The 574912-nt window shown below is 44.2% G+C and overlaps 17 protein-coding genes, 1 long non-coding RNA gene, 4 other non-coding genes and 3 pseudogenes across 44 annotated transcripts; 13 read left to right on the top strand and 12 right to left on the bottom strand.

Moving 5' to 3' along the window:
- Positions 1-17796: 17796 nt before the first annotated feature.
- On the bottom strand, positions 17797-27153 carry CCDC32 (coiled-coil domain containing 32). 3 transcript variants are annotated; one of them, XM_032624703.1, is made up of 4 exons: positions 27025-27153; positions 24908-25163; positions 22072-22228; positions 17797-18771 (listed from the first exon to the last, which is right to left on the bottom strand). In XM_032624703.1, the coding sequence occupies exons 2-4, from the start codon at positions 25149-25151 to the stop codon at positions 18633-18635; spliced, it is 540 nt and encodes a 179-aa protein (XP_032480594.1). In that variant the 5' UTR covers positions 25152-25163; positions 27025-27153; the 3' UTR covers positions 17797-18632. The 3 variants fall into 3 exon arrangements, with proteins under 3 accessions (XP_032480594.1, XP_032480596.1, XP_032480597.1); XM_032624705.1 differs by having other exon boundaries at positions 26826-27032; XM_032624706.1 differs by having other exon boundaries at positions 24908-25158; positions 26826-27032.
- Positions 27154-30646: 3493 nt separating this feature from the next.
- RPUSD2 (RNA pseudouridine synthase domain containing 2) lies at positions 30647-34468 on the top strand. Its single transcript, XM_032624827.1, has 3 exons — positions 30647-31273; positions 32537-32833; positions 33525-34468. Exons 1-3 carry the CDS (start codon positions 30647-30649, stop codon positions 34257-34259), a joined length of 1659 nt encoding a protein of 552 aa, XP_032480718.1. The 3' UTR covers positions 34260-34468.
- Positions 34469-44273: 9805 nt separating this feature from the next.
- LOC116750258 lies at positions 44274-44393 on the bottom strand. The gene has a single exon (XR_004348955.1). It is a non-coding gene; the product is annotated as a small nucleolar RNA SNORA26 (small nucleolar RNA).
- Positions 44394-46626: 2233 nt separating this feature from the next.
- TRNAS-GCU lies at positions 46627-46708 on the bottom strand. The gene has a single exon. It is a non-coding gene; the product is annotated as a tRNA-Ser (tRNA).
- A 334-nt stretch (positions 46709-47042) lies between these two features.
- On the top strand, positions 47043-111586 carry KNL1 (kinetochore scaffold 1). Its single transcript, XM_032624410.1, has 26 exons — positions 47043-47178; positions 52206-52259; positions 53330-53369; positions 55338-55403; positions 59537-59598; positions 67413-67465; positions 68364-68397; positions 70811-70848; positions 76920-76972; positions 77782-82875; positions 86150-86288; positions 86685-86752; positions 87152-87250; positions 94295-94410; positions 96331-96421; positions 97002-97118; positions 98192-98279; positions 101912-101989; positions 102156-102195; positions 103550-103651; positions 104105-104205; positions 106950-107018; positions 107692-107801; positions 108237-108355; positions 109059-109181; positions 109889-111586. The coding sequence occupies exons 2-26, from the start codon at positions 52225-52227 to the stop codon at positions 109986-109988; spliced, it is 7035 nt and encodes a 2344-aa protein (XP_032480301.1). The 5' UTR covers positions 47043-47178; positions 52206-52224; the 3' UTR covers positions 109989-111586.
- On the bottom strand, positions 71186-71258 carry TRNAG-ACC. Its single transcript has one exon. It is a non-coding gene; the product is annotated as a tRNA-Gly (tRNA).
- A 2188-nt stretch (positions 111587-113774) lies between the features above and the next one.
- Positions 113775-114136, top strand: LOC116749922 (annotated as a pseudogene).
- Positions 114137-140065: 25929 nt separating this feature from the next.
- Positions 140066-174408, top strand: RAD51 (RAD51 recombinase). 3 transcript variants are annotated; one of them, XM_032623385.1, is made up of 10 exons: positions 140066-140230; positions 144205-144307; positions 148572-148709; positions 156433-156550; positions 158475-158566; positions 165532-165626; positions 172000-172113; positions 172454-172583; positions 172795-172916; positions 173932-174408. In XM_032623385.1, the coding sequence occupies exons 2-10, from the start codon at positions 144221-144223 to the stop codon at positions 174053-174055; spliced, it is 1020 nt and encodes a 339-aa protein (XP_032479276.1). In that variant the 5' UTR covers positions 140066-140230; positions 144205-144220; the 3' UTR covers positions 174056-174408. The 3 variants fall into 3 exon arrangements, with proteins under 3 accessions (XP_032479276.1, XP_032479275.1, XP_032479277.1); XM_032623384.1 differs by having other exon boundaries at positions 140066-140331; XM_032623386.1 differs by lacking the exon at positions 140066-140230 and adding an exon at positions 140451-140676.
- A 1283-nt stretch (positions 174409-175691) lies between these two features.
- Positions 175692-201278, bottom strand: RMDN3 (regulator of microtubule dynamics 3). 4 transcript variants are annotated; one of them, XM_032623381.1, is made up of 13 exons: positions 201134-201278; positions 200572-200753; positions 198568-198760; positions 198007-198150; positions 183945-184227; positions 183071-183173; positions 179526-179586; positions 177853-177928; positions 177613-177690; positions 177273-177371; positions 176960-177013; positions 176740-176820; positions 175692-176441 (listed from the first exon to the last, which is right to left on the bottom strand). In XM_032623381.1, exons 2-13 carry the CDS (start codon positions 200744-200746, stop codon positions 176388-176390), a joined length of 1401 nt encoding a protein of 466 aa, XP_032479272.1. In that variant the 5' UTR covers positions 200747-200753; positions 201134-201278; the 3' UTR covers positions 175692-176387. The 4 variants fall into 4 exon arrangements, with proteins under 4 accessions (XP_032479272.1, XP_032479273.1, XP_032479274.1 ...); XM_032623382.1 differs by lacking the exon at positions 201134-201278 and adding an exon at positions 200984-201086; XM_032623383.1 differs by lacking the exon at positions 201134-201278 and adding an exon at positions 200924-200937.
- An 11034-nt stretch (positions 201279-212312) lies between these two features.
- GCHFR (GTP cyclohydrolase I feedback regulator) lies at positions 212313-217059 on the top strand. Its single transcript, XM_032621209.1, has 3 exons — positions 212313-213445; positions 215209-215303; positions 216537-217059. The coding sequence occupies exons 1-3, from the start codon at positions 213410-213412 to the stop codon at positions 216658-216660; spliced, it is 255 nt and encodes an 84-aa protein (XP_032477100.1). The 5' UTR covers positions 212313-213409; the 3' UTR covers positions 216661-217059.
- Positions 217060-217218: 159 nt separating this feature from the next.
- DNAJC17 (DnaJ heat shock protein family (Hsp40) member C17) lies at positions 217219-257551 on the bottom strand. 8 transcript variants are annotated; one of them, XM_032621199.1, is made up of 11 exons: positions 257381-257512; positions 227604-227673; positions 227247-227305; positions 226934-227021; positions 225116-225207; positions 224780-224876; positions 224064-224179; positions 223647-223712; positions 223032-223112; positions 222426-222536; positions 217219-217415 (listed from the first exon to the last, which is right to left on the bottom strand). In XM_032621199.1, exons 1-11 carry the CDS (start codon positions 257456-257458, stop codon positions 217293-217295), a joined length of 981 nt encoding a protein of 326 aa, XP_032477090.1. In that variant the 5' UTR covers positions 257459-257512; the 3' UTR covers positions 217219-217292. The 8 variants fall into 8 exon arrangements, 7 of the variants coding, with proteins under 7 accessions (XP_032477090.1, XP_032477092.1, XP_032477094.1 ...); XM_032621201.1 differs by having other exon boundaries at positions 224136-224179; XR_004348272.1 differs by having other exon boundaries at positions 217379-217415; positions 222426-222597.
- C2H15orf62 (chromosome 2 C15orf62 homolog) lies at positions 219236-220272 on the top strand. The gene has a single exon (XM_032621205.1). It carries the CDS (start codon positions 219712-219714, stop codon positions 220237-220239), a length of 528 nt encoding a protein of 175 aa, XP_032477096.1. The 5' UTR covers positions 219236-219711; the 3' UTR covers positions 220240-220272.
- On the top strand, positions 228070-229541 carry LOC116748397 (syntaxin-12-like). The gene is made up of 2 exons (XM_032621210.1): positions 228070-228207; positions 228343-229541. Exons 1-2 carry the CDS (start codon positions 228099-228101, stop codon positions 229047-229049), a joined length of 816 nt encoding a protein of 271 aa, XP_032477101.1. The 5' UTR covers positions 228070-228098; the 3' UTR covers positions 229050-229541.
- A 184-nt stretch (positions 257552-257735) lies between the features above and the next one.
- ZFYVE19 (zinc finger FYVE-type containing 19) lies at positions 257736-264695 on the top strand. Of its 3 annotated transcripts, none has more exons than XM_032621195.1 (11): positions 257744-257895; positions 259139-259260; positions 259429-259482; positions 259867-259985; positions 260082-260227; positions 260576-260684; positions 262791-263000; positions 263433-263512; positions 263876-263922; positions 264064-264185; positions 264268-264695. In XM_032621195.1, the coding sequence occupies exons 1-11, from the start codon at positions 257842-257844 to the stop codon at positions 264450-264452; spliced, it is 1248 nt and encodes a 415-aa protein (XP_032477086.1). In that variant the 5' UTR covers positions 257744-257841; the 3' UTR covers positions 264453-264695. The 3 variants fall into 3 exon arrangements, with proteins under 3 accessions (XP_032477088.1, XP_032477086.1, XP_032477087.1); XM_032621196.1 differs by having other exon boundaries at positions 263824-263922; XM_032621197.1 differs by lacking the exon at positions 259429-259482 and having other exon boundaries at positions 257736-257895; positions 263824-263922.
- An 885-nt stretch (positions 264696-265580) lies between these two features.
- On the bottom strand, positions 265581-286615 carry PPP1R14D (protein phosphatase 1 regulatory inhibitor subunit 14D). 2 transcript variants are annotated; one of them, XM_032621207.1, is made up of 6 exons: positions 286528-286615; positions 276145-276231; positions 273818-274231; positions 266328-266411; positions 266092-266124; positions 265581-265897 (listed from the first exon to the last, which is right to left on the bottom strand). In XM_032621207.1, exons 3-6 carry the CDS (start codon positions 274064-274066, stop codon positions 265832-265834), a joined length of 432 nt encoding a protein of 143 aa, XP_032477098.1. In that variant the 5' UTR covers positions 274067-274231; positions 276145-276231; positions 286528-286615; the 3' UTR covers positions 265581-265831. The 2 variants fall into 2 exon arrangements, with proteins under 2 accessions (XP_032477098.1, XP_032477097.1); XM_032621206.1 differs by lacking the exon at positions 286528-286615 and adding an exon at positions 278829-278892 and having other exon boundaries at positions 273818-274052.
- Positions 279259-286616, bottom strand: LOC116748398 (annotated as a pseudogene).
- Positions 286617-287010: 394 nt separating this feature from the next.
- On the top strand, positions 287011-298905 carry SPINT1 (serine peptidase inhibitor, Kunitz type 1). Of its 3 annotated transcripts, none has more exons than XM_032621192.1 (11): positions 287011-287394; positions 287696-288235; positions 294296-294423; positions 294655-294793; positions 294903-295073; positions 295249-295275; positions 295614-295739; positions 295854-295904; positions 297150-297320; positions 297545-297592; positions 298022-298905. In XM_032621192.1, the coding sequence occupies exons 2-11, from the start codon at positions 287776-287778 to the stop codon at positions 298231-298233; spliced, it is 1533 nt and encodes a 510-aa protein (XP_032477083.1). In that variant the 5' UTR covers positions 287011-287394; positions 287696-287775; the 3' UTR covers positions 298234-298905. The 3 variants fall into 3 exon arrangements, with proteins under 3 accessions (XP_032477083.1, XP_032477082.1, XP_032477084.1); XM_032621191.1 differs by having other exon boundaries at positions 287012-287409; positions 298022-298743; XM_032621193.1 differs by having other exon boundaries at positions 287296-287482.
- A 1688-nt stretch (positions 298906-300593) lies between these two features.
- On the bottom strand, positions 300594-303351 carry LOC116748399. Its single transcript, XR_004348273.1, has 3 exons — positions 303236-303351; positions 301127-301274; positions 300594-300915 (listed from the first exon to the last, which is right to left on the bottom strand). It is a non-coding gene; the product is annotated as an uncharacterized LOC116748399 (long non-coding RNA).
- A 7284-nt stretch (positions 303352-310635) lies between these two features.
- Positions 310636-387216, bottom strand: RHOV (ras homolog family member V). Of its 3 annotated transcripts, XM_032622886.1 has the most exons (7): positions 386586-387216; positions 346023-346444; positions 333664-334221; positions 332778-332890; positions 328583-328654; positions 312260-312318; positions 310636-312061 (listed from the first exon to the last, which is right to left on the bottom strand). In XM_032622886.1, exons 4-7 carry the CDS (start codon positions 332809-332811, stop codon positions 311618-311620), a joined length of 609 nt encoding a protein of 202 aa, XP_032478777.1. In that variant the 5' UTR covers positions 332812-332890; positions 333664-334221; positions 346023-346444; positions 386586-387216; the 3' UTR covers positions 310636-311617. The 3 variants fall into 3 exon arrangements, with proteins under 3 accessions (XP_032478777.1, XP_032478778.1, XP_032478776.1); XM_032622887.1 differs by lacking the exons at positions 328583-328654; positions 332778-332890; positions 333664-334221; positions 346023-346444; positions 386586-387216 and adding exons at positions 312511-312753; positions 331044-331142; XM_032622885.1 differs by lacking the exons at positions 332778-332890; positions 333664-334221; positions 346023-346444; positions 386586-387216 and adding an exon at positions 312511-313055 and having other exon boundaries at positions 310699-312061; positions 328583-328621.
- TRNAA-UGC lies at positions 324050-324122 on the bottom strand. Its single transcript has one exon. It is a non-coding gene; the product is annotated as a tRNA-Ala (tRNA).
- On the top strand, positions 333769-341926 carry VPS18 (VPS18 core subunit of CORVET and HOPS complexes). Its single transcript, XM_032622883.1, has 5 exons — positions 333769-334175; positions 335159-335300; positions 337471-337562; positions 337697-339567; positions 340596-341926. The coding sequence occupies exons 1-5, from the start codon at positions 334085-334087 to the stop codon at positions 341319-341321; spliced, it is 2922 nt and encodes a 973-aa protein (XP_032478774.1). The 5' UTR covers positions 333769-334084; the 3' UTR covers positions 341322-341926.
- DLL4 (delta like canonical Notch ligand 4) lies at positions 364180-373476 on the top strand. Its single transcript, XM_032622884.1, has 11 exons — positions 364180-364596; positions 364708-364977; positions 365474-365531; positions 366316-366579; positions 366993-367053; positions 367141-367271; positions 368778-368947; positions 369131-369350; positions 370535-371237; positions 371734-371842; positions 372378-373476. The coding sequence occupies exons 1-11, from the start codon at positions 364531-364533 to the stop codon at positions 372381-372383; spliced, it is 2058 nt and encodes a 685-aa protein (XP_032478775.1). The 5' UTR covers positions 364180-364530; the 3' UTR covers positions 372384-373476.
- Positions 387217-387427: 211 nt separating the features above from the next.
- Positions 387428-389768, top strand: CHAC1 (ChaC glutathione specific gamma-glutamylcyclotransferase 1). Its single transcript, XM_032621628.1, has 3 exons — positions 387428-387765; positions 388175-388210; positions 388645-389768. The coding sequence occupies exons 1-3, from the start codon at positions 387556-387558 to the stop codon at positions 389044-389046; spliced, it is 648 nt and encodes a 215-aa protein (XP_032477519.1). The 5' UTR covers positions 387428-387555; the 3' UTR covers positions 389047-389768.
- Positions 389769-408816: 19048 nt separating this feature from the next.
- On the bottom strand, positions 408817-541908 carry INO80 (INO80 complex ATPase subunit). Of its 2 annotated transcripts, none has more exons than XM_032621626.1 (36): positions 541335-541908; positions 511244-511429; positions 510817-510986; positions 510658-510725; positions 508663-508836; positions 506389-506509; positions 505086-505300; positions 496282-496335; positions 494460-494663; positions 491589-491784; positions 490630-490697; positions 489330-489539; positions 488767-488847; positions 487798-487893; positions 481213-481272; positions 480629-480771; positions 479378-479462; positions 478296-478413; positions 477287-477372; positions 474448-474615; positions 474085-474218; positions 472999-473066; positions 472172-472265; positions 471230-471401; positions 457387-457527; positions 449718-449943; positions 445454-445581; positions 435462-435556; positions 429286-429358; positions 418525-418683; positions 417786-417888; positions 416885-416973; positions 414606-414761; positions 414142-414301; positions 412840-413055; positions 408817-410412 (listed from the first exon to the last, which is right to left on the bottom strand). In XM_032621626.1, exons 2-36 carry the CDS (start codon positions 511384-511386, stop codon positions 410195-410197), a joined length of 4692 nt encoding a protein of 1563 aa, XP_032477517.1. In that variant the 5' UTR covers positions 511387-511429; positions 541335-541908; the 3' UTR covers positions 408817-410194. The 2 variants fall into 2 exon arrangements, with proteins under 2 accessions (XP_032477517.1, XP_032477518.1); XM_032621627.1 differs by having other exon boundaries at positions 414606-414758.
- LOC116749850 lies at positions 452513-455010 on the top strand (annotated as a pseudogene).
- Positions 541909-574912: the final 33004 nt, after the last annotated feature.

The raw sequence follows: 574912 nt of genomic DNA, 5'->3' as shown, positions 1-574912 counted from the left end.
TATAGACCTCATTCCTCCAAATAAAAGCAGCCCCTTAAGCGATCCTTGTAGAGCGGGGGCTCTAAGCCTGGGATTTTCAAGGACAGACTCTTATTTAACCAATTTGTTCCAGCACTTGTAGATCAGTCCTCAGAGCTCAGTGCTCTGAAGAAACATTTTCAAGCAGATTCTGGGTGGGGCGCTAGCAGAGAGCCGAGTGCCTTTCCCTTGAGAGTCCATTCATTCCCCAGGGAAGCTCAGCTCCAGTGGACAAGCTTCCAGGATCGCAGAAACTTCTGTGGCCCTGCACATGCAGAGTTTCAGTCCTCAAAATAGGAGGCTCCCCAGGGGTGGTGCCATCGCAGCCTCTGCCCACCACAACCTAGGGGAAGGCACAATATACCTCTCCCTCTGCCAGGTGTGTTAAGGGGGCCCCTGCCCACTGGCAGCGTGGACTGACCTGGTAGTTTGCTGGTGCTTTCAGATCTGAGAGGCCTGAAGGACCGCAGAGAGGAGCCTTGCATCCTGAGCCTCGCGAGACTGTGGTCCAGGATCTCAGGAAGGTATAGTCTCTCAACTTTCTTATTTGTAAAAATAGTAGGAAATCATCCATCCTGTGCTGATGTAAGGGAATATTCTTTATTCTTAGGAAATTCTATATATGCGTGGGGAGGGGGTGGCACGGAGATAGCAAAGATGCCAAATAATTGGTGAATCTGAGTAAAACATATTTGGAAATTCCTTGTATTGCACAACTCTTCTGTAAGTTTGAAATGGTATCGAAATTAAGTGGTGACACGGGCTTCCCTGGTGGTGAAGTGGTTAGGAATCCACCTGCCAATGCAGGGGACAACAGGTTCGAGCCCTGGTCCAGGAGGATCCCACATGCCACGGAGCAACTAAGCCCGTGCGCCACAACTACTGAGCCTGCGCTCTAGAGCCCGCAAGCCACAACCACTGAGCCCACGTGCCACAACTACTGAAGCCCACGCGCCTAGAGCCCGTGCTCTGCAACAAAGAAGCCACCGCAATGAGAAGCCTGTGCACCGCAATAAAGAGTAGCCCTCATTCTGCAACTAGACAAAGCCCGCATGCAGCAACGAAGACCCACACAGCCATAAATAATAAACAAAAATTAGTGACAAAGAAGTAGTAGAATTACAAAAATCAAAGGAGTATATTTAGGTAAATTAATTCTCATTCCCACCTGACTAGCCCAAGAATAGACTTAATTTTTGTGTAAATTTTGAATTATTTTACCCAGTTGTAATCATGGGCAAATTTTATAGTCTTTTCTTACTGAACGTCGGTCATAAACTGTTTTACATGGTACACATTCCTCGTAACTACCACTTATGATATTCCATTATATGTCATAATTTCTACTCTTCTGTTGATGGACACTCACGAGGAAGAGTGGATTGATATTAGTTCATCGTGAACTTGGTACCAGGTGCTATCCACCACAGGCTATGCATTACCTTTTTTTAAAAAATTTTATTGAAGTATAGTTGATTTACAATGTTGTGTTAATTTGCTGTACAGCAAAGTGACATGTATATGTTATACATATATATATTCTTTTTCATATTTTTTCCCATTATGGTTTATCACAGGATATTGAATATAGTTCCCTGTGCTATACAGTAGGACCTTGTTGTTTATCCATCCTGTGTATATGCATTATCTTATTTGACCCTCACGATCCTACTAAGATAAATAGTTTTTACCCGCAGTGTGTGGATGAGGAGCTTATAACAAGCCAACCTCATTCCACTACGGCAGATTCAGGATTCTGTTGCAGTCTCCTCTGACTCCTCAACCCATCCTGTGCCTCTGCTCACGCCGTCCTTCTGTTTTTTCATGACTGAAAGCTTTCTTTCCTCCTCCTCTAACTTCACAGATCTTTTTCTGTTCTGCAGTTTATACCTTGTATTGTTATTAATTCCATGTCTCAACTCTAAGGCTAGACTATGGGCTCTTTGAGGGTAGACTCACAGCAGAGTCATCTTTGAGCAGACTCACCTCAACAGGCTTAGCCCATCACCTTACACACAGCAGGAGCTCACATCACTTATTCTCTCAACAAATCCTGTATTTCTGGAGGGCCTACTATGCCCCAGGCAGTGTTCTAGATTCTTGGGACACATCAGCAATTCAATACACAATGGAGCTTACATTCTGGCAGAGGCAGATGTACAATAAAGAATATACATAACAAATGAGAAAAGTATATATTATGTTAGAAGGTGCCAAGTAATATAGAAAAATAGAACAGGGTAAGGAGAATAAAGAAGGAAGGGATGTTCAATTTTAAATAGAATAATCGGGACTTCCCTGGTGGTCCAGTGGTAGAGAATCCACTGTCCAATGCAGGGGACGCAGGTTCGATCCCTGGTCGGGAACTAAGATCCCACATGCTGCGGGGGCAACGAGGTCCACCTGCCACTACTGAGCTTGATCGCCTCAACTAGAGAGGCTGCGTGTGGCAAACTACAGAGCCCACGCATTCTAGAGCCCACGGGCCATAACTAGAGAAGAGAAAACCCACACACCACAACTAGAGAGAAGCCCAAGTGCCTCATCGAAGAGCCCACGTGCCACAACAAAAAGATCCCGCATGCCTCAATGAAGATCCTGTGCGCCTGCAACTAAGACCTGACGCAACCAAAATAAGCTAATTAATTTTAAAATATTTTAAATAAATAAATAGAATAATCAGGGTAGGCCACATTGAGGAGGTAACATCCGAGCAAAGACTTGAGGAGATAAGAGTGACTCATGTATACCACGTGAATGAACAAATGAACAAAATAAAATGGCTTTTATGATACATTCTAACTATGCTATTAGAAAGCAGACATTAGAAGGGCTAAGACCCTGAGTTGGGAAAGATAAATTCCAAGGATAGATAAGATCAAAGTTTAAAGATCATACCCAACACAGTAGGGTGACAATGACTCATTCCCACAAATAGTGCCAATTGGCTGCTTCAAAATAATTTTGGAGCACAGAAAGCTGCTTTCTGTAGCAGGCAGTAAACACGTGAAACTTACCCCCTAAAGATGGTACAGGCTGAAAGCACAGGACAGTTTTTCAGTAAATCCATATTGCCCTGGGGTCAGTGATTGAAAGAAGCTGGGGATATTTGCAGGGTATGTCCTAACCCTTTGCTGGGATCCCAGGTAAGAGTCTAGTCTTGTGCCATGTTAGAACATAGGATCTTGGTAGATTGAGCCCTGAAATGCATATCCTACGTCAACGAACATTGAAAGTCCTTTCTTTTACACTTTACACCGTTGATGTTTGTTAAATTGCAAACTAGACAGACAGAATTATTACATTTGTGGCTTTTTTAAAAAATACAGGAATTACATTGGATCAACTTTTTCAAACATAAGATCACACTTTCTGACCAGATCAGGATATGTCATTTTGACCGAAGTATAATTCTTAACAATTGATTTGCTTAATAAATAATTTCCAAATTAAATGGCCTTTGCTCTTTTTTTTTTTTTTTTTTTTTTGTGTGGTACGCGGGCCTCTCACTGTTGTGGCCTCTCCCGTTGCGGAGCACAGGCTCCGGACGCGCAGGTCCAGCGGCCATGGCTCACAGGCCCAGCCATTCCGCGGCATGTGGGATCTTCCCGGACCGGAGCACGAACCCGTGTCCCCTGCATCGGCAGGTGGACTCTCAACCACTGCGCCACCAGGGAAGCCCGGCCTTTGCTCTTCACAGAAATGTTTCCATATAAATATAATTTTGATGAAATGAATCATAACTGAAAGGTATGAAGTTGGCTTAATATTTAGAAAATTTCTATACAAATAGAGGCTCAGCTTGTGAAGTACTTCCTGTAAATTTGCTTTATGTATGTAGATTTTTGTTTATTGAGTTTTCTTAGAGTAGAGCACACGCATTTGACATTACAGTTTTTTAAAAGTATTTAAACTTTTTATACACTGATATGGAATGTTCCCAAAACTGTAAAGTACAGACTGGCACATATTTTATGCTATCATTTCTATTAAAAATATACACATATAGGCTCATGTATGTATAGAATATCCCTGGAAGGATACACAAGGAATTGGGAATAGCACCTGTCTCCAGGGAGGGAAACGGGGTGACTAGAAGACAGGGGAAAGTGGCAGAGGTATTTTTTACTTTATATCCTTTTATATCTTTTGACCTTAGTACCATGTGTATGCATTATTTAGTCAAAAAAATAAAATAGATTTAAACACAACATAAAGAAATAAATCATTGCTATTTTAGGATAATTATATAGTCACCAAAATGACTCAGAAATTAAATAACGAATGTTAGCATTAATGACACATTGACAGGGTCAGGGAAAGTACTGTCTGAGTCCAGGAAATACCTTCCCCTATCTCTCCCTTTAAAGGTAGACTAGTATTGATACTTTAAGTTAATGGAACTCAATTTTGTTTTAAAGATTTACTCAAAATACAGCTTATTTACATGCCTTCCTCAGATAGGGACCTCTGCTCTGATTTCAGAGTCCACCATATCTGCTCTTCAAGATTGCCTTTTCTTTTTTTTTAACTGCAGCTTCTGAAACATGAAGATTTTAGTAATTATATGAGCAACAGATATGAACACATATTTTACACAAAATAAAATACAAATAGTAAACCTAAGCATGGAAAATATTCCATCTCAACAGTCAATGAAATTCAAACTAAAACAAAGAAATATTGTATTCAATAAGCAATTGATTCAAAGGTTACCCCCAGTGGAAAGGTGGGTCTGGTGAAATCTGTATACATTGATATCACTGGCTAAAATATAAATCAGCTGAGCCCTTTTACAAAACGTATTTCAATTCCTGCAGCCATAAAAATATTAATGTCTTTTGACCTGGTAATCCCGCTCCTCGGAATTTGTCCTGAGGAAGTTTTTCCAAGGAAGAGAAAAATCTCAGTGTAGAAAGATCTTCATTGCAGCTCTATTCATCAAAGTGAAAAAGTGATGGGCTAGAAGGAGCATTGGCTTGGGCATCAGGTGTCTAGGGTTTGAGGGCTTGATTTGGGGATGGGCCACTTGGTATCTGTGTGGTCTTGGATAAATGACCTGAGTCTGCATCTACCAGGGTGGAAGGAGGGAAATCAGGCTGGGAAAGTTGGGTGGAACCAGATTATGGAGGATCTTGACTGCTAAGCTAAGGTCTCCAGGCTCTATGCAGTCAGCAAGAGGAAACATTGCAAGTATTTGATCAGAGCTCTGCATCAGAAAAATTACCCCAGCAGTGGCATATAAGATGAATGGAAAGAGCAAAAAGGTGGAGGTGGGGAGGCCACTTAGAAGTCTTCTGCAGTAGTCTCTATGAGAGGTAACAACTAATTAAATGAAACAGCCTAAATTGTGTGAGTACCTTGTGGGTGATGAGCCATTATCATAAATCTCCAGCCTCCCCGTAGAATCTGGTTAACAGTCTGCACTGAGCAGAAATATTTCATAATAACACCTTATACTTCTAAAACCCTTTACAGTTAAAAAAAAGGGCTTCCATGTGTATTATCTCATTTGATCTTCTAGGGTGTTTACAAGTGAATATTTGTAAAGTTTTCCCATGTATTGGACCCAGGTCTATGGGTTTATAACTTCCAGGCTCCACCCCTCCTCTCCTCCTTCCCTCAGCTTCCCTTTTTGGTTCAGTATTCAGGCACTCCATAGTTCTTTATTTCATTTTACTGCAAAAAAAAAGTGGCTGAACAATGCACCAGCTTCCTCACTTAAGTTCCTCCGAAGGCAGGTAAGTCATCAGTGTGCTGGATTTGAGTGCATTTGGTTTATTTAATCATTTGTTGTCTTTCTCTGATTGCATTGGCGTATCACATGTTCCACCATATGCTGTCCCTCGATGCTCTGCACACACAAGTGAGACCCCACTAGGGGGCCTAACCTTCCCTCCTCTCCTTCCAGTTCCAACCCTTCCCCCATCCCCGGGAGGGGCATCTCCCACTGGAGGCCCCAAAAGGGAGCCTAAGTCAGACAGACCCAGTCCACGAGAAGTGGGTCTAGCGATCACCCAGGAAATCTGGGGCCCGGGCCGGCACTGTGACGGAGACTTCCTAACTCCGGACTTCTCTGGCTTGCAGAGGCGCTAATGAGTAGGGCTGAGCGGTAATTAAGTCTGTGCTCAGCTCCACATCACACAGCACAGCTGCAGCCAGCCAGGAGGAGGGAGAGGAAGACGGGAAGGAGGCCCCCAACCCTCTCTTCCCACTCCGAGCCCGCTCTCCAGGGCTCTATTTAGTGCAGCAAGAGGAATTCATAAAGCCACAGGATGAGGGAACACCTATAGGAGACAGCTGCTCAGGGCTGGGGGAAAGCACCCAGATGCCAGCCAGGTGTTGCTGCTCCAGCGAATGGGCCGCCAATGGGCCAAGCTGTAATTTTGTCAGAGGTGAAGATTACCCTGTCTTGCAACCAGCCTGGCACTACAGGACCTGCAGCAGGGTGGGGCTGAGGTCTGGCAGGAAAGGAGAGGCATGACACCTACTACCCACTACTCATTGCCATGCAGGTATGCCATTGTCTCTGGGGAGTCTGGGACCTTCTTCAGCTCACACCCCAGACCAAGGGTTCGCTCTGGATGAGGACCAACATCAATATGAATTACTCAGTGAGCAATCCTCTGGAAATCCACAAATCTATAGGACCCAGTCCATGCCCTCCAGTGGGAAGGCAGACGTGAAAACAGACATGCCTTTTATTTTGAGTGTCTTTCTTTGAACTTTTGCATTTTCTATTTCTATTTTTGCAAGGATCATTTGGCATTTTTTAATGTTAGCATATTTTCCTTGGAGCAATAAAGGCGTTTGCAGTATGGAAAAAGTGACATTTGATCTGAAGGAGTCCGGAGGGGATCTTTGAGTGTGGGGAACTGACCTTTTGTAACCACCCACCCAGAGCACGGGCTGCAAAGTGTGAACTGAGCCTCCAGGAATGATGTCTGGTGCCCTCCACAGGTCAAGTCACAATAGGAGCCTTGGTGACAGCCGTGGGAGCATGTGTGTGCCTGTGCTCCCGTGCCTCTCTCCTGCGGTTTCTCTAGATGGCTGTGGCTACCCTTCTGTCCTTCCTCTCACTCTGTCGTCAGCTGTCCCAGTTCTCTGTCTCTCTCTCTCTCCTTTCAGCCCAGCCCGGAAGCCCAAGGGCTGGGCCAGAGGGAAGCAGTTGTCGCTGTTTTTCCCCAGCTCCCGCTCAAACCTGACACCCACAGAAAGGTCAGGCCCACGTGGTTCAGCACATCCCGGCCTGGCCCGCCCTGGCTGTTACCATGACGACTGCTGGTCTGGAAATGTCCTTAGCCACCTCTACTCAGCATGTTGGGTGGCTGTCCCAGGCTCCATTCTCAGAAAAGCCATTCCTGCCTGGCATTCCAGAGTTATAGGGCTTCTGAGAACATGGACGGACAGACAGAGACACAGAAAAACAGACCAAGTCAGAGGCACACACACAGACTGAGACAAAGAGAAACAAGCAGACTTAGGGACCCAGAGACTATGAAGATGCTAGAGAGATGGTGACAGAGCCTTGGCAACGCAGGACAGAGGGATAAATAAAGCAAAACAGAGTCAGAGATGGAAATAAGAAAAAGAGACAAAGAGAGGCACAGAGGACCATGATGACCTAAGGAGAGAGAACCCCAGACTAAAAGGATAAAGGAGGGGGCCCGAGGGAGGGAGGGAAGGGGAAGAAGGCAGAGGTGTGAGAGAAATCGGCTTTCACACCCCGTCGCTCCCATCCCAGTAAATTACCTTGTTATGCGCAGGGCTTGGATCCAATATTTCTCTTTGTCTCGTCCTCTCTGAGGTCTCAGGTGGGGTCTGAGATGATTAGCTGGCCAGGCTTTTCCTCTGGCTGGATAACATTTGCCGCCTTAGAAGAGGGACCTTGTCCTAAGCTAATAATGGTAAACTTGAACTCTACTCCACTCCACCCCAGCACACACAAACACACACACCCCTCTCCTTACCCTAGGGAGGCCCTTGGTTCCATCTCACCCCAAATTCATCATAAATACCTAATCTCAGCCTTACTTACCCCAAGTAGTAAAATGGGTATCAGAACAACTGAATAGGGATGATAAGAAATGAGGCAAAATTAGGGAGTAATGAATGTGAACATCAGAGATGATGAAGCCCCAGGAGGTAACTAATATGAAAGAGAAGAGAAGAGATGGGCTGGAAAGAGTGAGTACCAGACAGGAGTGTGGGGCTAAGAGGGTGAGAGGAACCAGGGGAGGAGGAGAGAGACAGGTTCAGAGCTCTGATCAAGGCAGCCCAGAGAAGTTACAGGAGTGGTGGGCCAGCTTGGATCCGTCCTCCAGGTCTGGCCGGGAACCCTGCCTCCACCATTAGTGCTATGATCTCCCATCTTCGAAGTGTCTCCGAGGCTTTGAGCGAGGTCTCTCGGGGTCTTTGGGTCTTGGTCGTTCTTAGCCTTTTCCTTTAAAGAAATAGTGAGGAGGCTTCCCTGGTGGCGCAGTGGTTAAGAATCCGCCTGCCAGTGCAGGGAACACGGGTTCGAGACCTGGTCTGGGAAGATCCCACATGCCGCGGGCAACTAAGCCCGTGCGCCACAGCTACTGAGCTTGCGCTCTAGAGCCCACGAGCCACAACTACTGAGCTTGCGTGCTGCAGGTACTGAAGCTCGTGCGCCTAGAGCCCGTGCTCCGCAACGAAGAGTAGCCCCCGCTCGCCGCAACTAGAGAAAGTCCGCACACAGCAACGATGACCCAACACAGCCAAAAGGATAAAAATAAAATAAATAATGAGACCATTAGCACCATTAGCAGAGAGGAAACCTGGAGCCTATCCAGCCTTCGACCTGTCCTGACCTGGAGCACAGTGTAGAAGGGACAATGGAGCCAGTGTCCCTAATGTCACCAAGTTCCCAGCTCACGTGTGGATGGAGAACAGGTGCCAGCTTAGAGGGCCCAGCCCAGTGCCCTCAGCCCAGAGAGCCCAGTGAGGGAGCGGGGCCCAGAAGGGAGACCTGAGTCCAAGAGAGGTGTGTGTGGACATTCAGATAGGGCTGTGCTGAATTAGCCAACCTGGAGGGCACGCCGCACCACAGTGGCTGGAATGTGCAAATCAAAGGTACCACACTGCACCACACTGCCCTGGAAGATGGGTCTGGGACTGGGCGCAAAAGGGGCTGTGGCTGATGTTGTTGGTGCCCCACATCCCTTCAGCCCCCTTTTGTGTCCAGCTGCAGCTGTGGTGGACGGTCCTGACACATCCTCTTCTCTGCCAGAGGCTCTTGTCAGTCCCTGCCGGGCAGCCTGGAAGTCCCAGGAGCTTAGCTCTCCCAAAGGGCAAACCATAACCAATGAGGGATGGCACTGGTGGAATTACTTCATCACTCAGTGGAGAATTCTGATCTGCGATCTTTATGGCTCCTCAGAATGATCCCAGGAAGACTGAACTATAAGTACCCACAGTGGACCCCTCAATGCAGCTTCCCTGTCTCATTGCTCCCTTGCTCCTGTTCAGCCCCTAAAATGCCTGCATCCAAGTCCTTGTCTCATGATATGTATTCAGAGAGCATAAATAGCACAAGGGCTGTCTTTCTGTGACCTTCAGAGCCAGAGTGTGTCCCATAGAGCTGAGCTAAGATAAGCAGTATTGGAGGGCTCTGCCCCTGACTGCTTGTTGGTAGGTGATCAGGTGTTTGTTGGAAGGGGTCATTATCATCTAGGGAAGGAAAAGAGCTCACCAGCTCTACCTCCCAGATGTTGGGGAAGCCAGGGCTGACTTATTAGCAGCAAGCCTACATAGGTCTCCAACAGACAGCCGTGGACTGTCATAACTGGAGAGGACCTCAGGGGTTACCTGATCCAACTTTCTATGCAATTTGGGAATCTCCTTCACAACCTCTCTGACACCTGCTTAAACACCTCTAGTGACAGGGAACTCACTACCCTTTACAAGACAGTCCTGTCCATTCTTGGACAGCTATTAGAAAGTTCTCCTTATACTAGATGGTAATTGGTCTCCTTGAGACTTCCCTGCCCTAGACCTAGTTTGTCCTTTGTACTTCAATGTCTCATCTGTCTATCCAAGACTGCTCCAAATATTCTAAAGCCAACTGTGTCTACTACATCTTCTCTTCTCTAGGCCAAAAAATCTTATTGCCTTGACGATTCTTCAAATGACTCAATCTTCTGAGTGTCCTCATCCTGGACCCCTCCTCCAGGGAGCACTATGGTTTATCCACGTTACCCTTTCAGTGTGTTGCCCAGATGATGCCTCAGAGTAGTATGACCAGCGCAGAATGTATTTTTCACTACTATGGCCCTAAGTACATTTCCACTACTAATTTCTAGAATTATAACTTTTTTGGCAGGTTCACAACACTGAGCTTTACTCAGCTGAACTGTGAAGACAATCAATGTCTGTGCTTTTGGCTTCTCAGCATCCCTTTTGCTTTTTTTCAGGTAACAGTAACTCTCCCCCATTTCCCATTCTCAAATGGGTCTGGTGGGATTGCCAACCCCAAAGCCCTGTACCCCTTGGCATAAGTTTGGACCCATGACCTAGGCTCAGCCAATAACAGAGTATCCTTTCCCCGGTCACAGTAATTGTTTCAATGAGGAGCATGTGACCCAAGCCAGGCCAGTCAGATTCCTTCCCTGGGGTTTATTATATGGAGCTGGAAGGGAGACCTCTACCTTCGGATGTGCTCAGCTGGGATGATGTGCAGAACTCTCTGTGCTATACCAACACACAAATTAGAGTTAATAGTGAAAGAAAGACGAGACTGAAGATACTGTTTTAGTCCTTGGATCTAGCCGGCCTTGAGGCCAGCTCCACTTCTGTCCTTCCCAGTCAGTGTCCCTTTATGGCTTGATCCAGGCTGAGTCTACCTTCTGTCACTAGAACAAAGTAGCTAATTCGCAGTTCTTTGTCCTCTGATGTGTAGTTAATTTTTTTGATCCTAGATAAAGATCATCACATTTATTCCTAGTAGGTTTCATACTTTGTCTCATCATTCCAGTCTACAGAAAAATTGTTGAGTTCTGATTCTGTGATTCAATCAATTACCTACCCCTCTCACTTTTGATAAGGATGCCTCCTATGCACTCATGCAAATCATTGATAAGAATGTTGAGCTGGGCAGAGTTAAAAAAAAAAACCAACATCATGTCAATTTATCAAACAACTGAGTGTAATTTTCAGATGGTTGTTCAAACAACCGCGAAGCTACTCAACTGTACTCTTATCCAGCCCTGACCGTCCATCGTGTCTCATAGACACAATCCCTCCCCCGCCTCTGCCTCTGCCTCCTCCTGCCTTACGTGTCTGCAAAAGAACCAATTTTTTTTTTTTTAAGTGGATTAGGTCAGCATGAAGCGAAAAGAGTCAGTCCATTTGGGAAGAGGCAACCTTTACTTCAGAACGATCGGTGACAGGTAGCACTTGGGAAATGGAGGTGGGGGGAAGGGAAGGGACAACTTTAGTAAAGCCTGGAGCTGGAGGGTGGGGAAATGAAGGGGCGGAGGCCCACTGTTGCTCCAAGTCTGGCCTGTTCGAGGCAGTACAGTGCAGTAACAGAGAGCACAGGCTCTGAAGAGAGCTAGGCCCCGGTTCTCAGTCCTGGGAGTACCACTTGTTAGCCGCCCACCACTACCTTGTGCCATACCCGGGTGCCATGCTTCACTCTTCCCACTCTCTCACGCTTCGTTCCACTCGGTTACCAAGTTCCCGTGGTTCTTCCCCCTAAATGCTTCTCACATCCACTTCTCTCTAGCCTCACTGCCGCATCCTCGTTCATGTAACCGTCATCTCTTCAAATATTTCTTCTGCCACTTTCTCTCTCTTCTTCTTCTGGGACTCAACTTATATGTGTATTAGACTGTTTGATGTTGTCTCACAGCTCTTGGAAGCTTGGCTTTGCTTTTTCTTCCCCCACCCCACTCTATTCTCTCCTTGTGTTTCAGTTTGGATAATTCCTATTAACCTTTCCTTTTTTTTTTTTTTCTATTAACCTTTCTTAAGTTCACGGATTTTTTCCTCAGCTGTGCCTACCTATTGAAAAGCCCATTGAAGGAATTCATCTTTGATATCATGTGTTTTTTATTTCTAGCATTTCCATTTGGCTTTCATACAGTTTCCATGTTTCTGCCCAAATCCCCCATTCGTTCATGCAAGTTGCCCACCTCTTTCCAATAGACCCTTTAACATACTAAGTCATTTTTATTTTAAAGTCCCTGTCCGATGGTTCCAACATCTGTGAGTCTGGTTCTGTCGATCTCTTTACCTTTTGACAATGGATTGGGTTTTTTTCTTTGTGGGCTTTTTATATGTTTTGTGAATTTTTATTGAGTGCCTATCATGTGTAGAACAGCAGAGACTGAGGTAAATGGTATTTATGCCTGGAAATGAACATAGGCACCTTCTGTCAGCCTGTTGGCGTGGGGGGAGGGGGGAGGACAGGAGTCCATCTATTGATAATTAGGAGTCAGGCAGGGTTTGAATTTTGTTGTTGCTGTCATTATCTCAGTGCATCACAGATTTAAATTCATCTAGTTGTGGGCTGCCGAGAGAGGAGACTGGGTGTCAGAGGGTTTTTCTGTGTTCCTGCTCCACGCTCCCCTTTTCAGCCGTCCCAGCACGCCTGCCCCTCCACCCAGAGGAGACTGCCTTCCCTTGCTATTAGGTGCTAGTTTGGGGGCGGGGTCTCTGACATCCTGGTTCAGCTTCAGTCTTAGGCAGGTCCTCTGTGAGTTTCAGGAATGGGGCTTTCTCGTATTTCTGCTTCTGCTCCCAATGACAGCCAAACTCTGTCTCCTACCCGTGGTTGGTTTGGGGTGGCCAAATTTTCTTGTCCTCTCCCCCAGCAGAGCAGACCTTTGCTTGAATTTTCAGCCCAAGACAGTTTCCCACTTCTCCCCTTTGGGTAGAGGGCTTTTGCTTGTTCTCCCCCCAAGAAGCAATGGGTTTTCAAGTGTTCAAGAAGGACAAGGAAGTTTTTACCCCTCACCCAGAAGCAGATGAGTTTTGCTTTTATTCCTCCCCCTGAAGTAAGACTCTGTTGCCCCTCCCTCAGTGGCTTAAGGCTATTGCTTATTGGAGAAAAGGATTGGAAGCAGCCGAGGCATTTTGCCTTCCCCCAGCAGCTGCCTTAATCAACTACTTGCTTGTACCACCAAGGAGGGACGCTCTCTCCCATTTCCTGCCCTGCTCCCACTTTTTCTCATGAACCTCAGGGGACCTGTGGAAGAAAGTCTGCCTGTGAGTAGAAACCCCCTGTGTCTGGAATGGTCTCCAGCCACTCTAAACTGACACGCTAGCCCATGTGCAGCCTTTAAACGTTTGTTAAAATTTTTGTCGGTTTTGTCTTACCTGCTTGTATGACAGCTCCCCCATTTCCCGTGCTCTGCTAAACTTGAAACTGTTCGTGTGTATCTCTCTCTCCTTGAAGAGGCTTTACTTGGTTGCCTTGTGACCTCAGCTTTCTGATTTTGTGGATTATCTATTTCTCATGGTTAAGGTGGGAGTGATGTTTTCTTGCAGCGCTGTTCATCAGTAGAAATACAAGTCCTCGAGTCACTGTCACCTCTTTCTTAAGCAACTGCAAACACCTCACAGCTGGTGCCTGTGCCCAACTTTGCTCCTCTCCGTACTGCAACCAGCATAAGTATTAAAAATTCTGTGACCATCAGAAACTATCAGGGACCGCAAATAAAATACTTCAAACCAGCTACATAAAAACTGAAACCTAGGTTATGGTGTACCAGTTCTCTATTGCTGAGTGACAAACCAACCCAAAACATAGTGGCTTAAACCATGACATTTTTCCTGTTTGTGAATGTACAGGGCTTGCAGGGACAGCTTGTCTCTGTTCCACTTGGTGTCAGCTGGGGTGGTTTGAAGGCTAGGGCCTGAAATCATTTGAATCACTTATATGTCTGATGCCTGGGGTGGGAAAGACTCAAACAGCTGGGGACTAAACTGCGGGAGCCCCTCTAGCTCTCGGTGGGGTCTCTCTAGTATGGAGGCTTCAAGGTAGCCAGACTTCTTACATGTTGGCTCAGAACTACCAAGGAACATATTGAGAAAGAGAGAGATCCCAGGTGGAATGTTTTTAATGACCCAGCCTCTGAAGTCATATTATTCATGCTGTACTCTATTAGCAAGGCAGTTACGTAGGTCTACCCAGGTTCCAGGGGAGGGAATATTGACCCAACATCTCAGTGGAAGAGTGTCCACACCACACTGTAAGCTGAAAGTGTGGGATGTGATATATTGATATGGCCATCTTTGGAAAATACAATCTGCCATACATGATTCTATTTGTTCTGTAATAGTGAAAAAATACCTTCAAAGAAATCAAGCCAGAAAATAAAAACAAAGGAAAACCACGAGCCATCTGACTGCATTATTTCATGTAGACAGATCATTGCCAAGTGTGAATTTGTGCTCCCCTCATCAATTTAAACATGTCAAACCCATGGCAGCCATGACCATCTTTCTAGATGCAATTCTGGTCCTGTCACTGCCCCTCTTAAAATGACACTTTAGCTCCGTGTTGCTCCCCAAATAAATTCCAAGCTCCTTAACATGGCTGATAAAGCCCTTCACACCTGGCCTTGTTTATTAATTTCTAAGCTCACCTTCTGATGCTTCCTCCTTTGTCCTTTATGCTCCAACTACACTGAACCATTTTCCAGTATCCAAACTTTATTTTGCCTTCAGGCCGTTGTACTTGCTATTTTCCTCTTCTGGGACTTTTCTCTGCCCCCATGCTCTTATCCCTCTATTCTTTCCAACTGCTACTCATTTTTCGGGACTCAGCTTCCCTAACACGGTCTCTCTCCTACCTCCCCCCCAGCTAGCCTAGGGCTCTCATATCTCCTTCCCATACGATCTCAAAGCACTGTGTGCCTGTGCTAGGGCTCTACAGAATCAGAGACCACAGCACCAGTTAACTAGGCCGTATCTGCCCCTCCATCAACCCACGTGGGAACATACGGTTTTATTTTATTCACCACCACACACAGTGCCTGAAGCATGGCAGGGGCTCAACAAACATTGGTTAGATGAGTGAACCTGTGCCTTAAATAGCCCACTGGGTTCAAGTAGACAGCCTCCTACGAGCCTAAGATTGCGACGACAGTGTCCTGTCTTGAATCTTATAACTGAGGTACGGCCAAAGCTGGTTGGGATAGTTCGGAAATTTCAGGAAAATATCAGCTGTTTTATGTGGCTGGAGCTGTTCCCAGCGTTGGGGGACTCATTCCAAGGCAGGGCCAGGGAGTGGCTCCAGGGCATCTTCCCTCTTCCAGCAATAGTCCTGGTGGGCAGGCCTTCGTGAGAGGGACACACCTCGGCAACGGCTGGTAGGACGTTTGTTTACTTGCTGTGCCTACATCCAGAGCCTATTTCTGGAGCAGGTACTGCATGCAAGCCTGTGCCATTCCAGCACTGATCTTGCCAAGCCCTGTGCCAAGAGAGAACAGCGGCAGTCACTTACCTTATCTCCCTGGCTCCAACCAGCCTTCTCTGGATATACCTAGTTATTATTGTTTTGCCCTGTTGGGAATTGCCCTTCTCTGGCTCTAAGGTTTAGCAGTAAATATTGCTCCATGTGCTCTAACTTTCTGTCTGTTTCATTAAGGACGTGAGGAAGGAAGAAAGTTAGGGGTGCTAAGAAAGGCTCTCTCAACTCATAAATTTTACTGATTTGAGGAAGTCCTAACTGGAGCGCCTTGGGAGTTTCCAGGATCAAAGGAAACAGATCAGCATTTTTGGCCAATACAATTTTTCCTATGGTTAGTCCAATTTCTGAAAGGGAACTGGAATACAAAGAGGTCATTTGACTTATTTATGATCCCACAGTAAGCCACAGCACGGATAAAGATAGCACGTAAGAGTCTTGGTTTCAAATTTAGTACTACATCAATCGTCTAAGTTAAATTTATATTAAAAAGTTAGCTTTGGGAACTAATATCAAATTTGTTTTTGGTAAATAGTTTCACGTTTTTTTAGAGCCATCACTTAAGTTGTCACCTCTAAACCAATTAAGAAACCATAGTTCTTAAATTCCATATATATGTTAGCATACGGTATTTGTCTTTCTCCTTCTGACTTACTTCACTCTGTATGACAGACTCTAGGTCTATCCACCTCATTACATAGGGGTAAGACAGGAATAAAGACACAGACCTACTAGAGAATGGACTTCAGGATATGGGGAGGGGGAAGGGTGAGCTGTGACAAAGCAAGAGAGAGGCATGGACATATATACACTACCAAACATAAGGTAGATAGCTAGTGGGAAGCAGCCGCATAGCACAGGGAGATCAGCTCGGTGCTTTGTGACCGCCTGGAGGGGTGGGATAGGGAGGGTGGGAGGGAGGGAGACGCAAGAGGGAAGAGATATGGGAACATATGTATATGTATAACTGATTCACTTTGTTATAAAGCAGAAACTAACACACCATTGTAAAGCAATTATACCCCAATAAAGATGTTAAAAAAAAAAAAAAGAAACCATAGTTACAGCCCATTAGACTCCCTTCTGTGGAAGCCTGTCTCTGTAGAGGAGTGAAGTGAGAAGGCAGCAGAGATCTGGGGCCTTCCCCCCAACCCCCGCCCCACCCCGGGTTTTCACTCTGGGCTAAACACCTTTCAGTCCTACGATTCCTTTTCAGTTCCTCTGAATCAACTCCCCACCTTTTCATATTAAGATTTCTGTTTCTTAGGTCGAAAATGGGAGGTAGGGAAAAGGCAAAGTTGGAATCCTGCCTGAATGACAGAAACGCTGTTTTCTAGTACAGAAACATTCTCTAACCATCCATGATCAGCTGCTCTTTGGGAGAGTATTTTCAGACCTTACTGCTTTTTTTCTTAAGTTGTTGTTACTGAGGAAGAAGAATTTTGTTTGTCATGCAGGGAGAAGGAAAATCTTAGGTGTTTTTTTTGTTTTTGTTTTTGTTTTCCTTTCTAAGCCTATCCATCCATCTGAAAGCCATCAGATGGCTCTGTAGGAAGAGTGAGGTTTGGCACCTGAACCCCAGGCAGAATCCCTTGCAAGCTTAGTCCAGGGCTGGATGACTGTCAGTGTCTGGCTTGCTCAAAGTGTCTGGGGAACAGAGGGTCACTCTCTCTGTCAAAGGCATCCTGCTAATAAAAAGCAGTAAGGGGCTTCCCTGGTGGCGCAGTGATTGAGAGTCTGCCTGCTAATGCAGGGGACATGGGTTCGTGCCCCGGTCCAGGAAGATCCCACATGCCGCGGAGCGGCTGGGCCCGTGAGCCATGGCTGCTGAGCCTGTGCGTCTGGAGAGACCACAGCAGTAAGAGGCCCGCGTACCGCAAAAAAAAAAAAAAAAAAAAGCAGTAAGAATAAAGCTAACACCAGTTCAACGGCAAAACAAAAAGGAAAACCCATCTGGAAATTACGACAAAAATATTCATATAATTAAGCAAGTATATAGAATCACCTGGTTGGGTTCCCATCCTTTTGGACAAGGCAAAATTTCTCAATCTACTTGATTTAGAAATGAGCAAATGTTCTCTGAAGGTTTTTATGGCCACCTGCTCATCATTAGGGATTTGGAACCTATTACCCAGAAAGACGCACCACTGGAGCCATGACCTCAGAATCCTACCCTCAGGGCACCGAGGTTTGGCTTGTCAGAGGGCACATGTTAAAAACAGGAATCTGGCAAAAGTTACCAGCTCTTCTGCGTTGACATGCATTTGTCTTTACCTCCTGACTGCCTGGGAGTGTCTCTCTGAGAGGAATCAGGTTAATAGCACCACACACAGCTAGTCTGATGAGAAAAGTTTTATGTGGACAAAACCAACTGAACAAGAACACCATAAACAAGGTAGGAAGCATAGGCTTAGCCAGGAAAGCTGCCACAAGGAGTAGGTGTGGAATTATTCAGGAGTGGTTTCAAATACCAATACCATAAACACAAGTCTAATTTGGAACCTGGCTCTTTTTAAGTGCCAGAGGAAGTCAGGGGAGAAACCATGCATGAAATAAAAAATATACACGTATACACAGAAACACCTATATTTTCACACTTCTTTCGTTCATTTTCCCCACAAGAAACAAATCAGACGAAGGAAAAGCCCAGCCTCTTTTTCCTAAAGTCACTATATTTATCATGGACTTGTTAGAGAAGCCTCAGATGGGTCTTAGATTCAAGGAAGCAGACTTCACTCTCTTCGGTGCCACGCATCCCTGACAATTTACCAAGGGAATGCTTGGAACATAGGCGGGACCATCCAGAAGAGGCGAGAAAAAATATGACTCACTTAACTTATCCATTATACACAAGGGTTATCAGTTTCTCCAAATACGTTCACACTTGGTCCTTCACTAGGTTCTTAGCAGACTTCTCACCTGCAGCAACAGAGCTCAGACAAGCTGTGAGACAGAGAGGAAGGCGGTATTTTGATCCAGCACACACTGGGTCAGTCACTTTACCCAAGACAGTCACACGTGCCAGCCCTCAGCAAGTCCTCAGGGGCCCGCTTGCTTGGTGGAGTGGAAGGCTGGGCTTTTTCCCTCCCTAGATTTCTCCTTGCTGCTGCCGCTGCCGAGCTCTCTGCTGTTCCCTCTGGAACCAAGACAGCTGCTGGGCGTGTGTGTGTGTAATTTATTGTTCCACTGCTGCTGGCTCGTCCCCGGGCGCTGGCTTCTCAACCTGCGACTCTGGAGGAATCAGATACTGGACCTCCTCCGTACTGATGGCTACTTTATCTGGCTGGAGCCACCTCTTGAAATGTTCCAAGGTGCTAGGAAAGAGCAGGAGAAAAGGGTGGCTGCATCAGACCTCACTGATTAATTACTTAATGATTATCTCAGTTACTCAAAGACTGCCTTCCCGCCCACCACCAATTTCTTCCTATAATTGTTTTTCACTGCTAATGTGGGGAGCACAGATACTCCTCTGACAGCTGTGCATCCTGGCAGCTCCGTGGCATAATTTACCCCCTAGTGGGCACTTGGGCGACAAGCAGCACCAGGCCGCCTTCAAATGCAGAGTCTCTGAAGGCTTGATGAGAACAGCTAAAGAGCTTATGCCTCAGTCCCATCTTTTTTTCCTCAAAACTGGAGAGAAGAGAAATCGTCAAGGGGAGGAAACATTCAAATAAATACCAAATTATTAGTGAGGCAGAAACCTGAGCATCTTGAAATCTCTTATACCTGAGGTAGTCTGAGGCTTAATTATACTTACAGCACTTAGTTGTACTAAACACGATTTTTTGTGTGTTTTTGTTTGTTTAGTTCTTTCTACAGCAAGATGCCAAGATGGAAACATCTGAGTAGCAATGTCCCCCACAAAGGAATGGCCACTATGCCAGGGGGCTCTTTTTTGTTTGGATCTGTGGGGAGGGGGAAGTGTCCCCCTCCCACCTTCCTTGAGTACCCAGGATATCTCCACCCTAAAGCTATTAGACATTCACGGTAAATTGCAAATGACTAGGAATAATATAAACCTCATTCTGTGCTCTTCAACAGCAAAAAATCGTAAGCCAAGAAATAAGGCCATAACCAGCAGATTTTAGACACCTAAAATGAGGGAATCATGTTGTGGACAGTAGGATTTCCCAGCCCATTGCTCCCTTGCCAAAAGTATGCCATAAGGAGGGTCACACATCTGGCCTTCACATACGTGAAGAACCACACAATTCCACTACAAAATGGACTGTGTTTAAAACATAAACTTTGAAGTTTGAAACCAAATGCACATCTACTGTTTCCTGGTGCTTGTTCTGAACACTGATAGAAAGAAGCATTCCCACAGATGTAGGCTCAGGGCAACAGGTGCCCACAGCTCAACAGGTGCCCATAGCTCAGGGGACTAAGGTGCTATGTGGGCATTTAATCTTCATCTACCATACTTTTCATAAAATTGTTTCAATTATTTCTATAAGGAAGGGAAACCCACATTATTTTAGGTATTAATAAATATACAGAAACATAAACTTGAGTCTTGGTGCTGATCTAATTTCTGAGAAGAAGAATTACTATTTGAGAATTATGCAGGAGAAAGTTGTCTTTTCTTCTCAGAACTGGAGAGGAAGGAAATATTGAAGAGGAGAGAATATAATACCAAATTATTAGTGGCTCAGAAATCTGTGCATCTTCATCTTTTGTGTTTGGGGCAGTTTAAGGCTCAATTGGGAAAAGAAAAGAGTAAAATGTATATTATTTTCTGAACCCTCAGAGGGAAGTTGACCTGACCTTAGATGCCATACTGATTTCTGAAGGATCTGGGGGCACGCTGATGCAATATTTGAGATAATGTAAGTGAAAATACTTTGCAAATTAAAAAATAAAATGTAACCATGAAGTTCTATTCACATACTGTCCATGATTTCAGCAGCAGTATCTTCATCTGATACCATGGGACTCTCAAAATCAGTGTTAATGCTATGATGTAAACTTAGGTTAAGTCATATTCTCCTAAGACCTTGTGTTAAAATTCAAGTTTTTATTTCCCTCACTGATTTTCATTTTGAATAATTTCTTACTGAATTTTAAAATTCTGTTAGGAAGAATAATATTAAGAATAGCTAACACACAGTACTGACCCTGTGCCAGGCACTGTTCTAAGTGCTTTATACATAGTAACTCATTTAATGCTCATAACAACCCTATAAGGTAAGAGGTACTACTCCTGCTTTACAGAGCAGGAAGCTGAGGTACACACAGGTTACTCACCCAGAAACATACAACCAGTAAGTGGCAGAGCTCCTATCCGCGGTGTCAAGCACCATCCTGCTCTTTGTGGCAGAATGCCCTCTCCTCCTTTCTGCATCCAGCCCATCTGCAGATACTGTTCTCCTTTGGTACAAAACCAGACCCCAAAGGGAGCTCAATGGTCTTTCAACTCCTAAAGCACGTTGTCACTTCCACTCATCTGGCTCTTTTCTTATGCTGCCTCATTTTGTTAGGTATGTCTACATATATATTTGTCAGCTCTCCCCACCTAGTTCTGAGGACCAAAAAAAGGCTCTGAAACGTCCTTACATCTCCCCTCCATGCCTACGACATCAAGCACAGTGCCTTCATAGTAGATTAAGAAATTCATTCATCTGGTCTACGCAAATTTGAGTGTCTACTCAAATTTGACAGAAATATTACAGAAACTCTGTAAGGCAGTGGAGGTTGATAGGTAAGAAGACTTGGTTCCAGTTGTTGATTGATTACTACTTTCTCAAGCACAGTGTGTACTTAAAAATGAAGACAATAGTTTATTCTCAACTCTGCTCAACCTGTGATCAAGATGTAGGTGGGGGGGCTTCCCTGGTGGCACAGTGGTTAAGAATCCGCCTGCCAACACAGGGTACACAGGTTCAAGCCCTGGTCTGGGAAGATCCCACATGCCACAGAGCAACTAAGCCCATGAGCCACAACTACTGAGCCTGCGCTCTAGAGCATGCGAGCCACAACTACTGAGCCCGTGTGCCACAACTACTGAAGCCTGCGCACCTAGAGCCTGTGCTCTGCAACAAGAGAAGCCACCGCAATGAGAGTCTGCGCACGGCAACAAAGAGTAGCCCCTGCTCGCCACAACTAGATAAAGCCTGCATGCAGCAACGAAGACCCAACACAGCCAAAAAAAAAAAAAAAAGATGTAGGTAGGGAATTTGCTTTTTGGCAAAAATACTCATTCCCAGGGCTTCCCTGGTGGCGCAGTGGTTGAGAGTCCACCTGCCGATTCAGGGGACACGGGTTCGTGCCCCGGTCTGGGAGGATCCCACGTGCCGCGGAGCGGCCGGGCCCATGAGCCATGGCCACTGAGCCTGCGCATCCGGAGCCTGTGCTCCACAACGGGAGAGGCCACAACAGAGAGAGGCCCGCGTACCGCAAAAAAAAAAAAAAAAAAAAAAACTCATTCCCAAAAATCTGCCACTGGACTAAGCAAATAAAGCAACCTTACAAAGGATGATTTTAGCTCAGAAAAGCTGATGTTGATATCAACGTATATCTGGACTCAGATGTCGCTCTCCCTGACTTCTTTAGAGGAAGAGAAATGCTTTCAGTGAAATAGACTGTCACCTGGAGCTGGACTGAGAATCAATTACCTCTCATCAGAATCAAGTCCATCCACAAAGAATTCTGATGCTAACTTCTCCTGGAGGAACCGATCCCAGCATTCCTTCTTTGCTTGCGCCAGGGTTCGAAGCATGTCCTTGGAAGTCACTTCCTGATGTAAACCTTTGATTCTTCTCAGTTTCTTCTCTAAAGAGAGAGGAAGTTGAACTTAACAACGAAAGTGAGTATGAAACAAAACTAATCTAAAATGCAAAATGCCAGACTTCCCTCGAGGTCCAGTGGTTGAGACTGCGCTTCCACTGCAGGGGGCACGGGTTCAATCCCTGGTTGGGGAACCAGGATTCCGCATGCCACACAGTGCGGCCAGACAAAACAAAACAAAGCAAAAATGCAAAATGTCAACTTAAAAATTCTCTCACTGATGAGTACAAGCACACTCCCTGAAAAAGAGCTCATTTTTTTAAGGAGGACAAACGTATATTTTTCTTTTTCCATCCCAATGCCTTCTCTCTGCATTGTACCAAATAACTGTTTAATTTTTTAACTCCAGAAAAGGGGTTTATAGGTTCTCATAAATAAATTGATGGCATGATTTCTTTGAAATCACAGAAGCCCAGCAGGTATCTCTCTAAGAAATGCTTGTTTTCCCTGGCTTGACATGTGTATACTATTTTCTTTTTTCAACTCCTGAAAATAGTCTCTCGGAGGAGTAAATGGCTTTTTTTGTTACAGTGTCATAAAGTGGTTTCCAAACCTCATGAGAAAGAATTAGATAACATGAAGAGAGATTCGTTGGTTCATTAGACACAAAAATTGACTTGATGAGAACTCAATAATAAGAGACCTTTAAGATCTCTATGTGTGATTAAGTTCTTGATTAAAGAAAAGGAATCTCCCAATGTTTTTTTTTGAAGGTTGTTCTGCTTGTAGCCTGGATGTTGGAGCCTAACAAAAACAAACATCTTGTAATCCCTGTGAGAGTGATCCATTATGGCTTCCTGGTGATACATGTTTAGTTACTCTTCTTGCATTTTAAGTATAACTGATGAACAGATAGCCCCTTTAAAAGAATACAAGTAAGGGTATCACCATTTGCCTTCTGCCTTAATTTAGTCTTGCCTCCAACTATAATAAATAGGTAAATGATGACCTTTTGGAGGGGAGGGGTGGACATCAAGCCCACCAATAGAAACTTTATGATTTGCAATCTTGTTTTCATTTCTAAACAAGCCGCATCAGCTGGAACCCACTGATCAAAACAAACACCTTTTGTTGCTACAAGTTACCACCAAAAGCTCACCCATGTAAAAAAAAAAAAAAAAAAACTACAGTTGATAAATGTTAAATATTTGAGGAGTTTTTTTCTCCTGGAGGATGGGTAAAAGATTATGTATATCTCAGGTTGAACTGGTTAAAAGTTTTTAATTGTTGCTCTTAGTGGATTCTCTGATATAAGTTTATTTGGCAATAAAAACAATCTTTATGTTGTCAGGCCTTGATTGTCAAGGTGGGAGGTAGTCTTTTGGGCTGGAAAAGGTCTTCCCCTTTCTGAGGGTGCTGAATCCCTGATGAGATGTGATCAGGCAGAAACAGGTGCCTTGCATCCTCCAAACCCGCTTGCCATTATCTTCCAGACTCTGCCAAAGGCAACAGGAATCCCTCTTATTTTCTTCAGGGGAGGACATTTTAATCACCATCTTAACTGATTTTAGAAAAGATCCGTGGAGTTTTAACCTTCTGAACCAGTCTTCACCAATCAAAAACATCACTGAATCCATGAAAGTTTCTTATATGCCCTGGGCACAGAGCACCAACAAGCCGAAGGATCTGGTTCTTCAGCTTCCTTAAGACTGTGGCTTCTTCTCCTATCATCATTAAACAGATATTCTGACTACAACAGAATTGGTAACCTCCTCGGCCACTGCTGCAAGTATTACTATACTATCTCTGGTGACTTCCCAACAAATTTCATATTACACCCTCATCTTTCTCATTAGCCATCATTCCACCTGTATTTTTCTCATATTTTTTTCCTCCAGTACATCATTAAACAAATTCCTTCTATTTTTCCAAGAAATTTCTTAGCAATCATGTAAACTCTATTCTGACTCTTCTTTCTGTCCTTCCTCAAATGCTTCTTCTTCCTGAATTGCCTTTCCTTCCTCAAATAATTATTCTCAGGTTTGGTTTTGTGACATATTGATGCATCTCATGGATGTCTAATAATAAAGGTTAACATGATTCTGAAGATTGGCGATCACTGCCCAAGACTGATATTTGTCTTTCCCCTAGCACGGGACAATCTGAATTTCTTTCCTGTGTTAGGAGTCTCTCTAAATACGTAAGGAAGGCCACAGGACAGGGCAGTGAAGATGAAGATGTGTTCAGGAAATATTTAAAAACTAAAATGGCTAACAAGAATTTTATGTCAATATACTCCCATCCCAACCATCAATCTATTAAATCTATTTCTCAAACTGTAGCATCATAAATCCACATGTAGCTCTGGGACCATGACCTTCTTCTTTCAGGATGCATAAGGTATGACACTTTGGGGTTATCTGAATACATGGGCCACCAAGAGTGAACAAGAGTGTCCTACAGAATGCCAATAAATAAAGCAGAATTGAGATGAAACAGTCAGAGGCAGGAGATGACAAAGACTGTTAAGGGATGTACAAGGAAAAGGGGGCTCCTTCCCAACAACCAACCTGAAACACCCCCTAGAATTACATCTGACAGATACATGTGGTAAGGACAAAAAAACAGAATAGAAAACCAGGTTTGATGTAACAGAACTTCAACATGCTTCCTTAAAACCACCAGCTTCTGATTAAAAAAAAAAAAAAAAGCCATCTAACTTACCTAGAGATGCTAAATACACTTCTGAATCCTGCAGGGGAGCCCAAGGCTTTACAGCTGGCTGCACAGCAAAGTCTGGGGCCTCCCTCTGGCCTGTGCCTGCAGGGTAAGAATCCATAAAGGAGTCTGAGAAAGCATTGCTGGCACTATCCTCTTGGTCAGGATGTGGCAGACAGGAACAGATTTCAGCCCAAAGATCCGGGCCAGATCTTGTAGTTGTAGAGTCAACGTTCTCAAACATTTTCATTTGGAATCTGAGCTGAAAAAACAGAAGCACAAGTGAATAAGGACTGACTTAGGAAGGAAGGTAATAGCCTTTTATCAAGTTTCTCTTAACAAAGTTTAAAATGTCTTCTATTACATTCCTATGTTATAGAGAAAAAGATGACAAAAGGGTAATTAGGTTCCTCTTCTGGCTCTGCACTCAGGTTGTTTTCATAACGAAGTTTGTCTTTTAAAATGGAATTTCTTTTTTTATTAATTAATTAATTAATTAATTTTTGGCTGTGTTGGGTCTTCGTTGCTGCACGTGGGCTTTCTCTAGTTGCGGCAAGTGGGGGCTATGCTTCGTTGCAGTGCGCGGGCTTCTCATTGCAGTGGCTTCTCTTGTTGTGAAGCGCGGGCTCTGGGCGCGTGGGCTTCAGTGGTTGTGACACGTGGGCTCAGTAGTTGTGGCTGGTGGGCTCTAGAGCATAGGATCAGTAGTTGTGGCGCAAAGGCTTAGTTGCTCCGCAGCATGTGGGATCTTCCTGGACCTCGGCTCAAACCTGTGTCCCCTGTATTGGCAGGCAGATTCTTAACCTCTGCGCCACCAGGGAAGTCCCTTAAAATGGAATTTCTATAAGCCAGACACAAAAGGACAAATATTGAATGATTCCACTTATATGAGGTCTATGCAGTCAAACTCATAGAGACAGAAAATAGAATGGTGGTTGGAGGCGGGGATGGTAATGGGAGTTACTGTTTAATGGGTACAGTTTCGGTTTGGGAAGTTCTGGAAATAGATGGTCGTAATGGTTGTACAATAATGTGAATGCCACTTAACAGTACATCTATAAATGGTTAAATGGTAAAATTTATGTTATGGATGTTTTAACACATATACGCACACACACACAGAGGAATTTCTAGGACATTTCCAGTGAGGACAACCATTCTGCACTTTTCTCCAAAGATCTCCAAAATGCAACCACGCTGTCCTCAGCCAATTAAATTCTGTTTTCAATAGGATACAGACTAAAGGCCCTGCACAGTTCCATATACAGTACACCAGGATAATAAAAATGCTGCTTGGTGAAAACTGTCGGAGAGTACTGTTATATGCAAGACTCATGTGCTCATTACATGGTGACGCTGGGCTATACGGCTCATGTTCTTATTTTAATAGAAAAATGGAAAGATAGACATTGTCATCATTTTACAGATGAAAAAACTGAGGATCATAAGGGTAACTTGTCAAAGGCACATTACTGATACAGAGTGAATCCCTGATTGGAAACCAGACCTGTGACGCTCCAAAAGCCATGTTTTTACCCATTATCACTCTGCCTGTTTGGGACTCTATACTGAAAGTAGCCTGAGCAGAGCTAAGTGGTAAGGGCTACCCACAAAGCCTGGGGGCTTTCGTAACCATCTAGTCTAATAGGATGAATTGACACCTTCTTACAGGAGGGACCTTTGAGATTAGGTAGGCTGCCTGGGAAAAGGTCTGAATAATTCCAGGAGAGAGCGCCCAGCCAGCGCTATGGCCCGGAAGTAAAAGGGCCAGATATGTGACGGAGTCCCTGTATGAACTGATGCCAAGGGTCACAATGAGGCTCCACCCCTATCCCGAAGTCGTTTGAACCCACCCACACCAAAACTTTGCTAGCATCAGAGCCCTGGTCCCCTGGTCCCCCGGTCCCCCGCAGGAAGTCCATACCAGCGCGGAAAACCCTGGTGTCCAGATCTCGGGCCTCAGTCGCTCAGGCCTCAAGGACTGGCTAGGAGGGACGACTCAGGCCCCGAGGCACCACTGTGGTATCTCGGAATGCGGACGGAGCCGGGAATACAAAACGCTGGGTACCCCCGCGCCTCTCCACCTACCGCAACCTCCTGCCCCGCAGCCCGCAAACGCTCACCTCAGTTCAGTCGCTGGCAGCCTGGGAGAAATAGGGAGGCGGAGTTTCCAGGTGACGGATCCCTGGAGTCCTCCAACCACCTCCCAAACTGGCGATGTTCTGTGCGTCAATTGGTCGAGTGGAGCTCAGCAGGGTAAGGAAGCGAGAAGCAGAGTGCTAGGAAACGATGGGCGGGACTGTTGTTGCCTGGAAACGGTGGAGAACACGCCCTGGGCCCCAGTCTTCCCAAGGGCCAGGTAGATTCGGCTCATACAAGTGCGTTACAGCCGCGCGGACGGCGCCTTCCACGAGGTTCCTGCTCAGAAAGGGAAGCCCAGTTTCCAAGGCCTTGACTTTTCTTGGTTACCTGAGCAAGTTAATCTCCTCGGCAGTTCTCTGGGCTGCTGTTTGTCCCCGAAAATTTCAGCCCTTCGATACGCAAATTAGAGGACTTTTGCTCCTCGAATGGGGTTGGAAGCGATTACTTTCCTTACTCTCACAGGAGATCCAGGTCCCGTTCACCAAGTTATGTAGCTTTCCCACATTCATTTAGTCAATAGACATCAAGCTCATGCTGTGTTCGAGGCATTGTGTTAAGCGGGAATTCAAGACAGGTAAGACTTGGTATGGGTCCCAGCCTTAAAGCTTAGGAGGAAGCGCCATGGAGACAGACAAGTTTACAAATAACATCAAAGAGTTATAGAGGATATGACGGAAGTGTGGCCAGAGTACATAAAGGAGAGAGTGGTCATGGGAAATGTGTGTCAGAAACTCTTTTTTTTTTTTTTTAAAGGAGATGACCTTTGATATCCTTCAGGGGTTATCCGTTCGCTGAGATGCAACCCTCCCAACCTGATCCCCAATTTCCAGGGCAGGTTACTGTCTCCCGAAAGACACATGTGAAGAAAGACATCAGCCAACCATCTGTAGAAGTAGCTTGGCTGAGGGTATAATCTCTAGATGTGTCCAAAGCCAATCAATGTGGCTATGGTGGTAATAACTACCACCATGTGAAAGGGAACTACAAGGTACTCTGTTACATTTATAACCATTCTTAGAATATGCAAACAGAAGGAAGTGGAAAGCAAGAAGGTTAGAAAACAAAGGAGCAAATAATAGGCAAGATTTTGGCAGTGCTTATTCACAGGGAATATATGAGGATGGGCGGATCCACAGAGTACTCCAACTGCCACCCGAACTGGTGACACGAATCTGGTAGCATCTGATTCATAGAAAGGATCACTGTCATAGATTTATGGGTGCTTCATTGAGCTGCTCCATGGCCTTTCAACTCACTTATGACGTTTTCTCTAATTTCCTGCTCACCAAAAAAACCTCTTGATTTCATATTTGGCCTCTTACATATCTTGATACCAGGATGAGGGTGCCTTTAACAGTAGGCACAAACACTGGCTGGTATAAAATTGAATACATCTTTTAACTTAAAATTACAGTTGTAAATTAAAAAATGGTCACCCTTAGCGATTCATCTGTGTCCTTTGAGTTTAATTAGGGTGTGCACTGAATAAATCCAAACCAGATCCTGGACTTGCAAAGCTGAAACCATAAGCCCTGGTGATCTCCCCCTCCCCAAGGACTGTTCACACTGGGAAGCCACATGAGGGCAGTCAGCATCCCTCTATCTTAGTCTCTGCTTTAACCACAATGTGATTAGCACAAATATGTTTTATATTTGTTTCCTCAACCAGCCTAGGCCTTCACTGAGGTCAGGAACCATGTCTTTCTTACCTCTGTATCTCTAGAGCCAAGTGATGCTTGGCAAATGTTCAAAACTTGTTTGGTGTCTGAATGTTTAAATTAGAACCCTCATGGTCAAAGACCACACTGAATTGGAGCTAGACCTTGTGATTCACTCTTCAGTCCCTTCTCCAAGTTGCAACCAGGGTAATCTTTTTGAAATGGAGATTAGATCATGTCACACACACACACACACACACACACACACACACACACACACACCAGAAACTCTTTCCCATTGCTCTTAAATTAAAGACTTAAATCCTTATCACAGTAAGTTAGGTGGAGTTCTTAGTTCAAACTATAGAGCTCATTCTAGCCAGTTTAAGCAGTAAAAGGAATTAATTAAAGCTGCTCTGTACAATAAAATTTCTGTGATGATAGAAATGTTCTGTATTTGAGCTGTCCAATAAGGTATCCACGAGCTTCATGTGATTATTGAGCACTTGAGATGCAGTTTCTGTAACTGAAGAACTGAATTTAAATTTTTTTTCATTTTAATTAATTTAAATAGCCACAGGTGGCTAATGGCTATTCTATTGTACATCACAGTATTAAAGGATATTAAATAGTTCACAGAATCTCAAGATGGACCAAAGAGTCAGACTTGGGGTCTATACCCACTGAGTAAACCTCAGTGTCCAAACCTCACTGAGGGACTTCTCAGGGAGCACCCCAATGCCATTGAACATAGACACTGCAGCTGGGCACTGGACACAAGAACTTCCCCCACTCTTAGTCCCCCAAATCAGATACCTCCAATGCTATCTTGTCAGACATGTATTCCACACTGTGCCTGCTTCCTCTGCTATATGCCTCTGAACCAAAGGTTCTGCCTGATCAAAGGAGCCCAGGTGATGGATGCCCAAGTTGCAAGGGAGGCTGGGAAGGCCAGTTTCTGAATTCCACCTCTTGGAGGCAGTACTTAATGTGGGAAATTCCCCACACAAGAGTGTTGAGAAGATGCTGGATGTCCAAAGGGTACGACAAAAATCTACTTTGCGTGGTCTATAAGAGTCCTTTTCAAACTTTAATATGCAGACAGATGACCTGAGGATCTTGTTAAAATGCAGATTCTCACTCAGCTGATCTGGAGGGAAGGAGGAAAAAGATTCTGCAGTTCCAGCAGATGTTGCCCATGTTGCTAATCCACAGACCACATTTTGAGTATTTAAAAAAAAAAACAACGTTATTGAAATATAATTCACGTTCCATACAATTCACCCTTTTGTCATGTGGCTGGTTCTCAGAGGCCTTGGCTTCTCTTGATTTGGATGTTTCTGAGCCTGTTCTCCGGCTCTCTTGTGAATCCTATGAGGCACTAATATCCTTTCAATAATTCCGTCTCTTATGAAGTTAACAGAAGTTGGTTTCAGTACTTTGCATTTAAGAACTCTGACAAATACATCTTCTGATCCACTTGGAGTTTTAATCTCAGGACACGAGCATATGGGAGGCAAATGGGAGATCTCTAGTCCTTCTCATGCTGTTAGGGAGAAGGACAAGTGTAAAAACATTGCTTCTGAGATGTGTGTGCTTAATTACATATATAACAGCTTTATTGAGTTATATGTCACAAAATATAATACCCTTTAAAGTATACAACACAGTGCTTCTTGGATATTCAGAGTTTAGCAATCCTCATTTTGTTTTGTTTTGTTTTAAAATAACTTTCAAGAGTCTTTCCAGACTCAAGGGACGTCGAGCATATCTACATGGAATCTTCACTTAATGAATCATTCTCACAGCCTCTCAACTCAACTCATTCTGCTCACTCCTACACTCCTATTCTTAACGCAGTCCCGCCTCGGCACTAGGCCTCACCGATTGGTTGGTGCCGAGTGGCGTCATCAGAGCGCGACATGGCCGCCGCCGCTGGGTGGTCATGTGGCTGGGCGGCCGCGTGTGGCTCCAGGTTTTGGGGCAAGTGTGCTTCAACCTCCGGCGCCTCACCTTTGCCAGGACTTGGGGTGCCCGTAGGGGCCCCATGGCGGAAACACTTTCGACCAGGGCCCAGGCAGCTAGCGGGCTGGGGGCTCCGGCTCAGCAAAATGGAGATGCGGGTGGCGACGCGAGGGGTGAGCAGCCCCCAGGGCGCCCGGAGCCAGCGGGCCCAGGAGTGGAGCCGGCCCCGGGGGACGCGACGCAGGCCGCAGGGAGCGGGGAGCAGGCCGCGACTGCAGCCCCGGGCCCCGGCAAGCGGAAAAAGCGGCGGGGAGCAACCGGGGAGCGCGTCGTGCCGCCCCCGAAGAAGCGGCGGACAGGCGTTAGCTTCGGCGATGAACACTTTGCCGAGACCAGCTACTACTTTGAGGGCGGCCTGCGCAAGGTGCGGCCCTATTACTTTGACTTCCGAACTTACTGCAAAGGCCGCTGGGTGGGCCACAGCTTGCTGCACGTCTTCAGCACCGAGTTCCGAGCCCAGCCTCTTGCCTACTACGAAGCCGCGGTCAGGGCAGGGCGCCTGCACCTCAACGAGGAACCAGTACAGGACCTCAGCGTTGTGCTCAAGGTGGAGTCCTCATGGGGCCTGCCCAAAAGGGGGCAGGGTTTTATTTCATAGTTACTAGGGCATAGGTACTGGAGTAAAATCGGGGTAATTCTGAAGCGTTCTCATTTTCACTTGGAACACTCTTTTAGCGCCCCATCTCCGCAGGTAGACAGCCTGTATGCTTAAGAACGCAGCCCACTTATCCCCTCCATCAAGGCGTCTTCGGTGTTTCCAAGGGACAGAAGTTGTAATTCTCATAGCTCCTTTTACGCACTGTCTTGTGGCACTGGTGCTTATGACTTTCTACCTTGCGTTGTAGATCTCTATACAAATAATAATAACCGAGACTATCATTTATATCTCCTGTGTGCTGAGCACAGAGTTAAGCATTAGGTACTTTAACATTTAATTCTAATGACAAACTTGTGGAGTAGATACTGCCACCTCATTTTACCTGTGAGGAAGCTGAGAAAACTAAGGTAAACCTCACAGAGGTAAGGTAACAGTGCCACTTCCAACGCCTGTGTTCTTATAACTTCTGCTTAAATTATTTATCACAGAGCCTGATAAGATAGAATTGTGAAATGACAGAGATTGAGACTAGAATTGTCTAGCCCAGTGCTTTGACTCTTTAAAATTCCATCACAGCTGAGGTACCAGACACCCTTGTTATTAACACTGCCTCACCATAGTTGTGAGGGGATGCAAGGCATTTGGAGAGTGAGTGGTTTGAATCCCCTCTCCCATCCCAATTTTGAGAAGCAGAGGTCTGGACTGACCCTCACATTTTACAGATGAAGAAACTGAGGCCTGGAGAAGTTAAGTGACTTTCCTAAGAGCATACAGTAGGCCTGTAGCAAATCCAGCTGTAGAGCCCAAATCTCTGGACTTAGAGCTTGGTGTTTGTTCAAGGTCACAATAAGTGATGATTTATGGAGGTTTTTTTTCCTTTATTTTAGAAAAATTTACTTTTCGAATATAACTTTGTGGTAGAGAAAATAGGAATAAGCAGAATAACAACAACAAAAATCCATACTCTTACCACCCAGGGATATCACCGTTAACATTTTGTGTATATCCTATGAGTTTTTCAATGTCTGCTATCTACCTGTATGTCTGTTTTTGCAAAGTGAGACTACACTATGCACACTGCTTTTTCTGTTTAAGGATGTACTGTGACCATTCTTCCATGTCAGTAAGGAAGAGGGGAGGAAGCTGTGTGTGCTGCTGACTGATTATAGGTGGCTGGACCCTGGGCTGACTGGTTGCCTATGTCATTGGCAGGACAATGACTTCTTACGGAACACAGTGCACAGGCATGAGCCACCAGTTACAGCAGAACCCGTCCGCCTGCTAGCAGAGAACGAAGATGTGGTGGTTGTAGACAAGCCTTCTTCCATTCCTGTCCACCCCTGTGGCCGCTTCCGACACAACACGGTCATCTTCATCCTGGGCAAGGAGCACCAACTCAAGGAGCTACACCCATTGCATCGGCTTGACCGCCTTACCTCTGGGGTCCTTATGTTTGCCAAGACAGCAGCCGTCTCGGAGAGAATTCATGAACAGGTTCGGGACCGGCAGGTGAGCCAAGCTTTTGCCTCCTGCAGGCCACCTTCTGACCTCATGAATGCTCTGTGTTGAAAGGGTGTCACTGAGTTCTAGATCTGAAGTGAGCCTTCATGTTTCTCTGGTCATGCCGCCTATCTTCAGGAAGGTCAACACCTAAAGTGCCAGAGACAGGTTATTATCTCTCATGTTTCAAAAGATCTTTAGAGATGGCATATACTGCGTCTCAGTAATACGCTGTTTTGAAGATTTAAAGTGCTGACAGGCTGAGCAAGGTTTTTAAGACTGTGGTGAGAATCTACTTGGTGGGAAGAATTCTGGATGGCGTTGGAAGATGCTTGGGTAGAAGGGTTAAATGGTGGTGTTTGTGGTCTTGAGACTTGTAATTCTGGATCTCATTGTAATGTATTTATTGTTTACTGTATACCAAGCTCCAGTACCAAGTACGTTAGAGCCCAGCTGACTGAATCCGTATAACAGCCCTGTTGGGGTAAATGCTTTTCTAATCAGACATTTTCCAGACAAGTTAATGGGATTTAAAGAGGCTAAGTAAGTAATGTGCCTAGGATTGTGCAACTGGCAAATGGTGGAGCTGGGGTTTGAATCCTCTTCTGTCTGACACAGGTCCATTGTCATCACTGCAGAGGGTTTGGGCTTCAGGCATTTAGGCTTTGTGCTGACTTTCTCCCTCTCCCCTTCTGTGTAGCTGGAGAAGGAGTACGTGTGCCGGGTGGAGGGGGAGTTCCCTGCCGAGGAAGTAACCTGCAAGGAACCCATCTTGGTGGTGTCCTACAAGGTAGGGGTATGCCGTGTAGATCCTCGGGGCAAGCCCTGTGAGACAGTGTTCCAAAGACTGAGCTACAATGGCCACTCCAGTGTGGTACGGTGCCGGCCACTCACAGGCCGCACCCACCAGATCCGAGTCCACCTCCAGTTCCTGGGTCACCCCATCCTCAATGACCCCATCTACAACTCAATCGCCTGGGGCCCCTCCCGAGGCCGAGGCGGCCACATTCCAAAGACAGATGAGGAACTACTGCGGGACCTTGTGGCAGAGCACCAGGCCAAACAGAGTCTGGATGTGCTAGATCTCTGTGAGGGTGACCTGTCTCCAGGACTCCCAGACTCTACAGCCCCTTCCTCAGAGCTGGGCAAAGACTGCCTAGGAGAGTTGGCTGCATCTGCCCAGAAGATGGATGGAGCAGTTGAGGCAGGCCCTCAGGATCTGGACACAGTGCCCTTGGCATCAGGGAAGGCAACGGAAATCGATGTCGTGGATCAAGAGACAGACCCACTCTGTGCAGAGTGCCGGCTAGTGCGACAGGACCCCTTGCCCCAGGACCTTGTGATGTTCCTGCATGCCCTGTGCTATAAAGGGCCAGACTTCGAGTACTTTTCACCAATGCCTGCCTGGGCACAGGATGACTGGCAAGAGGACTGAGGGCTGTGGCCAATGGAGGGATTACTTCTCGGACTGGAACGGGGATGGGCCATGAAGTAGGAGTTGACCACATGGGGTGGTACTCAGACTTTCTCAGGGGTGAGGTTGGGCTCTTAAAGGACCTGCTCTTACTTGCTACCTCCTTCCTTCTCCCTCCAGCTAGAGTTTGGGGACTTTTTGGTTTGTAAAATAGATCTCTTTTTCTAATACCTTGTGTGTCTGGTTTTCTTACTAGTCTTTTTGGTTTTTTAATTGAGGTAAAGTTCACATAACACAATTACCATTCTAAGATATACAGTTTAGTGGTGTTTCATACATTCACAGTGATGTGCAGCCATAACCTCTTAATTAGTTCCAAAACATTTTCATCACCCAAAAGGAAACCCATACTCTTTAAATAGGTAATCCCCATTTCCTCTTCCTCCTAGCCCCTGATTCCATTAGTCAACCTTCTGTCTCTATGGATTTGCCTATTCTGGACATTTTTTGCAAATGGAATCACATAATATGTGACCTTTTGTGTCTGTCATCTTTTGTTTAGCATAGTGTTTTCAGGGTTCATCCCGTTTTGTTTTTTTGGCCACGCCATGTGACATGTGGGATCCTAGTTCCCTGACCAGGGATCAAACCCGCGCCCCCGGCATTTGAAGCACAGAGTCAACGATTGGACCGCCAGGGAAGTTCCCTGAGTTCATGCAATTGATAGCACGCATCAGTACTTCATTCCTGTCTATGGCTGAATAATGTTCCATTGCATGGTTATAAACCACATTTTGTATATCCATTCATCGGTTGACAGACATTGGGTTGTTTCCACCTTTTGGCAGTTGTGAATAGTGCTGCTATGAACATTTGTATACAAGTTTTTGTTTGAATACATATTTTCTGTTCTTTCAAGTACATACCAAGGAGTGGAATTGCTGGGTCATATGGTAATTCTGTGTTTAATTTTGGGGGAAATCACCAAACTTTGCCACAGCAGCTGAACCATTTTACATTCCCACGGGCAATGCACAAGGGTTCCAGTTTCTCTCCATTCTCACCAACACTTGTTATTTTCCATTGTTTTGATTGTAGTCATTATAGTGGGATTGAAGTATTATCTCATTGTGGTGGTGTTTTGTTTTTTGTTTTTTTTTTTGTGCTACGCGGGCCTCTCACTGTTGTGGCCTCTCCCGTTGCGGAGCACAGGCTCTGGACGCACAGGCTCAGTGGCCATGGGTCATGGGCCCAGCCGCTCCGCGGCATGTGAGATCTTCCCAGACCGGGACACGAACCCGTGTCCCTTGCATTGGCAGGCGGACTCTCAACCACTGGGCAACCAGGGAAGCCCTCTCATTGTGGTTTTGATTTGCATTTCCCTTGTAACTGATAATGTTAAACATCTTTTCATGTGCTTGTTGGACATTTGTGTATCTTCTTTGCAGAAATGTCTATTCAAATCTTTTGCCCATTTTTAATTCAGATTGGCTTGTTGTTTTCGAGTTATAAGAGTTTTTATGTATTCTGGATACAAGACCCTTCAAAGATACATGATTTGCAAATATTTTCTCCCATTCTGTAGGTTGTCTTTTCACTTTATTGGCAGTGTCCTGTGATTCACAAAACTTTTATTTGTTTATTATTTATTATGGTAAGAACACTTAACATGAGATCTACACCTTAACAAATTTCAATGTGTACAATACGATATTGTTAACTGTAGGCATGGTGTGGTACAGCATCTCTGGAATTTAAGTATCTTGCGTAACTGAAACTTTATACTTGTTGAATAGCAGTTCCCCATGTCCCCCTGCCCCCAATCCCTGGCATCATCATTCTACTCTCTGCTTCTATGTGTTTAACTATTTTAGATACCAGGAAAGAAAAACTCATTTTCTTTTACTCACAGAACACTCTACTTAAAATATGTGGTGGTTTCCCCACATCAAGCAATTCTCTTACACAAGCTGGGTGTCCTATACTGTAACTCATCTCTGACACCATCTACCTGGAGATAGGGTCAGATGCCACAAGTTAAGGACTTGGTCCCACAAGACTTGCCCCAACTTCAAATGCCAATGGCAAGTCCAGATTGTTACCTGTGCTTCTGACCAGCTGTGAATCAAAGGTTCCCACAACCGCCTCCTCAGGTTCAACCATTTATTAGAATGGCTCACAGAACTCAGGAAAGCAGTTTCCTTACTCAATTACTGGTTTATTACAAGGGATTTTAAAGGACAGGAAAAACAAGCAAGATGAAGAGATACACAGGGCGAGGTCTGGAAGGGTTCTGAGCACAGGAGCTTCTGACACCGTAGAGCTCAGGTGTGCCACTCTCCAGCATGTGGATGCCTTCTTGCTCACCAACTCGGAAGCTCTCTGAACCTTGTCATTAGAGATTTTTAGGGAGGTTTCATTACCAAGGCATGACTGATTATATCATTGGCCGTTGGTTATTAAGTCAAACTCTAGCCTTTCTTTTCCAGAGGTTGGAGTTTGGTGGTGGTGCTGGAAGTTCCAGGGTTGGTTCCTCTGGCAACCAGCTCCCATCCTTAAGGGTTTTCCAAAAGTCACTGCATTAACATAAACCTTTTTTTGGCCGTGTGACAGGGCATGCAGGATCTTAGTTCCCTGACTGGGGATCCAACCCGTGTCTCCTGCAGTGGGAGTGAGGAAGGGGCATATTTTGGGGTGACATTTTGGTTTCCCTCAGCTGGATCATATGGTATTTCTGCTTTTAATTTTTTGAGGGCCCTCTATAGTGGTTGCACCATTCTACAATTTTATCAATGCACAAGGGTTCCAATTCTCTACATCCTCTCCAACACTTGTTACTTTGGTTTTTTGATAGTAGCCATTTTCATCACCTAAAAGGAAACCCATACTCTAAATAGGCCATACAAATGGCCAACAAGCATATGAAAAGATGCTCAACATCAGGACAATGCAAATCAAAACTATCAAAGATATTACCTCACACTCATTAGGATGGCACATACTGAACAGTAGTGTGGGTGGAGAAACACATTGAGTTTATATGCTTTTAGTGGTTCATACTGGTTGTTAACCACCTACTATATGCCAGACATTATTTAGTGCTGGGATACAGAAATGAATGACTAGGCTCTGCCCTGATAGAGCACATATGTTTAAGTGTGCAAAATACAAAGGGAACAGTGGACATATGGCATAATTCAGTCTGGAAGTGCCAGCACAGATTTCCCAGAGGAAGAGGCATTTAACAATGAGTTAGAATTTGCCCAGTAGAGACATGAGAAGGATTCCAGGTAGAGGGGAAATGTAAGAGAAGGCAGGCGTATCCCAGAGCTAGAGAAGATGGAGGCAGCACCCAAGGAGAAATGTTTTGGGGACTTTTGGCCCTCTGGTCTCAGTGTATGATTCACTGTCACTGACTATGGAAGTCTTTGCATGGCTTGTATTTCAACAGGGCGCTCTGAACTACAAAGCATAGAAACAGCCAGGGTAAGACAAGATTCACATCGATCTGAGTATCTGCCCAGCTTTGTGAAAACTCCATCTCTTTAATCTCTTATGAGCCAACCAGTTCCTCTCATCACTGAGACCCTCCTTAACTCAGGAGCTCTGGTTTCTTAGGACTGGCAAAAATCAGATGCCTGGTAAAACTCATTCATTCAGCAGACATTTGAGTACCAACTGTGTATTAATTTTATACCAGACTCTGTTTATATAATGGTGAATAAGATAGATATGGTCCCTGCTCTTATGGAGTACACAGTCTGCAGTGTACAACATGATGTGGGGAAGACCAGTAAACAGTTAACATACAGGGAGGTCAATGTTCTGTGTGACGGGAGGAGGAAGGGGGCAGAGGCTATCTCCATACCTAGTCTGTTGTCTTCCAGGGTTCTGAATGGGAACATTAACCTTTGCCCATTTTCTTTCCCTCTCTAGTCCTGTTTGTCTTATTTGCATTCTTTTAGTCAGCTTCAGAGGTTCTTGAAGTAAGGACACATGGATGGGCTTGATAGGGTCCCCAGATCTCTTGAAATTGTGTGCAAAATTTTCTGTATGCATATTTTTTTCTGAGGAGTCTATGTATTTCAACAAATCCTTCAAATCTGCATTGTCTAATACTAGCCATGTGTGGTGATTTAAATTTAAATTAATTAAAACTAAATAAAATTTAATATGCAATTATTCACTTGCACTGGCCACATTTCCAGTGTCCAATTCACTTGGTCTATTGCACAGCACATGTGGAGAGCACTTCTATCATCACACGAAGTTCTATTGAGCAGCACTACTTCAGTCTCTATTGAAAACAAAAATCCCTGACTACCATGACTCCACTAGTCTGCAGACACTTAAGAAACAGGGGTTTTGTGTGTGTGTGTACGTGCACATGCATGTGTACTTCCACCTTCCACATGCTCGTCAAGTAATTGGTCTCTGTGTCAGTCAGTTACTGTGCTAGGTGCTAGAACAGTTGTACAGAATCTGTGAGAAAGTTATTGCCCTTAAGGAGCTCAGGTTGAATCCAGTTGGTCTTTCCTCTAGTTAACAGTTGGCTGGACTTGAATGTATTTTTTTCCCCTTGTAAAATGTTACCCTTTTTGTTTATTTATTTTTAATTTATTTGTTTTTGGCTGCGTTGGGTCTTCATTGTTGCGCACGGGCTTTCTCTAGCTGTGGCGAGCAGGGACTACTCTCATTGCGGTGTGCGGGCTTCTCATGCCAGTGGCTTCTCTTGCTGCAGAGCACAGGCTCTAGGCATGCGGGCTTCAGTAGTTGTAGCACATGGTCTCAGTAGTTGTGGCTTGTGGGCTCTAGGGCCCAGGGCCAGTAGTTGTGGTGCATGGGCTTAGTTGCTCCGTGGCATGTGGGATCTTCCCGGACCAGGGCTCGAACCCATGTCCCCTGCATTGGCAGGTGGATTCTTAACCAGTGCACCATCAGCGAAGCCCATGGTACCCTTTTTAAAAATTTAATTTTTATTATAGCCCCCCTCTCCTTACCCCTACTCTGGAGGTAACTACTATTAATAATTAAATGGTCTTTTTATGGACTGTTTTCTCTTCATAGATACATAAATCTATCTGTATTTTAAAATAAAAATGGGATCATGCCTTACAAATTTTTCTGCAAGTTGCTTTCCTCTAGGACTTTTAAAAAATAATAGCTGCCTTGTGTTCCATTGTGTGACTACACCTTACTTTAATCCATCCCCTATTGTTGAAATTTTAGGTATTTGCAGTTTTTCATTATTACAATCTATAGTGAACATCCTTATATCCTTTCACACTTGTACACGGTGCTTCTGTAGAACAAATTTTTAGTATAATTGCAGTCGATAGCTTTAAATACTGATTGATAGGTAATACCATTCTACCCTCCAAAAAGATTAAACCAATTTACATTCCCATCTGTAAGTAGTGTGAGAGGTAGAGGCAAAGGCAGCTGAATGTAGTGACTGAAACGGCTGGTTAGGCAACTGCATTTTCAAGTTTGGCTTTAGCTCCAGCTGTGTGTTGTAATCATGGGTTTCCCAGAAGGTCTGTATCTCTCAATGGATGACCTAGGTTTGCTTGGGTTAGTCTTGCTCCCAAAGGCTTAGTTTAGAGAAAATGGGCTCATTTCAAAGCCTCTTTAGGCTTTGGATCACTGGTCCTCAGGGCTGAGGATTTTCTAGAGCACAGAATTACTGAAAACATATTATTGAATTATTGAAAATGGAAGCAGAGTAGCTTAATGAATGTGACCAGGTTTGGGATGGATAAGTTTATTGGAGTCAGAGGTATCAACACCGAGGCACTCATTCTGCTTAGAACACTGCTTTGCACATGGCAAACAATATTGTCTATGATTATGACTATTGCTTTCCTCCCCTCCAAACCCTCTGTGTACCCTCCTTTTCCTTTCATTTGAAGCTTGTCCATGTTTTCAAAACTGTTAACATTTTTATCAGCCATTAACCACATCAAAACAGTTAAGAATTGCCTACTAAAGTTGACCAGTGATTCCACTTGTAACTATATACCTAGAGGAAACACTTGTTATGTACCCCAGAAGGCATGTATAAAAACATCCACAGCAGCATTCTTTTTTTTTTTTAAATACATTTTATTTATTTATTTGTTTTTCGCTGCCTTGGGTCTTCGTTGCTGCGTGCGGGCTTTCTCTAGTTGCGGCGAGCGGGGGCTACTCTTTGTTGTGGTGCGCGGGCTTCTCAGTGCGGTGGCTTCTCTTGTGGTGGAGCACGGGCTCTAGGCACGCAGGCTCAGTAGTTGTGGCGCATGGGCTTAGTTGCTTAGCGGCACGTAGGATCTTCCCGGGCCAAGGCTTGAGCCCGTGTGACCTGCACTGGCAGGCGGATTCTTAACCACTGCGCCACCAGGGAAGCCCCAGGTCAGCAGATATTTTGTTGCTCTTCTTATCTGTATTTTTGTTGAAATTCTTTCCCCTTTCTTTCCTCCCCTTCCCTTCCTTCCTTCTTTCCTTCTTCATCTTTTTCGCTTCCTCCCTCCCTCCCTTCCTTCCTTCCTTTGCCAGAAATTCTTTCTGTTAGCAAAGCAAAGAATGACTTGGTTGTGATATACTATATGCAGTTTCACAGTCAGATATGATATTCTATGAATGGGACTTTAAAGGTCAGAAGTACCCTCCCCCCTTCACTATCACTTACTTTAGAAATAATATCCTTTGCAGCTCACTGCTGAGCAGCCTAGCACGTGAACAGGAGCACAAGCTCTGGGGCCAGGCTGCCTGTTCAAATCCTGGCCCTTCCACTTATCATAGCTTTGAGCAGGTTACCAATTTCTCTGTGGTTCACTTTCCTCAGGTTTAAAATGAAGGTTTTATATATATAAATGAGGGTTTTATATATATATATATATATATGTATAGCAGCATTCTTATAATAGCAAAAAACTGGAGACAACTGAAGTATCTGTCCATAAGACAATGGATAGATAATTATATATTCAGATAATTGTATAATAAGCAGCAGTAAAAATGAATGAATTATATGGATAAAACAGTGTTGAGTGAAAGAAGTCACAGATGAATGATTCCATTTATATAAAATTCAAAAACAGACAAGACAAATATATATTCCTAAAATGTTATATATATGTATGTATGTATATGTATATTTGGTAAAGAAAAGTAAAAGGATGAATAACACAAAATTCAGTGAAGTAGTTTTCTCTTTGGTGGGAGGATGCGAGCAGGGAGGGGCACACAGGAAGCTTCAAAGGTCCTAGTAATATTCCATTTCTTTAGCTGGGTTGTATATAAATTGTACTGGTTTTATGCTTTTAAACTATACATAAACAATATATTACATGTATGTATTATATCATTGTATGTATAATACCTTTCAAGGTAAAAAAAATTTTTTAATCGTTAAAAGATCTCTCTCTTTTTTTAACCTTTGGTTATCTCTGAAATAGTGATTCTCCTGGTCACGCACTGCACAACTCCCAAGGTCTATTTGACCTCCATGCAGCTGGTGGGTACCACTCCCAAGTGCCTCGGCCGTGGGTCGCTTTCACCAGCGATGGAAAAAGAGCACCATATGTCTGGAATTTTGGAAACAGTAATGATAAGCAATATATAATAATTTGCAAAAGTGACTGACCACTGTAATATGCCTTAGCAGATTCAAATAATGCTTCTTTATCATAACAGAGCTGAGAGATCTAAAAGCAGTTTAGAGTTTTGGTATTCTAGATTTGGCATACTTTCAGACACAAAGAGAGCCCTGTGCATTGCATTTCCTAACACTTTATTAATGTGACATCTAGACACAAAATTCTTGAAAATACTTCATTAATTCAAGTAAACAATAAATGATACAATTTTTCTGGTTCTTTTTTCTTGTAAACTTTCCAACATTTGAAATGGAGTAAGAATAGCTTTATATTTCATCCTAATTGCTAAATTGTCCAGAATCAGAATTGAGGCAAAATTATAAGGATTAAGAATTTTACAAGCAAAGGAATGTTAAAGATTGCCAGAAAATCACCAGAAGCTAGAAAAGAGATGTGGAACAGATTCACTCTCACAGTCCTCAGATGGAACCAACCCTATTGACACCTTGATCTCAGACTTCCAGTCCTCAGAGCTATGAGATAATTTCTGTTGTTTAAGCCAAAAGAAAAATAAAATTAAGTCCTACATCATGGGCTAAAATAAAGGTTGCCTCTGTTACTTGCTGGGTTATACCAAAAAATGATTACTGACAGTCATTGAAAGGAGAGTTGATTTTAAGTGATCCTTGTAGTGAGTACATAGAAACTACTGTCAAGGAGCTATTTCAGTTTTCTGAAAGCAAAATTTTATTTTAGGTGTCAAGTTTCTATATTATTCAAGTATTTAAAAATCAGAATTTAAAATCTATATCTGTATTAGCCATCAACAGAAAGTTGATCATTGAGATGACTTGGAATTGTTACTGGTCTGTTGTTATCACTCAGTATGCTGTCATAGTTCAGAACAAATATAGCCTTCATTTGTCCGTCGTAACTTTCTAAGCATTAACTGAAGGCATCTGATCTAGAATTGATAAATGTAAATTAAAAGATTCAGGTAAAAATACTTAAGAAAGTCAGAATCTTTGAGAAAGCCAGAGGGGAAAAAAGTGCTTAGAGTCAATGACCTTTTATTTAGCCCAAAGAGAAATATGAAAAACTTACTACTCCATAGTACCAAAATCAGAAAAGAAATTATTGCTTCTAACTCCATGGAATCATCAGTCATGTCCTCAGGTCCTTCATCCATTAATTTCACCTACTGAAGTTGGGTTTGACCCAGTTTTACTTCATTCTGGAGATTTCAAATGAATATTTGAAATTTGAAATCTGGGGCATTGCTCATCCTCACTGTGATGAGAAGGAAAGGTGTATGTAACTGGTTCTTGCTTGCTATCTATCCATAGCTATCTCTGCAGAAGATACAAAGCATGGGATATAAGCAAGTGTTATTCCCCCTTTCCCCTAGTCTATTGGCATTTATTCACTTTGTCTTCCTGAAGAAGTTTACTATAAACTAGATTTCAATTTTTGCTCTATCAATCTTCAATATCGATCTACTAAACAAAACTAAATATTGTTTAGTTTTCAGCTTAGTAGGCATTCCCAGAAGTTGTTATGGCAACATGGATGTTTTCATATGATAGCATGCAGCTGAGGGAATAATTTGAGGAAAAAATAAGTTTTGAGTTGATGTTGCAGACTCAGAGAAGAATGCCTGGATTCATTCTTGAACTTCTCCACGTCTTGTCACAACTGTCTTCCCAGAGATGATTCTCAGTGGGACCATACTTCCTAATGGTAAGAAACAGAATGAATTCACTTCTGATATTGCCTGCCTCTCAAAACCAATCTTTGTTAAGTCTTGCAGCCCTGGGTCTGAGTTTCTCTTGTAAGAGTTAAGAAACAAACTGGAGGCACACCAAAAAAAAAAAAAAAATCCTGGATTTCACTTCTTCCTTCAGAGATTTGTCCATGAGGGCTGCTGACACATAAGGATCTGCCCAGGCAGCAGACCATCACCAAGTAAACACTGGACAGTTCTTCCCAGAGCACCTCATTCTCCAGAGAGAATGGGTCTTCTTGAAGCTGGACTCAGAGAATGAAGATCCATTCCCTGGCACCGAAGTAACAGGAGAGCTGGAATATCTTGGTAATGCATCTGGCTGTGCAATGGTTCTTTTTCTCCTGGTCTTCCAGAGGTGAGAGGTCCTGCAATAGTTCAGGATAGGACTTGTGAAGAACCCTGGTGTTGATGGAGAATGATTTCCTTGAGCTGTGGTTTGTTGACAAATTTGGGGGAGTAATGGGGATATTTCAAAACTATGAGCCATTCAGGCAGAACTATCTTGTCCAAGTCTTCAGTTACAGCTTCTCCAGTAGATGGCGCCTCTAACACTTTACTGCCTTCCTTCATTACATTGATAAATTTTTCTCCATTACTACTAATCCAAGTCCCCACATCCCTGGCCTCAGGCTTTTAAATAAACTGGCATGTTGTTAATCCTTTTTTTTTCCCAGCTGTGACTCCAGACAGGATTCAAGAGGAGTTTTACAATCTTTTCTCTGGGTTTTAAAGAGACTTACTTTACCCTTCTGTGTTAGCCTGAATCCTTTTGATTCTTTCAGAAACAGGTAAAATAAGCACAGTTCTTATACATGAAGAGATCAAAGAAATGCAAAAACTGGGACTGTCATAACAAGACTTACTGTAAGCATGAGCTTTGTCCAGAGAGAGCAAGGCCTAGTTGAGAGGAAGGTTAAGATCAATGTCTTGAGGGCACTTCAGAAAAATCTCTCAGGGGCTCTTAACCTTTTTTGTGACATAGATCTTTGGTAGTCTGGTAAAGCCTATGGGTCCCTTCTCAGAATATTGTTTTTAAATGCATAAAATTAAGTTTGTTGTAATAGACAGTCAACCAGTTAAGTTGCAATACAGCTATCAAAATAGTTCAGAAATCTGTGATATACCAAGTGAAGCAGAAACAGAAAGACAAATACCATATGATATCACTTACATGTGGAATCTAATGTAACATATATGTGGAATCTATGACACGAATGAATTTATCTACGAAACAGAAACAGACTCACAGACATAGAGAATAGAGTTGTGGTTGCTAAGGGGGAAGAGGGGTGGGGACGGATGGATTGGGAGGTTGGGATTAGCAGATGCAAACTATTATATATAGAATGGATAAACAACAAGGTCCTACTGTATAGCACAGGGAACTATATTCAATATCCTCTGATAAACCACGATGGAAAAGAATATGAAAAAGAATGTATATATACATATAACTGAATCACTTTACAGCAGAAATTAACACAACATTGTAAATCAACTATACTTTAATAAAATAAATTTTAAAATTAAAAAAATCTGTGATCTAATAGTATAATGCATGTACTTTCTTATGAATGCATAAATTTACAAGATCTAATGGCAGGTCCAACAACTACCATTATCTTGAAGTAGTAGTAATGAGCATAAAGCAGTAACAGTAATGTGATATAACATTATCTGTTATTTCTATTGGTGACAAAAATCACGGGTAAGGTTAATATTACTGTAGTTTGCTGCTTATCTTTATTGAAGGAAGTGCTTTCAATTAGAGATGAATGAAAATAAAGCTGCAGTTTTTTCCCTAACGAAGTAACCAATTGAATTCTATCCATGGACCCCTTGGGAGTTAGTAGAATCCCGGTAGAAACACCTCCTAGCAGCAGAGTGGTGAATGGATTACAGAGCAAGGCTGAAGGCAGGTACTGGGGTGACCCTCAGTCCTCAGCCCAGGCAGGTATCAACATTCCCAAGGGATTTGGATTGACAAGGAGGAGCCACTGGAGCCTGAATTCCACCCTGAGGGCTAAGAACTTTGCTGAAGACACCTGCCCGGTGCCAGGTTCTGGGATACCGCACACTGCAGAGAGAATGTGTAAACCATCACCGCAAGGGATTGATGAGCACTTTTTACTAACTTCCAGCACCACAGAGGATGATGTTAACAGCCACCAGAGTTCGACAGACTTGGGTTACAATGCCTTTTCTGCAATTACAGAAGCTGTATAACCTTGGGCAAGTTTATCTTTCAGTGTCCTCATTTATAAAATGGAGTAATAAAAATGTTTATCGTGATCACAGGGTTATGGTTAATTAAAGTGCTGTAATTCATTGTGTTGCCTGTAGATAAATACTGGATAAATGAAGGTTGTTAAATGTGAGTTGAATGAATCTGCCCGATGACCTTTCAAGAGGGGAATCTATTCTTTTTCTACTCCCTGTTTTTCCCTCTTTGCTTAAATCCAAGAGAGGAATTAAGACCTTCTCCTTTGGGAAGGTAGACGTTCAGTCTCTGGCTTCTAGATACTACCAAGTTTCCACGTGTTGTCAACATCTTTTTAATGTCGAATACTTTTCTTGAACACCTGCAGCCTGCTGGGGGCTGGAAGAAAATCCTCAACACTGTCTCGCGGTAGCTTTTGAAGTGAAAACCCTGGGGTAAGAATCCACAGTAATTGAAGTTCCTCAATCAGGAGCTGGGTTAATTAATATTGACCAGACCACAACTGGAACATATGGGAACAGTAATAATCGTGGAATTCTATGCACTGTTGTTTACTTCATTAAAAAGACATTAAATCCATTTTATAATTAAACTCCGAATCCCAGGAAATGTCTCTTTCCCAACTTTTTCTTTATCTGCGAGGTCACAATGCTCCCGAACCCTTCTTTCAAAGATTCAAACAGGAGGGTAATTGTGCTAGAGTAAATTGAGTAGTAAATCATACCTGGAACAAATATTCAACTGTTTCCATTCCGCAAGCAAATTTACGTTTATCTGTTCAAATCAGAGGCAAAAACAGTTCCTCGACGAGGATGGGATTCGAACCCACGCGTGCAGAGCACAATGGATTAGCAGTCCATCGCCTTAACCACTCGGCCACCTCGTCCCCGAAACCTCCTGTTTCCTGCTAGCTATAGGGAGCAAAACTAGGGGGATGTGACGCAATGTGATAGAAGCCGCCATTTTGTACGGAAGCAAAGCTCCTATCCTTTTGATAGCAAGAAATCAAAAGAAGATGGCCGCTCCCATACTGTGGGGGATCTACAATGGGAATGGACAAAGGAAAATTCGGTAGAAAATGAGATAACCTTGAAAGAAATAAAATCGGCATACAGGTTGCAAAGGAAGTTTGATTAAAGGAGTCTTAGGAAGGCTCTGGAGCCTAAGGGGCGGGGCCCACGCGTTGAGCGGTTTTGCGCATGCGCTCCAACTAGGCGGTTAGATTTGAATGCTTCACTGAGGCCGTCTGGGTGTTGTGAGGTGACGTCGAGGGGTGGCGGTGAGATGCCTCTCTGAGAAGCGTGCGGACGCCAAACAAGTCTGAGGAGAATTTCTCAAGCAGTTGGGCCGCGGCGGGTAACTTTCGGCCTGGGCTTCGCGCGGAGGGATTTAGGTTTTGTCTGAGCGGTCTGAAGGCCCCGCGGTGGGAGGTGGGAGACACTCCTACAGTCAAACTGCCTCGGAGCTCGCTGGGCTTAGGTACAGACGCTTCTCCGCGGGTGCGGGGCTCTTTTTTTCCTCACCTCGGCCTGCACATGTGCCGCCTCCCTCCTCCCTAGCAGTCCCCGTCCACACCTGGGCCCCACGGCGAGGGGCACCCGGCTCGCTGGCCCGCGGCGTCCCGGCCCGCGGCGCCCCGCCCCGCCATCTTCTGTCAAGGTTCCGGTACTCTTCCTCGCACCCCAGTTTCTTTTCCTTGGGGAACTCGCGGCTGTTCGCACTTCTTACTCAATCTTTTCTTAGCTATAAATGAAGTGACAGCAATAAGTGATTTTAAACTCTCGGCTTATGGTTTATTTACAATGTCTGATCGAGTGTTAGCAGCACTGAGCAGATTTTGGGTTTCCGGCGGATGTAATAACATAAATAAAGCCAATATTAGTACACCACAAATAAGTTTTTAAAAAGTCTTCCTCTGTCCATTATTAGGCCAGAGTTAAGGAGTCTTTTCTTGCTGTTTATCTCAATACTGGAGTTTAAGAAAAAGTTCTAAAAAAATACATTGCCGATTGGAATTTTGAAGATAGGTTTATAGAGAGATGACAGAGAAGACCAAAGCAGAATTTACTATAGGTATTAAGATTGAAGTTTTCGGTTTAGTTGAATAAGTCGAATTCCTCAGATTTGTATTGGGTTCTTTGTTGTCTTGTGCCAGGGCTGGGAGCGGATGATTGAGTCCCTCATCTAGGGTTTACAGTCCAGAACGGGAAAGAATTAATATACACAGATAACTATAAAACAGGACAATGTAAAGGTTTATAGGACATTCTAAAGGAATATGGGAGCACAGAAAAGGTTATCTGATGCTTTTTGGCAATGGAGACTAAAGGAGGCTTCTTGGAGAAAGTGGTATTTGAGGTGGAACTTGAAGGGAAGAATGATTTATAGAGATGAGGAGTTAACGTAAGATTTTGCTAATTAAAGTTTGGGTTCAAAGCAGTATAATTCTTTTTGACTATGTGAATGGCTAGAAATGTTTACAAGATTGACAAATAGATGTAAACTGAGTAAAAATATTTGGAGTGGTAGTATTAATGATGTGTTTGATGCTAAGTAAGAGATGGTAGAAGACACTCTAGTTATTGTTAGTAGGACAGTGCTGGCCAATAAAACTTTCATTGTTAATGGTAATGTTTTATTTCTGCACTAACACGGTACTCATTAGTCCCATGTGATGAACACCTGCAATGTGTCTATTGTAACAAGAACTATATTGTAAATTTTATTTCATTTTAATTAATTTAAATTTAAATGATATAGACTCTAGACCTGTTCTGTATTGGACAGCACAGATCTAGAATCTATATCATTGGACACTATGAAATATATTAATTCTAGATAGTGGTGAAGTAAATGGAGGAGTGGACAAATAGCTAGATAGTAGATTTTCAGGTTTTGCAGGCTCCATGGTCTACATGATCTCTGTCACATTTCTTCTTTCTATGCTTTTTTTTTGTTCTCTGTAACTGATTTAAAATGTAAAAAACTACTGTTAAAGGCCCATTTGGCCCAGCAGCTGTAGTTTGTGGACCTCTGGATTATTTAGACTAGTAGTTCCCAAATTTTCTTGGCTCATTGTGCCCCTAGGACAAAAGAAATACCTAACAGTTCTATCAATATTTATTAAGTGCTTAGGTCCAAACAATTTTAGAAGTTGTTGTTAAGTGATTCTACCTGCTTAGTAGCCATTTGAAAAAAATAATATACATAAATTGAAGTAAAAGATAATATTTTAATTTTATTCATAAATACTTACAATTATTTACTAATTGGATATGTGTGCCTGTTGAATATTGCACACCTTTTAGATTTTGGAATCAGATTGGATACTGCCACCCTCATTTCCAGTACCACATTGATCAAAAGTACTTGCTTTATATCACAGGAACTGCCAAAAATCCAGCTTTGCGATAATATGTTATCAAAACTAATGTAATGTGAATGGGTACTATTTTGAGCTAGCAGTGATGTATAGATGTTGAGAATTGTTGTTTCTCTCAAAAGTTCAAAATATCCCAGAACACCTTTGTGAGTAAGCTGTAGCACCCCTACCTGTGTGCTAAGTGCACAGTTCTGGAACCAATCAGTAATCAATTAATGTGACAGTGATCAAAAGTTCAACCATAATAGCATTTTACACGTGAAGCTTAATGTGAGAACCTGGAGTCTCCTGTTTCTGTTGGAGGTGGAACTTACAGATAGGTACTGAATAGAATATTTTTAAAAGAGGACATCAATAAGCTTTGAATCTTATTACTTAATCAAGTGCCAGCTGGTCTGCAGGCTAAACAAGAATGATGCACGATGACTGTTTCAAACAATGAAGATGTTTAGGTGATCCTGATTTGATAGTATTTACTTTTTTTTTTTTTTGCGGTACGCGGGCCTCTCACTGTTGTGGCCTCTCCCGTTGCGGAGCACAGGCTCCGGACGCGCAGGCTCAGCGGCCATGGCTTACGGGCCTAGCCGCTCCACGGCATGTGGGATCTTCCCGGACCGGAGCACGAACCTGCATCCCTTGCATCGGCAGGCGGACTCTCAACCACTGCGCCACCAGGGAAGCCCGTATTTACTATTTTTAATCTGTGAATTTTTAATATATCACTGAATTTGAAAATATTTCCAAAAGAAGAAAAAAATGCAAGACATAGATCATGAAGCCCCCCAAAAATATTTTTAATTTAAAAATTTAAGTTATTACATACTATCCTCTTTCCCAAAAGCAACCACCTTCACTACTTTAAGTTAGTTATTTTATATCGAAAGAAAGCTCTCTTGGGACTTCCCTGGTGGCACAGTGGTTAAGAATCCACCTGCCAATGCAGTGGACATGGGTTCGAGCCCTAGTCCGGGAAGATCACATATGCTGCGGAGCAACTAAGCCCATGTGCCACAACTAATGAGCCTGCGCTCTAGAGCCCTCGAGCCACAACTACTGAGCCCGAGCACCACAACTACTAAAGCCCGTGCACCCTAGAGCCTGCATGCTGCAACTACTGAAGCCTGCACACCTAGAGCCCGTGCTCCGCAACAAGAGAAGCCACCGCAATGAGAAGTCCACACACTGCAACAAAGAGTAGCTCCCGTTCGCCACAACTAGAGAAAGCCCATGAGCAGCAGTGAAGACCCAAAGCAACCAAAAAAAAAAAACTCTCTTACCCGCAACCACCTCCACCTGCATCCGGAGCCTGTGCGCCGCAACGGGAGAGGCCACAGCAGTGAGAGGCCTGTGTACCGCAAAAAAATAGATAAATTAAATTAAATAAAAAATAAAAATATTATTTTAAGTAGATATAGGTGTTATCTGTGAACAGGAGGTAAGTGAAACCAGAAGAATGGATAAACAGACTGAGAAAGTGATGGAGGACAAAAGGAGAGGGTCAGAGATCAAATCCTAGAAGATACCCATCACCTTATATCTATATTAACAGCTAATTAAATAAATCAATACTGAAAAATAAGCAGACTTTCACTTCAGGTTCAAGTTCATTATGAAGTATTCTTTAATTTGACTTGTTATATATGATGAAAGCATGTAAAATAAGATATCTTTTAAGTACCTGTTTTTTTGTTGTTTTGGTTTTTTACTTATTGCTAAAAGTGTAAGAACATTGATTCTGACAGTTTGTGTACGTGGTATTTTATTTTTTTCTAAGTATTTTAGTCTTTTTATCTATCCATCTATTTATTTATTTTTGGCTGCCTTGGGTCTTTGTTGCGGTGCGCCGGTTTCACATTGTAGTAGATTCTCTTGTTGCGGAGCACGGGCTCTAGGCGCGTGGGCTCCAGTAGTTGTGGCACGTGGGCTCAGTAGTTGTGGCTCGCGGGCTCTAGAGTGCAGGCTCAGTAGTTGTGGCGCACGCCTAGTTGCTCTGTGGCATGTGGGATCTTCCCGGACCAGGACTCAAACCCATGTCTCCTGCCTTGGCAGGCGGATTCTTAACCACTGTGCCACCAGGGAAGTCCATATGTATGTGGTATTAATTTAGTATTTAGTAGAAATGCTCATATTGTTGAGTCAGAATCTCTAGCTATTCTATTTTTTGAAATCTGCAATGGAATTTTTTCTTACCCAGGGATAAAGTTCTAAGGTTAAAATGCATAAAGTGAAAATATAGGCATGGATAGGTAGAAGATAAGACCAGTTAAAGAAACTTCAGGTTATGCTTCTTATTGCACACTCTTTCCAAGACAGATACTCATTGAGTGAAATTGTAAACATAATCAACTACGCTGTTTAAAATGTTTTTTCCCTCAATTATTTATTTATTTATTTATTTTAGCTGCCCCAGCTCTTTGTTGCAGCATGCAGACTTAGTTGCAGAAGGATAAGGGATCTAGTTCCCCAACCAGAGATCGAACCTGGGCCCCCTGCATTGGGAGTGCAGAGTCTTACCCACTGGACCACCAGGGAAGCCCCTAAAATGTTATTTTTATGCCTTAAATTTTTTTTTGCTCGAGTACTTAAAGTTAAATTTTCATAAGATAAATATGCATTTATGCAAATCTACTTTATGCAAATATCAGTATTTTGATAGCTGATTGACTATATTTTGAGATTGAATTATTATATAATCCATAAACTCATATAAACTAGGACAAATTTTTATTTGAACCGTTAAAGTCCATATCATTCCAATCAGAGTTAGTCACTGATTTCCTCTTGAATATGAGAATTTTCTAGGATTGGTCATTATTAGAGAATAGTTTAAAATCCTCAAAATTTCTCATGTTTCATAGCCCCATAGTGAAGTTTTTACTTTTTTTGGCTCTCCCACAGAAAGTAATCCTGATTACAACTCTGCTCTGCTCTTAATCTCTTCACAGATTACAACTTCTCTTCCTTTTTTCTCACGTTTTCTCATATTGTGTATTTGTTACAGAAACAGTTTTTCTTCGAAAATGGATGGGATGTCTTCAGAGGCTAATGAAGAAAAGTAAGTTTGGGAAATGCAGCTAAAAATGTTCAACTCTTTATCAGGGAAAGATACTTTTCCAATTAGTAAGACATGTTTATAACTTCTGAAATGTTTTCCCAGTCTGTTCCAGGGAAAAGAAGTAAATGTTACAAAGTCACAGCACTCCCTGCCATATCTTTATATAAACTCATCTAGAGTCAAAACTGAGAGGGACTTTAGAGACCACTTCCTATCTCTTCAATTTAAGGATGAGAAAATTGAGGCCCGAAGAAATGAAATGATTTGTCTAAAGTTGGCATCACAAACTAGTGGCAGTTTACAGCCTACAGGCATATATATATATGACAAAGAAAAAATTGTCTAAACAATAAACAATGTTTTTTAATTTTTGAATTAATTGCCAAAATTTCAAGATTTCATACAATAATTAGATTTTCAGCTTTTCCTGAAAAATCAAGTGGTGCAACACTGGGCTCATATTCTTGCTTGGCAACAACTAACCTGAGCAGAGTACATAATAGCTGTGATGATCAAACCAGGCAGGAAGGAAACCAGACTAAGTTGTCTGTTTGGCTACCATAGCCAGTTGAATATTCAAAACCTGCTCTAAAAATCACACTGTAGTAAAACCAGAACTAGAGTCTCTTGATTTATGGTCCATTTATCTCTTTTTTTTTTTTTGGCTGCACTGCGGCTTGCAGGATCTTAGTTCCCTGACCAGGGATTGAACCACAGCTATAGCAGTGAAAGCACTGAGTCCTAACCACTGGACCACCAGAGAATTCCCTTTCTTTTTTTTTTTTTCGTTTGGTCCATTTATCTTATAATTATGCTTATATAAATCAATATGGTAAATTATGTTTTACTGATTGTTTTTCAAGAGATAGTCTTATGGTATACCATATGTATTTTAAAACACTGACTTTCTAAATACTGAATTTAAGTCTTGTAATATAAATTTTATTAAGTGAAAGTGACGCCAAGTGTTAAGTGATGACCAATTTAAAAGCACGTAAGGGATGTTGTAATGATGGGTGTTAGAAATTGTTTTTTACCGCTGTGTATATAAATTTTTTTTCCTCTTTCAGTGACAATGTAGAGAGACCTGTTAGAAGACGACATTCCTCAGTAAGAAACACTTATTTGAGCTAATAATTGTTACCTTTTATTGAATAATGACTACATACCACAGTAATTTTGAATGACATCACCATCCCAATCCCCCTGGCTTCTGTTGCTCTCTGGATAAAGACTCAAATATTTAACCTGGGCTTCCCTGGTGGCACAGTGGTTGAGAGTCCACCTGCCGATGCAGGGGCACAGGTTCGTGCCTCGGTCTGGGAAGATCCCACATGCTGTGGAGCGGCTGGGCCCGTGAGCCATGGCCGCTGAGCCTGCGCATCCGGAGCCTGTGCTCCGCAACAGGAGAGGCCACAACAGTGAGAGGCCCGCATACCACAAAAAAAAAAAAAAAAATTTAACCTGATTACACAATTCTGTAAATATACTAAAATTCCTATTTTATGGGTTTCATGGTAATTTAATATATTCTATGCTGTGTAAATTATACTTTAATAAAGCTGTTTAAAAAATATATTTAAATGTGTACAAAGCTGTAGCAAGACACACAATAATCCAACTCAAACTGATTTAAGCACAAAATTTATTGGGTTATGAAATTGAAAAAATCCAAAGATAGGGATGATGTTAGGCACAATTTAACCAATCAGGTGTTCCAACAGTAGCACCAGAGGTTGTAGGGTACTTTCACTGTAAGTATCTTTGCCACAAACAGTTTTGCCACATAACTAATTGGCAGCAGTGCAATTTAGCTGTAAAGGTTAAATAACTAATTGATAGTTTGATTTCATTTCTTCATTGATGCAGTACTCTCATTTTTATATTACATAAATCTGAGATACGCCAAGGTCTCCAAGGCAGAGTTGAACCCATTTCTCCCACAGAATTTTGGAACATCTCTCAACAGACATATGGCATTATGCCAAGAACAAACAACTGTGTGGAAGGGTTTTATAATGCAATACAAAGCTCAGTTACAAATATGTATCCTAGTATTTGGAAACTGATAATTTGTCTTAATGAATAAAGAAATTTTAATGAAAATGAAAAAGCACGATGCCAAATGAAGGGAACGAATCAATAAACTAAAAAATGTATAAAATACTATGAGCAAAAGACAGAAGGCAAGTGCTTAGGTACAACCCACAAAATAAAATCAGTTATTTGCTCAGTATTGCCATGAATCTACACACATTTTAAATGTATTCAAGTATTTCATATCTTGCAATAAAGTCTTTAACTTTCTTATTCATTTTTCATGTTTCATTATGTCCTCTTTAATGTCCCTCTTTTATCTTTTATAGCAAAATTGCCTTACGGCCAGTTAGTTATGCAGCAAAAATGTTTGCAGCAAAGATGTCTGTGACAAATATACTTATGGTGAAAGTACTGGACATGATCACCAGTACTAGGATTTCATTCTTTTTACTCTGATCCCTTTCTCTGGGTAATCTCCATTATCAGAACGGGCTCTCCCTCTGTGAATACTACAGTACATCTAGCTCTCCCAACTTCCAGGTTCAAGTCCTAAATGAAAAATAGTGTCTATTTCCTCAGGATAAAACACAAAGGAAACAGAATACTCAGGATTGAATCATGTTGGCTTGATTGTCTTGACCATATCTTGATATGGGTCAAGTCCTCATTACCAAACCGGTCACTATTGACAAAAGAATATCATGTGCAGATTGTTCTCAGCCAGGGCTACCTGTTGAACCCTAGAGTTGGAGTAGAGCTTTACTGAGACCACATGGGATGAGAGTAGGCAAAATAATTGGGGAATGTGGGCGAGGAGAAGGGAATAGATGCTGAATATTTAAAGCAGCCACAAAGTATACCACTGAGCAATATGAGTTTGAGGAGTTTTAGAGGTTTTTACAGGAATTTTAGCATCTCTACCTTTCTGCTCATGGTATAACTTGAAATGAAGTGATTATTAATAGACATTGCAGATTTTCTTGAATAATTCTGTTCTAGATTTTGAAATGCAGATTTTCTTGAATAATTCTGTTCTAGATTTTGAAACCCCCAAGGAGTCCTCTTCAGGACCTCAGAGGTGGGAATGGGAATGAAACTGTTCAGGTAAGTCTCTGGTACAAATGCTTTATGGATGACTATTTTCAGTGATTTTTTCTTTTGCGGCACGCGGGCCTCTCACTGTTGTGGCCTCTCCCATTGCGGAGCACAGGCTCCGGATGTGCAGGCTCAGCGGCCATGGCTCACAGGCCCAGCCGCTCCACGGCATGTGGGATCTTCCCAGACCGGGGCACGAACCCATGTCCCCTGCATTGGTAGGCAGACTCTCAACCACTGCACCACCACAGAAGCCCTCAGTGATATATATATATATATATTTTTTTTTTTTTTGTCAGTGATATTTTTAATAGTTAGAAACTTTATTAGCTATATGAAGGGAGAATGTCATAAATGATTCTCAACTGAATATGTACAAGTAAGCATCCCATGGCCTTAAGGTTAAAATTCAAACACTTGAGCAAGCTGGCACTCTTGATTTTTAACCCCTATTTGCTTTTCCAGACTTCTTTCTTGCCACTCTTATACATGTATCTCACCATTCAGAACTGTTTACCATTCCCCAAACAGACATGAACTGTCAAGCCTGCAGGTATTTACATGTGATGTTACCTCTGTCTAGATGGCTAGTCCCTCATTCTTCATTTATCTGCCAATATTTTATTAAAAAAATTTTTTTCAAACACACTGTAAAGTAGAAAGAATTTTAGGGTGAATGTTCATATAGTCATTACCTAGATTCTATAATTAATATTTTATCATACTTGGTTTATCATATATTTTTAGTCCTCTATTTTTAAAATTTATTAATTTTGGCTGCGTTGGGTCTTCGTTGCTGCACATGGGCCTTCTCTAGTTGCGGCGAGCGGGGGCTACTCCTCGTTGCGGTGTGCAGACTTCTCATTGCGGTGGCTTCTTTTGTTGTGGAGCATGGGCTCTAGGCACATGGGCTTCAGTAATTGTGGCTCACAGACTTAGTTGTTCCGTGGCATGTGGAATCTTTCTGGACCAGGGCTCGAACCTGTGTCCTCTGCATTGGCAGGCGGACTCTTAACCACTGCGCCACCAGGGAAGCCCTGTAGTCCTGTTTCTCTGGTAATTCCTATTTGTTTTCAAGACTCAGTTTTGGTATCATTTCTCTCAGAAAATCATCCCTTAACATCTTCTATTGTAATTGTTTACTAATGTCCATTCTAAATTGAGAACTCTCTGAGGTCAGGACTTCGTTATGTGTTTTTTAATATATTATGCCTGGTATATAGTTCACTTTCAGTACATTTTGTTGATGGATGAAATGCATATAGTTTTGGAGACCATATAATTCTGAGTGCTTACACTACTTCTGCCTCTCTTATCTTTCTATTTCTCAAATACATCAAGCCTTTCCCTGCCTCAGGGCCTTTGCACATGCTCTGCCTAGAATGTTTTCCCTCTGCCCAACTCTTCATCTGACTACTAACTAATCCTTCAGGTCTCAAATGTACTTCCTCAAAGAAATCTTCCATGATTATCAGGCTAAATTATTTTTTTATATACAGTTTTTATTCACACCACTCATTACACTTTGAATTTTATATTTTTGTGGATTTTTTGTTTTAATCTGTTTCACCATTAATCTGCATTAGAGTAAGGACTGTATTGTTTCCTTTACCAGTCTTTTTCCATCACTCAGCATGGGATTTGGTATGTGTGGGTTTTTTAAATTTAATGAATGTTTGAATGAGTAAATTACAGATTCATAGACTCATAGAGCTTTAAAAACAACAGGACCTCAATACTAATCTTGAATCTAGTTCCTTCATTATATAGATGAGAAATATGAGGTCCAGAGATGTTAAATGTTTTGTCTAAGCCCACACAGTTAGTGGCAAACTTCAAATTGGAGCTCTAATCTCCTAATTTCTAACTCAGTGCTCTTTCCAATATACCACACAAATTTCAGGGGTTTTTAGTAAGAAATATAGTAGTATTTACTATGTCCATAATATTGTCATTATTAAGCTCAAAGCTGCCCGTAATGTCTGCCAAAGATCTTAACAGAGAGGATGATTCTTTGTTTTAACAAAACTTGTCCTCAGTTATCCAGAATTAGCACAGTTAAAATTCTCTATGTATTTCATTTGTTTTTGTCTTTTGCTTTTTGTGTTCGGTATCTACGTGAGTAAAAATGTTTGCCGTTGTTAAGGAAGATGAGGGAAAATAAAAGTAGTATATTATAATGAAAAGATGCTCAGCATCACTAATCATTAGGGAAATGCAAATCAAAACCACAGTAAGATATCAACTCATACCCATTAGGATGACTACTATTAAAAACAGAAAACAAACAGAAAATAGAAAGTGTTGGCTAGGATGTGGAGTTATTGGAACCCTTGTGCACTGTTGGTGGGAATGTAAATGGTGCAGCTGCTGTAAAAAACAGTGGTTCCTCCAAAAATTAAAATAGAATTACCATATGATCCAGCAATTCCACTTCTGGGTGTATACCCAAAAGAATTGAAAGCAGGGTCTTGAAGATATGTATACCACTGTTCATAGCAGTGATATTCACAGTAGCCAAAAGGTGGAAGCAACCCAGAGTCCTTTGATAGATGAATGGATAAACAAAATGTGGCGTCTATGGAATATTATTCAGCCTTAAAAAAAGAAGGAAGATGCAAGAGGGAGGAGATATGGGGATATATGTGTATGTATAGCTGATTCACTTTGTTGTAAAGCAGAAACTAACACACCATTGTAAAGCAATTATGCTCCAATAAAGATGTTAAAAAAAAAAAGGAAATTCTGGTATATACTGCAACATGGATGAACCTTGAGGACATTATGTTAAGTGAAATAAACCAGTCACAAAAAGACAAATACTTTATAAATTACACTTATGAAGTACCTACAATAGTCATATTCATAGAGACAGAACGTAAAATTGTGGTTGTGGGGAGGTTGGCGGGGAAAAGGAGGAGTTGTTTAATGGATATACAATTTCAGTTTTGCAAGATGAAAAGATTTCTGGAGATTGGTTGCACGACCATATAGAGGTACTTAACACTACTGAAGTGTACACTTAAAAACAGTTAAGGACTTCCCTGGTGGCGCAGTGGTTGGGAATCCGCCTGCCAATGCAGGGGACGCCAGTTCGAGTGCTGGTCCAGGAAGATCTCACATGCCGCAGAGCAGCTAAGTCCGTGAGCCACAGCTACTGAAGCCCGCACGTCTAGAGCCCATGTTCCACAACAAGAGAAGCCACCACATTGAGAAGCCCGTGCACCGCAATGAAATAAATAAATAAATTAAAAAATCAGTTAAGATGCTTCAGTATGTTATGCTAAGTAAAATAGTCACAGAAGGAAAAATACTACATGATTCCACTTATATGAGGTGTCTAAAATAGTCAAACTCATGGAAGCAGAGAACAGTGGTTGCCAGGGACAGAGAGGAGGGGGAAATGGGGAGTTGCTAATCGACGGTATAAAGTTTCAGTTATGCAAAATGAATGAATTCTAGAGATCTGCTGTACAACATTGTTGCTATAGTTAACAGTATTGTATTGTACACTTAAAAATCTGTTAAGAGGGTAGATTAAGTGTTCTTACCACAATAAAATTAAAAAAATTTTTTTTTAATTTTATTTTTTTGTACAGCAGGTTCTTATTAGTTATCCATTTTATACGTATTAATGTATATATGTCAATCCTAATCTCCCAATTCATCACACCACCCCCCCCAAAATCAAAATTCTTAAAAGTGGTTAAGATGGTAAATTTTATGTGAATTGTATTTTACCGCAATTAAAAAAAAATTTTTTAATCTTGAAAATAGTATAGTAAGGTTACCATAATAGGCAACATATCACTTGGTTTGTTCCCAGTCTTTCTTCTACTTAATTGCAAAATAACCATTCATTTAAAGGAGAGAGAAAAGGTAAGGGATAGTAATCACCTTCCTTAAATATGTTGTTTTTGTCACTGTGCTTATTTTCACATTGAAAATCATGTTCATGTTAAGCGCTTCTATATTGGAATTTTTTGGAGAATCAGATTAATTATGAAAATTAATGATATCACATTAATTCAGAATAAGAACTGGTCTCTGTCTATCATAATCTTGGAGACCTAATTCACAGTGGTTTCATTAAAAATCATACCATATAAAAAAAAATCATACCATATATTCTCTGCCCTTAGGAATCCAATGCTTTGAGAAATAAGAAAAACTCTCGTCGAGTCAGCTTTGCAGATACTATAAAGTAAGTTGAAAAGAAAAATAATTAAAATGTTACAGGTAATACTTTTTGTGTGTCACACCAAATGTGTTGGTACTAATTGATTTGGATAATTTGTGTTTCAATTAGAGAAGCTTTAGAAAATTGTTATTTAAAAGGCTGTTATGCTTAAAAGAGAAACACTGAAAGCATCCGCTTCACAGTCCAGAACAAAACAACTATGTCTTACGGCTGCTATTTAACATTGTATTGGAGGTGCTAACCAACAAAAAAAAACTAGAGAAAGAAAATGGAGTTACAAAAATTGGAAAGATGGGGATAAATCTGTCACCTTTGCAGATTAAATAATTGAATATTAGGAAAATCCAAGAATATCAATTGAAATACCTCTGTAAACAGGAAGTAGCAGGATACAAAATTAATATTTAGAAATTAATATATTTCCTATATAAAAATAATAACCAGATAGAATGTAAATGTCCTTTTTCTATTATATTATATTTAGTTGCTGTAAATTTAATAATAAAAGAATATAAAAAAAAAATAATAATAATAAAAGAATATAAACTGTACAGGGATTTTCCTGGTGGTCCAGTGGTTAGGACTCCACACTTCCACTGCAGGGGACACAAGTTTGATCCCTGGTCGGGGAACTAAGATCCCAGATGCCCTGTGGCTTAGCCAAAAAAAGGAAAAAAAAAAGAATTGTGCAAATGAAGACAAGTTTCTGAATAAAAAGATTTAATATCATAAAGATATCACTTCTCCCTAAGTTATTAATTTAATGTAATTCTTATATGTAATGTTTTTATGATTATTTTCTTGATGCTGAGCAGTATATTTGTATTTCCTCATTGATTGAAGAGTTGTTTAATTGAGAACTTTAACATTCATATCTAGGTGGTAAAGACATCTTGTGGTCATTAATTTTCAGTTATATTGTAGTGAGAGAATGCTAATTTGTATTATTTTGATTTTTATTGAAATTTTCTGTGTGGTCTTGTATATGATCAGTTTCTGTGAATGATCCATCCACTTGAACAGAAGGTACATTTTGTATTTTAGGGTGTAGAATTTGATATATATCAAATATATCCATTTTATGCATGTTATTTGGGTCTTCTGTAATTTTATATAATTTTAGTCACTTTAATCTGCATGAATTATGAGAGAGGTAAATTAGTCTGTAACTGACAGTGCATCCTACTCTTTCCAGTAGTTCTTCTTTATGAATGTTTATTCTATGTTTATTGGTGCATAGTCATCACTGTTATATCTTCATTCGGGATTGCACTTTCTAGCATTATGAAATATTCATCCTTGCTTTATTGCTTTTTGACCCAAATTCTACCTAGACTGATGTTAAAATTTCTGCCTTTGTTATATTTTTGTGGTATATCTTTGTGTAATGTTTGACCATGTATAAGCAATGGTAAAGTTAGTCTGTTTCCTCTCTCCCAACCCAATTTTACTTAATAATATACTTTTGTACTATTAAATATGCTTAAACTTCAAATAAAACTTCATTGTATTATATGATATCCTTTGGCATTTATAATGGATGAAGTTATTGGCCTACTTCTTCCTCTCATTTTCTCCCCCCATTCCCTACCCATCTTTTTTTAAAATTTTATTTATTTATTTATTATTTATTTTGGCCACGCTGGGTCTTCGTTGCGGCGTGTGGGCTTCTCTTGTTGTGGTGTGCGGGCTTTAGAGTGCGTGGGCTCAGTAGTTGCGACGTGTGGCTCTCGTTGGGGCATGCGGGCTTAGTTGCAGTATGTGGGATCTTAGTTCCCTGACCAGGAATCGAACGTGGTCCCCTTGCATTGGGAGCACGAAGTCTTAACCACTGGACTACCAGGGAAGTTCTTCCCTCACCCCACCTTTTTTTTAAGTTGTATTATATCTCTTTCTCCCTTTCTCTCACTCTCTTATCTCTCTATTTCTCTCTGGGTATTTGACATTAGGTCATCTGTCACATTTGTGTCTTAGTTGTATTCTATATATTTAAATGTTCACATCAGTTCTATTACTATAGTTGCCCTAATTATCTCTTGGTTGGCCAAAGCTTTTTCTCTTATGTTTTCCCAAGAAAGGCTCATTGAAGCAATACTCCCTGAGTTCTTGGGCGCTCAGACTGTTAGTCATAGCCTTTATACTTGAAGATTTAGCTGGATATAAAATCTTAAGTTCACATTTTCTTTTTTTCACTTTGAATATGTTTTGTTTTTGTTTTTGTTTTTTTATCAAACACCAAAGTCACTGAGGGTTTTTTTTTTGTTTTTGTTTATTATACAGCAGTTCTTATTAGTTATCTTTTTTTTTTTTTTGCGGTATGCAGGCCTCTTACTGTTGTGGCCTCTCCTGTTGCGGAGCGCAGGCTCCGGACGTGCAGGCTCAGCGGCCATGGCTCATGGGCCCAGCCGCTCCGCAGCATGTGGGATCTTCCCGGACCGGGGCACGAACCCATGTCCCCTGCATCGGCAGGCGGACTCTCAACCACTGCGCCACCAGGGAAGCCCCTAGTTATCTATTTTATACATATTAGTGTATGTATGTCAATCCCAGTCTCGCAATTCATCCCACCACCACCCCACATTTTCTTTAAGGAACTTGTTAATGTGATTCTGTATCTTCTGGCATTGATTGTTTCTATGAACAAGTCAGAGGAGAGCATGATTTTTCCCCCTCATAAACAACTAGATCTCTTTGACAGGCTACCTAACAGATTTTTTTTTCCTTTATCTTTGAAGTTTATTGACTTTACTTGGATACATCTTTATTTTGACTGTTTTGGGTCTTGAATATTGAATTAACCTTTAAATATCTTTTTCTATTTCATTATTTAAATTTCGTTAGGGACTCCATAATTTAGAAACACAAATTATGTTTAGATTCTTTGCTTTTCTTCTGTATTATATTCTCTTTTAAGTCCTTTTATTTTCTTTTACTTTGTTCAGTTAAAATTTTTTTCTATGTCCTTTACCATATTTTCCAAGATACTTACTTACCCTTATGTCTCTTCCAGTTTTGCCTTCATTCTGTGATGATTATATTTTTTCTTCTGCTTCTTTCATGAGTTTCATCTATTTGTGTGTCATTTCCTGTTTTCTTACCATCTTTTCCTTGAGTTCTTGTATTTCTGCTTTCATTTCTGTCTTTGATAGAGATGATTGATTTGTTATGTTTTTTAAGTCCATAAAAAACTGTATGCATACAATTTTCATTTTCTCTGGGACAACATTTTTCTGAGTGTTTTTCTTATGTTAAGTTATGTTATACTTTGCTTTCTTTTAATCTTATGGTGTCCTTACTTTTTACTCATCATTGAATGGGTTGGGTTTTCCTGAACCACTTATTTTCAAGACATTTCTGTGGAGGGAGAGGGGATGTAATGGTGTTCCAGGGTACCTGTCTTTTTGTAAACAGGCTCTCCTTTTAGTTATCATAAAGATAGCTTGTCTACTTAGTATCACCTTCTTCAAATTTTATTTTCTGTATAATTCAGATTTCTTTAACTTGGCCTATTGTGAGGTGAGCTCCTAGATCAATTTAACCTTGAATTTAAACATTTTAGGATGAGGCTTGATTGTTTCTTGTCCAGAAATCTTCCTAGGAAAGTCCTGGGCTTTGATCTGCATTGTTTCCCATTCCTCATTTGTTCCTCTCTCTCCTCCGAATTCTTTATCTTAACAAACCTTTAGGATCAGACAGATTAAAGAAATTCAATTCTGTATTTGCCATATAAAACATGATTTTGCATTAGGGTAAGTTTATAGTTGCCCAGGATTTCAGTTGTGGGGCTATTGGGAACATGTTTTCTTCTTTTCCTTAGAGGAGTAGTAAGTAAATGTTGGTAAGGGGTGAAGAAGGGGATTCCCACTTAGCTGCAGACTATGTGACATCTTTCTGTTACTGAGTAGTTCCAAACAGTAGGTACCTTCTGAAATATAAATTCATTGTTGTCGATTGATAGTAATTTTAATTGTTTTATACTTCTTTTCTATCCATCTTTTATCCACAAATCAATTAACGTCTTCCTGGATAAACATGAGTTGTCAATATTTCATATGTATTGAATTCTTGGAGTGGGGGGTGGGAAAGACATAGTAAGATTTGCTATTATCAGGGAAGACTAGCTATTGCCTGCCAGTAGACTTCCCTAGGTGGTATATTCCTTGGTGACGTTGCTACTGTCTTCCTAGATCTTGCCCTTGGCTTTGCAGACTCCATATTGTTTTTTTCTGTACCAAAAATGGGCCTATCTCTTAGAGATGGACTTCTACTAAACAGATTCACTAGAGATTTGTGTATAAATAAGAATGCTACTACTAAATATATCATGAGAACCAAATCAAATGAATCAGAACCCTTATTTGAGTAGATCAATACATTCCTTATAGGCATTCTACCTAAGAAAGTAAATTATAATGTAAATATGGCTTGCTGATCATGGAATCTGAACTGTTAGTTATTTGAATGGTTCAGAATGTTTAATGGCACCAGGCTAATGAATCCATGTCCACAGTAGGTACATACACACCTGTTGCAAGCCTTGAATGATTCTGTCTGTATACTCCCAGTATACTCCTTGAATAGGTGTGACCAAGGTTTGATTTAATAACTCATTTTCTTCCCTTTGTTTCAGACTGACTTTTCCTTCACGTGCTGTTTTTTTGTTTTTTTGATTTTTCTGGCTGCGCCACTTGGCTTGTGGATCTTAGCTCCCTGACCAGGGATTGAACCCAGGCTACTTGGTGAAAGCACTGAGTCCTAACCACTGGACTGTTAGGGAATTTCCTTACATGTTTTCTTTAGGAATATTAATGTTAATGTAAAAATAACTATTTTAAATTTTCTGTTAAGCATTTGATTGTTCCTTGTGCTGTGTTAGATATTTTTGTGTAAATTACCTTTTCTCTTTTGAGTTACTTCCTTGGGATTATAGTCCCCAAAGTAGAATTGCCGGACTTAAAAGAAGCAATGGTTACATAGTCATTATTACATTTTTGTTATTGGTTTTAGTACCTCTAGTAATGTACCTTTTTTTTCCTAAGGCACTGTAAAGATTAGATTTTAGCACTTAATTTTAGCTGATTTTATTGTTATCTTAGTTATTTTAATTTGTACTTTATTTTTCATTACTATTTTTTCTACATTTTGTTCATTTATGCTTTTTTTTCCTTCTCATTTTGAAACATTTCATTTTTTATTTCCTTGTCTACCCAGACGATATTGAAGAAAATATTTTAAAGTTTTTGTTTGGTTAAACCCTTTAAATTTTGTGTTATTAAAGCATGTGTCTTTCTTGGTTCATAAATCATTTTTGCAACAGATTGTACCTTTGAAAGCTTTCCTTGTGTCACAGATACTATATAGGTTGAAAAAAAAAATGAGAGAGCAAGGAACAACCATAATTAAGATAAATATCCAGAAAGATAAATATGGAGGAAAGAATTATTTTGCCCTTTCAGTTAGGTGTCTCCATATGTTTGCTAAATATGTTTTATTAATTATATACATTTACAACTTACTCTTTGTGTACCTAATATGTGGTGTTCTAAAATTTGGATCTTAAGGCATCTAAATATATTTCTGCATTTTCTTCTTTGTATTTCTTTCATTTTTTTCCTCTGACTTCTTTTTTTTACATGTAATTTGGTTTATTCATTGTTAGTTTTCATTGATAACTTTCCTCCTACTGTATGATAGCATCCTTGTTTAGTTCTAATACTTTATTGCTATGAAACTTAGTTAATGTGTTGGATGACTTCATAATTATCTTTTCTGTTGTTTGTCCACAGATAATTTTTAGCTGTGAAAAATTTTAATTTGTAACTTACAGGTTGTAGATTGAGTTTAAAATTTTAAAAAATTTAGTCAATAGCCATTTTTTAATAGGGTAGCTCAGCCAATTTACATTTGTTAAAATCAGTACACCTATTCTCCCTTTATTGTTGGTTAAATTTATTGTTGCAGATTTTTGTTTTGCATTTAAACAAGAATGGATATTGGATTTTATAAATGTTTTTGACCATCTATTAAAATAACTAGAGTTTTTCCCAGTTTAATCTTTAATATGATAAAACAAATTTTGGGGTGTTGAGTTATCTTAGCATTCCTGGGATAAATCCAGTTCAGTCATAAAATATGCTTTTATTGGGTGGGCCAAAAGGTTCATTCCGTTTTTTCTGTAAGATGGCTCTAGTAGCACTTAGTGTCTTTAACTTCATTCGAAACAATTTTGTTAGATTGTATGTGACAGCTGTTATATCAGCATGCGTTTTTAAAAAGACTTATTAAAATTGGTGAATTTTTTTTTTTTTTTTTTTTTTTTTTTTTTTTTTGCGGTATGCGGGCCTCTCACTGCTGTGGCCTCTCCCGTTGCGGAGCACAGGCTCCGGACACGCAGGCTCAGCGGCCATGGCTCACGGGCTCAGCCGCTCTGCGGCATGCGGGATCTTCCCGGACCGGGACACGAACCTGTGTCCCCTGCATCGGCAGGCGGACTCTCAGCCACTGCGCCACCAGGGAAGCCCCAAATTGGTGAATTTTTGTATAGCCATTTTAATATTGAAGTTGGAAGAAAAAAAGCAACATTTTCGTCAGATTATGCTTTATTTTAAGAAGGTAGAAAAGCAAGTGAAACGCAAAAAAAAGATTTGTGCAATGTATGGAGAAGGTGCTGTGATCGATCGAACGTGTCAAAAGTGGTTTGCGAAGTTTCATGCTAGAGGTTCCTCACTGGATGATGCTCCATGGTCAGGTAGACCAGTTGAAGTTGATAGCAATCAAATCGAAACAATAATTGAGAGCAGTCAGCGTTATACCATGAGGGAGATAGCCGACATACTCAAAATATCCAAATCAAGCGTTGAGAATCATTTGCACCAGCTTGGTTATGTGAATAGCTTTGATGTTTGGGTTCCACATAAGTTAAGCAAAAAAACCTTTCTTGACCATATTTCTGCATGCGATTCTCTACTGAAACATAATGAAAATGTTCCATTTTTAAAACAAATTGTGATGAGCAATGAAAAGTGGATACTGTACAATAATGTGGAACGGAAGAGATCTTGGGCAAGTGAAATGAACCACCACCAACCACACCAAAGATGTTGATGTTCTGTATATGGTGGGATTGGAAAGGAGTCCTCTATTATGAGCTTCTTCCAGAAAACCAAACGATTCATTCCAACAAGTACTGCTCCCAATTAGACCAACTGAAAGCAGCACTCGACGAAAAGAGTCCAGAATTAGTCAACAGAAAACGCATAATCTTCCATCAGGGTAACACAAGACTGCATGTTTCTTTCATGACCGGGCAAAAACTGTCAAAACTTGTATGGGAAGTTCTGATTCATCCGCTATATTCACCAGACATTGCACCTTTGGATTTACATTCATTTTGGTCTTTACAACATTCTCTTAATGGAAAAAATTTCAATCCCCTGGAAGACTGTAAAAGGCACCTGGAACAATACTTTGCTCAAAAAGATCCATCTTTTGGGAAGATGGAATTATGAAGTTGTCTGAAAAATGGCAGAAGGTAGTGGAACAAAAAAGGGTAAATACGTTGTTCAATAAAGTCCTTGGTGAAGATGAAAAATGTATCTTTTATTTTTACTTAAAAAACCGAAGGCACTTTTTGGCCTACCCAATAAAACATTGCCAGGGAATTCCATGGCAGTCCAGTGGTTAGGACTCTGTGCTTCCACTGGAGGGGGCACAGGTTCTATCCTTGGTCAGGGAACTAAGATCCTACAAGCCACACTATTTAAAAAAAAAAAAAAAAAACCTTGCAGATTTTCAGTAATCTTTATTTTGTTTTCTAGAGTATTCCAGACAGACCCTCATATGAAAATAGTGAAAAAGTCAGAAATTTCAGGTAAATTTGTTACTGCAATCCCTGCTAAATCTGTTGTCTATATAATTATGCTGTGGTTATCTAACCAGATAATTGGTATAACTTAGTATCCATCTTATTGCTCAAAAAGTGTAACTTGTAGAGTCATGTACCAAAATGTTCATTGCAGCTCTATTTACAATAGCCTGGAGATGGAAACAACCTAAGTGTCCATCATCGGATGAATGGATAAAGAAGATGTGGCACATATACACAATGGAATATTACTCAGCCATAAAAAGAAATGAAATTGAGCTATTTGTAATGAGGTGGATAGACCTAGAGTCTGTCATACAGAGTGAAGTAAGTCAGAAAGAGAAAGACAAATACCGTGTGCTAACACATATATATGGAATTTAAGGGGAAAAATGTCATGAAGAACCTAAGGGTTAGACAGGAATAAAGACACAGACCTACTAGAGAATGGGCTTGAGGCTATGGGAAGGGGGAAGGGTAAGCTGTGACAAAGCGAGAGAGAGGCATGGACATATATACACTACCAAATGTAAGGTAGATAGCTAGTGGGAAGCAGCCGCATAGCCAGGGAGATCAGGGAGATCAGCTTGGTGCTTTGTGACCGCCTGGAGGGTTGGGATAGGGAGGGTGGGAGGGAGGGAGACGCAAGAGGGAAGAGATATGGGAACATATGTGTATGTATAACTGATTCACTTTGTTATAAAGCAGAAACTTAACACACCATTGTAAAGCAATTATACTCCAATAAAGATGTAAAAAAAAAAAAAAGTGTAACTTGAGCCATGGGGGGCAGAATGAAAGGTACATCGTTGGTATTTTTTTTTATTGTTAATGTCCTTATGCAATTTTTCTAATGCTTAATCAGTGTATTATTGAAAAACTTTAATCTTTTCTCTATTTATAGAAACAGAAGCAGGAGGAAATGTCCTATTTATGCAGTAAGTAAAAAAATGTGATGTAAATTATACTTTAAAACTTGTTTATTCCTATTAAATGAAGTGTGTTTTTTTTTTTTTTTTGTGGTACGCAGGCCTCTCACTGTTGTGGCCTCTCCCATTGCGGAGCACAGGCTCCGGATGCGCAGGCTCAGCAGCCATGGCTCACGGGCCCAGCCGCTCCATGACATGTGGGATCTTCCCAGAACGGGGCACAAACCCGTGTCCCCTGCATCGGCAGGCAGACTCTCAACCACTGCACCACCAGGGAAGCCCTAAATGAAGTGTTTTTAAAGTTAAAATTCTTTTTGTTTTTTATTTCCATTCCCTTTTGTGGAATACTTAGGATTAATTTAGAAAACAAATTCTTTGCATAATTTAATATACTGCTATAGTTGATAAGTATGTGCATTGTACACCTTATCCTATTAAGAGGGATGAAACATTCTACTTTCATATATAAATCCTCAAATACACGAGCTAGTACAAAACAATAAATACCAAGTCCTCAGATTTTTTTCATTAAACTAGTTTTTCTTATTGTAACATTAATACAAAAATTAAATAGCAGTAGGCTTGAACAAATGAAAACATGCTTATCTTAATCATAAGAGAAATACAAACAGACTATATTGAGACATAATTTTTCATCTAATCAGTTAAGAATATAGGTAAAAAGTCTCATTGCTAGTGGGTATATATTGTAGAAGGCAATTGGCAATATCATTCAAAATTTTAAATGCACATGCTCTTTGGCTCAGAGATTTCATCTCTGAATTTATCTTACCAATACACTTGTAAATGTGTGAAATGATGATATAAAGTTATTCACTGTAACATTTATTTTAATAGTAAAAGATGTAAAAGATCCTAAAGGTCCATCAGTAAGGGACTGGTTAAATAAATTACAGTTTTTCCATGTAATTGACTAGTGTTGAGCTGGAAAAACAAAAAAAGATTCTCTTTATATATTGACACAGAAAAATCTCTAGGCCATATTACTTAGGCTCCTCACAGATAACCACTGTTGATAACTTTGGATGTCCTTGCAGAAATTTTATATGTATAACCAAGTGCATGGTTTATCTTTAGCTTTTTTTTTTTTAGACAAGACAAAAATGGGATCACTCAATGTCTTTGGCACTTTCCATGTTGTTACATGTAGATCTACCTCAGTCTATTATAATCTGTTGTATGTCTGCACCAACATTTAGTCAGCTCCCGATTGACGGACATTTGGGTTAACTTTTTTTTGGCCACGCCCTTGGATCTTAGTTCCCCAGCCAGGGATTGAACCCAGGTCCCCTGCAGTGGAAGCGCGGAATCCTAACCGCTGGACTGCCAGGGAATTCCCTGGGTTGTTTCCTTTGACTTACCTTTTTTTTTTAAAGCTAAATTTCTAGAAAATGAGTTGCTTTACAGGTCATTCATTTCTTCGTTGTTTTTTTTTTTTAATTTATTTTAATTTTGGCTGCGTTGGGTCTCCGTTGCTACGCTCAGGCTTTCTCTATTTGTGGGGAGCCGGGGCTACTCTTCATTGCAGTGCGGGCTTCTCACTGCAGTGGCTTCTCTTGTGGCAGAGCACTGGCTCTAGGCGTGTGGGCTTCAGTAGTTGTGGCACGTGGGCTCAGTAGTTGTGGCTCCGGGGCTCTAGAGCGCAGGCTCAGCAGTTGTGGCTCACAGGCTTAGCTGCTGTGAGGAATATGGGATCTTCCCGGACCAGGGCTTAAACCCGTGTCCCCTGTGTTGGGCAGGAGGATTCTTAACCACTGCACCACCAGGGAAGCCCCTACAGGTCATTCTTTAAAAAAAAAAATAGGGAATTCCCTGACGGTCCAGCTGTTAGGACTCCATGCTTACACTGCAGGGGACCCGGGTTCAATCCCTGGTCGGGGAATTAAGATCCCGCAAGCCTTGTGGCATGACCAAAAAAAAAAATTTATTTTTAATAAAAAATTAGAAAAAGCAAGCAGCATGTATTAAACATATTTTTATAGTGTTCTTGAAATTTAGATATCTGAAAAAATTTTATGGTAAGGTCCTTTAATTGCCTTGTAATTTTTTCTGCCAGTATTAGATGTCTTTTTTTTTAATTTATTTTTTGCGGTACGCGGTCCTCTCACTGTTGTGGCCTCTCCCGCTGCGGAGCACAGGCTCTGGACGCGCAGGCCCAGCCGCTCTGCGGCATGTGGGATCTTCCCGGACCGGGGCATGAACCCGTGTCCCCTGCATCGGCAGGCGGATGCTCAACCACTGCGCCACCAGGGAAGCCCAGATGAGTCTTTTTTTAAAGATGTCTTTGGAGTTTTCTGCCAGTCACCCTGCGAAAACCTATTGCCTACCCTACTCTTTCAACTGTTGTGATTCTTGGTAATTGTCCAGAGTATAGATTTTTAAATTACTTTATAATTTTTAGGAATAAGAATCCAGAAGATAACTACTGTGAGATAACTGGTGAGTATGATCAGAGTACTTTTCTTATCATACGTTTTTCTCTTTATCTAGATTCCTTGAAAAGTAGTATGTAAGAGAACCATGAACAAAAAATGTAGAGAAAGTGTTCTTCTTTACACAAAATCTTTAATTTAAAATTTCACAAACTTACTAATATTTCTTTCAAACCTGCTGTTCCTGTTGTTCTCTGTCTTGAACTCTCACTCACTGTCATTCGCTCAAGTCAGGAATTGAGTCATGTTTTACCTTTTCCTCCTTTCCCCATATCCATTTGGCCCTATTCTCTTTGATTTTTTTTTTTTCTTTTTTTCTGGCTGTGCGGCTTGCGGTATCCTAGTTCCCAGACCAGGGATCGAACCTGGACCTCCTGCAGTGGTAGCGAGGAGTCCTAACCACTGGACCACCAGGGAATTCCTCAGGCCCTATTCTCTTTCAATTCTGTCTCCAAAATATCTGGCCCATCTGTTAGTTATTCTCTGTTCCTTCTGCCTGTATTTGAATTCAAGTCCTCGCTGTTCTTTCTTGAGCTATTGTATTTAGTTTCTTATCCTTCTAGTCCATTCTACATATTTCTAAATCTTATCATATTACCTCCCAGCTTACAATTGTTCAGTGACACTATTTTGCATACCGGATAAAACCCACACTCTTTAGCATAAACTTGGAAAACCTTTTATAATTTGGCTTGTTTTTTTCTCCAAGTTTATCTCCAGCCCTTTATAGGCATCCTGTGCTCTAGCCCATGAATAACTACTTGCAGTTTCCCATGTGGACTTTTTTCCTGCCTGTATCCATTTGTAAATGCTATTTCCTCTGCCTAAAGTGATCTTCCTAATACAGTTTGTCTAACAGTCTTCTCATCTTTCACTTAACTTAGCTTTTCACTTAGCTTAACTTTAGTGCTTTCAAAGTAGCCAGTCCACAAACTGTTATAGTCCTTGACAGAAAAGGAACTTGCAATAGAATGTAAACCAACTATGGCAGTAAGCTACTGTTTAGTTAGCGGCATTTTTTTCTTAGCAAAGCTCTACTGATGAAAGGAATTTTACATCAGGTGCAAGCTCCTTATCTCAAAATGAATTAATTAATTGATAATAAGCAGTTCACCATCTGGCAACATACATTAAGTAATACTGGCTTAAATCAAGCCTTCACTGACAAAACCAAGGAGTTAGTCACTCTGTTTTGTGCTCTTACAACACCCCTTTTATTTCTTAGTCTGTTGTAGGTTTTATTTAATATAAATTTATTTATTTTTATTTTTGGCTGCGTTGGGCCTTTGTTGCTGCGCACAGGCTTTCTCTAGTTGCCGCAAGTGGGGGTTACTCTTCGTTGTGGTGCACAGGCTTCTCATTGCGGTGGCTTCTCTTGTTGTGGAGCACGGGCTCTAGGGCTTGTGGGCTCAGTAGTTGTGACTCGCGGGCTCTAGAGTGCAGGCTCAGTAGTTGTGGTGCACGGGCTTAGTTGCTCCACGGCCTGTGGGATCTTCCCAGACCAGGGCTCAAACCCCTGTCCCGTGCATTGGCAGGCAGATTCGTAACCACTGTGCCACCAGGGAAGTCCCTATTGTAGAATTTATCATGCTGTATTTTAGGTATTTACTTTTGGCTCTCTTATTAAACTAGGAGCTCTTTTGAGTCCAGAAATTTTGTCTTGTTCTTTGTGCTTTAGTATATGGTTGAGTTCTGGGGCACATAATAGGTTCTGAAACAATATTTGTTAAGTAAATGACAAGAATGGAAGCTGGATATGTAAATAAAGCTTTAATAAAAAGCCCACAATTACTTCATCATATTCAGTCGAGGTTGCCATAAACTCTTTGAAATATTCTAAATAGTTACCTTTAAACTTAAGAATTTTTAAATGTATTTCCTGTTTCATTATAGCATCTTCAGTCCCTTCCTTATTTCCAACATCCAGTTTGTTACCTAAACCTTTAGATTTCAGTTCTAGAATGTCTTTTTTTCTTTCTCTTTTTTCAACTTCCACTCTATTTATTTATTTTTTTATACAGCAGTTCTTATTAGTTATCCATTTTATACATATTAGTGTATATATATCAATCCCATTCTCCCAATTTATCACACCACCACCCCCACCACCACTTTCCCCCCTTGGTGTCCATACGTTTGTTCTCTACATCTGTGTCTCTATTTCTGCCCTGCAAACCGGTTCATCTGTACCATTTTTATAGGTTCCACATGGATGCGTTAATACACGATATTTGTTTTTCTCTTTCTGACTTACTTCACTCTGTATGACAGTCTCTAGATCCATCCACGTCTCTACAAATGACCCAATTTCGTTCCTTTTTATGGCTAAGTAATATTCCATTGTATATGTGTACCACATCTTGAGGTGGGCTTGTATTGCTATAAACTTCCCTCTTAGAACAGGTTTTGCTGCATCCCATAGGTTTTGGATCATCGTGTTTTCATTGTCATTTGTCTCTAGGTATTTTTTTATTTCCTCTTTGATTTCTTCAGTGATCTCTTGGTTATTTAGTAACATATTGTTTAGTCTCCATGTGCTTATGTTTTTTACATTTTTTTCCCCTGTAATTGATTTCTAATCTCATAGCATTGTGGTCGGAAAAGATGCTTGATATGATTTCAATTTTCTTAAATTTACTGAGGCTTGATTTGTGACCCAAGATGTGATCTATCCTGGAGAATGTTCCGTGTGCACTTGAGAAGAAAGTGTAATCTGCTGTTTTTGGATGGAATGTCCTAAAGATCAACTAAATCTATCTGGTCTATTGTGGCATTTAAACCTTGTGTTTCCTTATTAATATTCATTTTGGATGATCTGTCCATTGGTGTAAGTGAGGTGTTAAAGTCCCCCACTATTATTGTGTTACTGTCGATTTCCTCTTTTATAGCTGTTAGCAGTTGCCTTATGTATTGAGGTGCTCCTATGTTGGGTGGATATATATTTATAATTGTTATATCTTCTTCTTGGATTAATCCCTTGATCATTATGTAGTGTCCTTCCTTGTCTCTTGTAACATTCTTTATTTTAAAGTCTATTTTATCTGATATGTGTATTTCTACTCCAGCTTTCTTTTGATTTCCATTTGCATGGAATATCTTTTTCCATCCCCTCACTTGCAGTCTGTATGTGTCCCTAGGTCTGAAGTGGGTCACTTGTAGACAGCATATATATGGGTGTTGTTTTTGTATCCATTCAGCAAGCCTGTGTCTTTCGGTTGTAGCATTTAATCCATTCACGTTTAAGGTAATTATCAATGTGTATGTTCCTGTTACCATTTTCTTAATTGTTATGGGTTTGTTTTTGTAGGTCCTTTTCTTCTCTTGTGTTTCCCACTTAGAGAAGTTCCTTTAGCATTTGCTGTAATGCTGGTTTGGTGGTGCTGAATTCTCTTAGCTTTTGCTTGTCTGTAAAACTTTTGATTTCTCTATCGAATCTGAATGAGATCCTTGCCGGGTAGAGTAATCTTGGTTGTAGGTTCTTCCCTTTCATCACTTTAAATATATCATGCCACTCCCTTCTGGCTTGTAGAGTTTCTTCTGAGAAATCAGCTGTTAACCTTATGGGAGTTCCCTTGTATGTTATTTGTTGTTTTTCCCTTGCTGCTTTCAATAATTTTTCTTTGTCTTTAATTTTTGCCAATTTGATTACTGTGTGTCTCAGCTTGTTTCTCCTTGGGTTTATCCTGTATGGGACTCGCTGGGCTTCCTGGACTTGGGTGGCTATTTCCTTTCCCACGTTAGGGAAGTTTTCGACTATAATCTCTTCAAATATTTTCTTGCATCCTTCCTCTCTCTCTTCTCCTTCTGGGACCCCTATAATGTGAATGTTGTTACATTTAATGTTGTCCCAGAGGTCTCTTAGGCTGTCTTCATTTCTTTTCATTCTTTTTTCTTTATTCTGTTCTGCAGCAGTGAATTCCACCATTCTGTCTTCCAGGTCACTTATCTGTTTTTCTGCCTCAGTTATTCTGCTATTGATTCCTTCTAGTGTAGTTCTCATTTCAGTTATTGTATTGTTCATCTCTGTTTGTTTGTTCTTTAATTCTTCTAAATCTTTGTTAAACATTTCTTGCATCTTCTCGATCTTTGCCTCCATTCTTTTCCCGAGGTCCTGGATCATCTTCACTATCATTATTCTGAATTCTTTTTCTGGAAGGTTGCCTATCTCCACTTCATTTAGTTGTTTTTCTGGGGTTTTATCTTGTTCCTTCATCTAGTACATAGCCCTCTGCCTTTTCATCTTGTCTATCTTTCTGTGAATGTGGTTTTGTCCCACAGGCTGCAGGATTGTAGTTCTCCTTGCTTCTGCTGTCTGCGCTCTGGTGGATGAGGCTATCTAAGAGGCTTGTGGAAGTTTCCTGATGGGAGGGACTGGTGGTGGGTAGAGCTGGGTGTTGCTCTGGTGGGCAGAGCCCAGTAAAACTTTAATCCGCTTGTCTGCTGATGGGTGGGGCTGGGTTCCCTCCCTGTTGGTTGTTTGGCCTGAAGCGACCCAACACTGGAGCCTACCCGGCTCTTTGGTGGGGCTAATGGTGCACTCTGGGAGGCATCACGCCAAGGAGTACTCAGAACTTCTGCTGCAAGTGTCCTTGTCCTCATGGTGAGCCACAGCCACCCCCTGCCTCTGCAGGAGACCCTCCGACACTAGCAGGTAGGTCTGGTTCAGTTTCCTATGGGGTCACTGCTCCTTCCCCTGGGTCCTGATGCTATACTACTTTGTGTGTGCCCTCCAAGAGTGGAGTCTCTGTTTCCCCCAGTCCTGTCGAAGTCCTGCAATCAAATCCCGCTAGACTTCAAAGTCTGAATCTCTAGGAATTCCTCCTCCCATTTGCCAGAGCCCCAGGTTGGGAAACCTGACATTGGGCTCAGAACCTTCACTCCAGTGGGTGAACTTCTGTGGTATAAGTGTTCTCCAGTTTGTGAGTCACCCACCCAGAAGTTATGGGATTTGATTGTATTGTGATTGCAGCCCTCCTACCGTCTCATTGTGGCTTCTCCTTTGTCTTTGGATGTGGGGTATCTTTTTCGGTGAGTTCCACTGTCTTCTTGTCAATGACTGTACAGCAGTTAGTTGTGATTCTGGTGCTTTCGCAAGAGGGAGTGAGTGCACGTTCTTCTACTCCGCCATCTTGAACCAATCTCTAGTTCTAGAATGTCTTGAGTCTAATCCCTTATTTCCATTCTTATTGTCTCTTGCCCTAAGACAAACTCTCAACATGTTGTATCTGAACTTTTAGAGTAGCTTCCTCATTGGTTTATCTTCTCTTGAATCTTCTTTCTTCTCCTTCTCTTGAATTATTTTTATAAAATGCACCTCTCATCCTGGAAACATTTAGACTCCTTAACATAGAATAAAAGATGCCTCAGAATCTTACCCTAATATCTTGGTCTTTTTTTGTTTTTTTTAATTGGAGTATAGTTGTTTTACAATATTGTCTTAGTTTCTGCTGTACAGCAAAGTGAATCAGCCACACGTATGTATATATCCCCTCTTCCTTGGATTTCCTTCCCATTTAGGTCACCACAGAGCATTGAGTAGAGTTCCCTGTGCTATACAATCTATTCTCATTAGTTATCTGTTTTATACGTAGTAGTGTTTGTATGTCAATCCCCATCTCCCAATCCATCCCACCCTTCCTTCCCCGCTTGGTATCCATACATTTGTTTTCTGTGTCTATGTCTGTCTGCTTTGCAAATAAGTTCATCTATGCTATTAACATTTTGGTCTTATCAGTTGGTACTCTTCACTATGTAACTTCAACTATCCAGGAAATAAAAATGGAGAAGTGAAGGAGGAAAAAAAGTAGTCCACACTTTCCACTTTCAGAATCCCACCTTCTAAAAATCTCTACCACATTCGAAAAATATTTTAATCACACAGAGAATACAGTAATCACTGAACTCTCCGTCTCTAAAATGGGAAAATTTTAAAGTCTCAGTGAAATTTAGGAAGGACTTAGTAACTGAAAAAACTTTAGTAAATACTTGTAGCTGATGAAATTCCTAAGAAAAGGGAAGTCAGGCTCTTGGTGATATATATTTTTGTCATTGACTATAGTTTTTCTTTTTACTTAATAGGGATGAATACATTGCTTTGTGCTCCCATTCAGACCCAGATGCCCCAGAAAGAGGTATGAGTTCATGCAAGTGCCTTCATATTTTAATCTTATTTGATAGTTAAAACTTTTAAAACACAAAAAATTTCATGTTAGTGACATGATTTAGGGATTACTTACCAAAATGGACCAACTGGAAACGTACCTTTCCAGTTAACTAAGTATAGTTAAATCACTGCCAGTTTAAATAATAGGGAAATATGTTAATTATATAAGGACTTCTCAACTTTAATGGGCATGTGAATCATCTCAGGATTTTATTAAAATATAGATTCTTATCCAGCAGATCTGCGGTAGGTCCTAAAATTCTATACTTCTAACAGTCTCCTAGGTGATACTAATGCACTGGTCCACAGACCATACTTTGAGCAATAAAGAGTTAGACCATGTCCTCACAAGTAAAACCACTGCATTCAAGGACAACTCAACCACCCAAGAGTATAGAGTGTACTATAAATTAGCCATCATGCACTTATTCCTTCCAAGTCTTAGAATGAGAATGACCTATCTAATATAACAATTAGAATTTACATTATAGTTACATTTGCTATTGTCAGTCTTTTCATTTTTTAGTCAGTCTAGTGGGTGAATAATTAACTTTTAACTTGTTCAGAAACACTAAAAGTATTCACAGACTTCAGAAAAAAATTTAAATAACAAATTCTGTGCTGCACACCACACCATTGATTCAAACAAACCAATGTAACATGAAACCATCATCTAGGATTGTTTATATAATACTCCTTCTATATAGTACATGTTATAAAATACCTTTTTAGAAGTTTGCATTTGATTTGATCTCTTATATTTTCCTTTCTTTGTAGATTTCAGTTACAGAATACAACCATGAAAGGAAACATGCAAATGACCAGACAGTCATCTTTTCAGATGAAAACCAGATGGACCTGACAGCAAGTCATACTGTGATGATTACCAAAGGCCTTTTAGATTGTACCAAAAGTGAAAAATCCACCAAGATAGATACCACATCATTTCTGGCTAACTTAAAGCTCCACATTGAGGATTCAAGAATGAAGAAAGAATTAAATTTTTCCGGGGATCAAAGCACTTTTTCAGAAAAGAAAATAAATTTCAATGACTTCGTAAAAAGATTGAAAACAGGAAAATCGAATGCCTCTCCTTTTATAGGACCTGATAAAGAAAATTCTGAGATGCCTATTCATTACAAAGAATCCAATAGGGCCTCTTCTATGCATCAAATGCATGTATCTCTTAGTGTAGATGCAAATAGCAGTAATATGACTAGACTCTTTAGAGAACAAGACGATGGGATGAATTTTACCCAATGTCATACAGCCAATATTCAGACTTTGGTTCCCACATCCAGTGAGCCCAGCTTAAGGGAATTTAAAGGTGATGATATTACAATTTATGGCAATGACTTTATGGACCTGACAATTAACCACACTATACAGAAGTTACCTTCAGCAGATAATCCGTCTGAAATAGAAAATCAAACTCAGAATGTCATGATGGATGTTTCAACAGGTCATGGAGCTAAAGCACTAGGACAGAAGACAGTCTTTAAGAATAAACCAAACGATGCTTTTCAAGACCCTTCCTTAAACCCTGAAGGTGACATACATATTACCAGCAGTCATATTACAGGGACAGAAATTCAGACAGTCACACAGACTTCCAACCAGGACGTCAGAACATTGGCCATGATCCCAGAATCTAAATGTTCCAGTCCAGCTATTCAAGATTATAAGACATTTTTCTATTCTAGTTGTAACGATGCCATGGAACTGACCAAGTGTTTCTCAGGTATGAGAGAGGAGAAGAATTTGCTAAAGCATGACAGGAGTTATTCTAAAATGTATCCCAATCCAGATGCCATCTCTCTTCTCAGAGAGAATACGATTTATTCGGGAGAAGAAAGCATGGACATTACCAAGAGTCACACACTTGCAATAGATAATCAATTTTTTAAACAAGTTCAGACAAATGTACAAATAGCAGCTGCACCAGTATCTGAACAAGAAATGACGATCCAAAATCACATAATCATGTCAGAGGATGGGGAAATGAATATAAATTATAGCTCAGTTCCTCATGTATCTAAGGAAAGATTACAGCAGAGCCTGGAAAATCCTTTATTTACTTCATTGACTGACAAAAGGACTGAAATCTTCACAGATGAAAATATGGATTTGACTAAAAGTCACATAGCTAATGTAGGAAGTCAGTTTCCCCTTGCATCTTACAGTCTGGCATCTGAGAATACCAGTAAATCTCACTCTCACAGCATAAGCCCTTCAGATGAATGGGAAGAAATGACTAAAGGTCATATTGAACCATCCCGACAACCAAACATAATATCTAAAAACATCCCAACTGACACATGGGACAAAGGAAAAGATCAAGTTTTGAATATTTCACCCTATCTTGATAAAGATTCTCCTCAGTCACCTGATATTAACCAGAACATAGCAACAAGCCATAATATAGTATACTCTGGTGGAGATCTTGATAAACAAGTAACACTGAGAAATAATAGAAATATAGTTTCTTGTGAGCAATCTTTGTTTCCTACTACAAAGCCATTGTTTTCATCAGAAGGACAGTCTGCCATGAGAAATCATAATACTGCTGTTAATAGTCAAACAGTGAAACCTGTACCAGACCAGAATTCTAAACTGCCTGAGCCACTGAGGAAAAGTTTAGGCAGTCCCACGCCTGACTGTTTTCATGACAAGATAATTATTTGTTCAGAGAAGGAGCAAAATATGGACCTAACCAAGAGTCACACTGTTGTCATTGGATTTGGTCCTTCTGAAGTACTAGAACTAGGTAAGACTAATTTAGAAAACACTAACAACCAACTAACAACAGTAAACAGACAGAAAGCTGTAAAAGTTGAAAAATGTAATGAAAGTCCGATAGAAAAAACTGGAGTATTTATTTCTAATGATATCATGGGTGTGTTGAAGGACAAAACTGGAATTCTGAATGAAAAGCAAGATGTCAAAATTTGTGAAAGGAAAAGTCTTGGCAGACTAAAAATTGATAAGACTGTTGTGTTTTCAGAGGGAGATGAGAATGATATGGATATCACCAAGAGTTACACAGTGGAAATAAATCATAGACCTTTACTAGATGAACATGATTCCCATTTGGTGCCTTTGGCAGGAACTTCTAAAACTGTTTTGTATACATGTGGGCAGGATGACATGGAGGTCACCAGAAGTCACACAACTGCTATAGAATGTAAAACTATCTCACCAGATAAAATAGCTACTAGGCCTGTGGACAAAACTGTAATGTTTATAGATAATCACGATGAACTAGAGATGACAAAGTCCCATACTGTTTTCATTGACTACCAAGCAAAGGAGAAAACTGTGCTTCCAGACAGCTCTAACTTTGAACTATCCAAAAGAAAAAGCCTAGAAAAATCAAAAGTGACACCTAATCCTGCTAAGGGGGGTGTTTTCTTTCCGGACAATGGTGAAAGTGATCGTTCAGTAGCAAAAGTCAGCCAGCTAACATTACCGGGGGAATGGTCTAATAGTGATCCTTTAGAGAAAGCTCAAGCATTTTTAGCTGCTGATAACATGGAAGTGTCTAAATCAACCATTTGGAAAAATGACAAAAATGTACAAAAGCCTGGATTTCTGAATGAATCTCTATCAGGCAAAAGTCAGAGAAGGAAGAGCCTTAGACTCAAAAATGACAAGACCATTGCATTTTCAAAGAATGACAGAAATGGTGTGGATGTCATCCAGAGCTGTACAGTGGAAATAAATAACAAAGGTGTCCTGGAAGATAGAGAGGACTCCCATTGGGTGCCTTTGGAAGGAACTTCTAATACTGTTTTATATACATGTGGGCAGGATGATATGGAGATTACCAGAAGTCATACAACTGCCTTAGAATATAAACCTCTCTCACCAGATAAAAGAACCACTGGGCCTATGGACAAAACTGTTATGTTTGTAGATAATCACAGTGATCTGGAAGTTACTAAGTCCCACACTGTTTTCATTGATTGTCAAGCCATGGAGAAAATACTTCAAGAGTACCCTAAATTTGGAATAGCTAAAGGAAAAACCTTGGGTATTTCTTTTCCTAAGGATGGTAGCTCTGTTCAAGAAATCACTAAAGAACAAGCACTGGCTGTAGAAAACAAAACTGTTCTTCACACTGAGCAAAAGCATCATGTGATACCCTTTGTTCCTACTAATACATTGTCTGGGGGTCAAGGTGAGACAGAAGTCAAATTCCATAGCACTGCTGTGGATGAAGAGGTCATGAAAGTTGTAGTCCAGGCCTATGTATTGGAAAAAGCCAAAATTGAAAGCTGTCACTTAAATAGTACAGATAGAAGAAATGTGGGTTTTACAGGCAGTTCTGCAGCTGCTGTTTGTGGATCCGGTGATAATTATTCCTGTTTACCTAATGTTTCCTTTTTTGATAATTTGGAGGAGAATGGCATGCCCTTATGTGATAAAGATGATGTAAAAGCCAGTCATTGCCCAGTGCAAAATGAGCTTCCTTATGCAAACAATTTAGCTAGTGAATATTATTTGAAATCTGAGGGACTGCCTCTTTCTGCTCCTTGTTCTTTGTTAGAGAAGGAAAAAGTTGTTCAAACCAGTACCCAAGGACAGTTAGACTGTGTCCTAACAGTACTCAAAGATCAAGATCTGATTAAGGAGCCCCCAAATCTATTAGCTAATGAAACTTCAGTATATGGTGAAGATTTGGGGGAGATGACTAAACTTAACTCAAAGCGAGTATCTTGTAAGCTTCCAAAGGATCAAATGGAGGCCTTTGTTGATAATGCAGAGCATAGTTTAAAGAAGACCTTTGTTGATGATGTTTGTGTTGCTCCTCAGCATCATCTGTCAGCCCAGCAACATCCATTACCTCAACAAGGACAGGGTATTGTCAGTAAAGATGAAACAATATTTTCTAAAGTGGGAAATAAGAATTTAAATATTGTTAGAGGAAATGCCTCTGAACCCATATGTGAAAACGATTCCACAATGCTCAATAATGAGAAACAGTTTACTATGGCCTGTAGAAAAGAACTAAAGAAAAATATTCAAACAGCTAAATGTAATACAGCTATAGATTTCCACAGTAACTCAGACTTGACTAAGCAAGTTATTCAAACTCATATCAATCCTAGAGAAGCATCAGATCCTGTAATTGCATCTAATGCTGCAACTTTTAGTAGTATCAAACCACATCTGAATAATTTGAATGAAAAAACTGAAGAATTTTTGGATTTCCAACCAGTTCATATACCACCTTCTCCAGAACAATTACTTGAATTAGTAGATAAGGCACACAGTAATATGAGTATAGTGCAAGCTACAGAAATACATAATGTTAACATAGTGTCCAGCAGTGTTAAAGATGATAAGGATGAAGAAAATAAAATTTCTCATAATGGAGCTGAAACCATCTCTGTACCATTAATGACGACTATAAAAGATAAAGTGAGGAGATGTTCTTTGGGAATATTTTTGCCTAGATTGCCAAACAGGAGAAATTGTAGTGTCACTGGTATTGATGACCTGAAGCCGATTCCAGGAGACACAACTGATTTAAATAACTTAGAAACTCAGCCAGTCTCCAGTAAACATTCAGACACTGGATTTGTTGCAGCTAAACTGAACTTAAGTCCCTCTCAATATATAAATGAGGAAAATCTTCCTATATATCCGGGTGAGATTAATTCCTCAGACTCTATTAGCATAGATACTGAGGAAAAGGCTTTGACTGAGACATACCAAAAAGAGATTTCACCATCTGAAAATAAACTGGAAGAAACCTGCAATAGCCAAAAAAGAACCTGGGTACAAGAAGAAGAAGATGATATTCAGGATGAGAAAAAAATCAGAAAAAGTGAAATTAGGTTTAGTGATACCGCACAAGATCAGGAGGTGAGCTCTGTCTTGAATTAAGAAATGTTCTTGATTTTTTATGAGTATTCTTGAATTTTAATTTTAGTCTCGGGTAACCAGGACTTGATTATTTCCAATTATATTTATTTATATATATATGCCTGGAGAAATATTCCTATGTAGAATCTTAAGAAATTAATTGACTAGCAGTTAGACTTAAACACAATTTGAAGTGACAAATGGTCACAAAAAATGAAATGGAAAGTAGTACAAAAATATCAAAATCGTGTAATTCTAAATATTCTGTCACTTCTAGTGATTTGTCATTTTGGCTTTGCATATTAGAATCTCTAGCCAGGGTATATGTGGTTTGACAAGTCATCTTCAGTGTGAAAATATTTGGAGGGTAAAAAGCTTTTTTATTATGCAAACTGCTTAAAGAAAAGCTGGACTGAATTTTCTTGGCTAGTGAGGATATATAGAAGTTGAAAGTCCATTTCTTTCGAGGATGCGAGAATGCCTAGATCAAGCCCAGTATCTCAAAGTGAAGTAAGTGAGATTTTGTGTTTATTTAAAAGTCATAGAAGGTTCTTTATTTTGCAACATCTAGGCTTTTTGGAAGTCCTGAGGTGACAATGTATGATAAAAAGTAGAGCTAGTGAATTAACCCATTTGTAAATATCTTTGTTATAATTGATAAAAAAGCAACATCTTGGACATGGAATTGTTAAACCCTCAGCTGAGAAATGTACATCAGGACTTGTTCATTAGGTTGGCAGCAGAGGGGCAGAAGGAAGTATAAAGGTAGGGCTAAATGTGGATGTGTTCATATTTAAATTTTGATGATAACCATTGATGTATGTGTGTATCTCTTGGCTATACTATAGGAATACATTAAGTAATTCAGTGGAAACATACCTCCTTGCTAATACTTTAATAGTTTAGATCAGGTAATGAATCCTCTTAGAAGCATTATACTTTACGTACTCTGTTGCATTATGTCTCATTTTTAATTGAACATTAAGGGAATGTAGTATTTTAATCATAACTCTGCCAATATCTTTATCTAGAGGCCTGTTGCCATTTTTGTCTTTTATGAAATTTTTGTTGCCAAGAAAGGCAGGATTACATTTTTTCCTTCCAGATTGAGTTGGTTTAGTGTATTCTTGGTTATCAAAATACTCATAGCTTTGGGACTTTGAAATGTTAAATATTCATGATGTGTGAAAAAACATGATACATAACTGTATGATCTTAATTACATAAAAATGGATGCTAAGTTTTGTAGGTACACAAACAAGACCTAGGACGACACATCAAACAGTAAACTGCTTGTGATTGTGGATGACTTTGTTTTTTCTTCTTGTGTTTTTTGGTTTCCTATTTTGCACGTGTTAACTTTTAAGAAATAAGTGTTATTTTAAAAACCTTTTAAAAAAAGGCATAGATTTTAAAAGTTGAGGGAACACTGATTTGGATAACTTGTCAGTGAAACTGAGTTTTACAGGTGGAGAAATAAAGATTAGAAAGTATAATAGGTTCATAGGGGGCTTCCCTGGTGGTGCAGTGGTTAAGAATCCACCTGCCAATGCAGGAGACATGGGTTCAATCCCTGGCCCAGGAAGATCCTACATGCCACGGAGCAGCTAAGCCCGTGTGCCACAACTACTGAGCCTGCACTCTAGAGCCTGTGTGCCACAACTACTGAAGCCCGCGTGCTTAGAGCCCATGCTCTGCAACAAGAGAAGCCACGACAATGAGAAGCCCACGCACCACAACGAAGAGTAGCCCCAGCTCGCTGCAACTAGAGAAAGCCCGTGCACAGCAAAGAAGACCCAACACAGCCAAAAATAAAAAAACAGGGCTTCCCTGGTGGCGCAGTGGTTGAGAGTCCGCCTGCCGATGCAGGGGACATGGGTTCATGCCCCGGTCCGGGAAGATCCCACATGCCGCGGAACGGCTGGGCCCGTGAGCCATGGCCACTGAGCCTGTGTGTCCGGAGCCTGTGCTCTGCAACGGGAGAGGCCACAACAGTGAGAGGCCCACGTACCACAAAAAAAAATAAATAAATAAAAATTAAAAAAATAAAAAAACAAATAAATTTATGAAAAAAAGAAAGAATCATAGGTTCATAGAAACAAAGTTTAAACTCTGTTAAGAAATATGTAAATAAGCTTAGAAGATGATTTCATTGGTTCTTTAAGGTGAGGTCCTGAGGAAATTGTTCATCTATGAAGCTTTGAGAAAGTTGTAACAGTAATATAAAATGTATAACTGAATAGATTCTATGAAAATTAGTATTATTTTGTTTAATAAATATTTATTGGGTATCTGCTATGTCCTAGGTACTGTTTACGTCCTGGGAATGCTTCAGTGGGATTTACAGACAAAAATCTGTTCTCATAGAGGTCACATCCTAGCACTTAGACAAGGAATATATTGCCCTTAAAAACATAAGTAGGGCTTCCCTGGTGGCGCAGTGGTTGAGAATCCGCCTGCCAATGCAGGGGACGCGGGTTCAATCCCTGGTCCAGGAAGATCCCACATGCCGCGGAGCAGCTAAGCCCGTGTGCCACAACTAGTGAGCCTGCATGCTGCAACTACTGAAGCCCGCATTCCTAGAGCCCGTGCTCCGCAACAAGAGAAGCCACTGCAGTGGGAAGCCTGTGCACCACAACAAAGAGTAGCCCCCACTCACCGCAACTAGAGAAAGCCCGCGCACAGCAATGAAGACCCAACTCAGCCAAAAATCAATAAGTAAAATAAATTAATTTTTTAAAAAATATAAGCAAGTAGGTAGATGAAAATGGCATTTAAGGCTGTAAAGTTAAATGGTTAAAATGGTAAAAGCAGGACCATATGGCTTATTTGACTTCAATCAAAGGAGTCTTGGTCACCTAGGGAAGGAAGTACTAAAGCCTGGAAATAAATGCCTTCTCTGTACTCCAGACAGAGCCATTGTGTACAGCTGGTATTCTCTTCTGGTTTTCTGCAGTGTGGTAGCCCTGACCGTGGTGACTAGTAGTTGAAAAATTGGATAGGTCAACGTTTGGTAGCTCATATGATATGGCTGTAACCTAAATACCTCTGGGAAACATTTGCTTATATAGTATAATGCACAAAGTTATTTCTATATATTTTTAAATAAAATTACTTAGAATTCTAAAAGCCTTATTCTAATTCTTTATTAAGGTATTTTATATGATTATAGATAAATTTTATATAAGTATTTCTCAACATTGAACATTTAGTCATTATAAGTATACACTATCATAACATTATTCTTATGATGTTTCTTTACTGATCATTTCAGATTTTTGATCACCGTGCTGAAGGAGCTATAGATAAAAATGCTAACAGTGTGTTGATAAAAAGCCTGAGCAGGACCCCATCTAGTTGCAGCAGTTCTCTGGATTCAGTCAAGGCTGATGGGACCTCTCTGGACTTCAGCAGTAAGACCTTCATGAAGGCTAAATAATAGAAGTCATCTGCTTACTTGACTAATAATAAATGTATTTCAGTTCAGGAGATATTTGAAAGTTGTATAAGCTTTTTGGTAGTTGATAAGTAAAGTCATACTTAGTTTATTTTTAATTGTTAGTTATTTTAATAAATTGAGAAGTGTATATTATGAAAGTGATTTTCTTAAGAGGCTTATAATTAGTAGAGAAACATATATGGAGCCTTAAAACTGTAATACACTTTGCCTTACAAATGACTGTCTTCCCAGAAAAATCCTAGCGGATAGCTTCAAGAGCTTGAACCACACATAAACCTGAACAATAACTAAAATTAAGTTTACAATTTAATTTTGACTTATTCATCACTTGAATTTGCTTTACTTGTAGCACACCCCAGTAGTCAAATAGAATCACAGTTCCTCAGAGATACCGTTTGTGAAGAGAGCTTGAAGGAGGTATGTTAAAGTAGTTCTCATTTCTAATGCAACTAATTTCCTTATTTTGTTTTCTCTTGTTTAATTTTTTTTAATTATGAAATGTTTCAAATATACAGGAGACTAGTTTTCTTTTTTTTCTTTTTTTTTGTTAAGGATCCAACATGGCAATTAATTATGTGGAGTAGAATCACAATTGGAAGACCTACGTTTTGTTGGGTTTTTTCCCAATTTTACTGTTACTGAATAAACTTAAGAAATAATATTAGATAAAATCTGCTTATGTATAGCTTACAAATATCTGGATAGTGTTTCCACAAATATATGCAAAGCACTTTAAGCCATTTAGAAACAAAGGTGGTAGTTATAGCCAAAATGACTCACCTTGAATGGTCATGCAAACTTTTTTTTTTTCCTCAGAAACTCAAAGATGGGAGAATAACAATAAAGGAGTTCTTTATACTTCTTCAGGTCCACATTCTGATACAAAAACCTCGACAGAGCAATCTCCCAACCAAAGTAAGTTCAGTTTCTTGGTAAAATAGTTATCTCAGTTAAAATATATTGTACTTGTTTACTAAACCGCATCAAAGCAAGCATTTATTAAAAAACAAAAAAATCTAAGGAAGCAAATTTTCCTATAGAAGGTTTTCCTGTAGAAGGTACATTTGGGGTTAGCATAAAAATTGATTTTTTAAAAAATCATGAATTTTGAAAATGTGAAAAATTTTTTTTCATTTCTTGCCATCTATTTTGTTTTTTATACTTTTTCCTGAACATACGGTTTTTAAAAAACCAAAGTACAGCAGAAGTTTGTTTTTTCAGGTTTTTTTTTGTTTTGTTTTTTTTGTTTTTTTGTCTGCATTGGGTCGTCACTGCTACGCACAGGCCTTTTCTAGTTGCGGCAAGTGGGGGTTACTCTTCTTTGCAGTGTGCGGGCTTCTCATTGTGGTGGCTTCTCTTGTTGCAGAGCACAGGCTCCAGGTGCGCAGGCTTCAGTAGTTGTGGCACACAGGCTTAGTTGCTCTCTGGTATGTGGGATCTTCCCAGACCAGGGATCGAACCCGTGTGCCCTGCATTGGCAGGCGGATTCTTAACCACTGCACCACCGGGGAAGTCCCCAGCAGAAGTTTTTTTGTTTGTTTGTTTGTTTGTTTTGCGGTATACGCAGGCCTCTCATAGAATACTTAAATAATACAGTCAACAAACTGAGTTTAAAAGATTAATAGACAAACATATCACTTACATACAAAATTACATAATATTTTTTTCACTTAAGTCTGTCGAACATTTACAAAAGTTAATTATGCCCTTGGCCACAAAGAAAATGGAAAAAAAAATGGAGATTTCATGGACATCATCTGATCTTAATCCAGTAAAATTAGAACTAATAAAAGGACAAATAGCTTCTTGGAAATTAAGAAACACATTTCTAATTAACTCATATCAAAGAAGAAATCAAAACTATTTAGAAAGCAATGTAAGGAGAACATTTAATGCCAAATATACGTGATATACAGCAGAAATTATACTTACCAGGGAATTAAAAGCCTGAGATATCATTGTTATAGAAAAGACTCTAAAAATAAAGGATTTTTTAACACTCACTTTAAGAAATTGGAAAATGAACAATAAAATAACATCCATAAAAAGGCAGGAAGACAGATTTAATGCAGGTAAATAGTAAAGTTATTGAAATAGAAAAAAAATAAGTAGAAAATATAACAGATCTAAAAACTGGTACTTTGAAAAGACAATAAAATAAGAAAACTCTTAAAGAGCCTAATTAAGAAAAAGGAGAAAGCTAAAATATATATGGTTGAGAAAGAAGACATGTCTACAGATTAAAGGAGAGATTAAAAGAATTTTTTTTTAATCCACCAACTGTGATGACAAATTTTAAGACCTAGATGGTTTTTCAGAAAAACATAAATTACCAAAATTAATCCAGGAACTGGAAAACTCTAATTAACTACCATTGAAATTTTTTTTTAACAATTTACCATTAAAATTGTCACTAGGACCAGATGAGTTCTAACTTTTAAAGAATAGATCCACACATACATGAATATTTGGTTTATGACAAAGATGCCCCTGCAGAACAGTGGCCTTTTCTATAAATGGTGTTGCATCAGTTGGATATCCATAGGAAAAAAATGAACCTTGATTCAAACTTCACCCTATACATAAAAATCAGTTGTATAGGGCTTCCCTGGTGGTGCAGTGGTTGAGAGTCTGCCTGCCAATGCAGGGGACACGGGTTCGTGCCCTGGTCTGGGAGGATCCCACATGCCGCGGAGCGGCTGGGCCCGTGAGCCATGGCCGCTGGGCCTGCGCGTCCGGAGCCTGTGCTCGGCAACGGGAGAGGCCACAGCAGTGAGAGGCCCGCGTACCGCAAAAAAAAAAAAAAAAAAAAAAAAAAAAAAAAAAAATCAGTTGTATACAACACCAAAAGTACAAGTGACAAAATTAAAATTTGGAGCTCATCAAAATTTAAAACTTGTGTGCTACAAATAATACCATCAAGAAAGGGAGGGCTTCCCTGGTGGCGCAGTGGTTGAGAGTCCGCCTGCCGATGCAGGAGACATGGGTTCATGCCCCGGTCCGGGAAGATCCCACATGCCGCAGAGTGGCTGGGCCCGTGAGCCATGGCCGCTGAGCCTGCGTGTCCAGAGCCTGTGCTCCGCAATGGGAGAGGCCACAGAACGGGAGAAAACATTTGCAAATCATACATCTCATAAGAGACTTGTGTCCAGAGTATATAAAGAACTCTTGAAACTCAAAAAGACAACCAAATTAAAAAATCGTCTGGGACTTCCCTGGCAGTCCAGTGGTCAGGACTTCACACTTCCAATGCAGGGGCATATCCGATCCCTGGCTGGGGAACTAAGATCCCACATGCCCCGTGGTGTGGCCAAAAAAAAAAAAAAGCCAAGAAGCTATGCAAATGGTCAATAAACAAAATTGTGATTAAAGAAATACAAATTAAAATGAGTTACTACTTCACACCCACTAGGTTGGCTGTAGTCAAAAAGACAAAATAATAAGTATTGGCAAGGATGTGGAGAAATTGGAATTTTCTTACATTGCTGATAGGCGTGTAAAATGATGTAGCCACTTTGGAAAACAGTTGGGTATTTCCTCAAAAAGTTAAACATAGAACTATTATATGATCCAGTAATTCCACTTCTAGGTATTTACCTAGGAGACTTGAATACATACATCTAAACAAAAACTTGTACATGAGCATTATTCATAATAGCCAAAAAGTGAACTGATTATGAGTTACTTGAAGCTGGGATGGGGTGGAGGAGAATGGGGAATGACAGCTAATGGGTACAGGGTTTCTTTTAGGGGAATGAAAATGCTGTAAAATTAGCTGGGGCTTGATGTTGTACAACCCTGTGAATATATTTTTAAAAAAATTGTATACTTAAGTGGGTGAATTATATGGTGTGCAAATTAAATCTCAATAAAGTTGTTTAGAAAGAAATCAATTATAGGAGGATTGTATATCTAACATGAAAAGTAAATCAAAGATGGAAACTGGGAAGATACTCATGCATCTTTTGGGTTGCCAACCTCATTATTCTTATCACCATAGTGCCCCTTCCTAGTAGAATCTCCTTGCCTCAGCTGAAGATGGGGAGTAGAAAGGTGCCTAGGTATACAGCCAGAGTCTTAGGAAAAGCAGAAAGAGTACCAGGGGACCAGAGAAAGCAGAGGGGAAGGGTAGGAACAGAGAGGATGCTGGCAGGGTGGAAGAGGGAGAGGGTATGTAGGAAGCTAATCTTTGAGGGTATGAATGCTCCCCTTTCCTCTCAGGCCTTACAGAGGTCAGGAGGGGCAGTGTTAGGGAAATAAATCTGGGAACAAACCCATCAAGATAGTAAGAGAAATCAACTATACTTCAATAAAATAAATTTTTTAAAAAAGATGGTAAGAGAGTTCAAGCTGTATCAGGGAAGAAACTTAAAAATCCCAAAGTAGAGGAAGGCCAAAGAAATGGAGTATGTATGGGCTGTGGAAAATGAGGTTCACAGCTATGGGCATCTGTTCCAGGACTTAGATGACTATGAGTCTCCTTTAGGGTAGAACTGGGGAGAACATTTTTGAGGCAGGTGGGGAGATGTGTGGCAGCCCTCATAGACAGGTGTACAGCATCCATATGTGTGTGTGCAGTTGTAGGAGCTCAGCCGGCAGCACCAGCAAAAGGTACTATGTAGAAATATCAAATCACTATATTGTGTAACAAGAACTAATAACAGTGTTGTAGGTCAGTTTTATTTCAAAAACAAACAAACTTATTAAAAATGAGATCAAATTTGTGTTTACTAGAGGCAGGCAGTGAGAGGTGGGGAAATAGGATCAAGGCAGCCAAAAGGTACAAACGTCCAATTATAAGATAAATAAGTGCTAGGGATGTAAGGTACAGCATGATAAATATAATTAACACTGCTGTATGTTATCTATGAAAGTTGTTAAGAGAGCAAATCCTGTGTTCTCATCACAAGGAAAAATTTTTTCTATTTCTTTAATTTTGTATCTGTATGAGACGATGGATATTTTTGTTTGTTTTTTTGAGATGATGGATGTTTATTAAACTTGTGATAATCATTTCATGATATATGTAAGTCATATCATTAGCTGTAAAGCTTAAACTTATTCAGTGCTATATGTCAATTATATCTCAATAAAACTGAAAGAAAAAAAAAAGGTGCTATGGTAGTGCCCCAAGACCTCCTGCATGCCCAAGGAGTGGCTCAGGCCACTTCTGGCCGCCTGGCCGGCCGGGCCGGCGGGGAGCACCCACTCCGGCGCGCGCCGTGGTGGGAGGGGCCTGAGGAGTTGGGGCCTGCCGCGGGGCCCGGCGGGGGCGGAGCCGGCGGCCACCGCCGCGGGCGAGTAAAGGAGAAGGCGGAGCGGGAGGCAAAAACACTATAACTTACGCCCTTTCAGTGCGGTTGAGGAACTACTGCAAGTACCCCTGCCAGGCCTGAAATACCCAAGAGCTGATTGTGCATAAATTGGGCACTTAATCAAAATAAGTCAAGTGAGGAGGGTGACCTGTGCATATAGTCCTGGACTCAACGTACAGCAAATTACCCATGTATTGCATACAGCATGGACAGTTGCATCCAGTATGTACCCATAGTGCCTGAGCCTAATATCCATTGGCACTTGGCATTCCTGGTGAATCTCTGAGAATGTGGTCCCATGTTTCACTTTGTGGTTATGAAGCTTCAAGAGGAAACCTACTCTTTTTTAAAAAAAAACTTTACTATTATAGGAATTTTCAAACATATACAAAAATAGATAATAGTTTAATGAACTCCCCATGTATCCATCACCAAACTTCAAAAATTATCAACTCTTTATTCTCTACATTTTCCTACCTCCCCACCCCTGTTATTTTCAAGCAAATCCCAGGCATCATCAATTTATCTGTATTTCAGTATGTATCCCTAAAAAGATGGGAACTCTTATTTTTAAAATATCCAAATACCATAATCATATCTTAAAATTATTAAGTCAGTATTTATATTTCCCTGATTGTCTGCATTATTTTCCAGTTTGTTAAGTTGTAACCCAGGTGAGGTCCAAACATTATAAACACTTGATATCTCTCTCTCAATTATCTTTTAAAGTATAAGGTCCCCTTCCATAACCCTCCCTTCCCCCCGCTTCTCTTTCTCTCTCTTCCTCTCTCCCCTAACCCCCTCTTTTTATGAGGAAGCCAGATTTTTCCATACTCTGCTAAGTATGGATTTTGTCCATTGTGTATACCCAAACTTTCATTTTAACGTATTCCTCTGTCCTTTGTATTTTCTGTAAATTGGCAGAGGCCTTTTCAGATGAAGGTTTTTTTTTTCAAGTTTACTTTATAGTTGTACTTTCATCAGGAGATAGTATCTGGTGATGATGTGATGATCAACCATTATTTAATGATCAACCATTATTACTAGATTATCTAGATCTAGTAACTCATTAGGAGTTTGTAAAGTAGTGATATCCTAATTTTCTTCTTTTTTTTCATTTATTGTCTAAATACTTCTATAAAAAGAAATATTCCTTTATCAAGTATTTGGCTCCTATATGAAAGGCAGTCAGCCATTTTCCCAAGGAGGCCTGATTTCTTTGAGAAGAAGTATAGAGCTTTGATTTTTCTTTATAAATTTAGCCTTAAAAATATTTTTTAAGAAAGAGAGTCAACATCAGTTATAATTGCTTTTAGCACATTTTTACACTTTCTGAGCATATCTGTTAGAAAGCTTGTTACAGATAGAGAAATGAGATTAAAATCTCATTCGTTATTTCCTTTTAATTTGTCAACTGAAAGGGGAGAATGAGAGGAAACTAACATTTGTTAGATTACTTCAGCAGGCCCTGAGCTTTGGTACCTTTTTTTTTTTTAATATTTATTTATTTTTAGTTTTGGATGTGTTGGGTCTTCGTTGCTGCATGCGGGCTTTCTCTAGTTGTGGCAAGCAGGGGCTACTCTTCGTTGCGGTGCGCGGGCTTCTCATTGCAGTGGCTTGTTGCGGAGCACGGGCTCTAGGCGCACAGGCTTCAGTAGTTGTGGCATGTGAGCTCTCGGTAGTTGTGGCTCGAGGGCTCTAGAGCACAGGCACAGTAGTTGTGGCACATGGGCTTAGTTGCTCCATGGCATGTGGGATCTTCCCGGACCAGGGCTCGAACCCACGTCCCCTGCATTGGAAGGTGGATTCTTAACCACTGGACCACCAGGGAAGTCCCGCTTTGGTACCTTTTTAAAAGACTTTTACTTTAATCTTAAGAGGTTGGTCAATATTGTCAATATTGTGCCCATTTTATAGGTGAGGAAACCAAAGCTTAGAGTGGTAAAATGACTTATTCCGTGCCACACTGCCTATAAATAATGTACAGTTGTGGCGTTTTGTTTGGTTTGGTTTTTAAATGTAATGAGCCAACTTGGTTTTTCCAATACTGCATTAAGGACATCAGAAAGTCATTGGATTAGAGCTGTAAGATGTTTAAAAAATGTCCAAAAGACACTTAAGACATTTTTAAAATAACTAAATTTTTACTGCTTTATTTTATGTATATCAGAAAAGTTTGAGTTCAACCTGGGATACAAGTAAGGAACAGGGTTAGAGAATAAAAATAGAAAAGCATGATCTTGGAAACTGGCATCTTCTTTCTTTCTTTTAAGGGAGAAGTTTTTGGTAAGTTTGAATTTTCAGGTATTGATAGTTTTTAAAACAATGCATAGCCATTTTCCTTTCTCCTCAATTTTATTGAGGTATAGTTGACAAATAATGCATAGTATTTTCAAATCACTTTCAATCCTATGAGTGGAACATCCACAGTTCCTCTAAACATCTGTGAGAAATTGACTTTGAGATTAGAGACTTTATTTCAGATTCCAAGTAGTAGCTTACTAGGTATATGAATTTAACAGAGTTTTCAAATTTTTCTTTGTAGAACTTTTTAAAATAGGCACTCTGAGACTTGAAACCGTTCTTGAACATGGTTTGGTTCTCAAAATACCAGTTTTGAGGGACTGATTTTTTTTTTTTCCAGTTTACTATAAACACATCACCTACTCCAGAAGACCTGATGTTAAGTCAATATGTTTACCGACCCAAGATACAGATTTATAAAGAAGATTGTGAAGCTCTTCGCCAGAAGATTGAAGAGTATGAAAGTTTGCATTTTTTTGTGTGTTTTGTTGGATGGGTAAATAATCTGTGTGGCAAGGTTTTGATTAGAATAACACCGGCATAGGAAAAGTTGATAGCATTAATTGGCAGTGTGATATGGGAAAGAGTTTCAGCTTTGTAGTCAGACAGATGGAAGTTCAATCCTGGCTACAACAGTAGCTGTGTAACCTTAGGTAAGTCATTTAACCTTCATTTCCACATCCATCAATTGAGGATAATAATACCTACTTAGTAGGTAGAAATGAGCAGTAGAAATAGTGTATATAGAAAGGTTGCGTGCCATTCTTAGCAAAGAGTAGGTCCTTAATAAGCAATCATTATTAGATTATGATATCATAAATTGCAAAAGAACATCTTTAAAAGAAGATAATACCCTTTAGAGATTTATATATAGTGCCTAAAATCAAGATTGACTTTGGGTTTATAATTCTATCACATTTGCCCTTGATTTGCATTTATAAAAGAACAAGGTTTTACTCAGACTATTGTCAGTGGTTTGGTATAAGTAGATGCTGCAGACTAATTTACAAATTAGGTATATCTAGATTTTCGCAGGTAAATCAAGACTTGCGACTCAAGACAATGTTTATATCATACTTATCTAGAACTGTCAAACTAAATTTGAACCAATCTAACAAATAGAAAAGAAATGAAATAATCTTTTAAGAATCGTGTAGTTTTAAAACTTTTGGTGGTGAGCACACTGTAGTGTACATAGATGTCAAAATATAATTTACACATAAAATTTATATAATGTTATAAACCAGTTACCTCAATAAATAAAAATAATTAAAGGGAATTATGTAGTTTTAAAACTAGAAGTTTAAGATGCTGTTAAATTATAGTACTGCAGATTTGCCTGATTTCTGGCTTGTTCATTCAAGAAATATGTATCGAGCACCTACTATGTGCCAGGCACTGTACTAAGTCCTGGGGTTCATCACTGAACAAGACAAGTTTCTTAACTTAATGTTGTTTAAAAGAGTTGGGTGTCTCAGGATTTGTCTGAGAATGTTTTGTTTTGAATGAAATAGGTAGATCTTGTATACAATGAAAAGTCTGTTTAGATGTGCTCTACTGTTTGATTTTGCACCTATGTGCCTGTATATATTATCTTCTAATTCTGATAAAAATGTATTTCTTCTACTTATTAACAAGAAACTAATATATAACTTTGCTACTTTTATTAATGGTATTCTATAAAGGTGAGATAAGACCAAAGTGAATTGGAAACCTTTACTTAAAATAATAGCTACAGGGCTTCCCTGGTGTCGCAGTGGTTAAGAATCTGCCTGCCAATGCAAAGGACATGGGTTCGAGCCCAGGCCCGGGAAGATCCCACATGCCGCGGAGCAACTAAGCCTGTGCGGCACAACTGTGGAAGCCCACGTGCCACAACTACTGAAGCCTGTGCGCCTAGAGCCCGTGCTCTGCAACAAGAGAAGCCATGACAATAAGAAGCCTGCGCACCGCAATGAAGAGTAGCCCCCGCTCACCACAACTAGAGAAAGCCCGCGCACAGCAACGAAGACCCAACACAGCCAAAAATAAATAAATAAATAAATTTATTACAAAAAAAAAATAATAGCTACAACTTCACAACAATAATGCATTCACAAGCTTAAGGATTCTCTATAAGCGATGTATTTTTATTTTGGAACAAGTTGATGCATTGAGATGAGAATTCTATTTATTTGGGAGGGAAGTTTTTTTGAATCATAACATTTTTGAACTGTTCTCCAAGTGTTGAAATAATCAGGCTGGCCGCTGTTCCTGAGTGAATTCCCCTCTTTATGTAGAAAAGAACTAGGAAAAATTAAGTATGCCTGTAGATCTGAGCTGATTCATTCTAGCTGACTTCTGAACTCCGTGCTAATTAACTTTTCTATATTTTAGATTAAAGCTTTCTGCACTGAACCAAGATAAACTGTTCACTGATGTAAATAGGAACCTATGGGAAATAGTGAGACACTACTCTGATGAGGAGGTACTTTTTTCTCATTTTCTGAATGGGAATCAGTATAGACATTTTGAGAAATGTTTATTGTGAAATTAGTAACTGTTACTTGATAATTAGTGATGAGTTCTTTAAAATTTACTTCTCAGATATAATATATAAACAAGATTTTATTACACATGAATGATTATTAATATATAATCTTTTCAAACCTTAAGTGATCAATTTAATATATGAAATATATTTGAAATTTATTGAGTTCCCTCCTTGTTTGCTTTTCACTTAGATTAAGATTAGGGGAAGAGATTTACTTTAATTGATTAAATAATAAGCAACTCATTTTATATTTGCCCTAATTAAAGAATTTTATTAACTAAGAGCCAGTCATTTTCTAATTTGTAATATAAGTGAATTAAAAGTAGGAATCAAAATTGAAATCTTTGGACTTAAACTATTAAATGGTATTAAATCTGCAAATGAGAAGCCTTAGGAATCAGAGTCTAGGATGGGCAAAGCTTAGCAGGTACCAGCTGAACCAGCCTTCCCAGACCATTTGCCTTCTCTAACTCATTTGTTTGAGTGCAGTGTAATCTTTGACTTTCCCTTACAGCTGAAGGCCTTTGGAATTTACCTGAACAAAATAAAATCGCGTTTTACCAAGATGACTAAAGTCTTCACTCACCAAGGAAAAGTGTCCCTGTACAGCAAGCTGGTACAGTCGGCTCAGGTAATTTGAGACAGTTAAGAGCTTAGAAAAATCTATTAAAATTACTTTATAGTTGGGGCTTCCCTGGTGGCGCAGTGGTTGAGAGTCCGCCTGCCGATGCAGGGGATGCGGGTTCGTGCCCCGGTCCGGGAAGATCCCACATGCTGCGGAGCAGCTGGGCCCGTGAGCCATGGCCGCTGAGCCTGCGCGTCCGGAGCCTGTGCTCCGCAACAGGAGAGGCCACAACAGTGAGAGGCCCGCGTACTGCAGAAAAAAAAAAAAAAAAATTACTTTATAGTGGTTATGGAATATGAAGCATGTTCCTTAGGAGACATGTGAATGAGAACTGGGCAAAAACTTAAAATTGTTCGTAAGAGGTGGGGTTCAATTTATTGAAAGTAGTAAATCCTGGCATCTTGAGTAATTCTAGAATACATTTACTAATATGTGCCTATGTGTCATCTCAAATTTGTTATTCATTATACATACTGAAATAAAACAATACAGGATTCTGATCTTCCATTGCTAAGGACTGTGCTGTAGTATGATCTTCCTCATAGTCCATACTCAGCTGTGTTTGTGTGTGCATGTGTTTAAAGTAGCATTTCCCAAAATGATCATCCTTTAAGAAAGGTCTTGCATAAAAAAACTTTCCATTGAAAATGTCTGGGAAATGTTACATGCAGTGTCCCCGTTTTGGAGAAGTATAATAACTAGCATATTAAAGTCTAAGGTCAGAAATATACATATATATATATTTTTTTTAGTCTAAAAAGAAAGAAGTGCTATAATTCTATTTGACCAGTGTTTCCCAAATTTATTTGACCATAGAACATTTTTCATGAACTCTTTTTAAGTAATATATATTAACATCTTATATTACATGGAAATGCTAAAATAAAGTACAAAATATGAACTTATATTAATCTGTTATGTATGCTTTAAAAAATTCTTTTAAGACCAGACTTGAAGTTTTGATCTTTGTTTTAAGATTTGCCTGTTCATGAATTAGACACAGCAGTTTGAACCACTTATAATGTTATAATGTTTTGTTTGGAGTTTTAACTTGACAGTCTATGATATTGTGTGTTTAGAACGAGAGGGAGAAGCTTCAGAAAAGGATAGATGAGATGGACAACATACTTCAGAAGATTGATAACTGTCTCACTGAGGTGGAAATAGGTAAAGTATCTTGAATACTTTTCCAAAAGAAAATTTAATTGTATCTAAATGCTTCCCTACAGTACACATTGCTGGTAGCACTATGCTGAAGGCTTGTATTAGCAGCTTGAGCCATTAAATTAGAGCAAATTAAAGCTCCTTTACTGTCATTCATAATGCAGTCAACAAGAAATGCCCAAGATAATAAGTCTCTTTGGGAAGCTCTTCATAACCTAGACCGTGATATTGTGTTGTTGTTGTTGTTTTAATAAATGAACTTACCTCTGTTTGAAAATTATCTGTCCTTTCAGTTGGATCTCTCATGATCCCGACTTGTTAGTATTATCTTGAAACTACTTTCTCGAAGATCACAAAATTTCCCATCATCATCAAATTTGGTAGCTCTCAGTCCTTAGCCATCTAGATGTCTTTCATCATTTGACACTGCTGATTATTCTTTTCTTCCTGAAACTTTCTTCTCCCTGAACTCTATGATACTGCACTACCCTGACCGTATTCTTTTCTCCTAGCTGTTCCTTTTAGCTCCTCTGTTGTCCCTTCTCTAACCCCTTGTGTAAGCATTTAGATTTTATCATCTGCTCATTTCTATATTCTTTCCCCTAATGCTTTCATCTGCCTTAACAATTATGTTATATGAATAATTCCCAAATTCAGTGAAATTCATCAAGCATTTGTTGAGCACCTGCTACATGCCAGATACTGTGCTTAGCATCAGAAAAAAGATATACACAGATTTTTGCCTTTAAGTGGCTTATAATCATTTTGGGTGAGGGCATCTTTAGCCTCTTTCTCTTGAGTTCCAGACTTAATGTTTCCAGCTTCTTGCTGAACCTCTCAGCAAAAGTGTCCTTAAGCACCTTAAACATTATGTGAAAAAATGGAATTTATTGTCTTCCTTTTCCAAAATAAAATCTGAAAACTTCTTATCTCTATAAACAAGTTTTCTTTCTCATCTCTTAACGGCATCACCATTCTTATAAATTGTAAAAGGCTCGAAATTTTATTGTCTTGTAGTCTCTCTTAAGTCCTGTCATATCTGCTTCTTCAGTATCCCCTGTGTTCTTTCCCATTCACATTAAGGCTGTCAGTAATTCTGACGTGCTATTTCCAGTCTTCTAACTAATCTTTCTACACTCTTAATTTTATTCTATTACACTCTTAATTTCATTCTGTCTCTTTCCTGTCCAACCTGCACATTGCTGCCAGATTAATGATTATGAAAGACAGTTTTCATTATGTTACTTCTCTGAAAACTTTTCTGCCTTTCCATTTATTACAAAATAAAATCCAGACTCCTGAGCTTGACATTTAACAATCTCTACAATCATTTTCAGATATTCCTTTCTTATATGATTTTACTATTATTCCCTTACACATCCTAAATTCCAACCAAATTTTGTCATTTCTGTGCAGTGCTGCCACTTTGTCTTTGCCTAATGTATTCTCCCTCTATTTTTACCAAAGGACATGTTCTCTATCTTCCTTGAGCTACCATGGCTACTTTGTTAGTACCTCTTATATTACCTATCATATCTACTTGTAATTATGGTTACTTTTTATAGTTTATTTTCCTAAGTAAATTGGAAGCTCCATAGGGGCAAAGATCAGCTTTTATTTTTCTTCATGTCCTTCAAAGTTCTTAGCACTATGCTTTGTACAGAATAAGTGCCTAGTACATGTTTTCTACATTGAATTGATAAGTATATGAATTTCATAATCTTAAACTGTACCACCCCTTTGTTCATTATCTTGCTTTTTTACTTCATGAAAATAAATAGAAGCCATTAGGGTCAGAACTTCTAAACTTTCTGCTACCAAACAAACCAAACTTTTATATATCTATATCAATTCTTTCATCCTTCCTTTTCCCTAAGATCAGTGTTTCCACCTAAACTTTGAATTGCAGCGCCTCTTGTCTTCTCAGGAATCTTATAGCACTGATTTTCTCTTATCTATTGTATATTCAACCTCTCTGCCTCTTACACTGGATATGTTCACCTCTCTCTTATCTTTAAAAATACCAACAACCACACTCTTTCTAGGTACCACTGGATGGCTCCCTATTTCTTTCTTCATTATTCCTTGAGCAAATTACTGAGTACCTGTTATGTGCCTTGTATAGTGCTCGGTGCTAAGAGTACTATGGTGATTAAAAACAAAACTTTATGCCCTCGTGGAGCATTTTTTTTTCATTTATCAATACTTCAATTACTTTCTTTTGTTTAATATTTATTTATTTATTTGGCTGTGTCGGGTCTTAGTTGCAGCACACAGGATCTTCGTTGCAGCATGCAGGGTCTTTCGTTGCAGCATGTGAGCTTCTCTCTAGTTGTGGCGTGCAAGCTTAGTTGCCCCGCGGCATGTGGGATCTTAGTTCCCTGACCAGGGATCAAACCCATGTCCTCTGCGTTGGAAGGCAGATTCTTAACCACTGGACCACTGGGGAGGTCCCCGATTACCTTCTTTTAATTCAAACATTTATACACAAAGAAAGGTTTCCATGCTTTAATTTTTTAACATAATATACAGAACCACAATACTATTTCAATTGCAAATCATGGGAGATCACATTCAAATATGCTTGGATTTGACAAGTTGCTATTACAATACTGAGAAAAGATTATAAGAATTAAATAGTTTTATGGTAACTGCTATGGAAGAGTGGTTCCATGGTGCTATAAGTTCCTGAAACAGAAATCTGACCTAGTCAGGTCAGGAGAGGCTTCCCTCTGAGGAAGTGTCATTTAAGTCAAGATCTGAAGAATAAGTAGGAGTTAAAGTGAGAAGGGAGGGGAGAGCCGACTATTCAATATGAATAGCACAGGTAGAAGCCCTTCTATGGGAAAGAATATACCAAGTACAAGGGTCTGAAATAAGGCCAATGTGGCTAGAATAGAAAGAGCAAAAGGGAACACAGTCTGAGATGAAAGTGGAGATGTCACTTTTAGGGGCCAGGCCAAGGAGGGCCTCTTAAGGAGTTTTGAGTTTTTCTAAGAACAGTGAATAGCCATTTGAAGGGTGTTAAGCACTGGCTGCAGTGTAGATACTGGATTTGAATAGATCAAGAGTAATTATAAGAAGTTAAGTGTAGTTATTGGACTGATGTGGTTAAGAAAGGACAATAGCTTATATTAAGGGAAGCTGGTGGTGGCAAAGGATAAAAGTGGATTCAGAAAATATTTTTGAGGTAAAAATCTAAACTTGGGTTTGGATGTGGGGAGAGAGAAGGCTTTTAAGGATGCGTCCAAGGTTTCAGAAACAAATTAAATTTAAAAATGTAAATTTGTGTATGTGCATCTGTATATGTGTATCTGTTCCTGCTTAGTCCATGGGGTTTCCTAACAATAACTTTAATATATGCAAATTATATATAAACAGTTTCCATCTCAGAGTGTCCCCTAAGAAGCTGCTATTGGAGATCATTGCCATATGGCTCAAAGTTCACTTGTCTGCCACTAGAAGCAAGTCTTCGTATGAAATTATTATTATAGCTCAGTGCTTTTTTGGCAAGGAAAGGTGGAGAAAGATGAATGTGAAATATTCTTAACACTTCATTTGGGGACCATCTATTCTTTTCATTTCTGGTTGTTTATTTTTGACTGAGTTATTCTAACGCATGTTGTCTACTTTAGAAACTAAGTATTTGGAGGATGAACAGAAAGACAATCCTGTGGAAGAGTGGGATTCTGAAATGAAGTCTGCAGAGAAAGGTAACTGAATTAATTAAGGAGATAAATGGGGGGGAAAAATCCCCTGTTCTGAGTTTATTTATTTATTTAGGTAAGATTAGTGAGATAGACTTTTCAATAAAACAGATGATTTTTGTACCAATATTTTAATGTGTACATTCTGATAGATTTATTTTTCTTTTCAAAGAACTGGAACAGCTGAAAACTGAAGAAGAAAAGCTTCAAAGGTTAGTCTTCTGTTTGAGTGTTAGAAAATATGCTAAACTTCACATGGCTAAGTGACTTCCTACCTCCAGAAACTGACAAGATTGAGGGCATGAGTATTGACTAAGGCTGAGTCAGAGCTTCTACTGTACTTTGAACTTGACCTTGGAGGCCATCTTAGTCAATAGTATTTTCTAAGCATTTATTGTTTACAGAGCATTAATCCAAGGCAGTAGTTCTAAAGCTTGTAAAATATCAGGATCCTGGGCTTCCCTGGTGGCGCAGTGGTTGAGAGTCCGCCTGCCGATGCAGGGGACACGGGTTCGTGACCCGGTCCAGGAGGATCCCACATTGCCACGGAGTGGCTGGGCCCGTGAGCCATGGCCGCTGAGCCTGCGCGTCCAGAGCCTGTGCTCCGCAAGGGGAGAGGCCACAACAGTGAGAGGCCCGCGTACTGCAACAAAACAAAACAAAACAAAACAAATATCAGGATCCTATTAAAGAAAATCTAGCATTAAACTGCTTTTATATGGCACTTAAGTATAAATAAATATAAAATGAGGTATATGTTTCTTTTTTTTTTTTTTTTTTTTTTTTTTTTTTTTTTTGCCGTACGCAGGCCTCTTCTCACTGTTGTGGCCTCTCCCATTGTGGAGCACGGGCTCCGGATGCGCAGGCTCAGCAGCCACGGCCCACGGGCCCAGTCGCTCCATGGTATGTGGGATCCTCCCAGACCGGGGCACGAACCCGTGTCCCCTGCATTGGCAGGCGGACTCTCAACCACTGCGCCACCAGGGAAGCCTGTGTGTTTCTTATACTCTGGATCTTATTTAACTATAAGACTAAAAGAAATCAAATACAAATAATGGCAAAACCAAAAAAATTCCAATTGAAAATGTAAATTTGACAGGTGATAATATCAATATTTGGCTAAAAATAAATTGATGCTAGCAAAATGACTAACAAATTATAAGTTCTATTTAGCTCTAATAAACTGAACAAAACCAAATGCAGGCACTGAAATTATGTCATGTCTCAGTTTTATGTTGGGCATTCTTACAGTCTACATTATGCTTACATTTTTAACATCAAAATGAAAATGTAAATTTTAATAATAATCCTAGAGAACATGTGAACCCCTAAGAATATCTTCATGGATCCCAATTTGAGCGCCATTGATTTAGGTCTTTCCTAAGTAGACCCAAACTTCTAGTTTAATGCTTATTAAAAAAAAAAAAAACTAAGAATGCAAAATGGATGTCATACACCTCACTGGGGAGCCATTTAGCACATGACTTTTTGTCATAAACTTTTAATGAAGTCTCAATTCTCTAACAGTGGCCTTATCTTTCTCTAAATACCTGGTTTGATTTGCAGAAATCTTTTAGAGCTGGAGGTACAGAAAAAGCAGACCCTTGCTCAAATAGACTTTGTGCAAAAACAAACAAATAGAACTGAAGAGCTACTGAATCATTTGAGGTAAGGAAAAGTAGGTGACATTAACTTGTGTTTTATCCTGTACCTTCATGGTTGTCTAAATCCACTAGTACAGTTGACATGTGTTTGTAATGTGTATCACTGTTTTTAATCTATAATACAATGCATTCTCAAAAAAAAGTTAATATACTCAACACTAAGCTGAAAGTATACAAGGTGGGAGAGCTATGGAATTATAATTTTTAAATATTTAATATTTTATATTGCCTAGACTTGGTTTTTCTCTGATATACAACTCAGGATTGAGTCCATTCTTATTTCTTTCAAAAGCATAAGTTTGTATATTCACAATATTGGAATTAAAGTAATGATTGTCTCCCAAGACAGTAGAAAACTCCAGCAGCTGCTGATGGTACTATTCAGGTGGTATAAGAAGTTAACTCTCTTCTTTTATCTCAAAAAGTGGTTTTTTTGTCTTGTTTATTCTCTCTTCAGCTTGTCTGAATGGGATGTCATTGAGTGGAGTGATGATCAAGCTATATTCACCTTTCTTTATGACACAGTAGAACTCACCGTCACCTTTGGAGAGCCAGTAGGTGAGTAGCAAGAATAAGATAATTCCCCTGCACATAAATGTACGGCTAAACTTAAAGATTCATATCTCTATTTTAATACAATAATAACTATTGACATAATAAAAGCACTGCTGAAAATCTTAATTAAAAGAGGCAATCTCTTTAATTAGTGATAATAGAATTTTATTTTATTAAATAAAAAACAAAATAAAAATTCAGCTAGTGAAAGTTGCCCTTTGTCAAATTACATTAGATAGAAATTTTGCCCATCCAAAATAATGGATCAACATGCTATTCATATCTGTTTACTCTGAGTTCCTTTTTTCCATCTGTCTTTTGTGATAGAGAATTTACTCTAATGGCTGATGATTCTTGACTGGTTGTTTTTTTGTATATAAGTTAACCTAAAAAGCTAATTGGAAATTCTGTGTGTATTGGTAGGTTTATCAAAGTAGGTAGACATCACTATATGGTAACTTGACAGAGTCCTAGCTATTTTGTTAAAATCTCCTGTCAGTATCTTTAGGTCTTTTCTCTTGAAACAGATAGCTTCAGCATGGCCAACCCTGGGTGATCATGGCCAAATTGAAACTTAGGATCTTTATAATCTCCCAGCCTCCAAACCCAATTCTCCTTAAAAGTTCCTGGGAATTCCCTGGCAGTCCAGTGGTTAGGACTTGGAGCTTTCACTACTATGGCCCTGGGTTTAATCCCAGGTTGAGGAACTAAGATCCCGCAAGCCGCGTGGTGCGGCCCCCCCAAAAAAAGTTCTTTTTCTAATGAATACCATCAACTTCTGTTCAAGTTCAAAATTAAAACTTAGGAATCACTCTATACCTCTTTCTTTATTTTTATTTATTTATTTTTGGCTGCGTTGGGTCTTCATTGCTGCACACGGGCTCTCTCCAGTTGCGGCGAGTGGGGGCTGCTCTTCGTTGTGGTGCACGGGCTTCTTATTGCATGCGGTGGCTTCTCTTGTTGCAGAGCATGGGCTCTAGGCACGTGGGCTTCAGTAGTTGTGGCACGCAGGCTCAGTAGCTGTGGCTTGCGGGCTCTAGAGTGCAGGCTCAGTAGTTGTGGCGCATGGGCTTAGTTGCTCCGCAGCGTGTGGGATCTTCCCGGACCAGGGCTCGAACCCTTGTCCCCTGCATTGGCAGGCAGATTCTTAACCACTGCACCACCAGGGAAGTCCCTATACCTCTTTCTTCCTCACCAGGCATATCTAAATCATGAAGAAGACTTATTGATTTAAATTTAATATTCATCTACTTTTTTGTGTCTCTTCTATCAATAGTCATCTCTAATCTAAATGATTACAATAACACTATAGCTGGTCATTCTGGATCTTTTCCTTTTCCTCTCCAATTCTTTCTCCTTCCTGTAGCAATAGTGATTGTTTAAAAGTTTATCATGCACCTCCTACTCTTAGACTAATGATCAAAATACTAATATAGCCTGTAAGGCCCTGCATGAATTGAATTTTTCCTCCTTTTCCTGCCTCATTTTACACTGTTCTCTGCACGTCGGCCACAATGGATTTCTTTCATTTCCTTAAAAGATCATGGTCTTTCATGCTCAGTCATATTCCATCCTACCTCAGGACATTCATACTGATGTTTCTTATGCCTAGAAGCTCTTTCCCCTGTCTTAGTCCTTCTGGGCTGCCATTTTAAAAATACCATAAACTGAGTAGCTTATAAACAACTACTGGAGGCTGGAAGTTCAGTTCTGGAGGCTGGAAGTCCAAGATAAGGATGCCAGCAGAGTCAGGCCAGGGCCCTTTTCCGGGTTGCAGACTTTTCATTGTATCCTCACATGACTGAAGGCCTAGTTAGCTCTCCAGGGTCTCTGTTGTAAGAGCACTAATCCCATTCCTGAGGGCTCCACCCTCCTGATCTAAGCAACTCCCAAAGGTCCCATCTCCTAATACTATCACACTGGGCATTAGGATTTCAGCCTATGAATTTCAGACCATAGCACCTCCTCTTCACTAAATAAATGTCTACTAATAGTCTTTAAGAGCTCAGCTAAATTATCACTTTCTCAGGAAAGTTTTCCCTGACTCTCCTTTACTCATTCCCTCCACTACTTGCCCTCCTGGAATGTGTTCTCATTGCTTCCTGCAGTTTTCTTAATTGAGCTTATTATAGTTTGTAGTTCTTAGTATGTTTATTAGTACAATTATCTGTGTGTCCCCCTGAGTTGTAAGCTTCTTTAGAGCGTAGATTGATCATGTCTGTTTGTCTCACTGTCATATCCATGGTGCCTAATACATAGAAAATAATCAACAAAGTGAAAAGAATCAGAATTTGAGATACAGGAGATAACTCTGGTGTCTGGAAGAGCAATCAGCTCTCCTGGCTACCTAAAATTCATTACTATAATGCTGAAAGCATACATGATTTTCACTGTATTAGTACAAAGATAGTAGGTCTGGGGAGGTCATAGTCATTTTCTTTATATGGTTCCTGAAAATAATATTATCTTCACACAGAAGTTAGGGATCAAAGGAGGAGGCCCTGATAAATTACAGAAATGTTCCACACCTTAAATGTCATTTAATGGCCTGCCCAGTTAATATAGTTCAGCATTCTCAGGGGAAACTTTGCATACACAGAGAATAATATGATTCAAGGATAAACCTTCAGCTGCCTATGAAAAAAACCTTGCTACCCAGAAAGAGGAGGATTCTAAAGTACTGAGTTATATGTGGCTTTGAATCAGATAATAAAAAGAAATACTATCCTTCTGTTGGTTTTTCCTAGTTGGTCTCCGTTTCCTGGACAAGGCTTGTAGGAAGATTGTTGACCTGAATTTTCAATCTCTGTTAGATGGTAAGTTCAAAACATTTAAACCAACAAGACTTTGTTGGAAATTTACAAGTGTATATTACTCCTTGAGAACTCTTTTACATACTAAATTAAATATAAACAACAACAATAATAATAATTTGTTCTTAGAAATGTGTATTAGACCTAAAACTGCTTGGGTATTGTTCCAAATATTGGGTGGGTTTTAAAAGAAATTCTTTTAAAAAGTTATTACTAGATCTTGAACAATGGTTAATAATAGCTATTTCCATAATTTACAAATTACTATTATGAGTACTTACTCTGTATCAGGCATGTGTACTACCTACATCAACACTACTCCCCATTTTACAGTTAGGGAACTATAGCTCAAAAGAAGTAAGTATTGTGTTTAGGATCACTCAGCTAGTAAGGAAAGCCAGAATTTAAACTCAGGGTTATGTTACATTTAAGCCTATACTTTTAACTAAGTTCTATTCTATATGTGATAAAGGCTTGAGTTTATATAAGAATGTCTTATGTTCACTATATATGTTGATTTATGTGTTTGAAAATAAAATGGAGAAGATAATTAGACACCTAGTAGTTTGAAGGTATTTTTAGTTAATATTTCTAGCTTGTATTTATATATATATATATAAAATATATGAATAATAAGTAATACTCTGCTTTTGATTTTTTTTTTCCCCTTCCTCAGAGGATAAAGCTCCTCCTTCCTCCCTTTTAGTTCATAACCTTATTTTCCAGTACATTGAGCAACAGCAATCCTGGAAGAAGAAATGTACAACACAGCATCAGGTACCCAAGGTAAATTCCCATTGAAATATTTAAAGGAAAATTATGTTAACTGTCCCAAACAGCAGAACTGAGGGTTTCCCTGGTGGCGCAGTGGCTGAGAGTCCGCCTGCCGATGCAGGGGACACGAGTTCGTGCCCCGGTCCAGGAAGATCCCACTATGCCGCGGAGCGGCTGGGCCTGTGAGCCATGGCCGCTCAGCCTGCACGTCCGGAGCCTGTGCTCCGCAACGGCAGAGGCCGCAACAGTGAGAGGTCCGAGTACTGCAAAAAAAAAAAAAAACTCTTGCACCAAACAGCAGAACTGAAATTTTATATATGTAATAGTGTATCCTGAAATGATAAATATATTAAATTGTTTAACTTTGGGGGGTTCTTTATAAAAGAGCCACTAAACACTGAAATGTTTTCATACTCTCATTTTTTTTTTTTTCCCTATTTTTCCCAGATGCTTCAAGAAATCTCACTGGTAGTGAGCCATTGCAAACTTCTTGGAGAGGAGATTGAGTTTTTAAAGCGATGGGGACCAAATTATAACCTAATGAACATAGCTGTGAATAATACTGAGTAAGTGTGTTAGTTCCCTAGGGCTGCCATAACAAAGTACGACAAACTGGGTGGCTTAAACAACAGAAATTTATTGTCTCACAGCTCTGGAGGCTGAAAGTCTAAGATTGAGGTGTCAGCAGGGTCAATTCCTTCTGATGGCTGTGAAAGAGAATCTTTTCCATGCCTCCCTCCTGACTTCTGGTGATTTGCTGGCAGTCTTTTGGCATTCCTTAGTTGTAAATATATAATCCCAATAGCTCCTTTCATTTTCACATGACATTCTTCCTGTGTGCGTGTCTGTGTCCAAATGTTCCCTCTTGATTAGGACACCAGTCATTTTGGATTAGGGGCCCCCACCCTACTCCAGGAGGACCTCATCTTAATCCATTAAATCTGCAATGACTCTGTTTACAAATCAGTACATACTCTGATGTACTGGGGATTAGGGCTTCAACACATGAATTTTTAGGGGACACAACTCAATCTATAACAGTAAGTAATTAGTTGAAAACTTATTAAGATAATTTATTTTATTGAGTTTCATGACTAATGAAAATACAACCATAATCATATTTTGTTGCAGTTGTTTTACTCTGTTTGTTTGATAAGGACAAGAAATGATGTATACCAAAGTTTCTCATGCCAGTATAAAAGCAAAATGTATTTGTGTTTCATTCTATTTTTGTTTTGTATTTTTAATTGAGGATCTTGTCTTTTACAGATTGAGGCTTTTATTCTGCAGCTCAGCAGCATTTGCAAAGTTTGAGATAACTTTGTCTCTCTCAGCCCATTACCCATCTGTCCCATTACCTTTCTCTATTCAAAATCACCTTGGAAACATTGGGTGAGTAAAAGGCCAGCAGGAAAGGGCCCCCAACTACTTTTTTACCTTTGTTATATCTTTTGAAAGATCTCTCAAAGTGGTCAGAAAATGGATAGACCATAGTGAAAGCCAAATGTCACCTCTATCTGACTTCATTTTGAAGAATTTGTTCTTTTAAAGTCAGTGACCTTCATTGCTATCTCCAGTGGATGCTGGAGACAGCTGGTCTATTTTTTTATACTTGCTCCACTTTTTGAACACCCCTACCTAAACAGGAATCAAGAAGGATAAAAATCCTGCATAAGCTTAGTCCAGATCATATTTGAACAACTTTTATGGTGCAGTCATAGTGCTTTTCTCAATTAGTCTGTGGAAACAGACCTAAAAATATTTCATTTCTACTGTATATTTTGTGACTTTTTGGACACACTGCTGACAGATTGTAAAGTGACAGAGTTTAGAATATGCCCACCTCAAATCCATCAGCAAACACCAACAGATATTTATAGCTAGAAAAAGCAACTAAGTCAAGATACCTCACAATTATATACAGAATTGGTTCTTAGGCCTTATTTTTGGAATCTCAGTTTAAACTGGACAATCTAGTTATTTCCAGAAATACCTATTTGTGCTTCCTAGCAGTCTCAGAAACTGTACTCAAAAATATGAATTCCACTGAAATTAAGACAAGTTTCCAGAAAAATTAAGTAACCTTTTGTTCTTTACAGCCTAGATAAAATCGCTGCCATTCTGTCTAAAGTGCCACTGGAAGACAACTACCTAAAGAATGTAGTCAAGCAAATTTACCAAGATCTGCTTCAGGACTGACTGCCATTTCTACCAGTAGACCCATGGGCTACAGTTGTAACAAATCAAGCACAGTACACTAAATAACAATATTATGTCAGAGTCTCCATTGCTGTTTAATCATCTTTAGGTCATAGAAGCCTAAAATTTCTTCTGATGATGTTATAGTTAATTTGTATGGTTTTTAAATTTCTGCAGTCAGGAGTAATGAAAGGCCTCAAATAGCCTGCTGTCAACTTACTCACCTTTCTACCAAAGGTTTAAGTAGTAGAACACTTAGGGAAAATTTCTCCTAACTAAAGTTGTGCTCTCCGCTTCAGTACAAGCCCTAAGGAGTAACTTTTAAGTATAAGAAGAGGTGTCACCACCGACAAAAACATTAGCCATTTTCCATATATAGGGCTGTGATTTTTAGTTGCTGGCTTCTGCCTACCAGGTATTTCTGGGGTAGTCATGTCTATCTACCAACCACTCATCTTCCTTTTGCTCCATTCCAGAGATGTTATTAAGAGAAAGCAATAGCACTCAGCTATTGGAATGGTTGCCATCTTTTCTCAAAGGCCTTGCCTTCTTTTAAATAGTGTCTATTAGTATTTTCCTAATAAATATAATTTTGTAGGGAAAGTTAATTCATCTTTGGTCCAATACATATATGTAAATATATTAATATTGTTCTTGTGTTTGTGAGGTAGTAAGGAGATGTATATAGAAATACAGAAAGATGTATAGACACCCTTCTGCCTGGGCAGTTTCTATCTTTCTGAAGGATGCTTTACAGCAAGATTCTCAGTCTCCTTTTATTTAATAACCAGCTTCAAACAATATCACACCCAAAATACAGGTTTGTCAAGTTTTGGCAATAGTAATGAACTTAATATAAGTACTGGTTTCTGAAGCCATACGTTTCTCATACATAAAAATAAGCACGTCATTGATATTGAATGATCAGTATTATCTGTAAGATAGACAAATATGAAAAAACTTCACCCAATCTTTAGTCAAATCTTAATCATGATAATTTTTGTTTCTCGTATATTGAAGCCTAAACTAAAATATATTTGCATTTTTAAACTAGTTCGTCTTAATATTTTGCATTATACTTTAGGATGGGGTTTAAAGACCTATGGGGCCCACGGATGTTATCTGCCCTTTTGATTGGCTTTTACTTCGGAGCTACTTTGTCAAAAGAGCAACTGGTCTTTTAAGCTTCAAAAGTCAACATAAAACTCATTTGCCATAAAAATCAAGATGTAGATGTTCCCTATTTCTGTGAACTCCTTGAAAAACTTTTAAAGTCACCAATATGGTCTATTTCTCATGAAACTTAAATTAGTTTTCTTACTGGAGTTATTTCTTTTCTGTAAAGCTAAAAAATAGTTTTGTTTTATGCATTTTGGTAACCTGGAATGACCAGTTCCCAGAATGATTTGGCTTGTAATGATGGTCTCTGCTTTCTTGGGCTTGGAGTACATAATTGTAATATTTACCTAGTTATTTGCTTTTGTATTTGTTCAAAGTATTGCTTATTTTTATAAAATTCTTTGGAAGTTTTTCCTCTACTGATTGGAAGCAGATTAGTTTTTGTGCTATTAAAATAAGCTTATTATATGAAATATTTTAAAAGCAGTGTCTCTTTATGAAGTTTTTTTTTTTTAACCATGTATCCAATACATCTTTGAAGATATGCCAAAGAAAGCTCCATTTAGGAACACCCACCTATTTGAAAACTCAGATAAGATTAAAGTATGTCAGGACCTTAATCAAAGAACCAGGTACAAACCATAGTTATCCTTATGTCTCTAAAGGACAGTAAAAGAAAGCTATTTTGAAGTTCCTTAGGAAACTATCACTTCTTATGAGTTAACGGAGTGGTTCTCAAAGTATAGTCCCTAGACCAGTAGCAGCAGCCTCACCCCAAAGCTGCTGAATTAGAAACGCTGAGGGAGGGGACCAGCAATCTGGGTTGTTGGGGTTTTTTTACTTTCCTTTTTTCAAAACAACTTTATTGAAATATAATTTACATATGATTCATCATTTTTTAAATTTATTATTTTTTTTGGCTACGTTGAGTCTTCGTTGCTGTGTGCGGGCTTTCTCTAGTGGCAGCGAGCAGGAGTTACTCTTCGTTGCACTGTGCAGGCTTCTCATTGCTGCAACTTCTCTTGTTGCGGAGCACAGGCTCTAGGCACGCTGGCTTCAGTAGTTGTGGCACGCAGGTTCTAGAGCGCAGGCTCAGTAGTTGTGGTGCACAGGCTTAGTTGCTCTACAACATGTGGGATCTTCCCGGACCAGGGCTTGAACCCATGTTCCCTGTATTGGCAGGCGGACTCTTAACCACTGCGCCACTGGTGAAGTCCCTGACTCATCATTTAAAGTGCCCAAATGAATGGTTTTTAGTATATTCACAGATACGTGCAACCATCACAATTTTAGAACATTTTCATCACCTCAAAAAAAAAAACCCACTTTTCAACAAAAGGTGCTGGGAAAATTGGATATCTACATACAAAAGAATGAAGTTGGACTCTTACACCATATGCAAAAATTAACTCATAATGGATCAAAGATATAAATGGATCTAAGCTAAAACTTAGAAGAAAACGGGAAAAGCTTCAAAACATTGGATTCAGTAATGATTTCTTAGATACGACACCAAAAGCACAGCAACAAAAGTAAAAATAGTTAAATAGAACTATCAAAATTTAAAACTTGTGCATCAAGGGACATAATCAACAGAGTGGAAAGGTAATGTATAGAATGGGAGAAAATATTTGCAAATAATGTATCTGATAAGGGCTTAATATCCAGAATACTCAAAGAACTTCAATAACAAAAACAAAAAAACCCGTATCACCCAATTTAAAAATAGGCAAAGGACTTAAATAGACATTTCTCCAAAGATGATACACAAATGGCCAACAAGCACATGAAAAGATGCGCATTATTTGTATTAGGGAAATGCAAATTGAAACCAAAATGAGATAACCACTCACACCCACTACAATGACTGTAATCAAAAAAAAGATGGGGACTTCCCTGGTGGTCCAGTGGTTAAGACTCAGTCCCCACTGCAAGGGGCACCGGTTCGATCCCTGGTCAGGGAACTGAGATCCTGCACGCCCATGCAGTGCGGCCCCCAAAAAAGAGGGAAAAAGACAAGATAACAAGTGTTGGCAAGGATGCAGAAAAATCGGAACCCTTGTCCACTGTTGAATTGATGGAAATAAAATGATGCAGCTGCTATGGAAAACAGCACAGTAGTTACTCAAAAATTAAAAGAATTAACCATGCGATGTAGCAATTCTACTGGGTATATACCCAAAAGACGTGAAAGCAGGAACTCTAACATATTTGTACACTCACGTTCATAGCATATTCACTTATAGGCAATTTCAGTGTCTATCAGTTGATGAATGGATAAATAAAATGTTATATACATAAAATGGAATATTATTCACCCTTAAGAAGGGGAAAAAAATTCTGGCACATGCTACAACATATGAATCTTGAGGATATTATGCAAAGTGAAATGAGCCAGTCACAAAAAGATAAATACTGCATGATTCCACTTACATGAGATGCTGAGTGTGGTCAAATTCATAGACACAAAGTGGAAGGGGGCGGGGAATGAGGAATTCTTGTTTAATATGTATAGAGTTTCACTTTTGTAGGATGAAAAAGAATTCTAGAGATTGTACAACAATGTGGATGTACTTAACACTACTGAAATGTACACTTAAAATTGGTTAAGATGTCAATTTTTGTGCATTTTACCACAATTTTTTAAAAACATCCATAGGTGTTGCTATGGAAACAGACAGGACCTAGGAACCAGGCTTCATGGTTATTATATTCTGCCAGGAGTGTAACATGTTTTACCCAAGGGGACAAAGACAACCGCATTCTTTTCTACGCATGCTAGAATTGTGATACCAACTGGAGAAGAAAAACGGGGCATCATCTACGTCAGCAACATAACACAACTGACCCAGAACATCACTGACGTGTCCCAGGACCAGATGCTGCCTGGAACCGAGCACTACCGCTGCCAAAAGTGCCGCCACAAGGAGGCAGTGTTCTTCCAGTCACACAGAGCCAGGGCTGAGGACACCATGAACCGGCACTACCTGTGCAGGGCCCCACACTTCGGCCACCACTGGAGTGAGTGAACCCCTTCAGCCCCACATGTATAAATGCTGGGTTCCTGCGTGCAAAACAAACAAAACCCATAGCCTTTAGGTATTGCCCCCTATTTTCACATCACCCCAACCCACCTTACCCCTAAAGCAGCTAGTAATCTCCTTTTTTTTTTTTTAAATAGCTCTTTATTGGAGTATAATTGCTTCACAATACTGTGTTAGTTTCTGTTGTACAACAAAGTGAATCAGCCATATGAATACACACGTCTTCATATCCCCTCCCTCTTAAGCCTCCCTTCCATCCTCCCTATCCCACCCCTCTAGGTCATCGTAAAGCACCATATAATCTACTTTTTATTACTATGACTTTGCCTATTCTAGACCTTTCATATTAATGGAAGCATATAATATGTGATATTTTATGACTGGTTTCTTTAGCATAATGTTGGAAGGTTCAGTCAAGTTATGTATCAGCTTCATTCATTCCTTTTTATGACCAAATAATATTTCATTGCATGAATATACCACATCTTATTTATATGTATTAGGGTAATGGGATTTTAGAGATTACACAAGCAACAAATATATATATACAAATTAGACTTCATCAAAATAAAAAGGTTTTGTGCATTAAAGAATATCAAAGTGAAAAGACAATCTAAAGAATGAGAAAAGATAATTATGAATCATATATCTGAGAAGGATCAAGTATCCAGAATATGTAAAGAATTCTTACAACCTAATAAATAGACAACTCTATTTTTTTAAATGGACAAAGGACTTGAATAGACATTTCTCTAAAGATCTACAAATGGCCAAAAAGTACATGAAAAAGATGCTTGATGACATCATTAGTCATTAGGGAAATGAAAATTCAAACCACATTGAGATACCACCTTAAACTTACTAGGATGGGTTATATAAGTTTTTAAAAATTGAAAATAAGGGCTTCCCTGGTGGCGCAGTGGTTGAGAGTCTGCCTGCCAATGCAGGGTACATGGGTTCAAGCCCTGGTCTGGGAAGATCCCACGTGCCACGGAGCAGCTGGGCCCGTGAGCTACAAATACTGAGCTCTGCGCGTATGGAGCCTGTGCTCTGCAGCAAGAGAGGCCGCGACAGTGAGAGGCCCGCGCACCGCGATGAAGAGTGGCCCCCGCTTGCCACAACTAGAGAAAGCCCTCGCACAGAAACGAAGACCCAACACAGCCAAAAATAAATAAATGAATAAATAAATTTAAAAAAAAAAAAAAAATTTAAAAAAAAAAAAAAAAAAAAAATTGAAAATAAGTGTTGGATAGGATGTGGAGAATTTGGAACATTGTGATTGTTGTAAAATAATGTAGCCACTATGAATGTAAAATGATGCAGCCACTATGGAAAACAATTTATCGGTTTCTGAAAAGGTTAAACATAGAACTACCAAATGACTGAGCAATTCCAATCCTAGGTATATATCCGAAGGAACCGAAAGCAGGAACTTGGAAAGATATTTGTACATTAATGTTCATAGCAGCATAATTCACATTAGCCAAAAGGTGGAAACAATTCAAGTGTATATCAACAGATGAATGGGTAAACAAAATGTGGTATATACTACAATGGAATATTATTCAGCCACAAAAGGAATAAAATTTTGATACAATAAGAATGGACCTTGAAAATACTATGCTTAGTGAAATAAGCTAGACACAAAGGACAAATATTGTTATGATTCCACTTATATGAGGTAAATACAGACCTTATTCAGTTCCACTAGTTTTTATATGCAACTCATTTGGTGTGTGTGTGTGTGTAGTTTTATGCAATTTTATCCCATGTATATATAGATTTGTGTAACAACCACCACAATCAAGATACAGAACTGATCATCACCACAGAGTTACGACTCCCTTTTGCTTCCACTTTATAGTCACAGCCACACCTGCATCCTTATCCTCTGGCAACCACTAAACTGTTTTCCATCTCTATAATTTGTCAATTTTAGAATGTTATATAAATGGAATTATAAGGTATGTGACCTTTTTTTTTTTTTTTTTTTTGCAGTACGTGAGCTTCTCACTGTTTGTGGCCTCTCCCGTTGCAGAGCACAGGCTCCGGATGCACAGGCTCAGCGGCCATGGCTCACGGGCCCCAGCCGCTCTGCAGCATGTGGGATCTTCCCGGACCGGGGCCACAAACCTGTGTCCCCTGCATCGGCAGGCGGACTCTCAACCACTGCGCCACCAGGGAAGCCCGGTATGTGACCTTTTGATACTGGCTTTTTTTCACTCAGCATAATGCTTTTGAGATCCACCCAAGTTGCCATGTGTATAAATAGTCTGTTCCTTGCTATTGTAGAGGGTTATTCCCACTGTAAGGATGTATCATAGTTTGTTTAATCATTCCCCCATTGAAAAATACTGGGTTTGTTTCCAGTTTTTGGCTATACTAAACGAAGCTGCTATGAATATTCATGAACATATTTTGTATGATCATACATTTTTATTGCCTTGGGATAAATGCCCAAGAACTTGCCGGGTCATAAGACAAGTGTATATTTACTTTTATAAGAAAGTATCATACTATTTTTCAGAGTGGGTATACCATTTTACATTCCCACCAACAATGCATGAGAGATCCAGTTTCTCTATATCCTCATCAGCATTTAGTATTATTAGCACAATTTTACATTCGCCATTCCAACAGAGGTATAATAATATGATTGTGGTTTAAATTTGCATTTCCCTAATGGCTAACATCTTTTTGTGTGTTTATTGACATCTGTATGTCTGAAATGTCTGTTCTTGTCTTCCGCCCGTTTTTCTGACAGTCTAAACAAACTGGATTGTTTTTCTTATTTGTTTTTTTTTTTTTACTGCTGAGTTTTGAAAGTTCTTTATGTATTATAGATACAACTCCTTTGTCAGATATGTGGGTTGCAAATGTTTTTTTCCCAGTCTAGAGCTTGTCTTTTCATCCTCTTAACAGGGTCTTTTGCAGAACAAACTTAAAATTTTGGTGAACTCCAACTAACAATTTTTATTTTATGGATTGTGTTTTTGGTGGCATATCTAAGAACTCTTCACTTAGTCCTAGTTCCTGAAGATTTTCTCCTCCATGTACTTCTAAAAGTTTTATAGCTTTATGCTTTACATTTAAATCTTTTATCCATTTTGAATTAATTTTTCTAAAGGTTTAAATTGAGGTTCATTTTTTTCCTATGCCCATAGAATTGCTTCAGCACATTTTTAAAAAGTCTATCTTTCAGGCTTTCCTGGTGGCGCAGTGGTTAACGGGCTTAGCAACTAAGCCCGTGCACCACAACTACTGGGCCTGCGCTCTAGAGCCCACGTGCCACAACTACTGAAGCCTGGGCACCCTAGAGCCCGTGCTCCGCAACAAGAGAAGCCACTGCAATGAGAAGCCCATGCACCGCAATGAAAGTAGACCCCACTCGCCACAACTAGAGAAAGCCGCGCACTGCAGCGAAGAACCAAAGCAGCCAAAAATAAATTAATTAAATTTTTCTAAAAGCCTATCCTTCTAGTGAATTACTTTTTTCTTTTATCTTTTTTTTTTTTTTTTTTTTTTTTTTTTTTTGCGGTACGCGGGCCTCTCACTGTTGTGGCCTCTCCCGTTGCGGAGCACAGGCTCCAGACGCGCAGGCTCAGCGGCCATGGCTCACGGGCCCAGCCACTCCCCGGCATGTGGGATCTTCCCGGAACGTGGCACGAACCCATGTCCCCTGCATCAGCAGGCGGACTCTCAACCACTGCACCACCAGAGAAGCCCTGAATTATTTTTTTCAATTAACTTTTTTGGTGTGCAATAGTTTTTATTGTGGTAAAATACATAATATTGATCATTTTAACCATAAGCATACAATTCAGTGATAGACATTCTAGTTATTTCTGATGCAAATGTTTCTCTAGGCCCTAGAGTGTAGGGCACATTCTAAAGAGAGAAGTTTCTAAGTCAAAAGATATATGAATCTTAAGCTTTACTAGATAAAGCTAAATTGTTTTCACAAGTATATCAGTCTTTCCCAAACCCAGTCATGAAGATAGTCCTTTATTTTATCTTCTAAAACTTCGTAATTTTTCTATTCACAGTCATATCTTTAATAAACCTGAAGCTAGTTTTACATATGATGTGAGGTAGAAGTTTATTTGTTTTTTTTTTTCCATAAGTGCCTACCCAGTTGTCTGAGCATCATTTATTGAAAAGACCATTCTTGGGCTTCCCTGGTGGCGCAGTGGTTGGGAGTCCGCCTGCCGATGCAGGAGTCACGGGTTCGTGCCCCGGTCCGGGAGGATCCCACATGCTGCGGAGCATCTGGGCCCGTGAGCCATGGCCGCTGAGCCTGCGCGTCCGGAGCCTGTGCTCCGCGACGGGAGAGGCCACAGCAGTGAGAGGCCCGCGTACCGCAAAAAAAAAAAAAAAAAAGAAAAGACCATTCTTTCCCTACTGAGAAATGACATGTGATACCTCTGTCATAAATGAAGAATCCGTATATGTATGGGTTCTTTATTTTGTTCCACTGACCTATTTGTTTATAGCCAAGCCAATAAAACAGTCTTAATTACTATAGCTTCAAGATAAATTTTAATATCTGGAGAGGAAAGTCCTGTCATTTTATTTTTCTTCAGTATCACCTTGGCTAGTCTCAGCCTTTTGCATTTCCACATAAAATTTAGAATCAGATTGTAAAGATTCACAGGAGAAAGGGAGACTTGTTGGGATTTTTATTGATAACATTGAATCAATAGACCAATTTGAGAGAAATTGGCATATTTACAATTTTGAGTCTCCAATCCATAAATGTCTCTTCATTTATGTAGTCTTCAAGTCAAAGCCTTTTGATAAAGTTTTATAAGTTTCCCAGTAGAGATTGTGTATATATTTTGTTTCTTGTTACTTTTTGATGTTATTATAGAAGATATCTTTTTCAAATGTCATTATTTTTGCTATTATATAAAATAAAATTTTTGTATGTTGATTTTTGTAATGCCACCTTTCTAAAACTCTTAATAATCCTGATAGTTTATGAAATTTCTTTTCAATTTTTTAATATACATAATCATATCATCTTTGAAACTGAGTTTTATTTCTGCCTTTACAATAATTATTCTTTTTCTTTCTTTTTTGTGCCTTAATGCACAAGGTTAAACCTCCAGTACAGTGTTTATTAGAGATGGTGATAGGCAGGCAACCTTTGGTCTTGTTATCTCAAAGTAAAGCTTTAAAGTTTCACGATTAAGTGTGATGTTTACTGAAGGTTTTGTGATGTCACTGTTGCTGTTGATATACCCTTTACCCAGTTAAGAAAAATTCCCTTTTACTTTTAGTTTCTAAGAAATTTAACATGAGTGGATACTAAAGTTTTATCATAGTTTATTTTATTTATCGTGATGATTCTGTGATTTACACTTTTATCCGTTAGTGTGGTGAATTCTAGGAATTCATCCATTTAATCTAGGTTTTAAAATGTATTGGCATAAAATAGTTCATAATTACTATTATATATAGCTTATTATTTTTTCTACAATGTGAGGCTATGTTCCTTTATTGATCCTGACTTTGGCCATTTGAACTATTCTTTTTTTTCCTTGATCAGTTTAGCCAGGAGATTATTAGCATTTTAAAATAAAAGATCAAATTTTGGCTTTGCAGTTTTCCAGTTTACTAATCCTTGATTATATCTTATTTTGTCTGTCCTACTATTTTAAAGTTTATTTTGCTGTTCTTTTTCCAACTTCTTGCGATGGTAGATATCTAGCTCAATTTTTAGTCTTCTTTTCTACTATGTACTTAAGTCTAACATATTTCCTTTTTTAAATTATTTATTTGTTTGTTTGTTTGTTTGGCTGTACCGGGTCTTAGTTGCGGCACACGGGATCTTCGTTGCTGCTTGCGAGATCTTCGTTGCTGCTTGCGGGATCTTTGTTGTGGCATGCCGGATCTTTTAATTGCGACATGCGAACTCTTAGTTGTGGCATGTGGGATCTATTTCCCTGACCAGGGATCAAATCCAGGCCTCCTGCACTGGGAGCACGGAGTCTTAGCCACTGGACCACCAGGGAAGTCCGTATATATTTATTTCTAAGTAATATTTTTGTTATCACTTAGCTCTTCTACATGATGTTTTAAATATATATTATGTTTCTATATTGTATTAATATATACCATATGTTTGTCTTTTTTCTTTTGTGGTCAATAAGAAAATGAGATCATTATTGTACTTCATAACAGCACTCAGTCCCAAGGTTACAGATTGGACTTGGAAAACAGATGAAATTTTGAAGGTGGGTGTTTCCACAAATGAAGAATACCTGAGGCGCAAGAGATTGATTTGCACTACTGATATATTTGCTCTTAAAATGTTCATATCTTCAGTTTCAAAGTTTATGAAAATGAACAATGAATAACATATCAGACTGAGCCCAGGTAGGACCTATATAGCTGAGAGTAATTACACTCACAGCTGAAGAAAGTCAAGATGTTTAGACTGAAAATGGTATAAATCCCAAGTGGCACAAATATATATATATATTTATTTATTTATGTGTGTGTATATATATATATATATGTGTATATATATGTATATACATATATTCCAACCCTTTTAAAATATTTCACTAGGGGGAATTCCCTGGCAGTCCAGTGGTTAAGACTCTGCACTTCCAGTGCAGGGGCATGAGTTGGATCCCTGGTCAGGGAACTGAGATGCCACATGCCATGGTACAGCCACAAAAAAAAAAAAAAATTCACTAGAAATACTTAACAAGGGCAAAAATGTAATGAGGTAGAAAATTTTAATCACCATGGTATCATTTCCTTGGAAAAAACATCAAAATCCAGTCTGATGCTCAGATTTGCAAGTACACAAATTACCTTTACTGGAACTCAGCAAGATATTTAGACTCACACTAACCAAATTCACAAGAGATTTTTTTCATAGCAGCTATTATCCAGTGCAATATACACCATCCCAGAAGATCTTAATGGTTATTAACAAAATGTTAAGTTTATGTATCCATATACTTCAGTGTAAACTGCTGAGGAGGAAAATTTTTTTCTCTACCCTGCTAGATTTGTTAGCAAGACAGTAATAAGGAAGGGCTGGGGTTAAACTAGAGTATGTCATACGTTGCCGAAGTAGAATACCATACTAGGCAATAAGAGAAATTGTAACATGTGCTGGACAAGCTTAAGTTAAGAACCAGAGTGTGAATTTCAGAAACCTCTTTGTGTTCTCTTTACTGATGATTGGGAGGAAGGAGAACTATGGCCTCCTAGGTCTTCATGTGAAACAAAGAACAGGTCTCACTAATTAATGATTTTAAAAGATCAAAGAGGGCTTCCATGGTGGTGCAGTGGTTAAGAAACCCGCAGGAGACACGGGTTTGAGCCCTGGTCCCAGAAGATCCCACATGCCATGGAGCAACTAGGCCTGTGCGCCACAAGTACTGAACCCGCGCTCCAGAGCCCACGAGCCACAACTACTGAGACCACATGCCACAACTACTAAAGCCCATGCACCTAGGGCCCATGCTCCACAACAAGAGAAGCCACCGCAATGAGAAGCCTGCGCACCGCAACAAGGAGTAGCCCCGGCTCGCCGCAATTAGAGAAAGCCCGCGCAGAGCGACAAAGACCCAATGGAGCCAAAAATAAATAATAAAATAAATAAATTTATTTAAAAAAATCAAAGAATGCAGGAATTATTGTTGGGCAAGAGAAGTAATCATAGCAGATACAATAAATCAGTCACAAAATCTCCCAGTTCCATATCAAAGGTAAAGACCAGGGCTTCCCTGGTGGTGCAGTGGTTGAGAGTCCGCCTGCTGATGCAGGGGACACGGGTTTGTGCCCTGGTCTGGGGAGATCCCACATGCCGCGGAGCAGCTGGGCCCGTGAGCCATGGCCGCTGAGCCTGCGTGTCCAGAGCCTGTGCTCCGCAGCGGGAGAGGTCACAACAGTGAGAGGCCCGCATACCACACACACACAAAAAAAGGTAAAGACCAGCCATAAGCACATCCTTGAGCTGTTTGCAGAATCTAAACCCCCTTGAACACTCAACCACTAAACTAACTGGAGCTTAAGGACTGATTACGCTGACCTTTGCTGACTCTCTTGACTTCACTCAACTAGGTGCCTGGATTTTGTTAACCTAGAGTAAACTTTGCCTCATTTTAAGACTAAAATGTCCACCCCAAGGGCAGGGATTGCTGTCATTTTTTAACAGGCAAGTATGTTTGAACATGTTGTGCTGCTCAACTAGAACTCCACCTCCATGTGAAAGATCACACTCACCCTTTCATGAATATGCATGCACCCTTAGCTTAACACTTCCTGATCTTGCTGTGCTGGGAGACAGTGTTTTGAGAGCTATCTCCCTGTCTCCTTACTTGTCACAAGTGAAAAACACCTCTGCTTTGATCAAAAGTACTTGGCGTGTTCATTGGCTATGCACCCCAAGCCACAGACCCATTGAGTCTGGTAACAATTTCTGGAGACGCTGGTGGGTCCTGATCAGGGACTAGGGTGGCCGGCCACACTGGGGTGAAGCAGTTGGTGGGGGCAACTCCTCCAGGGCTTACCTCCGCTACTGATCAGGCCGCTTGGGGTGTCTTGGTCGGTCAGAGGTCTGCTTGGTATCTACCAGCTCAGAGACTGCTCACAGGCTGATCTCTGTGGGTGGAGTGCCCACCTGAACAACTTTGTTCGGTGCCAGCAGACTTCAGAGGGTGAGTAGAATTCAGAACCGGTGCTATATTTAAGTGCAAGTGTTGGGATAATTTCACTTTTGATTAAAGCAGAATTTCAGGAACGTGCAATTGGGGTTTCAGGTGGGACAAATTAAACCTTGGGTTTCTGTAACTCTGGGAGGTTGTGTTCTTCCTGGTAAGGAACCAGAAACCTCTGTGAGTGGGAACTTCGTACCGACTGCTCTGGGGTGTTGCGTTCCTCCTGTGGGAGACTAGAGACCTCTGGGTTTAGAAGCCATGTTTCTGTGACTTGGGGAGGTTTAAGTTCATTTTTTAATAAGAACAAGCGACCTCTGGGTTCAGGGAATGCAGACCTGGATAGGGCCCCCTATCAAGTTTCTGGGACACTGGAGACTGGGCAACTTGTTGTCGCAGCTTTTTGGGGATCAACAGAAAACTTGCCACGACTTAGGAGTTCCCACCTGAGATCAGTTGGGCCAGATACTCAACCACATCAGTTTTTTTTTTTTTGTTCTTTTTTTATTTTATTTATTTTTGGCTGCATTGTGTCTTCGTTGCTGAGTGCGGACTTTCTCTAGTTGCGGGGAGCGGGGGCTACTCTTCCTTGCGATGCGCGGGGCTTCTCATTGCGGGTGGCTTCTCTTGTTGGGGAGCACGGGCTTTAGGGCGCACAGGCTTCAGTAGTTGTGTCACACAGGCTCAGTAGTTGTGGCTCGCGGGCTCTAGAGCGCAGGCTCAGTAGTTGTGACACACGGGCTTAGTTGCTCCGCGGCATGTGGGATCTTCCTGGACCAGGGCTCGAACCTGTGTCCCCCACATTAGAAGGCGGATTCTTAACCACTGCACCACCAGGGAAGTCCCCCACATCAGGCTTTTCCTTTCTTTTTTTTTTTTTTTGGTTGTGTTGGGTCTTTCTCTAGTTGATACGTGGGGGCTTTCTTAGGTTGCGGTGAGCAGGGGCCACTCTTCATTGCGGTGCCCGGGCTTCTCATTGCGGTGGCTTCTCTTGTTGTGGAGCATGGGCTCTAGGCGTGCGGGCTTCAGTAGTTGTGGGGCGTAGGCTCAGTAGCTGTGGCTCGTAGGCTCTAGAGCGCAGGCTCAGTAGTTGTGGCGCACATGCTTAGTTGCTCCGTGGCATTGTGGGATCTTCCCTGACCAGGGATCGAACCCGTGTCCCCCTGCCTTGGCAGGCGGATTCTTAACCACTGCGCCACCAGGGAAGTCCCAGGTTTTTCAATCAGGATGATGAGAGGTGGGAAAACTATTTTCAGACTCAGGAGGAGCAGACTCTGATGTCTGTAAATTGTATCAGTCAGCCCCTGAGAATGGCTGCTTCCCTGTGGTACATCAGAATGGGAAACATTTCTGTTCCCGATTGTAGTCCGTTGAGATGTATTATAAGTAATTGTAAATCTTTTGGGTAACAACCCATGACAAAGAAACAGATAGTGATCTTCTGTAATGTTGTCTGGCCCCAATGCTCATTAGGAAGCCAAGACAAATGACCAGAGAATGGATCTCCAAATCACAATATCATCCTATAGTTAGTTCTTTACTGCAGAAGGTTAGAAAAATGGGTCGAGATGCCACATGTACAGTGCTTTATGACCCTTTGTAAAGTGACAGCAAGCCAAAAACCAGTAAGCATTGGGAAACCGATTCTGCCAATCATAGAAGGCCTATATATCAGAGGGCCCTGTAGATTCAGGACTTCCCATGGGAAGGGCCCAACCTCTTGTACCACCCCCTTACCCAGCACCTCTTTTTCTTTTTCCTTTTGGCCACGCCACCATGCGGTTTGTGGGATCCTATTTCCCTGACCAGGGATCGAACCCGTGCCCCCTGCAGTGGAAGCGCCAAGTCCTAACCACTGGACTGCCATGGAATTCCCTACCAGGTACCTCTTACCGGGTACCAACACCTGACCCTGTTCCGCCTTCCCTGTCAGAAGGGAAGGGAGGTGTACCACCTCCTGCAGAAGTGAAGAAGGGCCTGACCGTTCCCTCTCAAGATTTTTGCCCTCCCCTTCCTCCTGGGCCCTCTGTTTCAGGGGGAACCACCTGAAGTGGGGCTAATTATCAACCTGAGGTTTCTGTTTGCTGCCTCAGGCAGGTCCCTAATGGTGAGGGGGGCTTACAACCATCTATGTTCCCTTCTCTACCTCAGACCTCTATAATTGGAAAGAACATACTAGAAGCCTGAGAGAGGATCCAGAGAGATTCATAGATTTAATAAGTGGAATATTTATGACTCATAACTCTAATTGGGCAGATCTTCAGTCCCTCTCAACCTCCTTAGAGCTGAGGAAGACCAGTGTCCTGTCGAAGGCTGGGGAAGAGGCAGATAAGCAGCACTTAACTCAGCCAACCACCAGATCTGGAGACCAGCAGTGGAAGCAGTCCCTGCCATTGACCCTACATGGGGTCCCGTGTTTCAGTGAATAGGGCCTGGCTTGAGAATTACCAGTCTCCCACTTAAGGGGATAAAGCCTTCTTGCCGGAGACCCATTAATTGGGGAAAAGTCAAATATTCAGCAAGAGGCTGAAAACCCATCAGCATTCCTAGAGAGGACTAGAAAATGTCTCCAACAGTATACAACTCTTGATCTACACACCCCTGAGAGTAACCCAGTGGTCAATACTTATTATATCTCAGAGTGCCCCCAACATACGAAGGAAGCTGCAGAAAGTAGCAATGGGCCCAAACACCCCAAACTCCCAGCTGGTAGATATTTCTTTTGGGGTGTTCAACAACCGAGATATGGCTGAGGAAGAAAAGGGGGACAAAGGGCTTCCCTGGTGGCGCAGTGGTTGAGAGCCTGCCTGCTGATGCAGGGGACACGGGTTCGTGCCCCGGTCTGGGAAGAGCCCACATGCCGCGGAGCGGCTGAGCTTGCGCGTCCGGAGCCTGTGCTCCGCGACAGTGAGAGGCCCGCGTACCGCAAAAAAAAAAAAAAAAAAAAAAAAGAAAAGGGGGACAAGAAGCTGAAAAGACCAGGCACCCTCCTGGCTGTTGCTCTCCAGTTCACCTCAGGTAAGCCACGGGTATCGGATGGACCAATGTGGGTGAGTAACCCCGGCCCCCACCGAGGGACCAAAGTGGGGCCACCAGTGAAGTTGGGGCCCAATCAATGTGCTTTCTATAAGAAGGAAGGGCATTTGAAAAGGGAATGTCCTGACCATCCTCAGAGCAGGAGGGCCACAGAAATCCCAAAGCTCATGATACCCCCAGTAGAGGAAGACTGACAGGGCCTTATAAACCTGATAATATATAATCCCAACCTCCCCAAAGGAGCACCAGGTTGTCTTAGAACTAGAGGGGGAGAAAGTAGAATTTTTAATAGATACTGGAGTCACTTATTCAGTCTGGACCACCCTGAGAGGAAGACTGTCCACACTGGAGTATACTATTAAAGAGGCATTAGGCAACTTTACTAGGAGGTTATTTTTAGAACAATTAACATGAAAATAGGACCCTCCACACTACTGGACTCCTTCCTATATGTCCCAGAGTGTCCCATCCCTCTGTTGGGATGGGACCTGCTCTCAAAGTTAAAAGCCTCTGTAAGTGTTGACCTAACGGAAAGGCATATCTCTCAGTGGGGAAAAACAGCTTTTACTAGCCCTGGGAGAGGATATAAGAAAGTCTGAGAACGTACCTGCCCATATCTTAGAGAAGGTGAACCCAGATGTATGGTCTCAGGGTTGAGTCAGAAGAGCTAAAAACATACAGCTGATTAGGATCACCTTAAGGAATTCTGATCAATATCCTCGAGGAAAGCAGTATCCCCTTAAGCCTGAGGCAATCAAGGATGAGTTACATAGGACTGAGTGAACTGGTGAATATGGTTGTAATATTTATGTTTTTTGTCTGAAATATTACTGGCTTTTAATCTGTGTTTTCCAGATATAAGGAAACATTTCCACTTAAGCTAATTGTGATTGACAGCAACTTGGTAAATTATACCTATGTAAGCAGAATTGAAACACTTTTCTTTCTACCTAATCCCTCCAGAAACTGGAAACTCTTAGGTTCCCAGCAGCCTGTCAGGTGAACAAGGAAGGTCAGCTCCCAACAGGTGCAGAAATCTCAAGGTATTTTGTGACTTCAGGAAGAGCGGAATTCATCCAAATCTGTAGATATCATAGGCAGAATCTGTGGCAAGCTCTTGATGTGGCTTTTCTGGCCTTTTAAAGATTCAATCTGAGATTCCTTATGAAAAGTTCCAGCACAGCTAATTGAAAAGACCCTTTATGATCAGTTAGACTTATGTAAATAATCAGGCCAAGTTTATTGAACTTAGACTTATGTAGCAAACAAATTAGTCTTAATTTGGCTATACTGTTTTCCATAGTGGCTGTACCAATTTACATTCCCATTGAATGGAGGAGGGTTCCCAACTGTAAAGTTTAATTAAATTATTAAAAGTACACTCTAAGTTTGTTTCTAAAGCTTATCACAGCAATCTATCTTTAGATGAAGATCAGATGCCCTATGACCTGCAACCAGGAGATTAGGCATCTGTCTCCAATCTAGATAAAAGGATCCTTACCAGGTACCCTTAACTAGCTCATGTGCAGTGAAACTGAAGGGAACTGACTCTTGAGTTCATATTTCCCACTTAAGAAAGGCCTCTGCACTGGACTGGTCTATAGAAAGAACTGCTGACTCCAAACAACATCCACACCAGGGTGACAAGAAGACAGCAACAATGGTAGGCAGCTGACCCGAGAATCTGGACTAGGCCTGTAAGACCCATCCTACTAATTTAATCGAACTCTTTAACAAATGTTTGTAACTGCCTATTAATATTGAAAGTTATTGTTTTATTTCTAACCATACTGGGGACCCCAATGTATAGAATGGAAAGAAAATTCTCTAGTGAAGTTGTCACAGAGCCTAAGTACTCATGACATGTATCATTGCTTGCTTTAAGTCTACTGTTAAAAGCACATGTACAATGTTTGTGTAACAATTCGGTATAATTGATAAATGTATAGCCTATAAAAAGTTTTCCCATTAGCATACCTCTGAGCTTGTTCTCTGTGGTCTGATTAGTTTTCCCCCAAAGTGGATAACTAGGCAAATATCTGTATAAACAAAAAGGGGACCTAGCACTGAGTGACATGATGGACCAAGGTGAGGCAGCAACCTCACTGGCACTGAAGGACAAATATTTTGCTCTAGACAAAGATTTGCAAACAAAAGGGGAAATGATAGACGAAATCTTCACACTGAAGTATGGGTAAGTCATTCTGGCTAATACATAATTAACCTGAACTTTATGCTGACCAGAACCGCCTGCTTTGTGAACTATCAAACATGTATTGTATAACTGCTTTGACCACTAAGGAGGGGAATCATTTGAAAATCCAAATGGAGTGGCTGTAGTTCAGGCATCCAAGGTGGAGCTGGATGGCTGTTGTGAATGTGATTTTTATTCTTTTTTTTTTTTGCCTTGCCACATGGCATGTGGGATCTTAGTTCCCAATCAGGGATTGAACCTGCAGTGGGAGTCTTAACCACTGGACCATCAGGGAAGTCACCCATTTTTATTCATTTTTGTTTGTTTTTTGGATATGATTTTTAGACACATTCCTATATTGCTGTATTTTCTGAACTGTGTCAAGGACACTCACTGGTTCCCAAGGCAGTGTCTGCTGGCATTTGCCAGCTGGAGACCATCCTTGTGGTCTCCTCTTGTAACTATTAAATTTTTTCTTATTTTGGAAATAGTAACAAATGAGACAGTTCAAGCCATAGCCTCCCAGCAGAAGACACTAGATTCTTTAGCCAGAGTAGTACTGGACAATAAAATTGCTTTAGATTAGATTTTAATAGAAAAAGGAGACATATGTGTAGTGGCCAATAGCTCCTGTTATGTGTATGTTAATAACACATCAGAAGTTAAAACCTCCTTAAATAACATTAGGCAACTGGTTACCTGGCTACAACAAGTCTCCCCAGAAGTAACAGGTACAGACTGGTTTTCAGGCTTATTCTCCTGAATTCCTCAGAGAATGAGATCTACTTTTCAAGGTTTATTAAAGTTCAGGTCGTCACTCCTCCTCCTACTTCTAACTGGGACTATTACACTAAAATAGCGGACCAAGGAACTAATATCTTCATCATACAAGACTAGGTTCCAAGACCTGGAACTTGGGAATATTTCCATCTTGGTGTCCATTCCCCAGCTGAGGCAGGACTACACCCCATTTTAGTAGGAAGTATCCAGAGTGGTTATTGCCCCATTCCCTCAAAGATTTGGGGAAAGTTAAAACAGGAGTGGAGATTGAAACTGAGTCCCCCTAAAACTGAGTTCTACTGCCAAGTTTATGATTAACCTCTCTATCCAAAACTATTCTCTTTTTTGTTGTGCCCCTGTTACCCTCAGGATTGAGGAGTATCAAAGAAATGGGGGGATTAAAACTGAGCAGGTTATGACATAGTATGAGTGTGTTTCATGTTTGGTAATTGCAATCATTGTTGCTTTTGTTGTGGTCATCCATTTACAATGCTTGGTGTCAGTCTATTTATCTCTTGTAAAAATAAAATACAGTGTGTGTGTGTGTGAAAAAAAATCCAAATATATATGGGTCCTGAGCAGGACCCTGTGAGGCCCTCCTAGGTACAAAAGCCCCTTGAGTCCCCCATTTCTTATATGTAGAAAAAGACTAGGCCTTCTCTGAATCCCAAACAGCAGACTCAAGCAGTTACTAATTAGGGGAATGCAGAAGCACAGGAAAAGCAGTCAAGAAACAATAATTCAGTGATAAAACAGAATCCTAGTTCCTCCTCAAGGGATAACAATATGTTGAATATATTTGAGTTGTTATGCAGAAACTAAGGCCCCCTGCCCAGGCGGAAAATGGTGACTATGTGCTGACCACAAGTGTGTAGACCCCAGACTGATTAGAACCAGGTTGATGATTGAGATTTCTGAAACACCACCTTGTTACCTTACCACCAACCAGTCAGAAGAAAGTCTATGACCTGATCGTGCATGCTGCAACCCTTACCCCAAGTGTTGCCTTTAGAAACACTTTCCTGAGGGACTTACCTGGTGAGCCAGTGGTAAAGACTCTGCCCTTCCAGTGCAGGGGGTGTGAGTTCGATCGCTAGTTGAGGAACTAAGATCCCACATGCCAAAAAAACAAAACAACCCACACTTCCCTGTTTGGGTCTTTTGAGCATGAGTTACCCATTCTCCTTCCTTGGTGCCTTGCGATAAACACTGTTCCTTCCTTCACCACACCCCAGTGTCAGTAAATTGACTTTGCTGCACAGCAGGCAAGTGGACCCTAGTTTGGTTTGGTAACAATAGTACCTCATATAAACAGATACATACATTTTAAATTCATAGGTGTGTTAACCAAGGTTCAGCTGGGCTGTTTTCATGGGAAAACTGGATGCCTATGAGTTTACTGGCTGTGACATTGATTGAAATTCACATCTGATTGAATCTTAAGGAATCATAGCAAAACTGTATTCAGCTGAATCTTGGGGAAATATACTTGTAGAAAGGTGTTTTTTATTTACAACGCATGTCTGCTGCCCAAGGACTCTTTCCATTTTGTCAGAGTACTAGGAAATTGAATTAGTAAGGAACAAATGAGATTGCTTGATACACATCACCTATATAGTATTCTGATTTTTAAAAAATACTTAACCTGAATCTAATCGTGAGGAAGTAAATAACCAAATCCGGATTCTCTGGACAACTGGCTTTAACTCTTTAAAAGTGTCAATGTTGTTGACCTAAAACACACTGCCAGATATTTTTCCAGCAAAAGTGGGTTTATTCTGGATCAGCAGAGAATTGCAGTTCAAGATTTGCAACCATGGTGGGCCACATGCAAGTCCCCACACTATAAGGGAAGGAGAACACATTTATAGAGAGGAAAAGGAAGCTGGGAAGGCTGCAGTAAACAAGGAGTTCATGGCTTTTTGTTGGCTGAGTCCTTGCCAGGAAAGAAGAGGAGTCTTCTGCTTTTTGATGGGCTCTGCTATCAATGCAAGGTTTGAGAGCTCCCCCTTCTGGTTTCCTGACTCTACTTAACTGAGTTTTCTAATTTATTTATTTTTAATTAATATTAATAATTTATAATATCAATAATTAATAATGTATTAGTTTATTAATTTTTTTAATGTCATGAAATCAAAACAAAACAAAAAGGCAGGGGAATTCTCCTAGAACACAGGAGACTAAAGAGCCTTTGGAAAGGCAATGCCTGATCCCTGACTGAATTCTGTATTTAAAAAAAAAAAAATTCATAAAGGATATTTTGGGGACACTTGGAAATTTGATTATTAACTATATATTAGATAATATTCTTTTATCAATGTTAAATTTCTTGACTGTGATAATAGTATTATGTAGGAGAATGTCCTTATTAGGAAATACATGTCTGCAACTTACTTTCAAATGGCTTTTTTAAAGTATATATGTGGGCGGGACTTCCCTGGCAGTCAAGCGGTTAATACTCCCCGCTTCCACTGTAGGAGGCGCAGGTTCCATCCCTGGTCTTCGAAATAGATCCCGCATGCCGTGCGGTGTGGCCAAAAAAATTTTAAATATATGTATATGTGGGTATATGTATATATGCATGTGAGAGGAAACAAATACAGCAACATGTGCATAGGTGTTTAAAGGCACCGTTATTTCAACATTTCTGTAGGCTTTTTTTTGGCCGCCAAGCGGCATGCGAGATCTTAATTCCCCAACCAGGGATCCAAGCCTGCCCCTGCAGTGGAAATGCAGGAGTCTTAACCACTGGACTGCCAGGGAATTCCCAGGCTTTAATTTATTTTTATTTCTTTTTTGAAGTATGGTTGATTTATATAGCCACTGTGTTATTCATTTATTTTTATTTTTATTTTTTGGCCACACTGTGCTGCATGCAGGATCCTAGTTCTCCAGGGATTGAACCCATGCCCCCTGCATTGGGAGCTCGGAGTCTTAAACACTGGACCACCAGGAAAGTCCCTTCCCAGGCTTTAATTTTTTCAAAATGAAAAATTGCAAATGAAAAGAGGTTTGCTTGGTGGCCAAGTAACTAGAGGTAGTATAGTCCTGAGAGAGGTTTCATCCAGGCTTTAGGGAAGCCTGATGAATCGCTTTTGTTCCATAAGGAAGTATATCTTCCTGCAACTGTTTCTGATGCCAAATTTTGTTTCTTTCCTCCCTAGACTATGCCAAATTCTTGCTGGTGATGTATCCCCATCCTTTAAAATTTTTCCAAAATGAAAAATTGTATTGTGTTCATTTTTAAAAATCAGACTTAAATCTGTATTATTTTTAGTTTTTGAGTGGGTAATACATTCATATGGCCCCAAATTCAAAAAGTACTGAAAGGAAAGTAAACATGTCTCTTTTAGTCTGCCCCCAGACACCCAGTTTCCCTTCTTGGAGACAACTAATGTTATCAGATTCTTGTCCATCATTTCAAAGCTATCTTGAATACAAAAGCAAACATGTATGCAAGTAGGAATGAGTGTGTAAATATATATTTCTTCTCTCCTTCTTTCTACACAAATAGCACAGCAATACACACTGTCCTTCACTTTGCCTTTTTTACTTAACGACATATCTTGATAGGTTCAGATCAATACATAAAGAGCTTCCAACCCATATTTTTCCTTTTTATTAAATCATAATCCACTGGATGGATGTACGATATCTCTATTGATAAACCTGTAGGTTGTTTATCACCTTTTGCTACTGCAAGCTATGCTGAAACTTTGCGTATGTGTAAGTTTATCTGCAGGATATTTTCCTAGAAATGGAGCTGTTGGGTCAAAGTCTAGTTGCATTTGTAACCTTAATAGATGTCACCAAATTGCCCTTTAAAATAGTCAAATCAATCCTACTAGCAATGAGTGCCACAAACTTGCTAATACAGTACATTCCAAACTTTTTGGTGGTATCTCAGTATGGTTTTAATTTATATTTCTCTCATTATGTATGAGGTTGAGCTTCTTTATATATGCTTTAGAGAAATTTTTATGTCCTTTTCTGGGTACTGTTGATAATCTTTGCCCACTTTTCTGAGTTATCTTTCTCATTGACTTGTAGAATGTATTCAAATATAAAAGAACTCTTTGTGATATAGGTTGCCAAATTTCCCCCGTTTGTTGGTTTATATGACCTTATTTATGATGGGTTTTGCCATTTAGAAATTTAAAGATATATAGTGATGAAATAAAATTCATATTTTAAGGCAAGACAAAAATTTAAACATAAAATTTTTCTCTGCCCTTTCGGGCCTCCTCCTTCCCCTCCAGTGTGCATTGTGCATCTGTATTATGTATTAACCAGACCTCCCCAACAGCAGAAATACCTGCTTAGCCATAAAGATCAATTTTTCTTTTTCTGGAACCAGCCATATAATCCTTAGTAGAAATCATTCCTTTCTCAATCCTGTAAGGGATCATGATGAACCACTACCCACATTGTATGTGTAGATGACTTTGGTGAACTTAATGAATAGAGATTGGTCCAGAACAGACTGGGTCAGATGACCTGGGAAGATACTGGGAGATACTAATGGAAATTCTTAGCTTAAATATTTACTTACTTTATTAATGTTACTAGCTATATTACTTGTATTCTGCCTATTTTACAAGATTATTGTTTTTTGCACTACCAAATATGTGACTAAGCCTTCAGTAAAATAATGATTAGGGAACTTGAAACGACTGACCAAATATATAGGTCTATAAGAGCAATGATTGTAATAGTGTTAACTCTAGATATGGGAAGAAGCCATTTCCTGGACCATAACAGATGTAATACAGGCAGTCCAGAGGATCTGGGCTACTGTTAATAGGGCTGAGTCCAGTAATAGCACAATGAGTGGCCTATCAATGAAATCCTCACCTGACCTGAGAATGAGTATTCCTAGCGCTGTGGGATGAATTGGTCATGAAATGCCTCCCAGCCTTGGTCAAAATTAAGACACAAAGGGAGGGTTTTGTAAGATAAAGAATGGTGGCCAGGGACTTCCTTGGTGGTCCAATGGTTAAGAATCTGTCTTGCAATGCAGGATATGCTGGTTGGAGCCCTGGTCGGGGAACTAAGATCCCACATGCCGCAGGGCAACTAAGCCTGCGCACCACAACTAGAGAGCCCAAGTGCTGCAACTACAGAGCCCGCACTCTCTCTGGAGCCCACGGGCCACAACTAGAGAGAAGCCTGTGCACCACAATGAAGAGCCCACACTCCACAATGAAAGATCTTGTGTGCCACAACTAAGAAGCGATGCAGCCAAAAAATAAATAAATATTTAAAAAAAAAAAAAAAAAGAATGTTGGCCACCATCCTGTTCTATAAGATTCCAGTCGTTAGCAGTGCAGTCACTGACCTACAGTACACCCGAGAAAGGAATTCAGGGCAAAGAGCAGGACGAGGCATTTCCTGCTCTGGGAAAACTGGCAGAACTGGCCCTCAGATACATATTTTCTGAAGAAAATTTTATGAACCCAGTTTCTTGCATCTTCCCGTACTTAGAAAAGCACTAACACCATTAACTAAGATATCCATTCCTTTCAAATAGCGGTAACCTTCTACCAAAATGTGTGCTTGTTTGCACATACCCCTTTGTTAAAATCACATACATACTGGCCTCCCCCTTTACTTCTTTGGAACAGTCCTCAGAGCTTCTGAAAGACTGTCTCCTGGGTTATAATCTTCAGCTTAGCTCACATAAAATTTTCCGTTTCTTTCTTAGACTGAATATTGATTAATTTTCCATCAACAATAGTCAAATGTTTCAATATTTTCCTTTATAGCTTTTGTAAGGCCCATGGTTTCTCTTAGAACTTTTATGGTTTGACACCTTATATCTTTGATCCATTTAGAAATTTATCCTAACATAAAGTCTGAGATAAGGATCAAAATTAATGTTTTCAGATGGCTATGTGGTTATCCCAACACCATTTAATAAACCCTCTATATTTTTTCCCTCTGATTCAAAATTCCTCTTTTATCATATACTAAATTTCTCTGTATATTTGTATCTATAACTGATTGTGGTAGGCAGAACAATAGCCCCCCAAAGATGCCCACATCCTTTTTTAAAAAAAAAATTTATTTGTTTGGCTGCACTGGGTCTTCGTTGTGGCATGTGGGATCTTTTAGTTGTGGCATGCGGGATCTAGTTCCCTGTCCAGGGATTGAACCCGGGCCCACTGCATTGGGAGCATGGAATCGTAACAACTGGACCACCAGGGAAGTCCCAAGATGTCCACATCCTAATTCCTGAAACCTGTGAATGTTACCTTACATGGCAGTAGGGACTTTGCAGATGTTTTGAAGGATCTTGACATGGGGAGAGTATCCTGGATTAGCTGGGTGGACCAGTGTAATCACAGGATCCTTATAAGAGGGAGTCAGGATGTCAGAGTCAGAGAAGGAGATGTGATGAGGGAAGCCAAGGTCAAAGTGATTGTTGGCTTTGAAGATGGAGGAAGGGGCCTCAAGGCAAAGAGTGCAGGTGCCTCTAAAACCTGGAAAAAGCAAGGAAATAGACTCTCTCCTAGGACCTCCAGAAGGAACACAATTCTGCCAACACCTTGATTTTAGCCCAGTAAAACTCAGAATTTAGGATTTCTGACTTCCAGAATTGTAAGATAATACAGCTTTCTTGTTTTAAGCCACTAAATTTGTGGTAATTTGTTGCTAGCAGTGATAGGAAACTATGACACTTAGATAACTAGTCTGTGCCATTGACCTATCTTTTTAGCGCAAGTACATTTTAATTATTGTAGTTTTATAATTTGTTTTAATAGCTGGTCAGTTCAGGCCCTTTTATTTCAGGATTTTCATGGCTCTTCTTGCTTTTTATTTTACCATATAAACGTGAGAACTAGCTTGTTCAGTTCCAAAATAAAAACCTTGTTGGTATTTTTACTGAGATCATGTTGTATTAAAATTAAAGATCAACTAATGGAGGACTGCTGTCTTTAAGATGTTGAGTCTTGGACTTCCCTGGTGTTCAGTGGTTAAGAATCCCCCTGCCAATGCAGGGGACACAGGTTCAAGCCCTGCTCCTGGATGATCCCACATGCAATGGAACAACTAAGCCTGTGTGCCACAACTACTGAGCCTGCGCTCTAGAGTCCACGAGCCACAACTACTGAGCCTGTGTGCCACAACTACTGAAGCCTGTGTGCCTAGAGCCTGTGCTCCGCAACAAGAAGCCACCGCAATGAGAAGCCCATGCACCGCAACCAAGAGTAGCCCCCACTGGCCACAACTAGAGAAAGCCTGCGCACAGCAACGAAGACCCAGTGCAGCCAAATAATTAATTAATTAAAAAAGAAAGATGTTGAGTCTTCTATTACAAGTAGATAGTATGCTTTTCTGTTTTGTGTCCTTCTTTAATATCTTTTTTTAATTTATTAAAAAAATTTTTTTATTTTTGGCTGCGTTGGGTCTTTGTTGCTGTGCACAGGCTTTCTCTGGTTGAGGCGAGCAGGGGCTACTCTTCGTTGCGGTGTGCAGCCTTCTCGTTGCAGCAGCTTCTCTTGTTGCGGAGCACAGGCTCTAGGTGCGCAGGCTTCAGTAGTTGTGGCACGTGGGCTCAGTAGTTGTGGCACATGAGCTCTAGAGTACAGGCTCAGTAGTTGTGGCGCACGGGCTTAGTTTCTCTGCGGCATGTGGGATCTTCCCTGGCCAGGGCTTGAACCTGTGTCCCCTGCATTAGCAGGCAGATTCTTAACCACTGCGCCACCAAGGAAGGCCTTTCTTTAATATCTTAAAGTTTCCTTTGATATACACTTTTCTCATTAAGTTTATTCCAAGATATTTTATATTTTTGTTACAATTTAAAACTATCATCATAAAGTCAAAACAAATTTGTACAAAAAGTTCAAACCATACACAAAAGAATGCAGAGGAAGACAGAGTCATCCAAAAATCTTACTAGAGAGCATCCTTCCACATACTAGTTTCTCTTAGCCATAAGGAAGGGCAGTGCCTGTTGGGTAGGCAACCCACAGTGATTGCCACAAATCCCATTGGGATTTCTTTTTTTTTTTTTTTTTTTTTTTTTTTATGCGTTACGCGGGCCTCTCACTGTTGTGGCCTCTCCCGTTGCGGAGGACAGGCTCCGGACGCGCAGGCTCAGCGGCCATGGCTCACGGGCCCAGCCGCTCCGCGGCATGTGGGATCTTCCCGGACCGGGGCACGAACCCGTGTCCCCTGCATCGGCAGGCAGACTCTCAACCACTGCGCCACCAGGGAAGCCCCCATTGGGATTTCTATTAGGAATTCACTGATTTGGGAGAATTTTCAACTTTATAACATTGAGCTCTTCTGCGAACATAGTTTTAGAGATCTCTCCATGCAGGTCCTGAACATTTCTTAAAGTTTATTCCTAGACATTTATGGGTTTTGTTGCTACTTTGAATGGGATCTTTTTTTCCATTACATTATCTAGTTATTGTTAGCACTTAATAAAGCTCTGATCTTTTTATATTTCGTAATTAGCTACACTAATGTACTCTCTTATTGTCCCTTAAACTATCCAGGCATATAATCATATCTGTAAATCTTTTCCAAGATATGCATCTTTTATTATTTGTTTTTTATCTTTTATTATTTCATTCTTTTGTTATTGCACTTAGTAGCACTTTTTGCACAATAGTAAATAATAGTGGCAATAGATAATTTTGTTCTTGATTTTAATGAAAGTGTTTCTAACATTTCATTAGCAAAGAGATGATGGCAGCTTGTCTGGGATATCTGTATCTATATATTACTGATCGTGTTAAGCAAATATCTAATTCCTTTTTTACCGTTTTTTCCCCTTAATCAGGAATTTATGTTGAATTTTATTGGATATGTAGGGGAGCAAAACTTGGCACACTAAAATGTCTCTTTGGTTTGTGGGTTGTTTCGAGTTGAAAACAAGGCCCAATCAAGGTCAGGAAATAACTTTGACCTTCCCCCTAATTGCCTAAAACAAGTCCACTCTGTGTTCCATTGTCTCTGCATGGCCAAACAAACATTTATTTGCCAAACGTTTGCTTTTCCATCTGCTTGTGAATTGCCTTCCTCTCTTTTGAAGTCCTAAACCACTACCCTCAACATCCTCTTTTGTCCTTACTAAAGACAGTATTTAAGGTGAGGGTTTCTGCTGTTTTGAGGAGTAACTCAGGTTTCCTGGGTCACTCCCAGATATACATGTTATTAAAATTTTGTTTGATTTTCTTGTCTTACGTCAATTTAATTCTTAGGTCAGCCAGAAGAACTTAGGAGGGTAGAGGAAAATTTCTTCCTCCCTGACAGATGCTTTTCCAATATGATGAAATTAACCATTTGGTTTTTCTCCTTGACCTATTAATATAGCCAATTATAACTGACTTCCTAATATTGAATCGTCCTTGCACTACTCAAATAGATCACTTGGATGTGACATGGGGTTTCCCTTTCTGGATTTCCCTTTCTGTACTCCAGGGTGACTACACTGATGAGATCACTTTTTCTTGAGACAAATTATCAAATTTCTGCTGATTAAGTTTTGGTCTTATTAGAAGTTGCCTCCTTGAGCTTTCAGATAGTTCACTTACATTGTAACTTAGAATATATTCAAAACTTTTCAATTACATATTTATAAATATTCTCATGGATTGCTAATTTAACTGTTATCAAGAAATCTATTTTGTCTCATTTCCGACTTCGTAGTGGGTTGCCTTGGATGAAAAGACATATTTGTTTAAGCAGAAAAAAATGGGAGATCACTGGAACATAGGGGTATCTCACGGACCTCAAGAGCATTAAGTGCTGCTGGGCCCCTGAGAAATTGGAAAGATCTGGAAAGCAGTCAGAATTTAAAACTGTTTTTTTCTGTATGACTCTCTCCCACTTTCTTAGTCTCTAAACTTCTTAATCTTTCTGCAGATGGGGTTTCTCTGGTTTGACATCCACACAGCCAAAGGAATTCCATTTTAATGAAAGGTCGAAGTCATGTATCTTCACTCAGCCAAGAGGGGCTGTGGGTTTGCAGGTGCTCTCAGGAGGAAAGTATGTGAAGAATAGGAGGTGAAGGTGCGTATTTCTGGTATGGAAGGCAGTTCACTATTATCCCCAGGTATCATCTATAACCACTAAGGTTGATTCTACCGCCAAAATGCTTCCTGAATCTGTTCTCTCTGTCACTGCTCTAGCTCAGGCCTTCCTCTCTTGCCTGAAATATTGCAAGAGCTTCCTAACAGTTTTTGTAGTCTTTACTCTCACTCTCCTGAAATCTATCCTTCAATGCCACAAGGTAACAGTGTGAGGATTAAACAAAAACTTTATGAATTTTAAAGCACTCCACAAATATAAAGTGGTGGGGAACAAAAAACAGGTCTAAGCACATGACTCATCAGGTTAAAAACTTTCAGTGATTTCCCCATTACCTAAAGAATAAAGGCCAAAGCTCTATAATGGTCCTAAGCCTCTTCAAAGCCTGAAATAAACGTAATTTAACAGTCTCAGCACCTGTTACTACACTTCTCCTGCCTCACCAGACAACAGTATTCCTTGACCACACTGTTAATTTCCATACCCATGCTGCTCTATCCGCTTATAATGTTTTCATCTCCTCTTCTTCGCCCAGGAAACCCTACCCAACCTTTAAAACCGTAATCAACTTTTAACCACGATAAGATTTACATTCTCAAAATCAATGTCTCCTTCCTCTGGAGTCCCGCAAATCTCCAATGAAGTACCACAGCTTTACTAATATTTCAGTCCTTTCTTCCTCTCCTCCATTATTAGCTCTATGTTCCAGCCTCATCCATCTACTCGAGCGTCCTCAGCTCCACCACCTACAAGGGCCTAGAAAGCCCCTGGCTCCAGAATTTGACTGAGTTGGAGTTCAAAGCAACCTGAAGGGTCAAATACCCCAGTTTAGATGCTTAAGAAACAGATCAAGAGTTCCGAAAAGCCTAGCTATTATCTACAGGTGGTGAGGAGCTAAAGCTGCGTCGCCCTCCCGCGGTGCATATTGGGAGATGTAGTCTCGGACCGGCCCACTACCTCTTGGGAGTTGTAGTCCCCGCTCTGGTAAAGGGAGGAAGGACGCAACTTCCAAATTTTGAATTAGTCGTAAGGGAGAAAAACAAGAGGGGAACCCAAAACATCCTGCGAAGTCAAGTTCTTTCGGCCTATCTCGGCCTCACGACTAGCCGAAGTGGCGGGGAGGCGGACCCGAGAAGGGCGGGGAGACGTTACGTTGACGCAGGCGTGACCCTGCCCAATAGGATTTGGCGGGATTTCCGAAGGCGGCAGACGGAGTGGGTGCTGCCGCCTGAGACCGCAGCCTGAAGAGAGCTGAGACGCGCCCCAGGAGCGTAGTTAGGAGCTGAAAGTCGCCGGGGTTTCGTGCAGAAGGCCGGAGCAAGGGCGTAGAGAAGTGGGGTGCAGGTGAGGGGGTCTGCAGTCCGTCCGGGGTCGGGCGCGCGCGGGTCCGGCGGACTGTAGTCGGAGCACGCAGCCCGCCCGGGCGAGTTACGCTGCAGGCTGAGGTGAGTGTGAGGCGCAGGCCTGGCCCCTTCCCACCGCGTAAGCCGGACCCGAACCCGTACCCGGACCCAGACTTGGGCCCTAGCTCCCTTAGCGGGCTTAGGGGCCCCTCCATGCCAAGTAAAAAATTCGGATATGGCGGGGCGGGGCGGAGCAGTGTTGTGCCCGGGCTAGTCCGACCCTCGGAGCTCATTGTGGCGAAAATAGAAGCGCATTCTAGAGCTGGGAGGAACCTTACTGGCCTTCACTTGCAACATCCACTTTATGGGCGTAGGCGAGGAAGCCCAAGATCCAGAGAGGTGTAGTGACTTAAAAGTCACAGCTCTTAAGCTAGAGCCGGATTTCTGGTGAGTGCCCTTTCCGTTACACAAAGTTTGGCTTACAGAGTACCCACCTCCAGTTGCCAGTAAGGTATTTGCGTTTTTTAATGCGGAAGACCGTTCAAGTGATGTCTAGGGAATGATCTCTAGTGAGATTTGTTGTTTTTTCTTAAACTTCTTAAGTGAAGTGTAATATACAAATAGAAAAATGCACAGATCGAAAGTGTTTACAGCTCCATGAATCATTACAAAATGAATATATCTGTGTAATCACCACTCAGGTCAAGAAATAGAATGCTGTCTGTCAGCACCCAAGAAGCCTCCCTTGTGCCCCCTTTTCTAATACTCTCCCTTTTCCCCAGAGGTAACCACAGTGTTGACTACTAACACCATTGTCTAATTTTGCCCGTTGTTGAATTTTGTATAAAGGAAGACTATATATTTGTGTCTGCCTTTGCTCAACATTTTGTCTGCAGGTTTGTAAATGTCTTTGCATTTAGCAGTTCTTTCTTGTTCCTATGTTGTATTCCTTATTCATTATACCTGTGGCGGATATCGGGATTGTTTCTAGTTTTAACTTGTATGAGAAAGGCTGCTGAGAAAGAATATTTCTGTATACATTTTGGTGCACACGTGTATGCTTTTCAGTGGGTTAGTAATACAGAGTAGTGAAATTCCTGGGTCATAGCATTTGCCTATCTTCACCTTCCATATTTAATACCAGTTTTCTAAAGTTGTCCAATTTACACTCAAACCAGCAGTGAACGAGTGTTTAGTTGTTCCACACGTTTGCTAATACTTAGTATTGTCGGTCTTTTAAATTTTAGCTATTACCTTGTTGGGGTTTTTTTATTATTATTTATTTATTTTTGGCTGTGTTGGGTCTGCGTTTCTGCACAAGGGCTTTCTCTAGTTGCAGCAAGCGGGGTGCGGGGGGCACTCTTCATCGCGGTGGGCGGGCCTCTCACTATCGCGGCCTCTCTTGTTACGGAGCACAAGCTCCAGATGCGCAGGCTTAGTAGTTGTGGCTCACGGGTCTAGTTGCTCCGAGGCATGCGGGATCTTCCCAGACCAGGGCTCGAACCCCTGTACTGGCAGGCAGACTCTGAACCACTGCGCCACCAGGGAAGCCCTACCTTGTGGTTTTAATTTTAATTTTCCTGATCATTAATGAAGTTGAGCATTTGTTGATATGTTTATTAGCCATTTGGGTATCTTCTGTTGTGCAGTGCTTGTTCAGATCTCTTGCCTGTTCTTCTATTGGGTTGTCTGTCTGTCTTGCTGATTTGAAGGAATTCTTTGTATATTCTGGTTACCAGTTATATATGTGGTAAATATTTTCTCCCCTCACTATCATTTGACTTCATTCTCACAGTGGTGTCTTTTGATGAATAGAAGTTCTAAATTTAAATACAGTCTAGTTTTTCAGTCTTTTGCTTTTTGGTTATTGCTATATGAATACAGTTCAAGCCATCTTTTTCATAAATTATGAAGGAAGACACTTAAATTTAAGCTGCATTCAGGTGATTCTGATATTTGGAATTATCATAAACTCACATTATGCTAAACATGCCATCTAAGAGCTACACCTGAACCAATCAAGAACATGGTTGTCTTCTGTCAAGTCTCTAAGAATGGAGATTTTTTTTTTTCCCTGTTAATTTTATTTATTTATTTTTGGCTGCGTTGGGTCTTTGTTGCTGCGCACAGCCTTTCTCTAGTTGTGGCGAGCGGGGTCTACTCTTCATTGTAATGCGTGGGCTTCTCACTGTGGTGGCTTCTCGTTGTGGAGCACCGGCTCTAGGTGTGCAGGCTTCAGTAGTTGTGGCATGCAGGCTCAGTAGTTGTGGCACACGTGCTTCGTTGCTCTGTGGCATGTGGGATCTTCCCAGACTAGGACTCGAACCCGTGTTCACTGCATTGGCAGGTGGATTCTTAACCACTGTGCCACCCGGGAAGCCCTTATCTGTTCTCTCTTTTTTTTTTTTTTTTTTTACAGTACGCGGGCCTCTCACTGTTGTGGCCTCTCCATTGCGGAGCACAGGCTCCGGACGCGCAGGCTCAGCGGCCATGGCTCACGGGCCCAGCCTCTCCGCGGCATGTGGGATCTTCCCGGACCAGGGCACGAACCCATGTCCCCTGCATTGGCAGGCAGACTCTCAACCACTGTGCCACCGGGGAAGCCCATCTGTTGTCTTTTGAGTTAAATTTATCTTGCTTGTTAAATTGTCCAGATTTAAGTACATTTATTCTTGTGGCCATCAAAACTTGTTTGCTTTTACTAATACCTCATAATAGAAATCTTTTTGTTCTTCATTCTTTTCAACCTGAGCAGTCTTAACTCTATCAAAATAATCTGACTTTGGTATAGGCCTTATATTTATATGGAAGATTTCAAACTGAGCAAGGTAATTCCATGTTATTTATTCATTTGTGCATTCAGTGAGGTCTGGAATTGATTAAAATGGTGATCTTTATGGGACTTCCCTGGTGGTCCAGTGGTTAAGACTCCGCGATTTTAATGCAGGGAGTGTGGGTTCGATCCCTCATTGGGGAAATAAGATCCCACATGCCGCACAGCACCCCCCCCCCAAAAAAAAATGGTGATCTTTAAATTTCATACACTTCTATTAGAAGCAAACTGTGTGACTGCAAGCCGTCCTTGCCTAAGGTGGGGATACTTCTCTCATCTCAGTCCATTGTTTCTCTATCAGGAATGGAGGCTTATGGCAATTATTCTGTACCTTTGTTTCACTCCTGTCCCACCACCCCAAAACCCTGCTTTCTGGAGGGGAACAATGGGACTGAAACAGTTTAACCTTTCATCGATTTTTTTTTTTTTTTTAAAGTAGAGTTCTGGAAAGTCTGCATCCACTTGCCAGATATTTACCAAACACCTAAGATGTACCTAAGATTTATCATGTATCATGAGGTGTATACAAATAAATGAGACTTGGCCCCTATCCTTAAGGAATATAAAGCAGGGGAACAGAGGGATATAGTTGATCTAGTTAAGCTGTTCCGTCTCTTTTTTTTTTTTTTTTTAATTTTATTTTTTGGCTGCGTTAGGTCTTTGTTGCTGCACGCGGGCTTCTCTTGTGCGGAGCGCAGACTTCTCTTGTTGCGGAGCACAGGCTCTAGGTGTGTGGCCTTCAGTAGTTGCGGCGCGCGGGCTCTAGGGCACCCAAGGCTACAGTAGTTGTGGTGACAGACTTAGTTGCTCCACGGCGTGTGGGATGTTCCTGGACCAGGGATGGAACCCGTGTCCTCTGCATTGGCAGGCGGATTCTTAACCACTGCACCACCAGGGGAGTCCAAGCTGTTCTACTTTATAGAAGCAAGATAGTGCTGGCTCCTCCTAAAGTCTTTCTGATACAGCTATCTAGGTGAAAGGGAAGGCTGGTGAGAGATTTTTTTTCTTTTTCCTGCCATGGGTATGTCAGTGATTAAGCCAAAAGCCTAGCAAATAATTCTTAAAGAGATTTATTGTAAAACTATGTTTGCAGCTCTGTACTTTCTCTAGTGTTCTTCCTGATGGCCATCTGTACTTTTCAGTATTGAACACTAAGTAATGGCTATGCAGATGCAGCTTGAAGCAAACGCAGATACTTCAGTGGAAGAAGAGAGCTTTGGCCCACAACCTATTTCTCGATTAGAGGTATGTGCTTGGTTGTTAATTTTAGAATTATAGTGCTGGACAAGATTGTTCTACCTATTGGGAGAAATCACAACCTTTACATAAACCATTGGTTTACTACCTAAGGTCAAAATCCAAATTAGAGTTTTCAGGAGGGTTGTCAAGGATTCTGTGGAAAGGCTTAAGACAGTTGCTAAACACATCTGGCCAGATCTCTTTTTTTGTCAAGAATTCTTCTACTACATTATCATTTTTCTTTCTTAGAGCTGTATGTCAGAAACTAAGAAGCCCTATGATCCCATGGTAGAGTCTCTGCTATTTGTACTAAGTATGAAATTACTGTCCAGGGAATTACAATGGCCTGGGCCAGCTATGCAGGAAGGGGAGAGGAACAATGTCTCTCCACTGACCTCGATCTGTGCTGAAGTTACTAGGAAGACAGCTGTCATAGGCAGAGAGAAGGGCTTGGGGTTACGTTGTGAAAGTTCAAGACTCTGCACAAGAACATCAAGCACCAGAGCTGGGGCCTTGCACTATTTCTGTGCATTGTACAGAGGCCCCAGAGTGAGTGCACTTGACTTGGGCTGAAAGAAGCAGGATAAAAAGCTGAGAAAGCCTTCATTCTTCTGTCTCCTTATGCATATTCCTCCCGTTGCCCCCTAAGCTTCCACTCTCTGGAAGTTACTTAAACGGGTCTGTGATAAACATTGGAAAATTCAGAGTCATAACTTTTGGTTTCAGTGAGCATCCTTATACCCACACATATGTGTTGCTTTTTGCTTAAATATTAATAACAGACAGGTTTCTATGGGCAGGTACTATTCTCTCCCCTCTCCCAAACCTTCCCTGACCCCCAGATACATACACATCCCTCTAATAATTCATGCTGTCCTAGAAGTCATGGTTTTGGTGGCTAATAAAAATCAAAGCTGACTTTGTATATAGGGAGAAAGAAGTGCCTTTGGGTGGTTTGTTTTTGAGAAGTGGTATATAAATCCCTGACCAAAAGTAGTTTTCTCCATCTTTACTATCAATTGTTAAAACAGAGCTTTCCAGTCATTGTGCTACAAAAAGGTTATGCTAAGACATGCTTCCCTTAGCTCTGGGGCAGTCTTAGCTGTTTATCCCAGCTTAGTGTAAAACATATTTTTTTATGTGTGCTTGATGTGGAAAACATTGGGAAATGTTTAAAGTGGGCTTTTAGGGCCCAGGGTCTCAAAGTTCATTTAGAATCGTAGTCATAAAAGGTTTAGAGTTACAGGTTTAATCCAATTCATGACAAGAGTGTATTTTAATATACATAGTGCTAGTTTAAAACTCCTGGTTTTGCTCTCCAGAAAGTGAGCATAGAGGGAACCTACCTCAACATAATAAAGGCCATATACGACAAACCCACAGCAAACATCATTCTCAGTGGTGAAAAACTGAAAGCATTTCCTCTAAGATCAGGAACAAGACAAGGATGTCCACTCTTGCCACTATTATTCAACATAGTTTTGGAAGTCCTAGCCATGGCAGTCAGAGGAGAAAAAGAAATAAAAGGAATACAAATTGGAAAAGAAGAAGTAAAACTGTCACTGTTTGCAGGTGACATGATACTATACATAGAGAATCCTAAAGATGCCACCAGAAAACTACTAGAGCTAATCAATGAATTTGGTAAAGTTGCAGGACACAAAATTTATGCACAGAAATCTCTTGCATTCCTATACACTAACAATGAAAGATTAGAAAGAGAAATTAAGGAAACAATCCCATTCACCATTGCAACATAAAGAATAAAATACCTAGGAATAAACCTACCTAAGGAGGTAAAAGACCTCTACTCAGAAAACTATAAGACACTGATGAAAGAAATCAAAGATGACACAAACAGATTGAGAGACATACCATGTTCTTGGATTGGAAGAATCAATATTGTGAAAATGACTATACTACCCAAAGTAATCTACAGATTCACTGCAATCCCTATCAAACTACCAATGGCATTTTTTACAGAACTAGAACAAAAAAATCTTAAAATTTGTATGGAGACACAAAAGACCCCAAATAGCCAAAGCAGTCTTGAGGGAAAAAAATAGAGCTGGAGGAATCAGGCTCCCTGACTTCAGACTATACTACAAAGCTACAGTAATCAAGACAATATGGTACTGGCACAAAAACAGAAATATAGATCAATGGAACAGGATAGAAAGCTCAGAGATAAACCCCTGCACCTATGGTCAACTAATCTATGACAAACGAGGCAAGGATATACAGTGGAGGAAAGACAGTCTCTTCAATAAGTGGTGCTGGGAAAACTGGACAGCTACATGTAAAAGAATGAAATAACACTCCCTAACACCATACACAAAAATAAACTCAAAATTGATTAGAGACCTAAATATAAGACGGGACACTATAAAAAACTCTTAGAGGAAAACAGGAAGAACACTCTGACATAAATCACAGCAAGATCTTTTTTGATCCACCTCCTAGAGTAATGGAAATAAAAACAACAAATGGGACCTAATGAAACTTAAAAGCTTTTGCAAAGCAGAAGAAGCTACAAATAAGATGAAAAGACAACCCTCAAAATGGGAGAAAATATTTGCAAACGAATCAACAGACAAAGGATTAATCTTTAAAATATATAAACAGCTCATGCAGCTCAAAAAAAAAAAAAAAAAGCCCAATCCAAAAATGGGCAGAAGACCTAAATAGACATTTCTCCAAAGAAGACATACAGATGGCCAAGAAGCACATGAAAAGCTGCTCAACATCACTAATTATTAGAAAAATGCTAATCAAAACTACAATGAGGTATCACCTCACACTGGTGAGAATAGGCATCATCAGAAAATCTACAAACAACAAATGCTGGAGATGGTGTGGAGAAAAGGGAACCCTCTTGCACTGTTGGTGGGAATGTAAATTGATAGAGCCACTATGGAGAACAGTATGGAGGTTCCTTAAAAAAGTAAGAATAGGGCTTCCCTGGTGGCGCAGTGATTGAGAGTTCGCCTGCCGATGCAGGGGACATGGGTTCATGCCCCGGTCTGGGAAGAACCCACGTGCCGCGGAGCAGCTGGGCCCGTGAGCCATGGCCACTGAGCCTGCGAGTCCGGAGCCTTGCTCCGCAACGGGAGAGGCCACAACAGTGAGAGGCCCGCATACCAAAAAAAAAAAAAAAGTAAGAATAGAATTACCATATGACCCAGCAATCCCACTACTGGGCATATACCCAGAGAAAACCATAATTCAAAAAGACACATGCGGGCTTCCCTGGTGGCGCAGTGATTGAGAGTCCGCCTGCCGATGCAGGGGACACGGGTTCGTGCCCCGGTCCAAGAAGATCCCACATGCTTGCGTACAGCAAAAAAAAAAAAAAAAAAAAAGACACATGCACCCCAAAGTTCATTGCAGCACTATTTACAATAGCCAGGTCATGGAAGCACCCTAAATGCCCATCAACAGATGAATGGATAAAGAAGATGTGGGGGCTTCCCTGGTGGTACAGTGGTTAGGAATCCGCCTGCCAATGCAGGGGACACGGATTCGAGCCCTGGTCCGGGAAGATCCCACATGCCACGGAGCAACTGAGCCCATGCACCACAACTGAGCCTGCCCTCTAGAGTCCACGAGCCACAACTACTGAGCCCGTGTGCCACAACTACTGAAGCCTGCGTGGCTAGAGCCCGTGCTCCACAACAAGAGGAGCCACTGCAATGAGGAGCCTGCGCACCACAACGAAGAGTAGGCTCCGCTTGCTGCAACCAGAGAAAAGCCCACGCACAGCAATGAAGACCCAATGCAGCCAAAGATAAAATTAAAAGAATTTTTTTTTTAATTTAAAAAGATGTGGTACATATATACAATGGAATATTACTCAGCCATAAAAAGGAATGAAATTGGGTCATTTGTAGAGACATGGATGGATCCTAGAGACTGTCATACAGGTGTAGAGAACAAACATGGACACCAAGGGGGGAAAGTGGTGGTGGTGGTGGGATGAATTGGGAGATTGGGATTGGTATATATACACTAATATGTATAAAATAGATAACTAATAAGAACCTGCTGTATAAAAAATAAATAAAATTCAAAAAAAACCCCACTGGTTTTGATAATGAATAGGTTGATAATTTGTTATTAAATGCCTCAAATTTTAGGTCATACTTTTCAAAGCTTTTGCATATAATATCACAGTTAAAAAGAGCTCTGTGAAGTAGGTAGGACAAATAACCACATTAGACAGATGAGGGAATCGAAGCTTAAATTTATCCACAGTTTTCTTCACTTGCAGCAATGTGGCATACATGCCAATGATGTGAAGAAATTGGAAGAAGCTGGATTCCATACTGTGGAGGCTGTTGCCTATGCACCAAAGAAGGAGCTAATAAATATTAAGGGGATTAGTGAAGCCAAAGCTGATAAAATTCTGGTAAGTACTGTTTGTGTGACCGAGGGAGGCAGTAGTGGTACGAAAGGGTGTACAGTGAAAGGCTACGGTCTTCCTCCTTCCACCCCTCCTGTGTCACCCTCTTCCCCTTTCCAGAAGTGACTGCATTACCAGATGATTATCTTTGTATGTGCCTCCTTGCATAAATTGGGATTTTTCTTAGGGAATTGCAGTATCACAGGTTATGACATAAATATTGCTAAGTTGACTACCAGTTTGCACTCCCACCAGCAGTGAGTGGTATGTACCTTATCATTCTGGATATTATGATTTCATGCCTTAGAAATACACTCATTAGTATGCAGCCACAAAAAATAGTTTCAAAGAATATCCGTTGACATAGGAAAATATTACTGATATAAGAAAGCAGGTTAACAAAACATGTTTGTGTGCATATATGTTTTTGTTTTTAAAAATGTGTGTTTTTATATATGTATAGCACATACACTGGGGATAGATACACTAAAATATTAACGTTGTTTCTGGATGGTGAGAATGTGAGCAGTTTTTATTTTTGCCTCAATTTTCTGAAGTTTCTACAGTTTCTATGATAAACATGTATTAATTTAAATAGAAAAGCTGTTTTGCTTGAATATTAAAGTCATGTTAATTAGGCTCTCAGGGTGTATAATCTGTTAGTCAAGTAGTCATAAGCAAGATTCTTTAATAATAAGGAAAAATGTGATTATGAATCATACGCTTGTTTTTTTAACCTAAATAAATGACATAAAAGTGATTTCACTGGCTTAACCTAAATGAGGTAGTAACTTAATAACCCTTTATATTATATAGCACTTTAACTTTTTAAAACTTTTTTTTAATTGAATTTTTATTTTATATTGGCATATAGTTGATTTACAGTGTTGTGTTTCAGGTGTACAGCTAAGTGATTCATATACATATATCCACTCTTTTTCATATTCTTTTTCCATATAGGTTATTATAGAATATTGAGTAGAGTTCCCTTATAGCACTTTAACTTTGAAATCCCATCCCTTTCATATATACAGTATTCTCACTTAGCCTTCATAATGACACTGGGAAAGACAGGACCAGTATTATCTCTGTCTTACAGATAAGGAAACTTAGGCACAGTGATTCAATTATTTATCCAAAGCCATGCAGTTAATCACAGAACTAAGACTAGAATCCAATTATTTTCATCCTGATATACTGTGATCCTTTCTCATTTCCCTCCAAAGTCTTACAGCTACTATTCATTTTTCTTGCTTCATATATTCCTTTAGCATTCATACCCTGTGATTACATTTTATTTTATGCACTTATCCTTTGGTATTTACAGGCTATACCTTGGAGATAATAGCAGGTTAGGTTCCAGACCACCATAATAAAGCAAATATTGCAGTAAAGCGCCACGAATTTTGTTGTTTCCCAGTGTATATAAGTTGTGTTTATACTGTTTTGTAGTCTATTAAGTATACAATAGTATTATATCTACAAAAACAATGTACATACCTTAATTTAAAAATACTTCATTACTAGAAAATGCTAACCATCATCTGAGCCTTCAGTGATTTGTAGTCTTTTTGCTTGTGAGGGTCTTGCCTCCATGTCAGTGGCTGCTGACTGATCCGGGTGGTGGTTGCTGAAGGCTGGGGGGGCTGCAGCAATTTCTTAAAATAAGACAACAGTGAAGTTTGCCACGTAGATTGACTCTTCCTTTCATGAATGATTTCTCTGTAATATGCAGTGCTATTTGATAGCATTTTACCCACGTAGAAATTTTTCCAAAATTGGTAATCAATCCTCTCAGACCCTGGCACTGCTTTATCAACCAAGTTTATGTCATGTTCTAAATCTTTTGTTGTCATTTCACCAGGGTCTTCACAGCATCTTTACCAGGAGTAGATTCTATCTTAAGAAACCTCTCTTTGCTTATCCATAAGAAGAAACTCCTCATCCATGAAAGTTTTATCATGACACTGCAGCATTTCAGCCACACCTTCAAGCTCTACTTCTCATTCTTTTGTTACCGACCAGGGTTCTTGGCCTTCTTAATCAATGGAAATTGATCAGAGGCCAGACAAGAAATTCAGGCAAGGCTTTATTGGGGCCCCTGCTGCAGCAGGGGGGAGCGAGAACAAACAACAGGCTCCTTTGCTTGCTCGCTCCCTGAGTGGGGGTGAGCTTGTTCTTTACGTGGGGTGAGGGTAGGGGTGTGTCCAGGCGTCGGGCTGGAGGGGTGGCTTAGGTGGTTTGCCCATCCCTTAGTCCGTGTTTCTTGTAGGGCGCATGGCAGTACCTTCCTTTTGCTCCAGGCTCTTCAAAAGTGACAGTTGGGTTTTTTGGTCTCTTTGTATGTTTTGTCCAGAATTTGCCCTAATTGCGCATGCAGACAGTTATTTTTTGTCCCATACAGTTTCTTTGTATTTTGTTGCTCAAGGAGAGGTGTGTCCAGGTGCAAGCATTGCAGCACTGCAGCAAAGGGTCCCAGGTCCCAGCCTGTCTCACTTGTTTTTTCTACCACATCTGTATTTACTTCCTCTGTTGAAGTCTTGAACCTGTTAGAGTCACCATGAGGGTAAGAATCAACTTCTTCGAGACTTCTGTTTAATGGTATTTTGATCTTTTCCCATGAACCACGAATGTTGTTGTTTATATATATACTTTTTTTTTTTAACGAATGTTCATAATGGCACCTAGAATAGTGAATCCTTTTCAAAAGGTTTTCAGCTGACTGCCCAGATCCATCAGAGGAGTCACTATCTATGGCTACTATAGCCTTACAAGGTGTATTTCTTAAATAGTAAGACTTGAAAGGTGAAATTACTCCTTGATCCACAGGGTGCAGAATGGATGTTGTGTTAGCAGGCATGAAAACAACATTAAATCTCATTGTACATCTCCATCAGAGCTCTTGGGTGACCTGGTACATTGTCAATGAGCAATAAAATTTGAAAGGAATCTTTTTTCTAAGCAGTAGGTCTCAAAGTGGGTTTAAGATATTCAGTAAACCATGTTGTAAACCGATGTGCCATCATCCAGACTTTGTCATTGCATTTATAGAGCACAAGCAGAATAGATTTAGCATAATTCTTAAGGGCCCTAGGATTTTCAGAATGGTAAATGAACATTGGCTTCAACTTAAAGTCACCAGTGGCATTAGCCCCTAAAATGAGAGTCAACTGGTCCATTGAAACTTTGAAGCCAGGCATTGACTTCTCTTCTGTAGCTATGAAAGTCCTCAATGGCTTCTTCCAATATAAGACCATTTCGTCTACATTGAAAGTCTGTTGTTTAGGGTAGCCAGATTCATTCATTATCTTAGCTAGATCTTATGGATAACTTGCTGCAGCTTCTACATCAGCACTTGCTGCTTCACCTTGCTCTTGAATGTTATGGAGATGGCTTCTTTCCTTAAACCTTATGAACCAACCTCTGCTAGCTTCACACTTCTCTTCTGCGGCTTCCTCACCTCCCTCAGCCTTCACTGAGTTGAAGAGAGTAGGGTCTTGCTCTGGATTAGGCTTTGGCTAAAGGGAATGTTGTGGCTGCTTTGATCTTCTACCCAAACTACTAAAATTTTTTCCATGTCAGCAGTAACGCTGTTTCTCTTTCTTACCATTCATGTGTTCACTGGAGTAGCACTTTTAATTTCCTGCAAGAACTTCCTTTGCATTCACAACTTGGCTAACAGTTTGGCACAAGATGCCTCGCTTTCGGCCTATTTCAGCTTTCGACATGCCTTCCTCACCAAGCTTAATCATTTCTAGTTTTTTATTTAAAGTGAGAGATGTGCAACTTCACTCCTTTCCTCCTCTAACTTCACTTAGAGGCCACTGTAGGGTTATTAATTGGCCTAATTTCAATATTGTTGTGTCTCAAGGAATAGGGAGGCCTGAGGAGAGGGAAGATGGGGGAATTGCCAGTGGGTGGAGCAGTCAGAACACACAAAACATTTATCAATTAAGTTCAGTCTTATATAGGCGTGGTTTTTGGCAGCCCAAAACAATTATAGTAACATCAAAGACGACTGACCACAGATCACCATCACAAATGTAATAATAATGAAAAAGTTTGAAATACTGTGAGAATTACCAAAATGTGACACAGAGACATGAAGAGAGCAAATGCTTTTGGAAAAATGGTGCATATAGACTTGCTCAACACAGGGTTGCCACAAACCTTCAATTTGTAAAACGCAGTATCTGTGAAGCACAATAAAATGAAGGGCAATAAAATGAAGTACGCTTGTATGTTGTTACAGAGTTTATCTTTACTCTTGGAGTTTTCTGTAGTGCAAAGCAAGTATTTAATTTATAAAATTATATATTTATAGTTTGTGTTGACTATTGTTATACAGAAATTTTCTATGAAAAATAATCTTCAAACGCTAAAGAATCTTCAAAAAATGCATCCTACAGCTTCAGTACATGTAGTTCTGCCACATAACCTAGTCAGATGGACAATATCTGAGATTTATTTAATACCATATAATAATATATATACAACCCAGTAAATTCTGTTTTATTGTGTATCATACTAAGAGCTTTGATTTTTTTTTTTTTTTGGCGGTACACGGGCCTCTCACTGCTGTGGCCTCTCCCACTGCGGAGCACAGGCTCCGGACGCGCAGGCTCAGCGGCCATGGCTCACGGGCCCAGCCGCTCTGTGGCATGTGGGATCTTCCTGGACCGGGGCACGAACCCGTGTCTCCTGCATCGGCAGGTGGACTCTCAACCACCGCACCATCAGGGAAGCCCCGAGCTTTGAATTTTTAAGCACTGTTATTTTATAGTATTAATTCAGTGGGCTCAAAAATTATAAGTAATTCTTAATTTAAACCCTTAAAGATGTTGCCATCCATGAAGTATGAAGTTGTCATTTATTGGATTGCTCAAATAAATTGTTGAAGTGGTGACTTAATTGAATAAGTAAGAATTCTGAATACCTAATGCCTCTGAAAGATTGTGATATTAAGCCAGTAGGTGTCCCTAAAGTCTATATGTTGCTGATTTCTGGGCATCTGTTTTTGTGACTGAACAAATCCTGACCTTTGCTTATGCCTTGTCAGACATAAAAAACTCCTTGTCAGACATTGAAAACTCCTACAGATTTAAGACAGATGAAAGCAAGCTTATATAAACAAAATAATAGAAGTCAAGTTCTGCCAGATTAGGCAGTTGGCATGGTTTTTACTTCAGATTTCACTTTGGTTATAATCTGTTCCTTTAAGAGCTCATAGACTAGAAAATGTCGAGCTTAAAATGACAAGAAGGGAAAACATCTCCTATGAGTTTGGTTTTTTTCCTTCACATTTTTGATTAAAATTTTTGAACTTACTGGGAAGTTGAAAGAATGTTACAATGAACACTAATTTATCCACCACCTAGACACTGCTATTAACATTTTAATATACTTTTTTATCTCTCTATCCAGCCATCAGTCCATCTGGGATTTTTTTTATGCTTTTCGAAGACAGTTGTAGATGTCAGTACACTTCCCCTAAATATTTTAGCATATATTAACTAGAGTTAAATATTGGTTTATAGTTCTTATCCCTTCTCTTTAGTATTTTTATTTTCTAATTTTCATTCATCCTGAAGATTAGTAAAAGTTATAGGAAAAAAGAAGGAAAGAAAATTCTCAAAGAAATAATACAAGATTTCCCAGAGCTAAAGGGAAGCAGAAGTCTAAGGCCCCACAGAGTGTCAAAGACGCACACCTAGACTCCTCAGTGTGAAATTTTCAGTATACCAATTATAAGGAGAAGATTCTGAAAGATTTCAGAGAAAAATGTAAGTGACCTCTAAAGGAACAAAAATCAAAAAGATAGCACATTTCTTATTAGAAATCTGGATGGTAGAAGCTAGTAGAGCAGTGCCTTCAAAATTCTGAGGGTAAATAATTTTAAACCTAGAATTCTATTTGTAGCAATATTATTCACCCAGTGTTAGAGCAGAATACAACATTTTCAGAAATACAAGAATTCAGAACATTTTTCTCTCATCCTATTCTTTCTTAGGAAGTTACTTGAGGTTATACTTTACTAAAATGAGGGCAGGAAACATAGGATCTAGGTTGGAGAGACTCCAACTCAAATAGTCAGTGAAGGAAAGCCCTGGACAGTAGATAGCCTGGAGAGCAGATAGCCCCATTTGCAGAAGAAAAGGATACCTTCAGGGGGGAAAAGGATTAGCAGAATACCTAGTAAGATTGAGAGGTTGGAAAATTTGAGAAATGATAAAGTCAAAGAATACTAGAGAAAGACATTCCTCAGATATAATATCAAGGTAAAATGGAGCATGATTTTGAAACTAGTGGCATATAAAAAAGAATTCATTTGAATTTGACAGAAACCTTTGAGAGACATTGGTTGTTAACATTGGAAGCTTAGTGAAGGAATTGTATTTCTAGCACACCATTTGGTTCTGCAACAACTATAATATAAACATTGTAAGGAGTTTTCACGTGAAGTATTAAGCATATAGAGAAGTTTAGAGAATAATGCAAACCCACGATTCAGCTATTTACTGGTTTTCTCCCTTTGTGGAAAGTTTTTAAATTACAAGTTTAATCTCAACTTGCTATAGATCTATCCAGATTTTCTCCTCCCTCCCTCCCTCCCTCCCTTCCTCCCTTCCTCCCTTCCTTCCTTCCTTCCTTCCTTCCTTCCTTCCGACTCAAACAATTTATTTTACTGAATTTAGATTCAAGCTCAGCTAATCATTTGGGGCCTGGACTTGGATTCTTTTTCTACTTCAGTGAGTTCTGATAGTTTGTGTCTTTCTAGGGATTTCTGTATTTCTTATAAGTTATCTGTTGGCATATATTTATTTTTGTAATGTTGGTAGTAATGTCCCCTCTTTCATTTCTGATTTTAGTGATTTGAGTCTTTTTAAATCAATTTTGCTTATTTTTTCAAGGAACCAACTTCAGGTTTCGATGATTTTTCTCTATTGTATTTCTATTCTCTATTTTACTAGTTTCTACTCAAATTGTATCTTCTTCCTTCTTGCTTTATGTTTAGTTTGCTCTTTCTTCAGTAACTTAAGGTGGGAAGGTTACGTTATTGATTTAAGAGCTCTCTAATATAGGCATTTACAGCTATAAATCTCCCTTTAAGCACTGCTTTTGCTGCATCCCATACGTTTTGGTATGTTTTGTTTTCATTTTCATTCATCTCAATGAATTTACTAAATCCCCTTGTGATTTCTTTGATTCATTGGTTATTTAGGAATGTAATGTTTAATTTCCATGTATTTGTGAATGCATTTATTTATTATTTTTTATAAATTTATTTATTTTTGGCTGCATTGGGTCTTCGTGCTGTGCACAGCCCTCCTCTAGTTGCGACAAGCGGGGGCTACTCTTCATTGCAGTGCGTGGGCGTCTCATTGCAGTGGCTTCTCTTGTGGAGCATGGGCTCTAGTTGCCCGGGCTTCAGCAGTTGTGGCTCATAGGCTCAGTAGTTGTGGCTCGCGGGCTCTAGAGCGCAGGCTCAGTAGTTGTGGCGCACAGGCTTAGTTGCTCCACAGCATGTGGGATCTTCCCAGATCAGGACTTGAACCCGTGTCCCCTGCATTGGCAGGCGGATCCTTAACCACTGCACCACCAGAGAAGCCTGATAACTTTTTAAAGAGAGATCATTCTGGAAATTTTGTTAGATGTTATCTCTTCCCACTGTATGCCTGGTTTTTACTAAGCATATTTCATCGATTTGGCATTTCTTATTTTTCCCCAGACTGAGGCAGCTAAATTAGTTCCAATGGGTTTCACCACTGCAACTGAGTTCCACCAAAGGCGGTCTGAGATCATACAGATTACTACCGGCTCCAAAGAGCTTGACAAACTACTTCAAGGTATAGTAATCCCTTATCCTGTGCTGTGAACTGCGGTTAGCAAAGCATCAGGTTATAGAATATAACTAAATAAAATATTTGGGTCGGGTTTATGTGTTAGATAGAATTAAGAAATAAAGAGAAGTATTCACAATGAAGAAGGAAGACTGCTGGAGGGTGGTACTTGACTTAAAAAATACTAAAATTATCTGCCAATTAAATAATTTAATCTCCATTTAATATTGCATTCTGAGAGTAAGCTCCCTCTGCCTAAAGAATAATTATAACCTTTTATCTACCACAAGGTAGAAAATCTGATTACTGGTTAAAACACTCCACGCTTGAATACTACTTTGTAGGATCAATACATTGTAGTGCACACTAATCTTCAGGACTTTATGGAAAGCTGTAAAGGTTTTGAACTTTTGAAAGCACTGCTGTTTTAATTTTTGCAGAGTTAGATTTGGTCCTTGTTGCTTCCCCAAATATTCGATTATTCAAGTTTCCTTTTTTTTTAGGGCACAAAATAGCATGGGTTCAGGAATCACACTCAAATTTGAGCGTTTGCTTTCTCTCCTGTTCCCCCCTCAGCATTTACTGGCTGTATTACATGGTGCAGACTACTTATTGTGGTCTACGCCTCGGTTTTCTTATGTTCATAATGAGGACAAAAAGACTTCCTACCGGGACTTCCCTGGTGGCACAGTGGTTAAGAATCCGCCTGCCAATGCAGTGGACATGGGTTCAAACCCTGGTCCAGGAAGATCCCACATGCCGCGGAGCAACTAAGCCCATGGGCCACAACTACTGAGCCTGCGCTCTAGAGCCCACGAGCCACAACTACTGAGCCCACACGCCTAGATCCCGTGCTCCACAACAAGAGAAGCCACTGCAATGAGAAGCCTGTGCACCACAACGAAGAGTAGCTCCCGCTCACCACTAGAGAAAGCCTGCGCGTAGCAACGAAGACCCAATACAGCCATAAATAAATAAATTTATTTAAAAAAAAAAAGACTTCCTACCTTATAAGTTATTGGAATTAAATGAATTGATATATATATAAATACATAGCACAATGCCAGATACACAAGAGACATTTGGTAAACATTAGATATTATTTATAATTTATTTTTTGAAATGACTGCTTATTGACTTGTGATGGCATAGTTCTGTATATTGATTTGTGGTGATAGTGAAATGAAGCTACAGATGGGATAAAATTGCATAGAACTACACACACACAAATGAGTGCATATATACCTGGAGAAATCTGAATAAGCTCTGTGGATTGTATCCATGTCAGTTTTCTGATATTGATACTGTATTATAGTTATGTAAAACGTTAACAATGAGGGAGGCTGGGTGAAGAATTCACAGGCCCTCTCTGTACATTTCTTTGAAATTTTCTATGAATCTAGAATTATTCCAAAATAAAAAGTATTTTTAAAATTACTGCTTGTTGAAAATTGGGGTTCTAAATTATGTAAACATCTTTCTGATGAGCTAGGACATTTCCTTTTTTTATAAATATAAGTTTATTTATTTTTGGCCACATTGGGTCTTCATTGCTGCGTGTGGGCTTTCTCTAGTTGCGGTGAGTGGGGGCTACTCTTCATCGCAGTACGTGGGCTTCTCATTGCGGTGGCTTCTCGTTGCAGAGTATCCGCTCTAGGCACACGGGCTTCAGTAGTTGTGGCACGCAGGCTCAGTAGTTGTGGCTTGTGGGCTCTAGAGTGCAGGTTTAGTAGTTGTGGTGCACGGGCTTAGTTGCTCTGCAGTGTGTGGGATCTTCCCGGACCAGGGATCAAACCCATATCCCCTGCACTGGCAGGTGGATTCTTGACCATTGCACCACCAGGGAAGTCCCCCTAGGACATTTCTATGATTATTGTTTCTAAATATTTGTATTGTGCTAAGAAGGTGTTTCTTATTGCTCTTCTATTAGGAGGAATTGAGACTGGATCCATCACAGAGATGTTTGGAGAATTCCGAACTGGGAAGACCCAGATCTGTCATACGTTGGCTGTAACATGCCAGGTGAGCTGTTGGGGCTCTAACTAATCAGATCAGCAAGAATGTGTTGATTCCGGTTATTAGCAAGCATCTGTTAGCATGGGCAAAAAATGCACTTTCACTGTTTTCAGGAATGCTATAGCTAGGGGAACTTCCCGGGCCATCCAGTGGTTAAGACTCTGTGCTTCCACTGCAAGGTTCGATTCCTGGTTGGGGAACTAAGATCCTGCATGCCACATGGCTCGGCCAAAAAAGAAAGAAAAGAATACTATAGCTAGTTAGAAGATAGACTGCTACTGCAAAACTTCCACAGCTTAGAAACTTTCAGATTATTAATTTCACATACTTTCTTACCAACCACCAGGCCTCCCTGGCTTCACCTGCCCTCTTCACTAGTTTATATTGTATGATTCATCATTAAATGATTCTTCATTAAAGTCATTCCTTTACAGATACCCTCAGATTTACATCCCCCATCTGAAGAGATGCCATTCCTAGATAAACCCTATCTGTCTTTTCAGTGCCTGTTCCCAAATAGCTGATCATACTGGAGAAAAATCCTAACATAAAGGTGATTGGCATCACTTTAAATTCAAGATGACAGATTTTAAGTTAACATTTGATACTGCTTGGCAGACCTACTGAATTTCTCCTCTGAAAAAGGTTGAATTCAGACAGACTTTTTCCCACTCAGTACGACAGTTATCTTGTACTTTGTCCTTTCTTCTCAAACCTTCATGCTTCTCTTCAACCCTCACTCTTAGCCAAATGACCTAACCTGTTCTTCACATCAAAACTACAAAACCCGGGCTTCCCTGGTGGCGCAGTGGTTGAGAGTCCGCCTGCCAATTCAGGGGACACGCGTTCATGCCCCGGTCCGGGAAGATCCCACATGCCACAGAGCGGCCCGTGAGCCATGGCCGCTGAGCCTGTGCGTCTGGAGCCTGTGCTCTGCAACAGGAGAGGCCACAGCAGTGAGAGGCCCGCGTACCGCAAAAAAAAAAAAAAAAAAAACTACAAAACCCACCTACCTTTTTTTTAAAATTGATTTTATGAAGTATAGTTGATTTACAATGTTTTGTTAATTTCTGCTGTATAGCAAAGTGATTCAGTTATACTAATATATACATTCTTTTTCATATTCTTTTCCATTATGGTTTATCACAGGATATTCTTTTTTTTAATATTTATTTATTGTTAATTTTTATTTTTCTATTTTTCTTTTTGGCTGTGTCGGGTCTTAGTTGCGGCACACGGGATCTCTTCATTGAGGCATGCGGGATCTTTCGTTTCGGCGCGCGGGCTCCAGGGCGCACATGGGTTCTGTAGTTTGTGGCACATGGGCTCTCTCATTGAGGCACGCCAGCTCAGTAGTTGTGGCAGGTGGGCTTAGTTGCCCCATGGCATGTGGGATCTTAGTTCCCTGACCAGGGATCGAACCCATGTCCCCTTCATTGGAAGGTGGATTCTTTACCACTGGGCCACCAGGGAAGTCCCTATCACAGGGTACTGAATGTAGTTCCCTGTGCTATACAATAGGACCCTTTTGTTTATCCATTCTATATATAATAGTTTGCATCTGCTAATCCTAAACTCCCAGTCCATCTCCCCCCCCGCACCCCTCCATCGCCCCCCACCTCCAGCAACCAGAAGTTGGTTCTCTATGTCTTTGAGTCTATTTCTGTTTCGTAGATAGGTTCATTTGTGTCATATTTTAGGTTCCACGTGTAAGTGATATCATATGGTATGTCTTTCTCTTTCTGACTTATTTCACTTAGTATGATAATCTCCAGGTCCATCCATATTGCTACAAATGACAATAAAAAATACCCCTCAGCCCAACAATGTATTACTTTGGTAAACTCTAAAAAGGATTTTGGAGAGAGAGACAGTTTTATGGAAAGATGAGTTCAAAGTTAGAGATGGTGGGTTTGAGGTGTTTTGAACAAAATGGCATTACAGATCTTCCTTGATATACGATGAGGTGACATCCTGATAAACCCATCGTAAATTGAAAGTCATAGGTCACAAATGCATTTAATACACCTAACCTACTGAACATTGTAACTTAGCCCAGCCTACCTTAAACATGCTCAGAGCACTTACATAAGCCTACAGTTGGGCAAAATCATCTAATACAAAGCCTACTTTTTTATAAAGTATTGAATATCTTATATGTAGTTTATTGAATACTACACTGAAAGTGAAAAACAGAATGGTTGTAAGTGTACCAGCTGTTTACCCTTTGGCTCAGGCAGCTGCCTGGGAGCACGGCACACTGCTGCTGCCCAGCATCATGAAAGTATCGTACGGCATATTGCTAGCCTGGGAAAAGATGGAAATTTAAATTTTGAAGTATGGTTTCTACTGAATTTGTATCACTGTTGCACCATGGTAAAGTTGAAAGATTGTAAGTCGAGCCATAGTTAAGTTGGGGACTATCTGTATTTGAATCTAGATAGATTATACTCACTTCTCCCATGGGCAAACTTACTGATGGAGTTGGAGAATAACTGAAAGGAAATCTGCCTCCTTTTAGTTTTTTTTTTTTTTTTTTTTTTGCGGTATGCGGGCCTCTCACTGTTGTGACCTCTCCCGTTGCGGAGCACAGGCTCCGGACGCGCAGGCTCAGCGGCCATGGCTCACGGGCCCAGCTGCTCCGCGGCATGCGGGATCTTCCCAGACCGGGGCACGAACCCGTGTCCCCTGCATCGGCAGGCGGACTCTCAACTACTGCGCCATCAGGGAAGCCCTCTGCCTCCTTTTATCATTATGACAGAGGGGGCTTCCTAGTATCTTTCCTTTCAGTGTGAATTCTTATCATCTCAACAAAATAAGAGTCATTGTTGGAACTCATTTATAAATTTAAACATCAAATATAAATTGTTCTCTTTTGTGTTTTTTTCCCTTATAAAACAAGTTATGAACTATCCTTCATAATTTATTCTGTATTCAAATAGCACTTTACAAAAAATGTTTATTACATTATTGTAATGCAGTGCTATAGTTAAAGATGGTATGTGCCATAAAAAAAAAATATATGGATTTTGTTGGGATCCTGTGTCTTGGGTAGGGTTCACATTTTAGTGAAACACATATATGTGCAGAGGCTAATATTATGAGACTGATTTTCTGAAGTTACCCAAGAAAATCTGTCTCCTCATTTTTTCATGTTACAGATATGTCCATCAGTCAATACTTCTGTCTTGAAGTGGTGAATACCATTTCTTTCTTTCAATATTTATTTATGTATTTAGGCTGCACCAGGTCGTAGTTGCGGCATGTGAACTCTTAGTTGCAGCATGCATGCAGGATCTAGTTCCCTGACCAGGGATCAAAGCTGGGCTCCTTGCATTGGGAGTGTGGAGTCTTACCCACTGGACCACTAGGGAAGTCCCGCCATTTCTTGAGATAGGAAAATATTTTGCTTTTTCATGAATAAAAGTTTATCTAATAGCTAGAGGCCCAACTTCATGGTCTTCTGTTTTTCTCATCATTTTCCTTTCTCACTTGTCATCTTAATTGTGTTTCTCTCCTCAGTTGCTCTACTGATCTTTTCATTGCAACTAAAATGTCACCATATGACAGCCACGTTAGGATTCCAGTATCAAGTAGACCTAAGCCATGTTGGCTCTATCTCATACATAACTCCTAGTAGAAAAAGAGTTAGGGGGATAGGAGAACTTTTAGGATAAGAGGGGAAGCAATGAGAAGAGGAAGAGTGGTATAGTAAGCTGTAGAAGCTATAGCTTATTGCCCAAAGCACCATTAGAAAATTGTTAGCTAAAGGGAAATAGGAGTGTTTAAAATATCACCCAGACATGGGTCATTTGACATGATATGTGACCTTTTTAAATAGAAATGATTTCCCCATGTTGTTTTGAGTTTTTTTTAATCTTATTTTTTTTTAATTGTTATATTTATTTTATTTTTGGCTGCATTAGGTCTTCGTTGCTGCGTGCAGGCTTTCTCTAGTTGTGTTGAGCGGGGGCTACTCTTCGTTGCAGTGCGCGGGCTTCTCACTGTGGTGACTTTTGTTGTGGAGCACGGGCTCTAGGTGCAGGCTTCAGTAGTTGTGGCTCGCGGGCTCTAGAGCGCAGGCTCAGTAGTTGTGGCGCATGGGCTTAGTTGCTCCGTGGCATGTGGGATCTTCCCGGACCAGGGCTTGAACCCATGTCCCCTGCATTGGCAGGTGGATTCTTAACCACTGTACCACCAGGGAAGCCCCCCCACCCCATGTTGTTTTGACAGGGATTCATGTGGAATAAATATTTCAAGTACATTACACAATATAGTTGCCATGGCAACTCAGCCTATCACACTGATGCTCTTAAGTTGTACAAACAGACTCCTATATTGGAAATGTTTATTAAGTTGTCAGATAATGCCTATTAATAAACTGAAGGAAAATTCTAAAATAAATATATCCTCTATAAAAATAACTGAACATTCACAGTTGGCTGAATAACTACGGATCTTTGATATTTTTTTCAGAGAAAAACAATTCTAATTCATTAATAATAGAAAGGATTACATGTCACCAGCCTAAGAGCTGGAACCAGAGGTATAGGGAGGGTGTTAGATTACTATTTAAATCTAAACATTATCACCTCACATTTTTTCAGGTTTTCTCAACTTAATGAAGCGAAACCCCACTATATATTAGATCTCTGTCTAATAGTGAAGTTATATAAAGTTGGGAGCCATACTTAGGTTACAAAAATGAATAGCCCATGCTTGTTCAAAATTCTAGAATAATTTTAAAATTCTGAGAAGACAGTTTAACATAAGTACCAATTTTAAATGCACATGCCCTTGACAGAAAATGTGTCTTACAGAACTTTTCACATATAGTCAAGAATAAATGTGTAAAGAATCTACACCAGGGCTTCCCTGGTGGCGCAGTGGTTGAGAGTCTGCCTGCCGATGCAGGGGATGCGGGTTCGTGCCCCGGTCCGGGAAGATCCCACATGCCGCGGAGCGGCTGGGCCCGTGAGCCATGGCCGCTGAGCCTGTGCGTCCGGAGTCTGTGCGCCACAACAGTGGGAGGCCCGCGTACCGCAAAAAAAAAAAAAAAAAAAAAGAATCTACACCATAGCATTATAAAATGGTGAAAGTTCAAAACAACTTGCATCACTACAAAATAGGAAGAAGAGTTAAATTATGGTACTAAGCAGGTATTAAAAATAGCTACTTTGGTGGTGTCCCAGCCCAGTAACACAAGATAGCTGAAGTGGCACTGGAAGGGTGAGGTGGAGGAGACAAAATGCAGTGGGGTGCAGAGCATATAGTCCATCCCCTTGTGACTGGCCCAGCAATACCCTGGGACCATGTCCACTTCTCTGCTGTCAGTCGGCCTACCAATGCCATGCCAGCCACTCATGGCCTCCCTTCTCCCAAGGAGGTCTATTTAGCTGGAAAAGAACTCCCTGGCATGCTAGCACTAAAGAGACAAGAAAGTGAGAGAAGGGAGAACTTCATTCATCTTAATTCCTGGGGACTTAGCCCCCTGAATGTGAAGATTTTCTCCTCCCCCCAAACTGAGGCAGCTTCTGCTTTCTGTCCTCTTGGCCAGTGGTTTTAAACATTTCCTCTATCAAGACCCTCTTTTGTTATATACGTATCCTTTGCTCCTTTCATGGATTCCTAAGATTTGAAAGATTTATCTGCCAACCTGCATAATGATAGCGTAATCATTTCCTCCTTTCCAAATTAACAAAGCCTTCTGTAATTGAGTATATGCTAAAATCAGTGCCCTAAGAGGTGGAGGATATCATAAGTCTTCCAAGTACATTCTGTATGTCAGGCACTGTGCTAAACAGTTTACATGAATTATCTAATCTTCAAAACAGTGCCATAGGGAGATTTTATCTACATTTTACAGAAAATGTAGAAACAGAATTAATATTCTCAGGTTCACATAGCAAGTGGCAGAATCACATATAAAAAGTGTTTGTATGAAAATGTGTAGAAAGTGATCTGGAAGAGGACTCCTGTGGGAGATGGGAGTGATAAAGAAGAACTTTCAATTTTTTACTTTTTTCTATATTGCTTGAATTTTTAATACAAGCATGTAGTACTTTTGTAATTTTGAAAAAATACATTTTCTCAGAAATAGGAAAAGAAAATTTTGGTGCTACCAGGCACTTAATGTAAACTGTCCTGAGGGATTTTCCTCAGAATTTAAAGGTGTATTAGGCTCCAAAGTAGATTTCAAGGGTGGAAAATACACTTTAGCAACATTCACTTAAAATCTGTAGAACTCAGGGTGTCTGGCGTGGGATAGGTAGCCTGAAACAGATTTCCCTGAGGAGCTCATAAGACAGTTTTCATGTCATTCCTCCATTTTCTTTCCTTTTTTAAAACTCTTCGTATTCTTCCTTTTCTGCTTTTGTTCATTTTTAACATCTGTGTGTACGATTGGAGCAAACATCTTTTTATTCTTTCCTGCTCATACTGTAGATGCGCTAGGGATGCCCCTGGGGTATTTCCAGTCTCCTTTAGCAACCCTAAGGAATGAACTCTGCTCAATAAAGTGAAGTGTAAGTGTGGTCTGCATATGCTAAAATTAATTGGGTATTGGATCAGGGTCTCTTACTTATTAAAGCTAAGTAAATGATCTTCTAAATGTTTGTTGTCTTGAGAGAATTGATCGGTCGTGTGTTGGTATACAGTCATAGAATTTTAAAAAAAATTATAAGTTTTTTTTTTTTTTTTTTTTAAGAACACCTACTTTGGTCTATATTTCCAAGCACTCCAACTCTGGCTAGACTGTAGCCTCTCGTGTATGGGACACAATGAGCCTCATATCTACTACTAACTGTATTTCTGTCAGAAGTGAATGCCTCCTCCCTACCTCTGATTGTCACTTTAAAGTGTTTTTTCCTTTTGCTTTATTGGGGGTGGGAGGAATTATAGACCCATCATGAGGAAGTTGGTCAGTTATAATAGAAGTACAGTGTCATTTCCACTGTTCTTTTTCTCTCTAGCTTCCCATTGACCGAGGTGGAGGTGAAGGAAAGGCCATGTACATTGACACCGAGGGTACCTTTAGGCCAGAACGGCTGCTAGCAGTGGCTGAGAGGTAGGTTACTGGATCAGATGAGAGAAATATGGCTCCATATGTCACTGTAGTGATTGCCAGGGCTAGTCTGGCTGAAGGGTGTCTCTTCTTCTCTCTTATTGCTCTGTATCCCAAAGTCGTATGTGTGTTTCAAAAGAATAACCTTCCTTAGAGAAAAACATGCTTCTTTAGTCAAAAATCTATGAGTTGCTGTCAGACTGGATAAAAAACAAGATCCAACTATATGCTGCCTTCCAGAGAACCACTTAGATTCAAAGACACAAATAGGTTGAAACTAAAAGGATGGAAAAAAGATATTGCATGCAGACAGTAACCATAAGAGGGCTGGAGTGGTTGTACTAATATCAGACAAAATAAACTTTAAGACAAAAAAAAATCAGTAGAGGCAAAGAGGAATGTTTTAGAACTAAAAGGTCAGTTCATGGGGAAGATGTAACAAATGTAAACATATAGAGACCTAATAGAGCCCCAAGATATGTGAAATACAAATTGATATAATTGAAGGGTGAAATAGACAATTCAAGCTCACTGGGGCCTAATGCCTCACTTTCAATAATGGATAGAACATTTATCAGATGCCCTGATAAACAGCATCTACAAAAAACCTACAGCTAGCATTTTAATGGTAAAAATCTGAATATTTTCTCTGTAAGATTGGAAATAAGGCAAGGATCTCCACTCTCACTACTTACGTTCCACATTGTACTGTAGATCCTAGCCAGTGCAGTCAGGCAAGAAAATGAAATAAAAGGCATCCAGATTGGAATGGAAGATGTAAAATATCTTTATTCACCAATGATATGATACTGTATTTAGAGAATCCTTAGGAAACTACACACAAAAAACTGCTAGAACTAAATTAGTTTGTTGCAGGATGCAATCTCAATATGAAAAATCCATTGTACTTCTGTATACTGTAAATGAACAATTCAAGAATTAAGAAAATAATTCCGTTCACAATAGTGTCAAAAAGAATAAAATACTTAGTAATAAACTTAACCAGAAGTTCAAGACTTGTACACTAGGGACTTCCCTGGTGGTCCAGTGGGTATGACCCCGTGCTCCCAGTGCAGGGGGCCTGGGTTCAATCCCTGGTCGGGGAACTAGATCTTGCATGCCACAACTAAGACCCGGTATAGCCAAAATAAATTTTTTTTTTTTTAAAAAAGGACTAGTACACTGAAAACTAACATTGCTGAGAGAAATGGAAGATCTGCATAGAGAAACATTCCACATTCATGGATTGGAAGATGCAATATTATTAAAATGGTAAGGGAGTTCCCTGGTTGCCTAGTAGTTAGGATTCTGGGCTTTCACTGCTGTGGTCCAGGTTCAGTCCCTGGTCGGGGAACTGAGATCCTGCAAGCCGAAGTGCAGCAAAAAAAAAAACAACACCTCCCCTCAAATTGATCTATAAATTCAACACAATGCCTATTGAAATTCACCAAGACATTTTTGCTGAAATTGACAAGGTGATTATAAATTAATATGGAAATGTCAAGGACCCAGAATAGCCAAAACATTCTTGGGAGGAAAAAAAGAACAGAATTGGAGGTCTCAGTCTTCCCAATTTTAAAACTTACTATAAACAACAGTAATCAAGACACTGTGGTGCTGCCATAAGGAGAGACATATGGATCAATGGAACAGAATTGAGAGTTCAGAAATAAACTGTTTTGGGACTTCCCTGGTGGTGCAGTGGTTGAGAATCCGCCTGCCAATGCAGGGGACAGTTTCGATCCCTGGTCCGGGAAGATACGTGCTATGGAGCAACTAAGCCCATGCACCACAACCACTGAGCCTGCGCTCTAGAGCCCATGAGCCACAACTACTGAGCCTGCGTGCCACAACTACTGAAGCCCACGCACCTAGAGCCTGTACTCCGCAACAAGAGAAGCCACCGCAATGAGAAGCCAGCGCACCACAACGAAGAGTAGCCCCCACTCGCTGCAACTAGAGAAAGCCCTTGTTCAGCAATGAAGACCCAACACAGCCAAATAAATAAATTTATAAGAAAAAAAGAAATAAACTGTTTCACTTATAGTCACTTGATTTTTGACAAAGGTGAAAGACAATTTAGTGAAGGAAATAATAGTCTTTTCAATAAATGGTGCTAATGTAGTTGGATATCCACCTTACCTTACACTACACATGAAAGTTAACTAAAAATGGATACCATTCTGGTGATTGCTCAGAAAATTAAACAAAGAATTACAATATGATTCAGGAATTCCACTTCTGAGTATATACTCAAAAGAATTGAAAGCAGGGACTCAGATAGTTACACACCAGTATTCATGGCAGCCCTGTTCACAGTAGTCAAAAGGTAGAAACAACCCAAGTATCCATCAACAGTTGAATGGATAAACTAAATGTCCTCTATACATACAATGGAAAATTATTCTCAAAATGTAAGGAAATGCTTACAGTATGCTACAACATGGATGAACCTTGAAAACATTATGCTAAGTGAAATAAGCCAGTCGCAGAAGGACAAATGTATGATTCCTCCTATATGAAGTACTTAGAGCAGTCAAATTCATAAAGACAGAAAGTGGAATGGTGGTTGCTAGGGGCAGGAGTGAGGAGAATGGGGGATTATTGTTTAATGCGTACAGAGTTTCAGTTTGGGATGGTGAAAAAATTCTGGACATGGATGGTAGTGATGGTTGCACAACAATGGGAATGTGCTTCCTGCCATTGGACTGTACACTTTAAAAAGATTAAAATGGTAAATTTTATGTTATGTATGTTTACTGTATATCTATATATATATTTAAAGAATGATAGTCCTATATTTAGCTAAAATTATAAAACTTTTAGGAAAAAAACAGAAAATCTTTGTGACCTTGAAGTAGGCAGAGATTTCTTAGATACAACACAAGAAAGCATAGTCTATGAAAGAAAAAAACGATAATACAGAGTCAGTTTTCATTTAATCAAAATTTGAAATTTCTGTGCTTCAAAGAGCACTATCAAGAAAATAAAAAGACAACCCAAAGAATGTGAGAAAATATTTGCAAATCATATCTGATAAGGTTCTAGTATCAAGAATATATAAAGAACTCTCACAACCCAGCAGTAAGACACCCCAGTTAAGAAATGGGCAGGGCTTCCCCGGTGGTGCAGTGGTTGAGAGTCCGCCTGCCGATGCAGGGGACACGGGTTCGTGCCCCGGTCTGGGAAGATCCCACACGCCGCGGAGCGGCTGGGCCCATGAGCCATGGCCGCTGAGCCTGCGCGTCTGGAGTCTGTGCTCCGCAGTGGGAGAGGCCACAACAGTGAGAGGCCGTGTACCACAAAAAAAAAAAAAAAAAAGAAAAGAAACGGGCAAAGGACTTGTATAGACATTTCTCCGAAGCAGATGTAAAATGGCCAATAAGCACATGCAGAGATGCTCAACATTATTAGTCAAGAAGAAATGCAAATTAAAACCACAGTGAGATACCACCACTAGGATGGCTGTAATGAAAAAGTAACAAGTGTCAGGGAGGATGTGAAGAAACTGGAACCCTAATACATTGCTGGTGAGAATGTAAAATTGTGCAGTCACTTTGGAAAAGAACAACGTGGCAGTTAAACATAAATTTGTCATATAGCCCAGCAATTTCACTCTGGTTATGTACCCAAGAGATATGAAAACATGTCCACACAGAGACTTGTTTGTGGATGTTTATAGTATTGTTATAGTGGCCAAAACCTGGAAACAACCCAATTGTCCATCCACTGATGAACAAATAAAATCTGGTTGATCCATACAATAGACTGCTATTCAACAATTAAAAGGAATGAAGTACTGATACTTGTTACAGCATGGATGACCCTCAAAAAACATGCTAAATGATAGAAGCTAGACATAAAAGACCACATATGATTCCATTTATATGAAATTTCCAGAAAGAAAATCTGTAGCGGGAATTCCCTGGCAGTCCAGTGGTTAGGACTTCCATGTAGGGGGCATGAGTTCGATCCCTGGTCGGGGAACTAAGATCCTGCATGCCACGAGCCAAAAATTAAAAAAAAAAATCACTTCAGGTGTTTTTTTGTTTTTGGCTGCGTTGGGTCTTCGTTGCTGCACGCAGGCTTTCTCTAGTTGCGGCGCATGGGGGGGCTGCTCTTCTCTGCGGTGCACGGGTTTCTCATTGCAGTGGCTTCTCTTGTTGCCGAGCACGGGTTCTAGGTGCGCGGGCTTCAGCAGTTGTGGCTTGTGGGCTCAGTAGTTGCGGCACACGGGCTTAGTTGCTCTGTGGCACGTGGGGTTTTCCCGGACCAGGGCTCGAACTGGTGTCCCCTGCACTGGCAGGCAGACTCTCAACCACTGGGCCACCAGGGAAGTCCTATTTGTTTTCTTTTTGAAAATAGCCATTCTGGCAGGTGTGAAGTAATATAGCTCATTGTGGTTTTAATTTGCATTTCCCTTGTGATTAGTGATATTGAGCATCTTTTCATGTGCCAGGTGTTTGTTAAATATGCAAATTATCACAACTCTTCCCTGAGCATTGTGATTCATTAAGTCCAGTTTAGACCTAGGATTTTTTTTTTTTTTTTTTTTTTTTTTTTTGGGGTACGCGGGCCTCTTGCTGTTGTGGCCTCTCCCGTTGCGGAGCACAGGCTCCAGACGCACAGGCTCAGCGGCCATGGCTCACAGGCCCAGCCGCTCCGTGGCGTGTGGGATCTTCCCGGACAGGGGCACGAACCCGGGAAGATCTCTCACGAACCCGGCAGACTCTCAACCACTGCGCCACCAGGGAAGCCCGGAATTTAATTTTTTTAACTCTATCTTCACTTCATTTTCTTATCTCCATGCCCAGACTCAACAAATTCATCATCATCAGTCCACTTAATACAAGAGCTAAACTTCCATTCATGTTGATAATGGTGAAGAATAGCTGGTGAAATGTCCAGGAAAGTGCAAAGACTGCATGTGCCTAATATGATGAATCAGTTCATCATAAGATGTGGAAAATCCAGTTGGATAGAGTAGGATCTCCTGATATTGTGGTTCAGCTTATTGCAGTGTTATTTCAAGTGCTAGAACATTCTTTTGTTTTTCTATTCTTTTGGGTAGGAAAAATGAGAGGAAAACTATTTACTAAAGCTGTCTCAGAAAAATAGTTTTGACACAGTGTATGCTTTTGTAATGATCAGAATCTACATAGAATACACTACTTTTAAAAGACTGATAAAATCTTAAGCATAGAAGTTTTTGGTTCTCAAGGAATTATAGCACACTGATTTTGTTTAAACAGATTATCTTTTGAACTGTTACATAAGGGAGTCAGTATTATACTTTTGGACTATAATGATTTTAGGTAACATTAATATGAAAATATTACTTGAGTTAAAGTGATGATATATAATTCTCTTTTGGTTTGGGTTATAGATAAAAGCTGTATTCAGCAACATTTATTCAGAATGTACTAGGTATAAAAAAAATGTGCTAGTTGGAAAGGCCTAGTCTTTTCCCTCAGGGAATTTGTTGTCTAGTAAAAGAATGGCAGGTAGCTCCTCACAAGTGCCATAGAAAAGCCTAAATCAAGTTTTCTGTAAGTGCAGAAGAGGGAGAATCACGTCTATTTGAGAGGTGCAGGGAAGCTTTTATAAAAGTGCAGGTATTTAGTTGTCTTGATAGATGGATAAATCAAACTCCCTTTGAAGAAATGGGGTCCCATTAGCATACATTTAATGAGAAGTTGTCTTACTTGGACCACCTTGAGTATTCACGTCTTAGGTAGCAGTTACAAAGGTGAGAAAATATAGATTGTTCTAAGAAAATAGTAAGTATTTTTAAATGCAAAGGGAAGAAAAATCATTATTGAGGTATAAGATGAATTAAGGTATCACTTATTTAACCATACTAGATACATGTCACATATTCTATAACTGTAACTAGTCACTAGCAAGAAAAAAGGGGAGAATAGATGAAATATACTTACTTCTCTTAAACCTCTTACAGTTTTGAGTCCTTAGAAGGTTTTTGAGCTTAGAAGGTTTTATTCCTATACAACAGCAGTTTATGTATGTTTTTAATTGATTGATTCATTGTTTTTGTTTCAGTCCCAATTCTGTCATGCTGCCCTTTGTTTTTCCAGGAGACCACTGTTTCCTTATATTTGGAAATTTCTCATTCTAGTTCAGGAGTCCTCAAAAAATAAATTTGATTTATTCTGAAGTCCTGCCAGGTAGATCTGCTCTAAAGCAGTTGCTGTCATCTCTTTATAGTTTCCCTGGGCTTCCTAATAGAAAGGGAATTATATTCTTTAGCCTTCTCACTATCATTTCTTACCTACCCATCCAGGTTATTTCGTTGTTAGAGATGAATTTCTCATCTGCCTTAGTTCTGTGTGCAGCCTCAAAATGTTCTTTCTTCTAGATATGGCCTCTCTGGCAGTGACGTCCTGGATAATGTAGCATATGCTCGAGGGTTCAACACAGACCACCAGACCCAGCTCCTTTATCAAGCGTCAGCCATGATGGTAGAGTCCAGGTATGTGGGCAATAGAAGATACCGAGTATGTTCCCAGAGCCCTTACCCTGAATCTTGTACATGTGGCCAATTTGATAGTAGCTTGAATTAGATATGGGGAGATTTAAGTTTTAGTTCCTATTTTGCCACTCTTGCTTTGTCGTTTAGGTCAAGTCGCTTTTAAAATATGAAGCTATAATCCACCTGAACTTGTTGGAATTTTTTACTTTGTTATAGGGTTATTCAGAAATGGATGCTGTATAAATAAATAATATATAACTATAGAATTTCAGGGTAATGGGAAAGAGCAGAATCTGACATTGGCTAGAAACAGGCTTCAGAGAATCCGTGTTCCCTGTAGGTATGCACTGCTAATTGTAGACAGTGCCACCGCCCTCTACAGAACAGACTATTCGGGTCGAGGTGAGCTTTCCGCCAGGCAGATGCACTTGGCCAGGTTTCTGCGGATGCTTCTGCGACTTGCTGATGAGGTAAGTTGTGGGGTAGGGACAGAGAATGCCTACTTTCAGGGGCCATGAATTCTAGTAGCCTTGCTGGGAGGCCAGGATACCAGGGCCTGGTATCATCAAGATATCAGTTAGATATAGAGACTTCAATCGTTCATTGCTTTATGGGGGATAAGCAGTAAGTCTCTTGGAATGTCTGACCACAAAAAAATGACATTTATCCTTTCCCTATCAGTTTGGTGTAGCAGTGGTAATCACCAACCAGGTGGTAGCCCAAGTGGATGGAGCAGCCATGTTTGCTGCAGATCCTAAAAAACCTATTGGAGGAAATATCATTGCTCATGCCTCAACAACAAGGTAAAGTGATGGGAGAGATGGCTTCATCATGGAATGTCATATTAACTGTGCAATAGACATGAAGATAACATTTCCATTTGAACCTTGTTAACTGCTGCTGTTGTGTAATTAGACACGGGAGCCCTTGCTTAACCTAATTGTCATGCTCTGGTTAGAACAGGTGTTTGCTTTTAGTTCATAAAGGAATTAAAAGCTCTCATATGTGGAAGAATAAATGTGAGCAATTGATGTCTCTCATTATTTTTTAAAAGGTTTCAATATGGGAAATCCACTGTGGGGCAGGGGGTGAGCAGAAATGCATTCCTCTGGATTGCAAGTGCCTTAAGGCAGTGGTCCCCAACCTTTTTGGCACCAGGGACCAGTTCTGTGGAAGACGATTTTTCCACGGGGCGGGGGTAGTGGGGGGGTGGCCAGGATGGATGGTTCAGGCGGTAATGCAGGCGATGGGGAGCGGCAGATGAAGCTTCGCTCACTCACCCTCTGCTCACCTCCTGCTGTGCGGCCCAGTTCCTAACAGGCTGCGGACCAGTACTGGTCCATGGCCTGGGGCTTGGGGACCCCTGCCCTAAGGAATACAGAAAGATCCCCAAAGTCCTTCTAGGAAGTATATTTGTCTAAAAAATTTTTAGATCTACTATAAATAGGAATATAATTTTTTTTTTTAATGTTGAGCCTTTTATTTATTTTTATTTTTGGCTGTGTTGGGTCTTCGTTTCTGTGCAAGGGCTTTCTCTAGTTGCGGTAAGCGGTGGCCACTCTTCATCGCGGTGCGCGGGCCTCTCACTGTTGTGGCCTCTCTTGTTGTGGAGCACAGGCTCCAGAGGCGCAGGCTCAGTAGTTGTGGCTCGCGGGCCTAGTTGCTCCGCGGCATGTGGGATCTTCCCAGACCAGGGCTCGAACCCGTGTCCCCTGCGTTAGCAGGCAGATTCTCAACCACTGCGCCACCAGGGAAGCCCAGGAACAGAATTTTTTAATTATAATAACTTTGGTGCTTTGGTCTGTGTCTTTGTCCCAGACTGTACCTGAGAAAAGGAAGAGGGGAAACCAGAATCTGCAAAATCTATGATTCTCCTTGTCTTCCTGAAGCTGAAGCTATGTTTGCCATCAATGCGGATGGAGTAGGAGATGCCAAGGACTGAATCGTTGGGTTTTTTCCTGTGATAAACCTTAAGTGCTGCAGCCTAATGGAGAGGCCTCTTCCTGTTGTGACTGCCGGGAAAAGGCTTCCAGGAAAACAGCTATTATATCGGCTTTTCTTACGGTGTAAACACGAGACAGGTCAGTAGTCACAAGCTGATCTGAAATGTTTATTCCTTCTAGAGTATATTAATCTCTATGTGAATTGTTTGGTTTGGGGGTGTAGGTATGAAGTACCTTTGACATCATAGTGCCTTGGGGTTGACTCAGGACTAACTGCTATTGGCCAATCTTATGTCTCTAAGAGAACTAAAACTGGAGAGACCTGACTTCTCTCAGTGTCTGAATAATGTTGGGGAAAAATATGCCTGAGCTATGTGGCAAAGGGAGTGGGTCTCCTCACAGGTTTTTTTTTTTTCTCTGCCAGTAAAACTCTTAAATCAGAAGCAGGTAAAGTTTGTGTGTCTGAATTAGCTTATATAAGAATGTTTTTTTAGATAAGGTGTATTGAATAGGCCTGCTGGGCTACCAGCCCTTCACCATCTACTCTTTTAATGCTAAGAGCAATTCAGGATAGTTCTGGAATCTTAAACATTTCGGAAGCTCTTCAAGTAAGTAGATTCAATGTGGGACTGCTAATAAAGTAGTTATTTGTAGTGAATGTGCCGCTTGTAGGAGTTATTCTGGTACAAGCTGAATATTTCAGGATAGGGCCTTCATAATATAGTTTTGGCTCTGGGTAGGGTGATCAGTTTCTATTGCTTTAAAATTGAAAATTTAAAAGGGAAGTCCCACATTCAGATGATTCATTTTATACTCCTTTAACCTAATAGAAGCTCTCACAAGATGGCTACACCATGGCTTTCCTGTGGCCTTTGTTTTTATTCTTTAAGTTTTGTATGGTATAGGGCTGGTTCTTGCCCAGATTATTCTACTTCAGGGGTTTGAGATACTCCTTCCTCTTCAAACTTCTACTCAGGATGGGTTCTAACCAACTCTTCCAATTTCAAAGGGCTTCTCGGCTAGTATTAGGAGGAGAGGCAGTGCAAATCTCTGCTGTTGCCAGTGTTGATCCTACTATATGTAGGGAGATAGGAAGATACAATTTAATGCAACTTTGTTTTAAAAACAGTTCTGTTCCCTGACTTTATAGAACAGAGTACCTCCTAGGCCTTCTTTCGTTTCTACATTACAGAACAAACCTGGGATGAAATAATAAAGCCACAGTAACAGATTCTGGAATGGAAGCTTGGTTCTTAAATAAAAGCATCTCATCTTTTAGTCCTATAAAGTATTTAAGTGACCTTGACCTAAAAAACTTCTCAATTTTTCTTGTAGGGAGGATTTTCTTTTCAGATGGGATTAGGCTTTGTGCTATTGGCCCTGAGAGGGTCAGGGAACACCTGCTTAGTTGGACTAGGCCTTGTTAGGCTAAAAATAAGCTCTTCTTATGTTTTACATTTAACTAAAATTTTCTCTGGAAGTATTAGGAAGTATTATTAACCAGAGAGCTTATTCTAAACTATTTGGTACTGTTTTTCTACTTGTCTGCAATAGTCTCATAGTAGAAAACAGTTATGGAAGTGTCAAGCAAGAATAAGGAGCTATAACAAACATAGAAAGGGGATTATAATCATGTCTAGTTAAATTTGGTTTATTTCAGGTTTGTACCAAAATATATTCTGGGCAACTCCTCAGATCATTATTTTCACAGTCTCATAAGCCTTATGCACTGCAGTCGTTCCAAAAGCTGCCAGGACTCTGGAAGTCAAGTAGTCCAGCCCCTCGGCCCAGGAATACAGTTACAATCCACATGATAGGTTGAGAAGAGGCGATACCCGTGGACTCTCCGACCTTTTATCCGGGTAGGTTAGGGTGTGATTTTAGGACTATATACTTTGGTGTTGAATATTAATCAGTGAAAAAGAGAGAAGTTCTATGTTTTGTTCCTATAGCTAGCTCTCTGGAGTTTCATCCACCTCACCAGCAGTTGGAAGACAGCTTTCAGTGCTCTACCCACACTGTACCCTAGGGCAGGTGTTATACTAGTCTTGGCTTTTCAAGAATTCACTTTACGGAGAGAGTAACAGAAACCCGGGCCTCAAGTACTTCCCCAATTTCAGATTAGGTAACGGATTAGAATAAGTTAACCAGTAGACAATAAGAAGAAGTTGGGGAATGGTGGCAGGTAGCAGTCAGACCTAGGAGTCAGGACACTCCCTTAACCAGTCTTGCTCAGTTTCCTGATCTAAGCAGAATCTAAGCGAAAAAAGACTTGATTTTTTTAGACTTGATTTTTTTCCCCCTCAAGTCATGAAGGCCGTTGAAATGTGATTATTCTCCTAAAATTACTTCCAATTCTTCCAGGTCCTTCTGGAAAGCTGAATCCTAGGGAGACAAGAGAATAAGACTAGGACTCAAAATCTAAGCCAACATTTCCAAAACCATTGGTACCTGAGAATGGGCCCTTTGCTTCCTTGCTAAACTGTTATCATAGTCTTTTTCCTACTTTCCCAGAAGAGCCTGGAACCTACGAAATCTGTCTCCTCCCCTAGGGGAGATGTATACGAGACAGCACACATGCAAAAGGAGGAAATAAGACCTCAAAGGAAGATAGTCTTTCCTGAAAGGGTGACATAATGACTCAGTGAAGGATCCCTGTGTTAGTAAAGGTCTTAAGTATTACCTCTTTAGTGACATTTGGCAGCTCCAGGGCCAACTTCATCCACCGTTTAGCTTCAGGGTTTTTCCCTAGTTCTCTGTAGCACTGAGAAGAGACAACAGTGAAAACCTGGGAGAAATGCCACCAGGAGACTAGAAGGGGATGAATATGTGTGCCCTCAGGAGTTCGTAGAAATATCAACACACATACTTTCATCTATGTTGAAATAGGCAGGTGAGTTTACCTTGGAAATATATATCCTTCCTGCTTTGGAAAATCCTGGCTGTAGTTCTTCAGCCTGGAGAAGGGAGAACACATTTCAGTGAGGTGTTCCAAAGTCCAAGTCGGGCTAAAGTTTATTACAGAGTTCCAGTCCCCAACCTGGAGACTGATTCAGTGAATCTATATTTTTTTATAAGCTCTTCTGATGGTTGTGATTTTCCCATAGAACAGGCACACATAAAACTGCCCTCTACTTAAAACCCCTTCCAATAATGTCCTTAGGAAAAATAAGGTCACTCTGGCTGCTGTCCACCCTTCCCTTCCTTCCCCAATACCTTTAGGAAGCTCTGGAGGGCATCCTCCACAGTGGCACCGAGAGGGCTTTCACACAAGGCTGTCGCAGTTTTTTTTTCTAGCCAGCTTAGGTGAGAGACCTGCCACCAAGAGATCAAGGTGTGACTAAAAACTCAAGTACGTTTAGGAACACTGAATGTTCTGTACTGAAAGCAAACAGGGCCAAATAGGACTGGGTCTAATCACCACTAATGTGACCACTTAGAGGAAATAACACATAAGCCAGACCAGGCTGAGGACCCTGCTCTTCCTTGTAAAGGTGATCAGTGTCTCAGGACAGTTAGTTAGGGCCCTTATGTCAAGCCCTGAAATTTAGCTTACCTGGTAGCACCACCTGCCAAGGAGAAAGTATGCCATGGGGTTTTCTGGCTTGAGAGCAATGGCTTTGTCCACATGCTCCTGAGGGGAAAATATAAATATAAGCTAACATCAGATAGCAGAATTACTAAGGGAACAGAGGCAAGTCACAGAGGCTGCAGGAACACCTTTGCAAGGAGCTAGGATGCAGCAGGGAATCTGGACTAGACCAGCACCGGGGAAGGAGGAGAAGCCTTTCCTCACCTTGAAGCTAAAGCCACTCTGGATGCGCCTCTGGATGCCCTCATGCTCAGCCAGCTGACCACAAAGCACTGCATACCTAGGGGGAAGCAGCAGCAAGCTCAGGGACAAGGACTGAGTACCGTCCCTGCCAGTATTGGGATTCCCACCCATGGGCAATTGCACTGCGCCTGCATCCTTATCCAGAGATGAAAATATCATTTCCATCTGTACTTAATTCCTCTTTTCACAGACCTGTGGTCCCAATTCATATTCTTTAGCAGATACAGTGGTAGGCTCACAATTCTCCAAAGTACCCTAGGTACAAAAAAGGTGGGTCTTCCACATTAAAGCTCTCTTATACTTAATATTTAGGCAAGGTCTCAGTCCAAATTTCCCCTCATAATGAGTATAGTCATAGCTATCATAAACACTTAAGCAGGTATCTAAAAATCAGCATCAAAGTATAAGAGACCTGAGTACACTGCTTTTTGTCTCCTGAGCAGACATTGAAGAAGAAGGTCTCATTAGCCTTGGAAGTATACAGGTATATCACTGGGAAGCTGTTTGGGAATGGGATTCTCTAGGAATTTCTAATGTTAGCTTGGGAACCAACAGAAGCAGAGGAGGAAGAAAAGGCCTCTGATTTCAGCCCTCTCCTCTACATCCTCCCTCCCAGGAGAACAAAGGCAGCCAGCTTCCTATCTTCTGCCTTCAGAAACAAAGGCAGAAGATATTACCCCCATCCCCTCTGCATCCTTTCTAGAAGCACAGTTGACAAATGAGTGTCTAAAGGCCCAAGTTGCTTTTTTGTGTACTCACTAAATATCTGGGGGTATTTGTATCGGATACTTCCAGAGGCTCATTTCCAGTTTAGTCCAAACAGCTGTTCCCCAGGAAAAGCTAAGAAAGTATGAGGTCAATTTCCATCCTTGGGACCCCAGGAGCCCCAAGAGAGCCCACAGGGAAACAGCACCTGTGACACCCAAGAAACAATGACCTGGCCTCTGAGAAGAGGCGCTGCAGAGACAAAGTTTCAGCAACAGATAGAGAAACAGCCTCTCCCAGCTCACAGTCTGAGGGCAGGGTTATGGGAAGTAGGGAGGTGGAAAAGGAACATTTTCACTAAAACTGAGGCGCTGGAACCACGCCCCCAGGACACAGGTTGCCCCTGACCCACATGGGTTGGCAGAACTTTGCCTCACGTCAGACCACAGACAGGGCTGATGGTTTTGTAATATTAGTGACTGCTGAACTTCCTGGGGGTGAGCTCACATCTACTTTTCCTCACGCGAGCCAAGCGAAGAAGCCAAAGTCCACCACCAGCCAGGGATTGCAAGCTAGGGGAATGAAGAGCTTGTGTGGGAGAGGGGAACTGCCACCGTCCCAGCCTCTCTGAGGAGCCAAGAACCCACAAGTTCTGTAGCCAGGGGTGACTACCAAAGCTACTCGTTTCTCCAAGCTTCACCAGAAAGAAAAACTATTCCCCCTTGCCTCATCCCCAAGGCACTTCCCAAAGCAAACTCCCCTGGGTCCCTAGCTTGGGGAAGGATGGGACATATGAAAATAAAGGCCAGAGCTCCCTCTCCTGGTGCCTCTGGCAAATGCCTCTTTGGCCACAGGGCAGAGAAACAAAAGGGCTCTCCTCCACTCTAACCCATGCTGGCTCTTCCTGGGAGCCTGCGGGGTGTTATTACCACTGGTGACACTCAGCATTCTCATTCCCCTTCTCCAGAGCGGCCTCCGCTGCTTCTTTTCCTGTAAGACAGAGGTGATCCAGAGTTGACAAGGCACCCTTCCACAGGAAAGGCTGTGGGAAAAATGACTGCTTTTGCTCTCACCAACCCCTACCCGAACGGGACTTGTAAATACTTATGCACTTGAGCAGAATGAAGAGCTGCAAATAGCTTTTCAGGGATGACTTCTGCTTCACCTTGTTCTCCCTATCCATCATCAGCTGCCCCAGCTCCCTTATTTTTATAATACCTACCTGATATGCTTGAAGCATTTCAAATATAAAAGGACTCAAAAGCAATCAGAAACTGTCCCCAATAGACCGTTACCCTGGAGAGTTTTTGATTTGGGGTCTGGATAGGCTTCACGGTGTCCATGAATCCCACTGAAGTTGTATATAATTTTAGGTATATGTGCATTTTATTGAGGAGAGGGTCCACAGCTTTGATCAAATTCTTAAGAGGGGGACTTCCCTGGTAGCGCAGTTGTTAAGAATCCGCTTGCCAATGCAGGGGACACGAGTTCGAGCCCTGGTCGGGGAACTAAGATCCCACATGCCTCGCAGCAACTAAGCCCATGTGCCACAACTACTGAAGCCTGCGCACCTAGAGCCCGTGCACCACAACAAAGAGTAGCCCCCGCTCGCCGCAACTAGAGAAAGCCTGTGTGCAGCAATGAAGACCCAGTGCAGCCAAACAAATAAACATTAAAAACAAATTCTCAAAAGGATCCATGATCTAGGAACATTAATCATGGCCCTAGGCCAGAACTCCTCACCAGAGCCAAATGGACTGGGATCTGACCAAAGATGAGTTTCATGTAGTTCTTCCCCAAGTTTTCCAGGCACCCAAACTAACAAATCAAGGCCTAAACACATGTAGGCTCTTGACAAGGGTCCCCTAGAATGTCAAGGAGCTGGAGCCCTTCAGATGAGGACCATCACGCCTACACATGGGAAAAGAGAACACTGCAAAATGGGAAATCTGATTAGAACAGAGAGGGCTTCCATAAAAAAAAATGAAATAATGCCACCTGTAGCAACATGAATAGACCTAGAGATTATCATACTAAATGAAGAGAAAGACAAATATAATATCACATATGTGGAATGTAAAAAAAAGGATACAAATAGGGACTTCCCTGGTGGCACAGTGGTTGGGAATCCACCTGCCAATTCAAGGGACACGGGTTCGAACCCTGGTCCGGGAAGATCCCACATGCCGCAGAGCAGCTGAGCCCACGCACCACAACTACTGAGCCCGTGTGACACAACTACTGGAGCCCACACACCTAGAGCCTGTGCTCCGTAACAAGAGAAGCTGCCGCAATGAGAAGCCCCTGCACCGCAATGAAGAGTGGCCCCCACTCGCCGCAACTAGAGAAAGCCCACACACAGCAACAAAGACCCAATGCAGCCAATAAATAAATGAATTAAAAAAATTTTTAGAAAAGGTACAAATAAACTTACTTACAAGACTCATAGAAAACAAACTGGTTACCAAAGGGGAAAGAAGGGGGGAGGGATAAATTTGGAATTTGAGACTAACAGATAGAGACTACTACATATTAAGTAAACAAGGACCTACTGTATAGTACAGGGAACTATATTCAGTATCTTGTAATAAACTATAATGGAAAAGAAACTGAAAAAGTATATATATGTATAACTGAATCACTTTGCTGTACATCTGAAACATTGTAAGTCAACTATACTTTAATAAAATTTAAAATTAGTAAAATTTTTTAAATGGTGAGGGCTTGGAAGGGAAGACAGAGAACAAAAGTAATGGGTTGAGGTGATAGGCTGGCTATTCTGAAATGTTTCCTCATGTTTAAGTGATAGTAATCATGGTATAATTTTGTATATGCAACAAATACATTTAAAGAGAGCAGATGAGAACCCTACATTCCCCTATCCAAGCAGAAGAACCATACGGCTCCACCACTGAGGGACATTTTCTCTTAGGGGACTTCTCCGCCCCCTTCAAAGCACTATCTCACTAGGGAAATAATGGTGAAGAATGAGGCAAACCAGTTCCCGCTGCCTCCTGGTGGTCCAGCTTCTAGAGAAAGAACAAAATGAAGAACTTAAGGTCCAGCAAGGTTGGTCCTAAAAAGCTAGAATCCCAGAGCAGAGTCTTCAAAGATACTGCATAGTCCTCTGACCTCCAGGAGGAACAGATTTGTCCAAGGTGCTATACTCAGGAAGCCAGACCAGACCAGTGCGGGCTTCGCTGCTAGCTCTAATCACTGCCCCACCTCCACCTGTAGGGTTCATGTTGGCTGTTAGTACACAGAGATGATCAAAAGGGAAAGGAAAGGTGGTTGTTGCTACCAAAAGTGCAAAAAACAGCCCCAAAGGCTGATCAGAATCCTCACCTGAAATTTAAGAGGGGAAGCAGAAACTGTTTTGAAAAGAAGCAAGCTGTGTCCCCTGCATCAGTAGGAGGACTCTCAACCACTGTGCCACCAGGGAAGCCCCTCCAGGGACTTTTTTGAAGATCTATATCAAACATTCAACTCAATTGACCTTTCTATATTGGCAGAATTCTATAACTGTTTAGAATAATGATCTTGAGGTACTGTCACTCTACATTATCAAAGATTCAGTGTTTGCAGGACTGTACTTATAAAAGTGGGAAAGCAGTTAACTTTGGATAACTGAACCACAAGATCTGGAAGTCCACTGATGGTGCCTGACTCAAAGGATGTGTAGGTAGGCAGGACATATCACCTTCCCCATAAAACCAGTCTCTATTTTTAAAGTCCCAGGGTTCTCAATGACCTCATGACAGAGAAGGACAGGCCTTGAACCTGGCACAAGTCAGATGTACCCTACACCCCCAGGTACAGATTTTGACAACAGAGTTGCTAAGTAGACCCCAGGGACTTCTAACCTAGCAGTATTCTCCCAAACTGCTCCTTCTGGGCACTCACCAAACATACTCCACTCATTCTTAAACACCTGCCCCACAGGCTCCATAACTGAAACCAGATTCCTAAGCAACAGCAAAAAAAACCCTCAGATTAAGAAACGTTGTGCCTTTTGTAGTTGAGGAATGAGAACACAGAACTGTGCTAATATGATACAACTACAATTGGCCTTGGACAACGTGGGGGTTCGGGGCACCGGCCTTCTGCCCAGTCAGAAATCCACATGTAGTTTATAGCTGGGTCCAACCAACCATGGATTGTGGATTGAAAAAAAATCCACATATAAGTGGACGTGTGCTGCTCAAACCGCTGTTGTTCAAGGTTCAACTGTACTCCTAAAGTCGTGTATACCCGTGTGACTCAAGCACCATGCCATGCAGAGAAGCAGAGGTTGCTCTCTGTCTCCAGGAGGAAGCAGGGGTCTCTGGGAGCCAGTCTGTCCCAAAGAGTAGTAGAGCCCCAGCTGTACCGACAGCGTGTGTCTTGGTGGTTCCCCTGGGCCCCAAGCTGATGGGCTGGCTCCACCCTCAGAGTCAGTCAGTGGCCTTCCCACCAGGAACCTGTCAGCACTTACCACTTAGGGCATAGGACCTCTTCTCACCTGCCTCCTCAGCAAGCTCACACATGTCACTGTAGGCCCGGGCCAGGCGCCAGAGAAAGTCCTGCTGGCTTCCATGCTGCAAACCAAACAGAGGGATAAGGCCCCCTTCTCTCAGCTGCAGAGAACTGGGGCTCGACCTTCTCCCCACACCCTACCTTTGAGTGTGTTATGCACACTGACATCAGGCCACCCCACGTGACCTCTCACCTGCAGTTAGCTGATGACATTATCCCTAGTCAACAGATTGCACAACCCACAGAGTGAGGGCATTCTGGCCTTTTAATACTGTGAGGAAGAAAGGTCAATTCCAACATGTAATGAGGCACAACAACAGAGAAGTCTTGCTAACAATGAAAAATTTGTGAAAATGCCCAAGAAAAAGGAAATTCTAACTTTGGAGGCATTTATAGCCAGGTGAGCATAAATTCTGGCAGTGAACCTGAGAAGGGAATTGTGGTTGAGTGACCTAGTGACCTAACACTTGTCACTTGTGATGAAAGCTTTAAATGGGGTAGGCAGCTGTGGCTCTGCCTCAAGGGAAATAAAAGAGGGAAAAACATTCTAGTTCTTTCCACATTTCTCCTTAAGGTGAGAGGAGGAGCTCTTCTGCAGTAGCTCTACAGGAGGCAGCCGACTGCCCTGGGTCTGGCAGAGAAAGCAGCTCTGGGGCAGGCAGCACACAGGGCCGGTGCTCAGCCTCCCAGGAAGAGGATGTACAACCCTGGGTGCAGATGCAGACCTAGCCACCTCACCCTCACTTCCCTTCCCACGTCACCTCGCAGGGTCAGTGACACATTCGCGGGGGGTTAGTGGGGGATGGAGGACAGACAGGCAGTTGGAGCCTCACCGCCAGCTTGTTGTTGAGCAGCAGCTGCAAGCCCTCCCGCTTGCCCTGCTCACTGCCCTGGCGCAGCTCGTCTGCCTGCTGCAGGAGGGCCAGCACATCTTCTGGGCCAGGGGAGCCACCAGCCTCCAGGGCTTCAGGTGCCGGGCCTGAAGCCACCTCCAGGTCCAGAGAATCCTTTCTCCCCATCTTCACGGTCTCACAGCTCACTTCATCTTCCCCGTCGTCATCACTCTCCCTTTCAGAGTCCCGCTCATAGTCAGACTCAGCGTTGGCTGTTGTGTAACTGTGGCAGAGAAATGTAAGTGACAAGGTCAAGGGAGGGATTCCTTAGCCTCAGATCCCTGGGGTCTTGCTTCCACCCACAAAGAGGCACTCTCCACGGCACTGTTGTCCAAAGCACCAACTAAGAAGCATTCCCCTCCACTCAGGGGCAGGAATTAGTCCTTGAGAGAAAGCTTCCTATGGGAAGTATGGGCTGGGGCCCTGTGACAGTCAGAGGCCAGTATGAGAATCCCCTGCTTAGCTACCACCAAGTCTGCCAGAAAACAGACAAAAAGAGAAAGCCTAGAAAGGTATGTACCAAAATGGCAGGAGATCTCACAGGGTCAAGGAATTAATTTTCCCCCCTATACTTCAGTATTAGATATGACTGCTTTACTGAGCATGTATTCTTCTTATAAATAAAGAAATAAAAGTTTAAGATAAAACCTTAAGATGGTGGAACGAGGGGAAGATGGCGGAAGAGTAAGACGTGGAGATCACCTTCCTCCCCACAGATACACCAGAAATATATCTACACGTGGAACAACTCCTACAGAACACCTACTGAACGCTGGCAGCAGACCTCCCAAAAGGCAAGAAACTCCCCACCTACCTGGGTAGGGCAAAAGAAAAAACAGAGACAAAAGAATAGGGACGGGACCTGCACCAGTGGGAGGGAGCTGTGAAGGAGGAAAGGTTTCCACACACTAGAAGCCCCTTCAAGGGCGGAGACTGCAGGTGGCTGGGGGGGTGGGGGGGGAAGCTCCGGAACCACGGAGGACAGCGCAGCAACAGGGGTGCGGAGGTCAAAGTGGAGAGATTCCCACACAGAGGATCGGTGCCGACCACACTCACCAGCCCGAGAGGTTTGTCTGCTCACCCGCCAGGGCGGGCGGGGCTGCGAGCTGAGGCTTGGGCTTTGGTCGGAGCGCAGGGAGAGGACTGGGGTTGGCGGCGTAAACACAGCCTGCAGGGGTTAGTGCACCACGGCTAGCTGGGAGGGAGTCCAGGAAAAGGTCTGAAGCTGCCGAAGAGGCAAGAGACTTTTTCTTCACTCTTTGTTTCCTGGTGCACAAGGAGAGGGGATTAAGAGCGCTGCTTAAAGGAGCTCCAGAGACGGGCGCGAGCCGCAGCTAAAGGCGCAGACCCCAGAGACGGGCAGGAGACACTAAGCCTGCTGCTGCCACCGCCAAGAAGCCTGTGTGTGAGCACAGGTCACTATACACAGCCCCCTTCTGGGAGCCTGTGCAGCCCGCCACTGCCAGGGTCCCAGGATCCAGGGACAACTTCCCCGGGAGAACGCACGGTGCGCCTCAGGCTGGTACAACGTCACGCCGGCCTCTGCCGCCGCAGGACACTGGTCCACAAGAGACCTTCCAGCTCCAACTAATATCAAACGGCGAAAATCTCCCAGAGATCTCCATCTTAACACCAGCACCCAACTTCACTCAACGACCAGCAAGCTACAGTGCTGGACACCCTATGCCAAACAACTAGCAAAACAGGAACACACCACCACCCATTAGCAGAGAGGATGTCTAAAATATTAAGTCCACAGACACCCCAAAACACACCACCAGACGTGGACCTGCCCACCAGACAGACAAGATCCAGCCTCATCCATCAGAACACAAGCACTAGTCCCCTCCACCAGGAAGCCTGCACAACCCACTGAACCAACCTTAGCCACTGGGGACAGACACCAAAACCAATGGGAACTACGAACCTGCAGCCTGCAAAAAGGAGACCCCAAACACAGTAAGATAAGCAAAATGAGAAGACAGAAAAACACACAGCAGATGAAGGAGCAAGATAAAAACCCACCAGACCTAACAAATGAAGAGGAAATAGGCAGTCTACTTGAAAAAGAATTCAGAATAATGATAGTAAAGATGATCCAAAATCTTGGAAATAGAATAGACAAAATGCAAGAAACATTTAACAAGGACCTAGAAGAACTAAAGATGAAACAAGCAACGATGAACAATGCAATAAATGAAATTAAAAGTACTCTAGATGGGATCAATAGCAGAATAACTGAGGCAGAAGAACAGATAAGTGACCTGGAAGATAAAATAGTGGAAATAACTACTGCAGAGCAGAATAAAGAAAAAAGAATGAAAAGAACTGAGGACAGTCTCAGAGACCTCTGGGACAACATTAAACGCACCAACATTCGAATTATAGGGGTTCCAGAAGAAGAAGAGAAAAAGAAAGGGACTGAAAAATATTAGAAGAGATTATAGTTGAAAACTTCCCTAACATGGGAAAGGAAATAGTTAATCAAGTCCAGGAAGCACAGAGAGTCTCATACAGGATAAATCCAAGGAGAAATACACCAAGACACATATTAATCAAACTGTCAAAAATTAAATACAAAGAAAGCATATTAAAAGCAGCAAGGGAAAAACAACAAATAACACATAAGGGAATCTCCATAAGGTTAACAGCTGATCTTTCAGCAGAAACTCTGCAAGCCAGAAGGGAGTGGCAGGACATATTTAAAGTGATGAAGGAGAAAAACCTGCAACCAAGATTACTCTACCCAGTAAGGATCTCATTCAGATTTGATGGAGAAATTAAAACCTTTACAGACAAGCAAAAGCTGAGAGAGTTCAGCAACACCAAACCAGCTTTACAACAAATGCTAAAGGAACTTCTCTAGGCAAGAAAGACAAGAGAAGGAAAAGACCTACAATAACGAACCCAAAACAATTTAGAAAATGGGAATAGGAACATACATATCGATAATTACCTTAAATGTAAATGGACTAAATGCTCCCACGAAAAGACACAGATTGGCTGAATGGATACAAGAACAAGACCCATATATATGCTGTCTACAAGAGACCCACTTCAGACCTAGAGACACATACAGACTGAAAGTAAGGGGATGGAAAAAGATATTCCATGCAAATGGAAACCAAAAGAAATTGGAGAATTGCTACTGGAGTAGCAATTCTCATATCAGACAAAACAGACTTCAAAATAAAGACTATTACAAGAGACAAAGAAGGACACTACATAATGATCAAGGGATCGATCCAAGAAGAAGATATAACAATTGTAAATATTTATGCACCCAACATAGGAGCACCTCAATATATAAGGCAAATACTAACAGCCATAAGAGAGGAAATCGACAGTAACACATTCATAGTAGGGGACTTTAACACTCCACTTTCACCAATGGACAGATCATCCAAAATGAAAATAAATAAGGAAACACAAGCTTTAAATGATACATTAAACAAGATGGACTTAACTGATATTTATAGGACACTCCATCCAAAAACAACAGAATACATATTTTTCTCAAGTGCTCATGGAACATTCTCCAGGATAGATCATATCTTGGGTCACAAATCAAGTCTTGGTAAATTTAAGAAAACTGAATTTGTATCAAGTATCTTTTCTGACCACAACGCTATGAGACTAGATATCAATTACAGGAAGATCTGTAAAAAATACAAACACATGGAGGCTAAACAATACACTACTTAGTAACAAAGTGATCACTGAAGAAATCAAAGAGGAAATCAAAAAATACCTAGAAACAAATGACAATGGAGACACGACGACCCAAAACCTATGGGATGCAGCAAAAGCAGTTCTAAGAGGGAAGTTTATAGCAATACAAGCCCACCTTAAGAAACAGGAAACACCTCGAATAAAAAAGCTAACCTTGCACCTAAAGCAATTAGAGAAAGAAGAACAAAAAAACCCCAAAGTTAGAAGAAGGAAAGAAATCATAAAAATCAGATCAGAAATAAATGAAAAAGAAATGAAGGAAACGATAGCAAAGATCAGTAAAACTAAAAGCTCGTTCTTTGAGAGGATAAACAAAATTGATAAACCATTAGCCAGACTCATCAAGAAAAAAAGGGAGAAGACTCAAATCAATAGAATTAGAAATGAAAAAGAAGTAACAACTGACACTGCAGAAATACAAAAGATCATGCCCATAAAATGGTCAACCTATGCCAATAAAATGGACAACCTGGAAGAAATGGACAAATTCTTAGAAATGCACAACCTGCCAAGACTGAATCAGGAAGAAACAGAAAATATGAACAGACCAATCACAAGCACTGAAATTGAAACTGCGATTAAAAATCTTCCAACAAACAAAAGCCCAGGACCAGATGGCTTCACAGGCAAATTCTATCAAACATTTAGAGAAGAGCTAACACCTATCCTTCTCAAACTCTTCCAAAATATAGCAGAGGGAAGAACACTCCCAAATTCATTCTATGAGGCCACCATCACCTTGATACCAAAACCAGACAAGGATGTCACAAAGAAAGAAAACTACAGGCCAATATCCCTGATGAACATAGATGCAAAAATCCTCAACAAAATACTAGCAAACAGAATCCAACAGCACATTAAACGGATCATACACCATGATCAAGTAGGGTTTATTCCAGGAATGCAAGGATTCTTCAATATATGCAAATCAATCAATGTGATAAACCATAATAACAAATTGAAGGAGAAAAACCATATGATCATCTCAATAGATGCAGAGAAAGCTTTTGACAAAATTCAACACCCATTTATGATAAAAACCCTGCAGAAAGTAGGCATAGTGGGAACTTTCCTCAACATAATAAAGGCCACATATGACAAACCCACAGCCAACATCATCCTCAATGGTGAAAAACTGAAAGCATTTCCACTAAGATCAGGAACAAGACAAGGTGGCCCACTCTCACCAGTCTTATTCAACATAGTTTTGGAAGTTTTAGCCACAGCAATCAGAGAAGAAAAGGAAATAAAAGGAATCCAAATCGGAAAAGAAGAAGTAAAGCTGTCACTGTTTGCAGATGACATGATACTATACATAGAGAATCCTAAAGATGCTACCAGAAAACTACCAGAGCTAATCAATGAATTTGGTAAAGTAGCAGGATACAAAATTAATGCACAGAAATCTCTGGCATTCCTATATACTAATGATGAAAAATCTGAAAGTGAAATCAAGAAAACACTCCCATTTACCATTGCAACAAAAAGAATAAAATATCTAGGAATAAACCTACCTAAGGATACAAAAGACCTGTATGCAGAAAATTATAAGACACTGATGAAAGAAATTAAAGATGATACAAATAGATGGAGAGATATACCATGTTCTTGGATGGGAAGAATCAACATTGTGAAAATGACTCTACTACCCAAAGCAATCTACAGATTCAATGCAATCCCTATCAAACTACCACTGGCATTTTTCACAGAACTAGAACAAAACATTTCGCAATTTGTATGGAAACACAAAAGACCCCGAATAGCCAACGCAATCTTGAGAACGAAAAAAGGAGCTGGAGGAATCAGGCTCCCTGACTTCAGACTATACTACAAAGCAACAGTAATCAAGACAGTATGGTACTGGCACAAAAACAGAAAGATAGATCAGTGGAACAGGATAGAAAGCCCAGAGATAAACCCACGCACATATGGACACCTTATCTTTGATAAAGGAGGCAGGAATGTACAGTGGAGAAAGGACAGCCTCTTCAATAAATGGTGCTGGGAAAACTGGACAGGTACATGTAAAAGTATGAGATTAGATCACTCCCTAACACCATACACAAAAATAAGCTCAAAATGGATTAAAGACCTAAATGTAAGGCCAGAAACTATCAAACTCTTAGAGGAAAACATAGGAAGAACACTCTATGACATAAATCACAGCAAGATCCTTTCTGACCCACCTCCTAGAGTAATGGAAATAAAAACAAAAATAAACAAATGGGACCTAATGAAACTTCAAAGCTTTTGCACAGCAAAGGAAACCATAATCAAGACCAAAAGACAACCCTCAGAATGGGAGAAAACATTTGCAAATGAAGCAACTGACAAAGGATTAATCTCCAAAATTTACAAGCAGCTCATGCAGCTCAATAACAAAAAAACAAACAACCCCATCCAAAAATGGGCGGAAGACCTAAATAGACATTTCTCCAAAGAAGATATACAGAATGCCAACAAGCACATGAAAGAATGCTCAACATCATTAATCATTAGAGAAATGCAAATCAAAACTACAATGAGATATCATCTCACACCAGTCAGAATGGCCATCATCAAAAAATCTAGAAACAATAAATGCTGGAGAGGGTGTGGAGAAAAGGGGACACTCTTGCACTGCTGGTGGGAATGTGAATTGGTTCAGCCACTATGGAGAACAGTATGGAGGTTCCTTAAAAAACTACAAATAGAATTACCATATGACCCAGCAATCCCACTACTGGGCATATACCCTGAGAAAACCAAAATTCAAAAAGAGTCATGTACCAAAATGTTCATTGCAGCTCTATTTACAATAGCCCGGAGATGGAAAGAACCTAAGCGCCCATCATCGGACAAATGGATAAAGAAGATGTGGCACATATACACAATGGAATATTACTCAGCCTTAAAAAGAAATGAAATTGAGTTATTTGTAATGAGATGGATAGACCTAGAGTCTGTCATACAGAGTGAAGTAAGTCAGAAAGACAAAGACAAATACCGTATGCTAACACATATATATGGAATTTAAGGGAAAAAAATGTCATGAAGAACCTAGGGATAAGACAGGAATAGAGGCGCAGACCTACTGGAGAACGGACTTGAGGATATGGGGAGGGGGAAGGGTGAGTTTTGACAGGGCGAGAGAGAGTCATGGATATATACACACTAACAAACGTAGTAAGGTAGATAGCTAGGGGGAAGCAGCCGCAAGGCACAGGGATATTAGCTCGGGGCTTTGGGACAGCCTGGAGGGGTGGGAGGGGGAGAGTGGGAGGGAGGGAGACGCAAGAGGGAAGACACATGGGAGCACATGTATATGTATAGCTGATTCACTGTTATAAATCAGAAGCTAACACACTATTGTAAAGCAATTATACCCCAATAAAGATGTTAAAAAAAAAAAAAAAAAAAACAAATGGGACCTAATGAAACTTCAAAGCTTTTGCACAGCAAAGGAAACCATAAACAAGACCAAAAGACAACTCTCAGGATGGGAGAAAATATTGCACATGAAGCAACTGACAAAGGATTAATTTCCAAAATTTACAAGCAGCTCATGCAGCTCAATAACAAAAAAACAAACAACCCAATCCAAAAATGGGCAGAAGACCTAAATAGACATTTCTCCAAAGAAGATATACAGACTGCCAACAAACACATGAAAGAATGCTCAACATCATTAATCATTAGAGAAATGCAAATCAAAACTACAATGAGATATCATCTCACACCAGTCATAATGGCCATCATCAAAAAATCTAGAAACAATAAATGCTGGAGAGGGTGTGGAGAAAAGGGGACACTCTTGCACCGCTGGTGGGAATGTGAATTGGTACAGCCACTATGGAGAACAGTATGGAGGGTCTTTAAAAAACTACAAATAGAACTACCATATGACCCAGCAATCCCATTACTGGGCATATACCCTGAGAAAACCGTAATTCAAAAAGAGTCATGTACCAAAATGTTCACTACAGCTCTATTACAATAGCCCGGAGATGGAAACAACCTAAGTGCCCATCTTCGGATGAATGGATAAAGAAGATGTGGCACATATATACAATGGAATATTACTCAGCCATAAAAAGAAATGAAATTGAGCTATTTGTAATGAGGTGGATAGACCTAGAGTCTGTCATACAGAGTGAAGTAAGTCAAAAAGAGAAAGACAAATACCGTATGCTAACACATATATATGGAATTTAAGAGAAAAAAAATGTCATGAAGAACCTAGGGGTAAGACAGGAATAAAGCCACAGACCTACTAGAGAACGGACTTCAGGATATAGGGAGGGGGAAGGGTGAGCTGTGACAAAGCGAGAGAGAGAAATGACATATATACACTACCAAACGTAAGGTAGATAGCTAGTGGGAAGCAGCCGCATAGCACAGGGAGATCAGTTCAGTGCCTTGTGACTACCTGGAGGGGTGGGAGGGAGGGAGACGCAAGAGGGAAGAGATATGGGAACATATGTATAACTGATTCACTTTGTTATAAAGCAGAAACTAACACACCATTGTAAAGCAATTATACCCCAATAAAGATGTTAAAAAAAAAAACAACCTTAAGATGTAGCTGATCTCCTGAGCTAGATGGCTCACCAGGCTAAGGGTCTGTCAATCATTTTTGCTTTATCAGCCAAATGCACCTGCCAGAACCAACATGGGTGGGTGCCAGTCTCTGCGGCCATGGGCGGCCACAGATACCCACATTTTCTTTCTCAATTCAGTGTATACCTCTGTCCCAAGTCAGCAACCAAACCTAAACCACAACAGGAGTAGCCCTTGAAAACCCTGGGAAGTTGCCAGGGCTGGGGAGGGGCCCTTTTGCAGCTGGAAGCAGGAAAGTAGAAAGATGTGAACAATCCCTTGGGAAGGTGTCTATGGGGCCACTATGAGCCAGATGTCTCCTAGGGAGCCCAACCCTGATGCAGCCACTGAAGAGGAAGCCAAGTTTCTCTTGGATCTTGGCCTCCACCAGCAGCTGATTATGGTGTGTTCCCTAATTGCCAAATGAATCAGACAAAAACTGAGTAGAGCAGAAGATAAGGCTTCCAGGGGTCACAACCAGATACCAAAGAGCCCTCCAGACTGAGTGAAGGAGAAGCAAATTCCATCAAAGCCAGAAGGTTCCAAGGCACAAGGAAGATCTTTGAGTCACTTAAGGATAAGCCTTTCTCTGTCCTGAAATGAAAGGGGTAGGACCCCTATGACTGGACCTGAAGGAGAGACATGTACGAATAAAGTCAATACAAGACAGCCTAAGGTCAGGGGCTGAATGCTGTGGGCCGAAGTGCTGTCTTCCTCATCCAGAAAGCCAGAGATGATGAGGGGGCCGGCTCCAGAAGGCAGCAGGTGAGAAACCAGACTTGATGCCCAATCCACGCATGCTGTTTCTTTTTTGTGTGTGTGTGGTACGCGGGCCTCTCACTGTTGTGGCCTCTCCCATTGCGGAGCACAGGCTCCGGACGCGCAGGCTCAGCGGCCATGGCTCACGGGCCCAGCCGCTCCGCGGCATGTGGGATCCTCCCGGACCGGGCACGAACCCGTGTCCCCTGCATCGGCAGGCGGACTCAACCACTGCGCCACCAGGGAAGCCCCATGCTGTTTCTTTATAGAGGAGCTTTCAGACTCATTTAACAAACTGGCTCCAGTTACATCTATTACAGGAACTTTTGAGGTACTTGTAGGTAACCTGTAACCTTCCTAACCTTGCTTTTTAAGAGGTTATCCAAGTATCTCTCCCCTCTAGCAATTTGCAGTAAAAACTTTAGAAATTAAAGGGACAAGGAAAAGTGGTATCAGATTTCACAACCAACCTGGGTGATGATGAGCAAGACCACAGAGACAGCCTAGAGAAACTCGCTACCAATTCCTAGGCTTAGACAATAACCTGCCCCAAACGAGAAAGTCAAATCAGCCAAATCAGCATCTACCAGTGCCCCTACTCAGCCCAGCCAGGCCCAAAGGTAAAATGAGTAAATGGATTTTTTGGGGGGTGCGAGCTTGAGTCTCATCATCTCCCAGTGCAAAAAGGAGACCCCGTTCCCTGTTCAGCTGAAGGCTACCTTGGCAGATCAGGAATCTCCCGGGGGGGGACCCCTGCTCTCATCCCTGCTGGAGCACAGGCATCAGCATAGTCTCTTCAGGGAGCTAGGCTAAGAGGAAGGTCCTGCAATGCTGTGATCCTGCTGGGTCCTAATGGCCAGGAAGCTCACTTGGACAAGGAAAAGGAGAGGTCAGGAGGGGCCTTGCTGCCACCCAGAGTGAGAGCTGGTAGAGCCCTGTGAGACAGGGAAGCTCTAGCGAGGCCGGCGTGGTGAGGAGACCTTTTATTGCACCTCAGCCCCACTTCAAGGAGCTCTGCCTCACTAATCTGCAACCCTGCTGCCTTACATGCAGCAGGCTGGCAAACACTTGTTGAGTGAATACAGACACCGGCCACCTGGACTTCCATGGGCTTCCAGCCCCATCTCTTCCAAAAGATAGTTTTCACGTGCCAGAGCTCAAGGGCTGCTGTCTCGACATTCACAGCATTCTCTCACATTTCTTGGACCACCAACCCAGCCTCTGGAGAAATCCACCAGAGAAAAAGGGGTGGCCCTTTTGTTTAACATGCCCGGCAGCTTTTGAGATGAGTCAAAGCCTGCAGAGACCTTTGAAAAGGCCCTTTGGACCTGTGCACTCAGGAGGACACACGGTTCCCACAGCAGGGCGAGGACCCAAGGCTCCCTTGAAGCAAGGAGGCCACCTCTACTCCTTGAGGAGAGCCCCCAGGTCAGTGATCAAGAACTCGGTTATAGACGCACCCCCTCCTGGCAATTACTTTTCTTTCTTTCAACTCCTAAGCCCCATTAGAGGTGCTGAGCTGAGGCATTCAAAGACAACCAGGCCTGGGCCCTGACCCTGAGAGACTCTCAGTGGTGGGGGAAGATAAGACCTAGCAGAACGAGGTGATAAAGGCCCAAGAAGGAGTGGCAATGAGGTTGCAGGCAGTTGCTCTTGGCTGGGATGCCTGGGAAGGCTTGCCAGAGGAGCTGTAGGGCAAGTTACGTTTTGACAGGGAGGGAACTAAAGCTGTGTTTGGAACAATGCTCTGAGGACAAGCTCACGGACCCACCCAGTGATTCTGACTCTACCACATTCAGTTGATCCTCTGGGAGCTCAAAGTTGCTATTTATTTGGAAGAAAGAGGGAACACAGCTTTCAGTGGAGTAGAGTAGCCCATCAAATCATCTTATTCTTTCATCCCTCAAAAAAGCTCTCCTTCCCCAGGGCCCACATGTTTAAAGTCATTCCAGACCAGTCATTACAGAATTCTGGTCTCCTCCCAGAATTCCCCCTGGACCATAACCATGGCAAAATGAATGATTCACCGTGGCCACTGCCCCAGATAGCAGCCAGCTAAACCAGAGTCTTGAACCATGCACGACCATCAGCTTCCACATGCCTTAGGGTCGATCATGGGGCTGAGCCTGCTAGAGCTGTAATTAAGAAAGACACCCTTCCTCTCACACCACTACAGGTGGCTGGCAGCCCAGTCCTGCCCTTTATGGCCTTGGGAGCCCCAGTGAGCATCCCAAGCTGTGAAGCACCTGCACGCTTCCCTGGTTAATCACTCTGGCTCTCACTGCCCCCAGAAGTTTGTACAATTACTAAAGATCATCACTAAGGGGTTTGAGTTCTAGTATCCTGGTCTTGGGCAGAGCTGTGACCTCTCCTTCTGTTCTACAGTTATAAAGTTCAAATGGCAAGTGATCGGCTTCCTTGGGTTGCATAGAGATGCTCCTTAAGTCTCAGGGCCCACTATCAACTATTTTGTCCTTTCTTTTCAATCCAGACGTGTCCATTTTTATTTTTTTTTAATTAACTAATATATTTATTTATGGCTGTGTTGGGTCTTAGTTGATGCACGGGGGCTTTTCCTAGTTGCGGCGAGCGGGGGCTACTCTTCGTTGTGATGCGCAGGTTTTCACTGTGGTGGCTTCTCTTATTGTGGAGCATGGGCTCTAGGCACACGGGCTTCAGTAGTTGTGGCACACAGGCTCGGTAGTTGTGGCTTGCGGGCTCTAGAGTGCAGGCTCAGTAGCTGTGGCACACAGGCTTAGTTGCTCCACGGCATGTGGGATCTTCTTGGACCAGGGCTCAAACCCATATCCCCTATGTTGGCAGGCAGATTCTTAACCACTGCACCACCAGGGAAGTTCCCAGATGTGTCAAATTTTAATTTCATTTTTGCCCCCTCTAACACAGCCCTCTGGAAGCATGTTTCAGCCCAGAGGTACTAGGTAAATTGAATAGAAAAGGGCTACTTCTTTGAGCCCTTGAGAATACAGATAATAGGGATCAGACAACCCAGGCAACAGCAGTCATGAATGGAGGACCAAAGCTTTTTACCAAGACCTCACTTATTTCAAGAGGCACCTGAGCAATAGTTAAATTCAGCACAGATGCCCAATGGCAGTGACGTAGAAAAAGAGAGAAATACTACTCTTAATTTTCTTAGAAAACCAGATAAGGAGGCAGGAGAATATAATGGTTCAAACAAGAAAACAAGGCTGAAACTTCTGAAGAAGATGTACTGAACAGACCGTACTGCTCTGGAGAGGTCTTCCCTGGGCAGTGAGCCGTGGCAGCTTTTTTTTTTTTTAATTAATTTATTTATTTTTGGCTGCATTGGGTCTTCGTTGCTGTGTGTGGGCTTTCTCTAGTTGCGGCGAGCAGGGGCTACTCTTTGTTGCGGTGCACAGGCTTCTCATTACAGTGGCTTCTCTCGCTGTGGAGCATGGGCTCTAGGTACGCGGGCTTCAGTAGTTATGGCTCACAGGCTCTAGAGCGCAGTCTCAGTAGTTGTGGCGCACGGGCTTAGTTGCTCCGTGGCATGTGGGATCTTCCCAGAACAGGGATTGAACCTGTGTCCCCTGCATTGGCAGGCGGATTCTTAACCACTGTGCCACCAGGGAAGCCCCTGAGGCAGCTCTTAATCAATGGGAAGACCTGCCCGGGACTGCAGGCGACATGTCTTCTTGTGAAGGCCCTTCTGTGCCCTGACGACCAAGCCATGCCTCAGAAGGCAGATAAGCCTGGCTGAGCCTGTGCTTAGGAGCTGTATAACCCTGGGAAAGCATGCATCAAACCTCGCTAAGCCTCAAGTCTCTGTCTGAGAAACAGGGCAAAGAACATCACCTACTTCACAGGAACCTTGTGAGGATTAAATGAGGAAATACCTCTGAAGTGCATTGTACAGTGTCTGTTACAGAGGAAGGATAAACAGTAGTTAATACTATAAAGTGTTTTCAGCTGAAGAGGGACAGGCTGCGAAGATCATCCTGAATGGCTGGTTTTAGTTTTTAGTTTCTGTGTGCATGTTTTTAGCTAAACCAGTCATTCTGACCTGACAGAAGGCTTGACTGTTCACTTCGCCAGGCTCTTCCTTGAGGAGGAAGAAAGGTCATCAGAGGCCACCAAGGAGAGACCAGCCTCTAGACCTCACATAGGCCACCTGGATGACTGGACCTCACAGCAGAGAAGGGCAGATGCTGCCACCTACAGTATCGGGCACCCCAACAAAGATATTCATTCAGACTCCGTCCTTGGGACCAAAGTTTCAAAATGGCATTAGTGGTTTAAAATCAAAAAGCCCTTTGCCTGCCCAAGTTTGGGGGTTGTCCACCAGACTCCTGCCTGCGGCCCTGTCTCACACACAGTAAGGCCTATGGTCAGACCTGCTGGGCCACCAATTACTCAGGTGAGTCACCGCCCACCTGTGAAGATGGCCAAGATGCATGAGCAGGCCTCTCCCATGGGAAGAGAACTTCCTGAGGGAGGGAGAATGCTTAGTGCTTACAGAGCTCTGTAGACCTGGCCCAGCCACTCAGTGAAGGAAACAGTCTTAAGACAAAGCTTACAAAGTCCTTGTGGTAACACAGGGAAACGCCCAACCAATGTTACAGGAAAACGAAAGTAAAAGATATAATAACTACATAAAAAACAAACCTACTCGGAGGAAAATAACAGATGCAAGCACTAACCACTGTTAACATTTCAACTTGTCTGGATGACATAAGGTGGATGGTTTTTCTTTTTTAGGTACGAAGTGGTGTTTTTGTTTTTGGTGGATGGTTTTTCTTATTTCAACTGTTCTGTATTTCATTTATTTATACCCTTACCTTGTTCCAAAAATTATTTACAGCAGCTTGGTGTGAATTTTCCATTATAAACATTACTTTTACAAAACGTAACCTGGCTGAAGCTACAGCTGTCTCCAGGAGAGAAGACTCACCCGCCTTCGCTCTCAGCATCTGTGAACGTGGCTCCCGAGGTGGCCGTGAAGTAGACAGAGCTGGAGCCGGTGGAGTCACTCCTCTCCCGGGCAAATGTGAACCTTCGCCGCCGGGCCACTTTCTGGTTCTCTTCCAGGTGGGATCTGAAAAGCAGGCTCGTTTCTAGAAGGTGCCATTGGGCCCTATCCAGCCTGCCTTTCCCCTCACCATGAGGGAGCCTCTTACTACTGCTGCTCATTAAAGAGCTAAAAGCAGAGAAAATCCTGGGTCTCTACCCTCAGGAGAGCAAGCAGGGCAGCTCACTGGCCCCAGCCTGCACGGCAGACCAGGTTAGTCAGAACAAAGCATTTCAGCTGCTACAACAGGCCATGAGGGCCCAAAAGCAGCAAGAACTTGTGCAAGGCAAGGAATCAAGCACATGGCTTCCCTGCCAATTAGGTGAGAAGCTATAAAACTGGCTTCGTCCTGAGACGGGCGGACAGCAAAGGCTGAAAAGCTGTAGGGACAGGGAAAAGCTGGGGAGCGGGGGACAAGGCAGAAAAGGAGGCTGCATTACTTACCGGACCTCGCCCACAATCTGCCCAGCAAGCCCCTGCAGGCTGCGCCTCAGCTCCTCCACCTCCCCACGCAGCGCCAGCAGGCTGGTCAGTACAAACTCCAGACGGCCCAGCACCTCCTCCTGCCCTTCTCGTGGAAGGCTCGGAAGCACCGCAGCATCACCAGCCTCACCTGGAGCTGCCCGCAACGGCCTCACTGCAGGAAGGAGGACAGGAGACATTGATGCCCATGGGAGAGAGTGAGGAAACGATCTCGCACCCAGAATTCAGAAACACTTGTTTCTCACTGGAGTTCAATTTACAAAGATCTTTGAGGCTCAGAGAGCATATGTTCACGAGTCCCAGGTAATGATCCAGAAAAAAATCAAGGTCCCAACCTCCAAACAAGAGCCCTCTGTTCCAAAAATCTTCCACACCAGGGCCCTTCAGCAGTACTGCATACCATGGCAGATCATGTAAAATGCTCACAAGAGTGTGGTATCCAGAAGGAAGGACAGCTGTCCTGCTAGAGTTAAAGAAAACCCTTTATCTGACTATATTTCATGCCCAAATCCCAGGCAGTCAATAGTAACCCACAGCAAAATTAAAATGGAGCTCACTCAAACTCTGATCTTTCATTTTACAAAGAATGGCAAAGAAAACTCTGAGCTCCTCTCAAGAGCTTCATTTAGTATCATCAGAGAGGGGCAAGGAGAAAAGGAGCAGTTACTGAGAGAAAAGGTACACTGGGAAAAGCCCACCCAAACCCCATTGGAAAAACACCATTGCCGAGCCCTGAATTGAGCTCTAGGTAAATGCTAACAGTAAGTGCTAGAAAACTGACAGCTACCTAAGGCAAGTGGACTGGAAAATGTAAAAACAGAGAAGAAACCAGTAAGGCAGGACCCACAGTCCAAGCAAGCATAAAGCTGTTAAAGGAAATCTAGTAACAATCTAGGCCAGATTACAATACACACCCAACAGTGTTCCAGTAGGTAAAGCAAGAAAGATCCCTGGGAATGTGGCCACTTTCTCCCAACCTCAGCAGAAGAAACACTAGAGCTAAGAAATTACAAACAAACAAAATACAAGGAAAAGAAAGGAAGGACAAGCACATTTGCAACACTAGGTTACTACCTAGTGCTATAAAATGCTGACAAATGATTGCAATCTAAGGTGACAACTCTTTGAAGACTTCAAAAACGAACTTTTCCAAACCATCTGGCATTTGGTAATCAGAGGCAACACTTGTTCCCAATTAACACAGGGCGAGATGATTTGAATGCTCCTCTATCACACACACCTGGGAGTGGTTTGAACCAGCCCTAGATGCTTTGCTCCAATTAGTTAAGGAAAGTTTTTACAAAACCGAAAGCACTACCCATTTCAGCGTGGCTGGCTCCCAGCCATATTCAGCTTCAATTGCAGTAAGTGCACTCCCAGCCCCATGCTGTGGAAAGTCCACAGGAACAGGTGACCAGGCCACTCAGGAGAGCAAGCAGCACAGCTGCCACTTACTTGCTCTGTGACAGCCTCGGGAAAGTTACACAATCTTTTTCAATATCGACTTATAAGAAGGATTTTTAAAACTTGGCCTAGATAGTCTCCAAGGTGCCTGCAAAATTTAACACCTAATTTAATACATAAGCCTCAAAAATTTTTAATTCCTACAAGACTAGTTTTTCCTTTTACCTTCTTTTGGACTTTTCCTCTACTTATTAAACAGCTCACCCACACTAATCAAGTGCCTTTAATATATATATAGCACTCCTGTGGCCAGAACTAAACGTGAAAGCTAAGCCTTTTCGCAGTATACTTTCCTGCGATTACAGGAGAAAGACGACAGAAGAGGAAGACTGCTTTTCCTTTTCAATAAACTTTCCCCAAACGTGAAACTCTCGGGCCTCGCACCCACCCTCCTATTCCTTCCTCCGTTGTCCTGTCCCACAGATTCTGCTAAAGGCAGCCCCGACCCCAGGCCCACCCCTCAGCAGTCACTGAGGCCGGCCTCAAGAGACCGTCTCCTACCCTGGCGTCCAGGCTCTGAAGTCTGCATGTAGTCCAGGGAGCTGGGCTGGCTCTGGCTCTGGCCCCGTTTCCACCGCTGGCTGTAAAGGGCACATAGGAATCCAAGGCCCGCGGCGGTGCCCAGCAACAGTCCTAGCCCGGCGCGGGTGCCACCCAAGGCCCCCAGACTAGACATGCTGCACCTGCAGCCCGCGTGAGCCACCGAGAGCAAGCGGGAGAAGGAGGAGGAGAGATTCATGAGCGTGGTCCACCCACCTCCAAGGTTGAACCCCTGGAGATAATCTTGCCCACACCCTGGACACCCACCACCCTCACCCTAGTCCCGACCCTAAGGTTTCTGCTAGCCCCGGACCTGGCTACCGCGCGGTTCAGCCGGCCCGGACGCAGCCTCCCCTCCAACACGCCCCCTAACCCTGATTCCGGAGTCAGGTTGCTGGGCCTCCAAACTCCTCCCCCAGCCTCACGACACTGCAGACCACAAACCCGCCGCCCTGGCTGCAAACCCCTGGCCTCCCCGCCGCGCCATTTGAAGGCCCCCTGGCCTGTCAGGAGCTCAACTCACACTCCTACTCCGCCGCTCACTACTGCGGCAGCAGCCGCCGCTTCGCGCTGTCAATGACCGTGACGTCATCAAACGGTGCCGACCGTCAGCCCTGCGCGCCTATAGAAAGGCGGGGTGAGAAGGTCACCGAGGCTCCGCCTCCGGCGCAGGGTTTTTTCAGGGGCGGGGCCATGGGCTCTGCCAGAGGGGAGAAACCTGCAGAGAGTAGGAAAGGGGGTCCTAGAATGGGTTAGAAGCCGGGAAGAGGGGGAAAGCTGGGAGACCCCTTGGGCTGGATGCTAGAGCAGTAACCCCCACGGTCTGGCCAGCTGAGGTTCCATTTCCCTCCATTTACACCAGATTACTTAGTGTTCCCGGAATATGCTCCGCGTATTCACCCTTTCTAGCTTTTCGACTGCTGCTTTCTGCCTAGAATGACCCTTTCTCTACCTGGAAAACGCGACCCCCCTCCCACCTTTCCTTAACACTGGGTCATAACTCAGACTTTGTTTGATTTCAGCTTAATTTGTTTATGCATTTTTACCCAAACCATTTACTAAGCACTAGACAATAGTGACTGGCATTTCAGATTAGAACTGATAAATTGTTGATTATCCACAAGAGGTCCCTGAGTCCCCAGGGCCAGCTTCTGCCAGTTGAAACCTAAAAACTTTTATTGTAGATGCACACCCCATCATTAAAAAAAAATCTTAAACCTTACATTGTCGTTTTAACATTAATCAAGGACAGGGTTATAAAAACTTTTATTTCCAGAATGTAAATGAAATTCATTCCTCTAATGATAACATTTTTTAACATTTGGCTGAGGCTGAAACTTGGGTTTATCTCTGATTGCTTAAATTGGTTCAGATACCATTTCAGGTTTTTTTGTTTGTTTTTAATCTGAGTTAATCATTTTTTTCTACCTACCTGTGGCCCATAGTTCCTTCTATAATTCTATTTTACTCCTGTGATTTTATGCAACTTGTAATTTTAGAAACTAAAAAGACATGATTTTATGCACTATGGTTCCAATTTTATCATCAGCATTCCTTAAAAGTTAAATTTTAGTTTAGTGGGAGCTGAAATATCTAGACCAGTCCTTCCCAAATCCTTTACTAGATATTATTTATTCACTTTTTAATTGTGAGATATTTTACACATTTGAGAGACACTTGAGGACTTCCCTGGTGGCGCAATGGTTAAGAATCCACCTGCCAGGGCTTCCCTGGTGGCGCAGTGGTTGAGAGTCCGCCTGCCGATGCAGGGGACACGGGTTCGTGCCCCGGTCCGGGAAGATCCCACATGCCGCGGAGCGTCTGGACCCGTGAGCCATGGCCGCTGAGCCTGCGCGTCCTGCGCGTCCGGAGCCTGTGCTCTGCAACGGGAGAGGCCACAACAGTGAGAGGCCCGCATACCACAAAAAAAAAAAAAAAAAAAAGAATCCACCTGCCAATGCAGGGGACATGGGTTCAAGCCCTGGTCAGGGAACTAAGATCCCACATACCACAGAGCAACTAAGCCCGTGTGCCACAACTACTGAAGCCCGCGTGCCTACAGCCCGTGCTCTGCAACAAGAGAAGCCACCGCAATGAGAAGCCCGTGCACTGCAACGAAGAGTAGCCCCCACTCACCGCAACTAGAGAAAGCTCACACGGAGCAATGAAGACCCAACACAGCCAAAATTTAATTAATTAATTAATAATAATAAAGAGTACATTTGATGCATAGGTACATTGCAATAAATCACTGAAAAGCAATGAGGTACCCATCCCACTGCCTAAGGAACAGAACTTCACCAATACCTGCTACTCATTTTTAAGGACTCGGTTTGATTAGTACCTCTTGTGATACACTAAGAGATTAACTATGTTGTCTTGGTGGTGAGAAAGGAATGTTTTTAATATCTTTTCCATATTTTTCCTCATTTTTCTGAAATAAGCATGTATTTCTTTTCTAATAAGAAAAAATATTAACTTTACTTTAGAGGGAATAAAAACCTGTTTCCTCTGGGAAACTTTTCCAGACCACCATCTTAGTGGAATTAATCTTTTTATCTTTCTTTGCTCTTGAGGCTTGTTTACCTCTATAACACTTGGTTCCATGATTATTTGCTTTCTAGTCTGTCTATCCCACTGGGCTGCTCACTCTTCCCTGATAGAGTTCATGCCTGATTCATCCCCTATGCCTAGCAGAGCTCTAATGCAAAAGCCATCCATAAAAGTTGAATGGAGAAAAGAAGAAAATAAAGAACGACCAATATCCAGCCCGTGCCACACTGACAATGCTTTTGTTACCAAACCAGGTTTGTTTGCGCAACGTGTGGCAAGCCAAATGCTGAGACACAGAGGTTTGTGGCAGAAAAATAATTTATTCACAAGGCAGCCAAGCCAGGAGATGGGAGAACAAATCTCAGATCCGCCTCTCTGAAGGTTTGAGCTATTTATGGGATAAAGAAGTAGTGTAGACTTAGGCATGGGGAAAGGTGATTAGAGGTAGGGAAAGGTGAGGTAAATGGTGTTTTGTGCAGGCGTATCTGGATTATATGCTTCTTCATGGGATGCATGTTCAAAAATGGAGGGGCTTAGTGTGATCTGAGAGTGGACTTTTGGCCTTCTAATGTCAAAAGGTTGTTCATTGGACACCTGTGAGGGCCCAGCTTTAGGGTCAGTGGTCCCAACCAGCCTTAGCCAGATTGAACTGACCAAGAGCCGATTCAAAGTTCTGAAAAAACAAATTAAGCCCCTGTTACTATAGCAACCCATACTTCAGAAGTGTTATCTGTAGGGGTGGTTAAGAAGTCTTGTGATATATTACCCAGGCTATGCAATGCCTGGAGGGTATGAAATTAAACAGGGTAAAAAAACAAATTAAGGGTAGCTTAATCTGTGAAGGTAGTTTACAAGCAGAGGGGTTTTTAACAAGCTGTTCCTTATCTGTTGTTCTGTAAAACGGGCTGAAGAATTTCTGCCAGTCACAAACCTCCGTTAACACTGTGGACACAGTTTCATTTTCATAATGAAAGCCGAGTTGTAGAAGAACAATTTCTCCTCTTTTTACAGGGAAGGGAGATCTGCCAGATAAACTCATTGTGGCAAGGGGGGAGGCCAGATGGGAAAACCAAGTAGGGGAATTCATTTCCTCCTGGATATTAGAGATGTTATCCAGCGTGCATGCGTCTGCCAGGGGAATCAGCCGCGCGCTGGGTGATTCTGGATGGAACGCTCTATCTTATGCTGCATCTGCAGACCAGTTTTGCAAATGTAATAAATCCCTGGCAGTCTGAGATAGGCACTGCCCTCCTGTCTCATCCCCACCCCTCAACCGCCCAGCCTGAGAGAAGAGAGTAGAGCAGACCCCAAACCCCTGTCCTGCTCTCTGCCCAGAACACGAGAGCCTTATGTACCTAGTTCTTTCAAGAGAGGCGACATATGCCTTGGGATGGTGGCCTTACCTCTTGTGTCTAACCTCTAATACGCTTGACACTTAAAAAAAATTTGTTCTTGTAAAATATTTAATGGCTACAAAATAATACTTATAATACATGTATAAAAACTGAGTACATTTATAACCCTTTGCACGCCGGTCCTAGTGTAAGAAAAAGAACATCATTTTTGTCTTTTAAGAACCCTGCTTTCGTTGTTTTGTGTATATTGAAGAATCCTTGCATCCCTGGGATAAATCCCACTTGATCATGGTGTATGATCTTTTTAATGTGTTGTTGGATTCTGTTTGCTACTATTTTGTTGAGGATTTTTGTGTCTATGTTCATCAGTGATATTCCTCTCTAATTTTCTTTTTTTGTGATACCTTTGTCTGATTTTGGTATCAGGGTGATGGTGGCCTTGCAGAACGAGTTTGGGAGTGTTCCTCCCTCTGCAATTTTTTGGAAGAGTTTGAGAAGGATAGGTGTTAACTCTTCTCTAAATTTCGATAGAATTCGCCTGTGAAGCCATCTGGTCCTGGGCTTTTGTTTGCTGGAAGATGTTTAATTACAGTTTCAATTTCATTACCTGTGATTGGTCTGTTTACCATATTCACAAATTAAAGAATAAAAACCAGGGGCTTCCCTGGAGGCGCAGTGGTTTGGAGTCCACCTGCCAATGCAGGGGACACGGGTTCGAGCCCTGGTCTGGGAAGACCCCACATTAGTTGCTGTGGAGCAACTAAGCCTGTGCGCTACAACTACTGAGCCTGTGCTCTAGAGCCAGTGACACCTGTGCTCTAGAGCCAGTGACTCTGCAACTTCTGAGACCGTGTGCCACAACTACTGAGGCCTGTGCACCTAGAGCCTGTGCTCCACAACAAGAGAAGCCACCTCAGTGAGAGAAGCCCACGCACCACAACGAAGAGGAGCCCCCGCTCGCCACAACTAGAGAAAGCCCACCTGCAGCAACGATAACGCAATGCAGCCATAAATAAATAAATAAATAATTTTAAAAAGAATAAAAACCATATGATCATCTCAATAGATGCAGAAAAAGCTTTTGACAAAATTCAACACCAATTTATAATAAAAACTCTCCAGAAAGTGGGCATAGAGGCAACCTACCTCAACATAATAAAGGCCACATACAACAAACCCACAGCAAACATCATTCTCAATGGTGAAAAACTGAAAGCATTTCCTCTAAGATCAGGAACAAGACAAGAATGTCCACTCTCGCCACTATTATTCAACATAGTATTGGAAGTCCTAGCCATGGCCATCAGAGAAGAAAAAGAAATAAAAGGAATACATATTGGGATAGAAAAAGTAAAACTCACTGTTTGCAGATGACATGATACCATACATAGAAAATCCTAAAGATGCTGCCAGAAAACTACTAGAACTAATCAATGAATTGGGTAAGGTTGCAGGATACAAAATTAATGCACAGAAATCTCTTGCATTCCTATACATTAACAACCAAAGATCAGAAAGAGAAATTAAGGAAACAATCCCATTTACCAGCACAACAAAAAGAATGAAATACCTAGGAATAAACCTACCTAAGGAGGCAAAAGACCTGTACTCAGAAAACTATAAAACACTGATGAAAGAAATCAAAGATGACAGAAACAGATGGAGAGATACCATGTTCCTGGATTGGAAGGACCAATATTGTGAAATGACTATACTACCCAAAGCAATCTACAAGTTCAATGCAATCCCTATCAAATTACCAATGGCATTTTTCACAGAATTAGAACAAAAAATTATACAATTTGTATGGAAACACAAAAGACCCCGAATAGCCAAAGCAATCTAGCGAAAGAAAAACGAAGCTGGATGAATCAGGCTCCCTGACTTCAGACTATACTACAAAGCTACAGTAATCAAGACAATATGGTACTGGCACAAAAACAGAAATATAAATCAACGGTACAGGATAGAAAGCCCAGAGATAAACCCACGTACCTATGGTCACCTAATCTATGACAAAGGAGGCAAGAATATACAATGAAGACAAGACAGTCTCTTCAATAAACGGTGCTGGGAAAACTGGGCAACTACATGTAAAATAATGAAATCAGAACACTACCTAACACCATACACAAAAATAAACTCAAAATGGATTAAAGGGGCTTCCCTGGTGGCGCAGTGGTTGAGAGTCCGCCTGCCGATGCAGGGGACACGGGTTCGTGCCCCGGTCTGGGAGGATCCCACATGCTGCGGAGCAGCTGGGCCCATGAGCCATGGCCGCTGAGCCTACGCGTCCAGAGCCTGTGCTCCACAGCGGGAGAGGCCACAACAGTGAGAGGCCCGCGTACAGGGGGAAAAATAAAATGGATTAAAGACCTAAATGTAGGGACTTCCCTGGTGGCGTAGTGGTTGAGAATCCGCCTGCCAATGCAGGGGACACAAGTTCAATCCCTGGTCTGGGAAGATCCCACATGCCGCAGAGCAACTGGGCCCATGTGCCACAACTGTTGAGCCTGCACTCTGGAGCCGCCGAGCCACAACTACTGAAGCCTGCACACCTAGAGCCCGTGCTCCACAGCAAGAGAAGCCACTGCAGTGAGAAGCCCGTGCACTGCAATGAAGAGTAGCCCTTACTCGCTGCAACTAGAGAAAGCCCGCATGCAGCAACAAAGACCCAATGCAGCCAAAAATAAATAAATAAATAAAATTTTTAAAAAGACCAAATGTGAGACCAGACACCATAAAACTCTTAGAGGAAAACACAGGAAAAACACTCTTTGACAAAAATCACAGCAAAATCTTTTATGACCCACCTCCTAGAGTAATGAAAATAAAAAAAAATAAATAAACAAATGGGACCTAATGAAACTTAAAGGCTTTTGCACAGCAAAGAAACCATAAACAAGACGAATAGACAACCCACAGAATGGGAGAAAATATTTGCAAATGAAGCAAGAGAAAGGATTAATCTCCAAAATATATAATGTAGCTTAATATCAAAAAAACGAACAACCTAATCAAAAAATGGGCAGAAGACCTCAACAGACAGTTCAGCAAAGAAGATATACAGATGGCCAAGAGGCACATGAAAATATGCTCAACAACACTAATTATTAAAGAAATACAAATCAAAACTATAGTGAGGTGTCACCTCACACCAGTCCAAATGGCCATCATCAAAAAATCTACAGACAAGATTCGTGGGCATTGCTTGATGCTCAGGAATTTCAAAAGAATAAGATTAGATGATTGATAACAAGGATTTCTGCAGAAGAGCTATGCAAATAGACCTCTCAGAATGGGCACAGGGGTGGAAGATGAAATCTATCGCATGCAAAGTCTCACCAAAGGTTATTCAGAGCAGAGGAATCTCAATAATCAAATGGACAGAATGGCCCATTCTACAGATGTTGAGAATATCCCTAACCATCTGCTGCTTGTGCAATGGGTTCATGAACAAAGAGAATCTAATGTATAAGATGAAGGTCATTCATGGGCTGAATCACATGGACTTCCCCCAACCAACATGATCTGGTTAATACAACTCCTGAGGGCCCAAACTGCCAACAGCAGAGCCCAATACTGTGTATCTTCCCTAGTACTGCAAACCAGCCAGCTACGTGGAGAAGGATGACTATTTGTGGCTTCCTTCCATCATTGTGAGGCTGCGATACCTACACAGGCATGAACTTTATTCTGAATTTGCATATGATATCCCTGCCTGTCTGCAAATTTACAAATTACTTTAATGCCCAATAATGCACTCCAAAACAATGGCTAAATCTCTTCCTAAAAAAGTGAAACATGGACCGTTGCCTATGGAATTCACTGGCGTATAACACAGAAGCAGCTGCTCTTATAAAATGGACGATAAACTGGACAACTGAAGACCCAATTTAGGAAACAGCAGGGAAATGACTTTTAGAGTTTGGAGTGCTGTCCTACAAAATAATGTTTAAGCTCTGAATCCAAAACAAATTTATATTTTGTTTCTCCCTTACCAGAATACAAGGGTCCTGGAATCACGGGGTGGCATGAGAAAGAAAGGAGGCATGGTCCATTGTATTAATTGACACCAAATCACAGACTGTACCTAATGTCTCTTCTGCTCAGATGATCAGAGACTTGAGATGCACAAGATTTGAGGACACTTGCCAAAGAGATTTTTTTTTTTTTTTTTTTTTTTTTTTTTTTTTTTTTTAAATTTATTTATTTATTTATGGCTATGTTGGGTCTTCGTTTCTGTGCGAGGGCTTTCTCTAGTTGCGGCAAGCGGGGGCCACTCTTCATCGCGGTGCGCGGACCTCTCACTGTTGTGGCCTCTCCCGTTGCGGAGCACAGGCTCCGGACGCGCAGGCTCAGCGGCCATGGCTCACGGGCCCAGCCGCTCGGCGGCATGTGGGATCTTCCCGGACCGGGGCACGAACCCGCGTCCCCTGCATCGGCAGGCGGACTCTCAACCACTGCGCCACCAGGGAAGCCCTGCCAAAGAGATTTGGGGAAGAGATGTGGATAAGATCAACTAAGAAGACACCCAGAGCGTGAGAATATTTGCAGCCCTTGTAAATCTCACCAAAAAGGCCGGAATTGTAGGGAAGGCTCTCTTATGAACTATTCCAAACATAAAATGGTGCCATAAAAATATAATAAAAACCTGTGTTGAGCTTCCCTGGTGGCGCAGTGGTTGAGAGTCCGCCTGCCGATGCAGGGGACACGGGTTCGTGCCCTGGTCCGGGAAGATCCCACACACCGCGGAGTGGCTAGGCCCGTGAGCCATGGCCGCTGAGCCTGCGCATCCGGAGCCTGTGCTCTGCAGTGGGAGAGGCCACAACAGTGAGAGGCCCGCGTACTGCAAAAAAACAAAAAACCTGTGTACCCACTACCCAGATTATGAAATAAAACAGTACCAGTACTGGGGGCTTCCCTGGTGGCGCAGTGATTGAGAGTCCGCCTGCCGATGCAGGGGACACGGGTTCGTGCCCCGGTCCGGGAAGATCCCACATGCCACGGAGCGGCTGGGCCCGTGAGCCATGGTCACTGAGCCTGCGCGTCTGGAGCCTGTGCTCTGCAGTGGGAGAGGCCACAACAGTGAGAGGCCCGTGTACCGCAAAACAAACAAACAAAAAAAACAGTACCAGTACTATTTAAGGTCCCTGGGTAACCTTCCATGATCTCGCCATCCTTACTCTTTATACCCCCTCCTAGATGTAACCACTGCCCTGAATTTTGTTTTTTATGTTCCCATTCATAAGTTTATTACACATGTACATATCAACTAAAAACATGTCAATTTTCATATTTTTTCATTTTATATACACGGGAGCATACTATCTGGATTCTTCAGCAACTTATTTATTTTTTGCTCAAGATTAGGAAAAGCATCCATATTTAATTTTCAATAACGTATAATTGTCTAATGAGTGAGTTTATTATGATTGTGGTTAGCAAATACCTTTTGAGTATTATATAAGTTGTTTCTAAATTTCCTTCTGCTATTATAAATAATTCTGTAATTTTTGTACCTGTATTCTTGTACATTGAGTTTATCTTGAGTTTTCTGTTTAAGCAATTATATTGTTTGAATAAAAAAACTCATTTATGAAAAAAAAACCCTACAAACAATAAATGCTGGAGAGGGTGTGGAGAAAAGGGAATCCTCTTACACTGTTGGTAGGAATATAAATTGTTACAGCCACTGTGGAGGACAGTATGGAGGTTCCTTAAAAAACTAAAAATAGGGGCTTCCCTGGTGGCGCAGTGGTTGAGAGTCTGCCTGCCGATGCAGGGGACACGGGTTCGTGCCCCGGTCTGGGAGGATCCCACGTGCCGCGGAGCGGCTGGGCCCGTGAGCCATGGCCGCTGGGCCTGCGCGTCCGGAGCCTGTCCTCCGCAACGGGAGGGGCCACAGCAGTGAGAGGCCCGCGTAACGCATAAAAAAAAAAAAAAAAAAAAAAAAAAACTAAAAATAGAACTACCATATGACCCAGCAATCCCACTACTGGGCATATACCCTGAGAAAACCATAATTCAAAAAGACACATACACCCCAATGTTCATTGGAGCTCTATTTACAATAGCCAGGACATGGAAGCAACGTAAGTGTCCATTGACAGATGAATGGATAAAGAAGATGTGGTACATATATATAATGGAATACTACTCAGGCATAGAAAGAAATGAAATTGAGTCATTTGTAGAGATGTGGATGGACCTAGAGTCTGTCATACAGAGTGAAGTAAGTCAGAAAGAGAAAAACAAACATATATTAACGCATATATGTGGAATCTAGAAAAATGGTACAGACGCACCTATTCACAGAGCAGGAATAGAAAGGCAGACGTAGAGAACGGACGTGTGGACACGGCGGGTGGGGAAGGGGAGGGTGGGATGAATTGGAAGATTAGGTTTGACATAAATACACTACCATGTGTAAAATAGCTAGCTAGTGGGAACCTGCTGTATAGCAGAGGCAGCTCAGCTCGGTGCTCTGTGATGGTCTACTTGGGTGGGATGTGGGCGGAGGGAGGTCCAAGAGGGAGGGGATGTGTGTATGCATATGGCTGATTCACTTCACTGTGCAGCAGAAACTAACACAACATTGTAAAGCAATTATACTCCAATCAAAAAAAACCCAAAACCCTGCATGTCTGTCTCCACTCCATCCCTTTCCCTTTTCTCAGAGGTAACCACTCCCCTGAATATTACATTTATCATTTCCTTTTCTTTTAAATCTGACCACGCATGTCTTTATCTCCGAACCATATACTGTTTAATTTTGCATGTTTGTGAGCTTTAGGTAAATAGAATTATTCTATATTTTTCCAAGATTTGCTTTTTCATTCAGCATTTTCGTTGCTATAGTTTCCATTGTATGAATCAACCCAAAACTCCACTTTTGTTGGCCATAAAGTCTGTTTCCAGTTTTTTGCTTGTTACAAACAGTGCTATTATGAATATTCTTTTTTTTAATATTCTTGTATGTGTATCCTAATGCGGTCAGTGAGTTCTCCTAGGTTTATCTAGGAGAGGTTTGGTGGGTCACAGTGATGCATGTCTTAAGCTTTACTAGACGATGCCGAATTGTTTTCCAAGGTGATCGTATCAGTCATAACAATCTGCAATCCCAACAGTAATGTTTCAATTGTTAGACATCTTCACCAATACATGATGCTTACACATTTTTATTTTTTGCAAATCTGTAAAGCAGTATCTCACTGGTTTAATATGCATTTCTGGGATTTCTAATGATATTGAACATCATGTTATAAGTTTATTGGCCATCTCCACTCTCTCTTTTGAAAAGTGCCTATTTGAGTCATTTGCCCATGTTTCTTCTATTGATTTATCTTTTTCTCCCTAATTTGTAAGAGTTCTTCATATGTCCTGGGCATTAATCGTTTGTCAGTTTAACAAATCCTTTGTTAATCTTGAACATGTCTTATCTCTCTAGCTAAACTGTTAGTCCTGGAGGTTGAGGATAGGGATAGAGAGTACAGAAAAATAAATTAGACCAGTAGTGATCCTCTAGGATTACAACTTCCTATTTCCCTTATACCTTTCTCCACATGGGTCAAAGTGCTGGAGGCACAGAGCGTACCCTTCAGTGAAGTGAAGAATTTTCAAGAGCCTGGGAGGGAAGGTTACAAGCTGGCTTTCTTTTGCTTTCTTTATCTTTTTCATTTATTTTTTTGCTCCAAGTATTTTATTTTTTTATTGGGGTATAGTTGTTTTACAATGTTGTGTTAGTTTCTACTGTACATTGAAGTTCCCTGTGCTAAATAGCAGGTTCTTGTTAGTTATCTATTTTATACATATTAATGTATGTATGTCAATCCCAGTCTCCCAATTCATCCCACTGTCTTGCTTTCTTTTTAAAGAACCAATCACAGCAAGGCAGATAAAGAATGTTCAGTTGTCAGACTTTGAAACATTCAGATGAAGGCGTGGACGCGTGGAGGTAAACTCGCTGCACTCTCTTTGGTGGCTGGTGCGCAGAAGTTTCTTTTGCCCCCAGGTGTTGCCTTGTGAGCTCTTACACGTGCGCTGAGTCTCTCCAGCTTCGCCGGAAACTCTCTGAACCGACGGCCAGATTCCGTTGGTTTAACTCTCTCCAGGCCTGGCACTCAGCCAAGCGCTCAGTTCCTTTACAGATTTACCTACAGGGCCACAGAAATGCACGGTTCCGCCGCTGTACTAGGAATTACGGTCGGGAAGGCGGGAAAGCGCAGTGCACCCGAGGGATCTCCTGCCTGTCTCCCGCGCGCTGAAGGAATCTCTGGAGAACGTGTCTCGGGGCCGGGAAGTGGGGATCCGCTAAACATTTTAGAGGCCTTCCGCGAGTGGGGTGGGCAGGAGCTTGGGAGGCCTCAGTGGGGTAGCCGTTTGCACCCTGCTCTGCTTCACAGGGGAGGGGGCGGGGACCAGGAGGACTTTGGAATCTGTTACCGAAGGTGTTGCAGTAACAGGGCGCAAAGTCAACACGCGCTTAGGGCGCCACGGCCCGCCGCAGCCGGCAGAGCCCGGCGGGCCACCCCGGCCTCCGGTCCGGGGCTGGGGGAGCGACACCCCGCCCTCCCCCGCGCCCAACACAGATCCCGCCTCGCCTCCGGACGACCCTCGGAAGCGTCGGCGGAAACCAAAGGTCTCAGGGCGCTGCCCTACCGCTGGGGGCGGGTCTCGAATCGCCGAGCTCCGGGGCGTGTCACGGGCGCCAGCTCCTGATTGGCCGGCCGAGGCGGTAACGGGCCAGGAGCTGCTGGATTGGCGCAGCCGGAGGCCAGAGCAGGAGTAACTGGACTCCAGGTGGCCGGTCGCAGTCCCGGAGCCCGAGGGGCTGGCGTCTGCGCCGGGCCCAAAGTCTAGGGAGAGATCCTGACCGGGACGCGCGCACCATGCCCTACCTGCTCATCAGCACCCAGATCCGCATGGTGAGTACCCGCTGGCCAGCCCTGGGAGTTGGCGTTCGGCCCGGGTCAGGGGTGGGGGGGTGCTGCAGACCGCATCTCGGCGCCTCCCTCCCGGGCGACGCCCGCGCGTGGCCGGACCCGGAAGCCGCCCGGAACACGCCCCCCTGGGCGGCCGGGAGGGAGGCTGGGTCTTGGACTTAGCCTGGATCCAGGGACTCAGAGAGCTCTGGCAGCCCGGCGACTCCAGCGCCGCGAAGGGGGCCGGGTGAGTGCGTCCCCACCACCCAGCGAGCTCTGGGCGCCTGTGGCTCCGGTCCTACCTGCCTGCGAGAAGGTCAAGAGCCTTTGGGAGGGACCCAGGAAGTCCTGGTCTCACATGTGCAGCACCCACTGCCCCACACAGAGCCACTCTGCCAGGGAGTGGGGAGTGGGAGTGGACTAACCTGAGGGAGAGAGGTTTGTTAAAGGATGTGCTAAGACGCCAAGACCCCTGTGCCGAGTGGCCCACTAGCTACACCCTTAGGCACTTCCAGGAAGAGCTCTCCTGAGACCTTAGGAAAGGAAGAGAAGAAAGAACCCGAGACAGCCCATGGGGTTAGAGATGGGAGAACACCATTCAACAGTCAGAAACCATGCCCCTTTCCCTGGGCGCAGTTTCCTCTGCAAAAAGAAGGTGCTGGTTGCTCCATGAGTCCCCATTTGGCTTCAGAATAATATGACCGGGTCCCCAACCTGGGTAGCAGGATGCTCCTCTGCCCCTTCCCACTCCCCAGTGCTTGGGTGATCCATCAGAGGGTACACAGCTCCCTTGGGATGCAGGAAATAACAGATGGGCTCACCACTGGGCAGGAGAGGTCTCGGCAGTGCCACAGGGCAGTGGTTTAAGAACCAGTCAGCTGTGCAGTTGTTAAAATGTAGACTCCTGGACCCCTTCCCAGACCTCCAGAAGCACTCTGGAAGCCTGGGGCTTGGGAATTCAGTGCTCCTCAAGCAACTTAAAAAAATAAGTTTCATCGATATATTATACATATCACGACAGAATTCACCAAAGTGTACAATTCAATGGTGATGGGGTTTTTGTTTTTTAGCTTGCTCAGAGTTGTGCATCCATCACCATAGGCAATTTTAGAACATTTCTATCACCTTACAAAGAAACCCTGTACCGATACCCTGTCCCTAGCAGTCACTCATTTCCCCTGGGCCCCTCAGCCCTAGGTAACCACCCGTCTACTTTTCCTTGTAATATGTGGTCTTTGGCCTCTTTCACTTACGTGATGTTTTCAAGGTTCATCCATATTGTAGCACACATCAATACTTGTTCCTTTTTATTGTCAAATAAAATTCCATTGAATGGCTATACCACATTCTATTTATCCACTGATCAGTTGACAAACATTTAGGTTGTTTCCACTTTCTGGTTATTATGAATAACGCTACTGTGAACATTCGTGTGCAAGTTTTTGTGTGGACATGTTCTCATTTCTCTGTTCTCCAGCTTATTCTGATACACAGATGTAGGTGGTGGTGCCTGGCGTGAAGGTGCCAGTAGTTGGGCATTGCCCAGCCCGGCCTAGAGGGTGCAGGGAGGCCCCGCATGGCTCAGCCTGATCACTGATGGACTCCACCCCTTCCCAGCTTGTGTTTAGCGCCCAAGATTCCTTTCCTTTCCCTCCAGTCTTTAACTGAAGCAGGCTCAGAGCCAGCAGGCGGGGGAGGAAGGAGAGGCGAGACAGCTCACCTCTGCCTGGCAGCCAGCCAAGCAGCCGCTGTGACTTACCTTGCAGGAGGTGGGCCCCACCATGGTGGGCGATGAGCACTCTGATCCAGAACTGATGCGGCATCTGGGGGCCTCAAAAAGAAGCGTCCTGGGAAACAATTTGTAAGTAGTAGCATTCCTAAGGATCTTCTCCTTGCCAGCCCCTAGACTTGTCTCTGTTCCTTTTACACAACAGGACAATGCCACTGCCTAGCCTCAGGACCCCTCTGCCTGCATCCTGGGGATCTGTCCTCTGTAGGCTTTCTCTGAGAGCTTTCCCACTGGCCCTCCCTTCACAAGGGAGCCCCTGGACAAAGTCCCAGGACAGAGTCTGGTTCCCTGAGTATAGGACTCTGCAAGTGGACTGCTCCTTGCCCTGCCCTTTCATCTCTAAACTGGATCCCATCAAGGCAAAGACAACCACAGAGAAAGGCTTCTGTCTTGAAGAGATGGCTAAGTAACAAAGCTCAGCCCTAGAAACAGGGAGAAGGGAGCCTGGGTCCTGCTTCCAGTTCAGCTGCTGCCTGGGGACTTAGCCACTTCCCTTGGCATCTTTCACATCAGCCCCAAGTCTAAACAGTGATTCATGCTTCCTTTTCTGCCCTTCACCCCTTCCTGCCGTAGGCAGGGAGAACTCTGGCTACACAGGCTCAAACTCCTGAGAAGGGTCACCAGAGTGCACCCCAGTTAGAAGAAGGGAAAGAGGAGGCAAGCTGGCCGTAGCCCCCTGGTCAGGGTTGGAGGACAGAAGCCAACGCCATCCCTTTGCCATAAGGCTTTTGTCTCTCAGATGCCCAGCCTGGGGCTTCAGCCCTTTATCTACTTGATGGCCCTTCAGAATCAATTAACCCTGAAAGAAGGGAAACCAGGCATTCTCCATCCTAGGCAGTGGCACTCAGAGCCAGGAGCTCTTGGGGGCCAAACTTACTGCTCCACCACTACAGGACAGCCAGGCAGCAAGAGGGCAGAGGCCTGGGGGAGGGTCCCAGGGAGAGCAGGCCGCTCCTGCTGAATGGGCAGTGGCCCAGAGCACATGGAACTGTTGTCAGACTCATGCCGGTTCTACTCTCTGGATGACATCGGGAAAGCTGCTTTACTCCTCTCTTTTCTCACTTATAAAATGGGAACAATAACAGTACCTTCCTTAGGTTGTTGGGAGGAATAAATGAGATGATGCAAAGAGCTTAGTAGATGAGGGGCAGGGAATGTGTACTCAGCCTGGCACCCAGAAGTCACCCAGCAAACGTCAGTCCCTGTTAGGAGTACTCCTGACCAGGCCTAGTCTGCAGCAGATACTAGCTTGGTACGCAGGGCTGTGCTGTGTACTCCCTCACGCCACCCTCCTTCTCTTCGCAGTTGTGAGTACTACGTCAATGACCCTCCTCGAATAGTCCTTGACAAGCTGGAGCGCAGAGGCTTCCGTGTGCTGAGCATGACAGGGGTGGGCCAGACGTTGGTGTGGTGCCTGCACAAGGAGTGACCCTCCCACGCCGAGGAGCTGCAGTCACCCCTTCTCTGGAGTGGTTGCCATGGGCCCCGACCCCAGGACCCTGCCTCACTCACCGCCCTGCCCATTCTTCCCAAGTCGTCATTTTCCTCGGCCCAGCACCACTGGGCAATGAACGGCCTTCTCTGAAACCTGCCTCAGCCAGTGGGGGGGCAGGGCCCCTGGCCCTGGTGCCCCCAGCTGCCCCTCCAGCTTCAGGCCTGGCACGGGCCCTGGAGGAGGCCGTGTTCTGTGGCAGGCTGAGGAGCTGGCAAGAGCCAGGCTGCCCCTGGCAGGGAGCTGGGTGCCCCCGCGGAGCATGGCTCCAGGACTGGGCGTGTGGGTCCTGCGTAGCTAGTCCAAGCAAGTAAAGGGCTGTGATGAGTGGCTGCTCCTCTGCTCTGCTGGCCACTGACTCTCACCGTGTGGAGCGCCTCCCTGGGAGGGAGAGCCAGGCCTGGGTGGAGCCCTCCGAGGCAGAACCCAGAAACCAGGGTCACACTTGGGCAGGCCCACACCCTACACCTATGTATGCAATAGAGGTAGACTCTAAAAAAAAAAAAAAAAAAGTTTATTGGTGACATTTAAGAAAAGGGCTGTGGGATGGGAGGGCTGGAGGCAGGAGGCTACGTGGGCTGCCCAGCCTGGTCCTCCTGCTGCATCTGGGCGATCAGCTGCTGCCTCTCAGCTGCCTGGCGCATACGCATCATGACGAGGCTCTCATAGTCCCTCTCGGACCGCACGGAGCCCTGGGGGGACAGAGGGAGGACACGGAGGCGTCAGGGCAGCGGGGCACAGCCCCACGGATTCCAGACTCGGAGGACAGGGCCTAGGCAGAGCTGCCGCCAAGAGTCAAGGAGGGAGGATGCCCAGGAGGGGAAGGACCCTGGAACATCCTGCAATCCCAACTCTCCCATGTTCCTTCAGAGCAAGCAGGCCTTTGGCCCCAGGCCAGCTTCTCAGCTGGCTCCCCTTCAGCCCATCTCAAGCAGCTGTCACCCCGCCCCACCTCCCCTTTCCCAGGCCCTTCACATCTACAGTCAGCTCAGGTGAATCACTTCCTCATGCTCTAGCCAGGCCCTCATCCCTTCATTTCCTCCACCCCATGGCTTCTGCTTCTCACAAGTTACCAGTGAAGGGGGGTTGTCAGAGGCACAGAAATACACTCCACTCTGCCAGGTGGAGGTGAGAGCACTGACCCCTCCCAGCTGCCCACCCTCCCTGTGGTCTGGCTCCTGCTGAGGATGCACAGGGAGCCCTACCCGACACACAGCCTCACTCAGCCCCACCCTAGAAGGAGAGAGAAACAAGCATGAGGCCAGCTTGCCTCCTAAAAATACACACTAGGGCTCCTGGAGGGCAGGGCCCGTGGCTTTTTCTTTTATGATCTTGCCCGCACAGTGAGGGGGACTGAACGGTGCAATATTTTCATAATCAAAATAATAAATGACCACCTCAGTGGGCCAAGGCTGTGGGGTGGAGAGGCAGCTCTACAGGAGAGCCCTGAGCCGCCAACGCCATGCCCTGATAAGGTCTGCAGTGGCACTTAAATCATTTCCTCCCTCTGTGCAGCTGAAGCTGCATGAAGAAGTATGAAGCCCACCAGAGTTGGCACAGAAGGGAGCCAGGCCAGGGGGGCTGCACAGTAGAGCTGCTGAGGCCTGCTTCGCAGTACCCCAAGCTGATGCACCTTCGTGGAACAGGCCAGGAAAAAAGTTTGGTGGTCAGTGACCCGGGGAATTAGAAGGGAGTGGCTGGGGTTAAGATGCCAGGCCCTGGCCAACTGGTTTGGAGTCAGGGGTGTACAGAACCAGGAAGTGTTACCCAGCCCAGATCCCCCTGCCCTTCCCGACAGCCCCACGCCTCCTCCCAGGCCTCCACAGTTCCTAGGAGAATTGCCCTCCCAGCCAGGCCCACCTCCTAGACTTGACCCAGCCCCTTCCCCAGAGGCAGGACCCCAAATGAGGCCCAGGCAGCCCCACAGGAAGGCAGGACACTGGCTCTCAAATGTCCTTTCCTGCCCTGAGGCTATCTGGGAAAATCCAGGAAGGCTGAGGAAATGGGAGCAGCCAGGCTTGCTGTCAGGCCAAGGGGAGGGCAATTCTCCCCCCGCCCAAGGTAATGCTGCTCTGCTGAGAAAACTTGAAGTCACCCTCGGCACGCCCCGAGCCTGGCCCTGGGAGGAGCCAGCCCTTTATAGGCACTGGGCCGCTCCCCGTTAACACACCCTCTGCCTCCTTCCTTCCCCCCATCCCTGCAGGCTCTGCTAATGAGGGCCAGTCACTCACACCAGTGGCAGGCCTCTTCCTTCCCCAGCAGTCGTTCCACACGCCTGCCTTTCAATTAGCTCCCACCTCCCGGAGCTTCTCACCCCACACCCACGGGGACTGGGGGGCCAGGCCTGCCCGCAAGGGCGCAGGGCGTTGGGCTGTGGAGGAAGAGGTGGCAGCGTGGTGACACACAAAGCAGGGCTGCCCCAGACGGTCCCCAGAGGAATGTTAGGCTCCCTGGTGCCCCGGGGAGTTGCCACTGCCCCAATCCCTGCCTGCGGAAGCTGCAATTACCTCAGAGCACGAGACCAGCCTCCCACCTGACTGAGTCAGCCGAAGACAACAACACGTCTCCACCGCCACACACTGGCACAAACAGCCAAGCCACTCAGTCTGGGAGCCAGCGGCGGAGAGGCCAGCCCCCGCAGGGCCAGGAGCCACCCCGGGTCGCGCAGCAGCTGCCCTCGCTCCGGCTCCACGGAGTGGAGTGCTGTTTCTTCCTCCTGGGGTTTTTCCACTGCCCTATCAAGTAACCAGGCCACTCCTGTCCCTCTGGGAAACTCCCGTCGCCAGGAACGCTCAGCTTTTTCGGCTCTCCTGGACACGCGTACGCAGGTCCCTGCTGAGCAGAAACCCGGAGGCCTCTGCTTCTGCCAGCGAAGGCTGCCTCCCTGATTCTCGCCGTTCACTGCTCCAGCGGGACCAGATGGCCCCCAGCTGCCCTTGAACCGGGCTTCTGAGGTACCAGGCTTGTCTGCTGGCTCCCTGGGGCCCCATGGAGATCTGGCGGAAAGGCTCCTTCCGCAGCGCCTCCTTCTTCAAGCGGCTGAGCCTGCGGCGGCCGCGGAGACTGCGGCGACAGGGCAGCGTGCTCAGCCAGGCCAGCACGGCTGGAGGGGACCACGAGGAGTACAGCAACCGGGAGGTCGTCCGGGAGCTGCGAGGGAGGCCAGATGGCCGGCGCCTGCCACTGTGGGGGGACGAGCAGCCCCGGGCCACCCTGCTGGCCCCGCCCAAACCCCCGCGCCTCTACCGAGAAAGCTCCAGCTGCCCCAACATCCTGGAGTCCCCGTCCACCTACACTGCAACCTACTCTGCCACCCTGCCCTCCGCGCTCTCCCTGGCGGACGCCCTCTACCAATACTCCGACGAGGACCTTTCGGACACGCCCCCCTTCCAGAGGACACCTGCTCCAGACCTCAGCGATCCCTTCTTCTCCTTCAAAATTGACCTAGGGATTTCACTTCTTGAGGAAGTTCTACAGATGCTGAGGGAGCAATTTCCCAGTGAGCCCAGCTTCTGAATGGGGGGAGGGTGGCCAGAGGTGGGTGAAAGAGCCAGAAGCCTGGGGACCCAGAGAAGGAGGGGACAGTCGTGGATTAAGGTAGGGATAGGAATCCAGGTCCCTGCCTTCCCTCTGGGTCCTGAACAGTTCTCTGAGTCACCCCAGAGTGGAGGGACAGAGGTACAGAGGCAAGCTGGAAATGTGAGGGGGCACCTGCTGGCAGGAGCCCTGAAGGCAGCTAGCTAGGCTGGGAAAGGAAGGCCACACCTGCAACCACAGGGACCAGGCAGAGGCCAGCAGAGAGGGAGGGAAGCATAAGGGGTGAGTCCAGGAGCGGAGGACGTGCAGACTGGGCACGACAGATGGGTGCCCTGCACCAGCTCCCTCTGAAGCCACTGTCAACAGAATGAGGTTACAGGACAGGTCTGGGCAAAAGTGGTCCAATCCAGGCTGGAGAGGAAAGTGGGAGACCTAAGGGGAGAGGGATGAAACAGGCATGACCTTGTACAGTATGGTAGCCACTAGCTGCACGTGGCTGTTTAACTGAAATTAAATACAATTAAAAATTCAGCCCTCAGTCACACTAGCCACGTTTCAGGTGCTCGACAGCCACATATGACTAACGGCTACCACACTGGACAGTGCAGAGTGAACGTTAACATCACTGGAGAAAGTTCTACTGGGCAGCACAAGCCTAGACCATGGCCTGGGGCCTGGTCGGGGGAAGGGGGAAGCATATGGGGCCTGCAAGGGAAGGGAGGGGCTGACAGAGTAGGAAGAGTGAGGCAGGTAGAGATACACAGTGTAACTCTGGAAAAGCGCCAAACAAATCACTAGCAGAAAAGGGGGCATGAGAGACTCAAAGTGCCAGTAGAGCTGCCCGGAGCACGAGCACTCCCTGGTGCCCAAGGAGGGAGGCTCTGGGGAACGCCAGGCACAGACAGCTTGCGAAAGGGGGCTCTGGGGATTCCCAGAGTTATTAGTGACGGGACCCTTGGGAAATGCAACAAAAAACAGTGGCAGGTTTCCCTCCTTCCTGCGCCCATGAGAATATGGGAGGGAGCACTGGATCAGGGACAGACACGAAGCTCAGAGCTGTTACAATGAAGAGGCAAGCTGGTCTCCAGAATCCTCACCAGGACTGAGGAACTTTGCTTTGCTCAAAACCTCTGACAACGGGGCTACGACCCCACCCTGAGGCCTGGCCAGAAGACTTGGAGCAGAGCCCAGTTGGCCGCATGAGCTTCTGACACCCCAGGCCTTTCCAGGTGTGGCAGAGGGGGAAGGGAAGCCTGGACACACAGCACCTCCACAACCCAAACCTGTGGCCTCCCCCTTCCCTCCTCTTGTGTGGCTGTGCTGAACTGAAAGCCCCCGTGGGATGGTGATAAAGAGAGCTCTTTGTAACACAGCCTATGGAGTGCCGTCTGGGGCTCTGAAATGCTGGGCCTTAACTGTGGGGAAACAGTCTCTAAAGAAGGATCCCAAGTCAAGCTCAGACCAGGTCCTTTGCCTCCTCTGTCCAGGGTCTGGGACACACTCTAGAGAGCTCCCCATCCTCACGGCCAGGTGAGGGGCGTGGTGGCGGGGTGCCTGAGGCAATGGGAGTGGAGCCCTTGCTGACCCGTAGAGCGGAACATAAGCCTTCGTGGAGCCGTGAGGACTAAGAGTCGGTGTTGGGCGTGTCAGCTCAAGTGCATGCTTTACCACAAGTCGGGCACCAGGCAGCACCTCAGTGTCGGCAGGGTAGCCAGTGTTATTTCTAAAGAGGAGATATTGCCTCTTGACATTAGGTGCCCATCTGGGACAGCCATGGACACACCTGGAAGGAAGCTGGGGAAGGAAGCAGCCACCCTCATCACCGGCCCCTTCCCTGAAGCACCAGGTCATCTCAGCGCCAAATGCTTCACACTGCAACCAAGCGACCCGCAGGCCAGGACAATGCCTTTGGGTGATGATGAGAGACCCCAAAGGGGACCAGAACATGGAAAATAAGGTCTAAGAGGTCTGCATAGGGTGGGCCCCGCTGGCACTCAGAGAGGAAAGGGGATCAGCAAGGAATCACAGTCCTCCTGCTTGGATTGGCGGACCTGCCAATTCCTGATGACTGGGATTTGCGAGGAAAGGGCCCTGAGAAGAGCCCAAACAGGAAGAGGCGCCCCGAAGCCTGAGCAGGCCCAGCTGCGTGAGGCCTGGCTCCTTACCTGGGACAGTCCTGGGTGGTTAGGGCCCATTGTGCTCTGGGGCCGTCCCTCCAACCAGGAAATCTTCAGAGGGTTATCGACTAGGCCCACTTCATTCTGGACAGCCAGCTCCTGTCACATACAGCATCCGGTCCTGGTCCCATCACTCCAGTCGGCTACAAAGTAGCTCTCGCTACCCCCACAGAAAGAACCAGAACCAGCGCTCTCATCCTCCAAGCAAAGCACAGCAAACTTCATACAATGGTGTGCTGAAGCTCTGACCCTCCTTGTGTGCCATGTGAGCTTTCTGACTGGGGAGTGGGGAAAGGGGAGAAGGCAGTGTGAGGGCTCCAACCTGGAGGCATGCTGGCTTCCAGGGGAAGGTGGAGGGTGTGGAGCCAGGCAGCAGGAATTAAAGCCATCCCCGGAATATTCTCCTGTCCATCCCTTCACTCACTGTGCCTCTACTCCTGGGAGCTGGAGGGGCTCTGGGAAATCTTGGCTCTGAGCTGGCCCAGAGATCCCCTGGGAGTGTGGACACCTAAGCTCAGAGGGCCTACAGAACTGGATTCCTCCCCTGGAAAGGCAGGGCTGTCGGTAGCCCCCAAAGCCCCACATAGCACTCACCGCAGCCTTGATGGTTGCAAACTCCACCACGGCGGTGCCTGCCTTCTTACTGGACAGTACCAGGTTGAGCACCTCTCCGTACTGTGAAGATAAGGGGGACCCGGTAAGCGTGGCTCAGCCTTCAGGATGGCCCAGCTCACACCAGAGACAAGCCTGAGCCACCCAGAGGCCACTAGGCCATTTTTAGCCGGGGTATAACCTCTCATTGCTAGGTTCAACCAGAAAGGGGATATCAGAGATGGGAAAGAAAGGTTCCCCCGCCCCTCGGGAATGCAGAGGACAGCAAAGGAGAGCTTGGTAGACGTGGGAATTTAGACCAGCAGAGACGCACAGCTGCCTCAGCAACTGAAGGAGGTTAAGAGGATGGGGCTTTGGTGCCAGACAATAGCCTCCTCTCGCCCCACAAATGCAGCCAAGCCCTTTGCTTCTAAGGATGGCAAGGGAAGGGGCACATGGCAACATGAGTGACTGGAAGGCTGTGGCCTGGGGAGAAGGTCTATGACACAGAAAAAAAGGCAGGTAGAGATGGGAAGGAAGGTTAGGCCTGGAGATCCTGGGGTTTGGGCTGAGGTGGGGCCTGAGATGATGGGTTAGGGGGAAGTCAGCAGGGCAGACCTTTTGAAAAAGCCGCAGGAGGACATCTCTGGAATAGCGGCCTTGTGACTTGCTCTTCCACTTGAGCTGAAAAGATAGCAGTGGGTGTCACCATTAAACACTGACTTCTCAACAGAACCAGACCCTGCACGTGAGCTTTACAGTCTGAGCAGACACCCCCCTTCAAAGTACTGGTAATCTAAGGAGCACCCCCCAAAATGCATTCCCCTTGAAAACAGGCAGGTGGCCTGCTCATCCACAGCTACGCTTCCAGCCCTATAAGATGCTCTCCTTCGAGGGCCTCAGGGAGGGCTGCCCTGCAGCCTTTCACGGCCAGCTCTGAGAGGCCATCCTGATGCCCAGGCAGTGGGAAGATGGAAGGATGGGATGTGGGTAGTGGTGTGGCTCCCAGAGATCCAGCGTCCCCGCCAGAAGCACCTGTGCCCATGGAAGCATCTGTTCTGCTGAGAGGAGATGGTGTGAGGTGGCCCGTAGATCCGCAGGGCTCACCTTTAGCTTGGGGGTTCCTCTGCTTTCAGGATTTTCTGCCATTCCTAGAAAATTTAGGAAAATTAGCAAGGTAGAATATGATGGAATCAGAGGTTCTCTTTCCCAAAGGAGACACAGCCCAGGGCCAAAGGACCTAGAAAAGATCACTCCTGACCAAGGGCAGTATTTGCCCCGCCCTGCTGTGGAGCCTGGTAGGGCAAGTAGAGGCAATCCCACCCCAACCCTGAGGAGCTGTCACCTTGGGACAGCTGCCCAGCTGCCTGCTGAAGGCCATGGTCAGCACTCTGCCAACGAAGGGCTATGAACACCTACGGGGGGCAGAAGGTAGAGGTATAGACCACACAATTCTACTGAAACAAAGTACCCCAGAGCCTTCCCCGCCCCGCCCTGGTGATCTGCTCCAAAATAGAGCCAGCTCTGCTTGGGACTAAGATAAATGGGGCCAGGAGATCGCAGGTAGAGTGAAAATCCAATAGGCCTCAGAGAACTGGTAAGAAGAGACAGGTGGCATGTGTCCAAGTGGGGTGCCCAGGGGGTTCCAGCAAGTGGAAGCTTCCAGAACTTCCCTGAGCAGCCACTGTGGCCACTCTGGGCATCAAGAGCTGCTTCAGAGTGGGAGGCAGGTTTGGGGGATGGACTCTCACCTCTCAACCTCTGTTCCCGTTCCTGGCGTATCTGCTCCTGGATCACCCTCTGCTGCTCCTCCAGCTGCCGGGAACCCTCTTCTCGCAGGCGTTTGATCTGCAGAGTGGGAGTTGGGGAGGGTGACAGTTCTGTGCAGATCCAGTTCCAGGTTGGCTCACCTTGCAAAGGTCCCTGGGACATTCCACCTGCAAGCTAGGCTCAGCAACCTGCAGGTGGGACAGATCACCCAGATCCCACAGAAGAAAGTGGAAATGGCATGCCCTCTCCAGCCACAGCAACCCCTTTGCTCCACCAGCCTCCTCCCCCTCAGATGGCTGCAGTGCCTGGACACTCACCTCTTGCTCTAGTGTCCCGGTGCTCCGGCTCTCCTCCTCCTCCTCCTCGTCGCTGCCGTGGGCCTGGGCCTGCCGCTCCCGGGCCTCCAGGTCTACGAACAAGGGTTGAATGACCCAATGTCTGGTCTAAGCAGTTTCTACATGGCCCCAGCCTACCAGGCTCTGGCTGCTTCCCCAAAGTCTCACACAGCATGAACCTATACAGTAACTCTGGCCCCTCCCTCAATGCCCATGTGCTCCCAAATTAATTTCCATTGAGAAAAGTCCTAACAAGGAAGAGAATAGGATCCAGCTCGGTGGCCAGGGTCTGAAAAAGTTAAAGCAGCTCACGCTGACCAAGCGGGTTCTCCAAACAGTGAACAAGGTGTGGGTGGGTGCTTATGTCAGCAGCCCAGCGCCACGGGTCAGGAATGCCAGTGGATGGAGCTCCTGGCCTCTGTTCCTGTGGTTTGGCACCACAGCCTGACCTGCGACCTTGCCATGGCTTTGATGCTCTTCCCACCACTGAGCTTGAGTTCCCACAGAATCTTCTTTTATTTTTTGGCTGCATTGGGTCTTCATTGCTGCACGCAGGCTTTCTCTAGTTGTGGCGAACAGGGGCTACTCTTCGTTGCAGTGCGCGGGCTTCTCATTGCGGTGGCTTCTCATGTTGCGGAGCACGGGCTCTAGGCGTGTGGGCTTCAGTAGTTGTGGCTTGCGGGCTCTAGAGCGCAGGCTCAGTAGTTGTGACGCACGGGCTTTGTTGCTCCACGGCATGTGCACTAGGGATTGAACCCGTGTCCCCTGCATTGGCAGACGGATTCTTAACCACCGCACCACCAGGGAAGTCTCACAGTGGAATCTTTAACCTCCCCCCTCAACTCACATTTACCAAGCCTCACTGTGGACCCGGCTACAACGGCTCCTACAGGGATGGCAGCCACCATGCAAGGACATCACCCCAGGTCCTGGAGCCTTCCCACCTTCCAAGAGAAACCTGCTTGTGGACCTGTCCCAGGCCAGCTGCTGTGACAAATGCTTCTTTCAGGTCTGGGACACACCACTTTGTTTTCTGTTCACTTTACTTACCTAAACTCTTCAGGTTTGTTTGTTTTTGATGGATGTACTGGGATGGTATATGTACATAATAAATATATGGATGTGAAGCAGGCAAGAGGAAGGGGAGAAAAATCGAGTAAAGCATGCTTGGACCAATCTTATGGGGGTGATGAAAATGTTCTAAAATTGATTTAGAGTCATAGTTGCACCATTTGGTAAATTTACTAAAAATCACTGAATTGTTCACTTGAAATGGATGGACGATATGATATACAAAATATATGTCAATAAAGCTGTTTCTTAAAAGACAAACGCCTGGATCTCTTTGGATTCTTCTGAGAGGATTTCACGGAGTGAAAGCTCTGTGCAGAGCTGGGACGAATGAAAAAGAACCAGGACGGCATGGCCAACAAGAACGCTGACTGTACTCATGCTGTGTGGGTTCAAATCCTGGCTCCAGCAAGTTCTTATCCTTTTGGTGCCTTAGCCTCTTTTGTCTATAAAAAGTGGGTTTCATAACACCCAGCTCCTTGGATAGTTGTAATAATTAAAGGAGGCACTAAAACATCTGTCACAGCGCTTAGCTAATAGCACACCTAGTCACTGTTATCATTCCTATGACTGTCCTTTAGGAGCCACCCCTGAGAACAGGGTTCTGCCCAGAGCCGGGGCCGCCAAGCTCTGAGTTGCTGGAACTGAAGCTGCAGGAGGAAAGGTGGGGGAGCTGCAGGAAAGCGGTCCAGGGAAACTGCAGGCTACCAGCACCACGATGTCACCTACCAAGCTTCACTTTCTTCCTTCTCTCATCAAGTTTCTGGGTCCTCTCTGCTGCCTGCTTTTTGGCTTTCCTGACCTTGTCATATGCAGCCTGGCAGAAGAAAGGAACACAGAGGAGCAGTCAGCCAGGGAACACACACAGAGCCCAGCCACCTCCCCGGCCCTGCCGCTAGCCCTAGAGCCATCAGGAGGCAGTCTGGTGACAGGGTCTCCAGGCTAGGACAGCAAGGACTGTGATGCATGGCCAAGTATAGAGGATGAAGCACACAGTGGTCTATAAATGTGGAGTAATTTAGATAGAGAAGGATGAGCTTACCCTGGCGGCAGCATCGGTCAGTACCTCCAAGGCCTGAGAAAGCTGATGGAAGAGTTCAGCTAAACATAGGGATCAAAAAAGAGAGAGGAGAAAAGTAAAGTTAGACTTGATGATGGTGTACTCCCTCCAGAGAGCACCTCAAAGAAGCCACAGGCTGCTAGAAAAGCAGACATCAGCAGATGATGGACTAGCAAGGAAGGGTGAGTGCATCAGCAATTGACCAGATGCTCCTAACATGCGAAGTGCAGCCTTGGGGCCCAGCGTCCAAAGCCAGGCTGTGTGCGTTGGCCTCCCACGGCACTCACACCACACCCAGGTGGGTTGGCCTCCTTCTCCCCATGCCTAGGAGAGGCTCACCTGCTCTGGGATTATCCGGATTTTTGTCTGGGTGGCAGGAGAGGGCCTTCTGCCTATATGCCTTCTTTATCTGGAAGAGTCAAGATTTGGTTATTTACTCTCTCACCCCAGGACGGAAAGGAAAACATTGTTAAAGTGATAAGGGAAATCCAGGGAGTGCTCTCCATCGCTAAAAGAAAGGCTGCTACACTGAAACCGTCACCTCACAAACACAGAGGAGACCTGCAGTGGGGGCAAAGGCCGTGGAGGGAGCTGACCACTGCCCTGCAGCAGAGGGGCTGGGCCTGCTTCCGCTGAGCACCAGTCTTACCACTGTGGATGTCAGAGGGCTCCTGGAGGGGGGCAGATGTCCCTATAGCCACCCAGAAACAGGCACTCTCACACACTCATGGTGTAATGTAATGTAAACCAGGGCAACCTTTTGCCCTGGAGGGAAATATAGCCATCAAAATTTTAAATGTGGTTGGTCTCGGCTCCTCGTCATGTCCCTTAGATATGTACCGGAACCCGGGGGCCTCGGGAACCCCGCTCCGGGACTTCAACAGCATCATCCAGACGTGCAACGGCAACGTCCAGCAGATCAGCCAAGCCAGAGAAATAACTTGTACATGCTGCTAAGGACTAAGTTGTTCAGTTTCTACTTAGGAGAAGAGTCACTCAGCAATCACCTAGAAGATTTTGCTTAATTATTGTTTCTTAACAGACTTAGAGGCTATTAACACATCTGTGTTTTTGTAAGCTGCTCACATAAAGAATTTGATGAGCCAACTAAGAACTAAGCAAGATTCAAGCAAGCTACAGGAAAATCTGCAACAGTTACAGCACTCTACAAATCAGCTTGCCAAGGAAACAAATGAATTACTGAAGGAATTAGGGTCCTTGCCCCTTCCTTTATCTACTTCAGAACAGCACCAGCAGAAACTTCAGAAGGAACGTCTCATGAATGACTTCTCTGCAGCCTTAAACAATTTCCAGGCTGTGCAGAGAAGGGTATCTGAAAAGGAAAAGGAGAGTATTGCCAGAGCAAGAGCTGGATCTCGTCTTTCTGTGGAGGAGAGGCAAAGAGAGGAGCAACTCGTCTCATGTGACAGCCATGAGGAGTGGAACCAGATGCAGAGCCAGGAGGATGAGGTGGCCATCACTGAACAGGATTTGGAACTTATTAAAGAGAGGGAAACGGCAATTCAGCAGCTGAAGGCTGATATTTTGGATGTCAATCAGATATTTAAAGATTTGGCAATGATGATCCATGACCAAGGTGATCTCGTTGACAGCATAGAAGCCAATGTGGAAAGCTCAGAGGTGCATGTAGAAAGAGCCACTGATCAGTTACAGCGAGCTGCTTACTATCAGAAAAAATCTCGCAAGAAGATCTGTATCCTGGTGCTTGTCCTGTCAGTGATTATTGTAATCTTGGGACTTATTTTGTGGCTAGTTAATAAATGAAGTGATTGCCTCCGAGCCTTCTCCTGCTGAGCTGTTTCCAAGGGCAAGTGCTTGCTGGAGTCTTGCCAGAACAAACTGATCACAAGAAGACAGAATACACCAGAATGTCCTGTAATAATTTAGTTAGAAACTAACTACTAACTAGTCCTTGGAATTAGTGACCTGTGGAGACAGTATTTATCAATTTATGTATACATTTTATTGATGTCTCAAATTAAGAATTAATTTATGTGGATTTTGCTTTCTCTTATATTTTGATTGCCCTTCATCCCAAGTGTTTACTGAAAATTACATTCTAGATATTCTTGTTTTGGTAGGTAACACTATAGTCTTGTAATATTGTCTTTCTATGTACATACAAGATTTACCTTTTTACTAGCAGAGAGATAGAATTACTTTCTGTCACCCAGCATATTGGAGTCTGTCAGAAACTGTGTAATAAGCCAGCAATTTTTATTATTTAATATTTGTTTGAATTTCTAAGAAGCCTGCCCCCTATATGCTTTGAAAGGTTTTGGCAATATATTTAACTAGAGAATTAAAAATTGCACAGGTGATCCAGATTAAATGAGAAGTAACTATTTGAGCTGGTCAGCTGTTGGGGTGTGTGTTAATCTGGGTTTAAGTTTATTATCTGCTAGTGTCATCGACTGCAATTCATCCATATATACACTAAATGATCTTGTTCACTTTTTGAAGAGTTTAATTTAATTAACATTATGATTCTCTGTGGGGTTCCTCTCCCACCTGTCTGTATAGAAGGGGAGAATTAGACAAAGCGTTCTTCTGGAGAGCAAATAGGAATTGTTTGGAATGATTTAATCTTTTGTTGTTGTTGCTCAGTTGTGGTTCTGCATTCCTGGTAAATGATGAATGTTGCCATCAAAAGGCTGCCCCCTACCCTAATAAGGTTTGCTGGGCATTTGATGGCAGGAAGATTTTAAAAGCTAGACTGAAGTTGGTTTAAAATTTAGTCCTGTGAACCTGGCGATAAAGCAAAGGTTCTTTTTTGTAAATAATACTGGTTTGGAATAGTGATGTTAGACTTATCCTAATTTATGAACAAGAGATTAATCTCTCCATGCATAGTTTTAGACAAAACTGTTTCAATAAAAGATTGCTGTCTTGTAACATAAAAAAAAAAATTTTAAATGTACTTTCCCTTTGACTTACTCTGGAATTTGGACTTGTAGAAGCATGCCAAAATAAATATGCAAGGATGTCCACTAAAACATAGTTTATATTAGCCCCAAAGTGGAGCCAACCAAAATCTCCAACAACGGAGACCCATTAAAAAAATTACCATAGACTGAAGTCTGTATGTGCTTTCTAGAAAGATCTTCAAGTCCTCATCACAAGAAAAAAAAATATAACAATGTATGGTAACAAATAGCAAAGCATTATGTTGTACAAAATGTGCCAATTATATACCTCAACTTAAGAAAAAGAAAGAGATATCTTCAAGGTATGGTGCATGAAAAAAACAAGGCTTAGTATATACAATGATCATTTTGGGGTTGAAAATAAGAAAATAAAAGAAATGTAAATAGTTAGAGACACTTGGGCATGTGCACAGCCCTTGTTTTCTCTTCTTTCCTCAAAGCAATCGTAAACTTGTGGTTTCCTTTGGAAAGAAGCTGAAAGTGGAGGGGAAGGAAACATTTACTTCTCATTTTATACTTTTCTGTAGTTCAAATTTTCAAACCTTAAACATGTCTTACTTTATTATCTTTTTTATTGATAACAGGGGTTATCCTGGTGGCAAGGCTATGGTCCTTTTTTAGTTTTTATCTTTGCACCTCTCTGTATTAAAAAGAAAATGTTTTATTTCTTATATTAGTAAAAATTAGCAAAAATAAGCAAACATAGCCACCAAGATTCCCTTATTCCACACACATAAGGGAAGGCAGAGCACAAAATCCCAGAAGCTACCCTCTGCTTCCTGAGGCCTTGCTCTCAGTTCTGCCTGCACACCTTACCTACTGCTCAAACCTCCTGGGAGGAGGAGCCTCTAGACCAGAACCTCTACCAGTAACTAAGAAGACTGGCTTCCCAGGCTTCCCAGAGGGAACCAATAAACACTTCTATCCAAAGTGTGCTAAATAAGGGGCTTCGGAGGCAAGCAGCCAGCACCCCCTGGGGAGGGCCTGCGGGCAGGTGCCTAACTCTACTCCCACCTCCAGAGCTAAGGAGGGCCAGGAGCCACCTAGCCCAGGGCCTCTGGGGTGTGCTGCCACCTGCTGGGCCACGCCTAGAAACACACCTTCACCTGGCAGGGCAACCAAGCCCATCTAGCTCTCCTGGCTGAGCCTGAGGAAGCAGGAACCACTCCCAGGACAGGCTTTGAGCAGAGAGGGTGTAGATGTGCTTCCCTGCTCCCCAACCTTCCCAACTGCCCGCCTATGTTCACCTCCCACCCCAACTCAGGTCTTCACCATTAAAAAGAAATGACAACAATAACAAAATCTAGCTTTTTTCACTATTAAGAAATAATAATAAGGGAAGGGGAGGTGATAGTTTTATATATAGTCTCACACTTGGAATGTTATCTTTTTTTTTTTTTTTTTTTTTTTTTTTTTTATGCGTTACGCGGGCCTCTCACTGTTGTGGCCTCTCCCGTTGCGGAGGACAGGCTCCGGACGCGCAGGCTCAGCGGCCATGGCTCACGGGCCCAGCCGCTCCGCGGCATGTGGGATCCTCCCAGACCGGGGCACGAACCCGTGTCCCCTGCATCGGCAGGCGGACTCTCAACCACTGCGCCACCAGGGAAGCCCTATCTTTTTTTTTATAAATTTATTTTATTTATTTATTTATTTGGCTGTGTTGGGTCTTCGTTTCTGTGCGAGGGCTTTCTCTAGTTGCGGTGAGCGGGGGCCACTCTTCATCACGGTTTGCGGGCCTCTCATTGTCGCAGCCTCTCCCGTTGCGGAGCACAGGCTCCAGACGCACAGGCTCAGTAGTTGTGGCACACGGGCTTAGTTGCTCCGCGGCATGTGGGATCTTCCCAGACCAGGGCTCGAACCCGTGTCCCCTGCATTGGCAGGCGGATTCTCAACCACTGCGCCACCAGGGAAGCCCTGGAATGTTATCTTTACTCTTTTTTTTTTTTTTTTTTGCGGTACGCGGGCCTCTCACTGTTGTGGCCTCTCCCGTTGCGGAGCACAGGCTCCGGACGCACAGGCTCAGCGGCCACGGCTCACGGGCCCAGCCGCTCCGCGGCATGCGGGATCTTCCCGGACCGGGGCACAAACCCATGGTCCCCTGCATCGGCAGGTGGACTCTCAACCACTGCGCCACCAGGGAAGCCCCATCTTTACTCTTTAGGCACCTTATCATTCATCTTTTCTCCCTTTTACTCTTTCTTTTCCTTTCTCCATTATGCCCTGGGCTTTATTTCTTTTTATTTTAAACCAAGCCTTTATTATATATTCTTTATATTTAAGGGTCCTTTATTTGTTTTTTCAAGAAGTAAAACAATACAAAAAATATACAAAGAGAGAGCTAAAAAGCTAATGTTCTTTCCCCATTTCCCCAGCCCTCTCTCCAAGGTTCCAGTGTTAACTGGATGGTGGGTGTCCTTCTAAACCTTCCCCCTTGATCATTCCAACAAATGATCTGGGGTCTTTGGGGTCTTGTTTCTGCCTCTCCACCCCCACCTCTCTCTCTCTGATCCCAGGCCCTTTCTCTGAACTGGTTAAGAGGAAGAGGAAGGGAGAAGAGGGTGTATATTGCCTCAATTTGTAACACCGCCCTCGGAATGAGCTTCCTCAGGACCAGGATTAGCAGGCGTGCACTACTGATACTGGAGGATTTTGTGGAAGATGGTTTCTTTTATATCATGGGGCTCTTATTAAAGAGTTACATGTTCTTTTTTGTAAATCTAAGAGGGACAGTAAAAGGGAGAGAGGAGCTAAGAAGGAATAGCACGAAAGAAAAATAAAAGAAGCATGGGGGTGTGGGGTAGTAGTACATTCTTCATTTTCTTTTCTTTTTTTAAAGAATACTTTACAGATTTTTATTCTAAAGGAATGATATTAAATATTGTTTTGTGGGGGTTTTTTTGTTGTTGTTGTATGCAGCCCTCTCACTGTTGTGGCCTCTCCCGTTGCGGAACACAGGCTCCGGACACGCAGGCTCAGCAGCCATGATGGCTCACAGGCCCAGCCGCTCCGTGGCACGTGGGATCTTCCCGGACCGGGGCACGAACCCATGGTCCCCTGCATCGGCAGGCGGACTCTCAACCACTGCGCCACCAGGGAAGCCCTTGTTTTGTGTTTTATAATTCATTTTATATGTTCTATATCAGAAGATTGTTTTTTTTTTTCACTTAAACAGGAAAACAAAACTGTTCAAACAAAAAACTAATTATATAATAATGGGAAATACTCTACATATATTAATTTGCTTCCTTATCAATTCTCTTTCCAGAATGTGTTCCTTTGACATGTCTTTAACTGTCTCAACAAACTTTATGTGAAGCAATAGTACAACTGGACCTAGGTCACCTCACTCCCTGTCTGGGTGGACCCCCATCTTACCCCCACCCCTCCAGCCTCCCACACTCCCAACATCTACAACCAAACACAACTGCCCCAATCAACTTGATGTATCCTGGACCCCTATTCCCTCAAGGCCTGACTGGGCCTCCATTTCCAAATCACCCTTTAAAGGTGTAAGGGGTTGAACATTCTGTGTTTCAAGAACCTATTGGAAAAATTTACCAGTCTCATGAGTAGGGGGAGAGGTGAGGCCAGAAAGTCAAGGTCAGGCTGGTATTCATTTTTAGAGAGGAATGTCTAAGGGTAAGAGGGGAGCTCTCCTACAGCCCTTCAGTACAGCACCGAATCTACCCTACCTCCCAGGTCCACTCATGGAGCAGCTAGGATATGGAGGGGCTGAGCTGGAGCTGGGGATACAGAGGAAAATCAGGAATTTCCCTGACACTGAAGAGGAAGGACACTGCTTAGCAAGGAAGATGGCTATGAAAACAATGAATTACACTGAGGCTGTAAGATGCCTGTAAGAGAGGGCCCTAAGAATGGAAACAAAGAGAAAAGAATGGCTAATTTTAGCCCTGAGGGCCTCACAGAGGAGGCAATATCTGAGCTGGATCTGAAAGGTGAGTAACAGTTCTCCAAGCAGGGCCAGAAAGGGTATTCAAGACAGAGGATGTGGAACAGCCCAACTTCTCTTCAAGCCCCAGACAAGCTTAGAGAAGAAATATGTTTTCCTTTACTGAGGAATAAGTACTGAGAAGAGAAAAAGACATGAAAAAGGAGAGACATGGTTGCAATAAAACATGGGAATAAAAATAATGTTTTTGTCAAAGAATATTTTGGTTAATTAAAAAAAAAATTCAACCAAAGAAAAGTAATAGAAGAACATACCAACAAGTTTTAACACACAAACTTGGGGTGAAGAAATGCTAGGGAATGAGAGCATACATGAAGGCAAAGAAATGCAAACTGGGCTGAGAAGAGGAGAAAAAGATTAAAGTTAACTCAGGTATGATACTGAAAGTACAAGAAAGTTAACGTGATTCATAAGGTATGTGTAATTCATAAAACAGAGAGTAGAACAATTAGAAGGGAAAGCCCCACAGTGCATATGAGCAGGGCGAGATGTGGAGAGCCCTCTGAGTTCAAAAGTAATGAACCAGGATGAATGACTGAGGAGGCATTTGGGGTCTCCAAGCCCAAAGAACTTGAACCTCAAAGTTCTCTGTGACCTAATCAAAGTTTATTGTAAAGCACAAAGGCAAGATTAATGGAACATATAAGCATGGCCAAGAAACAAATAGTAATAAATGTAAAAATTCAATGTATAGTAAAAAGTATTACTAAAATCCAATACACTGAGTGAAAAGAAAAAGGTTTTAGCTCTTCATCTCAAACCATATACCAAAATAATTCCAGATAGATAAAAAAACTAAATACAAAAAAAGAAACTAAAAGAACCTAAAGAAAATGATGGTAAAGAAAGAAAATGATGGGACTTTTAATCTGCTTTTAGGATGGGGAAGAAATTCCTAAGCATTAAAACAAGGGAAGGAATCACACATGCATGCACACACACATGCATACTTATACAAAATGAATGGATTTACAAATGAAAAAATTTTAATTTCTCTAAGTAAAAAATCATAGACAAAATTAAAAGATGAGGGATATGATAACAGAGAGAAGTATGTGCATGAAATATGACACACAACACAGTCTTCACTATGCAAAGAAATCATGCAGAAAAAGACAAGCAAGAAAAAGACAAACTACAAGAAAACAGAAAGAACATGAAGAAACAATTCATAGAATATAAATGGTTAATAACAAGAAAAATGTGCACAGCAAAGGAAACAATAAACAAAATGAAAAGAAAACCCTCAGAATGGGAGAAAATATTTGCAAATGAAGCAACTGACAAGGGATTAATCTCCAAAATACACAAACAGCTCATGCAGCTCAATATCAAAAAAACAAATGACCCAATCAAAAAACAGGCAGAAGAACTAAATAGACATTTCTCCAAAGAAGACATACAGATAGCCAACAAACACATGAAAAAATGCTCAGCATCACTAGTTATTACAGAAATGCAAATCAAAACTACAATGAGGTATCACCTCACATTGGTCAAAATGGCCATCATAAAAAAATCTACAAACAATAAATGCTGCAGAGGGTGTGGAGAAAAGGGAACCCTCCTACACTGTTGGTGAGAATGTAAATTGGTACAACCACTATGGAGAACAATATGGAGGCTCCTTAAAAAACTAAAAATAGAGCTACCATATGACCCAGCAATCCCACTCCTAGGCATATATCCAGAGAAAACCATAATTCGAAAGGATGCATGCACCCCAATGTTCATTGCAGCACTATTTACAATAGCCAGGACACACAAACAACCTAAATGTACATCGACAGAGGAACGGCTAAAGAACATGTGGTACATATACACAATGGAATATTACTCAGCCATAAAAGGAATGAAATAGTGCCATTTGCAGAGATGTGGATGGACCTAGAGATTGTTGTATATACTGAAGTAAGTCAGAAAGAGAAAAACAAATATCATATAATATCACTTGTATGTGGAATCTAGAAAAATGGTAGAGATTAATTTATTTGCAAAGCAGAAATAGAGTCACAGATGTAGGGAATAAACTTATGGTTACCAAGTGAGGAAAGGAAGGGTGGAATAAATTGGGAGATTGAGACTGACATATATACACTACTATGTATAAAACAAATAACTAGTGAGAACCTACTGTGTAGCACAGGGAACTCTACTCAATGCTCTGTGGTGACCTAAATGGGAAGGAAATCTAAAAGAGAGTGGATATATGTATATGTATGACTGATTAGCTTTGCTGTTCAGCAAGAAACTAACACAACATTGTAAAGCAACTATACTCCAATAAAAATTAATTAAAAAGAAAAACATGAGGGATTTCCCTGGTGGCGCAGTGGTTAAGAATCTGCCTGCCGGGCTTCCCTGGTGGCGCAGTGGTTGAGAGTCTGCCTGCCGGTGCAGGGGACACAGGTTCGTGCCCCGGTCTGGGAGGATCCTACATGCCGTGGAGCAGCTGGGCCTGTGAGCCATGGCCGCTGGGCCTGCGCGTCTAGAGCCTGTGCTCTGAGGCGGGAGAGGCCACAACAGTGAGAGGCCCGGGTATCACAAAAAAAAAAAAAAAAAAGACAGAGTGGCTGGGACTTCCCAGGTGGTCCAGTGGTAAAGAATCTGCCTTACAATGCAGGGGACGCAGGTTCAATCCCTGGTCAGGGAACTAAGATCTCACATGCTGCCGGGCAAATAAGCCCGAGTGCCACAACTACTGAGCTTACGCGCCTCAACCAAAGCCTGCGTGCCACACACTACAGAGCCCACACTCTCTGGAACCGCATGCCACAACTACAGAGCCCACCTGCCCTGGAGCCTGCACGCCACAACTAGAGAAGAGAAAATCCACATGCCACAACTACAGAGAAGCCCACGCACCACAACAAAAAGGCTGCACGCTGCAACGAAAGATTCCCCATGCCTCAATGAAGATCCTGCATGCCACAACTAAGATCTGATGCAGCCAAAAACAAACAAACAAACCCCAAGACCCCTCTATATGCTGTCTACAAGAGACTCACTTCAAGGGCTTCCCTGGTGGTGCAGTGGTTGGGAGTCCGCCTGCCGATGCAGGGGATGCGGGTTCGTGCCCTGGTCCGGGAGGATCCCACATGCCACGGAGCGGCTGGGCCTGTGAGCCATGGCCGCTGAGCCTGCACGTCCGGAGCCTGTGCTCCGCAGCAGGAGAGGCCACAATGGTGAGAGGCCTGTGTACCGCAAAAAAAAAAAAAGAGACTCACTTCAGACGTAAGGACACACACAGACTGAAAGTGAAGGGATGGAAAAGATATTTTATGCAAATGAAAACCAAAAAAAGCTGGGGCAGCTATACTTATATCAGACAAAATAGGCTTTAAAACAAAGACTGTAATAAGAGACAAAGAAGGTCATTACATAATGATAAAGGAGTCAACCCATCAAGAGGATATAACATTTGTAAATATTTATGCACGCAACACAGTAGCACCAAAATATATAAAGCAAATATTAACAGACCTAAAGGGAAGCATAGACAGCAATACAATGATAGTAGAGGATTTTAATACCCCTCTTTTGTCAATGGATAGATCATCCAGACAGCATATCAATAAAGAAACATTGGCCTTAAATAACACATTAGTTCAGATGGACTTAACAGACATATATATAACACTCCACCTAAAAGCAACAGAATAGGGGCTTCCCTGGTGGCACGGTGGTTAAGAATCCACCTGTCAATGCAGGGGGACACAGGATTGAACCCTGGTCCAGGAAGATCCCACATGCCACGGAGCAAATAAGCCCATGCGCCACAACTACTGAGCCTGCACTCTAGAGCACGTGAGCCAAAACTACTGAGCCTGCATGCTACAACTACTGAAACCTGCATGCCTAGAGCCCGTGCTGTGCAACAAGAGAAGTCACTGCAATGAGAAGCCCACACACCGCAACAGAGTAGCCCCCACTCGCCGCAACTAGAGGAAGCCTGCACACAGCAACAAAGACCCAATGCAGTCAAAAATAAATAAATAAAATAAATTAATTAAAAGAAAAAAAAAGCAACAGAATACACATTCTTCTTAAGCACACATGGAACATTCTGCAGGACAGATCATATATTAGGCCACAAAACAAGTCAATAAATTTAAGAAGACTGAAATCATATCGAGCATCTTTTCTGACCACAATGGCATGAAACTAGAAATCAATTACAAGAAGGGAACTGGAAAATTCAAATATGTGGAGATTAAACAACATGCTACCAAACAACCAATGGTTCAAAGAAAGATCAATGAAAGCAAGATCTTTTTTTTTGAAAAGATAAGACAGATGAACTTTTAGCTAGACTCCCCAAGAAAAAAGAGAGGACTCAAATAAATAAAATCAGAAATGAAAGATGAGCCATTATAATTGATATCATAGAAATACAAAGGATCATGAGACTACTCTGAACAATTATATGCCAAAAAATTGGACAACCTACAAGAAATGGATAAATTCACAGAAACATACAACCTACCAAGACTGAATAATGAAGAAACATAAAATCTGAACAGACCAATTGCCAGTAAGGAGGTTGAATCAGTAAATAAAAATCTCCTAATAAACAAAAGTTCAGGACCAGACAGCTTCACTGGTGAATTCTACCAAACATTTAAAGAAGAATTGGGGACTTCTCTGGTGACGCAGTGGTTAAGAATCCGCCTGCCAATGCAGGGGACATGGATTCAATCTCTGGTCCAGGAAGATGCCACATGCCACACAGCAGCTAAGCCCGTGCACCACAACTACTGAGCCTGCACTCTAGAGCCCGCAAGCCACAACTACTGAGCCCGTATGCCACAACTACTGAAGCCTGTGTGCCTAGAGCCCATGTTCCACAAGAGAAGCTACCTCAATGAGAAGCCCGCACACTGCAATGAAGAGTAGCCCCCACTCACCACAACTAAAGAAAGCCCGCGCACAGCAATGAAGACCAAACACAGCCTAAAATTTTTAAAAAATTTGTTTAAATAAATTTTTAAAAGTTAAAAAAAAAATAAAGAAGAATTAATACTAATCCTTCTCACTCTTGCAAAGAATAGAAGAGGAGGACACATTTCCAAACTATCTTTGCAAGGCCAGCATTATTGCCCTGATACCAAAACCAGACAAGGATGCCACAAGAAAAGAAAATTATAGGCCAACACCCATGATGAACACTGATGCAAAAATTGTCAACAAAATATTAGCAAACAGAATTAAACAATAATATGTACATTAAAGGATCATACATAATGATCAAGTGGGATTTATTCTAGGGATGCAAGGATAGTTCAACATCCACAAATCAATTAATGTGAAACACTATATTAACAAAATGAAAGATAAACATCTTATGATCATCTCAAGAGATGCAGAAAGGCATTTGACAAAATTCAACATCCATTTATAAAAACTCAACAAAGTGGGTATAGAGGGAATATACTTCAACTTAATAAAGGCCATATATGACAAGTCCACAGCTAATATCATGCTCCATGGTGAAAAGCTGAAAGCTTTGCCTCTAAGAATCAGGAACAAGACAAGGATGCCTACTCTACCCTCTTTCATTCACCATAGTACTGGAAGTCCTAGCCAGAGCAATTAGGCAAGGAAAAGAAATAAAAGGCATCCAAATCAAAAAGGAAGATGTAAAACTGTCATTATTTGCAGATGACATATTATATATATAGAAAACCCTAAAGAGTCCACCAAAAAAACTGTTAGAATAAAAGAATTCAGTAAAGTGGCAGGATACAAAATCAATACACAAAAGTCTCTTGCATTTCTAGGCACTAACAATGGATGATCAGAAAGAGAAATTAAGAAAACAATCCCATTTACAATTTCATCAAAAAGAATAAAATACCTAAAAATAAATTTAGCTAAGGAGGTGAAAGATCTGTACACTGAAAACAAAAAGACAATGATTAAAGAAGTTGAAGAAGACCAAATAAGAGGAAAGATATTCCATGCTCATGGTGTGGAAGAATTAATATTGTTTAAATGTCTTTACTACCCAAAGCAATCTATGGATTCAATGCAATCCCTATCAAAATTCCAATGGCATTTTCACAGGAAAAAAAAAAAATCCTAAAATTTGTATGGACCCACAAAAGACCCCAAAAAGGCAAAGCAATCTTGAGAAAGAAGAACAAAGCTAGAGGCATCAGATGTCCTGGTTTCAAACTATTTACAAAGTTACAGTAATCAAAACTGTATGGTATTGGCATAGAAACAGACACCTTGATCAATGGAACAGAACAGCCCAGAAATAAACCCACATATACAGTCAATTAATTTACAACAAAGGAGCCAAGACTATGTAATGGGGAAAGGACAAAGAAGCCAAGAATATGCAATGGGAAAAGAACAGTCTCTTCAATAAATGGTGTTGCAGGGAGGGGAGGGATAAATTAGGAGCTTGGGATTAACATACACACACTGCTGTATATAAAACAGATAACCAACAAGAACCTACTGTATAGCACAGGGAACTCTACTCAGTATTCTGTAATAACCTACATGGGTAAAGAATCTGAAAAAGAATGAATATATGTATATGTATAACTGAATCACTCTGCTGTACACCTGAAACAAACACAACATTGTAAATCAGCTATACTCCAATAAAAAAATTTTCCCCAATAAAATTTTAAAAAATAAAAAATGGTGTTGGGGAAATTGCATTCCCCATTTTGCATTTTGCCACATGCAAAAGAATGAAACTGGATTGCTATCTTACCCATACACAAAAATTAACTCAAAATGGATTAAAGACTTGAATGTAAGACCTGAAATTATAAAACTCCAAAAAGAAAACATAGGGAGTAAGCTCCTTAACATTGGTCCTGGTAATGATTTTTTTTTTTTTTTGGATTTGAGAGCAAAAGCAACAAATGCAAAAAATAAACAAGTGGGACTACATCAAACTAAAAAGCTTCTGCACAGCAAAGGAAACCATCAACAAAATGAAAAGGCAACTATGGAATGGGAGTAAATATTTGCAAATCATATATCTGATAAGGGGTTAATATCCAAAATATATAAAGAACTCATACAATTCAATAGCAAACAAACAAACAAAAAAACCCAAAAACAACCTACAAACAACAAAAAACCCAATCTGATTAATAAATGGGCAGAGGATCTGAACAGACATTTTTCCAAAGAAGATATACAGATGGCCAACAAGTACATGAAAAGGTGCTCAACATCACTATCCATCAGGCAAATGCAAATCAAAATCACAACAAGATACTACCTTACCAAAAAGACAAGAATAAGTGTTGGTAAGGATGTGGAGAACAGGGAACTCACGTGCACTCATTAGTGCAGCCACTATGAAAAACTGTATACAGATTCCTCAAAAAATTAAAAATAGAACTACTGGGAATTCCCTGACAGTCCAGTGGTTAAAACTCTGAACCTTCACTGCCAAAGGCCTGGATGGATCCCTGGTCATGGAACTAAGATCCCACAAGCCGCACGGCATGGCCTAAATAAATAAATAAATATTTTAAAATAAAAAACAGAACTACCAAATGATCCAGCAATTCCACTTCTGGGTATTTATCCAAAAGAAATGAAAACACTAACTTGAAAATATAATGCACCCCCATGTTCAATGCAGCATTATTTTACAGTAGCCAAGACATGGAAACAACCTAAGTGTCTACTGATGGATAAAGAAGATGTGAGATTATACATATACATATACACACACACACATACACACACAGATAGATAGATAGATATACTCATTCAGCCATAAAAAAGGAAATCTTTCCATTAGACAATATGGATGGACCTTGAGGGCATTATGCTGAGTGAAATGAGTCAGACAGAGAAAGACAAATATCATATGAGCTTATTTACATGTGGAATCTAAAAAACAAACAAACAAGAAACAACTCATAGATACAGAGAACAGATTGGTGGTTGCTAGAGGCAGGCAGTTGGGGGAGGGTGGGGGGAGCAAAATGTCAAAATGTACAGACTCCCAGTTATAAAATAAATAAGCCATAGGGATGTAATATACAGCATGGCAACTACACTTAATACTGTACTGTTTATTTGAAAGTTACTAAGAGAGTAGATCTTAAAAGTTCTTATCACAAGAAAAAACAAATTTTAACTATGTACAGTGATGGGTGTAATTTACTTAGACTTATTATGTTCATCATTTCACAATATATATATCAAACATATCGAATCATTATGTTGTATACCTGAAACTAATATGTTATATGTCAATTATATCTAGAAAAACAGGGGACTTCCCTGGTGGCGCAGTGGTTAAGAATCCGCCTGCCAATGCAGGGGACATGGGTTCGAGTCCTGGTCCAGGAAGATCCCACAGGCCGTGGAGCAACTAAGCTCATGCGCCACAACTACTGAGCCTGTGCTCTAGGGCCCATGAGCCACAACTACTGAAGCCCCAGCACCTAGAGCCCGTGCTCTGCAACAAGAGATGCCACAGAAATGAGGAGCCCGTACACCACAACGAAGAGTAGCCCCCGCTTGCGCCAACTAAAGAAAGCCTGTGTGCAGCAACAAAGACCCAACACAGCCAAAAATAAATAATAAATTTATTTTTAAAAATAAAAAAGCAAAAAACCAGGGATGTTGAGCTTCTTTCAACTATTCTAAGCTAGGAAGTAGCATGGTTCACGGAAAGAAAGAAGGCTCTGGAGTCTAACATGTGTTTTCAAATTTTGAATCTTCCGCATACTACTAGCGTGACCTTGGGCAAATTACTGGATCTCACTCAGCCTTAGGTTCTTCAACTACGAAGTGTGGAAAGTATCCCATACACATAGGGCTGTTGTGAGGATTAAAGAAAATAACCTATGTGAAGTACCTAACAAAAACCAGGCACTCAATATAAGGTCCAAACCTCTTGTTTATCCACTCCTGAGAGGGAGGTAAATTGTGACACCAGCCCAGGACAATGCCAACCTGACAGGAACTCCAGGGATGGACATGGGTCCACAATGGGCCCAGGTGAGTCCAGTATGAATTCTTGAGGTGTACAACAAGGCTGGTTTCAGGTCTACTGGGGGCAGCTCTAAAATTCTATCCTTGGTTAGCCCCCAGGGGCTCTGAACTACTCTCATTCAAAGTGTAGGGGGTACGGGTAAGTAGCCTGAGATCTTCCAGAGTGGCCATGAACCAAAACCCAGCTGGCCTAAGAATGCTGGCCAAGTGTGTCTGTCCTGATTAACTAGTTATTACTATGGTTAGCTGCTAAGCCTGCCCTGGGCAAAGCCCACTGCTAGGTTTTAGCCTCGAAGGCCAGTTCTGACTTTGAACCGGTTGGCCTGGAGTTTGGTGTTTTGTGTTACAAATTAGACTCCCAGCTTTGCCCAGCCCTCCTGGAGTGACTGGTGCCTGAAGAATTTCTCATCATGTAAACACAACTCTCCTACAGCAGGCCTTTGAAAAGCTTCCGTGTCGATATTGTTTATTATGAAATATTCTACCTTATTAGCTAGCAGCTCAAGAGGCTGGATTCAGGGCAAAAAGATGCAACAATATTTTTCTTAACTATGATAAGTTGGGAAGGAAGAGGAACTTTCAGAAGAACAAAGAAACAGTAGGATCCTACATGTAATGATGTGAGAGAAAGACAGGACCATCTAATCCCAGGCATTCGGGTTGGCAGCTCCTCTATGAAACCGAGTCTGCAAGTGCTGGGACACCTAGGCAAGGTTGAAGCAGCCACTGGAAGGTGCCAAAAGCTACTGAATTGTCTTAACACTTGCAGTTTTCCTTCCTTACCTATAGGTTTCTCCTAAATCCCCAGGTTTCTCTAGCACTTGGAAACATTCATTTGCATTTCCTGAGACTTCACAGAAAGGGGGCCCCTTCACAGTTGAGGGGCCTCTCACCCAAAGCCCCCTGCCCAGACCATGGTTTTTTGGAGGACCAGGCTGTCTCCAAGGCTCAGCCCCAGAATAACAGAGATCTCAGATGAACATAAGCTCCACGAGGACTTTAAACTCCAATTTGCAGAAGTGTGGTCTTCCTCCTGATGTCTTTCTAAAATATTACTGCCTTTCCCCATCCTAGGACACTACTTGAATTTAATGTCTTCCATATCTCAGGATCATCATTCAGAACAGAAACTACTGAACAGTACATGTTCAGATGCTACTGAGGGCAGAGTCAGGCTTTCCCTACGCTTCCTTAGGTGGTAATGATCTTAAATTCTACTCTTTTTATAGTTCCTCTATCTCCTCCCCAGTCAGCCTCTACTAGACTGTGCCAGATGCCAGCCTGTCTCTGAAGTGCTTATTATCTGCTGTTTCTTTTCTGGTATGGTCTGGAAAAACAGATAAATTGGTTATGATTGTGCCTCAAATGAGGGCATACAGGTACAGGAAATTATGGGGGTTCTTACGAATAAAGGGAATGTGCTTTAGGGGGCAGGGAGTTTTGCCTATCCCCAGGGGCCAGAACTGTGCACTAGACAGCACCTGGTACTCAGTAGGCAAACAGTAAATATCTATTGAATGAAAGGGGCACATGTCCATTTGTTCTCAACCAAACACAATTAGGAAGCCTCAACTATGTCAATTACTTCAGGCCTATTGAAGAGCAGAAAGAAGTGGGTGCTATCCCAACCCTAGGAGACCTTCCCACACTATTTCATAATTTCCCCTTCTACCTGCTAACACTTCCTTTTGAGAAACTAAGCCTGGAAAAGGGAAGAAATCACTACAGCAGACTGATAAGAGAACTGCAGTGGGAACTAAATGTTATCCCCCCAGAGCCCACATCACAGAGGGGAATAATGAGTCATGAATTAGCAGCCACCCACTCAGCCCTTCCCGGGGCTCCATAACTGATTTCGCCACTCACAGCAACCTGAGCCCAGAGCAGGGAAAGGAGCCTGGAGCTGGGTCTCCCGCCATCTCCACTGCGTGGCGCCAGGCACACAACAGGGCCTCTGACAATCCACCTGCCTTCAGTTTCACCTCTTATAAGGAATGAACTCCTGACTCACACAAAAAAGCCAAGCACTAAGGGGTCCAATAAATATAAAATAGCCATCATTAAACTTAAAAGAAAAGTGCCCTACATAGAAGAGATCATTATTTTTTAAAAGGCTGCTATCCTTTCTTATAATAAAACTTGGAGCCAAGTAAGCAGTACAAGTAATTAAGCCCAGTTCTCAAAAGCCAGACTCGTAAGTCAGACTCAGATACAGAGGGCACACAGGGAGGTCACTCTATGTGACAACAGGTACTGAATGAACAAACCATGCCAGTGAATCAGCTAGGAAGCCATTACAGGCCCAGTTCCAGGAATGGGAACAGTCAGTAATCTAGGCCTGGGCAGTAATTTCTCCCTAAGCCTGGGGGAGGCAGACAGTTCCCCAACCCTGTACTAACCACAACACCAGAGGTTATGTGCCTGCCTGATGTCATAGGCAGGAAGTAAACCACAGAGCTCTAGGCACTTACCTGGAAGTCCCCTCTGCCTAAAAGACTGGCCACTTTCATTCCTTACAGCCTGTGGTCCACACTGCAACAGCACTACATAGAAATTCCCAAATTCCTGCGGAAACCAGACTGCTCCAAAGGCTCTGAGCAAGCAGGGTGCCAGCCACCCCTCAGACCAGCACCCCTTAGTTCAACATTCCCAAAATGTGGGCCTGCTGGTGGTAACGAGATGCTGGGGACACCCGGACCTCACACCAACATCTCTTGTAGTCTGCTAACCATGGCCCACAGTCCAGACTCAGGACAGTGACCTGTGCAGCCTGAACCAACTGAGACCATGCACAGAGCCTGGGCTGCTTCTCCCCATATGTTGCCCCTATGCACCCTAAAGGATCTGGATCCCCAGCCCATCCTGAGGTCACTCTTCTGGTCCTCATACCCCTCGGGCTCTCACCTCTGGGTCCCCCTTTAGCACTCCCAGTATCCCTTCCTGGGCCTCAACCCCTTCCCTGCCCTCCTTCTCAGCCCACTTCCCCAAGCCAGCTATCCACCGGGCGCACAGTCTACAGCCCTTCTCCTCCTCCGATGCCCCCTTCTCTCAGGCCCCGGCCTCTCCCTCTTACCCTTACCCTAAGCAGGCTTACATCATGCTCAGACTCTAAAATCCTCACCTGCATTCTTCTATCAGGTTGGAGATTCCCACCCCTCAGATCTGTCAGATACCCTGGGTCTGGCGGCCCCTCACCTCTCCCCACAGCCTGCTGTCACTCTTAACCCCTGGAGACCTGGGTGCCTACCCCCAAAGCCACTCTCCTCTGCCCAGGTGCAGAACTCTTTCTCTCTGGGCCCTGGTACTCCCTACATCTCATTCTTTTTTCCCCTTTACACACTGGTTTCCTTTATAAACAAATTATATTAGTAAAAACAAGTGAGTCAATTTAAAGAAAAATAATAATAACCAAATAACAGTATTCAGGAACAGCAAAAATAGGGAAAGCAGCTATGCAAATGGAGAATATTTTGAATTCTACCTTAGCTGAAATGAAAACTCCACTGTGGTAGTTTTAACACAAATTTTAACATACTTCCTCAAGTTGTCCGGGTCGGCTTAATACCCTTTGAGCTCACCCAGGTCGTTCAGCTTTACCCACAGAGTCAAATCTCTATCTGTGTCACAGATGGGAACACAAGGCTTTCTGGGGCCCGCAGACCCATATCTTGTTACCCTAATTGCTCCTAAGGTGTGAGTCATGGAAAACAGCTCTGAAATAGGAGTAGAAAATGCAGGTTTGGGCAGGCGTTCTGCATTTACTAGCCACCTTATGCTGGGCAAATCAAACTCTGTCAGTGTCAGTCTTCTCATCTATAAATTGGAGCTAATAGTCCTTGCATACCTCACACTCTTGTTTTTTTTTTTTTTAATTAATTTATTTATTTTTGGCTGTGCTGGGTCTTCGTTGCTGCGCACAGGCTTTCTCTAGTTGCGGCGAGTGAAGTCTACTCTTTGTTGTGGTGCGCGGGCTTCTCACTGCGGTGGCTGCTATTGCTGCAGAGCACGGGCTCTAGGTGTGTGGGCTTCAGTAGTTGTGGCACACGGGGTCAGTAGTTGTGGCTCACAGGCTCTAGAGTGCAGGCTCAGTAGTTGTGGCACATGGACTTAGCTGCTCCACAGCATGTGGGATCTTCCCGGACCAGGGCTGGAACCCGTGTCCCCTGCATTGGCAGGCGGATTCTTAACTACTGCGCCTCCAGGGAAGCCCCACACTCGTTTTTTTTTTTTAAGTTACAGATTCTTTTTTTTTTTTTGCGGTACGCGGGCCTCTCATTGTTGTGGCCTCTCCCGTTGTGGAGCATAGGCTCCGGACGTGCAGGCTCAGCAGCCATGGCTCACGGGCCCAGCCGTTCCGCGGCATGTGGGATCTTCCCGGACCGGGGCACGAACCCGTGTCCCCTGCATCGGCAGGCGGACTCTCAACCACTGCGCCACCAGAGAAGCCCTAGATTCTTATGTATTCTTTTTTTTAAAAAATATTTTATTTATTTATTTATTTTTGGCTGGGATGGGTCTTTGTTGCTGCATGTGGCCTTTCTCTAGCTGTGGTGAGCGGGGGCTACTCTTCGTTGCAGTGCGCGGGCTTCTCATCGCGGTAGCTTCTCTTGCTGCACAGCACAGGCTCTAGGTGTGTGGGCTTCAGTAGTTGCAGCACGCAGGCTCAGTAGTTGTGGCAAGCAGGCTCTAGAGCGCCAGCTCAGTAGTTGTGGTGCCCGGGCTTAGCTGCTCCGTGGCATGTTGGATCTTCCCGGACCGGGCTCGAACCCATGTGCCCTGCACTGGTAGGAGGATTCTTAACCACTGCACCACCAGGGAAGCCCTCACAGGCTTTGAAGATCACATCAAATGAGATAATTTATGTGAAAGCACTTTGGTGTCATGTAAATATGAGGTATTATCTTGAATGCTAATGAATAGCTTACAGCTTACAAACACAAATGAATCATTCCTTTTGACTTAACAGGCAGCCAAGGAACTTCAAAAATTCAGAGTTTCAGCCAGACAGACAAACCCAGGAATGAGTTAACCATCAGAGAGGTACAGAGAGGACTTGGAGGCCTGGCTCCTGGTCCCACCCAGTGCTGGTCAGGCCCTTGGTGAATGAAGGACAGCTGTCAAGTGAAACCAGGCTCACTGCCCAACCCTGAGGCCTCAGTGCCTGGTCTGGAGGTAAGAGGCTTTGAGAAAGGCTCCCATTGGAGACAGTGGACTGAGTCAGGCTCACCTCAAATCCAGAAATGGCCCCCAGATGCCCACAGAATCAAGTCCAACCACCCTAGGGCCTAGAAGCCGAGATACCACATTTTTCAGATTCAACTCCTGCCACACCCTCAACAGACCCTAGGCAATGTCCTATTCCTTGTCATGCCAGGCACTTTGACTTCTATCCCTTCATGTCATTGCTTCAAGTCCTTCTCTGTCCTCAAAAACTTATTCCTTTTTTTTTTTTTTGCTGTACGAGGGCCTCTCACTGTTGTGGCCTCTCCCGTTGCAGAGCACAGGCTCCGGACGCACAGGCTCAGCGGCCATGGCTCACGGGCCCAGCCACTCTTTGGCGTGTGGGACCTTCCCGGACCGGGGCACGAACCCGCGTCCCCCACATCAGCACGCGGACTCTCAACCACTGCACCACCAGGGAAGCCCAAAAACTTATTCCTTTTAAATCTGTAAGAAACAATGTCAATGTATCACATTCTAGGGTATAACAGAAATAAGTGATTTAAATAAAGGTATTAGGGCTTCCCTGGTGGCAGCACAGTGGTTAAGAATCCTCCTGCCGGGCTTCGCTGGTGGCGCAGTGGTTGAGAGTTCGCCTGCCGACGCAGGGGACACGGGTTCGTGCCCCGGTCCGGGAAGATACCACATGCCGCGCAGCAACTAAGCCTATGCACCACAACTACTGAGCCTGCGCTCTAGAGCCCACAAGCCACAACTACTGAAGTCCGTGTGCCTAGAGCCTGTGCTCTGCAACAAGAGAAGCCACTGCAGTGAGAAGCCCACGCACCGCAACGAAGAGTAGCCCCCGCTGGCCACAACTAGAGAAAGCCCGCACAGCAACAGAGACGCAATGCAGCCAAAAATAAATAAAATAAATAAATAAAAATAAAGTTCCCTTTAAAAAATAATTAGCTAGCAAACAGGTAAAACAGCCTTTTCCTTAAAGCAATAATAAAATATAAACTGAAAAGATGAATATTAAGTTTCCATGGTAGTTTTCCTGGTAAATACATTTAAAACTTCAGTCTTCAAACAGTTGATCAAAATGCATTTTAAAGCTTCACCAAGTAATACCTGCCAAGATACAGTGAGTTATGTACCCTTCAAAGGGCTTCAAATGAAAGGCAAGGCTGCTATAGACAGGAGAGAAATTCACATGTCAACTGCAGAGCAGTGGAAGGAATATTAAACTGGGGCTCCAGTCTGACCCAACACTCACTCACTGGGTGATCTCAGCAAGTTCCATAGCCTCTTTGGACCTCCATCCTCCTGTCTATAAAATGAAGAGAGTAAATGACCATGATGATCCCTTTTAACCCTGCTGTGATATATTCTTTTCTCTTCTCAAGGTCTTGCACAAAAACACCTCCTCAGGGGAAGTCTTCCATGATCCTGCCAATCATATGAATCTTGTCTTCCTCTTTATTCTGACAGCATTTTCCTTATATACTTTTTTTTTTTTTTTGCGGTTCACGGGCCTCTCACTGCTGTGGCCTCTCCCGCTGCAGAGCACAGGCTCCAGACGCGCAGGCTCAGCGGCCATGGCTCACGGGCCCAACCGCTCCGCGGCATGTGGGATCTTCCCGGACCGGGGCACGAACCCATGTCCCCTGCATCGGCAGGCGGACTCTCAACCACTGCGCCACCAGGGAAGCCCTCCTTATATACTTTTATTCCACCTCTTTCACTCTACCTCAGAATTCATTCTTTACTATATTGTGTGAGCTGTCAGAAAGCAGAAGTGATGTCTTCTTCAGCTCTGAAGTCCCACCATGCCTACACAGTCCCTTGTCCATGGTGACATACTCCATTCATTTGTAGATTTGAACTGAATAGTGAACTCTGCTGATCCTCAATTTTGTTCTACCTGATGCCCCACCGCCTTTCTACCCTGACCACTGCCTTGGTCGAGAATCACTGGTGTAGTGTGAGGTGAATCAGCACTGGTCTATCAGGACTGGAATGAGTGAGAAGGTGTGAGGAGTGGAGGGTAAACTTAGACATGAGTTTGGGAGATGTGCATTGGACATTAGCACTTACAGTGTAAGGAAGGTGGAGCAACAATGATAACAGCATGAGGGAACTTGTAGTGAGTCTGTGCCAAGTGCCTTGCCAAGTGTTTTGCCTGGACTGAGCCTCATAACAAGGCCGGCGAAGAGGGACTGCCACCATTCCCATTTCGCAGACATGGAAGCCAAGGCACACAGAGGTTAAATATTTGCTCAAGGTCACAAACTAGGTAAGTCACGGAGCCAATATCCAGGCAGTCTGCCTCTAAAGTCCACTTTCTTAACTGTCACTGGTGATAAGTACAAAGATGATTATAAACGTACATTTAGAATTGCTCAAGGCTCTGTATTATGATTTCCATCCATTCTCAACACACGGTAGATGTAACAAACAACGACTCTTGGCCTTACTTGTTAAGATTAGTTATAAAAGCTGTCATTTTCTACATGAGTTACACTCTCTAGGAAATCACCATCTGATTAGAAAGCATCACCTTCTAGAATTATCAACTTTGTGACCTCTGCATTTCAAAATGATGGACCACAAAAGCAAGAGACAGAGAGGCTGGAAACAGACACAATGGGGTGACCCTCCAGGAACTGCTCTCTTCACATTTGTATCCTTAGCACCAGGCTCTGCGACAGGCACACAGTAAGTAGGCACTTAAAAGTTTGTGGAATCGAATGGTGTTTGTGGGAAATGTTTCTACCCTCCTCGAAAACACAGATGAAGAAAGAGAAAAACAAAAGAGGCAGGGAGAACACTGTAAAGTTTCATTTAATGAACTGTGGGACCTGCTCTGTGTGTGTGTGTGTGTGTGTGTGTGTGTGTGTGTGTGTGTGTGTGTGTGCAAGGCACTGGGCACACAGCATGCTGTTTTCGAGAGTCAGGCTGGGAGCTGCCAGCTGAGAGATGGGGTGATCTCCTGCCTACCCAGTGGAAGTGTAAGATGGCACCACTTTCCTGAAAGAGAATTTTTAAAAAGCTTTTAAATACATTTACTTTTGGTAAATATATTTGATTGGTCTAGTAATTTCACTTTGCCACAAAGTATGACTGCATAAGAAAGTAATAATACATATTCAATCATTCAACAAGGATTGACTGAACACCTATCAAGGGCCAGGCATTGTTCTAGGTGCTAGAGACATAGCAGTAAACATAAAAGAGTAAGTCTCTTCCTTCCTGGATTTTTTACATTCTAATGGGGGAGACCAATGGTAAGCAAATGGGCATGTAATACAATGTATAGTAATTAGATGTACGACTTCTGAAAGTCTTTGAGAGAGTAGGGGGTGATACTTGAATGGAAATCTGAATAAGGTGTGGGAGTGAGATATACAACTACCAGGAAAGAGATGTTCTAAACAGAAGGACTAGCAAATGTAAAGGCCATGAAGCAGTAATGTGTTAGGTGAGTTTGAAAAAATATCACTGGAGGCCTCTTTCATATCCATTAGGATGGTTATTATCCAAAACACCGAAAATAACAAGTGGTGGGAAGAATGTGGAGAAATTGGAACGACTGAGCATTTGTTGTAGAAATGTGCAATGGTGCAGCTGCTGTGGAAGGCAGTATGGCAGTTCCTCAAAACATTAAACATAGAATTTTAATGATACAGCAATTACACTGTGGGATACATACCCAAAAGAACTGAAAGCAGGACTCGAACAGATATTCATACACTCATGTTCCTAATAGCACCATTCACAACAACTAAAAGGTTGAAACAACCCAAATGTCCATCAAAAGATGAGTAGAGAAACAAAATGTGTATATACATATGGTGAAATATTATTCAGACTTAAAAAGGAAGGAAATTCTGATCCATTCAACAAAATGGATGAAACCTGAAAACATTACATTAAGTGAAATAAGCCAGATATAAAAAAACAAATACTATATATTTGCATGTTGTATGAGGTACATAAAATAGTCAAGTTCATAGAGAAGAAAGGTAAAATAGTAGTTACCAGGGGCTGAGGGGAGAAGAGAATAGGGAGTTAACGTTTAAAGTTATGGAACTTCAGTTTGGGATGATGGAAAAGTTCTGGAGATGGACAGTGGTGATGGTTGCATATCAATGTAAATGTACTTAATGCCACTGAATTGTACACTAAAAAAAAGGTTTAAATGGAAAATTTCATGTTATGTATATTTCACCACAATTAAAAAAAAATTATAGGACTGATGTGGCTGGAGCCCGGTGAGTAAGGGAAGAGTGGTAGGGAACATGCAAGAGAGGCACTGACGGCCCCAAGGGCCAGGGAGGGCCTTCAGGCTTCATTCTAACACTGATGAGAAGCCCCTGGGGAGCTGGGAGCAGAGGTAACACAATCTGATTTACCATCTAAAGGCTCACTCTGGCTGCTGTGCGAAGAGGCTCAAGGGGGCAAGAACAGAACTAGGAAAAGGATTAGAAGGCCATTGCAGTCACCTAAATAATCCCTGAGATTAATTCAGAATCTTTTCAAGGTTTGCAAGTGGCATTAATCCATGACCTACTCTTCATCTTGGCAGGCTCTAGGGCCCGGCCCTGTCCTGTGTGTGTGCGCACATACACGCACACAGGCACATGTGCATTAGCACATAAGAACCTGGGGCTTACTGCCTGAGATTCTAGGAGGAGACTGGATTCCTGGGGCGTTATCCTCTCCCCCGAAGAACTTCCACACCAAACCTGGGTCCTCAACTCAAAGCCTTCCTACAAGAAAATGATACCTCACCCCACCTGTCTCCCTTAGGGCTGGATGGGGAACAAAAACATCTACCTTTGGGACTTGCTGACTCTCTAAATTCCCGTGACATATGTTCTTCTTTGTTTTTATTCTGTTTTGGTTGGTTGTTTTTATTGTAAAACATATATAAAATAAAATATATATTAACATAAAAGTTACCATTTTAACCGTTTTTAAGTGTATAGTTCTATGACATTAAGTACATTAATATTGTGCAACCATTACCGCCATAAGTCTCCAGGACTTTTTTCATCTTGTAAAGCTGAAACTCTGTACCATTTAAACACTAACTCCTCATTCCACACTCACTCTCCTGCCCCCAGAAACTACCATTCTACTTTGTGAATCTGACTACTCTTAGGAATCTTGTACAAGAGGAACCATATAATATTTGTCCATTTGTGACTAGTTTATTTCACTCAACATCATACCCTCAAGTTTCATCCATATTGTAGCATGTGTCAGAATGTCCTCCCTTTTCAAGGATGAATAATATTCTATTGTATGTATATACCACATTTTGTTTAACCATTCATTTGTTGATGGCCACTTTGGCTGCTCCCACCTTTTGGCTATTGTGAATTATGCCACTATGAACATGTGTGTACAAATATGTTTGAGGGACTTCCCTGGTGGTACAGTGGTTAAGAATTCGCTTGCCGGGCTTCCCTGGTGGCGCAGTGGTTGGGAGTCCGCCTGCCGATGCAGGGGGCGCGGGTTCGTGCCCTGGTCCGGGAGGATCCCACATGCCGCGGAGCGGCTGGGCCCGTGACCCATGGCCGCTGGGCCTGCGCGTCCGGAGCCTGTGCTCCATGGCGGGAGAGGCCGCAGCAGTGAGAGGCCCGCGTACCACACACACACACACACAAAAAAAAAAAAAAATCATAAAAAAAAAAAAAAAAAAAGAATTCGCTTGCCAATGCAGGGGACACAGGTTTGATCCCTGGCCTGGGAAGATCCCACATGCCGCAGAGCAACTAAGCCCATGCGCCACAACTACTGAGCCTGTGCTCCAGAGCCCGCGAACCACAACTACTGAGCCTGCGTGCCTAGAGCCCATGCTCCGCAACAAGAGAAGCCACCGCGGTGAGAAGTCCACACACCGCAGCAAACAGTAGCCCCCGCTCTCCACAACTAGAGAAAGCCCGTGTGCAGCAATGAAGACCCAACACAGCCTAAAGTAAATAAAATAAATAAAAAACAAATACCTGTTTGAGTCCCTACTTTCATTTCTTTGGGGTATATACCCAGAAGTGAAATTGCTGGATCATATTGTAATTCTATGTTTAATTTTTTGAGGAATTGTCATACTGTTTTCCACAGCAGCTGCACTACAAGCAATGTACAAGGGTTCTAATTTCTCCACATCCTCACCAACACTAGTAACTTTCTGTTTTTGTTTTTCTTTAATAGCCATCCTAATGAGTATGAAGTGGTATCTCACTGTGGTTTTCATTTGCATTTATCTAATGACCAGCAGTACTGAACGTCTTTTCATGTATTTATTGGTCATTTATATATCTTCTTTGAAGAAATGTCTATTCAAGTCCTTTGCCTATTTTTTAATTGAGTTATTCGGTTTTTTGTTGTTGAGTCGTGGTTGTTTTTTTTACAATCGTTTTAACATGAAAAACCATTCTCAGCTCATGGCTCATTAAAAACCAGGTCATGGGCCATTTGACCCCTGAAGTCATAGTTTGCCCAACTCCCTCGTTTTACATTTGAGGAAAGTCAGGCTCTGAATGAGGTCCCAGATCTCCTGATTCTCAAGCCAAGTTGTTCCAGTGGGCTCTTAGCTGCTACTTCCTTCATTCAACAAATATTTATTGAGAGCCTACTCTGTGCCAGTCACCAGGAAGGGGATGCTACAGAAGTGAATGGACCAGACCTGCTCCTCAGAGCTAAGAGTACAGAGGGGAGTAAGGCATGAGATAAATAATCACACAAATGAATATATGCTTGCAAACTGATATAAGTGCTGGAAAGGAGAAGTGGCTGCTATGAAAGTACAATAGGCAAGGCCTCTCTGAGGAAGTGCCATTTAAGCTGAGTTCTGAAAGCCAAGTAAAAGTAACCCAGGTTAACAGAAGGGGAGAAAGAGTTCTCGGCAGAGGGAAAAGCATGTAAGAAGGGGTAAGAAATTCTATTGCATGTTTTATTAAAAGTGCAATAGGGTTTTAAAGGAGCACCAAGATTATTCCATTTTCCGTGAGTAGAACAAATTGGAGGAGTGCAACAGAGTGTAATAGAATAGACTGGAAGCAGGGAAATGAGTTGGCAGGCCACTCTAATCATTCAGATGGAAGTTGATGGGCATTTGGGCTGGAGCGGTGGTGGTGGAGATGGAGATTAATGAACAGGTTTGGAGATTATTTGAGAAGTGAATTCATTAGGACTTGGTGATGGACTAGATGCAAGAGTGAGAGGATAGGGAGGTATCAAGAATGATTCCAGGGGACTTCCCTGGTGGTCCAGTGGTAAAAAGTCCGCCTTCCAATGCAAGGGACGCGGGTTCGACCCCTGGTCAGGGAACTAAGATCCCATATGCCGCAGGGCAGCAAAGTCCGCACATCACGACTACTGAGCTCGCGCACCTCAACAAGTTGCAACTACAGAGCCCATGCGCTCTGGACCCCACGCACCACAACTAGAGAGAGAAAACCTGAACACCACAACTAGAGAGAAAGCCCGCGCGCCACAACTAGAGAGAAAACCCACGCGCCTCAAAGAAAGATCCCACATGCCTCAACGAAGACCTCGCGTGCCACCACAACTCAAAAGACCCAACGCAGCCAAAATAAATAAATAAATATTTTTAAAATTCTTAAAAAAAAAAGTCGTCTCACCTATCCCTTATCTCACCTGAGTGAAAACTGAATCCTAACCTCACTGTGCTGCTTAGACCTTGGCCTCTTGCCTAGACAACAGCCCCACCTGACCCCCTAGTGGCAGCTCCTCTACCCACCCCCTACTTGTGTCCTTTCTGCACACTGATGTTGAATATTTTCTTTAAAATCTGATTATGTCACTTCTCTGATTAATATATACATCAGTGGCTCTTAATTGCCTTCCTCAGGAGTTCTCAACTTTGAGGTTCCAACACACTGGCTAGATCTGGTGTGAAGTGTCCAAAGTAATTTCTCACTATTAACGAAGTACTAATTAAACAATTTACAAATGTAGAACACTTAGAATAGTGTCCAGCACATAGTATTATATAGGTGTTAGGCATTATTAACAGTGAACATTTAGACTTATGAGATAGGTGTAACAGATGCTTTTGGTGCTGTGTATACATCCCCATGGCCCACTTCTGATTTCAGCTGCAGCTGCAGGGAACAGTTCTGTACAGGCTGACAGTATCCCTCCACAAGGGCCCTATGGGTCTCCCTGCTTTTCTGCCCCAGAGCTTCCTCTTCTCACAAGCTCTGCCGATGAGCAGAGCAGCCTGGAGGTACAGGGGCATCTGCAGGCATTAATTTCCATCTGGTGGCTTATCTGCCTCCCCTTCCTACACTGCTACAGCTACCACCATAATCCAGGGGAAAGTAACATAAATCTTAATTACAGCTTGATCAGTGTCCCACTCCCTGACACATCTATCAACGCCTTCCCGTGAAACTCTAGGTCATCTGCCTTATCCTTCTGATCCTCCTGATTTTGGCCCACTAGCACATGGTGAGAGGGCAACACCTGAGCATCTACTACTTGAAAAGAGTCAAAGGGCTGGGATGTAAAAAGAAAATAGAGATGGCAGAGTCATAGGTCACACTGCCACGGAGGGTATGAAAAAGAAATGGAGGAGCCTTGAGACCTGGCCTTTCTTCCGCCCTAGGCTCTAAGCAGAGTTAAATCAGCCAGCAAAAGAGAGACAATGAAGCTCCCCCTGCCACAGTTTAGATAGATGCGGAATCGAAGGCTGACACTGCGCAGGCGCAGGAAGTAGGCTAGGGTTGTCTCACAGACTCACCCGCGGCCCATTCTAGGCAAGGGCCACGGGGAGAGCACAGTACAGTTCCCCGCGCTAGGAGCCTCCCTCTCGTGCCCCCTCTTCCTCGTGAGGCCCTCAGACCATTCAGGAAAGGTCTGGGAACCCACCTGAGGCCGTCGGGCCGCCCCTCGCTCCCCACTCAGGGCCCGGCCGAACGTGGAAAGCTGGTGGTGCCAGCCGCGGGCGAGGCGCCAAGACGGGAAAGCCCGCCAGGTCGCTCGGGATCGGCCCTCCTCGCCCCAGTTCTCACCTCTTTGTCCGTCGCCTTCTCCTCGATACCTAATAACGCGTACAGGTCCATCTGTAAGAGCTCCTTGGTCACCGCCATGGTTCCAACCCTGACTGGATTAGTACCACAACTCCCAAGAGCCTAAGCGTGTGGGGATTCCCGGGGACTATCGACCCCCCCCAACCCAAGCCTGAGGAAGGCGCTTAGCCTCCTGGGAAATGTCGTGATCTGAACTAGGCTTGACTGCCTCTGAGGGAAGCGGGCACTAGTGAATGAACTACGACTCCCAACAGCCCTCGCGTCCGCCGCTGGTGCTCTCGGGCTGAGGTGACCGTAGTGATTCTCCTGTCGGAGGCCTCGGTTGGCCCGCGCGAGTGGGCGTGGAGAGTAACGGCGGGGTTGGGTGAGGGTGCACGGGGTCCTGGATATGAGCCGCAGGAGCTCAGCTCCGCCGGCCTTGCCGCGCCGCGCAGACAACCACGATGGAGAATAGGTGCTACGGCTGCGCTGTCAAGTTCACCCTCTTCAAGAAGGAGGCGAGTCTTCTCTCCCCGGGGGCTAGAGGGCTAGGGGAGGGCGCGGAGTAGAGGGAAATGCACAGGACTTGCAGTTCGCAGACTTGTTTTTACGGGCCCTCTCCAGGTGTGTGGTTTTGATGAAGTCACTGAGCCTCAGTTTCCATTTCTATAAAGTGGGGCTAACACTCCCTCGCTTTCGGGGTTGGTGTGAGGGTCCAGTGAGGTGCTGGAGGTGAGAGGTCCCCCATAAACTGTAAATTGGGCTCCTGTCATTTTTGGAAATCTAGGCTTTTCTGTCTGCCAAGTGTAGGATCCGGCTGTTTCCTTCCCTCCACTCTGCTTCTCCACAGCCTACTCTCCATCACACCACGCCCTTTGCTCTCTCTGCTCTGAAACCGTCACCTGCAAGCCCTTCCCCGGTTTCTTGAGTTAGATTACTGCCCTTTCTCCTGCCCCAGGGCACCATGGCAAAGTCTCACTTGTCCTCAGGCCAGACCTGCCAAGTTTCCCTGGTAAACTGCAGGCTTCCTCAGCCTCAGTTGTGACCAGGAGATAGGAACCAGATAGGATGAATGAATAGCAGGTAGGGAAGCAGATCCACGTAGCACTCAGAAACCTGGGTTTTGGAGTCAAAGTGGTCAGGATCCAAATTTGAGCTCTGCTGTCATTCATGGGGTGACCTTGATTTGGGCAAGTCGTGTAACCTCTCTGACCCCGTTTAAAATAGGAATAATAATGGTGGTCATCAGGAATAAGTAAGATAGTGTGTATAAATTGTGAGGATTAAATCAGGTGGTGAAAGTTAAGTACTGAGTTTAGTGCCTGGCACACAGTAAATGCTTAATAAATGGAGGCTGCTACTGTTACCATCCCATTCTGAGTCAAGCCTCCTTTCATCTCTGCTAGAGCAGAGAAGGCATGGGCTCTGCACTGTTTCTCCTTTTTGAAGAGTCAGTGACCTGAAGCATGGGGCTTTGCCTATTTGTCTTTTACACTCCAGTGTCAGGGAATTGAAGACAGAGTAGAAAGCATGGGAATTTTGCATGAAGCTTTCGAGATTTGAATAGAATACTGGAGACTGAGGAATCGCTTTACCCTCCACCCCTGTCTCTCCCCAGTCCTTAGGGGCCCCACTCCTCATCCTCCTCCCAGCAGCTGGTCACAACTCCAGTGTCTGCTCTCTGTGTGTGTTTGGAGAGTCCCAGGGAGGAGCCTGCAGGGGCAGGTGAGAGGTAGATCCCTTGCTTCATGTTTCTTGTAGTACGGCTGTAAGAACTGTGGCCGGGTCTTCTGTTCCGGCTGCCTTAGCTTCAGTGCAGCAGTTCCCCGGGCTGGAAACACCCAACAGAAAGTCTGCAAGCAGTGCCATGAGGTTCTGACCAGGTGAGAAGCCAATATGGTCGAGGGTTCAGCCAAGCATGGCAGCAGGCAGATGGCTAGGCCTCACAGCCTTGTGCTCTATGTCTAGAGTCAGCCCAGGAAGTGTTTGGGGTGGGGGACACTGACAGGCAGATGGCAGGTGACTTCTGACACCAGATTTCTTCTCTATAGAGGATCTGCTCCTGCCAATGCCTCCAAGTGGTCACCACCTCAGAACTATAAGAAGTAAGTGCTGAAGGGACAGAGACAAATGGGGATGGGGAAAGGACAAGGGAGCCATAGGGTAGGAGTCTCTTCCCAGCCTACAGATCAAATGAGCACAGGATCAGGAAAATATCTACCTCTCAGGCTCCTGACTGCCCTCTTGGGCTTAGAAAGCAGCTCACCAGTCCTTTCCCCAGAAAAGATTCTTGGTAGACCTCACCCTCTCATCTGGACTCTCCCGTCGGTCAGCTGGGTTGGGCTGCAGGGTGACATGAGCCAGCGCCACAGAAAATTGTCTGTTGGAGGCCTCCCTAGCTGCCTAGAAATGATTTGAATGGGAAACAGTGAGTGCCTTCACCCCTCCCTTCTGCATTCTTTAAGAGCCTCTATCTCATATCCTGCCAGGCGTGTGGCAGCCTTGGAAGCCAAGCAGAAGCCCAACACTCCCCAGAGCCATGGACTGACCCAGCAAGACCAAGTCATTGCTGAGCGCCTAGCACGGCTCCGCCAGGAGAACAAGCCCAGTGAGTGGGGGCAGACAGGGTGGAAAAGACACTATTCAGGGCTCGTGGGACTAGGATTCCTCTGGATCTTACAAGGCTTCTCTATGCCAATTGCAGAGTCAGTGCCCTCGCAGGCAGAGATAGAAGCCAGGCTAGTTGCACTGAGGGATGCACCCCAGGGTTCCATCCCTTCCACCCAGGAGATGGAGGCACGGCTTGCTTCACTGCAGGGCAGAGTTCCACCTTCTCAGACCCCCCAGCTGGTGAGTGCTGTGGCTTTGGAGGGATGGAGGCCCTGGGACGAGGACCCAGTAGAAGCCCAGATACGTATATGCTTAGATACTTTGCAGGAGTACCTCCTGCTCCTGAGGCCTGCTGCCAGACCAAGGAACCAGGGACAGGCAGCAGGATTGGGTGGGGCAGGAAAGAGTGGCCCCTTGGTCCTGCTGGGGACTGCCAGACCTATTTGATTATGTGGGCTCTGGAATTGTCCCCTTTCCCTGAGCTTTGGGAACTCCTCAGCATCCACCCCTGACCTAAAACTGTTCTGAGCCTTATGGTGTGGCTTCCTGCCTACGCTGCTCCCCACTGAGGTTCCCTCCTCTGAGCAGGCACATCAGCCACCAGACACCAGGACCCAGGCCCAGCAGGCACAGGATCTGCTGACAGAGCTAGCAGCGGAGGTGGCTATTGATGAGAGCTGGGAACGAGGAGGCCCAGGTATCTTCTCCACCTAGCTCCCCCAGGGATCTGCCCTGACTCTTTCCCCAGGTGGGAGAGGCTCTGCTGCCCACGCTCTGGGAGGTGAACATCAATCAGAGAATAGTCAACATTACAAAGGCTACCATTTATTGAGTGTTTACTCCAGTGGGAGCCAGTGTAGGCCTAGTGGATAAGCATGTGGGCTTTAGGCTCAGACAGTGATTCCCTTTTCTACCTCTTACTAGCTGTGTGACCCTCGGCACGTTACTTGACCTAAGTCTCACTTTCCTCATCTGTAAAATGGAGGAATGTGTGGTAAAACCTACCTCACAGGGAAGTCATGAGGAGGAAATGAGCTAATCCAGTAGCGCTTAGGACCCTGCCTGGCTCATAGTAAATGCTTAGTGAATGTTCTCTACAACGATGATGATGATGACAAAGAGGAGGAAGAGGCTATTTACGTTTAGTTGAAATTAAATACAATTTAAGATTCAGTTCCTCAGTGGTACCAGCCACATTTCAAGTGCTCCGTAGCCACAAGTGGCTCATGGCTACAATCTTGGACAGCACAAATACAGACATGATATGGAATGATCCCATCATCTTAAAAAATTCTTTTGGACACTGCTGTTCAAAAGCTTCAGAGCAGTGGTTCTCAACCATGGATGATTTTCCCTCCAGGGCCCATTTGGCAACGTCTGCAGACTTTTTGGGTGTCACAACTCATAGGGTACCACTGGCATCTAGTGAGCAGAGGCTAAGGATGCTGCTAAACATCGTACATACACAGGACAACCCTGCAACAAAGAATTACAGGCATGCCTCAGAGATATTGCAGGTTCAGTTGAATACCACTGCAATAAAGTGAGTCACACAAATTTTTTGGTTTCCTGGTGCGTGTAAAAATTATGTACATGATACTGTAGTCTATTAAGTGTACAATAGCATGTTTAGAAAAACAATGTACATACCTTAATTTAAAAATATTTTATTGCTAAAAATTGCTAACCATCATCTGACAACATAGGGCTGCCACAAACCTTCAATTTGTAAAAAAAAAAAAAAAAAAAAAAGGCAGTGTCTGTGAAGCGCAATAAACCGAAGCTCAATAAAACAAGGTATGCCAGTATCCTGTCCAAAATGTCAATAGAACCAAGATTAAGAAACCCTGCTTTACTGGGACAAAGCGAGAGAGTGGCATGGAAAAAAAAAAAATAAAAAAAAAAAAAAAAAAAAAAAAAAAAACCCTGCTTTAGAGATACAATCTCACTGAATAGCCTCAGTAATCCTATAATAACTGTTATTATCCGTATTTGATAAATGAGGAAACTGAGGCCTGGTGAGCTTAAGGAACTTGACCAAGGTCACACAGCTATTAAGTAGCAAAGCTGGGACTTGAACCCGAAGCCGACTGACTTCAAACATCTTACTCTGAAACTCTGAGCTAAAGGTCACCATGTCAGAGCCACACCCACTCTGGTAAAATTCTTCCTGCCTAGTGACGTTCAAGACCTCAGCTTCCCTCATGTCCTCTCTGCGCTGCTCCCTGGAAATGCTGATTCCAGCCTGTAAGGCAGAGAGCCTGGCTGGACCTTGACCTCCCCATATCCTGCTCCTTTTGGGCAGTGATTCTCATACCATGGGGCAACTACCCTAAGGGCAGCATGTTAAAATATCAGGTGGGTGGGATGGATATAATTGAAAAAGAAATGTCTAAGATTACTAGTTTTTTACATTTGGGATAATGGAGGAAATACTAATTTTATTTGTAATATAAACCACAGGAGCTATTGTTGAACAAAAAGCTGATAATCTGTGGGTTTTTTTTTTTTTTTCGGTACGCGGGCCTCTCACTGTTGTGGCTTCTCCCGTTGCGGAGCACAGGCTCCGGACGCGCAGGCTCAGCGGCCACGGCTCACGGGCCCAGCCACTCCTCGGCATGTGGGATCTTCCCAGACCGGGACACGAACCCGTGTCCCCTGCATCGGCAGGCGGACTCTCAACCACTGCACCACCAGGGAAACCCAATCTGTGTTTTTTTTTAAAACGTTGAGAAACGGGCTCAGTGGTTTCTGATGAGAGATCCTGAAATGTCTGCCTCCCTGAATGCATCACCCTTTCCAGCCGCCTCTATCCAGAATGACCTCAACCAGGGGGACCCAGGGGCCCAGAGCACCAGCTGCAAGGGACAGGCCACCTGGTCCCTGGAGGAGGAGAAGAGGAGGCTGCTGGCTGAGGCAGCAGTCACGCTTCGGGAGGAGAACACAAGGCAGGAGCGGATCCTGGCCCTCGCCAAGCGCCTGGCCGTGCTGCAGGGACGCGACCCCGATAGAGGTAGAGGCTGGAGAGCAGCCACTCATTCATGTCCACTGGGCAGTCCTCCCCACTCTCACCCTCAGGCCAAACTGCACAGTGGCTGTACTCCCTGCCAGGCTGAGTCAGGGGCTGGGGGTCCCTGTGCCCAGGGGTCTATCGAGCTCCACCCAGAACCACGAGGAAGGTGCTAGGGCAAAGCAGTGGATGAGGAACAAGTGGCAGCCCTCAGGGGGCAGGGGACCCTGGGTCCCTTCAGGTACGGAGCCTTCTGTTCATGCCCTCCAGCCCAGCATGGTGGGGCAGGATCTGATCAGAATGGCTGCAAAGGCTGCTCAGTTGTGGAACACGTGCCACTGGAAACCAAACCTCTGCTGGGGGCAGAAGTACAGCCACTCAGGTGAGCTCTCAACCTCACTCCTCTTCCCCTGCTCCCGTCTCTCCCTCTTCAAGTGACCCTACAGGACTACCGCCTTCCAGACAGTGATGACGAAGAGGATGAGGAGACAGCCATCCAGAGAGTCCTTCAGCAGGTCGGCCCCGCCTTACCCACCCGACCACCCCTTGTCCTGTCCCTGCCACACTGCCCCACCACCCACCTGACCCCATTCACTCTGCCTCCACTCTGGGGCTCGATGGCTAGTCACTGTGCAGCTCCTGTTCTAGCTGGGCCCCCCTGCCCCTGTGACACAGACCTGCCCCTGGGCCCTTGAGATGGGGTATCAGCAGCCACAGACAACATAAAGGAAGATGGGTTAAGAGCTAAGGCCACAGAGCGCAGAAATACTGTGTGTTGGCGGGGCTGCCTGGAGTGGGGAGCTGTACGTCTTCGCCCTGTCCACAGCTCACTGAAGAAGCTGCCCTGGATGAGGCAAGTGGCTTTAACATCCCTGCAGAGCCAGCTCTCCGACCCCAAGCCCAATCCTGCAGGGCAGAGCCTGAGGTGAGGAAAACCCCAGACACAGACCCCTGGGCCGCCACCACAGCCTCCCTCCCTGCCTGGCCGACTGTTCCTCCAGCCGCCCTCCCAGACCCCATCGGGTACCTTATGTCCCCCATTCCTCCCTGCTCTCCAAATGTTCAGGCCGTGGCCGCCAGGCCTGAGGCTGAGGAAGAGGAGCTCCCCTGGTGCTGTATCTGCAATGAGGATGCCACCCTGCGCTGTGCTAGCTGTGACGGAGACCTCTACTGTGTCCGCTGCTTCCGGTGGGTGCAGGTGGAATGTTCTTTGGGGCTGGGAGAGTTGCGGGGCCACCTGTGATCCCTGACCTCTATCTGTGCTCCACAGGGAAGGCCATGATGCCTTTGACCTTAAAGAGCACCAGACATCTGCCTACCACCCCCAGCATAAAAGCCGAGAGCACTGAGGGAACCCTGGTCCTCCCGGGAAGGCCATCCTACAGGCAGTCACACAAGCTGGGGTGCCCTCCAGGGCATCTGATGGGAGAACATGTCAGGCTAGACTGCTTATGAATGCGCTCTTTCCTGAGCCTCCGTCCCTGGAAGGAGGAAGGATTCTCCATTGGAGACGATGACTGGAGGAGCCAGAGGGAAGGCAGAAGTCTGGAGCCTCCAGCATTGAAGTCTGGACTAGGAGTGAGAGGCATGATGGGAAAGACCAGCCTGAATCCAAGGAGGAGTCCTGAAACTTGCTCAAGGGTCCAGGGCCCTCTACTGGCACTTAGAGCATTTAATAAAGTATGTTGATTCATTGGACCCAGCATCTTTTATCTATAGAACCCTGTGGGCCCTGAGCCTAGGCCTTGGAGAGGTGGCAAGAGCAGAGTAGGCTGTTAAGTCCAGTCCTGTAGAGTGAGGAAAAGGCTTGAGCCATCCTGCAGGCTTCTGCAGGCAGGAACAGTCCCACCCATCCTGGTGGCCTCATACGCAGTAGGCATGAATATTCATACTACTGAACTGAACTGAACTGTGCATCCTGCTCTGGGCAGCCCAGCTTAGCCCCCAGGCCCCACCATACTCAAACACTGCATGCACAAGCAGTGAATGCATACCCTGCTTCCTGCCTTACTCCTAAAGGATGCACCTCCAGGGCTCCTGTCCCAACCCACATGCCATTCAGACCCAGTGTCTGTTCCCACCAACTTCCTTCTGACCTGATTCCTGGCCTCTGAGCCTATACCCTTTATACCCCTCTGCTTAGCCCCTGCTTTTTCTCTTTCTGCCTCTGGCTTGGAGCTGGTTCAAGAAAGAGTCCTCAGCCTGAGGTCTCCTGAATCATTTAGTGAGGGAAGAGGGTTTAGCTTTCCCTGAGGCCCCCAAACCCAGCTAGTTTTTTTCCTGTTACCTCTCCTATGGGTCTTTGCCACTTGGGTTCCTATTGGTGATGTCAGGATGCTGTGTCTCTTAGCCAGGTGCCTTCTGCTTGGCCTCCAGGTCTTGCTTGATGGTAATTTCTCTGATGCAGAACTGTGACCTTTATCTTTGAATTCTCAAGCCCTGGGTGGATGGATGGATAGATGGACAGATGGGTGAGGCATGTGGATGCAGACTAGTGACTCAGGATGCTGGCCTTATGGTATAACACTTCAATCCCTCCCTCCTCCATCCCTCAGCACAGATATGCTCCACACTCCATTCAGCTGGGGCTCCTCAAGGTTTTATTCACTCGGCTGCCGAGGAAAGCACTGGGCCATAGCCATGACTGGCTCCCAGAAAGCCCAGCTGACAGGAATTAGCTGTGACTGCACATAGACGGGGGTGTCCAAATGTCCCTCCTCACTCTCCATGTTCCTTGTCTGTGTCCCAAGGAGCTGTTTCCCTCTCAGCTCAGGACCCAGGGGTTCAGGGCAGACCTGGCAGTGCTGAAGCTGATGAAGGTAGTCTCACAAGGCTTATTTCTGAGGCCGACTGAGTCTCCGAAATTTCTTGAGTTGACTGAGCAGCTCAGAGATAAAAGGCTGAGAAAGAAACACGGGTGAGATCAAGGCATGGGGTCACACCCACCCACCACACTGCTCTCCCTAGTCTCCACCTGACCCCATCGCTTCAGAGTCAGGGAAGGGGAGAAGGACCCAGGACCAAGCTTTCCTCTTCGCTAGCTGCCGTCCCGCTGGGCCTCCTCTTACCCCCAGACTAACAGAGCATCCCTTACCTCTGTGGGGCGGGGGCAGTTTTGGAGAATAGCCTGGTAGAAGAAAGCAGAGAGTGGGTTCCCGAGCCACAGCACTTTGTCACGAGTCCCCAATCAGTCTCCCAGGAATTCTCCCCTCTGAATTGGTTCTCCACACACAGATGGGGAGGCAGAACCTGGGTTCTTGGGCTCCCCTTGGTCCAAGCCCAGCTTCCATCCCCCAACCCCTGGGCCCGGGGCCTGGCCCCCCATTCTACCTCCAACTGAGTCTTCTGCTCCTCTGTGGATAGTTCCATGAGAGCCTCCAGGTCGATCTCAGGCTCAGAAGGAGTTGGTTGATCCTGTTTGGGAATCACACGGGGCTCAGAGGAGCCTAGCTAGCTGGTGCTGGGGTGACAGTTAGCTGTCGGGTTCACCCATCTCCCACTCTATTTCCCATGTTCAGTTCCTCTCCTCACCCTACTCAAACCACCCCATTCATCCTTTTATTCAACAGTTACTGAATAACTACTATGGTCTACCTGAAACAGTCTAGGGTTCTTTAAAAAGAGTATCTGTTTAATTTCAATAGTTATAAACATTGTTAGTAGGGATGCAAAATGGTGCAGATGCTTTGGAAAATAATTTGGCAGTTCCTTAAAATGTTAAATATAGAGTTATCATCTGACCCAACAATTCCACTCCTAGGTCTATTCCCAAGAGAAGTGAGAACATACATCCACATATGTCCATATGAATGTTCACAGCAGCATTATTCATATTCAAATGTCCATCAACTGGTGAATGGATAAGTAAAATATGATGTAGCCATACAATATTTTTCAGCAATAAGAAGGAACAAAGTAGTGATTCATGCCACAACATGGATTAACCTTGAAAACATGTAAGTGAAAGAAGCCAGTTACAAAAGGCTTCATATTATATGATTCAATTTGTATGAAATGTCCAGAATAGGTAAATCTATAGAGACACAAAGTGGATTAGTGGTTGCCTAATGCTGGGAGTGGTGGTGGTAGGGAATGGGGTGTGACCACTAGCGGGTACAGGGTTTCTGTTACAGATTATAAAATGTTCCAAAATAAGGGTCATCCCTGGTGATGCATTGGTTAAGAATCCGCCTGCCAATGCAGGGGACACAGGTTCGAGCCCTGGTCCAGGAAGATCCCACATGCCACGGAGCAACTAAGCCCGTGAGCCACAACTACTGAGCCTGTGTTCTAGAGCCCACGATCCACAACTGTTGAGCCCGTGCATCACAACTATTGAAGCCTGCGTGCCTAGAGCCTGTGCTCTGCAACAAGAGAAGCCACCGCAGTGAGAAGCCCGTGCACCACAACAAAGAGTAGCCCCTGCTCACCACAACTAGCAAAATCCCATGTGCAGCAACAAAGACCCAACGTAGCCAAAATAAGTTAATTAATTAATCTTTTTTTAAAAGTAAGTGCTGGGACTTCCTGGCGGTCCAGTGATTAAGACACCATGCTTCCATTGCAGGGCGCACAGGTTTGATCCATGGTTGGTAAACTAAGATCCCACATGCCACACGGTATGGCCAAATAAATAAATAACAAATAATAAAATAAACTTGTTTTAAAAATAATTCCCTCTCTGTTAAAAACAAAACAAAAACAAGTAAGTGCTTTTTTTTTTCTTTTTTTTTTTGTGGTACGCGGGCCTCTCACTGTTGTGGCCTCTCCCGTTGCAAAGCACTCTCAACCACTGCGCCACCAGGGAAGCCCCGTAAGTGCTTTTTGAAGAACATTTTGGATGGTGGAAATGTTCCATATCTTGATGGGGTAGTGGTTATATATGGCAGAGTGCATTCAAATGTACACTTCAAAAACAGGCAAATCTTGTTGTCTGCCATTAGACTTCAGTAAAGTTGATTTAGAAAAGAAAGAAAGGGCTTCCCTGGTGGCTCAATGGTTAAGAATCTGCCTGCCAATGCAGAGGATACGGGTTCGTGCCCCAGTCTGGGAAGATCCCACGTGCCACGGAGCAGCTAGGCCCGTGAGCCATGGCCGCTGAGCCTGCGCTCTAGAGCCCGCGAGCCACAACTACTGCGGCCCGTGCACCTGGAGCCTGTGCTCTGCGAAGAAAGAAGCCACTGCAATGAAAGCCCACACACAGCAACAAAGACCCAACGCAGCCATAAATTAATTAATTAATTTAAAAATATTTTTTAAAAAAAAGAAAAGAAAGAAAGAGAAAAGATGCCTCACCCTCTCATTCCTTCCACTGCCAATGGGTAACCACTGTTAACAGTTTTGGTCCTTCTATACCATTTTAAAAATAAACAGTGCTAGGGTTCTAAGTTACTTCTTTCACCCTAAACTCTAGACTTTCCCCTTTGCTTCCTTGGTTTCTAGCGCATCTGATTTAGCATTCATTCATTAAATGCAGATTTATTGAGAGCATACTATGCACCAAGCATTGTGATGGGGCCATAACAGCAAAGACAGACAGACATGATCTTGCCCTTGAAAAGCTTATAGTCTCCTGAGGGATACAGACAAGTCAAATGGCAGTTATAATACAGGGCAATAAGCACTCTGATGAGACACTATGGTAACACATGGAAGGGGAACCTAACCAAGCCTGGGGTTTAGGAAGGCTTCCAGGAAGAGGTGACCTCTAATCTCAGACCTGAAGGCTGAATAGGAGTTAACAAGATGTTTACACTTCTGATGATGGAGTAACAGGGACTGGATTTATTCTCTCAACATAAGTAACTAGAAAACCAGACAAAAATATATGAAAAGTGTTTTCAGACTTTACATAACAGGTAACTCAGCACTACCTGGGAAAGAAACGAAATGAAAGGGAGATCCCAAGCAGAGCACAGTGGTCATACTAAATTGATATGACAGATACCAGAATTTGGGGTTGAGGTGGCTGGAAGTTGCCAGAGTTCTGCAGAGGCGGGAGTTATGAAGAAAGAGACCTCCAGCAATCTACATGAGGGTTCTTCTGAGTCTTTTCTGAACACAAGATACACATTCACAGGGTAAAACTTCACAAAGCCAGGTACTCTGAGGCACTGTGGGCACAGAGATGAACACTTCCCAGACCTCACAGAGGACTGACACAAATCAATTTCCACTCAGTCAGAGTGGACAGTCATCACCGATCATACAGGAATTCAGGAGAGACCTCAGGAGGGCCCTGCTTTACTTGGGGGGTAAATTGTTTCCTAGATTAAAGGCCACTCTATACTCACCCCAACAGAACTTAAAAACAAGCTTCAGAAGGATCAAACTGAACCACAAGTAGCTAAACTGCATCCTAGAACAAAGTCCAACACTCTAAAGGAAGAAAAAAAAATCCAACAACGTAAAATTCACAATGTCCAGCATCCAATCAAAAATCACGAGTCAGGGCTTCCCTGGTGGCGCAGTGGTTGAGAGTCCGCCTGCCGATGCAGGGGATGCGGGTTCGTGCCCCGGTCCCGGAAAATCCCACATGCCGCGGAGCGGGTGGGCCCGTGAGCCATGGCCGCTGAGCCTGCGCGTCCGGAGCCTGTGCTCCGCAACGGGAGAGGCCACAACAGTGAGAGGCCCGCGTACAGCAAAAAAGAAAAAAAAAAAAAATCACTAGTCACAGGGCTTCCCTGGTGGCGCAGTGGTTAAGAATCCGCCTGCCAATGCAGGGGACACGGGTTCGATTCCTGGTCCGGGAAGATCCCACATGCCGTGGAGCAACGAAGCCCGTGCGTCACAACTACTGTGCCTGCGCTCTAGAGCCCACAAGCCACAACTACTGAAGCCCGTGTGCCACAACTACTGAAGCCTGCACACCTAGAGCCTGTGCTCTGCAACGAGAAGCCACCACAATGAGAAGCCTGCAAACCGCAACGAAGAGTAGGCCCCACTCGCTGCAACTAGAGAAAGCACGCGCAAAGCAACAGAAGACCCAGTGCAGCCAATAAATAAATAAATATATTAATTAATTAATTAAAAATAAATCTATAAAAAAATCACTAATCATGCCAAGAAGCAGGACATGTGACCTATAAGCAGGAGAAAAAAATCAATTAATAGAAGCAGATCAGATATGACAGAGATGATGGAATTAGCAAATGAGGAAAACATGAACGTAGTAATAAGAGAAATGGAAGACACGAGAAAGAACAAAGTGAAGCATCTAGAGATGAAAAATAAAATATTTTAAAGAAAAATTTTACTGAATGGAATTAACAGCATATTTGACACTACAGGAAAAAAATACCATTTAAACTTGAGGAAATAGCAAAAGAAACTAGCCAAAATGAAGCATGGAGAGAAAAAAACTGGTAGAAAAGAAAAGAACAGCATAGAGCTTTGGTGATCTGTAGGACCATATCAAGTGGTCTAACATACATGTAACTGGAATCCCAGAAGGTGGATGCTGGGGCCAAATAATAAAAATACATACTAATGATTAGAATTCCACCTCTAAAAAAGGATTAGTCCTGCTCCTAAAACCATTTTATATCATTTATGACATTAACTATACGTATATTGAACATAGGGTATGTATATCACTGAGAGTCAGATTGTCACTGCAGTCTGGTATTGAGAATATGGGCTCAAATCATAATCCAAAATATTCTTTCCCTCAAGTATTTTTTGAATTCTCAGAAAATGAGCAGATATGTCAAACAACTCTGACCGAGGTGAACAAGTATGGTCATATTGTGACTCTGTATTACATGTGGTGGTTTCCTGACAGATGCTGCCTGATTTGACCCCTTTCTCTGCTCCACTCCATACTCTGTCCACTTACTCCTGATCTCTCTGCCATAGAAACCAGTAATCGAGTGAAATTCAGAGATGAGCTAACAACTGTTTGTTTCACATTTCATTGACCATATATATATATACATACACACACACACACACACACACACACACACACACATATATAGTTTTTTTTTTCCTTTGGCCTCACTGCTTGCAGGATCTTTGTTCCCTGACCAGGGATCGACGCTGGGCCCATGGCAGTGAAAGCTCCAAGTCCTAACCACTGGACTGCCAGGGAATTCCTGATAATACATTTTTAAAGTTGTTTTTTTTTTTTTTTTTTTTTTTGGGGTACGTGGGCCTCTCACCGTTGCGGAGCACAGGCTCCGGACGCGCAGGCTCAGCCACTCCGCGGCATGTGGGATCCTCCCAGACCGGGGCACGAACCCGTGTCCCCTGCATCGGCAGGCAGACTCCCAACCACTGCGCCACCAGGGAAGCCCTAAAGTTGTAAGTTTAATAGATTGTTTCTTAAAATGCCATCACATCAAAAGGGCTGCATCAAAATGCATGGTATCATGTAAACTATAGGAAACTCTGGGGTGGTCAACAGTGTCCCCTGCTGATGTGTACACTAGATTTGGCCCCAAGGTGGTGACTGGTGACTTTGCCAAGAGGTCTCAATAGAGTGGTGGGAACAGAAGTCAGAATCCAGTGGTTTGAATGGTGATAGGAAAGGAAAAAGTAAGTAAAGCCTCTGAGTTGGTACAAATCCTTTAAGGAGCCTTGTAAAGGAGACAGGAAATAGGGGATGGTAACAAAAGGGGGGCATATTGTTAAACAAGAGTCTCCTTAAAATAGGAGAAACTCATGAGTGTTTAAGTCTCTGCTTAGAAGCCAAATCCACACTCCATTTCTGGACAACAGGAACTCCAGGCCCCCAAGTCAGTTTGTTTTGTTGAACCCAGACTTGGTTTTTCACAAGACCCTAAAGCAGGCTGCACACCCAGTGAGAAGAGGTGGGGTCCTCCAACAAAGGAAGGTTGGGTTCCACTAAGCTAAACTAAACAAATAGTGATGCAACCCACTCCTGGAACCATTCCCAGTGGTGCTACCCAAGGTGGGCATGTGGTGGGGAGTCCCAGTGGGTGGAGAGGGGCTCTATGCAGGAATAACTGAGGCAGGGTAAGCCTGGAGACTGGGTTGCCTCAACCTCTGCCCAAGATGACCAGCCACCTGAGGCTTCCCCAGCCACTTGCCTGCTTCCTGCTGAAAAGGACAGAGATTAGAAGAGGAACCGCCACCTGGCACCTTTGGACAATTGTCATGACAACTGTAGACCAGGTTATTTTATTACAGTCATTGCCTGGGAGCAGTCCTCCCACATGTCCTGTTTTCCAATGTTATGAGTTCATTATTTTACAGCTTTTCCCCTGCCTTGATCTTTGCCCTGAGGTGTCTGAGATATGAGACTTTTTATGTAAGGGCACAACAGTCTGAAATTGAAACTGATCCAGAGAGGGAGGGTGCTGGCAGGAATGAAGGGCAGCGGAGATGTCCTGCAAGGCGAGAGTACACATAGGCAAAGAAAGTTTGCCTCTCCTGTTCCCAGTTCTAGGGCATCTCTCTCCCCACTGCGAGTGGCCCAGGATGCTGCCAGGGACACCGTCAACACCTGGACCAAACCAACACATGACACAGTGAGACTCACAAGACAGCCTGGGCCACATGCATCACTCTTCCCCTCCCCCAACCACAGGACCACTGACACAGCCCTTACCTGGAAGAATCACAAGCCCTTGCTGCCCCCAAAAGAAAAGACAGGACCTGAGTAAGGAAGGAGAGAAACAAGGACCATGGCATGTGGACAAGGAGGACTCTGGTCTCCAGCTTGGTGCGTGGTTCTCGCCAGCCACACGCTACAATCAGCAGTGGAGCTTATGAAAAAGACCAGTGCCTGGGCCCCACCCTAGTAGATTGAAATTCAGTTGAAATGCAGCTGGGACATCGGATTATTACTGAAGTACTTCAGGTGTGGAGAACCACTAGCAGCTTGAATAAACGCTCAGGCGCTACAGGCAGAGCCCCAGCTGCAGCTCCTGGTCCCTGGGCTCCGTAGTGGTGTGACCTTGGGCTAGTTACTCAACATTTCTAAGCCTCCATTTCCTCCACGGTAAACCATACCTACCTAATGGACTTGTGGGGAGGGCTGAATGAAATAACACAAGTCAGGTGCTGGGCACTGTGCCTAGTGCAGAGTTAAGTGCTCCAAATGTTATTCTTGTTGTTGGAGCAGCATTTGTTACTACACTAGGATCCCGATTAGTAGGTATCTAGGTTTTAAAAAAAAAAAAAAAAAAAGGCTACTCTCCCAGGGTGGGGTTGAGGGGAGTCAGTCAGAGCCAGGCCCAAGGCTAGGTCAGGCGCTGGTATTAGCGTTCACTATTGATCACTTTGACCTTCTAGTCCAGCACTATCTGTTCTGAGATGATGGAAATGTTCTGTATCTGTGCTGGCAACTTGGTAGCCACTAGCCATCCGGATGTATGGGGCACTTGAAATGTGGCTAGTGTGACTGAAGAACTGAACTTTTAATTTTCATCAGTTTAAAGTTAAATAGCTACACATGGCTGACAGCCACAGGAATGAACAATGTCGCTCTACTCGTGTATGTGTGTTGAGGTTGAAAGTAAATAAAGACATAAAATAAAGAAAAATAACTCCTCTACTATCTCATCTGAGCCTCAAAAAGTCCTACGAAAGGGATACGACAGGCACTGATAGCCCCGTTTTATAGATTAGGAAACTAAGTCTCAGGGATGTTAAAAGACCTGCTGCAGATTATGTAGAGAGTGAGAGGCAGAGCCCAGACCAGAGGGAGGCAGATTTCAGGACTGCAAACGCATGATTCACCTGTGGGGAAAAACTTTGTCTCCATGGGAGCATCTCTCATCTGCCCTCCAGCTCCTCCTGAGGCCTCAGAGCAGGCTCTCTCCCGGTCCCCTGGCCCGCGGTGTCTTACCCACCTGGAAGAGATTCTGAACCTGGGCGTCCACCCACTGCTCCATCTCCAGCCAGCTCTGGAGCTGCCCCAGGTCATACTTCACCGTCAGCCGGCCGAGTTTCCGGGACCTGGACGCTTTGGAGGGGTCGGACTGGGACTTTGAGTCTGTGGATGACGTCCTCCTCCTCCCAGAAGCCCACTGGACCTTCTTTCTTGGATTCTCCTTGTTCAGGTTGGGAGATGTGCAGGAGGCAGGGCTTGAAGACAGCATGGAAGGATTGGTTTGGTCAAGGAGCTGGGAAAAACTGCCAGTCAGAGCAAGAGAGCCAGGGAATGAGGAGACAGAACAGAGGGTGAGGCCAGCAGGGAAGAAAGGAAAGCAGGCAGGAGGGAGGGCCAAGGCTCCTGGAGTGGTGGGGGTCAAAGATCAATAGGCCTTTGTCTAGTGCTGGGAATGCCACTCTTTTGGCTCCTGGCTGCTGGTGAGTGGCACTCCTGAGTCATGCCCCGGGCTCCCTTTCTGCAGCCGCTGGGACGGAGTGATATACCAAGCAAAGGTCAAGAGGATGCCATGCCTCCAGAGGAGGAAGAGGCCCTTGGGTCCTGAGGCGTGCGGGGCTCTGACCTGAGTCATACTCACCTGAGAGCCCTCAGTGTCCCACTTTCCTGGCCTAGATCCACCTGGGCCCCCAGAAGCTGCGGTCACATGGATCCTGCTGCAGTGGGGTCCCTGGCTGGCAAGGGCTCCTGCTCAGAGAGTGGTGCTGCTGATGGCAGAGTCGCCTCAGGGATAATTAGAGGGGTGGTTATCTCTGGCCCTAATGGGGTCAGTATCCTCTTGTGTCTGAGTATGAGTTGCCTTTAGGAATGTGAGGGAAGAGGCACTACCCTGGCCCTGTGTTTGCAAAGGCGAGCTCGTCTCCCAAGCCCATTCCCCAGGGGCAACTGCTTAGGAAGCCAGGTTTATCATCACATGACCCTCCCCCAACTCATGTCCTTCCTGATGCAGAGGAACCCTGCAGACCTAACATTTACCCAGGTGTCAAGGACTATTACTTCTAGGCCTACTTGCATTCTAAAGGAAGGGTGTTTTTGGACTTCCCTGGTGGTGCAGTGGTTAAGAATCCGCCTGCCAAGGCAGGGGACACGGGTTTGAGCCCTGGTCTGGGAAGATCCCACATGCCGCAGAGCAACTAAGCCCGCGTGCCACAACTACTGAGCCCGTGTGTCACAACTACTGAAGCTCGCTTGCCTAGAGCCCATGCTCCACAACAAGAGAAGCCACTGCAATAAGTCCACACACTGCAACAAAGAGTAACTGCTGCTCGCCGCAACTAGAGAAAGCCCGCACACAGCAACGAAGACACAATGCAGCCAAAAATAAATAAATTACAAAATAAATAAATAAAGGAAGGGTGTTTTTGTTTGTTTAGTCTTTTGTAACAAAAACTTCAAAACTTTTTAGAAAGGTTACACAACAGAATACTACTATAATTTTTTTTTTTATGAACAGCTCAGGACAAATGAAAAGTGTCTCTCTTCCCCCCAGTTCCACTCCCTAGAGGGAACCCAACCAACAGCTTCTGCTTTTAGTTCTCCTGAGATCACCATTATCCCTTTGTGTAATATCATAAATTTGTCCATTTTAGACAGTATCTCTTCTCTCCTCAGTATGAACGATGAGAGATTTAACTCCCTCACTCATGCTCTCTCATCCCCTTTCCTTTGCACATTCTAATTTTTGTTTATGTATTTTTTTTTTCTTTTATGTATTTCTTTTTAGGTCTTGTAGTGATTGCCTTTATGATGATGAGTTTCTGTTTCCAAAGTATCAACTTCATACACTGACTCCTAAAAGACAGTGTTAGACACAGGCCAACGGATGAGTCTTTAATGATGAAATTTTAGGTCCTAAGTTAACAGGGTGAGGGAGATGTTTGAAGGCTGGAGGCCAGGATGGTAGCCTGGAAAAGCCCAGGCTTCAGAGGAAGGCTGACAGACCCCAGTTCAAACCCAGCTTTGCCCTGCATTGGTTTAATAACCCTCAAGTTTCACAACCTGAGTCTGTTTTCTCATCTGCAAAATGGGGTTTTGGAGAGGATTAAATGAGATGATGTACGTAAACGTTCAGCCTGATATCCAAAACAGAGTCCCTTCTCAATAGACATCCCTTCTCTTCCTTTCTTTGCCTTCTCATCCTCCCTGCCTTCCTGGTGAGGCTCTGTCCGTCAAAGGCTGGCCCTGGAATTTCTCTGCAGTGGCTTCCTTCCTGGTCCTCTTTGGAAGAAGGTGGCAATAAGAAGGGGGTAGGGAGGGCTCTAAAATACAGCCTGTAGACTCAGCTCTTACCTTGATGACCTGTTACATTCTGTGATAGGCATTATTATGGCTGTTCCCTCCCTCTTCTGTTTCTGTCTTCTGAAGCGTTTGGGAGCCCTTTCAAGAAAAGGAACCAGATCAGAAGAGTCTATGGGTTTTGTTCATTCATTAACTCATTCATTTAACAAAGATTTTATGAGCTCTTCTTTTTTTTTTTTTTTTTTTTGCGGTACTTGGGCCTCTCACTGTTGTGGCGTCTCCCGTTGCGGAGCACAGGCTCTGGACCCGCAGGCTCAGTGGCCATGGCTCACGGGCCCAGCTGCTCCGCGGCATGTGGGATCTTCCCGGACCGGGGCGCGAACCCGTGTCCCCTGCATCGGCAGGCGGACTCTCAACCACTGCGCCACCAGGGAAGCCCTATGAGCTCTTCTTGTAGGTCAAGTATTATAGTCAGTACTGGGGATTGGTGATCCAAAAGACAGTCTCTGTTTTCATGGAACTTACAGTCTAGTATAAAAATAAACAAACATTAACCAACTAATCAAATAAATGTAAAACTACGACTGTATTTAATGATCTGAAGAAAAGGTAAGAGGAGATATAGTAGGAGTTAACTAGGTATAGGAGCCAGCAAGAGTGGAATTGGCAGAAGGCACAGCATATGCAAAGGCCCTGTGACAGGAGGAAGAGGGTGAATACAAGGGACTAGAGAAGGTCAATGGAGATGGAACAAAGAGATGAGGGAAGCAAAAGCGAGCCATGAGGCAGACAGGGTGGAGGTATCTACATAGGGCCCTGTCAACCATGTTAAGGAGTTTTGTCTCTATCCTAAGAGCGTTGGGAATAACTGCAAAATCTTAAGCAAGGGTGGCTGGGTAGACTGACAAGTTCAGATTTAAATTTCCAAAATATCGCCTTAGCTATTGAATACAGAGAGGATCAGAGGGCACAGAAGTCCTGGAGGTCAGTTGGGAGGCCATTTGCTGTAGGGCTTGACGGGGGGAGGTAGCGCTGGTGATAGTGAGAAGTGGACACATTGGAGAGCTATTTAGGCGGTAATATTTAACAGAACTTGGCAATGGATTGGAATATGCAAACTTCATGAATGCCTACACAGGAACACAGACAGGTTCATGCATGGGGGCTCTCTGAGCATATTTCTTCATCTGTAAACTGGGGGTTGGTGAGATTCTGCATGAGCACACAACATGGCCCCAGTGAAGCTTAATGGTACACAAATGAGTTATGCCCATTATTTATAGTGTAACCCTCCTTATTTACATTCTTCCATCTCAGCATTGACCTGCGGAGTGTCACTATTCATCAGTAAGTTTGCCCAAGATAAGGGAACTCAAGTTTCAAGATAAGATGTGAAGAAAAACCACCAGGACCACAGGGTCATATCAGGGTGGGGAAATAAAGAGGGTGCAGGCCTGGGCAGAGGCAAGGGTGTCTGCCCTGCTCTCCTGGCCTGGCCTGGGTCCAGTGGTGGGATAAAATAAGCAGCAGGCAGACCCCATCAGAACTAGACAGGATTTTTGTTTTTTAATTTTTCAGCCACGTCACGCAGCATGTGAGATCTTAGTTTCCCCACCAGGTATCAAACCCATGCCCCCTGCAGCAGAAGTCTTAACGACTGGACCACCAGGTAAGTCCTTAAAAATTTTTATAATAAAAGAAAAGCATGTTCATTTTAGAAACATTTCTAAATTTTCTAAAACATTAAAAAATTCCCATAATCCTGCCACACAAAACCACTGCTAGCATTCTGGCAAGTTTCTATTCTCTCTCTTTTTTTTTTAAAACAATTTTATTTATTTTTGGCTGCTTTGGGTCTTTGTTGCTACATGTGGGTTTTCTCTAGTTGCAGTGAGCAGGGGTACACAGGCTTCTCATTGCAGTGGCTTCTCTTGTTGCGGAGCACAGGCTCTAAGAGCACGGGCTTCAGTAGTTGTGGCTCGCGAGCTCTAGAGTGCAGGCTCAGTAGTTGTGGCGCACAGGCTTAGTTGCTCTGCAGCATGTGGTATCTTCCCCGACCAGGGATCTAACCCGTGTTCCCTGCATTGGCAGGCGGATTCTCAACCACTGTGTGACCAGGGAAGCCCCAAATAAATATTAAAAAAAAAAAAAAAATCTATCAGGACTTCCCTGGTGGCACATTGGTTAAGGCTCCACGCTCCCAGTGCAGGAGGCCCAGGTTCAATCCCTGGTCAGGGAAATAGCTCCCACGTGCATGCCGCAACTAAGAGTTTGCATGCCATAACTAAGAAGCTGGCGAGCTGCAACTAAGGAGCTCCCTTGCCACAACTAAGACCCAGCCCAACCAACCAAATAAATAAAATGTTAAAAAAGAAAAAAAAACTATCAATACTTCAATAAAAAAAGTTTTTAAAAAGACATGTTCATTATAGAAAATTCTAAAATATAGATATAAGAAGTATAAATGATATGTTTGGTGTATTTTCCACTTTTTATATAGATTTACTTATTTTGGATTTTCACGAAATTGGATCATTTTGTAACATATGTGTGCTATTTTGTAACTTATATTTTGAATACTTTTTGTGTCATTAAGTAATTTTATACACATCTTTTTTCAACACTGCAGAGTTTCTCAAAATTTAGACCATGACTCAGAGTAAGAAATTCATTTAACCTCATGACACACACGCATACAAACACGAAATGAAAATGTCTTATGAAGCAAAACTTACCTTTATTTTTTCAAGTGCTGACGGCAAGTCACTTTGCTTTCAAGACTCACTAATAGTTTCCAACCTGTTCTGTTAGAGGCAATTCCATGATCTAGTTACTCAATCCCCTGCTACTAGATATATAGATTGCTACCAATTTTTTTGCCATTATAAATATTGCTGCTCTGAACATCCTTGTAACTATTCCTTTTTTTAGCAACGCATGCTTCCCACCCCCACTCCCCCCTCCCACGCTTTAGCGGATTTTCTAGAGGCAGAACTACAAGGCCAAAGGAAGTGTGAACTTGTAGGGGAATTTGATGTTATGGCCATATTAGCTCCCTGAAAGGTTGTACCAAATAAACTGTTTATAGTTTGATATCCTAATGTTTTAAGTTAATGAATATCTTAGTTTTATATTGCTGCATAACAAATTATCCCCAAATTGATCAGCTTAAAACAGCAGGCATTTATTTTATCACTGTTTTAGTTGGTGGCTTGGCTGGCTCTTCTGGCTCAGGGCTTCTCAGAAGGGTGCAAGCCAGGTGCGGGCCAGGGCTGTTGGCCAGACATCTGTTCCCTGCTATGTGGAGCTCTATAGAGGGATACTCACCACATGGCAGCTGGTTTCCACAAGAGCCAGGGCACTGAGGGGCGGGGCTGGGGGGGGTAGGCAAGATGGAAGTCACAGTCTTTTTTTTTTTGGTTGTCAAATAACCCTTTATTATTTTTCTTTGCAGTGCTTCACTAGCTGGGCATTCCACCGCACCACTGTGATGTCATCTATGATGTCGTGAGGGTGGCGGCCATCAACATTGCAGCCCACAGACTGGGTGGCCCCCAGGATCTCTTTAATGGTTCCAGAGAGTTCTCTAGCTAAAGATTGATGCCGGGGCTTCCCTGGTGGCGCAGTGGTTGAGAATCCACCTGCCAATGCAGGGGACACAGGTTCGTGCCCCGGTCCGGGAGGATCCCACATGCCGCAGAGCGGCTGGGCCCGTGGGCCATGGCTGCTGAGCCTGCGTGTCCGGAGCCCATGCTCTGCAACGGGAGAGGCCACAACAGTGAGAGGCTCACGTACCAAAAATAAATAAATAAAATGAAATTAAGAAAAAAGAAAAAAAAAAAAAAAGATTGATGCCGCATCTGTCGGGCAATGTTGACAATCTCATCAAAAGTCACGTTTCCACTGTACTTAATGTTTTTCTGCTTCTTCCTTTCTCTTGGTGATTCCTTGAGGGCTTTGATCATCAGGGCAGAGGCAGAAGGTATCACCTCAATCTGGGCCTGTCGGTTCTGAATGGTCAGCTTCACTGTAATCCTCAGACCCTTCCAATCACCAGTTGCCTTGGCGATGTCATCACCAACTTTTTTTGGAGTCAGATCCAGGGGGCCGATTTTGGGGCCAGGGCAGACGTGGCACCGACTGCCCCACCGGTGCACCTCAGGTACACGACTTTGATCTCGTTGGGGTCGAACTTAGGCGGCATAGTGGAGGCAGCTGGTGTCGGATGAACCCGGATTCAGGATGACTGAAGAAAGTTGCACCTTGGCCTCCTCTGATCCGAAAGCCAAAAGCAAGTCACAGTCCTTTTGTAACCTAATCTAGGACGTGACATCCCATGACTTTTGCTGTATTCTATTCATCAGAAGCCAATCACTAGGTCCAGCCATGCTGAAGGGGAGGAGATTACACACAAAACAGCATGAATACCAGCAGGTGTGGACCATTAGTGACCATTTAGAGGCTATCAAACACGCTGAAATATTGTGAGCATTTTTTTTTTTAATTTCCCAAGCAGCTATTTCACTTTCTAAAAATTTATTTATTTATTTGCTGCTCTGGGTCTTCATTGCAGCACATGGGCTTCTCTAGTTGCAGCACTCGGGCTTCTCTAGTTGTGGTGCATGGGCTTAGTTGCGGTATGTGGGATTTTAGTTCTACGACCAGGGATCGAACCTGGGCCCCCTGCCTTGGGAGCAAGTAGTCTTAACCGCTGGACCACCAGGGAAGTCCCATGAGCATTTTGGACATTAGCAAAATTCTTCAAGAATTCCCTTTTGAGGGAATTCCCTGGCAGTTCAGTGGTTAGGACTCTGTGCTTTCACTACCAAGAGCCTGGGTTTGATCCCTGGTCGGGGAACTAAGATCCCACAAGCCTCAAGGAGTGGCCAAAAACAAACAAAAAAATTCCCCTTTTAGGGCTGCAGCAGTATCTGAGGGGCCTTGTCTCCTTTACATAAAGATTGAACAGGTGACAGCAGCCTTGCCTGGAAAAGTATTTCAAGGGTCATTACTTTCCCCAAAATTCCTTATCAAAAATCCTTGGGATTCCCTGGTGGCACAGTGGTTGGGAATCTGCCTGCCAATGCAGGGGACACGAGTTCGAGCCCTGGTCCGGGAAGGTCCCACGTGCCACGGAGCAACAAAGCCCGTGTGCCACAACTACCGAGCCTGTGCTCTAGAGCCCACAAGGCACAACTACTGAGCCCACCTGCCACAACTACTGAAGCCCACGCGCCTAGAGCCTGTGCTCTGCAACAAGAGAAGCCACTGCAATGAGAAGCCCGCGCACCGGAACGAAGAGTGGCCCCTGCTCCCCACAACTAGAGAAAACCCGCGCACAGCGCACAGCAATGAAGGCCCAACGCAGCCAAAAATAAATTAAAAAAAAAAAAAAATCCTTGACTCTGCATTATCAAGGGAATTAGAAGGCTTTTATTTAGATCATTAAAACTAAAATTTATAAAATGTATTTATTTATAATCATTAGATAATTAAAACTAAAATTTGTTCTGTAAATATATTATCCTTCTGTTTCAGTTATTATTGCCACAAAACAGTTACCCAAAAACTGGGTTGGCCTCTTGGTGGGTGTTGAGCCAACAGATATGATCCAGCCAGAGACTGGGAAAAGGAAGGATTCATTATTACTTGCAGCAAGTAAGGAGAACACCAGGGATCTTTCCCAAAGCAGCCTCTCACCGGAACAGCAAAACTGGAAGTTCTGAGTTAAGGGTACATGCATATTCATGAAGAGGCTTGAGCAGAGGAGAATTCAGAGCACAGAATTATGGCAAAGGTTGACAGAGTCCAAGTCTTGGTGGATTGAAGTCAGGAGGGTCAACATCATCATTCCGTCCTCCACCTGGGTGGGGGCCTTAGTTCCTGCTGAACTCAAAGACGTCTAATTATGTATTGAATATATCCCTTGAGGAGGAACTAGGACTCTGCTTTATCACTGCACTATTGTTTGACTGCCTTCTCTGTTCTGACATTCCTTTGTTCCCTCAAGATCCTTGTTACTGAGACCTGTTTGAGGGCAAGCATTGCGGCCAGGCTTAGATCACAAAATGACTTCTCTCTTTTTTCTAAAAATTTATCCTCATAGCGCGGCTTGTGGGATTTTAGTTCCCCGACCAGGGATCGAACTGAGGTCCCCGGCAGTGAAAGTCCGGAATCCTAACCACTGCACTGCCAGGGACTTCCCCCAAAATGGCTTCTCTTATGTCAAGAATGCCATTCCTGATTCTCTTTCTCCAGGGACCCGCTAACCTAACTGCTTATGAAATCACACCAAAATTTAAAGGCTTAAAACAAACACATTTGCTCACAATTCTGCAACGTGAGCAGGGCTTCACAGGTGTAGCTAATCTCTGTTGGGACGAGTCGACTGGGGCTAAGGATGCAGGATAGCTTCACGAAGCTAGTCAGCTGAGGTGACTGTGAGATAGCCAGATCCCTCTCTCTCCCTTCACAGTCTCTCATCCTCCAGGGTCTTGCTCTCTTCCGGTGGCCTCTCTCTTCCTCAGGGTAGTCAAACTTCTTTACATCACAACTGGTGCTAAGAGGGGAAAATGTAAGCCACAAGGCTGAGGCCTGAAAGTCATGTGGCACCACTCTGCTCCGTCCTACTGGTCAAAGCAAATTATGGATTCAAAGGGAGGGGAAAGATAGATGTCACCTCTTGGTGGGAGGAGCAGCATGCACTTACAGGGAAAGTGAGGTCCTGTCTACCATCTTCGATAGCCATCTTTGTAGACAATCCATTATACCTACTTACAGAAACCACCAGACCACCATCCAAGACAAGGCACTCAGGGTTTCTTTTCTAGTAGTGGTGTTAAGGACTGAATGTTCTCACCAAAACACCCACTCCTAAGGTCAGTGGTTGGTACTGGTGGTATGGCAAATATGAAGGAAACCTGTAGCATAAACCCTGGCTTTCTCTTTCCCAAGTTCATACACAGGGAGTGAGCCACATGGTCTAACAAAAGAGATAACTTACCCAGACAGCTCTCCTTGGGCCTGCAATGTACAATTAGAAAACAATATCATCTGGAAATGCTTTGCAGGAAGTCAGGTCAGAATTACAGAAAGGACCTAAGATTGGCATTCAAGAGACCTGAAGTCTGGAGGTGGCCTCTGCCACATACTATCTCTGTGTCTCTGAACAAATCAAGGACAAATCTCTGGACCTCAGTTTCCTATATGTAAGGTGAAGGGCTTTAACTAAGGTCCCCAGTACCTCTGACGCTCTCTACCTCTCCACAAACCAAACTTTATGAATCCATCCAGAGGACAGCTGGTTCTGTACACACTGCTAAAGAGGGTCTTGGGGGGTCACTGGATCTGAACAGGTGAAGGACAGATGAAGGCAGGGCTAGAGTGTTACCGAGTCCAAGCTCACTCTGCTCGCCAAACAACAGGCCAATAAATCAGGAGACAAGCTGTTGAGGCAAGGAATACGACTTTATTTGGAAAACAGGCAGACTAGGATCCCCAAAAAACCATCCTATCTGGGTCTGGATGCCTGTTTCTTTTATAGAACAGAGAGGGGGAGGAGGTGAGGAAGTAAAGTAAAAAGGCCATTTATCTTGCAAAACATCTCCTCCTGTGGCCTGCATCAGGGAGGGGATGTGTTAATTTCTTTTTTGCAGCCATTCACAGGTGGGCAGGGTCAGATTGTCTCCCTGTGAGCTGAACAAAGGCACTTTAGTTTAACATTCAGACACAGGGGCAGGGTTCCCTAAGGCAGGCCATTATGTATGATTATAATAACAAAAACAATGAAAAGCAAAGGTTAAATTCAAAGAAACAAATCCAACATGGAGTCAAAATTGGCTCTTCCCTGGGGCTTGCCTGGTGGCACAGTGGTTAAGAATCTGCCTGCCAATGCAGGAGACCCGGGTTCGAGCCCTGGTCTGGGAGGATCCCACATGCCACAGAGCAACTGAGCCCACATGCCACAACTACTGAAGTCCGTGAGCCTACAGCCTGTGTTCTGCAACAAGAGAAGCCACCACGATAAGCATGCACTCTCCAACAACTAGAGAAGGCCCGTGCGCACCAATGAAGACCCAACGCAGCCAAAAATGAATAAATAAATTTTTAAAAAAAAGAAAAGCCAGGGCCCACAGATGACTCCAAAGTGACTGGAACAGTGAGATCAGGAGAGAATATGGAGACAGAAGCATTTTGGGGCTAAATATGATCAATGTGGAGGTTGTGATGATGTAGTTTTCTCTTCACCATGGAAGCATTCTATGCTCACTAAAGGAAATTTCGGAAATTATTTTATTTTATTTATTTATTTTTTTTGCGGTACGCGGGCCTCTCACTGTTGTGGCCTCTCCCGTTGCGGAGCACAGGCTCCAGACGCGCAGGCTCAGCAGCCATGGCTCAAGGGCCCAGCCGCTCCGCGGCATGTGGGATCTTCCCGGGGCACGAACCCATGTCCCCTGCATCGGCAGGCGGACTCTCAACCACTGCGCCACCAGGGAAGCGTCGGAAATAATTTTTAAGCTAGGAAGAAGAAAATGTCACTTCGAATTCCCATCATTCAAATGCCATCACTTTCACTACTTTGGTGGACTATCTTAGTCCTTTTTCCCCTCGTGTGTAGGTTTTGTCTTCTGGATGTAAGAAGCAGCATAAGGTAGTGAGAAAAGTGTCCTTTTTGATGTCAGAGAGACTTGAGATAAAATTCTGACTCTGTCACTTTTTTCAGGTGTCAAATGTTATCTGTATTAACTCATTTAACCCTCATACTAACCCCGTGAAGCCCCACTTCATATACAAGGAGGCTAAGGCACAGAGGGGCTAAATAAGTTGCCGAAGTCTACAACTGATAGTGACAGATGAAAGAGTTAAACCCAGTAGTCTTGAGTCTGAAGCCCACAAGCTGAACCCCTACACAGTCTTGCCTCCCACTCTTCACTGCGTGACCTTGATGGAGTTTAGTGAGCCTCTCTGCAAAGCAGAAACTATTCTCAGAGCTGTTGTGGGAATCAGAGATCACAGATGTCGAGTGTCTGGCACACAGCAAGCATCTCAAATGGGGGCTGATCATCACTTGAAAGTTTGTGTTTCAGGCAAGTTGAATCTGAGGTGAGGGTGGAATTTCCAGCTGAAGTCAGAATTGTAAGTGCAGTAAAGCAGTGTTTAGGTGCTGAAGCAACAGACGTGGCCTTCCTGGACTCCAATCCCTGCTCTGCCACCTAACTGCCACGTGACCTGACAAGTTCATTCACATGTCTGAGCCTGTTTGCTCATCTGTAAAAGGGGAATAAAATTAGTACCTACTTTCTTGGTTTGTTTTGAGTATATGGGGCAATGCGTGGGAAATACATAGGGTTTGGGCATTGTCAGGGCTTGACGGATGTAGGTTTTTGTAATGGTGTATATGATGGAATGGAAGTAATGTGTAATGGTGTAATGGAAGTAATGATTAATCTGTAGTAATATTACCATAAGGTAACAGTCTCCTGTGTTAGGATTCTTGTATGCATAAGGTATTGAAGGAGGTAGGAATGAAATCTCAACAAAATCCTTTCTTTCCAGTAACTGCACGATCGTATGCTTCATTCCTGGTGTACCATCATTGCTCTATGTTCCCCACTGTGCCTGGGGCAGTGGAAAAACCCAGAAAATCCAGAGAAGGGGAGACAGACCTCAGATTCCCACCCCCAACACTCATAATGTGGGCAGCTAGGGAATGTTGCAGTTTAGCCAGGAAAATGATTGAAGGGTTGGCTACAGGACCTAGTAGGTAAAGCTGCTCTAGATAAGAAAGTAGGAAGACCATTCCCATTGGGCTGGGGTTTGTTAAGTCATCATGAGAAGGTGTGGAATCTCTTTGGGGGGAAAGCATTAATAGGATCAATCTTGCTCTGTAAAGAATGGACTTTAGGGGCTTCCCTTCCCTGGTGGTGCAGTGGTTAAGAATCCGCCTGCCAATGCAGAGGACACGGGTTCGAGCCCTGGTCCGGGAAGATCCCACATGCCACGGAGCAACTAAGCCCGCGAGCCACAACTACTGAGCCTGCGAGCCACAACTATTGAAGCCCGCGCACCTAGAGCCCACGCTCCGCAACAGGAGAGGCCACCACAATGAGAAGCCCGTGCACCGCAAGGAAGAGTAGCCCCTGCTTGCCGCAACTTAGAGAAAGCCCGCGTGCAGCAACGAAGACCCAGCACAGCCAAAAATAAAAAAAATAAAGAATAGACTTTAGGAGGAGCTTCTATCAGGAAATGCAATGAGCCTGGCTTCAAGGAGTCCATGGCTCTGTGAAGGTCATTAACTCAGCTACTTTGGAAAGCTGCAATTTCTAGCTTCCAAGGATGTTATTTCACTGGAAGAAAGCAGCCAGCTCCTGACCAGGAGCACCCCACCTGGTGAGAGAGGAGAGGGACTCTGCAGAGAAGGGATCAACTCACCAAGGAGGCTAACAGGGACTCAGCTCCGACAGTGACCCGAATGTAAACGTTAGTACACGATGAGGAAGGGCCTCAAGCCAAAAGGAACCACTGCAGATCAAGCAGGGAAGCCTGGACACTGGAAATCTCCTGTTTCTCACTCTGACAGAAAGGAGGGCTTCCGGAGCTGGCGAAGGTGGTGACGATGGAGCAGGCATCCTGGATTCCAGTTACCAAAGGTGCAGCCACGCAGTTTCTGGGATCTCTTCCTGCCACAGATGGAAATGATTTCCCGAGGGCTGACGACGACAGCGAGATCTTTTGCATAGGGCTTTCCCCCATTTCTTCTCCGCCAGCCCCTTCCCAAGCGCCTCAGGCCTGGGGTCTGGGAATGCCGGCCCGGACCAGAAAGGGAGGCCGGAGGTAGCCGTCCCAGAGCGCCCGACCCACCCTCGGGTGCCTGACTTCGCTGAAGCGTCCTCCTGACCTGTCCGGGCCTCAGGAAATACGGGTGTACTTCTGGGGTGCGGGGAACCACAGGAGGCTGGACTCGGTGGATCCAGCGGCCCGGGGCAGGGCGCCCCGGCCTCTGAGCCCCTTTGGGCACCAGGCTGAGGGAGAAGAAGGGTCGGGGATCCCGGGGATGCGGATAGGCGGTCCGGAAGCTGGGGCTGGACAAGCGCACCGGGCGTGGGCGGAGCCGGCGGCGCTGGGGTTAATGTCCGCCCCGCCCCGGCCGCGCTGACTCAGTTTCACTAGAAACTAGGGGGGAGGAGGTGGCCGATCGCCAGCGCACCGGACACCGGGGCGGAAGCTGCGGCCCGAGCCGCGCAGGAAGCCGGGACCGGAACCTCGGCTGGCCCGGCCCCACCCCACTCACCTGAGCAGGTAACCAGGGCCGAGGTGAGCGAGCGAGGAGGTGAAGTGGGTTCTGAGTATGTTTGGCCCTTTGTTTTCTGCTCGTGCGTGTGTCCGGGTACGTGAGTTCCTTAGACGTCCGTCTGGCCGTCCGTCGGGCTGTCGGGTCACCGGAGTGTGCGTGGGAGGACTGGGCCCGCTTGCCCCTCTCCACTCCCGGGGTGCTCGGTGCTTCCCAGTCCTCCCCTTAATTTCCTCCCGGCCCGCCCGCCTACCTTGAAGTCTCCTGGCTGATCCGGTGTCTCCTCCTCCGTCCCCTCCTCTCTCTCAGGTCGCTATAACCCTCGGAGGTCAGGGGCCCGCACTGTGAAGGTGACCGCCGTGGGGAGGAGGGCGACGGTCCCTGGGGGGATGATGGCCGGGGCCCGCCTCTCCCAGGCCCGCATCCCAGCGGTCGCCGTGTGGCTCCTTTGCTCGCTCGGCCTTCTGGGCACCGAGGCCGGGCCGCCGCCCGTGCCCCCCACTCTGCTCACGGCCGACAACTGCCTGGACCGCTTTACCCCCGGGGTGCCTGCCTTCGTACTCGACACCGACGCCTCGGTGAGAAACGGCGCCACCTTCCTGCGCTCCCTCACCGTGCGCCGCGGCCGGGACTGCGTGCAAGCCTGCTGCAGCTCCAACGACTGCAATCTGGCGCTGGTGGAGTTGCAGCCCGACGGCGGGGAGGACGCCATCGCCTCCTGCTTCCTCATCAACTGCCTCTACGAGCAGAACTTCGTGTGCAAGTTCGCGCCCAGGAAGGGCTTCATCAACTACCTCACGCGGGAGGTTTACCGCTCCTACCTCGAGCTGCGGACCCAGGGCTTCGTAGGTAAGGACCAGGGTGCCAGGATTCGGGGAAACTCAGAGAAGGGACTGGTTATGGAGTCCTGCGCGAGGCATCAGAACGCAGTTAGGAGGAGAGTCCCATTCGACCCCAACTCCTCCTTAGAAGTAGGCGGCACAAACAGTAAATAAAGGACAGCCTACAGGAGTGGAGAGGGCTGACACCCTAGAGCACAGACTGGCTCCTGAATTCAGGAAGTTGAGTGGGTTGGTGCTCTGGGATGTGTGTACAGGAGAGAGGACGCAGCTTCTCCGGATTCTCACTTCTGGCCCCAGTAGGCCAAGTCAGGGAGTTAGCTGTCTGGAGGCCACCTGGTGACTAGATAGAAGATACGCCTGGCGCCTTGGCGGAGCACTGTCCTAGGCACCTTGGTGCCCTGTCAAATGAACCTGGTGAAGGATAGGTTCCTTCTCCGCTGCTGGGCTTGGGATTGGTTATAGCATCTCTCTGTACTCCTCCCCCCACGAGCTGATTTTTTGGTGGTCTGGGGGAAACTGCCAGGCCCCCAGAGTCTAAAGAACAAGCCCAGTCTGGGGGTGACCCAACTGGGGAGGGGGCGGTATTGAGGGCGCAGTAGCCTAGAGCCTCTGGGGTGGGGGTGAGGAGGGTTGCTGTGTGAGTCAGCCCACTGGTATGTATACCTGGTAGGGAAGGGATGTCAGCTGTCCAGGCAAGTGTGTGTGTGTGTGTGTGTGTGTGTGTGTGTGTGTGTGTAAGACAGGCAGGGCTCTCCCTGCTCAGGATCTGGTAACCAACCTGTCTGTTCACCTTGTTTACTTCCAGAATAAGGGCAAAGTCGGGCCCAAGGCTCCTTCTCTTTCCTGCTGGGACTGAACAGTTAGCTAGGATCAGGGCCCCTCCAGAGAACTTCAGTCCTCATTCTCTCCACCTGCTGTTCTGGCCAGGTGGGGCTCCGGGGCAGGGATGGGTCACTCTGATAACCTCTGTTAGCTCTCTACAGTTTGCTGATTGCTATGCCACTCAGCCTCTCACTTAGGCATCATGACAACCACCTCTGAAAAGGGTGTTATTAGTAGTCATCCCACTTTTAGATTAGGAAACTGACTCCCATGTTAAATGGATAAAGAAGATGTGGCACATATATACAATGGAATATTACTCAGCCATAAAGAGAAACGAAATTGAGCTATTTGTAATGAGGTGGATAGACCTAGAGTCTGTCATACAGAGTGAAGTATGTCAGAAAGAGAAAGACAAATACCGTATGCTAACACATATATATGGAATTTAAGAGGAAAAAAATGTCATGAAGAACCTAGGGGTAAGACAGGAATAAAGACACAGACCTACTAGAGAACGGACTTGAGGATATGGGGAGGGGGAAGGGTAAGCTGTGACAAAGTGGGACAGAGGCATGGACATATATACACTACCAAACGTAAGGTAGATAGCTAGTGGGAAGCAGCCGCATAGCACAGGGAGATCAGCTCAGTGCTTTGTGACTGCCTGGAGGGGTGGGATAAGGAGGGTAGGAGGGAGGGAGACGCAAGAGGGAAGAGATATGGGAACGTATGTATACGTATAACTGATTCACTTTGTTATAAAGCAGAAACTAACACACCATTGTAAAGCAATTATACTCCAATAAACGTGAAAAAAAAAGTAATGGGTCAATGAAGAAATCAAAGAGGATATCAAAAAAATACCTTGAGGTGAATGAAAATAGAAATACAACTTTCCCAAATCTGTGGGACACAGCAAAAGTAGTTCTAAGAAGGAAGTTTATAGCAATACAGGCCTACCTAATGAAGCAAGAGAAGTCTCAAATGAAAAGTCTAACTTTCCACCTAAAGGAATTAGAAAAAGAAGAGCAGAGGCAAAAATTAGCAGAAGGGAGGAAATAATAAAGATCAGAGCAGAAATGAATAAAATAGAGACCAAAAAACAATAGAAAAGATCAATGAAACTAAGAGCTGGTTTGTTGAAAAGATAAACAAAATTGATAAATCTTTAGCCAGACTTGTCAAGAAAAAAAAGAGAGGGGGCCCAAATAAGTACAATTAAAATGAAAGAGGAAAAGTTACAATCAATATGACATAAATACAAACAATGATTAATAATAATAATTTGCCCAGGATAACACTGCCCACAAATGGGAGACCTGGGACTCAACCCCAGGCAGGACCTCCAAAAGTCCTGTGCTGTTCCTCACACAAGACCACCTTTCTGGTAAACCTGTCTCTGATCCAGGACAGCTCAGTGGACAACAGAACCAGAGACTGGGGCGCCCAGGGGCCAGGATTGGAGTGGAGCTGGGTGATCTCAGTCCTGGAAAGTAGAAAAGGGACTTTCCTCTCCAGCCTTTCCTCTTCTCCCTATTCTTCCAATAGCTCTGGATCTCTGAGGAGAGGTAGGGTGGAGATTCCGGGAGGGGGACAGTGTCTCTGGGCCAGGCTGGGCCACTGAGTCCCACTGGGCCAGGGCCTGAGCCTGTTCCACAAGGAAGCAGCGGAGTGTAGGTGGTGATGACTCTAATTGACCTGAGCTGCCTGCCCTCCCTGTTCTGCCAGGACCCCTCACTGTAGGGCTAGCGCCTGAAACTCTGGGATCTGGTCAGGAAGCTGAGCTGGATGGGGCCTTCCTCATCTGGAAACCTCCCCACCCCCTGACTGGCCTGGTTGGCACAAGACAGGATGGAGTGGGGATTTCCTGGGACCTGTGGGGAGTTGGGTAGACCTTGGACTTAGTGTGGGTCCCAGGCCATTTCAGGGCAACGCAGCGTTTTGGGGAGTGGGGGATGCCATGTGCATGTCAAGGAGTCCATTCTCAGCTGAGTCCTATTAGAGAGGTTGGAAGTACAAAGAGGGTCAAGCCACTGTGGCATCCTGGAGGCTAGGCTAGGGTAGACCGAGGCAGGCAAAGTGGGCAAGTGCTCAGGGCTTCTAAAACCTTTGATTTACTGGGGAGAATCCTCCCCAGGGTGGGTTGATCTGTTCCCCCTTTCCCTGCCTATGGCCAGGCCAGTCCAGTCCAGTCCAGATTGCTGGGGCCTCCTGAGCACCCTGCTCTTTCCTCCTCTCCCCTTCCCCCTCTTTCCGTTGTTGGAGTGGCTTAGAAGGTGGAGTCTGTGTTTCCTTTGAGAGTCCTGAGGCCTGGCAGCTGGGGGAGGGGCTGGCTTTATTGCTACTCTGGCCCTTTGCTCTCTTGGGGGTGGGAAAAAGGGAGTAGTGGTAGGGCAGGGCACCTGCCCCTTGCTCCTGGGGGCTGGGGCTTGGAGAGGACCAGCTGCCAAGTAGTCTGTCTCCTTTCCCCTTTGCGACTGCTGATTACTTTCTGAAAAATGCAAGGAGGGAGGAATGGGGTCCTCCCAGCTCACTGTCCCCTTGGCTTGGCCTCTCACCTCAGGGCCTGGGGATGGCCCCTGTTGGGCCCTTAAGCCACTGGGCTGGGGCTTGGTTCCAAACAGGTACTTCCCTGCTCTCCCGGTCTCTTACTTCCCCTCAACCGAGGTTCCCTTTTCTCATTCCCGTAGCCTCTGCACCATTGGATGTGTTCCTCTGTGGAAGTTCTCCCCTCCTATCCCTTTGCTGTCACTGTGTGTCCTGGTCTTCTCACCTCTGGGACCACCCTCTGAGAGTTCCCTGTTGGCTCTGCTTACTCTGCCTCATCAAAGAGGAATCTCTGTGACTCAGCCTCCTACCAATTGTTCTTATCTCTTTACCTTCTCTTCTTTGAACTCTTAAACTTGATGTAACCCTCTGCAGAGCTTCTGTGGAGGGCAGTTGGGCAATACCCACCCAAAATGTAAATGCATATAACCCTCAACATGACTCCACTTGCAGGAACTCATCTTGCGGCTATGCTTAAACGTGTAAAACAACTTACCAGGCAATCAGTCACTGTACCATTGTTTATAAGAGCAAAGAATTGGAAACAAGCTCAGTGTCTGTCAACACATCCTATAATTGGATACTGTGGTGCTGTTTTAATCATAATAATAAACCCTGAGGTAGCAAGGGTTAGTTCTTAGTAGGGAGGGAGGAAAGAAGGAAGGAAGGAAGGAGGAAAGGAAGGAAGGGAGGGAGGAAAGAAGGACCTACATCAAGAGAGACTAGACTGATGGACTGGTTAAATGTGTTGTAAATTTTGGTGCATTCATACAGTAAGTACTATGCAACAACAAAAAAAGGAAGAAGAAGAATTTCTTTATATATTGCTATGACTGATTTCCAGTATATATTAAGGGAAAAGCAAGATGAAGAACTAGCATGCTTGTGAATATTCTATACACTCTCTCTTGATACTCACACATACACACACACCCAAACTAGTAATTGAGAATGCCTCTGGAGAGAGGAACCTGGGGGTTTAAGAATCAGGGACTTAATTCTCACTACCCTTTTGTATTTTTTGCATATTTCATCATGTACATGTATTACCTAAGCCAAAAACAAAAACAAAACCCAAAGACTATAAAGATTATTTAAAGAATCACCCTTCTAAGCACATATGGCCTGCAGCATGGCGTTTTGATGTTTTGGAGAGAGCATGAATCAGACCAGGGTTCAAACCCCAGCTCTGCCGTTTTGAAACTGAGCGACCCGACCCTGGGCAAGTCATTTAACCTCTCTGGTGTCAATTTGCTCATCTGGAAAGAGGGACGAGAATGCAGCTGTGGCAGGATCTATCCAGCCCAGCCGGTCTCCTCAATGTCCACCTAACCAGTCTTACAAATTCCCGACTCCTTGCTTTGGCTCATCATGTTTTCTGCTGTCATCAACAACACCAACATTCTTCCCCACAACCAAACAAATAAAAACAAACGGATCAAAAAATCCTTTCTCCCTTCTTCACAAAGCCTTGCCTTTTTCCTCTAGCTTGCTGTGGTCTTTCCCTTCTCTAAACATCCACTTCCTTTTCTTGTACATGTATCACACAGCCCTTCATCTTTTTGGGTCTTTCTCCCATTTTGCTTCCTGTTGTTGGGTCTTACCTGCCTAACTGGACCGTAGTACCCTCAAGGGCAGTGTGTCTATTTCCTAGGGCTGCTGTGCCATGTTACTACACCCTGGGTGACTGAAGACACTAGAAATGTACTGTCTCACAGTTCTGGAGGCCAGAAGTCCAAACTCAAGGTGTCAGCAGGGCCGCACCCGCTCTGAAGACCCTGGTTGGGGGAGGGTATGGTTGCCTTGTGCCCCCTTGTAACTGGAGGCAGAGTCTGTCTGAGGTGGCAGAGGCATCCTGCTCCTGTGCCAATCATCATGTGGGACACCAGTGCTTGACGTGCTGCCCGGGGCTCTGCTCAAGGTCTCTGTCCGGATGGGCTTCTTAGCAGTGATATGGGCTGCAGAGCGAGGGGTGATGGTGTTAATTACACATTGACTTATTTGGCTTTTCAAAAGTATCGTTACTCTTAACTTTTTAAAGCAATTAGCACAAGTACCTGCTTATTGTAGAAAACAAGAAAAGTCCCCCTTCCACATATACGTGCATATATTGATATATATAGATAGTGTCTATATATATTGTATATGTATATTGATATATATATAGTGTCTATATATATTGTATGTGTATATTGATATATATATAGTGTCTATATATATTGTATGTGTATATTGATATATATATAGTGTCTATATATATTGTATGTGTATATTGATATATATATAGTGTCTATATATATTGTATATGTATATTGATATATATATAGTGTCTATATATTGTATATGTATATTGATATATATATATAGTGTCTATATATATTGTATATGTATATTGATATATATAGATATATTTTTTTTTATTTTTTTCCTAAATGGGATTAGATGGCAATGCTGTTGCTTCAGAAGCAATGCTATTTGCTTCAGAAAGTTGGTTTTACAACATAAAAATGTCTTAAGTATGATATATCTAAACAGAGGGCAAGAAGATGGTTTAGTTGTGAAATCGCCTCTGTGTCTCAGGCAGGCTGCCGAGTCCTAGGTTGGTCTAGTTGCGGCCCATTAGGCACCAGCCCCCCACTCTAGGAGAGATCCTGTCCATTCAGTGAGAGTTGACCTTATCTCACCTTCCTCCCAGGGTCCCGGATCCCCAAGGCCTGGGAAGGCACAGACTTGAAGGTACAGCCACAGGAACCCCTGGTGCTGAAGGGTGTGGAGAACACAGATTGGCACCTACTGCAGGGTGACACAGACGTCAGGGTAGAGGTGCGATGCTGGGCTGGCTCCCTGACCCCCACCTCAGCTCTCCAGGGCCCCCTTTCTGGGGCCGTAGGCCAAACTGCGGCTCCAGACGGGGTGGGGTGGATAGAAGCTGAGGATCCATTTAATACCAAGTCCCTCGGCTCCCCACAGTGGGGCAGGGGGGCTGACTGGGAGGACCTGGGGCCAACCAGGGGCATCAAGGGGTCCCAGCCTGATGGCCACTCCTGTGTTTAGAGGAATGATCCAGACCAGGTGGAGCTGTGGGGACTCAAGGAAGGCAGCTACCTGTTCCAGCTGACGGTGGCTGGTTCAGACCAGCGAGAGAGCACGTCCAACATCACAGTCACCGTGCTGTCTCCCAAGCAGACAGAAGGTGAGGAAGGGGGTGGGGAGGCAGACCCAGGACTCACCCACACCCTGCACCCTGCTCCGGCTCTGCCGATTGGCCCTCGGAGCTCCCTCACCAGCTTTCCTTCCCCCAGAATATTGCCTTGCATCCAGCAAGGTGGGCCGCTGCCGTGGTTCCTTCCCCCGCTGGTACTACGACACCACAGAACAGATCTGCAAGAGTTTTATTTATGGAGGTTGTCTGGGCAACAAGAACAACTACCTTTGGGAAGAAGAGTGCAAGCTCGCCTGCCGCAATGTGCAAGGTGGGCCTTTGTGAAGCAGTGTTGGGGCTCAGATGACATTCCCCCAGGGTAGGTGTTCTCTCCTCACGGGTCAGGGAGGTAGGCGTGGGAATCCCCCGTCCCCGGGCCCCCTATCAGCTCATCCCTGCTGGGGCCTGGCCCTGCCTCCTCTCACTTCTCTGTTTTTCTCTCCCAGGCCCCTCAGTGGAAAGGCATCATCCAGGTGGGCTTTGCTTCTGTCCCTATTCCCCTCACCCCTGCCAGCTCCCCAGCCTCTGTCAAGTCCAGGCCCCTGACCACACTGCCCTGGCCCAACAACCCATTCCTACCATGAGAATGAACGCCCACGAGTGCCCCAGCCCTTGTAGCCCAGGATCCTCCTATCAGCTTCTGTCCGTTTTGTGTTAGGAGGGTGTAAGGGACAGGGGTGGAAAGGGAACCGGGGTTGTGTCATGATGCCACCTTGGGGTAGAGAGGGCCAAGTAGATGATGGACTCTTGGTATTTGTTGGCCACTGCTTGAGCCTGACCTCACCGTCCACCCTGTCCCGCCCCCACCCAGTGTGCTCTGGCACCTGTCACTCCAGCAAGTTCCGCTGCAGTGATGGCTGCTGCATCGACAGCTTCCTGGAGTGTGATGACACTCCCGACTGCCCCGACGCCTCCGATGAGGCCACCTGTGAAAAATGTGAGGACTGGGGGATGGAGGGCAGTGGGCGCAGCAGGGGAGGTCCAGACCACTCACTCCACACCTCTGGGAAACCCTTGTCAGGTCTGCGCCTCTGATCTTTCATCTTTGCAGATACCAAAGGCTTTGATAAACTCCAGAGGATCCATTTCCCCAGGGACAAAGGTGAGCTCCTGCCCAGGTCCCCTGGGTCAGGGCTGGCACTGCTATCCTCACTCATCCCATCAATGGGCCAAAGGCCTGCTGTGTGTACCAGGCTATGGGCAGAAAGCTGGGTGGGGGGGTGTCCTGGACTTGCCTTCTATGTTTCCCAAGCATCATACATCCTCTTAACACGTTCAGAAATTTAGCCATGCCTACATATCACTGAGATGTTATTGATTTAACTTAATGTATTAAAAAGGAAATTTCATGTCACTACCGTAAATGAAAAGCCACTATTATATGCCACGATCTGAGACTGACTATTAAAATAAGTATAATAGGGACTTCCCTGGTGGCACAGTGGTTAAGAATCTGCCTGCCAATGCAGGGGACACAGGTTCGATCCCTGGTCCGGGAAGATCCCACATGCCGTGGAGCAACTAAGCCCATGCGCCACAACTACTGAGCCTGCGCTCTAGAGCCTATGCGCCTAGAGCCCGTGCTCCACAAGAGAAGCCACCACAATGAGAAGCCCACACACCGCAACGAAGAGTAGCCCCCGCTCACCGCAACTAGAGAAAGCCTGCACACAACAACAAAGACCCAATGCAGCCAAAAATAAAAATAAATAAATTTATTTTAAAAGAATAAATAGGGCTTCCCTGGTGGCGCAGTGGTTGAGAGTCCAACTGCCGATGCAGGGGACACGGGTTCGTGCCCCGGTGCGGGAAGATCCCACATGCCGCGGAGTGGTTGGGCCCGTGAGCCATGGCCGTTGAGCCTGCGCGTCCGGAGCCTGTACTCCACAACGGGAGAGGCCACAACAATGAGAGGCCCGCGTACAGCAAAAAAAAAAAAAAAAAAAAAGAATAAATAAATAAGTATAATAAAACGTGGTAATAAATTTTAGCTGGACATTGTTGTCTGCCAAGGCTCAGACCCTTAGCCTTCTTTGTTAAAAGGTAGACTATCCAGTGCTAGAGAGAAAAACCAAGACCTTGATAGAATTGGGAATGCTGAAAGAAAATTGAAAAATATATGAGTCAAGTCTAGGGTGATTCTGGGCCTAAGCTTACTCTCCTCTATCCTCCTTGCAACACTTTAGATGAGCCAGATATTTCTGGGGCCCCAGGCCCTCATTGAGTCACAGCCATCCTCAACATGAGGAGGAGGGTCAGGAGGTGGTGGGCAGCAACGATGTGGAGCCTGGTGGTGGCAGGGAGGCCACGTGGACACTCACCCCTTTGCCTGCTCCTTACCCCCCAGGCCACTGCGTAGACCTGCCAGACACGGGCCTCTGCTTGGAGAGCATCCCCCGCTGGTACTACAACCCGTTCACTGAACGCTGTGCCCGCTTTACCTATGGTGGTTGCTATGGCAACAAGAACAACTTTGAGGAGGAGGAGCAGTGCCTTGAGTCCTGTCGTGGCATCTCCAGTGAGCAGGGCAGTGGGGGGCGGAAGATGGGGAGGGGAAAGGCTTAGCTAGAGCATTTGGCTCTGTCCCAAGGCCTGGGCTGGTCACACCTCGTCCTCAGAGCACCCGGAGTAGGGGTGGGAAAGGGTGGCACTGGGTCTGGGGCACTGCTGAAGAGCAGCTGCGTCTTTGAACCCTTTGTATTGACTTGTCTCTCCGCGACCCCCGCCTTGATCATTTTGTAGAGAAGGATGTGTTTGGTCTGCGGCGGGAAAGCCCCATTCCCAACACAGGTAAGCCCCCATCTGCCCTGTCACCACTGAGTAGGTATCAACTCAAGGATCAACTCACACAATTGGTTGTGACTGCCTAAGCCAGTGCTGAGAAGGATCTGAGGTTGGCTGAAGGGACAGAGTGCCACGATCAATAGTGGTATCTGTCAGGGGCGAGGGAGAGAAGCATAAAAATGCATGCCAGGTGTGTGTGCCATCAGCACCCCGGGCCTTCCCCCACACTACCTGCAAGTAGCGCAACCTGGAGCCGAGACCCGAAGCCCATCAGAATCCCTCTCACCGAGCTCCCAACGGAGCTGACTGAGCTGCTCACATACCCGAGGGCCGTCCATGCCCGGCATCCATTTGCCTTGACCCTTACAGAGTTGGGGTGGGCGTCAGAACTGAGCAGGCCCTGGGAGGACCTCATTCGGCTCCTTCTTCCTCCAGACTCGGTGGAGGTGGCCATTGCAGTGCTCCTGGGAACCTGTATCGTGGTGGTGGTAGCTATCCTGGGTTACTGCTTCTTCAAGAACCAGAGGAAGGGCGTCCACAGACACCGCCACCACCACCCCCCACCCTCTACCCCCACCAGCTCCAAGGTATCCACCACCGAGGACACAGAGCATCTGGTCTACTACCAAACAACCCGACCCGTCTGAGCCTGAGGCTCTAGAGGGCTCTAGCCAGTTCTCACCTGGCCCTGCTTCCTCCTTGCCAAGGTGGAGGCCTGGGCTGAGGAAGACTTTGGGACCAGACTCCTCCAGCCTGTTTCCCAGGCCTATCTGCCTCCAGACCCTCTTGGAGGTGTCTCAGCTAAGCTCAGGCTACTTGTTCCTGAGAAAGCTCAAAGGTCTGCAAGGAGCAGAAAACCTTTGAGCCAGGAGTCCCACGCATGGTTGGACCCGTCTGCCTAGGACTTCAGAGGAAGTTGGAATTTTGCTTCCTGTTCAGAGCTGCCTGCTCCCATCCCACGACCTTGAGAAGAGGCCTGGGGTCGCATCAGAGGCTGGAGGCCCCAACTCCCATCCTCCAGAGCTGCCCCTCCCACCCTGCAAAGTCCAGGGCTGGGGTGCGGGGGAGGACGTCCCTGTATATTCTGTGTTGTACAGAGCTGCTTTCTGTTTATTTAATGCCATGCCGGGTGGGTGAGAGGAGTGGAAAGTGGCTCTCTGGCCGCTGCCGCCTCTTCCCCTTCCCTGCGGAGTGAGCCCCAACCTGGCCTGGCCTGGCACACACAGCCAGGTCCTCGGCACCCCCCAGGGCCCTGCTGCTCCCCTACTTCCCACCGGCCCCAGTCCACCCACAGTGTAATAAAGTGATTTGTCCTGTGAGTCTCCTGCCTCTGCTCTGTGGGCCAGGAGAGGGACAGAGCTGCAGGGGGAGATGGGACTGCCCCGTCCTACCGGTTCAGGCTTTGGTCACCCTGTTTAGCAGGTTTTCCCGCCCTTCCCGAAACTGTCCTAGCCCCAGCCCCTGAGGGTGGGGAGATGTGCCAAGTCTGACCGCCAGGGGGTGGGGAGGGGAGAAAGGGCCGTGGGAATAGGGGGCCTAGGGAGGCCACAGAGCACCGTTCCGGGTTTGAGCCTGCAGTGTGTAGTTGAGGACGGGGGAGGGGGGTGGGGGGTGCATAGGCTTGCACCCTGGTTCTTTTTTTTCCGCGGCATTTGGGAATCTTAGTTCCCTGACCAGGTATGGAACCTAGCCAGGCCCCCTGCAGTGGAAGCACGGAGCCCTAAACACTGGACCGCCAGGGAAGTCCCCTGAACCCTGGTTCTTATCTCTGCTCCCTTTGGTGTGGGTGCAGGGGTCCCATGTGGCCACCCACAGAAGCCTCTGCTTCTTTACCGGAGTATAGTTGCTCCACCGTCTCTGAGGAGCAGAGGAGGAAGGAGCCTTTAGCTGAGGTGCTTCTCTCCAACACATATGCCTGCATTTGTTTGAGCTACCCGCCTCTTGGTGCCCCCCCCAAAAAAAGAAAAAATCATCCCTTTAATTCATTTCTTCATTTTCTTTTAAAAAAAAATTTTTTTTTTTTTTTGTCCGTGTCACAGGACATGTGGGATCTTAGTTCCCTGACCGGGGATCTAACCTGCGCCCCCTACAGTCAAGGCACAGAGTCTTAACTGCTGGACCGGCCGGGAAGCCCCCATTTCTTCACTTCTTCAACCAATTATTTATTGAGCTCCTATGTACCAGGCACCGCCAGTCATTAGAAATTTGGTTTTATAAGATAAGCACATAGGAAGTACTATGTAAGTGCTTTACATATCTTAAGTGATTGCCTCAGCACACAACCCTGGGATGAAGGTACTATTATCCTCATTTTACAGGTGAGGAAACGACTCAGCAAAGTTCAGTTCCTAAGGTCCTAGAGCTGGTGCCGGAGGACTGATTTAAACCCTTACATTATGGCTCCAGAGTCTAGCCTTACAAAAGAGACACTTAAATTGTGATAAATGCTATACAGAAAAATCAAACGGCAGTGTGAGAGGTTGGGGGCTACTTTTAAAGGATTGAAGGGCAACCTAGGTGAATGTCCATATTTGAGTCCTAAGTGCACGGCTCAATGAATTTCTGTAACTGAACACACCCAGGAGCCAAGCACTCAGATCAAGAAGCAGAACCTTATTAGCAGCCCAGGATGGGCCTCCTTTTGATGGGTAACTTTCTCACACCTTTGTGTTCTAGTACCTGTTGTACTCCGCCTGGACCACCTCCCCCTTTCTCATCTTTCAACCTAAACTCGAGTTCTCATTCCTGAAATCCTCCTGCATACACATGGCTGGGGGGCACTCCCTACTCTTCATCCCTGTGTCTGCTAACAGGACCTTCAGCACAGAGCACCCCCTTTTCCTTTCCATTTACTTATCTGTCTTCCCACTGGGTTGTGGGCTCCTGGAGACACAGATGGTATCTTAAGTCACCTCTGGGTCTCCAGCACCCCACACCCCCTCTACGACCTTAGTAAATGGTAGCAGGTCAATAAACTGAGTAGATGGCAGGGGGTGGGTCCCGTTACGGTGCTGTGGCTATTCCTATTTCATCAGGCACTGTATTTTTTTTTTTGGCCGAGACACGCAGCTTGTGGGATTTTAGTTCCCCAGCTAGGGATTGGACCTAGGCCCTTGGCACTGAGAGCACAGAGTCCTAACCACTGGACTTCCAGGGAATTCCCAGACACAGTATTTTTGCTTCCTACCTTGCCAGCCACTCATCCGTCCTTCAAAGCTCTAAATGGGCTCTATTCCTCTTCTGGTCTCCCCAGCACTGGGAACAACCTTCATTATCCCTTGGTTCTCTATGAGCACTTCCGGGCTGAGGTCAATTCTGTATCCCAATGCCTGGAAGAGTAATCAACACATAATAAAAGCTTAATAAGTGTTTGTTGGACCAAAGGGAGCATCCTCCTCTTACGGAGAGGTAGAGATGTAGTGAGATGATGGCAGACAAAGCGCCTTCCCTAGAAAGCTGCTGGGAGGGAGGAGGGCAGGGCTGAGTCAGCTGGGTGACAGGAGGTGGGAGCGTGGAGGAGCCGCTAGGGGGCGCGCTCACCACTGCTGGGCGCTGTCTTTGCTGCAAGGGTTGGATCCAGAGTACACAGTCCCAGGCAGGTGTCAGGTGTGCAGCAATAAAAGCTGAGACGCAGTGCCTGTTCTTCTGCAGCTTACACTCTGGAGTGCAGGCGGAAGGAATGCAAATACTGTAACAAAACAATATGGTACCCAAACTACTGAGATGTCCCCAGCTGTTCTCTGCTCCATCCCCAGCCAAATGACTCCCTTTCTCAGAACTTTGATGCCTCCCAGGACTTCCCTGGTGGTCCAGTGGGTGAGACTCCGCACTGCCAATGCAGGGGGCCCGGTTTCGATCCCTGGTCGGGGAAATCAGATCCCACATGCGTGGGGCAACTAAGCCTGCATGCTCTAGAGCCCGCATGCCACACCTAGAGAGCCCGCATGCCACACCTAGAGAGCCCGCCTGCCACACTACTGAGCCTGCGTGCTCTGGAACCCCCATGTCACAACTAGAGAGCCCCGCACGCCACAACTCCAGAGCCCACGTGCTGCAGTTACTGAGCCCGAGTGCTCTAGAGCCTGCGCACCACAACTAGAAAGAAGCCCATGTGCGGCAACGAAGACCCAGCGTGCTGCAACTAAGACCCGATGCAGCCAAATAAATAAATATTAAAAAAAAAAGACCCGGCACAACCTAAATAAATAGAACTGTCATGCCTCCTTTCTTTGCACAGGCAGTTGCCTCCACCTCAAATGCCTCTTTACCCCCTGGAAGGCTCCTACTTACCTCGTGATCCAGCTCAGAAAGCCTTCGCTGTTTCACAGCTGCCCTCTCCATTCTCTCACAGCTCTGCTGCATACATATGACCCATGTTAGCATAAGTCTACCCTCATAGGGACAAGGCTCCTCGGGGGCAGGGATGGGGACTGGGTCTTATTTATCTCAGTATCAACTGTGCTAGGATCTGCTTGTGCATACAAGGTATCCCACAAATGGCTGTTGAATAAAACAGAGGCTGATCAAGCCATGGAGATTAAGAAAGAGCTTCATGAAGGAGGTATAAAATGAGATGAGCAGGTGGGTGTGGGTGTTCCAGGCATAGCAAAATCATAGTGAGCAAAAGCTGGGCAGGGGAGATCATGGGTCTTGTTTTGACTGGGGTCCAGCAAGCTGCTCAGTTTGTCTCAGGCCTTGAGAGGAAAAGCTGGGAGGCTGGTGGGTAGAGGTCACATTGGTGGGCACTTGGGGATTTGAACAGAGGGACAGGGGAAGGGGTAATCCAAACTCGGCTTTAAGGAGTATAGAGGTCACAACTAGAGGTCACAACACAGGGAGAGGGGAAGGAAGAGGACGCCATACCAAGTAAATCAGGGAGAGTAACCTGCGTGAAGTACACAGTAGATATGCAGTAAAGGCTAGTTGGCAAGGTTGCATGCTGGTAGCCAGTTGGGCTGTGACCCAAACAGTAGTTTAATTTCTTTAATTAGTTACTAACAGTTAAAGAGTCAGGAAAGTTTATTTTTTTTAAATCCCATACCTCTAGCTTCTTGTGAAAATTTGGGAGACTGGCAATGGGGGCCCACATTCCTGCAGCAATTTAGGCCTTAGGTCCTCTTGAGCGCCTCAGGCTCTAACCCTCCCCATCCACCCTGCCACTCCCAAGGTTAGGTGCTTGCCTGGGCCCTCCAGGCAGTTTTATTCAAAACCTATTGGTCCCGACAGTTCAAATAAACATGGACAAAAACTGGGTTGTTTCTCCCAAACCCACCCTTGCCCACTTAAACAAAAAGCCCTGAATGAGGAGTGGTTTGCCCTATAGCACAAGACCGCTTCCTCCCCCACCACCGCAGCTAGACTGAAGTCTGGGAAGGCACTGCTCAGCTCCCCCCACACCCCACTCCAAGGGTTGTGGTCAATGGCACCACCTAGAAACCCCAAACCCGGAAGCCTGCTTCAGCCCTGGGAGTGGCCCAGACTCCCCCGCAGGCTCTCCTTCCCCACCTGCAGTAGCTCCTGGGGTTCCATCAGCTGAGCCCAGAACAAAGAAGAACAAGAAAATAGACTGGGAAGGAAACTGAGAAGCCCCCTGTCATGAGGCTAAAAAACAACCACTTTTTTTACACAAAACTGGAAAAAGATATTTACCCAAATGTCCACAGTGTTCTCTTGTCGTTGATAAAATTACAGGTGGTTGGGCTTCTCTGGTGGCGCAAGTGGCTGAGAGTCCGCCTACCCATGCAGGGGATATTGGTTCGTGTCCCGGTCCGGGCCCATCCGGAACCTGTGCTCTGCAATGGGAGAGGCCACAACAGTTAGAGGCCCGCATACCGCAACAAAAATAAAAAATTACAGGTGGTTTTTACTGTCTTCTTTTTGTTGACCTGCATTTAAAAATTTTTCTACAATAAATATTTATTGCTTTTGTAATATGAAAAAGGTGTTTTTTGAAGAGGTATTGAGATCTATTTCAGAAAGAAACAGATCATCAGACGAGGAGGCTCCCAGGTGGGACAGAGAGACCATGGAGCTGGAAAAGGAGAGATAGCATCCTAAGCCCTGGGGAAGGGAGAAGCTCTGAGACCTGGTGACTGACTGGCTCATGCAGAGGGAGAAGCTGAGTCAGTGGGGCCTTCAGGTTTTCTGTCCTGGGAGCCTGGCAGTGCCACCAATAGAAACAGGGCTGACAGGAGGGGGGTAGCTTCAGGAGAACCAGGCAGAAGGTGAGGGATCATCAGGTACCAGATGGAGGCTAGTTTTATTGATTTTATTGCGGGTTACTTAGTTTTTGTTTGCTTTTGCCTAGCCTTACTGGGGAGGGATTTAAAGGCAGTTTAAAAGCATCTATAAACTATGAGATAACCTGAGTGTAAAGTAGGACCAAGATTTAAAAAAAAAAGAAGAAGGAACATAAAATAGGGCTAGGAACAGGGCAAAAACACACGTGTCTTGTAGTGTTTGGGCCACACACTTAGCTCTGTGTCCCAGCTGTGGGTGCATCCTGGTGAGGCCCCCGACACTCTGGAGGTCAGCATGTGGGCCTGGTGAAGGGAACGAGCAATGTGAGGGTGAAACGGAGGAGTGGGGAGATTACTGGAAGAGGGAGAGAGCGGACCCAGAGAGGACAGCAGAAAGTGAGGACAGAGGCTCTTCTTGGAGGAAGAGGAAGCAGAGGAGGATTAGTCGGAGGGGCGGTGGGAGACCCAGGAAGAGAGAGGCTCAAAGGCGAGGGGTTTCAAAGCCTGCCAGGGTCAGGAAAGGAGGATGCTGGGAATGAGGAGCCAGCTGACCATCATGAATGGTTGAGGAGCCAGGCAGGAAACCTAGCGGGGCAGGGGGCAGAGTCAGGTTGGAGACTGTTGTAGAAGTGGGGAAAGGAAGGAGAGCTGTGGGTAAGGAGAGGCCCGTGCTGCATTTCAGGCCTGGAGGGAGAGGCTGAAGGTACAGTGACAATGGAACACTGATGGAGTACAAAGGAGTACATTGCTGCCCCACCAGCTCACTTGGGGTTGTCTTCCCAGTGGCTTTTCTCTGACCCACATACCCTCTCTTGCTTGATCCTCTTTGCAACCAGTTTATGACCTCAGGTTAACCAGGGTTAGTCTGTGGCCTCCAGAAACCCCATAGTGGTCTATGAAAAGCAAAGGACTTGGACTAGATGGCGAGACCCTTTCTATCCCAAAACTATGGTTACAGGTTACAGGCTCTAGGACCCCCTGAATGCACAGCTGGGGGAGGCTGTCAGAGCCAAGCTGTTGAGGCCCAGAGAGGGGCAGTGACTTGCCCACAGTCACACAGCCAGTGGTTGGGGACAGAGTGGATTGGCAGGCCTGAGCCCCAAACTTTTTGCTCTGACGTCTCATCTTCTCCAAACAACCAGACTCTTGGGTTCAGTTTCTGCCCTTTCTCTGGAAGTGGGACAAAGGAGCCAGGAGCCAGGCCGAAAAGCTGTCAGGGCTGTTCCCAAACCTCAGGAGGCTGGGATCCCGAGGTCCACACCCAGGTAAACACAGGTCAGCGCTGATACCTCTCACTTGGGTCTTGATAGTTTCCTCCAAATCAGTTCCCCACTATTATCTTGCTTATCCCTGCAGGCCCCCTGGGAGCCAGGGAGGGGCAGAGAGTACTAGCCCCACTTCAGAACCGGGAGAAACTCAGACAAGGAAGAAGGCAGTAATTTGCCCAAAGTCGCCCTGCGAGTCAGGGATAGGACTGGAATAGGAGAACCTGTGGGAGGGATGGTCCAGTGGTTAAGACTCCGTGCTCCCAATGGAGGGGGCCTGGGTCCCATTCCTGGTCAGAGGACTAGATCCCGCATGCCAAAACTAAGACCCTGAGTGCCGCAGCTAAAAGATCCTGCATGTGGCAACAAAGATCCCATGTGCTGCAAATAAGACCCGGGGCAGCCAAATAAATATTTTTTAAAAAAAGGAGAACCCATGGGAGGTGGGGTGGTCAGCAGAGCACATGGCCTGTTGGGCAGGGGTGGAATGGTGCCATAGGGATAAAAATGCACACAGCCTCAGGAATCGAGGGTCCCCTGTCTCACCAGGACAGTGATCTCGCCATCCCAGGAGGGAGACCTCTGAGGACAGGCTCTGCTCACTCCCCAACTGGTGCAGGGTCCTGGGGGTGGGGAATGGAAGATGGGCAGAGGCAGCGGAACATGGTCACAGAGAATACAGATCTGAGGGGGAAACTAACCTTGGGTCAGGCTACTTGTTTTTCTGCCAGATTCATGGGGCCCCAGGGAATCCCTATGCAGCACAGCGCCCAAGGCTCCCCTGCTGCCCCTCACTGCCAAGGGGCCAGGGAGTCATCTGGACACCTGGGGACAGAAGCAGATTGGTGCAGGCAGGGGTCAAGGAAGCCACAGAGCTGGCCAGTCAAGGAGGCCAGTGACTGGCTCTGCCTTCCAGAGGGGTTATGTGTGGGGTGACCATAAACCCAGGTTATTAATAGAGTTCGCATACAATCTCAAAACCATCCTGAGTCTGACAATGAATTCCACTGTCATTCCAATTAGGGAACAAATCTGTCAGTGGAGGAAGCCTTGAGAACATTCCACTAGGAGGGCAGGCCTAGTTCAATGCTAACATCTCTCCTCACATCCCACTTCCAGCCCTGTCCCCCTCTGCCCGAGCCTAGGAAAACCTAATCTGTCCCGTAAACTATGCCTCCCAGCCCTGCCCTCTGAGAGATCCATTTCTAGGGGGCAGAACCCCCCAGGTGACACAGCAGAAAGAAGCCTGGACCCAGGGTCAGGACCCAGGTGCAAGCCCCATCTGCTTCACCTTGGTCGTGTGGCTCTGTGCTTCAGTCTCCTCATCTGAAAATTGGAGCTAGTAAGAGCTGTCTGGACCATCTTGAAGTTCGGTTGTAAGAATGGAAGGCGATAATGGAGGAGACCAGGCTGCCTAAGCATTGCCACGTACAGGGACAGAAAGCGGTGGTTTCCTGGGACAGCCAGCACTGCCCAGGCCTGGGAAGTCACTCCCTACTGTTGCCATAGCGTGACTAATGTGGCTCCTCGGCCGGCTGAGTTCCGCTCCCCGGAGGATTTGGCCCAGGCCCAAGGAGGGCGCTGACAGTGCAGCCCTGCTGGGAGTTGGGTTTCCCGGCAGCCAGGCAGTGGGCAGGTCTGACCTGTGAGAGCCTGGTTCCCGCCTGGGGCCTGGGCTGGTTGCAAAAGGGGCTGGTGCTCCTGACGCAGATTGCTCTCGGTCTCACTCACTCTTCCAGGCTGGTTCCCAGGAAAATGAGGAGCTCAGAGGGTGTGTCACCTCTGCCCCGGGCACCACTCTGCTCCCAGGGGGAAAGCAAGCCAGGCCCAGCTCCCTCAGGTGTGCACACACTTACACACCGGCCTAGCATGCATGCCCAGAACAAAGATGCACGTGGAGAGAGACCCCTCACACAGACCCACACAGAACTGAACCTGGGCACACACAGACACATAGACATACAGCCCCCAAGAAGCGAGGTCCAACCTAGATGTGCACCCACAGGCACAGAGACCAACTCACACACGCAGACACACACATAGAGTTGTGTATAATACATACTCCTAAGGGCAGACATTGTGTGGCTACACAGACATACACGTTCAGAGCTATACACATCTCACCTAGACACCCACATTTACAGACATGGATACACAGACTTGCACATATATGGAACGATTCAGAGGTTTGCACAAAGGTAATACCCACTTGAAATACACAAGAGTAAAAACAGGGACACAGGGGAATGTACATGAAAACCAATATGTCATATATACACACCTTGTCATCAGTTAGCATTTATTGAACACAATCTGCTAGTCATGCACCAACAGAAAGAGCTCCCCACGAGTCACACAGACACAGAAACTCAAGTTCCCTCATAAGTGCCACTTGGGATTATATGGGGGCCCTGTCTCCAGGCCAAAGATGAAGGACATTTTTTTCTGTCGATGGTCACCAACTCATGGTGGAAAAAATAATCAACTGTGGATATAGTCTCATTTATAAAAGAAAAAAATTATTTAAAGGAAAACAACCTAAATGCCCCCAATGGGGATCTAGTTGAAGAAATTATGGTCAGGGTGAAATAGTAAACAAACATACATATATGGTTATAGATTCTGGTCGGAGTTAATAATGACATGAAAAAACGGTTAAAATTAAAAAAAAAACCCAAATACAAAATTGTATATACAGCATAATCACAAGAAATATTTCAAAAATATGCATAGAAGAGAAGACTGAAAGGAAGTACATCAAAATATTATTACTGGGCTTCCCTGGTGGCGCAGTGGTTAAGAATCCACCTGCCAATGCAGGGGACACAGGTTCAAGCCCTGGTCCAGGAAGATCCCACAGGCTGCGGAACAACTAAGCCCGTGCACCACAACTACTGAGCCTGTGCTCTAGAGCCCGTGCTCCGCAACAAAAGAAGCCACCACAATGAGAAGCCCGCGCACTGCAACGAAGAGTAGCTTGCGCCCGCGTGCAGCAGCGAAGACCCAATGCAGCCAAAAATAAGTAAATAAAATTTTAAAAAAGACTATTAGTACATTTTCAATCTTCTAGTTCTTCAGATTTTCCAATTTTTCTACAAGCATTTATTATGGAAAAAGAAAATAGACATTTTAAAAAATCAGCTAAGAGTTGGTTACAGAGATATTAAAAATAATTTACATTAATAAGCACTAATGTAAGACTGAATATGTAAGAAACATACACTTATCCATTTAATATAATCAATGTTCCTTTAAATTTAGATTCAAGGGCAGAGAAAGCAGGGGAAAAGAGGCAAATGGAAGAGAGATAAAGAGGTAAAAACAGTCCCAGAAAAGTAGAGAGAGGACGCATTATAGAGAGAAACAGAAGCAGAATGAGACAATGGTTTTGGAACCAGAGGTAAATCCCTTTTGCTCTGCACGGGCTTGGGCCCCCGTGCCTCAGAGGGCCTTTCCAGCAAGCCATTGCTCTTTAGGGCTATCTTCAGGCCTCAGTGACACAAACCTGGAGATGAACTTTATCCTCAGGATCCCATACAGGGCACACTGCTTGGCTTTTTCATCTTAGGCACTTAATGGCCAGCAGCAAACATTGCCTGAGCTCAAGACTCTGTGGGAGCACATGGGCATGAGTAGGACTTTTTCTCTGTCTGTTTAGTTGGAGAGATGTAGCCTGAGCAAGTGACCAAATTTGGTGTCCCTTCAATGTGCCAAGAGAGCAGTGAGGACAGTAATACAGGTCCTGGAGAAGGGGAGTATTGATTGGAAGATGGTTAAAGGAGAAACAGCGCATCTGGGGGATTGCGGGGGTGGGGGGAGGTGGGGGCACTTTCTAGAGGATTTGGCAAAAGCACAGACTTGGAGTCAGAAGTAAAAAATTATTGGGGATCAGGGAGTGGGGATCACTGGGACAAGCTGGCCTTGTCCAGGTTGGTGTCAGATTTGAAGTCCTGAGTGCTTAAATGAGAAGCTGGGAGTTCACTGCAGGCAATGAGAGGTACTAACAGTCTTGAGTCAGGGAGGTGCCAGAGGATAAGGAAGCAGCGCTAGGGGGACTGGAGTGGGAAGCGGCAGTGGCAGAGATGTAGGAGCGAGGCTGATAAGGCTCAGTGACCCAGCAGGAGAGGAGACATAATGACATGGATGTGCTGGTACCATTAGAGAATTAGGGAAGTAGTTGGAGGTGGGGTGGCCCAAAGATCACCTAATGAGGCTTCCTTCCCTGACCCATGGCACCTCTAAGTCCCCTCGGAGCAGTTTGAAAACCTCTAATCCAGAGTCTTGAGTGTTTCATTTTGCAAATGAGGAAACTGAGGCACAGAGAAGGAAAAAAAAATTGCCTAAGGTCATGGTTGATGCTAGAGCCTGAACTTGAACCAGGAAGGGAATGTGTCAGGCTGGGTTGAGGTAATGGCAGGCCACGGAGCAGGGGTGTGAGACCCCCATCAAGACCTGGCTGCAATGGTGCAGCTCAGCACCTCCACCTGAGGGGGCAAGGGGACAAAAGGAGACAGGTGGCTGGAGTTCTGGGGGGTGGGCCTAGGTGGGACAGAAGTTGGACAGTCTTGGGTAAAACTAAACTTGGGGATTATCTGGGGTTTCACTTGGCTAGGGTTTCTGTCCCTCAGCCATATGCTGTTTCTCACATACACAGCTTCCTGCAGAGGGAGCTGCGCAGGGACAGAGTGCTCACCTGGCCCATTAGTTGCCTAGCAGGTGTTCCAGGTGTCCCAGGAAATACCTCTCCACACGAATAACACCCATGTACCTACTCTGGAGTTTGCAAAGTGCTCTTGTAGCCACTGAGTAATAATATCTCACTTGCGATATTACTGTTTTTCTCTGAGCCTCTCTTTCCTTATGGGTAAAATAAAGTGGTGCCCCGCCCCCCACAAATGTGCCCATTAAAGTTCCTTCCAGCTCCAATTCCAGGGAATGTTCTCTGGATCCCTGCTCCTCTCCAAGTCCTCAATCAATGAATGCTCACTCTCAAAGGATTTCTGGGACCAATCTTCAATTTAAGTTGCTGACAACTGGCATCCAGACCTTCACTGGATCCTTATGTGGACTTTGAGTGCTAAGGCTGAAGACTGGGTCCAACCAACTCAAGTCCAAGAAGTTTGGCCAGTGGTTGAGGTTTAAGCTGTATATGGGGGTCCTTTCATGCTCAGGGTCTGAACCAGAGGGCCACTCCAACCTGAGACCCTGGGCCCTGTGGACTGTTGGAAGGATCAGAGCAGGAAGGTTAGAAGGCTCAGGATTGCCCCAGAGCCCAGCGCTGAACACTGTGCTCTAGAAAGGAGGAGGAGAGGGGAGGGGCACCACCCGCCTGGTGAGGTCATGGGAAAGCAGCTCTGGCGCTGACACCTGGGGAAACCCGTTTCCAGGCTGCTTCCCACGCTAGCTTTCCTGGGAACCAGCTAAGCCCCAAGCGGGGAGCCCCCAACCCACCCCCCCAGTCCAGTTCCCATCACACTGTCCCATCTAGTCCAGCCCGCCCCTTTCGATCTAGCCTCATTCCTTTGGTACTCAACCTGCCTCCATCCAAACTGTTGGGCCTCGAGGGACCAGTGTGCTGACTCCTGCAGGAAATGACACAAGACAGCAGTTTCAGAAACTTAAGGCTTTATTTGCAGACTCTGCACTGCCTTATCTTCTAGGTTGTGACCTTGGAGAAAGCCCCTTCTTTCTTCAGGCTCCAATTTGCAGCTCCTCCCCCTCCTCTTGCTGGGCCTTGCCTCTCACTTCCTGCCCCACTCCTGGCCTAGCCAGTTTGGGCAGTGCCTAGGGAGCACTGAGACCCAGCTCTTCCCAGGGACCAGCCCTACCCTCCCTGGCCTTGGGGGTTGAGGACAGCCCAGGTGGCAGCCTTGCTCCTCAGCTGCCCCACTTCTCTGCTCTCCTTCTTTCTCTTCCTTCCAAGCCTAGCCCTCTCATCTGCCTCCTCCTCCCCAGCCTGCCTCCAGTCCCAAGGCTCCAAGCCTTTACTTTCGGACCCCTCTCAATCTCTCACTGACGTCCGTCTTACCCAATCCATCCTAAACTTCTCTCCAGTTCAGGGCCGGATGCCTTCCAGCCCTCCTAGATGCCCAGCTGTTCCCCAGGCTCTTCCTCACCCCTGTGCCAAGGAGCAGGTGGGGACCACCAGGAGTGGTCCTAATTCAGCCAGATTGACCTAAGGGCCCATGAGAAGAGACTGGGTATTGGATCCCAAACTGCTTGGAGGGAGCTGACACTGTTAGGATCATCCCATGAAAATCAAAGTACTGGGATTTCTCTGTACTTGAGAAATCCAAGTCAGAGAAATCCACAGAAATCCAAGTCAGAGCCTTCCCTCCTCCAGGCCCTAGGCTCACCCTGGCACATAAGAGTGGGCAGTTGGAGGCTGTGTTGTCACAGTGTTCATATGGGAACTGAGTCCCACGGGGGTGACGTGGCCCTGCCAGCAGGTCCCTCAAAGGCCCCATGCCCCAGGTTCTAGAAGTCTGTGGCCATTGGCCTACTGATCATTTTGCTGCCACAGCTCTTCAAACAAAGCAGAAGAACTTCTTCCAGTGGCAGCGGGAGAGGGTGCGCACACCTTTGGCATTCAGTTTCTTCTCCAGCCGGGCTTTGTGCTCAATGGCACTGAGAATGGCCAAGTCAAACACCTCCTTCAAGTTCTTCTGTGTCAAGGCAGAGCATTCCAGGTAGCAGCAGGCCCGGATCTTCTCGGCCAGACCCTGAGCCTGGGGTTGAGGCACGGGGCCTTTCCGGCCTCCCTGGTCCAGCTGAATCAGTACATTGACATCGTCCCTCAGGTCGGCCTGCGTGCCCACCAGCAGCACGGGCGCCTGGGGGTTGTGAGTGCGGATCTCTGGCAGCCATTTCTCTGTGATGTTTTGGAAGGAGCTGGGCTGCACCACGCTGAAGCAGACCAGGAAGACATCCGTATCCGGGTAGCAGAGGGAGCGAAGGCGATCAAAGTCTTCCTGGGATGGAAAGGCCAGGCCATTAGTAGGCTTATTCCCTGCCCCTGGACGCGGGAATCCGCTTGTCACCTGAGGTTGGAGACTGAGACTCGTAACTAAGGGCCCAAGGCCTTCTCCATTCCTGATGGATCAGGGGTCCTCCCAGCTTCCAGCCCACCTCACCCCAGACCAGCAGAGGCCGCTCCCTACTCCTCTCACCTGTCCCGCTGTGTCCCAGAGCTCAATGCGCACCGGGGCTCCGTCAACCAGGACTTGCACTGCAGAGGAGGAGCAGGGGAAAATCTGAGTTACAGCGTCCAGGATCCCACCAGGCCTCACCAGCGCCACCTCGGGGCCTGCTCCCGTCAGCCTCCCCGGCGGTTTCAGTGCACTCGCGCCTCAGCGCCAGCCCTAGCCCCGATGCACAACCCCAGCCCCTGCCACGCGGCCGCCGGGGCCGTTGAAATTACCGGAGAAGGTGTCCAGCGCTGTGGGCCGGTAGCGCGCGGGGTACCCATTGCAGGTATAGCTGACGATGAGGCTGCTCTTGCCCACGGCGCCGTCGCCTACAAGCACGCACTTGATGCCCAGCTCTGGGGACGCGCTGCCCCGCCGCGACGGAGGGGTCGGGGCCCGGAGCGGGGACGACTCGGCCTCGCTTAGCTCCCGCGGGGGCATGGCCCGCTCCCGGGACAGCCGGGTACCAGGCTCCGCTGTGCTCGGTGAAGCAAGGTCCGTAGGTTGCCTCTGACTGAACCTGCCGAGACCCGGCTCAACCGCCAGCAGCTAACCGCGGGTATATGGGGGGGCCCCGCCTACCTCATCTGCATATCCCATGCGGCCTCGGGCCCCGCCCACCCTCCAGGCCTCCTCTAGGACCTCCCTCTGCAGCGTACCGCAAGAGGTCAGGCAATCTCTCACACCCTGAGAAAGAGAGGCAGGCCAAAAAATGACGCTCGGAGAATCACACAGGTACGAGGACAAAGACTCGCCCAAATGAGGCAGATCTAGGTATCTTGGCAGAGAAAGATATCCAGGATTTATTGTTAGGAGGAAGAAGCAAATTGCAGAACACATAATGCTGCATGTTCAAATTAAAACAAAAAACTAGACATGTTTGTACGAGTATAAAAAAGTCTGGGTAATAAGTTTATTAATTAATGAATTATTTTTTTTAAATATAGAGATCATGAAGAGGCCGAAGATACACTCAGGCGTGAACTCAGCAGGCAGGAATGTAACGACCCCCTTCCACCGAAGAGCGTCCTCTAGACTCAGCCTGAAGGCAGGCTTTAAACACCTTCACTCTGCTCCTCTAAAGGAACTCAGGGTGCTGGAGAAGCTAGCTGGGGAGGATCTTCAAGGACAGTCCTCCAATTGAATATTTTCTAAATCCCCAAAGTTCCTAATATTATCTTCATCATCATCATCATCATCAAAAGCACATAGTAATTAACTATTTGCTGATGCTGTTCTGGGCCGCGCACTGTCCTTGCCTTAGAAGGAGTTTACAGACAGAGACAAGATATCCCAGGTAGCCCTAAGAAGGTCACCAAGAGAGCAAGTGAAAAATAGCCTGATGCTGATTTCATCTCTTTATTGCAGCCACACCAAGTGACACCAGGCCCAGAATCCTTTCTCTGAATTCCAAGCCCGTACAAAGATCTCAGCCTACACAAAGATCATTGAAAACACCGCATTCATGAGTTGTTGAAGGGAGACTGTTGGGAGGCAGATATTAAAGAAAAGAGATAATCCAATTTCTTAAACAGTTGGTAGTATAAAAATCCCTAAGTCAAAATCTCTAAATCTCTTGAAAAAAGTCTCAGGACCCCTGGTTTTTATTTATTTTTCTTTTTTTCCCCCACTGTTGGTCAAAGTTGAGGACAACTAGAACATTGCTGATTTAACCATTTAAAGCTTGACTGTGGGGAAATGGTAGGATCCCCAGTATCCACTTCTGCATCCCAATATCTACATCCTGCATTTCCTATGTCCGAGTGTCTGGGGATGCTAATAACCCCTAACTATAGCCCCCAGTGACTTCTCAGACACATCCACATAAGTTTATTCATCTGGCAAGTGAAAGAAGCCTCAAAGTGTTGTCTTGCCATTGTATAACCCAGGAGGTCTAAAAGCTATTCTTTTTGCTCTCCTGGAAAGGGAGGCAAGAATGGGAATTTGAAAGACCTAGACATCAAGAGACGTGCCCCAGTATTCCTACTTCTTCAGCTCATTAGCTGTGTGATTCCTGAGAAATCACTTGCTCCATCTCAGCTATAAAATGCCAGGTGAAGCATATTTATTTCTTAAGGTCCTTCTGGTGCTAGCAATCTGTTATTCAGGGAACCTGGGGAAGTTGCCTCAGCCCAGGTGTCTGGGACAAAATTAACACACACACATACACACCCAACACACACACACACACACGCGCTCTTCTTCACAGCACTCTTGTCCTTTTACCCAAGCTTTAATAGTTTTATTGTAGCTTATTACCCAAGCTTTAATAGTTTTATTGTATTTATTATTGAAGGTAATCCTGTTTAATTCTTTCTGCAGGTAGAAGGGGTATAAATAATACACAAATACACAAATGGGGGGAGGTATCAGCTGGCTATGGTTAAAGCCCTAACTTGGCCTGCAACAGGCCATTCTTCACTGGCCCCTTGGGTGGGGACACTTTCGAACCTAGGTCGTTCTGTCGGAGCTGGTTTAGGGACAGTCTTGTCAGCAAGAGGGGGAGGGAGGAGACAACCTGGGGAGCTGGTGAGTCATCTATTTCTCAGCTAAGGGCTTGTAATTCTGGCTGTTGCTGCTGGGAGAGTCCCCTCCCGAGGGTGGCTTGAGTCTTATTCCTGCCCACCTGACGGATTGTCTGTCCCAACTTCCAGTCAGATACACATTTGCTAAGACTAAAACGTCGCCTTGACTTTCTCCTTGGAGAAATGATTGATTTTAGGATTGGACTAGGAAATATACAAGATGAGCCTGGGAACATTTTGTAGCACAGAAAGTAAGGAAGTGCTAAACAAACAAACAAAACAACAGGAAGGTGGAGATAAGTTAGAGGACACAGGGGCCAACTGAAAGAGCTTCCAAAGGCCAAATCTGGGACAATTGGAGCGACAAAATAAACCAGTATTGGATTATAACCCAAAGTATAAAATAAATAGCTGCTAGTCTATTCTGATATAAATGATTGAATACATAAATAAATGGGGGATAATAGCCAAATCTCCTGTGAAGAATTCCAAATAATGTATGTATATACTCCACCCTCAAGGAGGAGTGTAAACCAGCAATCTTGTGGGCTGTGTATAGTGATTTCCTTGCAAAGAGGACAGTCTGAAAAGGGTGGGGAAATAAATAACTTTACAGTGGAGAATCCTGACAAACACTCCCTCAAGCAGGTGATCAAGATTAAGATAAACACTGATAAGTCAAGTTGATAGTATGCACCCTTGATGTGATGTGATGAGAATGACATTTTACCTCTGAAGAACTCCAGCCTAATCATGAGAAAAACATCGGAAAAGTTCCAACTGAGAGACATTCTACAAAATGCTGGCCCAGTACTCCTGAAAACCGTCAAGATCATCAAAAACAAGGTAAGTCTGAAAAACTGCCACAGCCAAGAGGAGCCTAAGGAGACATGACAATTAAATGTAATGTGGGATCCTGGGTGGGATCCTGGGAGAAAAAGAGGACATTAGGTAAAAACCAAGGAATTCTGAATAAAATATGAACTTTAGTTAATAATAATATACCAATGCTGGTTCATTAATTGTGACAAATGTATACCATACAATGTAAGATATTTATAATGGGGGAAACTGGGTGTGAGATACAGGGAAACCCTGTGCTATCTTCTCAATTTTTCTGTAAATCTAAACTGTTCCAAAATAAAGTGTATTAAAAAACAAAAAAACTGAGCTTCCCTGGTGGTGCAGTGGTTAAGAATCCACCTGCCAATGCAGGAGACACGGGTTCGAGCACTGGTCCAGGAAGATCCCACATGCTGTAGAGCAACTAAGCCTGTGCACCACAACAACTAAGCCTGTGCTCTGGAGCCTGTGAGCCACAACTACTGAGACCCTGTGCCACAACTACTGAGGCCTGCGTGCCTGGAGCCTGTGGTCCGCAACAAGAGAAGCCACTGCAATGAGAAGCACGCGCACCGCAACAGAGTAGCCCCACTTGCCGCAACTAGAGAAAGCCTGCACGCAGCAACAAAGACCCAACACAGCCAAAAATAAACGATAAATAAATTTTAAAAATTAAAAAAAAAAAAAATTAAAAAAAAAAACTAATAAAGAAAAGTATGGTACTGGAACAAAAACAGACACATAGATCAATGGAAGAGTATATAGAGCCCAGAAATAAACCCTTGCTTGTACAATCAATCTACAACAAAGGAGGCAAGAATATAAAATGGGGAAAAGACAAGCTTTTCAAAAATGCTGCTGGGAACACTGGACAGCTACATGCAAAAGAATCAAACTGGACTACTTTCTCACACCATATACAAAATAAACTCACAATGGATTAAGACTTAAATATAAGACCTAAAACCATAAAACTCCTAGAAGAAAACATGGGCAGTATGCTCTTTGACATTGGTCTTAGTAATATTTTTTTGGATCTGTCTCCTGGAAAGGGAAACAAAAGCAAAAATAAGCAAATGGGACTACATTGAACTAAAAAGCTTTTGCACATTGCAAGAAACTATCAACAAAACAAAGACAGCCTATTGAATGGGAGAAGATATTTGCAAACAATATATTCAATAAGGGGTTAATATCCAAAATATACAAAGAACTCATAAAATTCAACGAAGAAAAAAACCAAAACAAAACAACCCGACTAAAAAATGGGCAGAGGACCTGAATAGACATTTTTCTGAAGAAGACACGTGGACGGCCAACAGGCACAAGAAAAGATGCTCAACATCACTCATCATAAGAGAGATACAAATTAAAAGCACAATTGTCAGAATGGCTATCATCAAAAGACAACAAATAACAAATGTTGGTGAGAATGTGGAGAAAAGGGAACACTTGTGAATTATCAGTTGGACTGTAAATTGATGCAGCCACTATGGAAAACAGTATGGAGGTTCCCCCCAAAATTAAAAATAGAACTACCATATGATCCAGCAATTTCACTTCTGGGTATTTACCTGAAGAAAACAAAAACAATAATTCGAAAAGATATATGCACTCCAATGTTCATTGCAGCATTATTTACAGTAGCCAAGATATGGAAACCACCTAAGTGTCCATGATAGATGAATGGATAAAGATATGGTATATATGTACAAAGGAATATTACTCAGCCATAAAAAATGAAACCTTGCCATTTGTCACAACATGGATGGATCTACAGGGTATTATGCTAAGTGAAATAAGTCAGACAGAGAAAGACAAATGCCGTATGACCTCACTTATATGTAGAATCTAAAAAACAAAACAAAACGAAATAGGGACTTCCCTGGTAGTCCAGTGGCTAAGACTCCACACTCCCAATGCAGGGGGCCCGGGTTCGATCCCTAGTCAGGGAACTAGATCCCACATGCCGCAGCTAAGACCCAGTGCAGCCAAATAAATAAATACATACATAAATATTTTAAAAAATAACAACAATAAAATAAAAAGAAGAGTCGTAATTACAGAGAACAAACAGGTAGATGCCAGAAGGGAGGAGGGTGGCAGGGAGTGAAATACTGAGGGGATTAAGAGGTACAAACCTCCAGTTATAAAATAAATAAGCCACGAGGATGTAAAAGGAATATGGTCAATAATATTGGAATAACTGTGTGGCAACAGATGGTTACTAGACTTATGGTGATCATTTCATAACATATGCAAATGTCAAATCACTATGTAGTACATCTAAAACTGATGTAATATTGTATGTCAACTATATCAAAAAAACCCCAAAAACCTAAGCCCTAAGTTAAAAAAAATTAGCTAGCTTAGGGAGAGTGTAAGATTAATAAAATAGTTTTAATTAGCAGAAAAACAAAACAAAACTAAAACGTGGCCCTGACATTGAATCACGGCAGTCATAACATTTTGTTTCCAAAGTGTCCAACACAAGGTGTATGGAGCTTTAGACTTGTAGAAGTGCTTTAGTTTGCCCTATCTCACATGATACCCAAGTGCAATTGCTGGGGTCTGTGAGGGGTGTTAGGGGGAGTATACAGGGGCCCAGAGAAGTTAGGGGACTAGCCTCAAGATCAAAGAAGCTAGTAAGTGGCAGACAGTCCCAGAACCAGCAATCCACAGGTTCACACTCAGGTATGGTCAAATTCTTAGGCATTTCTGTTAAGCCCATATCTTATTTAAAATTACTGCATACATTGGAATACCTACAGCAAAACCTCAACTCAGTAAGAATAAACCAAAAGAAATCTACCCGTACCCCACCACCGCGATTTTCCTATTGCTGAAAAAGGGATTAACAAAAAAGAAAGAGTTTACTCAAAAAGTTCAGTGCATAGGCTCTTTGTGAGTGAAATGCACCTCATGTAGTCTTTTTCTATTTCTTCTGCATACTAAACTCCAAAGCCTCCGAATCAGGCTTGCTACTCAGAAGGAGCCCAGAGACTCAATGGGCAGGTCAGAAAGCTTTGAAATAAAAAGCGGATGCAAGAAAAAGAATTTTGGGCTTCCCTGGTGGCGCAGTGGTTGAGAATCCGCCTGCTGAAGCAGGGGACACGGGTTCGTGCCCCGGTCTGGGAAGATCCCACATGCCACGGAGCGGCTGGGCCCGTGAGCCATGGCCGCTGAGCCTGCGCGTCCAGAGCCTGTGCTCCACAATGGGAGAGGCCACAACAGTGAGAGGCCCGCGTACCGAAAAACAAAAACAAAAACAAAACAAACAAAAAAACAGCGGATGCAAGAAAAAGAATTTTATATCTAACACTTAATTTCTTTGTCCATCATACTTCAATAAACCTGGGAAGAACACTACTTATTTACCAACATACTGATGATAATACAATAATTAGGCTGCACACTCACCAGGCTTTCCAGTTAATTAATTGGATTTTTCTCTACTCGGTGTACTTGTGTCCTGGGAGAGAGCTGGCGGCAAAGTCAGCGGCCTGGGCTGAGTCAGCCTCCTGGTGCCGGGGGAACAGGATCTTGCTAGTCAGCCCTCCAGCCCCTCCATGCCATCTGTCTCTAGGATCAGGCTGCCTCTGGAGCGTCGGCCCTGCCCTGCCCACTGTCCCGCATCCAGCCTTGCTTAGCCTTTGCTTCTCCCTGTCTTTCTCTCCACCCTGTCTCCATCTACCTGATCCCAACTGCTACTGCCCCCCTCAGACAACTCTTTCCTGCCCAGTATTTTTTTCTTTTTCTTTTCTTTTTTTTAACTGCCTTCAGGAGTTGCCAGCTAAAAACGTTCATGTAAAAGAACTCCCCTCTCCTTTCATTAACAGAGTTCCCCTTCTAACTTCCTTATTTCTGATCACGTAGCACAATTCTCTCAAGCTAATGAATTGGAAGGAGTTGGAGCCGAATACTCTCCAAACCTTCCGATGCACTTGGACTCCCTCCTCTCCATCCTCCCCCGTCCTCAGTCCTTTTCGTGAAGTACTTGACGCCCCTCTTCCTTTTAGCATCCCTTGCCCAAAGAATCACCTCCTGCCTGCCTCCCTGGCTTTGTTCTGCTCATTTCTAGTGCGCTCAGTCTTCCTAAGACAAGTTTATTCTGTCACCCTCCCACTAAAAAACCTATAGTGAATCCCTGTTTGCCATTGGATAGACTGTACAAGTCCCTGCTGGCATCCCACAGCCTCTAATTACAGTATACCCCCAGGATGGGATAAATAGCCACTGAAATAATCCTTGAGAGAACTTCCAATGATGTAGGAAAATGTTAAAAATAGTGTTAGGGCTTCCCTGGTGGTGCAGTGGTTGAGAGTCCGCCTGCCGATGCAGGGGACACGGGTTCGTGCCCCGGTCTGGGAAGATCCCACATGCCGCGGAGCAGCGGCTAGGCCCGTGAGCCATGGCCGCTGAGCCTGCGCTCCGCAACGGGAGAGGCCACAACACTGAGAGGTCCGTGTACCGCAAAAAAAAAAAAAAAAAAGTTAAATGATACAGAATTATATAAACAGTTTGAGCCCAGGTATTTTTTTTTTAAAGTGTACAGTTAGAATAAAAGAGAGTCCTATATGAAGGACATAGACCAAAATATGGAGATTCATCGCCATTGGGTGGGAAGCCTGATATATAATGAACACTAAACACGTTAGCAATTAATATTATGTTGCTTTATCATCATTTTCTCTCCTTTTTCTACAATGAACATGTTATTTTACACTAAAAAAAGTTACTGGGCTTTCCTGGTGGTGCAGTGGTTAAGAATCCACCTGCCAATGCAGGGGACACGGGTTCAATCCCTGGCCCGGGAAGATTCCACATGCCGCGGAGCCACTAAGCCCGTGTGCCACAACTACTGAGCCTGCGCTCTAGAACCCATGAGCCACAACTACTGAAGCCCGTGCACCTAGAGCCCATGCTCTGCAACAAGAGAAGCCACGGCAATGGGAAGCCCGTGCACTGCAACGAAGAGTAGTCCCTGCTCACCACAACTAGAGAAAGCCCACGCACAGCAATGAAGACCCAAAGCAGCCAAAAATAAATAAATTTTACAAAGTTACTGAAATTAAAAAATATATTTGTCGTATATTTAGAAAAAAAAGAGGAAATGCACCAACATGTCAATGACTACCTCTGAATGGCAGAATTATGAATAGTTTGTTCTCATTCATTCCTTCATTCCATGAGGTTCTTTTCGAACCCACTGTGGGGCAGTCACTGTGGAAAGTGCTGAGTGCACGTGGATGAACAAAACAGGCCTCACCTCTTTCCCCACCTCGCTCTACCCTACATTAACCTCCCTTCTCTAAACTCATTGTCTGTTTCTCTCACTTTGAGAACGTTATGTGTTTCCTGTGTGCATATCATATACTTCAAGCAGCTGGGAACAGGGAGGGTCTCATACAACTTCTGGCTCTTACTGCCCCAGTCCAGTGGCATCCCACTTAGGAGGAGCTTATTAACTCTTTGTGGAATGAATAAATGAATGGGGAGGCATGATTTGCCAAATGATAAAGAGACTGATAAGCAGGCAGCCCCACCTTCCCTGATGTCACAAGCACTTGTCCAAATGGCCAAGCCCTGGGTTCAGCCAAATCCTCAGTTACTTCTCCTCAAAGACTGGCTCCACTGGCCCAAAGCCTCCTCTTGAATAGAAGTTGGGGCCTGAGACCGCCGAGGTCCACTCAGCTCCCTGGGGTTAACGCTAGAGTGTGTGTTTTCCTCTGATGATGAGGATGATCATTATGAACATTAGCAACTTTACAGAAAGAGGACCCAATAAACAAGCATTCAATTAATAATGACATCCAAATTCTCTTCTTGGCATTGCTTATATAAATTCACATTTTACATAGTTTTAATCAGGGATGATATTTACATTGTTTAACAACTGGTATGGCTGCAGAGAGATGCTAGTCCTTGTGCTGGAGCAGCTTTTTAGAAGATCTTTAGTGTGCCTGATATTAACCCTTTAGTGGCTGGCTCCTGGGGAAGAGTGATGGGGAGGGGTACACTCAGGGAAGTGGATTTTTTTTTTTTTGGCCACATCGTTGCGGCACATGGGCTCTAGAGCACGTGAACTTAGCTGCGACATGCATGTGGGATCTTTGTTCCCCGACCAGGGATCGAACCTGCGTCCCCTGCATTAGAAGGCAGATTCTTAACCACTGGACCACCACGGAAGTCCTGGAAGTGGATATTTTAACAACTGGTGTGGCCACATCGGTGTGTACCTGCTGAACTTCATCAGTCTGGTTGGGTTTGGAGTGAGTGTGAACCAAGCAAAGAGGGCTTGGAAACAGCCTGAAGAAACAGCAGGAATCACGCCCAGAAGGGAAAGAGTCTTGTCCATTTTGGAACTAAAACTATCTCAGCCTGGCCAAGGAAGAGAGTGGTGAGAAATGAGCTGGAGAGGGAGGCAGGAGCCCAATCCAGGTCACATCACAGCTTTTCTTTTCCTTCAGGGTTATTTCACTGGGGAACAGCTAGCCTAGGGTGACCAGGACTAGGGGGTATCCTGGGACACAGAACTTTCAGTGCTAAACCCAGGAAGGCTGGTCTCCCTAACTAGATCTCTTTTTCCTCCTGTTAGTAGGTCCAGCCTGCTCTTCAGAAAGACCACAGCAATTGAAACTAGAAACAGAGCAGGATTTTCCAAACCACCATGAAATCACCTTTCACTATTTTTTGTAAAAGTGCTGATAGAAAGGTACTGGGTTTTGTTCACATTTAAGTTTGTATAAAGCTAGTATTTCTCAATCAACTTCCTTTCCCTGCCTTTATTGCAAATTATGCTTTTGTTAACAAGAGACAAGATAGCTTGATGGCTAAGAGCATGGGCTCTTGGCCAAAGCATCTGGGTTGGTATCTGGGTTGTGTCCCTTAATAACTGTTGTCTTTTCTGGGCCCCAGTTTCCTTGTCTGTAAAATGAGATTGATTAAAATAGTACCTGCTTCATAGAATGCTGTGAGGATTAAATGAATTATGGAGAATGCTCAGAATAGTGCCGGTACAGAGAGAATGCTCTGCAAGGGTGCACTAGTGTTATAATTATCTTCCTCTGGGACAGGGCAAGTTTTTTCAGATGAAGTCATGGCTCCACCTGAGACTGAACAATACAAATTTGTCAGATAAGGTAGATTCGGAATTTCTTCTTCTGTGACCCAGACAGGGAACACAAAAAGTCATCATTCTAATACACTGGTATTGTTATTATCTTTATAGGTGAGGAAACTGAGTCTCCATTGAAGTTAAGTGACTTGCCCAAGGCCTCACGGCTAAGACTGAGCCAGGATCGCAGAACCCCGTCTGTCGCCCCACCATCACCCCCGTTTCAGTCCTCCCCTTAAGAATGGTGGGCTATGGGGACTTCCCTGGTGGTCCAGCGGGTAAGACTCTGTGCTCCCAATGCAGGGGGCTCAGGTTTGATCCCTGGTCGGGGAACTAGATCCTGATGCATGCCACAACTAAGAGTTCACATGCCGAGACGAAGATCAAGTGTGCCACAACTAAGACCCAGTGCAGCCTAAATAAATAAATCTTGAAAAAAATAAGAGTCATGGGCTACACCATCAATGGACATGGTTTAGGAAGACATGATATATGTATACACACACACGCACGCGCGCACACACACACACAATGGAATATTACTCAGTCATAAAAAAGAATGAAATATTGCCATTTGCAGCAGCAAATGGATGGACCTAGAGAATATTATACTTGGTGAAGTAAGTCAGACAAAGACAAATATTATTATGAAATCACTTATATGTAGAATCTAAAAAATAGTACAAATGAATCTATATACAAAACAGAAACAGACTTATGGACACAGAAAACAAACTTACAGTTATCAAAAAGGAAGGGGGGCAAGGATAAATTATGAGTATGGGATTAGCAGATATGAACTACTACACATAAAATAGATAAGCAACAAGGGTTTACTGTATAGCACAGGGAAATATATTCAATATCTTATAATAACCTATAATGGAAAATAATCTGAAGAAAAAATATATATAACTGAATCACTTTGCTGTACACCTGAAACTAACCCAATATTGTAAACCAACTATACTTCAATTTTTAAAAATACAAAAAAAAAAGAATAATTATGGGCTACAAAGCATGCTATCTATTGTTTTATTATCTTTTGTCTTATAAACTCTAATATCCATTCTGACATTTGGGCAGAGATCTTTTGATTTTTTTAATTTTTATTTTTAAAAAAATATTTATTTATTTATTTTTCTGTCTATCTTGGTTGCACCAGGTCTTAGTTGTGGCATGTGGGATCTTTAGTTGCGGTGTGTGGACTCTTAGTTGGGGCATGTGGAATTCCTCTTAGTTGCGGCATGCAGACTCTCTTAGGTGTAGCATGCATGTGGGATCTAGCTCCCCAGCCAGGGATCGAACCCAGGACCCCTGCATTGCAAACGCAGAGTCTTACCCACTGGACCACCAGGGAAGTCCCGTGGGCAGAGATCTTTTTAAAATTTGATATCGCAATCAACTCTATTGAGATATCATTTACATCTAAAATGCACCCATTTTAAGTGTATAATTTAATGAGTTTTGACCAATGTATCCACCTACATAATCAACACCACCACAATCAATAAACAAAACATTTCCATCTCCCCTAAAAAGTTCCTTCTTGCTCCTTTCTAGTCAATCCTCCACCCCCATGCCAGGTCCTACGCAAACACTGATCAGCTTTCTGTTGCTAAGGTTTAGTTTTTGCGTTTTAGAATTTCAAATAAACAGAAACGTGCTCTGTGTACTCTCCTATGTCTCACTTCTTACACTCAGCCCGTTTTTGAGTTTCATTCATGCTTTTGTACGTAAGGCTAGTTTGTTCTTTTTTTAATTGCTGAATAGTATTCCATTGTATGGATGTACCACTATTTGTTTATTCTCTTATTGATAGACATTTTTAAAATAAATTTATTTTATTTATTTATTTTTGGCTGCATTGGGTCTTCATTGCTGTGCACAGGCTTCTCATTGCAGTGGCTTTTCTTGTTGCAGGACATGGGTTCTAGGCACAAGGGCTTCAGTAGTTGTGGCGCACGGGCTTAGTTGCTCTGCGGCATGTGGGATCTTCCCGGATCAGGGATCAAACCCATGTCCCCTGCATTAGCAGGCGGATTCTTAACCACTGCGCCACCAGGGAAGTCCCTCTTATTGATAGACATTTGAGTTGTTTCCAGTTTGGGGCTATTATGAATAAAGCTGCTATAGACATTCGTGTCCAAATCTTCATGTGGACTGTTTTCTTTCTCTCAGGTAAATACCCACGTATGGAACTGCTGGGTCATAAAGTCAGTGCATGTTAAGTGGCTGTGAGTCGTCACACCATTTTATATTCCCACCAGCAATGGGCTCCAGTTGCTTCACAGCCTCACAACACTACATATTAGTGGTCTTTTTGAACAGTTTGGATTTTACTGTTGTTGTTGTGTTGTTACTCTTGTTCTTAATGTAAAAATCTCATTACTTTTAAAAGTTTGAAAACAGTTTCTGCAAGAGGCCACGTGGATGAGTACAGAGGCAAGTTTTATTCAGACATATGCAGTGTGATGGCATGATGTAAATGCACATTAACGTGTCAAGTCATGCATTAACTCAGCAGGCACTTCCCAAGTACTTACAGTGTCGGGTCTTATGATCTAAAAGGTTGGAGACAGGATGAGGGCTGGTTGTTAGATTTTATTGGGTTTCGCATAATCAGAGAAGGCTTCCTGGCTGAGGCATCTTTTGAAATGTATCCTAGACTAAGGGATAGATAAGGAGCATAGAAACTGGCTTGGAGGCAGTGCCCTGAAAACCATTATTCCCTGGGTGCTGTCCCCAAGTGTCTCTAAATGGACTGTGAGAAGGGTTTGGCTTTCAGAGAACTACAGACTGTTAGAGATGGTCTAGTTCTACCCTCACCAGTTACAGTTGAGGAAATACAAGGAGTTCAGAGGGGCCAGGTGACTTGTTCAGCAGCATCTGGCTGAGTTAGCTTCCATATCCTGAGAAGAAGGGGGTCTGGAGAAACAGCCCGGGAGGGTGGTGGGGAGGGCAACGGCCAGCCTGGGAGGGGCTCCTGGAGAGGTGGTGCTGGTCCAAAGCATGCACCCCACCAAGACTCCCAGACTCCCTAGAAGTGTATAAAACTGTAGGTACTGACAACTAAAACTTTTCATCTTAAGACCACATAGCTGCAGAGAACGCCACTTGTAGCGTACTGTGAATAGTAATGCTTAAATAAAACTATGACCTCATTCTTTTACATATACACATTGGAATCTAAAATACCAAAGGAGTTTGATATTCTAACACATCCATTTAAAATAATGTGAACAAGCTCTCCTTTAACAGTTGGAAAGTTTATGTTATTTATTTTCTCTTTCAGTGCTCCCAATCTTACTGTAACATATGTTACGACTGAAAGTTTTATTGGTACCTTATCCTAATTGGGTGTAATTAGTATATACATTTTTTAACGTTATAATGTTATATATCTGGTGACTTTGAGGCTCTAAGTCTTAACATTGTTTTCTTTTGAATTAAATTATCATTATAATTATTCAACTCATCAAAACATAAATATATTACACATTTTGATATAGTTACACATAAAAAGTAAAATTATACAAGAAATACTTTTTTTTTTTTTTTGCGGTATGCTGGCCTCTCACTGTTGTGGCCTCTCCCGTTGCGGAGCACAGGCTCCAGACGCGCAGGCTCAGCGGCCATGGCTCACGGACCTAGCCGCTCTGCGGCATGTGGGATCTTCCCGGATCGGGGCACGAACCTGCGTCCCCTGCATCGGCAGGCAGACTCTCAACCACTGCGCCACCAGGGAAGCCCAAGAAATACATTTTTTGATGAGATGCATCAGGCTTTTTTGGTTTTGTTTTCAATCAGTTTATGCATTCATGGATAGAATGCTTGAATGCGACAAAGTTCAGCATCAATTCTCTTACGTTTTTGTTTTGTTTTGTTTAATGTAAGTGCAGAGAAACCTCGTTCACATACATCTTTAGACGGGAATGGAAGGAGGTTTGGTATAGCAATATTACTTGATTATTTGACTCCCTTCCAAATTATATGCCAAAAATATTAGCAATTATTTTTAATGATGTTTTATTTATTTAGGCCGTGTTGGGTCTTCGTTGCTGCACGCGGGGCTTTCTCTAGTTGTGGCTAGCGGGCGCTACTCTTCATTGCAGTGCGTGGGCTTCTTGTTGCAGTGGCTTCTCTTGTTACAGAGCACCGACTCTAGGTGCGCTGGCTTCAGCAGTTGTGGCTCGCAGGCTTCAGTAGTTGTGGCTCGCGGGCTCCAGAGCGCAGGCTCAGTTGTAGCACACGGGCTTAGTTGCTCCGCGGCATGTGGGATCTTCCCAGACCAGGGCTCGAACCCGTGTCCCCTGCATTGGCAGGCGGATTCTTAACCACTGTACCACCAGGGAAGTCCCTGTTAGCAATTTTTTTTCAATTAACTAAAGTTTGATTAGGTTCTCAAATCGTATTCGAATTAGCGAATTAGAAACCGTTCGATGTTTTCTTGTCACTTGGTCTTTATTCTCTTTGTGGGAACACCAACAATAATTCCAGTGGTCTCTTTGCTGGGCTCCTGGAAGATTTTTATGCCCTGAAGCAATGTACCATGGGGTGGAGTGGTTTCCATTTCACCATCCTGGTGGGTGAGTGGTGCACTTTTGTTCTGAAGAGTTAGGAGCAGGGGAGGTGGAAGGGGATTAAGACCTTGCTCCCAGGGGCCGTCTCCTGATGGTCACTTTTGGCCCAGGGAAACTCTGGACACTTATTCCCTTAAAACTATTTGGTGTGCTCTCCTTGGGACCTGTGAACCCCAGTGTGAGGACCGCTGACCTGAGGATGCCTTCCATACCCCTAAGGACCTGTGAACCCCAGTTTAGGACCACTGACCTGAGGATGCCTTCATTTCCCACCTAGAGAGGTGAAAAAAGTGTCCTATCCCCTCTCACCTAGTGGCTTCTCTGGGGTCTTCACAACCCTGGAAGGTGGTGGGAAGAAAGAGGGCAGGCTGAGTCTATACATGCCTTGGGCAGGGCTTTGTCACTCAGTGAGAGAAGGAATGACAGTAACAGGGAGGGGAGAAGGCTTTTTGAGAACTGGGACTATTTTAGGTAGATTTGGAAACATCTGGAAGGGAATCAAACAGGAAGAAGAAATTTACCTCTTACAAAGGGTTGTAAAGAGGTGTTCTGAGTGAGCCAAGGACCTTCTTTCTTTCAGCATATTTTAGCAGAAGCCAACAATGTGCCAGCCCTGTGGCAGGAGGAGGTCTGCAAGTCACCTGTCACTGCCTTCAGCGAGCTTATACTGTACACAGTTGGCCCAGGGAGGGGGAGGGAAGGGAAGAAAGTGGGAGGGGGAGGAAGAAGAGGGGAGAGGGGAAGGAGGGGATGGAGGAAGAGGAGAGAGAGGTGAAGGGGAGAAGAGAGGGAGAGAGAAAGAAAGAGAGAGAGGAGTTACTAGGCAGTTGTAATGCAGGGAGATCATAATGTGGGGTGATCAGCACAGAGGGCTGAGGGAGCACCCAGGAGGGGCCCTGATCCTGGCAAGGGGAGGGGTACCAGGGAAGAAGCCAGTCTGGAGGGAGCAAACACCTAAAACCAAATACTCAGGTGTCTGGAGGGGTGGGGTGCATTTTGGCAATATCCTTAGATCAGCACTGAGAGATAAGAACAGACCTGATGAGGAGTTTAACTGGGTATGAGGCAAAGGACTGCTCTGTCTCCTTAATAAGTCTTACAGCTCTCTTTCTCTCTCTGTATATATATACACACACACATATATTTAATCATATATATGATTAAAATAAAAAATTAAATTTATAAACAAATCCATAAATCTCCCACACAGAAGAATTCCAAATGATTTGTACTTTACCCTCAAGTGAGCATAAATCTCCACTCCTTAAGTCTCGTCTGTGCATAGTAACTTCCTTCCAAAGAGTACAGTCTGGAAAGGAGGGGAAGAGTAACTTCACACTGGAGAAACCTGACAAACCTCAGTCAGGGGATCAAGGTCAACATCAACAGTGATAAGTCATGTTGATGATATGTACCCTTGATATGATGTGATGATAATGGTACTTTACCTCTCAAAAACCCCATAACCCCAGTCTAATCATGAAAAAAAGATATCAGACAAATTCCAATAGAGAGCATCCTACCTACCCAGTGTTCCTCAAAATTGTCAAGGTCACCTAAAACAAGGAAAAGTCTGAAAAACTGCCACAGTCAAGAGTAGACTAAGGAGACATGATGACTAAATACAAGGTCATATCCTGGATGGGATACTGGAACAGAAAGAAGATATTAAGTAAAAACTAAGGAAATATGAAGTATGGACTTTAGTTAAAAATAATGTATCAATTTTGGTTCACAAATTTTAACAAATGTACCATACTAATGGAAGATGTTTATAAGGGAAATGATGTGAAGTTTATGGAAACTCTCCATTATCTTCCCACTTTTTCTATAAATGTAAAAACGTTCTAAAAAAAGAAAGTCTCAACAACAACGACAACAACAAAATCTCTTTTAAAAAAACTAATTACTGGGCTTCCCTGGTGACGCAGTGGTTAAGAATCCACCTGCTGATGCAGGGGACACGGGTTCAAGCCCTGGTCCGGGAGGATCCCACATGCCGTGGAGCAACTAAGCCTGTGTGCCACAACTACTGAGGCTGAGCTCTAGAGCCCGTGCTCCACAACAAGAGAAGCCACTGCAATGAGAAGACCACGCACCGCAACCAAGTGTAGCCCCCTATCGCCACAACTAGAGGAAGCCCCTACATAGCAACAAAGACCCAACGCAACCAGGAATAAATTTTTAAAAAAACAAAAACAAAAGAACTACTTTGCAGCAACATGGATGGACATAGAGATTATCATACTAAGTTGAAGTAAATCAGAGAAAGACAAGTATCATATGATACCAGTTATATGTGGAATCTAAAAAAATGATACAAATGAACCTACTTACAAAACAGAAACAGACTCACAGGCATAGAAAACAAATATATGGTTACCAAAGGGGAAATGTAGGGGGGAGGGAAAAATTAGGAATTTGGGATTAACATATACACACTACTATGTACTAAATAGATAAACAAGGACCTACTATATAGCACAGGGAACTCTACTCAATACATGGGAAAAGAATCTGAGAAAAAAATATGTATAACTGAATCACTTTGTTGTACACCTGAAACTAACACAACATTGTAAACTGACTATACTTCAATAATAATAATAATAAAAAAAACAGATCTACTATCAGCCTAAGGCTTCCTAGTCAGAAACAGTCTCAGATACTCTGAAGTAGAATAAAGAATGTAGACTATTTTGGGGGAATTCCCTGGTGGTCCAGTGATTAGGACTCCGGGGGCACAGGTTCAATCCCTGGTCAGGGAACTAAGATCCCACATGCCGCACGGCCAAAAAAAAAAAAAGAAAAAAAAGAATGTAGACTGTTTTTCAATGAAAAGAAAAACCAAACTAATTACTCTCTTAAGTCAATTAAATCATTTCTTTCGGTCCCAGTCTTCATTCAGTCAACAATTACTACTATAGTTAACTTGTATTGAGCATTATCTAGCTTTAGGTAGGCAGAGTGACTTACATAGTACCCTATAATACAATGCTACAAGGTAGATTTTTCTCCTTTTACAAATTAGAAACTGAAGCATGAGAAAGCTCATTCATGCAGTTGTTTAATAAACAGTGAATGCCTTACAGGTGCTGGGTCTCTTGGAGTAAATGCCTGCAGGGGCCTCAAGTGCAACCATCTAGACTGAGCTCAAGCATGTGACCTCTGCTCTCCCCACCCCCACCCCACCCCCAGCTCCTCCTCCTCCCAAAGTTGTTACTGTACCATCTGCCAGGTGTCTCAAGAGCAGTCCTGCACTGGCCTCCTCCCTGGCCTCCCTCCCCCCAGTGTTTAACTTGACACTGAGCTCAGTGACCCTTCCCCAGAAATGTCTCCTCAGAGTTCATCCTCTCTGATGTGGACTCCACCCAAGCCTCCACCCATCTTTCCAGAACTCACATCAGATGGTTTCATCCCCAGCCAAAACCTTCTGATGGCCATTCAATAGCTTTCACAATGTAGCTACAACCAGTCCCATTTCTCCCACTGCCCTTCTCCCAGTGCTCCAGCTCCCACCACACCCACCTGCAACATCACACTATCTGCAGGTTTCTGCTCTTGGTTTTCTTGAGGCTTGCTTAAAGCTTTCCCTTTTTTACCCTTGGAAATCATACACGCACTTCAAGTCTTAACTCAAATTCATCAGCTTTCATACACCAGTGTTCTCCCTCCCTGGCCCAGCAGTCAGCCCTTACCTGTCTCATTGCAACTACCACATGGGTTTTGAGGGGTCAGAGCTGGTGGATCTGTATCTCCAGCTGTGAGTTCCCTAAGGCATCTCTGTATTCTGGGTGCTCAGGAATGTCTGAGTTATTCCCCTCAGTCAGCTTCTGTTATGTAAAAGCAAAATGCCCATGTTTCATAATTAGGTGCCAGTAGAGATCGATGCAAGGAAAGCCATAGCAGTTATGAGGGAGAAGTTGTGGTCCAGAGAGGCTTCATGGAGATGGTGGACTTGAGAGTCCACTGTCAGATTAAAGCCACATTTAGAGTTTATTGAGCACATGCTCTACGTTGGATTGTGCTATCGCAAGGAACTTTCACCTAGATCACCTCATTTACTCTTCAACACAGACCTACTAGGTATCATTATATCTATTTCTGTAGATGAGGAGACCAAAGCTAAGAGCATCAAATGCACACAGTGTCACAGCTACTGAGTGACTGGGCCGGAATAAGAAGGCTGGTCTCTGACTCTTACTCCAAAGTCCAGCCTAACATTAAAGAATGAGTATGTGGGGGAAAACTGCTGTAATCAACTCAACAGAGAGTATGTACTGAATCTGTAGCAAGCAAGGCCCACTTAGGCCCCACCCCATACATCCCAGAGAGCAGTGGAACCAAGAGGGAGACTCTGGGGACAGTGAGGAGGTGGCTGGAAGGATTCTGTGTCCCTGAGACACCCCTCCTATGCTAACCACTCCATGCAGGGGGGACATTCTCTCTGCACAGTCCAGACCTGAGGATCCAGTTGTGTACCCCTTCCCTCAGCTTGTACTGGCATCATGGAGAGTGTGGTGGTGAACCCTTCAGCATCTGCTTGGATTTGAATATTGCCTCCTGGCTTCCCCACTTCCTGGCCACATGACCTTGGACAAATTGCTCCACCATGTTGAATTTCAGTTGCCGGTTTCATAACATGGGGAAAAGAGCAGTGCCTATTTCACAGCATTAGTGTGAAGATGAAATAACAATGAATATTAGGAACTTAGTGTGGTGCTTGGCACATCGTGGGTTACTCAGAAAAGGTATTTCTGGTTATTTGACCTCTGTCTGGACCTATCTGTATTTCCCTAAATGCAGCCGGCAGGTGATCTGGGGTGGAGCCTTACAAACTAGCAGCTCCCAAGCTGGGATCACTATTCCCAAGGCGGAAACCTCCCTACCTCCCAGCTCGGGCACCCTCCCTCTTGGGACCTAGCCTGCCGCGCAGCGCCCCTGGCGGTACAGCCGCGTCGTGGCCGCAGGTTTCGGGCAGGAGAAGCCGACCCGGGAGCAGCGAGAAGTTATTTTGGCCCACGAACCAGGCCGGGGCCACTGCAGGCCCAGAGAGCCTTCGGTGAGGGCTGGTGAGGGTCCAGTCCTCTGCGCCTATCAGGAAAGTTCGGCAAGAAAAGCATAACCACACAATGTACGGTGCACACCTGGACGCTTTTGAGAATACAGGAGGCGCGCTTAGTCATTACTCTCGGGCTACCAGTTAAAGCCAGGACACCGGTGACCCTGGCCTAGAGCCTTCACTTTAGCAAGGTAGCAAGGCCCATGGGCCCCAGAAGGGAACAGACTCCGTCTGGGTCGCCTAGGCCGGTGGAAGAGAGAAACCCAACAGCAGTTGCACCCAAACTCTCGCTGTTCTGCCTCTCTGGATTCCCCACCTGCCTCCAACATCTCTTGTCTCGTTCCTGCCAGGCTTTTCAGGCATTTCTTACCCGCTCCTGCGTGCTCCCACAGCGCTGTGGCCATGTTCCTGGGTACACGTCACGAGCATGGCTTCCTGCTGGCCAAGCCACCAGCTCTGCCACTTTCTGGACCTGGTGGGCCCCTGGATGTGGGAGAAGAGAGGCCAGTGCCTTGTGAAGGTAGGATTACGATGGCGATTAGATTGAAGAACGGGAGGTTCTCTTGGGGACCTACGGCAACGGGCTGTTTATTTATTTTAAAAAGTTATTTATTTTATTTTAAAAAAATTTTGGCAGCACTGGGTCTTTGTTGCTGTGCACGGGCTTTCTCTAGTTGCAGCAAGTGGGGGCTACTCTTCCTGCAGTGCGCAGGCTTCTTATTGTGGTGGCTTCCCTTGTTGCAGAGCATGGGCTCTAGAGCGCAGGCTCAGTAGTTGTGGCGCATGGGCTTAGTTGCTCCGTGGCATGTGGGATCTTGCCGGACCAGGGCTCGAACCTGTGTCCCCTGCGTTGGCAGGCAGATTCTTAACCACTGCGCAACCAGGGATGTCCCCAACGGGCTGTTTTAAAAGGTGGGAGCGGGAGCTGGACAGAGAGGCTGAGCAGTCTTCTGAGGGAGGGAAGCCTGGGCCTGAAAGGTGCTGGGGACCCGCTCCTTGTCTGGGGGTAGATTGCGCTGGGCGGGTGGGGGAAGGGGGTTTGAGAAAGCTGGGATTGCCTCCTGGTGTCAAAGCCTGGAACTGCAGCAGGGTCCAGAGGGGCCTGTGTTCAGCGGGGCCCGCCCACCACCCAGCTAGTCTACAGCTCGGACATGTGCAACGCTCCCCGACCCGACTCCCCTCGAGAGCGGGATAGGCCTTGCCCAGCCCCCCACACCACCACCACCCCGGCCCCGCCCTCCCGCCGCAGTCCTCACCGCATCTCCCAAGGGCCGGCCTCGCGACTTCTCTGCGGGAGCAAACGTGAGCATCTGAGAACCCGGAAGTGACGTTAAAGGCGCGCGTCCCGGGGGCGGGAGTCAGCTGAGCTGCTCGGGCGAGGTTGGGATCACCTGAGATCGGCTAGGGAGAGCCGGTGATCTCCTGGGGGCGGGAGTTGGGTGCAGTACTGCGCCAGATTCAAGGGGGAGAGCTCCCCGGTCTTCTCGCTCTATAAGGCGAGAGTGAGAAGATCCTCAGGATTTTAAAGAGGAGGAGTCGGCGGCGGATTGCCAGGATCTGTCAGATCCCTGTCGAGGCTGGGGAGTCGCAGCTTCCAATCCGGGGAGACGGGGATCCCTGGGGGGAGCCCTGTTGTAATCCCTGGGCCCAAGACGGAGGACCCACAGGCCGGGCACCATGGCGTCTATCCTGGATGAATACGAGGACTCCCTCTCCCGCTCGGCCGTCTTGCAGCCCGGCTGCCCCAGCGTCGGCATCCCCCACTCGGGTAAGGGAAGTGAGGGCGCCGCTGCACCTCTTAGCTCTCCTGGCATCTGCAAGAGAGGAGCGGAGGGGTTGGCTCCAGGAGCTCGGGTTCACCTCCTGGACGTGCAGTCTGGGTCTAGGCCCTTGATTCTCCTCAGGCACTTATGGCCCCCAGCTGGTGGATGGTCGAAGATTGAAAGAGCAGCAAGAGCAGCCGCGTGATCTAGGCCCTGCCACTAGGGTCCTTCTAAGAGGGAACTGGGACTCAGATAAGGAAGTGTCTTGCTTACAGGGCCGCAGTTGGGAAAACTGAGAATAGGCTCAGATGAGAATAGGCTTCATCTGATTCAGTGTTTTTCCCACCAGGCCCCTTATGGAGGTGGGAGGAAAAGAGTGGGCAAAGAACTGGTGAAATGGGAGTGTCGTAGGGGAAGGAGGGATGGTCCTAGAGGGAACTTTACCACTGAACAGGGGAAAATGAAGTACTTTAGGCTTTTGCTAGAGCTGTGTGCAGCTGGGCGTTGAGGGGAAGTTTTTGCAGCAGTTTAACCAACTGATTGGAAGCATTCCCCAAGGATCCCTCCGCCCTCATTCTTCTGGAGACTCACTGAGAGTATTACTGCATGGGCAAGGAGGAGGGGAGAGAGCGGAACTAGACTACTTTAGTTGAGCTGGGATTGCTTGGCCAAAGATTGATAAGGGAGAACACCCAACCCTTCCCCGCCCACCCCATTACCACTGGGAGCAGGTATATCATGGTGTAACAGCATCCCAAGGGTTCAAAGAATCAACCCCTCACTGATTTCAGAGATGTGGGAAGAGCCCAGAACCCCTAATGTAGCCTAGGACTAATGTAGAGGTGATTAGCAAACTGCTTGATATATTGGTATTCAAGTGGTGGCTAACCAAGGTCCCGGGGTAGCAATATGTTGGGAAGGTGGAGAGGAATATGTTGCCCTTCCTCCCTCTGTTCCATAGCTAACCTTTCCTTGGCTCCTCACCTAGGATATGTGAATGCCCAGCTAGAGAAGGAAGTGCCCATTTTCACGAGGCAGCGCATTGACTTTACCCCTTCTGAGCGTATCACCAGTCTTGTCGTCTCCTGCAATCAGCTCTGCATGAGCCTGGGCAAGGATACACTACTCCGGTAAGTGAGGACCCAAAAGGTTTAGGAGTAGGGAGTGGATTGGTGGTATTTTGGAACTACTGACTGATCGGGCCTTTTTTCCACTCTGGGCAGGTTAAACAGTGGATTTGGAATGTTCAGGAAATATCCTATCCCTTCCCAAAGAGAACCAGTAGAGTAGTAGACCCAGACTCTGAGCTCAGCTCTCCCACTTAACAGGGATGGAAAGTCATCCAGTCTTTCTGAACACGTCCCTTCATCTGTTAAAGACAGTACCAACCCACAAGTTAGTCATGTAGATAAGCGAAACGGTCTAGAGTCCTGAAATAAATCCACTATAAATGGAAATAAAATATCTCAATAAAACTGGAAATAAATAGTATAAGTAAATGGAACTAATATATGACAAAGGTGTCAGCAAAATTGTTTATCTATCCAGAATAACCATCTGGGATGAAACAGAGCTAAACCTCTGTATCATAAAAATGAATTCTAAGTGGAATAATTATTTGAATATAAAAAATAGTGTGAATGTTAAAAGAATATTTAATAAATTTCAATGTTCTTGGGCTGAAGAGAGACCTTCTTACTGAAGCTGGAAAATCCAGAATCCACAAGGGAAAAGGTAGATAGATTTGACCACATAGTGATTGCTGTTATGACAGAATAAAAATAAAAAAGCATATGAAGCAGGTCAGGACAAAAGATGGTGGGAAAATAATGTTTTTCTACATATGACTGAATATTTACATTCCTGTTCCTTAAAAAGCCCTTAGAAATTAATAAGAAAAAGACAGTCCAGGGAATTCCCTCGTGATCCAGTGGTTAGGACTTGGTGCTTTCACTGCTGGGGCCCAGGTTCAGTCCCTGGTTGGGGAACTAAGATCCCGCAAGCTGTGAGGTGCAGCCAAAAAAGAAAAAACAACGAAAAAAGACGGTTCAGTAGAAAAGGGAGGGTAAACAAGATAAACAAGCAGTTCACAGAAGAGGAACTACAAATTTTCCAGTAAACATCTGAAAATAATTTTCAGCCTGTGGGAAATGCAAATCAAAATCACAGTAAGATATCATTTTTTTTCAACCTATCAGATTAGCAAAAATTTTAAACAGCAATATATGATGCTGGTAAAGATACACAGAGATGGACTCTCATACATTGCTGGAAAGAGTATAAATTGCCACCATCTTTTGGAAAAATAATCTGGCAATGTCTGTTAAACACTGAAATATCTATAACTTTGACCTGGCAGTCCCACTTTGGGGAATACATACCATAGAAAGAAAAGTACCAGTTTACAAAGGTATAGATACAAGGATGTTGATTCCAACAGTATTTGTGGTAGGAAAAACTGGACCCAAGCTGCATATCCATCAGTAGGAAAATAATTAAGTTATAGTTCACCCATAAAAGGGAATATTATGCAGTTATTAAAACAATGAGTTAGCTGTATCTGTTGACCCAGTGGGATGTTCATGAAATATCATTAAGTGAGAAAAGCAAATTATAAATTAATATGCATACACACACATATATACAATGTGAAAACATTTTTGTAAAAACTATTAAAATACGCTTGTTTATATTATGAACATGGAGAAAGATGTTAACATCAGTTTTTTCCATTGGGAATAATAGGAGTTTGGGAAGAAAATCATTAACTTTTTCTTCATACACTGTTGTATTGATTCTTTAGTTAGAATGAGCATATAATTTGAAAAGAATTTAATAAGGGAAATACCTTAAATAGGAAATAATCTTAAGGGAGCACTCCTCAAGGTTATTGTGAAGGTTAGTTAAGGTCATACTAGCTCAAGCTCTTGGCATGGTGCTTGGTATATAGAAAATGTTCAGTAAACATTAGCTACTATTTGTTGTTCCCTTTTTACCCCGGCATTCTGGGATACCCCTGCCCATCTTCCTAGATGCACTGGAGGTATGTTGAGCAGAAGGAAAAGACTTCTGCTTAGTGACTTCTCAGAATGAAGTGGGGGTGTTCTCAGAGCTGAGCGTTCTTAAGGAGGACCCCACATGTGTTTCAGAGTTCCCTTGGGATTGTATTCAGAATTTTGTGTGTCTATGTAGATTTCAGGGAAGAAAGGCTGTGCCTTTCATCAGATTATAAAGAGGTCTGTGATTCAACAGAAGGATCTGCCCTTCTCTGGAGTGAGGCTGTGACTCTTGTCCCAACAGCATTGACTTAGGCAAAGCAAATGAACCCAACCACATGGAGCTGGGGCGCAAGGATGATGCCAAAGTTCACAAGATGTTCCTGGACCCTACTGGTAAGTGGTGGTAGAGTTCTGAGATGGGGGGTAGGGGGTGGGGGGTGTTGAGGGTAGGTCACTGCCTGGGTGGGTGGGATCTGAGGGTGGGAATGGCAACATCCTCTAGGGTGCCGTGCTCTCCCCCACTCCAGGCTCTCACCTGCTGATCGCTCTGAGCAGCACTGAGGTCCTCTACGTGAACCGTAATGGACAGAAAGTTCGGCCCCTGGCACGCTGGAAGGGGCAGCTGGTGGAGAGTGTGGGCTGGAACAAGGCCCTGGGTACTGAGAGCAGCACAGGCCCCATCCTGGTCGGCACTGCCCAAGGCCAGATCTTTGAAGCAGAGCTCTCGGCCAGCGAGGGTGGGCTTTTCGGCCCTGCCCCGGATCTCTACTTCCGTCCGTTGTATGTGCTAAACGAAGAAGGGGGCCCAGCACCTGTGTGCTCCCTCGAGGCGGAGCGGGGCCCTGAAGGGCGTGGGTTTGTCATCGCCACCACTCGGCAGCGCCTCTTCCAGTTCATAGGCCGAGCGGCCGAGGGAGCTGAGGCCCAGGGCTTCTCAGGGCTCTTTGCTGCCTACACTGACCACCCACCACCATTCCGTGAGTTCCCCAGCAGTCTGGGCTACAGTGAGTTGGCCTTCTACACCCCCAAGTTGCGCTCTGCACCCCGGGCTTTCGCCTGGATGATGGGGGATGGCGTGTTGTATGGCTCGTTGGACTGTGGGCGTCCCGACTCCCTGCTGAGTGAGGAGCGGGTCTGGGAGTACCCAGAGGGGGTGGGTCCTGGGGCCAGCCCACCCCTGGCCATCGTCCTGACCCAGTTCCACTTCCTGCTGCTGCTGGCAGACCGGGTGGAGGCGGTGTGCACGCTGACGGGGCAGGTGGTGCTGCGGGACCACTTCCTGGAGAAGTTTGGGCCGCTGAAGCACATGGTGAAGGACTCCTCCACAGGCCACCTGTGGGCCCACACCGAGCGGGCCGTCTTCCGCTACCAGGTACAGCGGGAGGCCCGGGATGTCTGGCGCACCTACCTGGACATGAACCGCTTCGACCTGGCCAAAGAGTATTGCCGAGAGCGGCCTGACTGCCTGGACACGGTCCTGGCCCGGGAGGCCGACTTCTGCTTCCGCCAGCATCGTTACCTGGAGAGTGCCCGCTGCTACGCCCTGACTCAGAGCTACTTTGAGGAGATTGCACTCAAGTTCTTGGAGGCCCACCAGGAGGAGGCGCTGGCCGAGTTCCTGCAGCGAAAACTGGCCAGTTTGAAGCCTGCTGAGCGCACCCAGGCCACACTGCTTACCGCCTGGCTGACGGAGCTCTACCTGAGCCGACTCGGGGCCCTGCAGGGTGACCCTGAGGCCCTGAACCTCTACCGGGAAACCCGGGAGCGTTTCCGCGCCTTCCTAAGCAGCCCCCGCCACAAGGAGTGGCTCTTCGCCAGCCGGGCCTCCATCCACGAGCTGCTCGCCAGCCACGGGGACACAGAGCACATGGTATACTTCGCTGTGATCATGCAGGACTACGAGCGCGTGGTGGCATACCACTGCCAGCATGAGGCCTACGAGGAGGCCCTGGCTGTGCTGGCCCGCCACCGTGACCCCCAGCTCTTCTACAAGTTCTCACCCATCCTCATCCGTCACATCCCTCGCCAGCTGGTGGACGCCTGGATTGAGCTGGGCAGCCGGCTGGATGCCCGGCAGCTCATCCCTGCCCTGGTGAACTATAGCCAGGGTGGCGAGGCCCAGCAGGTGAGCCAGGCCATCCGCTACATGGAGTTCTGCGTGAACGTGCTGGGCGAGACTGATCAGGCCATTCACAATTACCTGCTGTCGCTCTATGCCCGAGGCCAGCCAGCCTCGCTGCTGGCCTACCTCGAGCAGGCCGGGGCCAGCCCGCACCGGGTACATTATGACCTCAAGTACGCGCTGCGGCTCTGTGCTGAGCATGGCCACCACCATGCTTGCGTCCATGTCTACAAGGTCCTGGAGCTGTATGAGGAGGCTGTGGACCTGGCCCTGCAGGTGAGCCAATGAGCCTTGACCCTGTCCAGGAGAGGGGCCTGGAGAGCAGTAGCTTCAGGTGCTGAAGGGTCAGAGGGACACTGTGGCTAGGGGGTGCTGGCTTCTCTCCCAGATAGAAACTGTGGTATAGAGGTTAAGAACACAGACTCAAGTCAGGGTTTGAATTCTGGTTCTGCCTCTTACTAAGCTGTGTGACCTCAGGCTGGTTTCTGAACCTCTCTTTGCCTCAGATTATTCAGATGCAAAATGGGGATGATGTTATAGTACTTCCCTCACAGGTAAATTCTGCATACCTGCTAGCCACAATTGCAGAAGGGGAAAGTGCTGAGTTGCATTGCTCAAATCATGAATTGTCACCTGTGTAGGATCGTGTGAAGTGCTATTTAAAATTTGAGGGGGGGGCTTCCCTGGTGGCGCAGTGGTTGAGAGTCTGCCTGCTGATGCAGGGGACATGGGTTCGTGCCCCGGTCCGGGAGGATCCCACATGCCGCGGAGCGGCTGGGCCCCTGAGCCATGGCCGCTGAGCCTGTGCGTCCGGAGCCTGTGCTCCGCAACGGGAGAGGCCGCAACAGTGAGAGGCCCGCGTACCGCAAAAAATAAATAAAATTCGAGGGAATTCCCTGGCAGTCCAGTGGTTAGAACTCTGCACTTTCACTACCAAGGGCGTGGGTTTGATCCCTGGTCGGGGAACTAAGATCCCGCAAGCCACGCAGCGAGGCCAAAAAAAAAATGGAATTCCTGGGTCTGAACCCAGGACTTACTGAATCAAAATGTCTGTGGGTGGGGCCCAGAAATCTGTATTTTGGATGTGCTCCCCAGGTGATTTGTAAATTCACTAAAATTGCAGGCCCATCATCATAAGTAGCGTTTGCGTAGCTCTGACAGAGGCAGGCCCATTACTGAGACAGGTTCCTTCCCAGCCCCGAGGAGCCCCGTCTCACTTGCTGCCAGGAGTGCTGGGCCTCTGTCTTTCCCACAGACCCTGTCCTGAGTGGGACCTGACCCTAATGCTCTCAGCCTCCCCACAGGTGGACGTGGACCTGGCCAAGCAGTGTGCTGACCTGCCCGAGGAAGATGAGGAGCTGCGCAAGAAGCTGTGGCTGAAGATTGCTCGGCATGTGGTGCAGGAGGAGGAGGATGTGCAGACGGCCATGGCCTGCCTGGCCAGCTGCCCCCTGCTCAAGATCGAGGACGTGCTGCCTTTCTTCCCTGACTTCGTCACCATCGACCACTTCAAGGAGGCGATCTGCAGCTCGCTGAAGGCTTACAACCACCACATCCAAGAGCTGCAGCGGGAGATGGAAGAGGCCACGGCCAGCGCCCAGCGCATCCGACGAGACCTGCAGGAGCTGCGGGGCCGCTATGGCACCGTGGAGCCCCAGGACAAATGTGCCACCTGCGACTTCCCCCTGCTCAACCGCCCTTTTTACCTCTTCCTCTGTGGCCACATGTTTCACGCTGACTGCCTGCTGCAGGCCGTGCGGCCTGGCCTGCCGGCCTACAAGCAGGCTCGGCTCGAGGAGCTACAGCGAAAGCTGGGCGCCGCTCCACCCCCTGCCAAGGGCTCTGCCCGGGCTAAGGAGGCCGAGGGGGGCGCTGCCACCGGGGGGCCCAGCCGGGAACAGCTCAAGGCTGACCTGGATGAACTGGTGGCTGCTGAGTGCGTGTACTGTGGGGAGCTGATGATCCGCTCTATTGACCGGCCCTTCATCGACCCTCAGCGCTACGAGGAGGAGCACCTCAGTTGGTTGTAGGAATGTGTCAACCCCGATAGGCGGGCAGGCGGTCGGGGGCTGTCCCTTCTTGGGAAGGCCACAGCGTCATCTGTCCTTGGTCTGCTGGGCTGGGACTGTGGTGGGGGGAGCGGAATCATAGCTGTTGTCCTCGAGGGGTGAGCTATGAGTGCATTCTGCCAGCTGCCTGTGCTGTTCTTCAGGGCTGCCTTAGAGCTGCTGTTTTGCCAGGCCATCAGCCTGCTTCCCAACAGAGGGCCTTAGCCTGGAGAAGTCAGAATTCTGACCCCACTACCATCCCCCCTGCGTCTAACAGCTCTTTCTTCCTCTTCCCTCCTCACACACATCATGTTCTCTTTCTGGAGCACTACCTACCATTATTCCTTTTCACTCTGTGGCTCTTCTCCCTCAGAAGCCCTCTCTTCTGTCGGCTTCTAGGTCCCACAGGTGAAAAGACAACCCCTCCAAGTCCTGGGCATGGGATGGGGAGAAAGGTGGTGCTGATGGTGGGCATGCTCTTGTGCACACTGGGGCTCCAGTGTGAGGGATACCCTGGGGCAGAGGGCCTCACGGAGGACAGTGGGAGATGGTGATGGGGTGGAGAGCATTAAACTGTCTGCACTGGTGACGAGTTGATGGCTTTGTGTTGATGCTGGGCAGAGTGGTGTGTGAGTGATCTCCAAGAGGGGCTAGGGTGTCACGGGGAAGCTGCCAGGGCCCTGCATGTTCAAGCCTTGGCCCTTGCACCTTTTCCTGGAGATGTGACAGGATGATTTTTGCCATTTTCTGCTCACTTCTTTGCCTTCCACTGTATCCGTTCTGATTCCAGGCTTCGGTTGGTAATTAGGGCCCACGCTCCGAAGTCTAGGAGCAGGGACTGTTCTTCCCTTTGGCCAGCAGGTGGTGTTGCTCCCCACAGAACCCTCCACACTCAGGCAGCAGGGGGCGCTGATTTCTCAAGTCACTTTCTCCACTGGTGCTTCCTAGGTCTATTCCCTCCCTAGTTGTTCCCAAGAGTTTATTTGTAATCTCCACTGCCTAACCATAAATCTTAGCCCCTCGTTCTTCCTTTCTCCACTGGCCCTTACGCCTGGTAGATTTTGCTTGCCCCTCCCTTTGCCAGCCTGCATCCCTGCCTTCTCAACTTCTGCTCAGTTTTGATACTGCCCTACCACTGTCTGGCATTAAACTATGATTTTTTTTTTGGCAGAGCTGCGTGGCATGCGGGATCTTAGTTCCCCGACCAGGAATCAAACCTGTGCTCCCTGCATTGGAAGCAGTCTTAATCACTGGACCACCAGGGAAGTCCCTTAAACATAATGTTGAGGTCCAACATGGAGGCGAGAATACCACTGCCACCATCCATGGCATTTGGCAGATAGGTTTTCTCCCCATCTATCTCCTTTGACCTGCCCATCCCCCCAGCTTACAGCTCTTTAGTTGTGGCTCGAGGCTAAGCCCTAGGGAGTCCTGAAGCAGGGCCTTCCCGTGACATCAGCTGAGCACCCTTTGCTCCATGGACTGGTGTTCACAGTCCACTGCCCAGGTTTATGGGTGTGGTCTATCAGCCGCCCAGACTGAAACAAAATAACAAGTGAGTGTTCCTGGAATCAGGCTGGGGTCAGGTCACCTGGCTAGTGACTGCAGGCGTCTCTCTTGCCCCTGCAGCCTAATCCTCTTCCAAGACTTTTATCTTCTGCAGCCCTGGGAGAATCTTGCCCTGCTTATTCTTTTCCAGCCACTAGAACAACGGGGTCTCTTCATGGCCCCTGCCAAGGTATAGGGCCAGAAGCCACCCATCTTTGATGAGCCTCAGACTCCCCATCTTGCCCCAGAAGCCAGAATGGAAGCAAATGGGGGGTAGGGTCCCACTGGGTGAGTAGAGGGCATCCTAATCCTGTTCCGTTTCCCCCGTTCCAGGAAGATTTGGAGGGCTCCTGCTCCCCATGTGGCCTAAGGCTCCCCTCACACCTAGACATGCCCAGTAGTGGGCTCAGGGTCGTATTCCCCACTGTCAGTGAGAACTAGGTATAAACCTTGGCCCACCACTGGCATGGTCACTTGCTTACTTGGAACAGCTTGGGGCTTCTGTCTTTGCACATAATGGGGTGCCTAATACATGTTAGTTAAACAGACACTGCCCTATTGCTCCCTCCTCCCAGAGGACTTGGCTAAGACAGCTTGGGACACCCCTGCCCCTTCTGTCCTCTCTTAAGCCTGCCCATCTGGTCCTAGGCTGCTTCCTCTTTCCTGGAAAAAGGCCCCAGTCTTCTCTGGCACTGACAGAATGGGGTTCCGTTGAGTCAGGGCAACGGGAAGCCACAGCTCTTAGATCCCTGGAAACCAAGCAAGGCCTGGAGTGGAGGGGAGAGAGACGGCCCTCTGGGCCTTGGCCCTAAGCCTGGGGGAGGGCCAGGAGGGGGTGGGGTGGGGGAGCAGCTACGTGGGTAGGGGCCAAGATGAATGAGCTGCTCCTGGAGCGGTCACTGGAAATAGGAGGAGTGGCCACAGGCAGTGACGCTGGGATCAGGGCAGGAGGCCTGTAAACAAGGAAGCCACCTGGGGGAGATGCAGGGCGGCCACTGGTCCTGGAGAGCAGGTGCTTCCTGAGGCCCGCCCTTGAGAGGGCCCTGGGGGGCCGCCTGGCCGAGTCAGCGGTGGGCACTAGGGGGCGCTGTCTACTGGCTTCCTGAACTCACCGGCTCCTTTCCTCCGCTGCAGGGAGGTGTGGCCCCCGGAGGGTGTGCCCGCCCTACGTCTGAGGCCCGGGTGACCCGCTCGCCGCCCTTCTCCTGTCCCCAGAGCAGACTGGCCAAAGGCACCAACCCTGGCAGGGAGGGCGCGGGGCTCAGAGCCTGGCCAGCCCGGGTGTGAGCTCATTCCCCCAGGACCACCAACTCCCGCAGTTCCTGCGCAGCGTCCCCCTGCCCCGAGCTCGGGTCACAGGCCGGGCACCCCAACCCCATTGGTTGGGAGGGGGCCTCCAGGTTCCAGGCTGCCCTTGGCGCTGGCCCCCCTGGCGCCAGGGAAACAAAAGGTTAGGGGGCCGAGAGGGAGTTATCAGGCCCGCCACTACCACCGGGGGAGGGAGAAGGGGAGGGGGCCACGAGGGGCGCACCTCCTCCCCACTGCCCCAGCTCTGCAGATTCTTCGAGACACTTTCACAGGCGGAAATTCCCAGAGGTCAGAGGAGGGAAACGGTTAATTCCTTTTATTCAATGGGTCCCCCCTACACGCCTCCCCCCAACTTCCTCCCTCCACTTCCCGCCCCCCCCCTGTGTGAACAGGAAGTGGAGAGGAAAAGGCTCTGAGCAGAGCAGCTGGGAGCAGGAGGCAGGGAGTGGGCGGCAGGCTTGGTGCCAGCCCTGCCCCTCACGGTTACTTGCTGGAGGGCCAGACCCACTGTGGCCTGGGAAAGAACCTGCAGTCCCGCTGGCGGGTGGCAGCAGAGCCGGGAAACAGCCTTGTGTCGGAGCCCCCTTCCCTCAGCCTGCTTCCAGGTCAGAGGCTGCAGCACTGAGGGCGCAAAGCATCCTCTGCCCAAAACCCAGCTGCCCTTGCCACTGCAGCCCCACCCCCACTGAAGGCTGGGCATCCCGAGGCTGGCAGGCATCTCTTCAGGCAGCCGCCAGTCCTGGCAGTGGCTCCAGCCACTCAGCCCCTTGGCCCTGCCAGTTCTTTGAAGCTCATGCAGCACTTCCTGTTTGGGGCAGGCGATGCCAGGGCCCCTCCCCCACCATTGTTCTGTAGAGACCATAGGTCCATCTGTTGCCCCATGGTGGGGCCCCTAGGGAGTGCCACAGGGGAGCAGCCCCACAAAGGACCCTGCTGGCAGCTTTGCTTACGTGGAGCGAGGCTGGGCCCTGCAGCAGGTTGAGAGTGAATGGTGGTCAGAGGCAGGCCCGGGATGGGCAGTAGGACAGAAGGAGGATGCTAGATGGTTCTAGTCCTTGGGCCACCTTCAGCTTTCTCCTCCACCTGGACCATGGAGATGACGATATTCAGGGAGCTATACATGCTGAAGCCACCAGGAGAGGGACACCATTCTTATGCCCAGCTTCCAAAAGGGCAAAGTGAGGCAGAGGGACAAACTTTGGCTAGGGATGGGCCATAAAAGGGGCACAAAGTAGGATTCTTCTTTCAAGGGGATTAGCCCCTGCTCACTGAATGCCCCCTATTGGGTGCTTTCCTCTCCCTGAGCAGCTTTGCCTTTTCTCAGCTTTCAACTTAAAGTAGCCCTTGAGCTGAGCAGTAGGATCCATGAGGTCACGGGAGGTTAGGGTGGCCCTAGGTCGGTGACCAGCAACCGATGTCCACTGAGAACAAGCCCGGGCAGGCCTGGCAGAAAAGGAGAAAGGGGCATTGGTTTGGCCCCCAGGAAGGTGGGTGCTACTTCTGGTTTCCAGGCTGCCGTGGCCAAAGGTCTATTTGTGTTTCCCAGGTGGAGAGGCAGGTGCTGTGTATCTCCAGCTCACCTCCTCTGCCGAGGTGTGGTCTCATGGCTCTGACCTTGACCTGCTTCCTCCCGCAGGGTTAGGACCCCAGACATGGTCTGCTCCATTTCTCTCACCAGATCCTCTGGCTTCTCTCCCCAGCCCAGGACCTGAAACTGCCTAGATCACAGCTCCCAGAAGGTCAGAGCTGCAGAGACCTCAGATCGAGGCCATAGAGTGCTGTGGGACTTTTATTCAAATAAAAACATCCCTTGTGGATGTCCGATACCTGAAATTGATATGCTGAGCATCCCTGGTGGGAGCTGGGCTGGCAGAGGGTGGGGATCACCTTATTCACTGTCATTTCCTCCTCCATCCCAATTTCTATGAGATGCCAGGAACCAAGTTTGAAAACCACTGAGCTGCTGATCCCACCTCCTGATTTTACAGATGCTGAAGAGAAATTTGTGGCTGACATGAGGCTCTATCCAGGATCCGGTCCCTTCTCCATGAGATTCAGCATCGGTCAGCAATGATCCCATGTCCCCTGGGAGCCAGACACAGTCCTAGACCCTTCGTTGTGCTTGCTTTCCATCTCCAGTCAAGTGGGTTGAGCTGAGGGACAGGGAGGTGATCTGGAAAGAGCAGTCTCTGCTCTGTCATTTACCAGCTGTCAGTTTAATCACAACCTCAGAACCTCCATTTCTTCATCTGTAAAATGTGAATAAACACAGCAGACCTTGAGAGGCTCGCATGAAGTCTAGGGAGAGCAGTGCAGCACATCTATGGTTAGCCCAGGGCCTGGCACCCACACATCCCTGATGGCTTGCTTCTCCTCCACTTTACTCTGTGACTGTTCCTCTAGGGCTGGGACCCTGTGAGCCCTATCATGGTTCTCTCCTCACAAACCCCTCTGATCTCCTCGTGGGAAATCAGAGTGGAATTGAAAGAAAGAGGCTTACTTGAGAAGGTTTTTCTGGTTTCTCAAAAGATGGTCGTTCTGGGGAAGAGAGGTTCAGGATGAGTATGAGAGAGGAAGCACTCAGGCATATAGAATGCGGCCACTGAGGTGGGACAGGGGTGCTACCTTGGGGGACAGGGTCCTGGTTTCCTGGAGGAGAGAGGGCACTACTCCAGCTCCAGGGGACAGTTAGGAGAGGCTGAGGGGACTGGGCCAGGCGTGGCTCCTCTGCCAGCCTGCCCTTATGGTCCAGCCCAGAGCTTGCACAACAGCCTGGCTGGCTGGCACTCCCCTGAGAGCCTCAGGAAGTCCCCCTTGTCCCCTCCTTGACCTTTGACCCTTTGGGCCTGCTGCAGGCCAGAATTCCAGGCAGCTGTCCTCCCTTTTACCTTCTGTTCCTGGCCATTTCCCTTTAAGGCTGGAACTCAGAGACACCCCAGACCCCCACCTTACAGCTCATCTTTTCACATGCTCTCCGTACAGACCAGCTGGAGCCTCCCCTAGGGCAGCTCCCTCTGTGAGCCAGTGGGGACCCTTGGCCACAAGCCAGCAGGATCCTTGGAGTCCGAAGGGCCCGAGCCTTATAGGAGAGCCCCCCAACAGGTGCTCCTGAACTCCAGACATCCACCCAGGTGCCGTGCCCAACTTTATCCCTGTCCCAAAGTCCAGGGGGTGAAGCCAGTAACAGCAGACAGAGCCCCTCCTCTGCCGCCATCCTCTGAGCAAAGTCAGAAGAGCCCTTGATACTGTTCCCCATTAAACCATGCTGCGCCTCACGGCTCTCGGCTGCGCAATCAAATAATTCCCTTTGGTTTTTCTAGTGGACTTTTTGCTTTTATTTTTTAGCGTTTCTTGGCCTTTTTTTTTTTTTTTTAAGCAATCAGTCTAAATTTGTCATCGCACATCCCCCATTTCCGCCCCCAATGGCCTCCTTTTCATCCCCTGGAATCTGGAAACCATATGTGTGGGCAGAAAGCCCCCAGCATCCCCCGCAGCACCCTGGCTCGTCCTGACGTCCTCAGGGGCAGCCTGTTAGCTGCGGGAGAGTCTAGGATCCAGGCTGGGGCTGGAAAGGGAGTTTCTCTTTGGACCTTCCCAGCTCAAGCCATGGAGAAGCCGTGTGGTCTAGTGGTTATGGCTGGAACACACGGGTTCTGTCCCCAGCAATCTCTTTGACTAACGCTAGAAGCCTGGGAAAGTCCCCTTGGTACCCAGGGGACTCAGTTTCCCCACGAGCTGAGCGGCTCAGACCTTCACCTGCTAGCTCATCTCCTATCTGCCTTGGTAAAAGAGTTTTTGATCCAAAAATTTTGCTCTGTCACTTACAAGCTGTGTGACCTTGACAAATGGCTTAATCTTTCTGAACCTCAATTTCCTCATCTATAAATTAGAGATGATTATTCTGCCTATCTCCCGGTTTTAGAGTTAAATAAGAAAACATACTCTCAAGGGCCTAGTGTCAGGCATGCTGTAAACAAAAAGCTCAATAAACAGTAGTTGTTATTGTTAACAATAAGTAGACATACATAATGAGATGGGAATGTGTTCTCAGCAGGCACTGCTCTGAGGCCCAATCTGCCCCTGCCTCTCCTGCTTAGGCTGCCTGTCTGGACCTTCCTCGGGCCTCCTCCAGCTCTAGAAGGGGCAGGGATGCGTTACCAGTAGCTGTGGATCAGGGCCGAGGCCCTGCTGCTCTTCCCTGTCTCCATGACAACCCCAGCCCCTCCCCTCCTTCCTTCCTCGGGAGCTTTCTGTTTACTGTAAACAGCTGTCCCAGCTCTGCCCTAGCTGATCCCGCCCAGGGCCAGCCAGACCCTCTCTGAACTGGGCACTGGTTTGATGTGTGAAGGTCTGGGCACAGCATCTGGGCTCCACACAGCCTTGAACAGGCTCTGCTTTGCCACCTTGACTGGAGGGGAGGGAGGGAGGGGAAGAGCCTGTCGCCTCAGACTAGGGCAGCCAGAGCCTCAGAGACAAGGAGCAGATAAAGCGTAATTGAGGAGGACCATGCTGAGAGAGCCTGGTAGAGAGACCTCTGGCTTGGCCTTGGACTGACCTGGGTTCAAATCCTTGCCTGGATTTGCTCACTGTGTGACTTCAGGCTGGTCATTTAACTTCTCTAAATTTCACTCAGTTTATTGATTTGTAAAATGGAGATTATAACACCTTCCTCAGAGGATTGGTTGCTATGTAGATTGGTGATAATGCATGTACATTATCATGGCATGTTGCTAGCCTGCATTGATGGTGGCTGGATTTATTATTTCACCTCTCAGATGCTCTCATGCTCAGGGACCTTGCGTGAGTCCGCCGCCTCACACACCTCAATCACACTAGCCTGCAAGCATGTGTATGTATGCACACAGCAAACACATACAAACCAGGTAATGAAATGAAACTCACAAGTGTCTGAGGCACAGGAGAATCTTCATGAAAGTGGAGGAAGAGGCTAGCTGTTTCCTAAGCCATTACTTGGGCCTAAGTGAGACGACACTGGAGCTGGGACATCTGTGTGTACCACCATCACCAGGTCGCCACAACTGTCTTAATTCTCTCTCCAAACAGCCCCCAGGATCACACCCACCCTCCTTGCCCAGCTGACCACAGTGCAGGAAGACAGGGAATGCTGTTAGGGTATGGCTCCCCTTTCCTGGGGATCAAGCTTTCGGGGCAAGCTGTCTGGGACATGAGGCTCCTGGCTCCCAGCTCCCGTGGGGCTCACATTGGTTCCTCCGACTCTCCAGCACCTCTGGAAGTACCGGCCAGTTAGCGGAGCCTTAGAGGGTGAGATTCAGACCTGCCATTCCCTTTACCACCAGAACCAGGAAAGGCTAGGGTTAGGCAGGGGCATTCATTGATTTGAGTCATTCCCCACAGGGCCATGAGTAAGAGTGGCTTTGGATTTCCAGGCCCTACTCCCCACCAAGATGCCTGTCGGGGTCTTCCAAGACTGGGTCCCTGTTGGTCCCAGGTGCTGTCCTGGAGTTCCGCCTTGGGCTTGGCTCCTTCCGGATCAAGGAGTAGCAGCTGGGGAGGCTTGTGAGCTTAGCTGACTCTGCTGCCCTCACACCCCTTTCGCTACAACTGGGCCTACCTCTGGAGTTTCTGTCCTCACCCGGGCATGGGCTGCATGAGAAAGGAGAGGAGCCCCCAGCACTAAGTCAGCCCCGTGGACAGGGCTGGAAATCCCCCACTTCTTACCTTGGCCGGTTGAGGAAACAGCCTCCCGGCAGAGGGCCGCCTCCCGCCAGGGACTTTTCTCCTGGGGGTGACACAGCATACAGGGCAGCTGCAGGGACCCCAGCCGCACTTCAGCCAGCCTGGGGTGAGGGGAGCAGCACACAGGACCACTCTCTCCCTTGTGGGAAGCATGGCAGCCAAAGGTCCTAGAACCCAACTGGGACATAGGCAGGCCCGAGAGGGTGGGCAGGGAGAAGGGAGGCCACAGGGGTAGTGATGGCCCAGAAAGTCCATGCTGCTGGTGACATCTGGGAGTCTGACCGGGCCCAAGTGGTTCTGCATCCAGAGCTCACCAGCCCCTCCTCCATAGCTCCCTTCCCTCGCCCAGCACCCAATCTGAAACAGGCTTCTGATAGGCTATAAAGCCCTCACTGATCTCTCAGGGTGGTGGTCTCCAAACTTTTTTGAATATGAATATTTATGTATAGATTAGACACTATAGTCAAAACACATATCAAATATTATTAAAGTTCAGTTTACCTTTTAGATAAACAATGAATCTAAATTGAAATTTTCCTATTTCCTCCAGCCCCCAGACAGATGGCCTTGCTCACTCCTGCAGGCAGCCCACTGAAGAGCCCACCACACTGAGAGGTGAAGGTAGGAGAGTCCCTCTCAGAGCTCACCATCCACTTTGCAGGAGGGTTCAGGGCAGGGGGGCTAGTTTTCTTAATACATTTGCAAACCACAGACAATAGAGTAACTCACAGCCGAAGCCCTTCTATTTGCTGCTGTTGTGAACTTTAAAAGAAACTTGGGGACTTCCCTGGTGGTCCAGGGGCTAAGACCCTGCGCTCCCAGTGCAGGGGGTCTGGGTTCGATCCCTGTTCAGGGAACTAGATCGATCCCACATGCCATAACTAAGAGTTTGCATGCTGCAAGTAGAGATCCTGCCTGCCGCAACTGAAGATCCTGCACCGGGTGACGAAGACCCCGTATGTTGCAACGAAGACCCAGTGCAGCCAAATAATAAATAAATAAATAAAAGAAGCAATTGACTGGCTTCAAAAAAATTTAAAAAAAAAGAAAGAAAGAAAGAAAGGAAAGAAAGAAAGAAGGAAAAGAAACTTGGCCATCTTAGGTAAGACCCTATTGCTGCAGTCGTGGTTATGCTGCAGCTCCCCACCGCAAAGGCCCAGGCAGCCTGTCCCTAGAACCACAGCACCTGATGTAGAAAGTGAGTGTTTATCAAGGAAGAATGCCGAGACCCAGGATGTGTGTGTGTGTGTGTGTGTTGTGTGCATACATGTGCATGTGCGCCTGGGATGTGCCATTCAGACAGAACCTGCCCCCTTGCAGTTGAGGGGTGGCCTGCCCTTCCTACCCCACTAGAGGGAAGGCAAGCCCAGGACCCTCTCCCTGCCCTTGGATATGTGGCCCAGCCACATATGTGGATCAGCCCTCTTAGCAGGGAGCAGGGGCCCCTCAGGCAGAGGATAGGGGCCTGACTTTTCTGCCAAGGCCAGAGTTGTCACTGGCTCCAACTGGCCTGGGTGGCTCTGGGGCCAGTGCTTCCTCCTTCATTCAAAAGCCCAGCCCTGTAAGGGTGGCAGAGAGGGAGGGTGAAGGGAGGGCTCAACCTCCAGCCCCCTCCCCCCTCACTGACAGCTGTAATCTGCTTGGGAAAATCTCTTTTTTTTCCGCACAGGAAAAAATATTAGTTGTCCCGATAACAAGGAAAACAAAATCCAGCGCAGGGCATCAGAGACTTCCTGAGGCGGGAAACAATGTCCAGGGAGCTCAGTGGAGAAGCCCGAGCTGGGAGGCTGAGGGGGAGCTGAGAGAGGACACTGGTCCAGGCCTATCCGGCCGGCGGGGGAGGGGGATGACAGATCGAGGAACTTGGAAAAAAGATTTCCCCCCCAAAACCTTGAAGTCTGGGCTGTTGAGCTATATCCGGGAAATGATTCAGGACTGGTGCACGTCCCTAAATGGGATCAGGCCCCATCAGCTCAGGTGATCTGAGTCTACCCCTCTTCCCTCCCAGTCCCCAGCGTGTTCTCCTGGGTGCTGTCCCTCCCATCTGGGGGGCTTGGGATGAGGCAGGAGGGTCCCTTCCTGGGCGCCTGGAGAGGCCATGGGCACCCCATGGGTGCACCTCTCCTAGTATTCTTGCCTTGTCTGCCCACAGCTGCTTCCCTGGGTAACTTTCCATTGAGGGTGGGGGGTTTCAAGAAGGGGAGGACTTCTCCAAAGGCCCCATCCCCAGGCCTAGGGGACTCTGTTGCCCATTTCCCTCTCGGCCCAGGGCACCTGCACCATTTGGTCCAGTGGGTGTGGCCTCTGAGCACTATGGGCTGTGGGGAGGGGTGTGCTCCCAGCGAGCAGTAGTTCTGACTCTGACTGCACACTGGGTCACTTAGAGGCTTTTGGAAAATACCAGTGCCTCCTAGGCCTGATCCCAGACCAATTATATCAGAATCTCTAGGGAGCTGCTCAGGTGATTCTCTGTTTTTTGTTTTTTTTTTAATATTTATTTATTTATTTTGGCTGCGCCGGGTCTTAGCTGTGGCACGCGGGATCTTCGTTGTGGCATGTGGGATCTTTTTTTAGTTGCGGCATACGAACCCTTAGTTGTGGCCTGTGGGATCTAGTTCCCTGACCAGGGATCGAACCTGGGCCCCCTGCATTGGGAGCGCAGAGTCTTACCCACTGGATCACCAGGGAAGTCCCTGCTCAAGTGATTCTTGTGTGCTTCATGGAGCGGGGGATTCTTGAGAACCCCCCGCTCCATGAACCTGTGACCCTTTGGTCACTTGCTGGCTGGTCCCCTTCACCTCTAGCAACAGCACTGGCCTCTCCGTTTCAGATTGGAGCCCCTCAGAATTTACCACCTAGCCAGTGGCGTCCAGAGGTGCCTGCAGAGTTCCCTGACCAGCTGGAGGCCAGCTGCCCAGCCCAACAGCAGGTTCTGGGTTACCCCACCCCCTCCCTCTGCTCCTTCTTCTTCCCCCTGGGCAATGACGCTTGGGGCCTTTGTTCTCAGCCAATAAGTGTGTGACCAGAAACCTACCCACAGCTTAATTACAGCTCCATTCACTGGCCATAGGCTGGCCACGGTCCACACTCAACCTGCCCAGCTCTCCCGCTCAGCATCCCCCACTCCCCACAGCCTGTAGCCCAGGCAAGCCCAGTGCAGCTCCTCCCCACATCCCAGGGTCATCTCCAGCTTTGTTCTCAGCAGGACCCGAGATTCCTTCCCCCACAATGCCCTTAGCCCTTGCTCTGTACAAAACTTAGGATCCTCAGGGAGATCTAGGCTCTGAGCCTTTGTGGCTTTCCCCAAAGGCTGGGGGCGCCCCGCCAGAGTCCTGCTGCTGTGCCATGCCACATACTGAGCTTACACGGGCTTACTCTGAAGTCAGACTATTCCTGGTTCTTTTTTTTTTTAATTTTCCTGGTTCATTTTTGATTGTTCATAAGCATGTTCCAGTCTCCTACGTGCTGTGTCTATAGGGGGATACGTACACGCAGGAGCCACAGTCCCTCCCCTCAAAGGCCTTCTCAGTACAGAGAGAAGGACTGTAATGAGCTATCACAAGGTAGTGCCATTTGAATTCCTTGAAACCGTCTCAGGAATTCCCCACCAGCACAGTGCACGGAGTATTTTGGACACTCCAGAAATGTTTGTTGAATGAATATTTGTTTCTTAAGTGGAGCACAGTATGTCCCTCCCCTGGCAGTACACATAAAAGGAGATATCTCAGGGGTCAGGGATAAGATGGCATTCCCGTTGCATAAAATGGGGGACAGTGGAGGGTAGAGTGAGCTGGGGCCTGTGGCCTGGCTGAAGAGAACTCACTAGGGTCCTTTTTTGTTCCTGGCCAGGTTTTTACCAACTGAGGGGCTCGCAGGTCCCCAAGGTCTGTCCAGAGGGCCAGTGGGTTACCAGTCCCTCTGCCCAAGTTGTCTTGCCCACCTGGAGAATCACCAGAGATCCTGAGAGGTAGGACCACAGAGCAGGCTTCTCCCTTCTCCTAAGGGGGCCTTCTTGGCCTGGGATTCCCAGGGGTCTCCCCTTTCCCTCTGGAAGAGACCATCCCAGCTCCCAGCCTTCATCACAGCATTTTCCAAACAGGTGGAGGATGCTGTGGACAAGTGGCCACCTGGCTACGGGAGAGGGGAAGCCCCATTGCTTGTCCCTGGGGCTTCATCCTCCCCAGGGGGAAATGGTTGGCCGAGAAGCCACTGCCTGCTCCCCAGAAGCTAAGGATCTGACCCCTGGCCTGGGCAGTGGGCAGCAGGCTTCAGGAGCTTGGGGTGAGGGGACTTAGAAGGGAGGGGCTCCAGTCCCAGCTGCCTGGCTTTGGGTACTAACAGGCCACGCTGGGGGCAGCCGAGATTGGGGGGAGCACCACCACCTGCTTTTCCTTGTTTTGTTTTCAGGGCACTAATTACTGTGCTGAGCTCCGAGCTGCCTAATGAGGCCGTTTGGATTTCCTGTTGTTCTGGCTTCCCAAGACCCTTAAAGGGCCAGCATCGCTCTAGGAGCGTGCCGGGTGGGACACCAAGCGCTCTGGTGAGGGCGAGCACAGAGGGGCTATCCCTAGGCTTGGCCTGAATGCCAAGGGCAGTGAGAGGGGCTGGTCCAGTACTTCCCGGCCGCCCTCATGCCCTCCAAGAGGACCTGCTCAGAAGTGCCCGCAGCGGAAGCAGGAGCTTCAGAACTGTGTAGCCTGGCCAGAGCATGTGATTGGGGGGAGGGGGAGGCAAGGAGGCCAGGGCTGAGGAAGAAAGGCTGGTGATGTCACCAGTGCCCAGACTGTGAGAACCACTGCAGCACCAGGCAGGAGGGAAACGCCGTGACGTCCTGTTCCCCCCTCACCCTGGAAAATAAACACTTGTTGTCTGAGTGGCCAGCGCCACTTCCGAAGGGGCAGGCTGGCCGGGCTAGAGGCTCAGAAACGGGCCTGAGCCCAGCTTTGAGCAAAGGCCTTCGCCCAAGATGCATGCAGAAAGGCCTGTGGGTCAGGCTGCCCCGAACTCAGCCCCTCTACAGCACACTACCCAAACGGGGCTTACCGGGTGCATTCACCCCCTCTGCACCTTAGGGCTCATCTTTGCACGTGAAGGAGCTGAGAACAGCTAGGGATGCCAGGGAACCCCCTTCCACACTTGCCAGGGGCTGCAGATGGACCGGCGGGGCCGGTGTGGGTGGGGGGCGTCTGCCTCCTGAGTCTCCCTTAGATGTGAGTCACAGCCTAGGCTCTAGGACCTGTCCTAGGTGCCCCTCAGGCTGCCCCGAACTGTGGGTCCCCTGGGCCCCAGGAGGCCTGGCCTGCAGCGCCCTCCCCCACAGACGGGGTGACAACATTGTTGTTCTTATACGGGGCCTTCCGCCTGGAGTTCCGGCTCCGCTAAATGGTGGGAATGAGGGTCCCAGGGACAAAGCCAGCCTGGTTCCCGCAGCCACCTCAGAATGGACGGAATCCCCATTGTGTGCGGGCGCCCTGTGCCCGCCCTCCCCTTGCCCGCGCCGGACATGCCAACAAACAGCTCATTGAGCCCGGGGGAGGGGCGCAGGAGACAACAATGTCCCCCAGCGGGCCAGGGCAGTGAGCTCAGCTGGGGGTGGGGGCTGCCATGGAGGCCGGAGGGCGATGATCTCAGCCTGGGGAGGGCCGGCCTGTGAGACAGGCTGACCCTGGCCTGGCCGCCCCGGTGAGGCTGAGAAGGGATGACGGGGCTGGCCTCGCCCTTGCTGCCCCACCCCCTGGGCCGAGCTGGGAACTGACTGGCGCTTCTCACGCTTAAACTGCCCCCGCCGAGGGCACCCAACAGGCGTAGCAGGGGGGCCCGCAGGACCCAGCAAGCCACCCCAGACCCGAGAGGCTGGTGGACCCTCCCTCTAGCGGTGCCAATTCAGAAGCCCCTCGGCAAGGCCCAAACAGAGCTCTCCCACACCACCAGCCCACACTGGCCACAGCAGGACTTTTGGATCAAGAAGTGAATGCACTTTTCACACCCAGAACCATCTAAAGAGCAGGCAACAGCCTGAAGAGGGAGGGAGGGTCCTATCTCTGGAGGTGTTCAAGCCCTTGGCTATAGAATTTGGGGTTGGTCTAGGTGCCCTTGAGAGCTCACCTCACCCTGAGTTTCTAGGTGTTAAGGCCCCAGCTCATTCCCTTGAGACACCTCTGGATTCCCTTTGTGGGTTTCAGGCCCGAGGTTGGATGAACCTAGGCCTGATTCAATCCTTTATCCTCTTCCAGCCAGGCTGCTAGGCAGGGCCTCAGGACTCTTGAGGGAAAGAGTAGGAAAGTGGCGGGGGGGGGGGGGGTGGGGTGTGGAGAGAGGTATGGCCAAAGCAGCCCCCACTCTCAGTATAGGAGCCAGGGAAGCCCTGAGGCTGGTCGTGTTTGCAGGGCTCTATCTGGAAAGCCAGGGGTGGAAGAAGAGAGTGGCTGCTGGCAAGGAAAATGTGGGGCCTGTCCCAGCAGGTCCTCAGGGGTCTGGCATTCTCAGGTGCCCAGCCATCTCAAGGACAGGACCCAGGCTTTGGTGTATACCTGGCCACCAGCCACAGATGCAGAAGGCTCCTAGTTGCCTCTGGCCTTCCCTCTGTACCTCCCTGCTCCAGACCACCCTGCACCCCACTGCCAGATGGTGGCTGAACACCCTCCTCGGCTCAAGAACCCACAGGTTCCCTAAAGCCCATCAATCAAGTCCGAATTCATCTGTCTGATGGGTCTCCATACCCTACCTGTCTAACCTCACGTCCAACCCTGCACATGCGAAGTCTGCTCCAGCTATACCTACTTCATTTCCACTCGTATCCTTTTCCTCTCTCCATTCCGCCTGGCAGGAATGCCCTCTCTTCTCTTTTTCTAAGTTCTGCTCTTTCCTCCAGGTCCAGTGCCTTCCCCTCACTCCCCACAAAGCCTCCCCCATCCCTCTCTGAACCCTGGTTCTGCAGATCATCACATTCCTTTTCATGACCCTCGATTTTACCTCCATGTCCCATTAGGAGATGAATCGGATGTTCCTTTTGGCCTCACTGACCTTAGCCCAGTGCTAGGCACATGGTCGACCTCATTCACAACTGGTTGACTAATGGACCAAACTCTGGATATGCATGTGGCCACACACACAGGCCCTGACCCAGGAAAACTAACCATGGGGGTGCACAGAGCCATGCCCCAAATGGAATGCATCTTTTGACTGTATTCTCTTCTTCTGATGGCAGTTTGATAGACTCACCCCAGGTCTCCCCAGGTTCCTTCTTACCTGGAGAAGGGTTCTGGTAATGGGGGTAAGGGATCAAACCTCTTAGGAGAGGAGGGGAAGCAAGAGACGGGGGAGTTGGCCACGGCCACAGGGCAACACAGGGATCTCAGTGGCAGAATGACACCAGCAATGGGAATGTTCATGATGCCCAAGCAGCACTCATGAGAGTGGGGTGAATGGGCACAAAACCGGGTTGAAGCCTGTCTGTTTCTAAACTTACAGAGACAGCTGAGACTGTTGCTGAAGCCCCTGGTGTTGGAAACCCTGAGTATTCATTTTTGCTCTGGAAATTCTCTGTGAGCTCCCAGACCTTAAATTAAGCCTGTCCCTTTGCTGCAAAGTTAGCGTTGGCTGGACAGCTCCGCAGGGCTTGTTCTGAGAGCAGTAACCAGAGGGCTGGGGGCAGGAGAGGCAAAGTGATATGGACTCACAGTGGCCTAACACCTCTCTCAGGCCTCTCTGGATTTCTTCCTTGGGGACGGTCTAGACCTAAGGAGAATCCTCTGGGTTGGAGGTTCTTTGCTAATCACAGGCAAGGCAAGTTACTCATTAGCATGCAATTCTAATCAACTCCAGGGGAGAGTTCAACTTGGATTAACAACTGGAATACATAGTGTAGACACTGTCACAGGAAGTTCTCCCATATGTCTAACCTAAATCCTTCCTGCCACAACTGAAGCCCATTTCCTCTCATTCTGACTGTGGTGGGAGAAGGAGACAGCCGGTCACCATTCTCTGCTTAAGACCCATCACCTACTTGACCATGGCAGTCAGATTCCTCCTCAGCCTTCCTCAGGGAACAGTAACCTGCCTGCTCCGGCAGCTATTCACAGAGCTGGCACGTGTCCCTGGTTTCTTTCTCTGTGCATGAGAGTATTGAAGCACAGCACTTCCTGGTTCTGCCCTGACCCTTCCTCCCAGGGAGGCTGCAGGGGACCATGGCCCATCTGAGTAATCCCCACTCCCAGGTTCTGGGGCCGCAGAGAGGGAGAAGTGTGACCCCATCCGCTATCTCTTACTTGCTTCAAGTCCTGGGTGGCAGCTGGGATCAGAGATCAGAGGTTGTGTGGAGAAATGAGGACAGGTCAGAGTTTCTTCCAGGAGATGGCTTGTTCAGCGGAGGAAGGTGAAGTGCACGCAAGGACCCGGAGACATGGAGGGGCCAGGTGCAGCGCTGGGCCTGGATGCTAAAGGGAGGCCAGAGCCAGAAGAGGGGAGTGAAGGCTGAGCAGGCAGGTGGGGCTGGAGAGAGCTTCCCACCTGTCAGAGTTTACAGAGAAGAGAGGTTTCAGGGACAGGTGAGCTGTATGCTGGGGAGGGGACAAGAACAGAGGACAGTGGAGGCCAGCACAGTCAGGGCAGATGATGAGTGGATGAGAAGGAAGAAAATCCTTGGGGTAGAGAAACCAGTCCAAGATGGAGGACTGAGGGGGTGTCTGAACCTTTACTTTCAACTCAGGCTCCGCTCCCCCACCCCACCCTGTCCTTCAGTATGGCTGGCAGAAAGTTCTCTTTTGGCCCCATCGCTCTCAGCAATGCCTTTGCCCTGTGCCCTCTGTTCTCTAGCCCTGTAAGCCCTCTCAGAGTCCCCTCTGTCCTGAGAGACTGGGGCAGGAGGCAAGGGCAGGCTGGGCAAGGCCTGCAGCCTGAGGGTCTCCGCACAGAGGCCTCCCTGAGCCTTCTCTCCCTTCCCCTGGGCCTCCCTCCTCACTTGCTAGGGTGGGGACAGGAAGGAGCTAGGGAAGGGGAAGCCAGGGGCTCTGGGAAAGTTGCCGTGGAGGCTGCCCTAAACCCCGGACTCCTCTGTGGCTGGAAATACCCGCTGCGTGGCTCCTGGCCCTAGCTTTCCAGGTTTCCCCTGGGTTTGGCAAATGAAGCTGGGGAGGCTGCCGGGTCACCACCAATGAAGGCCCTTGCTTCCAGCCAGCAGGTCTCTACCCTGCCCCTCCACTCTCTCCTTCTTTCCTTCTAACCAGCACACAGGAGGCCTACGGAGCACTTCCTTCCTACACAGTTAAAAGAGGCTTCTCAGGTCAGGGGCCCTCAGCTGCTTCTCTCTTGGGCCCATGGTCTCTTCAGGCCAAAGCTGTTCTCATTGAGAAGGAGAGGGCTCAGTCCACAGCAGCTGCCTCAGCCTCAGGCACCATCTGCCCCGGCCTTCTGAGAAGGTAAAGGAGAAGAGTATGGGGCTAGCCCAGGCCCTCAAGGCTCCTGGGAGCCTGGCAGAGAGAAGGTGGGAAGCTCTCCTGATCTCATGAGAAGGCAGAGCAGGCACTCTGACTCATGTTTAATGGTCTCACCCACTTGGACATCCTTTCCTTGGGACATTTGGGTCATCAATCATGAGCCATAAGCCAGTGGACAGCCCAGCCCAGTCTGTGTGCCCTCTTGGTGACGTGGGGAAGGCTGAGACCCCTGAGCTGCCAGGAGCCTCAATGACCAGGGCAGTTCAGAAGTTGACTTCTCCTCCTACATGCCTCTGCTCTGAAACATCACCATGAAGGAGGAAGGGTGCCAGCTTGAGATCTACATTTGGCCCTTGCTGGAGGGTCATCTGGCCATGGGCAATTGGTTCTTCCAAACCATCTCTTATCCAAACCCATTCTCAAAGCTCCAGTCTTCTCCTTCCAGTTGAGAACCGTGTCACAGCCTCTTCCCACAAAAGGCCCTTCACAGGGCTTTTAACAGTGGAGGTTTTCCAGTGTCCATCTCCTTTCCATGCCCCACCTAGCTTTCCTCTCTTTGTTTCCGCCCTCTGCTCCTTTGCCTCATTCTTTATAACCGTTTGCCTTCAGCTCTCCTTTTTCCTTTCTTTCCTCCTGGGACTCATTTGCAAATGCATAGTCAGTCACCCTCCCAGGTGGCTATCATTATTATCCCCATTGCACATATGAGAAAACTGAGGTGTAGAGCTATAGTTAAATTACAAGTCCAAGACCCTAGGGTTGGGAAGTGCCAAGAGCCAGGTTTATGTCATGCTTATTCACTCGACTCAAGCAGAGGGTGGGGAGAGGCCCCATTCCATCTCAACCCTCCTGGGCTGCCTCGCGGAGATTCTTCACAACTCAGTGGCTATCAGCGCCAATGCCCCAGGTGCTACCCCTTCCTCCTTCTCACAGGGGCTCTCACATCTTATCATCAGCCACTGCATTCTGTTCCCCCTGTGAAGCCCCCAAATGAGTCTTCAAGGCCACCACCAAGTCATCATCTTCCTCTCTCCTCCACCAGCCTCAGGCCTGTCCTATGGGGAACCCACTCTGTCCCGCGGGAAAGACCCAGAGCAGGCAGTTCCTTGTAAGGACTCCAGAGAGAGGTGAACGCGGCCCGGCGGGGCGCCGCCTGCCGAGCGGGAATCCCGGCCCTAACCGCTGGCGCCCCTCGAGGGGAGGGGCGAGGGCGGAGGTGGTTCTGCGGCGGCATCTGTCCCAGGCGGGCGGGAAGCTGCTGCATTAAATTGTAAAATCGATTTATTGACCGGCAGGTGCGAGCAGCGGCAGATGGAGAGTAGCGCTGCTGGGGCGCATCTGCGGGGAGCGACGGCATCGATCCTGGCCCCCCTCCGAAACCTGTCGGTCCCTGGTCCTTTCACGTCGTCTCGCTCCCAACTGCAGGGCCAAGGTCCGCGAAGCTGTGGAGCCCGAGCGGCTAGGGTAGCTCGCCGCGCGCCGTCCCCCTCCCCCGCCCGCCCTCGCCTGGCCTCAGGGCCCGGGCTGCGCCCCCACGGCTGCCAGGCCCTGCCAGCCCCACTGCCCCAGTTGGCATGCGGCGGGCCGGGCTGACGCGTGGCAGCGCCCTGCGGCAGATGAGGCACGCGCCGTCCTCATTTCAATGTGAATGGATCGAATGGAGCAGCCATGTGGCAGCAACAGTTTGCAAATCTCCCCGCCTTCTGTGCAGCTCCCCGGCCGCCGCTCCCTGCACGTGGCCCCTTTCCCGCAGCGACCGCAGCGGCGCCCCTCAAGGCTTAAGCGCCCCGCCCTAGCCAGGCTAGCTCCCCCTCCCTTGGCCTGCCCGGCGGGCGCTGTAGCCCGGCCCCTATCGCGCTCCTACCTGGGTGCAGTTCGTCCCGCGGAGAACGCTGTCCCGGGGGTCGGGGTGCAAAATAGCGCTGGAGGCCGGGAAGATGCGACGGCAGCCCTGGGGAGGGCGCGTAGGCTACCAAGTGGGGGAGGGGCCCCGAGGCTCTCCTCGGCCCGAGTCGCACCCTAATCACCAGGGGTCAGCTCGGGTGCAAGGCTGCGAGTCAAACCTTTGCGCCTCCGGGCCCCAGGTGCGGGTTCTGCCTGCTGGGGGGCTGTATGCAGCGGCCAAACGGAGAGGACGGCCAAAGCCGAAGGCCCCTGGGGCGGAGGCTGTGGGCCTGCCTGAAGCCAGGCCTCGACCCTGTGGCTCCAGACGCTGGCAGTATTGCGGGTGCTCGTGGGGATGAGGATCTTTGGACCATCAGAGGGCCCACAGTCCGGGGAAGCCCAGGTTGGTGGGACCTTGCAATCATGCCCCCTCTCCAGGGCGTGGCCGAGCGTCTGCGGAGGCGTAGGTTCGTCAGACGTCCACGTGGGTCCAATCCCACTGTGATTTGCGGCCTCTGATAGCCTCACAGCCTCATGTTCCTGGGGGCCCCCAGGACACGTGTTGGGTCTTTCCTTCCACAAGTCACGAGTGGGAGAAAAGTGGAGGAGCCCCAGTTGTGGAGCCTCCGCATTTCTATTCCCTGCCTGCAAAGCGACTCTCTCCTGCTCAGCAAATGTGGGCAAAGCTGGACCCCAGCGGGTTGGAGCGCTAGTGGGTAGTCAGGGCCAAGGGCGGCGTCCTAGAGTCCTAGGGGAGTAAATGAACTTCTGGGACAGCACCGCATAGCAAATAGGTGCTTCAGGAATGCCTTTTGATGGTGAAGAGAATTTAACCCTTTCCCCCTACAGGTCAGAGAATTTCTATCTCTGGGATCCCTTTCAAGAATTCTTGACTCTGAGGGTAATGATGATACTTTTGTTTGGTCCTTGACTGTTTGCAAAGTGCTTTTGGGCACATCAGTCCGGATGTGTGTGAGAGATAGAGTGTTCCAGGTCTACCAATACTGAACGAGATGTCTCCTGTGGGACTGGATGTCTCCCTTGAGGGTCAGGCAAGAGCCAGATCCAGAAAAGGAGCGAGTTTTTTATGAACTCCCAGGCCAGGATTTGGGGGTGGAAGCGGACAGAACTAGGTAGGGCTGGATGCCAGCTCAGAGGAAAGCGAGGGGCACTCTTTGGCACCCTAGGCAGGACTAAGGGATGCGTAGAGGATGGGCAGAGAACCCACTGGTCAGGATCGCTGGGAGGCAAGTCCTGGGCTCCTCCCTCGGGCCTGGGGACTCCGCCCGTCCATAACCTACATTAACTCTGGAGCGCAGCCTGGGCCCATCTGCCGGCCCCCGCCCCACCTCGGTTCCCCACGCCAACCCGTTCGCGCCAGATGGTGGCTGGGAGGGGTGGCCGTGCGTGGGGGACCCCGGAGCCCGTCTCCTCACCTCACCCCTCCCCCAACCCACGCTCCCAACCTCTTGTTTCTCATGCTTCTCCCTCAATCCTTCACCACCTCCAAGTTAAAAAAAAAAAAAAAAAATCAGACCATGCTCGGCCTAGGCAGCTGTTGGGCTCCGAGCCGTGCCCCCCGCCCCCCGCAAGACTCCCCCGGGCCCGCGCCGCGTCCCTGCTCCCCCCAGCGCCGATCTTATCGCCCGACGACAGCCATCGCTGTGCGGGCGGGCTGACAGCTGAAGCCACAAGGCCCCCGCCGCCCTCAGCGTCGCGGAGAGAGACCGCTCCTCTGCACCCCCCGACACTGAGAGAAGCCGGCCCTCCCCGGTCTAAAGCCTCCGGGGATCACGCCGGTTCCGGGAAAGCAGCTGCACTGCCGCCGCTCGGAGAAGTGGGGCCACCCGGGGGAGCCGAGAAGGCGAGACGGGTGAAGCCGCCTGAAACCCATACGAGTCCGCACGCTTCCAGTTCCACCCTACATTTTGCCCTATGAGGAGAGGACCCGGGTCTGTCCGGCCTCAGCCCCTGGACTCTCTGGTAGCTCGAGCCAACTCTGCAGTCAGGAGAGTTCCTCCCTGCTCCAACGGAGCGACAGGACGCGGGCCGAGGCTTGAGGCTGTTGGGGGGTGAAGGTGGGCTCTGGAGCTGAGGCTAAACCCAGGTGAGGAGAGGCGCTGAAGGCGGGGCCAGACCCTTATTACCATACAGCTGAGGACGCGCCCCCCTTCTTCTACCTCGGGGACCACGCCCTCCTACCCCCAGCACGGGTACCACGCGTCTGGGGACTGGCACGCGCGGATCCCAGGCGGGAGGCAGAAGGGAGGAGGCACGCGCTGGACACGCCCCCCATAACTGGGGAGGGAGATGCCCAGCAGGTGGAGGGGCCGAGCCCCCGAGTCTTAGATGCTTGGTCCCTCGCCTAGCACGGAGTGGCCACAGAGAGGTTAATGCGTCCTCTGGCTTCCCTGCTGCGCGCGGGGCGGGGGGCGGGGGGGGGGGGCGGACGCTCACAGGTTGGGGGCCGACGACGCCAGGGCTCCCGAAGTTCCGGGAAGGTGAAGGAGACTGGAGTCCTTTAGCACTGGTTTCGCTTTCTGAGCTTAAGTTCTTTTTACCTTCTCCAGGGCTGCAGGTAACTAACGCCGGCCGTGGTCACACCGCCTACGGGGACTCCCCCGTGTCTCCGCCCCCACGACCATCCGGGAACCACTCGCTCACCTCCCGCCCCATTCCCCCTGGCCCTCCCCCTGTCCTCCCACTGCTGGGGTCTCGGCCTGTATCCACGCGATTGCGGAGAACTGGTCACCTCGGCACGCGCTGAGCTGGGGGACCCAGGGGCTGAGAGCGGCACAGAGGGGCGGGGACCTGTGCCTGACTGGCTGGCTGGGAGCGGGGAAGGCGGGGGCGGAGGCCCCCTCCGGGCGGTGCTGGGGCTGTAGCAGCTAGAGGCCCGAGGGGAGGGGAGAGTGACCACGAGTCTGAGTGACAGGCGGGTGAAGAGAGGAGCCAATATATATAAGGAAAGCTCCCGAGAGCGCAGGTTTCAGTAGCGGCGCTGAGCGCAGGCTGGGAACGCGAGGCCAAGAGCTGCAGCTCAAGCCGCCTCAGTGCAGTGTACCCGGACACTAGCCTGCTTACAGCCCCAGGATTAGTCCGAGGACACGTCCTCAGCGCGGCCGCCACCCAGCCGCCCTCACCTGGATTACCTACCGTGGCAGTTGGAGCGGAGCTAGCGAGAAGGAGAGGCGGGAGGAAAACCCCGAGCGGAGCCTGGCTTTTCAGGGACCCCTCTGGCGGTTGGACGCGCGGGAAAGGTTCACAACCGGCGGGTGGAGAGAGCGACGCCCCAGGGAATGGCAGCCGCAACCCGTAGCGCCTCTGGCTGGGCGCTACTGCTGCTGGTGGCACTTTGGCAGGAGGTAACATCCCGCGCCCCCTCCGCCCCCTCCCACCGTGCCCTGGGCCTGAGCCCCTGGCGTCCACCGAGCTGACCGCTCTCCTTCTTCCTTCTCTCGGTCCCTGTGCAATAGCGCGCGGCCGGCTCTGGAGTCTTCCAGCTGCAGCTGCAGGAGTTTGCCAACGAGCGCGGCGTACTCGCCAGCGGGCGGCCGTGCGAACCCGGCTGCCGGACCTTCTTCCGCGTCTGCCTTAAGCACTTCCAGGCGGTCTTCTCACCCGGGCCCTGCACCTTCGGCAGCGTCTCCACGCCTGTGCTGGGCACCAACTCCTTCGCCGTCGGCGACGACAGTAGCGGCGGGGGACGCAACCCTCTCCAACTGCCCTTCAATTTCACCTGGCCGGTGAGCACAGCCTGGGCGCCCTGGGAGGTCACGAAAGCCGAGAGAAGGGGTTTTCCTGGGACCAAAGCCTTCTCCCTAGATTGCCTCGCTCCCCTCCAATAAAAGGGGGGGCACTCTCTCCTGATCCTTCTTTCCGACTCTTTCCTGGGACCTCACCCTCCTGTACGCTCTCACCAGTCTCTCTCTTCCCCGTTCTACGCTCCATCTTCTCCCAGCGCTAGGGATACGACTTTCATCACCTACAACCCCGGGGCGTGCTCCATCTCAGAAAGACTCCCGCGTACATTCCCTCATCCCTCAACTCGCCTCCTACCCGGGGTTCTCTCGCCTTCCTAGCTCGCGCGCGATGCTGAGTGCAGACCCGTTACATAGACCCGGGCGCAGTAACTGTATCCTGCAATTAGATTAATTAAACTGGCTGCCGAAAGGCACCCCCACCATCCCCTGTTCATCTCGCTCTCTCTGTCTTTCCCCGCCCCCTCCTTTCCGTTCCCAGGGTACCTTCTCACTCATCATTGAAGCTTGGCACGCGCCAGGAGACGACCTGCGGCCAGGTGAGTAGCTCGCTCCGCGGCCACAGGGGGGCGACACGGCGCAGCGCCGAAAGAGTTAATCTGTAATAGGCGGGGGAAGTGCGGGGTGGGGGCGTGGGGGGCAGGACGCTTAGCTAGGCCGGGAGCTGCGCCCCGCGCTGGACGCTCGGATTCCGCCCGCTGCCTGGACTCTGAGCACAATTGCGTTTCCTGCGGGTTATTTTTGGCGTGGGAACGCGGGGAGCACGGCGGTGAGAAAGGCCGAAGCTGCCAGCGCCGCTGACGGGCCCCTTCCTGTATTTTACACCTTTCTCGAATTCCGCTCCTTTGGAAAGGGAATAATGGCTTTGGGATGTTGTTCTGACACAGAGGAAAAGGATATTTCAGCAGCACAACAATTCTCACTTTGCAAAGGAAAAAGAAAAGCATTACCCGTCTCTGAGGGCAGAGCCCCTGAATGGGCACCAGAGGACCCCTTGCTCCCAGGGTCCTCAAAGGCCTGGAGAGATTTTCTTTTTCTTTTTTCTCCCCCCCGCCCCCCGCATTTTGACCTCTTTTCCTCTTTCCCCTGCCTATCTGCCTCCAGAACGTTGGGCTATCTTAACATCCTTCTATTGTCCCCTTTTTGAATGGTATCAGGCCCTCTGCACACGCACACACAGCAGCTAAGCAGTGGGACACTTGGGTTCCTCTGGCCTGCGTTTGCTGGCAGGTGGGGTCATCTGGACAACTGGTTTGATCCAGCAGTTGCTGGCACTCTTGGGGACTGGCTGCCCTTCCTTGACCTGGCCCTCTGCCCCTTCAGAGGCCTTGCCACCAGACGCGCTCATCAGCAAGATCACCATCCAGGGCTCCCTAGCTGTGGGCCAGAACTGGTTACCGGATGAGCAGACCAGCCCTCTCACAAGGCTGCGCTACTCTTACCGGGTCATCTGCAGTGACAACTACTATGGGGACAGCTGCTCACGGCTATGCAAGAAGCGCAATGACCACTTCGGCCACTACGTGTGCCAGCCAGATGGCAGCCTGTCCTGCCTGCCCGGCTGGACTGGGGAGTACTGCGAACAGCGTAAGCAGCCAAGCTCCCACCTGCCTGGAGGGGGGTCCCCGGAACAAACACAGTGGCATCTTTTCGGCTGCAGCCTGCCTCCCTTGGAGAGCGGGTCTGTGCTGTCCACTAACTGGGCCTCAGTCACAGCTGGGGATGCTTAGGATGGGCTTGGACTCTGTCCTCCCTCTTCTCAGTGCTCCTGCCCATGGTGCTAAAGCCCACAAAGACCCCAGAATTGCATTCCATCCAGCCTGGATTCTCCTTCCCTGTGCCATCATTTCTCTTTAAGACATCCATGGCTCCTCTGGGAAGCCAGGAGTGGGAAGTGAGCCCAGGAGAGCTGGGGGGCACCCCCAGGGCCAGGAGAGGGAGAGTGGGACTTCAGAGTCATTGTCATCCCACCCTCACCCAGTGCCACTTTCTCTCCTCAGCTGTCTGTCTTTCGGGCTGTCATGAACAGAATGGCTACTGCAGCAAGCCAGCAGAGTGCATGTGAGTAGTGGACAGGAAGCGGTGACGGGGGGAGCCGTCCCCTGTCCAGGCCCTCACCTCACCCTCAGCTTCTCTTTTGTTCTACAGCTGCCGCCCAGGCTGGCAGGGCCGCCTGTGCAACGAATGCATCCCCCACAACGGCTGTCGCCATGGCACCTGCAGCACCCCCTGGCAATGCACTTGTGATGAGGGGTGGGGAGGCCTATTCTGTGACCAAGGTGAGTCAGGGCAAAGAGAAGGGACGGAGAGCTGGGCAGGGGATGGGAACCAGAGTTGTCACCTGGACCCTTCCTACTCGATGACTGCTGAGTCGGCTTTCCCATTATCCTTCAAGGAGCTTGGGACTGTAAGGATCTTAACAACTGGCTTAGAACGAGATGGTGGGTCCTTCTTCCTTAGGTGCTGGGGAGGAAGGGTGGCTGGAGAAGCCAGGAGGGTGACAAGTTGGCAGCCTGAAGGTTGCACTCATAAATTCCAGCAAGGCCAGAGAGAGGGATGCCGGGCTCAGTTCCTCTTTCTACCTTGTAGTTACCTATTAACCCCCTAAGTGTTTGCTTACCTACCAGAGCTGTTTGAGCAGCTCTCCCCTAAACAGCTGTCTGGTGGGGTGTGCCCACTGGCTGCCCTGAGGCTGTGGGTGAGCTGGGCCTCTGGGCGGAGTGACATCTAACCGCCTTCTCGGTGGGGCAGAAACGGCCTCCCTTGTTTCCCCCAGTAGCACTTGCCAGGCAGCTGCCCAAGCCCACACTGTCTTCCTGGTGTTCATAGGGCTGGTCACTCCTCTGGTTGCACTGGGGTCTGCCAGCCCCAATGATGGGGGAGGGGGCCTTTTTTCCTTCATCCTCATAGCCAGCTGCAGCACGTGCCTCCCATTTTCAGGGTCAAATGGGGTGGCTGCTGCCATGGAGACACCAGCACAGGCCTGGGTAGGGTGGGCAGGACGCTTGCCAGGATAGAAAGGACTTGCCTGGGCCCTGACTTGCTGGCAACAAGGGGCTTGGAATTCAGCCCCTGTATTCTTCGTGTGTGTGTGTGTGTGTGTGTGTCACTTTCTACCCCACTGCAATCCCCACCCCCCCACACACACACCTGGTTCCTGCCCTCTCTCTTTCCTCTCCCCACATTTGCTCCCAGGTGACACAGTCATATACTCATCTTATTCAAACAGAGCCCTTAACAATCCCTGTATTTGCTCTGTCTGGTTTTCCCTCCCTGTCCTTCCCAAATAAGAAAACAAATACTTATATTTCAAAACACCCTCGTAACGCATTTCGCTTTAAAAAACGCCTAGCAACCACTTATCGTGGCTCTCGCCTCCCCTCTACTCTTTCCACCTGTTAAAATTGTAGCCCGTTTCCAGGCTTACCTCAGCTGCCCCTCCTCCACGAGGCCTTTTCTGACTTCCTCCTCAACATGTGGTCTTGCTGTGCCTCCTCTTTTTACCTTTATTCTCCCCTGGCTGCAGTGCTTGTGAGCTTACCTTTGGGCAGTTAACTGTGTCCAACTGTGTTTTTTCAACTTTGATTGATGGTACGCCTCAGATGTGGTTCTAGGTGCTTCAATATACCCGATTTCACTGGGGGAAGAGGAAGGGTATTTGGGCCCAGAAGACTCTGAGTTGAACCCTATGGGCCAAACATGGACAGTGAACTTGCACCCCCAGGAGCCTGGAGGTTGGGACCACTCTTTGGCTCTGCTCAGCCGGTCGGTTCCTGTCTCCGCAGATCTCAACTACTGCACCCATCATTCCCCGTGCAAGAATGGGGCGACGTGCTCCAACAGTGGGCAGCGGAGCTATACCTGCACCTGTCGCCCAGGCTACACTGGCGTGGACTGTGAGCTGGAGCTCAGCGAGTGTGACAGCAACCCCTGTCGCAATGGAGGCAGCTGTAAGGTGAGGCCTAGGCCAACGCAGGAAGGCAGAGTTCTGGCCAGGCGACGCCCAGGCATCCCCTCCCCAGGCGGCCAGTGGATGTGCACCCGTGGGCAGGCATTGTGGGCAGGTGGGGCCTAGCCCCCCGCCAGGAATCCCTGCCCCCAAGGGTCTGACTTTGGCCCCTTTCTGCTCTCTTTCCAGGACCAGGAGGACAGCTACCGCTGCCTGTGTCCCCCGGGCTACTATGGCCTGCACTGCGAACACAGCACCTTGAGTTGTGCCGACTCTCCCTGCTTTAATGGGGGCTCCTGTCGGGAGCGCAACCAGGGGACCAGCTATGCCTGTGAATGTCCCCCCAACTTCACTGGCTCCAACTGCGAGAAGAAAGTGGACAGGTGTACCAGCAATCCGTGTGCCAATGGTGCGTCCTGTTGCCTTGCTAACCTGGTGGACTGGCCCTGGGGCCAAGAGAACTTTCTGGTGAGGGAGGGTCAAGAGAGGGGAGAGGCCTTGTCTGTCACTCTGGGCAGGCTGAGACGGATCCCCATCTGCTCCGGATGGTGAAGAGCTTGCTTGATCATCTGGGTGGCTTTGGAAGAGGAGCAGGTTAGCAGTGGGTGCAGGCCTTTGGAGATGGAGCAGTATGCACCCTGCCTGGCTTCCATTCCTATTCCCATGTCCTGACCTGGCTGGGGCAGTCTCTGACCGTCCCCAGGAAGTCCTGGGCTAGAGAGAGGGACCTTGGAGGCCTCGTGTCCCTCCTTGAAAGAGGCTAGCACGGTGAGGGCCCTGCTCCTGGAGGCCTCACCTCTCCCCACGGCTACAGTGAGCCTGGCACAGCATAAGGCGCCTGGAATGTTCAGCATTTTGGGGGGCACCAAGCATGTTGGTTATCTTTGTCTCCTTGGCCTTCTGGTGACCCTCTGTGAGGCAGGCAGACAGCACCGTGCAGGAGAGAAGCCTTAGGAGCTGCAGAGGGATTGGAAGGGCTGAGATGGAATCTGCTCTCTGGCTAATCACTTAGTTAACTCCCTGGAGCCAGTTTCTTCATCACTGAATGGGAAAATATAGAACCCGTCCTCTGTCTTTCATGTTGTGAAGATTAAATGAAACAATAATAGATCTATCTGAGCATTTACGGTACACCAGGCATGTGCTCCTGCCTTCCTGCATCACCTTACCTAACCTTCAGAGATCTCCTATAGAGGAGACAGCATTCTACTCCAATTTAACAAATGAGGAAATGAGGCTTAGAAATAAAATAAAGCAACGGGTGCCAAATCCCCAGCTAGAGAGAGACAGCTGAGATTCAAACCCAAGCATACCTGTTCGATTCTACTGTAAAGCTCTGGAAGATCCTGGTAGTTCTTATACACGAGCCCACTGAGGCGCAGAGGACCAGGCTCACCCTCAACTGCAGGTCTCCTGACTCTTTGTGCAGAGCTCTTTGTAGTGGGATCTGTGAATGCTGGCCGAGTTCCTGGATGACCTTGGTTCCCGGGATGGGGCACCCTCTGCACTGGGGGGGTGGGGGTGGGGGTGGGGGTGGGGGTGGGGGGGTGGGTCCAAGGAGGTTGCTGACTTGTGGCCCACGTGTACCCACAGGGGGCCAGTGCCTGAACCGAGGTCCAAACCGCATGTGCCGCTGCCGTCCTGGATTCACAGGCGCCCACTGTGAAATCCACATCAGCGATTGTGCTCGCAGCCCTTGTGTCCACGGCGGCACTTGCCGCAGCCTGGAGAACGGGTTCGCGTGCACCTGCCCTGCTGGCTTCTCTGGCCGGCGCTGCGAGGTGCGGATGCCCACCGACGCCTGTGCCTCGGGACCCTGCTTCAACGGGGCCACCTGCTACGCCGGCCTCCCCCCGGACAACTTTGTCTGCAACTGCCCCTACGGCTTTGTGGGCAGCCGCTGCGAGTTCCCCATGAGCATGCCCCCCAGCTTCCCCTGGGTGGCCGTCTCCCTGGGCGTGGGACTGGTGGTGCTGCTGGTGCTACTGTGCATGGTGGCAGTGGCGGTGCGGCAGCTGCGGCTCAGGCGGCCCGACGACGGCAGCAGGGAGGCCATGAACAACCTGTCGGACTTCCAGAAGGACAACCTGATCCCCGCCGCCCAGCTCAAGAACACAAACCAGAAGAAGGAGCTGGAAGTGGACTGTGGCCTGGACAAGTCCAACTGTGGCAAACAACAGAACCACACATTGGACTATAATCTGGCCCCAGGACCCCTGGGGCGGGGGATCCTGCCCGGGAAGTATCCCCACAGTGACAAGAGCTTAGGGGAGAAGGCGCCACTGCGGATACACAGGTGAGCGGCACCCAGAGGCCCAGGGCTCACGGTACTGCCTGGGCTCCCCCAGGACAGGTGGGAGGCTAGCACCAGGCCCTTGACTGCTCTTAAGCCAACAGGGGCTCTTGCTGCTGATAGGAGGATGCTCCGACAAGATTTCTGCCAGGCTCCCTTTGTCCCTCCTTCCCATTCACTCATTCATTCATTCACAAATGTCAAGTGTCCACACTGTGTCACTTGTGACCCCCATCTTCCCACGGCATGGCTTGCCTCCGGTGGCAAACTGGCCTTTTCCAGGCCTGAGACCCTCTGGGAAGGTTGGGGTCCTGTGGCTCTCTTAAGGCCTGTAGCTAACTGCCTGCCAGGCTAGCACTGGGCATCCCTAGTCCCCGTGTCTTCTCCCAGAGTCACCTCTGCCAGTTCCCTTTGGCTCTCCGGGGTCCAGGTTAGTGCCCCACCTCCCTCCAGCCCTCTCTTCATCTCTCCCTCACCAGCCTGTCTTGTGTTCCCTCAGTGAAAGGCCAGAGTGTCGGATATCAGCGATATGCTCCCCCAGGGACTCCATGTACCAGTCTGTGTGCTTGATATCAGAAGAGAGGAACGAATGTGTCATTGCCACAGAGGTGAGTGCTAGGCTGTCCTTCCCTTCTAGCATGTTCCCTCCTGCCTTTAGGGGGTGAGAAAGTGGTCCAGTTACTCTTGACCTTAGGGGCCGCTCCTGAAGGGTGGGTCGGAACCCCTCCTTGGCAGGCTGGGTTCAGTGGCTCTCGGATCCCTGCTGGCCTCGTTGCCACAGAGGGTGTGAAACAGGAGCCGTGGTGGTGAGCCAGCCCCGTCTCTTCCTGCTGTGTTAGTGCTGGGCTGGGCGGCCATGGCACCCGGCCAGCTCCCAGGCGCTGCTTCCCAGCTGCTGGTGGGTGAGGGTGGTTGCCTTGTGCCCCTCCTGCCCCTGCTCACTGGCTTCCTTCACTGGCCCACCTCATGAGCACTGTCTTCCAGGCATGTGTATGTGTTGGGGCAGAAGAGTGGGAGGGCTTTCCCACCTCCTCTTCCCCCCCCCTGCCTCACTGGCTTCTCTCAGGGAGTCCCAGGGCAGCCATGGAGGGAGTGCTTGTACCCCAGGGTAACCCACTTTCGTGCTCTCCACATGCTCCCCAGGTATAAGGCAGGAGCCTCCCCAGGACATCCCAGCTTTGCCCCAGCAGCTGGACCTTCCTTCTGCATTGTTTACATTGCATCCTGGATGGGACATTTTTTAATACGCAACGTGCTGCTCTCAGGAGGAAGAGGGAATGGCATGAACTGGACAGACTGTGAACTTGCCAAGAGATGCAGTACCCTTCCACATCTTTGGGTGTCTGTCTGGCATCAGATTGGCAGCCACGCCAGCCAGGGGAACAGAGGAGAGGAGAGGTGCCACTTGGACCCGCCCTGCCAGCAGTGGCCTTCAGAGGGCTCCTTTGGGGCTCTGGCCTATTTTCCAGAGAGAGTGGCAGTGGCCCCGTGGGGCCCGGAGCTGCTGTGGCCTCCACTGGCATCTGTGTTTCCAAAAGTGCCTTGGCCCAGGCTCCATGGCGACAGCTGGGTCCAAATCAGAGAGGAGAGAGGAGGCCAGTAAGGGCAGGGCCGTCTGTGGGCCAGGAAACCATCTGGTTCATCTCTTGGCAGGAGTGTCCCTGCAGGTGAGGTGAGCGCCCTGAGAGGAGCGGGAGAAGCATTTTCTGCCCGTGCCTCCAGCCGCTGCACGTGGGCCTCGCTCCTAACACCATCCCTGCCTCTCCCTGGCCCAGGCTCTCTGGGGAAGGATACTGGCAAGCCTTACCTGGCTTCCACAGCCTCTGGCCCTGGGTGCCTTGGGCTCCTGTGAGCAGATAGGTGGAGGGCCTGCCCCTCTTCCCAGCCAGAGGCAACAGGCCTAACTGGGGAGCTCAGGGCAGTGATGATGGAAATTCCAATGAGGGAGAAATTGGGTGCTGTCGCCACCTAGGACCTTTCCTCCCTCAAGCCCATTCCTAAGGCCTCGAGCCTGGGCTCTGCCCACACCCACTACTGCCCCCAGACTACCCTTGAAGCCGATCTTCAGAAATCAATAATATGAGTTTTTATTTTGTTTGTTTTTTTTTTTGGTAGTTTATTTTGGAGTCTAGTATTTCGATAATTTAAGAATCAGAAGCACTGACCTTTCTACATTTTATAACATTATTTTGTATATAATGTGTATTTATAATATGGAACAGATGTGTACAGGAGTTTAGTACTTCTTGGGTCCTGTCTTTGTGATGGCAGAGTGGGAATCCTTCTGACTCCCCTTCTCATATTGCTGCCGGCTGCCCCCCATACCCTTGGCACCTGGGAGCACTTGGACTTGGCCTACTGTGCTCTAGGCCCTTGTCCTCTTCTAGTTCTTGGGGAACCTGGCCTCACCCATTTAGTCCCCAGCCTGGGCCAGCCTCCTCTGTCTTATGGCTTGAGGTTGGCTGCAGCCCCCCTTCCCCCTCATGCTCCCACCATTCCTTGGGGGTTATGCCCCCTTAACCTGAATCTATCCCGCTTTTCTCCCTTCAAGTTTGAAAAAGTTTACGGACACCCTAGTCAGCCTGGGGGATACAGGAATTTGGGGGAAGGAGACAAACCTGCCCGTTTTCCTCTTTTCAAAAGGATTCTCTTGTCAGAGAGCAGGGTCTCTGACCATGATGACATCTGGGCTCTTCCTCCTGCTATTGCAGGGTTTTAGATGGACTGGCACCCTGCTCATTTTTAAGCCCCGGCAGGGCACTCGTCTTTGTGCCGGGGGGATCTGCCTTGGGTCTGTCCTCCTTGCAGCTGGGCAAGAGAGCTGGCTCTGGGCGCCTGGTCTGCCTGGAACTGCTAGAGTTGATTGAAGACTGTAGAGAGGGGAGGAGGAAGAAGAGGGAGGCTTCCCTGAGCCCAGGTTTCTCTGGCTGAGGCACTACTGAGAGAGTTTCCAGTCTCTACTTCATGGCTAGCTTCCTCTAAGGCGTAAGATGGTCCCTAGGGTGCCACAGTCTTCTCTCTACAGCCACAAAAATACTCCATGGAGAGCAAGTGATGAAAGAATGAGCCATCGACAGAAAGCTGAGCAGATGCTCCCAGCTCTCAGCCCATCCAGTAAAGCAAAACAGACCCAGCAGATGCCCCCAGTGGAGTCCAAGTATATGCAGCGCTACTTGCCTCCCTTTTCCTTTCTCCCTGACACATAGAGCATGCCGGCCCCTAATCTGGGTGCTTATGCCAGAGACAAGGGAGCAAGAGGCCTAGGCTCATCCACACTCACCCAAGTGCACACGTTCCACGCCTCACCCATTGCTCCCTGTTCCCCTCACTGCACACACAGGGTATCAAACAGGAAAGCATTCAGGGAACCGTTCCCACAGCCTGAGCCGGCAGCAGGGGGAAGAACAACACGACCTCACTCTTCCTGCCCAAAATGAAACAGGAAAGCAGCTCCCGGGCCCTGGGGGGCGGGGGAAACTGGGCTGGGACACGAAGGCGAGATGACGAGGCTCCCATGTGGGGGACAGGTAGGACACCCGCGGGCCTGCACGTCCACACCACCAGGCTGTGCTGGGCTACACAGGCTGCCAGCTCCTCAGAGAAGAGAGCTCTGGAGAGGAGCTGGCTGGCTAAACCCACTCACCGGCTCTGATACCACGCCAGCTTTCTGGGAAAAGAGGGGATCCCTTCATGGACTTGGTTTGGGCAGCTCCAACCTGTAGCTTGTGCCAGGTTCCACCTCTAGTGACATGCAAAAGCTGCGCCGGGCACTTGGGGTGTGAACAGGCCACAGTGGAAGCCCTTCTCTCTCCAGGATTTCCAGGTCACTCCCTGAGGGTCCGGCCCCTTCTCATAGGTAAGGTACCCAAGACTTTCCTGATGGAGTGTGCAGGTGTACAGGAGAGGTCCTAGGCTTGGCAGAAACAAGGCCAGATGATAGCTCTAGACTCACTGTGAAGTGCTCTCCCTGGCTTAGCAAATACCCATGTTTAATCTGCACTGGTATTTCATAAGACAATTCAGAGCGTAGCAGTTCCTTAGCCTGGAAGCAGTGTCCTGTCTAAAGGACAAGTCTGACCCCACGGTGACCGCCAGCTCTGAGGACAGTTGCATTTCCAGAGCCCACTGGCTGGTAACCACCTGGATATCACTGTGGGGCGTCAGGCAGGGAGAGGCTGTGAAGAATGCCTTTATGCTGCTGGCTTAGCTAGCGGTCCCTCTCCTGCCTCAGGGCCAGACTGGTCAGGGGATAGAAGAAAAAGGACAGTGGTTCCTACCTCCCCCCATCCCGGGCTAGATAAGGCCACTAGGTCACTAAACTCAGGTCGCGCGGACGCTCCACCTCTCATGGGGACCCACAGGGCTCTCCCCTCCTTGACGCTTTCCCCGCCTCTCCCCGCGGGTCCGCAGTTTGGCAACCCAGCCTTCCACCCCACGTGGCCCGCCGCATTCCGGGAAGGGATGGAAGTGATTCACTCAGGGAACTGTGAGTGTCCCTTCCCGGGGAGAGGATGCGCCTGGGAGGTCCCAGCGGCCTCCCTCAGGCGGCCGCGCCCTCCCTCGCGCCCAGGGCGCACGGCACGGCCGGATCCCGGCGGGCCTGGAACCCCCAGCGGCGGCGGAAGAGGCAAGTGCGACGCGCTGGCCCGGGTCAGCCCTCCACCTGCCGTCGCCCCGGAGGTCCCCCGGCTCCCCGCCCCTACCCCACCCCCCGCCGAGCTCTTTGTTACAGCCCGACTTCCTGTTTGCGGCCTCCCGACCCCGGCTCACTTCCCGGGCCGGGAAGCCGCTGAAGGCCGCGAGTGTCTCGGAGGCTCCGCGCCCGCTCGGCTCCTCCTTCTGCAGCCCCGAATCCCACCCCCGGCCTGGGAGCCCGCGCCGGGCCGCTGTCGCGGGAAGCCGGCGTAGCTGGCGGGACAGCGGGCGGGACCGCCCGGGCCCCGTTGCCCAGCACCAGGGGGCGCTGCGCGGCCGTGGGGCTGCTCCCGGACCGGAGCCGCCGTCACCCCGCAAGGCACGGGGTCAGCCCTTCTTGGCCCTGGGGGCCACCGGGACGATTCGGAGAGGGAGCAGCCGGATGCGAGTTCAGTGATAGCCTTTGTCGCGCAGAGCTCTCTCCGGCCCCCGGGCCCCTAAGCAGAGGGAGTATACTGGAGAAAGCTCAGAGCGATGCTTTCCCCTAAATATGTTAGAGGATGTCCAGAGAAGCGGCCCATTACCAAACTCTGGGCTGTCGGTGCAGCCAGCGCCCTCCCCACATCGCTGTCCTCTGCGCCCTCTCATCCCAGCCCTCACCTTGAATAGAAGGGAACCGGGTTTGAGTTGGGAGGCTGAAGCTCCCTTCCAGCACCACCTCTCATTGCTAGGTGACCTGGGACAAGTCCATCCATTTCTCCATTCTTTTCGCACTGATTGAGCACCTTTTATTATGTCAGGCATTGGCGATGAAACATGGTCTCTGCCCAAGGAAGCTGGCCGTCTAGTTAATTATCTTTAACCTCTCAGAGGATCATAATACTTCTTGCATATTACTATGAGGTTGAAATGAGTTAGTGTATGAAAAACAGTTTGTGAGCAACGAGTCCCCGCCACAGGTTGTTTAATCCTTATATTTATGCCAGCAAACCACTTTCGGGAGCTTTCACGGTCCAGCTCACAAGATGGGGGTGGGCTAGAGAGGAGCTTGGAGTCTGGCCGGATAGTCCCAGCAGTAGCCCTAGGACCAAGAAGGCAGCTGAGATGCCGGCTTGCCTCCACCCTTTCTTCTCTTTGTGTCCCTGTCTTTAAGGAGCACCACTTGTCTAGGTCAACCTCCTCTGATGTGGGGAGTAGTGGAAGGGAGACCCAGGCTGTGGGAAGTGACAGCAGGACCCCAAGTCCTCAAGAGTCCCCATCCCCTTGGAGATCCGCCACAAGTGGCTTTTGGCCCTAGTGGGCTCAGCACGTTCCCTTCATCCCCAAAGACCCTCTCAGGCCATGATGCAGGGTCCAAAAACAGCCAGCTGCGGCTACAGTCAGACACAGGGTAACTAGCATCTCAGGAGTCTGGATTTAGCAACAGGTCGGCTCTGGGCCCAAGGCTGTCCTGTGTCATGGCACCCCCTGCAGGGCAAAGCCAAAGCCCTGCCAGGCATGGCCAGCTGTCTATCTCCAGTGATCCCTCCTCCTGACTCAGGTTGGAGGCAAAGAAGGCCCTGGGGGTAGGCGGACAGGTGCGTGCCCCTGCACCTGTCGGAGGATTGTTTTCCCTTTCCCACAGGGGCAGATGTCTGGGCCAGGCCCGTCCTACTATGCCTGGACTGTTCAGTTTTACCTCCACCAGTGACTCCCTTCTCTCGGGGCGTCCTCTTCTAACTCTCTGATAAAAGAGATCCAAAAGGTTCTGGGATCTGCCCATTTGCAGTAGGCCCCCGGGGGTGGTGTCCTAGTTGCTGTCATTTAAGGGGCTTTACCTCCTTGGCTCTCAGAGTCTGCCTGGCAGGGCAGTCAGGCCCATTTTGTGCAGTCATACTTCTCCACATGGGCTGTTTTTCTAGGTTCTCTTCTAAAGCCAGGTCCTACCACACTCCAGCATTTCTGTGGGGTCTGATGTTCGACTTTGACTCCATGGGTCTCCCCTCTGTGCAGCCCTGTCACTCCACTGAAGTGCCCCCCACTGCAGTTCTCAGCCCTGAGCCAGCCACTTCCTGCCCCCACAGACTATGCCTTTCTTTCTCCCTGGAATTGGGAGAGGGACCCCACCATCCCAATGCTCTGTTGGAGCCCTGGCCCCTCGCCTTCCAGGACCAGGCCTGAGGTCAGGGCGCCCTATCAGCTGTGTCTTCCTCCCTCCTTGGCAACTAGAAATGGGCAAGGAGCCAGATTTTCCCACTATCCCATGCACCCCTCTGCCAGGACGTGAGTGAACCCTTACAGCCCCTGCTTTTGTGGGCAGGGGACCAAGTAGTCTTCCCCTGCTTGGCTCTGGATTCAGTTGGCATAACCAGCAGAGCAGCTGTCTTCTCTTCTCTCCCTCTTCTGAGGTGGACTGTATCAAGGCATTCAGCTACTCCTTCCCATACTTTTGCCAGAGCATTGGTGAGACCTATGTCCCTTTTGCACATGGGCCAAGGACCTGAGGATACATTTATTTCTCAGTGGTTTGCAGGAGATATAACTCCTCATAGATGGGGATTGTTTTATTTATTTGTTTGTTTATTTTAGCAATCCCCCCAAGCATACAAAGAAAATCCCTCTCTTTGCTCAAGCAACTCTTCTATTAATAGTGTGCTCGGATTTCTTTACACTAACAATGAAATATCAGAAAGGGAAAGTTAGAAAAAAATCCTCTTTAAAATTGTGTCCAAAAAATACCTAGGAATTGAACTTCCCTGTTGGTGCAGTGGTTAAGAATCTGCCTGCCAACGCAGGGGATACAGGTTCAAGCCCTGGTCTGGGAAGATCCCACATGCCACAGAACAACTAAGCCCGTGCGCCACAACTAACTGAGCCTGTGATCTATAGCCCGTGTGCCACTACTACTGAAGCCCATGCACCTAGAGCCCGTGCTCTGCAACAAGAGAAGCCATCGCAGTGAGAAGTCCACGCACTGCAACAAAGAGTAGCCCCTGCTCGCCGCAACTAGAGAAAGCCTGCGCGCAACAATGAAGACCCAACATAGCCATAAATAAATAAATATAAGGTACTTAAAAAAAAAAACCTAGGAATAAACTTAACTAAGGAGGTGAAAGACCTATATGCTGAAAACTATAAAACATTGATAAAGGAAATTGAAGATGATTCAAAGAAATGGAAAGATATCCTGTGCTCTTGGATTGGAAGAATTAATATTGTTAAAATGGCCATACTACCCAAAGCAATCTACAGATTTAATGCAATCCCTATCAAAGTAACATTTTTCACAGAACTAGAACAAGTAATCCTAATATTTATATGGAATCACAAAAGACCCAGAATTGCCAAAGCAATCCTGAGGAAAAAAGAACAAAGCTGGAGGCATAACCCTCCCAGACTTCAAACAATACTACAAAGCTACAGTAATCAAAACAGCATGGTTGGGCTTCCCTGGTGGCACAGTGGTTGAGAGTCCACCTGCTGATGCAGGGGACACGGGTTCGTACCCCGGTCTGGGAAGATCCCACGTGCCGCGGAGGGGCTGGGCCCGTGAGCCATGGCTGCTGAGCCTGCGCGTCCAGAGCCTGTGCTCCGCAACAGGAGAGGCCACAACAGTGAGAGGCCCATGTACCGCAAAAAAAAAAAAAAAAAAAAAAAAAAACCAGCATGGTTTTGGCACAAAAACAGACATGTAGATCAGTGGAACAGAAAAGAGGGCCCAGAAATAAACCCACACACCTACAGTCAATTAATGTATGACAAAGGAGGCAAGAATATACACTGAAAAAAAAAAAAAAAAAAGAATATACACTGGAGAAAAGACAGTCTCTTCAGTGAGTGGTGTTGGGAAGGCTGGACAACCACATATAAATCAAAGAAATTAGGGACTTCCCTGGTGGTCTATTGGTTAAGTATCCGTCTTCCAATGCAGGGGATGCAGGTTCAATCTCTGGTTGGGGAACTAAGATCCCACATGCCATGGAGCAACCAAGCCTGCATGCTCTAGAGCCCATGTGCCATGACTAGAGAGCCCGCATGCCGCAACTACTGAGCCCATGTGCTCTGGAGTCTGCATGCCACGACTAGAGAGAAGCCCGTGTGCCGCAATGAAGATCCCACAATTAAGACCTGATGCAGCCAAATAAATAAATAAATAAATATTTAAAAAATCAATGAAATTAGAATACTCCTTCACACCATATACAAAAATAAACTCAAAATGGTTTAAAGACCTAAATATAAAACATGACATCATAAAACTAGAAGAGAACATAGACAAAACATTCTCAGACATAAATGATAGCAATATTTTCTTAGATCAAGTCTCCAAAGGCAAAAGAAATAAAAGCAACATAAACAAATGGAACCTAATCAAACTTAAAAGCTTTTGCAGGGACTTCCCTGGTGGCGTAGTGGTTAAGAATCTGCCTGCCAGTGCAGGGGACATGGGTTCAATTCCTGGTCTGGGAATATCCCACATGCCATGGAGCAACTCAGCCCGTGCTCCACAACTACTGAGCCTGTGCTCTAGAGTCCATGAACCACAACTACTGAAGCCTGCATGCCACAACTACTGAAGCCCATGAGCCTAGAGCCCGTGCTCCACAAGAGAAGCCACCACAATGAGAAGCCCACGCACTGCAACGAAGAGTAACCCCTGCTCACTGCAACTAGGGAAAGCCTGTGCACAGCAACGAAGACTCAACACAGCCAAAAAAAAAAAAAAAAAAAAATTATAGAAAGCTGTTGCACAGCAAGGGAAACCATCAACAAAACAAAAAGACAACCTATGGAAGGGGAGAATTTGCAAATAGTGCAACTGACAAAGGGTTAATATCCAAAATATACAAACAGCTCATATAACACAATATCAAGAAACCAAATGACCCAAACAATAAATGGGCAGAAGACCTAAATAGACATTTTTCCAAAGAAGATATACAGATGGCCAACAAGCACATGAAAAGATGCTCAACATCACTAATTATTAGAGAAATGCAAATCAAAACCACAATGAGGTATCACCTCACACTGGTCAGAATAGCCATCATCAAAAAGTCTACAAATAAATGCTGGAGAGGGTGTGGAGCAAAGGAAACCCTCCTACACTGTGGGTGGCAATGTAGATTGGTACAGCCACTATGGAAAACAGTGTGGAAGTTCCTTAAAAAACTAAAAACAGAGCTACCATATGATCCAGCAATCCCACTCCTGGGCATATGTCCGGAAAAAACGAAAACTGTAATTTGAAAGGATACATGCACTCCAATGTTCATAGCAGCTCTATTTATAATAGCTAAGACATGGAAACAACCCAAGTGCCCATCAACAGACAACTGGTTTAAGAAGATGTGAGATATATACATATATATAACACAATGGCATAATAGCCATAAAGAGAATGAAATATTGCCATTTGCAGCAACATGGATGGACCTAGACATTATCATACTAAGTAAGTCAGATAGAGAAAGATATATTATATGATATCACTTATATGTGGAATATAAAAAATAATATAAATGAATCTATATACAAAACAGAAACAGACTCACAGACATAGAAAACAAACTTATGGTTACCTAAGGGGAAAGAAGAGAAATTAGGAGTATGGGATTAAAAGATACAAACTACTATACATAAAATAGGTAACCGGGCTTCCCTGGTGGCGCAGTGGTTGAGAGCCTGCCTGCCAATGCAGGGGACACGGGTTCGTGCCCCGGTCTGGGAAGATCCCACATGCCGCGGAGCGGCTGAGCCTGCGCGTCCGGAGCCTGTGCTCCGCAACAGTGAGAGGCCCGCGTACTGCAAAAAAAAAAAAAAAAAAAAAAAAAATAGGTAACCAACAAGGATTTACTGTATAGCACAAGGAACTATATTCAGTATCTTGTAATAACCTATAATGGAAAATAATCTGATATATATATATATATACATAAATAAAACTGAATCACTTTGTTGTACACCTGAAACTAATACAATATTGCAAATTAACTATACTTCAATTAAAAGAATAGTGTGCTCGGGGCACACTATCACCTATTCTGCCTTTTAAAAACTCTCATTTAACATCCTATTTGCTGGTACAATCTGTGAATTGTATGGTAAGAATGGAGGGTGAGAGAGCTGTAGGTTTCCACCACTGAATCAAAAATACTTACCCTGGGGGACTTCCCTGGTGGTCTAGTGGTTAAGAATCTGCCTGCCAATGCAGGGGACTCGAGTTCGATCCCTGGTCCGGGAACTCAGATTCCACATGCTGCCGGGCAACTGAGCCCACATGCAGCAACTACTGAGCCAGCTACTCAAGCCACAACTGCAACGAAAGACCCCACATGCTGCGACTAAGACCCAATGCAGCCAAAAATAAATAAATAAATATTAAAAAAAGAAATTGAATAAAATGTTTAATACTAAAAAAAAAATACCCTGGTCGCTTTCCTGACCCACTCAGTTCTTCTGAGCTGTGTCAGACTGAGAGGTCAGGCAAAGGAAAACACGCTCTTCTGTGCATCTCCTCCACTCTCAATCCCCTACCAGCACTACTTTCTGATACCAGACCTGGGGGTTTTCCACACAGCAAACAATTCTGCAACACCAGCTCGGTGTCCTACAATTTAACTCAAGCCTGGCACTATCTGCCTGGAGATAGCATCAGATCCCACAGATCAATCCCACAAGACTGCCCCCACTTCAGATGCCGATTGCAAGTCCTGGTGTTACCTGTCCTTCTAACTGAATGGCTGTAGATCACAGGTTCCTATGACCCTCTCTTTGGGTTAGATTAATTTGCTAGAGTGGATCACAGAACTTAGGAACACAATTTACTACTAGATTACTTGCTTATTAAAAATGATATAACAAAACCCAAATATATACTTACTATAAATCACCATATCACCTTAGACCATGGTAATACCCTGGATAAAAAGGAAAGTGAAAAATTTGGAGTAAAAATAATATGGAGCAACATGTATTGAGTGCTCACACATGCCAGGTGCTGGCTAAGGTTTCATTTCCTTCAATCCTCATCAGAACCTACAGAGTAGGTACTGTTATTCCCAATTTGACAGTTAAGAAAACTGAGGACCAGAGACAGGGTACCTGGGGTCACCCAGATGGTATAAGGTGGAACTAGGCTCAAATCTGGACAAGCTGGGCTTAGAGCCCATGTCTGAGAAGGTTTTCATCCCTCTGGAATCAGCAGCTTCATGAAGCAACTTCATCATTTAGCTTAACAAATTCGCATGATCCCCTGGCTCCTAAAATGCACCCTTCCCTTGTTTCAGACAGTGGTTCCCACTAACACCAGGAGTTGATTACAGTGACTGGAATGAGGAGGAGGAACAGATCCTAAGGAGATTAGAAGTGACCATCTGAAGGGACAATAGGAAAGATTAATTTGGGAAAGTTTCACAGAAGGAAGACGCCATGTGTACATCATGTCCAAATCATGTGCAACTCTGCAAGGTGGAAATGATACTCTCTCATCACCTCTTGTGAGCTGGTACCTCTGTGGGCATGACATCTGCAGCCCCTCCCTGAGGGGATTTTAGGAGGAAAGATGGGATGGTTGCTGCTGATGTTGGAGAGGAACTGGCTGAGGTGGGTGGTTTACTACCTGGGAGTGTCCCACTGGGAGGGAAGGAGATAGATGTTGGCAAAGATAAGCAAGGAATGGGAACAGGTGAGACAAGTTCCTGGGAAGGTGGCCAAGACCTCAGGGCCAACTTTTGTGCAGATTCCTATTTTGAGAGGGTCAAGGTTGAGCCCTTGTCTCGCAGGATTCCTCCTCCTCTGAACCCCAGGGTGCCCTGGCCTTTTCCAAGAGCTTTACTTCTTCTACCTACCTTTGCAGAGAACCTTCCATGAGCCAGGACTGTGTTGGTTCCCCGGGGCCTTCAAAGATGAAGTCTGCTCTCTGGGAGCTCTCAAGTTCGTGGGAGGTAGGATGTCAAATGCTCATCAACAAGGAGGCTCTGGGGTTGGACTGCCTGCCTTGGGCCCCAGGCTATACAACTTGCTGCTGTGTCACTGTGGCAGGTTACCTAAATTTCCTTTGTTCCAGTCTGCTCATCTGTGAAATGATATTTACCTCACAAAGCAGCAGAGAAGTTTATAATTAGAATGGATGTAAAAGCACTTAGCAAACTGCCTAGCTCATGGTAAGCACTCGATAAATGTTTCTGTTATAAGCATGAAGTGGAAGGGACAGAAGTGAGGTAAGGGGTCTGGGAGCACAGAGAAAGGAGTGCCTAACTCTGCCTGGAGCAAGAGCTGGTTACTGATGACCTCACTAAAGGAGTTATTTAAACCAGGGGCTTTGGTCTAGTTAGGAGGAAGTCAGAGAATGGGCATCTTGAAGATGTTGCCCAGGTGATTCTGATATGCTATCTGCCCCTGAGCCACCAAGAACCATTAACTACTCTTTAAAAGTAACTTTATTGTTAAAAATTACATTTCATAAGCCTTGCAAAATAGAGAAAAGAATCACCATCCCCCAATCCATCTCTCATTAGTATATGATGCCCTGTCTTTTTCCTCATGAATTTTGTTTTTGTTGTTTTAATCGTTTTTTTTTAAAATAATTTATTTATTTATTTTTGGCTGCATTGGGTCTTCGTTGCTGCACTAGGGCTTTTCTCTAGTTGTGGCGAGTGGGGGCTACTCTTCCTTATGGTGTGCGTGCTTCTCATTGCGGTGGTTTCTCTCGTCGCAGAGCACAGGCTCTAGGCGCTTGGGCTTCAGTAGTTGCGGCACGCAGGCTCAGCAGTTGTGGCTCGCGGGCTCCAGAATGCAGGCTCAGTAGTTGTGGTGCATGGGCTCAGCTACTCCACGGCATGTGGGATCTTCCCGGACCAGGGCTCGAACTCGTGTCCCCTGCATTGGCAGGCGGATTCTTAACTACTGTGCTACCAGGGAAATCCCAATCGTTTTAATTATAGTGCATGTGATAGTTCCTGTTTTGCATTTTTGTCTTACTATGCAATCATAAGCATGTTCACTACATTGTTTTCCTAATGGATTTTTACTTTAAACTGTTTTTCCTAAATATAAGTGGTTTATGTTCTCTTAAAAAATTCCCAGTCTGAATTGGTATAAAAAAGAAAGTGCAAGTCTCAGTAGTCCTACTACTGAGAGATAATCACTGAGCATTTTTATGTGTTCTTCTAGATTTTTTTTTTTTTTTTTTGCGGTACGCGGGCCTCTCACTGTTGTGGCCTCTCCCGTTGCAGAGCACAGGCTCCGGACGCGCAGCCTCAGCGGCCATGGCTCACGGGCCCAGCCGCTCCGTGGCATGTGGGATCTTCCCGGACCGGGGCATGAACCCGTGTCCCCTGCATCGGCAGGTGGACTCTCAACCAACTGCGCCACCAGGGAAGCCCCTAGATTTTTTTTTTGGGAAATAAACACATATATACTTTTTAAGTTTAAAAAGTTATTTTAGGTTATTTTATAATCTGTTTTTTACTTAATTATATATGCATCATAGATAGGTTTCCAAGTCAATAAGTATAGTCATACATAATTGTTTCTAATGACTGCACAGATTTAATCTTATGTCTATATCAAATTTATGTAACTAATCATTTATTGCAGGATTTTTAAGTCGTGTATACATGTGTGTGTGTACTTCTCCACCATGTGGATAATTTACTTAAACGTTTAGCTATTTTTGGATATTTAAGTAGCATTTCTTCTTTTGTTTTAGCTATAATAAGTAACAATGCATTGAAAAATCTTGAGGAATATGGCTTTTCCCATATTTTGAATAATTTCATGGAGTGGAAGTATTGGGTCAAAGGGCAGGGACATTTTATGATTCTTGATTTGTATCACCAAGCTGCTTTTTCAAAGGGTTGTTTGTGCCAATTCTGATACTTTCAGCAATGTGTTAGTACCAGTTTCTCACCTCCCACGCCACTATCAAAGGTGGTAGATGGAGGGGGGATATTTTCCCTAAGCAGCAAAGGAGGTGGACTAAAGGAGACAGGATAGAGAGAGGAGAAGAGGGGAGAGTGAACATGGGGAATGGAGGGAAGGAGAAAGAAATAACCAGAAACAACCATTTGCCTGTAATTTTTTCCAGTGGGAAAAGTAATTCATGCTCCTTGTAAGAAACCCACTTTTCCATAAATATTTACATTTAATATGGAAAGTCCTCCTCTGGTGACAGGCTCTGCTAACAGTTTATGTATATTATTCCATATTATTTCTTTTACTAATATTAATATATAACTTGTTTTTAAAGATCTAGCTTCATACTATACACAACATAGTGAAACATTTCTACTGGAGATTATATCTTAGGCAACTTTGGAATGATTCCTTTAAGTGTGCAGATAATTTTTAGTTTAAATATCTAATTAGGATCGAATGAGAAGCAATACTGCCCCTTTTCCCTGCCAGAGGGCTCTCCCTATTCCTCAACAGTCCCCTGACCTAAGCAGCAGTCCCTCGGAGCCAGTTCTGCGAGGGCTTCTGCTCCCTCTGTTTCCCTTTCCCCTGGCTGCTGCTTAGGGGGTCAACCCCAGGCGACCTGCGGACCCTCTGTGGGTTGGGAAGCCAGTAGCCAAGGGCGAAGGCCGGTAGCTGCTCACAGCCCTCTGGGGGGCCTTATTGGGCCCTCCTTGCCCTCCACTTCCAGAGCCTCAGTGCCTAAGATTAACCCAACCATTGTTGCAAAACTCTCCTGTCCAGGCAGAACGAAACCCATCGCCTTGGGGCAGGACTGACCTGACTTTTCTGTCTTTACGGCTTCTCTCCGCAGGTCGGGACACCACTGCCAAAGTGACAACAGCAGTTCCAAGCGCTCTGACCTGCTTTTCGCGGAGCCTATTTGGGCTCAGGAAGTCCCACACCTGGCCTGGGGCGTAGCCCTCACGTGACCCGCAAGCTCTGACCGCCCGGTCTGACTCAGTCTTTCAGCTTCCGCAGAACACCTTGTCAGCCCCGTGACTCAGTTTCTCCATTTGCTCACGCGCGCCAACAGCGTGAGGCACCTGTGCGGAAGGCGGAGGTGCCTCGGACGCTTCTCCAGAGTACGTGCTCCCGGACGAAACCCCAGAGACGGGCATTTACGCCGCCCAGAGCCCTCCTTCTGGACGTGTCCTGCACTGGACCTGGTAAAGAGTCCGTGCTGCCTGGGGTGGCAGTGACTCGGCCAGGTGCACTGGCAGGACTGCTTGAAAGACACCCTCCTGGGGCCGGCCCGCCATAGTTCTTGAAGGGCCCAGGCCGTAAAGGGGCTGATGGGGAGACGACCGGTGCCCTCGTCCGTGCCCACTGCCGGCCGCCTGACGCAATCTGTGGCGTCCTTGCTGCACGTCTGAGCTGGGGAAACCTCCCCAGCCGTTGCATCACTCCTGCCGGGTTTGCTACAGAGGTGGAGCCGAACCAATCAGCAGGCGCGCTGGGCCCAGCGCAGGACGCGCACTTACCCATTCAGGGGGCGGCGCGGTCAACCTGGCAGCAAAATCCTAAGGTGATTGGCCAAAATGGAATTTGCCCCGCCCCAATAACCGCGGCAGCTGGCCGCGGTGGGTGGGGCTTCCCGGCCGGAGGGTTTAAAGGGGACCTCGGACCGGGCAGCGCAGCTGGAGCAGCCAAGCGGTGCCAGGCAAGGTGGGTACTTCCGTGGTCCTTCCGTGCCCGCGTCGGAGATCAGCCCCGGAGGCCGCCCAGGCCAGTCCCTGTATCCGGCACCATGAAGCAGGAGTCTGCAGCTCAGAACACCCCGCCCCCCTCGCAGCACCCCCAGGACGACTGCGACCCCCAAGCGTTGTGGATTTTCGGGTACGGCTCCCTGGTGTGGAGGCCCGACTTCGCCTACAGCGACAGCCGTGTGGGCTTCGTGCGCGGCTACAGCCGCCGCTTCTGGCAGGGAGACACCTTCCATCGGGGCAGCGACAAGATGGTGAGCATCTGCCCATGCCCGGGTGAATGACGGGGGTGGGGGACAGGATAGTGGGCACCGCGCTGGTGCCCTGGAATGTCAGGGTCTATCTGGGCAGACGGTGACTCCGTCCCGATGGGGGAAATATGTAAACCTTGCTTACATATTTTGGCTTAAATTTGTGTGCCCAGTGGGTCACTGTGTGATGGCTATAGGCTGATCCTGTGGATCACCGTGTTGATGAATATTTCTGATTATCAATCTGGGCCACTGCCATGTGTCTACTCTTGTTACATCTATGCATCATCCCCCTGGATGAGTGGGGCTCTCTGAGGCCTGGGACAGAAGGGTTACTAAGAGTTTTCTCTACCAATGATGGCAGAGCTCATTTCTAATTTGTTTTTTTTCAAAATCTCTCTTCCCTCCTCAGCCTGGTCGTGTGGTGACCCTCCTTGAAGATCGTGAGGTAAGTGCCAGAGTCAAGAAAGAGACCCAGCGTGGAGGGGTGCAGACAGACAGAGCTTGTGGATCCTTGGCTGCAGGCTAGATTAGATGCCCCACTGGCTGAGGGGAAGGGTGGGTCTAGCTAAGTGCTTCTCATAAGAATCACCTGAGGATCTTGTTAAATTACAGATTTTAATAAAATTTAGAGTGGCCTGAAACTCATTCCTAACAAGCTTACAGGTGATGCCATTGTTTCTCAGACCGTACTCTGAGTAGGATTTCTGTTCTTTCTGGGGCTAGACCACCTTACCAACCCGTGTTAAGGGAGGATGAGGGCTTGATATATTGCTACTAGAGGGCTCACCAGCGCTCTGCCCACCTCCCTTACAAGCACAGTACTGGGGTGGGACTAGAAGGAGCTGTGTGACTGACCCCAGTGCCCATGTTTTCTCCTAGGGCTGCACTTGGGGTGTGGCGTACCAGGTGCAAGGTGAGCAGGTGAATGAGGCCCTGAAGTACCTGAATGTGCGGGAGGCAGTGCTTGGCAGCTATGATACCAAGGAGGTCACCTTCTACCCTCAAGATACCCCTGACCAACCACTCAAGGCATTGGCCTACGTGGCCACCCCGCAGAACCCTGGTTACCTGGGCCCTGCGCCTGAGGAGGCCATCGCTACGCAGATCCTGGCCTGCCGAGGCTTCTCTGGCCACAACCTTGAGTACTTGCTGCGCCTGGCAGACTTCATGCAGCTCTGTGGGCCCCAGGCACAGGACGAGCACCTAGCAGCCATTGTGGATGCTGTAGGCACCATGCTGCCCTGCTTCTGCCCCACTGAGCAGGCTTTGGCACTGGTCTGAGGGGCTGAGCCCCTACATGGACACAGGGGCCAGGTCCCCACTCCAGTGCACACAGACAGACTTGATATAGCTGGAGCCCACTGAGAAGACTTGGTGGGCCGACAGGGGCCTCTCTTAAGCTCCTGCCTGTCCGCCAGCCCCCAGATCTCCTACCTGACACTGACTTACTACTTGAAACTTTATTTATTGCACCATGTTGGTGTGGTGGGCAGGGTGGGGGGCCTGCCCTAGATATAGGGGCCCTGCTGAGTGGTGCCCCACCCCAGGCGCCTGGTGCCTGACCATATTCCCCCCAGTGCTGCTGCTATCCCCATACTACCCAGGCCTCCACCTCCCCAGGGAGCCTCCAAGAGCCTTGACCCTCTGCCCCCCACTCCAGACCTACCATTCCCTAGCCGCAGAAACAACACCCGCCAAAGGTCCCAGCTTGCTGGTGAGGGTAGGAGGGAGTGAGGAGAGGGGGCCCTACAAGAACTGAGGCCCCTGCCAGCCCTACTCATCCCCCAGGCCCCCAGGGCAGAGCTGGATCTGGAGGCCAGACACAGCTGCTGAGGCTGGGCCTAGACCTCTTACCCATTTGGCTTTGTTTCCCTGCCCTTCTGTCTGTCTGTCTGGGCCACTCCTGTCTGTCTGTCGGTCTATTTCTGGGAAGCTCATCGGTATAGGCCGTGGCACCTTCCCAGTTTGTCCCATACTATAATCCATAAACTGATCTCATTATCGGTGCTGTGCTGGAATGTGGTTTTTTCTTCAGATGGGGGTTTGGGGTGAGTGAGGTGCTGAAGCCCTGGAAGGCTCATAAGAGGGGAAGGGGCTCCCTCTTCATCCCCATGCCTCTGTCCCAGAGAGGGGGCAGCTGAGCAGGCAGGACTACCAGGTTACATCGCTCCTGTGATCGCGATTCACGTCTTAGTGCACACAAAGAATGCCCCCGCTGAGGCATGCAAATTCAGCCTGGGCAGCTCTACTTGGCAGCCCTGTGAGGAGTCCTTGCCACCGACTTGGTACCCGGTGTCTCCTCCCAGCTGCCTTGAAGGGGCTGCTGGGCTTGCAGTTCAGACCAGGTCTTCCTCCAGTTGCAGGGTCAGAAGCTGCCTCTTCCTGACAGTGAGGCTGGACCTCTGGCTTCCTGCTGAAGGAGCCATGTGGGTTAAAGGAGCTTAAAGCGTAAGGTGATGACAACTTGTAAGACCATGCTGACAGTGCAGGCCTGGAGGACCTGGTGGCCCTTTGAATTCTGAGGTCTAGGTGCTCATTCTTGCCTCCTGTGCCTGTGGTGTGGGCTGTGCCTTCTCCGTTACCCTGACCCACCAGGACTCAAGCCCATGATGGGATGAGTTGCCGGGCACCCTCTGGATTGCTGCTTGTTCCCCATCTGCCTGCCCCTGGCTACTCTTCCGTCACCCTGGCCCTCCAGGTGCAAATCCCAGCCCCCAAGGTCTCAGTCTGGCCCTGGGCTCCTCAACTGGGAGTGGCCCCTCAGTGGATTGAGCCTTTACTCCTGGACCTGCAGAATGGGTGCAGGGCTTTTGCAGCAGTAGAGCCTGGCTCCAATCCAGCCCATCCCTCACTTGCCCAGTGACCTCCAGAAAAGTATTCAGCCTCTGAGACTCAGTTTACACTAGGACGCTGTGTGGTATGTGTTGCTGCCCCTCTTGTTGTGGCTGGTGTCCTGGTTTGGTCTGGGTGTCCCCAGCAGGGTCAGCTCCGACCAAGCTGAGTGGCCCTTGTGCCTGGGGAGGGTGCCCATTTGTTGGCAGCCTCATGTTTTGGCCATTGATGGGAAAAGTATGGAGTCCAGCCAGGTTCTTCTGGGAGCTTGGTCAGGACAACACATCCGGAGGAGGCAGCGGGTGGCAGGGAGCCCTGGACAGCCGCCTCCTATGCCACGGTAGGGCCAGACAACCAGTCTGGGTGCTCAGAGCAGAGCCATGCTCTATATGAATGGCGCTGGGGGTTCGGAAGTTTGCTTGCCAGCTGCACATGGGCTCGCATACTTCAAGCCATTCATTCAGCAGGTATTTACTAAGCTGCTGCTACATGCCAAGCACTGATCTAGGCACTGGGGATAGAGCAGAGAAGAAATCCTCCTCCTCAAGGAACTTTGAATCGTGACCATTCAGCATGAAAAGTGTCATGGTGGGAATAGGGCACTCAGCTTAGAAAGGGCTCTTGACCCTGAGAGGTTGAGGGAGGTCAGGGTAGGCTTTCCAGGGGAGAGAATGATGGGGCTGAGAGGGGGTCTCTAGTGATCAGAGGCACGGAACAACTTGTACCAGAGGCGGGTGCAAGGTCAGACCAGCTGGGACAGAGTGGCACGGGGAAGGGGACATGGGGCGGGACAGGTGGCAGGACCTCATCCTGCTGGCTGCTCTGGTGAGCTGTGCTGTGGAGGAGGCATTCCTCCTGCGTCGCTGGGGGCCCCTGTGGATTCTGAGTGGGGAAGAGACTGCTTAAAAAGGAATACTGGCTGCTGTGTCAGATTTGAGGAGGAAGGTCAAAGGCCAGGAAGAGGGAAGGTGGCCTGAGCTGAGGGGTGCAGTGGGAATGGACAGGAGGATGGATTTGAGAGCGATTTAGGGAGTGAGGTCGGCAGGATTGGTTGTGGCTGGTTGATGAGTAGAGTGAGGAAGAGGGTAGAGGGCCAGGGTTCCTGGTGCAGAGGCAGAGCTGGAAAGGGTGCAGGTGGAGATCTGTCCTGTGTGAGAGTGTCTGCCCTGCGGGGGCCTGTGGGGCAGTGGCATCCATGTGGATGTTCAGGAGCAGCTGGATACGGGGGTCTGGGACTCAGGAGAGTACTATGGGCTGGAGTTAGAGGTGTGGGAGCCACACCCATCAAGACGGTCCTTGAAGACCTGGGAGTGGAGAGAAAAGAGAATGAGGCCCAGTCCAACCCTGAGGCCCCCCAGCCCTGGTGGGGTGAGCGAAGCAAGAAGAGTTGGGAAGGGCTTCCCTGTTGGCGCAGTGGTTGAGAATCTGCCTGCTAATGCAGGGGACACGGGTACGAGCCCTGGTCTGGGAGGATCCCACATGCCGCGGAGCAACTAGGCCCGTGTGCCACAACTACTGAGCCTGCGCATCTGGAGCCTGTGCTCCGCAATAAGAAAGGCCGCGATAGTGAGAGGCCCGTGCACCGCGATGAAGAGTGGCCCCCGCTTGCCACAACTAGAGAAAGCCCTCGCACAGAAACGAAGACCCAACACAGCAAAAATAAATAAATAAATTACTAAACTCCTACCCCCAACATCTTCTTTTAAAAAAAAAAAAAAGAGTTGGGAACAAGCAGCTGGAGAGGCAGGAGGAGAAACAGGAAGGCATGGTTTTCTGCGAGCCAGGGTCACGCTGCTGAGATGCTAAGGAAAACAAGGACACAGGAGTGTCCACTGGATGAAATGCCAGGCAGTCCTCAGTGGTCTCAGTGAGAGCAGTTTCAGGATCAGTGGTGGGAAACTACAAGGTAGGGCTGAGAAGCTAGTGGGAGGAAAGTAGCTCTCAAGAAAGTTGGCTGCTAAGAGGAGAGAGAAGCAAAGGGGTAACTGAAGGTGTGGGGAGGGCGTAGGAGTCTCAGGACCCCAAGAGCTTTTGTTGATGTGTGATATAGCGATTGACAACATTTAGTGTATTAGGAATTGAGAAGTTTAAAACATATTTATCAATTAAATTTAAAAAATAAATCCATTATATGTTAACATATTTTAAAGGAAAAATGATTCTATTTTCCAGAACAAATTTAGTGAAAGGAGTGGCATTGTTTTATTTTTTATTTATTTATTTTTTTGCGGTATGCGGGCCTCTCACTGCTGTGGCCTCTCCCGTTGCAGAGCACAGGCTCCGGATGAGCAGGCTCAGTGGCCATGGCTCACGGGCCCAGCCACTCCGCGGCATGTGGGATCTTCCCGGACCGGGGCACGAACCCGTGTCCCCTGCATCGGCAGATGGACTCTCAACCACTGCGCCACCAGGGAAGCTCCTGTTTCAAATTTTTAATATCTGACTTTAATAGAAGCAGTTGGATTCTCAGCTGTTTCTGCATTCCTTCTGTGGCAAATTCATATATAGTTCTGGAAAACTCCATTGTACACTTGGAGTCAGTTCTTGGAGGAAGTGTTAGACTTTACCTTGTAGGGAAGTTGAGTTCTGTGGTGATGTTTTAATTTTTTCATGTGTTTTTCCTCCCACAAAAGGGTCTTTGTTTGTTTTTGTTCTTTTTGTTTTGTCTGCTTGTCAAGCAGACAAGTGTTGTGTTCAGGTCTGGGCTTAAGGAGGCTTGTGCTGGTGGCAGGGGAAGGCCGCAGGACGGGCAGGTGCTGGGGAGGCATGAACTAAAAGCAGGAGCAGGGAACATGGGGACGTTGCCTGGCAGCCAGTTGAAAACGGGGGACAGGCAGGAGGGAGGAGACTGGGGAACCCCAGGGTTTTGCTGAGAGGGGGCATAAACAGTTCAGGGGCGTGTGGGCAAACGCCACTCTGGCCTCTGAGCACCTTTCTAGGGCTGACAGACTCTTAGGGGTTCTCCAGGTTGCCCCCCACTGGGTTCCAGGAAGGACCACGTTCCTCTGAGGGCTGTCGTTCCCCTGAAAACAGTGGTGGCAGAGAACCAAAGGGTGTGGGGAGATGGACCTCAAAATGGGGAGACCCTGTCTTTCCCCAGGCCTGGCTCTGAGGAGGGTCAGGGTGCTCCAGGGCCAGGTTGGGGTGGCCCTGTCACAAGGAGAGTGTCCCTGAGGGCCAGGCTCAAAGCAGGAGGGTCAGCCTCCTGCCCCACAGCTAGGGTGACCATATATCCCAGTGTGCCCAGGAGGGGCCTAGTTTACTCCTGTTGTCCTGAGGTAATTATTACTTTCACTCTCAAAAGCCTCGAGGTTTGGAGTGTTTAAATGGCATGGTGTCTGTGGAAACTGGGACCGAGCAGGATTGTTTTTTTATTTTGGCTGCGCCATGCGTCATGCAGGGTCTCAGTTCCCCGACCAGGGATCGAACCCCTGACCCCTGCGGTAGAATCGTGGAGTCTTTACCACTGGACCACCAGGGAAGAGGGCCAGGGAAGTCCCCAAGCAGGATTGCTTTATCTGGCGCCTGTCAGAAGAGGCTGACCAAAGCCTCTGACCACACCTGCCCTCTGCCCTCCTTGCCCTGTTCCTGGGCCCTCAACCCCTGCCCAGGGGCCCGTGGAGGCCACTCTCCTCTTCCCTTCCCGGGTGCCTTTGGAGAGTCCCGCCAGGCCTGCCCTTCCCGGTTCAGGCCCGTCCGGGGCATTTCCCTGGGCTGTGAGGGAGAGCGGACACACCCTGAAGGCTCCACCACCACGCCGCTCTCCTGTCACCGGCCCAACCCCTCCAAGAAGGAGAGGGCACCGCGCGCGTCCGCGCCCTCCCCCTGCTGTGCCCGCCCCTCCCGCTTCATCCGGGGACCCTGGCCCGCAGGCGCCCCTCCGGCTCGGCGGCTCCCCGGTCCTTCCCGCCCCCCAGGAAGGTAGAGCCCGGGGTGAGCGCTCCCCTCACCAAACCTTAAACGTGGGCCCAGTCTGCTTCCTCAAACCTTCAGGCGTTCCGCTGTCTTACCGGACCTTGGGGCTCCCTGTCCCGTCCTACCTCCCCCGCCCTAATGCTCACCCTCTTTCCCTGGACAACAGTCTTGCTCTCCAAAGGGATCCGCCTTCCCCAGTTTGGTGCCCTCCTGGATATTTATTTCCTACAAAATGTAAAATGCAACTCGGCCCCCGGCGCCTGCTCTCCCCTCCCGCCTCGGCCTCGCGCTCCCCCCGCCACGCCCCTCCATCCCGCCGCCTGCCTGCTGTCTCCTCCCACCTCGGGCTATTTTTGGTCACCAAGGCTTTGCTCCTACTCTTTTCCCCCTGCTAACCACTTTGCCCAGCCCTCTCACATCTTTCTGAACTCAGCGTCGGCCTTGTGCCTGCATAAGCTGCTGTGGACCTGGGCTGGGGCTGGCTGGTGCCCCCCCCGCCCCCCCTCCCGTTTTGAGCCCAGCCTGTCGTATTGACGTGATCTGCTTGCAGATCTGTCCCCACTAGGCTCAGCACGCCCCCCCTTCCCCAGGGCAGGAACTGAATGTCGCCCAGCTCGTTGCCCAGCTCTGGGGCCCCACGGGAACTCAGGGGACCTATGGGGAACCGGGTTTAATGAGACACCCCTTATGAACGCAATGTCACGTTTCCCCTTGGAGGGAAAGGACCCGTGGAAACCTGTCACCACCAAGGGAGAGTGCCAAGCCGCCTCCTTGGGCTAATATTCAAAGTGAATGTTTCTGTGCACAGCCCAGGAATGTGGGACTGGGAGCCACCGGGGTGAGGGCAGACCCAGCACGTGCCTGACTGGGGCAGTACTGACCCACCCTGGGCTGCCCCCTCTCAGCCCCTCTGTTGGTCTGAGAGAGGTCAGGCCCTAAACACACACCAGAGGAAGGACCGCCCTTTGGCAGGCATGTCAGGGGCAGGGTCGGTGCCCTTGCTAGTCCTCCCTGCTCCGGGCGCTAAGTTGGAGGGCTGTTTGTGCCTGTCTCATGGGGTGGTGCTCCCTGTCCCCACGGGAGGGGAGCTGGACCCTCCTGGGAACAACCTGAGGGTGCTGGTGACTGGGGGAAGAAGGGGACAGTAATGTACCCACCTGCGGCTTCCCCACTGCTGCAGTCAAAGACTCCTGCCAGGCACAGACCCTCCTGGGGCTGTCATGTCCACGCCAGGTCAGGAGGGTGGCTCTGGCTGGGAGGATGCTGAGTCCATGGCGGTGAAAGCTGCTCACGTGGGGTAACCGAGTCATCCATCCACAGGAGTAGGTCCTCATCCATGGAGGTTTCCACAGGAAGGGAGACCAAGTTCCTGCTCACAGGCTACTTGTACGGACCTGACAGAAGCCTGCAAAACGCCTGCAACATGCAGGGTGACTTCTTGCTTTGTCTTACACCCTCCATTCCCCCACCCTGAAAGCCTCTTCCCTGCCAGCTCTGGCCTGGCTAATTAATCACTCAGACTTCAGCACTCAGTTGAGATGTCCCTCCTCCGGGAAGCCTTCCCTGAACCTTCTCTACCCGACCACCAAGGCCTGGCTTTGGGGCCCTGCTACGCATCTCTGACATCTCTGCTTTTTATCTTGCAGATCTGATGGCACTGTGTTCGTTGTTGGCCTCCCAGTGGACTGTGGGCCCTTGAGGTGCTTCCCAGAGCCTTCACACAGTAGGTGCTCACATTGTGTTTGTTGAACGAAAGCCCACACACTCAGCAAGAAGCAGGCACTGGCGAGGGGAGGATGGGGACTGCTCTCTCCTCACAAAAGGGACTATGCAGCAGAGGTGGGGGGGGCTGGGGGGGGCGCAGGGGAGGGGAAGAGGCAGACCTACCATGACTACCGCCACCCCAAATCTGCCAGGGCTTCATACCCTGGTCAGGACATTGAACTGCTGTTCAGATGCAAAGAATGAGCACTGGGCTGGGATCCAGAGGTTCCAGTCCTGTTTTAAGTCTGTGTCTTAGACAAGGCACTTTTCTTCTCTCTGGGCCTCTGTCTCCTCAAATGTAAAATGAAGAGCTGCACCAGAAACCCGCTCCCATCCAGTTCCAGTGGCTCCTCTTTTTCAGGAGGGACATGAGCTTGGGGTCGGAGGGACTGAGCTCAAGAACCAGGGCTCCATGTATCCTGTGAGTCCTTGGCCAGGTTATTTAATATCTCTGAGCTGCAATTTCTTCATCTTTAAAGCAGGAATGATAATCATAACTATCTCTTAGATTCTTGGGATTAGATGTGCTATCAGGTGAAAGACTCTTATATACTTTATTTATTTTAAAATATTTATTTAGTTAGTTTGGTTGTACCAGGTCTTAGTTGCGGCATGTGGACTTCTTAGTTGTGGCATGTGGACTCTTAGTTGCAGCATGCATGCGGGATCTAGTTCCCCAACCAGGGATCGAATCCAGGCCCCCTGCATTGGGAGTGCGGAGTATTACCCACTGGACCACCAGGGAAGTCCCTATGTACTTTAAAGCACTATGTGAATGTTGGTTATTGTTTAACACTATTATTTTTCACCAGCACCTAATTAGTTACTGGATTATCTCTAACCTCACTAGAGTGTAATCTCCACAAGGGCCAGAGCCAGCACCTCCCTGTTCATTGCTGTGTCTTTGGTGCCCAGCACTGAGCCTGGCTTATCTCAGGCCCTCAAAAAATATTTGCTGGCCAAATAAATGGATAAATGAAGTTGGCTGAATGACTGTATGAATGAACTCTATTCACTTAGCAGAGCACTGAGGGCAAATCAGGTTGATGGGTAGAGGGAGAAAGGGAAAAGCGGGTGGAGGCAGAGGAGGAAGGGGGTGCTCCCTGGGCTGCCCCACTCTGCTGTGTTGGGGAGGGTGGGTGAAGAAAGGCAGGAGGAGAAATGACAAAAAAAACCCCAAAAACGTGGGGCCATGAGAACAAGGCCACACAATTCTGCTGGGTGCCTTGCAGGTGGCCTCTCCAGATGAGCCCTCTCCCTGGTCAGTGCCCACCTCCACCTCTCACAGCTCCTGCCCTGCCAGCAAGTGGGGAAAGGGACGAGAAAGGAGGACTGACTGAAAGCCAGGCCATTGTGGTTTGTTTACCAATAGCACAGTCCTCCTGGGTCATGATACAGCCAGCAGCATCTGACCCAGCTAAATATATCTCCTCTGCTGGCCTGGACCACACAGCCAGCTCCTGAAGGCCAGGGACCACCCGCTCTTCCCTCTGGCTTGGGCCCTGGGCCTCCTCCTGACCTTTGAGCTCTGTGTCCCCAGGGAGCCAATAGCTAATCAGGTCCCAAACCAAATGCAATTGCTGGCTGAACCCAGGAGGACAGTTTCATTTGGACAGACTCAGGGGACTTAGGGGGGGAAAGTCCAAAATTTCCAGCAATAGGAAACCAAATGGCCCATCTCCCTTCCATGGCATATTTGAGTAATTATGAATGTTTAGGAAGAATATTTATTAATGTTCAGAAAACATTTTACTCTTTTTACAGTATTCCTTAACATTAGTGTGTAAGTGAAAAAAAAAAAGCATACAAAGTTAGACACATAGTATGAATAAAATCATGTATTTAAAAGGCATAGAAATATGTCTGGAAGGAATTACCAGAAACTGTCAACACAGTTTGCCTCCCAGGAGGGGAACTGGGGGCCAGGGGAGGGGATGGAAGAGAGACTTTTTATTCTTATGCCCTTTTGTATGTTTTTGATTTTGAACTGTGCAAATTTATTACTTATTCATAAGTCAGTCAAATATGTAATAAAATGCAGATCTGAAAAAGAAAAGGCCTGGGCACAAAGAGGCTCTGGACATCCCCTCAGAAGTTAAGAGCACTGATTTGGGTGGTGGGCCATGCAGGGTGCTCCCTTTTCTACCCAGAGTTAAAGCTGGCCCCAGGCCCAGGTAAACCGGAACACCAGGCTTGCAAACTGGAGCAGATATTGATGCTCAGAAAAGACATACCTGCCTTAAAATATCTCTCCATAGTGTCTGACATTCCAGTCCATGCCCTTCCCTGAAGTACAGCTTCTCTAAAGTCCCCTTGAAATTATTAAGGTGTATTGGGGGGATGCTACCATTTTATCATGAGAACTGAATTGAAATCCGAAGACACATTGTAAGAAAGCTTTCGTTGTGGGAAATATCTTACTTTCTTCTTGCTTCTGAGTGTTTTCTAAATTTCCCTTAAAAGCATACTTCTTGGACTTCCCTGGTGGCACAGTGGTTAAGAATCCGCCTGCCAGTGCAGGGGACAGGGGTTCAATCCCTGGTCCGGGAAGATCCCACATGCCACGGAGCAACTAAGCCCGTGAGCCACAGCTACTGAGCCTGCGCTCTAGAGCACGCGAGCCACAACTACTGAGCTCGCGTTCTGCAACTACTGAAGCCCACACGCCTAGAGCCCGTGCTATGCAACAAGAGAAGCCACCGCAGTGGGAAGCCTGCACACTGCAACGAAGAGTAGCCCCCTCTTGCCCCAACTAGAGAAGGCCCACGTGAAGCAAGAAGACCCAACTCAGCCAAAAAAACCCCCACACTTCTGTTCTTTTTTTTTTTTTTTTTTTTTGTGGTACGCGGGCCTCTCACTGTTGTGGCCTCTCCCGTTGCGGAGCACAGGCTCCGGACGCGCAGGCTCAGCGGCCATGGCTTACGGGCCTAGCCGCTCTGCGGCATGTGGGATCTTCCTGGACCGGGGCACAAACCCGTGTCCCCTGCATCGGCAGGCGGACTCTCAACCACTGCGCCACCAGGGAAGCCCCACACTTCTGTTCTTAAAGTGCTTGTTATAATTATATATCAAATAACACATGATCATAGTAGAAAGTTTGGAAAATACAGAATGGTATAAAGAATTAAAATTCATTCATAATTCCTCCATCCAGGAAAGTTTGCATCCTTCTATTCCTCTTTCTTACTACTCTATTAAAAAAGTTTATTAAAAAATAAACTTCAGTTATTTTGTGTCCTACTTTTTCACCTAAGATTAAATTGTGAGCATTTTTTCCTATGTCATCAGATATTCTTAAAGATATGATTTTTAATGGCCACCTATTAGTTCAACATAGTGATGTACAAAATTTATTCAACCCATCCTATATTGTTTCCATTTGGGTTGTTTCCAATATTTTGCTAGGTTCAGTTATGCTGCCATGAAACCTTTGTTTTAGTTGCGTTTAACAGAAAATCCAGTTCCAGTGGGCTCAAGCCATGGACTTATTGGTGAAACTCAAAAGTTATGAGGGGGCTTCCCTGGTGGCACAGTGGTTGACAGTCTGCCTGCCAATGCAGGGAACACGGGTTCGTGCCCCAGTCCGGGAGGATCCCACATGCCGTGGAGCGGCTGGGCCCGTGAGCCATGGCCGCTGAGCCTGTGCGTCCGGAGCCTGTGCTCCACAATGGGAGAGGCCACAACAGTGAGAGGCCTGTGTACCACAAAAAAAAAAAAAAAAAAAGTTATGAGGAACGGAACTTCTGACAAGGCTCAGTCTGGGCTCCTGCTCCATTACCCAAGGTTCAAAGTTGAGAAGCCTTGCCCTACAGCAAACTTGATTATTCCCTGAAAATAGATCCCTGAAACTAGAGTGGCTGGGTCAAAGGCATGGATATTTCTAAAATTCCTGACACAGATTGTCAGATTGTCCCACACAAGGCCCTAACACTTTACATTCCCACCCTGGATCTGGGTGTGTGAGGCCTAAAGCTTATATAATTTGGGAAAGCCCTCTTTAAGAAAAAGAATACAAATTAAGCACAAAAGTGAATATTTAGAATAGAAAAAGAAAAAGCTTACAAATACCTCAAAAATCATAAAATAACATTATTATTTATCAATAGATTGAAACATATGAAACTGCCATATTTGTAGATTAAAAAGCAATTTTATGTTGTTCAACCTAAAACTTTTCCTGTATATTTTTGGCTGCATCTCCTTTTTTTTCTTAACAACTTCACTGAAATATAATTCATGTACCATACGATTCACCTTTTAAAGTGTACAATTCAATGGCTTTTACTACATATTCACAGAGGTATGCAGCTATCACCACAATCAATTTTATAACATTTTTATTAGTCCACAAAGAAACCTCACACCTTTACTTCTTATTACCCAATCCCCCAACCCTATGCAACCACTAATTTACTTTCTGTCTGTAGATTTGCCCATTCTGGACATTTCACAATCATATAATACCTGGTCTTTTGGTGTTTGGGTTCTTTCACTTAATATAATGTTTGCAAGCCTCATCCTATTTGTAGCACAAATCAGTACTTCATTCCTTTTTATTGCTGAATAATATCCCATTGTATGGATATACCACATTTTATCTGTCCATTCATCAGTTGATGGACATTTGCATTGTTTCCACCTTTTGACTCTTGTGAATACTGCTATGAAGATTCATGTCTAAGTTTTCTTGTAGACATGTTTTCATTTCTCTTGGGTACACCTGGAAGTGGAATTGCTGGGTCATATTGTTAGGGTTCTCCAGAGATACAAAACCAATAGGAGATATAGATAGATAGACAGATAGATAGATAGATGATAGATAGGTAGATGATAGCTAGATAGATAGATAGAAATAAATTGGTTCATGTGACTATGGAGGCTGACAGGTCCCAAGGTCTGCAGACCTGCAGGATGAGTCTGCAAGCTGGAGAACCAGGAGAGTCAGTGGTGTAGTTTGGTCCAAAGGCTAGCAGGAAGAGCCACTGTTTCAATTCCAGCTTGAAGGCAGGAGAAAGCCAATGTTCCAGTTTGAAGGCAGTCAGGCAGGAGGACTTCTCTCTTACTGGAGGGAGTGTCAGCCATTTTATTCTATTCAGGTCTTCAGTTGATTGGAGGAGGACCACTAGCATTAGGGAGAGCCATCTGCTTTACTCAGTCTACTGACTTAAGTGTTAATCTGATCCAGAAAACTCACAGAAACACCCAGAATAATGTTTGACCAAATGTCTGGATACTCTGTGGCCCACTTAAGTTGATACATAAAATTACAGTAACAGTATATGTTTAACTTTTTCAGGGACTGCCAAACTGTTTTCCCAGGCACCTGCAGCATTTTACGTTACCACCAGCAATGAAAGATTGCAATTTCTCCATATCCTCGTTAACACTATTACCGTTTTTTTAAAAAATAAATTTATTTATTTAATTTTTGGCTGCATTGGGTCTTCGCTGCTGCATGCAGGCTTTCTCTAGTTGCTGAGAACAGGGGTTACTCTTTATCGCAGTGCGCAGGCTTCTCACTGTGGTGGCTTCTCTTGTTGCAGAGCACGGGCTATAGGCGCGTGGGCTTCAGTAGTTGCGGCACACGGTCTTCAGTAGTTGTGGCTCGTGGGCTCTAGAGTGCAGGCTCAGTAGTTGTGGCACACGGGCTTCGTTGCTCCATAGCATGTGGGATCTTCCCGGACCAGGGCTCGAACCCATGTCCCCTGCATTGGCAGGCGCATTCTTAACCACTGTGCCACCAAGGAAGCCCTATTACCATTTTTATTGTAGCCATCCTAGTGGGTGTGAAGGGCTTCAAGAAATAATATTGCAATTTCACTTTCTATAGAAATAATATAAAGAAAATGTAGTATAGTCTTTTTTTTTTTTTTTTTTTTTTGTGGTACACGGGCCTCTCACTGTTGTGGCCTCTCCCATTGCGGAGCACAGGCTCCAGACGCGCAGGCCCAGCGGCCATGGCTTACGGGCCCAGCCGTTCCGCGGCATGTGGAATCTTCCCGGACCGGGGCACGAACCCGCGTCCCTTGCATCGGCAGGTGTACTCTCTACCACTGCACCACCAGGGAAACCCTAGTATAGTCTTTTTAAAATAGCATATTTGATATAAATTTTTCATTACTGATAGTTTTAGAAAGTGCCCTATTGCCACCTCTGTAACTTCCTCAGAGATGCCTGTTCAGGCTAGGCCTTGCTCACTGATCTCAGGAGGCATGGTCTCCCATGGCAGCTGGTCCAGCCAGCCAGGTCCTCACTGATCTGGTGATCCCACCATGCCAGTCTTTGGGGGCTTACTAGCGATGAAGCCTGGGCCATAGTGGGACAGTGTCTTGTTTAGATCATTCTCCTTAGGGTCAACAATGGGGTCTGGATGCTGGATGAGGGCCACCAAGGGCAAATTGTCACTGGAGGTAGAGGAACAGCCCCAGGACCACCTCTTCCAAGGCACAGAGGGGGTCTCCAAGACTGGAACAGTGTTCCATGCCATCCATGCAAAGGAGGCCTACAAAGTGAGGAGTCCGGAAGCTTAAACTACAGTGTTTCATAGTAAATCAGACTTTGATTCCACCAGGAGTTGGTGCTAAAGCCTGTTTTTGTGTATCTTCCCCAACTCCGGCAGTTTTTTTTTTAATTAATTAATTATTTGGCTGTGACGCGTCTTAGTTGTGGTATGCGGGATCTTTTCGTTGTGGCGCATGGGCCTCTCTCTAGTTGTGGTGTGCAGGCTCCAGAGCACACGGGCTCAGTAGTCGCAGCACGCGGGTTGCCCCAGGGCATGTGGGATCTTAGTTCCCCCACCAGGGATCGAACCTGCATCCCCTGCATTGGAAGGTGGATTCTTAACAACTGGACCACCAGGGAAGTCCCTGGCAATTGTTATTTAAAAGCAAACCTCAGCCAATCTGATAGGAAAAGCTTGGAATCTCGTTTTAGCTCTCATTTCTTTGATTATTAATGAGGGTAAACATTTCCCCATGTGATTATTACCCATTTGCGTATTTGTGTGTATTTTCTATGCATGTACAGTGCCCAGCATGCAGAAAGTGTTTATAAATAGACCTCAAATAAGTGGTTTTGCCCATTTTCCTTTGGGGCATTGTGTTCAAGACTAAGAGCTGTCTGTTCAAAATCTGTTCTCTTCTTCCTTAATTGTATGGCAGCCTCCTTTGCAGTTGGATGGGTCTTTGCATCTAGAGCTCTCTCTGATACAATGTGAGCCAAAGTACTGTGAGCCATTTAAGGGTCTAACTCTTAAGACAGCAGGGGCACCTCCTCTCCAGACTTTCCCCTTCCTATCAGATGTTTCTGCAAACCAGCACTAACCATGCAGATGAGAACAAAGCATGGAGATGGCAGAGAAACAGGATGAAAATAAACTGGGACCTTAAATGATTGTATAGAACAAATTCAGATTCTTAAGGGAGACATGTGGATTTACATCTGATTTGAGCAGTTGCATTTTGGAGTCTCTCTTACAGAGTGTATGCTGCCCTAACCAATGTAAGCAGTGACATTATTTGATCAGAGGATTTATCGCTCAACCCATGGAGATCTGTAATTGGACAGTCCCTAGGGATGACCAGCCCGTCCCCATAAAGGTGAAGCACGGGGGAGTGGAGATCAGGAGATCAGGTTCAGTGACACTGGCCTTTGAGATCACACAGTTCGTTTTCCTTGCTCTCACTGAACCCTGATGATGGACTACATTTGCTTACATTGCCTTCAGATTGCCTCCAGCTCTTCCTTGGCAGAACTGTTCCTAGGTATGTAAGTTAATCAACATGTTTTTTGGTTTTTTAAAAAAGAGAGAGTAAAATAAAATCCATAAGCTTTAGTGAACTGGTTCAAACCAGAACACGCCTATCTAGAACACTGGGCTTATCCAGGACTCAGGTACTGGAGCCCAGCAGAGGCCAGAGGCACGCACTGAAGGTCAATCACTTTATTCCTAGGAGGCCCCGCAGTTCCTCCTTCGGAGTACTTTTCTCTGGTTCAGAAGTTCTGAATCAGGATAAATGGTTTTCAAGCCCCCAAGAATTTGGAAAAGGTAAATTAGAAGAGGGAGGTAAGTTAGATATCAGCACAAAAACACTAAGGGACACAGGTCCTATTCAAAGCAGACTTGAGACGCACACCAGTGCAGCTGCCCGTGTGGTTTAGCATCGGGCACTCGGTAGTCCCAGCACAGGGGCCTGAGCACCAGATGCTCGTGTGGCCCAGGTTCTCAGAAAAGGTTAAGATACGTTCAGTAGGGTCTGTTTAAGCTGTGATACTCATAAAATCTCTTAAAAAAGAGTCCTAACCAAGATAAATTCTGGTGTTTCAAAGGGTTAAATATCAGCTCTCTGAAAGACTTAAGCTATTCAGAAAGATTCTGCATGATAGAGTTCATGCTGCCCTTTCCAAATCCACGGGGCTGAGGACAAACTGAGACCACTGAAGCCGCGTGGCCCTCACAACCCACTGGATTCAACCCCTAACCCCTGACATGCCCCACTGCCCTCCTCAGACATTCCCAGGCAAGTGGCTTCAAGGGTGCAAGGCATGAAGCTGCCTGGGGTCTTCCAGGACACCTCACCTGGGAAATGTGAAGGGAGCCCCTTCCCTCTTCCCTGGTGAAAGGAACAGCTGCATGTAGGCCTGATTCAGGGTGGGGCTTGGGGTTGTGTGGTGGTAATGGAGGGCATGAGACGTTCTGAGTGCCCTGGGCGATCTCCCAGAGAGTGGCTCTCAGGACCATCAGCCGGGCTGGGGGAGCTTAGAAAACTCCCCACCGTCTCCTGCAACTGTGACCCTCTGTGCCCCTGCTTCCTTTTCCCTTCAGAGGCTGTGCAGCCTAATCCACGGTCCAGGTCAGACCCAGAGAGGTCACCCCAGCCCTTGGTCCAGGCATTCATTCTTGGGCTTTGGGTCCCAGGACCTCAAAATCCCAAAGGGCAGGAGAGGAGAGAGGCATGGGCTCTGCAGGGGTGCCCACTAGAGCCCGTTCCCTGGCCTTTGGGAAGAAACTCTTACCTCTAAGAGAGAGCCTCTCTCTCAGGAATCCTTGTTTCTCTTAACCAAGGTGCCAGGAACTGTAGACCAGGGACTCTGAGAACTGTGGAAAAGATCTTGAGCTTTGTTAACTCCCTATGTCCAGTTCTGCTTTTACCTGGTGTCTTTGTTTTGATGAGCAAGAAAACCCTTAATATATAAAAAAAAGCAAGATGCTCATTTTTGGCAGCAGTTAGGAGAGGACCAGGAGTACATCCCCCAGCAGCTTGCCGTAAACGGGAAACTGGAATGAGAGTGGACGGGGGCTGTTTTAAAGAGGAAGGGGAAGCCAGCTGAGTCTCAGGACCTGAAGCAAGGGAAGAAATAGGAGCACAGGAAGAGTTCAGGGGCCTGGTGACAAGGGAGGCGCCCAGCTTCCTCAGGGACCCAGGAAGTGGGCCTCAGGCTTGTCCTCCCTCCTCTTTCCCTTTCCTTCTACCTCTCCCTAGACCCAGCCCTGGGGACTGTCACCGGGGATTGGCATCTCCGTAGTCCAGCCATGACACTGCCCCAGACACGTCCAGGATGACAAAAGGGGTTGTTTCCATGAGGCCTGACATAGCTCAAGCTCCTGCCACCCCAGAGTCCTTAGAAGCCTCCATGCAGGGGCCTCCCCTCCAGGCAGATGGCTTTCTTAGCAGCACCATTTGCTACCATAGAGCGAGTACCTGGGCACACACAGTTTTAAGACAGCCAGAGGCCCTGCTTTGTCTAGAACAGAGCCTGCCCTCCCTATGCCCTCCACATCCAAGTGGTTTGAAGGCACCATGAAGATGGCTGATTTGGGCAGCCAGCAGTGGCCATGGCTGCCTCCCAAACTGCACGGCTTCCCACACTCTGGCAGTCTCGGAGAAGCATAGGAGACCTGCCAAACTTCACCATGCCCCTGAAAAGGGCTTAGGAGTTAGTTCAGAAAGCTGACTGGCCCTGAGGAGTCTGGTGGTCACGAGAAGGAGACACATGCAGCAGAGAAAATAGCGAGTCCGGGGATCGTAGACCCTCCAGCAATTAAAGAGGCTACAACTTGGTGGAGTCTACACAGGACAGAGGGGCAGCAGCAGATCAGAGATCTTCTCTCTTACCTAACATGTTAACAGAGGTCTACCCAGGGGAAAAAGGCGATGGAGAAAATCATGAATTGATAGGTTTAAAATGAAAAAAGTGAGAAAACATGTATGGGACCTACTTTTCCTGGAAAGGTTAGTTTTTCATTTTCTTTCATCAGGTGGATTGAGTAACCTAAACAATCAAGTTGTGTTTCCTGCACAGAGCTTCCTGGCTGGAGTGGGGGCATACAAGCAGAGATCAGAGTTTATTCTGACTGACATGGCTGGAGGGTGCCCAAAGCCTTGTTATGCCAGGTGTGGTCCAAGGCGAAGCAGCCATCACATGAGGTGTGTTAGAGATTCAGTTTCAGGTCTCACCCTAGACCTTCTGAAATTCAACCTGCATTTTAAGGAGAGCCGAGGTGATTCATATCTATACTAAAGTTTGATAAGCATTACTTAAAGGGATGATTCAGAAGTTTCAAAAAAAATTTAACTTAAACTTAGTTTAACTCCACACAAAATCTTTAGCTAGCAGTAAAAGCAGAGCTGCTCTGTTTAATTTGGGTGGCCCATATCCCTTTTTGTTTATCACTAACAACAGACCTTGAGGCACATCTGGGGATCTCTAAAACTCCAGGTCCAGGGAATCTCCAGAGACTCCTGAGTGCTTCAACAAAGCCCTAGGCATGGAAACTGTGATAGTAAGCCCAGTGCAGACTCCACATTTCCAGGGCTGCTCATGGGGCAGCCCACAATCTTAAAATCTGCTTACCTAGGGCCCCAGAGCTGGCTCATGTGGCAAGGGAAACCTGTTCGAAAAGATGGCCTCACTGTGATCCAGTGAGATCTGCACTGGAGGACTGGACCTCCAGGCTCCCTGAGGGATGCTCCTTTTAGCAGGCAGGAGCCCTCGCCAGTCTTTTTCTATGTTAAGGGACTGGCTCTTTGGGTTCACAGGTGAGAGCTGTCCATCTCCCACATGAGAGCCGCAGTCTTCAGAGAGTGGACAGGCTAGCATAAGTCATAACTTGGGGACAGGACTCAAGCTGTTAATGAGTTTGAAGCCTTCGCTTTTAAGATTCAAGCCCCATCTGTGAACCCTCAGGTAAGGGAGGGACAGGTGAGGAGGAACATTAAGGCTGCGAGCACCCCTCAATATGAAATGTTAGCTGTGTTTCTACAGGGACTGGATTGAAAATGGGTAAAAGGGGGGTATGGCACCATGTCTGGGGACACAGAAGACTGGAGAGCTCTGATCCAAGACTTACATGCTTTTCAAGAGAGGATACTAGCCTATCTGCAGTTGGGTGAAGCTACGCGAGGATCTGAGTTGTCAGGTCCCTAGAGAGACGACCACTGCTGACCTTGACAAGGTTCTAGAGTCTTGTCACTGGGTAATGAGAACTGGAAAGGATCCATCCTACTGGGCTTGTGGACCAGGAGCCACAGTGGTGACGACAATAGGGCATGGCTAATTGGGAAACTGACACTGGCTTGCTCTGTGTGAGGCCTTGGTCAAGTTTACCAGCAAGAAAAACAAGAGCCAGCACATATGACAGTGCTACTTAAGATCAACAAAATGAAGACAAGGCTCATCACCCTTGTGACGGGGTGAGCAGCAGCTTCTCAGGAGCCAGCCCACCCCAATCAAGGGTGTGCAGGGTTAGCCAAGGCTTGGGAGGCCACACAGCCAGCACATTCGGAACAGCACGAGCCCTGCTCAAAGGTGACGCAAGAGCATATAACTCAATCAGAGAAACACTGCCAGTGCAGGCTGGGAACTCATTCTTTTCCAGCTGATCAGAGAGCTAAGTTTTCAAAGCCTGGATGTCTTTGGAATCCCTAGTAACATATTTCACTGTTTTCCTTCATGATTCTTACAAGTACAGCTAACTTTGATAACACTGAGTTCGTTTCACAGTTCCTTAGTATTTCTGCTGGCTTAACTGATTGACAGTGGGTACTGGAACTGCAAATGGGGTAGGTTTCTGGGGTTTATATGCACACATCACAGTTTTAGAGGACAATAAAGTTTCTATTAGTTGGGGATTTTATATATTACACACTGCCAGGATAATCTCTCACTTTTGGGTTTTGGGGAAAGAATCCGTCAGTGTTAAGATTACCACTATGTAACTGCCTAATGGTGGACCAGGTCAAGCTGCCTACGCCTAAGTCCTGGAGGCAAGGTCTGGAGTCATAAGGAGCCCACACCCTGAGGGCCGTGGCCCTGGCCTGACAGACACTTGGTCAAACCTCCTCTCTGATGGCTGGAGGCGAATTCCTATGCCCAATTAACGCCCACAGGGCACTCCTCGTCACACTGACCACGTGTCCTGACCACAAGAACGATGATGACAATGTTGGGGCTCTGCTTCCCCTTCATCCTGCCACACTCCCCCAAGAGTCCTACAATGCCCCCAAGGAGAGGCGGCTGCAAAGACCACAGACACCTCAATTTACATAAAATTATCTCACTCCATTTTATTTAAGATTTTTTTTCTCCAGTTAGTAAAAGAAAGATGTGTCTCTCTTTATACATATGTACAAGTTCAGTTATAAAAATAGACAGCACATTCAAAGAGAAAAAAGGCTTGGCATTTTTCTGATTCCCTCTAAATAGCATCTGTACACAGGAGTCTGGGTTTGGGCAGGGGAATCTTATGATTTAAATTAAATGATTCCCCTACCACTCCTACTCCCAAAAAAAAGTTTTAAAAATCAATCTATCTAAACTCAATTCCGCGATTTTCAGGTGTGCAAATTAGAGGCTGGCCCGCCCAGAAGCACCTGCTCCACCAGGGACATCAGGCTGGGGGCAAGCAGAAACACCACCCATGCCAACACCACCCCTTTGCCTCTCCTGGAGGGAAGCAAGCTCAGGCTGGTGGGGCCGGGCTGGGAGGGTGGGTGCTGAGCCTGCCCTCTCTCCATCCTCTCCAGCTCACTCCGCCATCCCTTCCTTTCTCAGTGCAATACAGACAGTGCATACAGCCAAGCAGGGGGCTGAAGGGCAAGGGTGGGGAGACTGTGCATTCAGGAAGGGCAAGGGGAGCCTGCAAGAGGGGCAGTGAGGATGTCCTGCTGATTGAGGTGGCTCCTGGTCTGTTTACTGGCTTCTGGGAGTCCCGGAGTGGGAGCTGCTGCTACTGTTGCTGGTGGGACCTGAAGGTTCTCTGATGCGAACCATGCAGGACAGGGGAGGAAATGCTGGGAAAACAACTGCCTCCAGGCATGCTTCCTCTAGCCTTCTGTCACCCTCACAGACCACTACCTTCTTCTGCACTCGCTGCTCTCCTCAACCATGACACTCTGGCAAATGGGGTTTGGAGACTTGGGGAGTTGCCCACGACTGAGGACGTCACATAAATGATTTCCGCCCTTCCTAGCCCCACAGGAAATCACAGCCCTAAGAGAAGTCTCCACTGTGGAAGGCTCTTCACAGCACTTGCTGAGCCTTTGCAAGGGACATGGCCAGAGCCGAAGAGTGGAATGGGGATGGAGACTGTGGGCCTGAGCATCTAAACAGGGTCTCTGTCAGGCCCTTCCCCAGTATGAGGTTTAAGACTTGCCTATAAATTCCTTTGAGATGCTGTGGGCCTGATCCCTGTCCTTGGGCCTTCTTCCTACAGGCAACCCCAGAGCATTCCTCTTGAGACACAGGTGATCAAAGTGCTCACGCCAACCACCTGCCTGTCTTTCCCTTGCTGCAGCTGGTCATCGCTGCCCTCCGGCTTGGGATGAAAGATGCTGCACTGGGCAAGCCATCCAAAGACCATCTGCAGGCCAGGACTCTAGCCCCCGGTTTGGTTGAAGGAAGCTGGAGGGCCAGGTGGTTACCGTCCTCCAGAGGGGTTGGTGCCTTTGCCCTGTTTCCGGACCAGGGAGTCTGGGGCTAGGCTGCTGGTCAAGTGGAGGCTCTTGGGAGTCCCAGGAACACTATTTCCTTTGCTCAAAGGGGAGCTCAAGGGAGAAGAGGCGCTTGAAGGTCCAAAGTCAGCAAGGCCAGCAGGCCGAACAAGGGACGTCTGCAGAGGACTGCTGGCGGAGATTCCTGTGGGGAGGGAAAGAGAGGCAAGACGAGCGTAAACACCAGTCCTGTCTGAGCGCCTCAGTGCCTGACCTCAGTTGCTGGAGTCTGGTCTGGAGATGAGGTCGTGGGGAAGCCCCCCCCGCCACTCTTCTTAGCATATTTGCTTGCTCTTCCTGTCAACTGTTTTTTCAGTAAGAGAAAAATGATACCTACCCAGCTCTCTCCACATTACCGCATCAACAGGGAGTAAAGATGTCACCTTGGCACTGAAGGGCAGAGCACACATTATATAACATGGGAAAGCCAAGGCTGCAGGATGAGCCGTAACTTACAGGTACTAATGTATTTTCTTACACATTCGTTCTTCCTTTTCAGGACACCACTTGTGATTAGTTGCTTCCCTCTTTATTTTTTTAAAAAATTATTTACGTATTTATTTTTAAATTTTTGGCTGCATTGGGTCTTCGTTGCTATGTGCCAGCTTTCTCTAGTTGCGGTGAGCGGGGGCTACTCTTCCTTGCGGTGTGTGGGCTTCTCACTGCGGTGGCTTCTCTTGTTGCGGAGCACAGGCTCTAGCCGCGAGGGCTTCAGTAGTTGTGGCACGTGGGCTAGGTAGTTGTGGCTCGCAGGCTCTAGAGCACAGGCTCAGTAGCTGCGGCTCACGGGCTTAGTTGCCCCGTGGCATGTGGGATCTTCCTGGACCAGGGCTCGAACCCATGTCCCCTGCATTGGCAGGCAGATTCTTAACCACTGCGCCACCAAGGAAGTCCCAGCTGCTTCCTTCTTAATTTCAGAAGATGCCCTCTACTCCCCAGTCTGGCCAGAGGACGCAAGGCTGCCCACTTTATCCTGTCTACATTCATGCATTCTCCTTGTGTTGGAGGCAGCTACCCCTGCTCTCCAAGCCCTGCCACTTTAAGGACCTGGTTCAAATCTCCCATCTCCAGCAATGGCTTCCTGGGCAACAACTCTTTTGAACATTCCTAAGAATGAATTCTCAGCAGGCAGACTCATGTCTCCTCTCATCCACAGTGGAGCTGTGGGTAATGTCCAGATCAGTCCTTTCCCTTGTTTTCCGTTCCCAGTCACCAAGCACTGTCAATTTTTCTTGTGACACTCTACCCCCTGTTGCCTCCGAGAGAAAGCATGATGAGTGTCATGCTTTGCCCCATCCGTGGGTGAAATCCTGCCATGGCAGCCTTGACTACTGCCATGATTGTTATTTTCCAAGGGTGTGATGAGCTGGCAAGAGATTAAGAAACACTGGGGTAGGCTATCATACTTCATGTTTGTTGAATGAACAGATAAATGAAGGCCGCTATCCCTGGAGGAGGAGAAAGGGGAGGTAGCCTAACACTTACGGAGAACTTTCTACCCAAAAATTCCCCTTACTTGCTGCAGCAGCCCTAAATCCTAAGCCCGCGTTTCCAATGGGGAGAGAGGTCTGTGCATGGTGAGGGTGCCCTTCTCACCGCTCTCAGATGCCCTACATTCCACCGCTACCCTTATCCTCCACAGCTCATGGTCACAATAGCTAGCTACTTCCCTTCTCAAACTTCCCAGAGCCCCTGGTCACACACCGGGTAAGCTCTCGCTCAGCAGGTCCTTCCAACCCTGACTCCCGCAGCTCCTCTTCAGCACAGCCTGACTGACCTGCTCAGTGACCCCCAATGTGCCTTGGTCACTGTTAACTCTCTGTCGCCAGTTTAAATCCTTCACCATCCTTCTCTTTCCTTCTGAATTAGCCTGGCAACTTTGTCATCAAATCCACGGTTCCTCCTTCTTCTGATCTACAACCAGAATTAAGGCCTTCCTTCTTCCTTCATTCAGGACATGCATACTGCCTTGTACTGCTGCTAAACAAATTCTATGCCCAGCTTCCCCTTCTCATTTTCGTTATACACTCAGGTGCAGGGTCCATGTGTTATACTCCTATGCACACAGCAGGTATTGTTTTTTTGGTTTTTTTTTGGCGCCACGCGGCTTGTGGGATCTTAGCTCCCCGACTAGGGATTGAACCTGGGCCCTCGGCAGTGAGAGCACAGAGTCCTAACCACTGGACCACCAGGGAATTCCCTACAGCAGGTGTTTAACCCTAAGGTGATGGAGCACAAGGCTGGGTAAAAGTTAACTTGACTACTGAAATGTAATTATTAAAATGTGGGTCCGGGGGAAAAAAATCAGTTCTCAAAGCAGGAGAAATTCTGTTTAAAATTCAGCTTTCTCTGTTTTCACAGTTACTTACGCTTTGAAGGCAGTACTGTGCCAAGTCACAAGGGCAAGGAGAGAGTCAGGACCACTCAATGCTGAGGCAGAATCCAACATGGGCTTGGGAAGGAGCTTTGGGCCTGGAGGTGTCCTACTTGCTCTACCTGGCGGAATGCTCAGTAGACCCTTCAGACTGTCCCCGACCAGAATGGAGCCCGTAGTCCCCTGGGGCTTCCGCACCTTTAGACACGTTGTACCCGTATGCAGCATAGGCAGCTGCAGAGGCCGCGGCAGCCCCTGCTTTGGCTCCTGCCATTGCAGCAGCACTGCCTGCGGTGGACTTCCGGCTCCGGCCCTTCCCTGCTCCTTTGGCTGTGCTTCCTGAACCTTTGGGGCGGCCTCGGCTTCGGGCTGAATGACCACGTCCTGCAGCTGGCATTTCCTGAATGGAAATTCCTATGGGAACAAATGGGCCAAGAGGGAAAAAAGTTTATTTCTTCATTTGTTAACAGACTCTTCTCCTGGACAGGGAAGATGGCTTTCAGGGTGTTTGTTTCAGGACTCCCAGGGAGGTCTACGCCTCAATTTAATGGCTGGGACACAGCATCACACAGCGTTAGTAAGAACTGTAAATAGCTACAACAGCCTGACACCTCAAGCTGCTTTTCACTTTCTAAGAGTGGTGCCATTACTCCTGAATTTCTTCTTTCAACTAGATCATTACTAAATGAACTCCAGAGACGTGCACCTGTGATTCACCTGCACACTCCAATGTTTTCCTGCCTCGGAGAATCAACTTTTACTCCCAAGGTTTTTTGTTTTTTGTTTTTTTAAATTAATTAATTAATTTATGTTTTGTTTTTGGCTGTGTTGGGTCTTCGTTGCTGCGCGCAGGCTTTCTCTAGTTGCAGCAAGCGGGGACTACTCTTCGTTGCGGTGCGTGGGCTACTCAGTACGGTGGCTTCTCTCGTTGCGGAGCACAGGCTCTAGGCCACGCAGGCTTCAGTAGTTGCTGCACACCGGCTCAGTAGTGGCTCGCGGGCTCCAGAACACAGGCTCAGTAGTTGGTGGCGCATGGGCTTAGTTGCTCCGCGGCATACAGGATCTTCCTGGACCAGGGCTCGAACCCGTGTCCCTGCACTGGCAGGCGGATTCCTAACTACTGCACCACCAGGGAAGTCCCTACTTCCAGGTTTTAAACTTAGAAGTCCTCAAGAAATAGCAGCAACACTGGGCCCCACAGAACAAAGTGAGGAAAGGCCTGGAAAAGCTAACTATAATTAAAAACTGGCAAAAATAAGGGTGAAATATGAAAGACAGGAATGGCTAGAAAACAAAGAAGTTTGAAATCTTTATGAAGTTCTTATTTTACATTCCCTAAACCTTCTCATTCTCCCTTTCACTTGAATCGACTAATGAAAGAATGAGGCTACCAATTCTTTTTGCTCTACTCCACTCTTCTTTAATGAAAGTAGAAAACAGCATTATCCAAGAAGGAATCAGGACCTCACCCAAGCTGTATGGGACAGCAGCATCACTTACCGTTCACAGTGTCTGACACAGAGCCCGTTATGGAAGCAGGAGAGTTGGTGGCTCGAGACTGAGGGGCTGAGGAGGCTGGGTCATCCACAATGACCAGCATGTCACTGCTGCTCTCGTCGGGGGGAATAGAGCCGGTGTGCAGCTCACTGCTGATGGAGATCTAGAGGCAAAAGGGTCATGATCACCCCCCCTCCTAGCACCCGCAGCCCATGGCCCTCGTGCCTACATCAGGATGTGCTTCTCAGGTCTCACCACCATTTGCCTCTCCTGCCTGGCTTCACTCCTGAGAGTTAGACCCCCTGCTTTGGCTCCAAAGAAGGCAGCCTGTCCTCACTTGCTTTTCTTCCCATGGATTCCACATGTAACCCCTTCTATAAGGCAGGAGAACTCCTGGAAAAGCAAAGGCTACCAGGTCAGGACACAGTCCCCACTGCTGTGATGAAGGCATCTAAAAGGAGCCTCACCTCACTGAAAGGGCTGGGCATGGCTGAGTCCACACTAATGAAGGAGTCATCCCCGTCTGCAGAGAGGTTGGAGTTATCAGCCGAAGGAACAAATGGGATCACTAGGTTCACACCCTCCTTTCTCCTTTTCCCATCCAATTCATCTTCCTTTTTCTTCTGGGAACACACAATCAAGAAATATGGAAAAAGGATGAGGATAGGCACCAAGAGAAAAGTGGGGTTGGAGAAGAAAGTGATGACAGAAATTTGACTCTTTGTAAAGTTCTAAGTTTCATTTTATTCAATTAGCATATTATTAAAGGAAGAAAAAATCCTAAGGAAGGAGGAAAGGGATGGCTTAGTAAGAGTTTATGCATATTCTGGCACAATAATACCGAGTTGAAAGGCCAGTCACACTGAACTGGAGCTGTGCCAAACCTAATCCTCACAGGGCGGGGTACATGGTCAGCTTCCAGCACGGCCAAGCTGCAGCACTTCTCAGGGGCTGAACTGATGCAGCCCCACAAGAGGGAGGGCCCGTGCTCTTAGTATATTTTCTGCACATCTGTTTTCACTCTGCCTTCTTTTTAAATATGTATAAGGGGAATGAAGGTTCTTATTACACATAAGGAATACTGAGGTGGCTTTTCATTATTTCCTCAATTTACGCTTAAGGATTGAGCGACTAAGCTACACTAAACAGTTCTAGAGCCAAGTTCAGGAGGGCTTTGTCACAGATGAGAGATGTGGAAGAACAGAAAGTGCTTAGAAAATTCTGGGGATCACACCCATCCACTGCACCTAACGGCATTTGTATCTAGACCTATATTAGGGTTAATACGGTATGTCTTTGTGTAGTTTATATTATCACTGGGTATTTATCTGAAACTTCTTATTCAGAGTAGGGATGGCACCTGATGCAAACTCAGTAAACCCTACAATGTCCTGTTGAAGAAAATCACCCTTTCTTCTTTGACATTGTTTCTGAATAGTAGTAAGCAATGGGTTAGAGATTTGAAAGTGGAGTCATAAAAGAGAACCTGAGAACATGGGTAGAAATAGCAGCCCAGACTAGGAAGAACGTGAGCCTTCATTCCTAAGAATTTTTTTCAACTCTGTAAATATAGTGAGTACCAAGGGCATCCTTCAGGCTAGAAATAGTTCTGCTTAGCAGAAGGTACAATCGAGGGTGTGGATTGAGCTGGTGTGTCTATCAGAAGATGAACATATAATATAGACAGGCTCCTAGGCTGCTGACCATCAGGGCCATACAGCCAAAGGGACACGAGGCCCTATACAAGCTTGCATAAGAGGAAGAAGTGGACCTCCACTTAAAGCACAACCAGCTTTAACATGTGACTAGACAACATGCTTCAGACAAACCAAACAGTCCCGGGAAATGATACATGGACAAATGTCTGACTTGAGGGCCCAGAGCTATGGCAATGTCTGAATTTCAGCACAACCCAAAGGTAAGCCAAACCCACCAGAAGAAATTAGGAGCCACTTTCTGGAAGGTAATAAAATGGTTTCAAACCAACAGCCTTTATTTATTTATTTTTAAATTAATTAATTAATTATTTATTTGTTCAAACCAACAGTCTTTAGGCATGGTAGGTCTGGGAACCTAGTCAGAACTAATGGGCTGACTCCTGAAACAAGAGTAAGTCCTGGAGACCTCATTTCTGATTTATATATCAGTAAAGATCAGGGGTAAGGATTACTGATATACTTTGGTAGAAACAGCAAGACAGGGAGAAATGTAGGGGAACTACATCCCACTTTGCAGCTAGCCTGGTGGGCTCAAGTAGGAAATGTCAGAAGGGAGACAAAAACAACTCAAATCCTTGGCATGAATTGGAGAAAAAGATGAACAGACTGGCCAGCGATTTATTTTTCCAGTAGTAGATGACAATGAATGGTACACTAGCAGAACTATGGCAGAAAGACTGGATCTAATGACCTCTTAGGTCCTTTCTAAGATTCTACGGAATCTAATAAGGTAACATTCATCTTACATTTATTAGACTTATGCTTTTTAACAGTCCCAACAAATGGTTTCCATAATTACATGTAACCACAAACACATGTAATTATGTCTGTGTGGGGAGTACAGTTCTACCAAGGCTGCATTTCTCCTGCTTGATTCTCTGCCAGGACAGAACTGCTGTATAGCACACGTAGATGGAGCTGGACACCAACCAGTAACCAAGATGACAAGCCTGTACCCTGAAGCCTCTTCTGTAAGGACCACTCTGCACCCCCATCAGTCCCTGTCCACCACCCCAAACTTGACATACCTTCTCTGCGTATTTTTCCCGCTTGCGCTTGCGCTCTTTAACTCGGTTGGTTTCCTCCTGCTGCCGTTTCTCTTCTTGTCGGAGTCTCACTGTCAAGAAAATTTTAAAAAGATCTGATGAAGTATCTGTGGCAATCCTAATCCTCATTCTCTGAAATTAAGGTGGCCATATTCTTTTATATTTATGATTGAAGGTATGACTTCTATCCATCTAAGGCAGATAACTGGTGGTTTTCTAACTTGGAGAATGAACAGAGTTCCTTGGATTCTTAACAGTTTTGGGGTTCAAATCACGATTCAGTGACACTGTCATGGGCCTTTCCTTGCCTTTTATTCTTTTTCCTTTTCTTTTCAGTCTTTTAATATCTCTGCATTGCACAGAGTCCTGAAAGGTTTTTAGAAGGTGGTGGCAAATGTGAGCCCCATAAGAAAGGTGCTTCATCACATTTTCTGATGTGATGCTGTCGAAGTCCTCAGAGGTTTACAAGGTAAGTCTGAAACTGAAACCCATTGTTCTCAAAAGCCAGAAGTACTGGGAGAAGCGTTTGTATGTTACATACAGCAGTGTGCTTTTCCAACTTTTCCATAAAAACATTTCTCTGGATAGAATAGAGTAAATTCATTACTGCTGAGGTGTCAAGGGATATAGCCTTCCTGGTACCCATTTATTTGAAGTCATATTACTCTAACAATACACACGAATTTTTCCTTCTACTCCATAATACATCCTTCTTTGGGTTTTAATATAAAATATTAACCAAAAAAATGTTTCTCCCCAGACAGTCTTTGGCTTTGCCTCCCCTTGGCACAGTCAAGGGCGCCTTCCATTTCCAGAAGAGTGGGGCTAAAGAAACATCTCTGTAAGGAGGAGAGAGCGTTAATAAGAGGTCTAGAGTACATACATTTCTTCTCCAATTCTTCATCGTCTAGAAGAAGGCTAACCACCTCTTTGGGTTTCAAGGTATCCGGTTTGAAGTTTCCACCAGAAATCACCATCCGCTGAATCTGAATATCAAAGCAGATCAAAAACCACCACCATCAGGCATCCATTCCCTTATGACAAATATTCAGAAAGAAAGAAACATCTTTCTTAATCTGTTCTCTGGTGAGGCCCCTGGATTTCCTACTTCTTTTTCATTCGTGTGACTGGCTCATCCAGGTCATTTGTCCAACAGAAAGGAGAACTTCTTTTGCTTGCAACTGTTAATTGATAGCTATAAGGTCCAATAATACTGAATCAAGAAGGAAAAGAACCCCAAATAATCATTTCTTTAGAAACCAGCAAATCTGTCACACAACTCAGAGGCCGGTCACACTGAGAGTACTAGGGTGACAGCAAACGCCATTCCTTCTTCCCCTGAATGTGAAACCATGTCAAATAGGAAAAGGCCACGACCTGGGGTCCTCTTCACATGAACAACAGCTGAATGTAGGTTGTAGACACCATTCTGGTAGAAAAGGAGTAAGGAATGGCCAGGGCAGTAGACTGCTTTTGTATGGGACCTCATTTTATTTTCTATTCACAAGAAATTTTAGTGCTTTCATGACCAACGAAAGCCAAGACAGTCTTAGTCTTAGTCCAGTCAATGTGGCTGGACTATTTTCTCTACCAGCACAATACTTCCTTTGCCTTCTGCTTACCTCACTCTTCTCCTTGGCTCGCTGCAGAATGCGTTCTTCAATGGTGCCCTTACAGATGAGTCGGTACACGGTAACCTGCTTTGTCTGCCCCAAGCGGTGGGCCCTGTCCATGGCCTGCTGGTCCACAGTGGGGTTCCAATCGCTATCATAAAAAATCACCTGCATAGGCAGGACGAGAATACAGCAAAAATGAGGCACTCTCAGGGCAATACTAGGAATTCTGACAGCAACCCAGCCACTCATCTATTTCAATAGTCTGATGCCAGATTTTCTTCTACGATATAAAGATGAACAGGTATCTATCTACTCATAAAACCAAGCCATTCCCTCATCTGCCCTGGGCAAAAGAGACATACTCTGAGCGTTTTTCAGGGTTTTCATTTAAAAAGAGGGAGTGGCAACAATATTAATAGTTAACACTCAGGGCTTACTATTTGCCAGTCATTGTACTACATGCTTTATGTGTAATAACTCACTTAAATCCCACTACTACTATGATTTAGGTACTATTTAAAACCCCCTTTTTATAGATGAGGAAACTGAGACACAGAGGAATAAGAGATTTTATCCAAGATCACACTGCCTAAATAAGCAGTGGGCCTGGGATGTGAGGGATGTGAAAGCCTTCTCTTTAACCATAGGCCTACCTTGTAAGAGGCAGACATGGCTTTCCTGGCATTCTCAGGTTCCCATTAACAGGGTCATTTCCTGTCTCTTGAATTCCAGGCAAGAAATGTTTAAAGGGTTCTCTGGAAGTTACTTCTAGTTTGCTAAACAGCAAACACAAACAACAACAAAATGTACTCCCCCCTCCCCTGCCCCACCAGTGAACCTAAAACCAACAGACTCCTGGGTCCTCAGCCCTGAGGCTACTATCAATACAGTAGACCTCCTAAAAGAAAGCCAGTTCAAAATGACCCCTATCTCTCATGCGTCCTCTACATTCAACCAAGTCACCAAATCCAGCCAGTGCTTCTTCAGAAACAAACCTATCCTTTCTACAGTCCACTGTCCTCCTTGACCAGGCCCTCACCACCTACATCTGGCTCACTAATGTTTCTAGACCAGCAGGCTTCTGAGATCTGTCTCTTTCTTCTTCAGTCTACTTTGGGTACCACTGGAGACCACTCCATCTCTCTGTCGATTATGCTGTTACACACCAAGTCCAAGCTCCCCTCAATAATCAGGTCCTGCTATACTAAGACAACTTCATTTTTATTCTTTCCTAACATAAAAGCACCCCTTCCCTTTTGTCAGATAGGTCTCTTTGGTATCCCTCACTTATATTACGTTTGTTTGTACTACTTCTTGCTTTAGCTGATTTTCTGACTAACAATCAATCCTTCAACTCTTCTCTGTTGATTAAGGTTCAGTTTAAGCTTCACCACTTTCAGGAAGACCTCCCTGATTTCTCTTGCCTGTAACAACGTCTCCTTTTCCTATTCCTCATGAATTCCTATTAGAAGTGACACTGGCTGAAACCTTTTGAGCACTTAAAACAGATGTGCATACATATCTCACTAAATTTTCAAAAAAACCTTATATATTTCCTTCATCTTACAAATTAGGAAGAGACTGGCCTGAGTTCACAATCCTAATAGTCTCCTTCCGCAACGTGCACTATTAGCAAAATGTTGCATCACCTATCCTGGTCCAAGTTCCCACTTAACTGCTACCTTCTAAAGGTGAGCAATTGCTTCGTGTGTATTACATATTTTAAAAATCTTCCTGTCTAGTCTTATTTGAGGACAGACACCATCCACCAGTACAAAGTAGAATTTTACAAATATTAGTCAATTGATACTAGAATCTCTAAGGTGTGATCAAAACTAGATAGAGCCTTAAAATGTAGGCTGGGGTTTCTCTGGTGGCGCAGTGGTTGAGAGTCCGCCTGCTGATGCAGGGTACACGGGTTCGTGCCCCGGTCTGGGAAGATCCCACATGCTGCGGAGCAGCTGGGCCTGTGAGCCATGGCCACTGAGCCTGCGCGTCCGGAGCCTGTGCTCCGCAATGGGAGAGGCCACAACAGTGAGAGGCCCCCGTACCGCAAAAAAAAAAAAAAATGTAGGCTGAAGAGTGATTGATTTCTCTTGACACTGTTCCTCTAGATGCTTTTTCCCTTGCTTAACACCATTCCTAAGTAATTTATTTTCTCATTTAAAAATGGAAGCAATTCTTCTGCCATTTTCTTCAGAATTCACTTGAGGTAAAGATGGATAAAAGGCATCAGCATTTTCAATGCTCTTGCCTCTACTAATAAGGACCCCCACTGGCTCTTTCTTCTGGCGCTCCTTTTGTCTTGCTTTCATATTAGGTATAATCCCTCAGTTTTTAGTGTAGGTTAGAATCCTTGAGGAAAAAATTACAAACTGCCTGCCAAAGAAAGAAAATCATTATGAAAGCTTATTGTTAATCCACAGTGTCCACAGATCTAGGATTTGGAAGTACACAATGTTTGTCACTTGTAGAGGAGTTTAGCCACAGGATATTCTGAGCTTCAACAGGATATGAAAAATTTTAGAAAATTCAGTTTAAACTTTCAGGGAGAACAAAGGAAGAGAAGACAGAGTTAATGAAAATGAGACCTCCAGACTTCCCTGGTGGCGCAGTGGATTCCAGGAAGATCCCACATGTCATGGAGCAACTAAGTCCGTACGCCACAACTACTGAGCCTGCGCTCTAGAGCCCACAAGCCACAACTACTGAGCCCACATGACACAACTACTGAAGCCCGTGCACCTAGAGCCTGTGCTCCGCAACAAGAGAAGCCCCCTCTTGCCACAACTAGAGAAAGCCTTTGCGCAGCAACGAAGACCCAATGCAGCCAAAAATAAAATTAATCTTTAAAAAACAAAAAAGGAGACCTCCAATTGGACTGGGGGGGAGGGTCATTATTTGCCCAACATACCTAACATGAGTTAGGTATGAGAGTTGATGTCACATCCCAAAGATAGTACCTTAGTAGTCCAAGCCTAAGGCAATGGTTCAGCATGAATTCACAATGGGGAATTCTATATTATGAATCATTTCATAGGTGTTTCCTCCATATTTACATTTTCTTCCTGGAAGTCTCAGTGGCAACCAAACCTGATTCAACTTGGGTTCTTTTGAGATCATAAACAATAAGATTAAAGCCTAAGAGATAGGCTTGCAATTTAAAGTCCCCCCTTCCCCCAATTTAGTGGCTATCTATCATTCAAATGGATTAAAAGAGGTGAGGAACTGGGAAGAAAGAGAGAATAAAATAAGATTCTACTTAACCCTACCCAATAAGCTATTGATGTTTAAAAAAAAAAAAAAAGAAAGATTCTACTTAGAAAAAGACCCAGGGAAAAAGATTATGAAATATGTGTAAGCTAGTGGGTTAAGACAAGAACAGAGAGAACTAAAAACCAAGTTCGATGTATGGTTATTATCTAACTTGACAATAAAATGAACATTGAATCAACCATGACATGAACTCAGGGAGAGGGAGTCAGGGGAGACCATGCCCATTAGAATAGGACAGAGATGACATTTTTGTTTATGGAGCTCAGTGAGACATTCTAGAGAAAATAACAATTAAAGAACTACAACAGCTGACTTAACTAGGAAAGATTAAAGCTAGTCAGTCCACAATGTGTGGCCCAACAATGACTAAGGGGAAATAAATTACTTGTCAGCACCTTTATGAAGTTGTAAACACCAAGCTGGGTGGGCACTGGGAGGGGAAGCAAGGGAAGAAGGTGAGAGCTGAGATGGGGTGGAGGCGCCTGGCTATACAGGTCAATAAGAGGGAGTTTCAGGGGATGAGGGAGTGAAATGGAAAACAGGAAAATTTAGAGGAACAACTGGAAAAAGCTGACCAACACTTGGAGGGTGGAACTCACTCTTTTTCTCCCCCAAGAGAACAGGTGGAAGTTCAGTCCCTTGGGAGGGCTGAAAGCTGCCCCATGTTGTCTCACAGGACATAAGACTTCTCACACTGTTACTAAGGGACAAAAGCTCTTCAATCTCTCTCTACACATAAACATTTAAAACAGATCTCACACAAACAAAACCAACAGTGCAGTTTATAACAATTTCTCACTAAACAATGTCAAATGCAAAGAGATCCCTACTCCAAGAAGAATACACAAAGAACACCACAGGCAGCGAGGGGCAGTTGCCATTAATTTCATGCTAAAATCATGTTTTTACTACAGAGTGAGCCAGACATAATCCCAATGTTTACAAATACACATTTATAAATGCACTCTCAATCATAAAACATTAAGTTTCTCCTGACATTTTAGGCAGACTAACCTCTCCCTTGTCCATAAATGGTTCTGGGGATCTTCCAAAGCTGAACAAATCTCAGAACAAAGGAAAAATGCCAGGCAGGCAATTAAGCTTATTGTTTCTCTAATAATACACACACAGCAAGTATAACTTAACTCCACACAAAGCTTTATCTAGCAACTCATTTAAATCTTTTGTTTTATTTACTTATTTTTGGCTACATTGGGCCTTCGTTGCTGTGCGCGGGCTTTCTCTAGTTGCAGTGAGCGGGGCCTACTCTTTGTTGTGGTGCGCAGGCTTCTCATTGCGGTATCTTCTCTTGTTGCGGTGCGCAGGCTTCAGTAATTGTGGCGTGTGGGCTTCAGTAGTTGTGGCACACAGGTTCTAGAGCACAAGCTCAGTAGTTGTGGCACACGGACTTAGTTGCTCCGCGGCATGTGGGATCTTCCCAGACCAGGGCTCGAGCCTGTGTCTCTTGCATTGGCAGCTGGATTCTTAACCACTGCGCCACCAGGGAAGCCCACTCATTTCAATCCTGTGGTCTCATTTCTTCTGAGTATTCCAGGAGGTTCTAATTTATGAGTCCCTCAGCCCTCCCCTCAAATTTAAATGTAAATTATTTTGGAACTGGGGACTCAGAATATTCAGAGCCTCTCTCTATGCCCCAGGATATAAAGAGAATTCCTACTTCTACTCCTCTAGCTACGGGGTTAGGGGCCTACTTTGGTTCTTTCTGACTGGCAGGACCAGCTTACCTGCATAAGGCAAACTGTGAAAACCAGAAGCATGATGCAGATCTGCCCCACTCGAACCTGCTTATTTTTTGGCCATTCAAATGAATGACTAGGTGAACTATTCCTTAAGAAACCATAGGCCAAACCTGACATAGGCAGGCTGAGAAGAAGGGAAAGATAATTTTTTTTTTTTTAATTTATTTTTTATTATTATTTTATTTATTTATTTATTTTTTGCGGTACACAGGCCTCTCACTGCTGTAGCATCTCCCGTTGCAGAGCACAGGCTCTGGATGCGTAGGTTCAGTGGCCATGGCTCACGGGCCCAGCCGCTCCATGGCATGTGGGATCTTCCCGGACCAGGGCATGAACCCGTGTCCCCTGCATTGGCAGGTGGACTCTCAACCACTGCGCCACCAGGGAAGCCCGGGAAAGATATTTTAATCAAATGAACCAAAGCTAGGCCTCCCCAGGTGACCTCATCCAGCTCCATGGCCTTAAATGTTATCTATGACCTGATGATTCCAAAATACATCTTGAGCCTCAAACTTTCTCTTAAATTCCACGCTCTACCACCTGGGTGACAATGCCACTTAATGTCTGGTTAAGAGTCTTTGAACTTAACAAACCCCAAACCAAACTCTTGATTTCCCCTCTCAAACCCGTTCCTCCCCACACCTTCCCCTTAACCAGTCGTTGGTATCTCCATCATTCCAGTTGCTCAGGTTGAACACCTTGGAGTTCTCCTTGATCCACATCCAATCTAGTAGTAAACCCCATTGGCTGTACCTTAAAAATACATGCAGATTCCAATTACTTCTCATCACCTCCACTGCTTCAATCCTTGTCCAAGTCACCATCGTCTTGTGTCTAATTCCTAACTGAACTTCCTGCTTCTACTTCCTTCCCTATAGTCTTCTCCACCCCACCCCCCTGAAGCCAGAAGGACACATTTAAGCTCAAGCTAAAGTTCTTCCTCTGTTCAAGTTCTTCCAGTAGCCTCCCACCTCAAAATCCTAACCATGGCCTATTAAGCCCCACACAATCTGCTTCTGCCACTCATTTTATACCACTCTGCCCTCATTCATTCTGTTACACCTACAAAGGGCTTGCTTCATTGCTTGATTATGCCAAGGATGTTCTCACCTCAGGGCTTTGTTCTGTACTTATCTCCTTTCCCTGGAATGCTATTCTTTTCTGCCAGATGCATAACTGGCTTGCTTTTCTCACTTTCTTCAGATCTTGGTTCAAATGTCACCTTATCAGAGAGGCTTTACCAGCCCATATAAAACAGCAACCCCTGACCCTGAATTGGGTTTTGAAAAACAATCAGAAAGGGCTTCCCTGGTGGCACAGTGGTTGAGAGTCCGCCTGCCGATGCAGGGGACAGGGGTTCGTGCCCAGGTCCGGGAAAGATCCCACATGCCGCGGAGCGGCTAGGCCCGTGAGCCATGGCCGCTGAGCCTGCGCACCTGGAGCCTGTGCTCCGCAACGGGAGAGGCCACAGGAGTGAGAGGCCCGCGTACCGCAAAAAGAACAATCAGAAGTTTACCAGGTGGAAGAAGACAAAGTGCCCAGGACAAAGATCTATGATGAGGGAGCTGTTAATGTAATATTATGATACAGTATGGTGGGTTCAGGAAACAAGTCAATTGTTATTACCATAACATAAATTTTTTTGTTTTTTCTTTGAAAAATGACGTCTTTGTTTCTGGACAATGCATGCTTTCTTTAACGATTAAAGCACATGTATAATGTATGTTTGAGGCCACAAAACAGGCTGTTGTAGTTAGCACAGAAATCAGGTCAGAGCCAGAATGATTTCCCTGTACCCCAATATGGGAACACTTCTTTCATCCCATCCATCCATCCACTGGACCACTGGAAGTCACAGGCCACAGGCCCTTCAGAGAGCACCGGACACAGCTTTCACCTGTACCTGCCAAGTGCCAAAGGGCACTCCAGATCCCTAGAGCCTAACAGACCCAACCCTTAGCAAACCTGCTAGTCACTGTGAAGTCAGCCCCCGACCCCATCCCCACCCCACCCCCAGCCCGTGCCCCACGCTCAAACAGTTGGAGGGCTGGCTTCAACTCCGGTGAGCTGGTTTGGGACTGGAAAGGAGGGAGAGAGCAGAGGGAGATGGTGGGAAGTAGGGAGGGTGCGCCAGCCTTCCCCTCCTCAGGTTACTGACGTCCCGGATCTCAGAGTCCGTGTCGCCGTCTTTGACCCACTGCCCCCACACTGATGGCTGGACCTGGTGGCAAGACGCCAAGTGGACCCAAATCCGGATCTAGGTGGGAGGTGATGGACTTCATCGTATGGAGAAAGGGGGGTGGGTTGGAATCTGGCGCCTGGTGAGGTGGCGAGTGGCAATGAAGATCTCCGAGTCCCCCCTCAAAATGATGGTTGCGTCGCCAGGAAATCCACTGACCCCGAGAGAGAGCAGTACCTCCCCTAGACATAGGCAGAGGCGGCCCATGCCCTGGCGCCACACTGGGCAGGTTCTCACTCTCCCAGTGCCTTGCAGGCAACTGTTGAAAGCCCCTTCTTTTCACCATTCTTCCATGCTAGGCCCCCAACCTCTCCCCGCCTCTGGAACATAAATTTTGGAAGGAGTAACAGTCTTGCAATTAGGCTGGAAAGGGAGATAAAGGCCACAAAATGAAGGGCCTTGTATGTGTAAAAGAGCTTATACTTTATCTTGTAGATGACAGAGACTCCCTGAAGAGTTTTAAGCCGGGGAGTAGCATGGTTAATAAAGAAGGGTATAAAAACTAACAGAGGAGGTATGGGGCTAGGGACTGAGACTGGAGTCCAAAAGATCAGCTAGCAGAAAGTGATGAATCTTGTACTCACATTAAGAGTAAGACTAATTGGGCCCACTGCTGCCAACTCCTAGGCAGCTGTCAGAGAGTCCCCTTTAACCTGGGAGAGAACTTTCACTTTGCTGAATTGAATCTGTGTCTGGGTCAGTTCCTACGTGCTCCTCCCTCTATTTCAAATATGCACTGGCGGGACTTCCCTGCTGGCGCACTGGTTAAGAATCTGCCTGCCAATGCAGGAGACATGGGTTCGATCCTTGGTCCAGGAAGATTCCACATGCCACGGAGCAACTAAGCCCGTGTGCCACAACTACTGAGCCTGAGCTCTAGAACCCGCGAGCCACAATTAATGAGCCCGCGCACTGCAAGTACTGAAGCCTGCACACCTAGAGCCCGTGCTCTGCAACGAGAGAAGCCACCGCAATAAGAAGCCCGCGCACCACAATGAAGAGTAGCCCTTGCTTGCCGCAACTAGGGAAAGCCCACACACATCAACGAAGACCCAACACAGCCAAAAAACAAAACAAAACAAAAAATATGCATTGGCTTCACTCAGCTGGAGCAAAGCTTGGGATGTGAAGGGGGTTGCCGTGGGGCCTTCCAGACTACATAAATGTAATGACTGAGACCACCCACATGCTAAACAGTGTCTCAAGACCCCTAAAGGAACCAAATAACTCGTCCTCCAATCTGTGCCCAACTTCCCCCATTGGTCACCTCTTGGTATGAGGGAAGCACCCTGGTGCGGCAGGACTACCAGTCTTCACTCCTGGGTTCACGTCCTAGCTTGATCACCACCTGCCTGGCGTTCTCACACAGGTACCTGGGCCTCTCTAAGGATAACTGTGCTTGGGATGTTGAGACAAAGGCTTCCCGGGGTCAGGGGTGGAGGAGGGGAAGCAGGAGATCCAGAGATAAACTCAGGCCCAGTTCCTGGGGGCTGTGCAGAGACACAGGAGAGGAATATCAACCAACCCTGGTGGGGAACAAAGGTGCCAGAGAAGAAGCTACTGCCCCCTGGGAAGCCCCTAAGAGTTTCCACCCCTCTTCCAGCCATGCCTCCAGGACACAGCAGGGCTGAACCAGTGCAAGGCTCTGGAGTACTTCCTCCCCAATCGGCTCTTCCTCCTCTGAGGCTCCCAATCCCCAACTCTGGCCCTTCAATTCACATCATGTGTGAATTTGTTTTCACCCGCCCTGGGAATCCAGAGCCTTCCCTGGACTCCCATCCCCAGCTTTCCCACAGCAGCAGAGCTGAGCACAGAGCCAGGCAGACAAGGCCTAGGGGAAAGGAGGGGTATTTGGGGCCCAGTATAAATAGTGAAGTCCTGGACCTGGCTCTCTCATTTGGGGCTACAAGGGTCACAGGATCCCTGAGGGCTATTAATGTGCAGGCACTGGGGTCACATGTTCCTAGGTGACATTTCACAACCATGAGTGAAGGAAAGATTATTATATTCATTTTACTGAGGAGGAAACTATGGTTTAGAGCAGTCAAGCAACTGTTTCACTTTCACACAGTGAACAGCAGAGCTGGGATTCAAACCCAGGTCTCATTTCTCTAATTTGAAGAAACCCCAAAACTATGGAATCCGCCCTCTATCACACACAAACTGACAACCAAAATAATTCATCAAAAAAAAAAAAAAAAAAAAAAGAGTATGACTAACTGGGACAGTATGCTTGAAAACTAGAGTAGAGAACCAAGGGGCAAAGAGAAAGGTTGCTGATATGACACCAAGTGAGCTACCTCATCAGAGAACCCACAAGAACAACACTACCACCAATGACTGCCTTCTCTTAAGATGACTGAGGCTGATGATGTGCACATAAGATACAGAATCTACCCAGTTATGTCTCCAGCAGTCCCCAGGCCCTGGAACCGTGTCCCAGCATGGTTAATTGGCTGAAGTGGTTTAGATGCCGAGGAAGGTACAGCTGAATCCTATGGTTGATATTCTACTTGGTGATGTTACAGAATCTGTTTTTCATTCTTGAAGGCAGGCAGTTCTACAGTGTAGCAGTTAACAAGGAGAAAGAATGAACACAGCCTAGAAGTGGAACCTGAGAAACAGGGGATCTAGTTCCAGCTCTACTGTTGTGAATTTATTCAAGCTTCTTCACCTTTGTACTTCATTCATTTCTCCATGACCCTCCAGAGTTTGCATCCTCCTCATATTTGTGGGGATTCTGATGCTCTGTATTTCGCAGAGAGGTACCACAACAATCACATTAAATGACATTTGCAGAATCATGCCTTCTACAAAACAATTTCCCATTTATGCATTTTTATGTGTCAGGGTTACTGATATTGTTTTTAAATATATTTGTAACCTGGGAATAAATCTGAGATACAAAAGGAATGCTCTTTTCTTCTCCCTTTCAGATGCTGAAGTATTCCTCCAAGAAGATTGGGCATAAAAGGATAGATAATTTGATGGGATGTCTTTTTATTTTATTTTTTAAATCACCAATTTCATTGCTCTCCAACCATGTTTATAAGTTCGGGATACAAAAATATGAGTTTTTCCTATGATGGAATAATGCATAAGAGTAATAAAACAACTTTTTGATTTGTTCACTTATAGCTCCTAAAACAAACACATCTGGTTAGTTGAGTTGACTGGTTTTTTTTTTCCAGTTTGTTTATTCACTGACATATTCCAAGTGTTTAAAACACTATCAGACACATAGGAGGCATTTACTAAATATGTGTTGAATAAATGTGTAAGAAACTTAGAATAAGAGAAGGGAGAGAAAAGCCCAAAAGGAAAGCTAAAATGTTCCAGTTCCAGGCAAAGTGCCACTATTGTCTTTTAACACAACAAGAGACAAAGAAATAAAAAGTCTGTGACATATAATAAAGGATAAGGCCAACCGAACAACGTATTTATAGTAGAAAAACCACATATCCAGTGTATTTTTGTGCTCTTGTTACTTACTGTATCTGCCGCAGTCAGATTGATACCCAGTCCTCCAGCTCGTGTACTTAGCAGGAACACAAAAATGTCATTCCTGCAGAAGAGGGAGGGATATTTTAAGAGGAAAAAATGAAAAAGAAAAATGGCATGTGGCAAAAGAGAGGGATCTCTGGACAAAGAACAGTGTCTAGGCCTAGAAAGAGTTTTGGTGGTTACCCAGACCTGATCCAGGTTTCTCTGACACACTGTACAAAGGTGCTCTGTTGCTAAAATCAAACCATGGTAGTCACCTTCCAATTTGCAGATAAACTCTTGCTGCCCACTAATATTGACTGATAGGGAATATAATTATAAACATTTGGCAAATGTAACAGAAAAATATGCTATGGAAGTAGAGACCTCTCTTTCTGTAACAGTCATATTTTTAGCAAGTCAAACTATTCCCAGTTCATACAGAGGGGACAAATAAGTCAGTATTTCCCCAAAGAATCATGACTTCCAATAATCTGGGAACTAATGATTTTAACTCCAAAGCACTAAAATTCATATGAAGAAAGTTAGTCCCAGAAAAATGACCCGAGGTCAGGAATAAGACTCAGGTTATGACTTCTAAGTATTACGTTGAAGTTAGGATCAATCCATGAAGACAGGCTGAAATTAAAGTACTTTTTGACAAATGCCAACATAACCCTTAACAGAAACAAGACAGTTTTCTCATTTTCCCTCTACATCCTACATCCTATTAAAGAAACCCAGAATTACAAATAAATCAGTAGTGCCACTGTCATTCATTCAGGCAGCAAATATTCACTGAATATCTTCTAGGAACAAGGGCCATGCCAGATCACAAAGAGCAGTCTTCGACTGTAAGATTTATCTATGTATACACATACAACTAGGGGCTTGGTTTGAGCCCAGTTCCTGCAGATAACATAAATATATTTCAAGACTATCTTGCATTTTCATGTTCCTGCCACCTGAGGTTATTTTCCAGAACACTTCTAAGGGAAAGGGACTGCCTTATACTGGTAAACAAACTTTACAGCCCTCTAAATCAAGCTGCTCACCCCCTTTCTCTATGACTATAATGAGGAATAAAAGTAGAAATTCATTTATATCAGTGTTATTCAAATTGCAGGTCACACCTATCATTGGTCAGGTCACACCTATCATTGGTCATGAAATCAGTTTGGTGAGTCTGGACCACATAAATTAAAGAAAGAAATAGAACAGGTTAGAAAATATTATAATACAACAAAGGTCATAAGGATAAGTATTGTTTTGTGATTTCAGATATGGTAGATATGTATTAAATCCCAATGTAAGATGAATTTTATTCTGTGGGTTCCAGTTTAAAAAAAAATAAAGAAAAAAGAAACACACTGACATCAGGATGCTCTCATCCCTTGATGCTGTTCTTCCTTGGTAAAGTCACTTGGCTGCTAAAGGTCTGTTCCCTATGCTATAAAATGAGGATGCTCTGAATATAGTTGAAGTGACTAAATGATGACATATCAATGTCAAACATGAATACCAGTGAAGGAACTATTCTGAAATAAGTATCCTGGTTAATCCCTAAGCTGGGTAGGTCCTAGTAGAAATCTGTCCATTAATTTGCTTTCAATTAAACACAGCTTTCCTAGAGGCAGACATGGATAACAGATCATGTTTGGAGGCTTCTTGTAGGGCATAATTCCAAAAGTATTGTACTCTCATGAAAGTTCTGCTCGTTTATCCTTGAATTTTGTCATAAAGTTTAATATTTCAGAATTTTATTTATAAGATGTCATCTTTCACAGTTAAATCATAAAGGGCAAACCAAAAAGTTAAAAGGCATCTGCCAGTTTACAAACACATTTTCCCATAGATATAGGATGATATAAATGGAAGCTTGATACCTCACAGCCCATGGGAGAATATTTAACCACAATAAGGTTTCAAATAAAAATTGATGTAGCCTTCCAGGGCCATACTAATCTCTATAGAAAAATCCTTCCCACTCTGGCCTTAGGAAGATTGCTCAGTCCCATACATCTCTCTTTCCTGCTCTGTGGACACAGAGGCAGGGGTCAGAGGCTTCTCTCCGATATCTGTGTAAGAGCTGATGGAGTCACCCGATGCCTAGGACTTTTTGTTGGTGTGGGGATGGGGGAACAGGGATGGCACAGGGAGGGAGACAGAAGGCAGCTGGGATCTATAGTAAAAGAGTAGAGGCAAAAAGATGGGTCATTTCCATAGTCTGGACAGTCAGAGAGGTAAGTCCCCAGATGTGGTAATCATTCACAAACAAGGACTATATACAGAAAAAAACACTAGAGAAAGGAATATAGATAAAAATAAATTAGTAGCAAAACTTAGAAACATTAACGGTGGAAAATGTTTTTTGGGGGACATTAACTATTTATTGAGAAGATGCTTTTAATGATGAGGTAGATGGTAAGTAGCAACGTTTGGCTGCATTCAGTGTAATTTCATCATACTGTAATGGAAAAATAAGGATTATGGGAACCCTGGGTGATTAAAAATCAAGGAAATTAGTGTCCATCCTGGATCACACTGTTGGATCATATGTAAACAAAAACACATCTAAACTGAACTGTTGAGAAGTTCCTTTCTACTTAATAAATCTAGTATTGATAATGTGAATTAATGTTTTGGGAGCTGACTAAAAGGAAGAAAACAGAATCCCAGAAGGCAACGTGATGGTCTGGGTGCCCTCTAGGGGGCTATAAAGGAATCTCAACTCAGGGTCTCTTGGAAGGGGCCATAGAGACCAGGTTTCAGGGGTCTGTGAAGGAGCCTATGAATCATGTAGCAAAGACATGCCTAAGTCTCACTCTTACTCTTCTTTAGTTAATGGCCCCTGAGGCTACTATGCAACAAAATACTCAAATAGTGCTAGGTACCTAGCTGACTGCAGTGAAGACTTGCTGAATGACTGAAAAAGAGCCAGAATTAAAGATACTGGAGCTTTATACTCTCACCAAGAAGGAAAAATCCACACTACACTCATTTTTTCTCATGTTTTCCAAATGGTCACCCGAGTAATCAGATAATCAGGGGGATCCATTTGGCAAACGTCATGGGGTAGGAGGAAGGGAAGCAAAGGCCAAGGCAACCCAGAGCAAAGACCTTGTGAATGGCTTCTAGGATCAGGCACTGGTCACGTGTTCTGAATGTTGCCCAGTCAGGACATCCTGGCCAAACAGTCTTTAGTCTCAGTCAGACTCTTTCCTGGAAGGATCCCTCATAAATAAATCTTGTATAAAGGGAATGTAAATGGCTTTTTATAGGAGTTCTTGTTTACTCTGGCTGACCTTTGAGCCACAGGGCTTTCCAGTTGAAACTACAATTTTTTCTTTTGATGTCTTTTCATTAATAATAATGAAAATATTTGGCAAGTCATGCTTTTTTATTTTCAAAAACACCTGTCTTTTTCTCTATATTGGGCTACTGTTGCCATTCAAATTTGTAAATTTAGATACCATTTGGAGGGACCTGCCTGACAAGCTCCTAATCAGCATAGGCACAGTTCAGATTCTATATGTGAGAGGTAGGAGATTATTTCCTAGCCACAATCCTAACTCTACCATCTAGCTCATATGTAGGAAGGGAAGAAGACTTTAGTCTGTTTTTTCATTTTACCTAATATTAGATGCAGATGAAGGTGTTAAAACGATTGTTACTCAGTATCTAAATAAAACTCATTGCTCCCTAAGTAATTCTTAGAAGTTGTAGAATTTGGATGCTCAAGTAAGGTTTTCCAGGAAAGCAAAAAAACAAGATATTTACTAAGCAGATCTAGTATAATTTAATGGTGAAAATACCCTCTTTTAAAGCTAAGCTTTTCAAGACTAATGTGTGCTACTGTGATTGCCCAAGTAATCACAAGTTAAATAAGAGATTTTAGAAGTAGTAAATTAGACACATCTACTGATTTTTTTCCACTAAAAGGTCACTGTAAAATGTGGTGAGCCCTGGATCTCACAGTCCAGTTTTCTGGGAATTGCTTCAGCTAGAAGAAAAATTGTAGCTCTACAACTCAGAAGCCAAAACTGTTAGAAGTCAACATAATACAGCTCTGATTGGACTCTAAACCAGTAGAATTTTCTACAAAGCAATATGATAATATGCACAGTCTTAAACATTCATATTCCTTTACTCAATAATCTCTCTTGTTTGGATCTATATTAAGAAAATAATCTAAAATGATGACAAAGCTTTGTAACAAAGATACTCAAGATTTTAACAACAGAAAGGTGGTATATCCAATGTAATGGAATATTGATCATTAAAAATAATGATTACAATGACTTTTTTAAATGATATGTGAAGACCTTTATGATATACTGTTAAGTGGAAGAAATGAGGATACAGTCATCTCCACAATATGGTATCAACATATAAATCTAACTACATACACACATCAAAGACAAGAGGAATAAACCAAAATGTTAACAGTGATGGGATTGTGGGTGATTTTTACTTTCTTCATCAAATATTTCTCAAATTTTCCTCAACAGGCATTTTATATAATATACAATGACCCCAACTGTTACTGGAAAAAAAAAAATTAGCTTTGCTATAAATGAGATTCTCAAATGTACAATATCGAACATATTAGTGGAAAAAAACACAAACAGTAATAGGCAAAAGATCTATTACTTAATGGCTTTTCTTCTAACACACAACTCATGCTGCCTCATACCAATGTGCCCAAATCACTGAAGTGCTGGCATTCCTGGAAAAAACATAGGCACCCTGGGGGAAACATACAGTCTATAGATCTTGTGTGTAAGATTCTTGTCATTTGGAGCTCTGAAGGTTGGACTAGATAAGGACATAGTGAAATGTAATTCATTTGATTTCAAAATCAAGGAAAGATAAAGATCAGCTGGTAAACTTTTTTGGGGGTGGGGAGAGGTGCACACAGTATGGAGTGCTAGGAGGCACTACTATGATTATACATGTCTCACTCAAATAATCAATTTAAGAATCGGTCGAAAGATTCTGCTAGGTAAGAAGCTAAGTTAGGTCATCTACCACCTGCTTCAGGTAACAAACTAAAATAGGTCTAAAGCAGCTCTTCCCCTCCACTGTTGGTCAAACAGGCACCTGAATGCAGAAGTAGTTTCAACCTAGGAGTTATTGGTCTCAGTATATACTGCAAACCAAAACATCAGGATGTATCTCCTTACCCATGCTGTGTTATAAAGGACCATGCAATAGCAAAAATTCTCAATCAGAGGATATTCTATGTTGAACTACGGATTTGTTTTATGCTGAAGTAAAACATGCTTTAAAACTGAAATGAAAGAAACTAAAAATTGCAACCTAAATACAAATGGCTATGTGCTTAATTTTCTACCCAAGAATTCCAAAGTTAAATATTAACAGACTACACAATTAAAGACCAAAAATTCAGAATTGTTCTGACTTACAGAACATTAAGATCTTACTCTATTCCTTAGTTCTCCAGGTCTAAGGAAAATTAAGGGTGGAGTTCAGGAGACCTGTCACTAGCAGACGCCAGCTTTCTCCTTGGAGAGAGCAGTAAGCAGACCCTGCTTATTACAATGAGAACCTGCACTTGGGATAATTACGGCTCTGTAGGCCATCAGCATCCAGCAGGCAGTATCTGAAATTTCATAGGCTCGTTATCAGGTGGGAGAAGTACTATAACTGAGAGCTGCCAGAGGAATAGACTGCACACTACTGCAATCTGTCATACTGCACTGTACTACTACAATATTAGAGGGAAAGCAGGAAAAAGGAGGTATTTTTCTTTAAACTTATACAAAATGAAATGGGTAAGCAAAAACAAAAAGAAAATCAACTGTAAGTCAATACCCAGAGATAGCCATTGTTAACATTTAGGAATATAGCCTTGTGGACTTTTTTCTATGTACATATTATTCACATAAGGATCCTGGTTCATACTCAGAAATCATTTATTTCTTTTATTGCCCAAAGAAACAGGCACTGATTTGGCACTAAAATTACCAACTATTCATTTCCTCTCTCTTTCACAGACACACAAATCTAAACCACTATAAGCAGATCTAGCTACCTCATAAAATAGCAGAAATTATATCATGATTGCTTAACAATCTGAGATGTGTTGGTCTTTCTTTTAACTCACCATCTCAACTAGAGGAAAATCAAATGACCATTTTTGTAATTCCTATTAACATTACCTGGTCTGAAAATCAGCAACCATGTCCCGCCTCTCTGAGATCTTGGATGAGCCATCAAGCCTCATGTAGGTATGCTTCCTGTAAACCACATATTCCTGCCAATCAGAGTAAAAAGATATAATAAGTTTGATACAAATTACTGCATTCTAATTTCCACAAGCATCTACCCACCTCATCCATATTGGGGGCAAGTCATTCTATCCAGAATGAGGAGAAAGCAATCTCAGAAGTATAGGAATTTGGTTCGTAAATGAGTTTATTGTCAGCGTGCGAAAATAGAGAGTACCCTGAAGATTACAACAACTCTCAATTTCATCTTAGAAACTAATCTTATTCCTGCAGATTTCTGTAGGTTTTGTAAAAAAACAAACTAAACAAAACGAAATCTGTAAACCAAAATGGCTTTTCAGTCACTAACCAGATGTCTCTCATGGCTATGGAATAGCCAGTTTTCTTTCAGCAACACCCACCCCAATGGGTTTCTCTCCAGCAAATTCTTGCTGACCAAAGTCCTTGAATTTACAACCTAAGCTCCCTTCTCCCAGCACAGCATACATCACCGTTAAGGGAGGCCTAAGCATCAGAATGAACAGAAGACAAGGTAACTTTCCATGGCAGAGAATGTTCTTGGCGTTATCTGTAAGAGGAATTAAAACTTTTAAGAATGGAGAAGAGATTTCAAGAGATAAAATAGAGGGGATGTATCTCCATTCTTGGAAGCTGCAATTCCTCTTACAGATATGTCCAAATGAGCACTGATTTCCTTTCTTTACCCCAATTATATGGATTATGTTTCAAAAAGTCCACTTGCAGAGGGACTGTTACCAAAACCTAATACAGGGACTTCCCTGGTGGCGCAGTGGTTAAGAATCCGTCTGCCAATGCAGGGGACACGGGTTCTAGCCCCAGTCCGGGAAGATCTCACATGCCGCGGAGCAACTAAGCCCGTGTGCCACAACTACTAAGCCCACATGCCTAGAGCCTGTGCTCCACAAGAGAAGCCACCGCAATGAGAAGCCTGTGCACTGCAATGAAGAGTAGCCCCCGCTCGCTGCAACTAGAGAAAGCCCACGCGCAGCAAGGAAGACCCAAGGCAACCAAAAAATAAAAAGCTAATACAGCTGCCTATTTGCAAGAAACACCATGAAGCAGTTTTTTCAGTTCAAAGAAACCTTTTTCCTATTGAAAAAGACTAATCACTTCTACATTTGGGAGATGTTTCTATTAATTAGTTTTCTGTGGTCGAATGTTCTTCCACTGTAGTATCCTCATTATGGACCTCTTATACCTGGCTGGGTACTTCAGCACAGAAGGTTGTTACAGTTTGTTATGACTGGTATAGTGTATGTGGCAGCACTCTTAGAGCAAGTTGATATATGTGTGTGTGTGTGTGTGTGTGTGTGTGTGTATATATATTTCTTTTTCTTCCTTTTTGCACTATTTCCTTCTGTCTCCAGGTGGTTCTTTAAGGGCTTTGGTAATCACAGGGGGGGCAGAAAGTATTCAGTTAAAGCAAGCTTCACATTTAGTGGTAGAGCCCTATAATGGGAATGGGTTAATGGCAGAAGAGTAGGGGGTGTTTGGATGAGGAATACAGGAAAGAAGATGAAAAATGACAGCATGATGATGGTCTTTAGAGGCTCACTATACCTGGGCAACTAATCCAATCTGGAGATGTTGCCATCCAGAACAACAAAATACCTAGATTATAGAGAGACAGTCCACAGATTTGAACTTTAACCAAAAGGTGGGTTTCCTGCATAGGCACTGCACTCTTTTGCCTTTTGAACCAGAACTTCCAACTTTAGTGACAGGACTGATGAATGAACCTTCTTGTAGATCTTGCTGTTCATATCATTTATATATCAAGGTCAGAACAACATTAGAGATATTAATCCTAGGCCATAATCAAACCAACACTGATCATAGACAACCTGTTACTGAGGCAACGGAAGTGAATCTTTCCCATTTGCTGCTTTAAGCCTTTGCTCTCTCACCCAGGGGAATAGTGGGATTTCAGAAGGCTTAGTTGAGTTTAGATCCTATTTCAGTAAATAGCTTCAAAACAACAAGTAAATGGACATGGAAACAGCAGTGAAAAGCAGAACAGAGGAATAGCTATATCCTGACAATACAGAAAAACATCTATAAGATAAAGACTGAGCTAAAAAGGCAATTCAGTATTTCTTTCATTCACAAATTCTGGCTACACCAAAGCTATCCTAGACATCTCTCTAGAACTCTAGGCTATTTGGGAAAGATAGTTAATTTAATCAAATGCTCATCCGGAAAGAAAAGCCTTATTTTTTCCAATTGTTAATTTCAAGAACTGTTCCATTCTTAGTTCAGTTCTCCTATGATCCTAAAAACACCTAACGATTTAACATAAAATGTAATTCTATTTTTTAAAATAAAAAGACAAATTCTAACAACAAATGATTTGATAGTAGTCATAGCATTTTTGAAAAGTTAGTTTAAAAATCTATTTAAAAAAATCTATCCCCACTTAACGATCTCTATATCAAAAAGTTTTCTAATGGTTTTCTAATATCCATCTTAAGAGTCTTGCTTCATATATTCTTTTCAAAGCCAGCAGCTGAGACTGGTTAATTAGTAACTATTTGCTGAGTTTTGCAGTTAAATGTCTTTTATTTCTAAACAAACTTTATTTATTTATGACTGCGTTGAGTCTTCTTTGCTGCTCATAGGGTTTCTCTAGTTGCGGTCAGCGGAGGCTACTCTGTTGCGGTGCGCAGGCAGCCCTCTCATTGCAGTGGCTTCTCTTGCTGTGGAGCACAGACTCTAGGCTCGCGGACTCTAGAGCACAGGCTCAGTAGTTGTGCTGCATGTGCTTAATTGCTCCACAGCATGTGGGATCTTCATGGACCAGGGCTCGAACCCATGTCCCCTGCATTGGCAGGCGGATTCTTAACCATTGCACCACCACTGAAGTCCCTTAAATGTCTTTCAAGGATGGCACAGCATTCTCATTCATCCCCCAATAGTCTGATAGTCTGTAAGTAATTCACTCCCATGCCTGAGGATCACTTCTGGATGACTACTGCTTGCTGGATGACTTTACTGTGTTTTGTAGGAACCGTGTCATGTTAGCACTCCTGTGCATTAAGAAGGGCTTATGGTACAGAAAGGCCAACTGTTACCCAGTTCTTCCTGACACTTGGCACTCTGTAGAAACCAAGGGCATTTCTAACCCAAGTCTACTCGGGTTATTTAGGAAAAGCTCAGAAAATGATCCATCAGTATGATTAAATTTCTTGGAACCTTGTAAACCAAGAATTCCTTTCCACTTAAAGCAGCGAAAAGAGAAACCAAATGTAGACCTTCCCCTCCCAGAAGTCTCATAATTTAGTATCCTCCCTTAATTAAATAAATATGAACACCAGTATTCTCAAGTGGATCAATAACCACTAACCAAAGTAAGCTCTAATTCTGCTTGAACTAATAAAATAAAAATTATGGCTTTTAACATTTAGGAAGTCTTTAGACCCATACAGTTCTAGTAGATACTATTTTTAAAAATTATTGAAGAAGTCAAAGGGGTTATGGTCAAGATGTACTCTTGGCATCTGAGTAGTGATTTTCAGCCGGGATTAAAATTCCTGGGTCCCACCCCAGGAATTCTGACTCTGTAGGTCTGGGTTAGGGCCTAGACCGGTTTATTTTTAAAAAGCTCCAAAGATGACTGCAATAGACACCCTATTTCTAGAGCTAAGAACAACCACTCCAGAGGGAAGGCAGGGCAGGGTCCCTTAGAATCATGCTATCTCAGCATGGCTCTCAGATGAGCAACACATGAAGTCTGTTAGAAATGCAGAACTGAGGGGCACACCCCATATCTAGTAAATCGAAATCTGCATTTAAGAGGTGTGACTTGTAAGTACATTTACACTGTTATAGAACATACCCTTATGCTATTTCTAAAGCACTGGAACACTTTTTTCAAGAAAACTCTTATATGGAATCCCTCTAATATAAAATAGATTTTAAAAAAAATTACTATTCTAGCTAACAAAGAAGGGTAGGGAGTCCAGGCCCCACCTGTTTAATGTCTACACCTAGGTCTCCTGTCCTATACCCAACCCCATCAGTTGAAAACCCACTGTCTTAGAATACAAATTGAGAAGACAGGTCAGTTCTGGAACACGTCCCTAAGTCCTACTTTTTAAGCAGTAGCATGTGAACAGAGCTATTAGCATAACTCAAAATAGTTTCAGCAAGTGCCTCTCAATCCTTTAAAGTATACTAAATAAAATCAAACATTCACACACCCAGGGGCGTAAAACAAAGGGTCTAGGTTCACCTTGCAGTAGTGATAATGATGATGACTAGCATCTACTGAACATTTACTAAGTGACAATCACTATTCTGTGTATTTTACCTGGTTTTGCTTATCTAATCCTCACTATAGCCTTTCAGGTAGGTGTTATTATTGTCACTCCCATATCTTACAGATGTTAAGCAAGGTCTCTAAAGTGACACAGGCAGTAGGCATGGAGCTAGGATGGGAACTCAAGTAGACTAGATCCAGAGCCTTTAGCTTAACCCCTCCACCTACTGCTTCCCAGACAGAACAGAAGCTCACTACCACTAGCGGAAAAAAAGGGGAGGGAGAAGCCCCACAAGGTTCTTAATATATTATGACTATAATGATGAAAGGGTAACTGGGCACTTGAAAAAATAAAGGCAAATGTTTATATATCCCTAATGCAAACCTTCCATTCTGAGACTTCTTCTCTATTTCAAAGTTGTCTCTGATGTTCATTTAAACCCAATTTCACTGTCACAAAAAAATTTGAGGGGAAGACTCAGTATGATCCACAAAGCTGCAGACCTAGTTGAACTTTATTTTCCTGGACACGCCCTTTCCATCTTTGGTGTATATCACCAGCAAAAAGTGAGGCTCCCCTCAAGGTCTATTACAACTTCTGTTTTGTCCAAGCAAATTGCACCAAGTAAGTGAAATATGATAGTTATCCTTCCCTTATCTAATATAGAGCCCTCTGGAGCAATCATAAAGCATTCATGGGCCCACCATAATCTGCCTTCACCCTACTTGTTATTCCCCTTTCTTCTAAACCATATGCTCCAGTTACGCTAAACTATTCCCCACTGCCCAATGTCTTGTACCTTCCCACGTCTGTGCCTTTTTACATCTGGCTTCCTTAGTCTGGAGATGCCCTTTTTCCTCACGGTTGAAATTATATTTAAGTTCAGTTCATATGTTACCGTATGTGAAGCCTTCCCGAAGTGACCCAGTTGGAAATAAATGTATCATCCCTCCTGCTATCTTCAGCTCTCTTTATGCTTTATTTTTGACATTAGTATCAGGGTACACTTGACAGTTATTTGTGTGAGACATATATATACATACATACATAAATCCTTCACTAGATTCATCTCTTAAAGTCAAAGACCACATTTAACTGGTATTTACCTCTGCCTAGCACAGTGCCTCGCTCATAGTTGACATGAAAAAGAAATGGACTAAACAGAATAAATATAGTGTGGTTGTAAGCAAACACATTTATTTCTATTACTTCTAAGACCTAATGAAAATGCTAGTTAACAGTGACCCCAATTTGCTTTTCATTCCACGGAGCAGTTTTAAAATACTCAGTTTCCCTGTATGTTCAGAATCACAGCTCCCAAAGGTTACTTGGAGTTCTAAGAAAAGCCAGCCCATAAATGATAGAATGTCTGTTTGGGATGAATCCTTCCCCAGTGAGGTACTTGCTGACTAGGCAAGTTACACAACCCAGCGTCTCAAATATCATCATTAGCTATGGATTATCTGTATTTAATTCTGTGTTGCATTATTTTCATATATTGGTGTAGTGCAAGATTTGTCTGGGTTTCAGTACTTAACAATCACACATACAGCACCAGTTGGCTGACCCTTTCCAAGTATTTCTGTATCGCATAGAAAATACTGAGGCTTATTTCCTTGAACGACAGACTCAGTTGCTTGATGCAATAGGAATGAATCTCAAAAGAGATGACTCAGAGATAATGTAAGTCATCTGTAGTGAGTTAAAAGCTCTCTGCAACTACTAAACTATGGGGAGGGATGGGGAGTATCCCAAACTATAGGGTAAAATGGTGGTGGTGGGAAAAATTTTGTCTGACATCCAGCTGGATGCCACCATCCCAAAGGCATAGGGGCTATGTCTGTGTCCACAGTACCCCCATCAGGCAAGACCCTGTATGTGACTCAGGAAATAAAAATAAACTTTTAACATAACTTAGTGACCTGTGATATCCTCCCTTATTTATGTCCTTGACTTCTGCCCATGGCACACTAAAAATTCCTGGCCCTGGAAATTAAGTAGTCCCCTTTTTAAATCCCCTATCTGGAAATACTATTTGGATACCATGGGACAAGATGAAATATTTCTGAATATAGAATTCTATTTGGAAGAAGATCTGATATATTCACTTGAAATTTAAATTAAAGTCAGATTTTTGCCCAAGAGAAGGAGGCTATCAATCACTTTAGAAAATACTGAGCAAATACAAAGTGCTTAGAACTAGTATTTTCACAAAATGGAATCCTGGCCATACAAAAGTGTGTGAAGTTTTACTATCTCTTAGTTCTTCTGAGTCACAGAAACAGAAAAACACATAGCCAAGGCTAAGGCACAGAACCAAAAAAACCCAAAAAGCTGTTAGATAAAAGAGATGCTGACACGCTCCACAGCTACACAGCACAGCTTCAACAGTCCCATGTGAGCTCAAATTCCTGCTCTATTGGAAGTTTTTCTTCCATCTTTGATATACAGGGTACAAGATGTCAAGGGAAAAAGAGAATCCTGAAAACATTTTTTTTAATCTAAAAAAACAAACAAGCAAACAAAAACCACAACACTCTGAGAATGAAGAAGCAAGGGTCAAGGTATTTTTTTAAATTAATACTAGGTCATGTTTTAAAGTGGAACATGGCTCTAATGAATGTTTACAATGAAAGCTTCCATCATGAAAGTGACTGAAAAACCCATAATACTCTTTGAAAAGATAATGAAAAGTAGACCTAATCCTGCACTGTCCTAAAATCCACAATACATTTACATTTCTATAAATGATTAGACAAATATTAAACATTGTGGGCACTGTAATTCTATGCCCACAAAATATATTTGGAGGGGCTTCCCTGGTGGTGCAGTGGTTGGGAGTCCGCCTGCTGATGCAGGGGACGCAAGTTTGTGCCCCGGTCCGGGAGGATCCCACATGCTGCGGAGCAGCTGGGCCCGTGAACCATGGCTGCTGAGCCTCCGCATCCGGAGCCTGTGGTCTGCGATGGGAGAGGCCACGGCAGTGAGAGGCCCGCGTACCACAAAAAAAAAAAAAAAAAAAAAAAAAAAAAAAAAAATATATATATATATATATATATATATATATATTTGGAGGACTAAACTCTTGGAATACAAAATGTGGTTCGTTTGAGTAAATAATATTAAAACAAATAAATAGACTGAAAAAAAGAAACTTTAAAATTTAATGTTGAAGGAAAAAGAATAGTATAGTAGTAAGGAAACTAGACAACAGTTTCATTTTAATTTTTCAGTACAAACAGTTGCAACATTTTCTGGCTTCAACATCCTAGAAGCATGTTACACACATGGCTAAGGAATGTTAGCAGTTGTGAAATTCAGGCTTTGAATCTGCTTTTCCCTAATTTAGAATTCCCCATAGAGCAATGCAACTACATTTAGAGAAGATTCTCAAGCTGCCTTCGTTGCTAAGCCTACCCACAAAGTCCACATCCCCTCTAAAAATCCTGTTGGATTATAGACACACAGGAAGTGACCCTGGTGGGTAGTGTTCACAGCACTCATCGTGAACAAAATCATTATCATACTTTGAATTACTTATCTTAGTGATTCTTATGAGTACCTAGAAGTGTGCAATATACAGAATAAGGGACTAAAATGCAGGACTGTGTCACTTAACCTACCCACACTTGCCTTCATCTACCAGAGCTAGCTTATTTTTTGGTGGCTCACCCCCTTTTCCTTGGAACTTCCCTTATAATGTCAATCAGCTTTTAAGACTCTATAATATACTGATATATAGCCTTGGGGAAAAAGAAGATTATTAACTCCCTTACAAAATCCTTAGCATATTATATTACCTTTTCTATAATTCTTATCAGTGAAAGATTACTATTTCATCTATACTTTCCTGACTCTTCAGGAAAAGGCAAGTGCACTTTATCTAAAAAGAGTCCCACTGAAAGAAAGTTACTCATATTGTTTTGGCTGTTGACAACATTTAGTTTGAACAAAATTTTTTTTTTGGCTGCATTAGTGTCTTTGTTGCTGCTCAGGCTTTCTCTAGTTGCAGCGAGCGGGGGCCACTCTTCGTTGTGGTGCGTGGGCTTCTCATTGAGGTGGCTTCTTGTTGTGGGGCACGGACTCTAGGTGCACAGGCTTCAGTTGTTGCAGCGCACAGGCTCAGTAGTTGTGGCTCATGGGCTTTAGAGCACAGGCTCAGTAGTTGTGGTGCATGGACTTAGCTGCTCTGCAGTACGTGGGATCTTCCTGGACCAGGGCTCGAACCCAAGCCCCCTGCATTGGCAGGCAGATTCTTAACCACTCTGCTACCAGGGAAGTCCCTGAACAGAATATTAAGGACGCAGGCAGTCCTCTTATTTTGGATTATTGTTGTTAGGACCTTTAACATAGTCAAGATTTACATCAAACACAATGGCTTAATCACCTCTTATGGTGACTCACAGTCACTTATAAGCATTTTTTCCATCATTTAGAAATAGATGACCTACTCACAATACAAAAAGGCAGAAACTTCTGCCTGTTGACAGCATTCCAGAGGCTAAACACTTTTTATTAAACATGAAACAGTGATTAAATTGACCTCAAATATTATTTGTTATGTCTCTTGCTAAAAGAAGTTGCCTGATTATTTAAGAGGCTGCCACTGAATTTAGATAAACTCACTGCAAAATTCAGCAAGCCAGCCTTGGCTTCTGAAGAACCTAAAATTCTCCCCTACTGCTACCCTTCATTCCTTCTGCACTGATAGAATCTCTACTCCCTTATTCCTAGATAGGGATAATAATGTCCAATTTCCACTTATTTATTACCAACTAGTCCCTGGAGTAGCAGGGTTAAAATTTAAAGGCTTATTAAATATGTAAAACACACCAAAAAACATGAGAATATTTATACACTACTGACATCCAGATGCTTTAGCCTCTCAACAGATGGCTTTCCAACTTTCTTGCACGAAAAACTTACTCTAGTGGTCTGTGATTATTTGTCCTCACTTTCACTCCTCTGTTTATATGTCCATGACTTTCTCTCCCTCAAATAATAAGCCACTACTTCAACAAGAAAGCAGAGAGAATGTCAACTCAGAAGTAATAAAAGAAACAAAATCTGCCCTGCACAGTAAGACAGAGCTGTATCTTTCACCATAACCCAATGGCTGTCAACTTTGGTTATATATTAGAATCACCTTGGGAACTTTTTATCCTAATGCCTAGGCCTCATTCCATACTTCTTACATAAGTATCTCTGAGGATGGGACATCAGTATTTTTTAAAGCTCCCCCGAAAGACTGCAAAATGTAGTCAGGTTGAGAACCACTACACTAACTCAGGATGAATAGCTGCTCTCTAATAAGAATTAATCCCAAATCTTGTTTTCCATACAGAATTTCAGAGGACTTCTCAAGAAATTCCTAGGATCTGATCTGCTTTAAAATTCGGGAATTTCTTCACTAGTAAAGGAAGGAAGAAGGGGGATTCTATTTCACTGATACAAGGAAGGAGGAAGGAGTCCTTCGCACACTTTCATATCCACCAGGAGTTGCTTCTCCTCCCCATATAGATGGTCAAATCACGAAGACAAGTTTTGGGTTCCCATTAAGCAGGACTGACATTAGTCATACATCTATGATTCCTGCAGTTTAAATGTCAAAGCGTCCTAGTCCCCAAAGGTTCTTTCTCCTACCTCCAGCAGGTCTATCATCCTGGTCATCTGGGAGTAGATAAGGACCCTATGTCCTTGAGACTTGAGCCGAGTCAACAGGACATCAAGGGCATACAGCTTTCCACTGTCAGTGATGAGGCTCTCCTTGCCTAGGGAGAAGAAAAGGGGGGAAGCGGGAAATTATATTTAATTGAAGCAGCAAAATCACTCACTGCAAAGCTGTATGCAGCCAAAATTACTGCAACCAGGACGCTTGTCATCACGAGAGCAGGAAAGTACTCTAGAGAAGAATGCAAAGCACTGTTAAATCATATCCAGTAGTGCTCTGGGAAGAAATATCCTGAAGTAGGGAGGTGTAGGTCCCCTCCCAACTGACAGTTCCCAATCAGACATCTGCTGCTAAGGCATCTGAAAGTTTCCCTGCTCCACATTTTTTTTCCCCCGCTCCACATTTTTATTCAAGAGACAGCAGGTACATGTGGACATCTAAGAGTAATATCCATGCCAAACCTGCTGTAAGTGACCTGAGAAATCTGTTTTTCCTTTGTTCATCTTATGTCTAGGTATCTGTTTCTACTAGTCCTGTGGCTACATGGTTTACCTCCCAAAGGCATGAGAATGTAGAGAAACAAGGGCTGCTCTTGCCTGCCCCTAAAGACACTTGAACACCAAGAAATGCACTAAAAACCAAAACCAAAACCAAAATAAAAAAAACCCCTCCCTCTCTTGGATGATTTCAAATAGGTTGGCTGGTAAATGTCATTATCCTAAGCTGTAATTTAATAAAGACACTAGGGCTTATTCAGCTTTTCAGAAAGACTGACTTTGGGTTTCTCTGAAATGGAAGCTGCTTTCACTCACTAATTTGTGCTTCCTCCTTCCTCTTCCTATTAAAAAAAAAAAAAAAAAGGCATTTCAGCCAAAGATCTTTAGAGAACACTTAACTCACAAATTTTCATCTTATCCATTCAGTATCATTCAACTCCCATCACATTTCAGGAAGTAGAGTTTCCTGTTTGCAGACTGGTCCATAAACATACCCTAAACAATTGCTGCTACTAGGAGGGGAAGAGATGAAACTTAAGGGGCTGGGAGATGTAAGAGTATGTTTGCAAGTGGCTGTGGGATGCAAAAAGAGAGACAGAAAGGCTGGAGAGCTCACATACACAGCTAACTACTAAAAGTAAAAAAAGGAAACTGTTAAGAAAAACATACTGTCTACCTTTAGTTTCAGGTTTGAACCTGTGGTTTTTCCTCTGAACTACAGAAGCTGACTGTTGAGAGCAATCCAAAAGTTTTCAACGGTCATTTCTCTGTTCTCGCCACTATCTGCCAAGTACACAATTAATTGTATAAACCGAATGAGAACAGATGTGCTGACAGCACCACAACAAATCATCAGCCACTCTGTTTCTGCTACAAAGCTACAGGTCCTGGATGTTTACTCCTCTGCACTGCAGCCTGCCTTTTCCCACCTTCGGAACATTGCCAGGCCACATTTCTTCCTCCACCACCCCCTCCCTGACACTGTGGCACACACCTTTGTTCAGCCTCTTTGTTTGGTCCTGTTTAGATTATTGAAATGCTCTCCTTGTTGGTCTCCTTACCAACGCAATCAAATGACTGCAGCTGGGACAGAACCGATTGCTAAGCCCTCTTGCTGGCACCGGACAAGGAGGCCTATATAAATTCCCAGCCTGATCAGGCAGCAATGCTTTCCTAACAACTTCAAGGGTTTCTTCTTGCCAATTATCCTTCTCCTTTAATTGGGTTCCCTGGGGTCCCTCAATTTTGATAGCTCCTAAACATTCCCTAAAGAGGTACCGATCAGCTTCAGACAGTAAGTTTCTTTTTTTCTCATTAAAAGCATAGGAAAGTGAAAAAAAGAAACCCATATGTTTTTCAGTCACTGAGTGAGAGTGGGCAAGCTAAGCACATCAGATTTCTGCAGCCTGCTTATCTCCTCTTTCCATTCGTATATAGTCCCTCAACACAAATATTTAAGTATATACAAATCTGTCTCATGCCTGAATATTCAGAAGCTTCAATTCATCTCAAAATCATGATTTAATGGTTTTCATACCTTCCTGCTTCCCACATCTACTTTACTTTGCAAGCAGAACGAACTGATGCTAGGATTAGGAAAACTCAGAGATGAAGATGTACACTTAGAAGAGAACTCTGATGCACCTAAAAGAAGCAAGAAGTTGCACCTGTTGTTAGCTTGTTATTGTTTAGGTGGGGGAGGTGTAAGTGGATGGACTGAATTTCTTTGGACTTGCCTGAAGGAAAAGGTCCAAGAAGAAAGTGACATCAGCAACAGCCTTAAAACACTTAAGCAGAAAAAAACAGTTTTCTTTCACTGCACACTGTTGCCTTCTGGGCCTGGCATCCATTACCCAATTTTCAGGAGATACCAAAGTTGCACTGGACAAGAGCACCACCTGTTGCTAAGCAGGGCACAGAGCCAAGAAGAGCACAATTCCCTAGAAATTAGGCTGACTCTGCCAAGTCAAACCTGTGCCCAGCCCCTTCTTTCAAACAGAAGCTCAAAAAATGTTGAAATGAAAAGACCTACGCTACTTTCTTGCAATCTTTCCTACAATCCTACAGTACACAATCTTACAGTATTTTCACTTAGATACAAGCTCTTACTGACCACAGTATAAGATCCTGGTCACTGACAAAATGAATGTATCCAATGGCAGTAAAATTAGGGTAACAGATAAAATAATATCTCCTTTTTCCAAGGAGAGGAGACTTTTGAAGGGATTGTACACACTTCTCTTGGTGAAACACAGAGAGACATTCAAGGTGTGAAATCCAGAAGATTTTGGTCAGTCTCTCAAGGAATATAATAAAACCAACCCTTCCCAGGGAAACAGAAAATGTAAAAGTATAGAGGAAAAAGAGATAAAATACAGGTTCCAATGACCCCTCCACCCCCCACTGCCCTGCCCAGCCAGTCTACCGAGCACAATGGGGTCAGTGAGGAGCTGGTTGGTTCTCACAGTAAACAGCCAGTGAGGCTGGTGCTTTTTATCGATGCAAAAAGAACTCAGACACTTCCTGCTATTTAAACAAGGTCCGTTTTTCTTTCAAAGAACAGGAAAAGCCACAAGAGATTCCCACAGCGCCAGCAATAAGCCTTCTCCTTCTGTACTGGGAACTTAGGAGTCAAAATGAAAAAGGGAGAAAGAAGAAATAAGGTGTTATCTTGCTTCTTTTAACACCTGTGCTCATCTTCTGCCGGGGACTCTGTGGTTTCCAAACCTGCTGGCTTCTATTCCTCTATTCCAACTATTATTCAGGCCTGCTTTACACCTGGGCTTTCCCCTTATTTTCTAACAATATACCTTCACCCACTGCTTTCACCTGTTTTAAGTCAGATATGAGGCCATATACATATTGCTCTTGTACACAAAATGGTATCTTCCAGTTCAAAGTACCCCCAAAGCAACTAACAGGTTGACCCAAAGTCCCTCGACACTTGACAAAGTTAACATTAAATGGAAAAGCCAGGTCTTAAAGCCTTTAACCCAGTTATCTCTTAGAAATAGCAGAGCCTCTTTTGAACCCTTAACTCTAGTTTACGTGCCAGTAAGATGAATACAATCAAAGCATCAGAGAATTTGGACAACTGAAACGAACATGATAGCTTTAAGCTACCACTCCAGTGTGCCTGCAGGTGTAAGCAAGGAACATAAGCCTATGAACCCTGTGTTTGGTTTCCTTAAAAGTAGTCTCACTAAAGCAAAAATGAAAACCTAGTTTCCTTTCAACCCTCGACCTTGACTCTAGTAGGTCTGGGAATCCGCTAGCATTTTGGCACAAAACACTGTTTTTCTTCTGGTTATCATTCAGATCTCTAGTGCTTCGTGCAGGACACTGTTTATGCTACTTAAACTAGGCTTTCTGTGAGTGACGACATTTTCATTCATTCCACTGGCAATGGCACAAGACGACTGTACTCACTCGACCTGAAGCCTTTCCTACCAAGTTTATTTCCCTACACCCCCCGCCCCCACCCCTAAGAGTGGTATTCCTCTCTCAGCTGTAAGCTTGTCACAGGAGAGCATTTAGGCAGAAATCTAAAAAAAATTTCTATTTCCACTCAAGTCACAAATTACTTAAGCATTCTTACCTACAATCACTAAGGGTAAAAGAGGAAATAGAAACCTCAAGAACTTTGAATTCTGAATATCTGAAACCACCACATGGAGTATCTTCCTGGTTCTTCCCTTGCCAAAGCTGGGAACATATGCCAAGAGAAAGGAGGACTCACCTGGAATCCTGATGAAAGACCAGCCATTCTGAGGCCTAATGCTCCACAGTCCTCCAGCTGGTTCTGGAAAGAACTGAGACCGTCGATTTAGCCAGTCTGCCGCCAGTTCAGGGGCCCCATTCAACAAACACTGCTTGGCTGCCAGACTCCCTCCTTCCTTCAGCACTCGCCGCTCATATTCTGCACTTCGGTCATTGCAGTAAGAATCCAATGGCACTGCGGTGACCTGCAGTGAAAGATTCACATGAGATGGCTCTTTCACATTTTCCACACCCACTAAGCCTTTTGGGAACTTTGACTTTGAAATCAGACTAATGTGGATAATTCTTAGACTAGTGGTTTTAACTTCCCTGCTCTGACAAACTAACCTGTCCTTAATAACTGACTTAGTGAGCTTCCCCAGGTAAAAAGCCAACCTCCATAAAATGAATTTTCAACAAACTAAAGATCCAAAGAGTGCTGGAGTTTGCAGATAAACTGGGATACCAGGTCAGGAATAATTCTATCACAAATATATATATATATAAAATCACTTTGTCATCTCCCTTCATTGCCAGACAGTGCTTTTGGCAAAGTTCTATTAGCCATACACAGGATGGTGAGGCCATAAAGGGAGCTGGAGATAGTCATCATTAAAGAAGTAAAGAGTATCCTCCTGGTGCATCTGAAGCTATCTTTAAGGATTCTGTGGCAAAGCTCGTCAACATTTCTTTTTCCTGTTCCCTGACCAGGTTACTGACTGACAAACGTAATGGAAGATAAGAGAATCTTTCTTTCAGGCCATAAGCTGCGGGGGAGTGTTATGGGGTAGGGATTAGAGAAAGCAATTGCCAGAGAGTAGTGAATTCATTTCCTGGCTAGGGCAGAGGCTTTGCACAAATTCTTATCTCACATTCAAATGCTGCCCCCCAAAGGAACAGAAGGCTCCTGCCAACTTAGAAACACAGGTTTTATCCTTCTTTAATGACCTGGGTCCATTCCCACTATAATAAGCAGCTATGCATTCAGATGTCTGTGAAATCATCTGATAAGGAGTCTGAGGTTACCTTTTGTTAAAATTTGGAGGTTGTGATTACCTGTAAGCCCAGGTTGATAAAAATGTTAAGGTCCCATTATTAGCAGTGAATTGCTCAGAAGAACCATGGAGCTAGACCAAGAGATAGGAAGAATGTGGATATAAGGAGCAAGGGCAGAGGTATGGGAAAGATCAGAACATAAAGTACTGGCTGTACGTAGTTAGGTAGTTCTATTCTTTCTATTACTTATTGGAAGTTAGACATTTAGGAAAATCTACCTTGCTACTAACTTTTATATTTTCATGCCCATCAATATTTAGGGCAATGGTCTGTCAAGTTTTGGTGGGCATAAGAACCTTCTTAGGAGCCTATCTAATGTGCAGATTTTGATCCAGGCCTAAGGTAGGAATCACTAGTTCTAGGGTTTTTTTTTTTTTGCGGTACGTGGGCCTCCCACTGCTGTGGCCTCTCCCGTTGCGGAGCACAGGCTCCGGAGGCACAGGCTCAGCAGCCACGGTTCACAGGCCTAGCCGCTCCACGGCATGTGGGTCCTCGGGGCACGAACCCGCGTCCCCTGCATCAGCAGCTGGACTCTCAACCACCGTGCGACCAGGGAAGCCCGCAAATGCAATCTTTTCTTTTTTTTTTTTTTCAGTACACGGGCCTCTCACTGTTGTGGCCTCTCCCGTTGCAGAGCACAGGCTCCGGACATGCAGGCTCAGCGGTCATGGCTCACAGGCCCAGACGCTCCACGGAATGTGGGATCTTCCTGGACCAGGGCACGAACCCATGTCCGCTGCATCGGCAGGCGGACTCTCAACCACTGCGCCACTAGGGAAGCCCTAGTTCTAGGTTTGTTTTTTTTTTTTTTTTAGTTCTAGGTTTTTAACATGCACCCCAGCATCTCAGGCCAAGCCTTGAGAAATACTGCCTTGGGGTACATACACAATCAGCTAGCTGACTGTGGGGCTGCAGGTACCTCTGCTGGAAACTGGAGGATACCAAAACTGGAGAAAGAGCATCATTTACCAATAACCAAAGACTACACTACTCTGGCTTACAGATGAAGCTAAATTCATTTTGCTAGGGAGCAGTGCCATCTATAGTCCAGATGCAAAACTACAGTGGGTCACAGCAAGCTGGGCCCCTGGCGCTCCAAAACCCAGAAAAGCTCACGCAATAAATCAGCTTACTTAGTACTAGGAATAGGTTTTGGTAGTCTCATACCACATTTACCCACTCCAAAAGGAGTTTGTTCTCTTGCTTCCAAGTTATTCATCTTTCCCACCGAAAGTTGAGCACAGGCAAATAAAGACTGAAACACAAAGTAGGTGATTAAAAATTGGGTCACGACTTCTCTGGTGGTGCAGTGGTTAAGAATCGCCCTCCAATGCAGGGGACTCGGGCTCGATCCCTGGTCAGGGAACTAGATCCCACATGCATGCTACAACTAAGGAGCACACATGCCCCAAGTAAGACCTGGTGCAACCAGGATAAATTAAATAAATAAAAATAAAAATAGGGCTTCCCTGGTGGCACAGTGGTTGAGAGTCTGCGTGCCGATGCAGGGGACACGGGTTCGTGCCCCGGTCTGGGAAGATCCCACATGCCGCGGAGCGGCTGGGCCCGTGAGCCATGGCCACTGGGCCTGCGCGTCCGGAGCCTGTGCTCCGCAACAGGAGACGCCACAACAGTGAGAGGCCCACGTACCACACACACACACACAAATAAATAAATAAATAAGTTGTGTCTTTCACTCAGGCCCGTGGCACTGGCAGGATGGGCAAGTGTTGCAGTCTTCGCACTACCAGGAAGCTCCATAGCCACCGACGAGACCAGAAGTGGCATGATAAACAATACAAGAAAGCCTATTTGGGCACAGCCCTGAAGGCCAGCCCTTTTGGAGGTGCTTCTCATGCCAAGGGAATTGTGCTTGAAAAAGTAGGGGTTGAAGCCAAACAGCCAAATTCTGCCATCAGGAAGTGTGTCAGGGTTCAGCTCATCAAGAATGGCAAAAAAATCAGAGCCTTTGTACCCAATGATGGTTGTTTGAATTTTATTCATCATTTAGGAAAATGATGAAGTTCTGGTTGCTGGATCTGGTCGCAAAGGTCATGCTCTTGGTGACATTCCTGGAGTCTGCTCTTAAGGTCATCAAAGTAGCCAATGTCTCCCTTTTGGTCTTATACAAAGGCAAGAAGAAAAGACCAAGATTGTAAGTTTTGATGTTAAAAGCAGGATAGCAATAAATTTCCATATGCCAAAAAAAAAAAAAAAAAAAAATTGGGTCTCTCCCGCCATGGCTTGTCCTGGCAGTAGCCCAGCAGATACTAAACCAGAGCAGACATCTGCCACCTAGGATATGAGTTTCAGAACGTGACAATCAATAGTGGCTATACTTCCACAAAAATGGTTTGAGAAGCAGTGGTCTGAACCACAGAAGCATGACCAGTTCTATATAGCTCAAACAGCAAGCACTCTTGGATGAGTAAGCATACTTAATCTTTTCTAATTAGAGACTCATACGGACAAATTTTACACTCAAAGATAACTGCTTTTTTAAAAAAATCTTATTGGAGTATAGTTGATCTATTATTGTCGTGTTAATTTCTGCTGCATAGCAAAGTAACTCAGTTATACATATATATATTCTTTTTCATTACTGTTTATCATAGGATATTGAATATAGTTCCCTATGCTATACAGTAGGACCTTGTTATTTATCCATCCTATATATAAAACAGTTTGCATCTGCTAATCTCAAACTCTCAATCCTTCCCTCCCTCCCCCCCACCTCTTACTTTGATTTTTCTTTTTTTGAAGAAAAGCAGAACATATACTGGAATTATATGTAAAAACTTTGGGGCCATATTCTCGAGATGAAAAATCAAAAGCTAGCAAATCATGAAGGAATAGGGGGAGAACAGTGACACAGGAAAGAGTGTCATTTCTAGACACTCTTATAGTTTAAAAACAAAACAACTTCTCAAAAAAGCTGAGAAAAAATAAAAATTGCTTTAATCAAAAAAAAAACACACAACTTTTTCCAGTTATAAACTGTCACCTATTTTCCAATTTCATTTTGCTGATAGCCTTCAAAATCCAGGATTAAAAACTAGGAGGTTTGCAAGGCACAGCTCTTAGTAAAAATTAAAAAAAAAAAAAAAAAAATATATATATATATATATATATATATTTTTTTTTTTTTTTTCCGGTACGCGGGCCTCTCACTGTTGTGGCCTCTCCTGTTGTGGAGCACAGGCTCCCCGCGCGCAGGCTCAGCGGCCATGGCTCACGGGCCCAGCCGCTCCGCAGCATGTGGGATCTTCCCGGACCGGGGCATGAACCAGTGTCCCCTGCGTCGGCAGGCGGACTCTCAACCACTGCGCCACCAGGGAAGCCCAGTGAAATATTTTTTAATGTTTTGATAAGCTTATTTGGCAGGAGCCCTGGATCAAGATATATACAGAATCATACAGTGCCATGTTGTAAGTACGTAGGCAGTGAACTCATGAGGTCCAAAAGGAGGCAAACAAGTCCATTTCTACTTAAATTGTGCTTTCTAAGTCAGCCCTATCCTAAACAGCCTCCACCCATTCTGCTAACCCCAAGTGGCCTTCCTGATTGCTCAGAAGCAGGGGGAGATGGAGCATGACATACTCATTCTTGCCTCCCCACAAATGGAAATGCATACTCCCTTTAGTCCCACATGAGCAAACCCCTGTTTCTTGCTTCATTAACTTCCTAAACTATAGCATCTTCAGGGGCTGTCTCCTCAAGCATTCAGCGCGTCCTTCCTGAGGACACGTATATTCCTGCTCTAGCTCTAGGAAGCGTGACCGCTCCAAGCGCTTCAGTTTCTTGGTGTGATGAATTTCCAGGGTCTTAGCTTATTAACCCTGCAGAATGATTTCTTAAGCTAATGATAATTCCTTCCTTAGTGACACAGTTCTTCCTGAATTGACCCTAAAGTTTTCACAGCACATGCCATGGAAATTAATTTGTGTTAACTCAATGCCAGGGTTGAGACGTCAAAGGAAATCAGTTTCTCTCCACAGCAGATGGGTTAGAAATCAATATAAGATCATTAAAATACCTCATAAAATGTTGCCTTATTCACACCCCCAGCCTGATCTACAGATCTTGTGTGTGTATAAAACATTCAGACATGTTTAAAACTCTTCTTCCTGTCCTCCTAACTATGGGGTGATTACTCCCATTTCAGATTTAGCACATGCTACGTGAAGAAACTCTACAAATGTGGGGAGAAGGGCTGAACAGGAAAGGGTGCTGGGGAGGAGCCCCTCAGCCAGATGAGAAAAGCTTCCTCCTGCTTCCTGCCTGCCACCACACCTTTAGGCTAACAGTCTTCTTCAAGTTACTATTGTTTTTTTAGGGAAACATCAGTACCAGGCATGAGAGTTTAGACTTCAGGCTCCTCAGAAACAATACGTAAGTAGTACAGTGGGGGTCTGTATATGTAAGTATGTCAGAAGAGTGGGGTTATTCTTCAGAGTGGTTGGCTATAGAGCTTTTATTTTTTTTTAATTTTTTTTTGCAGTACGCGGGCCTCTCACTGTTGTGGCCTCTCCTGTTGTGGAGCACAGGCTCCAGACGCACAGGCTCAGCGGCCATGGCTCACAGGCCCAGCCTCTCCGTGGCATGTGGGATCTTCCCAGACCAGGGCATGAACCCATGTCCCCTGCATCGGCAGGCGGACTCTCAACCACTGCGCCACCAGGGAAGCCCCGGCTATAGAGCTTTGAGTGGTATAAATGAAGAATTTTTATGTCTATAAATGCAGTTACAGTCCAGGGCAGTTCACTTTTTTTTTTTTTTTGCTGTACGCGGGCCTCTCACTGTTATGGCCTCTCCCGTTGCGGAGCACAGGCTCCGGATGTGCAGGCCCAGCGGCCATGGCTCATGGGCCCAGCCGCTCCGCGGCATGTGGGATCTTCCCAGACCAGGGCACGAACCCGTGTCCCCTGCATCAGCAGGTGGACTCTCAACCACTGCACCACCAGGGAAGACCGGGCAGTTCACTTTTTACTGGCTCTATAAAACACGGGGAATATGAGAAGTAAAAAATGTCTTGACATCCCTCTCTCAAAAATCTAGGCTTCCTCTTATAGGCCTCTCCATGTACATAACAGATTAGGAGAGTAAAAAGGAAACAACCATGCAACTATGAAGCCTGAAGGCTGATTTCTATGCAAGCCCTTGGCTTTAGATATTTTCTGGAAAAAGTGCTTTTCCCTAGATCAACTTAAGCTTCAAAGACCAAGAATGCTTTGGAAGAACTGGGTCCCTACAAAACCCAAATACTTTCTGGAGAATCAATATAAATCAAACAAAGTTGATAATGATAAGAGAATCAAGTTTGTGTAGCACAGGACAAGCAGAGAAATCTAGGCAGGCAGGAATCAATGGGACTCTACTGTCATCTCATTTCCATTCATCATCTTTCTTTGGATCCTCTGCCAGATTCTGACCTTTGATAACTTAATAAAAGTTAAGGATGTAAGCTGATATAAATAATGGTAGAGAAATATCATCACAAAGAAGAATTAAAAGTCTCCACCTTCTTTGAATGGAACTGTGAAAACAGTAGACTTGCTAGGATGAGTGAAGAAAACAAGATAAAAACACAGAAGGGTAAGAAAAGTCAACCTCTTAGAGTCTCCTGGCTAAATGAAAGTTGCCCTTAGAGCAAATGGAAACAAGCTGGAAAGACAAACTTGTTTTTGCTCTAATTGCAGTCTGGCCACATCTCTACTCTGCCTCTCCCCCTTCATGTACTGCTTCATGGTTGTAAGAGAATTTCTGTCTGGCTCTGATCAGAAAGACATGAAGAGTGGAAGATGTAAGCGAAGTAAACAGCCACAGTGTGCCAAGGGGAGCCTTTGCAGCGACACTGTCGGCAATCACCAGAGTGCGCTGTTTTGATAAACAGGGTATCAGGGAGGATCTAACAGCTGTTCAAAGTTGAAACCACAATAGAAACTACTCCCAATCTGCGAACAAGACTACTACCACTGACTGGTGGATATGGCCCAATAGTCACTTTTCAGAGGGAACATACTTGTGAACCACAGTCCAGGCAGAGCTGCTAAAGAAAGCTAGAGAATACCATCTAAGAAATTTCTTGATGCTGGAGTGTTATATTTCCCTTTGTTATTTGGAGACTGTACTGAGGCGATAAGGCCAGATCAAATCTCCCTCCCAATCAGGCCCCCTCCTCTGAAAAACCCTCAAAAACCTCAAAACAGGTGACAAATGGCTCCCTCTTCTATTCAAATATTCCACTGTTCCTGTCCCTGCTATTGGGTGATAACCTACCTAGTAACAGATGGCTTGCTCCCATGGTAGTTTAGAGCCCCAGGCTAAATGAGAGGAACTACACGGAAGCAACATCAGGGAGAGAAGTCACTTCTATTACCATACAACTGTTCTCAAACCAACACCATTCAAAGTGAGGAGTGCTGTCTTGGGAAAGCCAGGACCACAGATGCCCTTTCTAAATACCGAGCATTTATATGTTTCTCAAGGTCCAAATAGCTTAAAACAGTTCTGGTTAAGAAATGGATCCCTTGAAAACTGGTTTATTTCTTCAAACACCATCTATTTTATCTCTTCCCTCCTGCGGCACTTACTCGTGGACTGGCCACACACAAAAAAGATGGCAGCTCAGTGAGCAGGCAGCAACGAAGCGAGGAGGTAGCTGATCTCCGCTGATGGATGACCTGGTCTGAGTAGCCACTCACTGCTTTACAGTGGCTGCTGAAAACCAGAGACTACAAAACAAAAATGCAAATTAGTGCTACTGACAATTATTTAATGTAAGCAAAACAGAAAAAATATCACATATAATCAAGGTTCATTCTAATTTCAAACTGTGCTTTTATTAATGTACCTTAGGTAAATGTCATCTCTAATTCTGCCTTTTTCTGGAAGAGATTCTGTTTATTATAAATAGTTACAGCAAAATTTTCATTAGACAAAACAGCATTTTGTGTATGTCAGGGGAAGTTTGGTTCATTTGTTAAACTGTGGATACAAACCCATTTGTCTTGAGTTAAAAAAGATGACCAATAATATTTCCTCCTAAATTTTTCTTTTAGGCAGATCTGTTTAGTATTTCATGTGTGTACAACAGTGCAGTACAGTTCTAGCAAGGTTAGAAGTTCTATTTATTTGGAGACATCAATAAAATTGGTCAGGAACAGGAAACAATCTCTCTTTAGTTCCTCTAACCTAACTACCATTTAAAAAATTAAAAACTTACATTACTGTATCAATTCATTTTAACAGACTTAAAGCTCATGTTAAAGCTTCAGTTTGCAGCCATTCATATGAAAGATTTTCAAGTATGGAATGTTCACATACAAAGAATTTGTCAGTGGGATTACAGTGTTGTATCAATATATTGCAGGTGCAGTTCTTTATTCAGTTCAACATTAGACATTTTATCTTTGGATCTCCATTCTCGATTATTTCATTTATTTGTCTTACTGGTTTCTCAAGGCAGGCTGGTAACCTAAATAATCATATGAATGAAGATAATACAAAAACTGCAAGAGGAACAGTAACCAGGACCCTCTGCAGGAGAGTAACAGTTATAATTCCAATACCGAAAGTGTCCAGTACCAAATCTCCTCAAAGCTTCTTTGTTTAGTATATATTTCCTCCTGAAGTACATGGGTTCTTCAGGATCACAGTTTGAAAGAAGCCATCTCAAGTTGTCTAGTAGGACAGGTGTATCATAATCTGCTTTCATGAAGCAATCAGCACCTTCTAAATAATGGGCATGAAAAAACTGAAAGGCTTTAAATGTTTCCCGCAGAGTTAGGACGTCTTCAGTGATTTCTAATCACACTGTATGGAAGTCTTTACAACACTTCAGTACAATGCTGGACTCATGTAGCTTTGATATGTTTGACATTTTTCTCCAGATGTTTAGGTCCCATCATTAACCACAAAAGAACATTAATCTTCTGATATCGTTTTTCAACAATATCCGTGTTCTCATCTTTATGTTGGGTAGCATCTGCACTGAGATTTATCCACCTCTCGACACGTTTATCTCCATTATCACCTGAATGCCTAGTGTGAGGATCATTATGAAGATTAATAGACCAGGTGTCACCCTGTTCTTCCAGTACTGAATACTGATGAGCTAGGATCATTACTAAAAAAATCCTGTTGCTGATACATAGATGAAAGTAAAAAAAAAAAAAAAATGTAGCCAATTTTCTTGTTTTCTGAAAGTTCACTTCTGATTATTAGTAATAGCTCTTCTTTCCCCTCCTGAGGGTGAAGAGATGACACAAGCCTAGCAACCGCTGCTCGTATCTGTCGTAGTTCAGGGCTGCTAGCTGGGGTGTCCACTGCCACCCGGGTGGCTGAGATAGCAGCAGTGGCTGGCCTAGAGACTTCTGAATTCTTTACTAACTTCTAAAGAGCAGTATCCGTTATCACTTTATCTTTGTAAAAGGAGCTTCTTATACTCCTATTTCTTATACTCCTAAAGAGCAATATCTAAACAATGTCTCAGGGAGGGATCTCTTAAAGTCAATCTCATTTTCAGTATTCTTAAATGGCAAAATCCAACAGATAAGAGATGAAAGAATGACCATTTCCTTCAATTATTTTCTCTCCAACATTGTAGTTATTAATAAGGGATACAACAATCACGATAGGGAGTCATTTTAACACAATATTTTGCTTGTGGTACCTTTCTGGAAAAAGTCTAATGATAATTTTATTTCCGGGGTGGTCATTCCTAAATTAGAACATGTTCACTTGTCTTATATCAGCTAGGTTAAGACAGACTTCTCATTGGCAGTCACTAAATCAAGGTGATTTGTAGCTGATTCGATTTTAAAAGTGATTCACTAGCTCAACATACACAAGCCTTAGCTTTAGAGAAACCCTGACTACCCCCAGTACACTTCACTCAATCTATACTTTTCTAGATCATTTTCTCTTAACACTGGTTCCATCAAATCTTCCTTAGCACAGGTGGTCCTTGGTACCATACTATCCACATTCCCTTCACATAATGACATGAACTGCTAGGTACTGCTAGATACAGAAAATTTTAATGCTTAATAGAGAAGAACACAAAGGACACCTTAGGCACCACTGTGTAGGATGCAGGGGGCAGGGGGAGGGTGCAGAAAAGAAGATTCATTACTTCTTTAGTCTACTTTGGCCTAAAACAAATTAGAAAAAAAGAAACAATGTCACACAATGAGAGATGTGACTTGGTAATAATGTGGTTACAGTTTTTGCTCTTCTGTTGTCTCCTCCTCGTGTTCTTGAGTATCTTACTACCCTGTAGGCACTGGCAACTGTGTGTCTTGCTGCCAGTACTGCAATATACACACAGCAGCGAAGGAAGGCTTTTGTAGAGTCTTTTGGCACCATGCAAGTCTCAAGTGAAAAATAACAGGGCAGTATGATAGGCCCCTCAGCTGTACACTACCTGCCACAGTGGAGCACAGAGAACACACAGATGTTTTCCCCTCAGATACATACTTGTCCACTTAACAAGGGGCCATTCTTTGCTTTCCATTGCCTTATTTAAAATTAAAAAGAATACTTATGCTAACGTTAGGTCTTCATTACTTAGAAATTAATTTTCTGTTTTTGCTCTTAAAGAACACGTCAAACTCAGATATAGAGAAAAGGTCTCACTTAAAATGAAAGGGTGTAATGTTTATAGATCAATTGCCAAGATTGCATGGATTCTATTTTCACAGATATTCTAAGTAACCAAACAAAAAGGGGGAAATAAAATACAGAAAAACTCTGAAAACAATGGCTTCCCAGAGCTTTCCACAAGGGGTACTGGCAGCTCTCATGATCTCAGGAAATGATGATACAGATACTGCAGTTGCAAATTAACCTCCAGTGGAAGAGTTTTTGGAAACTTCCTGTTTGGGGGATTCTTCATCAATAGCCATTCTAAGCTCTCTAAGCATTTAATAGAGTATAGTGTTTAAAACTTAAAACACACACCACTCTTTTCAAAATAACTTTATATTTAGATTCTTTTGTATATATATTTTTAAATCTTTTTTTTTTTTTTTGACTGTGCTGTGTCTTAGTTACGGCCTGCGGGATCCTTTTTAGTTGAGGCATGCAGAATCTAGTTCCCTGACCAGGGATCGAAATTGGGCCCCCTGCACTGGGAGCGCAGAGTCCTAACCACTGGACCACCTGGAAAGTCCTGTATATTTTAAATTGCAAAATCTGAAATTCCCTCAATTTCTATGAGTTAGTTGGCTCACTAGAGTCGTAGAGTATATAAAGCTTTCAACACGTACAATGCCTAAGCAGACCATAACCATGACAACAGTTTCACTAAGACTGGGACAGGAAATGAAGTTAATGCTGGTACTGTTTCCGCCAATTATCATTTTTAACATAGTATTTAACTGGATACAGTATAAAATCTGTTCTGCCTCCCCAAAAGATGGCTAAATGGTGTATTTCCTACAGATTCTGGTTTTTGTCTTTATTCTTCTGAGCAAAATAAGATTAAAAAGAAAAAAATTCATATGTGTGAGACTTGCACTCTAACCCTTGTAAAACTGTACAAGAAAGGAGCTCTAGTCAGAGCCTACAGTGGGGAGGGAGATGTGTGAGAATGAATTCATAAAATTTTTTAACTAAATGCTATTCCTTCTTGAACTCATCACCAGTAAAGCAGGGTAGAGAACAATGAGGTTAGGACAACACAGAATCATGCTGGCTTTTGTTCTACAAGCATCACAAGAAATCAGAAAAGCATTCACGTCAAGTAAGAGACTTTAAAAGGCCCTAAACTTCGTTCAAAGTACCCTAAGTGTCATTTGATCCACGTCCTTAGCCTAGTTCCTAGTTCCTTGATGTTTTTGTACCATCCCAAAGCCAGCATTATGAGAATGGTACTTCCTTGAACTCTGTAACACAGAATTCAAATTTAATATTCACTGCAGGGTAATATTCACCGCAGGGTAAGAAGAAGAGTTTTATAGGCACACTCAGTGAGGGGAAGAGCTTCTCACTGTTCACATTCATTCACGTCCATGGGTGGCAAGGAAGATGAGAGGATTGGGTTAGACTGCTGAATATAACTCAGGTAGTATGTGATTTAAGATAGCTTACCACGAACAAGATGACAACATGTAGGTAAGTCAACATTCATTAACTATCTCCTCAGAGGAATAAGAACAAAGCCTTCACCTTGATCTGATGATAGGAAGCTGTATTTAGCAGACAGGCTGCTGGAACAATACCTACTACTCTTCATAAAACAAATGAAGGCACAGCTACTTTTCATAAAACAAATGAAGGCACAGAAGAGAACAGGATGAAGGGTTTTCTGCAATAAGAGGATAAAGGTGAATATGGAAAAATTAATTCAAAGTTAATCTGGTAGCTCCAAAGGAATTTTACTCAAAATTATTTTGAATAGTACAAGAGACCTGGCACTCGCTTCCAATTTTAGCATTTCCCCTTGTCTCTTCTCTCAGGTTTGTCTGCTTAAGAATAATCCCCAACTTTACTTTTAAGACTGATCTTGAACATGGAAGCCGGATTCATGTTCTCCCATCAAAACACTGAAACATAAATTTGTGTTTACTTTACGTATTAAACAAGGCTACTCTACTCCACAGTATCACAAAAGAAAGCAAAACAAGGATTTGGAGAAACAGCATCTCTTCACCATTATGTTTACAAATAATCAAAGTTACATAATCAGAACTAAGTTGGCAAATCAAATGAAAATGCAAGATACAGAAAAAAACAGAGCTTGCAATGAAAAAAAATGTGCTCACAAGGAGTTAGGGCTTATGAGCAATGAATTCCAGTTGAAGATGAATGGCACATATTATACTGCATTTGCAGTAGCTAATAAAACTGTGAACAGACAGGTAACATGGAGAACAAGGAGAGGTGATACCAGCATCCCTTCCAATTTATGAACTTTCATAGCGTCACAGTCAGAACCCATCTGTTGCCTAAGCCAAAATCTCAGAACAGGGAATACCAAAACAAACGTGGTAATGAAGTAACTAATACAAAAGGCATTGAGGCTCCTCCTTGCTCTCTCTCTTGAATCACTCACTCTGGGGGAAGCCAGCTGCCATGCCATGAGGACACTGAAGCAGCCCCATGGAAAAGTCCACACATCGAGGAACAGAGTCCTCCAGCCAACAGCCAGCACCAACTTAACCAGGCATATAAGTGAGCTAACCTGGAAGCAGAAACTATGGCACCAGTCAATCTTTCAGGTAACTGCAACCCTAGCTGATATCCTGACTGCAACTTCATAAGATTTTCTGAGTCGGAATCACCTACCTAAGCTGCTCCCGAGTTCTTAACCAACATAAACGATGAGATGTTAAAAATGTTCATTGTTTTAAGCTGCTAGATTTGCGGGCAATTTGTTATATAGGTATAGGTAACTACTACAGGGGCTAATATCCACAATTGATACCCTCTTTGAAGATGTCTAAAAAGTAGCTTCTTTCTGCTGGTATATTTCTCGCTCCCAAGAAATGCCTCTAGTTCTCAGCTCAAATGCAGGGCAAAAATAACTAATGTGCAATGAACTCAATGCATGATCAGACAAATTAGCAATGCCACCCATATTTCCCAACCTCCAAGGAAAAGTTAGAACTCTTCACAAAATTCTATTTTAAATAGAGGAAGACTATACTTCTAATTTTAGGGTGGAGGACATTCCCTCAGATAACAAAACACAAAGTTCCAAAGGGAAAAACAACACTAATACAATGCACCAAGACTTACTAAGTCATTCAGTAAACATTTGTTTAACCTTGTAAGTGCAAAGTGCCTAAAATAACCCGACCACAAAGACAAGAGGGACTATGTCCAAACATCTAAATTCTGTTCTCACACTTGGGGGGAAAAAAGAAATGAAGAAAAAAAAGAAAGAAAAAAAAAGACAGAATTGTGGGGGTTTTTTGGCCCTGACACGCAGCACGTGGGATCTTAGTTCCCTGACCAGGGACTGAACCTGTGCCCCCTGCACTGGAAGTGTGGAGCCTTAAACCACTGGACCACCAGGGAAGTCCAAAAATGACAGAACTGTTTAACAGCACTTTTTTTTTTCATGTTAAGTTTGGTTTCAGTCTTTCTGGACATTGTAAAATATTCTTTATATTAGAGAAGTATCTTTCTATTAATTATAGAGCTCCTACCTGTATTCACTGGTTTTCTACCATACAAAAAGGGTAGTTAACCACTTTTGCATCCCCTATCAATCATCTTTCTTGCATGTTTGATTTCCCTCTTAGCTGCCTTTTCTTCTTTTTTCGGCTTCAAATCTGAGTCTCCTCTCTCTTACAAACTCAGCTTTTAGTTAAAACCAACTGTCCCTCCTGAAATGTCTTCCTATTCTTTTTAACTGTCACACTTCATTATCTATTTCCTAACCAGAATCCTTCTCCTTGTAAATCCCTGCACCTGGGCCTTCTCTGTTATATCTGCACTCGTAACATCAAAGAGCTCCTAATTCATTCCTAAGTGTTCACTTTAAACTTGATATAGAATTCAGCACTCCCTCTGAATCCTCTCTTGAACTCTGGGTTTTGGAAGTTATTCCTTCACTGCCAATGCTCATCCATATCCAAATCAGAGTCCATTCACCCTTTCTTCACCATCTTTTGGTTACAACTATTTCTGTTGGGTCCTTTGTACCTGATACTTGGAACTTTAGTTTAATACCCTCCTTAACATGGATTCCCACATCCAATCTTTCTTGTTATCACACTCTTGAGATTAGTCATCAAGTACCAATGGCAGAGATCCCCACTGATGTGCTGTAATGACTTGAATGATTTAACAGCCTTCCTAAAACCAACTACCCGATTATTCCTTCCCATGGCTTGACAGTAGCCACCAAAACTTTATTCCCCCAGGATTACAACAGTAGCATCTATTGAAGAAGGTAAGCCAAAAAAGGGCTGAAACTCCTGGTTTAGTATCTAAACCCCAATAGACTGGCATTCAAAGATTCCTTGGGAGAAAAGGTGACTTACCTTTCTGGCCTTTTTTCTCACTACTGCTCTGTATTTTGGCTCAAATCTTCAACCTGGAAAATTCTTCCTTCTACCCAGGGTCCCTACCACTCAAGATCCAACTTAAACAATATCATTTCTATAAAAGAGTTTTTTGTCCATTTTAATCTAAAGTGATCTCCTATCCTGAACTTTACCACTAATCATCTACCATTATTTTGGCAGCTAATTATGTTTTCTTTCATCTCTGATCTTGAATCATTTCTATTTTTAAAGTCCTTTTAACTTTGTGCATGTCTTTTTACTATATACATGAATGAGTTTTCAAACCAGAAAATAAGAGACCATGACTGTTAACACACCTTGCCCACAATAGGCACTGATGCGTGACAGGTTTGTAAACAACATTAATTACAAGTGCTTTTTCTCTGTGGGAGTAGACTGACACTGGGAGGAGGCTATTATGAAAGAACATTAGAAAAACCCCAACTCTTAAGCCAAGATCACATTCAACCACTGCAGATTCATTCAATCAATAAGCTCTTCTGATATACATACAAATTAATGGACCCATTCACTCAATCCCATTGGCCCTTGGGATCAAACAAGTGAAAACAGCAGGAGAGAAAGAGTGAAGTGTATATGGAAAAAAATAGTACTTTCTCCAGTAAATAGTGTGTCCTCCCCTCTATTAACATTCCTTACTCAATTAGCCTTCTTTTAACTGCCCGGATCAGTGGTCTCCAGAGAAATTACACGCAAGCATCACAATGTAAATAATATTAATATGCTATTATTTATGTATCATTTTAAAAGAAATAATGCATAGGTATTAGCAAAATGGATAAAGAATGTTATAATAATAGGAGACATAATCAAAATACATGGGGCTATTGGCATTGCTGAAAAGAGTTTAAACTAAGATAGATAAGCTGATTCAAAATTTACATGAAAATGCAAAAGGCCAAGAACAGTGAAGGCAATATTGAAGAAAAACAAAGCTAGAGGACCGGTGCTACAAGTTATCAAGCCTTATTATGAAGCTATAGTTATTAAGATAAAGTGGTACTGGTCAAGGATAGACAAATGGACTAATGGAACAGAACAGGGTCTAGAAACAGACCCACACATATACAGCCACCTGTTTGACAAAAGTGATGCTGCAGTGCAACAAGGATGGTCTTTTCAACAAATGAAGTTGGGTCAAAAGGATATGGATATCTGTAAGTAAAAAAATGACAACCCATAACACAGACTGAAAACCCAGTTTCTTGTAGGTCCGAATGGTAAATCAAAACAACCTTTGGAGAAAAACAATTATCTTTATGACCTTGGTAAAGGCAAAGATTTCTTCAACAGGACACAAAAAATGCTAACGATTCAACAGAAGACAATATTTAGAGTGATAAAGTAAGCTACAGAGTAGAAGACATCTGCAATACATAAAGAACTACAAAACACCATGAAAAATACAAACAGACTAACAGAAAAATAAGCAAGGGTCTCAAATAAGCACTTCATAAAGGAGGTTATCCAAATGGCCAATGAGCATTAGAAAAGGTACTCAATATCATTATTCATAAGGGAAATATAATTTAAAGCCACAGTGAGATACTACTACATAGAAGGACTAAAATGAACAGACAAAACAATGTCACATTCTGGCAAGGACATGGAGCAACTAGAACCTCTTATACACTGTTAATGGGAATGAAAATGGGCACAACTGCTTTGGAAAACTGTCTGGCATAACCTATTATAGATGACCATATGCATACCCTATGACCCAGCAATTTGACTACTAGATATATATACCCCACAAAATACATATGAATTTTCATTAAAAGGTGTGTGCAGTAATGTTCACAGCAGCACTATCTGTAATAATAAAAACTATAAGCCACCCAAACATTTTGCCTATAGTAACTCTTACGGGGAGGACACTGAAGAGGAACAATGAATGGAAGTGGGCACAAAGGGGCCTCTGAGGTAGAGTTCTGACAGTGTTTTGTGAAGTTATCAAGCTGTATGTACACTTATGATTTGTGCACTTTCCTATATGTATGTTAGTATCTCTAGAAGAATAGCCAAGGCAATAAGAAAAGGGTTTATATTTTTTTAATATATTACACCTATTATTTCTCTCTGTCTCTCTAATTTCCTTGGCCTGTTGTTTACTAAAGGAAAGCAAATGGTCATATTTTCAGAATCAACTTAGCTGCTTCTTAGACTCATGAATTCAAACGGTTATTAATTAATTTCATTAGAAAAAAATTTTAACTCTCTAATAATTGATTAGGGTTACTGGTTATCATTTCCAAGTTTTCCTCCTACCTCTTCAAGCTTTAAAGATGGACCCACATTTATATGTCAGTCCTTTTCTAATCTTTCAAGACTTTTCTTTGTCTTCCTGAGGTTCTAATTCACCATATGAATGATAGCAAATACCTCTCAAGTCATATTTTCAGGACATTTCCTAAAACTAGTAAGCACAATTTTAAGTTTGTTTTCTGTGAAAATAAAAAATTTTCTCTCTGATTCCACAGTAGCATCCCTGTATAAGCAAAGGAATCTTCCAGATGATCTGTAAATTGTATTAATAATGCCAGAAGTATTTTTGTAGATCTCAATGACAACAAACAAGTCATGTCAGGAAAAGGCACAAAGCACATACATGATGAATTTATCCCACACAAAGCAACAAACAAAAAGAATCCAAGACCCTGTATCTAAATCCAACCGACAAATTCAAACATCAGCAAGACAGATAATTATTACATTTAAGTCTCACCACTGCTGTCCATACTTGAAGAGTTACCTTTGAAAAAAGACTCATTTTTGTCAATCATATTTTTGTGAAAAACTGTAAACTGGCAGGATTACAGCAGACTATGAAATCTGGAAGTGTGTTTCTGATGTGTGTATGTATGCTAAAATACCATGCATCTTAAGTTTTAGCTTTTACTTTATACTCTTAACAAAGGAATTTTGGAAATCTGTTGTAAAGGATTAGGCGTTCAAAATTTCCTTCTCTATCCTTCTTTGCAAAACAGACAATGTAATATTCTCTAAAATACTTCTTGAATAAGAAAAACTCAATTCGGGACTTCCCTGGTAGTGCAGTGGTTAAGAATAAGCCTACCAGGGCTTCCCTGGTGGCGCAGTGGTTGACAGTCCGCCTGCCAATGCAGGGGACACGGGTTCGTGCCCCGGTCCAGGAAGATCCCACATGCTGCGGAGCAGCTGAGCCCGTAAGCCATGGCCGCTGAGCCTGCGCGTCTGGAGCCTGTGCTCCACAACGGTGAGAGGCCCGCGCACCGCAAAAAAAAAAAGAATAAGCCTACCAGTACAGGGTACATGGGTTTGAGCCCTGGTCCAGGAAGATCTCACATGCCGCGAAGCAGCTAAGCCCGTGTGCCACAACTACTGAGCCTGTGTTCTACAGCTCGCGAGCCACAACTACTGAGCCCGCATGCCACAACTACTGAAGCCCACAAGCCTAGAGCCCGTGCTCCGCAACAAGAGAAGCCACCGCAAAGAGAAACCCATGCACCGCAATGAAGAGTAGCCCCCGCTCACCGCAACTAGAGAAAGACCATGAGCAGCAAGAAGACCCAAAGCAGCCATAAATGGAAGGGAGGGAGGGAGGAAGACAGAAAGAATGACTGTTTGGAGAAATCAGTGTGAGAAACAGTACAACAGTGGTAAAAGGCATATTCTAACAAAGCCATTCTTGGGGGACAGTTCTCATAATAAACTACTTTGCTCAAGTCTGAATTGGGTTTTTTCAAAATTACTTAACTTTATTTATATTATCTCTGAATAGGAGGGATATAACAGGTACATGCCAAAATATACTAAGACAGAGATGGACCTTGATCACTAACTACATGTCAGGGTAACTCTGCAATGAAATGTGCATATTGATCTCAGAGTGACTTCTGGTGGTCTCTTTCATATTCAGGAAGTGAGACCTTCCTTAAGTCCCAAAATGTCAGTTTCTTTCCTTTCTTACTATTAAAAAGAATGATCCAGAATCTTTCTATATGGTGACTTTCTTTACCTAGTCCCCTTGCTATTCTAATATCATGCAGTCACTGAATGCTGTATTTTTCAAACTGTGAGTAGTAGGGTCATGAAATCATTTTTTAGTAGCTTCCAAACTAACATTAAGAAAAACAAAAGGAAAAAACTCTGTGCACTGAAGGAGGGTAAATACTGTTTTGTGAATATTCTGTCTTAAAAATTTATGGATGTGTAATATTTATATATGTATGTAATATCTGATATAGCTACATAACTACAGGTGGTATAAAATATTCTTGTGAGTCATGGTCAGACTTCAAAAGCCACAGATATAATGGGCTTTATTATATTTTTATTGTTACACATGGAGCTTCAACAAAATGATTCTTCATTCAGAACCCAGTCTAACCTTTAAGGCTAGATATCATGTAAAGATTATTCTGCTTAGTTGAAAGCAAATATTTCTTAGAACAGATATATCAACCAACTCTGGCAAGATACATTGGTATTTCAATATATGTATTTTGGAGATAAGGATGGTGAGACCAAAAGCAGAACAGCATCTCTACACATACATGATTAGCTTTCAGCTACCTGTGGCTCAGTAACTCAGTGTACATTCTAAGCCACTACAAGAGCAAAGGTCTATCTATAACACAAAATAAAAGTAAAGAAGAGGACATGGAAGTGAATCTAACTTTGGAAAAACCAGTTTCACATAAAGCATATTGTCCACATCTAAATTTCTCAGGAAATTAACTGATATAAGGACCTCACTGAACAGGTGCTCTGAACACACTATTGTATTTTCATAAAGCAGAAGACTACAAATAAGTGATGCATATCTTTCAGTGTTAAGTAGGATGCAGGTATCTACATAATAGAGCATAAAAAACCCCTGGGAGAATGGTGTGCTCTGTACCAAAAATAAAACTAGTAAAACAATTTTAACTGTAGTAATATAGAGTACCAAATGTAAGGAAATTGGTCTACAGAGGTTAAGCAACTCTTCATTAGACATATCAGTATTCACTAGTAGGAAGTCACCTTGCCACAACTGACTATATTATTCCAAACAGGCTGGAACCCAATTCTATTCTCCTTCTGCATTAACAATCTTATCTTCAGAGTGCAAAAAAGTATATGGAGCAATGCTTGAGAAACCAACTGGGAAAACAGAAGAAAAGGAAATCATATGGGTTCTTCAGTATACAGGGGGCAAATAACCAGATGCAGCCAAAGAACATCCTACATTCAATAGCTGTATGACTGATGACACATTAAATTTTCTAGAGGATACAAAGAAAAAGTTCTACCTTCTAAACTTTTAATCTAGTTGAAGAACTACAACATATAAACATACAAGTCTCTTACTAAAACTCTCCAGTGTTACACCCATTTCATTCAGAATAAAACCCAAATCCTTAGCATTAACTTATGAGGCCTCACATGATCTGTATCTGCACCTATCACCTATCACTTATTTCCTATCCCTTTTCCCCTTACCTACTATACAATGGCAAACAGTTATATGAAAAAGTGCTCAGCATCATTACTTTCCATGGAAATGCAACTGAAAACCACAAATTCAAAAAAAATGGGCCAACAATACCAGGGATAGGCAAGATTTACAAGAATAAATCTCTCACATTGCTGGTGGGAGTTTAACTTTGAAAAACCATTTTGGAAAAATGTTTGGCAGTGGGAACTAAATCTAAACATACGTATACGTGATGATACAGCAATCCCATTTAGTTGCATGCCGCAACTAAGACCTGATGCAGCCAAATAAATAAATAAAAACGGTACAATAATAAATTGTGATTAGAAACAGACAATGGAACACTTCATAGCATTAAAAAAGAATGCTACAGTGCAACATGGATGAATCTTACAGACATAATAATTGAGGGAAAGGAGCCAGACACAAAAGAGTACACACTGGATCATTCCATTTACATTAAGTTCAAAAACAGGGTAAAATAATCTAGGATGATAGCAGTAGAATAGTGATTACCTATATTTGTTGATTTGTTCTGAACTAGAGGTTTGAAATGGGAAGAAGTATGAGGGAGACTTCTGGGTGCTGGAAATATTCTATACCTTCATCTAGGCAGTTGTTACACAAGTATATACACATGTACAAATTCAAAGAGTTGTATACTTAAGATCTGTGTATTTCACAGTAAAGTCATATACAAAACATATATTAAATATATATATATATATATATATATACACACACACACACACACACACACACACATAAAATGTCTATTAAGTGATATGTAATAAGCTATAACACTACACTGCTCCCACTCCTCTGGGAACTTTTTGACTCCCTCAGGTCTTCATTTACTTTATTACTTTTATTGATTCAAAGAAAAGGGAAGGGAGTACTACACAGATAACTGATGCTGAAACAATTGCTTACCTTTAACAAAGGGCAGCTGGAAAGGTTGGGAAAGGAGAGTGGAAAATTAACCCCAAGAAGGAAATCCTTGTTTCTCAGATATTTCTGCCGGCTCTCCCCTTCTGGCTCTCCCCAGGAGCGCAGCTGATGGAGCCTGTAGGAGGCTTTCAGAGACAGGAAAAGAGCTAACCATCTGAAACAAACCACAGCAGACATGCTTATTCAATGCTCCATGGAGGGCTGAGGGTAGTTCATAGCAGTGAGGAACCTTGTCTCTCATTAACATGTCTCTTTTGTAAATCTTGAACATTTTAGACACAGCTCTTTCCTACTTTCAGATAAAGCCAGTTCATACTTTTGTTCTATAAATTCTATCTTTGGCATGAATTGGTTTGCTACTATGAAAACGAAAATCCTCTGTAAAGCTCCTCTCAGAATTAAGGAATATTCAACTCTATCACAAAAACTGTAATAAAAACATCCTTATACTAAGGAGACAGCCTCTCCTAATGAGGTCACTATTTTTTACACAGATACAAAGTAATAAATTAAGTAACAGCCATTATTCCAAAGAATAAGAAAAGAGAACTAAGCTTCCCTGAATATGTAAGGCAGGCTATGCTGCAATCACTACTAACTAAAGGAATCATCAGTCATCATTTGCCCTGTAGAAACAAATAAAACAAAGTAGTCTACCTAGAAATTAAGAAGAATTGAAGACCTTCTGGTAGCATTTGGGAGAAGAGCCTAAATAGTTTTTATTTAAGGTATATCACGAAGCATCATGCAATTATTAAAGGATCAAAAGTATGATTTCCTTATAAAAATTTTAATTCTTAACAATACAAAAAGAATGAGAGGCTCTGTAAGATGATATAATAGTAAATATTTAATTTCACAGTATTCGACCTTCGCCCCTGTTTATTCCCAACTGCTCTCTCAAACAATGAGCAAACTTCTCACCTGGCCAAAAGTCCCTGAAGCATGAGGTTTGCCATTTCAGCTGGAGATACATCAATAAAGCGAAGGAAAGAGAAACAGCTTTCTTCATTAACACCTGGAATATCAAAGGACAAAGTTAAACCCAACAGAAAACCAAGAGGCAATACTCAACTAAAGCCTGCTGAACTGCTGAATTTTGACTTAAGAATCAAAAACTATTTTAAAGGTTCCAATACAGCCACTTTGATATTAGACAGTATGTCATATTTTTGTATTACAATCATAAGTAGAAAAGGCAGACCTATGAGATATGGCATATATGGGCCAGAGTGGAGTTGGCTCATCAGTTACCTCTGGGGTTTTGGATTCTTGGCTAACTGCCTTCCTCTTTTTATCATGCCAGGAAAAAAAAAGAAAAGGAAAACACAGAGGTGTTTCTGAACCTCTGCCTTAATACTCTGGACAATGCTCAAAGTTGAGCAGCTTCCTTTCCTTAAACTAAGGAGGAGGGACCTAAGAGTCCCACACTAACAAGAGTCCTGCATTGTCTCTATCACACCTCTATTCAGAGGTTGTAAGAAATTCTTAAGAGGCAGGTGTAAAATAAAGATGGAAGGTCAATCAAAATGGAAAACAATTAATCCAAAAAAATTTTTATTGCTTCCTGTTATAGCCAAAAAGCCTAGCATCTATAGATGAAGACAACTAATTTACTTAAATCTTATCAAGACTTTATAAATAAAGGCCTAGAATTCACGCAAAGCCACTACTAGTTCCAACTTAGCAAAACAAAGAGCATCCTGATAAATCCTTGGCATTCTTCCCTTCTCAAAGATCAAAACACCTACCTTTTCTGTGAAACAGAGACTGCTGGACATAGTCCGGTGCAAATGGAGAAAGAAGAACCCTTAACCACCTGTAAAGTAAGTAAATAAAATAAATCCAAACCCAAATATAAATATCAGGAACTTAACTAAACTGGAGGTTCCAAACTAAAAGAATCATTTAAGGTTTGAAACTGTTTCTACTTCTGAGAAGTTTGTTGCCAGACAAAATCATAACATATATGTCAGAAAGTACTAAGTACTTAATAAAGGTAGTAGATTATAATACAAGTTCAAAGTGGTCTCATTTTATTTCAGAGAAGCACAATTCTAGCACTGCAAGTTGCTATATACTATATTAAACAAAAATCACTACAACTCTGGTTGTTTCCCCCTGCCCATCTAGTTAAGTACTAGCCTGGAGCTATCACAGACAAAGAATTCCTAAAATTAAACCCAAGAAATGTGTCTCAATTTCAATAGTATCAGGCTAGATGTTGTTGATGATTATTTTGAAAGTACTGTTTATATTGTCTCTCTACAGAAGGAGCGTTCTAAATCTATGGTTCTCAAGTGCAGGTGTGCACAAGAATCCTTTGGGAGCTTGTTAAAAAATCCAGAAGCCAGGGCCACCCTCACTCGGAGGTGCAGAATGTACATACACAGCCATTTTCTGAATGGAAATGGTTTCTAGCATATTACCATTAACAATCACTTCACTTTTACCAAATCTGTGACTGCTGATTCTGGGAAGAAGATAAATTTGATTAATTTGAAATCCAATCAGTTCTTCCACAAGTGCTATTCCAAGTGTATAAACCGTCGCAAAGCAATTTCAGTACTGAGGCAGAGACATTTGCTGATCTCTCTTGGTACAGGTACATATTTGCACACAGGTGCACATTCCTCACTCAGAAAGGCAACTGGAAGTGCCAGTTAAACTCCTGATAGTGCACAGATCCTATCACAAGATCCCTCAACAAATAGTGGTCCACCCATTGCTTAAACACCTCGTTGTGAAACTCACTCTCAATTAAATTTATCTAAGCCACAAAACCCCAAATTATACAAAAACACTCTTAGAGCAAACAGATATTAATATTTGCTCACCTGTCTCGAGAATGGTTGAAGACCCTGATCTGTCCATGACGGTAGATAAACTTTGAAATCTGGTATGGCTTTAGGGAAATATGAAATGGAGACCAAGTTTCTTGTCGTTCAAATAACTCTGGGTGATTACACACCTAACAGGAAAGGAAATGATAAGACAATATTGTCATGTGCAGACATCACTCTATGAAACGTTGGAGGAATCCCAAACCCTACATGTTTACCTTTATGAATATATACTTTCCCATTTTCATCCTTTTTTAACTGCCTTTGTTTATTTGGCATCAAGGCAAGATAGAGCCTTTTTTCTTGAAGTGGGTTAATAATAAAGACAACTCCAAGGCAGCTGATCTAAGCTCTTACCTTCCTAAACTGCATGACCAGATTCATGAGGCTGCTGGTGGTTGTCTGTGCTTGCTGGGTAGAGCCCATAGAAGACTGCAATAAATCCTCAATGGAAATTTTGTTCTTTAGTGCCTGATATAGCAGCTTCTGTCGGCTGGTCAGTTGGCAATACATTAGAATCTCAATCTAAAAATCAATAAGGACATTTATATTTTGAAAAGAGTCTGTAAGAAAACTCAGTATCAGCATAAAGTTGGAAACTCATGCAAGGCAGATTATGATTGGAAAAAACAATATACATATTTCTAGAAACTCAGTATCTCTATAAACCTGTGATATGGCTAATTATCCAGAAAAATGTGCCTTCTTTGACCCTCTTCCCTTGTCACTCACTCTACATGCTGTCCCTGGGCGACCTCTTCCATTTCTAATAACCCCAACTACCATCCATCACAGTGACTTGCAAAAATATATTTCCCAACATCCCCAGCCCAATATTTCCAACTACCTACCATAATAGTATCACTCAGAGTCTGTAGCAACTGCATTTGTGACATATCAGAAAAAAATTCTCTTTCACAATTTACTTAATTTATTAACAGCATTATCACTCAGTTGCCCAAACAGAAACTTCAGTCACCTCTGATTTTTTCTCTCTCATACCCCATGTTCTATCATTTCCTAAGACCCTCAACTCAACCTGGAAATCTACCTCTAACCACCTTTTCTGACCATTCCCATTGCTTTAATACAGGATCTCATCATATCTAATCTATACTGCTATTACTGTGGGAGCTTCCTGCCTCTAGTCTCTCCTGGTTCCAAGAAACTTTCCATACAATTCTTATAAGGTACTCAACTGCTGAAAAACCTTCAATGTAAGTTACTGCCTATAGTAAAATATTAAAAATTCTCCTGTAGGCAGAGGCCTCCCATAATCTAACTCAGCATATTATCCCAATCTCATCAAGTCCTCCTATATATATTAGCTATAACAGTCTGAATAATGTTTGCCAAACATGCTGCCTATTTGAATATTGCTCTACCTTTGTTCACTCTTGTTGCTTAGCACCCCTTCCTACCATGTTTTCCTAGTAAATGCCAACTCATTATTCCAGATCTAGCTCACATGTCATCTCTGCTTTGATACCTTCTCTAACCTTCCCTAATAGAACTACTCCCTTACCTATGTTCCCATTATATTTCACATAGATAATCATTGCATATCTTATGATACAGTACTAGCTATTTATGTATTCATCCCCCTTGGAAATCTGAACAGAACCTGGAAGCTGCATCTCTACGGACCAGTTGCTGGCAGACAGTAAGAGTTCAATAATACTACTGAACTATACTATTGAACTATACTATAAATACTATTGAACTATACTATAAATACTATTATTTATTATATTATAAATAATATACTATTTAATAACAGATTAGAAACATTACTGATGTTTAAGAAATTTATACTCTGCACAGTGGTTAAGAACCATACCTCTTTTGATCACCTCCCTAATGACCACTAAATAACAGACATTATGATATTGCTATTGTTTTTAAGCTGTTTCTGATATAAAAGCCTCAAGGATCCATTTTTTTTATAAAGTACTTTCTTTCTATCAGGTACACATCTGTGTGAACTGCTATTCAGTTAAAATCAGCCAGTTTCACAAAGCAGCCATAAAGATGTTTTAAAAGGAATAAAACAAAGGTACACTTCTATTCCTCTCTTTGAAGGTGTACATCTCCACCACAATCTTGTAAGAGAGTTACTAATTTCAAAATGATCCAGCCTTCTGGCAGTGACAGAGAGAATGACCTGATATTATCAAGAACCTGGAAAGATGCTTTTTATATAGACAGCAGAACTGTGAGGAACAGGTGCAATCTATGGGAGATGGGAACATACCCCAAAGGACTGGGAACTGGGTGAAAAAAGGAAGGAAAATATGGGGAGGATTCACAAGAGATAATAGAAAACTACAGAAGTCTGGTAAGATCCAAAAAACATTATTTATAAACCAAAATTACTGACTTTTTATGAGAAAAAATATTACAACCCAAAGCACATTAAACTTCTAAATCTATCTCTCAGTCTGCAGAAATACAGGAGACAGGGGAACATGTTAGACAACACCACAATGATGCAACCAGCAAAATCCAGTATGTGGGATAATTCTACAGGACGAGCAACTCGGTTTCTTCAACAAAGAATTCCAAGGGGAGAAAAAGTAGGGTGGGACTAAAAGATGCTTAAGAGACATAGCACCCAAATACTATGTGTGGACCTTGCTTGGATTCTGGTTTCAAAAGCCGAATACTTTTTCAAAGAGAGAGAAAGAAAAAAGCATACACAAAGACAACTGGGAATATCTGAGCACTGACTGGGTATGTGATACTACAATGAAATAACTGCCTTTTTTTAGCAGAGGTGATAATGATATGTGAATATGTATTTTAAAAAACACCAAATCTTTTAGAGACACCCATGAAAATATTTATAAATGAAACAAAAGACATCTGGGATCTGCTTCAGAATGTAGAGGGGTGAAAAATTGTCATGAGTTGATCATTTAAACTATATGAAGTTCATTATACTCTTTTTTTCTACTTTTGTAATGTTTCAAACTCTCTGTAATAAAAAGTATAAAACAAGAAGAAGAAAAAACTATTACTTGCCTTCATTATTTGACTCATTTTAAGTCTTCTTTGACCCTCTCAAGTTTAAAGGTCTCCTATCAATCAAACTAATTACCCTTCAACTAAACATCTACCAAGGAATTTCTTTTCACCCTGGAACCCTAGGTTGGTGCCTATTAAGGCATAAACTCACAAGGTCTTCTTTCCTTACCTTGTCAGACAATTCATTTTCCACATCTTTCTTGATTCTCCTCAGCATAAATGGCTTCAAGATCATGTGTAAGCGAGAGAGTTGATCTGAAATGCCAGGAGCCCCACCGACAAATAATACATTATATCAATTTAACACAAACAAAAGAAATATCATGACCACCCTTCACTAAACCATTCTAACACCTTTTGGCTCAATGATTTTCTAAAAGAAGACAAACAATCGCAAGGAGGAAGCCAAGGGATCTGAACTTTCCACAACACCTTCCTGGAGTCAATTGTGCAAATGCATTTTGCTCTCATTTACTCAAACCAGTAAGGATGGCTTTATTTTTATTTGAATTCACCTTTAGAGTGTTTTAGGAACATTCTATCAATAATAGGGTTCTCAGACAGGTCTAATGCAAGCTATCTGGGACTCCCAGTGTTCCCCAAAAATCATTTTTTCAATGTATATCAGCAAATTAACAACATGTAGTATAAGAAATTACTTAAAGACTTTTCTAATAGCTAGTAGGTGGCACTTCATGTTATGTAATAAATACCTCATAACTCTCTTAAAATATTAGTCAAGAGGTAAAAAGAAATTGATAAACGAGGTTAAAAAATGTTTACAGGAGAAACAAATCCTAATATATAGAGAAAATAACTAAAATTATCCTTGTAATATTTTCTGGTTTTATCACAGGCAAAAAGTCTTACCCCATTCCACAAAGAATATAAAATTTTTCAGGATCTACGTGGAAAATGAGGATTTCGCAATCCAAAATGTGAATTTTGCCTGTTCTGCCTTGATTAGTCAACACTACAGGAGCATCACTTGAGTTAGTCCTTTTTGGACTCTTTTAAATATGTACAAAGCACATAATTATTTTAAAAGAGAAAAAACTTTTCTCTCAGATCCTTCTATGCATACCAGAAGAAAAATTCTTCATATACAAGAAAATACAGAATTATGTAGTTGCCTACACTAATAGGTAGAAAGAATGAAAGTTCATAAAAGTACTCACTCTCATCTATGGCAGATTTGTTTTCAGCGTGGCTCTCAATGTCCTTGGAAAACCATTCATTAAATTCCTCATGTGAATCAAATAATGTTGGCATAATGAAATGCAGCAGAGCCCAGAGCTGGAAACAAACAAAAAGCAAAGTAACTATAGAGCAACAAAACAATAGTATGTGAAGACATGATGAGAGTTTGGAGAGAGAAAGAGTGAAGTTGCAGGTCTGTGTATCTGTGTCTAGGAGCATGTGTATGTGTGAGTAAGTGAGAGAGAATGAGTGTGTAAGCACACTGCCTCATCGACCAACTCTAATTCTATAAGGTACTATAGCAAAAAACTATTTTTCAATTAATTTCCCACTGAAAGTCTGAAAGTGCAAGTCCGGCTCAGCTTGTGCAGTGAGATAGTTTTAAAGATCTTATATAAAGATCCATTCCACAACTGAACACAGTCTGAGGCAGCATAACTTGCTAATAATAACTCTAGATCAGGGGTCAGCAAATTACGCCTTGTGGTGCCAAGTCTGGTCTGCCATCTATTTTTGTAAATCAAGCTTTATTGGAACATAGTCACACCTATTCATTTATATCTATATATATATAGCTGCTTTCACATTACAATAGAAGGTTGAGTAGCTGTGCAGTGACTATACGGCCTATAAAGTCTAAATATTTATTATCTGGCTCTTTACAGAAAGTTTTCTGACCCCTATTCTAGAAGATAAAATTATCTTCCCCAAACAAAGAATTTTAGCTCCTCTCAGTGTCAAAGAATATTACCTTTTTATTCTAGTATAAAAATATCTCTGCATTAGATGAGTAGCATTCTTAATGTGATCATGATTATATAAGAAACGAAGGAATAAAGAAATTTATTTGCCTTTTGCCAGAGAATGAGAAAATAGTAATGATGCCCCCCCCAAAAAAACCACTTAGGGCAAGCCATGGTCAAATTCTTCCTTTTATGTGGGGATTGTAATTTATACAAAGCCGTAACACTCCAGGTAGGCATGGGTAAAGAATTTTATTCTGTGTTGGAGCCACTCTGTTTAATGCAGACATAAAACTGAGGTCTTTACTAGTGCCTACCTCTGCCATGGTGTTCTGAATGGGGGTCCCAGTTAGCAAAAGCCGATTCCGACACTGAAACTGCAAGAGTATCTTCCAACGAACACTGTCCAGTAAGATGAATTACAAATTCCAAGTTAGCAGTAAATATTCACCCTATTGAGACCCCTTATTTCTAAAAATGCTTTTCAAAAAAATAACAAACACTCAAAATCAAGTATCAATACTCTACCATGAACACAATTGAAAAATATTACTCAACAAAGCTGACGACAGGAAATTTCAAAGGAACTGACTCTATACTGAAAACGTGGTATTAGGGTATATATTAAAAAAAGCCCTCGAATAGCAGAGTAGGATCCTTTCTGGCTTGATAAAAGTCCTCTACTACCTTTGGTCAGTTTTGTTGATACAGACCATATAATTATAAAGTATTATCTACAGTAGTAGGTTTTAAAATTATTACTCTATGCGCTTCCAGTGTGAGTTTGGAGGGAGCAATGGAGAAAGAGAAAGGGTGTGAGAAGAAAATGCAACGTGAGTCTACTGCTCCTGGCCACAAGCATGCCCTACTTCAAAAGAGTAAAATATGAAATAATGCTCGTTAGAGGATGGAAAGTTCCACGGAAAATACCATCCTGCCAGTTAACGTGGACTTCTAAGAAAGCCCTATGGGCTCACCAAGAGTTAATAAAAATCCATCAAACCCAAGGTCTAATACCACTGAACACTTTCTAGCCAAGCACTCATTTACTATTCAGTTTGGGAACTTAAAGGTATTAGAACATTTTAAACATGTAACTTCCAATAAAAGGGTTCTTGGGCATCTAATAACCATTCAGGGACTAGGATAACCTTAATAAAACAGTAGAAGCTACAATCCACATAATGTAACATTCTACTTCCTACTACGATCTCCTGTCTAAAATAATCCCTGAAGCAATGAGCAAACACCCCTTCCTCCACAGAAAATTTCCTTGAAGAACAAAAATCGGTTAAAATGCCATAATTACTGAATAGGGAGAAAAAAAGCTGAGGAAAATCTTTATACTCTAAACATTAATATGTATATTCCATGAAAATGCTGAAGAGAATTTATGCCTTCTGGTCAGATATATGGCTTATGCAGAGACCATAAGACCACATATAAGCCATATACCATGTTTTCAAATCTCTCTGATCTTCATTCACATGTGTGTGTATATGAGACACACATATCTATGTATCTATATATCCTCAGTCCACAGGCTTTATTTCTACTACTCATGTTACCTGGAACTACTCTTGAGCGCCTGAGCCTCATCCAATACCATGTACTGCCACTTGACTCGCTGGAAATACTTTACATCCTGCACCACCAGCTGGTAACTGGTGATAACCACATGGAAGGGGGCATCCTGAGTGTAGAGGGTCTTCTGTAAACATAAGAGGGCAAGGGTGAAAAGAGATACCTAATAAGTCATAATAAGACAATGAGGAATAGAATTCATTTTCTAAGGCCAAGAAGTTTAAGATAGCTCTAAAGATATACTTCTCCAATGTAGGAGATGTGCAGTGAATTAAAAGCATAACTGTTTTTAAGGTAGTTACCTTAACCACAAACCTTGTTAAAAACTAGTCTTCAGCTTATTAAAGAAAAAAGTTCTTACTTAATCCTGGACTTCAAGTCCAGCTGATTGTCTATAACAGGAAAAGCATTGTAAAAGAAAAAAAGTACACCTGCCTAGTGTCCAGAAACATATAAGAAGATTTTATGTAAGTGAAATTACTCAAATCAACTGGAGAAATAATGACTGCGCATATGTGTGAACATGTATATGTGTGTGTGCATGCGTGTGCAGTAAGCTGAAAATTACCTGACTCCAGAACCTCCTGATAACTTTTCTATCATGAGGATTTCCCCAATATGGTAGCACCTGGAAAAAGGACCAATATACAGATTATTTCCTAGTGATAATCTTAAAAGTATCATCACAAATACGTTATTCAGAATGATTTTTTAAAAACCTAATAGAATGAACATAAGAGCTCCTCTTCTGTCACTGCCGCACTAGGTGCTGGACTAGCACTCCTCCTACTGACCATGTTAAAACACAGATACAAAACATCTGTTTGAAGGCTTCAGAGGGCTACTGAGCCAGTGGAGAATTATACAGCCCAGATGTAGAAAAGAGAGGAAAGCCTGGCATCTGGAACATGTTCCCCCTGTGGGTGCTGATCCTTCCCAAAAGTTCTAGTTGAGAGGCTGAGAAACAGAAAAGTTGTTTTTTGTTTTTGTTTGTATTTTTTTTTTAAAGAGACACAGGACCACAAAACAAAAACTGTAGTTCAAGGAGGAGGGATTCTGATAACCACCCACCTCCCTGGCCTTAAGTTGGGAATCAAAAGATAGATACACAGGGTTCCCTGGTGGCACAGTGGTTGAGAGTCCGCCTGCCAATGCAGGGGACGCAGGTTCGTGCCCCGGTCCGGGAAGATCCCACATGCCACAGAGCGGCTGGGCCCGTGAGCCATGGCCGCTGAGCCTGCGCATCCGGAGCCTGTGCTCTGCAACGGGAGAGGCCACAACAGTGAGAGGCCCGTGTACCACAAAAAAAAAAAAAAAAAAAAAAAGATAGATACACACCTGTAGTAAAGGTAAACTATACATACACTTGCTTTATCAGGTACTGAATCCTGGTTTCAAATCATCTCAATTCCTGACTAGATTAAGGGGGCTTTGGATTATTATTGCCCCAGAAAAAAAATTACTATAGGCAAAAAAATCCACAACAAAACCCCAAACACACATTAATCCTCTCTCAGGAAGAAGAAAACAGTATCCAGAGCCCACAATTATCTCTACAATTTTTCCTATACAATGTCTGGCATTAAAACAAAAACAAAACAAAACAAAAAAATCAGCTATGGAAAGACTAGACCACATAACTGAAAACCAACATGAAATATAGATAAAAGAAACAAACCCACAGGAGATCTAGATAACAAAAATTTTAGAAACAAACTTTTAAAAAAATGCTCGTTTTGGGCTTCCCTGGTGGCGTAGTGGTTAAGAATCTGCCTGCCAGTGCAGGGGACACGGGTTTGAGCCCTGATCTGGGAAGATCCCACATGACGCAGAGCAACTAAACCTGTGCACCACAACTACTGAGCCTGCGCTCTAGAGCCCGCGAGCCACAATTACTGAGCCTGCGTGCCTAGAGCCCGTGCTCCACAGCAAAAGAAGCCACCCAATGAGAAGCTCATGCGCCGCAATGAAGAGTAGCTCCAACTCGCCATAAGTAGAGAGAGCCTGCGTGCAGCAATGAAGACCCAACGCTGCCAAAAAAAAAAAAAAAAAAAAAAAAAGCAAGTTTGTTCATTGAGTTAAAAGATTGAGAATTTCAGTGGTATACTAGAAACTATAAAAGAATCAAAGGGGGGCTTCCCTGGTGGCGCAGTGGTTGAGAGTCCGCCTGCCGATGCAGCGGACACGGGTTCGTGCCTCGGTCCGGGAGGATCCCACATGCCGCGGAGCGGCTGGGCCCGTGAGCCATGGCCGCTGAGCCTGCGCGTCCGGAGCCTGTGCTCCGCAACGGGAGAGGCCACAACAGTGAGAGGCCCGCATACCACAAAAAAAAAAAAAAAAAAAAAAAAGAATCAAAGGGAATTTTTAGAACTGAAAAAATATAATTAAAATTAAGAATTCAATGACGAGGGCTTCCCTGGTGGTGCAGTGGCTAAGAATCCACCTGCCAATGCAGGGGACACGGGTTCGAGCTCTGGTCTGGGAGGATCTCACATGTTGCAGAGCAACTAAACCCGTGCACCACAACTGCCGAGCCTGCGCTCTAGAGCCTGCGTGCCACAACTACTGAGGCCCACGTGCCTAGAGCCCATGCTCGGCAACAGGAGAATCCACTGCAATGAGAAGCCCACGCACCGCAACAAAGAATAGCCCCTGTTCGGCACAACTAGAGAGAGCCTGCATGCAGCAATGAAGACCCAACGCAGCCAAAAATAAATAAATAAAACAAATTAAAAAAAAAAAAAGTAGCCGGGGGGGCGGGGAAGACACATAACATACAGGAAAACAACCATAAGAAGTAGAACTGGAAAACACAGAACATCTTTAAAGTACAAAAATTTTTTTAAAAATTAAAAACAAAAAAAAGAATTCAGTGACGAGTTTAACAGCAGATAGAATCAGCTGAAGAGCTGATTAGTGAACTTGAAGAGAGGTCAGAAGGAAATATCCAGACTAAAGCATGGAGAAACAAAAGAATGCAAAATTCAGCACTTTTCTGTGATGTTTCTAGGTGTGACTTTCATTTTTTTTTATTGTTATGGGGCTCAAAGTGCTTCTAGAATCCATAGCTTGATGTCCTTTGTTCTTTTGAAAAACGTCAGCCAAATGAAAGCACAAATATGCAAGGAGGAATGAAGATCAATGAGCAATGAATATGTAAGTAATATGAATAAATCTAAGTAAGTTTTAAATGTATAAATAATAATGTGTTCTGGGGTTTAAAATATAAAATATATACAAAAACAACAGCATGTAAGTCTAGAGAAGGGGGATGTAGTTACAGTACTCTACTAAGGTCTTTGTACTGTCTGGAAAGTATTAACAGTACTAATTTATATTACTTTTGAAAAAGTTAAGGGTGCATGTGGTATTCTCCTGGGTATCTACTGAATAACAGAATGAATATATAATTAGCAAGTTTAAAAGGGAGAGGGAAAAAAAAGGAATGATAAAATCTAATCAATCCAAAAGGATTCAAAAGGAAAAAAAAGTAAAGCTGAACAGGTGAAAGAAGCAGAAAGCAGGGACTTCCCTGGTGGCACAGTGGTTAAGACTCTGCACTCCCAATGCAGGGGGCCCGGGTTTGATCTCTGGTTGGGGAAATAGATCCCACATGCATGCCGCAACTAAGGAGCTGGTGAGCCGCAACTAAAGACCCAGCACTATCAAATAAATAAATAAATATTTTAAAAGTAAAAACTAAAAACCATAAACACAATAACAACCCTATTTAAAAAAAGAAGTAGAAAGCAAAGAGCAAGGCAGCAGTTTTAAACACAATATATCAATAATTACATTAAAAGTAAGCACAACTATTCCAAATAAAAGGCACGAAATACACCTTAAATGTAAGGCTATAGAATGGTTAAAAGTAAAAAGACGAAAAAGATACCATGCAAATACTAACCAAAAGAAAGCTATTTAATATCAGAGAAAATAGACTTTAAGGCAAAAGTCTTAAAGGAGGAATTTCATAATAATAAAAGGTTCATTCACCAGGAAGATAAAATTATAAATTTGTATACATCTCACAGCCTCAAAGCAAAAACAGAAGAAAACAGAATGGATAAATCCATATTTGTTGCAAATATTAACACACCTCTTTCAGTCAGTAATAGGAGAGGCAGACAAACAATGAGTAAAGATACAAAAGAGCTGAACAAGTTAACAAACTTGACCTAATCAACATATATACAACACTGTACTCAACAAGTACAGAATAACTATTATTTTCAAACACACACAGGACATTTATAAAAACTGACCATATGCTGAGCTATGAAAGCAAAGCAACAAATTTCAAAGGATTAAAATAATAAAAAGCATGTTTTCTTATCAGTGGATTTAAGCTATAAATAACAAAAAGATAACTAGAAAACATCATTTGTGTACAGAGTAAAAACAACACTTTTAAATAACCCATGAATCAAATAAGAACTTACAGTAGAAGCTGACAGTATTTTGCATTGTAAGATAATGAAAATGTGACCATCAAACCTTTGGATGGCTATAGTCATGCTTAGAAAGCAATACCCTTAAATATACATTAGAAAAAGCTGAAAATCAACAATCTAAGCTCCATCTCAAGATGACAGAAAAAGAAAAAAGTTTACAAAAAAAGTAGACAAGAATAATAAAAGAGCAGAAATAAATGAAATAGAAAACATACAGAATAGCCAATTTCAGGAATGAAAAGTGGTACATTAACTAGAGAAAAAATGTATATCTTATTTCATGAGGAAAAGGAGGTCAGAGGCACTAATCATACTAGAACCATAAAATGAGTGTTACTCAGACACCTGCCAAATAAAATGAACTTTGTGATGTTATCATCATAGATCTAAGTATCTTTTGAATGTAACCAGATTATAAATCTGAGCAGAGTCTACTTCTAACTATGTTCTACAGGGAAGCAAACACATTTCTGACAATTCAAAGGAGTAATGGTAATAGAAACAATGAATCAACAGAGCAGAGGTCATTAAACTTTTCCTATAAATGGCCAGATAGTAAGAATTTTAGTTTTGTAGGCCACACAGTCTCTGCCACAACTACTCAACTGTGCCTGTTGTACTGTGAATGCAGCCATAAATAATAAATAATCAAAGGTGTGGCTGTATTCCAATATACATGTATTTAAATTTCATATATCATTTGCTACGAAATTTTTTTTTTTTTTTACGAAATATTTTTTAATCAACAATTTTAAAAAGTAAAAACTATTCTTAGCTCATAAGGTGCACAAAAGAACACGTGGTGGATTCCTCAATAAGTTAAATATAAAGTGACTTAGCAATTCCACTCCTAGGTCTATACCCAAAAGAACTGAAAACAGGACAGGTGTTCAAACAAAAACCTGTACATGAATGTTTATAGCAGCACTATTAACAATAGCCAAAAGGAACAACCAAAATACCCATCAACAGATGAATGGATAAACAAAATACAGTATACCCAAATAATGAAATATTATTCACTATAATATTATGTTATAATATTATGACTGAAATATTATTCAGTCATAAAAGGAATGAAGTGCTGATACATGTTACAACATGATGAACCTTGAAAAACCTACTAAGTGAAAAGCAGCAGCCAGACATAAAAGGCCACATTCCAGGTATACAAAATATTCAGAATAACCAAACCACAGAGACATAAAGCAGATTTGTGGTAGCCAGGGGCAAGAGGGAAAGTGAAATAGGGAGTGACTGCTTAATGGGAAGGAGATTTCTGTTTGGTATGATGATAAAATTCTGCAATACAATAGCAGTGATTATTGTACCACACTGTAAATGTACTTAATACTACTGAATTGTACACTTTCAATTGGCCCACAGGCCATATTTTACTGACCCCTAGACTAGAGCTTCAAAAGGAAACTCCACGTGCAAATGGAAACTCAGTTTCAGGCATGGGTATAAAGTCAAAGGAGAGGTACCAATGATGTAAGTAGTACTACATTGCCATCTATCGGCCAGTGAAGGAAATATTGAAAACTTTAGTGGTTTGGAAGAAAATTTTAAGACAATTTTTCAAGCTCCTAATTGTTTGACATGTACTAAACGACAATAACAACAACAAGAAAGCAGAAAAAAGATGAGGGGCTCCTTATTCAGTGAGAAAAAACCCTAGAGAAAATATTCAATAAATTGCCTTAGAACGATCTCACCTCCTTAGAAAGTTAAGAATGAGTCAGCCAAGCTAAAAGCCATATACCTAATGTGCCTTGTAAACAGTTCCTAAGTCTATTAATTCAGCCGCAAAGGTGGGGCCACAGACACAAAGGTGCCCCAAAGTGGAATATCCCAGACATGTCCCTATTCCTTATGAAGCATAAGCCAGAAAAACACCTCCCATGACCTCTTAAATTGCATGGAACCCATGATTATTATGGAGACCCAAGATCAGAGATCATGTCAATATCTCTCGATACATATCTCCAAAAAATCCTCCTTACCATGCAACTTCATTATCATTATATTCCTTTAGGGACAAAACAAATATTTAACTCATTTCCTTCCTTTTACTTGCAAAAAATATAAAAAATCCTACCCATTCTTTCTTACATCCCAACAACTCTGCATAATTAAACCCCTATTTAAATCTTGTCCATACTTGATGCAGCATATTTCCCTGCTGATCACATCCTACCTAAATCTCAATTCTTTTCCTCTGAATTAGTTAAATGCAACTCTCACATTATCTACCTTAGACATTATAATCTGGACCAAGACTGAAGAGCTGGCTTTGGAGTGTCAAGAAAATAGATAATCTATGAATAAATTTGAAGGGGGAGGAGTGTGGACAACAATGCCATAAATTATAGTATATGTACCTTGATTTATCAAAACCTGTATTAAGCCAGCAAGGTAGACATTTTCTATTATGGCAGTACCACTAGGAGCTACAATTCATGTCATCAATGCAGCAAATCACTCAAACTGGACTTTGTCTTTCTCATAAAACATAAGGATGTAATATGCTCTCTTACTGCTCCCATCAGTAACTTTGATAGGAAATGTATGCAAGGTTATTTTGAAAAAAAAATGCAAGAAATTAAAAGCTATTATGAGCAATTAAGTAAGTAAGGCAGCAAAAAAGGAATCAGAAAGTTTATTTTAAAAAGCAAGAGAATTTTGTTGATTTTTACCTTAAATTTAGGAACAAATCTAGTAAACTCCTGGTGCCAATTGTTAAGTGTAGAAGCAGGTGAAATTATTAAGAAAGGTCCCCAAATGTTCTCTCTCTGAAACAGAAAAACTGGGTCAACCAACTGCAGGAAAACTGAAGAAATTTAATTCAAAATTATAATTAACGACAAGAGGAGTTTAAGAATAGGAGATGCATTACAACAAGAGAAATGGTTCGTATCTCCCATACCTGCACACTCAATGATAATATCCTATGTCAAGAAAAATAATATTCTATGTTAATAATAACACAGGCAAGGAAGTTGCTCGCACACACCTTGAGGAAAAGAAAACCAAGCAATTACTCCCCACCTGCCCTTACAGGTCTTAGTTTATATCATTCACAAAGCACTTATGACATACTGACTTGTATGTGTTGCTTTTCCTTATACTAGATGATCACAACTATTTTACTATTATTTAATTGGTATAGAGTTTTCTGCATTTTTCAAAATGCTTTCACGCATTTCTTCTCATTTAATTCTCATAAATTTCCTGTAAGGTAGATAGTATCCCCACTTTGCAGAAGTGGAAACTAAACCTCACAGAGTTAAAGTGAAGTCAGGTCAAAAGAGGCTAAGTGAATTGTCCAAGTTTACACTGCTAGTAAGCACAGAACTGAGATGTGAAACCAGGTCTTTTGATCTAACTAACTACAGTGTTTTTGCCACTACGATGGTGGTTCTCTACAGAAGTGGGAGATGGGGAATGAAAACACACATGCTTAGAAACTGTCCTAGTCTTCTTGAAAACCAGAATGTTTCACCACACTGTATCACCCTGTAAAGGCCTTGAAGGCAAGGAGCAAGTCCTACTGTCTTGGTATGCTACAGAGTCTAGTGTACTGCTTGATAATGGCTGATTCTCAATAGAAAATGACCCTAGGATGGAGAGAGAGGAAGAAGAAAAGACTGCATGCATCTACCCACCTCAGCCAGATGGGCAAGGAGGGCAATGCTCTGTACTGTCTTACCAAGTCCCATTTCATCGGCAAGAATGCCATTAATACCCTGGAAAAAAAATACACATAGTCAACACCTCTCACATTGCATTACACAGGGTTCAACTTACTGTCAAAAAGAACTATCCAAAATGTCAGACTTGTTCAAACGAAAGTGACTAGAGATACCCAGCTTTAGCACTATTACTACTGTAATGATTCCTTTTGCCAATTCCACAGCTACAACTCTGAATCATGAGACAAACACACCAAAGCCAGTTTTTCAGCTAATCTAATCCAGGTACAAGTGCAATCAGGTTTATTACTAAGACTACTTAAGACAAACTTTTATACATGATGCAAATAATCCCCAATAAAATCTCCAGGTTAGAAATATAGAGATATCTTTCTGATTCTTGTCAAACGATAAAGTTTTTTAAAAAGGATGAAATCTAAAAGATTATCTTGTGTTCATTTCACAATACACTGAACCAACGACTTTAGGAAAACAGATAACAAAACAGAGTGGGTATGAATAGTTCTAAAATTTACCTGTTCATAGAGATTTGCCAACCAATTCATGCCTTTCAGCTGATAACCTTTTAATTTGCCATTAAAAATTGTAGGCTGTGGAATATCCTCACCAGCCCGGATAGATGGGTTTGCCAGGCTATAACTCTCCCCAAACCCAGTGCCAGACTTGTTTGCTGCCCGTAGGGCAGCTGCTCGACTTTCTTTTGCATCTTCATCGAATGACCTTGTCTGGAAAATAAAAATATATTAGAAGAAATATATAAGAGGAAAATAATTAAATTCAAATAAAATTCATAATGCCAATATATCTAACTTGTGCTAGTTGGAACAAACTTTCTGATAATATAATGTAATATATTACATGTAAGCATAATACACTTGATTCTTGAACAACATGGGTTTGAACTGTGTGGGTCAACTGATATGTGAAGTTTTTTCACTAAGTATGTGCAAGAGTACTACTTGATCCTGTGGTTGGTTGGATATGTGGATGTGGATCCATAGGTATGGAGGGCTGACTGTAAAGTTATACAAAGATTTTTGACTGCAGGGTGGGTCGGCACCCCTAACTCCCAGAGTTACTCAAGGGTCAAGCGTAAAGTATATTACTAATATTTTAAAATTATTTTAACAATTATATTGAGAATACACTTCTGATAGACAGGCACTAAGCCATATTACACAATTACTTGCTTCATCAATGAATTTATTAAAGATCTGATATAAAACCTGTTTGATTGGTTGGGGTTGGTGAGGAATAGGTTGAGTTTGTCTCTATCCTTGACTTGGACCCTGTCAAAGTTACACAGGGGCTCCTATGCAGTATATTAAACTGTATTTTCCTTACTTAATTTGATCTAACTGCAGTTTCTTTCTGATTTCATTAAATGTCACTATATCATGAACAAGCAAGTTATTACTAAAGTAAAAGAAAGTGCTAACTTAGCAGTTTTAACACATGATATAACTTTCTTAACATGCAACAGTGTGGACTTTTTCACTAAACAACCATGATGCACTTCATTCTGTATTACCCATGATTACCAGGGAGGACAGAAGAAAAAAAATAGACAAACTGTCTTAGCGTCAATCAACACATTCTTAAAGCTCAGACAAGTAAATGCTCGTTTCCCATCTTTCCTCAGGTATTCCTCTATTACTCTAAAGTAAATAGAGACACACACACCCCCAATGCAGTCACATACACATGTACACATCCATTAATGTTTTTAACTGAAAATATGATTAAGATTAAAGGAAGACCACCTAAGTAAAAAGTTGTATTTCCAGGGCCCAACATTTCATTTTTAAGACTCACCCGAGCCTGATGAATATGGTAAGCATTTTCAGCATTCTTCAGGGCCTGGGCTTTGAAATGGTTACTATCTGAAAAGGGAAAGGTGTAGATTATAACACCTCATTAACTGATCTCCTTTAAGGATGCAATTTATACTACCATATGTGGATCCCCGACGCCAACATTCTATTTATCCCTAAGTTCACAGAGGGTGAGGGAGAAGAAAGGCCCAAATTACTTGACAGAGGTAAGGACCTGGAAGTGGCAATGGAGGCAGAGGGCTGCCATGGTCTCTAGGAGCCAAAGCCAGCTCACAAAAGCCACCAGGAGACTGAGCCCCAGTCTCCCAATCCTGCGTTTCTTGCACGAAGCAATGCTGATGCGGGGAAAAGCAAGACAATGAGGATTCAAAATTGTAATATATTTATACCAGGTGATTCCAAAAGAAGAAACAGAGACTGTGTAAATCCCAACATAATCTGAAGCACTCTCATTTTCTCTTATTCTTACTCAACATGATCTTGACCACTATTCTCTGTGAACTTCCTCTCAAATTTTACCCCAATTCCTCCCTCTCTGTGTGGTCACAAAAATACCAAAACAGTCTCTTCTCATGCTTTACTCACATCATCAAGAATCCTGTTACGTGAGAGATGATTTTCTCTAATTAGATATGTTCACTGAATTCTTCTGATACAATACCTTTTATTTCTACGAACAAATCAACACACAAAATATTCCCAAATTTGCAAGATCATATAACCACACCCTCTCCTTTTCAAATTCTTTAATAAAAGTTTTTTATATGCTTATTTTATACAAACATTCACACTTCCCCTACTCCAATAAAATAAATCCCCCTTTTGATCAATATTACCTATTGATCAAGACAAAACTTGCAAGAATTAATGATGAGTATAACCTGAGATATGAAAAAATTTTGGGTATCTCCTTCCTCCTATTCCTGATTCAGGACTCACCATAATCCTCCTGTGTGATGTTAACTACCACCCCTCCGCCAATGTCAATTTGTCTCTGTGTAGAACTATCTTCCAGTTTCCTTAAGATTTCTTCCTGGATCCCATCGTGACCCATGTCTCGTTTGCGACTCATGAAATGGGCATACAACTCTGTCTGGGTGATGAGGAAGTTCAGTTTTCGCTGCTGCCTCTTGGCCTAAAGGGGAAAAACGATGAAAGTGAAAAGAGTCAAATCACCAATCACATACAAGGGTAGTCAACAGAATTCACTATACATAGTTTGCAAACAATTCCTTTACAAAGTATTTACCTTTAGAAAGGTAAAAATTGTTAATGAACAAATTTTATTATAACTAAGTCAGTGGTACTAAAAGCAAGGAATAATCTTCATTTATAGCCAAATAATAACCTATGTTTTGCTCTCCTTTACAAAATAAAATCTTTTTTCCACTAGGCTTCTGTCTAAAATGCTTATTTCTTTACTGTATTACTTTTCTTTAATGGCACTGAGATACCAACTAAATTCAAACAACATGCTTTACTTAATAACTTGGGTGATAAATACACGTGTACAGCTTTATTATTTTTAAAAACATAAATGTGTCCAAAACTCTTCTTTAACACCGAAACGCAAAATAAGTGACAAAGAGCTATAAATTATTCTGAAAGTCAATGCAGGAAGTATTGAGAGAATAAGAAGCCCATGAAAAAAAGAAAATGCTCCCCAAAACAGCCTACTGTTCATCTGTGACAATGATAGCTATAAAACATGAATATAGACCAAATACAAAATCACAAGCACATATACCTTTTTTTAAAATATGAGAAAGCTAAATTCAAAGTGCCTCTGAAATAACCTAGTAAGAAAAATAATCATTGTCAGTAAAAATCATTCTTCAAGATAAACAATAAAATGAGTAAGCAAATGATTCAAAAGACTGAATTATATGAAATAGCAGCATACACAATAAGTACCAAATCAAAGAACCATTATTCTGCATGAACTATTTTATAATAAAATTCATATGAAGTATACTTGATTTATCCTTGATCCACCTCCACAAAAGAAAAACAACAATAAAATAAGGAACATGGCCAGGAAGGACATAAGTCCCAAAGTATGCTACGCAAAACTAGACTTTTTCCTTAAGGTTTTATAACACTTTAGCCAAATTCAGATTAGAAAAAAAAAATCTGAGAGTTTGAGAGAAAACTGATTTATTTTCATAAAGGATACAGATGTTCATGTTCTAAAGCTAAAGTACTGTCAAGAAAACCTTTCTAGGAACTTCCCTGGTGGTCCAGTGGTTGAGACTCCATGCTTCCACTGCAGGGGGCACGGGTTCATTCCCTGGTGGGGAAACTAAGATCCCGCAAGAGGCACAGTGCAGCCAAAAATTAAAAGAAAACCTTTCTAAATTAAACCATAAAAGGTAACATTTCCTTTAACTTTAAGGAAGTCAACTACTATGTGCCTAAATGAAGAAGGCAAATTAAGGGAACAAGGATACATCAAAAATGTCTTAATTCAAAAATTCAGAGAAAAAGACACATAAGTCAACATAATCACAGATGAAAGCCTCATCAGTTAGCTATCAACAAAACTGAGAGAATGTCTCACAAACCTAGATCATAAGCCAAGTCAGTTTCAAACCTTCAAGATCTGTGACTAACTCAAATGCCTCTAAACTCAGTGAGCAAATATTTCCATTAGCATCAAAAGTTTACTAACTCAATAATATGTTTATCTTCCAGGCAAAGAAACAAGTCACCCAGGGACTTAAGAGAACTGGGCAAAATCCATATTCCCGCTCAAAGGCATGAGACAGGAGGGAAGAGAACTCCAAAGAGTCTCCATGGCTCTGCTTTGACAGGAGTACTACCTATACCCAAAAGAAAACATTCAATCCTGATTCCCTTCCTTCTCCAGACCTCAACTGTCCTTCCACTCATCCCAATGGGCTTACCAATGGCAACATAATAACTCTGTCCTCTTAATCTCTCCTCTTGCTTCCCTGAATAATACTCTCAGCTGATATCAAGCTTAGCAAGAGAACTGACTGCAAGTTAAAACAGAAAAGTAGGCGGCAGCAGGTGGGGAGGGGGGAGGTGTCTCAGAAAACTGAGCTAGTTGTCCATTGTCCCTATCTGGCCCTAAATTTGGCAACCAGCCCTCACCTTCCAACAAATCGAAATTACAGCCAGCATCTGGAACCAAGCCCAGATAAGCTCTAAGCTGTTTTCTTTTTCTTTCATTCCTTTTCTTTTTTTGTGGGGGAAGGCTGGGGAAGGGTGTCCTCCAGAAATATTCAAAAGAATAAGGCTACAAAGAATAGAGGAAACGGGGACTTCCCTGGTGGCGCAGTGGTTACGAATCCGCCTGCCAATGCAGGGGACACACGTTCAAGTCCTGGTCTGGGAAGATCCCACATGCTGCGGAGCAACAAAGCCCGTGAGCCACAACTACTGAAGCTCGCACGCCTAGAGCCCGTGCTCTGCAACAAGAGAAGCCACTGCAATGAGAAGCCCACACACCGCAACGAAGAGTGGACCCCACTTGCCGCAACTAGAGAAAGCCCACGTTCAGCAACGAAGACCCAACACAGCCAAAAATAAATAAAATTAAAAAAAAAAAAAAAAAAGAAGAGAGAAAGTGAGCACAGAAGAGGGGTGAAGGCCAGGGAGAGGGCCTTACTAAAAGAATAAAAGCAGAACTGATTTACTGGACTAAAATCACTATACTCAAAGTTATGTCTTAAAATATGTTTTCAACCATTTCATTGGTTAGATTAATAACTTATGAAATGCTAACCAATCTCTTAATATGGCTGCAGCAATTATGGTTTTCAAAATTTCATGCTATTGCCCTACCTCCCGCATTTCTTCATCCAACTTCCGTTGCTCCAAGGCTTCCTTCTCTGCACGTTTGCGGTGTTCCTTCTCCACCTTCTCATACTTCTTCCAGTACAGAAGCATTTCCTTGGTGAGGCGGCGAGCACGAGGTAAGGTCTCCTTACAGTTTTTCTGGGCCTGCAAGGCAGCTCGACGCACCTCCTTCATGCATTGGTGGGCGAGCTGCAAGTGACAACAATGTTATCACATTGGAGGAGGACCAACACCAGAGCCAGTTCTCCCTGGACTCTAAACCACACCATCCCTCAACCTGTTCAGGGCATATAGTCCTCCTATGGCCACATCTCTTTCTCCCTAATCTGATTAACATCTCTATACAGTCCTGTGAGCCAGTCCCAGACCACAAAGTAATATCAGGGATGAGATATCTACAGACACATTGCCTTAGAAGATGAAAAAAAAGTATAATAACCTAAGATGTTCTGGGAAGTTTTGAAATATTATCATACACATTAATAATAAAAGCTTTTGGGAATTCCCTGGCGGTCTAGTGGTTAGGACTCTGCACACTCACTGCTAAGGGCCTGGGGGTTCAATCCTTGGTTGGGGAACTAAAATCCCACAAGCCGTGTGGCATGGCCAAAAAAATTTTTTTAATAATAATAATAGCTGTCAGTGTTTATTATATGCTAGGCACCATTCTAAGCTTAACATATATTAAACTAATTCATTCTCCACAAAAACCCAATGAAGTTGATATTTTATATATAGATGAGGAAATGAGGATGAGTGACTAGCCCAGGGAAACACAACTAGTAAGGTTACCTCATCTAATTCTCACAATACCCAAAGAAAGTTGCATTAATTCCCTCTAAGGGAAAGTATTAATACCATCATTTCTTAGATGAAGAGACTGAGCACAGGATGACAGCATGATTTGCCCAAGGAATTAGCAGTTGGCTATGGTCTTACCCCCAAAAATTTGAAAACCAGAAATGCGAGGAAGAGCAATTTTATTTTTAAAATAGATTGAAAAAGAAACGGAACTGAGTTATTTGTAGTGAGGTGGATGGACCTAGAGCCTGTCATACAAAGTGAAGTAAGTCAGAAAGAGAGAAACAAATACCGTATGCTAACACATATATATGGAATCTAAAAAAAAAGGTTCTAACGAACCTAGGGGCAGGACAGAGCTAAAGACGCAGACGTCACCACCTAGAGGGGTGGGATAGCAAGGGTGTGAGGGAGGGAGATGCAAGAGGGAAGAGATATGGGGACATATACTATATGTATACCTGATTCACTTTGTTATAAAGCAGAAACTGACACACCATTGTAAAGCAATTATACTCTAATAAAGATTTTTTTTAAAAAAAGAAAAAGACACAGACGTAGAGAATGGACTTGAGGACACGGGGTGGGGGAAGGGTAAGCCAGGACGAAGTGAGACAGTAGCACTGACATATATACACTACCAAACATAAAATAGATAGCTAGTGGGAAGCAGCCCCATCGCACAGGGAGATCAGTTCGGTGCTTTGTGACCACCTAGGGGGTGGGCTAAGGAGGGTGGGAGGAGACGCAAGAGGGAGGAGATATGGGGATATATGTATACATAGAGCTGGTTCACTTTGTTATACTGCAGAAGCTGACACAACATTGTAAAGCAGTTATACTCCAATAAAGATGTTAAAAGAAAATAGATTGAGAACATTTAGAAACTCTCGTAAGTACTATTAGATTAAGTATCAACAGGTCACAAGAGACAAGAGCAGCAACCACAGATCTAAATAATAAGAACACATTCCAGCAAAACATAAAATGGGAAATATAATCGTACCTTGCGGCTATTGGTGAGAAACAGGTTACGAGCTGAAGCTTTCTGCTTGTTGGCCTAAAATAGTTAAAAACAATACTTCATTTAGGATTCTTTTTTGAAATACGATTGTGTAGACTGGCACCGTACTTTACTGATCTCCTCAAAGATTAAAAAATAAAATGCCAAACCAAGCGTAGTCAAAATACATCACTTCTTTCAATTAAAATAAAATATATTACTTCTAAGAATCACCCAAATGTACCAACTCAGAACCACACATAAAGCTCCTAAAGCCTCATTAAAAAAAATAAACTGGTGTTGTATCTGCCTTAAATTGAGTCTTCTGTATCCTTCTGGAAAGAATTTAAGCTATATTTAAGGCTTGAAGTGAACTAGGAAAATGTAACAACATACCCTAATCCTAGCACCACCCTGATTAGAACACTGCTTTCTAGGGCCAATATGCAAAGAAGCTGAGAGAGCAGGGCACTCAGATACAAAAATCATTAGGAGAAAGGTAAACTAGCTTCTTAGTTTGTGATTCTAGCCCTACCTCCAGCCAAGGCAAACCCACTGCCACTATTACTTAATTTTTACCACCACCTGACCTCATCTTCTTCAACAAAAATTCCAAGGCAGACCTAACACAATATGACTCAGCAGCCCACAACCAAGTCTCAAGCTGCTTATTATGTCTACCACTTCAGTTAAAAAAAAACTAGCTTCAATAAAGAAACCTGATTTTAACCATGATGGTCCATTTATTTGATGTGGGAAAGAAGAGGCAGAGCTGAGTGGCTCTCTGACTATTAAAGCGATCTCCCCCAGACTGTAAAGAAACAATGGGTGCGAAGTTATACAAAGGGCCTGAAAGCCATTTCTATAATAATCCCACCTCAGACTGTCTGATTAAGGGAATTTTTACAGCTTTTAACAAAAACTTTCTCTAATTCTAAAGCAACTATTGCCACTTTAAAGATAAAAATCTCAAATATTCCCACTGAATTCCTTATCATCAGAGGGCATCATCTGAAGCCTCTTCAAGTATGAAACAAATTTTTCTGTAACTTTTCCCATCACAAATGTTCATACAAAGTCAACAGGCACATGAAAGGTGCTCAACATCACTAATTATCACAGAAATTCAGTCAAAATAAAAATGAGATATCACCTCACACCTGTCAGAATGGCGACCATCAAGAGGACCACAAATAAATGTTGGAGAGGATATGGAGAAAGGGAACCCTAGCACACTGCTGGTGGGAATGTAAATTGGTACAGCCACTATGGAAAACAGTATGGAGGGCCCTCAAAAAACTAAAAACAGAACTACCATATCGTCTAGCAATTCCACCCCTGGGAATCCAAAGAAAATGAAAACACTAAGTCAAAAAGATACACGCACCCCAATGTTCACAGTAGCACTATTTACAAGAGCCAAGATATGGAAGCAACCTAAGGGTCCAACAACAGAAGAATGAATAAAGAAGATGTGATACACACACACACACACACACACACACACACACACACACACACACACAGTAATATTACTCAGCCATAAAAAAGAATGAAATTCTGCCATTTGCAACAACATGGATGGACCCAGAGGGTATTATGTTTAGTGAAATAAGTCAGAGAAAGACAAATACTGTATGTTATCACTTACATGTACAATCTAAGAAATAAAACAAATGAATATAACAAACCAGAAACTGTCTCATAGATATAGAGAACAAACGAGTGGTTACTAGCAGGAAGAGGGAAGAGAGGGAACAAGATAGAGGTATGGGATTAACAGGTACAAACTACTATGTATAAAAAATAAATAAATAAATAAATAAATAAATAAATAAGCAACAAGGATATATTGTATAGCACAGAGAACTTAGCCAATATTTTATAATAACTTTAAATGGAGTATAATGTATAAAAATTCTGAATCACTATGCTGTATACCTGAAGCTAATATAAATCAACTATATCTCAACTAAAAAAAAAGAATGCTCAAACATATACTCTCTCTCCAGAAATATTTATTAATTGCAATGGAGGGAGGGGAAGTAATTGCACAATGCAGAGGCACCATCATACTAAGGGATCAAAGCTAATATCACAATATAGGGACAGATGTGTCAAGTGCCTCTTGATGAGATATGTCAAGAACATATCACTCTCTAGTAATATTGCCAAAAATGCATAATTCAAATCTAATCCCAAGGAAACATCACACAAACCCAAATTCAAAAATATTCTACAAAATGATATACTCTTCAAAATAACAATGTCAGGAAAGATGAAGGCTAAGGAATTGTTTCAGAATAAAGGAGATTAATGAGACATGACAATTAAATGCAACATGTAGTCCTAGATTGATTCACGGGTGGGGAAAGTGCTATAAAGGACATTATTGAAACAAGTGATGAAATATGAAAACCTATGGGTCAGATAATAATTTTTAATATTGCACTGTGGTTATGCACTAGATGATTTCCTTTTTCTTCGGAAACACACAACTATTAGGAGTAAATTTAGCACAAAATCTCAAACTAACCCTTAAAGTGAGTGAGGGAAAAAGTATGCATTTATATGGCAAAAGCAAATGAGGCAAACAGGTGCTAAATACAAGTAAAAGATACATGGCAGTTCCTTGCATTATTCTTGCCATATTTTTTCTTTTTTTAAATTTTTAGTTAATTTATTTATTTATCTATTTTTTTGGCTGTGCTGGGTCTTTGTTGCTGTGTGCGGGCTTTCTCTAGTTGGAACTACCATTCTATTTTTAGTTTTCTGAGGGACCTCCATACCAAATTACATTCCCACCAACAGTGTGCTAGGGTTCCTTCTTCCCCACATCCTCTCCAACATTTGTTATTTGTGGTCCTTTTGATTAACAGCCATTATCTCATTTTTGTTTTGATTTGCATTTCTCTGATGATTAGCAATGTTGAGTATCTTTTCATGTACCTGTTAACCATCTACATGACTTCTTTGGAAAAGTGTCTATTCAAGTCTTCTGGCCATTTTCTGATTAGGTTGCTTTTTTGATACTGAGTTGTATGAGCTGTTTATATATTTCGGATATTAATCCTTTGCCAGTCATACTGTTTGCAAATATCTTCTCTCATTCTATACATTATCTTTTTGTTCTGTCAATGGTTTTCCTTGCTGGGCAAAACCTTTTACATTTAACTAGGTCCCATTTGTTTACTTTTGCTTTTATTTCTTCTTTTGCCTCAAGAAACAGATCCAAAGAAATACTGCTACAACTTATGTCAAAGGTTGTTCTGCCTATGTTTTCTTCCAGGAGTTTCATGGTTTCAGATCTTATCAGATCTTCTCAGGTCTTTAATCCAGTCTGAGTTTATTTTTGTATACGGTGTGAGGAAACTGAACTAACTTTAGAGTTATGGAAAACATGCAAAAAATAGTAGAGTTCCCTTACTACTCCCCACCCACGCTTTCCCTAATTTTAGCAACTTATATAACCATAGTGCAATTATTAAGAAAGGAAATTAACTGCCCTCTAGAGCCCATGAGCCACAACTACTGAAGCCCGTGAGCCACATCTACTGAAGCCCGCACGCCATAACTACTGAAGCCCATGTGCCTAGAGCCCATGCTCTGCCACAAGAGAATCTACCGCAATGAGAAGCCCACGCACTTCAACAGAGTAGCCCCCACTCACCACAACTAAAGAAAGCCCATGCAGCAACGAAGAGCCAATGCAGCCAAAAAGAAATAAATTAATTAAAGTTCCCTTTAAAAAATAATAAATAAAAAGTGATGCTTCTTGACACTTACGAATCAAAAAAAAAAAAGCAAGGAAATTAACACCAGTAAAGTATTAACCAAATTATATATAGATCTTATTTGAATGTCAACAACTTTTCCACTAATATCCTTTCACTGTTCCAGGATCCTACACAGGATCTCACAATGTGTTCATTTAGTTGTTCTTCTCCTTAATCTCTTCCTGTATGTAACATTTCCTCAATCCTTCTCTTTCATGTCCTTGACACTTTTGAAAAGCACCGATCAGTTATTCTGTAAAGTGTCCCAAAATGTGTGGTTTTCCGCTGTTTCCTCATGATGGGAATGACATCATTTACTATGGCAAGAATACCAGAGAAATGATGTTTTGATAATGTGCTCCTCTCAGTGCATCACATCAAGGAGTTCATGATATCAAAATTTATATTACTAGTGATGTTTACTTTGATCATTTGGTTAAGGTCCACTCTGCCAGTTTTGAAGCTATGCAACTTCTGTTTCTCCTCTACCTTTTGCCCTCTAATTTTAGCATTCATAAATGGATGTAGTCTGCAACAATTATTACTGTGGTATTTGCATAAAGATCATTTTATTTCCTTCTACACTTTCTAATTGGAATTCCTACTGAAAGGAAGAGTTGTTCCTTCTACACTTTGTCTATTCAAGTATTTACTTATAACAGTATGGACTGACAAATATTTCTTTTATTCTATGGGTCAAAATCCAGTATTATTCTTATTTATTTTGTTGCTCAAATTATTCTAACTTTGGCCATGAGGCGCTCCTTCAGGTTGGCTCCTGTGTTCTTTTGACAAGCCCCACCTCCCCCCGATCTTTCTTCAGAACTTCTTTACTTTCTGGCACCACTTAAAAATGTTTTTCATTTTGTCTTTGGCTGCCCTGCACGGCTTGCGGGATCTTAGTTCCCTGACCAGGGGTTGAACCCGGGCCCCGGCAGTGAAAGCACGAAGTCCTAACCACTGGACCGCCAGAAAATTCCCCAAGGTTCATTTTGTATTTTCCCTGCTGAGTTCTGGAATAAGGTACTTCTTCAAGGAGCCTTGGTTCCTCTTATTAGAGAATAAAAGTTGTTTAGACATCAAGACCCAGGGACTTCCCTGGTGGTGCAGTGGTTAAAAATCTGCCTGCCAATGCAGGTGACATGGGTTCGATCCCTGGTCTGGGAAGATCCCACATGCCACAGAGCAACTAAACCCGTGTGCCACAACTACTGAAGCCCGCGCACCTAGAGCCCGAGCTCCGTTACAAGAGAAGCCACTGCAATGAGAAGCCCGCGCACCGTGACGAAGAGTAGCCCCCGCTCTCTGCAACTAGAGAAAGCCCGCTCGCAGCAATGAAGATGCAACACAACCAAAAACAAATAAATAAGTAAGTAAGAAATCACGACCTGGTTGCCAGGTATCTTCATTGTTACTAGGGTGTCACTGCTTCTAGGCCCTCTCAGCAAACAGAACCAGAAAAAATATACATATACATACTAATCCATGCATACACACCCAAGTATATTTCAGTTATCTATCTGTATGTGTGTATATATATATGAAACCATGAATTTATACTGATACCTCTGATCCCAGTCAAACTTCATGGGCTTCATTTTAGCTTTCCCCTTCTCCTTACTTATAACTTCTTTCTCCAGCAGTGAGAAACTGGCTCATCTACAATGTATTTACTTATTTGTTCAATCCTAGTATACACATAAAGTAGTTTCAAAATTGCTAACCTATTCATTCCCCTATGAGAAACACTTTTACTATGTCAATCATGGCATTTACGCATAGTTCCATCAGTCTTTAGCCTTACATAGCCAATCAAAATAATGTTCTCCTCAGTTACTTAGAATCTGAGTTCTTTCTTCCCCACTCCCTGCAACTTGATCATGTTACTCATTTCTAATACAGTTAAGTTCATTTGTTCCTACTTTTATTCCATTTTGACCACACATCCCCCCAACCTCCCTCTCCACCCACATCCTAGTTGGCTTAATACTGGAGGTATATCAGAAATCTGTGAAACATTACTAGGGTTCTAAAAGTCAGCCTCATACAAAATATACTCAAAGACTCCTTCCTCCTCATCCTTGCTACCCTGTTCCCATTCCTTCCCTCCTTTCCACCCTTTTCCCACTTGCCCTCTATAAGGAATCAATCACTTTAATTTCTGGTTCATCCTTCTTGAATTTCTTTTGAACGAATGAGCAGATATTTGTGTACTTTCTTGTATTCCCTTTATTCTTACATGAAGGGTATACTTACTTTTTTGTGTTTTGCCTCTTTCACTTAACTGTATGTCCTCGAAATTACTTCATATCAGTTCAGGGAGGTCTTCTTCATTCTTTATTTTTAACAGCAGTATAATAATCCACTGGATAGATCTACCATCGATTTAATTCAAGCCCCATGTATGAACATTTAGATTGTTTCTGTTATTTTGCAATTACACATAATGCTACAATGAATAACTTTGTTTACATGTATTCATGTATGGTTGCTTTAGCTTTAAGGTAGATTCCTAGAACTGGTAGTGCTGATTTTAAAGGTAAGTGCATCTGTAGATTGCTAGGTGTTGCCAACTTTCCCTGCAACACAGTCCTAATTTGTATTCCTATCAGTAATTTATGAGAGCACCTGCTTCCCCACAGGCTCCTTAACAGAATGTGTTGTCATATTTTTAAATTTTTGCCAGTGTGATAGGTGACAAATAGTGTCTAAGTGTTATTTTAATTTGTATTACCCCAATTATGAGAGACTTTGAACCTTTTTAATATGTTTTAGAGCCATTTTTATATCTTTCTTTGCTAACTGTCTATTCCTGACATTTTCCCATTTGTCTACTGAATCTGTGGTCATTTGTCCCTCCATTTTTTTTTTAATATTTATTTATTTTGGCTGCACTGGGTCTTAGTTGAGGCATGCAGGATCTTCGTTGTGGCATGTTTAGTTGTGGCATGTGGGGTCTTTAGTTGCGGCATGTGGGCTTCTTAGTTGCGGCATGTGAATTCTTAATTGTGACATATCTAGTTCCCCGACCAGGGATCGAACCCAAGTCCCCTGCATTGGGAGCACAGAGTCTTACCCACTGGACCACCAGGGAAGTCCCTGTCCCTCAATTTTTAATAGTTCTTTCCATATTATTAGAGGTAACAGCCCTTTGACTGTAGTAATGTAAATAACGCAGACTTCCCTGGTGGCGCAGTGGTTAAGAATACGCCTGCCAATGCCAGAGACATGGGTTCAAGCCCTGGTACGGGAAGATCCCACATGCAGCAGAGCAACTAAGCCTGTGTGCCACAACTACTGAAGCCCGCACACCTAGAGCCTGTGCTCTGCAAAACGAGAAGCCCACACACCGCAACAAAGAGTAGCCCCCGCTCGCTGCAACTAGAGAAAGCCCGCATGCAGCAGCAAAGACCCAACACAGCCAAAAATAAATTTTAAAAATTAGTATCTCCCAGTTTGTCAGTTGTCTTTTTTTTTTTTTTTTTTTTTTTTTGCGGTATGCGGGCCTCTCACTGTTGTGGCCTCTCCCGTTGCGGAGCACAGGCTCCGGACGCGCAGGCTCAGCAGCCATGGCTCACGGGCCCAGCCGCTCTGCGGCACGTGGGATCTTCCCAGACCGGGGCACGAACCCATGTCCCCTGCATCGGCAGGCAGACTCTCAACCACTGCGCCACCAGGGAAGCCCCTGTCAGTTGTCTTTTTTTTTTTTTTTTTTTTTTTTTTCAGTTGTCTTTTGTCATGCAAAAATTTATTTTTATGTGGCCAAATTTAAGAGTATTTTTTTTATTACCTCTGGATGTTGAATCATAGTTAGAAACTCTTTTCCTACACAAACGTTAGATAGAAATGCAGTCATTTTATTCTAATATTTGTATGATTTCTTTTTTTTACACTGAGATGCCAAATCCATTTGGAGTATATGTGTGAGATACAGACCTAATTTTATCTTTTACAAAATGGCTATCTAGTTGTCCCAACACCATTTATTAAAGGTACTACTGGTCTATCTGCCCATTCATGTATCAGTACCATACTGTTCTAATTGTGGAGATTTTATAGTATGTTTTAATGTTTGGGAAGGCTTTTTTTACTGTTTCCCTAGCAATTCTCGCATACTGACTTTTTCCACATTGAGTTTAGAATCATCTTCTCTAAATTCATAAAATATCCTGTTCATATGTCTATTAAGATTGCACTCAATTTATAATGAAGCAATTAACTGGGTAAAATGCAAACCACTGGTGAATCTAAGTAAACAGTGTAAGGGGACTTGGTGGTCCAGTGGTTAAGAACTGGTCTTGCAAAGCAGGGACGCTGGTACGATCCCCGGTGATTGGGGAACTAAGATACCACATGCCTCGGGGCAACTAAGCCCACACACCACGACTAGAGAGCCCGCGTGCAGCAACTACAGAGCCCACGCACTCTGGAGCCTGCACGCCACAACTAGAGAGGAGCCTGCACACCACAACAAAGATTCCGCATGCTGCAACTAAGACCTGACACAGCAATAAATAAACAAATAAATAAATAAATAGGGTATACGGACATTATTCCTGCAACTTTTAAGTTTGAAATTAGTATATCAAAACATTCAAGCAAATTAAAAGAGCAAAATGAATGCTTATATGTTTTTCCTAAGTCATTCACATTTTCTTCTAATACCTGTGATTATTCAGTAACATCCAAATGTTTATAAAGTCTAAGAAACACACATCCATCATTTTATTTTAATTTCCTGCATTATGACCTATCAATTTGCTGTCAAATTTCTATTTCTTTATGTAAGAAAACTGCATTCCTCAAAGAGGTTTCCCTCCATTTTTTTGGCCCAGGAGCATAACACAACAATTATCTCATGTATTTTGATCAAATTCTAGAAAATCAGTTAACTGAACAGAGTATTATTCAGGATTTTCCTAATTCCAAAAGATTAGTTTTCTTTCTGAACCGTGTGAAGGTATCTACCTCTCACAGCTTCTCTCTGGAGGGCAGGTAGAGAAAACATTCTATCTGGAGGCACTCACTTACCTTTGGTAGTTCCTTTTTCACAATGCTGAGCCATACTTTCCTGCGACGGGCATTGAGCTGCTCAATGGATAAGTGCTTCTTCTTGGTGCCAGGAGGAGGTGCATCATGAGAGAACTTGGCAAAGACTTTGGTCTGGTGGTGGTGGCGACGAGGGGATTCTTCAGAGGAAAGTTCTTCATCTCTTCGCCTTTTTTTCTTCACTTTTTTCAACTTAGCTGCAAAGGAAACAGACTCTCAGAAGGTTGCATTTCTTCCCTTCCACAGGAGAAAGTCACAAAACAACCTCATCACTTGAAGAAAAATCAAGGTTCTTTTCTCATTCCACTGAGACTGGCAATGTTTTTCCTTTTATCTATTCAGGTCCATGAATATTCCAAGAAGAAGCTAACACTACCTCAAAAAAGAACACTGGATACTCCCTCTGTTTACATGAAAGAGAAATAGAAGAGAACCTAAGAACTGTATTTCTTTTGAACCCAACAATAGGAAAGGAGGCTTATGAAGTATCATGAACTCAAGTCATGATCAGAGGAAGGAAACTTTCCTACTTGGTAGCAATGTAAGGTGACTAAAGAAAAATAACAGAGAAAGAAAAAAAATGCATTAACTGATATGACACTAAGACCTGTGAAAAGAAAACTGCACATGAAACAAAAATCTAGTTTGAGAGGGAGGGTGGAAGGATGAGAAAATACTGAGATAAACAAGGAGGATGTGGAAGAAATAAGGGAAGAAGGCTGAAAAGAGTGTTTCTGTACAGAGTTCATGCCTTTAGGGGAATAAAATCTGCCTAGTACAGATAGTCTAAAACTTTCCTTTCCTATTTCCTTCCTGACTTCCAGCTGCTTGGAACTCAGAGAGGAAAAGACATTTCCTGGCAAACGTGCAAACAAGCACTACAGAAGATCATCAGGAGGTGTCTATTTTAAATCACTACATAGAGCAACAATGATAACTTATTCCAAATACTTCAGGTGACTTTTCATACTTCCCTGTGTATAACTAACTTCTTTCTGTCCCAGAACATTTCCAACATTTGGAGAGTATGTAGAAGAAAAAAAGGAATAACCTAATTGGCTTAAATCTCTGGCAAAGAATCTATAGTTCTCATGTCTTCATAATTCTAGAATAGATCATAAACCAAATACAAAATAAATTTAATACTATTTACAACTAGTAATCGGATAAGGGAGACTAGGGTTTTTCAGATAAAGCAAATTTCTACTACATGGATTATGTTCAAAGCCCAAACGTACCTGGAACTAAGAATGAGTAAAGGTAGAAGGCAGGTCAATATGCTCACCTTTAAGTTTCTTTTCTTCCTTGAATTTCTTTTTTTTGGGTCCAAGAAGGTGCCGTTGCTGCTCATAGAAAGGGTCATATGTGGAGAGCAGTCCTGCACTGTAGTATTGGTATTGCTGCAACTGAAGTAGGCAAAGATAGTGATGTTTAGAAGGGCTTGTCTTTCCTACAGCACAGCCTTCAAATTATCTTTACTAAAGAAAGCTGATCCAGAGAAAAACCATAATTCCTACATACAGTAAACGTTTAATACATCGAAGTGAATTATTTCCTTAACTTCAGAACAAAATGGGTTCATTGGCTATGCACATGGAAAGTTATTAAAAATAACTTAACAAATAAAAAAAAAACCCTTCATGATTCTGATTCTCCACCAGAATATTTACTTTGTCCTGACACATAATTATCATTGCAGAAAGGTCTCCTCTTCAATTCATCAACAAGAAATAAACCATACTTCTACTACCGATAGGTCCCCAGATTTATTAAGGTTTCTAATGCCTGCTTTCCCAGCTCTTAGTCTTATATTTAGTTTGAATAGTCCCCAGCCATGACAGTTCTTCAATCTTTGAAGTCTTCTCTCTTCATTTCCCACTAAGAGTCTGACAATATTATACATAGTGTCTTTGTTACCAGAATTCTAACATATGAATAATCTATTTTTTTTCTGTCCAGAGAGTACTTAATCTTTTCAAACATTTCATTCAAATTGACCTCCAAAGCTCAAATTTTGTCTGACCTATTACTAACGGGTAAATACGAAGATAAATAAAATTAGGTAGTCCACTGCAGAATCTCTTTCCTGAATTACAGGCAAATGAGTTGTTCAAGACTGGAACTAGGATAGAAGAGTGACATGGAGAACTATTACAAGGTCCTCTGTTAAAGCATTCACACAGCTGTAAACTTAAAATCTGTGGACTTTCCCACATGTGGCTTTTACTTCAATTTTAAGAAGACCAAATATTTTGAGCACCAACTGGCTTAGCACTGTACTTTAAAAAGGAACTCCTTGTCTAAGTCAAAAGTCATACATCTTCATACATCTTACTATTTATTACTTCTACACGTTTATAACTTTTAGCATATTATTCAAAGCTTTCTGAACTGACTTTGGACCTTAACTAATTGCTGGAAAGTTTTAGGTCTTCAAATATTCTATTGCTCATTATGTACAAAGTGCTACACTCCTGACAAAAATCAGAAGGCATTTGCAACACCCTTCAAATAGTTGCCACATAAACCTATCATCAATCTAATGTTAGTATGTGAAGAAAGGGAGTTTTTCCAAGATAGGAACACTTCCAAAGAACAACTGCATTAAAAAGCAACCACAAGAATTTTAAATGGTGCAGCTGCTTTGGAAAACAGCCTGACAGTTCCCCCAAAGGGTAAGCATAGTGTTATCATATGACCCAGCAATTCTTTTCCTTGGTGTATACCCAAGAGAAATAAAAATACCTGTCCACACCGAAAATCTGCACACAAATCTTCAGGGCAGCATTATTCATACGAGCCAAAAAGTGAAACAAGTCACTATTCATAGCTACAATCCATAAAACCCAAAAAGTAGAAGCAATCCAATTAGTTCATCAAATGATGCATGGATAAATAAAACGCACTATGTCCATACAATGGAATATTATTTGGTAATAAAATGGAATGAGGTACTAATACATGCTACAACATGAATGAACCCTGAAAACCTTATGCTAAGTGAGAGAAGCTGGATACATGTTGTTCCATTTGTATGAAGTGTCTAGAATAGGCACATTTATAGAGACAAATGGTGGACTGATGACTGTCTGGGGCTGAGGGGAATGAAGAGAATGATGGGGGGGAGTTCCCTGCTGGCCTAGTGGTTAGGATTCCAGACGTTCACTGCTGTGGCCCAGGTTCAATCCTTGGTAGGGGAACTGAGATCCTGCAAGCCACACGGCAAAAAATTTTAAAATGTAAAAAATTAAAAAAAAAAAAAAAAGAAAGAAAGAGAATGAGGGGCAAGAGCTAAGAGAAATGATATTTCTTTTTGGGGTGAGAAAATGTTCCGAAATTAGAAAGTGATGATAGTTACAAACTCTATGAATATACTAAAACCAACTGAACTGTGTACATCAAAAGGCTGAATTTTTTTGGTATGTGAAGTATATTTCAATTATCAGAACAACCACAACCACCATCTAAATATAAAGTTAAAATGATGTATTTTCAATTAATATAAACCAGAGGGTAAATCCCCAGCATGAAAATCTGAGATTTCTCCTAAAACCCTTACCTCCTTGTCTTTACTATACTTATTCTGGTGAAGTTTCTTATATTTGTGCAGTCGCAACATATTATGAAGTTCTTCTCTGCTGAGATTGAGTTCTTCTTCTTCTTCTTCTTCTTCTTCATCATTGTCTTCACTCTGAGAATCTGCCTCACTGGATTCATCACTTAGCAGAATGCTCTGAAAAAGGGAGGAAATGGAAATGGAACCTCTGATATGAAGCAATTCCTTTTATAATCCAAGGGTTTTTTCCAGATCCCAAAACAATGACAAAAACAGCTGGAGGATAGTCATTCCAGTTTCCCTTATACTATTCTTTACCAATTCATCTAAAAAACAAAAACATACCAATTAAACCTAGTAGTCACGAATGAAAGAGCGCCAAAACATGAGAAATGCTATCAACAGCAACAAGGCTAAATTTCACTTAGTACATACGCTACACATAAGATAATTTAAATAAATGTCAAATACCAAGGCAAAAAACTAAACAAAACCTAAAAAGCTACTATAGGGCATAAAGGTATAATATAGAAAGCAAGCTGTGATGCCTAATAAAGGGGAAACAACCCCAAAATCCATTAACTGATGAATGGATAAACAAAATGTGGTATTATCCAGATAACAAAGAATTATTCAGCCATTAAAATGAAGGAAGTAGTACCGACATGTGCCACAACATGAATGAACCTTGAAAACATTATGCTAAGTAAAAGAAGCCAGACATAAAAGGCCATATTTTATGTTTTCATTTATATGAAATGTCCAGGATAGGCAAATCCACAGAGACAGCAAACAGGTTAGTGGCTCCCAAGGGCTGGGGAAAATAGAGAAAGGGTGACTGTTAATGAACAGAGTTTCTTCCTGGAGTGTTGAAAATGTTCTGGAATTAGATAGTGGTAATGGCTGTATTAACTTTATGAAAGTACTAAAAATTATTATACACTTTAAAAGGGTAGATTTTATGGCATGTGAATTACATCTCAATTTTTTAAAATGTGATGGCCAAGCATAAGGTTACTGCATTCCCAACAGTTTAAAACCTCATTGATGTGAAGCTAATCAGGCCTTTTCCACATGAGCGTTTTAAAGGGGCTAGTGATAAAAATAATAGACTACCTTTAAATTACTTTGAGCTCTTCATAAGAAAAGTATAAAATAGAGAAATAATTAGTTTCAATAAAAGAAATGCTAACCTTAATTCAGTCTAGCTAATGACAGTAATCTTGTAAGAGTATAAATGAGATTGTCACTGCCTTGCTTACAAACACTCCAACTGCTTAGCACTGTAACAAGAGTTAAAATACAAATTCTGTAACATAGTGTACAAGGCCCAACGTGATCAGCTAATAACCTCAGTTTCTACTATCCTCTCATTTACTGTGCTCCAGCTATACCAACCTCCTTTCTTCCCCAAACATACCAAGTTGCTTCCTTTCTCAGGACTTCTGCCATTGTTCCTTCTGATTGAAATGCTCTTATCTTAAACCTTCACATAGTTCCTTCTGATCATTCAGCAATCAGTTGAAATGTTACCTCTTTAAAGAAACTGTATTTATTTCTTATTTACAGGCTTACTCACTGCCTCCCTACGTTAGAATGTAAGCTCCTCAGGCAGGAACCCTATCTATCTACAATAGTATCTCCCAAGGCAGTATGTGCCAATCAACACCTGTTGAATGAAGGAACTACTCAGTGACTAATAAAAAAAAACAGATTAATAGTCCTGATTACAAGCCAGTGAGAGCAAGGATCTTATCTGATATATTTCTGTACTCCCTTGCTCAGTATAGGGCTTCATTCCCAAAAATGTTTGCTAAAATGAACTTCGTTGAGTCCTCTAGATTTTTCTCTATAATCTCTTAAAAAACCACACCCAGAATAAAAGACTCATGTCTAGGAAAATCTCTGCCAATGTGCCATAATTAGTCAGTAACCTCTCCTTCTATTTGTAATTTTAGTAGGATATTTGAATTATAAACATTCTGCCTTATCTCTTACCTTTAGCCACTTTCTGCTTTTCTTCAACTTAGAGAAGTTATATAAATTCCCTTTGTCAGATTTTGTTTCTGTGTAAAGAAACATAAAGAATAAAAAAATGAAAGGACACTTGCCCCCAAAGAACTGATAGTCCAAAGAGGGATCTCACACCACACTAACCTGACTGTAGAACTCCATTCAATGAATATGTGTTTAACATTCCAGAACTACTTGCTCCAGAAGTCTCACCAAGCAATGAATTTGGAGGTTCTTCCTTAACTTGTATCAAGGGATCCCCAGATTGGGGTAATAAAGGATTATTGTCATCCAGTCCATCTTCACTTTCATCACTATAAATTGAAGAATGGTGAATCCACAATAACAGCTGACCCAGCAAAATATTATAATTTATGGTTAGTAGACTGAACACTTTACAGAAGAAACTGATCCTCTGATTAAGCTGACTGTATTTTATTTGAAAGAAAGAAGGAAAAAAAAAATCAAACATCCCAAAACCCATAAAAGATACTTTAACCATAAAATCTACAGGAATGATGGGAATCAGAAATGTGGTGAAACGTTATATTGGGAAGATGGGATACCATACCTAGAAATATTCCTGTTGAAGATGGCTGATGTTTGTCGCAGGAAATGGTCCAACCGGAGGGCCCTCTCCAGGTACTGAAGATAGAGGGGCTTTGCCAGCTCAGTGAAGCCGCCATCGTCCCCGGCACCCAACTCCGAGGCCATAGAACAAATCTGTCTTCATGCACAAGGGTTTCCGACTGCACGGCTGCAGAATGGAGATAAGTAGTGAAAGATGAAATGCTATTCATTCTCCCTTTATTTTGCCTGCTTGCTATCAATATGAAGAGAAATCAGACCTTCTAGACACAAGAAGAAAATACAGCAGTCTACAGAAAGACCATGATGAAGTTCTTGTTAGGCATTGCCTCCTAATGCAAATGCAGAAGTTAAAAGGATGAGAAAAACACCAAACTATAGAAATACTGTCACCTGTCACAATGAAAATTCTTGATACTTTTTTGAAGCAGTGCCTTAAAATATATATTCAATTCTCTTTCATCTTACAATTAATAATTACTCACAACTATCTAAATCTGTACCACAGGTTCACTGTTGTACACCTCATAGAGGAGCACATGTTCTCAGCATCACCCTTCAAAACAGCTGCTCCCTTTTTCACTTTGTATTTACATTCATACATATGTGTGAGGTAGTCCACTTACAAGGGAACAGATATACTGGCAGAGTATTTTACAATCCCTTATAAACATGTCATAAAGTATAAAGATTTAGAGATGATTTAGAAAACTGGAACAAAGAGAATAAAAGTGAGGGTGAGAAACCTGAGCATTCTCTTTGCTACCTTATGTTGTTAAGGACAATGTTAGACTAAGAACATCTTCACTAGAGAATCAATCAGTGTTAACAACCTTCCCCCCAACTGTCTTTTATGTAACATCTTCTACCTTATAACTGGTTATCTTTAAAGAGTTAAGGGGCTGAGCCAAGATTAAATAATGGGACAACACAGAGCAATTAGCCCACCATCTGACATACAGTGACTACTCAATAAATAGTAAATTACTTGTAAAAGTTCATAATCTAATAAATTAAGATATAATCTTTAAAGGAAACCAGAACATCTTTATCTCGAGTTATCTTCTCTTTTTATTACAGATTTTTAAAATTTCCTAATACAATCTTTCTCCTTAAGAGAATGTTAAAAATTCTCTCCCAATTCAGCCACAGATTCAACATAATCCCTATTAAACTCCTAGTAGGCTTTTTTTTTTCCCAAAAATTGACAAGCTGATTATTAAATTTATATGGACACACAAAGGAATTAGAATAGTCAAAATAATTTTGAAAAAGTACAGGGCTTACTCACTTATACTTTCTGATTTTAAATATATCATAAAGCTACAGTCACCAGGACAGTGTGGTACTGGCATAAGGATAACCACACAGACCAATGAAATAGACCTGAAATATCCAGAAATAAACCCTTACATTTATGGTCAATTAATTTTCAATGAAGGTGCCAAGGCAATTTCAATGGGGGAAAGGACAGTCTTCAACAAACTGTGCTGGACAACTGAATATATAACACATATAAAAGTTGAATTTAGGGGCTTCCCTGCTGGCACAGTGGTTAAGAATCCTCCTGCCAACGCAGGAGACATAGGTTCAATCCCTGGTCTGGGAAGATCCCACATGCCGCGAAGCAACTAGGCCCGTGAGCCACAACTACTGAGCCTGCACATCTGGAGCCTGTGCTCCGCAACAAGAGAGGCCACGATAGTGAGAGGCCTGCACAACGCGATGAAGAGCGGCCCCCGATTGCCGCAACTAGAGAAAGCCCTCGCACAGAAACAAAGACCCAACACAGCCAAAAATTAATTTTTAAAAAAATCTGCACAGTGACCAATGAAATAGGTCCTTTTCTCACTTTAAAAAAGTTGAATTTAAACCATTACCTCATACCATGCACAAAAATTAACTCAAAATGGATCAGAGACCCAGGTGTAAAACCCCAAAATATAAAACTTCTACAAGAAAAAAAAAAATCCTCATGACTTTAGATATGTATTTATAAAGAACTCTTACAACTCAAGTAAGAAGATAACTAAAAAATGGGCAAAAGACTGTGAACAGACATTTTACCAAAGAAGATATACAAATGGCTTAACAGGCACATGGAGATGCTCAACATCAAAAATTGCAAATTAAAATTACAGAGGGATACCACTTTATACCCACTAGAACAGCTACAGTAAAAAGACAAAAACAATTGTTGGGGGAAGATGTGGAACTGAAACCCTCATACATTGCTGGTGAAAATGTAAAATATTATAGCCACTATAGACAAGTTTGGTAGTTGCTTGAAAATTTGAATATAGTTACCATATGACCTAGCACTTCCTCTCCCAGTTATCTATTCAAGAGAAATAAAAACACATGTCCACCACTCAAGGCCTTTTATGTGAATGTTCACAGCAGTATTATTCATAATAGTCAAAAAGTGAAATAATCTAAATGTCCATCAAATGGTGAATGGATAAATAAAATATGGCATGTCTGGACAATGGAATACTATTCAGCAATAAAAAGGAATAAACAATTGATACATGCAATAACATGAATGAACCTCAAAATTTTATGTTAAGTAAAAGAAGTCAGACACAAAAGACCACATACTGTAGAATTCCATTTATATGAAATACCCAGAAAAGGAAATCTATAGAGACAAAAGGTAGATCAGTGGTTCACTGGGGGTACAAAGGGGGAGTGACTACCAATGGATACTAGAGATCTTTTTTAGGGGAGGTAGAAATGTAAATCCACATTGTGGTGATGTTTGCACAATTTTGTAATTTTGCTAAAAATCACTGAATTGTACATTTAAATGAGGTGAATTTCATGGTATACAATATATCAATCTTGGGAACAGTTAAAGAAAAAAGAGGTTAAAAAATACTTTAGGGCTTCCCTGGTGGTGCAGTGGTTGAGAATCCGCCTGCCAATGCAGGGGATATGGGTTCGAGCCCTGGTCCGGGAAGAACCCACATGCAGCTCCATGCGCCACAACTACTGAGCCTGCATGCACTCTAGAGCCCGTGAGCCACAGCTACTGAAGCCCGCGCACCTAGAGCTCATGCTCCACAACAAGAGAGGCCACTGCAATGAGAAGCCCACACAATGCAAGGAAGAGTAGCCCCTGCTTGCCTCAACTAAAAATAAAGCCCGCACGCAGCCTTTAAGACCCAACACAGCCAAAACTAACTAAAAGAAAAAAAACTTTAAGTACTTTTTATAAAAGTCTTTATAAAAGACTTTTTTAATAAAAGTCTTTTATAAAGGACTTCAATAAATTCTACTTTTCAAAATGAGACCTAACAGGTACCCATTCCAGAAGATTTCAAAGAAACTTGGTTTTAAAAATAAAGCAAAACTACCTTAGAGAATACATATAATTCATCTTGATACACATACATACAAATTAAAGCATATAAAATTGCTACTTGGAAGACCTAAATAGACATTTCTCCAAAAGAGGCATACAGATGGCCAACAGGAACATGAAAAGATGCTCAACAATGCTAATAATTATCAGAGAAATGCAAATCAAAACTACAATGAGGTATCACCTCATACCCATCAGAATGGCCATCATCAAAAAGTCTACAAATAATAAATGCTGGAGAGGGTGTGGAGAAAAGGGAACCCTCCTACACTGTTGGATGGAGGTTCCTTAAAAAACTAAAAGTTACCATATGATCCAGCAATCCCACACTTGGCATATATCCAGAAAAGACAAAAATTCTAATTCGAAAAGATACATGCACCCCAATGTTCATAGTAGCACTATTTATAATAGCCAAGACATGGAAGCAACAGATCAATGGATAAAGAAGATTCGGGGCTTCACTGGTGGCGCAGTGGTTGAGAGTCCACCTGCCGATGCAGGGGACGCGGGTTCGTGCCCCGGTCCGGGAAGATCCCACGTGCCGTGGAGCGGCTGGGCCCGTGAGCCATGGCCGCTGAGCCTGCGCATCTGGAGCCTGTGATCCGCAACGGGAGAGGTCACAGCAGTGCGAGGCCTGCGTACCGCAAAAAAAAAAAAAAAAAAAAAAAAAAGAAGATGTAGTATACATAAACAATGGAATATTATTCAGCCACAAAGAGTAAAATATTGCTATTTGCAGCAACATGGATGGACCTAGAGATTATCATACTAGTGAAGTCAAATAGAGAAAGACAAATATTATATGCCATCACTTACACATGGAATCTAAAAAATAATACAAATGAACTTATTTACAAAACAGAAACAGACTCACAGACATAGAAAACAAACTTATGGTTACCAAAGGGGCAAGGGACATAGAAAACAAATTTATGGTTACCAAAGGGGAAAGGGGGGAGGTGGATAAGTTTGGAGTATGGGATTAACAGATGCACACCACTAAATTAAAATAGATAAACAACCAGGATTTATTGTGTGTGTGTGTGTGTGTGTGTGTGTGTGTGTGTGAAACTGAACCACTATGCTGTACACCTGAAACTAACACAATATTGTAAATCAGCTATAGTTGAATGAAAAAATGAAAAAAAATTGTTGCTTGGCACCCTCCTAAGATTTTATTACAAAATAACTGATATTATGCTCGGGCTTCCCTGGCGGCGTAGTGGTTAAGAATCCACCTGCCAATTCAGGGAACACAGGTTTGAGCCCTGGTGCGGGAAGATCCCACATGCCGTGGAGCAACTAAGCCCGTGTGCCTCTACTGACCCTGTGCTCTAGAGCCCGCGAGCCGCAACTACTGATCCTGCGTGCCACAACTACTGAAGGCCGCGCGCCTAGAGCCCGTGCTCCGCAACAGGAGAAGCCACCGCAATGAGAAACTCACGCACTGCAACGAAGAGCAGCCCCCACTTGCCGCAACTAGAGGAAGCCCGCGTGCCAAAAACAAAGACCCAGTGCAGCCAAAAATAAAAACAATAATAAAATAAATTTATTTTAAAAATTGATATTATGCTCTACTTAATTTAGCTGATAATAAAAATGGTCCTAATTAAGGCGGTATGAAGGTATGACTACAAAGAAATACTGGGTGATTCAAAAGGAACTACTTTTTTTTTTTTTTTTTGCGGTACGCGGGCCTCTCACTGTTGTGGCCTCTCCTGCTGCGGAGCACAGGCTCCGGACGCGCAGGCTCAGCGGCCACGGCTCACGGGCCCAGCCGCTCCGCGGCACGTGGGATCTTCCCGGACCGGGGCACGAACCCGTGTCCCCTGCATCGGCAGGCGGACTCTCAACCACTGCGCCACCAGGGAAGCCCAAAAGGAACTACTTTTTAAAATAACTCCTCAGTATCTGGGCTGCATAATAACATGAAGTCAAAACCAATTTGTCCAGGAAAGGTCAGAGTTACTTGTATGGTCTTACAATGCTCAATGTGCCCCCCGTGACACCAAGTCCACATCAATCCTATAGTCTGATTCTCCCAGAATCACCTCTGTAGCATATCAGCATTGATAGTTGAAATAGCAACCATGAAATAGCACTTTCTTATTTCCACAAGGCTAAAGGAGGAGGTGCATGAAGTTCATGACATATCTCCACAAGAAGAAGTCTTATGATGATATCTGGAGAGTCAAGGAATATTTTTAAAGTGTCTGATTAGATTTTTACTGTTGTAAAATATACATAAAATTTACCACTTTAATCATTTGTAAGTAGAAAATTCAGTGGCATTCAGTACATTCACATGTACTCACACACCCAGACTACTGCTGCCTAATCTGGCTTCCCACCTCCAGGTACTTCTCCCTCTGATCCATCTTTGCAGCTACTTCCAGATCAGTATTTCCAAAACATCACTCTGATTATGTTGTTATCCTGCAATAGCTTTCCAAAATCCAATGAAGTCTAAATTCCTCAACCAGAGACTCAAAGACCTTTATCATCTGGCTTCAAGCTACTTTTCCAATTTTACTACTTCCCTATACTCGACACAAATTAAGAATACCCTGAAAATGTCTCTTAACTTCCTCTCAGATCCATCCCAATATTCACGTGAAGAGCTCTTTAAAACTCCTCCAACCACATGCTCTTACTGCCATTTCAAAGGATTAATACATGATGTTAGAGCAATTCACCATTGATTGGCCTGGTCCATACCCTGAACTCTGGCTCTTTAATCCTGATTATCCTGCAACTGGACTATGATCCCCCTTTAGGTCCCCTGACTAAGCTTGATATCCATGGTAAAGTGTCTGCCTTCAAATCATACTCAAACTTACCTACCTGTATCCATATATGGTCCTGGACTGAACTGCTTTGCACTCTCTAATTACTGCTATGCCTTTATGGATGCTGTCTTGCCCTTATCCTATGAATAACATCTCTGAAAGAAAAGTCTCACCAAGCTGAAATGAAATCCTTCAAAGACAAAATGAGTGAAATACACTGTTCCAGGAAACACTTTTAGATTATTCTTAGCTAAGACTATTCTCTTCTTTGAACATCTGTATGGTTATTTATGGAAAGCATGGCACTTATATGATTTTACAGTCTATTAACTGTATACATGCACACCTTAGCTCCCTTACTAAACAAACTTACTAAACTATTTGGGCAAAGAGTCCCTATCTCATGAATCTATTTGGTTCTGATATTTACAAATGACCATATTAATTTGCTTTTCAAAGCACAGTCTTAAATGTCAAGGCTACAAAACTCTAGTTCTAATGTCACTTTCTGTATAAAGACAATCTGTAGTCAATGACCATAGGTCTCTACTCATATCCTGGACACGATTTGGGGACAAAAGTTTAAAATAAGACAAATCAAAAGATAACAAAAGTCGGGTAACTTAAGCAGAATGTGTTCAAACATTCATTATCCATCCTTGTTGAACAAGAATAGGAGAATGCATGAACTGAGTATCTTTCAGGGAATCCTCCTTAAAATTTGTCTCTCAGGCAAGCCTAGATAAATATAGGGAGGTGAGAGATCAAGGTGTTACTTCTAGACAAGAACCTGAAGGACACCTGCGTCAACTGCCAGTTCTTAGCTGAGGACAGAATTTCCATCTTCCTCCAAATGAAAAGCCTAACAAAGATACCTACTTGGAGGAAAAGCCACCCTATCTCTGAATAGAGATGAGCTAAGAGGCACCGTTCAAACGGTAGCCTAGTCTAAGAAACTGTTTTTAGCTTGGATTTTAATTTTTTTTAATCTTTTTTTCCTAACAGCAATGGTTAAGAACGTGATATATCATGACCACCTAATAAAATACTCAGTCACAATTATGACCATTAAGTATCTGTCTTAAGACCTACACATTTAGACTTTCCATACTTAACTCTATTTTCACTTCTGATTTCTCTTTATAAATGCTACCCCAAATTGGTTTCATACCAATCATTTAGAGAAGCATTTCCCAAAGTTTGCTTCTCTGAGTACGACCTCAAGATATTAACAAATGACCATGAATATTAAAAATATTAATGCATTGAAGTCAGGCTTAAGATTCTTTAGTCTTCAATATGCTAATGTGCTCTTAGTCTGTCTCCAAGAGAAATTCCCAATTTATTTGACCATTCTACAGCAAAATACTCATTGAAATATCTCAGAGAAGACCAGATTGAGAATCACTGAATTAGTCAGATATCTAAAGAGAGTTCAATCATAACTGCCTTTAAGAAGTAATTCCTGGCTTCCCTGGTGGTGCAGTGGTTAAGAACCCACCTGCCAATGCAGGGGACATGGGTTCGAGCCCTGGTCCAGGAAGATCCCACATGCCGCGGAGCAACTAAACCCGGGCGCCACAACTACTGAGCCTGCGCTCTAGAGCCCGCGAGCCACAACTACTGAGCCCACATGCCACAACTACTGAGCCTGCACTCTAGAGTACGTGCTCCTCAACAGGAGAAGCAACCGCAATAAGAAGCCCGCGCACCGCAAGGAAGAGTAGCCCCTGCTCTCCGCAACTAGAGAAAGCCGGCGCACAGCAACGAAGACCCAGTGCAGCCAAACATAAAATAAACTAAATAAAAATAAATAAATTTTTTTAAAAAAGAAGTAACTCCTAAATTTATCAATACTAGCACAGAAAAGGCTGAGTAAAGGTACAGCTCTTATGGGAAAAACTATAGCTTTAAAGCATTTAGAGGACTAAAGACAGTCTGTAGCAGGTTATAGGCTGTAGCTCACATTAAAGGCCAAGTATTAAGGTAACAAAGTAACTGGCATTCCCACCTGCACTCCCCCATAACTCAGGCAATCTGTAACCCAAACCTATTACGACTGAATGTGATTTACTGAATCAGAGCTACAGGCTACACTGATAATTTGCAGAGCTATGGCACAAATAGCAGGATCAGGCCAAATAAATAAACTCCATAATATTTTAAAAGACAGAAATAAGACCAAAAAAAGAATGGAAATGCTATTTTCACATGAATATTAAAGCAACATTTCACTCATTCAGCTATTCAATTGCTCAACTCTAAGTGTAGTATAGAAAAACATATTTCCTTCAGAGAATTTAGTCTAATAGGGAATTTAAGACTCAAACATAAATAACCACAATAAGAAGCACACATGGGAAGTCACTTAAGAGACATACAGGTAAAGTGCCATGGGAGTTCAGGAAAAAAGTATTACTCATGGGGCTTCCCTGGTGGCGCAGTGGTTGAGAGTCCACCTGCCGGTGCAGGGGACACGGGTTCGTGTCCCGGTCCGGGAAGATCCCACATGCTGCAGAGCGGCTGGGCCCGTGAGCCATGGCCGCTGGGCCTGCGCGTCCGGAGCCTGTGCTCCGCAACGGGAGAGGCCACAACAGTGAGAGGCCAACGTACTGGTAAAAAAAAAGTATTACTCATGAGTGTCAGACTACGTTTAATGTTAAGTGAGGAATCTGCATTATTTACAAACACCTACAACTCTGAATGAGGAAACAGCAGGTTAGGATATGGATCCTTCTGTATGATCAAATGAACAGAAAATGAGAAGTGTGATGCATACAATCATCTAAAATTTAATGCTTCCAACTCCCCACAAAGAAAAGCCCATGCCTAATGGCTCTACCAGTGAATTTTACTGAACATTTAAAGTAGAATTAATACCAATCCTTCACAAACTCTTGCAAATAACAGAAAAAAAAATTCTATGACACCAGCATTACCTTGATTTCAAAACCAGGCAAAGACATCAAAAGAATACTATAGTCAGCCCTCCATATCCACAGATGCAGAGCCCACAGACACGAAGAGCTGACTCTACCATTTTATATAAAGGACTTGAGCTTACACAAACTTTGGTATCTGCAGGGGGTCCTGGAACCAATTCCCCATGGATACCGAGGTATGACTATACAGACTAATATCCCTTTTAATATAGACACAAAAATTCTCAACAAAATACAGGTGACCCTGGAACAACATGGGGGTTTGGGGCACTGACCCTCCTTGCAGTTGAAAATCCACATATAACTTTACAGTCAGCCCTCCATATGTGCAGTTCCATAACTAAGGTTCCATATCCACAGTTCTGCATTCATGGATTCAACCAACCATAGATGGTGCAGTAAGCAGTTATTGAAAAACAATCCACATATAAGTAGACCCATGCAATTCAAACCCACATTGTTCAAGGGTCAACTGTATTATATGCTGAAAGCAGCAGCATATAAAAGGAATAATACACCATTACTAAGGTAGAATTTATCCTAGGAATGCAAGGTTGGTGTAATATCTGCAAATCAGTCAATGTGCTATACTGCATTAAAGCATAAAACCCACTTGATCATCTCAACAGAAACAGAAAAATAATTTGACAAAATCCAACACCATTCCAAAATAAAAACACTCAACAAACTAGGAACAGAAGGGAACTCCCTCAGGACTTCCCTGGTGGTCTAGTGGTTAAGACTCCGCCCTTCCACTGCAGGGGGCACAGGTCTGATCCCTGGTTGGGGAACTAAGATCCCACATGCCACAAGGTGCAGCCAAAAAATAAAAATAAAAAAAAAAAAAGAAGAGAACTCCCTCAACCTGATAAAGGACATTTATGAAAAACTCATGGCTAACATCAGACCTAATAGTGAAAAACAGAATGCTATCCTCCTTAAGATCAGAAACAAGACATGGTTGTCTGCTTTCACAACCTCTATTCAAAACTGACTGAAAATTCTAGCCAGGGCAATTAAGAAAAGGAAGGAAGGGAGGGAGGGAGGGAGTGCAGGCACCCAGCTTGGAAAGAAAGAAGTAATAGATGACATGATCTTGTACACAGATAGATAATCCTAAGGAATGCACTAAAAAAAATGATTAGAACTAATAAATAAGCTTAGTAATCTTGTAGGATATAATATCAATATACAAAAATCAATTATATTTCTATATACTAGTAATGAACAATCTGAAAATGAAATTAAGAAAATAATTCCATTTACAATATCATCAAAAAGAACAAAATACTTACCCAAAGAACTACAAGACATTGTTGAAAGAAATTAAAGAACTAAATAAATGAAGACATCCCATGGGTCATGGATCAAATGATTTAACATTTTTAACATGTCAAAAATATACAGATCAAATGTAATTCTTACCAAAATATCAAAATCCAAGCTGTGGGCTTCCCTGGTGGCACAGTGGTTGAGAGTCCGCCTGCTGATGCAGGGGACACAGCTTCGTGCCCGGGTCCGGGAAGATCCCCATGCCGCGGAGCGGCTGGGCCCGTGAGCCATGGCTGCTGAGCCTGCGCGCGCGGAGCCTGTGCTCCGCAACGGGAGAGGCCACAACAGTGAGAGGCCTGCGTACCGCAAAAAACAAAACAAAACGAAACAAAATCCAAGCTGCCTTTTTTGCAGAAATAGACAAGCTGATTCTAAAATTCAGGGAGTGGTTGGCAGTGGTTGGGAATCCGCCTGCCAGTGCAGGGGACACAGGTTCGAGCCCTGGTCTGGGAAGACCCCACATGCTGTGGAGTAGCTAAGCCTGTGCGCCACGACTGCTGAGCTTGCGCTCTGGAGCCCACAAGGCACAACTACTGAGCCTAAGAACCACAACTACTGAAGCCTGCGCGACTGGAGCCCGTGCTCCGCAACAGGAGAAGCCAGCACAATGAGAAGCCCGCGCACCAAAGCGAGGAGTGGCCCCCGCTCGCTGCAACTAAAGGAGGCCCACACGCAGCAACAAGGACCCAATGCAGCCAAAAATAAATAAATAAATTTTTATAAAATTCAGGGAATTGCCTGGTGATCCAATGGTTAAGACTCAGCACTTTCACTGCTGTGACCTGGTTTCTATCCCTGGTCAGGGAGCTAAGATCCTGCAAGCCATGGCATTGACAAAAGAATAAATAAAAATAAAATAACATTCATATGTAAATGCAAGGGACCTAGGACAGCCAAAACAATCTTGAAAATGACAAAGTTGGAGGATTCATACTTCTGATTTCAAAACTTACTACACGGGGCTTCCCTGGTGGCACAGTGGTTAAGAATCTGTCTGCCAATGCAGGGGACACAGGTTCGAGACCTGGTCCAGTAAGATCCCACATGCCGTGGAGCAGCTAAGCCCATGCACCACAACTACTGAGCCTGCGCTCTAGAGCCCGCATGCCACAACTACTGAAGCCCAAGCGCCTAGAGCCCGAGCTCCGCAACAAGAGAAACCGCCGCAATAAGAAGCCCATGCACCGCAATGAAGACTAGCCAGCCCCCACTCACCGCAACTAGAGAAAGCCCGCGCGCAACAACGAAGACCAAACGTAGCCAAAAATAAATAAATTTTTTTATAAAAAGAGAGAAAAACACAGGTGGAGACAGAACTCACTTAAAAAACAAAAAATTGGGCTTCCCTGGTGGCGCAGTGGTTGAGAGTCCGCCTGCCGATGCAGGGGACACGGGTTCGTGCCCCGGTCTGGGAAGATCCCACATGCCGCGGAGCGGCTGGGCCCGTGAGCCATGGCCGCTGAGCCTGTGCATCCGGAGCCTGTGCTCTGCAATGGGAGAGGCCACAGCGGTGAAAGGCCCGCGTACCACAAAAAAAAAAAAAAAAAACAAAAAATTTACTACACAGCTGTAGTAGGTATTAAGATGTGTGGTGCTGATGTAAGGCTAGAAATATAAATCAGTGGAACAATTGAGAGTCCAGAAATAAACCCTTACATTTATAGTCAACTGATGTCCCACAAGGGTGTCAAGATAATCCAATGGGGAAAGAACAGCCCTTTCAACAAATGGTGCCATGACAACTGTACAGTAACGTGCAAAAGAATGAAGTTGGAACTCTTCCTTACACTACACACAAAAATTAACTCAAAAGAGAACACAGATCTAAATTTAAGAGCAAAAACTATAAAACTCTTAGAAGAAAACATAAGGGCAAATCTTCATGACCTTGGATGAGGTAACGGCTTCTTAGATACATACCAATAGCAAAATCAACAAACGGCAAAACAGATAAACTGGACTTAATATCTTTAGTGCTGTGAATGATACTATCAAGAAATTGAAAACTCACAAATAGGAGGAAATATTTGCAAATCACATATCTGATAAGGGACTGATACCCAGAATATATATATATATATTTTAACATCTTTATTGGGGTATAATTGCTTTACAATGGTGTGTTAGTTTCTGCTTTATAACAAAGTGAATCAGTTATACATATACATATGTTCCCATATCTCTTCCCTCTTGCGTCTCCCAGAATATATTTTTAAAAGCTCTTAAAACACAGTAACAAAAAGACAAGTAACCCAATTTAAAAATGGGCAAAGGGGACTTCCCTAGTGGTCCAGTGGTTAAGACTCTGCACTTCTACCGCAGGGGACGCGGGTTCAATCCCTGGTCAGGAAACTAAGATCCCATGTGCTGTATGGCACAGCCAAAAAAATTTTTTTAAGAAATTAATTAATTAAGAATGGGCAAAGGATGTGAATAGATATTTCTCCCAAGGGGCTATTTCAATGGCTAATAAGCACATAAAAAGATGATTTAACATCATTAGCCATCAGGGAAATACAAATCAAAACCACAATAAAGGGCTTCCCTGGTGGCGCAACGGTTAAGAATCCACGTGCCAATGCAGGGGACACGGGTTCAAGCCCTGGTCCAGGAAGATCCCACATGCCACAGAGCAATTAAGCTCGTGTGCCACAACTGCTGAGCCTGCGCTCTAGAGCCTGCAAGCCACAACTACTGAGCCCATGTGCCACAATTACTGAAGCCTGCGTGCCTAGAGCCCATGCTCTGCAACGAGAAGCCACGACAATGAGAAGCCTGCGCACCACAACGAAGACTAGCCCCTGCTCACCGCAAATACAGAAAGCCCGCGCACAGCAACGAAGACCCAACACAGCCATAATTAAATAAATAAATTTATATTAAAAAAACACAATAAAACCCACTAGAATGATTATAATAGAAAAGATAGATAGTAACAAGGGTTGACAAGGATGTAGAGAAATTGGAACACTCATACATTGCTAGTGGGAATGTAAAATGGTGCGGCCATGTGGGAAAAGTCTGACAGTTTCTCAAAAGGTTAAACATATGTTAACCTTTGACCGAGCAAATCCACTTCTAGGTATACCCAAGAGAAATGAAAACATAGGTCCACAAAAAAACTTAGACATGAATCTTCATAGTAATATTCACAATAGCCAAAAGGTAGAAACAACACAAATGTCCACGAACTGATGAATGGATAAGTAACATGTGGTATATCCATACAGTGGAATATTATTTGTCAATAGAAAGAGATGGAATACTAACAGATGCTATAACATAGATGAACCTTGAAAATATTATGCTAAATAAACAAGCCAGTAAACAAAGGCCTCATACTGTATGGTTACATTTATGAGCTATCCAGAAAGGCAGCTCTATAGAAACAAAAAAATGATCAGTGGTTGTGTGGGACAGAGGGTTGGGACAGGGGTAAGTGGGGAACGGGGTGTGACTGCTAATAAGCAGGAGTTTCTTTGGGGGCTGATGAAAATGTTCTAAACTGACACTGAAATTAATTGTTGCAACTCTGTGAACATGTTAAAACCAAAAAATATACTAAAACCATATACATTTTAAATGGTGAATTTTATCAACTGGGAATTATATCTCAATAAACATGTTAAACTGTGTCATTTCTGCACAGAAAAAAAAATACAGTTAAAAAGTAAATGATGGGGCTTCCCTGGTGGTGCAGTGGTCGAGAATCCGCCTGCCAAGGCAGGGGTCACGGGTTCGAGTTCTGGTCTGGGAAGATCCCACATGCCGCGCAGCAACTAGGCCCGTGAGCCACAACTACTGAGCCTGCGTGTCTGGAGCCTGTGCTCTGCAACAAGAGATGCCGCGATAGTGAGAGGCCCACGCACCGTGATGAAGAGCAGCCCCCGCTCACCGCAACTAGAGAAAGCCCTTGCACAGAAACGAAGACCCAACACAGCCAAAAATTAAAAAGAATAAAAAAAATTAAAAAGTAAATGATAGGGCTTCCCTGGTGGCGCAGTGGTTGAGAGTCCGCCTGCCGACGCAGGGGACACGGGTTCGTGCCCCGGTCTGGGAAGATCCCACATGCCCCGGTGCGCGTCTGGAGACTGTGCTCCGCAACAAGAGATGCCGCGATAGTGAGAGGCCCACGCACCGTGATGAAGAGCGGCCCCCGCTCACCGCAACTAGAGAAAGCCCTTGCACAGAAACGAAGACCCAACACAGCCAAAAATTTTTAAAAATTAAGAAGTAAATGATAGGGCTTCCATGGTGGCGCAGTGGTTGAGAGTCCGCCTGCCGACGCAGGGGACACTGGTTCGTGCCCCGGTCTGGGAAGATCCCACATGCCCCAGTGCGCGTCTGGAGCCTGTGCTCCGCAACGGAAGAGGCCACAACAGTGAGAGGTCCGCGTACCGAAAAAAAAAAAAAAAAAAAAAAAAGTAAATGATAAATTGTGAAAAATATTTGCAACACTTTACAAATTTAAATCTCATATAGAGGGTTCTTACAAAATTCTAACAGTAGCATAATACCTCCAACATATAGAACCCACCCAACAATTTTCTGTTTAAAAGGACTGTTACTATTATTATCCCACTTACAGATAAGGAACCAAAGGTTTACACATGTTAAGTAACTTGCTCAAGGTCATACCACTTAATACGGAATGTGGATTTGAATCTAGACAATCTGACTCCTGAACCCTCACCTGTAACCGCTATAAGACTAGAAATTTATTATATAAAGGGAATCATACTGCATGTATACTTTTGTGTCTGGATTCTTTTTCTTTTAGTATGCTTTTGAGATTCATCCATGTTTCTACTTATAGTTCACTCCTTTTTGTTGCTGAATCAGATTCCATTACAAGAATGAATATAACCACAATTTGTTTATCTATTCTCCTGTTGATGGATATTTGGGTTTTCGTTTCTCTTTGGGTAAATTCCTAGCAATGGAACTGCTAGGTCATAGGTAGGTATATGTTTACCCTTATAAGAAACCAAGCAATTTTCCAAAGTGGTTCTCCTATTTTACACTCCCACCAACGAGCAAGAATTCTAGTTGCTTCCCATCTTTGTCAACACTTGGTATTATAATATCTCACTGTGGCTTTCATTTGTACATCCTTGATGACTGATGAAGTTTAGCACCATTTCACACGCTTAATGGCCATTTGTATAAATTCCCTTGTGAAATGTCTGTTAAAGTTTTTTGACCACATTTGAGAAAATTTTAGTCTTCTTATTACTGAGTTATAGAAGTCCTTGATGTATCATAGACATAATTCTTTTGCCAGATATATGTATTACTATTACATCCTTCATGTACATTCTCCCCTAATTCACGTATAGAGTTTTCAATCAACTCCCAGAAGGGTTTTTGAAGAAACGAACAAGCTCTGTCTAAAATTTATATGGGGACTTCCCTGGTGGCACAGTGGTTGGGACTCCATGCTCCCAATGCAGGGGGCCCAGGTTCAATCCCTGGTCACCAGGAACTAGATCCCACATGCATGCCACAACTAAGAGGTCTCATGCCACAACTAAGGAGCCCGTGAGCCACAACTAAGGAGCCTGACTGCTGCAACTAAGACCCAGTGGAACCAAATAAATAAATAAATATTTTTTAAACGTAAAATAAAACAGGGCTTCCCTGGTGGCGCAGTGGTTAAGAATCCACCTGCCAACGCAGGGGACATGGGTTCGAGCCCTGGTCCGGGAAGATCCAACATGCCGCGGAGCAACTAAGCCTGTGCACCACAACTACTGAGCCTGCGCTCTAGAGCCCGCAAGCCACAACTACTGAGCCCAAGCCCATGCTCCGCAACAAGAGAAACCACCGCAATGAGAAGCCCGCGCACCGCAACGAAGAGTAGCCCCCACTCACCGCAACTAGAGAAAGCCTGTGCACAGCAACGAAGACCCAACGCAGCCAAAAATAAAATAAAATTTTTATGGAAATACAAAGGATCTAGAATAGTCCAAACTAGTTTGGAAAAGATGACCAAAGTTGAAGTTTACACTGATTTCAAGACTAACTAAAAGTTTCAGTAATCAAGATGGTACCGCGTTAGTGTAAGGATAGACAAATCAATGGTACAGAATAGAGTCCAGAAAGAGACCCACACTTACACAGTGACACTGTTCTTGACAAAGGCACTAAAACAATTCAACAGAGAAAGGAAAGTTTTTCTGACAAATGGTGCTGGAACACTGGACATCTATATGCAGGAGGGGGAGGGGGAGAGATTGAACCTCAAACCCCTACACCTCATACCATACACAAAAGTGAAGTGAGAGATGAATCAGACTTAAATAAAAAGTTAAAATGATAAAGCTTCTAAAAGAAAACGTAAGAACATATCTTTGTGACCTTGATGTAGGTAAAAATTAGGATGCAGGAAGCTCTAACCATAAAAGAAAATATTGATAAACTGACTTCATCAAAATTAAAAACTTCTACATTAAAAAAATTGTTAATCATTCTTTGCTTGTTTTATCAGTTTGCAAGGGTATTAAAAAAATCAGTCTGTAGAGAGAGTATTACAGCAAATTATATGTAATCAGGGGTAGTGGCCCTCTCTGCCATATCCATGCCAAATAAAGGTGCAAATTCCCTTTAACACAAACGTTGTAACCTTACCAGGATTCTCATGAAGTCTGATGGGTTCCAAGGCCACCCAGAATTACTCCAACAGATCCTGATTACACTTGCCCTTTTGCAGCTTAGATTAGGATTCAATTTCTAGCCATGGCACTTAAAAGTAGTTTTTGTATTTCTCCAGTACCAGGATACTAAAAGCTACTATGTACTAAAAGTAAGTAGACACTAAAAGCTCCCATAACACATGCTGTGCTTAAACCAGCATCCCTTGCTGTTAAAATTAGCAAATCTTCCCTAACTCTCCAGTATTTTACAGGCAGCAACAATTTATTGTATACTTAAATGGACATACTAAATAATCCCCATTTCTCTTAGTTTTCTTAGTTGTATCTATTACCGTTGTGATTGTTCTTTACCCTAGGTCTTTCTGCATTACCTTATTATCTGTTGTTTACTAAGTAAGGAATCACATGCAATACCAGAATTAGTTGGAAGTTTTACTACCACAATACTTCCCTTTGGTTCACAATGTAGATCTTCGTATTAATGCACAAAGTACAACAAAAACTGCTTTAGTTTCCTTTTTTAAAAACCACAAGTAATTAGGGTTTCCCTGGTGGCACAGTAGTTAAGAATCCACCTGCCAATGCAGGGGACACGGGTTCGATCCCTGGTCTGGGAAGATCCCACATGCCGCAGAGCAACAAAGCTCATGCACCACAACTACCAGGCCTGTGCTCTAGAGCCTGCGTGCCACAACTACTGAGGCCACGTGCCACAACTACTGAGGCCACGTGCCACAACTACTGAGGCCACGTGCCACAACTACTGAAGTCCGCGTGCCTAGAGCCCATGCTCCGTGACGAGAAGCCACTGCAATGAGAAGCTCGTGCACTGCAGTGAAGAGTAGCCCCTGCTCGCCACACTAGAGAAAGCTGCGCAGAGCAACGAAGACCCAACGCAGCCAAAAATAAATAAATAAATAAAATTTTAAAATCAAAAGTAATTAAAATGGATTAAACTAAGAAAATATGAAAAATACGGGGGAAAAATAATTCAAATTCCAAAAGAAAATACATAATTCTGTACGGTATAAATATTGACAAGAAACTTAATAAAATTCTCATTTAAATCATTTTTTTCTAACCAAAAAAACTTACTTGTATCATTCCATTTAGCTGAAATAAAGGTTACCAGTGACTTCTTTCTATTGCTATTAAATATTATATAAGATAGTTTATATTTTATAAACTATTAAAATATCTTTTAGCAATTCTACAAAAAATAATCGGGGAAAAAGTTTTTCATGAATGTTTTGAGAAAGAGTAAGAGTAACTAGGATCTATTATTTCCTGCCCACCATAATTATACAACTTTAACAAAAAATAAGCTCAATGGCTCAGCCAAAAAACAGTTCTGCATTCACTGAAATGTTTCACATAATCTTAACCATAAAAAAAGCTTTCAAAGCCAGTCTCAGCTGAAAGTAAAAAGTCTCGTTATGGCATGATGAGAGGAGAGGACAAGGGACTTAACACTGAATAAGAGCACACTAGTGTGAGTTTTCTGTCCTAGGTGCTTTAATACTACTAGATTGGGGTCTCCCCTGGTGGCGCAGTGGTTGAGAGTCCGCCTGCCGATGCAGGGGGACACAGGTTCATGCCCCGGTCCGGGAAGATCCCACATGCCGCAGAGCGGCTGGGCCCACGATCCATGGCCACTGAGTCTGCACATCCAGAGCCTGTGCTCTGCAACGGGAGAGGCCACAACAGTGAGAGGCCCGCGTACCGCAAAAAATAATACTACTACTAGATCGTTTAATCCTCACAGTAATTTAAACCGTGTTCTCATTTTAGCTAGGTTAATTAACTTGCCCAAGCTAGAATTAGAACTCGGATGTATTATCAGTGACTCAAAAGCCCCAATTCTTCACCACCCAATTCTTTACCACAGACTCTGCTATGATAAAACAACAAAAAGACTAGGGTGACCCTACTTCCTAGTTGGTTTGCCCAAGACAGTTCAAGTTTATGCCTGTTGTCTGAAACATAATTACTAATAGTCTCTCTCTTCTCACTTCCAAAAGTATCCACGTTTTGTTTGAGCACATTACTGTTAGAACAATAAACTTTTGGTCACCCTACATGTGGAAAGAGGTAAATAAATCATTAAGCACTCTTTAAATATTCTAGCTGAACCTAAACTTTCCATTCAAACCATCCATATTCTCTAAGAAGCTAAAGAAGCTACTGTGTATAAGAACTGAACTAAACAGCAGGAGGGAAAACCTTGCCTTCAAAGAGCATAGGCTGATAGAGCCCTCAACTTGGAGGCCAGAAACCACCTCCTCAACCAAAGGAACGGTTCCTTACTGTAAGAGCATAGGTACAATAAGCCCAGAGTTCCCCAAAGCACAAAGTTTTTTTTCTTCTTTTAAAATTTATTTATTTATTTATATTTGGCCATGTTGGGTCTTCATTGCTGTGTGAGTAGTTTCTCTAGTTGTGGCGAGTGGGGGCTACTCTTTGTTGAGGTGCGCGGGCTTCTCATTGCAGTGGCTTCTCTTGTTGTGGAGCACGGGCTCTAGGCACACAGGCTTCAGTAGTTGTGGCACGCGGGCTCTAGAGCGCAGGCTCAGTAGTTGTGGGGCACGGGCTTAGTTGCTCCGCAGCATGTGAGATCTTCCTGGACCAGGGCTTGAACCCGTGTCCCCTACATTGGCAGGCGGATTCTTAACTACTGTGCCACCAAGGAAGCCCAAGAACAAAGTTTTCAGAGACAAAAATTACATCTGCATTTTTTTGGCCGCACTGCACGGCTTGCAGGATCTGAGTTTCCCAACCAGGGATTGAACTCGGCCACAGCAGTGAAGCAGAGTCCTAACCACTGGACTGCCAGGGAAGTCCCTACACCTGCATTTTAAATGGAATGAAGAACTCCCGGCTAAAAAAGGATGGCCCTTTCAGTGAGTTCTAAAATGGCAAAGAGAAGATATTTTGGCTTACCTCATAGGTACATTGTGAGAAAGAAAAAAGTGCTTATCCACATTTTCCCTTCCCTACTTTTCTTTCCTCACTGAAATCAGAATACATACCAAATGAAATGTTTCCAAGGATGACAACAACAAAAAATCAACTACAATGCATTTGCTTTCTTCTAGGTAAGAACACTTTCAACTTCCTAGAAGAGTATCTTCACCAAGATGGAGAACAAATTACTTTTTATCAGAATAATAAAAGAAATAGCTTACTAGCACAACTGCCTCCAGGGAGTTCTGTAGTATACACCACAGACACAGCATCAAGTTTAATCTCCATTAATTAAGCATCTAGGGTGTAAATATTATTAAATCAAAAAATATAAAAGAGGGCTTCCCTGGTGGCGCAGTGGTTGAGAGTCCGCCTGCCGATGCAGGGGACACGGGTTTGTGCCCTGGTCTGGGAAGATCCCACATGCTGTGGAGCGGCTGGGCCCATGAGCCATAGCTGCTGAGCCTGCGCGTCTGGAGCCTGTGCTCCGCAACGGGAGAGGCCACAACTGAGAGGCCCGCGTACTGCCAAAAAAAAAAAAAAAAAAAAAAAAAAAAAAAAATATATATATATATATATATATATAAAGGAGGAAATGTTTCCTGAGGTAGCCAGTGGACCTTTCACATGATAATTTTTTTTTTAAAACTTGTTTTAAGTTAGGCTATGTTAGAGGTCCCTAGTATATTTCATAACTCTTCTGGTGAATAGCACCCAATCTGAATTAATAACAATTTATCAAATTAAAAATTTGAAAACACTGCTAAAGATCCCTCTTACTGAAGAATCAGTGACTTCAACAACTTGTACAGCTAAACGCATGAAAACACTTACCTTTTTGAGGGAATGAGATAGCTGAGAAAAATATGCTCCTGTAAAAGAGAAACTAAAGGACTGAATCCACAGCCCAAAAATCTTGAGTAAATCAGTTCATTCCTCAGTGAAGTTAACATTAGCTTATTTGATAGATATTTGTGAAAATACAGATTCACACAAAGAGCTGCGCTCATTTAGTTATCAGTTCCATATAGTTAACTGTCCACTATTACAAAAGTGATGGTGAGAGTTTATTATTTAGAATAAAAACTAAGAGACATTCATAAACAGCCAATATTACAAAATTCACTTTTCTATTTAGTTTTCCTATACTAAAAGTCAGTTTTCATTCTTGCAGTGAAGACACTAACTAGCGTGGGTGGTAACAGAAGAAGTTGTCTAAAACTGTGTTCTTCATAGGAAGTCTGAGAAATCAGGGTTCAGGTAATTCATCCTGGGGATGAAGCATCTGTAAATAAGCATGAGTTGAATTGTACACTAAATAGAGCTTGCTTTTCAATTGTCAGATATTTTGGTCACTTAGGCATGTGATGATTTTATTAACACCATATATAATTACTCTCATTGTCTTCACTATATAATATACACAGTTAATGTGAACAAGGCAGGTATGTTTACATCAAACTAGGCATTCAATAAACACTTTTTCCACTATTCAAGAAGCCTGGGGGTGGGGGGACTTTATCACAAAGTATTCCAACTGGGAATCCAAATTTTTGATTTTGTTGTATCAAATGCAACTGTAATAAGGAGACTATGTACACACTTTCTATTGCGAGCCACATGCCAGAATATTTTATTTGCATATACACTTCATATATACGTTCATATATTTTATGCTTTTATGACATAGATACTATTATAACCCCTATTTTACAGACAAAAAAGTTAAGCTTAAGGTCCCCCCAAAGGTCACACAGCCGAAAGTGACAAAGCCAGGATCGGAATCCAAGAAGTCTGACTCCAAAGTCCCACATACTTAACTACTCCAATATTTAATCTGAAGGACCTCCCACAAGCCAGAGGCTCCCAGGGCATAAAAAGCCATGCTGATGAAGTATATTACAAGCAGTATATTCATTTATTCAATCATTTATTTAGACCAACACAGATTCATAAATATCGATTTTATTTTATGGGTTATAATTCAATGATGCTTTGTTCATTTTGCTGCTCAAATCGTTCCAGTTTGGGCCACTGGGAGCTCTTTCAGTTGGCCCCTGTGCTCCTCTGACATATCCTCTTCAATGTGGAGTTGTGGTGGTAGTAGTAGTAGCTGGAGCACTTCCTTACCTTCTGGCACAAGATGCTCCGGGCTCATCTTGTGTATTTCCTGTCCCAAACCTACAATTAGCTATTTCTCCAAGGAGCTCTAGCTCCTTCTATTGGATAATGGTATTAGAAAACAAGATTTGGGTACTAGGTATGCTCCTGGATTTCTTTTAACCTTCTCAGCTGACAGAGTACAGCAATACACCTGTGTGTATATAAACCCATGTATGTACATGTCTATAAATGTTTCAATATGCAACCATCTGTGTCTGTATTAAGCTAAACACGGTTTCATACTGATGTCTCCAACTCTAATCCATCACCACAAGGAACACTGTAGCCTCCTCCCCTTGCTTATCTGTAAATTCTCACTCTAACAGTGAGAAGCCTGTCTCCAGCCATCCATTTACTTAATTTTTCAATTGTGGTATATATGTATTTCAGTATCAGAATTAAGTGGCAATCCCATAGAATACAATTTTATGAATTAGACTGCAGTGCTCATGTGCAGTTCCTTGTCTTAGATTCCACTCATCTCCAAGGTTACTCAGGTCAGGACTCCCTTCCTCCCCATTTTAGTAAGGTTGTTTCATACATTTGTAATACCATTAGATTCTCTTGTCACAATCTGCATTCCTTCCTGGAATCCTTCAACCTCCTAAATGATTTTCCCTTAATTTGGACACATTAAACTTTACTCTTTGTGCTATAAAGCCCTATGAGTTTGGCAAATGCATAATGTCATCCATCCACCACTACTATATCCAATTGAATAGTTTTATCAAGCAGCATTTTAATTTAATTAAATGGTATTACAATCCTCTATGGAAGCAGCATGGTTGGGTAGAAAGAGAAGCTGAAGAGCTATACGTTTAATGCTATTGACAAGCCACAAACAGACTTTAGGACTAACAGTTATCCTTTCAGAGTCCCAAGAGCCTCACTGTAAAATGAGGGGGATTCAACTAGATAGTAATAATTTATAGCATTTATTAAACACTTACTTTGTGTCAGGGATGGTGCTAAGCACTTCACATGGATTATCTCAGTTATTCCAACAACTCTATATATAAAGTAAACACTATTATGTATTATCCCTATTTAAAAGATGGAATTAAAGGCTTAATAATATTAACTAGCACAAGATCACCTAGTCAGGGAGTTGCAGAGCCAAGACTGTAGAGCAAGAGTTGGCAGAGTGGGCTTCCCTGGTGGCGCAGTGGTTGAGAGTTCGTCTGCCGATGCAGGGAACACGGGTTCGTGCCCCAGTCCGGGAAGATCCCACATGCCACGGAGCGGCTAGGCCCCTGAGCCATGGCCGCAGAGCCTGCGCGTCTGGAGCCTGTGCTCCGCAATGAGAGAGGTGACAACAGTGAGAGGCCCTCGTACCGCAAAAAAAAAAAAAAGAGTTGGCAGAGTATGGCCGGCATGTCAAATCCAGCCTGCTGCCCATTTTTATAAATCCTGACAGCTAAGAAATAATTGGAAAAAAAACATATTTCAGGACATATGAAAATTATATGAAATTAAAATTTCAGTACCCATAGAGTTTTATTGGAACACAGCCAGACTCATTCATTTACATATTGACTATGGCTGCTTTTGCAATACAATGGCAGAGTTGAGTAGCTGCAACAGAGAAGGCATGACCAGCAAAGCCTAAGATTTATTATTTGACCCTTTATAGAAAACTTTTCGCAAGCCCTGCTGCAGAGTCTGGTTTACTAGTATATTCTAAGAATGATTCTAAAAAAGGCAAACTATTACTAACATTAGAATGACAACCTGGACAGAAATATTTAAACCCTGAACTAAAAAGTTTAATGTTGTAAACCATCACCTCTTTGAGTTATAACCTTAAATAGAGAGACATTTCTATCTATTACATAAACACAAAGGTTAATGCATTATAATGAGTTTCTTTATTGATGTATTTTTACCTGCGTTATCTAAAAAATGATTTATTTTCTACTCATAATAAAAAGGTTCTGATTTCAATACTTTACAAACTAAAACTCTAGATCAAACTGTCAAAACAAAATAGTACTTATAATTATAGCTAACACTTGTTGAGAGCACTATGTGCCAGGTACCATTCTAAGCATTTTCAGGCCTCTATGAAGCAGGTATTACTATTATCTTAAATTAACAGATGAATAAACTGAGGCTTAAACAGCTCTCCAGAAGCCACACAATTAATAAGAGGAAGAGCTAAAATTCAAACCCGGGTCATCTGGCTCTAGAACCTAGAAGGGGTCTGGCTACACTAAAAGGCCACTGGATTACAATGCTTCTGTTAACAAGGCAGATTAGGGCCTTTAAACAAATGAAAAGAATCTCTCAATATATTTTAAAAAAACAAACAAAACTAAGTACTAGTGTAATTTATATCAGCACTTCAAGAGAAACATTTAGGTTTATATTTCTCTATGGCACTTAGAGTTTGCATAATTCTGTTTCTCTTTGCAGAGCAACTCTGTACTCTCCATACATATACATACAACTGGTTTAACTCATTTGTACACCCCTCACAGAGTCTACCACAGTCCCTTGAGTGTGGCAGATGCTCAACAAATCACTGTTGGGAGATCAAAGAGCATTCACTATGTGTTCAATAAATATTTATTGAGTGAATGAATGAAGAGAATAAGGAGTTTCATAAACCATTAGGTTCAAGTATCATTAAATGGTTTGTTGACCTGAAATGAACTAGGGCTGGAAAAAAGTCTCTGGCTTTGTAACCTTTAAATTGGGTCTGGTCTGTTCTTGAGCTCTAACCACTTTCTGTGCTATTAAGTTTCATAAACAAACCACTCATTACACACCTGTCAAACAATATTCATCTTTCAAGCTAATTCTAATTTTCAGATTATTCTTCACGTTTTTCCTAATTTAATACAATTTAATCATAGTCCATCTCAGTCTTCATCACTCCACTGCGGAGTCAAATTTCTTTATCTTCATATGAAAGCATCACCGTTGCCTTCATCATTTATACTGGAAACCTCCCCCCTGCTTAATTTGTTCTTCACTGAGGTGCAATAATTTAATAGTCTAAGAGTGGATGTACTGTGGTTTCCTACCAGGATAACACAGCCCATTTCTAAATTTTATTTTTCATACCTCTCTCAGGAGTGACTAACATTTTGATGGACTTTCTGGTAATATTCAGGCAACGGTCTCAGCGATAAACTGACCACTTGGCCTAGTATGCTTTTTACCACATTGATGTTCACTAGCCATTTTTCTGTTCATGCACAAGGAATGAAAGATTTACCCACAGTTTATCCTACCCAGCTACTAACTTCTTGCCCAGAAAAGGCAGCTGTCACATGCAAAACCAGAGGCAGCTTACTTGTTCATATTTGCAAGAAATATGAATAATTTTAGTATCATTACAAAAACTTGAACACTATACATGAATACTCTGAGAAAACCCTATATGACATACATGTTGTTCTTTCCTAGTGTAAGTTTCCCCTCTTCCAAATCAAAACTAAACGTATGGGCTTCCCTGGTGGCGCAGTGGTTGAGAGTCCGCCTGCTGATGCAGGGGACGCGGGTTCGTGCCCCGGACCGGGAGGATCCCACATGCCGCGGAGCGGCTGGGCCCGTGAGCCATGGCCGCTGGGCCTGCGCGTCCGGAGCCTGTGCCCCGCAACGGGAGAGGCCACAACAGTGAGAGGCCCGCATACTGCAAAAAAAAAAAAAAAAAAAAAAAACTAAACGTATGTCAAAGATTTGATATGTTCTTCAAAGATGAAAATAAACTAACATTCCTCAATATGCTGTCTTATAGTTGATGTCATTTAATCTCAGAAGTGAAATTCTCACATAAGGAGAACTGAAACTCAAAAAAGTTCACTGAGGGCTTCCCTGGTGGCGCAGTGGTTAAGAATCCGCCTGCCAATGCAGGGGACACAGGTTCAATCCCTGGTCCGGGAAGCTCCCACATGCCACGGAGCAACTAAGCCCATGCGCCACAACTACTGAGCCTGCGCTCCAGAGCCCATGTGCTGCAACTACTGAAGCCCACACGCCTAGAGCCCATGCTCTGCAACAAAAGAAGCCCCTGCTCACCACAACTAGAGGAAGCTGGCGTGCAGCAACAAAGACCCAACGCAGCCAAAAATAAATAAATAAAATAAATAAATTTGTTTAAAAAAAAAAAAAGTTCATTGACTTACCCAGTGCTAAGCGGGACTCTAACTCAAGTCTTTTGAAGTCCAAGACCAATCTCTTTCTATTACACTACCAAGTTTCTCTTCAACTAGATTATCACTTGCTCTTCCCCTAAGAAGTCCTGTTCATGTGAACGTGAATTTAAGCCAATAATCCTACTACTTCTTACGGAAACCCCTGGTTTGCTGCATATGAAATGACATAGCTATGTGTCCGGGACTCTCCAGGGCAAAGGCTCTTTAAACTGGGGTCCAAGAATTTGGATGGAAAAAAACTTACATCCTTATTTTCACTAACCTATAATTGAAACTAACATTTCCTTCAATTCTGAATGTAGGTAGCATACCACAGCAGTACTAGCAGGACTATCACTAGTTGTTATTTAGTAATAAAAAGCAAATTTCTTACATCATAAATTTTTTTTAATGTGAACTACATTTCACACAGTTAAAAAGCCATATTCTTTTTATGAAAAGGGGTTCACAGGTTTCTTTAGACTACAAAGGAGTTTAGGGCACATAAATAATGTAAGAATGCTACTCCAGAGACCATCACACAATCTGTCAATCCTTGGTAACAAAGGTTTACAAAGGCATGTCACACAGTTTACTCATTGTCCTCTAGTTTGTTAAAAATATGGGGAATTCCTGGGCTTCCCTGGTGGCGCAGTGGTTGAGAGTCTGCCTGCCGATGCAGGGGACACAGGTTCGTGCCCCGGTCTGGGAAGATCCCACATGCCGCGGAGCGGCTGGGCCCGTGAGCCACGGCCACTGAGCCTGCGCGTCCGGAGCCTGTGCTCCGCAACGGGAGAGGCCACAACAGCGAGAGGCCCACGTACCGCAAAATAAATAAATAAATAAATAAAATATGGGGAATTCCCTGGTGCTCCAGTGGTTAGGACTCTGCGCTTTGCCTGCCAAGGGTGCAGGTTCAATCCCTGGTTAGGGAACTAAAATCCCACAAGCTGCATGGTGCAGCAAAAAGGATATCATTTAGACCCAGTGATTTTTTCATATCTAATTTGTCAATTACATTTGCTATTACTGATCTCCTACTTCTAACCTAACACACATGGAAATCTCTCTTATGTACTTATTAAACCCAGGCATTAAACTTCTTTGTGACCAACTTTTCAACCCTAAGCAAACCTACTGTATTATGATTAGCAAGTGAATCCAGTGCTTGTACAAATGAATTTGACTTAATGTACAGCTATGGTCCAAATGTTTGTGTCCCCCCACCTCCCCAACTCATGTATTGAAATCCTAACCTCCAAGGTGATGGTATTAGGTAGAACAGAGGCCCTCATGACTAGGATCAGTGCCCATTTAAGGTGTTTAGTAAGTATTAACAAATAAGCTCTTATCTTCTGCAAGCTACAGCCTATCGTATCAAAATCCTTATGCTTAAGATGCAACTTTAAAACTTGTCATCGGGCTTCCCTGGTGGCCCAGTGGTTGAGAGTCCGCCTGCCAATGCAGGGGACACAGGTTCGTGCCCCGGTCCGGGAAGATCCCACATGCCGCGGAGCGGCTGCGACCGTGAGCCATGGCCGCTGAGCCTGCGCATCCGGAGCCTGTGCTCCGCAACGGGAGAGGCCACAACAGTGAGAGGCCCGCGTATTGCAAACAAACAAACAAAACTTGTCATCAACTTCACTTATTTTCCTTCACAAAGGTTCCTATTAACCTTATCCCATTCTGTCCACTCTAAAATTCACTGCATCCCAGCGTTTGTATTTTGTGTGAACTTTTATGTTGACATGTTAAATCTCCAAGCCAGTTTTAACATTGTGGGCAGAAAAGATGTCTATTAGTACTTCCCTAGTCCTATGTCTACACAAGTTAACAGCAAAGGCTATTATGATATCTTCCCTTGGTAGTACTATGACAAACTTTCACTAAGTGAAGCTGTAACACCATAGTTTATGGTCTGTTGCTGAGACTTAATCACATTTCCACCTTGATGTACTCAAAACGTTTTTATTAGTCATAAACTTTCTAATATTTGTGCTCTTTACAGTTAGTTATTTCCTATTAAAAAACACAGACCTGGGCTTCCCTGGTGGCGCAGTGGTTCAGAGTCTGCCTGCCGATGCAGGGGACACGGGTTCGTGCCCTGGTCTGGGAAGATCCCACATGCCGCGGAGCGGCTGAGCCTGCGCGTCCGGAGCCTGTGCTCCGCAACAGTGAGAGACCCGCGTACCGCAAAAAAAAAAAAAAAAACCACAGACCTTTAAAAATTGATTCTGATTCTTCTGAAACAAAATGTAGAGGAAAAGAACATAGTAAACTAAAATAATGGAATTTAATCCTTAAAAATACAAATTCATTTTAGAATCTGGTAAGTATGCAACGTTTACCATATATAATAATCTCAACTTAATGTTTTATAGGAAGAGCTTGAGAATTTCAAGCATAAAACACAACCAGAGTCGGAATACTATTTGGCAATAAAAAGGAACGAAGTGCTGATACATGCTACAGCATGGATGAGCCTTGAACACATGGTTAAGTGAAAGAAGACAGCCACAAAAGGACACATATTGTATGATTCTGTTTATACGAAAGATCCAGAATAGGCAAATCTACAAAGACAGAAAAGAGACTAGTGGTTGCTAGGGGCTGGGGGAAGGGAAGTGGGGAGTAACTGCTAAGGGGGCCTTCTTTTTGGAGTGATGTTACAGAGCACTGACAGCCCTACAAATCTATCAGTATACTAAAAATCATGGAACTGTACACTTTAAAAGGCTGAGCTTTTTGGTATGTGAATTATACTTCAATAAAGGTGTTACTTTAAAGATAAATAACAAAAAGCCACCACTTGTAAACCACAGTGAAAATTTCCTTGGGAAAGGAAATTATGAAAGTCATCGACTAGAAAAGTAAGTTGGTTACCTGTGATGTTAGCAAAATCAACCTCCTATTTTTTCTCCCATTCTACCAACAAGTACGCGAACATAAAACTAGACAGTGTTCGAATCGAAGAATTCGGCACAGTTGGCCGTTAAACTAAAATAGTGAGTGCCTTCTTAGAATCTCCCACTCCTAAACTGTAGGGGGCTTCCACTTACGGAAGTAGTTTTCAACAGCAAGCTCAAGAAGGAACGTCAAACTGGATGACATTTGCCTAGACGCCCTACAAGAGCCAAAAACACTAGAAGGGGTGACACCTACACACTCCTAAGTCTGTGCACGTGTTAGGCTGCCCCCACCCAATACCTACAAGCAGCATGCACCATTCACCCAGATCCCAACTTGCTCACCATAAATTGACACACTATCAAGCCCTTTAGTTCATTTGTTTAAAAGGACAGATACAGCAACCCTCACCAGGTTCCCACTCGAGCCCAACCAGCCCCCGCCCTGCCCCTCCCCATCCCAAACCCACACACGTGTTAGCCCGACACCGCCCCACCGGGTCCCACGTGCACCTGGTCTAACACACTCCCCACGTGTGGGCGCCCCACGGGCTTCCTCAGCTGTCTGAGGTCACCGCGTGACCCTGGGTCTCCAGAGGTAGGAGAGGGGAAGGACGAGGCCCAGGTCTCTGAGGTCCCAAGCCTTCGGGGAGTGTCCACACCCATCCTCCCTACTAACCCCAACAAATCCAAGGGCCGGGGGCGACGGCCCCTTTAAGACGCGGCCCAGTCGTCGCCCACAGAGAGGGGCGCAACGGGTCCTACACAACGCCCCCCCTCCGTTTGCCCGCCCACGTCTAGTCGCCTCACCTCGGGCCGCCGGGCCCCGCCGCCGCGGCGGCGGCGGAGGGGGGGCGGGGTGCGGGCGGGGTCCGGAGGGGGGGGTCGCCCCGCCAACGATGGAGCCGCGGTTCGCTCTCTGAGGCCGTGGGACGGTGACTGCGTTGGGCGTGGACGCTCCTAGCTCGCTCCCTCGGCGGCTCCTGGGACCCCAAGATGGCGGCGGCGCTGAGGCGGCTGCGGGCGCTGGGCCGGCGGCGGCGGCGGCCACTTTCACTCACTGAGAGGAGCGGAGCAGGGACACGGGGAGCCATGGCGGGGGGGAGGAGAGGCGCCATAGCCAGGCCAGAACAATCGAGCCGCTACTCAGCGGGCTTACCCCTGCCCCGCCCACGCTCACTGCTCGTCGCCAGCCCGTGGCCGTCCGCAGTGCAGCTGCGGTCGGCCTCGTGCAGCTCGCACCCCGCCGCTACAGCCTGACGCCCCGCGCGGACCGGAGTTCGGGGGGAGATCCTGATCCATGCCATCTGAGTGCAGATTGGTCGGGGCTGGGACTGCCGAAGATTGCCGAAAGGCGGCGGGGAGGAGGAGGAGGATGTCACCGCTAGAGTGAGCAAGCAGATCTCGCGGGAGCAAATGTCGCGAGACCTCTCCAGGTCTGCAACCGCCAAAGAAAGGTTACTTTTCCCGGAAGTAACGTCAGTCGAAACGGCCCGGGATCCTGGGAATATTCGTTCCCTCAGGCAGGAGGTTGGGGGTTGCTCGTGATTAGTTTGTTAGGGGCTACCAAACACTGCTGAGTTCACTTGAGGGAAAGTATAGGCTCGGCTGTGATATTTTATCCTGTTTTTGGCCCCTTTGGGTGGGGTTGTGTACTGTGGGGAAGTGCATGCTCCGTAGAACCTCTCGTAACAGTAGTTTGGGGCTCCACTTTAGGCTCAGCGACCAAGACTGCGATGCTGTGGCATATTTGTGCAAGGCGCCAAGGTGAAGGCTTTAGGATTCAAGTACTTGTGAACACACAGACCTCTCATCAGAAATGCCTCCCTATTCTATCACTCACCCAGTGAACCTCTGAAAAGAGAATAATTTGACTTGTCTGTACCAACTCCATAGTTTGCGCCCCCTACTACCCACATTTACTAAAGTTAATGCAATTCAATTACCAGCATCTGTGATGAGAAGTACCTAGTGTAGAGCCTAACTGCAGATAAGGATTAGAAGAACTTACTGAAAGTTAACTATTCTATTTCTGTTCCCTTATGTCTCATGTTTTAATTAATTTCAGCCTGGCCCTTAGCACGTAAGCAGAACAGCATTTGCTTAAGGTCACTAAGTAGCCTTCTTGTGCCAAATTCACTGGACTTTGAAAAGTTAATTTTGCTTAAAGGCAAAAGTATAATATACACCCTTTGTGAAAGAAAGATGGGGACATAAAACACACAAATACCTGCTCATTTGTCAGGGGAGGGATAAACCAGAAGTTAAGGTGAATGATGTCCTATATGAGAAGGGTGGCAAGAAGGGGAGGATTGGAACAAGGTAGCAAGATCAACAAAGGAGTGACAGATATTTTTATATAGGACTGTCTCTTAGAACCATATGTTTCACATACCCAAAAACATAAACACCTAAAACCAACTACGATAATATTTCAGTAACAACCAGCTGATTGGAGCATAAATCAAAAGGAAAAGAATAAAGGGGGAAAAGTCAGTGAGCTGCGGAGGGACCAAGTTGTATGGTCCTTTAAAGTTCATACGTACAGGTTGTCTGTTGTATTTGTTTTCTGTTGTGCTAACAAATTACCACAAATATAGTGGCTTAACACAGACTTACTATCTTATAATTCTGTAAGTCAGAAGTCTGACTCGGGTCTCAAACTTGGCTAAAATCAAGGTGTTGGCAGGGCTGCCTTACTTTCTGGGGGCTCAAGGGAAGAATTTGTTTCCTTTTCCAGCTTCCAGAGGCTCCTTGCATTCCTCGGCTCCTGGCTCCCTTCTTCCATCTCAAAGCCAGCAATGGTAGGTTGGGTCCTTCTCATGTCATATCTGACCAACTCTTACCCTTTTAAGGATCCTTGTGACTACAACAGGCCCACCCAGATAATCTAGGATAAGCTCCCTATTTTAAAATCAACTGATTAGGAACTTTAGCTCACCTGCAACCTTAATCCCCCTTTGTCTGTAACCTAATATATTCACAGGTTTTGTGGACATCCTTGGGGTAAGGCTGTTATTCTGCCTGCCCCCCCCAGTTCCGTTCTAGAACTTTTGATGTACAACTCTCATCTTTCATCTATGACTTTCACATTAAAGTCCAGTTTTTTCTAATCTCTAATACAGTCTTGCATTCTTTTTTTATTTTTATTTTTTTTGGCCTTGCTGCGTGGCTTGTGGGATCCTAATTCCCCGACCAGGGATCAAACCCGGGCCTTCTGCAATGGAAGCTCGGAGTCCTAACCACTGGAGTGCCAGGGAATTCCCTGATCTTGCATTATTGATTGAAGGTGTTTGTACATTCTTTGCCTCAGAGATTTAGTACCTCACATAAAGTTTAATCCACAATTTCTTTGTAATTTGGATTTAAATTGAGATTTAATGTTTTCTAGAAATATCTTGATTTTATTTTACAGTTCATTGTAACATTTTCTGTTTTCTATCCAAATAAAGGAATCTCTTTGGCTTTCTTTAAAAACTGTTCATAATATTAAGAAAAATCATTCAATATGCAATATTTAATTTTATTAGGGTAATGTTTAAAATACATTAGAAAATAAAGAAAACAGATCATTTAATGATAATTTTGAGGGAACTCTGCATTTTGGATATGTATTTTATTTCCAATAATAAAGCAATAAACAAAAAGAAAACCCACTATGTGTCAGGGTAGAGGAAAGACCCCAAACTGAATATAAACACTAAGGAATGAACTTGACTGTTTTACAGATGAGTAACACAGCGACTCTACAAGGGGTGGGGAGGAAAAGAACTCACCTAAGTACTGAGGGAAACAGTATCTTGACTGGATACCTAAGAGTAAACCAACTGAACTGTACATAAATTCTGTGATCCACATCGTAAGTATTTCTCTCCAGTATGCATGTTAGAATTAAGCAAATATATTGTAGATCATGAGCTGTGTTTCTCACTGTTGGAGAAAAAAGTTATTAAGTAAGGAAGAGGGGAGAGCTAAAATGAAGCCTGTGGTGTTGGATTGGATTCTGAGGTATCTGTATAAACTCATGGTTTTTAATATATGTAAAATAGGTACAGAAATATAGATTGGTGTGTATGTGTGAATTGATAAACATATTTCCTAGTTCTGTCTGCTGAGAGTATTTAAAAGCAATGAGGATACCTAGCATCCAGATCTTGATTTCTAAACACCATTTTCCAATAAAAAGAACAATGAGAACCTTGGAGAAATAACTGATTCCTAGGCTGAGGCAGGGAAACTACCAGATGAGCCTGGAATATATTGTGGTGCCAGGAAATAATGCTTAAAAAAGGATGTCACAAGAACACAGCAGCCAATCTGAAAGAGCTCCTAATGGCCAAAGCAGCAAAATAAAAATGACAATATTGCATTATGACCCATGGACCCATGGTATTTATTTTTAATATTCATGCATCCATACTGATACAAACAAATAATTGGTTATTTAAATGGATGGGAGAGAAGGGACAACTCTTTCTTAGAGTAGAATTCCAATTAATAAATGGAGAAGGAAAGAGGGATGACAAAAATCACCACTAGGCAAACATTGCAGTAATAACTTGCAGACACGATCCACAGATGGATGCTAAATTAGTAGGTGAAAATTTGAGGAGAAACAGGATTTACATAGATTCAAAGTGTTTCACCCAAGATACATTTTAGCACAAAGGGAAAGATAGTAACTTAATAATGGTGAGGGACTTCCCTGGTGGCACAGTGGTTAAGAATCTGCCTGCCAACAAAGGGGAAATGCGTTTGATCCCTGGTCTGGGAAGATCCCACATGCCACGGAGCAGTTAAGCCCATGTGCCACAACTACCGAGCCTGCACTCTAGAGCCCATGAGCCCCAACTACTGAGGCTGCGTGCCCCAACTACTGAAGCCCACGCACCTAGAGCCTGTGCTTCTCAACAAGAGAAGCCACCATTGGGCTTCCCTGGTGGCGCAGTGGTTGAGAGTCCGCCTGCCGATGCAGGGGACGCAGGTTTGTGCCCCGGTCTGGGAAGATCCCACATGCCGCGGAGCGGCTGGGCCCGTGAGCCATGGCCGCTGAGCCTGCGCGTCTGGAGCCTGTGATCCGCAACGGGAAAGACCACAGCAGTGAGAGGCCCGCGGACTGAAAAAAAAAAAAAAAAAAAAGAGAAGCCACCACAATGAGAAGCCCGCACACCGCAACAAAGAGTAGACCCCACTCACCGCAACTAGAGAAAGCCCACGCACACCAACGAAGACCCAGAGCAGCAAAAAAAAAAATAATTAATTAAAAAAAATAATGATGGAACTCAGCAAACCACCTTAACCAAGTGATCAAGATAAACATCATCAGTAACAAGACATATTTACATCATGAACCCCTTGATATTTCGCATTGAGAAGGACAGTATCATTTCTGTGGTATTCTTGCTGAAAATGTATAATCTCATTCCAATCATGAAAAAAGCATTAGACAATCTGAAATTGGGGGACTTTCCAAAAGAGAATTGATCAATACTCTTCCAAACTGTCAAGATAATGAAAGACAAGGAAAGACCTGAAGACAACTGCAGACTGCTAGAGACTGGGAAGAAATAACAAGTAAATCTAATGTAGAGTTCCTGGAAAGGATCCTGTAAAGGAAAAGGGACATTGGTGGGAAAACTGGTGACATTTGTATAAGGTCTCTAATTTAGTTTGTAATATTGTACTAATGTTAATTCCCTTGTTTCCATAACTATACTAAGGTTATGTAAGATGTTAACGCTGGGGAAGCTGGGTGAAAAATAATACAGGAAATCTTTTTTGCACCTTCTCTGTAAGCCTAACATTAGTTCAAAATAAAAAGTTAAATTTTTTTTTAATTCCACTTAACTTTTCAACTGTATTCATCTCCATTCTTGAAATACCGTCTTCCCTTAACTTTGGAATCACAATGTTCTCCTGGTTTTCTTCACTTTGGACAGTTTTTTATAACCACAGTAACTAGTCCACTGGTTCATGGATTCTGGTCTTGACAAAATTAGGGATATGCAGGAACTTACATGAGAGTACAAAACTATTTTAAGACACACTCTTCTCAAATTCCTTAGCTAACTTGAAATCACAGGAGACATAGGGGGACTTCACTTGAGAGGAGCCAGTACTATCAACATAACCTTTTCTCAGATGTAGCGGACATGGCCACTATATGAGCAGTAATAACCGTGAAACTGCCCCCACCAACCATCAGCTCCATCCGGAAAAGGAAGAGTTCCCACCGTCCTAACTGCTCTCTGGAATTCCAGGGAAAACAGGGAGGTGAAGAGCAAGTGCATTCTGCCTGGTATCTGCAGCATACACACTTTAAACATTAAAGCAAGGGCCAGAAACTGGTGGTCTTTGGCCATAACCAGCCTCTAGGTGTGTGTTTTGTTTTGTCTGAGGTTTTTTTTTTTTTGAAAACTAAGAGTAACAACACTGGTCCAATAGCTGAATGGAAGTGAACTGTAGCTTCCCCCTTTAAGCATGGTATATGCTTTCCTGTTCACCAGAGTCCCTATTACTACTGGTGACACTACTTAAACCCAATCCACTGACACTGTTTCCACAACTGCCCAACTTCTGCAGATATTTGAGCTTGCAGTTCCTACAATAAAAGATTTTTATTTGAATTTGTCACTCTTGCTGAGATGGTTTTTGTTCTAATTAGCATGGGTGAGTAAATGCTGTTTTGAAAGCACAAAAACATAATAATAGCTAACATTTTGTCAGCACCTATAGGCAGTGCTCTAGGAGCAATACACATTTAGCCTTCATGAAAGCCCTTCATTTCCATTTTGTGAAAAGGGAACTGAGGCTTAACTTGATTAGGTAATAAGTAACTTGTTCATGCTCACACAGATAGTAAGTGATAAAGCAGGGACTCAAACCCAGGTCTTCAGAGGCCAAGTTCTGTATTCTTACACTATACCAAATGTCTGCTCTTATCAATTTAATTTGCTTTACTGACTTGGTTGTCTATCTGTAATCTTTGATGCTATCACTCGTTTATTTTAAAATTATGAAATATATACCAGCACAAAGAAAAATATAGGGAAAAATATAACAAACATTTGTGTACCCACCACCAGATTTGTCAAATCTTAATATTTTGTCATATTTGTTTTTATTAATAAAACATTACAAATATAGCTGATGCCATATGTAGCCCTTTTTATTCCCTTTCTCCTCTCTCACCACTCCCAGAGATAACCACTATCCTGAATTTGTTATTAACAATACCCATCCATGTTGTGTATATATATATATATATATATATATATATCTTCATAAAAATTATATATATCTTCACTTGCTCTTTTCAGTCAACATTATGTTTTTGAGGTTTATCCATGTTAATATGTGTAGCTTTAATTTATTTTATATTTTTATTTTTTTTAATTTGGGGGGACTTCAGATTCACAAAAACAGATTGATCATAATCTTTGGTTCATGACACATCAGAAGTCTGTCACTGGCTTCTTTCTATTTAGTTTACTTTTTTTTTAATTAAAAAATTTTTTTTATTATTTTGGCTGCATTAGGTCTTCGTTGCTGTGCACGGGCTTTCACTAGTTGCCGTGAGCGGGGGCTACTCTTCGTTGCAGTGCATGGGCTTCTCACTGCGGTGGTTTCTCTTGTTGCAAAGCACAGGCTCTAGGCACACGGGCTCAGTAGTTGTGGCGCACGGGCTTAATTGGTCCGCGGCATGTGGGATCTTCCCGGACCAGGGCTCGAACGTGTGTCCCCTGCATTGGCAGGCGGATTCGTAACCACTGCGCCACCAGGGAAGTCTGGGTATCCTGTTATATGTAGTCTTTTGGAACTTACCTTTTCCACTTAATGTTGATAAAACTGTTAGGTGTCACTGGAGCTGGTAGTTTTTAAAACAGCTTTATTGGGATTTCATTCACATACCCAAAACTGTATCCACTGAAATGTGTGTAATTCAATGTTTTTTAGTATTTTCACAGAGTTGTGCAACCATCATCATAATCTAATTTTAGAACATTTTCCTTTCCCGGAGAAGAAATGCCCATCCCCATGAGCTATGAGCTTCACTCCCCATCCCCAAGCCCCACCTCCACCCATGTAACCACTTAACCTTTCTGTCTCTATAGATTATTTAATTTTTTTTTTTTTTTTTTTTTGCGGTACGCGGGCCTCTCTCTGTTGTGGCCTCTCCCGTTGCGGAGCACAGGCTCCAGACGCGCAGGCTCAGTGGCCATGGCTCACGCGCCCAGCTGCTGGCATGTGGGATCTTCCCGGACCGGGGCACAAACCCGCGTCCCCTGCATCGGCAGGCGGACTCTCAACCACTGCGCCACCAGGGAAGCCCTATTTAATTAAGTTTTACTGTTGTATAATATTACCTTGTTTATACCATAGTTTATTTACCCACTCTCCCACTGATGGGCATTTGGGTTGTTTTCCAAGTTTTCACGGTTATGAATAGTGTTGGTCTGAACAGTCTTGTATCTGTCCTGTCTTGCGCATGCATGTCCAAGACGTTTTCTTTGGCATATACATAATAATAGACTTACAGGATCATAAATATGCAAGTGCTCAAGTAAAGAAGATAATTAAAACTATTTGGAAACTATATTCCCAGGTAGTTGTGCAATTATACACTCTCACCAGCAATAAAGAAGAGAGATTGTGGATTACTATCTCTCCAAAATTTTATAAGGTTGAACAGCTCCTCAAACGTTTATCGGCCATTTGTGTTGCTCTTCTGTGAAATCCCTGTTCATGTCTTTTGCCTCTGTTTCTATTGGGTGTGTGTGTGCGCACGCTTTTCTTATTGATTTGAAAGAGTTCTTAATTTATTCTTGATACAAATCCTTTGCTATTTCTGCCTATTGTGAATATCTTTCTCCAGTTTGCTACTTATCTTTTGGCTTTCTTCAATGTCCCTTAAAGAAAAGTTCTCAATTCTAATAGCCAAATTTATCAATATTCTCTTCTAAATCAAATGCTTTTAATGTTTTGCTTAAGATATCTTTCCCTATTCCACAATCAAAAAAATATCCACCAGTATATTCTACTGAGGTGTTTTTTTTTAACACTTAGATCTTTAATCCTGCAATTTTTTAATATGTTGAAAAGTAAATATCCAATTCATCTTTTTCCATAGAGAGATCCATTTTTTCCAAATCCATTTATTGAAATGTTGGTCCTTCCTTTCTCACTGCTTTGACATGCTGTCTCTGTTTTTTACTAAAGTTCTACATTATGATGGTCTGTTTCTGGACTTATTCTATTCCATTGGTCAACTTGTCTGTCCCTGTGCCAATGTCACATTGTCTTAATTAGTACAATTTCAAAATAAGTTCTGATACTTGGTAGGCAAGTCACTCTCCCTTCATCTTCAGAAATGTTCAGCTATTTTTTGGTCCTTTATTCTTCCATTTAAATTTAATATCATTTTATCAATTTTAATGAAAAATGTGGTTGGCAGTTTTATTGTATCTCATTGAATCCATAGATCAATTCAGAGAGCTTTGACATTTCATGATATTAAATCTTCATATCTGTGAACATAGTAGCTCTACATTTATTAGTTTTGTTTAGACCCTCTTTACTATACCTCTTTTTTTTTTTTTTTTTGCGGTACGCGGGCCTCTCACTGTTGTGGCCTCTCCCGTTGTGGAGCACAGGCTCCGGACGCGCAGGTTCAGCGGCCATGGCTCACGGGCCCAGCCGCTCTGCGGCATGTGGGATCTTCCTGAACTGGGGCACGAACCCGTGTCACCTGCATCGGCAGGCGGACTCTCAACCACTGCGCCACCAGGGAAGCCCTTTACTATACCTCTTAATAACATTTTATAGTTTTTCCTGTAGGAGTCTCAGACCACTTTCGTTAGATTTATTCTTAATTACTTGACATTCTCAAATATTGTTTAACCTTACATAGTAATAAACAAACTATAAGAGTTGTCTTCTCTTTTATATTGCATATCTTTCTTGTGCACCTACGGGAGTCTTTCTAGGGTATACACTTACTACTGAAATTGTTGAGTCATAGGGTATATGCATCTTCAACTAAAAGTGCTCTGTGAATAATAACAGCCAAAAAAACTCCACACAAATGTAAGTTGGTAGTGAACACTTAAGAAATATTTGATGAAGGAACTATCCCGATTGAAATAGTGAAATGAATTTTACCGCATGGTAATCATGGTACAGCCAAAGTTATACTGGAAGAGAGGCATATTCAGAGTGGAGGATGGAATGTCCTGACAGTTTTAGAATGAGTGTCATCAGGAAAGTCCTTCCTCTGAAAAGGAAAACAAAGCAGCTGTGGGAGAATCTTTGAGAAATATAAAGAATTAATTAGAGAAGCTCATTACTAAAAATATTTGTTTTCTTTCTAGAAAAGCAATCTGGCCAAGTTGAGGGAAATAGCAAACAACTACTAACCCTAAATAGGATCTTCCACATTAAGTTTCTCAGCATTTAACATCTACAGATAAGACAGGCAGAGCTAAACTGATTGCAAGGAGAGATTTAAAAAAAACTTCACATATATCTGGTATTAATGTTATATATTTGCGTTTATATTCATCATCTCATATGATATTATAAAGGTGATAGTATGAACATCTCTGCTTTATAGATGACAAAAAAGAACCTCAAGGAGATTAAGTCTAAAATCACAAAACCAGTCCGTTAGTAAATCCAGGACTTGACTCAAGATATGTGAAAGAAATTCAGAGCATTCTGGTGAAAAGCTCTGAGGCATAATGCAAAGATTTTTAACTCCTTAGGGCATGCCAGAATTTTAAGACAGTAGGTAAAACAAAGTACCAAAAAAATTCAATATATTTAGTGGTAATGACAACAGACCCCTTTTAAGTTGGTGCTAGAGTCAGAAGCCTGGCAAGACGGATGATGTAAAAAGGATAAATAAATTTAGCCATGAGTGTATAAAACATGACTGACAGAAAGTTTTACAAATAGTTTTACATATTTAGCTTCTTTTCTCCTTTGTGGTTATTTTGTAATAGGAAAGATATAACAGGGAGTGTTAGATTGTTATGAGGATGTGTTCAAATATCTATAGAAGGATAATTTTTAATATTGCCTTAGAGGTAGGTGCAGCGGATAGTTCTGATGCCGATAATATCTTCCATGTAGTTTGAGCTTTCATATATCTTATCTGAAGTGGCAGCCTCAGTTTCTACCTTGAAGTCGGAAGAATATGAAAACTTACCATGAGGGTAAGTGGGACACAAAAAATAAAGGACAATAACAGTGTGAAATGGTGGGGCCACTCTGGAAACATTCTGGCAGTTCTTCAAAATGTTAAGTACATTGCTACCATTTGATCCAGCACTCCACTCCTAGGTATAGACACAAGAGAAATGAAAACATATGTCCACACAAAAACTTGTACCCAAATTTTCATAGCAACATTATTCATAATAGCCAAAGGTATACCTAAATGTCCATCAACCAATGAATGGGTAAACAAATGTGGGGTATCCATACAATGGAATATTACTCATTAATAAAAAGGAATGAAGTACTGGCACATGCTGCAACATGAATGAACCTTGAAAGCATTACACTGACTGAAAGAAATCAGTCACAAAAGACCACATATTACATGATTCTATGCGTGTGAAATGTCCAGAATAGGAAAAGCTATAGAGATAGAAAGTAGATCAGTGATAGCTTAGGGCAAGGAAGGGTGTGGGAAGAGTCGGTAATGGCTAAAGGGTACGGAGTTTCTTTCTTTTTTTTTTTTTTTTTAAATCCCTCCATCCAGATACCCTATGTCATGTTTTGTTTTTTTTTTTTTGGTTTGTTTGTTTTTGCGGTACGCGGGCCTCTCACTGTTATGGCCTCTCCCATTGCGGAGCACAGGCTCCGGACGCGCAGGCTCAGCAGCCATGGCTCACGGGCCCAGACGCTTTGCGGCATGTGGGATCTTCCCAGACCGGGGCACGAACCCGTGTCCCCTGCATCGGCAGGCGGACTCGCAACCACTGCGCCACCAGGGAAGCCCCGGAGTTTCTTTTTTGAGGTGGTGAAAATATTCTAAAATTGATTGTGGGGATTTCCCTGGCGGTCCAGTGGTTGAGACTACGTGCTTCCACTGCAAGGGGCACAGGTTCGATCCTTAGTTGGGGAACTAAGTTCTTGCATGCAGCGCTGAGCGGCAATAAATAAATAAATAAATAAATAAATAAAATTGATCGTGGTGATAGTTGCATGTAACTGTGACTATACTAAAACTGCTGAATTGTACACTTTAAATTGATGTATTGTGTGGTATGTGAATGTATCTCAATAAAGCTGTAAAATGGAAAAGGAACAGCATGAAGAACTTAGAGACCAGGTCTCCCCAGCAGCATCCTCCAGGGCCCCCTTCTTTTTCCTAGACAATGCTAAAAACAAAACAAAATGAAAAAAAAAAAACAAAAACAAAAACTAGAGGTGTTCTTAAATTTATCTGTTAGTGGATGTGTCCACATTTTAGCTGTTCAGAATAATCCCAGCAAGGTTATCACTGAACTCAAATAGAAAGTGATAATAGGGCAGCCCAGAGACCAGTCTGGTTCTAGCCCAAATCTAAAGGTCCTGTGAGGTTGAGAGAGTATTCCTCAGTTGGTCCCTAGCAACCTTGAGTACCTGTACATGTCCCAGGCCTATCCTTATCTGAATTCATACCCCATAAATCTGGACCATATCTGGACAGATGTCAGGGACAGGATGAATAACTACTCATCATCTCTTCTCTTTGCCAGTGCAGGCAATGTATGCCTGGGGAATGTTGTGTGTCAGATCTAACAAAGGGGAGAAACCAGTTTGACTTCATGCCAGTGCTAGAAGTGACATGACAAAGAAGGCTGGAACTGAACCATGCATGGCACAATGGACTCTGAAGGAGAAGACCGGTTCCCCTCAAGTTTTAAAGCAAGAGACAAACTCAATCAAGGGTTCTAGGTTATTTCTACCACCAGACTGTTTTCTTTCCCCATGTCGGGAGCATACTGGGCAGGGTCTAGAAGAGCTTCTATGTGCTTGTCTCCCATTGATATGTGCTCAAGCCAAGTCCCAGGGAGAGCAAACCCCTTGCTCCAAGAGGACCAAATCCAGCTAGCTCTTAACAGGTCCACTTATTCTATGAAAAGCATAATAAACAACAAGGTCCTACTGTATAGCACAGAGAACTGAATCACTTTGCTGTACAGCAGTAATTAACTATACTTCAATGCTGTACAGCATTGTAAATCAAGTATACTTCAATTTAAAAAAAAAAGTGAAAAGCATGAAACATTCAGGCAGTTTTCCAGCATCCTCTCCACCACAGTCAACTCTTAGAAGTCCTCTCTGTTTTTCAGGCCCTTCCTTCACCAGAGAGATGGCAGTGCTAGGCCTCGCCACTCAAGGAGACACTTCGTTCCATTTCAGTCAACAACACACTTTCCACAGTACCCTTTGCCCTACCAAACTCCATTTTTGGGATTGTAAAAACATATTGGAGCAGAGTTCCCAGAGGATGGGGACATTAACCAGAAGGAAGCATCTGTGTGTTCCATCTTTTTCCTTAGGAACTGTGGTTCTGTGGTTCTCTGTTTTCTTTCCTTTGCACTCAACTTGTAAATTTGAGGGAAAGTTAGTGAAAAGGAGTCAGTCAATGAGAACCAGGTCTGGAGTGAGAGGCACAGGGAGACACTGAATTCATGCTGGTAATGGGCTATCCAGCAGACTGAAAGGTCAGTGCAGCCTTGGTTTAGACCTTTACTCCCATTTTTCAAGACTTCTGACACAGGCAGAACAAAGCTATACCATTAAAAAATAGTTAAAGTATACATTAATGCATTCAGGGAGAAACCCAGAAGCTGACTGGAAACTACTGGGTATCTATAGTTATGCTGGGGTACTTTTCCTATATATGTACAGGATCTTCTGGTCCCCAGCTGGCTGAACTGGAACAATGGACTCTTTTTTTTTTTAATATTTATTTATTTAGGCTGCACTGGGTATTAGTTGCTGCATGCGGGATCTTTTAGTTGCGGCCTTCGAACTCTTAGTTGCAGCATGCATGTGGGATCTATTTCCCTGACCAGGGATCAAACCTGGACCCCCTGCATTGGGAGTACAGAGTCTTAGCCACTGGACCACCAGGGAAGTCACTGGAACAATGGATTCCGATAGACATCCACTACCAGCACATGGGCTTGTAGAGGGGGAAGGAGATTTTCAAAAAGATGGGGTGTTCCTCTGGGTAGCCAAAGCAACAAAACTGTGTCAAATGAAAAAATAAAATCATAAAGGTACTAGGAGAAACATAGATTATTTTTTAACCTTGGAGTGAAAGATCCCTTTTGAGCCTGCCATAGAATCCAGAAGTCATAAAGGAAAAGACTAATTGTAAATCAACTATACTTCAACTTAAAAAATAAATAATAATAATATAAAATAAAATTATTCCAGAATTTAAAATTCACTAAAAATAAACAGATAAGTATGAATTTTTTAAAAAATAAAGGAAAAGGCTGATAAATATAACAGAAACAGTTAATGTAACAACCTAAAAATCACAAGTCACATAAAAAAGCCAATTTCTTTAATATACAGAGAGCACTTATACACCAAAATTTAACAGCCCAGTAGGAAAAGAGGCAAAAAAGAAAATCAATTCGGTTGTTTAATAGGTATTTACTAAAAAAAAAAATAAAATAAACAAATAAATAAATAAATAGGTATTTACTGAATGCTTAGTGTATTCAAGGCATGGTTCTAGGCACTGGAGATGTGGCTTTGAGAAAAACAACATAGAAAAACAAATATCAAAGGTTATTAAACATATTAAAAGATTCTCAACTTCACTTAGAATAAATACAATTTTTTAAAAAATTGAAATAGTGTTTTTCACTTACCAAATTGGCAAAGATTAAGCTTAGTACAGGCAGTGTCCAAGGGACATACACACCACTATACACTAATGAAGAAGTCTAAACTGGCAGCATCCTTTTAGAGAACTCTTACCTCTCACTTTAACACGTCTGATTTGTTTGAGTTTTTTTTAACAAGGATCTACTTAACCTTTATAATTTAAAAGGATTATATTAAAAATGAAATCATAAAATATACCTATCCTTTTGTAAGGGCCTTTGAAGCTTTCTGATTTCTATGTGTGTTGAAGTTAGAAGACAGTTTATTTATAGAGGCACACTCTTCTGGGCTTAAGTAATCTACACTAACTCTAGCTCTGTATTTTTATTATTCACTTTTTCATTCAGCAGACATCTACTAATAACTGCTTTATGCCAAGCAATGTGTTAATCACTGGCTATTTAGTCTGATGAGGGAGACATCAGATTAATCACAGCATAACAAGTGCAACAAAAGAAGTATGTACAAAGTACTTAGGAAGCAGACAGGAGGCATCAATAACTGTCAACAGACTTTAGAGAAAACTTTCCAGAGGAGAGATATTTAAGCCAGTTCATGAGAGGGGTCTTTCTTCTCATGGGTTTGCCACCCAATAAACAAATGGGAAATGAAAAGAATACATTAACATCAAAGTCAGAAGAAAGGTAGATTCAGATAGGGCCACCATACTTGAATTACAATGTGGTGAAATCAAGAAGGGAACCACTGAGCGTTGGAGGAGGCTGCTGAGATGGAAGACACCTGAGTCCTGAAACTGAAGGCTGAACGTAAACATGATATCATCATAAATATCTCCCTTATGAAATTTGAGGGATCACAGGCTCCTCACAGAAAACATGATTACAGGAACATTTCGGGTGGACACTGTTGTTCTGATTATTGCTGTTGATAATGGTGAATACTAAATATTTCAAGGAATGGGCAAACTGGTGAGCTTGGAATATTGGTCTGTATTTTTCTTTTCTTGAAACGTCCTTTTCAGATTTTTATATGAGGGTAATGTTGCCCTCACAAAATGATTTAGAAGTGTCTTCTTTGTCCTATGAAAGAGTCTGTGTGATTATTTTCTTAAGGCCTTATTTGTTAGAGATATACACTGAAATATTTACAGGGAAATTATATGATGTCTAGAATTTGTTTTAAAATACTTCAGAAAAAAAAAGAATAGTTGAAACAAGAATGATAGAATGTTGATGTAATGTCTGGGGGTTTATTATACTATTTTCTGCACTTTTAAGTATGTTAGAAATTTTCTGTAAGAAAAGGTTTTTTAATTTTTTTAACTTTTAATTTTATATTGGAGTATAGCCGATTAACAACGTTATGATAATTTCAGGTACACAGCAAAGGGACTCAGCCATACATTATATGTATCCATTCTCCCCCAGACTCCCCTCCCATCCAGGCTGCCATGTAACATTGAACAGAGTTTCCTGTGCTATATGGTAGGTCCTTGTTGGTTATGCATTTTATTTATTTATTTATTTATATTATTTTTTAATTTCAAACATATAATTTATTGTGTTTTTATTTTTTCAACATCTTTATTGGAGTATAATTGCTTTACAATGGTGTGTTAGTTTCTGCTTTATAACAAAGTGAATCAGTTATACATATACATATGTCCCCATATCTCTTCCCTCTTGCATCTCCCTCCCTTCCACCCTCCCTATCCCACCCCTCTAGGTGGTCACAAAGCACTGAGCTGATCCCCCTGTGCTATGCGGCTACTTCCCACTATCTATGTTTAGTAGTGTATATATGTCCATGCCACTCTCTCACTTCGTCCCAGCTTACCCTTCCCCCTCCCCGTATCCTCAAGTCCATTCTCTAGTAGGTCTGCATCTTTATTCCCGTCTTGCCCCTAGGTTCTTCATGACCTTTTCTTTTTTTTTTAAATTCCATATATATGTGTTAGCATACGGTATTTTGTTTTTCTCTTTCTGACTTACTTCACTCTGTATGACAGTCTCTAGGTCCATCCACCTCACTACAAATAACCCAGTTTCGTTCCTTTTTATGGCTGTGTAATATTCCATTGTATATGTGTGCCACATCTTCTTTATCCATTCATCTGTTGATGGACACCTAGGTTGCTTCCATGTTCTGGCTATTGTAAATAGAGCTGCAATGAACATTTTGGTACATGACTCCTTTTAAATTATGGTTTTCTCAGGGTATATACCCAGTAGTGGGATTGCTGGGTCATATAGTAGTTCTATTTTTAATTTTTTAAGGAACCTCCATACTGTTCTCCATAGTGGCTCTATCAATTTACATTCCCACCAACAGTGCAAGAGGGTTCCCTTTTCTCTACACCCTCTCCAGCATTTGTTGTTTGTAGATATTTTGATCATGGCCATTCTGACCAGTGTGAGATGATATCTCATTGTAGTTTTGATTTGCATTTCTCTAATGATTGATGATGTTGAGCATTCTTTCATGTGTTTGTTGGCAATCTGTATATCTTCTTTGGAGAAATGTCTACTTAGGTCTTCTGCCCATTTTTGGATTGGGTTGTTTGTTTTTTGATATTGAGCTGCATGAGCTGCTTGTAACTTTTGGAGATTAATCCTCTGTCAGTTGCTTCATTTGCAAATATTTTCTCCCATTCTGAGGGTTGTCTTTTCATCTTGTTTATGGTTTCCTTCGCTCTGAAAAAGCTTTTAAGTTTCATTAGGTCCCATTTGTTTATTTTTGTAGAAAAGGTTTTTTTAAAATGGAAAAAAATACTGTCTAGTATGTTTCAGCACACTCTACTTGTGTGTGACTGCTCTTGGAAACTCAGTCTTCACTCAACGTACAGTGATGCGACCAATCCACCCTTCCCCTGGAGGATAAGACATAGGGATTGTCAACGTGACTAGTCGGCTGTAGAGGCAACGCAAGGCTTCAAACAGTGTTGTTTCAGTGGAGAGCCCTTATGGGTGACTTTCTATGCCTTGATCCAGGGCGTGTTAGAGTTTGACTAGGGCAACTTGTCCCCACTTCAACCAGGAATGCTACTGGATCTGGGTTTTAGCCAATTTTCTTATTATGCATAGGTACTGGCTTCAACAATTTCCTATTTTATCTTCTGGCTGTGGGGTGGCTCAGTGGGATCAATTTTGTTAATACCATCAGTCAGTTGTTTCATACCTGGTATTATTACCGATGCTTTCAAGTCGGGCCCCAAAAAGTGTCCTCCTGCCCGGTGTCATTTGGGACAGTTGAAAAAGACAGAGTTTGGTTCATAAGCAAAAGAAAGCTTTATTCTTTGATCAGAGAATGGAGAGGTGCAAGCTTCTGCTCTAGAGCACAGGCTCTCCCCGCAGGCCATGGGCGGGGCTGCTTTATAGGGTTCTGGCCAGCAGGGAAGCTGCAAGCTCTCTCCTGTTGGTCGCAGCTGTGCCTCCAGACTTGTAAGGTGCAGCGTCTCTGCACACAGCACGCTGCCGCTGCCACCATCTTGAATTGCCGTGTCATGCAGGCAAGGGCTTCTGCTCACAGCCCGCCCATCGAAGCCATCTGGCACCAGGAACTCTGGTCTGAAATGCCAGGTGCAATGCCTCTGCATGCGGCAGCCTGTGAACAAGTGAAACTAGAGTAATGACAAATGGGAAAAAAAGGTTAGATTTTATTTTATTACCCAGACTCTATTTTTATTTCCTGAGCACTGTTAATGGTCTTTGCCAGTGACAAATCCCTCCTCTGATTTTTGTCTTGCTCCTCATTCTTGAGGGGTGCTAAGGGGAGAAGGTCCGACTTCTGTAGCTTCTTTCGGCTGATCAGGGGAGTCGTCATAACCCTGGGTAGAGGAGCAGAACTTCTCCCCAGCTACCTTTACATATGTTTGTCACCAAGCCTTTGCCCTGACTGTGCATATCCCTGAGTGACCACCATTTGTCTAACCTTGGGTTTGCTTGTTTTGTTTTGGCCGTGCCACGCGGCTTTCGGGATCTTAGTTCTCCGACCAGGGATTGAACCTGGGCCCCAGGAGTGAAAACACTGAGTCCTAACCACTGGACTGCCAGGGAATTCCCTGTCTAACCTTTTGGAGACAAGGGACACCAGACAATTTAAGGTACATGGCCCAATTAAAATACATAAATAAATAAATTAAAAAATTAAAGATACATGGCTCAAGTATTAGCAAGAGCAAATTTTTCCTAAAAATGCAGGTATCTAGGTCTTTTGACTGTAGGCAAGTGTGCCCTGATGTTGAGGCACACTACTATGGCCTGCATATCCCTGGTAACACTTCTGTTGTTTTTCAGGAGAGAAGCTTCAGGTCAGAGAGAAGTTCACAGGAGTAGCCAAAGGGGTCCGTTGCCCCAGGTTGTCTCTCCAGAGTTTGGGGCTCGGGGTCCTCTTTACTTGAGGGTCATGTAACCACAGTGTGATAACCTGCAACTTCAGGAAAGAATGGGTGGTTAGCATTGTTGCAGGAGAGGAAAATGTCATGTCCTGGGACCCACAAGAGTCCTTAAGACAGACCACCAAGTGAGGGTCGTTGGCATCACACAGGAAAGAATTCAAGAGTGAGCCAAAGAAAAGTGAAAGCAAGTTTACTTAGATACACACTCCACAGGCTGAATGCAGTCTGTCTCAGAAAGTAAGAGTGGCCCAGGGCATGTGGTTGTTGGTTTTTATGGGCTGAGTAATTTCATATGCTAATGAGTGGGAGGAATATTCTTGCTATTTCAGGGAAGGGTAGGGATTTCCCAGAAATTGGGCCACTGCCCACTTTTTGGCCTTTTATAGTCTGCCTTGGACTGTCAAGGCATAAAAGGGGGTATGATTTTTTAGTATTACAATGAAGATATAATGAGCTAAAAGTCAATGACCGGACTATTCTCGAAGTCACCTTGGTTCCAGCCAGTTTTTATTGCATCCTAATAGCTGCGCCCCTTCTTCATTTATCTAGCTGTCGTGTCCTGCCCCTTTCCCTCCTGTCTCAGAATCACCAAATGGGGTCCATTCCACTAAGGAGTGAGCTGATCTTGCAGGCTTCCAGTTTTCCAGGTTTTTAGATACACTTAGTCTCCTGGTGGGCAGGAACAGAACCTGGTTACCATGTTCCAAGAGAGCTTTCATGGTTTCTCCTACCTGGAGGGCATACTTGAGTTGTTCCATGGAGTTAAGGTGTCCTTTCAGGATTGGCAAAGGGGTCTACCACACATGAGTTCAAATGCACTTCCATATAGTGATTGGATTGTTTAGAGAAATGCAACCCTGAGTAAGAGGTCCCAGTTTTTGAGCTAATACCCCAAGGGCCATTCCCCTTTTCTCCTGAATGTAAGGGTCAAAGGGTTTAGTTAAATCTAGGAGGGCCAGGGCAGGGACTTGAAGTAACTGCTTTTTCAATTCCTGAAAGTCCCCTTTACATTCTGAATTCCATTCAAAAGGATCATCCTTTCCTTTCAACTCTTCATACAGAGGCCTCACTATTAGACCATATTTAGGGATCCAGATGCGGCAAAACCCAGCCATCCTCAGGAAACCCCTAAGCTGTCTTCCAGTTTTAGGATGGGTGAGGCTGCAAAGGGCTTCTTTTATTTTCTAGGGTAGGCTTCTCTGACTTGTGAGAATGAAGCCTAGGTAAGACACCCTAGTTTGTGATATTTGAGCTAAATCTGGGACTGCAGTGTATGTCCGGGTTTTAGATGGACTATCACGGGACTGGCTCCTACAGCTAGTCCCACCCGTCCCTGTGCCTAGACCTCAGGATTTACTCCAAGGAGGTCACTTGCTCTGTCTAGGGAGGTTTTTCCTCAGCCATTACCATTATCACCTTGTGCCCCTGTCTAGGGGAACACCCATCTCGTTTGTCTCCCATTAGGTGGATAGTTAGCCCCCAACATACGTAGGACATCTCTTCCTAGCAGGGGTATAGGGCATTCAGGGACATACAGGAAGGAATGAGTGAGAATGTGTTCATCCACTTTACATTCGAATGGTTCTATGAATGCTCATTCTTGGGCCTTCCCTGATACCCCCATGATTTTACAACTCTTGTGACTGAGTTTGCCTGATCTGGTGCTCAGAATCAAGTAAGTGGCACAGGTGTTGATGGGCTTTCTCCCTATGTCCAATGTCAGCATGGGTTCCTTAGGGGTCAGTTGGAGTGCCAGATTAGGAGTCCCCTGGCCCCATCATTCTTCACCTATTTGGATCATCTGCCTTCGAAGGTAATGGCTGGTACCTGGCATTACTGTCGCTTTTTGGGGTGGCGAGGGTATTCTCCCTTCCAGTGTCCCTCTTGTTTACATATGGCACACTGATTGGGTCTGCTTTCCTTGCCTTGCTATCCCTCCGTGTGGGCCAGCAGTCACTCACTGGAGTTGAGAGTTTCTGAGGGCAGTTAGTCCAGATCAGTTGACATTGGAGGGCAACAGCCAGCAAGTGGACTTGCCTCCAGACCTTTTTATCCTCTGAATTTTCCTCCTCTGTATCTTGGTTATTAAACACCTGGTAGGCAACCCTGACCAGGCGAGAGGCAGGGCTATCCGGTTCTATTTCCAGTTTCTGAAGCTTACGCCTCATGTCCAGGTCACTTTGAGAAATTGAATAGAACCTCAGGATTGCATTCCCTTCCAGTGACTCAAGGTCAGTGGTGGTATAGATTTGGAGGCATTGCCTGAGGCACTCTAGGAATGCTGAAAGGTTTTCTGTTGGCTCCTGATGATTTCCTTTATCTTATTCCAATTGACAGGTTTTTTTCCTACTGCCTGGTGCTAGTTCCTCTGAAGTAGGCAGGGGAGCCCTGTGAGCCCTTTGTAAGACCAGGACCCCCAATATCTGGAAGACCTGTGAGCTGCTGGCCAGAACAAGAAACACCCACTGCCCCCCCGCACCGCAACTTGTGAGGTGAACCTTGGCTGATTATCGACCGAGGTTCCACGAGCTCTCCTCCTGGTATCAGCACAGAATACCAGCTGCCCCAGCGGTCTGGTGAGTACCCCATGGGAATCCCTCGTGCTTTTAGCTCTCACCTGGTAGGAAGTCTGAAACACCTTATTTTTGGCTGAAAGGAGGAAAGAGAAGACCCCTGACTCAGAGAGCTGTGCCACTCCCTAACAGACCAAGTTGGTTAGGAACTAACGTGCCTAAGCTGCTCTGGACCAGAGGCAGTCCAATCTTACCTCCTGTGGGATATTCTGACTGAGGAGGGACTGTTTTAAGCACAGGCTGTTACAAATTCAAGGCAGACCCCCAGCTATATCAGAGTCTGAACCATTTGGATGGCTCCTATTTTGGTCTTTTGAGCAATCCATTAACAGTTCGGGGCTGGTTCCAAATCTCCTGAACAGAAATCATATTTGGGTCGAATCTGGTGGTATTTGTGTGACTAAATTCCCAGCCAGGGTCCAACAACCTTCCAGGATTCCCTTTGAGGCAGGTCCCTGATGGAGAAGGAGGGCTCATCCAGGTATACGTCCCCTTTACGAAGGCCTCTGCACATGGCACACAATGAGCAAGTGAAACTAGACTAAGCACAAGGGAAAAAAAGTTAGTTTTATATTATTACCCAGATTCTATTTTTATTTCCTGGAAATTGTTAATGGGCTTTGCCGGTGACAGTATGTAAGCCAGAACACCAAGCTGTAACATTGGAGGTATACCTCAAAACACACACAGCCCTTTGGAAAGGTCTGGATTATAGGTTCAAGGCATTTAAAGTTTTCTCTGTCTACTCATAAGCTGACTACTAAGCTAACTAAGAGGAAATATCAAACGGACACTTAGGTTGTTTCCATATCTTGGCTATTATGAAAGTGCCACTGAACATGGGAATGCAGGTATTCCTTCAAGATCCCATTTTCATTTCCCTTGGGAATATACCCAGAAGTGGGATTACTGATAATATAGTTCTATTTTTAATTTTTTGAAGCCCCTCCATAGTGGCAGTACCAATTTCTGATCCCACCAGCAGTGCACAAATATTCCCTTTCCTCCACACCCTTACCAGCACTTGTTAGCTCTTGTCTTTTTTATAATAATCATTCTAACATGTAAGATGATATCTCACTGTGGTTTTTTTTAATTTTTAAATTTTATTATTTATTTTTATTTTTGGCTGCATTGGGTCTTCATTGCTGTGCATGGGCTTTCTCTGGTTTCAGTGAGCGGGGGCTACTCTTCGTTGCGGTGCGCGGGCTTCTCATTGCAGTGGCTTCTCTTGTTGCGGAGCACGGGCTCTAGGTGCGCAGGCTTCAGTAGTTGTGGCATGCGGGGTCAGCAGTTGTGGCACGTGAGCTCTAGAGCGCAGGCTCAGTAGTTGTGGCGCACAGGCTTAGTTGCTCTGCGGCATGTGGGATCTTCCCAGACCAGGGATTGAACCTGTGTCCCCTGTGTTGGCAAGTAGATTCTTAACTACTGCGCCACCAGGGAAGCCTCTCGCTGTGGTTTTGATTTGTATTTTCCTGCTAATTAGTGATGTTGAGCACCTTTTCATGAACCTATTGATAATCTGTATGTCTTCTTTGGAAAAATGTCTATTCAGCTCCCTGCCCATTCTTTTTTTTTTTTTTTTTTTTTTTTTTTTTTTTTTTTTTTTTTTATGCGTTACGCGGGCCTCTCACTGTTGTGGCCTCCCCCGTTGCGGAGGACAGGCTCCGGACGCGCAGGCTCAGCGGCCATGGCTCACGGGCCCAGCCGCTCCGCGGCATGTGGGATCCTCCCAGACCGGGGCACGAACCCGTGTCCCCTGCATCGGCAGGCGGACTCTCAACCACTGCGCCACCAGGGAAGCCCCCCTGCCCATTCTTAATATCTGTTTGTTTGTTTGTTTTGATCTGTTGCAAGGCAAGGGTCAAGGTTTATTTTTTAGCATATGGATTTCCAATTGTTTCCACAATATTCTGGATCCTTTGTATTTTCATATTAAATTTTAGAGTCAGCTTACCAATTTCTATCCCAAAAGGCTCCTGGGATTTTGATAGGGTTTATGTTGAATCCATAGATAAATTTGGGAAGAATTAACAGCTTAACAATATTGACTCTTCCAATACGTAAACAAAGTATGTCTCTCCATTTATTTAAGTCTTCTTTAATTTCTGTCATCAATGTAGTTTCAAAATACCAATCTTGTATATATTTTCTTAGTTTTATCCCTAAGTATTCTGTGATTTTTTGCTATGTAAATGGTATTTTTAACATTTTAATTTCCAGTTGCTTATTGCTATTATATAGAAATATGATTGATTTTTATATATAAATCTTGTGTCCTACAACACTGTAATATTCACTTATAGTTCTAGTAGCTTTTTGGTAGATTCTTTGGGATTTTCTACATAGACAATCATGTTGTCTTTGAATAAAGATACGTCGCAGAGAGACAGGAGGTAACTAAAGGGGGGATCCCACTGGTCAAATATGGGACAATTTGAGCATCAAAATAAATAATAATAGTGAGAGATTATTATTTACAATATAAGAATAAATAAGCTGATATAAATGGATATATAGATAAATGAGGGAATGAGTGAATGAATGGTGGAGAAGGGAAAGCTCTTCTTTAGTTAAATGTAAATTAATAAGTGAAGAAGGAATGATAGAATTGGAAAATCATCATTTGAAACCTATCATTTACACACTACTATATATAAAATAGATAACCAACAAGGACCTACTGTATAGCACAGGGAACTATACTCAATATCTATAATAACCTATAATGGAAGAGAATGTAAAAAAGAATATATATGTATGTTTATATTTATATATATGTATAACTGAATCACTTTACTGTATACCTGAAACTAACACATTTTAAATCACCTATTTTTCAATAAACATTTTTTAAAAATCCATCATAATAATTGATTCAGGCAAGTGTCATCAATGTATGTTTTTCAGACTGGCTGGTGAAAGTTTGAAGAGTAAGAAGATATTTACACAGTCTCAAAATATCTCCCTACAAAATACTTATTAACTATAAAAAGTAAAAAAGTAATGTCATAGTGGAGAAGCCTGGCAAACAACACCTTAACCAACCGATCAAAGCTAACAAAGTTAGTATCACTGGTAACAATGTTAATTGACAGCATGTGCCTTCTGCTGTGATGCACTTCTGTGGAACTGTGGCTAAATTAGTGTAACCCAAATGTAATCACGAGAGAATATCAGAGAAACTCAGATAGAGAAACATTAACTCACAAAATAACTGGATTCCCAGAAAGGTGGAATAGATAAATTTCCCTATTCCTTGTACTAATTACAACTAAAACCCCTAAACACTATATAGAAAACAAACATAAGATTCTAAAACATGGAGAGAACCTCAGGACCCAAGGAATGACATGTTGGCAAGTTCCCTGGATTTTCTTTTTGTCTCATGGATCAGACATGGATCTGAAGAAGCTGGCAACCATGAAACCAATGGGTGCAGATAAGAAAGACCCAACAAAAGCCTGCTTCGTAGCTAAAGGACCAGGAAAGGGGCCACCTAGCAAGACTGAAAATTTTTAAGCAGTAACCATTTAACTCCAGCCAAATACCACAGAAGAAAATTGTGGCCCGGCCTATATTCTTGCCAACAAAGCCTGCGGGGAGTCTAGACTTCCACCCTTGCAGCCTGTAACAAGGTGCCTCAACAACCCTGTAGGGTGACATCAGAGAAAGCCAAGTAGGGAGCCAGAACTTTCATCCCCATCTGGGAATAACAAGGATCACTACCCCGAGGCATCAGTGGAGACGGTGAGAAGATCTGGAACTCCAACCCCCCAATCAGCAGTAATGATGAGCCCCTTCATTTAATATCAATGGAAACCAAGTGAGGAACCTGGATTTCTACCTCCACCTGGAGGTAACAAGATGGCACCCCCTATGTTTTCTTCCTGGAGTGGTGTCAGAGAAGGCCAACTAAAATAGATTTAGGGCTTCCCTGGTGGCACAGTGGTTAAGAATCTGCCTGCCAGTGCAGGGAACATGGGTTCAAGCCCTGGTCCAGGAAGATCCCACATGCTGCAGAGCAACTAAGCCTGTGAGCCACAACTACTGAAGCCTGTGTGCCTAGAGCCTGTGTTCCACAACAAGAGAAGCCACCGTAATGAGAAGCCCGTGTACCACAACGAAGAGTCTGCTCGCCGCAGCCAGAGAAGAGCCTGAGCGCAGCAACGAAGACCCAACACAGCCAAAAATAAATAAATAAAAAAAATAAATTTTAAAAAATAAAATAGGTTTAGATAAGACCCAGAATCATATTTAAAGACATAATATGAAAATGTCCAGGTTTCAGTGGAGAATCACCAAGAACCAAGAAGATCTCAAACTGAATGAAAAAAGACAATCAATAGAAGCCAACACTACGGTGACAGAGTTGACACATTACCTTTTAGAAAAAAATAATTCGAATAAGAGTAGATTTCTTATCAGAAACTGTGGAGGCCAGAAGAAAGTGGTACAATATTTTTCCAGCGATGAAAGATTGACAACTCGGGAATCCTATACCCAGTGAAAATGCCCTTCAGGAATGAAGTGGAAATCAAGACGTTGTCAGATGAAGAAAAACTAAGAGAATTTGTAGTCACCAGACCTATCCTAAAAGAATGAGTAAAGGAGTTCTCTAAACAAAGGAAATTATAAAAGAAGGAAACGTGGAAACTCAGAAAGAAAAAGAAAAAAACTATGATAATTAAAAATATAGGTAAATACAATAGGCTTTCTTTCTCCTCTTGATTTTGACTCAGCTTTTGTTGTATGTTTGTCATACATATTTCTCTTGATTATGTTTCACAGTTGAAGCAAAAATTATATCACTGCTATGGGCTGAATGTTTGTGTCTCCCCAAAGTTCTTAAGTTGAGGGACTTCCCTGGTGGTCCAGTGGTTAAAACTCCGAGCTCCCAGTGCAGGGGGCCCAGGTTCGATCCCTGGTCAGGGAACTAGATCCCACATGCTGCAACTAAGAAGTCTGCATGCCGCAACTTAAAAGATCCCACATGCCACAACTGAGACACAGTGCAGCCTAAATAAATAAATAAATACTTTTAAAAAAAAAAAAAAGCTTTATAAAAGAGACTTCACAGAGCTCTCTAGCCCCTTCCACCATGGGAGGACACAGTGAGAAACTAGCGTCTGCAACCCAGAAGAGGGTCTTCACCAGATCCCAGCCATGCTGGCACGCTGATCTTGGACTTTCAGCCTCCAGAACTGTGAGAAATAAATTTCTGTTGTTTATAAGCCACCCAGTGTATGGTATTTTTTTACAGCAGCACAAATGGGCTAAGACAATCACTGTCTGATGTTCTAAATATATGTAGAGGAAATATATAAGACAACAGAGTGCTGGAAGTTCAAGAAATGCAATAAGGCAAGTAATGAAAATAAAAGGCATTCCAATTGGAAAGGAATACATAAAACTGTCCCACTGGGGCTTCATTGGTGGGGCAGTGGTTGAGAGTTTGCCTGCCAATGCAGGGAACACGGGTTCGTGCCCCAGTCCGGGAAGATCCCACATGCCGCGGAGCAGCTGGGCCCGTGAGCCATGGCCGATGAGCCTGCGCGTCCGGAGCCTGTGCTCTGCAAAGGGGGAGGCCACAACAGTGAGAGGTCCGTGTACCACAAAAAAAAAAAAAAAAAAAACTGTCCCACTGGAGATGACATGATTGTCTATATAGAAAAACCAAAGAATCTCCAAAAAAAAAAAAAAATCTAAGAAGCAATATGTGAGGTCATCAAGGTTTCAGGATACAAGAAAACCATAAAAAAATCAACTGCATTTTTATATACTAGCAATAAACATATGGACACTGAAATTAAAATACAATACCATTTAAACCACTCAAAAAAAAAAAGAAAGAAATACTTGGGTGTAAATCTAGCATTTTATCCTATGAAACACAAAAGATTTTAATTTTGATAAAGTCCAATTATTATATATTTTTTCTTTTGTTGCTTGTGCTTTTGGTGTGATATCTAGGCAAGCATTGCCTAATCCAAGATCACAAACACCAACTGAATTGCAAAAAGCAAATCAATGGAAGAAAGAGTCTTTTCAACAAATGGTGTTGGTGTAACTAGACATCCATAGGTAGAAAAATGAGCCTTGACCTAAGTTTCACATCACATAAAGAATTAACATAAAGTATATCATGGACTCAAATGTAAATTGGTTTTTTAAAAAATATTTATTTATTATTTATTTATTTATTTTGGCTTTGCTGGGTCTTAGTTGCGGCATGCGTGCAGGATCTAGTTCCCCCAACCAGGGATTGAACCTGGGCCCCCTACATTGGGAGTGCAGAGTCTTACCCACTGGACCACCAGGGAAGTCCCTCAAATGTAAATTGTAAAACTATACAATTTTTAGGAAAAAATATTGCTGACAATCTTTGGGATATAAAATAAAGCAAAGAGTTTTAGACTTTAAACCAAAATTGTTATCCATAAAATAAACTGTTAGATTTTACTTCATCAAAATGAAAAACTTTTGCTCTATGAAAGACCCTGTTAAGAGGATGAAAAGACAAGCTACAGACTGTAAGAAAATACTTACAAACCATATATCTGACAAATACAAGTACCTAGACGATAAAAAAAATTCTCAAAACCCACCAGTAGCCTTTTGTCTTGTTGCATCCATGAAAACAAGATGTGTCGGCAGCAGTTCTACTGGAGTTACATATGAAAATTCAGACAAGATTCTCACTGTTGCTGCTGGGCTCCCTAAACCTGCACGGTTTGATCTGGAAATATCATGTGTCCCACCAGTGTCTACGTCAGTACACAAAGGATATGGACTTCATCAAACTGGAATAAACAATCTTCCTTGAATGGATCATTCTAAGCATCTACCAGTCAAAAGAAAAAATGCTAGCTCCACAGTAAAAAGCAAACAATCCAAATAGCAAACAATCCACGGACAAAAGACATGAAGAGACATTTCAACCAAGAAGTCACACAGATGGCAAATGAACACATGAAACAATGTCCAACATCACTAGCCATTAAGGAAGTGCAAACTAAAATCACAATGAAGTACTACCTCACCCCACTCACACTGCTGAAATAAAAACTACAGACAGTATGTACCAAGTGTTATTGACAGTTTGGATTACTCATACATTGCTGCTGGGAAAGCAAAATGGTATAGCCACTTTCAACAACAATCTGGCAGTTTCTTCAAAAACTAAAATATGTGGGACTTCCCTGGTGGTCCAGTGGTTAAGACTCCGCACTTCCGATGCAAGGGGCGCGGGTTTGATCCCTGGTCAGGGAACTAAGATCCCACATGCCGTGCGGTCATAAAAAAAAAAAAATTAAATATGTAATTGCCATACGACCAGTTGCACTCCTGGGCATTTATCCCAGAGAAGTAAAGACTTAATGTTCACATAAAAACCTGAACACAAATGTTTATAGCAGCTTTATTCATAACATTAAAAAAATTGGAAACCACCCAGATGTCTGTCAACAGGTGAATGGTTGAACAAACTGTGGTAGATCCAAACCATGGAACACTACTCAGCAAGAGGGAACTACTGATGCATACAACAACCTGGATGAATCTCCAGAGAACTATGCTGTGTGAAAAAGACCAATCCAAAAGTCTGCACACGATGTACAGTAGTTATATTTATATAACCTCATTGAAATGATGAAATTATAGAAACGGAGAACAGATTACTGCTTATCAGGGTAGGGGTGGGAGAGAAATGGGGGTGGCTATAAAAGAGCAACATGAGGGATCTTTCCTCATGTTGGAAATGTTCTGTATCTTGACTGTATCAGTGTCAATATCTGGGTTTTGATATTGTGCTATAGTTTTGCAAGATGTTACCATTGGGCCAGATGGGTAAAGGATATATGGGATCTCTTTGTATTATGCCTTACAACTGATGCAACTCTACAATTATCTCAAAATAAAAGCCTAATTTAAAAATAACTTGCCTATATTCTTCAAAAGCTGTCAATGTCATGAAATACGAAGAAAGACTTAGGAATTGTTCCAGAATGAAGACTAAAAAGACATGATAACAAATGCTACACACATTTTTAGATTTTCTTTTGCTATTAAAGATATTACTAAGACAACTGGCAAAATTTGAACAAAGTCTTTAGCTTATAAAATAGTACTATACTACTCTCATCTCCTGATTTTGTTAAATGCACTCTGGTTATATGAGAGAATTTCTTGTTTGTTTTTAGGTAATATACACTGAAGTATTCAGGAGTAAAGGGATGTCATGTCTGCAACTTGACATGGTTCAGAAAAAAAGAGAGCAAAAGAGAAGGATAAAGCAAGTATAGGTAAATGTTAACATTTGGAAAATCGGGATGAAGGATATCTAGAATTCTTTGTACTACTCTTGCAACTTTTCTATAATCTGAAATTATGTCAAAATAAAAAAATATTCAAACCAAAAAATATAAGCTGTGGTATAAACATAGGATGAAATGCTGTTCTTCAACAAAAAGCAACAAATTACATAGGACAATGTGTATAAATCTCAAAAACATTGCACTGAATGAAAGAAGCCTTACACAAAAGAGCACATGATAGGGCTTCCCTGGTGGCACAGTGGTTAAGAGTCCACCTGCCAGTGCAGGGAACACGGGCTCGAGCCCTGGTCTGGGAAGATCCCACGTGCCGTGGAGCAACTAAGCCCGTGTGCCACAACTTCCGAGCCTGCGCTCTAGAGCCCGTGAGCAACAACTACTGAGCCTGCGTGCCACAACTACTGAAGCCCAGACGCCTAGAGCCTGTACTCAGCAACAAGAGAAGCCACCAGAATGAGAAGCCCGTGTACCACAACAAAAAGGAGCCCCCGCTCACCGCAACTAGAGAAAGCCTGTGTGCCACAATGAAGACCCAATGCGGCCAAAATAAATAAATAAATAAAATAAATTCATTAAAAAAAAAAAAGAGCACATGTTGTATGATATGTTTCCATGAAGTTCTAGGATAGGCAAAACTAATCTCTGATGGAAAAAACAGAAGTTGCTTCTGGAAGGTGGAGGCAATGTTTCTGAGAAGGTGTATGAAGGAACTTTCTGGACTAATGCTCTGGATCTTCTGAATCTTGATAGAGGATTTTGGTTGCATAGCTGTGCATATTTGCTGTAACTCATCAAATGGTACATTTATGATTGTACATTTCATGGTATGTAAATTTTACCTAAACATAAATAACCAAATGCTGAACACTGCTTAATATTATGTATGTTCAAGTGTTTGGGGTGAAGTGTTCTGTTGTCTTTAACTTACTCTGAAAACCATCAAAATATAAAGTGGCGGGCTTCACTGGTGGCGCAGTGGTTAAGAATCCGCCTGCCAATGCAGGGGACACAGGTTTGAGCCCTGGTCTGGGAAGATCCCACATGCCGCGAAGCAACTAAGCCTGTGCACCACAACTACTGAGCCTGTGCTCTAGAGCCTGCGAGCCACAACCACTGAGCCCGCATGCCACAACTACTGAAGCCCACACACCTAGAGCCCGTTCTCCGCAACAAGAGAAGCCACCGCAGTGAGAAGCCGGCACTCCACAACGAAGGGTAACCCCCACTGGCTGCAACTAGAGAAAGCCCATGTGCAGCAATGAAGACCCAATGCAGCCAAAAATAAATAAATAAATAAATAATTTATTTATTTTTAAAAAAAGAGAAGGATTCGCCTGCCAATGTAGGGGACACGGGTTTGAGCCCTGGTCCGGGCAGATCTCACATGCCATGGAGCAACTAAGTCCACACGCCACAATTACTGAGCCTGCACTCTAGAGCCGCGAGCCACAACTACTGAGCCCATGTGCCACAACTACTGAAGCCCATGTGCCTACAGCCCATGCTCCGCAACAAAGACACAACGCAGCCAAAAATAAATTTAAAAAAAAAAAATATATATATATAAGGTGGCAGTTGTAGAATCTAGGTGGTGGATGTAGTATTCATTGTAAAATAACTTTTGTGTATGTTTGATATTTTTATAGTAAGATACTACTACAGGAGAAGGGGGAGCGAGAGAATGGTCATTTCCCAGGTCTCAGGTGAGTTCCTGGGATGGGCCACCAAGTGAGGGTGTGCTTGACTTCACATAGGAAAGAATTCAAGAGCGAGCCAGAGTAAAGTGAAAGCAAGTTTATTTAGAGAGATACACATTCCATAGGCAGAATGTGGTCCCTCTCAGAAGGTGAGAGTGGGCCCTGGGGTATGGGGTTGTTAGTTTTTATGAGCTGGGTAATTTCATACAGTAACGAGTGGGAGGATTATTTTAACTATTTTGGGGAAGGGGCAGGGATTTCCAGCAATTGGGCCACCGCCCACTTTTTGGCCTTTTATGGTCAGCCTTGGAACTGTCATGGCACCTGTGGGTGAGTCATTTACCATGCTAATATATTACAGTGAACTTATAATGAGTCTCAAGGTCTACTGAAAGTCAAACCTGCCATCTTGGACCTAGTTGGTTCTAACCAGTTTTTGTCATATTCTCAGCAGCTGTGTCATTCTTTTAACTGTTGTGTCCTGCCCCCTTCCTTCCTGTCTCTATACCAGGAAAAAAAAGTCACTAGAATAAAAGAGTACATATTCAGAAATTGTTACCAAACAGAAGTTTGTGTTACACAGTGAGGCCAAACAAACTGTCCAAACTGAGTTTGGAGCAGAGAAAAGTTTATTGCAGGGCCAAGCAAGGAGAATGGTTGGCTCAGGCCCCAAAACCTAAACGCCTCCAGTGGTTTTCAGGGAGGAGTTTTTATTGGCAAAATTTGAGGTGAGGGCTGCAGGGTGTGTGTGACTTTCTTCTGATTGGTTAGTGGTGAGGTAACAAGGTGGTGTTCCAGGAATCTTGTGCTCAGCCTGAAGTTACCATCCTCCACCTGGGTGGGGGCCTTAGTTGCTGCAGAACTCAAAGATATTGTTAGGTATATTCGTTTGGGAGGAACCACGACCTTGCCCCATCATGTACTATTGTTTCTTGACTGCTCTTCCTTTGTTTCTGCATCCCTTCCCTTCCATGATTAGCAATTGTTTGAATCTGCCCTTTGGAACTCAGGGAAAGTCTAGGGGGCTGAAGCCTATTTCCAACAAGAAATGGGGAACACAGAGAGGATTTATACCCAGGAGGGCCCCATGGGGTCCTGCTCAGTTTCAGGTTTTTGAAAAATTCTAGGATTCAATTACATACAAATAATGAAAATAATTTAACTCTGTCACTAGGCCACAATTTTGATGAATTGCTACATAATTTTAATCATAAGAAGGGCTCCAGATGTGACCTTGTTAACTCAGACCAGTAAGTTTCATTTTTCAAACTTAGCATTGATTTCTCAAGCTCTTTTCAAATTTTCACTCCTCTGTGAAACTCTTTTTGATTCCCCCATCTCTCTTGTCAACTCCAGTCAAATTGGATCTATACCTCTCTTATGCAAAAGTCCCATTCTTACATGAACTGCTTCCTGCTTGTTCCAGCCCGTCCCGGACATTTGTAGGCACTGAGAGCCTGCTACTTGCAGACTTTGCCCCACCAGCCCCAAACTAATGAGGACCTTGCCTGGCACAATTTCTGTTCTTTTTCCTCCAATGGGGATGTGTCTTCTGCCCTCGGCCTTGTGTGAACAATCTTGGATGTCTGCAGGAACACTGAATTGAGTCTTCCTGTTTACTCCTCCAATGTGCAGTCTAGACAAAGACTTCTGGCCTAGGTCCCTGGTTCTCACTCCAGTTTCCTGCCAGGGTTGCAGCCTGCCCCTTGAGCGTATTTCTCAGCCGAAGCTCTGACCCCTTACACAGTTTCAAACTATCATTTGTTGCAGTATTGCTTACACTGACTCATATGATTCTCTCTTTTCTACTTGTTGGCCAGTATCTGCACTGATAAGAAATCCTGCAACCATGTCCTGACCCCTCACTTTGGGATCTTCAGAGATCAACCCCAAAATTATGTTCTTTGGACTCAATGATGGGGCTTCATCCCAGCACCCCCTGCTTGATCCTGATCTCCCCCATTCTTAGATCCTTACTAGAAGGTCCCAGCATGTGAATCTGAGAGCTGTGTTATTACAACAATTATTTCCACACATCTTATTTTTCCAATTATAAGAGCCTTTAACGTAAAAGCTATGTCTAATTTCTCACAATACTTAGCACATTTTTTGCATAGAGTAAATAAATCACAGACTGGCCAAAATATATAACAAATTAGAGGGTTCCGAGAATATTTTCATCAATCGCTTGGGAAAAAAATTCTCACCCCAAGTGAAACTGGACACCTAGGTATGTCCAAATACATTCTGTGCTTGCTGGGCTTGCACCTACTTTTTGTGTGTGTGTGCCGCTCTGTGCGGCATGTGGAATCCTAGCTCCCCAACCAGGGATCAAACCCGTGACCCCTGCAGTGGAAGCACAGAGTCTTAACCACTGGACTGCCAGGGAAGTCCTTTTTTTAAAATTTTTTTTCTTTTATTTTTGGTTGCGTTGGGTCTCCATTGCTGCGAGCTGGCTTTCTCTAGTTGTGTCAAGCAGGGGCTACTCTTCGTTGCAATGCACAGGCTTCTCATTGTGGTGGCT

This window comes from Phocoena sinus, chromosome 2 (assembly GCF_008692025.1).
Source record: "Phocoena sinus isolate mPhoSin1 chromosome 2, mPhoSin1.pri, whole genome shotgun sequence".
Taxonomy (NCBI): domain Eukaryota; kingdom Metazoa; phylum Chordata; class Mammalia; order Artiodactyla; family Phocoenidae; genus Phocoena; species Phocoena sinus.
Note: the sequence above shows the minus strand (reverse complement) of the source record. Positions and strands in the feature narration are given on the sequence as shown.

Coding starts and splice junctions, on each gene's coding strand:
- CCDC32 (XM_032624703.1), bottom strand. CDS start 25,151: ATGAAAATGTTTGAGAACGTTGACTCTACAACTACAAGATCTGGCCCG. Junction 22,229..24,907: donor AGTGTATTTAGCATCTCTAG/GTAAGTTAGATG, acceptor CTCTCTCTTTAG/AGAAGAAACTGAGAAGAATC. Junction 18,772..22,071: donor GGACTTGATTCTGATGAGAG/GTAATTGATTCT, acceptor GCTCTTTCCTAG/CACCTTGGAACATTTCAAGA.
- DLL4 (XM_032622884.1), top strand. CDS start 364,531: ATGGCAGCCGCAACCCGTAGCGCCTCTGGCTGGGCGCTACTGCTGCTG. Junction 367,054..367,140: donor AGCAAGCCAGCAGAGTGCAT/GTGAGTAGTGGA, acceptor TTTGTTCTACAG/CTGCCGCCCAGGCTGGCAGG. Junction 367,272..368,777: donor AGGCCTATTCTGTGACCAAG/GTGAGTCAGGGC, acceptor CTGTCTCCGCAG/ATCTCAACTACTGCACCCAT.
- SPINT1 (XM_032621192.1), top strand. CDS start 287,776: ATGATGGCCGGGGCCCGCCTCTCCCAGGCCCGCATCCCAGCGGTCGCC. Junction 294,424..294,654: donor ACACAGACGTCAGGGTAGAG/GTGCGATGCTGG, acceptor TCCTGTGTTTAG/AGGAATGATCCAGACCAGGT. Junction 295,276..295,613: donor AGTGGAAAGGCATCATCCAG/GTGGGCTTTGCT, acceptor GCCCCCACCCAG/TGTGCTCTGGCACCTGTCAC.
- DNAJC17 (XM_032621198.1), bottom strand. CDS start 257,458: ATGGCGGTGACCAAGGAGCTCTTACAGATGGACCTGTACGCGTTATTA. Junction 227,306..227,603: donor TCCGGATAATCCCAGAGCAG/GTGAGCCTCTCC, acceptor CCCTATGTTTAG/CTGAACTCTTCCATCAGCTT. Junction 224,180..224,779: donor ACGGGAACAGAGGTTGAGAG/GTGAGAGTCCAT, acceptor TAAATTTTCTAG/GAATGGCAGAAAATCCTGAA.
- PPP1R14D (XM_032621206.1), bottom strand. CDS start 276,176: ATGCCTATCACAGAATGTAACAGGTCATCAAG. Junction 266,412..273,817: donor AGGTTCAGAATCTCTTCCAG/GTGGGTAAGACA, acceptor ATTCCCAAACAG/GATCAACCAACTCCTTCTGA. Junction 265,898..266,091: donor ACTGCCCCCGCCCCACAGAG/GTAAGGGATGCT, acceptor TTTCTTTCTCAG/CCTTTTATCTCTGAGCTGCT.
- RPUSD2 (XM_032624827.1), top strand. CDS start 30,647: ATGTGGCTGGGCGGCCGCGTGTGGCTCCAGGTTTTGGGGCAAGTGTGC. Junction 31,274..32,536: donor ACCTCAGCGTTGTGCTCAAG/GTGGAGTCCTCA, acceptor TGTCATTGGCAG/GACAATGACTTCTTACGGAA. Junction 32,834..33,524: donor AACAGGTTCGGGACCGGCAG/GTGAGCCAAGCT, acceptor CCTTCTGTGTAG/CTGGAGAAGGAGTACGTGTG.
- RAD51 (XM_032623385.1), top strand. CDS start 144,221: ATGGCTATGCAGATGCAGCTTGAAGCAAACGCAGATACTTCAGTGGAA. Junction 144,308..148,571: donor AACCTATTTCTCGATTAGAG/GTATGTGCTTGG, acceptor CTTCACTTGCAG/CAATGTGGCATACATGCCAA. Junction 156,551..158,474: donor GCTTGACAAACTACTTCAAG/GTATAGTAATCC, acceptor CTCTTCTATTAG/GAGGAATTGAGACTGGATCC.
- LOC116748397 (XM_032621210.1), top strand. CDS start 228,099: ATGTACCGGAACCCGGGGGCCTCGGGAACCCCGCTCCGGGACTTCAAC. Junction 228,208..228,342: donor CCAAGCCAGAGAAATAACTT/GTACATGCTGCT, acceptor TGTTTTTGTAAG/CTGCTCACATAAAGAATTTG.
- ZFYVE19 (XM_032621195.1), top strand. CDS start 257,842: ATGGAGAATAGGTGCTACGGCTGCGCTGTCAAGTTCACCCTCTTCAAG. Junction 260,228..260,575: donor CTTCTCAGACCCCCCAGCTG/GTGAGTGCTGTG, acceptor TCCTCTGAGCAG/GCACATCAGCCACCAGACAC. Junction 263,001..263,432: donor GGGACGCGACCCCGATAGAG/GTAGAGGCTGGA, acceptor TCCCTCTTCAAG/TGACCCTACAGGACTACCGC.
- GCHFR (XM_032621209.1), top strand. CDS start 213,410: ATGCCCTACCTGCTCATCAGCACCCAGATCCGCATG. Junction 213,446..215,208: donor TCAGCACCCAGATCCGCATG/GTGAGTACCCGC, acceptor CTTACCTTGCAG/GAGGTGGGCCCCACCATGGT. Junction 215,304..216,536: donor AGCGTCCTGGGAAACAATTT/GTAAGTAGTAGC, acceptor TTCTCTTCGCAG/TTGTGAGTACTACGTCAATG.
- CHAC1 (XM_032621628.1), top strand. CDS start 387,556: ATGAAGCAGGAGTCTGCAGCTCAGAACACCCCGCCCCCCTCGCAGCAC. Junction 387,766..388,174: donor ATCGGGGCAGCGACAAGATG/GTGAGCATCTGC, acceptor TTCCCTCCTCAG/CCTGGTCGTGTGGTGACCCT. Junction 388,211..388,644: donor CCCTCCTTGAAGATCGTGAG/GTAAGTGCCAGA, acceptor GTTTTCTCCTAG/GGCTGCACTTGGGGTGTGGC.
- RHOV (XM_032622887.1), bottom strand. CDS start 312,718: ATGCCCCCGCGGGAGCTAAGCGAGGCCGAGTCGTCCCCGCTCCGGGCC. Junction 312,319..312,510: donor AGCGCTGGACACCTTCTCCG/GTAATTTCAACG, acceptor CCTCCTCTGCAG/TGCAAGTCCTGGTTGACGGA. Junction 312,062..312,259: donor TCTGGGACACAGCGGGACAG/GTGAGAGGAGTA, acceptor TTTCCATCCCAG/GAAGACTTTGATCGCCTTCG.
- INO80 (XM_032621626.1), bottom strand. CDS start 511,386: ATGGCCTCGGAGTTGGGTGCCGGGGACGATGGCGGCTTCACTGAGCTG. Junction 473,067..474,084: donor TTCAACCATTCTCGAGACAG/GTGAGCAAATAT, acceptor CTTACTTTACAG/GTGGTTAAGGGTTCTTCTTT. Junction 449,944..457,386: donor TGTGTGTGGCCAGTCCACGA/GTAAGTGCCGCA, acceptor CTTTCACTGCAG/GTCACCGCAGTGCCATTGGA.
- RMDN3 (XM_032623381.1), bottom strand. CDS start 200,746: ATGTCTAGTCTGGGGGCCTTGGGTGGCACCCGCGCCGGGCTAGGACTG. Junction 183,174..183,944: donor TGCTCAACAACAAGCTGGCG/GTGAGGCTCCAA, acceptor TTTGGTTTGCAG/CATGGAAGCCAGCAGGACTT. Junction 177,014..177,272: donor CCCTCCAGAGCTTCCTAAAG/GTATTGGGGAAG, acceptor TCCCTTCTCCAG/GCTGAAGAACTACAGCCAGG.
- C2H15orf62 (XM_032621205.1), top strand. CDS start 219,712: ATGGAGATCTGGCGGAAAGGCTCCTTCCGCAGCGCCTCCTTCTTCAAG.
- KNL1 (XM_032624410.1), top strand. CDS start 52,225: ATGGATGGGATGTCTTCAGAGGCTAATGAAGAAAA. Junction 101,990..102,155: donor AATGAAGTCTGCAGAGAAAG/GTAACTGAATTA, acceptor TTCTTTTCAAAG/AACTGGAACAGCTGAAAACT. Junction 104,206..106,949: donor CACCTTTGGAGAGCCAGTAG/GTGAGTAGCAAG, acceptor GGTTTTTCCTAG/TTGGTCTCCGTTTCCTGGAC.
- VPS18 (XM_032622883.1), top strand. CDS start 334,085: ATGGCGTCTATCCTGGATGAATACGAGGACTCCCTCTCCCGCTCGGCC. Junction 335,301..337,470: donor GGCAAGGATACACTACTCCG/GTAAGTGAGGAC, acceptor TTGTCCCAACAG/CATTGACTTAGGCAAAGCAA. Junction 339,568..340,595: donor CTGTGGACCTGGCCCTGCAG/GTGAGCCAATGA, acceptor GCCTCCCCACAG/GTGGACGTGGACCTGGCCAA.